At 41.0% G+C, this 528,022-nt stretch overlaps 1 protein-coding gene across 1 annotated transcript; it reads left to right on the forward strand.

Moving 5' to 3' along the window:
* The first annotated feature begins 26,912 nt into the window (after nucleotides 1-26,912).
* On the forward strand, nucleotides 26,913-379,931 carry LOC117369907 (contactin-associated protein-like 4). Its single transcript, XM_033965250.1, has 24 exons — nucleotides 26,913-26,997; nucleotides 27,226-27,336; nucleotides 143,719-143,912; nucleotides 167,456-167,603; nucleotides 171,173-171,376; nucleotides 212,867-213,042; nucleotides 215,685-215,831; nucleotides 227,099-227,357; nucleotides 228,840-228,989; nucleotides 238,866-239,037; nucleotides 261,972-262,078; nucleotides 282,438-282,557; nucleotides 284,931-285,131; nucleotides 300,238-300,400; nucleotides 310,912-311,039; nucleotides 319,228-319,398; nucleotides 330,651-330,869; nucleotides 341,435-341,674; nucleotides 348,515-348,712; nucleotides 353,133-353,266; nucleotides 359,572-359,659; nucleotides 376,722-376,937; nucleotides 378,699-378,770; nucleotides 379,732-379,931. Exons 1-24 carry the CDS (start codon nucleotides 26,913-26,915, stop codon nucleotides 379,929-379,931), a joined length of 3,903 nt encoding a protein of 1,300 aa, XP_033821141.1.
* Nucleotides 379,932-528,022: the final 148,091 nt, after the last annotated feature.

A 528,022-nucleotide genomic window follows, 5' to 3' on the forward strand; every position in this document is an offset into this window, starting at 1 on the left:
ATTTAAGACACATTTAAAAAAAAAAAAACTGTACCTGAAAATCGTCAGCACGGCATCAACACGGGATGAACGTACCTGCAGGTTTAGAAAATAAAACAGCACCAACACGGCATCAACGTAGCATCAATACGGTGACTCACAGTGGTGCAATGACTCTACCTTCCTTCTTTGATGCTGAGCTTACGTGCAGTGACTCTATTTCCTTCTTTAATGGTCAAACTTACGTGCAGTGGCTCTATTTCCTTCTTTAATGGTCAAACTTACGTGCAGTGGCTCTATTTCCTTCTTTAATGGTCAAACTTACATGCAGTGGCTCTATTTCCTTTTTTAATACCAAACTTACATGCAGTGGCTCTATTTCCTTCTTTAATGGTCAAACTTACGTGCAGTGGCTCTATTTCCTTCTTTAATGGTCAAACGTACGTGCAGTGGCTCTATTTCCTTCTTTAATGGTCAAACATACGTGCGGTGGCTCTATTTCCTTCTTTAATGGTCAAACTTACATGCAGTGACTCTATTTCCTTCTTTAATACCAAACTTACATGCAGTGGCTCTATTTCCTTCTTTAATGGTCAAACTTACGTGCAGTGGCTCTATTTCCTTCTTTAATACCAAACTTACATGCAGTGGCTCTATTTCCTTCTTTAATGGTCAAACGTACGTGCAGTGGCTCTATTTCCTTCTTTGACACCAGATCCATTGCCTTTATCTTAAAACCTGCATCATTTACATTTCTTCGTGTGTTTTCCATGATGCGCAAAATGACAGTTCAAAATCAAAACTCGTGTATTCTTCAGCGCATGATCCTTCCCCACGTCTGTCTCATTTTTGCGTTTACAGCTAGAGAGCGCCCCCCGGTGGCCATTATCCGTTTTATAAGCTGCAGGGTTCAAAGTGTAGGAAAAAAAATGCGGCTTATAGTCTGAAATTTACAGTACCTGGAGTTGTGTTTTGTTTCATTCATGTTTAACACACAAACCCTGCATATTTAGGCTGAGTCCTCTGTTCCACCTTGTGATGTCATCGTGTGGCCATACAGGAAGTGCTCCACTGTGTTTTTAAACTCCACACACCTTCACTAGAATCATTTGGATCATTTCAGCCCTGGAATTGCCAGTCAATACTGAACTAAATGTAGAAAAGGAGCTGTTAACGTGAAAACTACCACTTTATGACATCACAAGGTGGAACAGAGCGTTTTGAGCTTCTGAAAATGTAGACGGATGATTAATAAAGTTACTCAAACATGTGTGAATGAAACAAAACACAACTCCAGGTCTGTTTTTGAGGATAGAACGACTTTATAACATGACTTAAAGCTCACAAGAGTCCATTTTGTGTAATATAAGACCAAGTTAAGTAAGAAAAACACAATATTAATTTTGGATTCTCTAACAAAACGCTTTTTGAAATAACTTTGAGCTCAATAGTTTACTGAATTAGAAAAGTTTGGTCGTGCATTATAAATCTTATTCAACTCGAAATTTAAATGTTTTGTTGGACCAAATGTATTCAGCCTTCTATTTGAATAAAAGCGAAATGTCTGTCTTTAAGTGGCAGAAAGACGTAGATGCCTTGAGGAATATATTTCTTGAATTTGCTTCCGACACGACTAAAATGTTTTGTATTTCAACTTCCCCATTTTGCTTGATTAGTTAAAAGTCTTGGAAATTAAAATGGAGAAGGCTCTGCGGGTGTCTAAAAGCGCTCCGGGGAACGTGGAGAGGAGCGGAATAATTTGTCGAGGATAAATCTTTTTTTGTTTCGTAAAAGTGGGAGAGAGCTGGGAAATGCTGTGTCCGTTTTCCTATTCGGGATTTTTGAAATGCAAATCTGAGTGTTTGTAATGAGGGCTGAGTGTGCGTTTCCTACGGTCCATTAAAGGGCAGTGACGCAACAAGCAGCAAGACGAGACCCAACCCCGTTTCACTCAGAGACATCGGAACTTCCTCTAATCCTGAACATTCTTGAGGTTTTGTGCGTAGTGTGGGTCTGCAGTTTGTAGGATTGTCAAAATATCTAAACTAAATACTCATTTGAGCAAGTATCAATACGAAAAAGCCACTTTCTCATGCAGGACAGTAATGAACCTTTCCTCATGTGTCAAACTCAAGGCCCGTGGGCGAAATGCGGCCCGCCTTGTCGTTTTATGTGGCCTGCGACAAAGTAAATTAAAAGGTATGACTGTCTTAAAATGTCAGTTTATCATTAGATACACAGTTACACAGCCATTTTTTCATATCTATGCAAATTTATATACAACATTTGTAACTTGAATAAGTAATAAATATAGAAACTGTTAATTAACAAGTTTAAAAAGTAGTTGCATTTATTTTACATTAAATTTGCCACTTTGCCACTTTTGTTCTGTGACTCTTGTTTAGTTTTTGTGTCTTTGTAAATTGTGGTCCTTCGACTTAGCTCCGACACTGGTTTGTTTTGTATTATTGTAATTTCTGTACTTTACAATAGCCTCTTTTTGTTAGTTTTTACTTTAACATTCCTTTTAAATAAATTATAACTTTAGTTTTAACATTTTTCATCGTGTTTTGCTATTTTCCTTTTCTCTAGCTGAGCAGGATCGTAACACTAACCACTCAACCAATGACGTTTATGTCGAAAGTGGGACTCGAGCTGAGCTACTGTCGCCTGCCTGGACGTCTGAGGAATTACACAAATATAAGGCCACATGGGAATATAAAAGAAAGTACTATGATGTAATGTTGCAAATTGTCTAAAGAAGGAATGCCTTTTATTATCATCATAGTACTGGAATCGGTATTGCGACATTTTAGCGTCGTAACAACACTAGATCCTTATTGCAGTGTGGTTTCAATCATGACTTTGTCCCATTTTCACATAAGAGGACTCTGTGAGGTTTTTTTTTAATACACAGAAGTACCAAAATTGCTCAAATAAAAAAACTTACTCTTCACTTCAGTTTCATTTGTACAGCGTAAAACCAAATATTAAATCCAGCCCTAAGAAAGTGCAGGTGTATAAAGAACACTGAACACTGAACACTGCTAAATCAGCGATGTGAGCGGGAAGGGGCGTTACCTTCAACAGCCTCGCTCCTGATTGGCTCTTTGGTTGCTATGATACCATCCATCCATCCATTTTCTTCCGCTTATCCGGGGCCGGGTCGCGGGGGCAGCAGTCTAAGCAGGGACTCCCAGACTTCCCTCACCCCGGACACGTCCTCCAGCTCCTCCGGTGGGACCCCAAGGCGTTCCCAGGCCAGCCGAGAGACATAGTCCCTCCAGCGTGTCCTGGGTCTTCCTCGGGGCCTCCTCCCGGTGGGACATGCCCAGAACACCTCCCTAGGGAGGCGTCCAGGAGGCATCCTGAGCAGATGCCCGAGCCACCTCAGCTGGTTCCTCTCAACGTGTAGGAGCAGCGGCTCTACTCCGAGCTCCTCCCGTGTGACCGAGCTCCTCACCCTATCCCTAAGGGTGCGCCCGGCCACTCTGCGGAGGAAGCCCATTTCAGCCGCTTGTATCCGCGATCTTGTCCTTTCGGTCATTACCCAAAGCTCATGACCATAGGTGAGGGTAGGAACGTAGATTGACCGGTAAATCGAGAGCTTCGCCTTCCGGTTCAGCTCCTTCTTTACCACAACGGACCGATACAGCGACCGCATCACTGCAGACGCTGCACCGATCCGCCTGTCAATCTCACGCTCCATCCTTCCCTCACTCGTGAACAAGACCCCGAGATACTTGAACTCCTCCACTTGGGGCAGAGGCTCACCACCCACCCGGAGAGAGCAAACCACCTTTTTCCGGTCGAGAACCATGGCCTCGGATTTGGAGGAGCTGATTCTCATCCCAGCCGCTTCACACTCGGCTGCAAACCGCCCCAGTGCCTGCTGCAGGTCCTGGCTCGAAGAAGCCATCAGGACAACATCATCCGCAAACAGCAGAGATGAAATCCTGTGGTTCCCAAACCAGGCCCCCTCCGGCCCCTGGCTGCGCCTAGAAATTCTGTCCATAAATATAATGAACAGAACCGGTGACAAAGGGCAGCCCTGGCGGAGTCCAACATGCACTGGGAACAGGTCTGACTTACTGCCGGCAATGCGAACACAGCTCCTGCTCCGGTCATACAGGGACCGGACAGCCCTTAGCAAAGAGCCCCGGACCTCATACTCCCAGAGCACCCCCCAAAGGACACCACGAGGGACACGGTCGAATGCCTTCTCCAGATCCACAAAACACATGTGGACTGGTTGGGCATGCTCCCATGAGCCCTCGAGGACCCGATGGAGAGTATAGAGCTGGTCCAGTGTTCCACGACCAGGACGAAAACCACACTGCTCCTCCTGAATCCGAGGTTCGACTATCGGTCGGATTCTCCTCTCCAGCACCCTGGAATAGACCTTACCGGGAAGGCTGAGGAGTGTGATTCCCCTGTAATTGGAACACACCCTCCGGTCCCCCTTCTTATACAGAGGGACCACCACCCCGGTCTGCCATTCCACAGGCACTGTCCCCGACCGCCACGCGATGTTGCAGAGACGTGTCAGCCAAGACAGTCCCACAACATCCAGAGACTTGAGGTACTCAGGGCGGATCTCGTCCACCCCCGGAGCCTTGCCACCGAGGAGCTTGCCAACCACCTCAGTGACTTCAGCCAGGGTGATGGACGAGTCCGCCTCTGGGTCCCCAGTTTCTGCTTCCTCCTCGGAAGACGTGACAGTGGGATTGAGGAGATCCTCAAAGTATTCCTTCCACCGCCCGACAACATCCCCAGTCGAGGTCAGCAGCTCTCCACCCGCACTGTAAACAGTGTTGGTGAAGCACTGCTTTCCCCTCCTGAGGCGTCGGACAGTTTGCCAGAATCTCTTTGAGGCCGTCCGATAGTCCTCCTCCATGGCCTCCCCGAACTCCTCCCAACCCCGAGTTTTTGCCTCTGACTGCCCGAGCCGCGGCACGCTTGGCCCGCCGGTACTCATCAGCTGCCTCAGGAGTCCCACGAGCCAACAAGGCTCGATAGGACTCCTTCTTCAGCTTGACGGCATCCCTTACTTCCGGTGTCCACCACCGGGTTCGGGGATTGCCGCCGCGACAAGCACCACAGACCTTACGACCACAGCTACGAGCAGCCGCATCGACAATAGAGGTGGAGAACATGGCCCACTCGGAGTCCATGTCTCCAACCTCCCCCGGAATCAGGGAGAAGCTCTCCCGGAGGTGGGAGTTGAAGACCCCCCTGACAGAGGGCTCCGCCAGACGTTCCCAGCAGACCCTCACAATGCGCTTGGGTCTGCCAGGTCTGTCCGGCTTCCTCCTCCGCCAGCGGATCCAACTCACCACCAGGTGGTGATCAGTTGACAGCTCAGCCCCTCTCTTCACCCGAGTGTCCAAGACACGCGGTCGGAGGTCAGATGACACGACAACAAAGTCGATCATCGACCTCCGACCTAGAGTGTCGTGGTGCCATGTGCACCGATGGACACCCTTGTGCTCGAACATGGTGTTTGTTATGGACAAGCTGTGACTAGCACAGAAGTCCAATAACAAAACACCGCTCGGGTTCAGATCGGGGAGGCCGTTCGGGGCGGGTGCGGAGAGATCCGGGTAGCAGTCGAAGGCGGGGACCTCGACGACCGGATCTCCGGACATGGAGACTAGCTCTGGGGACATGGAATGTCACCTCGCTGGGGGGGAAGGAGCCTGAGCTTGTGCGGGAGGTTGAGCGTTACCGGCTAGATATAGTCGGCCTCACCTCCACGCACAGCCTGGGCTCTGGAACCCAACTTCTTCTTGCTATGATACTATGTTCAGAATTCCAAATGTAGAACTTGTGCCTAAATTCATCCCTATAAGCGCTCTAGCCTCGATGAGCTTCATTTGACTGGAGTCGGATGTTATGGCTGACGTCACACTCCACTTCCACAGTCCACTTCTTTATACAATCTATGGGCAAGACACTTCACCCACGTATCACCGGGGAGAATCCATTTGGAGTTTGCCGATTAATCAACCAGAACCGACCAGTATCTTATCACCAGCGAGCGTGGGGTGAATGAATAATGCACAAAAGTGTAAAGCGAAGCAAATGTCTGTGTGGAAAAGCTCTGCAAAGGCCAAATGGAACGGAATATCAGACGTCTAGTTGTAGTACGAGTAAAACCTTTAGGCAAGGCAAGTTTATTTGTATAGCACAATTGGTACACAAAGTAATTCAAAGTGCTTTACAGTAGGCCTAAGTAAATGTAGAAGAATAAGGGATGATATTGAAACAAATTTATGCCACTGACACAAAAACTCAAGAGCAGATTTAACGTACAAAAAATATTCAAAATCTACAATATTGTTAAAAAGCATGAATGAAAGGCTTAAGTACTTAGTTTGCGTCTGTAATGAGTCATAGAAGCTATTAACTCAACTTTTTACTGCTTAAAGGTTGTCAAATGGTCAAAAAATAACCACAAATTTCACAGTAGTGCAAATACAAAGTACACACAACAAATATGGTCCCCAAAAAATGCTACTCTAGCTTTCATATACTGAACGACAAGTCGATATAGTGATTATCCTGACAGGCCTTATAATACAACAAATCAAAACTTAAATAATCATCATAAAATAAACATTGAAAGAGAAGAGTGCAGAATATAAACCTTTTCAGTCATATCCACAGCTAAATCACCAGCGGGGTGAACAGGTGACTGCGCAGATGAGGCTGGGTCTGGCTGCGCAGGTGAGGCTGGGTCTGGCTGCGCAGATGAGGCTGGGTCTGGCTGCGCAGATGAGGCTGGGTCTGGCTGCGCAGATGAGGCTGGGTCTGTCTGCGCAAATGAGGCTGGGTCTGTCTGCGCAGGTGAGGCTGGGTCTGTCTGCGCAAATGAGGCTGGGTCTGTCTGCGCAGGTGAGGCTGGTTCTGTCTGCGCAGGTGAGGCTGGGTCTGTCTGTATGTCGTTCAAAAATCTTTTTCTCTTCTGCCACCAGCGCATACAGTCCTCGCGGTGTATTTATTCTCGAAGGTCTGTCCACTTGAAGCACGTCGTCATGGAAATAAGTTCTTTGACGAGCTGATGGACTCTCACGTGGCTCACGGCGTTTTGGGGTGAAAGATGCGACCAAGGCCGACGCAAAAGTAAAGCAAACTGAACTAAAACCAGAGCGCGCTGAGGTCGCTCCACAGAGCCACTAACATGTGTGAAAATGATCTAAGGTTGATTTTTATTTGTCGACAACAACAGAAAGAAAACGATTTATAGTCGGTTAGCTGAAAATTTGGGTCAATCATGAGTTTAATCTGCCTTTTTATAAACACACTGCTTTCTAAAATCCTTTGTAAATACAGATTTCTACTACTTTGCGTTATAAATAGTCATTTTTGCATGAACTCCCCCTGCAGGTGTCATCTTATGAGTGCACTTTGGGTCAAAAACACAGAGATACATAATTTTTTATCATTCGTTTTTGCCACGCCCCCTTTCTACTCGACTGATCGATCGACGGGACACATCTTCACTGGACCGAGCGCTCCTTTCGTCGACTCCAGCCCTACATTAATATTTCATTATGTTGTATTACTTCCATCCACCTTTGATTGCGTCATCTCAGCGGAGGTCATTATCTGTGCATGCTGCAGGCGGAACCGGACGGCCTCTCGTTCAGCGGTACAGTAGTTTTTCCTCTGCACCAGGACCTCATTATGGAGTGTGTGTACAGGACTGTCCCTCTCTCAGATGGATGCCTCCTCTCTGTATTCCCGGCCCCACTCAAACATGTCAGCGCTGGGCTAAATGTCCTGGCAGATGGATGGACTCGGGGTCTCTGTCCAAGGGTTTGCAGCAAGAAAATAAAACCAACGCGAATGCAACGGTCAGAGCGCCTGCACACAATTTTCCCCTTGTATCTAACCGAAATGTGTCCTGCCCCAGTACAGATATATTGTTTCAGGTCAAAATAAGTCCACTGTGCGTCTAATTACAACGTATTTTATTTAAACTAATGTAAAACAAAATGGATTTATTAAAACGTTAATGTTTTTCTGTGCGTTTTTTGAGCAAAATGTGTCTTGCCTCATACAGCAGCATCTAATTATAAAGCATTGTACTGTCAGATTATCAGGAAGTACGTGGTTAGCATGCTAGCGTGGTTATGCGTGTTAGCGTTACCGTGATGGCGAAACTCCGCTCTGGTTTCTAAGGGTTGTGAAAAACGCTTCTAAACGCGTCGCAGTGTTTTGTTTGTCTGATAACCAGGAAGTGGGAAGCTCGAGTTAGCGTGCTAGTTGTTGTTAGCTTAGCGCTGGTGTCGGAGAGCTCTGAAATGATCTTATAAACTCATCGCGGTGAGTAATTAGGATGCTCGGAGTGTATAAAGTTAAGCGAGGAATAACTTTGGACCACTGCAAACCGATTAAAATTAACTAGTGCAGTTTTTCCACGTTTTTTTAAGTCTGCTTCTCTCTTCGGAGCGCTAATAGCTCTTTCCCATTGCTTGACATCGTTTCGGAGGCAGTGGGTTAGTTGGTGGAATGTTAGTCGAGTGATCTGAGGGTTGGTTGGTGGTTCAAGTCATTAGTGAAGTTGGTAGAGTGAATTTTGTGGTGGAATTTGCTGTTAAACTGTCGGATTGCGGATGTGTTGACCTGGTTTATGCACTATGTCTCTGTAATTACTGAGCTGATCCACACGACTTTATTTGTGACGTATCCTCATTAAACAAAACTGGAACAAACTTCAACATCTCATCTGTCGGTGTAAATCATAGACTGTATAAAGAAGTGGACTAAGTGAGTGTGACGTCACCCGTTCAGCGTTCAGCTCCAGTCAAATGAAGCTAATCGAGGCTAGCAGTTATAGCGGCGAATTTGGAGTAGGAATTCCGACCACGAGTATCATAGCAACCAAAGAGCCAATCCGGAGCGAGGTTGTTGAAGGTTACGCCCCTTCTCACCTGCACGGCTGCTTTATCAGTTAGCAGGGACTCTTGCCAACGCTTTCAATCAAACCTGTTGCTAACGCTAACGGGACTGACGTAAGGGGAAAGAAAGCACCTGATTTGTCTGTTATTAATGTTTATATATTTAGTTACGGACACAATAGCGAAATAAAAACACCAGGATCATGTAGAGCGGGTTAATAAGAACATTTTAAGACCAAAATGATGAGTCTGCCAGCAGCAGTTACAGAGAGAGGAGCCACAGTTTTTCAATAGAAAGTGAAATGGAGCCACAGACTGGTCGCGAATACAGTGAATACTTCAAATCTCCGTGTTTATTAAGTTAGACTGAACCACTAGACCTTTACTCACGCTTACATCCTCAATAGGACACATTAAATATTTGATCACGGGCTTGTTAAAGTAGATTTTCAGAAATGTACAGTAAAAAGTACTGTTTAAAGTAATATGGGCCAATCACCTGAAAGCTTGAGGCCCGAGAAAAATTGGGTAGAGGGCCGCATTTAGCCCCCGGGCCACAGTTTGGGCATGCCTGGTCTATGGTATAAATAAACAAAAGTAAAACCATTTTTTCACTACAGTTTCATGAGATAAAGAGGTTGCTTCGCACATCGTATTTCTGGATCCAGGTGCATTTTCGAGGGCGCGTCTAATGCTCGTCAAAATCAAAAATAGAAAGACTCCCGCGCTCTGTCTATCCTGCAAAAAGTGAGCTGTATTTGGCTGATGAAGACCTAGTTACTGACACGGTGCTGCTCTGTAAATAAACCTCACTTTTTGCAAGATAAACAGAGTGCGGGAGTCTTTCTATATTTGATTTTGACTCGTTTCACAAAGTGCCAATTGTTGTCAGCGGAAAAGACTTGAAGCCGTAAGATAAATATGAGAAGTTTGCGAACCCTGACAAACGACAGCTCAACATTTGTGGATCATAAATGTGGAGATTTCTTTCAAAAACAGTGGATCTCCTCCCGAATTCTAGCCCTTGAACCTATTACAGATACGCAAAAGTGTGTAACAACAACTCCAAAACATTCACTTAGCCACCCCCTTGTGTCTTTTACAGCTTGTGTCTTAATTATGGTTGAACGATTTGGGAAAAATATCTGACGTACATTGTGATTACGATTAGATTTATGCTTTAACAATCAGCTCTGTGCTCAACCGCGCCCAGCAAACCCACTGTTAGCGTCACTACTTCCTGTCCAATTGTATTTCTGTGAGGTTTTTGCGGTCGACGCCATAAAATGAATAAATATTTAAAGATCAGACAGTGGATAGAAAGCTGCGGGTGAATGTCACTGAACACGTTAAAACACCTAAACAAATAAAATGAATACTTTAACGGATGACTTTTCTAATTCTAACTTATAATTTTGAGGCGTAGTAAATATTGAAACGGCGTCACAGCGTCATGTATTGTACTTCTAAAAATAACTGGGTCGTCTTTATTTTAATTAATGTGAGTTTTAATGTGTCGTTTTATGTTACGTTTTGCCGATTTTAATAAATGTCATTTTCACCACATCAGCAAAATGGCCGCCATCAAGGGCAAAGGGTAACTACTTTTAAACTTGTTAAATAACTGTTTCTGTATTTATTAGTTATTCAAGTTGCAAATATTACGTGTCTGTGTAACTGTGTATTTCCTGATAAACTGACATTATTAAAAGTGTGTATCTGGTCAGAACCTTCAGCTCTGCTTCAAAAACACACTTTTTTTTAGCCTTTTAATTATTGGACAATTTGTTGTTTTTCTTGCAGACTCACTTTTTCATACGTAGCTCCGTGTTTAGAGTCAAAAAGTCGACGTAGATTGGACCGACCTCGCCTCATTACACAAAAAACACACAGATTTTCTCCTTAAAGCACAAACTTGTATTCACCTTTAGCGTCTTTCTTGAAACTGCCTTCCACGCCGACAATTTTCCTCTTCCTGAACAATTTGGGATGATTATTTGCAAATAATCTCATTAGTTTATTGTCAATACACACATTAAAGCAGTATAGACTTATTTGAAAATGACAGTCAAGCCTTAATTTACCTTCTCACGGGCCACATAAAATGACATGGCGGGCCGCATTTGGTCACCGGGCCTTGAGTTTGACACATGTGCTGTAAAGTATCTACATTTAGCGATGCACTTTACTATTACTCTTTTATCTGGATGTGCTAATGCTAAAGTTGGATACAGGTAAACTGCAGACACACAGAATACAAAAGGATATATTGTTCAGACTCAGGGACTGTGAGCTCCTGTGGCTCTGCTGTGGCACATGAGCTCACAAAGATAACACCGTCCCTCACACACCTGCTCTGACACACACGATAAGACCTGTAAACACACACTCCTCAGGGCTCTCTGGAGAGCTCCAGGCCGTTCACTTTTGCCAAACTCAAATTCACAGCGGGACAAAATTAAAAACAGACAAATTCAAGGGCTGAACTCGGTATTTATTGAAAAATTGACTGCACCTGATGTGTAGTGTTTAACGTTTTCGCGTTTAGTTTTGCTGAAACGCAACAACTCAAGCTTGATATTACATTACATTACATTTGAGAAATTAAAGACACATCAGTAGTATTTATTTCATATTTAAATAAAAAAAAGTATTATGTCTCTGCCTTTCAAGATCCTTTAAGTAAATCTTTTTTTAACAAGCCCCAAAAATATAAAAATAAAAATAAATATATATATAAATAATAATAATAACAATAATAATAACAACAATAATAATAACAATAATAACAACAATAATAATAACAATAATAATAATCACAATAATCACAATACTAATAATAATAATAATAATAACCACAATAATAATAATAATAATAATAATAATAACCACAATAATAATCACAATAATAATAATAACCACAATAATAATAATAATAATAATAATAATAATAATAATAATAATAATAACCACAATAATAATAATAATAATAATAATAACCACAATAATAATAATAATAATAATAACCTCAATAATAATAATAATAAGGTAAGGCAAGGCAAGTTTATTTGTATAGCACAATTCGTACACAAGGTAATTCAAAGTGCTTTACAGAATAAGAAAGACATTAAAATCACACAAATCAAACATAAATAATCACAAATAATCATCATAAAATCAACATTAAAAGAGAAGAGTGCAGAATAAAAACCTGTCAGTCATATGCACAGCTAAACAGAACTGTTTTGAGTCTGGATTTAAACATTGCCAAAGTAGAGGCCTGTCTCACAATACCACATAACCACAATAATAATAATAATAACCACAATAATAATAATAATCATCACAATAATAATAATCACAATAATAATAATAATAATCACAATAATAATCACAATAATTTGATTAACTGAAAATTCAACTGGACTATCAACTATTACCAGTCCATGCCTTGCAGTAGAAAAAGTGCATAGAGAAAACATACATTCAAGCTCAATTTGCTACATTCAGATTTACTCATTCAGTCATTAGTCTCCACTGCACACCAGCGTACTAGCAAAGCATTCTGGGATTTGTAGTATTAGTGGTGCATGTGCTATATACCAGCGGGCCAGCACTAATGCACATTTGATATGATCTCACGGGCCAAATATAATTACACCGTGGGCCAGATTTGGTCCCCGTGCCTGAGTTTGACATATGTGCTGTAGAGACTCAATAAATCCTTGTGACTTTACATTTCAGATTCATGGTTTTCTTTGACAATGACACCAGAAATGAACATCCTTATGGTCCCCATTGTGAAAAAAAAAACAACTAATACAAGAATCACATGTATTTACAGATCTAAACTACAGGATTAGCAGTTTTTATGCAGAATAAGACAATAGATTTTATTATTTGTGGAGGAAATGATGGTAAAACTGCATCCTTCACGCTTTGCTAATTGTGTCCATTCAAAGTGATTTATCTCGGGTCGTGATTAATGTTGCAGCCCTGATCTTAATCCATTGTTTCTTGATGTGACTCTGCTTTGATTTCAGAATCAGACAGACTCATTATTTTTGATCAGAGTTCCTACTGTGATCACACAACATTACCGAAGCTCACAGCGCGCTCACGGCACTTTATATTACACCTGTGACTTTTGGTTTTATTCTTTGGCTGAATAACTCAAAAAGCAATGATTGGATTTGGAGGAGAAAAAAAAAAATCACAAAGCTGATTATGGCTCAAGGTAGAAAATACTTGTTTTGGTGTAGATTCTGAGGACTGCTTGAATTTGGCCAGTGCAAAAATAGGTAGACGGGAAATAACGAATGGAAAACAGAGCGGGGTTTATTAAAGGGTCGATGTTTTTCCATGTGTTTGAGCGAAATGTGTCCTGCCCCAGTACAGAACACGTATATTGAGCAGCTCTACAGGTCAAAATAAGTCCGCTGTGTCTCGTCTGCATCTAATTAAAAAGCGTTTTATTGTCAGAGAATCCAAAACCAAGTGCGTGGTTAGCTTTGTAGTTGTTGTCACGATAATGATTATATTGACTTATAGTTGAGTATGTGAAAGTTGGAACAATATATTTTCAGGCTGAGTGGTTTCGTGCGCACAATTTCTTTGCAGTAGCGTGGAGATTTGTGCCATTTTTATGTTTTGTGTTAAGATTTTAGCCGTTTCTGTTGATTCTGTCTATTTAAAAATACGTTTACTGGGATTATCTTGTGTTTTTGTTACTGTGTCAGTGGCATAAAGTGGTTTCAATATTATCGTTTATCGCAGCTATATATCGTGCTTCAAAATGTGTTATCGTGACAGGACTAGTTGTTGTTAGCGTTACCGTGACGACAAAACTCTGCTCTGTTTCCTCATCACAAACAGACCTGGAGTTGTGTTTTGTTTCATTCACACATGTTTAACGCACAGACTCTGCATATTTAGGCTGAGCTCTTCTCCTCTGTTCCACCTTGTGATGTCATGTGGTGATACAGGAAGTGCTCCACTGTGTTTTTAAAGTCCATACATGTCATAATGACTGACAGGGGGACTAAAGATTCAGAACTCGGGTAACAGTTTAACAATGTTTATTTACAGATTGTAATGTGCAAATGAAGGTAGATGGATCAGACAGTTCAGAGCGGGATTGTTTGCTCTAGTTTTTGAGCGGGTTGTGGGCAGCTGGGTCAGAGACAGAGGAGCGGGAGCTGACAAGGAGCAAAAACATGGTTTAGCCCTGATTTAGCCCTGGTTTAGCTCTGGTTTAGCCCTGATTTAGCCCTGGTTTAGCCCTGATTTAGCCCTGGTTTAGCTCTGGTTTAGCCCTGATTTAGCCCTGGTTTAGCCCTGATTTAGCCCTGGTTTAGAATCAGAATCAGAATCAGAATCAGAAGACTTTTATTGCCATAGTCTGTGAACACAGTTCACAAACTAGGAACTTGATACGGTGAAAAAGTGCAACATAAACACACTGAATAAATACAAATACAAATAAGAGCATGCACAAAGTTAAAAAGATATGCTTAAAAAAATTAAATGAAATACTTAAAGGGAAAAAATATGTACAATAGCAGCATCAGAACAACAGTGCAAAGTGGCTTATTAAAGTGACCGGTGTTATAAAGTGTCCAGTTTAGTGCAGATATTTTAGAGTGTTCATGAGACAAACAGCAGAGGGGAAGAAACTGTTCTTATGGCGAGAGGTTCTGGTCCCAATGGACCGTAGCCTCCTGCCAGAGGGAAGTGGCTCAAATAGTCCATGTCCAGGGTGAGAGGTGTCAGCTGCTATACGGCCTGCTCGCCCCCGAGTCCTGGAGACGTACAGGTCCTGTATAGATGGAAGGCTGCAGCCAATCACCTTCTCAGCAGAGCGCACAATGCGCTGCAGTCTCTGTCTGTCCCTGGCAGTGGCCCCAGCGAACCACACAGTGATGGAGGAGGTGAGGATGGACTCAATGATGGCCGTGTAAAACTGCACCATCATCTGGACTGGCAGCTTGCGTTTCCTCAGCTGCCGCAGGTGGAACATCCTCTGCTGGGCTTTCTTGATGAGGGAGCTGATGGTCGGCTCCCATTTGAGATCCTGGGTGATGCAGGTGCCCAGGAAGCGGAAAGAGTCCACAGTGGTGATGGGGGAGTCCGTCAGGGTGAGGGGAGGCAGGGGGGCTGTGACTTTCCTGAAGTCCACGATCATCTCCACTGTCTTCTGGGCGTTGAGCTCCAGGTTGTTGCTGCTGCACCAGGACACCAGCCGGTCCACCTCCCTCCTGTAGGCAGACTCATCGCTGTCCGAGATGAGTCCGATGAGGGTGGTGTCATCCGCAAACTTAACCAGTTTGACGGAGTCGTGGCTGGAGGTGCAGCAGTTGGTGTACAGGGAGAAGAGCAGGGGAGAAAGTACACAGCCCTGTGGAGATCCTGTGCTGATAGTCCGAGTGTCCGAGACATTCTTCCCCAGCCGCACGCGCTGTCTCCTGTCCGTCAGGAAGTCAGTGATCCACCTGCAGGTGGAGTCAGGCACGTTGAGCTGAGCGAGCTTGTCCTGGAGCAGAGCAGGGAGGATGGTGTTGAATGCAGAGCTGAAGTCCACAAACAGGATCCTGGCGTAGGTTCCCGGGGAGTCCAGATGCTGGAGGATGAAGTGAAGGGCCAGGTTAATGGCGTCGTCCACAGACCGATTGGCTCTGTAGGCAAACTGCAGAGGGTCCAGGAGGGGGGAGGTGAAGGACTTGAGGTGGTGCAGGACCAGGCGCTCAAATGACTTCATGACTACAGACGTCAGCGCCACAGGTCTGTAGTCATTAAGTCCAGTGATCCTGGGCTTCTTGGGGACGGGGACAATGGTGGACAGCTTGAAGCAGGCTGGGACGTGACATGACTCCAGGGAGGTGTTAAAAATGTCCGTGAAGACAGGAGCCAGTTCCTCAGCACAGTGTCTAAGGGTGGAAGGAGAGACACCGTCTGGGCCCGCGGCCTTACGGGGATTCTGCTTCCTGAAAAGCTTAGTCACGTCCTGCTCCACAACTGTGAGGGCAGTGGGGGAGGAGGGGGGGTCCGAGGTGGGTTTGGAGGTAATGTCCATGATGGTGGGGGAGGAGGGGGAGGGGTGTGAAACTTCAAACCTCGCATAAAAGCCGTTTAACTTTTCTGCTAGTTGTTTGTTGTCCACGGCGGGAGGGGCTTTGGGCCTGTAGTTGGTGATTTGCCTAAGCCCTCTCCAGACAGAAGCAGAGTCGTTGGTGGAGAATTGCTGCTCCAGACGTGTATTGTATTTCGCTTTAGCCTTTTCCACCTCTTTGCTAAACGCATACTTGCAACGCCTGTAGCCTTCACGATCTCCTGCCCTGAAAGCCATCTCCTTTTCCCTCCTCAAATGTCTCAGTCTGGGTGTGAACCAGGGTTTGTCGTTGTTAAAAGTCACCCTGGTGCATGATGGAACGATGCTGTCCTCACAGAACTGAATGTATGACGTCACAGTATCTGTGTACTCATCCAAACTGTCTGTGGCAGCCTTGAACACATCCCAGTCTGTAGTGTCCAAACACGTGCGAAGCTCCTCCACAGCCTCACTGGTCCACTTCTTAGAAGTCCTCACAGCAGGTTTGGAGAGTTTCAGCCGTTGTTTGTAAGCAGGGATGAGGTGAACCATGACGTGATCAGAGTATCCTAGAGCAGCGCGGGTCACGGCTCTGTAGGCTCCACTGACCGTTGTGTAACAGTGATCCAGCGTCTTCTGCTCTCTCGTCGGGCAATTAATAAACTGTTTATATTTGGGTAGTTCCTGGCTCAGATTTCCCTTATTAAAATCCCCCAGGATGATCAGTAAAGAGTCCGGGAAGGTTCGCTCCACATCCAGAATCTGCTCCGCGAGCACGCGCTGGGCCTCGTGCGTGTCCGCGCACGGAGGGATGTAAACAGCGGCCAGAATGAATGAAGTGAACTCACGTGGAGAATAGAAAGGCCTACAGTTAATGAAAAGATATTCCACGGCGGGAGAGCAGTGTTGGGAGATCACAGTCACATCCGTACACCAGGCGTTGTTGATGAAGAAACAGACACCTCCACCTTTCGTCTTTCCCCCGGAGAGTCCCCGTTGTCTGTCCGCGCGGAGGAGTTGGAATCCCTCCAGTTGAAGCGCACAGTCCGGGATACGCTCATTGAGCCATGTCTCCGTGAAGCATAAGACGCAAGAGGAAGAGCTTTTGTTTGTTTTAGCTTTTGTTTAGCTCTGGTTTAGCTCTGGTTTAGCCCTGGTTTAGCTCTGGTTTAGCCCTGGTTTAACCCTGGTTTAGCCCTGGTTTAGCTTTGGTTTAGCCCTGGTTTAGACCTGGTTTAGCCCTGGTTTAGCCCTGGTTTAGCTCTGGTTTAGCCCTGGTTTAGCTCTGGTTTAGCCCTGGTTTAGCTCTGGTTTAGCCCTGGTTTAGACCTGGTTTAGCTCTGGTTTAGCTCTGGTTTAGCCCTGGTTTAGCTCTGGTTTAGCTCTGGTTTAGCCCTGGTTTAGCCTTGGTTTAGCTTTAGTTTAGCCCTGGTTTAGCCCTGGTTTAGCTTTGGTTTAGCCCTGGTTTAGACCTGGTTTAGCCCTGGTTTAACCCTGGTTTAGCCCTGGTTTAGCTTTGGTTTAGCCCTGGTTTAGCTCTGGTTTAGCTCTGGTTTAGCCCTGGTTTAGCTCTGGTTTAGCCCTGGTTTAGCTTTGGTTTAGCCCTGGTTTAGCTCTGGTTTAGCTCTGGTTTAGCCCTGGTTTAGCTTTGGTTTAGTCCTGGTTTAGCTCTGGTTTAGTCCTGGTTTAGCTCTGGTTTAGCTTTGGTTTAGTCCTGGTTTAGCTCTGGTTTAGCTTTGGTTTAGTCCTGGTTTAGCCTTGGTTTAGCCTTGGTTTAGCCCTGGTTTAGCCCTGGTTTAGCTCTGGTTTAGCTCTGGTTTAGTCCTGGTTTAGCCCTGGTTTAGCCCTGGTTTAGCCCTGGTTTAGCCCTGGTTTAGCTCTGGTTTAGCTCTGGTTTAGCCCTGGTTTAGCTTTGGTTTAGTCCTGGTTTAGCCTTGGTTTAGCCCTGGTTTAGTCCTGGTTTAGCCTTGGTTTAGCCCTGGTTTAGCTCTGGTTTAGCTCTGGTTTAGCTCTGGTTTAGTCCTGGTTTAGCCTTGGTTTAGCCCTGGTTTAGTCCTGGTTTAGTCTTGGTTTAGCCCTGGTTTAGCTCTGGTTTAGCTCTGGTTTAGTCCTGGTTTAGCCTTGGTTTAGCCCTGGTTTAGCTCTGGTTTAGCTCTGGTTTAGCTCTGGTTTAGTCCTGGTTTAGCCTTGGTTTAGCCCTGGTTTAGTCCTGGTTTAGTCTTGGTTTAGCCCTGGTTTAGCTCTGGTTTAGCTCTGGTTTAGCCTTGGTTTAGCCCTGGTTTAGTCCTGGTTTAGCTTTGGTTTAGCCCTGGTTTAGCCCTGGTTTAGCTCTGGTTTAGCTCTGGTTTAGTCCTGGTTTAGCCCTGGTTTAGTCCTGGTTTAGCTCTGGTTTAGCCCTGGTTTAGCCCTGGTTTAGCTTTGGTTTAGCCCTGGTTTAGCCCCGGTTTAGCTTTGGTTTAGCCCCGGTTTAGCCCCGGTTTAGCTCCGGTTTAGCCCCAGTTTAGCTTTGGTTTAGCCCCGGTTTAGCCCCGGTTTAGCCCTGGTTTAGCTCTGGTTTAGCCCTGGTTTAGCTCTGGTTTAGCCCTGGTTTAGCTCTGGTTTAGCCCTGGTTTAGCTCTGGTTTAGCTCTGGTTTAACTTTGGTTTAGTCCTGGTTTAGCCCTGGTTTAGCTCTGGTTTAGCCCTGGTTTAGCTCTGGTTTAGCCCTGGTTTAGCCCTGGTTTAGCCCTGGTTTAGCTCTGGTTTAGCTCTGGTTTAGCCCTGGTTTAGCTTTGGTTTAGTCCTGGTTTAGCCTTGGTTTAGCCCTGGTTTAGCCCTGGTTTAGCCCTAGTTTAGCTCTGGTTTAGCTCTGGTTTAGCCCTGGTTTAGCTTTGGTTTAGTCCTGGTTTAGCCCTGGTTTAGCTCTGGTTTAGCCCTGGTTTAGCTCTGGTTTAGCTCTGGTTTAGCCCTGGTTTAGCTTTGGTTTAGTCCTGGTTTAGCCTTGGTTTAGCCCTGGTTTAGCTCTGGTTTAGCTCTGGTTTATCCCTGGTTTAGCTTTGGTTTAGTCCTGGTTTAGCCTTGGTTTAGCCCCGGTTTAGCCCCGGTTTAGCTGTGGTTTAGTCCTGGTTTAGCTCTGGTTTAGTCCTGGTTTAGCTCTGGTTTAGCCCTGGTTTAGCTTTGATTTAGTCCTGGTTTAGCCTTGGTTTAGCCCTGGTTTAGCCCTGGTTTAGCTCTGGTTTAGTCCTGGTTTAGCCCTGGTTTAGTCCTGGTTTAGCTCTGGTTTAGCTTTGGTTTAGCCCTGGTTTAGAGCTAAACCGCGGGGTTTAGCTCTGGTTTAGCCCTGGTTTAGCTCTGGTTTAGCCCCGGTTTAGCCCCGGTTTAGCCCCGGTTTAGCCCCGGTTTAGCCCCGGTTTAGCTCTGGTTTAGCTCTGGTTTAGCCCTGGTAAATTACAATACATAAAAAATGCATCAACACAAATTATACATAAAAAGACATAATTCACACAACACATTTCTATATTTGAAGAACATTTTATAATCTCTCATTTCTGTATTTGTGTTCTCTGAGTGGCCTCAAAATCCACTTGACCCTCTGCGTTTTGGGTCCGACTTTTCTGACGAGTCCACTCCCTACTTGTCTCCATGGAGATGTCATTTCTTTGCCTGGAAAGTTCCATGGTATGACATTAAACATATCCATCTGGCACTGACTCATTCCAGGTGTTTGTGTCGCTTAAAAATACAACGATTCCCTCTGCGAAACAGGGGCGACACTCCACAGACCTGAACTGTAGAGTAGAGCTGTACCAGTGTGGATCTGTGTGTGATCTGGTGCTGAGTGTCAGGTCCACGGTCCCTTTGTCCTCCCCAGGTGCAGCTTGATTAGTGATTAGTTGCAGGTGTGAGTGGGAGGAGCCTGAATCTCCGCCCAGCTCCAGACTCTGACACAAAAACACGAGGCAGACTGGGATCTCGACACTACACCTTCACTAGAATCATTTGGATCATTTCAGCCCTGGAATTGCCAATCTCTACTGAATTAAAGGTAAAATGTAGCTGTTGTAAAGTTGTGTGAAGCGCTTATAAACTCATCGAGGTGAGTAATTAGGATGCTCAGAATGCATAAAATAAGTGAGGAATAAATGCACCACTTTCAAACAGTTTAAAATGAACTAGTTTTGTTTTTTCGTGTTTTTAAGGCGGTACAAATCAGGACGAGCATCTTTAAGTCCTGTCATTATGGTGAGGTATGGCTTTTCAGGATTGATTCAGAGTTTATGATCACTGCTTTGCAAAAGGCATTATGCTGTTTATTTATCACCGCAATAAAGCAAGGGCAACCGTCTGAGCTGGAGCGCAGACATGATCCATGGAGCTAATGGAAAAGGCCCTTAAAAAAATATTGATCTTTTGTCTTTTGCTTAAAAACAATTGAATAAAAAATGTATTAATAAAAATTATATATAAAAAGACATAATTTACAAAATATTTATATATTTGATCCTGGTTTAGTCCTGGTTCAGTCTTGGATTAGGCCTGTTTTAGTCTTGGTTTAGTCCTGGTTCAGTCTTGGTTTAGTTTTAGTTTAGTCCTGATGTAGTCTTGGTTTAGTCCTGGTTTAGTTTTGGTTTAGTCTTGCTTTAGTCTTGGTTCAGTCTTGGTTCAGTCTTGGTTCAGTCCTGGTTTAGTCTTGCTTTAGTCTTGGTTTAGTCCTGGTTCAGTCTTGGTTCAGTCTTGGTTTAGTTTTAGTTTAGTCCCGGTTTAGTCTTGGATTAGTCCTGGTTTAGTCTTGGTTTAGTTTTGGTTTAGTCCTGGTTCAGTCTTGGTTCAGTCTTGGTTCAGTCTTGGTTCAGTCTTGGTTCAGTCTTGGTTCAGTCTTGCTTTAGTCTTGCTTTAGTCTTGCTTTAGTCTTGCTTTAGTCTTGCTTTAGTCTTGCTTTAGTCTTGCTTCAGTCCTGCTTCAGTCCTGCTTCAGTCCTGCTTCAGTCCTGCTTCAGTCCTGCTTCAGTCCTGCTTCAGTCCTGCTTCAGTCATATCATTCAGTGTCATGTTTTTGCACAAATAGCTGGTTTCCTGAACTAGTCTAATTAAAACTAACGTACAAGTCCTTTTTAAAGTGGGACTAAACGCCCAAACTCCGCCCACAACCACATTTCAAATAAAGCTGCTAAACCGGGCGGTGATTAATGTCGCAGTCCTGATCTTAATCCATTGTCTCTTGATGTGACTTTGCTTTGATTTCAGAATCAGACAGACTCATTATTTTTGATCACAACAATACTAAAGCTCAGCGCACGTTCACCTAATTTGACTTTAAATCAGACCCACTCCACAAAATCGACTTTTCAGAGATTTTAACCGTGTCATAGTTGTTTCCTCTTCTCGTTTCCTCTCTGTTGTATTTGGGGTGAGTCGTGCATGTTTGAGCGAAACGCCATCGCCATGTTGAACAAGCACTGTTTTCACCGCCCACTGTGACGTACTGACTTTGTTCTTTAATTTTATTTTCTGATTTAGTCCTGGCTTAGATGTGATTTAGTCCTGGTTTAGTCCTGGTTTAGATGTGATTTAGTCCTGATTTTGATCTGGTTTAGCCCTTGTTTTGTCCTACATTAGTTCTGGTTTAATCCTGGTTTAGTCCTGGTTTAGTCATGGTTTAGATCTGGTTTAGTCCTGGTTTAGATCTGGTTTAGTCCTGGATTAGTTCTGATTTAATCCTGATTTAGTCCCGGTTTATTTTTTACTTAGTCCTGGTTTACTCTTGGTTTAGTCTTGGTTTAATACTGGTTTAGTCCTAGTTTAGATCTGGTTTAGTTCTGGTTTAATCCTGGTTTAGTCCCGGTTTATTTTTGAGTTGGTCCTGGTTTAATCTTGGTTTAGTCCTGGTTTAGTCCCCGTTTATTCTTGTTTTTTTCCCAGTTTTTTTCCTGGTTTAGCCCTTGTTTAGTCCTTGTTTATTCTTGGTTTAGTCCTGGTTCAATCACTCAGTTATTTCAGTCGATCAAACTTTGTATTAGGCGACTTATCATTTTATTTCGATCATAAAGTTTTATTTGAGACAACAGCAGAAAACCCTCTTGAAGTCGCATCTGCAGTGATTCGTGCATGTTTGATTAAGACGCCATTTTGCTAATTAACCCCCGTTTTCACCGCCCACTGCTCTGTACTTACTTTGTTCTTTCATTTTATTTTCTTAATCGATGACACTTGCAGGATTCCGCAGTGTGGCATTATCGTTTTGGTACAAATGTAAAAAAAAAATACACTACTGACTAACTCTTCGTTGTGACGTTTAAGGCGACGTCAGCTCCTATCGGACGCCACAGTTTTAACGCAGAGTACAGCGGATTTGTTTCTTTTATTAAGTGATTTTAGATCGATATTGTGATTTAAAATGTGCAAGTTGTAACATAATGATCCACGGGTGTCGTACGTCGGTTTGGTCGGACACAAGCGCACCGTGTCTGCTTTAAACAGAAGGTTCAATATTCAGTTTTCTTCTTCCTCGAACAATCCCGACTTGTAGAACTCGGTGTGAAGTGAACCTTTTTGAAGACGTGTGGAGGATGTGATTTGTTGTAATTGGTCAGATCTTCTCTATAATAGTCTGTCATCACAAAGTCATTTCTGAGTGACACATAATTTACTTCAGAGACAAAATGAATTACTCCAGTCTCCGCGTGATTACCAGCGTAAATGTCAAAGACGCTCCTCGCTCTGTGTCCCGAGTCTGATGGAGATTACGTTTCATCTTTGTCTTTAAATGTCTGGGGTTTTTTTGTTTTTCAGATGCAGTGATTTGACTTTGGTGTTTGGAGGCGGCGACCTGTGACGTGGCCCGGTTTAGTCCTGATGTAGACTTGGCTTTGTCCTAGTTTAGTCCTGGTTTAATTTTGGTTTAGTCCTGGTTTAATCTTGGTTTAGTGTTGGTTTAGTCCTGTTATTTTCCTAATTTAGTCCTGGTTTAATCATAGTTTAGTCTTGGTTTAGTCCAGTTTTTTTTCCTGGTTTAGTCCTGGTTTTATCATAGTTTAGTCTTGGTTTAGTCCTGTTATTTTCCTAATTTAGTCCTGGTTTTATCATAGTTTAGTCTTGGTTTAGTCCATTTTTTTTTCCTGGTTTAGTCCTGGTTTAATTTTGGTTTAGTCCTGGTTTAATCTTGGTTTAGTGTTGGTTTAGTCCTGTTATTTTCCTAATTTAGTCCTGGTTTTATCATAGTTTAGTCTTGGTTTAGTCCAGTTTTTTTTCCTGGTTTAGTCCTGGTTTAATTTTGGTTTAGTCCTGTTTTTTTCCTGGTTTTTGGCCTGGTTTAGTCCTGGTTTTTGGCCTGGTTTAGTCCTGGTTTAATCTTTGTTTAGTCCTGTTTTTTTTTCCTGGTTTAGTCCTGGTTCAGTCTTGGTTTAGTCCTGTTTTTTTCCCTGGTTTAGTCCTGTTTTTTTCCCTGGTTTAGTCCTGTTTTTTTCCCTGGTTTAGTCCTGTTTTTTTCCCTGGTTTAGTCCTGGTTTAGTCCTGGTTTAGTCCTGGTTTAGTCTTGGTTTAGTCCTGTTTTTTTTTCCCTGGTTTAGTCCTGGTTTAGTCCTGGTTTAGTCCTGGTTTAGTCCTGGTTTAGTCCTGGTTTAGTCCTGGTTTAGTCCTGGTTTAGTCCTGGTTTAGTCTTGGTTTAGTCCTGGTTTAATCGATTAATCGGTTGTTTTCGTTGATCAGAATTGTATTAGGCGACTAATCATTTTATTTCGATTATCAGGATTTATTTGGGACAACAGCAGAAAAGACGAGTGACTGAGCTGAAGATTTGTTATTTAAATGTGTTTAAAAAGGCCGATTAAACTCATGATTCACAAACTGAATCTGTCTTTGTGGGGGTCGCACTATTTTCAGTGGTGTCTGAATGTGCAGTTGGTAAGAAAACAGTGCACTCAAACTTTCCCAGAATGCACCTTGAAAAGTAAAGTCCAGACCTGTCGATATGGCCCATAATCCATTGCGGGATCTGGAAAAACAACTGCGAACAGAGATAGATTTTTAACTGGACACAACACGACTGACTGAAAACAGATAGAAGCGCTGGTTTCTGATTAAATAAACTGTTTTTGTGAATGTAAAAAGCTGAATAATCCAGTCCGTTTACATAAGATCCAGTTTGACCGACACTTGTATGATTAATATTAGTCCAGTTATTGTGGGTCAGTCCAATCTGATCATTATTTATGACAGAAATCAGGTTTTATCTGAGTTTATCTGGCTTTTTTCACCCAGAGAGAGTCATGTGGCCGGAGTGTAGTGAGCTATGTGTCCAAAAGAGTGCAGGCCTATGCAGTGAGGGTGAGGGGCTGGGGGCGACATTCGGACACAGCCGTAGAGATGTGTAATAGTTTTAAGAGCCTTTGCCACGCCCCATTTTTAGTCAACTAATGGATCAGCAGGACGGGTCTCTAGTCGACTGAATATAGACCCGTCTAGTCCTGGTCTAGTCCTGGTCTAGTTCTGGTCTAGTCTTGTTTTAGTGCTGGTTTAGTCTTGTTTTAGTGCTGATGTAATCCTGGTTTAGTCCTAGTTTAGTCCTGTTTTTTTTCCTTGTTCAGTCCTGGTTTAGTTCTGGTTTAGTCTTTGTTTAGTCTTGGTCTAGTCTTGGTCTAGTCCTGGTCTAGTCTTGATTTAATCCTGGTTTAGTGCTGGTTTAGTCTTGTTTTGGGCTGATGTAATCCTGGTTTAGTCTTTGTTTAGTCTTTGTTTAGTCTTTGTTTAGTCTTTGTTTAGTCTTTGTTTAGTCTTTGTTTAGTCTTGGTCTAGTCTTGGTCTAGTCTTGGTCTAGTCTTGGTCTAGTCTTGGTCTAGTCTTGGTCTAGTCTTGGTCTAGTCTTGGTCTAGTCTTGTTTTAGTGCTGGTCTAGTCTTGATTTAGTGCTGATGTAATCCTGGTTTAGTCCTAGTTTAGTCCTGTTTTTTTTCCTTGTTCAGTCCTGGTTTAGTCCTGGTTTAGTCCTGGTTTAGTCTTGGTCTAGTCTTGGTCTAGTCTTGGTCTAGTCTTGGTCTAGTCTTGGTCTAGTCCTGGTCTAGTCTTGGTTTTGTCCCCTTTTTAATTCAACTAATGGATCAGCAGGACGTGTCTCTAGTTTCTTTCGCTGAATACAGCCCAAAGTCCAGGTTTAGTTCTGGGTTTATTCCCAGTTTAATACATTCAAATGCCAAGATTTTAAGACAGATGAAATGAGGCTATGAAATGTAAACCGAGTACTGCGCTGTCAGGTGCAACTGCAGTGTTTTTGAAGAACTATTGGGTTTTTGATTGTATTTGCATTTTATGTTTTCTAATCAGGATTCTGTTTACGCTGCACATTTTAATCATATCCACAAGTATTAACATTTCACCGAAGACTGAAATATGAACTAATACAAGAATCCCAGGTATTTCGGAACATGTTTGTAGATGGAGATCAACCGATATGTTTTGGGTTTTTTTTTTTTTTCATGACCGATACCAATTATGTATATTACAGGGCAACCGATGACCGATTAGCTGTGCCGATATTTTTGGGCCAATATGTGGAACTGATTTTGATTAGTTTAGCTCTAAATTTACTACAAACTTCTCCCAAACTCCCCCTTTTTTTTTTTTTTTTACCACAAATCTATAAAAAAAAAGAGTTAAAAGCGTTAATATAAAGACGAACCAAAGTAAAATATCGGCCTATGCTGGAGATTTAAGACCGATAACCGATACACTAAAAGGTCCAAACATTGGTAGAGTAAAAGCCCGTCCTACTGACCGATTTATCGACTAAAAAGGGGGCGTGGCAAAAGCTCTCAAACCTATTACGGCTCTTTTCGTAGAGGTGTATTCTGCAGGGTTAGGAGTAAGCTAGCTGCGTTTACGATTTGCTAATAGCGGCTTTGCAAATTGTTCTTTCTTGGGGTTAGATTTGCAGTTTTGTTCGAAGTTCACAAAAACAAAAAAACTGCACTGACAAACCATACAAGAATCACATTTCAGAACATGTTTTTATGCAGAAAAGACCTGAGATTTGTGGAGAACACGATGATACTTCAGAAACGTCAGCCTTTACGATGCTAATCTGCTAACTGCGTTCATTCAGATTGTGATTGTGGTTCGTTTTCGATTAATCTTGCCGCGCTAATGGAGCTCCACAGTCCCGCCCACCTCCAAATCCACCCTGGTCCCGGAAGTAATATTTTAATTTTGCGAAAAGTTTAAGACTTCAAAGGCAACGCGGAGCCGAATCAGCTACATGCTAACGAATGTTTTAAATCCAAAAAGCTAATTTAAAATGCAAGACTCAGCAAAATGTTTTAACTTTCAGAAACTTTTGCATAAAAATATAGCTCTTGTGGTCTTAGTTTCCACAGAGCTCATTATCCCTGAGCAGCTTTCAAACTTTTAATATCATATTTTTTTCGGAAAATCTATATCCGTGTCTCAATTCAACAGTTGCACATTTCGTCGGCTGCATTTGACGGGCACTGATGGAACTTCCGGCGCGACAAGGCCCGTCCCATTTCATGCAACCCACAAATGTGCCCTGCGTTTCCAAGGAGATCGGCCGTGAACACTATTATATCCCATTATTCTTCGCGACTTCTTTTACGGGAGAAACAAGGTATATTTTCTTGAAGTTATGTAACACTAGCTACAATTGGGGGGGGGGGGGAAATCACCTTGAACGTTATATTTTCCTATTGATATTCAAAGGGAAAGATTAATTCCTAACTTCATTCAATCTAAACAGAAAAACGGCTGCGACGATGGTTTCTTTGACTCTTCAGTGAAATGATAAAAAATTTAAACTAAAACTAATTATTTCAGTGTCCATTTTGCACGTTTAGCTCACGAGTCAGAGGCCGTCGCGGTTGCTAGACGACGTAACGTAAGCGCACAGACAGAGGTTGACGTACGCTGCGTTTCTTATCTCCATGGAGATGATATTGCTTCGTCTGTCCCATTTCTACATGGGCTTTGCGGTCGACGGAGGCTACACAGAGGAGTACCCTTCGTCGGCCGCATACTTTGAACGGTACTTTGAAGTATGCAACCGTCGAATTGAGACGCGACCTTTGAGAAAATGAACGTGAAATTTACTTCCTGAACCGAGAGTGGGCGGTTACTGTTGAGCTCCAAATTACTTTTACTCTACGACCATCGATAAACCACTTTTATATGAACTACTTTTAATTGTTCTGCACAGTCCCAGTTCACAATAATTTTCCCGTATTGTGTTTTCCGCACTGTGACTTATTAATTTATTTGTTTTTGTGTTCACAGAGGTGTGCGACAGCCCCCTAGTGGCCGCTCTGCCGTCCTCGTCCTTCAGAAGCTCGTCTCAGCTCAGCCCCAGCCATGGACCAGTGTACGCCAAGGTCAACCGCAGAGAAGGTCAGACCCTACTGTTAACCTTTTGACCTTTTGACCTCGCAACCTGTGACTGTCATTGTAGCTTAGTGGTTTCGTATCTTTTCACACCTTTGCTGCTGCTTTTAATTCTATAAATCTCAAAACTCCATTGCCTGAGTTCTCTCGTTTTGAAAGCGTCCCAAAAAAAAAAAAGTGTCAAATATTTATACCAGGAAACAGTGAGGCGTTGCCAAGGTGTTTGTGGTTGTGTTTAAATGTAAAAATAAATCGCACTTTTACGGGAAAGTACAGTTGCGCTATGTGAATGTTTTCTTGTCTCCATGGAGATGATCTCGCTTCGCCCATAACGTTCCACAGTATGGCATTAAACGTATCTATCTTGTACGTATTCGCTTACATACTTTCAAAGACAAACATCGTAAAGTGGGTTGAAACTCCGCTGATCTGACCTGTGAGTTGCGCTGATGACAAACCCGCGGAGTTAGACGGCCTTAGTGCGGAATTCCATAGGCAAAGCTCCGCCATCTCCCTGGAGACAAGTTGGTGATGGATCTTCTGCCAAAAAGTTGCATAGTGCCAGGGGCGGTGCCAGAGGAGGGCTTGAAACGGTAACCTCAAAGTGTTCAAAATAAGAGTACAAGTAATTAAAAAAAGAAGGAAAAAAAAGCATATTAGGTTTCGTCTGTGTAATCCCGCAGTCGTCCAGCAAAAGATGAAATTTAAATCTGTCAACTGGGCAAAAAGTTGTAGGAGTGAAGACATTTTGCTGATCACTCAAGACGCTTCTTCAGTTCTGGTCAGATTAAAGCTGGACACTGCCTTATATCTGTCTGAAGGGAGGAGCTAACGACACTGAAACTGTAAACAGCTATTGTCTCAAGTTTCAGCCATAACGAAACCTATTCACCCTGTAATGGCCGCCTATTGTTCTCTTTGTTCCTGTTTGTTTTGGGTCTGAGTATAAAGTTGTAGATCAGTGAGAGATTATGTCTAAGGCCTCCATTCTTCAGGAAGGATTCTCTTTCCTAACAAAAATAGCCAGAGAAAAGAAATGGTTTGAGAGGGGAGTTAAAGAAGCTAAGATCTGAACTTCACTGTCTTCAAAGGAGGTGGTTAGTGTCTTTGAGATGGAGATGAACAGCAGACTGTGGTCCTGAGCTGCTCTCACGCTGCTGTTGGTACATTCTCTTACGGAGCAGCTGTTTTGTTTCGCCAATATAACACTCACTGCACTCTTCACTTCACTGAATGGTCTTTTGCTACATACTAGGTTTTATCAGTCGCTACAGGGGCTAACTACATTGAAACGTGCTTAATTTAAACATGGTAGAGGGAGGAGGTGCGCTCACATCTGTATAAAACTCTAAATGAACATGTAAAGAGAGCACCCATATTGAGGAACTTTCTTTCTCTGTGTATCCCGATCCCAAATATTTTCCAGTTGTTTCCTTGTACATGATTATGAAATGATTTTATGAGTTTGTTCAGTTGATCGCGATGCTGTTTTTAAACCAGTCGAAGCGCATGTTACTATTTAAACAGCTTTAACGACTCACCCGACGACAGACAAGCAAGAAATTAAGAATGTTATTAAACTGCGTAAAATCTTAACTTCTTTAGTGCAGATCGGAGCTGAGGTTTCGTCTCCTCTGCGGGGCTTGTGCCTGGGACTTGGCGCAGCTGACGTGAGGCCCAAACACATTTGAATATGAATATGCACCATTCACAACACACGGAAAATAGCCCCCCGCTGTGTAATGTATTCAGCCCAGAGAATGCACAAACGACTACTACTGCGACTACGACTACTACTACTACTCTGAGCCTCTAAGATAAACAAAACCCGTGCATTTAAGCCGTATTACCTAATTTTCACACCGTAGAAGGAGGAAGGAGGTGTTTAAATCTAATCTAAATCGTCTGTAGCTCTCACAAACTCTTTGACAAACTGTGGAATGTCCTGTCCAAGCAAAATGTGTCTTGTCCCATAACTACAGGAACGTAATTTTGCATTGGGGTGCGGAGTTTTTTTTAAGGAATGCAGATTTTGGATGCGTTCCTACTTACTTAACAGCCTTTCATCCTTTGTCACCTACACAAAATTAGACAATAAATACAATGTGAAGGCGTAAAGTATAATCTGGCCAATGTGCTGAGCCTCGCTTGATCGCACACGACACACGAGCGGACGTCAGAGTCAGATAAATAGTGAAACTCGCCCTCGACACGTGGAAATAACGTCCCTACGCGTTTAATGCTGGTCCAGGTACCGCACACCTGCAACCTCCTGAAAGTCAACCAGCACATCTGTTCTATACATTGTAACGTCTGACAGGAGGGACCAAAAAGACAGAACTTGGAAGGTTTAGCAGTGTTTATTTACAATAGTGCAAGTGCAAAAAATGACGGTAGATCAAACGGTGAGTCGGGACAGAGGGACAGGGACAGAGCGTGAGTAGCAGAGACGGAAACGGGACGAGCTGAGCGGGTCCAGGGAGCAAAAGTATCCAATTTAAAAGTCAAAAAGCGCAAAAACGTGAACTGAGCCGAGCAGGGAGTACCACAGTGATACGCGGGCGATCTGGCGGAGAGTGTCAGGTCCTGGCTCCTCTTATCCTCTCCAGGTGCGGCTGATTGTGGATTAGCACCAGGTGTGCACGGGAGGAGCCAAGATCTCCACCCCAACTCCAGGTTCAGACATAGAAGGGAGGGGGAAAAAGACCAAAAAGAGGCAGGACAGACGGGGATCGTGATAGCTTGACGTCTTTACACACTTTGTCCAGCCCATAAACGCAAATGACAAATTGTAACTTCATTTTTTACTCATTTTTACTCCCCGTGATGCTGCTCTACTCAGATAAAGCCATGTCCACTGCTATGAGAGAGGAGACACATGCTTTTGGTCTTTTATCACCGTGTAAACAAAGTCAACACATCAATCTGTACAACGAATCCAAGTCCAAACTTTTAGGGATCCGCGTTGTTGTTTCTTCGTCTTAATCCAGCCCGGCGTCGTCCTTTTCTCTGTTCTTTTGCCAAAAGTCCTCCACAAAATAAAAAGAGCGATGTGCTGCTGTCTCTGCTCAGCGCTCGCAGGTTAGCGTGCAGGATACGAGTGGGTATATTGGCTTTAGAATTAGTTTATTTTGAGTAGATCTAGTTTTGTTCAACGCAGATCCAACAGTGAATGGGACTTCTTGAAGCTCCCTGACCCTAGTTCCCGCGGTTATGCTTGCCCCAGTACAGATATATTGTATAAGCAGCTCTTAAGGTCAAAATAATTCCACTTTGTCCTTTTCTGCATCAAATTTTAAAGCATTTTATAGTCTAATAACCAGGAGGTGAGTGTTAGCATGCTAGTTGTCTGTAGAAAAAAAAAAAAATCTGCGCTTATAAACTCATCGCAGTGAATAATTAGGATGCTCTGATCACATGAGGTAAGTGAAGAATAAATTTGGACCATTGCAAACCTTTTATAACGAAAGGGTTGGTGATTTTGCCAAGTGCGGCTTTTAGAATCGACTTCACGAGGAATAAAACGGCTCACAACACAAATTGAATGCAGTGTTTTCTCCATTTGAGTCTTGAGTCTTGTCTAGTCTAGTCTTCCATCTAATTATCAGACTGTTGTCGTACAGAAGGGCCCCCACACTGCCTCTGGGGCCCCCCACACTGCCTATGGGGCCCAAAGCTGATACTTTAAGGAGCCTTGTCATGGAAGATGTACTTTTTAAATCACGTCATAATATACACTGCGAGTCAAAAGTTTGGACACACTCTCATTCAGTGTTTTTGTCTTTATTTTTACTATTTTATACATTTTAGATACTGAAGACATGACATATATGAAGTAAGATGTATGGAATTATGTAGTAAAGGAAAAAACGGAACTAAAATATATATATTTTTATATTTTATATTCAAATTCTCAAAGTGTCCAGCCTTTTTTTTGTCTAAATATTTAGTAGTTTTTGTTTTTTTTTACTTTTGTTTTTTGCTATATAATTTCATATATTTGTATATAGAATGTAGAAAGTAGCAGAAATAAATAAAATAATAAAAAACAACAACATGTGAATAAGGGTGTCTAAACTTTTGTCTGGTGTTGTTTAAAAATACACTACCAGTCAAAAGTTCAATGTTTCGTTTTTTTGTTTTTTCCCTTTATTTTAATACTACATAAATTGTAATTACATTTTTTTTTTAATATTTTGTATTTAAATCCTCAAAGTGTCCACCCTTTGCTTTGTCGTATTCTGTAAATTTGTTATTTACCATGTGTTTTTACTACATAAATCCATATGTCTGATGTCTTCCATTTGTGTTTAAAGTGTAGAAAGTGGTAAAAACAAAGAAAAAAAACCCTTTTGACTGATGGTGTATGTTTAAACAACATCAGACAAAGGTTGATTTTTTTTTTTTTTTTTTTTTGTTCTTTTACTTTACTACTTTCTACATTTTAAATACATATGGAAGACAACAAATACATGAAGCAAGATATATGAGATTATGTAAAGAAAAAAGTTAAATAACTCTATACTCAAATCCCCAAGGTAGCTCCTCTTTGCTATAAAATAAAAAATTATATACATATTTAGTTGAGTTAATTTACTTTTTTCTTTGCTACATAATTCCAGATATTTTACTTTATATATTTGATTGTCTTCTGCATGTATTTAAAATGTATAAAGTAGTAAAAAAAACAAACAAAAGCATTGAATGAGAGGCTGTGTCCAACCCTTTGACTGCTACAGCTTCCTCATCAAAACCACTGCATTTTTCTTCATTCACGCTTGTTTAAATACAACTATTTTCGAGGTTGTTTCTCTGAGAGCTGAAAAATCACTTTGTTGCAATTTCCCCAGATCAGAAAACACAAAAAAGAGCCTCACGGACTGGGACGTGCGTTTATTTTAATGTGAACACCCAAAGTTAACTTGATTCACTCGTTCTTGCGTTGGAGAGGATCAAGCACAACGGAGGATTTAAGGCTCTGAGAATCAAACCAGTGGAGGAGTTTAAAGTATCTCTGGGTCTTGTTCACGAGTGAGGGGAGGCTGGAGCGTGAGATTGCGGTCGCTGTGTTGGTCCGTTGCGGTAACGGAGCTGAGTTGAAAGACAAAACTCTCGATTTACCGGTCAATCTACGTTCCTACCCTCACCTATGGTCATGAGCTCTGGGTAGTGACTGAAAGGACAAGATCGTGAAAACAAACGGCCGAAATGGGAGATGTAGTGAGGAGCTTAGTCACACGGGAGGAGCTATTTAACCTTTATTTAACCAGGAAAGTCCCATTGAGATTAAAAACCTCTTTTTTTTTAAGGGAGTTCTGGTCAAGCGGCAGCAGCAAATAAAAAATACAGTTACATAATTACAAAGAGAAGAGATAACAGGAAAAGACAAACATCTGTTCCGGATGCCTCCTGGACGCCTTCTTGGAGAGGTGTTCCGGGCATGTCCAACAGGAAGGAGGCCCCAGGGAAGACTGAGGACACGCTGGAGGGACTATGGCGGGACCCCAGGCCAGCCGAGAGACAGAGGAGCTGGAGGTGAGAAAAGTCTGGGAGTCAATGCTTAGACCGCGACCCATAAATGGAACAAGATGGATGGAGAATCAAACCAGCAACTTTTGGCTTGGGGACGACTTTCCTAATCAACCTGAATAATCTTTCGAACAATTTTCTCCGCCTTACTTCTTTCACGTTTTGGGGCTTTAGAAAAGGGATGGGCAGTTGATCGAGCTGTTATCAAGATTGCGATTCCTTCTAATGGTCAGTAATCAGTTCCGGTCTTTTTAAAAGGTGAAGTCCGCAGCCAATCCGGTAGTCCGTCAGTAAAAGCATGTGGTTTGGACTTTGGTTTTGTATATGTTCATGAAAACCATTTGAATTCTGCTTTGGAAAATAATCAAATTGAAACGAGGCCAAAAAAACGGTTCATTTTTTTGCAGTTTCGTCCAGTCCTATTGGAGGTGAGTCCGAACCAATGAGCAAAACTTTATAATAGCTTCTTGCGCCTCACTTCTATGGGGCTTTTTCAACACATTGACCAGCGGCTCCCACCTCAGAATTACCCATACCGTCGCTTTTGAACCAGCCAATTCACTGAACTCTATAACCACATTAACTCCATGTACATGCTTTGCTTCTCTGCACAACAAGAATGATGGAAGGATTTTCCGGAGCACAGCTGAACCGGCGCCTCACCATTTCCTCATTGTAATTTAGAGCCGTGACTGTCGCGTTTAATTGAATTGCTCTGAGAGACTTTGTTAGATTTCCGTCTTATTTGAAGGTTGGCTGCCTATATTGCCCCGGACTCATCAGGCGGAGTAACATTAGCGGTGAAAAGGCTCATTTTAAAGGCGCTGAGGAGACGAGATGTACAAAGTTATGACATCTGATTATTTCTGCTGGTTTGGGCTCAACGCGGCGTACTCGAGTCGACTCATTGCAGCTATTGGATTGGCCTATTAACGACCAGGGTCCATTAACAATATGCATTTATATTTTGGCTGATAATGTCCTGCTATTTGAACGTCTACTGCTACCACTACTACTCTCCTTTCTATTGTTACCGTATCATCGCTATTCAATCACTACTTGTACTACTTCCACTTATACTACTACGTTTACGACTCCTGTTACTGCTCCTGCTGCGGCTAAGCGTACTTTCACACCCGTCGGTCCGATCTGGAGGCTAAAGTTGAAACATTATTGCGTTTTTCATTTGGTGCAGATCATGTTCTCACGCAAACGAACCGAACCGAGAGAAAATGGAGTATACTGTTTGCCTGAGGTGGCGCTGCGTCGCAAAAACATCGCAGGAAACGACGCGAGAGTAGAAGCGGAAACGACGAGGAAAGTCCCTACCCAATGCGCTACTTGATTTTTAAGCAACGTTTCGATTTCGCTTCGGATTTTACAAACGTATCAGACGTATTTGCCGCACACCGGGTCATCGAAGGCGGCTGACGAGGCATCAGAGCATAAGAAAGTTTATGTGATGGCTGCATGAAACGAGCGCGCACAACGGAGTTATGACAACTTTATTACCACTGTTGGGATAATAAAGACGCGGATCAAGGTAATGCCCGAGTGTAGAGGTCGCGAGAGCCTTATACGAGAATAAAGACATGTACCGGGAAATGTTTGTTTACGAGTCTGTGGATCCGACCAGCCTCACAAATACTGTTTTTAATCAATCAGTGTTATTTGTAGAGCAACTTTCATGTACACAGACAACTCAAAGTGCTTTACACGGAATTAAAATCACGACAATGTGCGAAATATAAAAGTTCACATAGTTGGCATAATATGAACTTACATAATTTACCCATAACTAACACAAAAGATCAGTTAAAACATTCAAGTCGGTGTATAAATGTATTCATGGCGAGCTTTAATTCAAACTTTCAGGTTCAATCTTTGCCGTTCATTATTCAAAGGCAGTGTTCAAAAGACGTGTCTTTAGTTTAGATTTTAAAATATTAGACCTTGTTTCAAGGCGCAGATTTTGTGGTAAAGAAATCCATATTTGGGATGCACAGGAACTAAATGAGGCTCGACTGTGTTTGGTCTGAACTCGACCCGTCCCAGCTGATCTGAGGGCGCAGAGGGAGTTAGCGGGGCTGTCAGATACTTTGGACCTCCACCGTTTGAAGATTTGTGGACCAATACAAGAATTTTGAATTTGATTCTGTGTGAAACTATAAGCCAGTGTAATGTACTGGGGTAATATGATGTGTGTGTGGGGGTGTGTGTGTGTGTGTGTGTGTGTGTGACCATCCTGCAGCAGCATTTTGTATCAGTTGTCGCTGCCTGATCAAAGAGTTTTCATATAAAAAGTCTATATAAAACCTCTTACATAAAACAACAGCGATCATTAACTTCCTCCTCACTATACGTCTTGTCACGGTCTGTCTCTCCCGTCTTCGTCACTCTGGAGTTTATTTTGTTGATGCTCAGCGCGTTACGGAGACTTTGCTTAGATGAAAATGTGCGAGTTGGGCAGGATCCTGGTTGGTTAGTGTTCACTTCACAAAGGAACTGCACTAGAGTCCACTTGGAACAGAGACCACCTCCAGAAGGTGAGTTGGGTACAGTTTAGTCCAGCTGGTCGTTTTCACAGCAGCTCAAACGCACCAAACTCACAGGTGTTTCACACTCCAGTCTGTTTAAAGCCGACCAAATGCTGTAGGTGTGAAAACTCACTAATAGTAATATTATTAAAGCAGAACTAAATAACATTTTTACCTAATTAAAGTCTGTAAGTCCCTGTGATGGCTAAATATGTATTTTCAGGGTGTTTAAAGCACACATTGTCTGCTGCAATATGACTGATCTGATCCAAAGAGAGTTCTCCTGAGAAATGTTGGCTTTTAAAAAAAAATATTTGCCAGCATTCAGCGTTATATGATTAATTCTGCTTTATTTCAATCAAAAATAAGAAGAAAAACAAAAGGGCCTTTTGCGTCTGTTCTGACAGTTCATTCTCTGAGCTGAAGGGGGAGCTCTATCGCTGAAAGTGACTTAGTTCTTATTCTGCTGAGCTGAGCAGCGAATCAAATTTTTCATCACCAATAATCGCATGCTTCAATTGCAATTAATCGTGACCCATCGCAAAGGTAAAAAAAAAGAGAACGCAGTTAATTACATTTAAGCTTAAATATACTGCAGTATTCTCCAAGTGTTGTGCTGTTTTCACTTGATATGATTTTTCAATGTATCTGACCAAGTTATTTAGTATTATTATTATTATTATTATTCAATATTAGCCAGGTTTATTATATCCTAATATCTAGACTAATATGTAGGATTGGAATGTTGTTTAACCTTTTTGAAGCTGAAACTGCAAATCAAAACTGCAAAGTGTCTTATCCTGTGTCGTCTGCTGCTACTTTCTGTTCACTATGAGCCTTAAACACTCAGCGCGACGGAGACGAGTCCAAGCTACGTCTCTCTGTACAGCTGGGGTCTATTCCTCAAGTTTAGTGCAGAGACACAACGGCCCGGCCCTAGTGTGTGTGTGTGTGTATGTGTTTGTGTGTTGAGAGAGAGGAAAAGGCCTGTATGAGCCTGTGTTGACGTGACCTGCGTTAACGTGCAACAAAATAAGTAATCACTATCCATTATTTTGTGATTTCTCGTGATAATACGCCTTAATATACCCAGCCTCGTTCTGTTTTAAAGCTCGTCCACCATCAATATTTTGGTTTTCGGGAGCTACATCATCACCACAACCCACCATTTTTTTTTTTTACAGTTTTTTTTGTTCACTCATTATTTCTCACTCTGTATTTGTAGTACTACTCCTAAGATCCTTATTCACGCTACTACTGCTGCTGCTAATCACCCCTACTCCCTCTACTACTACTACTACAACTACTACTAGGCACTTTGAGTTACCTTGTGTATGAAATGCGCTGTATACTGTGTTTTCTGGAGTATAAGTCGCACCAGCCAAAAAATGCGTAATAATGAAGAAAAAACCTATATTTCACATACTCGGGTGCGATTTATATGTGAAATATAGTTGGGGTTTTCATCCATCCATCCATTTTCTTCCGCTTATCCAGTGCCGGGTTGCGGGGGCAGCAGTCTAAGCAGGGACTCCCAGACTTCCCTCACCCCGGACACATCCTCCAGCTCCTCCGGTGGGACCCCAAGGCGTTCCCAGGCCAGCCGAGAGACATAGTCCCTCCAGCGTGTCCTGGGTCTTCCCCGGGGCCTCCTCCCGGTGGGACATGCCCAGAACACCTCCCTAGGGAGGCGTCCAGGAGGCATCCTGAGCAGATGCCCGAGCCACCTCAACTGACTCCTCTCAACGTGTAGGAGCAGCGGCTCTACTCCGAGCTCCTCCCGTGTGACCGAGCTCCTCACCCTATCCCTAAGGGTGCACCCAGCCACCCTGTGGAGGAAGCCCATTTCAGCCGCTTGTATCCGCGATCTTGTCCTTTCGGTCATTACCCAGAGCTCATGACCATAGATGAGGGTAGGAACGTAGATTGACCGGTAAATCGAGAGCTTCGCCTTCCGGCTCAGCTCCTTCTTTACCACAACGGACCGATACAGTGACCGCATCACTGCAGACGCTGCACCGATCCGCCTGTCAATCTCCCGCTTCAAGCTGATTCTCATCCCAGCCGCTTCACACTCGGCTGCAAACCGCCCCAGTGCCTGCTGCAGGTCCTGGCTCGATGAAGCCATCAGGACAACATCATCTGCAAACAGCAGAGATGAAATCCTGTGGTTCCCAAACCAGGCCCCCTCCAGCCCCTGGCTGTGCCTAGAAATTCTGTCCATAAATATAATGAACAGAACCGGTGACAAAGGGCAGCCCTGGCGGAGTCCAACATGCACCGGGAACAGGTCTGACTTACTGCCGGCAATGAACACAGCTCCTGCTCCGGTCATACAGGGACCGGACAGCCCTTAGCAAAGAGCCCCGGACCCCATACTCCCAGAGCACCCCCCAAAGGACACCACGAGGGACACGGTCGAATGCCTTCTCCAGATCCACAAAACACATGTGGACTGGTTGAGCAAACTCCCATGAGCCCTCGAGGACCCGATGGAGAGTATAGAGCTGGTCCAGTGTTCCACGACCAGGACGAAAACCACACTGCTCCTCCTGAATCCGAGGTTCGACTATCGGTCGGATTCTCCTCTCCAGTACCCTGGAGTAGACCTTACCGGGAAGGCTGAGGAGTGTGATTCCCCTGTAATTGGAACACACCCTCCGGTCCCCCTTCTTATACAGAGGGACCACCACCCCGGTCTGCCATTCCACAGGTACTGTCCCCGACCGCCACGCGATGTTGCAGAGACGTGTCAGCCAAGACAGTCCCACAACATCCAGAGACTTGAGGTACTCAGGACGGATCTCATCCACCCCCGGAGCCTTGCCACTGAGGAGCTTGCCAACCACCTCAGTGACTTCAGCCAGGGTGACGGACGAGAGTTGGGGTTTTTTTCTTCATTATTATGCATTTTTCGTCTGGTGCGACTTATACTCAGATGCAACTTATAAGTCGCACTCCCGGCCAAACTATGAAAAAAACCCTGCAACTTATAGTCCGGAAAATACGGTAAAGTCTTGCCTCACTAATTCCACCACAACTACAGCTGCTTATACCACTCCCAATTACAGTACCTCTCCTAGTACTCGCCAATACTTCCACCACTTATCACTGCTGATATAATGGAAGCTTGATGTAAGTAGATCGACTTGTGACTATTTCCTGAAGACGTTTGTTGAGGTTTTGGCTGGGTCTGTGCCTGTAGGTCTAGTTTGGACGATTGAAGTGTAGTAAAGTAGTTTAATCTCAGAACAAAAGGCTGCAGTATTTTCTCCAGTGACATTCTGAGCAGGAGAATATAGAGGATCATTTATAACGAGCAGCGAGGAGATGCCAGCGACTGCGGTTCAGGCGGGGTCATTGGGCATCGTGCGATCTGGTACATGTAAGTCGGGTTATATCTTGAGTTTACAAGACGACGCGCTTCACCGTTAGACGATGACACACTCCGGTTATATCTTTTTTTGTTTTGTTTACCGTAAATCTGCCGGTGCAATATGTATTTTACGCTACAGCAAGTAAATACAGCACTCAACTCGTAAACGCTAACACTAGTAGAGTTAATGTTGGTGTAGATCTTTCGGTTTAAGCACAGTCTTGCAGTATTAGTGTTAAAATCAGGGACATAGCTAACCTGCTAGCCGCCGCGTCCCCAAATGGGAAGTGAGCATGGGCGCGCTTCTGGCTCCAATTCACTTTCTACTGAAAAACTGTCACCTGTCTCTCCCGTCATTTTGGTCTTAAAGTGTTCATATTAACCCCCTCTGCATGATCCTGGTGTTTTCATTTCACTATTGTGTCCGTAAATCAAGATATAAACATTAATAACAGACTAAATCAGGCGTCTTCTTTCCCCCAAAGTCGCTCCCACCAGCGTTAGCAACAGGTTTGACTGACAGCGTTGCTAAGATTTCAGAAAGGCCGTTATATGTTACGGCCTCTCCTGGCAGTTGATTGACAGCCCCGCTCTACGTGTGATTGGAGGAACAACCAAAAGCCCAGCCAATTGTCGCGCTCCACCTCTAGTTTAAAAGGACCCGCCCCCTGTCACTCCTGGCCGCCTGATTTTGTTACTCACTAACTGACATATTGAGCGTTTAGTGAAGTTTGGACTTAAACCTGCAACTGAGAAACTTGATCTTTGTGTTTTAGCATTAGATCCAGATTTTTTGTACTAGTAGAGCCTCCTTTTGTTTTGTTTTTTTTATTATACTCTCACTTGTCCGAACGTTTAAAAAAAGATACTTGTTACTACTATTTAGTGCAGGGGAGCTCAGACTTTTTCAGTATGTGAGCTACTTTTAAAAGGATCATGTCTGAAAGAATCTACCACCTAATACAAAAATGTTAAACATATATTTATTTGTAAATGTATTATGAATTCTTACATGTACAGTGCATTTTCATGTACTTTGCACAACGTCATAAGATAATACAGCACAACACAACTGAACTTCCTACACGTTCATAATTACTTGAATGATGATTACTGCTCTGACACTGAATAGAATCAGTGAGGGATGCAGAGTTCGGGCAGTAGCTTCTGACAACCAGCCAGGAGTAAAATTGCATTTTTCATTTGAAAGCGATAACAGAGCAAATCATGTTGATTACGGTTTTCTTTTTTTTTTATAGCCATAAAAACCATGTTAAAGGAAGTATCAGAATTTACTGCATTTTTTCACACAACTACTTCTATTTTACACATCCATCTGTATTTTTTCTTTGATGCATCGAATAAGTGACTGGGAAAATCCCCGCAGCCCCGCGCTCTCATTCGTCACCTTCAGGACAACAGAGGCAGATTAATGTAATGACGGGAAAATATTTAGACAGCCCCATGTCTCCGCTTTGAGACGCCGTTTGAATTTACATGAGAGCACGACTGGGCGCGGAGTTACGCTGCTGGAAAGTCCCGCGAGTCTAACGGCGACGATAGGATCCGACGCTATAGGGTTAAACTAACTCACGCTTGTTTATGCGCGTGCAGCGCCCATGATGTGACCAGGGTCAGGTGTAATCTGACTGTCCTGTATATTAGTCATGTGACTGGATGGATGGACGTGATCTACACAAAATGCCTTCACGATTGACCAGTAGATCGCGATCGACGTAATGAATCTAGTGTTACTTCCTTTCTCCCTAGGAAATGTTACCTTTCAGCCACCTCGCTCCGGATTGGTTCTTTGGTTGCTATGATACTCGTGGTTGGTTTTCCTAATGCGCAGCTCCAAATTCGTTCGTTTGACTGGATCTGAACGCTGTCACACTCCCTTAGTCCACGTCTTTACACAGTCTGTGGTTAAACTTGACCATGTCTTTCATTTATATCAAAGACTCGGCCGTGACGATGAAGATGAATCTGGTCAAATTTCTATTTTTAGGCTGATTTGATTTTAATGACTAGTTTGAGTTTTGATTCGTATCTGATTGTTGTTACTTCTGACGACCCTATGAGCTTGTATGTGTTTAGCATGAATATCGATTAAATGTGTCACTTTAGAACGTCAGGGCAGCTCCACTATCAAAGATATCAAATGATGAAAAGAAGTGTCTGATAGTACAAGGAGGAAAATGGAAACTTGTGACTCATGGGTAAACAAAAATTGATTTACTTTCAAGAACTGTATGTAACCTGCAGTCTTACAGTTTGAAAAGGGCTGTCAGTGCCTTAACCTGTATACAGAAGATACATACAAGTTAACTCTATATAAGAAGCATATGCTGCAGCAGACAGAGGCGTTGAGTCATGATCGGCTGCAGGTGTTGGGGTTCAGACGGTGAGGATTCAGATCAGAGAGAGGCCCTTTAGGTTTAAACCAACTGGATTTCAGCTCAACACAAGAGACTCGTGAGGCTCATTGTGTTTTCTGATTGGATAATTATCTTGAAAATGATCACATAAATAAATGGAACATGTCCAATGTTTATGTCATTTAATAAATCAGCATCAGTTCTGTTATCAGTAAGATGTATATTTAATTTGATCATGTTTACATCAGATCTGGGGGCACAGATGGGTCATGTTTATTAAATTTAAAAGCTAAATTTCACATGCAGTTCCTCGTCTATAAACGTGTGAGTGGGTGATGGTGGTGGTCAGATTAGCCGACGGCACAGACGGGACTTACCCACGAAAGGTGTGGGAGTGAACGAATAATGCATTAATTTGTGAAACACTATACAAGTCTTTTGTGTTGTTTTTAGTGGAGGATTCCTCCAGTAAAGCTCCACATACTGTGAGCTCTGGGCACAATGACTTTGTTCCCCAACTTGAAGGAGCCAGATTCAAATAATGGTAATACAAGTATTGAATTAATAATGGCCAGACCCACGCGCTCATGTTTTTAAAAGTAAATTCATATCTTTTGGCTCAAAAAAGATTTGCACAGTTTCATTATATTTGCATTATTTTATAATTGTATAAATCTAAATGCGTACACTGTGCTGTGCTACAGTATTTTTCAGCGATTTATTTTTGTTAATAGTGTCGTAACGACAGGAGCGTGAAGGTTAAAAAACATTCAGTGCAAATATAAAGACCTCAGAGCAAAGACCTGTTTTCTAGAGCTCCAGACGACTCGCCAGTTGTTTAGATGTGTTCAGGTGTGTTGTGTTCAGATGTGTTCAGTTTTTTTGTTTTTGTTTTTTTTAGATTAATCAGGATTTTGCAGTGCTCTTTGGCCAACCTTCTTCAAACCAAGTCCTTGCAGTTTGCAAAAATCTCACTGCAGATGTCAGTGAGCTTCAGTCTGTACAGCTGCACGGTGGTGTTGGTGGTGGTGGTGTTAGGTATAAAACAGATTTTAACATTTTAACATCAACCTGTTAATTGCTGTTAGCCTCAGAGTATCAAACTAGAATAAGAGAAGAGACAGTTTCACCTTTTGCCTCCAACATCTAAAACTCTTAAAACATCAACACTCTCTTCTAGTGACTGTTGTTTTAACACCATGACGTTAAAAATAACTCTGATCAATGTCAGTTTGCATATACACACGTTTAAAGTGTAAAGTATTTTACACTGATCTAAAGTGTTCAAATTGACACTGTTAGAGTTAATTTATCACTGGCAAATTTGCTGTGCAGTTTTAGTTTTCCACAACTATATTTTTAGGTAAAAAACTGTAAAACCAAATTCCAGACCAAAGTCACTCTCTTTAGCTACAAATCGTGTCCTAACCTGTCGTTTGTATCGGTACAATCTGTTTCTATGTTCAAATATTATGTTTGAAGATCATAGAATTCTCTTTATTAAAAAAAATCACAGCACAGGAATGAACCTTTCAATATATTTAGAATGATCTTGAGCTGAATCAGAACAAATATAAAACACATAGACTTACACAGATATAAGGCCACATGGGAATATAAAAGACAGTATTATTTAATGTTGAAAATCACATTCTATGGTAAAATAAAGTGTTTTTTATTATCAGTGTGGCATCGAAATCTGTATTAAGTAAGTAATAAGTCTATTTCTTAGTATCGAAATGAAGATTAAAATGTTAGTATTGTGCCAAAACTATTAAAGTCCTTTCAAACTCGCACTTGTGCCTTAGCATAGATATCTCAGGGTTATTCATATCGTCTGGATTGTGGTTGTCGCTTGTTACTGATTCTGATTGAGAGTCTGGATGTGGCTGAGGCGAGAGTGGGAGCGCGCCTCTTTTTGGAGACAGTTTCGGAGCAAAAGCGTTGGAGCGTTTTCATCTGTACGCCATGGAAAACTGAACTAGCTTTATGGAATCACAGCCAAAACATCAAACCAAAGCAAACACGAGCCTCCACCGAAATAGACGCGCAAGATGAGAATTGTCGAGTACTTTTTTATATTTGGGTTTTGTAAAGTCGAAAGAGACAGAGACTTTGAGAGTAGCTTGAATACAAACTACCAAGACTGTACTGCGCCTTCTGAAAACCTCATTAAGGAGTCGGCGAAGTTCCAACCTCGCGTGTCTTCCTCAGTGGGAGCTCCTAAACGCAGGCTGTACGTGCAACTTTTACGGTACGGGATCTTCTACCTGCTTGTTTCCATGAAGATTGTATTTCTTTGCAAGGAATATTCCTTACCCATCTTGGATTTATTTAATTGCAGATCTTTTTATCGCCAAGAAATACCTTGGAAAACATGCATTCTTACTTCGCCAATGCAGACAAGCAGGTTTTTCTATCCACAAACGTTGTAAATAGACTTTTTTTTGAGAGAGAGATTTGACCCATTAGCGTTAGGATCGTTGAACAACTAGAACAGGGGTGTCCAAACTATGGCCCGGGGTCCAAATGCGGCACTCAGATCAGTTTTTTTTTGGCCCGATTGATCATAAGCAGTAATTTTAACCGCAAATTAAACTATTTCTACCACTAAATGCTCAAACATCACATTGCAGTGTGATACAGACCTAAAATTAATGTGTTTCAAGCCTTATTAATCCACAGCGGCTCTGTCAAAGCGCCGCACTGCATTGATCACCCGTCTGTGGCCCGCTGCTTCGAATATGTTTTGAGACGTGGCCCTCGATTTTAAAAGTTTGGGCAGCTCTGAACTAGAAGGTAAGGACCCGCATAGAACTTGGGCCGGACAACGCCATCTTAATCTTTATCACTTAATAGCGATTGCACTTCCCGTTTATGTAATGTACAAGGAAATGGAAGGATGGAGCTGTCAGTCTTAAAGTAGTCGTAGTGTCACCTGCTTGTCTTCACGGCGATAGATAATTTACATATTATTTTCATTATTTTTATTGAACATTTACTGCTTTATACAAATAAAACAAACAAAAAAACCACAAAGATCATCATTACCAACCTATTTTGACATAGTTTTTCTACCCAGCAACAGGAGGAATTGTAGATTTGAAAGTTCACAAAGATGTCTTACAAGTATAAACCTCAGAAGACAAAACAGCGGACTGGGAGAGGGGTCCGCCACACCACAGAGCCGACCTCTCTAAACACTATGTCCCAGAACGAAAATGTATAATCTTACACTCCCATAAAAATTTGGGACACTTTGGACAAAATTCCTGGTTTGTTTGGAAACGTGTCAGATATTGTATTGCATTTCTTTATGACGATTACATATTTGATTGATATTTTAAATGACTAAATCAGAATTTCCTCCCATGTTTTATCGTCAGTTTTTGTTTTAATCAACATTTTCCATTTAACCCTTGTGCGTTCCTCCCGGTAGAGTTACGTTGAAGTTCCTCTGGGCTCAATTTGACCCCAATTTATTTTTTTTGTACCTCAGCCATAAAATAACATATTTTTTATATAATTTTGAGCTTATTTTCAGTCTGACTTTAGACTAATGTACTGATTCCAAATTTATTTATTTTATTTTGGTTAGTAGGCCGTATTTTAGTAAAGATTGTGCATTTTTGGACCTCAAAATCTCCTACAACTCTTAATTTCCATCACTGTACTGCATTTGTCAAGTACAGAGGTGGAAATGAAGTTGATCTGAGTTATAAGAGAAACAAATTGGGGTCAAATTGAACTTTAACGCAACTTGTTTATCAGACAGTTCAACATTTTTTGGCCCAATTTTCAACCTATTTGATAAAGAAATGTCCATGTTCTGCTGTGAGTGAGTTATTTTTTTGGGGTCATACGTTAACCCTTGTGTTGTCCCGGGGTAAGTCTGTCCTCCTTCAGTCTTTGATCCTCAGAACTGTAGATAAATTTAACTCTAGGTAAAAGCAATAACATGGAGATTAAAGCTGCAGGTCGCAACCAATTGTTCTATGTTCTTAACTGTAAATATAAATCTCAGCTCTGCGTTATTGTCCTTGGTATGTTCCTCCTCCTCATCCTGCAGACTCTTCCTCGTTCCCTGAGCAGCGACAGACCCAACTGCGCCGGATACAAGTCTACGACAAAGCTTTGGACTTATATTAGCGGCGTACATCATCCTCCGGTACATCTGAGCTATAGACCGGGCTACAGATTTACTAAGACAATAAAAGGCGTGTAGGGAGCGATGTCTGGTGAAGTGGGCTTTTCTGAGCAGTTCTGGGCCTGGCTGCGGCTGTACAATACAAAAAGAATCGTATATATATATATTTTTTTTCTCCAATGTTCCGTTGTTTTATTGCGGTGCCAGAGCTAAGACACGTCAGGGAGAGTGGGACTTCAGCCGTGTTTGTGCAAGAGGAATATATTCACATATTCATGGGTTTTGGCTTCTTTTTTTTTTTTTATACGGTGCCATTTTGAGGACCATTCAAAAGATATAATGTCTTGTATTGAATGGTTAATCGCTATGGCGACGGTCCTAACTTTTCATCATTCTGGAGCCATGAATGCCAAGATGGAAGCAGATTTAAAAAAAAAAAAGCCAGCAAAAATATGAGTTTTGCGCGGCCGTTTTAATGCAGAACGTTGCTAATAATAAAGTGAATAGCGAAGGGTCACGGAAAGGGATTTAGTACAACACAAATCTCACTGTACTGTTAGCATGCTAGTTGTTGCTAACTTACATCGCGGTGAATAAATAGGATGCTATAGGAATCCATTAGGAAAGTGGGAAATAACGCACCGCTGCAAACTTGGAATGGACTATATCTGAAACGACACAATCAGGAAGTGCGCATTAGCATTAGCACTAGTTGTTTTTAGCTTTACCGTCACGACAAAACTCTGTCCCGCTCTGCTCTGTTGTGAAAAACACTTATAAACTCGTCTTTTTTAATAATTAGGATGCTCAGAATGTGTTACGAAGGTGAGGAATATGTTTGGACCGTTAAATAGTTTAAAATGAACTAAATCCGTAACCACGCAGTCATAGAACTCGGGTTACTACTACACAAATCTCACTGTATATTTGGACGGTAAAAAAAAATTGACTTTATCTTACGTCTGTACAGATACATTTTAAAAGCAGGTTTTAGGATCAAAATGAGACTGCTGTGTGCTGTCTGCATCTAATTATAAAGCATTTTTTGTCTCCCATGAACCAGGAAGTAACACTGGTGCTCTGTTAGCATGCTAGTTGTTGCTAACGTAATGGCAAAATTCTGTTCTGGCCTCTGAAAGTCGTTAAACACATTGTGGTGAATAAATAGAATGCTATAGGAATGGATCAAGAAAATGACAAAAAAAATGCACCGCTGCAAACTTGAAATGGACTATATATCGGAAACGACACAATCAGGAAGTGCGCATTTGCTTACCAGTTGTTTTTAGCTTTATCGTCCCACTCTGCTCTGTCATGAACAACACCAATAAACTCGTGTTGAATAAATAGGATACTCAGAATGCGTTACGAAGGTGAGAAATACTTTTGGACCATTGTAAACTGTTTAAAATGAACTAAATCCATAACCACAAAATCATAGAACTTGGGTTACATTCAGTTACCATTTATTTGACTAAATTGAACTACTTTAGCTTCTTTCGAGTGCATTGTTTGGCCAATAACGTATAGTTTTAAAAAGTTCTAATCTTCTAAACTTACTTTTCCTTCATGTATTTGAGCAAGACTTGTCCCCAGTACAGATATATCATATAAGAAGCTCCATGAAGTATGTGTTAGCATGCTAGTCGTTGTTAGCTTTACCGTCACGACCAAACTGCTGCTCCATTCCTCTCTGCTGTGAAAAACACTTACAAACTCATCGTGTTGAATAAATAGGACGCTCAGGATGTGTTACGAGGGTGAGGAATACGCATGTAATCATAGAACTCGGGTTACATTCAGTTACCGTTTTTTGACGAGATTGAACTTCTATAGACGAGCGCATTGTTTGGCACGCACGCTATCTGCATGTAAAAGCATTTCACTGTCCGATTCTCAAGAAGTATGTGTTAGCATGCTAGTCGTCGTTAGCTTTACCATAACAACCACTCCGCTCTGTTGTGAAAAGCACTTATAAACTCATCGCTGTGAGTAATTAGGATGCTCGGAATGCATAAGATAAGTGAGGAATAACTTTTGAACCACCGCAAACCATTTAAAATGAGCTAGGTCTTTTTTTTTCACGTTTTTAAGACGGCAAAGATCGGTACAGTGCTTTTTCGTAGATTTGTCCAAATACCTCAAGAGCAGGGTTGAAGTTTCTGTTCTGACCTAAAAACATCAACTATTTCCTGTTTATTCTCAGCTGATCAATATTGCCACACAAAAAATAAATATGAGGATTGGTTTAGTAAAGTCACACGCACTTCCTGGAGCCGCTGCACCATTATTCAGGCTATGGATTTTCTCCGCTCTGTGGCTTAATATAGAAGACAAAGGCCCAGATCGAAGGTAATTTTGGGAGAGGAAACTGTAAACGGATGAACTTTATAGATAGTTAGTGTCTTTGGGAAACAGAAGTATTTTCTTTTGTCACATTTTGAAGGCTGAATACACAGAGGATGGTTTATACCGAGCTGCAGAGGGACTGTCAGCCAGTTCAAATGTGCGGAGGACAAAAAACATCTGGTTTGGTCAATTGGTTTTAAAAATGAAAGGTCTTATCTTACATAAAATTGACTCGTGTGAGCTTTAAGACGTGTTATAATGCTGTTACCTCCTCGAAAAACGTACCTGGAGTTGTGTTTTGTTTCATTCATGGGTCAGAAAATGTCATAATATGAGCCCTTTTTGAGCCCTCTTAAGGCTTAAAACATGTTTAAAGGTGCACTACGTGATTTATCTGGTGGTTGTGCTGGTCTCCATGGAGATGTTATACTTTACCCGAAATGACAGAAAAAAAAAAGTCTCTGGCATCACAAGGAGGCACCACTAGGTAAGTTACAACTCAGATCTGTGGAAAGGCAACCCCACTCACGGTCACAGTGGATGATTTTCAAGTTGTGTTTTTTTGTGTGTTTTTTTTCCAAATAAAACATGTATAACTGGAAAAAAAAAGAAGCAAGATAGCCACATTTGATGCCATAGTGTGTAACAATCCAAGGAAAGCAATAACATCTCCATGGCGACACAAAGGAGGTGGAGCTTGGACCAGAAAAGTTACACAATGTGCCTTTCATTTACCTGAAAGTTGACAGTTTAATCCCTGATCTGAACCCTTCCCTTTGTCTATATTGATACTTTGCAGTGACATCACATTGAAAGTGTGCTACATGTATCTCTATGGTGGAATGTTCAGCAGTTACCATGGAGACTCACTGCACATATTAGCAAAAGAAAAAAAACTAAAAAACAAAACACAAACCGGATTTAAACAATGCATTTTCAGGAGCCTGTGATCAATACAAATGTTCATGATACAGTTTAGAAGTTTGATTTTGAACAAAAACGTTGGCTAATACTAGCTAGCTTACAGTTGGCTAATGCTAGCTAGCTTTGTGACTGTAATTTTACGTGAGAGACTTTGCCGGAACTACAATAGGTGAGCTGGTTTGCCCCGTTAAACTCAAAAGTCTAACGTCTAACAGAGCTGCAGACAGAGCAGTGCCTCTGGTTAGCATCACACCCAAGGGAACATTAATGAAATTCACTGCAAAGTATCAATGGGAACAGACTCGAGCAGGGTTTTTTTTCTCCCTTTTTTAATGAAATAACGCAGTATAACCACACACAAAAACAAATAACCTTGCCAAATATTGAAAACTTTTAATAAGCAACATTTAATACGATCAAATGTTACTCAGTGTTGCTTTAAACGGGGGAAAAAAGCGCCGTATTTAGTTAGTTCTAGTGCCCATAATAGCACAGATTTGTTTAACAGGCAATTACACGCATCCTCTGAGCTACAGTTGGCCCAAACATTAACGACTATAGTTTTAGATCCAGTCCAATGATTTCGTAACTCTCAAAAGTATCGGTTCTTTCTCCTATTTTTCACACACTATTAACAAGCATCTACTACTAATAATAGACGTGAGTTTCGAAGGCGCTTCCCTCGTCTCATCTGAAATAATTACTTGCAAATGCTCTTGCAGTTTTTAATCCCAGGCTTCTTGTTATTGCCGCTATTTATGCTACGTGCGCGGCTGCTGTGACATTTACAAGTCCTTATTATGTTATCTTCATTTTGATTTCATCGCCACTGTTGATTCTAGCCAGAGAATAAACGGTCGGAAAATGAGATACTGTTGAAAGGGGTCGCGGGGTCGCCTCTCCACAGATCAGACCTGTAGCTTGGGCTGATGGTGTTAGCTATAATCGGTACTTAATAGTCCTATATTACCCAAAATGTGAGGTTTAAGTCATGTTTTGATGCCGTTACCTCATCAAAAACACACCCAGAGTTGTGTTTTGTTTTGTTTGAGTAGCATTTTATTAGTCTGTCTGTATCTCCAAAGCTCAAAATGCTCTGTTCCACCTTGTGATGTCATGATGTAGTAGTTTTCAACCAATCCTTTCACCCATTCATACATTTTCATACATTACGGGGGAAAGGTCGGTGTGTGAACTAACTCCCAACAGAGGTCAAAGTGTCTGCTGCATGTTGTCTGTGTCTAATCACGAAGCGTTTTATTGTCTGATAACCAGGAAGTGTGTTAGCATGCTAGTTGTAGTTAGCTTTACTGTCACGGAGGAAAACTTGGCTCTGGTCTCTGAAAGTTTCAATGCTTGGGAACTAGTTGTTTTTCACGTTGTTAAAGATCCTGTATTACACTATTTTCTGGTCTTTGTTATAATGTTTCCTCGTCACAAACAAACCCGGAGTTGCATTTTGTGATCTCGATTTACCGCTCAATCAACGTTTCTACCCTCACCGATGGTCATGAGCTTTGGGTAATGACCGAAAGGACAAAATCGTGGATACAAGTCGTCAAAATGGCTTTCCTCTGCAGGGTGGCTGGGCGCTCCCTTAGAGATAGTGTGAGGAGCTCGGAGTAGAGACGCTGCTCCTACACGTCGAGAGGAGCCAGCGGAAGTGGCTTGTGCATCCTCCCCGAACGCCTTCCTGGAGAGATGTTTCCGGGCACGTCCCACCGAGAAGGAGGCCCCGGGGAAGACCCAGGACACACTGGAGGGACTATGTGTCTCGGCTGGCCTGGGAACGCCTTGGAGATCCCTGGAGGACGTGTCTGGGGTGAGGGAAGTCTGGGAGTCCCTGCTTTGACTGCTGCCAATGTAACTCGACCACGGATAAGCGCAAGAAAATGGATGGATGGATGTTTAACACACAAACAAACCTGCATATTTAAGGCTGAGTTCTTCTTTCAAACTGGAAACACTCTGTTCCACCTTGTGATGTCATCATGTGGTAATACAGGAAGTGCTCCACTGTGCTTTTAAACTCCACACGCCTTCATTTCTAGAATCATTTGGATTATTTCAGCCCTTGAATTGCCAATTTCTACTGAACTAAAGATAAAAAGTAGCTGTTACCTTGAAAACGACCACTTCATGACATCACGAGGTGGACCAGAGCATTTTGAGGTTTGGAGATGTAGACAGACTAATAATAAAGTGTGACTCAGACATATGTGAATGACACAAAACACAGCTCCTGGTCTGTTTTTGATGAGGTAACAGTATTAAAACGCAAATTAAAGTCAATTTTGTGTAATATATCACCTTTTAATCATGTACAGGACCTTTAACACGCCTGAATTAACCAGAAAATGTAAACCGGGCCATGTTTACGGTGCAGTCACGTCTCTTATAAATGCAAAACGAGATCATCAAACGTGCTTTATCCTGCTACGGACAGTATTTTACGCTTTGAGTGGAATTACGGAACAAGGCTGTGCACGGCGGACTCTTTAACGCGGCATAAAACCAGCCCGGAGTCAAGAGGTGCCCCGTAAAAAACACGCTCACTCAATCAATAACTGATTTTATATTTGACCTTTTTCTCACAAGCCCCGCCCCCCTCCTCCGCTGACCCCTCCCCCCCCTCTCCCCGGTCTATCCCTGAGATGATTACAGTGCCGTGATAAAACGCACCACTGCTATAATTACATTCGTTTTAATGGGCGATTATCAGTACAGAGAAACACTGGTCGTTTCCGTGTTAAATGCGATCATTAACATTTAGATAGAAATGTTAAACGCCGTGATTCACATTTGCGGATTAGACCGAACTGCCAGGAAAACACCGAGACGCTCCAGTCTGAGTTGCCAAGCGTGCTCCTTTACAGCGACTTTGGGATGCTGTTTTTGGGAAGTTGCCGGTTCTGTGTGTGTGTGTGTTTTTTTTGTTTTTTTTTTTAAAGTCCCTAGTGGCACTTTCACGTCATAAAAGAAGAAGTTTTTGCCCTATTTTCAGCTGTTTTACTAAAATAAACTCGGCGATGACCATATAGAGTTTATGGTAATGAGTGAAACGCAAGCTGTGAAAGAGGGAGATTACTATAGCGTCACCTTTCGAGGCCTCGTTTTGTCATTTTCTGAAAAACTTGTTAACGCTTTTGCAGCTACACTGGCTTTATCTACGCAATTTACCTTGGCACACTTATTTAAAGATGAATAATGCACCTTGTAATATCACATAAAGATGACGTACTGGATGAATTTACTGTATATCAATCAGTTTAGCCGTTGTCATAGCAACCCTGGTCCCGTTCATGGATCTTTTTTGAGACAAACTCGACGCAACGAATGTCTCAAAACTTGGGATTTTCAGATTTGTACATGTAAAATTGCAAAGTTCTAAGTGAAAACCGATATTTGCAAGTGTACTAAAAAAAAAAAAATTGCCAGTGTACGAATCAACATTTACATTACTTAAATCAGGGGTGTCCAAACTATGGCCCGGGGGCTAAATGCGGCCCTCAGACCAGTTTTTTTTGGTCCTAAGGCCTCGTGCTGAACTGGCCTGATTGATCATAAGCAGCACTTTTAACAGCAAATTAAACTATTTCTGCCACTATAACCTCAAACATCCCATTGTCCATCAGTCTCCTCCGTGCCGTGTCTCCTGTCCAGTACAGAATGTGTTCAGACAAATTTACATAAACGTTGGATCGCAGTGTGACTCTGAAGTGCTGTACGTTTGCAATTTCTTTTCTCCCTGACAAAACCCACAATGTCGATGAAACGTTCTGCACCGACAAAGACGCCGACGAAGGTTTGAACGTTAAGAGTTTAAACGAGAGAGAAATGTGAGAAAATGTTAACACCTGTGTGAGAAAAGTGTATAAAGTGTGTGGTGAGGGGTTTTACAGCCAAAAACAGAGAATAGAGAAAAAATAATAATAATAAAGCTCATACTTTGCAGATTTTGCCTATTGCGGGTTATTTTTAATCCCAGTAATCCCAGTGATAAATGAAGGACCACTGTATAACACTGGATTTGAAAGATTGGCTTTAAATAATTTTGAAAAAGCAAAATAAAGCAACAGTATGTCATTTTGGGGTAAAAAAAAAATACACAAAAAAAGCTTTTTTTGTGTTTTGTTTTTGTTTTTTGGTTGGACTTATTGCACTGAAAAAAACATGCATCCTTGTTTAATCCATGTTTAATGAGTTGTGAGTCCCTCTTCACTTTGCTCCTTAGGCTAAGTCACTCCCCCTTCAGAGCACTACCTCAGCACCCAATCTGCGCGCACTCGAACATGCACGGGTGACATCTTAAACCTCTTCAGGCGCGTTTTTGATGAGGGAACAACATTACAACATGGTAAAAAGCTCCAAAAGTCTATTTTGCATAATGTTTTAAAGCCGTTATTGAAGTTAAATTGTTTCTCTCTAAAATTCTGGCATCCCCGTGCTGAGTAAAGGAGTCTGAGGAGCGTGACCAAACCATGACAACAGTATCAAAGTAAACGAGATGGAATGTTGTTACAGAGATACACCAATTTAAATGAGGCGTTTTTTTCATTTTTTTTATTTTATGAGGTTTTATTTTTAAACCGAGAAAACAAGTAAATGAAATTCTGCTGCTTGTTATGGTGATTGCCATTGTGCGGGGGCGGGGCTTAGCAGTTTTGAACAGGAAGTCAGTTGTTTAAGGTCACTACTGTTGACTAATCTTTTGCGCTTTTAACTGTGTATGTTTATAGCGGAGATCTTTAGTTAAAAGGTTTTCTGATCTGTTTTAATGTTGTTTCCTCATCAAAATCATACGTGGAGTTGTGTTTTACTTCATTCACACTTGTTTAATTAATCCATAAATCCAAACTCATCTTCTCTGAAACCTTTCGCATTTTGCCCTGATTGTTACGTCATAGGTAAAATTCCACATTTGTCCTGTGCAGTTTTTTTTTAAGCCCGTGCGTAAACCATCTCCAGACTCATTCTACTCATTCTTCTCGTCAAACTGTGTTCACTATAAACACATGGCTCTGTTAGCATTAGCACTTCGGTTGTTTATTTCCTGATTGTTCATTCCCGTTGTGAACAGCAGAGGGAGCCTAAATTCCTCATGTAGTTTTGTGTAGTTTATAAAGTGTGTTTTCCAAATGTAGCATCATTTTAAGTTTGAAGATGTGAAATACTTTATAGGTGACCAAAAACATGTTGTAGCCACCATAATTTAAAAAAGTGTGTTTATTAATTAAAAAAAGAGTCTCCTAAAAATAAATAAATCCAAATAAATGCCTGTAGTAAAAAAAAAAAAAAAATTATAACGATACTAATAAAAATACTACTACTACTATACACAAAATAACACAAATGAAAATAATAACATATAAGATGAAGTAATACTCGTGATCTCTCGTCAATTACTGCCACAAATTAAAACTGTTGTTGTGTCGTTGGGCAAGACACTTAATCCACCTGTGCACACTGGTGTATGAGCGAGTGGATCATTGATGTAAAGTGACTTAAAGGTGGAAAAACGCTGTGACTATTTAATATAACACACAGTCATATACACACACAGGCACATACACACACAGGCACATACACAGAAATATGCGCACACAGGCACACACATACACACAGGCACATACACAGAAATATACACACAGGCACATACATACACATAGGCACACACAGGCACATACACACACACACGCCTAAGCACACACAGGCACATACATACACATAAGCACACACAGGCACATGCACATAGGCACACATAGGCACATGCACACACAGGCACATACACACACAGGCACATGCACACACAGGCACATACACACACAGGCACAAGCACATGGGCACACACAGGCACATACATACACATAAGCACACACAGGCACATGCACACACACAGGCACATACACACAGTGAGTTTAGACCACATGTACATAATCAGTGTGTACTTGTACATGTGTCATTTCAGTGGGACAGTTCTTATGACTTGAGTTGTTGTGACTTCATTGAGCCTGAAGTGTCCAGTGTCTCTTTTTGCTCATTTTGATTCCATGTACTGTTCTGTAGCAGCTCGCCGAGTGTAAACAATGTCGACTCCAGCTCTACTGAAAACGCCAAGTTATTAGTGACATTCTCCAAAACGATTTCATCTGTGGAGCTGCTTTCATTACAACACAACAGAGCTATGACTCCTCAAACTGTGTAACTCACCAGCACTTAACACTTTCATAGTTTTTCTCCTGTGGCAATTTCATCTCACGAGATCTTGTGGCACGAGGTGTGATCCCGTCCCTACTAAATATGTGTTTTGTAAAGGTCCTATATTACACAAAATTAGAAGAACTCAACCAAAATCTGCAGGGTTTGTGTTAAACATGTGTGAATGAAACAAAACACAACTCCAGGTCTGTTTGTGACGAGGAAACAACATTATAACAGTTTAAATTTAACATAATATAGGCCCTTTAAGGCTAGTTTACTCCGAAGCAGAATCACACTCCTCCTCCTCTTCTTCCTCCACCTGCAGCTGCTGTTTAACCCTCAGGTTTCTCTCTGGAGCCCGGTCTCATTTAACGCCGCTCCAGACAACAGTTTGGATTATTCCCTGTGTTTTTAAAGTGGACCCGACCGCACAGACAGCCGCACGCACAGCCCATTACTAATGCTTCCTCCACTGAATCCCTCTGCCCATCTCCCCCCGGCGTACAGCAGCACGGGGACTGGAGACCTGGAGACACGGACCTGGGGGACTGGAGACCTGGAGACGCGCGGGGACACGGAGACACTTCACTTTAATGTGACCAGTATCTTTGCTTGGTTGATCCCACAGCACAAACATGGTGAACATATTAACTCTGTTTTCTGTTATAATGTTGTTTCCTCATCACAAACAGACCTGGAGTCGTGTTTTGTTTCATTCACACATGTTTAAACACAAACAAACCTGCATATTTACGCTGAGTTCTTCTCTCAGACTGAAAACGCTCTGTTCCACCTTGTGATGTCATCACGCGTCAATACAGGAAGTGCTCCACTGTGTTTTTAAACTCCACACACCTTCATTTCTAGATTCATTTGGATCATTTCAGCGCTGGAGTTGACAATCTACTACAACATCATGACATCACAAGGTGGAACAGAGCGTTTTGAGCTTTGGAGACAGACTGACTAATAATAATGGATTACTCACACACACAGGGACACACATGTAGGCACATACACAGATAGGAGCACACACACGTAGCCACACAGGCACATACATGTAGCCGTACACAGGCACACACACGTAGCCACACAGATACACATGCAGGTACGCACACACACGTAGCCACAGACACACATGCAGGTATACAGATACACACACACACACAGGCACAGGCACACACACACTGACGCAGGCACACACAAGTAGACGCACAGACACAGGCACACATGTAGGTATACAGACACACACACACGAAGGCACACACGCAGGTACACACACACACACACATTGGCACACACAGGTACACAGACACACAAAGACACTCACGCAGACACACACACACTTTTTACTACAGGAAGTGCTCCAGTGTTTTTTAAACTCCACACACTCTCCACTAAACTAAAGGTAAAAGTCACTGTTACCTGGAAAAGTACCACTTCATGACATCACAAAGTGGAACAGAGCATTTTGAGCTTTGGAGATGTTACAGACTGATAATAACGTGTGACTCAAACATGTGTGAATGAAACAAAACACAACTCCAGGTGAGGACGTGACATTATAACATGTTTTAAACCTCAGTGCTGCTGTTTATCTCCTGATGATTTAAAACGGACACAAAAACACATTTATTTCAGTAAAACCTTTCAGTCGTGACATGTTCAGATCAGTTTTACTCACACCCTGGTGCTGGTATAAACACAAAACAAAACATTATTTTCATTTTTAAACCAGAGAATCAATAGTTGTTGATGTGCAGATTGTATGTATGGATAAAATGTACTCGAGTAACAGCTGTGGTGGCGTTTAACGAAGTAAAAGTAGTAAAGTACTGTATTTAAGTATACATTTTAGGTATCTGTACATTTTTAAGTCGACGCTTTTTACTACATTTATACTTTCTACTACACTACATATTTTGAAAAGGACTGAAAAATAAAAGTATTTTGTAATATATTATTTCACAGCTGCTGAAAAGTTTGAGGAAGTTTGATTTTTTTTTTTAACACGTTCATAATTTGAGCAAAACAAAAATATACAAATAGAAACGGGTAAGAAAAAAATATCGATTCAGTTGTTTGTCTTGAAGAAAACTGAGCACAAAGCGAAATACTTTTACTTTTTACTCTTTAAGTACATCTTTACATGGGTACTTAAGTAGAATTTTTCATGTGATACTTCTACTTGAGTATTTTTTAGTTTTTTTTGCTCCAGTATCTGTACTTTAACTTAAGTAACAAAATTGAGTACTTCTTCCACCACTGAGTAACAGTAGCCTAACATTACTTCAAGTACAAAATAGTAGTCCAAGAAATTAATCACAAGAAGTAAGAGTAAAAAAAAAAAAAAGTATTTGGGAAAAGTAACTGGGCCTAACGTCTGATTTGTAATTTCGAGGACAAAACTGGAATAATGCACAAAATCTTGTCTTTTTAAAGGACGGACACACAAATTTGAACTAAATGAAATCTGAAGGAGTCTGTGTTTTTAAAGAACCTTAAAAAAAAAAGAAAAAAAGAAACAAGGACACTGCACAGAATGAGATAAAACAGAAACAAATGAAACAAACAAAAGTGAATGAGGTGTGATTGGTTATGTGGTGTAGGACTGAGTCATGAGGGACGGAAGAGACGAGACGGACGAGACTGACGAGGATGTGAGGGAGTGAGGACCAGAGCAGAGAGAGGAGTAAAAAGGAGGAGAGGAAACAAAGTGATGGAGAAAATGTGGAATTTTGAAGGAGCTGCAGGACCAAGTGAGCACAGGAACAGAACAAAGTATAAATACATACACACGTACATCTCAATATATGCATAGATACAATACAATACATATATAAACACATATAAATAATAAAAAACAAAGTAAAATACATAAAAAATGATAATAATGATAATAAGGATAATAATGATAAGGATAATAATGATAATAAGAATAATGATGATGATGATGATGATAATGACAATAATGATGATAATGACAATAATAATGATGATGATAATGATGATGATAATGATGATAATGATAATGACAATAATAATAATGATGATAATGATGATAATGATGATGATAATGACAATAATAATGATGATGATAATGATGATAATGATGATGATAATGATGATAATAATAATGATGATAATGATGATAATGATGATGATAATAATGATGATGATAATGACAATAATAGCATAGTATGATAAGCATAATAAGTGGTAATATTAATGGAAAGCAATAATACGGGCACAAAAGTTGACCAGAAAATAAAACGCTAACCACACAGAATTTGCAATAAAAAAAAAAAAATAAATAAATTTAAAAAAATAAAATAACAGTAGTAAAATAAAATTAAAAATAAATAATAAATTTCCATCTTTGCATTTGCTGCATTTTTGTCACTGCACCTCAAACCTACACAAGGCCCATCGAGGTTTAAACGGCTCTGCTCCACCTTGTGACATCATCAGGTGATAATCTCGCACGTTCTCCTCGACGTTATTAGCGCTCAGTCTATGCGTCGCTTTAGGGCTATTGTTGTCAGCCTCGTTTAAACTGTGTTGTTATTATTCAGCGCACTCCACCGACATTCTATCACAGCGGAAATGTGCGTTTTTCAAGTTGTAAAACGTGAATTATCAATGGTACAAGTGTAGTTCAAATAGTCTGAATAATGCATAATTTATGACCTTTCATTTCCGTCCATATTATTATTTCTCAGAGTAAAACACAGAAAACACGTCTGCTTTCGGAAAGGTCATTTCATTTATTAAACTGACTGTACCCAATTACTTTTTCTTTCTTTCGTGTAATTAAAAAAAAAAAAAAAAAAGCCGCAGTACAGAAAAGTTGGCGTTGTGGGTCTGACCAGAGGAGCTGGAGGAAGCGTCTGGGGTGTGGGAAGTATGAAAAACACGCAAAATCACACACAAAAAATCAGCGAAACGGCGAGATTGCGAAAAGTGAACTGCGTTATGGCGACGGACAACTCTACAACAAATCAAAACGTAAATAATCACAAATAATCATCATAAAATTTAAAGAAAAAAAATAAGAAAAGTGCATTTAAGTCGTTTTTATTCAGGAAGTGTTGCTGGTGCACTGTTAGCATGTTAGTTGCTGTTAGCGTTACCGTGACGAAACACAACTCTGGTCTCTAAAAGTTGTAAAAAGTGCTTGTAAACTCATCGCGGTGAGTAATTAGAATGCTCTGAATGCGTTAGGACAGTGAAGAATGACAGTAATGTTTTTTTGTTTTTCATGTTTTGAAGACGGTAAAAATCAAGTACAGCGGTTTTAATCGTTCCGTTGAAAACCGCAGAGTAGTTGGGTTTGAGTATGAGGAGAGGAAGATGAAGAGGAGGAAGAAATGAGGTGTGAGAGGAATAGAAAAGGCTACAGAAAATAGACTGACCACATGTGTTAAAATGGCGTCTGTTTTTGCAAAATTTCAGCGCCAAGTACAAGTGAAAAATAGTGAAAAATACTAGTCTCATGTTTGTTTCTCTGGAAATATAAAGTTAAAACCAAACTGTAGGTTATCCAGGTAATCCATGGAGACGGATAAGTCGATACTGTGGAATATTATAGCCAAAAGTGCAACATTTCCATGGAAACAAGCGGGAAGAAGTCGTCCTCCAGGCCAAATAAGAGTCAGGTTTGTGGAGAGACAAACCTGCTTAGAGTAAGGATTTTTTTTTTTTTTGCATTAAAAAAAAAAAAAAAACACACACACACACAAAAAAAAGCTTTTATTTTTATTTATTAGTATATTTTTTACCCCAGAATTACATACTATGGCTTTAAAATAAAATAAAAATAATACATAAGTCACCCTGGAGTATAAGTTGCACCAGCCAAAAAATGCATAATAATGAAGAAGAAAAAAAAAACATATTTCAAATTGCATCTGCGTATAAGTTGCATCCTTGACCAAACTATGAAAAAAGTGTAACATATTGTCTGGAAATTATGTTATATAAAAGACCAAAGTGCGTCACATAAAAGTCAACAAAACACATCACACAATACATAGGAAAAGAACAATAAAACACCTGTATATCCTGTCTAACTAGTGTTAAATGCCAGGGAGAAGAGGTGGGATTTCAGCATTAAACTGTACTAAAGACTGAGAGGATATGACCGACAGGGGGCGCTCTTCCATAGTCTGGACGCTGCCACAGAAAAGGCCTGGAGTCGAAATGCTGTGGTCCATTTTAAATCCATTAAGTTCTTGTCATATTTAAAGACACGTTTGGGCACATGTGATGTTTTGTCATATTCCTCATCGTCATGTGGGCACAGAAAAGTCACACAGCGCGGCTTTAGAGATGAGCTAATGTTGTCGGAGTTGAAACGGTGTTTGTAAGTTTCATATTACCTTCTTTCTTTGTCCAAACCGATCCTGTCACTTTAAAGCGGCTTCCACAGTCTGCTGCACGGCCCCACACGCCGCACGCCGCACAGACCCAGAACCACAGCGGCGCTCAAGCACTCAGCCACAAAATTAAAGATCTTTAACACTAAATCCACTCTATACGCCTCTGCTGTTACACTTTATATAACAGGGACCCCTACGCGCCGCCGTACACGCCGCTGCGAACGCGCCGGGTCCCAGACGTGAGCAGCAGAGTGGCAGTTCCTCTCCGTGTTTATCTGCTCTGTTCTATCTGAGGCCGGGGCTTTTATCGCTGTAACGTGACGACGCGTTGGGACTTGAAACCGTTCAGACGGACGCAGCCACGACAGCGAACCCCTTTCATGGCGCGACGTCGTTAAGCCGCTCCAACAGCTCCGCCCACGCGGTTCAAAGTGTCATCGTGCGATAATGCCTCGTCCTGGGGTGAGCGGAAATTCAAGCCCTCGGCCCAAATTCTGCCCAAGTTTCCTGTAAATTATCTGTCCAGGATCAGTAATAGTGTTTCGCAGTAACATAAACTACAGTACTTAAGGGTAAATTTTAGGTTTTTGCGCTTTACTAGCAGATTTTAAAGTGGATTCTTACTTTTTTTTTACTACATTTGAGAGAAAATATCTGTACGTTTTACTACTTTTGAACAGGACTGAAAACTTAAAGTATTTTTTTATGTATTTTATTGTGTGAGACCTGCTGAAAAAGCTGAGGGTTTATTTTTTAACACATTTGTAGCATTTGAGCAAAAGAAAAATATACGAATAAAAACGTCTAGAAAAACTTGTTGATTCAGTTGTTTCTGTTGAGCAAAAATCAGCGCAAATCTGTATCAAAATCACAACATTTAAAGCTTTTTAAGACTCAAAATCTGCGGAAAATACTTTAAAAATCTACTTTAAGAGTAAAAAGTTAAACAGGTACTTTTAATACTTAGGTTGATATTTTCATGTGATACTTTTGCCTTTACTTGAGTATTTTCTGGACTATATGTCGCTCTGGAGTATAAATCGCACCAGCCAAAAAATGCATAATAATGAAGAAAAAAAACATAAGTCACATTTTTTTGGGGGGGGGGAAATTTTACAAAATCCGAGACCAACAACAGACATTTTATCTTTAAAGGCAAATTATAATAAAAACTAAATATAGACCAACAGGCTGAATATCAGTACATCACGCTAACGTAACACATTTATATTTATTCAGCGACATGAAGCACAGACAGAACTGAACACGTGTCTGGTTTGTTAACGTAACATATTAACAGTTAATCAGATACGCTACGCTAACGTAACATATGCGGCTTGTCCACAAACACGAGAGACATGCGTTCTTTTCACTGATGTTCACTGTAGTCTTACTTCTACATCACAGTTCACACCGTAGAAAGAGCAAACACATCAAATATAACAAACTCTGGCTCATATCACATATACACACAAAACATTTCACTTGTTTCTTAAATAGTGCTCTGTCGGGTAATACTTAGCATTAGCGTAAAAGGCTGAACCAGAAAACAGGAAGTAGTTTTTACGACCTTAAACTAGACTTATGATAAACTAAACATTTACAATATTGTTCCAAATGAAAAATGATCAACTTTATGGTTTTATAAATCAACGGGAAATAAATAAGGGGAAATTAAATATGAAATGTGTAAAAGAAAACGAGCCAAGTAAATTTTCTTACAGGTATTACACACACACACACCAGCGCCATCCATGTAAGATATTAACAGTTAATCAGATAACTAAAGCATAAAAAAAAAGTTTACTCTGGATCTCACTCCAAATCACTAAATCCATTGAATTCTTCATCGTCGGTGTCGCTTCTGAACAACCTCGCCAACTCAGGAAGTAGATAAAGCGCCGTTTCCTCTTCCGTGTGGCTGTCATACTGGTAAACAAGTCTAGAGTTTCAATAACGAAGATGTGAAATTAAATAGCTTAATAATTTCACATATAAGTCGAATCTGAGTATAAGTCGCACCCCCGGACAAACTATGAAAAAACTGCGACTTACACTTCGGAAAATACAGTTCTTCTTCCACCACTGGTTAATCTGTCAGTAGAAAACACCTGTATCGTCTTGTACATTTGCACCGCCTTCCGTCGCTCAGCCCCGTCTCGTAATCTCACTCTTAAATAGATCCAGACGCTGATTCAAAGAGCTCGTCTGGAGGGTTAGCGCCGCAGTGTGTGAGGCTCTGTGCACATGAGCGTGAGTGTGTGGGCACGTGTTTCCACCATTCTCATTTGGTCATTTTCGCTGACATCTGACCCCTGTCCACGCTCCCACCCGAGGCCACGTTAGTCCCGTTATCCTGACTTTAAAGGGCCCATATTACACTATTTTCATCCAAAAACAGATCTGGAGTTGTGTTTTGTTTCATTCACTCATGTTTAACACACAAAACCTGCGTATTTAGCCTCTGAAAACACTCCGTTCCACCTCGTGATGTCATCATGTGGCAATCCAGGAAGTGCTTCGTTGTGTTTTTAAACTCAACACACCTTCATTTCTAGAATCGTTCGGATAATTTCAGCCCTTGAACTGCGAATTTCTACTGAACTAAAGGTAAAAACGTAGCTGTTAACTTGAAAACTACCACTTCATGACATCACGAATTGAAACGGAGCATTTTGAGGTTTGAAAATGTGGACAAACTAATGACGCAGGGTTGCTCAGACATGTGTGAATGAAACAAAACACAGCTCTAGGTCTGTTTTTGAGGCATTAACACCATTATAACACGTCTTAAAGCTCATAAGAGTCAAGTTCGGACTAAAATCCAATTGAAATAAACTCGTATCTTCACTTTAAGGCAAACTCTTGATAGACTTTCCGTTTTGGAGATATCAGCCTTGCGTTAACCTGAGCCGGTCCAGATCGTCGTCCAGTTGTAATGACGATAACGCAATATCTATTTTTCTCTCCTAATCTTCTCCAAACACGCCGCGCCAATATTATATGCTAATCCTCCGAGTTTGTGTTCTCCAAAGTCCTGTTTTATTACGAGCTTTAGTGCGATTTTCATTTCACTCTGAATGATACCAATGTTCTGCAGTGTCTTTGAAAATTGATTAGGACTAAGAAACGTGTGTGTGTGTGTGTGTGTACGTGCGTGTATGTGTGCGCGTGTGCGGCTTAAGGCAGAATTTACAAAAATATTAAAAGTCTCCAGACATTGATTTTTTTATTTTTTTCCCCCCTTTTTAATCTGTCCTAGTTCTGCATTTGCAAAAACACTTTCTGTTCCACTTAACTTCACTGTTAAGAAAAGTTGGTTGAAAGTTGTACTATTATTTCTCTGCATGTTTATCCCGGTGGTTGCTCTGAAACCCCCTGTTTTACGCTGGCGTTTTATTTTATGACTCTACGGCGACTCCGCGAAGGTTAATATCCAATCCTGACTTCCTCATTTTGATAAAGAAAAACAAAAAACAAAAAAAAACAGGACAAATAGTTTTACTCATTTTTGTCTTGTTAATGTTTCTGATCAATGAATGTATTAATATTTATTTATTTATTTAATTTTCATGTTTTCATTTGATATTTATTTATTTTTAATGTAATATTTTGATATTTATTTAATTTTAATTTATTCATTTGATATTTAATTAAATTCCATTATGTTTTATTGTATTATTTCAGTATCAAATGGTTCAATCAGTTGTTAAAAAATGTGTATAGTTCAAATAAGGATAAAAAAATAAAAAAATAATAATACTAATAATAATAATACTAATAATAATAATACAAATAATAATAATAAATAAAAAAATATGAATCGCAGGGAAATTTATGCATTTTACATTTTACTGTTAGATTAAAAAAAACAATGTTATTAAAGTATTTTTTGTTGTAAGTTGAGCTTGTTTTTGTTTTGTTAAATTGTACTATTATAGTTGCGGGGGCGGAGGGGTGTGTGTCTTAAACACACTTATTTTTAAGACGTCTACACTGGAACCGGCGACCTATATTACACGACACAGCTTTTCGTCTCCAGGTTGACGAAAGGCCCTTGTAATATGTCTTTTCAGTGACTGCAAACATCTTTTTAGTGACGAATTGTTGGACTCTGCATTTGATTCTGCTTTGAATTTTGCTGTCCACTGCCTTTAACCCGACTGTACGATAAAAATCTACAGAACAAACGCATGTGCCTGCTGTATTCTGTAGTATTCATCTGATCACATAAACTTCTTTCAACTCTCTACCTGTTCTGCAATCTCTTCCTTCACAATTCCATCACAGAATGAACTTCAAACTGAACTTTAGACGTCAAAGTCCCATATTACACATAATTGACTCTGTTGAGCTTTAAGCCATGTTAGAACAGACACAAAAACAGACAAAAACAGACCTCAAGCTGCATTTTGTTTCATTCACACAAACTTTTATTAGTCTGTTTACGTCTCCAAAGCTCAAAATGCTCTGTTCCACCTTGTGATGTCATGAAGTGGGAGTTTTCAACAGCTACTTTTTACGTTTAGTTCAGTAGAAATCGGCAATTCAAAGCCTGAACTCATCCAAATGATTCTAGTGAAGGTGTGTGGAGTTTAAAAACACAGCGGAGCACTTCCTTTTACTCCTTTTTTAAGTTAAATGCTCAAAAATACCTTAGAAAACCTGCATTCTTACTGTGAGCACACTTGCCTCTCCACTGATCTGACCTGTAACTTGACCTGATGTCATCATTGGTTTACTTAGCTGGAAGAGAAAGCTACATTTAACGCCATACGGTGAAACATTTCAGCGACTAACCGATAACATCTTCAAGCATCTTCTTCAAGCAAACAGGTTCAGATATGACATAGTTCAGCTTTAAATGGCTGAGTAATAAAATAAAACAAAGTTACACATATTTTAAGTGATATTTCTGCATTTTTGTGATCAATTTTACACTTAGTTCAGGTTTCAATTTCGCAAAAAGAGAATTAAGACAGTTACAGACCTCGTTTTGTGCTAATATTAGTGGAAAATTGCCATCTAAAGCAAAATTACAACGACTTTTAACTCACGGAATGCAACTTTTTTGCCAAAATAGACCATGTTATAATGTAAAAGTTGCACTAACATAAATCCTCGCCTCACATAAATCCTTTCGAGTCATTATCAGTAAAGGAAATGCCTCTCCCCGTCTTCACCTATAGGTCTGGAGTATATAGGTCACGTACAGATCCACCTGTGCACCGTCAGCCGCTCTGCTCTCCTCCGCCCTGAATCGCTGACCCCAAAACCTCGTCCCAAACGTCCTAATGCAGCACTTATATGTCCTTGGCCTGTTTCCTCAAACGCACACGCCGCACTGTTAAAAATAATCCAAGCACATCCATGAGTCATAGAGGAAAAACGTGCAGAAAAACAGCAAAAGTAGTGAATTTTATGCACGCTGGGGTCTTACTGTTTAACTCGACAGCTGAACTTGAGTTGCCAGAGCTTTGACCTGCAAATAGAGACACATTCGCAGCTTTTCTCAGTCTGTTTATGGACAGGCGTCTCGTGAAAGCTCAGAACCTCCAGAATTCACCCACTGAGCTGCAAAGGCTGCACTAGCACTGGATCATGCTTGTTCTGCAGGTGCTTGGGTTTAAATAGCGACGATTCAGATCAGAGAGAGAACTTTTAGGTTTAAATCAACTGGATTTCAACACTGACAACCCAAATTAGACACTCACATGACGCTCTTTCCGCTTTATGATTGGATAACCGTCTTGAAAAACCAAAGTCGCTCCAAATTATCACATTTACAACTTGTCCAGTTATTTGTAATTAAGAATAAATCAGCTTTTTGATTTGAACATCTCTGGCACATCCAACCGAAAGGAGGCCCCAGGGAAGACCGAGGACACGCTGGAGGGACTGTGTCTCTCGGCTGGCCTGGGAACGCCTTGGGGTCTCAACGGAGGAGCTGGAGGACGTGTCTGGGGTGAGGGAAGTCTGGGAGTCCCTGCTTAGACTGCTGCCAAAGTGACTCAGCCCTGGATAAGCGGAAGAAGATGAATGGATCGATCTTTGGTTTAGGTTAATTCGGTCTTCAGTTTTAAACTTTTACCTGCTTTACATGTTTCAGATACTTCCTTTATCCTTCCTCAGAACCGTCACGTGATGTTGGAGATATGTCTTGTCGGCTGCTTTACTTTACTTCCTTTTTCCAGACAGTAGGGAAAGCTCACGCCCTCTGCTGTCCGACCTGTTCGCCAAGACTGCATCCGTCGCGTGTGATAAGCTGTACACTCCCTCGTCACGGTTTACGCTTCTTGGACATCGTTTGTGGATCTCGATGGCCTCTCTGACTCAGCTGTAGTGTTGTTTCTTTCAGCGCAGACGACCCTGGCATCGTTCCCGTCCGTGATGTGGTTTTCCAAAATTCCATCGTGAACTGGAACAATGCCAGATCCACAAACGAGGTCCAAGAGGCATAAATCGTGGAAAAAAAAACCCTTATCGCACACACACATAGGATGCAGTCCCGGAGGAGGGCCGTAAGCTTCACCTACGGTATGGCGGCGAAAACCAAGTAAAGCAGCGTCCAAGCCACGGGACATTTACGAGGATGGTTTGATTTGAACATGTTTATTTCATATCCTGGGACAGAGATCATCAGGTATTTTTTATGATCTTACATACTGTTCCTCAAAGACCCAGATGTAACTACTTTTTAAACTGTTTCTCTATTTATTCCTTATTCAAGCTACAAATCTGACATGTACATTTGCGTAGATGTAAAAAATATGTCTGTCTAACTACATATCTCCTGATACAGTGACATTTTTAAAACTTTATCAAACGCACCCTCTGAAAAAGACGCATTAAAGCTAGTTTCACTGTCGTTTTTTGTGAACATATTCTACTGTTTTTGCTGTTTGCCTGTTAATTCTTGGACAATTTGGGTTTTTTTTTGACAGTTTGTTGCTTTTCTTTGACAACCCACGCCGCTTCATAACACAAAAACATACAGGTTTTTCTCCATGAAGCACAAACTTGTATTTACCTTCCCACCTTTCTTGAAACTGTCTTCCATCTGCATCAATTTTCCTCTTTCAATTTTCCATTTCGGGAGCATTATTTGTAAGGATTTCTCAGTTCCACTTGTTGGATTATGGTCAGTACATTCATTAAACAGCATAAACTTATTTTAAAACAACAATCATACCTTTTAATTTACCTTCTCGCGGCCGCATAAAATTACGTGGGGGGCCGCATTTGTTCCGTGGGCCTTGAGTTTGACACGTGTGCTTTAGAAAGTTGAGTTATTGTCATGGATGTATTGAGAACACAATAACTGAGCCGCGCAGTTGCGTTTATTTTTCATTCCATGACCCTGAACATGGGAAACGCAAGACGAGCTCATCGTTCATGTTTTATTTACAAGGATCACAACCTCAGAATCGAGTGTAAATATTTATTATGTTTGACGACATGATCATGGTTTACAAAGTGAGGCTTGAAGGTCGGTTTGTGGCTTCTGAGGTTTTGTACCAACGTCATACCTGGAAGATAGAAAGAGGGAAAGATCGTAAAGAAGTGAGGGATAGAAGTGTATAAATAAGGGTCTTGGGCTTAAAGCTGAACCATGTAACTTTTCTAATGCAGTGTCTGACATCTGCTTGTCTTCATAGAGATATTATAGCGTCGCCATTAAAAAACATATATTAAATAAATGTTTTTAATGCCGCACTGTAGAACCTTCCAGGCAAAGCAACAACATCTCCATGGAAACGAGCAGAGATACGTATTGCAACTTTTAAGACGCCCATAAGCTTATCTTCATTCAGAACAAAAATCTAACTCCTCTCACCTAAGATTAACACCGTTTAGGCTCCACTAAAGTCTGTAATGGGTTTCTCTGATTGGCTGATCTGCCTGTCAATCAAATAAGACTCTGGGAGATGAGACGTGGCATAGATTAAATGTCCTTCGGGATTAAGAAAGTATTTCTATCTATACATCGATCCATCCATCCATCTATCTGTCTGTCCGTCCATCTATCTATACATCCATCCGTCTGTCTATATATCTATACATCCATCTATTTATCTATGCATCCGTCTATCCATCTGTCCATCTGTCTATAAATCTATACATCATCTATACATTCGTCTATCTATATATCCGTCTGTCTGTCTATATATCTATACATCCATCTATTTATCTATGCATCCGTCTATCCATCTGTCCATCTGTCTATAAATCTATACATCATCTATACATTCGTCTATCTATATATCCGTCTGTCTGTCTATATATCTATACATCCATCTAACCATCAATACATCTATCTATACATCCGTTTATCCATCCATCTGTCTATCCATCTATCTATAAATTAATAAATCCATCTATACATCCGTCTATACATCCGTTTATCCATCCGTCTATCCATCTGTCTATCTATAAATCAATACATCCATCTATCCATCTATACATCCGTTTATCCATCCATCTATCTATAAATCAATACATCCATCTATACATCCGTCTATCCATCTATATATCTATCTATCCATCTGTCTGTCTATATATCTAACCATCTATATATCCATCTATCCATCCATCCGTCTATCCATCTATCTATGTATAAATCTATACATCTGTCCATCCTTCTATCCATCTATTATAAAATACGTTTGACCAGAAAACCAGAGCGGTTCTTTTGGGGAATTTTCTTTTAGTCCAACTTTATAGTTTGTAAATTCAATGCTGTTGTGTGACTGAGACGCTCCTGTCGTCCTGCACCTATCGCCTTTTTAATCATCACTTTACTGTAAAATATTCATGTCTGGCCCAAGGACACAAAGGCAGGATACAGTATGTCAGTGCGGTTCTTGAACTACAGATTTGTCATTACTCTGCCGTTTTAAAATGACTTACTTTCTGTCCAAGCTACGCATTTTATCTCTAATAAATCGTCGTTAGTTAATTCTGATTTTAAATGATATTAAAACTCAAATGGGGAACAGGATCCAAAATTCAAACAACCTGTGGTGCCCTCTGTAACATTTAAAGCTACATTGCGTAACTTTTCTACTTCATGGAGATGTTTTTGCTTTGCGTGGAATGTTCCAGAGTCACCAAGTCAAGTTACAAGTCAGATCTGTGGACAGACAACCCACATAAAACCCATTAAAAACACAAAAAATGAACTAAATGCTGGATAGATGCTTTACTGTGGAACATTACATACATCACAAAAAAGTATACCAAGATATCGGTGAAATCCCTCAGTCGTCCAGCTACGATTCAAAAGAAAATGCAATTCTGTCAACGGGACAAAAGACGTTTCTTTAGTTCTGGTCAGATTTCTGCTGGACACTGCCTTATATCTGTCTGAAGGGAGGAGCTAACTGAACGAAAATATGACTTATCACACTTCAGTCGACCTCTTTTCAGTGTAGACGCCTAATGGGTGCTCTCTGTTAGCATACCGGCTATCGCTATTGTTTTCCTTGTTTTGATTTCAGTTTGAGGAGTCGTAAATACAAGATAATGACGTCTAAGTCCCACATTTCTGTTCATAGATTGATTCTTTACTAAAAATGGCCTCTTTTACTCTCATTTCTTTTTTGTTTTGGCTTAGATCTGCACTTCACCGTCTTAGAGATGTGGTTTTTACAGCAGATTGGAGTCCTGAGCTGCTCTTATGACGATGTTGGTACATTCTCTTACGCAGTGGCTGTTTTGTTTCTTCAGTGTAACGCTCACTGCAGACTTCACTACACCACATTGCTTTTTGCTTGTGGCTCAGGGTTTTGTCCTTTGGGTATCTAACGAGAAAGATTTGCAGTATCTGTCTAAAAAGTAGGATTCTGTTCGGAGTGCACATTGTAAACAACTCCAGGAACATTTGAGAGAAGACTGAAATATACAAGCAAAACACAAGAATCACATTTATTTCAGAGCAAGTTTGTAGATTTGATATTCGCACCGACTCAAATAGTGTTTTAGATTCAATATCACCTTTGACAGTTGCTAAAAATAGATTGTGACATGACATCGCACCGCAAAGCATTATGGGATACGCCCTTAGACAAACAAACACCAAACAACCTCCTAATTTCTAGTTCTAACATTTTGTAACGTAAACTTATTTTTCTACACAATTTCTGGTTTTACGGTGTTTAAATGTAGGACGCCATGTGCCATCAATGGTAAAGTGACTTATTATTTGTTTTTGTTTTTTTTATTTGTTTTATTTTATTTTATTACATTTTTTTCCATTCTATTTTATTCTTATTCTATTTTATTTTATTCTATATTCTATTTTATTATTTCATTCCATTTTATTTTATTTTATTCTATTGTATTATTTTTTATTCCATATTCTATTTTATTTTATTCTATTTTATTCTTTATTCTATTTTATTTTATTCTATATTCTATTTTATTATTTCATTCTATTTTTTTTTTATTCTATTGTATCATTTTTTATTCCATATTCTATTTTATTCTATTCGATTTTATTCTTTATTCTATTTTATTTTATTCTATATTCTATTTTATTCTTTATTCCATTTTATTTTATTCTATTCTATTTTATTCTATATTATATTTTATTCTTTATTTTATTTTATTTTATTCTATATTCTATTTTATTTTTTATTTTATTTTATTCTATATTCTATTTTATTCTATTCTTATTTTATTCTATTCTTATTTTATTAGTATCATTATATTGCACCGTCCTATTGTTTAGTGCAGTTTCTTTCTTTGGTTGACAGAAACTGAGATGATCAATCGACATTTAACAAAAACAAAACAAAAATAGTCCAATTGATTCTTCCCATTTGGAGCAATACTCCAAATGTTTGTACTGACAGAGGACTGGCTCTACCATATTCTGTTATTGTCTGATCTTTGTTTTAATGTTTCCTCATCACAAACAGACATGGAGTTGCATGTTTAGGCTTAACACTCTGTTCCACCTTGTGATGTCATCATGTGGTGATACAGGAAGTGCTCCACTGTGTTTTTAAACTCCACACACCTTCACTGGAATCATTTGGATGATTGTAGCCCTGGAATTGCCGATTTCTACTAAAGGAGCTAAAGGTAAAATGTAGCTGTTACCTGGAAAACGACCACTTCATGACATCACAAGGTGGAACGGAGCATTTTGAGCTTTGGAGATGTTACAGACTAATAATAAAGTGTAACTCAAACATGTGTGAATGAAACAAAACACAACTCCAGGTCTGTTTTTAATGTGGTAACACTATGCTATACTGGCTTAAAGCTCACAAGAGTCAGTTTTACACAATATATGATCTTTAAAGACACATTCTGAACAATGATGATCATATGACCAGAATTGAACTTATTTACCTCAATTAGACCCATCTCCCGAACTTAAATTAACCCTTTAAGGACTGAACACATGATAGACCAGTATATCTCTCCTAGACTTTTATTCTTTTTAGCCATAAAAATCACGTTAAAGGAAGTATCAGCATGTACTTTTGTCTTTTTCACACAACTACCTCTATTTTACACCTTTATCCATGCTTATTTTTCCTTTGACGCATCGAATAAGTGACTGCGCTCTGATTGGTCGTCTTCGAGGGACGACGTTAAGCACATTAGCGTAATGACAGTAACGTATTTAAAGAGCCCCGTGCCTCTGCTTTGAGACGCCGTTTGAATTTACATGAAGCACAATCGGTTGCTACGGTAACGGAAAGTCCTCAACCGCGAGTGTATCGGCGACGAAACCATCCGACGCTATAGGGTTAAAAGCGTAGACTGTATATTTAAATGGACGTAGCTAACCTGCTAGCGCCGCATTCCATTGAAGAAGTGAGCACGGACGACTCTGGCTCCAATTCACTTTATACTGGAAAAATGTTGCCCACCTCTGTCTAAATATGATTGATTTTATTTTATTTTATTATTGTGTCCATACAAAAAATGCCAAGTTCTTTAATGGGTTTATAAGACGCCATTAACAAAATACAATACTCCAGACGTGTGTTACAAAAACCAATATACTCATTTAAACAAACTCATCTGCCGCTTCTTCCAGACTTTACATAGAAATGAAGCCGACTTATAAACATTAGAATGAAACAACCATGTCATCTTGTTCAGGGCAAACACTGGGTGAATGTTTCATCAAATAAAGGATTTCTACATTTGTCATTAAAAATGTCTAACTGCTGCTGTCAGACTCGTCATTTTGGTCTATGTTTGTCTTAAAACTCGACATCATCCTGGGGTTTTTATTTCACTATTATGTCTGAAAATCAAGGTATGAACATTAATAACCTTCACCTGCCTCGCTCCGTTTTGGCTGTTTAGGTTTAATCCCCGTTTCAGTCCAGGTTTAGTCCCCGTTTCAGTCCAGGTTTAATCCCCATTTCAGTCTAGGTTTAGTCCCCGTTTCAGTCCCAGTTTCAGTCCAGGTTTAGTCCCCGTTTCAGTCCCAGTTTAGTCCCCGTTTCAGTCCCGTTTCAGTCCCCGTTTCAGTCCCGTTTCAGTCCCCGTTTCAGTCCCGGTTTAGTCCTGTTTCAGTCCAGGTTTAGTCCTGTTTCAGTCCAGGTTTCAGTCCCGATTTAGGTCCCGGTTTAGTCCCCGTTTCAGTCCCGGTTTAGTCCCCGTTTCAGTCTCGGTTTAGTCCAGGTTTTAGTCCAGGTTTAGTCCTCGTTTCAGTCCAGGTTTAGTCCCGGTTTAGTCCAGGTTTTAGTCCAGGTTTAGTGCCCGTTTCACTCCAGGTTTAGTCCCCGTTTCAGTCCAGGTTTAGTCCCCGTTTCAGTCCATATATCCACTGAAATCTACAGTCAACTATAAAACAAGGGGAAGTGGAAGAAAGAAAAACTATTCTTATACACTTCTACACTACTACTACTACTACTACTACTATTTCTATTATTACCACCAATCCTAGTACTCTGTCCACTACTATGATATTCCCGCTCAGAATTCCAAATATGAAACTCGTCTCCAAACTCGCCGCTATAACCTCTAGCCTCGACGAGCTTCATTTGACTGAAGCTGAACGCCGTGGGTGACGTCACACTCACTCATTCCACGTCTTTACACAGTCTATGATGAAGTGTAAAACGCAGAACACCATGGTCCTCTTTGTTTAAACGTGACATCAGGTGCGACGTACAGTGCAGCCCTACTGTTTAACGCAGTCGTTTTCCTCGGGCTCGCACTCGAGAGCTTTGTGAAAGTTGTCATTTTCAAAGTGAAGTGCTGTTTTTCACTCGTTTCACAATATTTCCAAATGTCACCTGCATCAGAGCGCAGACTAGACTAGACAGCCCCATTAGAGTCATATTTGTTCTGCTCCTTCTGTCTCCGCGCCGTGTTTTTCTCTCCTGACCAATCTCCAAATTTGCAATTTAATGAATTCAATTGAAAGACCGGCAAGTGTTCGTTCTTTCTGCTGTTTTGGGAAGAAAGAAAATTATAATTGTGACAGGGAGAAAAACAAACGTAAAAACACATCTCGGATTTTTGGGCATGTTTTTGTATCAACAGCTCGTATTAGATCTGAAATTTTCTGAAATCGTTATAAATGCTGATTTTATTTTTTGTGTTATTTTTTGCTATTTCAATATTTTTCACGTTGAGAGGATTGTTATTTATCAGGAGTACAGTTATTGTCGTGTGAGATCAAGCTGTGATGTTAATGGAGGATGTCAATACTGAACAAATAAACAGAAAAGAGACAGTGATCCCCGCTGGTAACAATACTGTGTTTTTGCGTGTACACGACTACGACGGAATTACTCGGACCTGTTTTTTTCCAGGCGCACATGGAAGCCGTTCATCTTCGGAATGTCTCATCTTGTCTGAGCGTTGAAGCAAATCTGGTTGGGGGTTGGTTTGGAGTTTGGACGGGAGACGGTTGATGCTGTAACGGAGCAAAAGTGGTTGTATTCTGTTGTTTCGTCTTTAGGCAAGACACTTCACTAATCGTGTTTGTGCGCGAGTGTCGGTGGCGTTTGAAGAGGCTGATGGCGCCGATTTGCAGCTTCGCTTTTTGTCCGTTTACCCCAGGGCAGCTTTGGCTACGGAAACATTTTAATATTTTTTTCGTGTGTGATAAACTATAAAGTTGGTATTTAAATTTTACATATCTGGAAGTATTTTTTTTTATTTTATTTTTCTTAATTTTTATTTATTTATTTATTTTAATTTTTAATTAAAAAAAATATTAAAAAATAAATAAATAAAGTTGGTATTTAAATTTTACATATCTGGAAGTATTTTTTTTATTTTATTTTTATTTATTTAAATTTTTAATAAAAAAAAAATAAAAAAAAAATAAAGTATTGGAAGTATTTTTTTTATTTTTATATTTATTTTATTTTAATTTTTAATAAAAAAAATATATAAAAAATAAAGTTGGTATTTCAATTTTACATATCTGGAAGTATTTTTTAATTTTATTTTTATTTATTTATTTTAATTTTTAATAAAAAAAATAAAAAAAAATAAAGTTGGTATTTAAATTTTACATATCTGGAAGTATTTTTTTTATTTTATTTTTATTTATTTTAATTTTTAATAAAAAAAATATTAAAAAAAATTAAAAAATAAAGTTGGTATTTAAATTTTACATATCTGGAAGTATTTTTTTTATTTTATTTTTATTTATTTATTTATTTTAATTTTTAATTAAAAAAATATTAAAAAAATAAAAAAACAAGTTGGTATTTAAATTTTACATATCTGGAAGTACATCGTAATATTGCAAATTTGTCTATACGTCTGTACATTTTTCACTTTTTTAGTTTATTATACGAAAGAAAGTTGCAAAATTAGGCGTCTTGCTTGCCTCTCCACAAACCTGACTCTTATTTGGTAAAGAGGACGGTGTTCTCCTGCTTATTTTCATTGTTGAATTGTTGTTCCTTTCGCTTTAATATCCAATTAAACGCATCTGTCTCCACGCAGAACGTTTCAGAAGGTTTTATTTTTTATTTCCCTGGAGTCGTGCAGGTGACGTGCCACCTCCACAAAGTTACGTACTGTATCTTTAAAAGTGAAAATGGAAACTTAAGCTGCACTATGGATTTGACAATGATGTGAAATGACCACTGTTGCCGTAGTAATTAACAATTCAAAGCAAAATAGTATGTTTTGAATGTAAAAGTGATTCGGAATACAGTGGTCCCTCGTTTATCGCCGGGGTTACGTTCTAAAAATAACCCGCAAAAGTAGTCAGGTTTATTTTTTTTACATTTATTCTATATGTTTTTGTCTGTAAAACCCCTCACCACACACTTTATACACTTTTCTCACACAGGCGTTAACATTTTCTCACATTTCTCTCTCGTTTAAACTCTCTCAAAGACATCGTTTCATCGACATTGTGGGTTTTGTCGGGGAGAAAACGCACGCAAAATCACACAAAAAAAATCCACGAAACAGCGAGGACGCAAAAGATGAACGGCGATACAGTGAGGGACAACTGTAGTGAAATAAAAACACCGGGATCACGTAGAGCGGGTTAATACGAACATTTTAAGACCAAACTGACGAGTCTGACAGCAGCAGTTACAGAGAGAGAGAGTTTTTTTCAATGTAAAGTGACTTGGCTGTGCCTTGCTTTTTATTGTAGGGAGTATTATACCTCTCGTGATGTTGGACTCTCTCATTTGACAGTTACAGGAAAGTTGTATTTCACTTCCTGGTTGGACATGGGCAGTGGATGCGACGCAAGTACACGTAATTCCATACCGTAAATAATGGCCGAAGATTGTCTAATTTATTTTAAAAACAAAAAGAAAACACCTTAAGTTTGTTTAGTGGTTAAATTGTCACGCAAATCGTGTCTGCGTTTTGTTTGGAACTGTATGGAACATAGTTTTTAATTGTACATATTTTTGATACTTTTAATAATACAGCATCGAGGCTAGCGGTTATAGCGGCGAATTTGGAGCCAAGTTCTACATTTGGACTCGGACACTGATGGACAATGGTCTACAGTCCCTTAGCCAATCAGGACGCAGAACACACCGCACGTTCATACACGGTAAAAAACACGCAAAATTGCACTTAAAAAAAACCTGTGAAACAACGAAACCGCGAAAGATGAACCGCGATGTAGTGACGGACAAATGTACACCCTATTTCAATACTTGTGAGTTCAGATAGACGTAATTGACAGGTGGATTAGCCAATCAGGGATAAGCATGGTTCGTATCAAAACAAATATGGCTGCTTACGAGGAAAACAAATCCCAAGGGATCGAAAAACATTGGTTTCTGCAGAATCGATGAACAAAGGACTTAGGTGAGAGATTTGTCGTTTTATTCAAAAAGGAGGGCGACCAATGAGCTTCTTCGTTTCACATACATCACTGAAATAAACAAATCTGATTGGACGATCATGTTTTCTGGTTGGAGACGCGGTGGAGGGCGTCGTGACGAGATTAATACCCCTCTATATAACAAATACATAGATATCATTCTGGATTTACAAGACAAAGCTCATTAAGTCAAACAGACTCGTCATTTTACATCTTTTAATTTAGTAAAGTGCAGTAATGTTATGTAACGTAATGTAATACTGTTATGTTATTTTAATTTGTTTTATTTTAGTTGATTTGATTTTAATTTATTTGATTTAATTTTTTTTAAATTTTTATTTCATATTGTTCGCACCATTTTCAGAAAACAAATGATAAAAAAACAAATAGTTCATATGTTATGTTATTTTAATTTAATTTTAATTTAATGTATTTTATTTAATTAGTTTTTTCATTATTAATTACATATTTTTATTTCATATTGTTCGCACCATTTTCAAAAAAATAAAAATAAAAATAACTTTATTTTAATTTATTAAATTTTAATTTATTTAATTTTATTTAATTTTAAATTTATTTTATTGTAGTTTTTATTTATTTTATTATTATTATTATTGTTCATTTTTGTATCCATATTTTCATTTCATATTGTTCGCACCATTTTCAAAAAAATAAAAATTTAAAAATTTAAAAACATAAGTAGTTTATTTTAATTTATTTAATTTTAATTTAATTTATTTTATTTTAATTTATTTTATGGCAGTTTTTATTTATTTATTTATTTTATTATATATATATATATTTTTTCATTTTTGTTTCCATATTTTCATTTCATATTGCTTCTTTGTTTCACATACATCAGTAAAATGAACAAATCTGATTGGACGATCATGTTTTCTGGTTGGAGACGCGGTGGAGGGCGTCGTGACGAGATTAATACCCCTCTATATAACAAATACAGAGAGATATCATTCTGGATTTACAAGACAAAACTCATTAAGTCAAACAGACCGGCTAAAACTAAAATCTAATCTTGTTAATCTTGTATCTTCCTCTCCTTGGCCTTTTTCTTTTCTCGTCCTTTATCAGGCGCTGCAGTTCTGAGCTTTCGGGTCGAGTGTGTAGTTCAAGGACCACTCGGAGATTTATTCATTGGGTATTTTTCACTGTCTCCCGACTCCTGACCTTCCCCGTCGCAGCACGCTAACGTATTTGGCTACTTGTGTCCGCTGACCCCGGGAGCAGCTCTCTGATTGGTCCATTCATCACGCACATGCAGTCGATGCTAATGTCCAGCAGAGCGGCGCCGCACGGAGCCTAACCCGACTTTAACCTCCATTAGAGCACATCCAGATGCAGCCCGTGTCACTGAAGACCACCGAGACATACCAACGCCGACGCTCTGTAGGCCAACGCCGGGAGGAGACAGGAAATGACAAAAAAACAGATTAAAGTGAAATCGCAGACGAAAATTTGAAATAGCGTGACTTTAAATTGGAACTTAAAATATCTGCTATAAAGTTATTTAGTTTATTATTTGAAAAAAAGTTAAAAATGAGGCGTTTTGTTGCGTGTATTGCACTACTGTGAGCAGGCTTGCCTCTCCACAAACCTGACTCTTATTTTGTCTAGAGGACAGTCTCCTCCTGTGTATTTTCATGGAATTGTTGTTCCTTTGGCTTTAATATTCCATAAAACGTATCTATCTCCATGCAGAACGCTCTCAAGACTTTATTTTTTTATTTCCCTGGAGTCGTGCAGGTGATGTTCCACCTCCAGAAAGTTGCGTACTGTATCTTTAAAAGTGAAACTATAAACTTAAGCTGCAAACTGGTAAACTTAAGTGATATTTCGGTAGCCACTGTTGCCATAGGGCTAAGTGACGTGATTGTGGCTGCCAATCTGCACAAACGGCCTGCAAATACTTATCCACTCACTACTAGGGAACATAGGTAGTGTCTTGCCAAAGGACACAACTGCAGTGTTCAGTGGTCAGAGCTGTTGTCCTCATCACAACTACTCAAGTCGTAAAGTAAATTTAGTAAAGTTATGTTATGCTAGTTATGTTATTATTTTTTAATTTTTTTTTTTTTTTACCTATTTTATTATTTTATATTTTATTTTATTTTTATTTATTGATTTTTTTTTCATTTCCGTATTTTCATTTAATATTATTCGCACTATTTTATTTTTAATTATTTTATTTTAATGTATTTTATTTTGTATTTATTGTATTTATTTATTTATTATTTTTATTTCCATATTTTTATTTCATATTGTTTGCACCATTTTCGTAAAACAAAATATAAAAAAACAAACATCACTAGTTCACAAATCCCAACAAATCTATGCATTGTTATAATTGGCATAAACAAACGGACCAGGAGTCAGACAAACCCCCTCCTCCTCCTCCCCCTCTTCCTCCTCCTCCTTCCCCTCTTCCTCCTCTTCCTTCCCCTCCTCCTCCTCCTCCTCCTCTTCCCCCTTCTCCTTCCCCTCTTCCTCCTCTTCCTTCCCCTCTTCCTCCTTCCCCTCTTCCTCCTCTTCCTCCTTCCCCTCCTCCTCTTCCTCCTCTTCCCCTCTTCCTCCTCCTCTTCCCCCTCTTCCTCCTCCTCCTTCCCCTCTTCCTCCTTCCTCTCTTCCTCCTCCTCCTCCTCTTCCTCTTCCTCCCCCTCTTCCTCCTCCCCCTCTTCCCCCTCCTCCTCCTCTTCCTCCTCCTCCTCTTCCCCCTCCTCTTCTTCCCCCTCTTCTTCCCCCTCTTCCTCCTCTTCTTCCCCCTCTTCCTCCTCCTCTTCCCCCTCTTCCTCCTCCTCCTCCTCCTCTTCTTCCTCCTCCTCCCCCTCCTCCTCCTCCTCCTCCTCCATGTTGGATCTGTAGATTGCCTCTCTGTGCTACAGTTTGCGCTCGTATCCCTCCTCGCTCCTCCAAAGGTCAACGCGCCCGCTCCGTCCCGCCGTGTACTGTCTGCCGCCGCCGCTCCGGCCGTTAGCGCTGGCCTTTAGCTGCTACGCTAACGAGCACGCGCCACTTGAAGCTAACAGCGGTGAGAGAGGGTGACCTTAACAAAGAGCTGCGCTGGGCAAGACTCGCTCTGACAACTAAAAGAGCAGCGCACTGTTCAAACACATGAGATAGTTTTACTGTAGTCTACATCTGCTGTCACTGGATACGCCAATTCAACAAGAGGTTTTTTAAAGTTTTATTCAGGGCTTTTGGGTAATTGAGGATGGTCATTTTTAAGATGGGTCCTGACATAAGACTTCTTACCAAGCTTTGAGTTTAAACTCTTTGGATTAGCTTTCTGCTGCAAGAAACTGGAGTAAAACGAGTTGAAAAGGCGCAATTATGGTGATAGATCAGGGGAGTCAAACTCATTTTCACCGAGGGCCACATCAGCAAATCGGCTGCCGTCAAAGGGCCAGATGTAAAATAACTACTTTTTAAATTTGTTAATTAACTGTTTCTGTATTCCTTACTTATTCAAGTTACAAATATTACATATGCATTTGCAAAGATGTGAAAAATAACTGTGTAACTGCTTGTATCCAGATAAAATGACATTTTAAGACCATCGTACCTTTTAATTTATCCTGTCGAGGGCCACATAAAATGATGTGGAGGGCTGCATTTAGCCCTCGGGCCTTGAGTTTGACACATATGGCTTAGAGCTGTGGCGTCAAGCTCATTTTCACTGAGGGCCACCAGCAAAATGGCCGCCATCAAGGGCCAGATGTGACTGTGCGGCAGGATAAATGTCACTAAATGTAACCGAATGTCGACGTAGACTGTACTGACCCCGCCTCATAACGCAAAAAAACATACAGGTTTTTCTCCTCAAAGCACAAACTTGTATTCACCTTCACCTTTCTTCTTTCCAACTTCCTTCCGTGTCAACAATTTTTCTCTTTGTGAAAATTTTGTGATGATTATTTGCAAATATTTTTCAGTTCCACTTGTTGGGAAAATCTTATTTATTGTCAGTGCACGCATTAAAGCAGTATAGACTTAAAATGACAGTCATGCCTTTTAACTTATCTTCCCGCGGGCCACGTAAAATGACATGGCGGGCCGCATTTGGCCCCGGGGCCTTGAGTTTGACACATGTGTTATAGATTGTCATTGAAATATAGTTAACGTATTTATGTTTAAGAATAAAGAGAATAAACTTTAGTAGCTCGAGGGTTGAGGACATGGACTGTATGAAGTGTGACGTCGCCCACAGCGTTCGCTCCAGTCAAAAGAAGCTCATCGACGCTAACGGTTATAGCGGCGAATTTGGATCGAAGTTACACATTTTGAATTTCGACCGCGAGTATCATAGCAACCAAAGAGCCAATCTAGAGTAAAGCTAATGATGGTAACGCTCTTTACTGCCCGCACTGTTGGTTTAGCATAGAGCAGGCCCTTAGCAACGCTGTCAATCAAACCCGTTGCTAAGGCTAGCGGGAGTGACCTCACGTAAAGAAGACGCCTGATTTGTCTGTCGTTAATGTTCATATCTTGATTTACGGACACAATAGCGAAATAAAAACGCCGGGATCGTGTAGAACGGGTTAATACGAACGTTTTAAGACCAAAATTTAAAATGACGAGGTTCACAGCAGCAGTTACAAAGAGAGAGAGGGGACAGTTTTTCAATGTAAAGTGAATTGGAGCCAGAGGAATAACACACGGGAAGTTTATCGTAGCGTTCTGGTGTGAGGAAACATGTTAAAGTTCTTTTTGTTGTTTATTTTCTGAACACAAGAGCTACTTTAGGCTGTAACCCACGGCAAAACGAGAGCTGGTATCTGGGTCCGCTAAACTCCGATAAAACGTGATTTCTGTATAAATAACGATCAAACTGGACTGTCGCACGACTATTTATACACTAATAATAACCATACAAATTTTGTCAAGCAGGATCTCATGTAAACTGACTGGATTATTAGATTTTTGCCTGAAATGTGGAAATTATCGCAGTAACGCTAGCAACTTTACACCTTTTATTTAATTGTGTTTTATTGATAATCGGGATCGACGGTGCGATAAACCAGCGCTTCAATCTGTTTTATTCAGTCGTGTTGTGTCCTCTGTTGTTTTTCCCCAACTCTCGCAATGCATTGTGGGCTATATTAACCAGTTTAGTGACCAGCGCTGGACACTACTTTTCAAGGCGCACTGCGAGAAATTCTGAGTTCACGACTTTTTCACTCACTGGACATTCGGACATCACTAAAAATGGCGTTAAGTAGGGAATAGTTTGGACTGTCGGTAGAGCCAGTCTCCAAAACAGACCAGTAACGGACGGTAGAAGCTTCGCATTAACTCGTCGGCATAGCAACCAGGAGTCACTAAACATAAAATACCGCGTAATTACATGATTTACCGTCAGTACAGGAGACAAGACCCGGAGACGAGAACCTTCACGACGTTCTGCCTCTTTATGGTTCTTTTCTTATTTATCCCCAGTTTTCCAGCCTGTTCCAGTCTCCAGTTCTTTATTTGCTTCCTCCCCGTTTTCCCCCGCACCTCGAGTTCGTTGCTAATCAGGGGCGTGGCCTTTACGTTCTCCCTGTGTTCAGTTTGAGTCGCCGGATTGTCATTTGTTCATTTTGTCGGTTCATCTTGTTTGTATTTCCGATAAACCTGACGTATTCACCGAGACGAGGAGTTTGGCTGCGTTTTCTCGTGTTGCACCTGAGTCCAGTTTTTTCTAGGGCAGTCCCGTCTGGCTATGCTTCCATTGTAGGGAGTATTATACCTCTCGTGACGTAGGAATCTCTCATTTGATAGTTACGGGAAAGTTTGTAATTTTCATTTCCTGTTTGAACCTGGATGCGACGCAAGTTGAGTCAATTCCATACTATCAAAGTTTGTCTAATTTATTGGGCAAAAAAAAATGAAAACACCATAAGTTTTTCAGTGTTTAAATTGTCCGAAAATTGTGTTTCTTGGAGTCAATACTTTTAATTTTACTGCATTTTTTTGTTCTTTGGCGTCGCAACCACAGACTGTTTTAAAGAAATGGACTAAACACATGTGATTTTCTTCTTATTAACCTTGAGTTACAGACACAATAGCGAAATAAAAACACCAGGATCACGTAGAGCGGGTTAATACGGACATTTTAAGACCAAAATGACGAGTCTGACGGGAGCGTTTACGGAAAGAGCGGCTCCTTTTCGCTTTACGTTAAAACCGGAGTCGATGATCACTTCTTATTTGTAACGCGGCGGCTAGCAGGTTGGCTACGTCCATTTATATATACAGTCTACGAAATTTTACCGTTGTGGAACCAATGGATTTTCTTTAAACGTGGAAATATAAAATGGAAGATTACGCTGATCAATCCTGGCAGCGCTTTCGTGGCTAACCATGTGGAGAGAGTTACTGATTGAGATGGGTCCTGTTGTGAAGTGCGGTTTAAAGGAGAGATCTGCTCCGTCAGGTCTTTAGAGCGGAGCTGGGGCAATAGAACCATCTGTGGCTGAGTCAGCGCTTTACCCCCCCCAAACGTGCACGCTCCTCTCCCCACACACACACACACCTTCCTCTCCCATAGACCCCAAATTCCCTATCTATTCCCGTCGCTACAATTTGATAGTTTGGCGAGCGATCCAGAGTTACATCACTGGACGGAACGCTCTTTCACATGCTAGCAAACCCATGTTACGCCGTTTTCTGGTCTATTTTATAATGTTTGTTCGTCAAAAACATACCTAAAGTTGTTGTTTTGTTTCGTTCATGCACGTTAAACACAGAAATCCCGCGTAGTTCTTCCCTCAAAACTGAAAACGCGCTGTTCTACGTGGCGTCGTCGTGCGGTAATACGGGAAAACTGGAGGCTGCTAACTGGAAAACTGCTGCGTCGTGACATCACAAGGTGCAACGGAGCGTTTTGAGCTTTGGAGATGTAGTCCAGGTTTGTTTTTGATGAAGTAACGACGATCTAACGTGACTAAAAGCTCACCAGATTTAAGGCGGAGAGCTGATACGCTGCAAAGTACAAGTATCACCCCGATGTACTGGTTATCTCTGGTAATTATCATGACGGCCCGTGCGCTCTTCCCTCCTCGTGCACTCCGCCCTCCCCCACCCCTCGTGCACGCTCCGCTCCTCTCCACGTGCACGCTCCTCCCCACAATTCAAAGTGTCGTTATCTCAGAGCAGACTCCTCCATCAACCCCAGTGTTTCTGTAAAATGTGCTTCTCTGGCTCTTCGTCTTTTGTTTTTAGACTTTTAAAGACTTGGGTCGTAGCTTCTTTAGCGAAGTTGTGCTGAAAGCAGAATATCATTAAAGCACAACTAAGGAACTTTTAAAGTAAAGGGCTTTGTGTGCAGCTATAGTGTAGTAGCGATTCTCCACTGGCTCCTCCCGATAAATGAACAGGGAGCAGGGATTGATTTTTTTTTTTTTTTTTTTTTTTAAAGGCACACTATGAAACTTTTTTAGCAGAGTCACTTACAAGTCCTGTTATTTTGACTCGTTTCACTGTTCGCTCCTGCTTCCCCATGGAGACGAGCAGGTAGGACGGCAGTAGGCCAAATTACAGGTCAGATCTATGGAAAAGCAATCCCGGTCAGAGTAAAAATGTGTTGTTTTTTTAGTTTTTTTTAAAGGTCTTAATTGAAATATAGTCGTTTAATGCCGTACTACTTCACATTCCTGGCAAAGCAGTGACGTCTCATGAGTCAAGCAGGTGGCGAACCGTCCTCCAGAAAAGTTGCATAATGCGGCTTTATCAAAAAACTCTACTGTCATTGATAATATTTAAATGTCCTATATTACAAAAAATGACTCTTGTGAGCTTTGCCCCATTATGTTACGTCCATCCATCCATTTTCTTCCGCTTATCCGGGGTCGAGTTACGTCGGCGTCAGTTTAACCAGGGACTCCCAGACTTCCCTCACCCCAGACATGTCCTCCAGCTCCTCCAGTGGGACCCCAACGTGCCTTGGGTCTCCCCCGTCGCCGTATAAATAGTTAGCTGCAGTTCGCCCTTTTGTGTTTGACCGGCTGTCCTGTTTTCATCTTTTGTTTGAAAAGGTTAGTTTGGGGATGGTTTCGGTTTTAGGTTACTGATGTCGGCACCGTATCCTTTTGTTCTGTTCGCCTCAGATCCACTTTTCTGTTGGGGCATTTTAAAGTAAATTCAAATTATCTTAAAATAAACTATTTAACTTTTCGTAACTCTTTACTATGTTTGATCCACCTGAGGCGTTACAGCTTTAAGTTGTGTTATAATGCATCAAAAACAGACCTGGAGTTGTGTTTTGTTTCATTCTAACCTTTTATTATTAGTTTGTCTTCATTTCCAAAGCTCAAAATGCTCTGTTCCACCTTATGATGTCATGAAGTGGTAGTTTGTAGGGCAGAAATGATCCAAATGATTCTAGAAATGAAGGTGCGTGGAGTTTAAAAACACAGTTGGGCACTTCCTGTATCACCACATGATGACATCACAAGGTGGAACAGAGTGTTTTCTGTTTGAGAGAAGAGCACAGCCGAAATATGCAGGTTAGTTTGTGTGTTAAACATGTGTGAATGAAAGAAAACACGACTCTAGCATAGATCAGAAAATAGTGTAATACGGGGCGTTTAATACAGATGGAAGAGGAGACGGGAAATGTTTTGGATATTTCATGGCAAAGCAAAACATAATCAACAGGAAAAACTAACACTTTGGGAATATGACATAATCAGAATCTGAAAAACACCAGTGGGTTACAGCAGAGGTGTCCAAACCATGGCCCGCGGCCCAAATGTGGCACTCAGTCCACTTTTTACTGGTCTTAGAGTCACACATTCTGCTGAAATTGCCCAATTTTTTCGTAAGCATTGATTTTTTTTAACAGCAAATGTAAGGAATTCTACCACTACAACCTCAATAACATCACATTGTGTTATGATACAGACCTGAAATGAATGTTCAAAGCTTTAAAAGTGGAGATAGACCTGTCACGATAACACATTTTAACGACGATACAATAAACGAAAATATTTAACCTATTTTAAGCAACTGACAGAAACCAGAAAAACCCCAGTAAACCAATTAAAAATATCATTAAAAGGCCTGAACTGCAGCAAATACAAGGCAGAATCAACCATTAATTAGTGATTAGACATTATTTATTCTGTCCTCCATCCAGCTCAAATATTACCTCATTACCAAAAAAAAAAAAAAGCAAAAATCTCTCACTTTTGCAAAGAAACTGTAGACATGATACATAGTGAACGATAAACGATGTAGTAATTATCATGACGGGCTTAAAGTATGTGTGAAAACAGTCCAAACTATGTCAAAATCCATCTGAATAATCTTCTGCTTCACATGTTTCAAGATGTAGCCTCTTGGTGAAGCTGGCCACATCTGCCCTGCGTCTAACTGACACAAAAAAGCCTGCAGATCTGCGCCATTGGCCTCACTGACCACCCAATGTTCGTAAAATCTGATGTTTTTTATGTTTTTTTAGTAGGGCTTGGTGTGAAGGAACTGAAAAAAACAAAACAAATTGATAATTAAAGGCTGAATCGGGAATGTTTTGAATCTGCCTGGAAAAATATTTAGTCAGTCAGTATCCCCCAAAACGCACAGGTCTAACCAACAGTGAAACATGAGGTAAATATGCAAAGTTTATGAGTAATACTGTAATATTTATATGAGCCTGCGGTGCCTTTTCGGCCTAAAACAGTTCAGGTTGAAGCTCACGTGCCTCAGTCGCGTCGGCACGGTTCACTCAGAGTCCAAAACATCCATGATTCAAGATTTAGGAGACGCTGAATCTAAATAACCTGCAGAATAACGTCAAACTGAATATCTGAATATGTGTGGATGTATTTGTACGTGTATATATCGAGTGTGTCCAGTGTGGCGTCCAAACCAAAGCACAAACAACACATTTCAGAGTGAATTATTTATAAAAGCTCAAAATTTAAAATATATATCGACAATGGAGAGTTAAATAGTGGAGGTTCGGTTCCAATGGCGGATGAAGTACTCGATTTTTTTTATGTTTATGTAGAAGTACAGATGCAGAGGTAAAAAGTTACTCAAGTAAAAGTATCACATGAAAAAATCGACTTGATCTACTCTAAGTAAAATGTAACGCACAAGGCGATGGGTTTGACTGCGACCGCGGGAAGTAAAGTACGATTATTACCGTCAGCGTCAGAACAATATTGAAATTTTAAAGCAGAATTGTATTGAAATGTATAAAAAAAATACACTTGGAAACAACAAACAGGTAATAAACACAGAAATACTGTGTACTTTCATGACCCCAGAACATTATCAGATATTAAAGCTGTACTGGGGAACCTTTCTGGCGCAGTTCAAGCGACTAAAGTGGCACCACCGGGCTAAGTTACAGGTCCAATCTGTGGAAATGCAATCCCCAGATGACAGTTAGGTTGCGTGATTTTTGAGACGTTCTGTTGAGAAATAAAAACGCCTTCAAAGAAATAAATACTACAAACATTTAAAGGCGTACAATTTATTCAAAGTACAACATCTGCATGAAGAAATGTAGGTGTTGTACTCGCCATTAGAAAACTGCAGCTTTAATAACACATAAATAATAACGTCTAAAATGACACGGACTGTATAATTATAAAGGTAAAGAAAGTTTTATCTGCAGTTACGATGTGGTTTCACAGGTTTTTCATTACAAAGTTATACTATTATGCAGCTAGACATTTGATTGGAAAGGAAGAGGATAAAACTCAAGACTCTTTTAGTATTTTTTTAATTTTTTATTGTGTTTATTTATGTAAAATGACAATGCACTGTATAATTATAAAGGTAAAGAAAGTACTCCTCTCAAATGTAGGAGTAAAAGTAAAAAGCATCCACTGGAAAACTATGGTAAGTAAAGTAGAAATACCTAAAAAATCAACTTGAGTGCAATTTTACTACTTTTACTTCATTACTTTCCACCTCAACTTGGTAGTACTTGGTGGTACAGTGGCATATCAGTTTGCGTCTCATAACTAGAAGGTCCTGGGTTTGATTACCGGAGTATAATCTGTGTATCTGTGTGTCTTATTTGGATGGTTCAGTTCTTTCTTAGATCAGCCTAAAACATAAACGGTAAATCTCGTGCTAGCTCCTCATGACCATCTTAAAAAACGACCGATATCGTCTGTCGTCGTTAGTACTTCTCAGAGAATACAAGGTGCCTCATAGTTTCGAGCGGTTACAGTGTTCGTTTTCCTATCTGAAAATAAGCAATTAGACCCGTTTGTAATACTGTTGTGCGCTTAGGCAAGACGCTTTACCCACAATGCCTGCAGTGTCAATGTTTGCGAGTGTGTATGTAAGATCTGGTTATGTGTACTGAGTAGTAGTAGCTCATATATACTGAAATACTTTTGCCTTGGGATATCACATAATACATTTTACATTACACGTCAAAGTTCTTCTTGTTGTTTATTTTCTGAACACAAGGGCTACCGTCGGCCGTAACCAACGCCAAAACAAACCCGAAACAACTCTCCAAACTCCAGAATCGGACGAACGGAACCTTCACAACGAGCCCATACGAAAGCAGAACCTTGAACTAAACTCAAAATATCACATCATTACAAAATTAGCGTTCCACTTGAGCAGGACTGGGCGAGGTTGGCGTTATTTTTTTTGGAGCAACTGATCCCTGGTGTAAGCACAATTCTGCAAAAAGACTATTAGAATCTATTACTATCATAGACTGTATATATAAACAGGCATAGCTAACCTGCTAGCTGTTACGTTCCAAACAGGAAGTGATCATGGATGCGCTTCTGGCTCCAATTCACTTTACATTAGAAAACTGTCCCCTCTCTTAAATGTTCGTATTAACCCGCTCTACGTGATCCTGTATTTCGCTCTTGTGTCCGTAACTCAAGATGTGAACATTAGCGAGAAGAGGAAAATAAAAGCAGATGGTCCGTGTTGGTGCTGTTTTCTTTTCTAAACCTGCATGTATGTTCACCCCGTGCTGATGTGTTTGTCAGAAAGCATGTCTTAAAATAAAACTCTGCGTACCGTTCTTCTGTGTAAGTATCTCATGTTAAAACACATTTGTAACATGCGGCTTATATATGTACAAAATGTATTTTCTTTTAAAATTGACTTGGTGCGACTTATATCCAGGTGCACTCAATATTATGAAATTTATGGTACATTTGTCAGGGACACTATACTGGTGTAACAGAGTAAAAAATGTACTTGGCATTAATTTCTGTTTGTGTATTATGTTTCTTTTCAATTTATATGTGAATTTTATCATTTTGTTTTTTTTATTTTTATTTTGCTCACCGTACTGTCAATGCACGCACGTTTTCCCCACGTTTTGTAGCCGTGTGTGAGACGCAGACTGATGTGGACGAAGCAACAAAGCGCAGACTATTGTGTTTAAAGTTTTTGGAGGTATATATTCTTTTTTTTTTTTTTAGGGGAAGATGGTTTAACACTGCCACATTTCCGATACTACTGTTTTGATTTGATTGTTTCTCGGGACAGGCTGCATTTTGTTTTGTGGTATCGACATTTATCTGGAAAACATGGAGGGAATAAACAGAGTGACTCCGCCTACGCCATTTATATACGGACTAATGAAGGATTAGCATTTTGTGGTAATGAATGGCACAAAGTCCGCTTTTGGAGTTTTTAATTTGTTTTTTAATACATTAAATTGTAGACAGTGTTTTATCTTCACTAATCAGATGAAACATGAGTGACCCTTACCCGGAACAGACGTTTAACTATAACTATTCAATATCTGGACATCTGTTTTTCTTTTCACCTGCGTATATCATCAAAAAGACAGACTACGCAGCCCTGTACTCTTTCGCGGACTTTATAGTGCACTCACTCAGATTCAGGCACTCTGCTCACTACTTTCAGGTCACGTGACTCTAGGTCTGTGTGAAGACGCTCTGATTAACCCTCTGGTGCACAGCGGTCACTGCAGTGGACAGTCACTAAAACATAACTTTCTCTTTAATGCATTGGTTTATGTGGTGGAGCTGCACATCAGCCTCTAGAGTGCTCTCTGCTGCCACACTCCATTGAGGTCAATTCAGTGGTCAGTCGGTGTAACTGCAAGTACATTTCCTTAGTTTTTCATTGGTTTTCTTATTCAGGCCTAAACATTGCACCTATACAGAGTTGAAATTCCCCCAAAATTGTTGAAATGTTTTTCAAAACATAAAAATAATCATTGTGTTTGTTTATTTAAAATAGAACACAAGTTAATTCATTTTTACAGGCAGCTCACAATGTTGTTTCAAGTCCTGAGAATAAAAACACTTCTGAAAAAGATCTTGACCAAGGCTTTCATAATTCATGCATCAGAGGGTTAAACTTGATTTCTGTCATAAATAATGATCAGATTGGACTGTCACGCAACTATTTAAGCACCACACAAGTTTCTGTCAAGCTGGATCTCACGTAAACGGAAAAAACAATGATCTAAGATGTGGAAATTATCGCTTTTTTAAAAACTCAAGCGAAGGTGAGCAGCTAACACCAGCAACTTTACACAGCAACGGTTTATTTAATAGTGTTTTATTCATACTCGGCGATCAATAGTGAGATAAACCCGCGCTTCAATCTGCTTCATTCAGTCGCGTTGTGTCCAGTTAGAGACCTGCCCGCTGTTGTTTTCCCGACTCTCACGGTGCATTGTGGTCTCTATTGACCGCTCTAGTGACCACGATGCCCACTACTTTTCAAGGTGCATTGTGGGAAACTTTGAGTGCACTTCTTTTTCGCTCCTTGGCCATTCGAACACCACAAAAAAAGCCATCCATCCATCCATTTTTTTCCGTTTATCCAGGGCCGGGTTGTGGGGGCAGCAGTTTAAGCGGGGACTCCCAGACTTCCCTCACCCCAGACATGTCCTCCAGCTCCGTGACCCCTAAATAGTGCCGTAAGTCGGGAATAGTGTGGAAATTCGGACACAGCCTTTATTAAAAAGCCCTGTACCTTGATAAAACGGTGAAAACGTGACGTGCTCCAACTATTGTGCAGATATTGTAGCCTATTAGCAGCTAAAAAAGACAAAAACTTTTATTTAACAGGTCAGGTTCAAGTCTTTTCCTACTATATTTGAATTACTGTGTAGAAATTTAGGGTAAATCCTATAAATCAAACACAAAAATAGAAGAACAGTTAACCAAGCGGACCATCTCGCGCCAACAAATCCTATTTTTGTTGAGTTAAAACTAGTCAAACTGTCTGATCTTGTTGATTTGAGCACAGCCATAATGATGTTCAGTATAAGGCATCATCATAATCATAAGCTCCGCCCTCATTTACAGACGTTATTCAAACAGAGAGAGTCAATATCATCTTTAGACGAACAGGTTTATTTAAAAAAGTAAGACTAGAGCCAGTAAAAAACGTCATTGTGCTGTATTTCTGTTCGAGGGATTAGTGTGTGGAACAACCTTGATGATAAATTAAAAAGCTCCTACACAATAAAAACACATAAAAACATTACTTTTTTGAAAATTGCAGGACTTCGGAGTGATTTTTGTGAAATGCGGTGGTTTGTAGTTTTTCTTTTGTAACATATTGAGTCATTTGTTGTAGAAATAATGCTGCTTTTCTTGGAATTCTTGTGCGTTATTATTAAATAGGATTAGAAATTTTGTGTACGACCTTATAAAAGTTGAATAATGTTTGATTTTGAACGTAATAAACGAATAAAAATACTTACTTACTACTTATTTTGTGGTATAATTCGTTAATGTTGGGCTCGTTTCTTTTTCAAACTCCTAATTAATCCACTATAATGCTAACGACAATCCACACACTTACAGTTCTGACCACAGTTGAATCACATCGCACGAAAACACCACCTGAAACGTGATTCTTATTTTAGTTTGTCAGTTCATATTTCACCATTTTTGTCAATTCTCCTGCACACGTTTTAAAATGTTTGAACAGAATCCAGTAATTGCAAAATAAATGGCAAATCGAATCGCAATCACAACGTTTGTCAGAAAAAAAACCCTCAAAAAACGGAATTGGATATTTTTCCCAAATCGTTTTTAGTGACGAGCTTTTATGAAACCAAACTTCAAATGCATCCGAACCCGTTTGAGTCGCATTTTTTGAACTTTCATGAACTTTTTTTTCCCATCACGTATTTATTTTGGATCGTCCCTTGAGACGCGTCGCCTCTTTTTCACGACGGTCCTTAAAACTCTCATATTCCGCCATTTTCTGATCTGTTATAATGTTGTTTCCTCGTCACAAACAGACCTGGAGTTGTGTGTTTTTTGTTTTTTTTTGTTTCATTCTCACATGTTTAACACTCAAACCTGCATATTTCAAACTAAAAACACACTGTTCCACCTCGTGATGTCATGTTCTAATACAGGAAGTGCTCCACTGTGTTTTAAAACTTCATACTAAACCTTCACTAAAATATTGTGAATAATTTCGATCCGGTTGTAACGTCAAACTTGGGGTAAAGGTTGAACAAGGTTTATTTTCCAAACTTAAAACCTACTTATTTAGAATGGCTTAGAATGACACTTTCTTTATTTTAACGGTGTAATCTGCTTTGTTGACCTATTTGTACGATGTTTATTGTTTTTAATCTTGTTTAATTCATGTTGTACAGCACTTTGGTCGGCTTTGGTTGTTGGAAAGTGCTATAGAAATAAAGTTTGATTGATATTTACAAACACGGAACGCAGATAGTAGAGAGCGGTGTTGCATTTTGAAGTTTTCGAGCACGTCGTGGGTAGCGGGGTCGGAGGCTGAGGTGTTCGTACCGGTCAAGGAGAGCTGGGTCGGAGGCGGAGGTGCAGAATAGTTCCAAGGAGCGGGATCTGGCAAAAAAACGAAAATAACCAGCTGAATATAGAGATCATACGTACAAAAATTAGACTGAGACAAGCGGAACTGTACCACGACGGGGGATACGCGGATGATTTGGCGGTTTCATGACATCATAAAGTGGAACGGAGCTTTGGAGATGTAACATACTAATAATAAAGTGTTAGTCAAACATGTGTGAATGAAACAAAACACAACTCCAGGTCTGTTTTTGATGAAGTAATAGCATTATAACATGGCTTAAATCTTAAAAGAATCCGTTTTGTGTAATACAGGACCTTTTAATTATCATTTTTCGCAGCAGTTCTTCAGCCGAGATCATTTTTTTGCGCAGAAACACATTTACTTACTAAACAGACTGGCAGTGAATCTAATGGAGGGCGTTTTCTTTCATTTCCATGTCAGCCAACCATCAAAATAACTCACATGACACATTTTAATTATTGATGTGTATTTCTTGGCGGGTTTCAGAAAATGGGGTAAGCCTGCGCGTGGAAAGAAGCCGCCGTTTCTCTGTCCTCTCTCATTTTTGCATCATTTCTTTCTCCGTGATCCAACCGTCTTTGTAAAACTTCCCTGGGATTCAAGGATATTCAAGGACAAGGTCAGCGCTTCACAACAGCGGCACCGTAACCGCGGGAGCAAAGGGTCAGGGAGCCGCGAGGAGGAGGAGGAGGAGGCCCATTGGCGGTTGGATCTTCCTTGAACAAAACTAGATCTACTCAAGATAAACCAACTCTAAAAGCACACATTTTCTATTTAGATCCATCCGTTTCTGCAATAAACTGTTTGCAGCACATCACTGTTTGGATTTTGTGAAGGACTTTTGGCGAAAGAACAGAGAAAAGGACAACGCCGGACTGGATTAAGAGGAAGAAACAACAACGTGGATCCCTAAAAGTTTGGATTTGGATTTGTTGTACAGGTCGTGTTTGTGTAAAACTAAACCGTCAGGACGTGTTGTCTTTGTTTACACGGCGATAAAAGACCAAAAGCACGTGTCTCCTGTCTCACAGCGGTGGATATGGCTTTATCTGAGTAGAACAGCGTCGCAGGGGAGTAAAAATGAGTAAAAAATGATGTTAGAATTCGTCGGTTGTGTTTATGTAGAACAGAACTTATCACACAAGTATCATACAAGTTATCGGATGTTCCTGGATGCTTGTCTCATTTTTAAAGTTCTAAATGGGCTTGCTCCTCCACCTTTTAAAGAAAAATAATACTGGCATAAACACCAGAGCATTAACAAGAGGAGACTGCAATATACAAAGGCGCAGAACTAAATTTTGTCAAACTGTGGCGTCTGTCAGAGGCTCAAAATGATGGAACACACGACCAGAGCACGAAGGAACTGTGGACACTACTCAACCTTCAAACAAGCCCTAAAGAACTGGTTGAAAACGCAGCAGGTCCTGTTTTCATAGATGAATATCCATTTGTCTTGGGCTTTTTATACTCTAAGACCACATGTGTCAAACTCAAGGCCTGGGGGCCAAATGCGGCCCGCCATGTCATTTTATGTGGCCCGCGAGAAGGTAAATTAAGGCTTGACTGTCATTTTCAAATAAGTCTATACTGCTTTAATGTGTGTATTGACAATGAACTAATGAGATTTTTCCAACAAGTGGCACTGAGAAATATTTGCAAATAATCATCCCGAATTGTTCAGGAAGAGGAAAATTGTCGGTGTGGAAGGCAGTTTCAAGAAAGGTGCTAAAGGTGAATACAAGTTTGTGCTTTAAGGTGAAAATCTGTGTGTTTTTTGTGTAATGAGGCGAGGTCGGTACAATCTACGTCGACATTTTGACTCCAAACACGGAGCTAAGTGTTTTTTCTTGAAGGCTAACTTGTGCACAAATTGTCCAATAACTAAAAGTCTGTTTTTGAAGCAGTGCTGAGGGTGTGCGCTGACCAGATACACACTTTTAAAAATGTCAGTTTATCAGGAAATACACAGTTACACAGACACGTAATATTTGCAACTTGAATAACTAAATACAGAAACAGTTATTTAACAAGTTTAAAAGTAGTTACATTTATTTTACATGACATTTGTTTACATTTAGTGACATTTATCCTGCCGCACAGTCACATCTGGCCCTTGATGGCGGCCATTTTGCTGATGTGGCCCTCGGTGAAAATGAGTTTGACGCCCCTACTCTAGACTTTTATTGTAAATGGTGTAATATCATGTTATTGTTCTCATGTTGTGTGTTTAAATGTCTAAATGTCTGTGTTTTCATATTGAATGTTTCATGTTTGCACCTGCCTTAGGACAACGGATGAAATTTAGCTCCAGTGCTAACTACGGCATATTTATGTAGAGACTTTTTTGTAGACGCATTGATTAATATGTACTGTCCTAATTCAAATTAAAAAAACAAAACAAAAAAACCCAAAAGTTTTTCACAAACTGGTCACAGAACACGTTAAAATAAAAGAAATGAAAGAAAAAACATGAAACAAGGATGCCCCGATCTGATACTGGTATTGGATATCAGCACCGGTACTGAAAGATTGGCAGGATCGGATATATCGGCTTCCAAATATCGGTTTAGGCCTATAAATTGGTGAAATGAGACTATTCACTATTAGCCCAGAAAGTCTCATAATGTTTGTTTGTTTTTATTTATGCAGAGTTGTTCAGTAGTTACGTGAGGAATAATTAACATCTACACAGTACATTTGGATCAGTTTTGTCTAATTTTATTTTAGTTTTAAGGAAATAAATGCGCTGCACTCCGCACTGGTATCGGTTCATACTGGATATCGGCAGATGCTTAAAGCTTTAGTATCAGAACTGAAAAAGCAACATCAGCAGGATATACAAAACTACTACATTTAAAAAGAGGAAAAAAGACAAAAAACAATTTAAAAAGAGGAAAAAAGACAAACGTGTGCACCGCTAAACATGGCGTGACCCTCAAATAACTGTAGGTGCATCACTTTAGCAACATTACCTCGTGTAAATGTGAGTATATTGTAGTTTGCCACCATAGAATGTCGAGAAAATGAATAATGAAATGAAATGCATCACGTTGTTTCCTAAATAGATGTTTTTTGCATGAGCTCCAGTGCAGTTTTTGGGTCACAGATACGCAAAAACTGCTGCCACGCCCCCTTTTTCGTTGACGCATCGATCGTCAGGACTTTAGTCAACCAAGAACTTCCCGAGTCGTTTATAGCGCGAGTATTTTTGGAAGTTTTTACAAAGCCAATTAAAAGTTCACCTACTGAGAAAACTTCCAGCACAGTCTTCTCTTTCGACCTTCAAGTTTCATTATCAATTTAGCTAATGAATTTATGAACGAATGATTTAAACATTTGGAAATTAGATGAAAAGTCCAAACCCTGATGGATGGCGATCTACAGATGGAGACGGATGAGGACAAGGCGTTGACCTGAACTCGAGGTTGAACTTGTCATTGGTGGTCTGTTGTTATGGACAAACACGCCCTGAGCTCTCGGGACAATAACTTTTTATCATTTGGAGTGTGATGATGAGATGCCTCTATGGAAGTCTGCTCCATCTGGTCCAACATCTGTCCCCCGCAGCCCAGTGAACAGAGGGGGGCATGGAGACGGGCGCAGGGGGGTGGAGTGTAAACAAAAGTCAGCAAATCACGTCAAAGCTCAGGAGTTATTACGGATTTAGTACGAGGGAGATGCGGGGAGTATGCTAATTGCTGGGTTTCAGATGAAATCGCGACATTCTATAGGCTTAAAATGTTTAATACACACACACAAATGCTGATTTTTGTTGTAAAGCAGTGAGTTCTTGTTTAGTCACTAATCCAGGGTGGCCCAAAAGTCACTGACAGTTGAAAAAAAGTCATAACTCTTTTGTTTCTGAATATTTTTATTTTATTTTCCCAGAGTATTTAGATCGACCCTTCCCACATTAATCTGAGCAAATACAGCACCGAGGAACGAACAGTGGAACTTTGAGTCACATGGGTCAAATTCGACATTTTAACACCGGAGATGCCCCGAGCGTAAACGCCATTAAAGGAATAATAAGTGGTTTTCAAAGACAGGGGGCAGTATGTGATCTCCACAGACCTGACTCGTCCTGATTTCTTCCTGTGGGGCGATCTTAAAGAAAAGGTGTTTGTGAATAAACCTCAGACGACTTAATAAACGACTTAAAACGTAATATTGAGGATCAAATAAGAGACATAAGCCCCGAAATGCTGAAAATGTGACGCAAAGTGTGTTGGATCGGGCTGTTCAGGGACAAACTGAAAATGGTGGAAACATTTTTACTTCCCCTAGTTTAAGTCGTGATAAGTTCAAGTGTAAGTGAACAAAATAGCTGTCTATATTGCCAAAAATCTCGGAAGGTTCAGTTTTACCTACTGTTAAAATTTGGTGACTATAACTTAAGAATTATAGGAGCTACTGAAGATGTAAGATTTTGGATATTTTTTGGCAAAGTGCATTGTAATCTACCGCGAAATCTGACTCTTGCTGTCCATGTGGGAGCATGAAATAACCACGCTCTCGAATATGAAAACCAGGGAGGCTAATAGGTTGCGTTCACGGTCTACAATTTGACGATGACATAATCTCAGATGGTGGGCAAGACACGTCCAAAGCAGAAATCCACAAATGTTGAATTGTATCATGATTTGTTTGGGATCGGCTCCACAAACCTGAAATATTAAAATCCTTTCCACTGACAACGATCACGTCTTTGGACTTGAATATTGTGAAAAAATAATTTGACCTTTTGTTTATTTACAGTGAGAGAAGACTTGAGATTTGCACCAGCTTTTGTTTGATGTAGATCGGTCCAATAATTACAAAAATGGTACCCATAAACCAGATCAACACGCGTGCAAACCGTTAAACAGCAAATTCCACCATTGAATTCTGACCTCGAGTGCAGATATAAAGTTATAATGTCACATGAACCCAACCTAAACTGGACAATCAACGCCAAGAAACTCAAATATGGACAGGAACCGTTGATTTGAGTCTTGGTTTTCAATAGTTGCGCTTCCATCACCTCATTTTAATGCGCGGAAGTAACGGGAGGTGGAAACGCACACATTTACAACACATTTAGACCCTTTAATTTTGATAAAAGGGTTTAAATTGAACAGTTAAAGTTTGAATATGTGTGTGAAGTGTGAAGCGCAATGTGAATGTCTTTTTATCGGTATGTAGAGGCCAAGAACTCCCCAGATCTTTCCAGTCAGAAGCATCCACAAAACATCTGATGATCTGGAGCTTGGATCTTGACCCAGCACCAGCCCACGGACATCTCAGACGCATCGTAGCCGATTTTGTTCGGGCGCAAAGCTGCAACCGTGATGGCCAGAGGAACACAACAGCTAAGAAGATGAAAAAAACCAACACCAAACTGTCTGCTCCCCTTTTGTTCGACCTCATTTTGGAAGCTAGAAACGCATTTATCCGCATAAACTCACGACGCAAACCTAAAACCCACGTGACCGCCGGACTAAGCTACATACCTGCACTGGACCGGAGTGGACACAGGCGATGGACGAAGCCAAAATAATCTCATCATGCCTCCAGAGAAGCACAGTTTAGCTAACATGGCTGCACTAGCGTAATGCGTGGAGACGTTGGCCGACACATGACTCACCCAGAGACACATCCTCACTGTCTGATCTTCATTGGTGAGTAACTCGGTGGAAAGTTTATGGTCGTCCAACGCGGTGGACAAGTAGTGGGACTTCAGCGGTCATTATTTTTCATCTTCAATGCAGTAGTTTGAGGCAGCGGGCTTTAACTTTGTAGTAAAACATGTCTGTAGCGTTATTACAATATGCTGAGATTTGGGCACGACACAAACGTGAACAGCAAACGACTAAACAAGCGCGTCAAACAAAAACAAACTGTGTGTGGAGCGCCCTCTGCAGGATTCCCGTAACCAGATAACCCACACCCCGTTATGCGCTCAAACGCTTACACGGAAACTCGGATAAAATCACATTTGTTCGCCGCTTTTCTAATGCAAATCTTGGAAATACGTGCATTTTATATGGATGGAAACGCAGTTAATGACTACGCTTTATTATTTAGGACTCTGAAAAACATGACTTCAACATTGGCCCTACAAGCAATACAAATGGCGCTTTAGGTCAAACCCGTTCAGCAGGTAAATCTTCAAGCAATAATCTGTGATAATCTACGATCGTGGGGGGAGCGGGGTAAACAAAAGTTGGCAAATCACGTCAGCGCTGAGGAGTTATTACAGCTGTAAAACTGGCAAGATGAGGGGAGTATGCTAATGCTAGGTAAGCTACGCCAACTGAATCCTCAATCAGTTTTACCAATGTGCCAACGGCTGTGTTACAAAATAAGAAGTCTGTGTTTTTCTTTTGGATTCGAGTTCACGGTTTTGCTGTTGTGACCACGGGCAAGACGCTTTACCCATAAGGACGTACGAGCTAAATCTAAATCTGCCAAAACACAACCTGCAAAGTTGTAAAGCGATGACACCATAAAAGTCCAGAGGGAATCATGCCTCATAAACTATAATGAGGATTTATCATACAGGGCTTTATACAAACATTGAGGCGTATGTTATAATAAGTTGCTTCAGCGATAACTTACTGTAACGTTGTAATACGGTATCAGTTGTGCGTTTATTAAATGACAGATGAAGAATAGAGGGTCTGCAGAGGGGAACGTCTCGCTCTTTGTAGTAGGGTTGTCAAAAGATACTGTCTAAGATACTGAAAAAGAGCGCATAAAGTAGTATACGCCCATGGACCACTATGGAACCCACCTGGACGACTGAGGGATTATAGATAATAAAAAGTCAGCTAATAAAAGTCAGGAAATTTGAACATATCACTCTCATCCCGGATCGGATACAAAATCCTTCTGCGAGACCCGTAAATGCATCACTGTATCTGCGAGACCTGATCACTTCGCAGTCTTCAAATCGCACCCTCAGATCTTCAGGTGGTTTCTTCAGGTTCCCCCCACGAGGCTCCGTACAACGAGGGACGGAGCTTCTCTTCAGCTGCACCACGAATCTTGAAGTTCCTCCGAGTCCAGCTGAGAGTCTGGACTTTTTAAAAAAAAAGCTGATCTAAAGACCTTTTTATTTAGAAAAGCTTATTGTTGTTTTAGCTTTTAGCAATTGGTATTTTAAAGTTCTTTTTTGTTGTAGCACTCTGGGATTCTGTTGAATGAAGAGTGCATTATTATTATTATTATTATTATTATTATTATTATTATTATTATTATTATTAAAGAGTGTTTTGTTTTTTGTTTTCAGGGCAGTGACTCATCTGCCTCCCAGTCGTGTAAGAGTCCTACTGTATTTGTACAATTTTAAGGAAAACTGCAAAAAATTAAACCGTAAACAATAGTGTCTGTGTAAACCCCTTGTCCAGGTCTGATCCATAGTAAAAGATGAAGTTTAAATCTGTCAACTGGACAAATCGTTGTAGGAGTGAAGACGTTTCGCTGCTCGTCCAAACTGAAACTGTAAACATCTATTGTCTCCAGTTTGTTTACAGTTTCAGTGTAGTTAGCCCCTCCCTTCAGACCGATATAAGGCAACGTCCAACAGCAATCTGCTCATTCGTCGCTTCTTCAGTTCTGGTCAGAGAAACGTCTTCACTCCTACAACGATTTGTCCAGCTGACAGATTTAAACTTTGTCTTTTGCTATAGTAAACAATAGTGTATAGAAAACTAAGTAGTATAGAAAAATGTCACTGTAAACAATAAAAATGGCATCTTAGGTCAATAGGTTTTACAGGACATGTAAAAAATGATATTATGGGGGTGGGGGCCCCGGTGAGGCCAGTCCAGGTGATGTAAACATGAGGGGCTTCTGGACCGCTCTTAGTCCGACCCGTCAGGACCGTCAGGTTATTTAATTTAATTTGTATTTGTGAATGTTGTGGTGATTAATGTGAAAATAAATAAAATCTGTTGTCTGACATAAACATGTTTCTATTGTTCCTTAAGCAGTAGCTGAAAACCTAAATCATTTATGCTGTTTTACTTTAACTAAAAGCAGGTTTTATTGTGATGTAAAGAACATTTTTGACTTTGACACGTCATGTTGCCGAGTGAACAAGAAATCTGTGTCACAGGTGTAAAAATACCATGTCTGAAAAACACAAAACCAAATGTAAAGACTCCATTTTTACATTTTTTCAAAGTTTTATTATTTCATATGTACATTACTGAAGATCAGTGCATTAAAAATAGTTTAACATTTATTTTATTTACTCCCGGTACAGTCTATAACAGGGGTCTCAAACTCAAATTAGCCGGGGGCCACAGGAGGCAGAGTCTGGGTGAGGCTGGGCTTATCAGGTATTTAAAAATTTCTCAAGCGTCATCGCTGTTTTCAACAAACATGAGGAAATACGCCAATTCTTGTGGATTTTATGGCTATATATCGTTATTTGTCAAAGCTTTTGCGACGGGAGTACACAGCGCGAGTGACACATGGTAATTCCACACTAACATTAAAGTTTCATATTGTCCTGCGGGCCACAAAATATCCTCTTGCGGGCCGCAATTGGCAACCGGGCCGTGAGTTTGAGACCCCTGGTCTATAACCTGGAACGTGTGTTAGATTCAATGCATTTTGATACAGATACTAACCAGAACTGAGATAATGAGCCCAGGGCAGCAGTACACACTTTTAAAAGTGTGTACTGCTGCCCCCTACAGCTCATAAATACTCAATCCCACTTAGCCCCACCCACTCTGACCCCTCCCCTTTACTCCACACGACCTAGCAACCTCGAACAGACAAAGAGCTGAACCCGAGGCAGTAGCACACATTCTGAACAATGTATGCTCCTGCCCCCTACAGCTCTTAACTACTCAACCCCACCTAGCCCCACCCACTCTGACCCCTCCCCTTTACTCCACACGACTTGGGTCCCGCTCAGACTCGGCTTACTCCTGAACAGAACTCCCAAAGCAACAGAAGAATCGTAGCCAGCGCCTTTTCTTCTTCTTTGCTTTGGTTTTCTGACCAGAAGCTTGGCTGAAGTCTTCACTGACCTGAACTTCCACCTCTGAAGTTTCAGTTTCAGGGTCAGTTATGATGAGGGGCGCTCGTCTTTTTTCCCTGACTTTATTTTCTCTTTCGTTGAGCATTCTCAGCGCCATCGACAAAGCTCTTTCCTTTTCGGCCAAATATAATTCTTTCTGTTTCAGTTTTTCCTCCAATTGCTTCTTCTGCTCTTGATTTTCTTTCTCGCGTCTTTCCAGTTGTTCCCGCGCCTTCATTATCATCTTATCCCTTTCTTTCAACATTTTCTTCAGATAAGGGAGCTGAATCGAATTATTATAATTGACCTCACTTTGTTTGTAAAATTTTTCCTCATACTCCCTTTCTTTCTTTAGCCAAGGTAGACGATCATTATCCCTCACTTCTTGGTAAAACTTATGTAAATATGCCACGCGGTCGTAGCAGATCGTTCTAACGTTTTCCAATTCATGTTTCGTTTCCTTGTCCAGCTTTTGGTATTTTTCCCGCCAATTTTCATTATCCCGTTTTAATTTCATGATCTCAATACAGATCTCTTTATCACGCTGATCCCATTCGCGTTTTTCCTCTTGCATTTTTTTCAGTTTGTTTTCTAATTTTTCAATTTTCCGTGCCCCTCCAGTTCGCTCCACTTTTACTTCGTCATTGCCTCCATACGTTTCGAAGTATTGTTTTTGCAAAACGGCATTTTTCTGCATCAAAATTGCATTTTCTTCACACAACGTTCTGAAGCTGTCCTCACTGCCGATGCTGCTACTCTCATTTAAATCCAATCGACTCATTCGGCCGATTTCTTTTTGCAGCCTTAAAAGACTGTCCCTCCCCTGGAACCATGCCTCTTTTTGCAGTTTGTGAGTCTGACGGATGGCGAGGTGCTTCTGCCGCTGCTCGAAGCGCTGTTGCAGTTCGGGGAACGACCCCTGTCCTTCGAGGAAGGCGTCCTCATTCTTAAGGATTTCCATCACCTCCGCTTTGTACTGGGATTCTTTCGTCTCCCAGTCAGACTCACTCTTTCTCCAGGGCAGGAAGGTCTCGTCTAAAGTCCTCTCCCAGCCTAAAACCTCAGCCTCGTTTGAGATCCATCGCTCCAGTTTTTCACTCCACTCTTCCTCTTCAAGCTCATGGTCTCTCTCAACCCTGCGCCAATTCTCCATCAGATCACTAATCTTATTTCTAATATATTCCATGTTTAGGGTCTGTCGTCTTTTAAAAAACAAGTCTCTCTCGTCTTTCGATTTGTAAGGGTAGGACGGGTAGAGAGACGGGGGCACAATCTTTTCAGCGCTTTGACTCAAAGCTCTTTGTGATCTGCTTTGTGATGTCATCGCTCGTCTCCATAGCAACAAGCAGAAGGGATGATGTCATAAATCCTGGATCCAATTGGTGGTTTTCAGATTCCGGAATTTGATGTCACAAATTCCAGATTCCAGAATCTGAAAACCAAAAACGTTCGACTTGAACTGAAGTTTGTCCATGGAGCTTTTTTCAGTTTTTTTTTGTTTTTGCTCACATTAGTTATATACTGCAAAATTAAAGTGAAAGTAGTTCCTCTGTTGTTGCTGTGAGTTTATCTCGCTCTGAAACGTCTCAGGGCAGTGACTCATCTGCCTCCCAGTCGTGTAAGAGTCCTACTGTATTTGTACAATTTTAAGGAAAACTGCAAAAAATTAAACTGTAAACAATAGTGTCTGTGTAAACCCCTTGTCCAGGTCTGATCCATAGTAAAAGATGAAGTTTAAATCTGTCAACTGGACAAATCGTTGTAGGAGTGAAGACGTTTCGCTGCTCGTCCAAACTGAAACTGTAAACATCTATTGTCTCCAGTTTGTTTACAGTTTCAGTGTAGTTAGCCCCTCCCTTCAGACCGATATAAGGCAGTGTCCAACAGCAATCTGACCAGAACTGAAGAAGCGACGAATGAGCAGAGAAACGTCTTCACTCCTACAACGATTTGTCCAGCTGACAGATTTAAACTTTGTCTTTTGCTATAATAAACAATAGTGTATTGAAAACTAAGTAGTATAGAAAAATGTCACTGTAAACAATAAAAATGGCATCTTAGGTCAATAGGTTTTACAGGACATGTAAAAAATGATATTATGGGGGTGGGGGCCCCGGTGAGGCCAGTCCAGGTGATGTAAACATGAGGGGCTTCTGGACCGCTCTTAGTCCGACCCGTCAGGACCGTCAGGTTATTTAATTTAATTTGTATTTGTGTATTTTGTGAATGCTGTGGCAATTAATTGGAAAATAAATAAAATAAAATCTGTTGTCTGACATAAACATGTTTCTATTGTTCCTTAAGCAGTAGCTGAAAACCTAAATCATTTATGCTGTTTTACTTTAACTAAAAGCAGGTTTTATTGTGATGTAAAGAACATTTTTGACTTTGACATGTCATGTTGCCGAGTGAATAAGAAATCTGTGTCACAGGTGTAAAAATACCATGTCTCATTAACACAAAACCAAATGTAAAGACTCCATTTTTACATGTTTGCACCAATTCTCCATCAAAACACTAATCTTATTTCCAATGCAGTCCATGTTTAGCGTCAATGTAGTCTTTTAAAAATTAGGTCTACGTCTTTCGATTCGTGCTCTCGTCTCTCTACCCGTCCTACCCTTACAATCTTTTCAGCGCTTTGACTCAGCTCTGTGATCTGCTTTGTGATGTCATTGTAACCCGCACTTCCTAAAATCTTTTATTGTGGATGCCACTTCCTGTGCTGCGGTCCCCTCTGCCTTTAAGTTGCGAGGTCACAGAGGTCACAGAGGTCACTTCCCTGTCTCCTCCTCCGCTCCTCACTGTGGCTGTGGCTCAGGTTGGCGTCTTGGACAAAACGCGATTTCCAAACTTTCCACTTCTCAACGGTGAGTTATTGTGCACATCGGCGTTTTTACTTTGAGATTAGTGGTCGCATTTATGTTGTTTACATAACACTCATCGTTTTGTTTTGTTAGTCTCGCTACCGCTCGCATTCCAAACTCCCTAGAGCCTCGTGTATACTAGCGACGTTTACTAGCGCTTGGAGTTTCTTAAAACATTGCTCATTTTTAATTAATTATAGAACTAACTTAAGTTTTGGTAAAGCCGAATTGTAAATAATAATAAATTTACCAGGAGCATTGTTTTATATTGCACTTCTAACTAAATTTTGTCCACTTTTTATAATGTTTTGTGTGAACGCTAACTCAGCTATACATTTCCGTTTTGTTTTGACTGTAGCTACAATTATTTTGATTGGTTGCGCAACTTTAATGTAATCTAAGAATCTGCTTAATTATTGAATTCTGATTTGATTAATTCTTGAATATATGAGAAAAGTGCACTTATTTGTTTAAAGAACTACATATTTTGATTGTGTTTAATAGCCTTAAAGGGTATATATTGATGAAATGTATTATCTCTACTGTTAACGTAGACGGTTTTGTTTATCATGTAAATGTTAATTTATTATTTTGACCTTTTTATAGGTCAGGTTTTTTTCCGGGGACTATAACCAGAAATAACATCTTGATGGCGAGCTACCCAGATATGTGGTAGGACAAACCAATTAACTCATCCTACTGCTGATTTACCCCCTGGAATCTATCATTTTATGCTTGAACTCTGGACCAAAACTGGAACATTGAACTCTTGAACTTTGGGAACTCTTGAACTTTGACATAAAGTCATAAAACCACACATTGAACTATTGCACCTACCCACAATACACACTCACTGTATTACTCTTATTTTATACATTTCAGTACACTTTTGCTTTAAAAATTGAATATTGGTGTTTGTGTTTTATTTACACCCCAGGCTCCAAAAAGAACCAATCTTCTGATACTGCCAGTAGTAATTGTACTTTACTCACCGAGGTCGCTGTCAAACTCCTAGCCTACAAGCGTTAGATCATCATCTAAATTTTTAGTGAAAATGAAGGTGTAGAAAGCTGCAGTAGGAGCTGGGGACAAAAATAAACTATATCTCAACTGGAAAATCTTGTTAACCACTCACTTTTCAAATCTGAGGTCTATACCTATAAAAATGAGAGTTTTACAATCATTTTATCATGAGTAAGTCCAGGCCTCTCCAAATCTATCCAAATGGAGACATTTCAGATCAGATCAGAAGACTTTTATTGCCATAGTCTGTGAACACAGTTCACAAACTAGGAACTTGATACGGTGAAAAAGTGCAACATAAACACACTGAATAAATACAAATACAAATAAGAGCATGCACAAAGTTAAAAAGATATGCTTAAAAAATCAAATGAAATACTTAAAGGGAAAAAATATGTACAATAGCAGCATCAAATCATTATCAAATCATCAATCATTTGGAAAACGTTTGGAAAAAATGCAATAACTTTTGAATGTTTCAACCCACAGACATAAATGAGGCTCTACTGAAAACTCACACTTAGAGGAATCTGTATCTGTAACAAACACACACTGGAAACTAAAAGCACACTGTACATGATTATGTGACAGTGGTGCTGGTCGGATGGCACAGATTAGCATTAGCTAATGCTAATGATTACACATGATATATTTGATCCACAATTAAGTCAATAGTAGAAAAAAACACATTTACAGCATCCAGTCCATCAAAACATACGGTCCTGTACTCCTGAATCTCACCATGAGATCTTCACTCGGTTCCACGAACCGCTCCGGGTCCGAGATGTCTCTAGTTTAACTTGTACAAACATCCACAGTGTCCTCGGTCTCGTACTTCCTTTGTTTTGTCCGTTTCGTCATGTTCAAAATGCAAAACTGCTACAAAACAGTGCGTAAAATGACACAATTACACGTGCGTAATTTTACACGTGGATCTTTGCTGTGTGTAAAAGGAAGAGACTGGACGCAAACGCCGTCTGTTTACGGGAAACCACTGAACGTTAAGGGGTTTTCAACTGAACGTAGTTGCTCTGTTGTTGCTGTGAGTTTATCTCACTCTGAAACGTCTTTTATCTGCCCCTAACACTTTATCTCCCCAACACATGGACTCAAACATTTTTACACCGTCAACCAGGGACGAAACTCTCAGTTTTGTCTTGGGGGGGACAATAAATTGATGGAAATTCAAACTGTCTTTCGAGGTCATTGTAACGATACTTAATCATGAATTCAATAACTTTGTTATTATGAAGAGGCTGTTATTGACCTACTAGTGAATATTTGCCATTTGAACAATGAAAAAGTCTTCAGTAAACAGTTTAATTTATTTACAAAAAAGATCTGTGTGCAACTGTACAAAATACTGTTGAACAATGTGAAAATATGGAAACAAATTAAACACGCTCCAACAACTCCATGTCAGGCTTTGTTATTACTATTGTGGCGCCCTGGACATATCTAGTATAAAAAGAGACACCCCGACAATTTTTCATTTTATAATAATTTCTATATTTTTTCTTTTATTTTTGAAGTTGCATTTTACTAATCTTTTACCTGTGAAATTGCTTGTATTTGTAATACCATATTACGACAGTAGATGTCAGTAATGGCGCAGAGTAAGCAGACTGACTTCTTGGCCTTACGCAGAAGAAGCTCAGTTCAGTCATAAGCTGTGTACAGCAACACAAAGAAGCCATTACTCAACACAAACTGTGTTTTGTTGTGTTCACAGGTGAGTTGAGTGCACAAGCATTTGATAGATCATAAGTTAATACACATGTACAGATTTAAGATGTTACTTTGTTCAACTAGAAGGTGTTTTGAAATTGTTCTGTATAAGTAAATGTGGATGCTAGCCGCGCTAGCTTTGATGCTAACAACTTCTAGCTTCTCCCGCGCTAACAGCGTCGTGTAAAGGTTCGTAGGCAGGTTTTCTTTTCATAATTGTGTAACTGCCGGTTGTATTACATATTTTTCATAGCAAATACTGGTACAATTGGTAAAAATACAAGTTTAAGAAACAAGAAAGTGCATTTATTACAGGTTCAAGGTTATGTCCATGAAACATGTTTTTCTTTTGTAAAAGTCATGTAACACAAGTGATCGTAATTAACTGTAATTACTAAAATATTAGTCTGCATGGAAATTAGGCAGAAGAAGCTCAGTTCAGTCATAAGCTGTGTACAGCAACACAAAGAAGCCATTACTCAACACAAACTGTGTTTTGTTGTGTTCACAGAAATAAAGTCACACTGTTACACTTCAGCTACAGTCTTCTTTGTCACGTGTGTAACACTATTTTTAGATTTAGAAAAAAAATCTTATCAAAGTGTTAAATGTTTTAAACACTTTAACAGAACACAAAACCCAGTGTGTCCCATTAACAGCAGATTATGGATCCCCCATAATCCAGACTTGTCCCCACAGATATTAATCTAAAAACAAACTGAAGAATAGATGCTTGTTTAACATTCACAATAACATATAAAAGTAAATATTGTTAAAAAAGAACCATTTAAAGATTCAAAATAAAGTCTGTTTACTTATAACGAATAACTGAAGCACAAATGAACGAGACGCGCGCGGCTGAAGCTCACGTGGACGCGCTTACGTTTCACTTTTGTTTTCTCCTCTGGATTAATAACAAATGCAGCTGCGGAGCACGTGATTTTGGTTTTGTTAACTTACTAGATTTAGATTTTACTGTGGGGTTTCCTGAGTGAAGGAGGATGATTATGGAGGTTCATATTATATGTTTGGTTTCAAGTTTACGCGCGGAGGCTGCAGTTTCTTCTGTTACGGTACGAAAATCCACTGCGTTTGGCACAAATGTTAAAACCCAGTGTCTAAAACGTGAGTGGTGCGTTTGTTGGCGCAGGGACAGTTGTGTCTTGTGTTGTGACCTGAGCTCTGTTCATTCTGTTGCAGTATTTGTTTTATCTCAGAACAGTCACACTGACTGTCCAGAAGCATCAGTTCAGATATTGTACGTATCAAACGTAAACTCATCATTTCCCTCTGGTTTTGTGTCCTAAATTTCTAAACCAAAATGTATAAACTTAAAGTTTTGTAACCGTCTGCTCCTCCTTCCTTTTCAGGATTCCTATGACATTAAGTTGTATATATTTACTCTTCAGTTTTTAACATTATATTTGGCAAACTGTGAAGTTTAGTAACTTATTCTGTGTTTGTTGGACTATGACCTAATCTCCACTCACCTTTTCTCCATGATTGGACTTTACTGTGACACGTGACGTTTTACATAAAGTAACGAAGCAGAATAAGAAAACAGAATTTCTAAATGATACAGTGAGGCTTTTATTGGCATTAGCAAAACATTTTTGCTGATTTTCTGTCTTTGGCGCGAAAAATGACAATTACTGAACAGCCCTGGTGCGTCGCCGTAGCGACGGACTAAACCAATGTGTAACAACAGGGAGAGGGGATCGATTTTTCATTTTCACTTATTTAATGACACTAAACTGTGGATACTGCATATATTCTAATATATTAGGTTTTACCATAATTTACGATTTGTCATAAAACCTTAATGCAAGGGCAGGGGGGGACAGTAAATCAGTCAGATTACTGCTGGACACTGCCTTATATCTGTCTGAGTAACTGTAAACATCTATTGTCTCCAGTTTGTTTACAATTTCAGTGTCGTTAGCCCCTCCCTTAAGACAGATATAAGGCAGCGTCCAGCAGTAATCTGACCAGAACTGAAGAAGCGTCTTGGATGAGCAGAGAAACGTCTTCACTCCTGTTGTAAAATGTCTTGTATACAAAGAATATAGTGCGCTACGCGGAGTGATACATAACACTACCTATTCTCTGAACTACGGTGTGTGTGTAGTTGTACTTGAACAAGACATGGAGTAAAGTTATCTGGTTCTTCTACACTTCAGTCTCTATCTTTATTTATGCAATAATACTTCATGGTGGCAGCGGAAAGTTGAGGAATGAAGAGAAAAAGATCCCGGTCCGAGGATAATTACTGTTGCTAACTGCACGCTAAAGCTAAAGCTAACTGCCGATACGAGATGGCATCACATTTACCTACAATGAACTGGTTCTACCCGGATCTGGGTGAGGCGATCTCGTTATTCAAGCAGAAAATGTGTCTGTACCTAGAGGATGAGTAAATAACAGACGAAGCAAAGCAGGCGAGGAAAATATGCAGAGGTATCGGAGATGAGGGGCTAAAGAGGCTAAATGCTAGCGGGCTAACAGCAGATGAAACATAAGTGCCGTCAAAACTGTGGAAATTTTTCGAAGGTCAGTTAAAGCTGGATGTTAACTTCAGGATTCAGACTTCATCTCATGCAATATAGACAAAAATCAGATGAAAGTATTGATGATTTTGTTACCAGAGCGAGAACTCTTGCACTAAAATGCCAGTTTACAGATGAGGAACTCCATGAACGTCTCATTGAGCTTATTATAGCCAGCACACCACACGAAGCATTCAGAAATACTCCACACGACCTAGCAACCTCGAACAGACAAAGAGCTGAACCCGAGGCAGTAGCACACATTCTGAACAATGTATGCTCCTGCCCCCTACAGCTCTTAACTACTCAACCCCACCTAGCCCCACCCACTCTGACCCCTCCCCTTTACTCCACACGACTTGGGTCCCGCTCAGACTCGGCTTACTCCTGAACAGAACTCCCAAAGCAACAGAAGAATCGTAGCCAGCGCCTTTTCTTCTTCTTTGCTTTGGTTTTCTGACCCGAAGCTTGGCTGAAGTCTTCACTGACCTGAACTTCCACCTCTGAAGTTTCAGTTTCAGGGTCAGTTATGATGAGGGGCGCTCGTCTTTTTTCCCTGACTTTATTTTCCCTTTCGTTGAGCATTCTCAGCGCCATCGACAAAGCTCTTTCCTTTTCGGCCAAATATAATTCTTTCTGTTTCAGTTTTTCCTCCAATTGCTTCTTCTGCTCTTGATTTTCTTTCTCGCGTCTTTCCAGTTGTTCCCGCGCCTTCATTATCATCTTATCCCTTTCTTTCAACATTTTCTTCAGATAAGGGAGCTGAATCGAATTATTATAATTGACCTCACTTTGTTTGTAAAATTTTTCCTCATACTCCCTTTCTTTCTTTAGCCAAGGTAGACGATCATTATCCCTCACTTCTTGGTAAAACTTATGTAAATATGCCACGCGGTCGTAGCAGATCGTTCTAACGTTTTCCAATTCATGTTTCGTTTCCTTGTCCAGCTTTTGGTATTTTTCCCGCCAATTTTCATTATCCCGTTTTAATTTCATGATCTCAATACAGATCTCTTTATCACGCTGATCCCATTCGCGTTTTTCCTCTTGCATTTTTTTCAGTTTGTTTTCTAATTTTTCAATTTTCCGTGCCCCTCCAGTTCGCTCCACTTTTACTTCGTCATTGCCTCCATACGTTTCGAAGTATTGTTTTTGCAAAACGGCATTTTTCTGCATCAAAATTGCATTTTCTTCACACAACGTTCTGAAGCTGTCCTCACTGCCGATGCTGCTACCCTCATTTAAATCCAATCGACTCATTCGGCCGATTTCTTTTTGCAGCCTTAAAAGACTGTCCCTCCCCTGGAACCATGCCTCTTTTTGCAGTCTGTGAGTCTGACGGATGGCGAGGTGCTTCTGCCGCTGCTCGAAGCGCTGTTGCAGTTCGGGGAACGACCCCTGTCCTTCGAGGAAGGCGTCCTCATTCTTAAGGATTTCCATCACCTCCGCTTTGTACTGGGATTCTTTCGTCTCCCAGTCAGACTCACTCTTTCTCCAGGGCAGGAAGGTCTCGTCTAAAGTCCTCTCCCAGCCTAAAACCTCAGCCTCGTTTGAGATCCATCGCTCCAGTTTTTCACTCCACTCTTCCTCTTCAAGCTCATGGTCTCTCTCAACCCTGCGCCAATTCTCCATCAGATCACTAATCTTATTTCTAATATATTCCATGTTTAGCGTCTGTCGTCTTTTAAAAAACAAGTCTCTCTCGTCTTTCGATTTGTAAGGGTAGGACGGGTAGAGAGACGGGGGCACAATCTTTTCAGCGCTTTGACTCAAAGCTCTTTGTGATCTGCTTTGTGATGTCATCGCTCGTCTCCATAGCAACAAGCAGAAGGGATGATGTCATAAATCCTGGATCCAATTGGTGGTTTTCAGATTCCGGAATTTGATGTCACAAATTCCAGATTCCAGAATCTGAAAACCAAAAACGTTCGACTTGAACTGAAGTTTGTCCATGGAGCTTTTTTCAGTTTTTTTTTGTTTTTGCTCACATTAGTTATATACTGCAAAATTAAAGTGAAAGTAGTTCCTCTGTTGTTGCTGTGAGTTTATCTCGCTCTGAAACGTCTCAGGGCAGTGACTCATCTGCCTCCCAGTCGTGTAAGAGTCCTACTGTATTTGTACAATTTTAAGGAAAACTGCAAAAAATTAAACTGTAAACAATAGTGTCTGTGTAAACCCCTTGTCCAGGTCTGATCCATAGTAAAAGATGAAGTTTAAATCTGTCAACTGGACAAATCGTTGTAGGAGTGAAGACGTTTCGCTGCTCGTCCAAACTGAAACTGTAAACATCTATTGTCTCCAGTTTGTTTACAGTTTCAGTGTAGTTAGCCCCTCCCTTCAGACCGATATAAGGCAGCGTCCAACAGCAATCTGCTCATTCGTCGCTTCTTCAGTTCTGGTCAGAGAAACGTCTTCACTCCTACAACGATTTGTCCAGCTGACAGATTTAAACTTTGTCTTTTGCTATAGTAAACAATAGTGTATAGAAAACTAAGTAGTATAGAAAAATGTCACTGTAAACAATAAAAATGGCATCTTAGGTCAATAGGTTTTACAGGACATGTAAAAAATGATATTATGGGGGTGGGGGCCCCGGTGAGGCCAGTCCAGGTGATGTAAACATGAGGGGCTTCTGGACCGCTCTTAGTCCGATCCGTCAGGTTATTTAATTTAATTTGTATTTGTGAATGTTGTGGCAATTAATTGGAAAATAAATAAAATAAAATCTGTTGTCTGACATAAACATGTTTCTATTGTTCCTTAAGCAGTAGCTGAAAACCTAAATCATTTATGCTGTTTTACTTTAACTAAAAGCAGGTTTTATTGTGATGTAAAGAACATTTTTGACTTTGACACGTCATGTTGCCGAGTGAACAAGAAATCTGTGTCACAGGTGTAAAAATACCATGTCTCATTAACACAAAACCAAATGTAAAGACTCCATTTTTACATTTTTTCAAAGTTTTATTATTTCATATGTACATTACTGAAGATCAGTGCATTAAAAATAGTTTAACATTTATTTTATTTACTCCTGGTACAGTCTATAACAGGGGTCTCAAACTCAAATTAGCCGGGGTCCACAGGAGGCAGAGTCTGGGTGAGGCTGGGCTTATCAGGTATTTAAAAATTTCTCAAGCGTCATCGCTGTTTTTAACAAACATGAGGAAATACGCCAATTCTTGTGGATTTTATGGCTATATATCGTTATTTGTCAAATCTTTTGCAACGGGAGTACACAGCACGAGTGACACATGGTAATTCCACACTAACATTAAAGTTTCATATTGTCCTGCGGGCCACAAAATATCCTCTTGCGGGCCGCAATTGGCAACCGGGCCGTGAGTTTGAGACCCCTGGTCTATAACCTGGAACGTGTTAGATTCAATGCATTTTGATACAGATACTAACCAGAACTGAGATAATGAGCCCAGGGCAGCAGTATACACTTTTAAAAGTGTGTACTGCTGCCCCCTACAGCTCATAAATACTCAATCCCACTTAGCCCCACCCACTCTGACCCCTCCCCTTTACTCCACACGACCTAGCAACCTCGAACAGACAAAGAGCTGAACCCGAGGCAGTAGCACACATTCTGAACAATGTATGCTCCTGCCCCCTACAGCTCTTAACTACTCAACCCCACCTAGCCCCACCCACTCTGACCCCTCCCCTTTACTCCACACGACTTGGGTCCCGCTCAGACTCGGCTTACTCCTGAACAGAACTCCCAAAGCAACAGAAGAATCGTAGCCAGCGCCTTTTCTTCTTCTTTGCTTTGGTTTTCTGACCAGAAGCTTGGCTGAAGTCTTCACTGACCTGAACTTCCACCTCTGAAGTTTCAGTTTCAGGGTCAGTTATGATGAGGGGCGCTCGTCTTTTTTCCCTGACTTTATTTTCTCTTTCGTTGAGCATTCTCAGCGCCATCGACAAAGCTCTTTCCTTTTCGGCCAAATATAATTCTTTCTGTTTCAGTTTTTCCTCCAATTGCTTCTTCTGCTCTTGATTTTCTTTCTCGTGTCTTTCCAGTTGTTCCCGCGCCTTCATTATCATCTTATCCCTTTCTATCAACATTTTCTTCAGATAAGGGAGCTGAATCGAATTATTATAATTGACCTCACTTTGTTTGTAAAATTTTTCCTCATACTCCCTTTCTTTCTTTAGCCAAGGTAGACGATCATTATCCCTCACTTCTTGGTAAAACTTATGTAAATATGCCACGCGGTCGTAGCAGATCGTTCTAACGTTTTCCAATTCATGTTTCGTTTCCTTGTCCAGCTTTTGGTATTTTTCCCGCCAATTTTCATTATCCCGTTTTAATTTCATGATCTCAATACAGATCTCTTTATCACGCTGATCCCATTCGCGTTTTTCCTCTTGCATCTTTTTCAGTTTGTTTTCTAATTTTTCAATTTTCCGTGCCCCTCCAGTTCGCTCCACTTTTACTTCGTCATTGCCTCCATACGTTTCGAAGTATTGTTTTTGCAAAACGGCATTTTTCTGCATCAAAATTGCATTTTCTTCACACAACGTTCTGAAGCTGTCCTCACTGCAGATGCTGCTACCCTCATTTAAATCCAATCGACTCATTCGGCCGATTTCTTTTTGCAGCCTTAAAAGACTGTCCCTCCCCTGGAACCATGCCTCTTTTTGCAGTTTGTGAGTCTGACGGATGGCGAGGTGCTTCTGCCGCTCCTCGAAGCGCTGTTGCAGTTCGGGGAACGACCCCTGTCCTTCGAGGAAGGCGTCCTCATTCTTAAGGATTTCCATCACCTCCGCTTTGTACTGGGATTCTTTCGTCTCCCAGTCAGACTCACTCTTTCTCCAGGGCAGGAAGGTCTCGTCTAAAGTCCTCTCCCAGCCTAAAACCTCAGCCTCGTTTGAGATCCATCGCTCCAGTTTTTCACTCCACTCTTCCTCTTCAAGCTCATGGTCTCTCTCAACCCTGCGCCAATTCTCCATCAGATCACTAATCTTATTTCTAATATATTCCATGTTTAGCGTCTGTCGTCTTTTAAAAGCCAAGTCTCTCTCGTCTTTCGATTTGTAAGGGTAGGACGGGTAGAGAGACGGGGGCACAATCTTTTCAGCGCTTTGACTCAAAGCTCTTTGTGATCTGCTTTGTGATGTCATCGCTCGTCTCCATAGCAACAAGCAGAAGGGATGATGTCATAAATCCTGGATCCAATTGGTGGTTTTCAGATTCCGGAATTTGATGTCACAAATTCCAGATTCCAGAATCTGAAAACCAAAAACGTTCGACTTGAACTGAAGTTTGTCCATGGAGCTTTTTTCAGTTTTTTTTTTGTTTTTGCTCACATTAGTTATATACTGCAAAATTAAAGTGAAAGTAGTTCCTCTGTTGTTGCTGTGAGTTTATCTCGCTCTGAAACGTCTCAGGGCAGTGACTCATCTGCCTCCCAGTCGTGTAAGAGTCCTACTGTATTTGTACAATTTTAAGGAAAACTGCAAAAAATTAAACTGTAAACAATAGTGTCTGTGTAAACCCCTTGTCCAGGTCTGATCCATAGTAAAAGATGAAGTTTAAATCTGTCAACTGGACAAATCGTTGTAGGAGTGAAGACGTTTCGCTGCTCGTCCAAACTGAAACTGTAAACATCTATTGTCTCCAGTTTGTTTACAGTTTCAGTGTAGTTAGCCCCTCCCTTCAGACCGATATAAGGCAACGTCCAACAGCAATCTGCTCATTCGTCGCTTCTTCAGTTCTGGTCAGAGAAACTTCTTCACTCCTACAACGATTTGTCCAGCTGACAGATTTGAACTTTGTCTTTTGCTATAGTAAACAATAGTGTATAGAAAACTAAGTAGTATAGAAAAATGTCACTGTAAACAATAAAAATGGCATCTTAGGTCAATAGGTTTTACAGGACATGTAAAAAATGATATTATGGGGGTGGGGGCCCCGGTGAGGCCAGTCCAGGTGATGTAAACATGAGGGGCTTCTGGACCGCTCTTAGTCCGATCCGTCAGGACCGTCAGGTTATTTAATTTAATTTGTATTTGTGTATTTTGTGAATGTTGTGGCAATTAATTGGAAAATAAATAAAATAAAATTTGTTGTCTGACATAAACATGTTTCTATTGTTCCTTAAGCAGTAGCTGAAAACCTCAATCATTTATGCTGTTTTACTTTAACTAAAAGCAGGTTTTATTGTGATGTAAAGAACATTTTTGACTTTGACACGTCATGTTGCCGAGTGAACAAGAAATCTGTGTCACAGGTGTAAAAATACCATGTCTCATTAACACAAAACCAAATGTAAAGACTCCATTTTTACATGTTTGCACCAATTCTCCATCAAAACACTAATCTTATTTCCGATGCAGTCCATGTTTAGCGTCAATGTAGTCTTTTAAAAATTAGGTCTACGTCTTTCGATTCGTGCTCTCGTCTCTCTACCCGTCCTACCCTTACAATCTTTTCAGCGCTTTGACTCAGCTCTGTGATCTGCTTTGTGATGTCATCATCTAAATTTTTAGTGAAAATGAAGGTGTAGAAAGCTGCAGTAGGAGCTGGGGACAAAAATAAACTATATCTCAACTGGAAAATCTTGTTAACCACTCACTTTTCAAATCTGAGGTCTATACCTATAAAAATGAGAGTTTTACAATCATTTTATCATGAGTAAGTCCAGGCCCCTCCAAATCTATCCAAATGGAGACATTTGGAAAACGTTTGGAAAAAATGCAATAACTTTTGAATGTTTCAACCCACAGACATAAATGAGGCTCTACTGAAAACTCACACTTAGAGGAATCTGTATCTGTAACAAACACACACTGGAAACTAAAAGCACACTGTACATGATTATGTGACAGTGGTGCTGGTTGGATGGCACAGATTAGCATTAGCTAATGCTAATGATTACACATGATATATTTGATCCACAATTAAGTCAATAGTAGAAAAAAACACATTTACAGCATCCAGACCATCAAAACATACGGTCCTGTACTCCTGAATCTCACCATGAGATCTTCACTCGGTTCCACGAACCGCTCCGGGTCCGAGATGCCTCTAGTTTAACTTGTACAAACATCCACAGTGTCCTCGGTCTCGTACTTCCTTTGTTTTGTCCGTTTCGTCATGTTCAAAATGCAAAACTGCTACAAAACAGTGCGTAAAATGACACAATTACACGTGCGTAATTTTACACGTGGATCTTTGCTGCGTGTAAAAGGAAGAGACTGGACGCAAACGCCGTCTGTTTACGGGAAACCACTGAACGTTAAGGGGTTTTCAACTGAACGTAGTTGCTCTGTTGTTGCTGTGAGTTTATCTCACTCTGAAACGTCTTTTATCTGCCCCTAACACTTTATCTCCCCAACACATGGACTCAAACATTTTTACACCGTCAACCAGGGACGAAACTCTCAGTTTTGTCTTGGGGGGGACAATAAATTGATGGAAATTCAAACTGTCTTTCGAGGTCATTGCAACGATACTTAATCATGAATTCAATAACTTTGTTATTATGAAGAGGCTGTTATTGACCTACTAGTGAATATTTGCCATTTGAACAATGAAAAAGTCTTTAGTAAACAGTTTAATTTATTTACAAAAAAGATCTGTGTGCAACTGTACAAAATACTGTTGAACAATGTGAAAATATGGAAACAAATTAAACACGCTCCAACAACTCCATGTCAGGCTTTGTTATTATTTTTAGATTTAGAAAAAAAATCTTATCAAAGTGTTAAATGTTTTAAACACTTTAACAGAACACAAAACCCAGTGTGTCCCATTAACAGAGCAGATTATGGATCCCCCATAATCCAGACTTGTCCCCACAGATATTAATCTAAAAACAAACTGAAGAATAGATGCTTGTTTAACATTCACAATAACATATAAAAGTAAATATTGTTAAAAAAGAACCATTTAAAGATTCAAAATAAAGTCTGTTTACTTATAACTAATAACTGAAGCACAAATTCAATTAAATTCAATTCATTTATTTTTGTAATGCCCAAAATCACAACAACAGTTGTCTCGAAGGGCGTTCATGTTTTGGTTGATGGGGGAAACCGGAGTACCCGGAGGAAACCCATCCAGACACGGGGAGAAACATGAAAAACTCCACACAGAAAGGCCTGGTGACCCGGGGATCGAACCAACCTTCTTGCTGTGAGACATGAGTGATGGCACTCAGTCACCGTGCCGCCAAGACACAAAAAACAAAACAACAGGAAGAATCAGACACAACAGGAAAAATCAGACACAACAGGAAAATCAGACACAACAGGAAAAATCAGACAACATAAGAAATCGGCCAGGCGAGGGGGAGGAAGACCAGACGAGGAGGAGGAGAGCCGGGCGAGGAGGAGGAGAGCCAGGCAAGGAGGAGGTCCAGCTGTCATCGGGGCATCTGAAAGAGATACACTCCACAGGGGGAGTGGGACAGGGGACAACATGTGAATAGCATTGCTGATGAGAAAATAGGGCAAAGTAGAGGATAGTGCTCAGGTTGCCATACTTCCCCCAGCTAGTTACTCCTACTGCAGCTTATCTTATCCCGGGTTTTAATAACCCTAACTCCCTCACTAAGTAACCTGGTCATACGCTATACCGAAGAGGAAGGTTTTAAGCCTGGTCTTAAATACAGAGACTGTGGGGGCCTGTTTAACATCAGCAGGGAGTTGATTCCATAGCACAGGCGCTTGGTAACTGAACGCTCTCCCTCCCATTGTACTTTTGGACACTCTAGGAACCACTAATAGTCCTGCATTCTGAGAGCGGAGTGCTCTGTTTGGCTGGTACGGGACAATAGCATCTTGCAGATAGGATGGGGCCATACCGTTTAGGGCTTTGTATGTCAGGAGGAGGACTTTGAATTTGATTCTAAGCTCGACAGGAAGCCAGTGCAGATATTTTAGTACAGGACTGATGTGGTCTCTTCTTTTAGTTCCTGTTAGGACTCTGGCCGCTGCATTTTGGACCAACTGGAGGTACTTTATAGTACTTTATAGTACTTTTGGGGCAGGCGGCAAGCAGGGAATTACAGTAATCAAGTCTGGAAGTAACAAATGCATGGATGAGTTTTTCAGCATCGTTTTTAGGTAAAATATTTCTAATTTTAGTTATATTTCGCAGGTGAAAGTATGCGGTTTTACAAGCTAGGTTTATATGGGCTGTGAATGAGAGATTTTGATCAAATAGGACTCCAAGATTTTTTACAGTAGGGCTAGAAGCTATATTCACATTGTCGAGTGAGATTATCTGGTCTGACAGAGAATCTCTTTGACCTTTGGGACCAACGACAATGACCTCTGTTTTTTCAGGATTTAAGAGCAGGTAATTCAAGGTCATCCAGGTTTTGATGTCCTTCACACAGGCACTGAGTTTATCTATTTGATCAGTCTGATTTGGTTTCATTGATAAGTACAGCTGAGTGTCATCAGCATAGGAGTGAAAATTAATGCCATGTTTTCTGATAATGTTACCCAATGGCAACATATACAGAGTAAATAGGATTGGACCAAGCACAGATCCTTGTGGAACACCACAGGCTACTTTAGAACAGGGAGAGGTGCTCTGGTTTATACTAACAAACTGGTACCTATCTAATAGATAGGATTTAAACCATTTGAGGGCGGTCCCTCTGATTCCAATGTCACATTCTAACCTCCGCAGTAGAATGTTGTGATCAATGGTGTCAAACGCTGCACTGAGGTCCAGTAGGACCAGGACTGAAGCCAGCCCGTTATCAGCAGCTAGTAGTAAATCATTTGTTACTTTAAGCAGTGGAGTCTCTGTGCTGTGGTGAGCTCTGAATCCAGATTGAAATTTTTCAAATATATTATTGTCCTGCAGGTGGCGGCAGAGCTGTTTCACCACAACTCGTTCTAGAATTTTTGAGAGGAAGGGAAGATTAGAGATAGGTCTGTAGTTGACTAATTCATCAGGATTTAGGTTAGGTTTTTTCAAAAGGGGTTTAATCACAGCATACTTAAAGGACTGAGGAACGTAGCCATTTTCTAACGACATATTTATTATGTTATGGATGGAATCTATTATTAGGGGGAGGGCTTCTTTGAGGAGTCTGATTGGAATAGGGTCGAGCAAACAGGTTGATGGTTTTGACGACATGATGGCTGAGGTAATCTCCACCTCATCAACAGGAGTAAATTTATCTAATATTATTAGAGGGTCCATATGGGATATTGGCATTACAGACTGGATTTGCTCAGAGCTGATTTTTGGAGTAGCTTTGTTAATTTTGTCTCGAATGGTTGTGATTTTGTAATCAAAGAAGTGAAGAAAGTCATCACAACTAATGTTCGAAGGGATAAGAGACTCATTAGCAGTGTGGGAGTTTGTCAGCCTGGCTACAGTGCTGAACAAAAATCTGGGGTTATTTTTGTTTACTTCTATTAGATTTGAATAGTATCTAGTTCGGGCTTTCCGCAGAGCGGCCTTATAAGTGAGCAGGCAGAGCTTCCATGCCTTCAGAGACTGCTCAGAGCGCGAGCGGCGCCAAAGCTTCTCTGTGCGTCTTACATGTTGTTTGAGTGTCCTGAGCTGTAACGTGTACCATGGAGCCGGAGGTCTTGGTTTAATGCTTTTCTGTTTTAGCGGAGCTACAACATCGAGAGCAGATTTTAAGGTGAGCATTGTTCTGTCAACCAATTGATCAGTGACAATTGGATTAAAATTATTGCCATTGTCACATGACATATCTTTCAGTAATGGCTCAATAATTTCTTTAAACTCTGTAACCGATTTATCTGATAATGTTCTTTTCATTATAGTTTTTTTCTGTGGGGCTGGATAGTCTTTTAGTATAAATTGAAAGGTAATTAAGAAATGGTCAGAGAGTATAGGGTTTTGAGGAAGGACAATTAGATCATTAATCTCAATACCATAGGTTAGAACGAGGTCTAGAGTGTGATTGTGACAGTGAGTCGGCTTATTCACACTCTGGGTGAAACCGATCCCATCCAGGAGTGCGCCAAAAGCATTACTGAGGCAATCACTGCCGTTATCTACATGAATGTTGAAATCTCCAACTATAACAATCCTTTCCCAGTTCAAGACTAAACTTGAGATGAAATCAGAAAACTCTGTCAGGAAGTCGGCATATGGACCAGGAGGTCAATAAATTATTATAAATATAACAGCTTTTTGGTTTTTCCAATTGGGGCACGTAATGGAGAGTGCGAGGCTTTCAAAGGAGAGGTGTGTATAGTTGGGTTTGGGGCTGAGAATTAGACTAGAATGAGAGATGACGGCCACACCACCACCTCGACCTGTGCTCCGGGCACTCTGAAAGTTCATGTGACTTGATGGTGTAGATTCATTTAGTCTAACATAATCATTTTCCCGAAGCCATGTTTCAGTTAGGGCTAACAGATCAATATTAAGGTCACCAATTAGTTCATTTATTAAAAGAGATTTGGAGGAAAGAGACCTGATGTTTAGCAGTCCACATTTTACACACTTATAATTTTGTTTATTTGCGGCACATTTATTTATTTTTGTTAAGTTATGAGATCTGACAGCTTCCTTGTCAGAGTTTAGGGGTGTTTTATTTGTGCTTTTTGTACGTGGGGCACGTGGGTCACACACAGTCTCTGTCTGTTTGGAGCTGTTCCCTCTGACTGAGCTGTGCTTCACTGGTCTAAACTGCTCCCTAACGTCACTGTCACTGTGCTTCCCTGAGCTGTTCTGTGTGCTAGTCTTACCTGGTCAATCTAGACTAGCAATCATATTCTGAGCTAACAGGGCGGAGCCAGCCTGCGTGGGATGGATGCCGTCTCTACGTATAAGCCTAGGCTTCCCCTCAAATGCCCTCCAGTTATCTATGAAGACGACACCATTCTGCGGGCACCAATTGGTCAACCACTGGTTGACTGCTGAAAAGCGGCTGTACATTTCACAATTGGTGTAGGTTGGGAGGGGGCCAGAGAAGTACACGGACTCCGACATCGACTTAGCCAATTGACAGACTGCAGCTATCTGTAACTTAACCACCTCTGACTGACCGCGCCGAGTATCGTTACCCCCCGCGTGTATAACGATCCGGCGGTACCTATTCTTACTTTTCTTTAAAAGCCTAAGATTCCCCTCGATGTCACCCAGTCTGGCTCCAGGGTAACACCGCGTGGAAGCTGCAGGCAGTTCCACGTCCCTGACTATGGAGCTCCCTATGACTAAAGTGTCCCAGGTCCAGTTCAGGGGAGCAAACCTGTTCTGGACGGGGAGCTCTCTACTCTCAACCCTGTGTCCCTGGTCTGCTACAGTCCTATTCTCAGCCCTGTGTCCCTGGCCTGTCCTACGCTTTCTTCTAACTGTCACAAACCTGTCCTGGTCTGATCCCGGCTGCACGGGTTGCGCTGGGGGGCTAGTCTCACTAGTTACGCTAAAGCTACTGCGGTCCGCGGTCCCTACTGCTGCTACCTGACTGTAACTCTGGGTCAGAGCCTCCAATGAGCGGATCCGCGTTTCTAACTCTGAGACCCTGGCCTGCAGGACTGCCACTACACTACACTTAACGCAACTGTCCCTATCATCATCAAATAAGCCAGGGTCATCACTCCACATATGGCAACCAGGGCAGGGAAAAGCGAGAGAAGAGGGGGAAGGTTTAGCCATGATGCTAGTCGGCTAGGCTAGTTCAGGCTGAACCGAGAGATAGAGGGGATTAATCCACGAAGTGCGGAGCAATAGATGCTGAATGAAACTTCGGTGGTTTAGCGAAGTATTCAGGCACTAGTGTAGATGTTAGACACTGCTTTTTAAAATTGTAAAGATTCGTGGATTAACAATTTCAGGAGAGAGACGCTAGATACGCTAGATATACAACTCGCAAAACAGAATGCACTCACCCGGAAATGACGTCAGCCACGAGGAGCGTCAAACCACCCAACAATATACAATATACTATATATATATATATAAATATAAATAAATAAATGAACGAGATGCGCGCGGCTGAAGCTCACGTGGACGCGCTTACGTTTCACTTTTGTTTTCTCCTCTGGATTAATAACAAATGCAGCTGCGGAGCACGTGCTTTTGGTTTTGTTAACTTACTAGATTTAGATTTTACTGTGGGGTTTCCTGAGTGAAGGAGGATGATTATGGAGGTTCATATTATATGTTTGGTTTCAAGTTTACGCGCGGAGGCTGCAGTTTCTTCTGTTACGGTACGAAAATCCACTGCGTTTGGCACAAATGTTAAAACCCAGTGTCTAAAACGTGAGTGGTGCGTTTGTTGGCGCAGGGACAGTTGTGTCTTGTGTTGTGACCTGAGCTCTGTTCATTCTGTTGCAGTATTTGTTTTATCTCAGAACAGTCACACTGACTGTCCAGAAGCATCAGTTCAGATATTGTACGTATCAAACGTAAACTCATCGTTTCCCTCTGGTTTTGTGTCCTAAATTTCTAAACCAAAACGTATAAACTTAAAGTTTTGTAACCGTCTGCTCCTCCTTCCTTTTCAGGATTCCTATGACATTAAGTTGTATATATTTACTCTTCAGTTTTTAACATTATATTTGGCAAACTGTGAAGTTTAGTAACTTATTCTGCGTTTGTTGGACTATGACCTAATCTCCACTCACCTTTTCTCCATGATTGGACTTTACTGTGACACGTGACGTTTTACATAAAGTAACGAAGCAGAATAAGAAAACAGAATTTCTAAATGATACAGTGAGGCTTTTATTGGCATTAGCTAAACATTTTTGCTGATTTTCTGTCTCTTTGGCGCGAAAAATGACAATTACTGAACAGCCCTGGTGCGTCGCCGTAGCGACGGACTAAACCAATGAGTAACAACAGGGAGAGGTGATCGATTTTTCATTTTCACTTATTTAATGACACTAAACTGTGGATACTGCATATATTCTAATATATTAGGTTTTACCATAATTTACGATTTGTCATAAAACCTTAATGCAAGGGCAGGGGGGGACAGTAAATCAGTCAGATTACTGCTGGACACTGCCTTATATCTGTCTGAATAACTGTAAACATCTATTGTCTCCAGTTTGTTTACAATTTCAGTGTCGTTAGCCCCTCCCTTAAGACCGATATAAGGCAGCGTCCAGCAGTAATCTGACCAGAACTGAAGAAGCGTCTTGGATGAGCAGAGAAACGTCTTCACTCCTGTTGTAAAATGTCTTATATACAAAGAATATAGTGCGCTACGCGGAGTGATACATAACACTACCTATTCTCTGAACTACAATGTGTGTGTGTAGTTGTACTTGAACAAGACATGGAGTAAAGTTATCTGGTTCTTCTACACTTCAGTCTCTATCTTTATTTATGCAATAATACTTCATGGTGGCAGCGGAAAGTTGAGGAATGAAGAGAAAAAGATCCCTGGTCCGAGGATAATTACTGTTGCTAACTGCACTGCTAAAGCTAACTGCCGATACGAGATGGCATTCACATTTACCTACAATGAACTGGTTCTACCCGGATCTGGGTGAGGCGATCTCATTATTCAAGCAGAAAATGTGTCTGTACCTAGAGGATGAGTAAATAACAGACGAAGCAAAGCAGGCGAGGAAAATATGCAGAGGTATCGGAGATGAGGGGCTAAAGAGGCTAAATGCTAGCGGGCTAACAGCAGATGAAACATAAGTGCCGTCAAAACTGTGGAAATTTTTCGAAGGTCAGTTAAAGCTGGATGTTAACTTCAGGATTCAGACTTCATCTCATGCAATATAGACAAAAATCAGATGAAAGTATTGATGATTTTGTTACCAGAGCGAGAACTCTTGCACTAAAATGCCAGTTTACAGATGAGGAACTCCATGAACGTCTCATTGAGCTTATTATAGCCAGCACACCACACGAAGCATTCAGAAATACTCCACACGACCTAGCAACCTCGAACAGACAAAGAGCTGAACCCGAGGCAGTAGCACACATTCTGAACAATGTATGCTCCTGCCCCCTACAGCTCTTAACTACTCAACCCCACCTAGCCCCACCCACTCTGACCCCTCCCCTTTACTCCACACGACTTGGGTCCCGCTCAGTACTCGGCTTACTCCTGAACAGAACTCCCAAAGCAACAGAAGAATCGTAGCCAGCGCCTTTTCTTCTTCTTTGCTTTGGTTTTCTGACCAGAAGCTTGGCTGAAGTCTTCACTGACCTGAACTTCCACCTCTGAAGTTTCAGTTTCAGGGTCAGTTATGATGAGGGGCGCTCGTCTTTTTTCCCTGACTTTATTTTCCCTTTCGTTGAGCATTCTCAGCGCCATCGACAAAGCTCTTTCCTTTTCGGCCAAATATAATTCTTTCTGTTTCAGTTTTTCCTCCAATTGCTTCTTCTGCTCTTGATTTTCTTTCTCGCGTCTTTCCAGTTGTTCCCGCGCCTTCATTATCATCTTATCCCTTTCTTTCAACATTTTCTTCAGATAAGGGAGCTGAATCGAATTATTATAATTGACCTCACTTTGTTTGTAAAATTTTTCCTCATACTCCCTTTCTTTCTTTAGCCAAGGTAGACGATCATTATCCCTCACTTCTTGGTAAAACTTATGTAAATATGCCACGCGGTCGTAGCAGATCGTTCTAACGTTTTCCAATTCATGTTTCGTTTCCTTGTCCAGCTTTTGGTATTTTTCCCGCCAATTTTCATTATCCCGTTTTAATTTCATGATCTCAATACAGATCTCTTTATCACGCTGATCCCATTCGCGTTTTTCCTCTTGCATTTTTTTCAGTTTGTTTTCTAATTTTTCAATTTTCCGTGCCCCTCCAGTTCGCTCCACTTTTACTTCGTCATTGCCTCCATACGTTTCGAAGTATTGTTTTTGCAAAACGGCATTTTTCTGCATCAAAATTGCATTTTCTTGACACAACGTTCCGAAGCTGTCCTCACTGCCGATGCTGCTACTCTCATTTAAATCCAATCGACTCATTCGGCCGATTTCTTTTTGCAGCCTTAAAAGACTGTCCCTCCCCTGGAACCATGCCTCTTTTTGCAGTTTGTGAGTCTGACGGATGGCGAGGTGCTTCTGCCGCTGCTCGAAGCGCTGTTGCAGTTCGGGGAACGACCCCTGTCCTTCGAGGAAGGCGTCCTCATTCTTAAGGATTTCCATCACCTCCGCTTTGTACTGGGATTCTTTCGTCTCCCAGTCAGACTCACTCTTTCTCCAGGGCAGGAAGGTCTCGTCTAAAGTCCTCTCCCAGCCTAAAACCTCAGCCTCGTTTGAGATCCATCGCTCCAGTTTTTCACTCCACTCTTCCTCTTCAAGCTCATGGTCTCTCTCAACCCTGCGCCAATTCTCCATCAGATCACTAATCTTATTTCTAATATATTCCATGTTTAGCGTCTGTCGTCTTTTAAAAAGCCAAGTCTCTCTCGTCTTTCGATTTGTAAGGGTAGGACGGGTAGAGAGACGGGAGCACAATCTTTTCAGCGCTTTGACTCAAAGCTCTTTGTGATCTGCTTTGTGATGTCATCGCTCGTCTCCATAGCAACAAGCAGAAGGGATGATGTCATAAATCCTGGATCCAATTGGTGGTTTTCAGATTCCGGAATTTGATGTCACAAATTCCAGATTCCAGAATCTGAAAACCAAAAACGTTCGACTTAAACTGAAGTTTGTCCATGGAGCTTTTTTCAGTTTTTTTTAGTTTTTGCTCACATTAGTTATATACTGCAAAATTAAAGTGAAAGTAGTTCCTCTGTTGTTGCTGTGAGTTTATCTCGCTCTGAAACGTCTCAGGGCAGTGACTCATCTGCCTCCCAGTCGTGTAAGAGTCCTACTGTATTTGTACAATTTTAAGGAAAACTGCAAAAAATTAAACTGTAAACAATAGTGTCTGTGTAAACCCCTTGTCCAGGTCTGATCCATAGTAAAAGATGAAGTTTAAATCTGTCAACTGGACAAATCGTTGTAGGAGTGAAGACGTTTCGCTGCTCGTCCAAACTGAAACTGTAAACATCTATTGTCTCCAGTTTGTTTACAGTTTCAGTGTAGTTAGCCCCTCCCTTCAGACCGATATAAGGCAACGTCCAACAGCAATCTGCTCATTCGTCGCTTCTTCAGTTCTGGTCAGAGAAACGTCTTCACTCCTACAACGATTTGTCCAGCTGACAGATTTAAACTTTGTGTTTTGCTATAGTAAACAATAGTGTATAGAAAACTAAGTAGTATAGAAAAATGTCACTGTAAACAATAAAAATGGCATCTTAGGTCAATAGGTTTTACAGGACATGTAAAAAATGATATTATGGGGGTGGGGGCCCCGGTGAGGCCAGTCCAGGTGATGTAAACATGAGGGGCTTCTGGACCGCTCTTAGTCCGATCCGTCAGGTTATTTAATTTAATTTGTATTTGTGAATGTTGTGAATGTTGTGGCAATTAATTGGAAAATAAATAAAATAAAATCTGTTGTCTGACATAAACATGTTTCTATTGTTCCTTAAGCAGTAGCTGAAAACCTAAATCATTTATGCTGTTTTACTTTAACTAAAAGCAGGTTTTATTGTGATGTAAAGAACATTTTTCACTTTGACACGTCATGTTGCCGAGTGAACAAGAAATCTGTGTCACAGGTGTAAAAATACCATGTCTGAAAAACACAAAACCAAATGTAAAGACTCCATTTTTACATTTTTTCAAAGTTTTATTATTTCATATGTACATTACTGAAGATCAGTGCATTAAAAATAGTTTAACATTTATTTTATTTACTCCCGGTACAGTCTATAACAGGGGTCTCAAACTCAAATTAGCCGGGGGCCACAGGAGGCAGAGTCTGGGTGAGGCTGGGCTTATCAGGTATTTAAAAATTTCTCAAGCGTCATCGCTGTTTTCAACAAACATGAGGAAATACGCCAATTCTTGTGGATTTTATGGCTATATATCGTTATTTGTCAAATCTTTTGCGACGGGAGTACACAGCACGAGTGACACATGGTAATTCCACACTAACATTAAAGTTTCATATTGTCCTGCGGGCCACAAAATATCCTCTTGCGGGCCGCAATTGGCAACCGGGCCGTGAGTTTGAGACTCCTGGTCTATAACCTGGAACGTGTGTTAGATTCAATGCATTTTGATACAGATACTAACCAGAACTGAGATAATGAGCCCAGGGCAGCAGTACACACTTTTAAAAGTGTGTACTGCTGCCCCCTACAGCTCATAAATACTCAATCCCACTTAGCCCCACCCACTCTGACCCCTCCCCTTTACTCCACACGACCTAGCAACCTCGAACAGACAAAGAGCTGAACCCGAGGCAGTAGCACACATTCTGAACAATGTATGCTCCTGCCCCCTACAGCTCTTAACTACTCAACCCCACCTAGCCCCACCCACTCTGACCCCTCCCCTTTACTCCACACGACTTGGGTCCCGCTCAGACTCGGCTTACTCCTGAACAGAACTCCCAAAGCAACAGAAGAATCGTAGCCAGCGCCTTTTCTTCTTCTTTGCTTTGGTTTTCTGACCAGAAGCTTGGCTGAAGTCTTCACTGACCTGAACTTCCACCTCTGAAGTTTCAGTTTCAGGGTCAGTTATGATGAGGGGCGCTCGTCTTTTTTCCCTGACTTTATTTTCCCTTTCGTTGAGCATTCTCAGCGCCATCGACAAAGCTCTTTCCTTTTCGGCCAAATATAATTCTTTCTGTTTCAGTTTTTCCTCCAATTGCTTCTTCTGCTCTTGATTTTCTTTCTCGCGTCTTTCCAGTTGTTCCCGCGCCTTCATTATCATCTTATCCCTTTCTTTCAACATTTTCTTCAGATAAGGGAGCTGAATCGAATTATTATAATTGACCTCACTTTGTTTGTAAAATTTTTCCTCATACTCCCTTTCTTTCTTTAGCCAAGGTAGACGATCATTATCCCTCACTTCTTGGTAAAACTTATGTAAATATGCCACGCGGTCGTAGCAGATCGTTCTAACGTTTTCCAATTCATGTTTCGTTTCCTTGTCCAGCTTTTGGTATTTTTCCCGCCAATTTTCATTATCCCGTTTTAATTTCATGATCTCAATACAGATCTCTTTATCACGCTGATCCCATTCGCGTTTTTCCTCTTGCATCTTTTTCAGTTTGTTTTCTAATTTTTCAATTTTCCGTGCCCCTCCAGTTCGCTCCACTTTTACTTCGTCATTGCCTCCATACGTTTCGAAGTATTGTTTTTGCAAAACGGCATTTTTCTGCATCAAAATTGCATTTTCTTGACACAACGTTCTGAAGCTGTCCTCACTGCCGATGCTGCTACTCTCATTTAAATCCAATCGACTCATTCGGCCGATTTCTTTTTGCAGCCTTAAAAGACTGTCCCTCCCCTGGAACCATGCCTCTTTTTGCAGTTTGTGAGTCTGACGGATGGCGAGGTGCTTCTGCCGCTCCTCGAAGCGCTGTTGCAGTTCGGGGAACGACCCCTGTCCTTCGAGGATGGCGTCCTCATTCTTAAGGATTTCCATCACCTCCGCTTTGTACTGGGATTCTTTCGTCTCCCAGTCAGACTCACTCTTTCTCCAGGGCAGGAAGGTCTCGTCTAAAGTCCTCTCCCAGCCTAAAACCTCAGCCTCGTTTGAGATCCATCGCTCCAGTTTTTCACTCCACTCTTCCTCTTCAAGCTCATGGTCTCTCTCAACCCTGCGCCAATTCTCCATCAGATCACTAATCTTATTTCTAATATATTCCATGTTTAGCGTCTGTCGTCTTTTAAAAGCCAAGTCTCTCTCGTCTTTCGATTTGTAAGGGTAGGACGGGTAGAGAGACGGGGGCACAATCTTTTCAGCGCTTTGACTCAAAGCTCTTTGTGATCTGCTTTGTGATGTCATCGCTCGTCTCCATAGCAACAAGCAGAAGGGATGATGTCATAAATCCTGGATCCAATTGGTGGTTTTCAGATTCCGGAATTTGATGTCACAAATTCCAGAATCTGAAAACCAAAAACGTTCGACTTGAACTGAAGTTTGTCCATGGAGCTTTTTTCAGTTTTTTTTTGTTTTTGCTCACATTAGTTATATACTGCAAAATTAAAGTGAAAGTAGTTCCTCTGTTGTTGCTGTGAGTTTATCTCGCTCTGAAACGTCTCAGGGCAGTGACTCATCTGCCTCCCAGTCGTGTAAGAGTCCTACTGTATTTGTACAATTTTAAGGAAAACTGCAAAAAATTAAACTGTAAACAATAGTGTCTGTGTAAACCCCTTGTCCAGGTCTGATCCATAGTAAAAGATGAAGTTTAAATCTGTCAACTGGACAAATCGTTGTAGGAGTGAAGACGTTTCGCTGCTCGTCCAAACTGAAACTGTAAACATCTATTGTCTCCAGTTTGTTTACAGTTTCAGTGTAGTTAGCCCCTCCCTTCAGACCGATATAAGGCAGCGTCCAACAGCAATCTGCTCATTCGTCGCTTCTTCAGTTCTGGTCAGAGAAACGTCTTCACTCCTACAACGATTTGTCCAGCTGACAGATTTAAACTTTGTGTTTTGCTATAGTAAACAATAGTGTATAGAAAACTAAGTAGTATAGAAAAATGTCACTGTAAACAATAAAAATGGCATCTTAGGTCAATAGGTTTTACAGGACATGTAAAAAATGATATTATGGGGGTGGGGGCCCCGGTGAGGCCAGTCCAGGTGATGTAAACATGAGGGGCTTCTGGACCGCTCTTAGTCCGATCCGTCAGGACCGTCAGGTTATTTAATTTAATTTGTATTTGTGTATGTTGTGAATGTTGTGGCAATTAATTGGAAAATAAATAAAATAAAATCTGTTGTCTGACATAAACATGTTTCTATTGTTCCTTAAGCAGTAGCTGAAAACCTAAATCATTTATGCTGTTTTACTTTAAAAGCAGGTTTTATTGTGATGTAAAGAACATTTTTGACTTTGGCACGTCATGTTGCCGAGTGAACAAGAAATCTGTGTCACAGGTGTAAAAATACCATGTCTGAAAAACACAAAACCAAATGTAAAGACTCCATTTTTACATGTTTGCACCAATTCTCCATCAAAACACTAATCTTATTTCCGATGCAGTCCATGTTTAGCGTCAATGTAGTCTTTTAAAAATTAGGTCTACGTCTTTCGATTCGTGCTCTCGTCTCTCTACCCGTCCTACCCTTACAATCTTTTCAGCGCTTTGACTCAGCTCTGTGATCTGCTTTGTGATGTCATCATCTAAATTTTTTGTGAAAATGAAGGTGTAGAAAGCTGCAGTAGGAGCTGGGGACAAAAATAAACTATATCTCAACTGGAAAATCTTGTTAACCACTCACTTTTCAAATCTGAGGTCTATACCTATAAAAATGAGAGTTTTACAATCATTTTATCATGAGTAAGTCCAGGCCTCTCCAAATCTATCCAAATGGAGACATTTGGAAAACGTTTGGAAAAAATGCAATAACTTTTGAATGTTTCAACCCACAGACATAAATGAGGCTCTACTGAAAACTCACACTTAGAGGAATCTGTATCTGTAACAAACACACACTGGAAACTAAAAGCACACTGTACATGATTATGTGACAGTGGTGCTGGTCGGATGGCACAGATTAGCATTAGCTAATGCTAATGATTACACATGATATATTTGATCCACAATTAAGTCAATAGTAGAAAAAAACACATTTACAGCATCCAGACCATCAAAACATACGGTCCTGTACTCCTGAATCTCACCATGAGATCTTCACTCGGTTCCACGAACCGCTCCGGGTCCGAGATGCCTCTAGTTTAACTTGTACAAACATCCACAGTGTCCTCGGTCTCGTACTTCCTTTGTTTTGTCCGTTTCGTCATGATCAAAATGCAAAACTGCTACAAAACAGTGCGTAAAATGACACAATTACACGTGCGTAATTTTACACGTGGATCTTTGCTGCGTGTAAAAGGAAGAGACTGGACGCAAACGCCGTCTGTTTACGGGAAACCACTGAACGTTAAGGGGTTTTCAACTGAACGTAGTTGCTCTGTTGTTGCTGTGAGTTTATCTCACTCTGAAACGTCTTTTATCTGCCCCTAACACTTTATCTCCCCAACACATGGACTCAAACATTTTTACACCGTCAACCAGGGACGAAACTCTCAGTTTTGTCTTGGGGGGGACAATAAATTGATGGAAATTCAAACTGTCTTTCGAGGTCATTGCAACGATACTTAATCATGAATTCAATAACTTTGTTATTATGAAGAGGCTGTTATTGACCTACTAGTGAATATTTGCCATTTGAACAATGAAAAAGTCTTTAGTAAACAGTTTAATTTATTTACAAAAAAGATCTGTGTGCAACTGTACAAAATACTGTTGAACAATGTGAAAATATGGAAACAAATTAAACACGCTCCAACAACTCCATGTCAGGCTTTGTTATTATTTTTAGATTTAGAAAAAAAATCTTATCAAAGTGTTAAATGTTTTAAACACTTTAACAGAACACAAAACCCAGTGTGTCCCATTAACAGAGCAGATTATGGATCCCCCATAATCCAGACTTGTCCCCACAGATATTAATCTAAAAACAAACTGAAGAATAGATGCTTGTTTAACATTCACAATAACATATAAAAGTAAATATTGTTAAAAAAGAACCATTTAAAGATTCAAAATAAAGTCTGTTTACTTATAACTAATAACTGAAGCACAAATTCAATTAAATTCAATTCATTTATTTTTGTAATGCCCAAAATCACAACAACAGTTGTCTCGAAGGGCGTTCATGTTTTGGTTGATGGGGGAAACCGGAGTACCCGGAGGAAACCCATCCAGACACGGGGAGAAACATGAAAAACTCCACACAGAAAGGCCTGGTGACCCGGGGATCGAACCAACCTTCTTGCTGTGAGACATGAGTGATGGCACTCAGTCACCGTGCCGCCAAGACACAAAAAACAAAACAACAGGAAGAATCAGACACAACAGGAAAAATCAGACACAACAGGAAAATCAGACACAACAGGAAAAATCAGACAACATAAGAAATCGGCCAGGCGAGGGGGAGGAAGACCAGACGAGGAGGAGGAGAGCCGGGCGAGGAGGAGGAGAGCCAGGCAAGGAGGAGGTCCAGCTGTCATCGGGGCATCTGAAAGAGATACACTCCACAGGGGGAGTGGGACAGGGGACAACATGTGAATAGCATTGCTGATGAGAAAATAGGGCAAAGTAGAGGATAGTGCTCAGGTTGCCATACTTCCCCCAGCTAGTTACTCCTACTGCAGCTTATCTTATCCCGGGTTTTAATAACCCTAACTCCCTCACTAAGTAACCTGGTCATACGCTATACCGAAGAGGAAGGTTTTAAGCCTGGTCTTAAATACAGAGACTGTGGGGGCCTGTTTAACATCAGCAGGGAGTTGATTCCATAGCACAGGCGCTTGGTAACTGAACGCTCTCCCTCCCATTGTACTTTTGGACACTCTAGGAACCACTAATAGTCCTGCATTCTGAGAGCGGAGTGCTCTGTTTGGCTGGTACGGGACAATAGCATCTTGCAGATAGGATGGGGCCATACCGTTTAGGGCTTTGTATGTCAGGAGGAGGACTTTGAATTTGATTCTAAGCTCGACAGGAAGCCAGTGCAGATATTTTAGTACAGGACTGATGTGGTCTCTTCTTTTAGTTCCTGTTAGGACTCTGGCCGCTGCATTTTGGACCAACTGGAGGTACTTTATAGTACTTTATAGTACTTTTGGGGCAGGCGGCAAGCAGGGAATTACAGTAATCAAGTCTGGAAGTAACAAATGCATGGATGAGTTTTTCAGCATCGTTTTTAGGTAAAATATTTCTAATTTTAGTTATATTTCGCAGGTGAAAGTATGCGGTTTTACAAGCTAGGTTTATATGGGCTGTGAATGAGAGATTTTGATCAAATAGGACTCCAAGATTTTTTACAGTAGGGCTAGAAGCTATATTCACATTGTCGAGTGAGATTATCTGGTCTGACAGAGAATCTCTTTGACCTTTGGGACCAACGACAATGACCTCTGTTTTTTCAGGATTTAAGAGCAGGTAATTCAAGGTCATCCAGGTTTTGATGTCCTTCACACAGGCACTGAGTTTATCTATTTGATCAGTCTGATTTGGTTTCATTGATAAGTACAGCTGAGTGTCATCAGCATAGGAGTGAAAATTAATGCCATGTTTTCTGATAATGTTACCCAATGGCAACATATACAGAGTAAATAGGATTGGACCAAGCACAGATCCTTGTGGAACACCACAGGCTACTTTAGAACAGGGAGAGGTGCTCTGGTTTATACTAACAAACTGGTACCTATCTAATAGATAGGATTTAAACCATTTGAGGGCGGTCCCTCTGATTCCAATGTCACATTCTAACCTCCGCAGTAGAATGTTGTGATCAATGGTGTCAAACGCTGCACTGAGGTCCAGTAGGACCAGGACTGAAGCCAGCCCGTTATCAGCAGCTAGTAGTAAATCATTTGTTACTTTAAGCAGTGGAGTCTCTGTGCTGTGGTGAGCTCTGAATCCAGATTGAAATTTTTCAAATATATTATTGTCCTGCAGGTGGCGGCAGAGCTGTTTCACCACAACTCGTTCTAGAATTTTTGAGAGGAAGGGAAGATTAGAGATAGGTCTGTAGTTGACTAATTCATCAGGATTTAGGTTAGGTTTTTTCAAAAGGGGTTTAATCACAGCATACTTAAAGGACTGAGGAACGTAGCCATTTTCTAACGACATATTTATTATGTTATGGATGGAATCTATTATTAGGGGGAGGGCTTCTTTGAGGAGTCTGATTGGAATAGGGTCGAGCAAACAGGTTGATGGTTTTGACGACATGATGGCTGAGGTAATCTCCACCTCATCAACAGGAGTAAATTTATCTAATATTATTAGAGGGTCCATATGGGATATTGGCATTACAGACTGGATTTGCTCAGAGCTGATTTTTGGAGTAGCTTTGTTAATTTTGTCTCGAATGGTTGTGATTTTGTAATCAAAGAAGTGAAGAAAGTCATCACAACTAATGTTCGAAGGGATAAGAGACTCATTAGCAGTGTGGGAGTTTGTCAGCCTGGCTACAGTGCTGAACAAAAATCTGGGGTTATTTTTGTTTACTTCTATTAGATTTGAATAGTATCTAGTTCGGGCTTTCCGCAGAGCGGCCTTATAAGTGAGCAGGCAGAGCTTCCATGCCTTCAGAGACTGCTCAGAGCGCGAGCGGCGCCAAAGCTTCTCTGTGCGTCTTACATGTTGTTTGAGTGTCCTGAGCTGTAACGTGTACCATGGAGCCGGAGGTCTTGGTTTAATGCTTTTCTGTTTTAGCGGAGCTACAACATCGAGAGCAGATTTTAAGGTGAGCATTGTTCTGTCAACCAATTGATCAGTGACAATTGGATTAAAATTATTGCCATTGTCACATGACATATCTTTCAGTAATGGCTCAATAATTTCTTTAAACTCTGTAACCGATTTATCTGATAATGTTCTTTTCATTATAGTTTTTTTCTGTGGGGCTGGATAGTCTTTTAGTATAAATTGAAAGGTAATTAAGAAATGGTCAGAGAGTATAGGGTTTTGAGGAAGGACAATTAGATCATTAATCTCAATACCATAGGTTAGAACGAGGTCTAGAGTGTGATTGTGACAGTGAGTCGGCTTATTCACACTCTGGGTGAAACCGATCCCATCCAGGAGTGCGCCAAAAGCATTACTGAGGCAATCACTGCCGTTATCTACATGAATGTTGAAATCTCCAACTATAACAATCCTTTCCCAGTTCAAGACTAAACTTGAGATGAAATCAGAAAACTCTGTCAGGAAGTCGGCATATGGACCAGGAGGTCAATAAATTATTATAAATATAACAGCTTTTTGGTTTTTCCAATTGGGGCACGTAATGGAGAGTGCGAGGCTTTCAAAGGAGAGGTGTGTATAGTTGGGTTTGGGGCTGAGAATTAGACTAGAATGAGAGATGACGGCCACACCACCACCTCGACCTGTGCTCCGGGCACTCTGAAAGTTCATGTGACTTGATGGTGTAGATTCATTTAGTCTAACATAATCATTTTCCCGAAGCCATGTTTCAGTTAGGGCTAACAGATCAATATTAAGGTCACCAATTAGTTCATTTATTAAAAGAGATTTGGAGGAAAGAGACCTGATGTTTAGCAGTCCACATTTTACACACTTATAATTTTGTTTATTTGCGGCACATTTATTTATTTTTGTTAAGTTATGAGATCTGACAGCTTCCTTGTCAGAGTTTAGGGGTGTTTTATTTGTGCTTTTTGTACGTGGGGCACGTGGGTCACACACAGTCTCTGTCTGTTTGGAGCTGTTCCCTCTGACTGAGCTGTGCTTCACTGGTCTAAACTGCTCCCTAACGTCACTGTCACTGTGCTTCCCTGAGCTGTTCTGTGTGCTAGTCTTACCTGGTCAATCTAGACTAGCAATCATATTCTGAGCTAACAGGGCGGAGCCAGCCTGCGTGGGATGGATGCCGTCTCTACGTATAAGCCTAGGCTTCCCCTCAAATGCCCTCCAGTTATCTATGAAGACGACACCATTCTGCGGGCACCAATTGGTCAACCACTGGTTGACTGCTGAAAAGCGGCTGTACATTTCACAATTGGTGTAGGTTGGGAGGGGGCCAGAGAAGTACACGGACTCCGACATCGACTTAGCCAATTGACAGACTGCAGCTATCTGTAACTTAACCACCTCTGACTGACCGCGCCGAGTATCGTTACCCCCCGCGTGTATAACGATCCGGCGGTACCTATTCTTACTTTTCTTTAAAAGCCTAAGATTCCCCTCGATGTCACCCAGTCTGGCTCCAGGGTAACACCGCGTGGAAGCTGCAGGCAGTTCCACGTCCCTGACTATGGAGCTCCCTATGACTAAAGTGTCCCGGGTCCAGTTCAGGGGAGCAAACCTGTTCTGGACGGGGAGCTCTCTACTCTCAACCCTGTGTCCCTGGTCTGCTACAGTCCTATTCTCAGCCCTGTGTCCCTGGCCTGTCCTACGCTTTCTTCTAACTGTCACAAACCTGTCCTGGTCTGATCCCGGCTGCACGGGTTGCGCTGGGGGGCTAGTCTCACTAGTTACGCTAAAGCTACTGCGGTCCGCGGTCCCTACTGCTGCTACCTGACTGTAACTCGGGGTCAGAGCCTCCAATGAGCGGATCCGCGTTTCTAACTCTGAGACCCTGGCCTGCAGGACTGCCACTACACTACACTTAACGCAACTGTCCCTATCATCATCAAATAAGCCAGGGTCATCACTCCACATATGGCAACCAGGGCAGGGAAAAGCGAGAGAAGAGGGGGAAGGTTTAGCCATGATGCTAGTCGGCTAGGCTAGTTCAGGCTGAACCGAGAGATAGAGGGGATTAATCCACGAAGTGCGGAGCAATAGATGCTGAATGAAACTTCGGTGGTTTAGCGAAGTATTCAGGCACTAGTGTAGATGTTAGACACTGCTTTTTAAAATTGTAAAGATTCGTGGATTAACAATTTCAGGAGAGAGACGCTAGATACGCTAGATATACACCTCGCAAAACAGAATGCACTCACCCGGAAATGACGTCAGCCACGAGGAGCGTCAAACCACCCAACAATATACAATATACTATATATATATATATAAATATAAATAAATAAATGAACGAGATGCGCGCGGCTGAAGCTCACGTGGACGCGCTTACGTTTCACTTTTGTTTTCTCCTCTGGATTAATAACAAATGCAGCTGCGGAGCACGTGCTTTTGGTTTTGTTAACTTACTAGATTTAGATTTTACTGTGGGGTTTCCTGAGTGAAGGAGGATGATTATGGAGGTTCATATTATATGTTTGGTTTCAAGTTTACGCGCGGAGGCTGCAGTTTCTTCTGTTACGGTACGAAAATCCACTGCGTTTGGCACAAATGTTAAAACCCAGTGTCTAAAACGTGAGTGGTGCGTTTGTTGGCGCAGGGACAGTTGTGTCTTGTGTTGTGACCTGAGCTCTGTTCATTCTGTTGCAGTATTTGTTTTATCTCAGAACAGTCACACTGACTGTCCAGAAGCATCAGTTCAGATATTGTACGTATCAAACGTAAACTCATCGTTTCCCTCTGGTTTTGTGTCCTAAATTTCTAAACCAAAACGTATAAACTTAAAGTTTTGTAACCGTCTGCTCCTCCTTCCTTTTCAGGATTCCTATGACATTAAGTTGTATATATTTACTCTTCAGTTTTTAACATTATATTTGGCAAACTGTGAAGTTTAGTAACTTATTCTGCGTTTGTTGGACTATGACCTAATCTCCACTCACCTTTTCTCCATGATTGGACTTTACTGTGACACGTGACGTTTTACATAAAGTAACGAAGCAGAATAAGAAAACAGAATTTCTAAATGATACAGTGAGGCTTTTATTGGCATTAGCTAAACATTTTTGCTGATTTTCTGTCTCTTTGGCGCGAAAAATGACAATTACTGAACAGCCCTGGTGCGTCGCCGTAGCGACGGACTAAACCAATGAGTAACAACAGGGAGAGGTGATCGATTTTTCATTTTCACTTATTTAATGACACTAAACTGTGGATACTGCATATATTCTAATATATTAGGTTTTACCATAATTTACGATTTGTCATAAAACCTTAATGCAAGGGCAGGGGGGGACAGTAAATCAGTCAGATTACTGCTGGACACTGCCTTATATCTGTCTGAATAACTGTAAACATCTATTGTCTCCAGTTTGTTTACAATTTCAGTGTCGTTAGCCCCTCCCTTAAGACCGATATAAGGCAGCGTCCAGCAGTAATCTGACCAGAACTGAAGAAGCGTCTTGGATGAGCAGAGAAACGTCTTCACTCCTGTTGTAAAATGTCTTATATACAAAGAATATAGTGCGCTACGCGGAGTGATACATAACACTACCTATTCTCTGAACTACAATGTGTGTGTGTAGTTGTACTTGAACAAGACATGGAGTAAAGTTATCTGGTTCTTCTACACTTCAGTCTCTATCTTTATTTATGCAATAATACTTCATGGTGGCAGCGGAAAGTTGAGGAATGAAGAGAAAAAGATCCCGGTCCGAGGATAATTACTGTTGCTAACTGCACGCTAAAGCTAACTGCCGATACGAGATGGCATCACATTTACCTACAATGAACTGGTTCTACCCGGATCTGGGTGAGGCGATCTCATTATTCAAGCAGAAAATGTGTCTGTACCTAGAGGATGAGTAAATAACAGACGAAGCAAAGCAGGCGAGGAAAATATGCAGAGGTATCGGAGATGAGGGGCTAAAGAGGCTAAATGCTAGCGGGCTAACAGCAGATGAAACATAAGTGCCGTCAAAACTGTGGAAATTTTTCGAAGGTCAGTTAAAGCTGGATGTTAACTTCAGGATTCAGACTTCATCTCATGCAATATAGACAAAAATCAGATGAAAGTATTGATGATTTTGTTACCAGAGCGAGAACTCTTGCACTAAAATGCCAGTTTACAGATGAGGAACTCCATGAACGTCTCATTGAGCTTATTATAGCCAGCACACCACACGAAGCATTCAGAAATACTCCACACGACCTAGCAACCTCGAACAGACAAAGAGCTGAACCCGAGGCAGTAGCACACATTCTGAACAATGTATGCTCCTGCCCCCTACAGCTCTTAACTACTCAACCCCACCTAGCCCCACCCACTCTGACCCCTCCCCTTTACTCCACACGACTTGGGTCCCGCTCAGACTCGGCTTACTCCTGAACAGAACTCCCAAAGCAACAGAAGAATCGTAGCCAGCGCCTTTTCTTCTTCTTTGCTTTGGTTTTCTGACCAGAAGCTTGGCTGAAGTCTTCACTGACCTGAACTTCCACCTCTGAAGTTTCAGTTTCAGGGTCAGTTATGATGAGGGGCGCTCGTCTTTTTTCCCTGACTTTATTTTCCCTTTCGTTGAGCATTCTCAGCGCCATCGACAAAGCTCTTTCCTTTTCGGCCAAATATAATTCTTTCTGTTTCAGTTTTTCCTCCAATTGCTTCTTCTGCTCTTGATTTTCTTTCTCGCGTCTTTCCAGTTGTTCCCGCGCCTTCATTATCATCTTATCCCTTTCTTTCAACATTTTCTTCAGATAAGGGAGCTGAATCGAATTATTATAATTGACCTCACTTTGTTTGTAAAATTTTTCCTCATACTCCCTTTCTTTCTTTAGCCAAGGTAGACGATCATTATCCCTCACTTCTTGGTAAAACTTATGTAAATATGCCACGCGGTCGTAGCAGATCGTTCTAACGTTTTCCAATTCATGTTTCGTTTCCTTGTCCAGCTTTTGGTATTTTTCCCGCCAATTTTCATTATCCCGTTTTAATTTCATGATCTCAATACAGATCTCTTTATCACGCTGATCCCATTCGCGTTTTTCCTCTTGCATCTTTTTCAGTTTGTTTTCTAATTTTTCAATTTTCCGTGCCCCTCCAGTTCGCTCCACTTTTACTTCGTCATTGCCTCCATACGTTTCGAAGTATTGTTTTTGCAAAACGGCATTTTTCTGCATCAAAATTGCATTTTCTTGACACAACGTTCCGAAGCTGTCCTCACTGCCGATGCTGCTACCCTCATTTAAATCCAATCGACTCATTCGGCCGATTTCTTTTTGGAGCCTTAAAAGACTGTCCCTCCCCTGGAACCATGCCTCTTTTTGCAGTTTGTGAGTCTGACGGATGGCGAGGTGCTTCTGCCGCTGCTCGAAGCGCTGTTGCAGTTCGGGGAACGACCCCTGTCCTTCGAGGAAGGCGTCCTCATTCTTAAGGATTTCTATCACCTCCGCTTTGTACTGGGATTCTTTCGTCTCCCAGTCAGACTCACTCTTTCTCCAGGGCAGGAAGGTCTCGTCTAAAGTCCTCTCCCAGCCTAAAACCTCAGCCTCGTTTGAGATCCATCGCTCCAGTTTTTCACTCCACTCTTCCTCTTCAAGCTCATGGTCTCTCTCAACCCTGCGCCAATTCTCCATCAGATCACTAATCTTATTTCTAATATATTCCATGTTTAGCGTCTGTCGTCTTTTAAAAAACAAGTCTCTCTCGTCTTTCGATTTGTAAGGGTAGGACGGGTAGAGAGACGGGAGCACAATCTTTTCAGCGCTTTGACTCAAAGCTCTTTGTGATCTGCTTTGTGATGTCATCGCTCGTCTCCATAGCAACAAGCAGAAGGGATGATGTCATAAATCCTGGATCCAATTGGTGGTTTTCAGATTCTAGAATCTGAAAACCAAAAACGTTCGACTTGAACTGAAGTTTGTCCATGGAGGTTTTTTTTTTTTGTTTTTGCTCACATTAATTATATACTGCAAAATTAAACTGAAAGTAGTTCCTCTGTTGTTGCTGAGTTTATCTCGCTCTGAAACGTCTTTTATCTGCCCCCAACACTTTATATCCTCAACACATGGACTCATAAACATTTTTACACCGTCAACGCTGAACACTTTTTAACTTTACCTTGAAAAAGTCCATAAATTGTGGAGAAATTCACAAATGAGAAAGTACTTCAGATCAGTTGCGCAGAGGTTTTACTTTTTTCAGTGTACGTTTAGCTGTACGAGTCTGCACAATGCTCCGCCCACAAGTCTACGCCGCTCATGCTACCATACGACAACTCATAAATACACAAAAGCGTCATACAAAATCAGCACAAAATTAGAGGTCGACTCAACTTTAATTTACATAATGTTGCAGAGAATCTACGTTGCAGGATGGCTCAGTGGCGCCCTCTGGAAAATCAAAATATATTATGAGGTAGCGGGGGGGCGGAGCCTATTTTTTCACTGTGGGCACATAAAACTTGACGGGTGCATAGAGCATTTCGAGATAGACGAAAAAGTATATTACGCCCCTGTCCTAAACTTCACGGGACGTCGGCCAAGACTTGAGACGTCTCTGTGTATCTGACCCAAACTGCACTGACAAGACCACACCTGCAGGGGGACTTCACACAGAAAACAACTATTTATGCAGAAAAAGTACGAGAAAACAGTGCATTTATGATTGGACGATTAAATTGAACGACACAGATGAACTTTATTCTCAGATATTATTCGACAGTTCACCAGTTCTAGTGTGAATAAACCAGAGTCACACACTTAGAAGAGTTTACATCCCACTTGTGTGAGGACAATCAGGATCTATTGTCTGAATGAACGCAGAGTGTGTGAGACGGACGTCATGTACTTTAAAACAAAAGACACAATCAGGTCATTTTTACATCTAAAAGTTCAAATATTAAATCAACTTTTCCCATTGCCAAACGAAAAACTTTGAATTATTATTATTTTTTTACCATGGATCATACCTGGATAACTGAGATAACCCCTGACCACCCGGTGAAGGCTCGACCCTAGATTCTCCCTTCCCTCTCCTGGCTGGATGACCCAATACTTGGCTAGAATGTCCCGTACTGTACCGTGCAAATGGATATGGAGTGGATCTCTCCTTTGCCGTGGTTCTCCTCGAGGGTTCCTCTTTTTTTATTTTCCTGAGTTTTTCCTCGCCGAGAAGGACGGGGATGTTCTGGGACAGTTATATTTGCTTGTTTTCTGTTTAATCCGTTTCTGTTTCGTTGTTGATTTTCTAACTTTTCTGTTGGTTAAATCAGTTTTCACGTTCAGCCCTAAGAGGCGACCGCTGCTGTCGTGATTTTGGGCTTTACAAAAATAAATTGTATTGAATTAATAGACTGTACGCGCAGAAAGTAATGCAATGTTTAAGCGAGGCAGCAGCAAAAACGTACATGCTTTTTCTGCATTTTCTGCGTCTGTCTGTGCTGCAGTGGTTTTCATCTTATATCAAAGACCGAACCTTCAGCGTCACTGTAAATAATATAATGTCTGAAGTGTTGAGTTTGTCACGTGGGGTCCCGCAAGGGTCTGTCCTGGGGCCTGTTTTATTTTTGCTGTTTCTGGGCCAGATTGTCTTAATTTTACAGCTCATTTAGTGGCGTTTTGTGTATGTTACTGACTTCCATGAGAACGTAGCTAACTGCAAGCTACCTTCTGTTAAATGCAAATGAAACTGAAACTCTGATTTAGGATCGATGTTAAAATTTTAGCTGTTACTTTTAGAGCTCAGGCAGGCCCCCTGTAAATCCTGAATCTTTTAACTTCTTACTCCTCTGGATGCCCCCTTCGCTCCTCCAGTCAGAACCTGCTTTTGGTCCCACAAACCAGGTTTAAAACTCTGTGGGGATCTGTCCTTTCAGACTGTGGCCCTAAAATGATGGATCTCTTTCTGTGGATTCTTTTTAAAGCAGCTGAAAACTCTCCTGTTTAGAAAAACTCTTGGCTGACTGAGTTCTTTGACCCTATTAGACTTCTTATTGTTTATGTGGTGTACTTGCTCTATCTAAAGCACTTTATGATTTTTTTTTCTGTGTAAATAAAGTTTACTTACTTAATAATACATTTTATTTATAAGCGCCTTTCAAAACACCCAAGACACTGTACAGAACAAGTTTACTTAATTGTTAACCCGACTATAGACGCTTTAAAACACAAAAAAGATCAAAATATTTAAACTATTTCTTATTGTCATTGATAACACACTTAATTCGTAAATATTCTCTATTTTGAAGCCTTCAGTCGCCGCATTTCAACCTTTATTTGGCTCAAAAAACTCAAAATTAATAGAAATAATGATTTGACTAATTGGAAAAATCTGCGCTGACGAGTCGACAACTAAAATAATTGTTAGTTGCAGCTGTTTCAATAACTCTGATGCATTTAACGATTTATTCAAAGTCAACTTTATTGACACAAAATACAACAAGAGGAAATGACCACATGACCTGATTAAATGCTTTCAACAAATGCACAAGATCATCCATCCATCCATTTTCTTCCACTTTTCCGAAGCCGGGTCGCTGGGCATCAGTCTAAGCAGGGACTCAGAGACTTCCCTCACCCCAGACACGTCCTCTAGCTCCTCTGGTGGGACCCCGAAGCGTTCCCAGTGCAGCCGAGATACAGTGTCAGATACTAATTACACTAAAACTTAAGTAAAAATTAGATTCTCATTTGTATTTGTACATATCACTACTGAAGAAAAACAAAATGACGACAAAATTCAACCTTTCCCCAATAGTTTTCGAATTATTTTGTTCAGAAAGAGTAAGAACGAAAGACGACATGGTAAAAGAAAGTTAAAAGTGACATTCAGTGTTCGGTGTAACGGGAGATACGTAAAGGCTTTTCCAATACAGTTTAAATACAAATGTTACTCAAAAGCGAAAAGAGAAGACGAAATTTATCAACGTGACGCTAACATATCTCTCTCTTCTCTCCCTTTCTTACTCTTTTTTCCTCTCTTTCCCTCCGTCTTCAGGAGCTGGGGGCTGGTCCCCTCTGGTCTCGGACTCGTACCAGTGGCTGGACGTGGATTTGGGGAAGCGCACCTCCATCAGCGCCGTGGCAACGCAGGGCAGGTACGGCAGCTCTGATTGGCTCACGGCTTACCTGCTCATGTTCAGTGACACGGGGCACAACTGGAGGCAGCACCGGCAGGAGGACAGCCTCGGGGTACGTATCCCACAATGCAGCGGGAGGGATCAAGGGCTGTTTGGGTCAGATGTGCGTGGAATGTTTTATGCTATGGTCCGCTGGCTGCTGGGAAAACCTTTTTTTTTTTTCAATTTTCTCTTCGGTGGTTTCTTCTGTCATGTGATCGTGGCGTGTTTTTGGTCAAGGAGAAGAGATGATATTTACTGTTGACGGAGTAAAAAGTAAAACTGAAAAACTGCTACTACCTAAGACGTAGCCCATTATCATCGTAAACTGCAATTTTGTTGTACAACTACTGCGAATATGAACATTTATCGCCATCATTTTGTGCGTTAAAAAGCATTTATCTGAACTACAACGCCGCATTTCACAAATAATAATAATAACACAATTGTATTCAACTAAACTTCATAACTCTTTTGTTTCTAAATAGTTTTTATTTTATTTTTCCAGAGCATTTAGATCGACCCTTTCCACATTAATCTGAGCAAATACAGCACAGAGGAACGAACCCTCATTGTACAGTGGAACTTTGAGTCACATGGGTCAAATTCAACATTTTAACACCAGAGATGCCCCGACCGTAAACGCCATTAAAGGAATAATAAGTGGTTTTCAAAGACAGGGGGCAGTATGTGATCTCCACAGACCTGACTCGTCCTGATTTCTTCCTGTGGGGCGATCTTAAAGAAAAGGTGTTTGTGAATAAACCTCAGACGACTTAATAAACGACTTAAAACGTAATATCGAGGATCAAATAAGAGACATAAGCCCCGAAATGCTGAAAATGTGATGCAAAGTGTGTTGGATCGAGCTGTTCAGGGACAAACCCAAAATGTGGGACACTTAAAAAACATTATTTTTAAAAATCAGGTCATTTTTACTTCCTCTAGTTTAAGTGATAAGTTCAAGTGTAAGTAACAATTATAACTGTATAAATTGCCAAAAATCTCGGAAGGTTCAGTTTACCTCCTGCTAAAATTTGGTGAGTGTAACTTAAGAATTATAGGAGCTACTGAAGATTTAAAAATGAATTACACGCTCTGATCTTTTGAATATTTTAGTCTCAAAGCATGTCGTTTTACTGTAGACGGGGAAAAAGCTGACGCGACGTACGTTCACACGACTTTTAGCTTGTGGTGTGCGGTCTCTTCACTGCCATATCCTGCTGCAGTCTTTGCGCTTGAAGATTTAAACGTATCCGATTCTCTTTGAGGTTGTGGTCTGCGCTTTGTGTCGCACGTTTAAAAATAGTTTGACTGAAAAATCCTGTCGTGTTTGGCGGGTTTAAGATTGGCACATGAGTTATATAAAATGGACTGTTGGGATATTAGCTGAACCTAGACCTCACCAACTTCACTATTAACCAAACGGTGTATTTCATAAAAAAGCACATTTCTTACCAACTGATAAATCTTTCTAATTGTTGCCGTGTGTGTGGAAAAACCTCCCAGAAAAGCCTGTGCAGTTAATCAAGTCGTATTTGAATTGAGATGCAAATGTGTCAAATATTCAACGATCAACTTGGGTATTTTTAATGAATCGGCCCCAGAGCCAATTCGCTGTCATTAAAACGCATGTAGTTCACACTTTGGACAAAGATATAGCATTGATCTTATTTATATTCATGAAATTAAAGCCACACGACGTAACATTTTAGCCCAAAAAATACTCAGATAAAAGCATGTATCAGTTTTACATTTTTGGTTTTGTTTATTGCACTGAAAACATAAAAAAACAAAAAACAAAATGTGTGTTATTACTGTGAGCGGGCTTGCATCTCCACAAACCTGACTCAAAAATCCAGATCCAGCCTGTTCTTACAATCGCACATTGAGATTCCGGCCACGTGTGAGGAAAGGGAGGATGTTGAGGAGGTTTGAGGATCTCTCTCCTGTGGAATTCTGTGGAAGTTCGTGATCTTCCGGAGCAGCGTGTTTGGCCTCACTGTCACGGCTGTAATGTACACGCTCCGCCGGGACTGGTCTCGCCTGGAGCGAAAACCCACCAGCTCAACTCTCCTCCGTCTTCTGTCGCTTCCTCGCCTCCTCCCTCTACCTCCTCCTCCTCTTGCTCTCCATCTTTCACTTTCCTCCCAGTCCCTAACCCCCCTCCGTCTCTTTCTCTGTCCATCTCACTGTCTTTCTCTCCATCTCTCTCAGACCTTCCCCCCTCCTCTCTGTCTTCTTTCTCCCGCTTCCCTTCTTCCTTTCCCTCTCTCTCATACCCTCAGACCTTCTCTCTGTTTCTCTCTCCTTTCCCTCTCTCTCCACTTCTTCCCCTCTCTATCAGACCTCCTCTCTCCCTCTTTCTCCTCTCTCTCTCCGTCGTATTCTCCTTCAAACACTTCCTCTCTCACGCTCTCCTTGTTTTCTCTCCATCTCCCTCAGACCTTTCTCTCCCCCTTTCTCTCTCTCCTTTCCTACCCCTCTTAGACCCCCTCTCTCTTTCTCCTCTCCTACCTTCTGTCTTCTTTCTCCCGCTTCCCTTCCTCCATTCCCTCTCTCTCATACCCTCAGACCTTCTCTCTGTTTCTCTCTCCTTTCCCTCTCTCTCTCCACTTCTTCCCCTCTCTATCAGACCTCCTCTCTCCCTCTTTCGCCTCTCTCTCTCCGTTGTACTCTCCCTCAAACCCTTCCTCTCTCACGCTCTCCTTGTTTTCTCTTCATCTCCCTCAGACCATTCTCTCCCCATTTCTCTCTCTCCTTTCCTACCCCTCTCTTAGACCCCCTCTCCCTTTTCTCCCTCTTCCCTTCTTTCTTGCCCTCTCTCTCACACTCTTCTTTCCCTCTCTCACACTCTCAGACCTCGTCTCCTCCCTCCTCCCCTCTTGCTCTCCCTTGTTCACTTTCCATCCTACCCATCTTCTCTCCCTCTTTATCGTCCTCCCAGTCCCTAAGCCCCTCTCCGTTTCTTTCCCTCCATCTCTCTCTCCTTTCCTCCCCTTCTCTCTTAGACCTACTCTCCCCTTCTTTCTTGCCCTCTCTCACACACACTCAGACCTTCTCTCTGTTTCTCTCTCCCCTATCCCTCCCTCCATCCCGCAACCTCTCTCTCCACTTCTTCCTCCTCTCTCTGACCTCCTCTTCCCCTCTTTCTCCTCTCCCTCCTCCTCCTCTTGCTCTCCATCTTTCACTTTCCTCCCAGTCCCTAACCCCCTCCGTCTCTTTCCCTGTCCATCTCACTGTCTTTCTCTCCATCTCTCTGACCTTCCCCACTCCTCTCTCTCTCTCCTTTCCTACCGCCTGTCTTTCTCCCTCTTCCCTTCTTCCTTTCCATCTCTCACACCCTCAGACCTCCACTCTCTTTCTCTCTCCTTCCCTCTATCTCTCAACCTCTCTCTCCACTTCTTCCTCCTCTCTCTGACCCCTCCTCCCCTCTTGCTCTCCCTCTTTCACTTTCCATTCCTCCATTCTACCCATCTTCTCTCCCTCTATCTTCCTCCCATTCCCGAGGCCCCTCTCCATTTCTTTCTCTCCATCTCTCTCAAACCTCTCTTCCTCTCTCCTTTCTAGCCCCTCTCTTCCTTCTCCCTCTTCCCTTCTTTCTTTCTCTCTCACACACTCAGACCTCCTCTGTTTCTCTCTCCTCCATCCCTCCCTCTATCCCTCAACCTCTCTCTCCACTTCTTCCTCCTCTCTCTCTGACCTCCACTCCCCCTCTTTCTTCTCTCCCTCCTCCCCTCTTGCTCTCCCTCTTTCACTTTCCATTCCTCCATTCTACCCATCTTCTCTCCCTCTATCTTCCTCCCAATCCCGAGGCCCCTCTCCATTTCTTTCTTTTCATCTCTCTCAAACCTCTCCCTCTCTCCTTTCCAGCCCCTCTCTTCTTTCTCCCTCTTCCCTTCTTTCTTTCTCTCTCTCTCTCTCTCACACACTCAGACCTCCTCTCTGTTTCTCTCTCCTCCATCTCTCCCTCTATCCCTCAACCTCTCGCTCCACTTCTTCCTCCTCTCTCTCAGACCTCCTCTCTCCCTCTTTCTCCTTTTTCTCTCCCCCTCTGTATCTCTCTCCTTGTTTTCTCTCCCTACTAGCTCATCTTCTCCCTCCCTCTTTCTCATCCCTCTCTCTCTTTCATCCCTCTCTTTTCCTCCCTCTCGTTGCACATTAATATTACATGTGAGCGATGAGAGCGTTGTAGGCAGCCGTGTGTTGGCTGCACTCGGAGCCTGTCGAACAGTTTAGCCCCAGCTGACAAGAGGAGGAAGAGGAGAGGGAGGAAGAGGAGGAGGAGAAAGAGGGGGAGGTGGAAGAGGGAGGGATTTTCAGTTTAAAGAAGTCAAAACACACATATCGCGCGCAGGTGTGAGGTCAGTCCGTGTGTTGGTGTCCGTTTTACCTTTGACCGTCACAAACCTCCGCACAAGCTTCACCTTTCAATCCAACCAGGAGGGGGCGCCGGCAGCAGCGACATTGTTATCGTGGAGAATAAGGTCGCGTGACGGGGAAAAGATCACAGCGGGATTTGAGGTCCCTTCCCCAGAAAAGTTACACAGTGCATCTTTAGCGCCGCTTGTATATGCTCCAAAGTTATTCCTCATTTTTCGTTAAACATTCCCTGATTATTCACAGTGATGAGTTTATAAGCACTTTTCACAATTTTTAGAGGCCAGAGCAGAGTTTTTGCTGCCACGGTAATGCTAAAAAACAACTAGCATGTTAACAGAGCACATCCTGGTTGATGAAAATGCAAAAACGGATGAGAAAAACACCGTGTAATTAGCAGATTGCAAAGGTGAATGTTTAAAATTCGCTGAACTCGAGGCTATATTTTGGTGGTGGTGGTGTTTTATTAGGCCCTATGGAAAAAAGTAAAATCAATCTGTGTAGTCTGAAAAAGGTTTTGAAAGTGCAAGTTTAAAAGAAAGTTTTGGTTAAGTCTTAAAGTTCTTATATTACGCAAAATTGAGCGCTCGTGAGGTTTAAGCCGTGTTAGAATGTTAGTAAAATAAAACCTGGACAAACCTGATCAAAAACAGACCTGGAGTTGTGTTTTACTTCATTCACACATATTTGAGTCACACTTTATTATTAGTCTGTAACATCTCCAAAGCTCAAAACGCTCTGTCCCACCTTGTGATGTCATCAAGTGCTAGTTTTCAAGTTAACAGCTACGTTTTACCTTTTAGTAGTTCAGTACCGATCGGAAATCTCAGGCTGAAATGATCCAAATGATTCTAGTGAAGGTTTACGGAGTTTAAAAACACAGCGGAGCACTTCCTGTATTGCCACATGATGACATCACAACGTGGAGTGTTTTTTTTCTGCTGAGAGAAGAACTCCAGGTCTGTTTGTGATGAGGAAACATTATAACATAGATCAGAAAATAGCGTAATATGGACCCTTTAAATGTTACTGTGCATTGAATCTTGAGTTTAAAAATGAATCACAAATTTAACTGCAATACAACAATGAGGTAGTTCACCCCCTGAGCGATATTGTTAGTTTTATTTTGAAAAAGAGCAAAAAGACAAATATTAACTTTTGAGGGTGAGCAGGGCTAACGATAGAGTCACATTTCATTCACATTTTCATTCGAAACGCCGACTTTTGATGAGTGGACAAAAGCTCTAAACCAGGAGCCTCAAACACGCGGCCCATGGGCTAATTGCGGCCCGCGGGACGATATTTTGTGGCCCGTGGGACGATATGAAAGTTTAATTTTAGCGTTGCGTGTTGCGTGTAGAAGTTTCCGCCAAATCTGTAAACCCCAAACAACACGTGTCGCTCTCACCGTGTACTCCCGTCACATAAGATTCAACAAATAACGACGTATATCCATAAAAAACCACAATAATTGGCGTATTTCCTCATGATCTGATGTGTGTGTTCTTACACTTCTTCATAATCTGATGCATTATTCATCCACACTCCTCTGACTCATTTATTTTGGACGAGAAGCGAGAGCTGAGAAAACCTGAGTCGCGATTCGTTAGCGCAAATGTCAATCAAACATCCGTCTTATTTACGCACTGGCGGGAGGGATGTGTAATCTGACCCACTCTAATGCGCTGTTGTGTTTACTGCTGTTCAAGGCCAAACTGAGCGCGAAGAAACGCTGTACGTGTCAAAAAGTATTTAAACGAACCAAACCAGAGTCGGGCCTGGTCCAAAGATGAGCTCGTGGTGAATGGTCATGTTTTTATACAGCGTTTTCCCACTTTTAAGTTACTCGAAGTGTTTTACGCCAAGGAAACACTCTGGAATTACACCGGCAACCAACGATGTTTATGTCGAGAACGGAAATCGAACCGCCAACCTTCAGACGGGGGGTAAACGCTCTACCGACTGAGCTACTGACCCACCTCACGTATCTATTTTATCTGTTTCATTTTATCAAAGTCTTAAATTTGTTGGGCGATGAAGTACTCAATCCTGTTCCTTAAGTAAAAGTAGAGATACAGAGGGGAAATCTACTGAAGTAAAAGTATTTAAATACCCGTTTCAAAATGTGCTTTGACAGTAAAAAGTTAAAGTATTTGGCAAAAGTGTTACCTGGGTCGACAGTAGCTCAGTTGGTGTTGGTAGAGTTTGTCCACTGATCTGAAGGTTGGTGGTTCAAATCGTTCTCTCGACATAAACTTCGCCCCAACATTCATCTGGAATCTGTTGTCGTTGTGTCCTTGGGCAAGACACTTAAACCCCCTCGTCTGTGTACACTGGTGTATGTATACGTAATGTGTGTGTGAATGGGTGAGTGTTTTCCTTAAAGCGTTTTGAGTGACTTGAAGATGGAAAAGCGCAATATAAACAATACAAATCCATTTCTTATTTCGTTTTTTCCGATTAATTTTGTGTATTTTTTTCTGTTTTGCTCAAAACCGAAGCTTGAACTCGAACACTTTAGTCAGGATGTTTCCACTAACACGGTAAAAATAACTCCTAAATGTTATGAAAAGTACTTTTTACTTTTCAGTCCAGTTCAAAAATGTAGTGGAACTGAAAGTACTAAATGTGTAAAAGATGTTTAAGTAAAATATTTAGGTCTCTGTACTCTGTTTACTTAAGTGCAGTACTTTACTATTTGTCCAATATCACTTTCCACCACTGCATCTGACCGTAAACATTCAGAGTACGGTCGGTGCAATTAACTAAGTTGTATTTGAATCGAGATCCAAACATTTCAAATATTCAGTGATCATCTTGGGTCTTTTTAATGAAGAGATCCAGCCACAGTCCTGTCAGTAAAATATGTGGATCAGAGCAGAGTTCAGACTTTGGAGGAAAAAAATCAGACTGTTTTGTATTGAATTATCTGATTTATGTTTAATTTAGGTATAAATAAAGCCCCAGTATGTAACATTTTAGTCAAAAGTGAAGCCTGAAGTTAGATCAGAGCTGGACGACAGGGATTACACAGACGTTTTAGCCAAAAAACACTCAGATAAAATAACTCAAAAACATCTGTCGAGTTGAAAGGATTTGGTTTTTCTTTTGAGATGGATCATATCTGAACTTCTGCTCTATATCGAGGAAATAGAACCTCCAAAACGGCATCTTAAACAACCACCAGGAGGCAGCGGAGAGTCTCGTAATGGGACCCAGAGAAGAAGAGACGAGAGGAAGTTGAAAGGATGGATCATATCTGGACGACAGACTAAAACACAAGCTTTTTGGTTTTGTTTATTGCAGTGAAAAACGTATAAAAACATGCATCCTTACTGTTTGAGGGCTTGCATCTCCACAAACCTGACTCTTATTTGACCTGGAGAAGACTTAGGGTTAAGTTTAGGGTTTGTTTGACTTTGTTATCTTATTAAAAACAATCAATATCAGTTTGAGGAACAGTTCATTTTTGCCGTATCGCCCCAAAAAAACTCCAGAGGAACCCATGAACCTTAAGAACTTCTGCTCTATATCGAGGAAATAGAACCTCCAAAACGGCATCTTAAACGACCACCAGGAGGCAGCGGAGAGTCTCGTAATGGGACCCAGAGAAGAAGAGACGAGAGGAAGTTGAAAGGATGGATCATATCTGGACGACAGACTAAAACACAAGCTTTTTTTTTTCCATTTTGGTTTCATTTATTGCACTAAAAAACTTATAAAAACATGCATCCTTATTGTTTGAGGGCTTGCATCTCCACAAACCTGACTCTTATTTGGCCTAGAGGAAGTTTAGGGTTAAGTTTTATGGTTAGTTTGACTTTGTTATCTTATTAAAAACAATCAAAATCAAGATCAGTTCATTTTTGCCGTATCGCCCAAAAAACTCCAGAAGAACCCATGAACCTTAAGAACTTCTGCTCTACATCGAGGAAATAGAACCTCCAAAACGGCATCTTAAACAACCACCAGGAGGCAGCGGAGAGACTCGTAATGGGACCCAGAGAAGAAGAGACGAGAGGAAGTTGAAAGGATGGATCATATCTGGACGACAGACTAAAACACAAGCTTTTTTTTTCCATTTTGGTTTCATTTATTGCACTAAAAAACTTATAAAAACATGCATCCTTATTGTTTGAGGGCTTGCATCTCCACAAACCTGACTCTTATTTGACCTGGAGAAGACTTAGGGTTAAGTTTAGGGTTTGTTTGACTTTGTTATCTTATTAAAAACAATCAATATCAGTTTGAGGAACAGTTCATTTTTGCCGTATCGCCCCAAAAAACTCCAGAGGAACCCATGAACCTTAAGAACTTCTGCTCTATATCGAGGAAATAGAACCTCCAAAACGGCATCTTAAACAACCACCAGGAGGCAGCGGAGAGTCTCGTAATGGGGACCCAGAGAAGAAGAGACGAGAGGAAGTTGAAAGGATGGATCATATCTGGACGACAGACTAAAACACAAGCTTTTTTTTTCCATTTTGGTTTCATTTAATGCACTAAAAAACTTATAAAAACATGCATCCTTATTGTTTGAGGGCTTGCATCTCCACAAACCTGACTCTTATTTGACCTGGAGAAGACTTAGGGTTACGTTTTATGGTTAGTTTGACTTTGTTATCTTATTAAAAACAATCAAAATCAAGATCAATTTGAGGAACAGTTCATTTTTGCCATATCGCCCAAAAAAACTCCAGAGGAACCCATGAACCTTAAGAACTTCTGCTCTACATTGAGGAAAAAGAACCTCCAAAACGGTAGCAGAGAGTTTCCTAATGGGACCCAGTTTGCCGACCGTCGGATCACTCTGACACAAAACTCCTGAACGTCACAGAGAAGAAGAGCGGAGAAGCGAGAGGGGGGCGTCTCGGGCTTAAGTACGTGTTTGTGCGACGGCGCTAAATCCAATGAGCTCCTGGTGAGTTTTTTTAAAAAGCGGAGAGCGTGAGTCAGAGGAGCTTAGCACGCGCAGCTGTACCCGCCCAGCGTGACACAAATTATACTGCTATATGACATTTCAAATCCCCGGCTGCACGTACCAGCCGGGGCCAGGACGCCACAGAACCTGTATTTAAGAGTGACATTATACAAAAGTGAGTTGTTCTAATGTTGGTTTCTTGTCCAAAAAAAAAAAAAAGTCCTGGAGTCGTTTTGTTCCGGCGGCGTACTTCTTAAGAACTCGCCGTGCCAAATTGAAGCGGAAATGTGAAGTATTCGCTCCGTAAAAAGTCCTTCTGTAAGTGTAGTTTTGAGATAAGTGCGGCAGTACTTTTACTCAGCGGGGGAAGAAGTACTCAAAAGTAAAAGTATCAAGTGAAAAAAATCGATTTAAGTAAAACTATTAAACCGTTAAATGTACTTAAAAGAGTAAAAAGTCAAAGTATTTCACGTAGATTTTGAGATCTAATAAAGCTTCAATTTTGTTCAACAGAAACATTTGATTTGATTTGATTCTTGCTGTTTTTATTTGTATATTTTTGTTTCCTCGACTTTAAGTGTTGAAAATAAACCGTCAGCCTTTTCTGCAGGTCTCAAACGATAATGAAAAGTACTTTTACTTTTCAGTCCTGTTGAAAATATGTAGTGGAGTAGAAAGTACTAATGCTTACTCTCAAATGTAGTGAACTAAAAGGAAAATGTAGTTACGTAAAGTACAGATACTTACTCTCAAATGTAGTGAAGTGAAAGTAAAAAACACTAAAATGTACTACAGATACCTAAAATGTTTACTTAAGTACAGTACTTTATTACTTTTACTGCGTTACGTCCCACATTGAAGTTACTCTATCCACTGTGAGTAAAGTTTTATTGGGTTTAGTTTGACCTCAGGACGTGTAAAGTAGAAATAACTTCAAGAAGTCTGTTTTTCTGGACTTTATTCTGTAAATGTTGGACGGACAAACATCAAAACAAAACAAGAACCGTTCTCTTCATCGTGTGGCAGCGTCGCTTTTATTTTGAGTTTGTTTTTAGCAGAACGACACGTGATCACATTTTATTCTGAACAATGATGAAAGGAAACGAACGGGACTTAAGTAAAGTACAGATATCTAAAAAAATGTGCTTAAGCAGTGGGTACTTTACTTTTACTTCACTACATTTGACAGCAATATCTGCACTTTCTACTCCACTACATTTCTGAACAGGACTGAAAAGTAAAAAGTACTTTTCTTATGATTTTAGGGTTATTTTTTACCATGTTTGAGGTAACATCCTGATTAAGTTTTGGAGTTCAAGCTTCGACTTTGAGCAAACACAAATAAATACACAAAATTCATAAGAAAAGTTAAGAAATTGAACAAAATGTGTGTCATTTTTTAACCAATATCACTACATTCAACACTAACAAATGAACAACACTTGTGTGAAATACTTTTACTTTCCACTCTAGTTAAATGGGTACTTAAGTAGATGTTTTCACGTGATACTTTTACTTATACTTGAGTAACTTTTTGCCTTTGTATCTGTACTTTTACAAACAAAACCCCCCCCCCAAAAAAAGACGCTCCAAACTGCCGGTCCTCTGTTGCCACGACAACGGGTCTTGACCACCGTTACTTTGATGTTTTTTTTACTTTTTAATTGTAAAAAAACAATAGCTGGAGTACAGTACGCTCCATGATGAATGAATATTGTTAATTTTGTTTGCATCTGGAACTAAAACGGGTCATGGAGATGTTTTAAATCATCGTTAGCTTCAGTAAATGGAGTAAAACATGAGCACACAGGACTGGAGTGACACGAGGAGCTCTTGAGGAGGTCAAATCAGGGAGACGTTCGGGACCAGAAACACGGGAAACATTCGTAATTATTACAATTTACCAGAGGAACCTATGCAAAACTAATCCCACACGAACAGGGCTTAAGTCTACAAGAGACAAAAGTTTTACCTCGACATTATGACATGATTTGAACACGTTTCTAGTGTTTCTAGTTCAGGAATCCCCAACCTTTTTTGCACCACGGACCGGAATAATGTAGGCTTTATTTTCACGGACCGGCCTTCTACGCGTGCCAGATAAATATGGCAAAAATGAGTTAAATGCATAAAAAATACAACTCACCATACGGCTGAATGAGAGGGAGCCCTGTGCTTGTTTCTTCATCTTTCTTGTTCACGTTTGTTTCTTTCAAAAAACTCTAAAGGCTTATCTTTTAATCCCGGGTGCTTAGTCTCCATGTGCCGAAGCAGTTTTGAAGGTTTCACTGCCTCGTCCGCTTTCCCGCCGCATATTACGCAGAGCGAACTCGGCGCGTGAGAGTCACCTGTAGCGACAAACCCATACTTTAACCCTATAGCGTCGGATCCTATCGTCGCCGTTAGACTCGCGGTTGTGGACTTTCCAGCAGCGTAACTCCGCGCCCAGTCGTGCTCTCATGTAAATTCAAACGGCGTCTCAAAGCGGAGACATGGGGCTGTCTAAATATTTTACCATCATTACATTAATCTGCCTCTGTTGTCCTGAAGGTGACGAATGAGAGCGCGGGGCTGTGGGGATTTTCCCAGTCACTTATTCGATGCGTCAAAGAAAAAATACGGATGGATGTGTAAAATAGAAGTAGTTGTGTGAAAAAATGCAGTAAATTCTGATACTTCATTTACCTTGATTTTTATGGCTAAAAATAAAATAAAAGTCTGGGTCTAGGTGAGTTATACTGGCCCATACTGTGCTCAGTCCTTAAAGGGTTAAGTAGGACTCTTGGTTTTATCTGTTAAATTTATCTTTCTTTTTCTTGGAGGTCGTAGTCTCCTCTTTTGGCCTTTTCCCCTTTGCAAAAAAACCTCTCCAAAGACTTTTGTTTTTGGCTCATTTTTCACTTGTGGCTCTACTTTTGTGCGACGTGTCTGATGCGTCATCGCGGAGACGACAGCAGATCTAGCACCGATATAATAAACTCACCGTTATATCAAATGGATTTCTGTTTCCATCAGGATTTTCATTATATATCTACGGACAAGCTCATTAGCACGCCATGAGGGACGGGCAAAAGTTACGAGTCGGAGAAGATGCGTTTGCTGATAAATTATTTACTCTTTTTGTGCGGCCCGGCAGCAAATGTGTAACGGACCTGGTCTAGTTTGTTTCATTTTTGCAGCGCGTCTTTAAAAATAACAGATTTTGTGCATTATAATCATCTCGGCGTTCAAATGGCAGCTGCAGTACGTGTTGTCTGTTCGCACGATGTTGAAACGCTGCTTTTTGCTTTTCTTTCGCATGGTTCACTTCCGTCCATCGCCAGCAGAGGGAGCCAGACACACATCCCATAAGTGTTCAATTGGAAAGTGAAAATACAGCTTTATTACTTACATGGGGCGACCGTGGCTCAGTTGGTAGAGTGTTTTGTCCACTGGAGGTTCTGGAGGTTCGAATCCCACAGATGAACACTGCCGCTGTCCTTGGGCAAGACACTTAACCCTCCTCACCCCAGTGTCTGCGTACACCGGTGTATGAATACGCGTGTGAATGGGCGAGTGGTTTCTTGATGTAAAGCGCTTCCAGTGTCTTGAAGGTGGAAAAGCGCTGTAAAAATGTAAAAATAAAAATGAGCATTCAAACATTTACATATCAAACCGTATTATATAACTCAAAACAGCGACGCAAATGTGTCTGAAGGTGTGTTGGAAGTCTGTAAATAACTCCTCCCCCAGAAACATCCATGGATTACAGACATGCTGCATACATTTTGGGTTTTTTTTTTTTTTTATGATTAGAGAAATTGGAGCATGGCTGAAGCTCGGGGGCACATTCTGGTGAAACTGCAGCCGGGACAGGAGCAGTAGAGTCAGGTACTGCTGCTGCTGTTATTAGACGGTACATTCAGAGTGCATAGGTCTGTGTGAAATACTACGTGAGCCCTGAGCCCTGACCCACAGAGACCCCCATCCATCAACACACAGAAACTATACTCCTCCTGCTTCTCCTGCTCCTTTTGCTGCTTTTGTACAGAGCTGTGGCTTAAACTGACTACTCCGCGTAACACCAGAGCCTTCTGATATAAAACAGTGCAGTTTTATTGCCGGTTTGCAGACGATGCCGTACTCCCAGACGCCGGACAGTTTTTTTCCTATTAATTACTTTCTATTTTGCCATGAAATATCCACTATGTAAATCAGGAGTCTCAAAATTAAATATTATCCGGGGGCCGCAGGAGGCAGAGTCTGGGCTCATCAGGTATTCCACAAAAAAAGCTTTGTTAAAATCTATTTCTGTTTTCAATATACATGCCCACAATACAAACATGTCAATTCTTGTGGATTTTATGGATATACATCGTTATTTGTTGAATTTTGATTGAAACATAGGTAATGCCACACTAACGTTAAACTTTCATATTGTCCTGCGGGCCACAAACTTATCATCTCGCGGGCCGCAATTGGCCCCCGGGCCGCGAGTTTGAGACCCCTGATGTAAATTCACAAATGTTGAATCTGATCATTTCTATTCGTGACCAGACCCAAGAACTCGGTGTGTTATAACCAAAATGTGCACGTTGAATATATTAATTTCACCTGCCCCCATCTGGATTAACTATTAATGTTTCTATGGAATGTTTTGCGTTTGAGACTAGATCGCTTTTCAAACTCTCCGTCATAGTTTCCGAGTCCCTTAAAAAGTCTGCGTACGCCCCTCGTAGACCACATCAGCGCTGGACGATTGGGCGTATGACTCGATTCGGTATTTTTTTTAGCGCTTTATACAAATATTAATGAAGCTTTTAATCACAATTTCTTGAACGTGAACAAGACGATTAACTTCTTACTTTCTTTTAATCAGAAAACGTAATCAGTGAGATGTATTTACCTTCACTTGTTTGGGCTGCTGCTTGAAAAAAGACGCCACAAAAAAAAAAAAAAGGTCACACACTCTAATATTTGGTTGTTCCTGGTCAGCCTAACGGACCAATGATGTCACTCAGACTGGCCACGCCTTCCCTTGAAATCAGGAAGTGAGACACGGACACGTCCAGGATATCTCTCTATCTATTTTTTATACAGATTGATATCAGTCCAGTCCCCACGTCCTCTGTTGCGTCTCAAGCCCGGGCAAACGTGATCGTCCAATCAGATTTGTTTATTTCAGTGATGCGTGTGAAACGAAGGAGCTCATTGGTCGCCTGTGATTTACAAATAAAATCACATTTCTCTCACCTCAGATTAACAGTTCAGTGCTTCACTCATTGATTCTGCAGAAACCCGCCATGTTTTTCAGCCCGTGTCGTATGTTTTTCCTTTTTTTTCCCAATATGGATGGACCGTGCCTGTCCCTGATTGGCTAATCCACCTGTCAATCACACACATTTGAAAACGCAGAGATTCACCGGTGACTCACATCTTCATAAAGTATTAAAGACGTGTGTGTTCTAGATCCAAACAGACGCCATCCTCTGTCCTGAAGAAGCGTTGGCCGCACTTTAAAATAGAGTCCAGACTTATGAGGTACTTACGGTGGTACTTATTGGATACTTGAGTGGTACTTACAGTGGTACTTATTGAGTGGTACTTACAGTGGTAGTTACAGTGGTAGTTATTGAGTGGTACTTATAGTGGTACTTATTGAGTGGTACTTACAGTGGTAGTTATTGAGTGGTACTTATAGTGGTACTTATTGAGTGGTACTTACAGTGGTAGTTATTGAGTGGTACTTACAGTGGTAGTTATTGAGTGGTACTTACAGTGGTAGTTATTGAGTGGTACTTACAGTGGTAGTTATTGAGTGGTACTTACAGTGGTAGTTATTGAGTGGTACTTATAGTGGTACTTATTGAGTGGTACTTACAGTGGTACTTATTGAGTGGTACTTACAGTGGTAGTTATTGAGTGGTACTTATAGTGGTACTTATTGAGTGGTACTTACAGTGGTACTTATTGAGTGGTACTTACAGTGGTACTTACAGTGATAGTTACCATGGTACTTGTGGTGGTACTTTGGCTGGTACTTATACTGATACATAGTGTATGACTAAAAGTGGTACTTATAGCTGTACTTATCATGGTACAAAATGTGATACTTGCCTAATAATTATTGGTACTAGTACTGGTACTTTATCATACTATGTCATATTAAGTGGATGGTTAATTATAACATTAGCTACAGTGATATATATTGAGGGGTGTAGTCATGGTGTTACTGCAGATGGAAAAAAGATTTTGTATAATCCACAGTATAAAAGTATATGCAGTTATTGGACATATGAATGTTTGATTTTATTATATGTTAATAGAAAATACACAAGTGAAAACACAAACACTTTATGACAAATTTCACACTAACGCAACAATCAGATTGAAAAAAAATTCCAATAATAACAAAAACAAATACATTTTACTTTTTCAATGTACATGACAGTGATACATACTGGTAACTATCAATACTTTAACTGGTACTTCATTGAGCGTTCCATGGTACTTACTGGTAATTGTACTCGTAATTACTGTGGTACTTAATAGTGACACTGGACTGTATTTTGAAGTAAGAGACATTATGGTGCTGGCACTAGTAATTACTGGTACTTTCCATAGTATTTACAGTAGTTTGTATTGGTAATTACTGTAGTAGTTATGGTACTTACACTAGAAATTACTGGTATTTTCCATAGTACATTCTGTTGTTTGTACTGATAATTACTGTAGTAGTTAAGAGCGAAACCGGACTGTATTTTAAAGTGTGACATTATGGGAGTTGCACTAGTAATTACTGGTACTTTCTGTTGTACTTTCTGTAGTACTTACTGCGGTATGTACTGGTAATTACTGTAGTAGTTAACAGCGAGACCGGACTGTATTTTAAAGCGAGACTGGAGTGTTCCTCCTTTCACTCACCTGGGACGCCCTCCTCCAGAGACCACCGGGCGACAGGAGGCGTGGTCAGTCTGAGCGACCTGATTGGTCCGTGAGGCTGGCCACGCCCACAGGAAGTAAAGACAGCTGATGTATATAAGGCACATCGAGAATAAGAACGGGGACAGTTATGAGGGCGGCTCGCGAGGTCAATACATCTCAATTACGCGTTGTCTGATTAAGAGAAAATAAAAAGTTACAAAAGTAGTGAACAAGACGATTATTCAGTTTAATTTAGCACAAAAAAATCTGAATTCTGGTCTAAACCACATGATTTTACTGACAGAGGACTGGCTGTAGACCCCTATAATAAAAATTTGAGTTGTTTTGTTTCATTCACACATGTTTAACACACAAACCCTGCTTCTCCAACAGAAAACACCCTGTTCCACCTTGTGATGTCATCATGTGGTGACACAGGAAGTGCTCCGCTGTGTTTTTAAACTCCACACACCATTTCTAGAATCATTTGGATCATTTCAGACCTGGAATTACCAATGTCTACGAAACTAAAGGTAAAATGCAGCTGCTAACTGGAAAACTACCACTTCATGACATCACAAGGTGGAACAGAGCATTTTGCGAACAACGTGAACGAAAAATCACAACTCCAGGTCTGATTTTGAGGCGGTAACACTGTTATAACACGGCATAAATCTCACAAGAGTCCATTTTGTCTAATATAGGACCTTTAAAAGCCCCAAGTTGATCATTGATTCAAAAAGATTTGACCTTGAGTCCATTAAATTCAATCAATTTCACAGCCCTACTCTACATTCCCCCAACACGCTTTCTCTAACAGTGCATCCCCCCCTTACCTTATAATCCCCTCCTCTCTCTCTCTTTCCCCCCTCATATTTCACCGCTCTGTGGGCACACGACGCCTCTCATCTTCCACGGCAGGAAACAGAGCCGTTTGTTGGGGCTTAACGCTCCGCTGCTCCAGACTCTCAGCTCCTCGAAGCTCCACGCTCAGATCAACGTTATATAGAGTCTGTGGGGAGAGCTATAACGTGATGACAGGGACTTAAGCGGCTCTCGGATAGACGTGTGGACTTAAACAAAACTCTAACGTACCTATAAAGTGCAGAGGAGTTAGCGCTGGGGCGGTAGGGCATCAGGCTTTATGCTGCAGACATGTTCATATACATTGTTTACACTAGTTTTCTTTATTTACTCAAACGAAGCGTACCCAAAGACGTTTTTTGTGCTTTTCCTTGTTTTGATTCAGGCTTTATGCTAACAAGTTTGAACGATTATGCAAAATATGACCCAGGCACAGTTCAAACTTTAGTTCAATGGAGCGTCACAGTGACCGGAGTAAGTTTTCCTTTCATTTTTCCCACAGAATTTCCAAAAAATGTGATATTAAGAGTCCAAATGCATCAACTACGCACTAACGAATAAGGCAAAAAGGCAAGATTTGGCGAAATGCGTTGATAATTTAGCAGTGAATAAAGGTTTTAGATGAAATTATACGTCTTGTGGGTATTCGTTAACTCCTAGCTGGTTATCCTAGAGCAAGCGTTCAAACTTTTATATATATATTTTTTCAGAAAGTCAATGAGAAAACTGCAAAAGAAGTTAAAATCTGTCAACTGGACAAATCTTTGTAGGAGTTGAAGACGTTTCGCTGCTCGTCCAAGCCGCTTCTTCAGTTCAGGTCAGATTACTGTTGAACACTTCCTTATATCTGTCTGAAACTGAAACTGTAAACTGCTATTTTCTCCAGTTTCAGCCTTAACAACCTTATTCAACCTTTAATGGCCCTCCTATTGTTCTTTTTGTTTGCTTTGGGTCTGAGGATGGACTCATAGGTCGGTGAGAGGTTATGTTTCAGGCTCCCATTCCTGTTTAAGAAAGGATTGTCTTTCCTAACAAAAATAACTTCTTTAAAATGATAAAAACCGAGAAACGGTAAACAAACGGGTGTGTCCGTTTCTGTGTAGTTGGCTCCTCCCTTCAGACAGATATAAGACAGTGTCCAGCAGAAATCTGACCAGAACTGAACGAGAAACGTCTTCACTCTTACAACTTTTTGTCCAGTTGATTACACAGACAAGACAAGAGCCCCAAAGAAAACTCTGAAACTTAATCTAAACTGAAGTGTGCAAATAGAGATAAATGGAGATGTAATTGTAAAAAGTTCGTAGAAAACAAAAATACATTTAGGCTTATGCACACTGCTAATTTCCTTTAATGCAAATTCGCTGAAATATCAAATAATTCCTTAAATCTTTTTTCAATGGCATTTCCATCTGCTGCCTCTAGTCAGACGTGAAAATTCTCTCCACGATTTAAAGCCTACAAAGTATCGCATCAATGAATATCTGGATTAGTTTTTCTTTGGGGGATAACACAAAAAAAAGTCAGGTACCGCAGCTTTAAAGGTCCTATATTACACAAAATTGACTGTTGTGAGCTTTAAGTCTGTTATAATGTCGTTACTTCATTAAAAACAGACCTGGAGTTGTGTTTTTGTTTCATTCACGTGTTTGAATAACACTTTATATTAGTCTGTCTGTCCTCCTGACACCTGAGCTTTAATATGACACGGATTTATTCATTTCTCTGTTATTTGGGCTGATTTGGACCTGATGAGTGTAAAAATAATTATCTTTTTACATTATGAGTAAAATTATGTCCACATATGAGGATTCATCATCATTTTGATAGAATATTTGAATATTGATTTGCAAAAACTATTAAGAGCCTGAACACAGAAATATTTGTCCTGATGTAAAAACAATTGTGCCTCTTGGAAAAATGTGGCTCATTTGAAGTGAGAAGAGGTGCAGGAAGACAATAAATAAATAAATAAATAATAAGTAAATAAGTAAGTAAATAAATAAGTAAATAAATAATAAGTAAATAAATAAGTAAATAGACAAATAAATAAGTAAATAAGTAAAAAAAATAAGTAAATAGACATAAGTAAATAAAAACATAAGTAAATAAATAAGTAAATAGACAAATAAATAAGTAAATAAATAAGTAAATAGACAAATAAAAAAATAAGTAAATAAATAAGTAAATAGACAAATAAATAAGTACATAAAAATAAATAAGTAAATAAACAAGTAAAAAAATAAATAAGTAACCAGTAAATAAAAAAACTAAAATTAATAAGTAAAAAAAATAAATAAGTAAATAAATAAACAAGTAAATAAGTAATTAAATAAACAAATAAATAAATAAGTAAATAAATACATTAATTAATTAAATATTCTGAACATTCTAAACTCTTAAAAAAAATCTAAATTGAACATTTTTGCATTGCTGCTGTTCTTTAATGCTGTTATTTCTTCTAAAAATTTGCATTGTGGCCGAGACAAACCAAAATGTGTTGTCCACAGATGTGACGCCAGGTCAGGACGTTAAAACCACCAAACCTCAAAATGCTCTGGTCCACCTTGTGATGTCATGAAGTGGTAGTTTTCAAGTTAACAACTCATTTTTTTTCCTTTAATAGTTCAGAGATGGTCAAGATTCCAAGAGTGAAATGATCCAAATGGTTCTAGTGAAGGTGCGTGGAGTTTACAAACACAGTGGAGCACTTCCTGTATCACCTCATGACATCACAAGGTGGATCAGTACTTAGCCTAAGCATGGAGGATTTGCGTGTTGAACATTTGAATGAAACAAAACACAACTCCAGGTCTGTTTTTCATGGGGAAACGACATTAAACAGATCAGAAAACGGCATAATATCGGCTCTTTAACTAAATACCTCCTCTATACGTCCTCACCAATGACACACACCGAGGCCGTTCTTTCGCATTCGCCTCGTTAATGATTTTCTTGTATCTTTTGGATGTGGCGTTAGCTTCTACAGTGGCGCTTCAGCTAATGTTCTGTCTCTGTTTGATCTCCACTGGCGGCTGATTGTGAAAGCAGAAAAGTGTTAGTGCTCTGTGCCGGAGTCAGAATAGGTCTAAGATATTGATTAGAGACACGGGGAGATGCAGACACATTACCATCACTGACAATCAATCCCCCATGTGGTCCCTCGGTTTGAACATGCAAAACAATCGAGCCGTGGGGATGTTTACCGCGTTTTCGCTCGTTCAACACGGGTACAGATTAAAATAGTGGTAATAGACTCATTATTATGCAAACGTGGAGGATGGGGCTGTTTTGAGGACTGAAAAGAACGTCTTTAAGGACATCAGGAGCCTTGTCCGGGGGCTGGGTCGCGGGGCAGCAGTTTAAGCAGGGACTATCAGACTTACATCACCCCAGACGCTTCCTATGGGTCATCCAGTGGGACCCCGAGGTGTTCCCAGGTTGTTTCTTTCTTTTATGAACTTATAGAAACTTATAGTGCCCCAAAAATTAGGACTTTAGGAAATTAGGAAAAGTTATTAACGGAAATCACTAATCCAGGAATAAATCAGGACTAAACCAGGGCTAAACCAGGGCTAAACCAGGACTGAGCCAGGACTGAGCCAGGACTGAGCCAGGACTGAGCCAGGGCTAAACTAGGGCTAAACCAGGGCTGAACCAGGGCTAAACCAGGACTGAGCCAGGGCTGAACCAGGACTGAACCAGGGCTGAACCAGGGCTGAACCAGGACTGAACCAGGGCTAAACCAGGGCTAAACCAGGGCTAAACCAGGGCTGAACCAGGGCTGAACCAGGGCTAAACCAGGGCTAAACCAGGGCTAAACCAGGGCTGAACCAGGGCTAAACCAGGGCTAAACCAGGGCTAAACCAGGGCTAAACCAGGGCTAAACCAGGGCTAAACCAGGGCTAAACCAGGGCTAAACCAGGGCTAAACCAGGGCTGAACCAGGGCTGAACCAGGGCTGAACCAGGGCTAAACCAGGGCTAAACCAGGGCTAAACCAGGGCTGAACCAGGGCTGAACCAGGGCTAAACCAGGGCTAAACCAGGGCTAAACCAGGGCTAAACCAGGGCTAAACTAGGACTAAACCAGGGCTAAACCAGGGCTAAACCAGAGCTAAACCAGGGCTAAACTAGGACTAAACTAGGGCTAAACTAGGGCTAAACCAGGGCTAAACCAGAGCTAAACCAGGGCTAAACTAGGGCTAAACCAGGGCTAAACCAGGGCTAAACCAGGGCTAAACCAGGGCTAAACTAGGGCTAAACCAGGGCTAAACCAGGGCTAAACCAGAGCTAAACTAGGGCTAAACCAGGGCTAAACCAGGGCTAAACCAGGGCTAAACTAGGACTAAACCAGGGCTAAACTCTTCCTGAAGATGTGTGAGACAGGCCTCTTCTTTGACAATGTTTAAATCCAGGCTCAAAACTGTTCTGTTTTATCTGCTGTGACTGAGAGGGGTTTATTCTGCTCTTTTCTCCTTTAATGTTAATCTTATGATGATTATTCATATTTTTATTTGTTGTATTGTGATTTTAATGTCTTTCTTATTCTGCAAAGCACTTTGAATTACCTTGTGTACGAATTATGCTGTACAAATACTTTGACTTTTCTTGTTGGGGTGAGCTAAAATATCGTATTTTTGATATATCGTGACGCTTAATTTGATGATACAGTATCGATGCTGTGGGCTGCTGTATCGATAAATCCCCAAGAATATTACTTCTTCTGTTTATTTTGCGTAATTATTTTCACAGTGCTACAATTTATTTGCTTGTTTAGAGAAAGGAAGCCCGTTTAATCGATCCATCCATATCACTTTGTTCATCCCGAGGGGCAGTTTAAACACACTGAGCAGTGAAATGCAACAATAACAGAAAAGCTCAAACAAAAGTCTCAGTGCAGCTCCACAGGTCGAGTCTTCAGACCCAGCGTCAGGGCAGTTTGAGGTGTGTAACATCCCTCAGGACAAACGCGCCCCCTCCCTCGTCTGTGCCCTGAAGCATCGCGGCAGCCTCTAGGGGGAGCTGTTGTGATCTCTGGAGACGCAACAGGAAAGTCCTCTTCAGTTCGCTCTGTCAGTTTGGACGGTGAAGAGCTCGGTCATTCCCTCTGGAACGTGTTCGGCCATATTTGGGTGTAGAAAGTCTGTTGCACTGTTGTAAAAAGTCTGCTGGAAAAAAAGTCTGCTAGCTCCAGGCAGGATCACCGTGGATGCAAGAACGACAACTTGCTCAAAACAAACAATCCGATAGTCCTTAACTTCCGTCCTTTGAACTACGCGTGCTGCAGTTTAAGATCCAAAATGTAAAGGTAAAATTTTAATAAGAAATAAAAGAGATGAGTTTATGCAATACATGTGACATATTGATGTTCTGATGATTAAATATAGAGTATGTTATCAAATATTTGTGCAGGTAGTGGTTTAAAAAAGTAAAGTAAAATCACTGATCACATGTATCGCCATATTAAGATATTATCACATTGTCATCTGTGCATTTTAACAAATTGTATTGTATTTTTTTATGTTTTTAGATTTTTGAGTAGGACATAATACTACGGCTGCAAAGAAACGATTATTTTGCGAATTGATTAGTCTAGAGTTTCACATTCACGGGCCTGAGAACATGAGATTTTCCATAAATTGTTCCTGATGATGCTGAAGTGAAGCCGCTGGAGGACATCCTGGTGGAACGTATTTACATTTTTCTTTTCTTTGAAGGAAATTAGATTTGTTTGCCATTAATTTGTGGTGACAGCCTTTCTTTACAGTACGTTACGAGGCACTACAGAGCTCTCCCAGGACCCATCAGGCGTCACAGTTTGTAATCAATGGAAACATATTTTTTCGCCGGTTTTGAGAGTTGTTTTTTTTGGGTGTAGGTTTGTGCGTACACTTTATATTTCCACATACTGTGCTGGAATCTGGTCTTCTTGATGTTGGCGTTACACTGAGATGACACGAGTGCAAACTGCTGAAAAGATTAATCGCCATCGAATCGTAATCGTAATTGGCAAAACTCAAAAGCTGTGATTTTTGTAGCTTATAAACATTAATATCCCATCTTACTCTGCATAAAAACGGCTAACCTTCTAGTTTTTATCTGTTAACACGTTTCCCGATGTTAGTTCGCCAGTTCATATTTCTGTATTTTTGTCAATTCTTCTGAACGCATTTCAAATTTGAACTTTAAATCCTATAAATCTCAAATCTAACCATAATCACAATGCAGAAAAATGGCGATTCGTTATTTTTTTTCCAAATCGTTCAGCCCTACTACTCTTGCACAACCTTTATTTAAACAGTTTAATGCTAATGTGCGCTTAATTGTCCCCATTGGGTACAATTTGCCCGGTGCATTTGACCCATCCTTAAATGCCAACTATAGCCCAATCCTTCAGCCCTGACTATGTTCAAGATGGGTCCCCGGGCCACGCACCGCCGTCGCCCACTGCTCCCTCCAGGTTGAACATAACAGATTCAATGAGACAGATCTCCTTAGGGTGCCATAATTACCTAGTGAGTGATTTTTCGCTGTCTCTCTTGTCATAGGCTCTCCCCGGGAACACTAACGCAGACTCGGTGGTGCAGTATAAGCTGGAGCAGCCGGTGATTGCGCGCTTCCTCCGGCTCATCCCTCTGGACTGGAACCCCACGGGACGGATCGGACTGCGGCTGGAAGTTTACGGCTGCCCGTACAGTAAGGCTTTGTCATCTGCTAAAATGTATCAGATATTTTTTCGTATGTATTTGAGCAAAATGCGTCTTGTCCATAGACTGTATTTATAAATGGGCATAGCTAACCTGCTAGCCGCCGTTTTCTGAGTGGGAAGTGAGCATGGACCCGCTTCTGGCTCGAAAACAGTTGCCCTTTTGTGTAACTGCCGCTGTCGGACTCATCATTTTGGTCTTAAATGTTCGTATTAACCCGCTCTACATGATCCTGGGGTTTTTATTTTGCTATTTTGTCCATAAATCAAGATATGAACATTAATAACAGACAAATTGGGCGTCTTCTTTCCCAGAGGTCGCTCCTTCTAGCCTTAGCAACGGGTTTGACTGACAGCGTTGCTAAGAGCCCGCTCCCTGCTAAACCAGAGGTGAATTTGGTCAACGGGGCACTACCTTGAACAACCTCGCTCCAGATTGGCTCTTTGGTTGCTATGATACTCGTGGTCAGAATTCCTAATATGGAACTCGGAGGTTAGAGGTTGTAGGGACGAATTTGGAGCCAACACTCACTCAGTCCACGTCTTTACACAGTCTGTGGTTTGCTCCGCTACAAATATATCGCATAAGCAGCTCTGGAGGTCAAAATAAGTCCACTGTGTGCTTTTTTTATCTACTTAAAAAGCGCATGTTTAAAGTGCACGTTAGCATGTTAGCATCAGAGAGAAGAAATGGGTTGAGAGGGGAGTTAAAGAAGCTATTTTTGTTAGGAACGAGAATCAGGAATGGGGGCCTGAGACATAATCTACCTCCCATTTATAACTCCATCCTCAGACCAAAACAAACAGGAACAAAGAGAACAATAGGCGGCCATTAAAGGTTGAACAGGGTCGTTAATGCTAAAACTGGAGACAATAGCTGTTTACAGTTTCAGAGTAGTTAGCTCCTCCCTTCAGACAGATATAAGGCAGTGTCCAGCTTTAATCTGACCAGAACTGAAGAAGCGACTTGGACGAGCAGCGAAACGTCTTCTCTCCTACAACGATTTGTCCAGTTCGCAGATTTAAACTTCGTCTTTTGTTAGCACGCTAGTTGTTCTTAGCTTTACCGTCACAGCAGAACTCCACACCGGTCTCTGGAAGTTGTGAAATGTGCTTATAAACTCATCGTGGTGAATAATTATGATGCTCTGAATGCGTAAGGGAAGTGAGGAATGACTTTGGACGACTGCAAACTGTTTAAAATGAACCAGTTCTGTTTCTCACGTTTTTAAGAAAGTAAAAACCAGGTATTTTAAGATAATTCAGCTCATCAAAGTACTGTCCTTATGCAACTGCGTGTGTGGAACCTGTGATAGATTTTGTTTCATTTAGGGGAAACGTTACGAGGCTCCAGATCGTTTTACAAACCCGAGAAGAAAGCGTCTTATTTAAAAAAAAAGCATTGTCGTGATTAAATTTGGAATATATATTTTCAGATTGCACATTTTAAACACGTCCAGGAGGATTAAGATCTAAGAAGAAAGAAATATGAACAAATAAATTCAAGAAATAAAATAAACTCTAAACTGCAGCGTTAACAGGTTTTAGACAAAGACTTTCTTGGCGAGCTGAGACCACGCGGCTTCACGTTTCTTTACAAAAGGTTGGTCCAAAACAAAATCCTGTCTTTTTTTTTTTAATAGACTGTTTTTTAAGAGTAAAGTTTAGTTTATTCGGTCTTCCTCGGAGACGTCACGTGACCGTTCTGAGGAAGATCGCTGGTGAGAACTCGAAACTCGAAACTGTCAGCGATGAAAACAAACTAAACCTTGGTCTGAAACATGAATTTATCAACGTAAATTAACCAAACACCAGATGAACCTCACTGGACTAATATCCTTCTCTCTCCGATTTGCGATTGGTGCATTTGTGTCAAACCAAACACGGCGGTTTACAAGTGAAAAGAAAGAAAAACAGCGTCGATTTCTGCAGAATTAATGACCAAAGCACTACATTGTGAATAAGTCAAAGTTATAGATTTAATTTATAACTGAATATTCAAGAGGAGACGTCTTCCACATTTGAGAGTCATTCTTCAGATAAGTGGCTGTAACTGGATCAATGCAAAATTAGATGGTTTTCTGCAGCGTTTTTTGTTTTTTTTTTGCCTATTTAAAACTCGAACAGTTAATTATAGGTTCAATATTAGACAAAACTGACTCTTATGAGCATCAGGCCATGTTAGAAAACCTATCTTCATTTAAACAGACCTGGAGTTGAGTTTTGTTTCATTCACACATGTTTGAGTAACTTTCTTATTAGTCTGTAACAGCTCAAAATGCTCTGTTCCACCTTGTGATGTCATGAAGTGGTCGTTTTCAAGTTAGCAGCAGCTTTTACCTATCGTTCAGTAGAGATTGGCAATTCAAGGGCTCAAATGATTCAAATTATTCCAGTGATGGTGTATAGAGTTTAACCTTTAAGGAATGAGCACATTATAGACCAGTATATCTCGCCTAGACTTTTTTCTTTTCTTTTTTTAGCCATAAAAATCACGTTAAAAGAAGTATCAGCATGTACTTTTGCCTTTTTTCACACAACTACCTCCTCATCCTTATTTTTCCTTTGACGTATTGAATAACTGACTGCGCTCTGATTGATCGTCTTCGAAAAAACTATCTGTCCAGCTCAGAAACATGTTAAAATACAAATCTGAACAATACTCAACATTTATAGGAGAGATTATGCATTTTGTACTTAGGGTTAGGCTTTGACAGCAACTCTTATAAAAAAAAAGTCAGGCGTTTTTGCAGCTAAGACACTGATTTTGCCAGGTTCTTATGAGTTTGTAGTCTTAAAATATCCTTCCTGGAATATTTAGTAGTAATAACAGTAACATATTTAAAGAGCCTCATGCCTCTGCTTTGAGACGCCGTTTGGATTTACAATGAAGCACAATCGGTCGCGGAGTTACGGCGGTGACGGAATCTATAGGGTTAAGAACACAGCGGAGCACTTCCTGTATCACCACATGACATCACAAGGTGGAACAGAGTGTTTTCTGTTTTGAGAGAAGACGGGTTTGTGCGTTAAACGTGTGTGAATGAAACAAAACACAACTCCGGGTCTGTTTTTGTGACGAGGAAACGACATTAGAACAGCGTAATATGGATCCTTTACCAAAAAACAAAAAGTTAACTTTGCATGACGTAGGATTCCAGCGCTAAACCATAAAAAATAATACAGATTTATAATATTTGTAGTGTTTATTTTCTATGAAGTACACTAATGAAATACTGTTGGATACAAACACCACTATGAATACATTATAATAATTCTAGTTTATGTTTTATGGAGTCGACATCTCGCTGCCCCAATCCGCACAATACAAATAATGCATCTGTGTGTTTTGCTCCTTAACATGCAGAACCAGGAGCCCCTTTTGCACGACTCCGCTGTTTACACCACCCTCCTATAGGCCGTATACAAACATGCCCCCTGCTATAGCGCCGGTATCAGATCACGCATTCCCTTTGTGCATGCGAGAGCTCCGCCCGTCTGTTGCTGCGCCCCGTACCGCCGCCGAAACTAACCCTTTGAACGTTTTGTTGTCTTGCAGCGTCTGATGTGGCCCGCTTTGATGGAGGGAGCGCTCTGGTGTACAAACTCGCAGCCCGGCCGAGCTCCGCGGACACGGAGAGCGTCGCCTTCAAGTTCAAGTCCCTCCAGAACTCGGGGACGCTGCTCCACGCTGAAGGACGGGGGGAGCACGGCCTCACCCTGGTGCTGGAGAAAGGCCGACTGCTGCTCTACCACCGGCCAGGTACGGAGCGGCGGAAGGGGGCTCGATGTGCGGGGGCGGGGACGGGTGGAGGTGTCGCTTGGTTTCGTTTATAAAGGGCTCGAAATCGTAATTTGAATGGACGCAATTAGCAAATCGTCGTGCGTTTGAGATTTCTAACATGTTACAATGCGCCTGACGAGGTTTTAGCTGTCATCCCTGTACGTTTGAGTAATTTAGCGATCTTTCCCGGGCCCTATTCGAACCCTCCTTAAGGTTAGCGGTGAGATTCTGTCCGAGGCTCCGCCCACAAGCCTACGTCACCCACGCTCCCACACGACAATCGCAAGATACAAAGCTACACACAACAACTTGACCGGCCTGACGCGATGCGCAGTTGTTCCAGTAGCGAGATGCACAATGTGTTGAAGTGGCGCTCTGAAGGGGGAGTGACTTAGCACGGAGAGCAAAGGCATAGTAAGGGAAACTCAGAAGGTCAAAAACAAAACTGAAATGTATTAAACAAGTTATATATTGTCACGGCGAATATAGGGACAATAAAAGGTACATGGCGATTAGAGATGCAGTGATAAAGCTTTTTTTTTTTTATACCGATATCGATACTTTGGATTTGAGTATCTGCCGCTACCCGATATCAACCGATACCAGTGCAGCGAAAACTAAAAGACAATCAGACAAAACTCATCCAAAAGTGTTATGTAGCTGTTATTTGTCCCACAAGTAACTACAGAACAGCTGTGTACAAATAAAAGTTCAGACATTATGAGACTTTTTCTGGGCCAACGACAAACAGTAAATTATATTATTACCTCAGTTTTTAGGCCCAGCCAGAAGATCAACTGAACCACTATTTGGAAGCCAATATCTGATCAGATTAAAAATAAAAGCATATGTGTGACTAAAGCTAGAAAATTGCCAAGACCCACCACTTAGTTTCCTGGTTTCGTGCTTGATTTCCTGGTTACGAGCTTGATTTCCTGGTTACGAGCTTGGTTTCCTTGGATACAAGCTTGGTTCCTTTCATTATGAGCTTGGTTTCCTGGTTATGAGCTTGATTTCCTGGTTACGAGTTTGGTTTCGTGGTTTCGTGCTTGATTTCCTGGTTTCTTGCTTGATTTCCTGGTTTCGTGCTTGATTTCCTGGTTATGAGCTTGGTGTCCTTGGTTTCGAGCTTGGTTCCTTTCATTATGAGCTTGATTTCCTGGTTTCCAACTTGATTTCCTGGTTACGTGCTTGGTTTTGTGGTTATGAGCTTGATTTCCTTGGTTACGAGCTTGGTTCCTTTCATTACGAGCTTGGTTTCCTTGGTTACGAGCTTGGTTTCCTTGGTTACGAGCTTGGTTTCCTTGGTTACGAGCTTGGTTTCCTTGGTTACGAGCTTGGTTTCCTGGTTACGTTCCTTTCTTATCCAGTGTAAATGATGCAGCGGTGTGTTGCTGTGAGCGACAGGTTCAGTGTGAACAGAACCAGACCCTGTTATGTTGTGGGACTGGTCCATGTGTGAATAGGGGTCACTGCTGTATGTTTACTGTCCTCTACATTCCTTCAGTGCCGCTGGGGCTACCTGTCAGGAGCGAGGGGCATCGGGGACTCGTCTCCAGATCGCGTTTTGGTGGCGAATATTTCTTATTTTGCATGTTTGAAGGGAGTCAAACCTACGACCTTGTGCCATTGTGCGTATATATACAAGTTATTTGAATAAGTTTAAGGCAATACGATTCAGGTACATGATTTAAACAATAATTACTTGCCATTTTTGCAGTTTCCTTAGCCAATTTTTATACCCGATAAGAAATCAAACTGTCCAAAGTGAAAAGCCGTATTGTTGTCTCGTCCAGTCTGCGGAGAAGTCGGGGACAACTGTTGACGGCGACATTCAAACCAGTTCTAATTTGCTTTCTCTAATCAAAGTTGTTCAATCAAGTTTGTTTTGTTACGAGTCCTTGTCTGGAGCCATGAATGTGCAATCAAAGCCGGAGTGGACCAGAAGAGACAGGAAGAAAACTACGAGTGTGTTCAAATCAAAACTGATATAATCCTCATTGTGGGTAGAACAGGAGGAGGAGGAGGTGGAGGAGGAAGACGAGGAGGAGGCTGGACTGTAGCTGATTTTTTGGTTTCAAAGTTGTCTGGTTGAGATGCAGTTGTGACTCGCTGATGGAGGCGGGTGACACTGAAAAAAATATAAGAGCAATGACAATATTCAGGCAATATTATGATGTAAAAATAAGCATGATTTTTTTTTTTTTCCATTTTTTCATAATCACTTTTTACATATTTTTCAAGACGACCTATTGTGCTCGTGTCTGTTATATATCCGCTTTAATCTCTGACACCCATAGATCATTACGTCATAATTTGCACATTTTAAATCGCAATATTCATCTAAAACGACTTAATAAATCCCGCGAGGAGCAGATTTGTTCACATATTGTACCAAAGGACGATGTGACGCTGCAGAATTCTGGGCGTATCACCGATTTAAGAAAATAAATTGAAGAACAAGTGGGCGCGTGCGAGTGACGGTGAAAACGGGGATTGATCGGCAAAATGGCGTCTTGAAAATAAGAGATTAAAGATTGCAGCAGATTACATTTTTGACCCACCCACTCGTTCACTCTCAGTGGATAAAAGACGTGCTCTCGTTCATGAAACTGGAGAAAATAAGGCGGCGCTCTCTCAAAGGCTCCGATTGTAAATTTACTGAAGTCTGGTTTCCTTTTTTAGATCACGTCATAATCCCATGATCTGTTTTATTTCATATATTCATGATATCAAGTGGTTGATCTAATGATAAGTGCTTTAGTATTTTGTACATGTGGCTCTGACTATGTTTAAGCACAGAACAGTACATTTTAATCCTATGTTATGTTTTTACGCTATGATTTAAATGCAAATTAATTAAAAGTATTCAGTATACAGTACTCTGATTGGACCATGGAACAGAATACATAAAAATACACATTAATGGGTGTTCAGTATACTGTGATTAAATACATTTTCAAAGTATTTTTCACATTTCTAGCCACTAATTTGCTGCACGTGTGTCGCGAATGTGGAACACGCCTCTGTCTCTGTACTAAATTTATATTATTTTATCTTAATTTTTCAGAGTTTAGCACTTTGCTTGTTGTTTTGTAGAAATATGGATAAACTAGCATAGCATATATTCTGTCTGTTTTTTTCTTTTTTTTCTTTTTTTGGGTTTGTCTGTTGGCTGTGTGTGTATATGTTTAAAGATGTGTACACTGTAAACCACAGGTGTCAAACTCAAGGCCCGTGGGCCAAATGTTGCCCGCCACATCATTTTATGTGGCCCGCGACAAGGTAAATTAAAATGTATGACTGTCTTAAAATGTCAGTTTATCAGGAGATACACAGTTACAGTCATATTTTTTACATCTTTGCAAATTTGAGGGCAACAGTTTTGCTGATGTGGCCCTCGGTGAAACTGAGTTTGACACCCCTGTTGTGAACCGTTAATCTCTCATATTAGCCCTGGATACTACACCTTTCTATATATATATATATAAAATCTCTAGAGAAATCGTGCATAAAGAAAAGATGGCTGCAGACGCACGAATCACTCCAGAAACAACTTTGAGAGGGTAAATGAGAAGAGAGACGGACACTCAGGGAACAGTTTAACAATGTTTATTTTACAGTTTTTTAAATGTGTAAATGAAGGTAGATTGAGCAGATAGTTGAGAGCGGGGTAGTTTGCAGTAGTCCAGGAGTAGATCGTGGACAGAGACGAGGTGAGCTGAGTCAGAAGAGGTGAGGTTCGTACTGATCGTGGAGAGCTGGGTCGGAGACAGAGGAGCTGAGCTTGATCTGACGAGGAGCAAAAAACATCCAACTTAGAAATGAGTAACAAAAGCAAAAACATGACGCCGAGCAGAGTTGTACCACTGTGGATACTTGGACGATCTGGCGCTGAGTGTCAGGTCCGGGGCCCCTTTGTGCTCCCCAGGTGCAGCTTGATTAGTGATTAGTTGCAGGTGTGAGTGGGAGGAGCCAGAATCTCCTCCCAGCTCTGACACAGAAGGGAGGGGGAAAACAACACCAAAAAAAAGCCAGGACAGACTTGGATCTTGACAATTTTGCAGAATAGGTTTGCTTTTAAATGTCTACCATTACATTTTTGCATATTTTCACAATGATATTTTTGCTAATCTCCAAAATTGCACGACTGAGACACTTGACGTAGCCGGTTCTATGAAGAAATCCAACCCCGGGGCAGCTGTGACTTCATTAGTAGCCTGTTACCAGCATGGATTGGCGTGAATGAAAAATGCAATGCGAAAACGTGAATCACTTTGGTGTCACGAAAGGCTCTATTTAAATGCACAACAATGATCTCATCCCGACTTCACTATGGAGCCGTAAATCAATAAATACCGACGTACACTGTGATATTTGAGACAGCTGGCGTAGTAGACTCCACCGTCGACTCCACAATCGGAGTCTATCCCCGTGTTTTCCAGTGCGTCATATGTCACGCGGTCCAGCCACGTAAAGACCGTCTATTTCCGTCCACGTGTCGCTCGCTAATGTCACTCTGCATGTATTATTTATGCTGCTTTAAGCTCTGACGCGGCGGCTCTCCTTCTGTGGCGAGCTTAAATCAATGTCGCATGTGCCGTGTCGCGGGTCCCCATGGGTCATCCTATTACCGCCCTCTCGGCTTCATGAGGAACATAAAAACACACGGAGAAATACAGCGGCTATTGCACCGGCGTGGGACGTAAATAGGTATTGTATTTTATCTCGACGAGACCGAACCAAATATAAGCCGCTCTCTCATTTACAAAGAAATGGACCAAGGTGCAGCGCCAAATGAGTTATAAATGGAAACAGAATATATTTTCATTCTTCTTGAGTCGTGTGGGTCTGAGCTTGAAACCCGGCGTACAAGGTCTGCTCTACTGTCAGCCCTGAATAAGCAAATACACATACAGTTGAAACCAGAAGTTTACATACGCTATATAAAAAGACACATGCACTTTTTTTTTTTTTCTCACTTTCCGACATGAAATCAGACTTGACTTTCCCTGTTTTAGATCAATTCGGATTACCAAAATTATTTCTATTTGCTAAATGCCAGAATAATGAGAGCAATACACATTTTCACGACTTTCTTCAGAGTCAAAAGTTTACATACATTTCATTAATATTTGGTACCATTGCATTTAAACTGTAGCACTTGGGTCAAATGTTCTGGATATATCCTTCCACAAGCTTCTATCATTATTTATAATTTGTTGTATTAATGTATTTATTTCTATTTTATTCTCCTATTTTACTGTTTTAGTATGATTTTAACTTGTTTTAATTAGATTTTACTGGAAAGCACTTTGGTCACCTTGAGTGTTGTAAAGTGCTCTATAAATAAATGTTGATTGATTGATTGATTCTCAGGATAACTGGCAGGAATTTTGACCCATTCCTCCTGACAGAACTGCTGTAACTGAGCCAAATGTGTAGGTCGTCTCGCTCGCACATGCCTTTTCAGGTCTGCACGTACATTTACAATAGGACTGAGATCAGAGCTTTGTGATGGGCACTTCCAAAACGTCGACTTTGTTATCCTTAAGCCACTTTGTCACCAGTTTGGCAATATGCTACGGGTCCTTGAACATTTTGAAGCCCCATTTGCGCACAAGCTTTAATTTCCTGGTTGATGTTTTGAGATGTTGCTTCAGTATTTCCACTTAATGTTCTTTCCTCATGATGCATCTGTTTTGTGAAGTGCACCAGTCCGTCCTGCAGCAAAAACCACCCCACGACACGATGCTGCCACCCCTGTGTTTCATAGTTGGGATGGTGTTCTCAGGCTCGCAAGCTTCCTCCTTTTTCCTTCAAACGTAACGATGCTCATTATGTCCAAACAGTTCAATTTCGTCAGACCACAGGACACGTCTCCAAAAATGAAGTTCTTTGTTCTCGTTCTTTTGGAGTTTTGGCTTCTTCTTGCAGATTGTCCTTTCAGTCGATGTCGGGACAGTCCTCGTTTCACTGTGGATAATGACACACTCTCACCAGCTTCAGCAGCATCTTCTCAAGGTGTTTTGCTTTTGTTCTTGGGTTGATCTGGACATTTCAGACCAAAGCACGTTCATCTCTGGAACCCGTCTCCTTCCTGAACGGTCTGATGTTTGGACATTCCCATGGTGTTTTTACTTGTGTTTAATTGTTGAACAGAAGAAGCAGTTTGTTTCGGGTGTGTCTCTAATTAACGTAAATGTTGTCAATAAACCAATCAGAACCTTCCAAAGACGTGACATCATCATCTGGGTTTTACCAAATGGTTTAAATGCATAATAATCTTACTGTATGTAAACAAGAAAGTCATGAAAAATTGTCAAAAATAAAAAAATCCTTTCATTATTCTGGCATTTAGCAAATAGAAATAATTTTGGTAATGCTAATTGACCTAAAACAGGAAAAGTTTAGTCTGATTTCATGTCAGACAGAGACAAAAAAAAACCCATATATGTCTTTATATAGTGCATGTAAACTGGTTTCAACTGTATACTTTAAAATACCTCGTCTTAAAAACATGAAAAACAGAACTAGTTCATTTGGAATTTTTCGCCGTGGTCCAAAGTTATTCCTCACTTATTTTTTCGTAAGCATCATCACAACATCTCATAGTCCAATAATACTTAACACAGATGAGGGACAACTAAAATAAATATTGTTAAAATGCAGATTTATGTCGTAATACAAACTAAACCTTTGTCTGTAAAAAAACAAAACAAAACACTGGTAAATTCTTTGTTTCTTTCACTTACAACCTTGTGTTCACTGCTCTAAACTTCCCACAGATTCAAAATAAATTGCTTTTGTGAACTTTAAAACCCCACATCTCGGACAGGCTCCTGTTTGGCTTTCACCGCCGGTTGCTGGTTGAACGCCTCCTCCAGCTCCGCGCTCTCTTATTACCGCGAGTAAATGTCATGCTAAACGGCGCTGCATACGATGTAATTACTCACTCGCTCCGCTGCCTTGTCTCCTCGCGAGAAATTAAGCGGCTCAGATTTGTGACTCCCACACCGCGAAACAAGCGCTCCTCATCGACCTGTGTCCATCTGCCGTCCTCTCCTCGCTGACAGGGGCGCGCTTCATAAAATACCACTCATCCAATTTGCGCGCGCCCCATGGAATTACGCCGCTATCTGCTTCTGCTGATTAGCTCGCCGCGCTGTTTGTACACGCACGCAACTCAAACACGACACACTGCCAAAGCTCATCAACAACAAGACGCCGATAGCATTAGCATTAGCATTAGCGCCGCTCCGCCGCTAAACGCAGTACGGAGCGGGTCGGCCCTGATAACCTTGAGATGTAATTGTAATCGTGTATCGGTTGTGTCAGGCGTTTTTTGGCAGCGCGTGTCAAATAAAGGGTGATGCGTGCTGATGTTGTGTCCTTGGGCAAGTACGTGTGTCATAGTGTCTGTGTGTGTGTGTGTGTGTGTGTGTGTGTGTGTGTGCCATGTTCGGGTTGTTGTTTGGTTTGTGCGAGTGCAGCCATATTGTTTTTGTTTGTTTTTTTTGTTTTTTTTTATTATAGATTGGTGTTGTTTCCCTCACAGAATGAAACTTTTTGGTAAGTAATGAAAAAGGTTAAAATAAAAGTTTTTTTCTTTTTATTAATTAATTTATTTTTTCAATTTGACTGTTTTTATTGATTTTATTTTTATTGTAAAATTTTAAAAAACATGGATTGTAACTCTGCACGGGCTTGCATCCCCACAAACCTGGATGACCTCCTACTTGTTCCCATAAAAATATTGTTCCTTTGGCTATAATATTTCATAGTATGGTCTAAAACAGGGCTGTCCAAACTACGGCCCAGGGGCCAAATGTCGCCCTCAGACCAATTTTTGTTGGTCCTCATGCCTCCTCCTAAACTGTCCCAATTGATCAGGAAGTATTTTTTTACTCCAAATTGAATAAATTCTCCCTCTATAACCTGAATAACATCACATTGCATTGTGACAGACCTAAAAATAATATTAACGGTACAATGTCTCTGTCAAACTGTGTTAAATGCACCATTCGACTCGCTGTATGGACACTGGTTTGTGGCCCTCCGCTTCAAATACGTTTCAGTAAGTGGCCCACGGTGAAAAAAGTTCGGACACCCCTGGTCTAAAACATATATTTCCATGCAAAATGTTCTGAAGTATGGTTTTAACTTTATTTACATGGAATGATGCAGGTGTCATGCCACCTCCAGAAAGTTAAATGGTGCTGCTATAAGTTCATGCTCATACAAGTGTCTTTTCAGTCCAGAGATGGCAGCTTTATTCACTCCACAACGTATTTAAAGCGATGTGATAAGTGTCTGCCATGTGCTTGTTTCCATGGAGATATTATTGCTTTGCCTGGAATATTCCCCAGTACAGTGGTTCCTCTTTTATCGTGAGAGTTGCGTTCTAAAAATAACCCGCAAAAGGCGAAATCCGCGACGTATCAGCTCTATTTTTTACAGTTATTCTATATGTTTTTGTCTGTAAATCCCCTCACCACACACTTTATACACTTTTCTCACACAGGCGTTAACATTTTCTCACATTTCTGCTTTAGTCCTGGTTTAGTCCTGGTTTAGACCTGGTTTAGCCCTGGTTTAGACCTGATTTAGTCCTGATTTAGACCTGGTTTAGTCCTGGTTTAGTCCTGGTTTAGACCTGGTTTAGACCTGGTTTAGACCTGGTTTAGTCCTGGTTTAGTCCTGGTTTAGACCTGGTTTAGTCCTGGTTTAGTCCTGGTTTAGTCCTGGTTTAGTCCTGGTTTAGTCCTGGTTTAGTCCTGGTAAAACCCCTCACCACACACTTTATACACTTTTCTCACACAGGCGTTAACATTTTCTCACATTTCTCTCTTGTTTAAACTCTCTCAAAGTTCAAACCTTTGTGGGCGTCTTTGTCGGTGCAGAACGTTTCAAACGTACAGCACTTCAGAGTCACACTGCGATCCAACGTTTATGTAAATTTGTGAGGAACAAGTGTAAATTCTATTAAATCTTGTATTTCTTAATAAAGACTCATTCTCCACAGTCCTGAGTTTTGTAACTTGGCCTGTAGCGGCGTCACCTGCTTTTTTTTATTTTTAATAATCGATAAATTTAAGGCTATACTGCGGAACATTTTTGTGCAAAGCAGTAACATCTCCGTAGAGTCGAGCAGGTGTGGGACGTTCCAATCCGAAAAGTTGCGCCGGTGCGTCTTTATTATCACGTAAAATGTCGTCTACGTTTGTCCAGCCCTGCTCCGGTCACATTTCCGCGGTGAGGAAAGAGCGTGCTTACCGATGATCGTTAGCCTTTTGTTTTCATTTCATTTAGCGTCAAAGTCCGCACGCATGTTCCGACGTGAGATACGGATTTGGCGTGTATTTTTTTACAGATGTTCGTAGTCTCTGTGCGTGTCGGCCGTACAGTCTCTCAGCATATGGCACCTTCCTCATCAGCGATCCATCTGCCGGAGACACTTCTATGTTAAACTGCAGCCACTTCCCCCAGGACCCCAACTCTGCGTCTTTCATCACATTTTTCCTTTATGTTTCCTGGAAAAGAAGCGCTCCTCTCCGCCGAAAGCTTCTCGTATAAATAGCAACCTCATATATATAGTGTCAGGGTATATGCATAATTGGAGCGCGCTTGCCAACGAGCTCGCCGTGTCTCAAAGGTAAGGCTAAGTTTTATTAAAAAAGCGTAAAATATAAAATAAACAACTTTTTTTAAAAATGAAATTGATGAATGTAAAGACGGTTTAGCTGTTTTTGTGTGTAGTATTTCAGTTTGTGGTGTTATTTTAATATTTTTACGCCGGATAGTGTCGCCAAAACTATCGAAAATCAGATACTGAAACGGGTATCGAAACTAGATACTCATTTGAGCAGGTATCGATACTAGTAGATAAAAGTCGCATCCGCGGGACAACAACGAACCTTTTCTGAATAACTTTAGAATGTTTTTGAGCTGGTGTAAGAAAAAAAAAAAAGAATGAAGTGTGTTTTTGTTATTGTGGTATCGGAATTGGTATTGAGTATCGATATAGGTGTAATCCCTCATCGTCCAGGTCTGATCCACAGCAAAAAACGACATTTAAATCTGTCAGCTGGACAAATCCGAGCTGCTTCGTCAGTTCTGGTCTGTCTTTCGTCTCCAGTTTCAGCCTTAACGACCCTATTCAACCTGTAACTGCGGTCTGTTGTTCTCTTTGTTCCTGTTTGCTTTGGGTCTGAGGATGGAGTTTTACATAGAAATAAGGCAGCGTCCACCAATAGCAACAGTATCGAGCATATTCCTTTGTTTGAAATTAGTTTTTTACGACAACAATCGACTCTTTCCCCTATTGATTAACCTCTACTTTCAAATAAAACATCTAAAAGGCAAATTCACAGATGTTGAACCTGACCGTTTTTATTACTAACTAGACCCTTGAACTCACTATATTACAAAACAATCGCGCATTTTAACAACATCCAATTTAGCCGCCCGCCTGCCTCCCATCTCTATTAAATATTATTGGCCTATAAAACGTGATGTCATCTGAAACCAAGCGACGGAGCTGCGAGATTATTTCAAATCGAAATTGCAATTTGAACGGACGCAATTAGCAAATCGCAACGGCAAGCGGTTTTGGAAGTACCATAATTTCCTCCACGAACAACAAAATCTGCATAAAAACTGCTGACCCTGTAGTTTCGATGCGTGCGAACATGTTCTGAAATGTGATTTTTGTATTACTAGCTCAGATTTCACTCGGTTAAAATGTGAACTTTGCGATTTAAGTTGTAAAAATGCGAAAAAGTTCAAGTTTGATTCGTCCGTTATTGCCCGTCGTGATGCACAGTGTGAAGTCCTGTGCAGAGCCTGGGCTTCGTTTCTATATTTTTGCACCGTGACGCCATTTTATAAGAGATACTTTACAGTCCCCCAGGGGAAATTTCTTCTCTGTTTGGCGCATCCTTCAGTGCCGCTGGGTGACCTGTCAGGACCGGTGGGCGAACGCAGTGCATCTCTAGATCTTGAGGTTTACGGACAGAACCAATACTTCAAAAGAGGTAGTATGCAAATCATTTTTTCAGCTTTCTACCGCGTTACAACGTCGCCCCCTCATCAAAAAACACGTCTGAAGAGGTTTTTAGACGTCATCCGTGCATGTTTGACTGATTTAGCGATCTCTCCTGGGCCCCTTTTTGAACCTTTCTTACGTTTAGCTGCAAGATTTTGTGCAAAGCTCCGCCCACAAGCGACGTCACCCGTGCTCCGACGTGACGACTCTCTATAAATCAACAAAAATATGACGCAAAACTACACAGCAACTTCACAAACCTGATGTTTTATGAAGTAGTTTCATTAGCGGTCGATTGTGTTGCGCTCTGAAGGGGGAGCGACTTAACGTGGAGAGTGTCAAACTTGTAAAACACGTTAATACGTTGTTTTCGCCGAATATAACACTTTCAAAACAATAAAAGGGTAACATGATGATCTGAACAGCATTTAATACCCCGTAGAAGTAAAATAACCCCTGTTTAATTACCGACTCAAGTCTCAGTAAAATAAACATTTACTGTAACGGTTTTGTTGCTGCAGCGGCGTGTAAAAGTCATTACTTCTACGTCTTCGCAGCGTTTCTTGTACTGAAGTCTGGGTCTTTGAAATACCTCAAGAAAACGCGTCCGTGCAAAACGATACTCCGCTTTTTACGGTGAATAACTACACGGAAACGAACGCAATTACAGTAAGGAGTACGCGTTTCTCTGGGTGTGAACTGTGAGCTTTGGCCCTAATGTGTGATCTAACTCCTACTGGCACACTCTAGTTATCCCTGTTGTTGTCTTTGTGTTTGATTTGGGTCTGAAGATGGGAGTTGGTAAATGTGGGACGGCGATGGATTGCGTTTCCCGTCTCTCCTCTCAAACCACCTCTCTGTACCTCGCCGTCTTCAAAGGAGTGGATAGTGTCTTTGAGATGGAGATGCACAGCAGGTCGGAGTCTCGGGGACGGGAACGTTTTCTCTTCTTTCCGACATCGTTCTGAGAGATACTTTAAATAGACGTAACTAATAACAGGAGGTCCTCGCGATAAACGGTGAGGAGTGGTGGTTTTTCTCATTTTGGACGGATATAAGAAAAGACTTAGGAGAACCATGTCAGAACTGAAGAAACTCGTCAAAACTTTAAAAAACCTGTGTCCAATTGTGAGATAATGTTTAAAAAAGTCGCCACCTGGATTTAACTAAGCAAAAAGTGTGAAAGAGTGGATCAGGAGCATGAGACAGAGAGAGAGAAAGAGAGAGAGAGAGGCACAAGAAGGGAGGCTGAGAGAAAGAGAAACAGAGAGAGAGGGAGAGAGAGAAAGCAGGAGGGAAAGAGGAAGACACAGAGGCAGAGAGAGGGCTGCACAAAGAGAGAGAGAGACAGAAATAGAAGCATATAGGGAGAGAGAGAGGGAGGCAGAGAGAGAAAGAGAAGCAGGGAGAGGGAGAAGCAGAAAGAGAGAGAGGGGGAGAGACAAAGATGCACAGAGAGAGGGGGGAAGGGAGGGAGAGGGAGAAAGCAGGAAGAGGGAGAAGCAGAGGCAGAGAGTGAGATGCACAGAGAGAGAAAGAGGGAGAGAGAGAGAGAGAGAATGAGAAGCAGAGAGGGAGAAGCAGAAAGAGAGAGAGAGAGAAACGGAGAGAGGGAGAGAGGGAAAGCAGGGAGAGGGAGAAGCAGAGAGCGATGCACAGAGAGAAAGGGAGGGAGAGAGAAATGGAGAGAGAGAGAGAAAGGAGAAAGAAAAGCAGACAGAGAGAGACAGAGACATCATTTTCACACATGGATTGTCCACCACAGAGTCCAGACCTTAACCCCATTGAGAATCTTTGGGATGAGCTGGAGAAGCTTTGAGCAGCGTCAGACTCGACCATCATCAATGTGAGATCAGGGAGGAAAATTAATGCAACACTGGACGGAAATAAATGTTGTGACGTTGCAGAAGCAAAATATAAACAATAATCAAAGCTAAAGGAGGAACAATGAAATATTAGAGAGTGACCTTTTTTTTGGCCAGGCAGTGTTTAGTCTACAACACCTGTGGATCATTGTTACAGTTTGCACATTTTAAATCGCAATATTCATCTAAAACGACTTAATAAAAAACAATTCCGCTGACTTCTCCATTAGAAAGCTGCGGTGCCCGATGGGAGCCGACATCGCCGTAGACGTCATCACAACAAAGAGGTGAATTTGTACCAAAATGACTACGCGACGCTACAGAATCCTACGTGCATCACTGATTAAGAGATAAAAAATTGAAGAACGAAGTAAGTCCAGAGCAGTGGGCATGTGCCACGAGGTGAAAACGGGGGTTGACTCAAACCACGTCTTGAAAATAAATGATTAAAGTTTGCTCTAACATGCACGAATCTCTTCAAATAAAACTTCCAGAGGGTAAATGAGACGAGGAAACGGCTATGGCATGGTTAAAAGCTCTGAAAAGTCCATTTTGCAGGATAGCTCCGCTTTAATCAGCAGTGTGATTGATTTGTTTCGTTTGATTCGTGCTTTTAAAAGTCCATTATTAGGTCTTCGACTATGGGCTTGCGGCGGGCGGTGACTCCTGACCAAACCACTTTGTCTCGGTCTAAACTCTCTCTCTACATGTCAAGCTTTCCGCTCTCAATTGTCAACCCTTAAAAACAATTTCCTGGCAATAACAATATGACAGCATGTACCAACACGGCCAACACCACACTCCCGATTTCCCATCAATATTTACAAGTGAAATGAAAAAGGCCGAGGAGCCGCAGTAGGCAGCTGTGATCTGTTTGTTTGCTCGTTTCCGCGATCTATATCCCATTATGAGTCGGGTTTATTTTGGGAGCTCGGTGAGGAGTGGCAGCCCCGTGTCACCCAAGACTGACAGCTCTCCCAAATGACACCCGCGATTCACAACTCGGAGCAGACAGAAAACACCTCCCGCGGGAATTAGCACGGCGCTCCGGCTCTGCTTCCCCCAATCCTCACGAGACGGGTTTGGACAGCTCGTGTTAGAGAGGAGATGGGAGGAGAAGTAACAACAGCGTGCGGTGACAAGCAGGGTGAAATGGAGGGGATATGGAAACAACTGACTGGAATATCCGCGCGCGCTTCGGAGAACGTACCGAGATAAGTGGGATAAATGTGAGCAACTCGTACTGATTTTAAGTTTTTATACGTGTCACGGCTGAAATTCGATGACTTTCTGCTATTAATTTAGCTCGTGGCTTTAGGGTCTGCAGCTGTCACCTGCTTGTTTTCATGGAGATGTTATTGCGTTGCCTGAAAAGTCTCATATTGTGGCATTAAACTTCCTCAAAACTCAAGCAGAGGAGTTGAAGTGACTCAGGGTCTTGTTCACGATCGAGGAAAGGATGGAGCGTGAGGTTGACAGGCGGATCGGCGCGGCGTCTGGAGCGATGCGGTCGCCGTATCGGCCCGTCGTCGTAAAGAAGGAGCTCGGTTTATCGGTCAGTCTACGTTTCTACCCTCACCCACGTCATTAGATTTAAGTAATGACTGAAAGGACGAGATCGCGGATACAAGCGGCCCAAATGGGTTTCCTTCGCGGGTTGGCTGGGCGCTCCTTTAGAGATAGAGTGAGGAGCTGGGTCACATGGGAGGAGCTCGGAGTAGAGACGCCGCTCCTCCACGTCGAGAGGAGTCAGCTGAGGTGGCTCGGGCATCTGTTCTGGATGCCTCCCTGGAGAAGGTGTTCCAGGCATGTGCCAACGGAAGGAGACCCTGAGGAACAGCCAGGATATGATAGAGGAACTATGTCACTCAATTCAATTTTATTTTGCACAATGGTCACTGTTCTATAAGACGCACACACACACATTTACACACTCAATCGTTTTACGTACTACACACAGAACAGTATATTGTGCGCATATTTCTGTTTACATGTGTAGACAAGACACTGTGAAAAACACGGACGCGCCAAGAAGCTGTATGAGCTTAAGAAACGAGGTCTAACGTCTTGGGATCCCCCTGGAAGAGCTGGAGGAAGTGTCCAGGGTGAGGGAAGACTGGGAGCACCCGCTTAGACTGCTGCCGCTTTGGATAAACGGAAGATCTGTGGAGTGACTTTGTATAATTTAGTATAAAAAAACAGCTACATACTATGAATAAATGCAGTGTACACGTGTTATTTATTTCTATACTGTTAAATATTCCAGGCAAAGCGAGAACTTTTTCATGGAGACATCAGAAAAGTTACATCGTGCACCGTCAATACAATTCTGCCAACTGGACAAAGGAGAAGATAATCCATCTCTGAACAGGAATAGAGGTGTGAGCTACAACCTGTCACCCATCTACAGCTCCATCCTCAGACCCGAGGTGACAGTTCACACCTTAGGAAAGCACAGCGGGCTTGACTAATAACGGCTACTCCTGACTTTAAGTAACTAGGGCGAGTTAGTTTCAGCGTAGTTAACTCACCCCTTCAGACAGATACAAGCCGGCGACTCACGAGAACAACGTCAGAACTGAAGAAGCGAAGTGAAGAGCGGCAAAGCGTATTCACTCTTTAAAACAATTTGTCTCCACCGCTCCGTACGACACCTTTACACCCGCTCCTGTCGGTTCCACTGTCTCCACTGTCTCTCCTGTACATCCCACCTTCATTAGCCATGTTTTTTTTTTTACTTGTTTTGGCTCCCGGAGCGACATGCGTCAGTGCTAAACGGGAGCCCCGGACTGACAGGATCCTGCTGCCAAATGGGCCCGATAAGTGTAACAAGCCCCAGAGAGCTGCACATAATGCCTCCACACGGGCACAGCTTTATCAGAGCCTCTCCCCCCCGTCTCAGAGCTCCACACCGGGGTCTAACTCCAGGGCCCGGCTCCCAGCTATCCATCTAAATAATGCTGTCTGCACAAGGCTGGAATAGAGAGCACTAAAGGGAGACAAAGGCAATTGGTTAGGAATGGATGGAAGGCAGGCAAATATAGACTGGAGTAAGGTGCGAAAACATGTGAAAATACGTTTTTTTTAAATGATTTATGTTATAACGTACAGATCTGGAGTTGCGTTTAGTTTCATTCTCACATTTTTACCACACGAAACCTGCATATTTAGGTTTTAGAGTTATTTTCACTAACAAAAAACACTTGACACACCAACTTTTTTCATTTAATTTCATCTTTTGCGATGGATCGGAGCTGGACAACTGAGGGATTACGCAGACGCCGCGTTGTGATGTCATGAGGTGATACAGGAAGTGCTCCACTGTGTTTGTAAACTCCATACAGCTTCACTCGAATCATATGGATAGTTTCATTCCTGGATTTGCAGATCTCTACTGAACTGAAGCTAAAAGACGTTAACTAGAACTACCTCTTCATGACATCACAAGGTGGAACAGAGCATTTTGAGGTTTGGAGATGTAGATAGACTAATAATAACTCAATTCAAACATGTGTGAATGAAACAAAACACAACTCCAGTACGTTTTTGAGGAAGTAACAGCTTTATAACGTGACTTAAAGCTCACAAGAGTCCATTTTGCGTATATGTATGTTACTTAAACGCAAACGGTGTAACTTTTCTAGAGGAACGTCGGACACCTGCTCGTATCCATGGAGATGTTCTTGCTCAGATCAGTGTTTCACAAACTGCGGTACTTGGACAGCTCTTGAGTTTGTAAGTTGACCTAAATTATGCGTTTTTTAAGTTTATCGCGCAATAGGTGAAAATCGTGAAGTATCAGCTTTATTTTTTTACATTTATTCTATATGTTTTTGGCTGTAAAACCCCTCACCACACACTTTATACACTTTTCTCACACAGGCGTTAACATTTCCTCACATTTCTCTCTTGTTTAAACTCTCTCAAAGCTCAAACCCCAGACATAAGACTCTTTATCAATCTTTGAGTTTGAAACTTTTGGATTAGCGTTTTGCTGCAAGACACTGGAGTAAAACGCGATGAAAAGGCACGATTATGGTTATAGATTGTTGAAAGGATTTAAAGTACATATGCCAGGATTCATACCCAGTGTCACTGAAGTATACTTAACTATTTATATTTAAGAATAAAGAGAATAAACTGTAGTAGCTCGAGGGTAGAGGACACGGACTGTATGAAGAAGTGTGACGTCGCCCACAGCGTTCGCTCCAGTCAAAAGAAGCTCATCGACGCTAATGGTTATAGCGGCGAATTTGGAGCAAAGTTCCACATTTGGAATTTTGACCGTGAGTATCATAGCAACCAAAGAGCCAATCTAGAGCGAGGCTGATGATGGTAACGCCCCTTCCCGCCTGCACCGCTGGTTTATCAGGGAGCGAGCGCTTATAAACACAAATCTGTCAGTTGCGTCGCCTGCTCTGCTTTTGTGCCGATTCTTGCGTTGATCCAGGGTTAATCAGTGTAAAAACGTGTAGAAATTTGAAAGAAAGAGTCGATTCTTTTAAAAAATGAGCTCCAGATCCAACCGTTTACGTCAAGGATCCCTTCAAAAAAGAGCCGACTTGTTCATATCACTTCAAAATTAAACACACTGATTGGTGAGAACGCTTGAAGGAAACCAGACGCTGATAATTTACTTCAAATCTGAGGTTAGAACTGGCTCAGATTCATTTCCAGAACAGTGAAGACGCTGGTCAGAAATCATTCGATACTGCAGCAGCTCGGACACTCTCTCGCATTATTTATTTAAGAGACTTATATTTATCTATCAGGCTCTGGGACGGCGGCGGGGCGTTCAAGGACCTGCGGAAAATGACAAAAGCAGACGGATATTTACAGAGATTAAAGATGTGTGTGTTTTTTTTTTGTCTTGACTGGCGCGTCCGTCCGATCTGCGGCGTTCCAGAGGGAGGAGGACGCGTTTAGAATCACTCGGAGAATCGGACTGTTCAAATATGTACCTCTGCTCACACTGTCTTTTATTTGTTTAAAAAAGAGAGATTATGATTTAATACAGAGTGTGTTGAATCTTAAAGCAGACGTATATGTGCTTGTGTCGCTCTGGAGTTATAATCTGTGTGTGATGTTGTTTGTGTATGTGTGTGTGTGATGTTTGTGTGTGTGAGAGTGTGTGTCTATGTGTGTGTGAGATGCTGTACGTATGTGTGTGTGTGATGTTTGTGTGTGTGTGTCTGTAGGGGTGGGTGTGTGTCAGTGTGGGTGTGTGTGTGCGTCTGTAGGTGTGTGTGTGATGTGTGTGTGTGTCTGGATGTGTGTGTGGGGGTGTGCATGTGTGTGTCGGGGTGTGTGTGGGGGTGTGCATGTGTGTGTCTGTATGTGTGTGTGATGTGTGTGTGTGTGCAGGTATGTGTCTATGTGTGTGCGTGTGTGTGCATGCGTGTGTCTGTAGGGGTGTGCGTGTGTGTGTGCATGCGTGTGTCTGTATGTGTGTGTGATGTATGTGTGTGCGTGTGTGCAGGTGTGTGTCTATGTGTGTGTGCGGGGGTGTTTCTGTATGTGTGTGTCTGTATGTGTGTGTGATGTGTGTCTGTATGTGTGTGTGATGTATGTGTGTGTGATGTATGTGTGTGTCTCTGTAGGGGTGTGTGTGTGCATGTGTGTGTGTGTCCAGAGACTGAACACTGAGTTGTTCTTGTGACTAAATGTAGTTTCATTGTATAATTTATTTACGTGAATGAGGAGCTGCAGATTTCGCTCTAATCTGGTGTGAAACACGTCTGTTTTTAAGAGTTTAATGTCTCTGCACTTTGCCCCTTCAATAAAGACTAAACCAACTTAATGTTATAGTGCGGAACATTCCAGGCAAAGCTATAACATCTCCATGGAGACGAGGAGGCGACTGACCCTCCTCCATAAAAGTCACACAATGAACTTTTAACATTAGACTAAAAACAACTGAAAAAGCAACTGAGGATAATTGATCATTTTTAAGCTTCGGGGAAACTATTTTATTTTTATTTGTGTTTAAATATGACACTAAATTAAATCTGAATCTGAACTACACCTGTTTATGTTTAAAAAAAGAGTATTTTACATTTTATTTTAGTTTTATACCATGTTATAACGTTGTTCCCTCATCAAAAAACAAGCCTGAAGACGTTACATCTGTCATCCATGCATGTTTGAATAATGTAGCGATCTCTCCTGGACCCTATTCGACCCCTCCTTACGGTTAGCTGTACGACTCTGTGCGAAGCTCCGCCCACAAGCCTACGTCACCCACGCTCCCCCACACGACAACCATACATAAATACACAAAAACATGATACAAAACTACGCAGCAACTTCACAAACCCGATGCGACGTGCGGTAGTTTCATTAACGGGATGCACGGCGATTGTGTTGTGACCACGCTCTGAAGGGGAGTGACTTAGCACAGAGAGCAAAGGGAAGAGAGAAAGTGAAACGTATACAAAGTGTTAATATGTTGTTTTGGGGCGGATATTTCTGCGCATTTTCTAAACAATCAAAGGAAACGTGTTCGCATTAATACCTCATAGAAGAAAAGTGAATAATTTTCTGTAAAAAAACAACGAACCAAAACAGATTGAACCAAAACGATCCAGAATCTGACGAGGCCCGACGGCTCTTTTCCTCCTCCGTGTAAAGAAGTTAGTCTGGATTCTTGGCTCCCCCGAGTTCCAGTGGTCGGGGGTTGATAGGTGGATTAACCGATCAAAAACAACTGCAAATTTCATTCAGCGTCAGAAGCAGCTTACGCAACAATGAGGAAATACACGAAGACGCTGTTAATCAACGGAGAGACGAGTTATAAAAGACACAACAGCCCGATCGTGTCACATCCCAGACGCCGCGCAGGGCCGGGACGGGTCAGGGTTTGGATGGGAACGCTGGCGGTGCCCCCTGACCCTTTTCACTCTGATAAATTGTCAAAAAATGTAAGACTTTTGCTAAGATCTTTCCAGGTATTAGTCCATTAATTAGAGATATGAATAAAACTCTTGAGTGATTTTGTGATTTTTGTGTTTTTTGTGGTTTCTCCCCTGGACATTTTTTGAACAAACCCGTCATTTCCTGTAATCTGGGATAAATTAGATCAACCGAGACGTGTTTACAGTAGCTAATTTCTGTTTGTTAGTGTTGTAAAAACTGACAGAAGGAGCAAAGATACAGACTCGGGGGAAACGGTTCGGCGGAGTTTATTCGCAGATACATGAATGTGAATGAAGGTAGACGGAGCAGACAGTTGTTAGCGGTGTCGTGGGTCGCGGGGTCAGAGGGTGGGGCGTTCGTAGCGGTCGTGGAGAGCTGGGACGGAGGCGGAGGTGCAAAGCGGCTCCGTGCTGCGGGATCGCGGCGAATAAACTAGAACGTGACGTGAAGGACGGCCTGTGGAAAAATACCGGGAGATAAGACGATCTAGCCCTGAGTGTCGGGTCCTTAGTCCTTTTGTCGTCGCAGGTGAAGACTCCGGCCAAGTCCAGGCTCAAACGCAGAAGGGAGGAGGGAAAACAGCACAGGACACGAAAGAAAAACCCAAATCCTGACAATTCATAGAGTCAAAGAGCGGATTAGCCGGTATAGCAGAGTTGGGGCTAAGCTGTGTTCTGTATATTACACTTGGTTCCCCACCGGAGCCTCAGAACCTCTTCTCCGCCCTTGGCTCCACCCCTGCTTCAGCGCACTGGGCACACTGAGCGTCCGACGAGCTGCAGCCTCACACTGGACTCTGGACGAAGCTCTAGATCCACGTCGCTTCTAAAACTTCTGTCCAGACTCCTCACGTTTTATGTTCAGAACAGAAATACCTCAAGCTTCACGGGTGAGATATTGAATCTACGGACGTGTGAATTCAGTAGCTGTTTGTGATCGGAACTTTGTGGATAAGAGGCGGAGTGACTGAAAATGTATTTATTTTATTTGTCTTTATTTAAACGGGGGAACCTTGGACTCTGTTTTTCATGGGCGCCCTGTTTAAAATACAATACAAGCAGAAAAAAAGTATACAAGTCTATATAAAACATTAAAAACAGGAGCAGGTGTGTGTTTGAATGTCCGTTATCAGATTATTAAATTGCGATTGTGTCACCAACGTATCCAGTTTTGCTTTTCCTTGGAGTTTTTTTCCATTTTTGTGAAGCGAAGCAGCTAAAAACCCTCTTTCCCGTCTCAGTTCCAGTGCGGCTCGTCCTCAGCCTCGTACAGTCATGTGATCTGGTGTTACATGTTCCTGTATCAATGATTAACAAACGGGTGAGGTGAAGTATTCTGGCAGTTTTTGAAGTCGTTCCTCATAGATAAACTTCATACAGGGCTGTTCTCTTCTAACAGACAGTGATGGACGACAGTTTTTCATAGAGAAACAGTGATGGGCTTCAAACCCATCACCTGAGATTCAAAGTAGAGTCTGAAGTCTGCACGTCCCACATCCACATAATCCAGCACGGAGAGGAAAGTTGTTTGCACTATTTCTTTTCTGTAATTTATTAGGATACGATATTTGTTTCTGCAGTAAAATGTTCATTTAGATGTTAAATTGTTGCATAATTATATATATTATTACATTATCATATACACACAATAATTACATAGTTGCATGTATAAAAAGACTGACAAAGTGTAGTGGATGTAGAGCCACTATTTTAAATGTCAAGCTGTTTCTAAAGTCTTTGATTTGGCGATTTACACTGTTAATGATCAGGGACTTTCATTAATCACTGAGCCTGGAACACGAAGCAACAGGGGGCGCTCCTCCCATCACAGAGCGCCCCTCCCATCACTGTGCACCCCTCCCATCACAGTGCGCCCCTCCCATCACAGTGCGCCCCTCCCATCACTGTGCGCCCCTCCCGTCACAGTGCGCCCCTCCCATCACAGTGCGCCCCTCCCATCACAGTGCGCCCCTCCCATCACAGTGTGCCCCTCCCATCACCGTGCGCCCCTCCCATCCCCCTGTGCCCTCAGCATTTGCCTTTACCGCCTACGCCACAGGTCAGCTCTGACTACGTCACATTACCTGGTGTGAATGTGGCGTGTGCGTGAGGCTGGTGGCGGTTCGAGGGGCAGATGGTTCCGATCGACCGCCTCAGGGCAGCTGTGGCTATAATAGTCGCTTACCACCTCCGAGTGTGGAGTGAGTGAATATTGCTTTGTGAAACGCTTCGGGTGTCATGAAAGGTGCTACATAAACCCTAAGTCCATTGTACGGGGACACGGGGACATCTCAGAGGACACGTCTTCCACATTGGAGTCGTGTGCTGCAGATGGACGTTTATTTATCGATTGTCTCCAAACTCGAGGAAGCATTGATTCGCGGTGAGTCGGGTCTCAGACAGCTCCTAAGTTCAAAAACAGAAGGGTATTATCAGGACCATCTTCATCTTTTTCAACCTTAAATAACAAAAGATACTTCCAGCCTTAAAGCAACACTACGTAACTTTCTAGAGATGACACGTTATCTGTATAATTCCAAGTAAAAAGCCACACTTCAGAGTGTTCACCATGGAGATTGATATGTTTTATTCCATATTGTAGAATATTATAGCCAAAGAAACAACACGTCCATGAGCCCTCCTCCAGGCTGAGTAAGAGTCAGGTTTGTGGAGATGCAAGCCCGTTGTCAGTAAGGATGCATGTTTTTCAGAGCAAAATGAATATCCAAAAATGAAAAAGTGTGTGATTGATTGATGCATTTATTTATTTTAATTGTATTTATTTTTTTTAAGAAAGTTGCACAGTGGAATTTAAATGGTGTTTACTTTAGATGACAAGTGATAAGTCAGATCTGTGGAGAAGCGGTCCCACTCAGTTAGAATGTTTTTCAAGCATAGACTGTTTATTAAAATGGACATAGCTAACCTGTTAGCCTCCACGTTCTAAATAGCACATGAGAAATAGTCGCGCTTCCGGCTCTATCAACTCCAATTCACTTTCTATTGAAAAACTGTGTCCCTTTTCTCTGTAACTGCTGCTGTAAAACTCGTCATTTTGGTCTTAAAATGTTCCCGCTCTACATGATCCTAGTATTTTTATTTCGCTATTGTGTCCGTAACTCAAGATACGAACATTAATAACAGACAAATTCGACACCTTCTTTCCCCGAGGTCACTCCCGCTAGCGTTAGCAACAGGTTTGATTGACAGCATAGCTAAGCACCCGCCCTCCTGCTTAAACATCGGCGAGGGCGTGAAGGGGCGTTACCTTCAACAACCTCACTCCGGATTGGCTCTTTGGTTGCTATGATACTCACGATCGGAATTCCTCACACACAGAACTACTCCAAATTCGCCGCTTTAACCGCTAGCCTCGATTAGCTTCATTTGACCGGAGCCGAACGCTGTGGATGACGTCACGCTCACTTACACCACTTACACGGATTTTTGAGCAATAAAAACACCTATAAGTGAATAAGATAGGCAAGTGGCAAACCAGAAAAGCTACACAGTGAACCTTTACGCACGAGCCTGTATGCAGTATATTCAAAAGTTTCGCATTTTTCCAGCAACACTTGAGAAAAAGTTGCAGTCGTTCACCTGTATGCAGTAGAAATAATATAGTGTCTGGTGTGTTGTTATAGTGTCAGAGTGATTTCTGTCCTATAGGCGACTTGGAAATGGAAGGCTCTCAATGTTGTGGCGAATGTAAAATCCTCCACTCAGGCTGACAGTGCTAAGTGCGCTCCACTTTGCAGTAATAAGAATGTACCGCTGCTTTCGTGCCTTAAAGCAAAACATTTTCCAGTTTCTGGTACAACACAGGCGAGAAATGGCATCACTTTTTGTATTTTCTGCCCATTTACTTTCTTGTTAAATGGACCAAAACACTGTAAAAGAATGCTGGATGTTGTTTAGATAAAAGCATTTGTTCAATATTATCACTGCGTTTTGTATTTCCTCTGGGTGTTTATTCCATTAACTGATTTCATTCTCCATTTATAGACGTTATTCTGCTTCTGATATGTTTAAAGAATGGGTCAAATGCAGCGAACACATTTTTTTTTAAGCATAATCTTGGGTTGAGGTCCCATAATTTATTTTTTATTGTCTATATAATTTCCAGTGTAATTTAAAATGATTTATCAGTGTTTGTTTTTTTACGTAGGCTGCTTCGTTAGGCTCTGCGCACAGTAGCATGCTAGCTAGCGCACGGTGTCTCAAAACTACCTGCCACTTTTATTATTAAAATCAGAAAACACAAAATAAACAACCTATTAAAATTCAAATTAGTTAAAATAAAAACTACTTTATCATTTTCATATGTATCATACTTCAGTTTGTGGAGCGGTTTTAAGGTTTAGCCTCAAAATAAGCATTAGCGTTAGCATTGAGACTCAAAAATGTTTCTTGCTCCCTGTCCAACGTCTTCGAATCTTTAAATTTGTATTAATTTTAGCGTGACTCGGCAAAAAACTCATAGAGATACAATTGGACAGGAACCAGTGACGCTAACAGTGAGGTTGCTAGGCGCTAATATGCACGGAGCTAATAGGAGAATAGCTAAAACGTGTAATTTTGTAAAAGTAACAAACACAGAGTATATAAATGTAGATTATTATAGCACTAAATGAAACCTAAACATTAAGAGAGCTTTTCATATCATAGTTTTTGAAGTGTTTTTTGTTTTTATTTCTTAATTTGACCCCAGATTTCACCTTTGATTCCAAACATGGCCCTTTGTTTTTGCTCCAGTTACCTCCGACAGCCTCGCTCCGGATTGGCTCTTTGGTTGCTATGATACTAGTGATCGGAATTCCAAATATGGGACACGGATGCAAATTTGCGCCTATAACCGTTCGACTGCACACTCCCTTAGTCCACTTCTTTATACAGCCTATGAGTGGGACCCATCTGTAGCTCTAGAGCTACTGTAGACTACTTTAGCTGAAGGATTTGACCTCCTGTGCATGTTTTTGTTCGACGATAGAAGCCGGGAACGCTCGGAAGAAACCCACACCCCCACCCCAAGAATAAGAACATTCAAACTCCACACAGAAAAGCCTCATTACCTGGGAGTCGAACCTGGGACCCTCTTTCTGTGAGGTTAGCCACTGTGCCACCTGGGAGCAGTAGCATTTGTATGTCTTTCCTTTATGTCTGTGTGATCCCTCAGCCGTCCAGGTCTGATCCAGAGCAAAAGATGAAGTTTAAATCTGTCAACTGGACAAAACGTTTTAGAGTGAAGACGTTTCGCCGCTCGTCCAAGTTCTGGTCAGATTCTGCCGGACACTGCCTTATATCTGTCTGAAGGGAGGAGCTAACGACACTGAAACTGTAAACAGCTATTGTCTCCAGTATAACGACCCTATTCAACCTTTAATGACCCTCCTATTGTTCTTTTTGTTTGTCTCAGGCCCTTATTCCCGTTTAAGGATGGAGTGTTTTTCCTAACAAAAATACTTCTTTAACTCTCCTCTCAAACAATTTCTTTTCTCTGGCTCAGATCTGAACTTCACTGTCTTCAAAGGAGGTGGTTAGAGGCTTTGAGATGGAGATGAACAGCAGATTGAGGTCCTGAGCTGCTCTCACGCCTATTTCAGTGTAGTTGGCTCCTCCCTTCAGACAGATATAAGGCAGTGTCCAGCAGTAATCTGACCTGAACTGAAGAAGCGGCTTGGACGAGCAGCGAAACGTCTTCACTCCTTCAACAATTTGTCCAGTTGACAGATTTAAACTTCGTCTTTCGCTATTTCTTTCGTTAAAAGTTTTTTAAAAATCAATGCCAGAGTTTCTTCTCCTTCTTTTAGTTTACTCTCTCAGTTGACCCATCAGTCAGTCCCAGCTGGTGATTTGCCATTTCCATTTCCTCATAACATTAATTTGACAAACTCCAAAGCTTCCCTGGTTCATTGTTTTGGCTGTGGCCAGAGAAAATATCAGCCCTAAACACAGACAGATGTTTTGAATGTCACACACTCCGGTCTGTCAAAACTTCAGGCTGCACTTGTCCTGGTTTGGTCTTGGTTTGAACCCGGTTAACAGCGTTGCCAGATTTTCAGAGAGCGAAAAAGCGATCAAGCCTTTGGGGAGAAAAACAAAACGAGTTCGACAAAAATAAGTCCTAAAACGAAGCAACTAGTTAAAGGCTTTGTCACCCCTGAACAAACACTCACATTTAGCATTACATAAGTCACATAATTAACATATTTCAAATGCTAACTGGTTGTATTTCCATCCTTACTGAGTCTATTAGCAAGAAACAGCACTGAAAAATTGACTTTGTGCCCTCGTTTGAAAGACTGACATTCTTTAATTAGCTCTTTTTTCAGTCTATTTAAAGAACGTATTGTGGAAAATTGACTTTTCTGAGCTTTGGACCATGTTATAACATTGTTCCCTCGTCAAAAACACAAATTTTTAGCTTCCTTCATGTTGTTTTTTGTAATCTGTCATTTTCCTCAGAACATCAGTGAATATGCAGTTTGAATTTGCCCAGTATTGTTGCGTCATGGGTAGAAAAAAAATCTGTTTTTATATCCGGAAATCATCATTCAAAGCAAATCATGTTCATATCTGGGCATTATCATTATTAGCAAAGATTTGGTAATTCTTTTTGCTACCAGTAGATGGAGATGTCTGTGTAATCCTTCAGCTGCCGAGGTAGGAGCCATAGCAAAAGAAAAAATGTATTCTGTCAACTGGACAGACGTTTTAGATTGAAGATCCAAGTTCCGGTCAGATTATGACACTTGACACTTCCTTATATCTGTCTGAAGGGAGGAGCTAACGGCACGGAAACTATTAGCATACAGGCTAGCGCTATTGTTTTCTTTGTTTTGATTTAGGTCTGAGGATGACATTAACAGATAGGTGTCTGGATATAGAAAAGGATGCACTGTGTGTGGTTGGTCGAGAGCTGAGGGGGCGGGGCTCACCTCTGGCACAGGTGTTGAGAGTCAGGTCCTGGTAACCGTAATTTTCGTTGACCGCCAGTTTCTCCGCCAGTTTTACCTCCATTTACTCATCTTGCCATAGTCTGTGTCCATTCTCTCTACTGCGCTGCTGATAGCTCTGTGTACGTGTGTGTTCGCCAAATAAATCACCACAAAACACACCCTTTTTGAATCTCAGAGTACCCAGGACCAGGACCCACTCTGGCTCTCGCTACGGCTTAAACGGTTCGTCAAGGGAAGCCGCTATAAGGTGTGTTAATTTCAGTGTAGTTAGGTTCTCTTTTCAGACAGATATAAGGCAGTGTCCAGTAGAAATCCGACCAGAACTGAAGAAACGACTTTGACGAGCAGCGAAACGTCTTCATTCCTACAACTTTTTGTCCCGGTAACAGATTTGAATTTGTCTTTTGCCACAGTAGATGGAGACTTACACCAAGTTTCGGTACGGTAAAGCTGAAAAATGTCTGGTTTGCCAACGTAAATGTACTCAAGAGCATGTTTAAAAGCCAAGAATACGAACTGCAGGGTTTCAGATGACATCACAACATTGTATCGGTCAATATTCATTAATACAGATGGGGGGCTTCAGCTGAAATGAATATAGTTTACACGAAAACGTCTGTTGTAATATAGAGTTGTAAGGATTTGTCGCTAATAGAAATGGCCAGGTTCAACATTTGTGCATTTACTTACCCCCAGGAAACTGAAAACTACCCATAATGCATACTGTGCGTCGTAATACGTAGTAAAAGCTAACGTCAACTGGACAAAACGTCGTAGGAGTTGAAGACGTTTCGCTGCTCGTCCAAGCCGCTTCTTCAGTTCTGGTCAGATTACAGCTGGACACTGCCTTTATATCTGTCTGAAGGGAGGAGCTAACGACGCTGAAACTGTAAAACGCTTTTGTTTACAGTTTCAGTCTTAATCGGCCTACTCGCTAGCGACTGAGGGATTACGCAGACGTCATACTATGTGTCCTCCAACCATTTTATTAAAGATATCCAAATTTTTGCATATACTGTATCCAACAATTGTGATTACACTCATTTTTCCACACATCCCCCGCCTCGGCGCCTGCATCTGTCTCCGGCTCCCACCCCCCCGCTGCGCTTTGATGCTCTGATATTAAATCGAGCTCTACTTTTTCTTCCGGTTTGTTTATCTGTCTGTCTGTAACGTGCTGTAAACAGTGGACTGCAGACTGAGGCGTCCCGGTCCACTGCGCTCTGCTTTCAAGTGCCGCTGTGTAAACGAGCTGGCGTCACAGACATGCTAACGCGCTAACCCCCCGTCCTACTTCTGCGCTCTTAATTCTCTGTAATGAGGATGCGTCGCCGTGTTGTGTTTAAGAGCGTGAGGAGTGGAGGATATTCGAGCGTTAGAGATGGAATGGTGTAATGTGGTGTAAAACTAGTACTTATAAATGTTTCACTACCAAAGTTACTGCCAGACTACTACATTTATTTATACTACTGCAGACTTGTCTATAGGTACGAGAGTAGAAACTGAACAATGACTGTGACGGGAAGGGCATCCGGTGCAGCCGTGTGTTCCTTTCTATGGATTTTATATTTTGTCCTAGTTTTTGTCAGCATGATGTTTTTGGAAGATAAAAACTAGGAAACAAATTTAATGAGTTTTTTTTTTTGGAGTATAAGCCAAAAAATGCATAATAATGAAGAAAAAAACATATGGCCCAAAAGTCACTGACACTTTTAAATCTTCAGTAGCTCCTATAATTCTTAAGTTACACTCACCAAATTTTAGCAGTAGTTAAACTGAACCTTCATAGATTTTTGGCGATATATACAGTTATAATTGTTACTTACACTTGAACTTATCACTACTTAAACTTGGGGAAGTAAAAATGACCTAATTTTCACCCTGAACAGCTCGATCCATTTACATTTACATTACATTTACATTTTCAGCATTTCGGGGCTTATGTCTCTTATTTGATCCTCGATATTACGTTTTAAGTCGTTTATTAAGTCGTCTGAGGTTTATTCACAAACACCTTTTCTTTAAGATCGCCCCACAGGAAGAAATCAGGACGAGTCAGGTCTGTGGAGATCACATACTGCCCCCTGTCTTTGAAAACCACTTATTATTCCTTTAATGGCGTTTACGCTCGGGGCATCTCTGGTGTTAAAATGTCGACGGTGAATTTGACCCATGTGACTCAAAGTTCCACTGTACAATGAGGGTTCGTTCCTCGGTGCTGTATTTGCTCAGATTAATGTGGGAAGGGTCGATCTAAATGCTCTGGAAAAATAAAATAAAAATATTTAGAAACAAAAGAGTTATGACTTTTTTTCAACTATCAGTGACTTTTGGGCCACCCTGTATTTTCACATGTATCGATGGAGAGGTCACTATGTTCCCTGTAATGTTCCACAGCATGACATTAAACATATCAATCGTGCTGTTTATTCAAAGTTTTGTCTTTGTTCTTACTGTGAGCGTGGTCGCCTTTCCACAGATCTGACCTTTAACTGGCGTAACCTGCTCGTGTCTGAGGTAGATACGCTTAAAGCTTCGGCGTAACATTCAGAGTAAAGGAATAACATTTCTCTGAAGACAAGTTGGTGACGGATCCCTTGAATAGAAAGGTTACATAGTTCAGCTTTAGACTAGATTATTTATTCATTCTTTTTCATACTCAGACTGTATAAACAAGTGGGGTAAGTTGCGCATATCATAGCAACCACAGAGCCAATCCAGAGCCGGGCTGTTTAGGCTGTGCACCACCGGTTTAGCAGGGAGCGGGCGCTTAGCAACGCTGTCAATCAGACCTGTTTCTAACGCCAACAGGAGTAACCTCGGGGACAGAAAGCGCCTGATTCGTCTCTTATTAATGTTCATATCTATATACACGGACGCAATAGCGAAATAGAAATACTACGATCACATAGAGCGGGTTAAGACGAACATTAGCCTGACAGCAGCAGTTACAGAAAGAGGGGGAGGAGTTTCAGTTTCAATAGAAAGTGAACTGGAGCCAGAGTCGATGGAGCTGGAAGTGCTAGCAGGTTAGCTATGTCCATTTATATACAGTCTATGGCTTCATATCAAACCAAATATAAACGTCTTCGAAGACAAGTGGGAAAAGGTCCAAGAATGTTGTTTTTTGTTTAGTTTTTTTTCAGATTGGATGGATTTTGTCATGAAATATCCAAAGGTACATTGACTAGACCTTAATAATCACTATATTACACCAGAAACCCGCATCTCAACAGTGAGGTACAGCCAAAGAAATGGTTTGAGGGGAAGTTTTTTGTTAGTAAAGACAATCCATCTATGAACAGGAATGAGGGACTTAGACGTCATCTATCTCATATTTATAACTCCGTCCTCAGATCTGAATCAAAAACAAGGAAAACACTAGTGCTAGCCTGTATGCTAATGTGTAATCTGACCACAACTGAAGAAGCGGCTCAAAAAACGTTTCGTCCACTTGCCAGAATTGAATTTTTCTTTTACTATGGATCATATCTGGACGACTGAGGGATCACACAGACAAACAGCAGCGTTCATTTTAGCTGCCCTCCGTCTGTGTTAAATATTATTGACCTGTAAAATGTTGTGAGTTCATCTGAAACACAGCCATAAAAATGAAATATTACGATTGACTAAAATGGTTTATTGAATCCACTCTATTTCTGGGGCAGTTTCCAAAGTGATCCTCATCCTGTCACATATTTACTGTGGAACTGACTTAACTAGTTTGGTTAAGATAATAACTAGTTTTTTTTAAGTATTGTTCTTAACTGCAGCTGTACAGATTACAATACAATTACATTTTTCATCCTTTTCAGCACAAAATAAAATAGAAAAAATTGTTGTTAATAAAAATAATAATAATAATAAATACACAATAAAGACAAAATAAATACAAAATAAACATAGAAAAATACAATTCTATAATAATAATAATAATAATAATAATAATAATAATAATAATAATAATAATAATAATAATAATAATAAATACACAGTAAAGACAAAATAAATACAAAATAAACATATAGAAAAATACAATTCTATAATAATAATAATAATAATAATAATAATAATAATGATGATGATAATGATAGTAGTAGTAGTAAATAATATAAATAATATAGAATAAAATAATGAAAATAATCCCGTCCAGGTTTGAATTCCTTCCTTTTGCAAATTTCCTCCATCAAAAGACATCAGCAGAAATTGCATTATACAAATTCATCATGTACTATATATATAAAAAGAACTGAGCGTACATATATTGTGTATCTCTCATGAAATATACAGTTTGACAGGAGCATCCACATAAAATGCAAAAAAAACCAACAACATAAAAATAAATAAACAGATACATAATATATTCAGATCTCGATTTTGGCCTATAAGTTAGACCCGCACAGAATGTTTTTGGGCGTTTGCTCCATGCATTCGAGCAGCAGAAAACTCCAGCTTAACTATTTCTCGATACGATAATAACTTTTCAAATTAAAACAAATCTTGTGCAAAAATAAAAGTTAAAACACTGGTATTTTGAGCAGAATGAGACACTGTCAAACTGCAAACTGTGCCCTGGGTAAAAATCATCTATTGTCTCATGAAAAATGCACATTACAGACTTTGTGAGGGGCCCATCCCTGCACTGGGCCCCGGGTAAACAGAACCTTTTACCCCCCACAGTCCAACGCCCCCTAGCTGCAGAATTAAAGGTCCTGCACTCAAATGTATTCCCATGTATTTGAGTAAAGTATGTACAGATATAGTGTATAAGTAGGTCAATACTGTCTGCGTCTAATTTTGAAGCATTTTATTGCCCAAAATCAGTTGTTCTTTGCAGCAAAACTCCGCTCTGGTCTCTGAGAGTTGTCAGAAGTGCTTATAAATTCATCGTGGTGAATAATTAGGATGCTCTGAATGCATAAAGTAAGTGAGGAATAACTTTGAACCACTGCAAACTGTTTAAAATGAACTACTTCTGTTTTTCAGGACAGTAAAAATCAAGTACAGCCCTTTAATCTACAAATTGCTCCTTTTGTGTATTCACGTTTTAATACAGTACTTTTATTTTAATTTTTATTTCATAGTTACAGTCCATAGTTTTCGTAATATATTAAACACTTTTCCATGTTTTGTGTCAGTTTATTTATTCCCATTTCATTTATTTGGCACCTGCAAACCCACTCACACGCACAAAAAGGACACAAAAACACAACTCAACTCGCAAAATAAACCATCATAATTACACTAAATGTTTTCAAGCGGTTACCCGAAACCTTTGTCGTCATGGAAACCTTTTGTGCCGACGCGTGAATAGAAGCGTGATCAGATATTATAGTTTTGTGTTTGTGTTTTCAGCCGAAACGATCCGCGTGATTCATAACGTGACGATCTCGACGGGGGCTCAGCTGTAGTCACATGACCTCCTCATTCAAACCGGTCAGAACGGGTCACTTTTGGTTACAGTGGTCTTTTCAAACGCTGGTCCGTAATGGTTTTGAGTGTGTTTTTGGTGTTTTTTTTTTAGTACAGCCTCCGCATCGATCTCTGCGTTTATGTGTGGAGTAAATTGTCAGATTCATTGATTATGGCTTAAACTATTTTCAGAGCACTTTAGAAACTATAGTGTTGTATAAATGATGTTTACAACTCAGTATATTAGTAATTTTATATATTTTATGTGTATCCTTAAGGTGTGGCATTTGACTTCAGAGTAGGTAAAGGCACTGCTGAGTGTCTGTTAGCTAAATACATGTACGGAAAACACATATTAATCCAAAATACTTATTCAGAGTGCTAATTTTGAGTAGTTATATTCTGGTACAATTACTTCCTGATCTGAGTGCTGCTTTTAACTCTGTCGCTCATGGGATCCTCTTACAGAGACTAGAGGACTGGGTGGGCATCTCTGGTACTGCACTAAACTGGTTCAAGTTCTATCTAGAAAACAGGGAGTACTTTGTTGAAATTGGAAAACTGTCTCAGATCACATGGCCTTGACCTGTGGGGTGCCCCAGGGGTCAATCCTAGGACCGCTTTTGTTCAACTTCTACGCGCTGCTGTTAGTCCAGTTAATACACAAAAATAATGTGTCCTACCACAATGATTTAGCGGACACTCATCTCACTGGCAGCAGGTGAATATGGACCAGTGGATTCACTCTGCCGCTGCCCGTCAGGACTAAACGTGAGGATCAACGTTTTAGTTTTGTGCAGCTAAAACCTCGGACGGTCGTTTTGAAAATGTGAGACAGGCCTCTACTTTGAGAACTGTAACACACATATGTCACATGTCACTAAGAAAAGAGTGAATTGGGGTTTAGATTTTGATGTTGGGTTGGGCTGGACCAGAAGAATTACGTAGCAGCTCTGGGAGGTGGGAGAGCAGCGTGATAATACGAACACAGAGTTTTAAGTTTAAGTCGCTGGTGCCATATATTAAATAGAAAGTGAAAAGACAAACAAACAAATATCCAGTATTTATAAATCTGCTGAATAAATAGAATGTCAAACTTGAGGATTTTGGCTTAATATTTAACCTTTAAGTTTAGATGCACTTCACAATAAAACATAATACAACACACAATGCAACAACTGAATTAACAACTCCCCAAAACACGACGCACAAATGAAATAAATTCACAATAAATGATAAAAATGGGTCAGGCATTATAAGTTGTTGTTTTTTTACTTTAGTCTATAAACAGTTTCGGTGATGATAGAAATGTTATGTACAACCTTATACAAGTTAAATAATGTTTGATTTGAATGTAATGACCGAATAAATAAATAAAATATATAAAAAAATAAAATAAAATCGTTTGCCGCAGAGATGTGTTCTGTTTAGCTGTGCACATGACTCAAAGTTTTTATTCCACACTCCTCTTTTAATGTTTATTATATGATGAGTATTTTGTCTTTCTTATTCCCAAAATCAAAGGAAAACATTGTGGTATTTGATCACAAAATTTAGGCTTGAAATTGCACTGAATTATCGAGAAAAAATGGAAAACGCAGCTCTTGAAGTGATTGTGTGTGTGATTTTTGCGTCTCCAATTAGCGACAGGAAATACAGAACAAACGCTGAAACTGAGCGAGTCTTTATTTGTCCCACAATGAGGAAATTCCAGTGTTGCAACGCACAGCGAAAGAATCAAGAATCGAGATATGTAAATATTAGAAAATAGACTTTATTAAACACTGTGCAAGTTTAATAAAATAAAATAAAACACAGGACACAACAGTATTTTGTACATGTGGCTCTGACTATGTTTAAGCACAGAACAGTACATTTTAATCCTATGTTATGTTTTTACGGTATGATTTAAATGCAAATTAATTAAAAGTATCCAGTATACAGTACTCTGATTGGACCATGGAACAGAATACATAAAAATACACGTTAATAGGTGTTCAGTATACTGTGATTAAATACATTTTCAAAGTATTTTTCCCATTTCTCGCCGCTAATTTGCAGCACGTGTGTCGCAAATGTGGAACACACCTCTGTCTCTGTACTAAATTTATATTATTTTATCTTAGTTTTTCAGAGTTTAGCACTTTGCTTGTTGGTTTTGTAGAAATCTGTTTTTATTTTTTAGTCTTCCGTTGTATTTGCTTCTTTCCTCGTCACTAGATGCGTCCTATGTTACTGCTGTCTGGCTCGGACCCCCTCACTCCATCACGGACCGTGCATTTCGCTGACGGTTAATTCCTCTACGTCTCCATCCAGAAACAAAACCGACGATAAATTGATGGCGTGATTACAGTGACGGGCTCATTCTCACACTAATACGCCGAAGGACCCTCGCTGTAAACATCAGCTGTTTTAAAACCGTCGTGCTGATGTGCAGATCTGTGCCGGAGCGTCGCAGGATCTGTCAAACAGCAGAGTTTTAATATGTGGAGAGCGACGGAGGGATAGCGCCTCCTGTGTCCGTGTCAGAGAAAGACAAATAATTGTTTTGTGTTACTTTTTCTTCCGTCTCTTCAAGTTTCAAATGGAACAAAAAGTGCGACCAGTCAAAAGTTTGGACACGTTTTTGCTTTTTTTTGTCTTTATTTTTACTAATTTTAGCGTTTTATACACACACAAGACATCGAATATATGAAGCAAGACGTATGGAATTATGTAGAAAAAAAGTTAAATAGCTCTACTAAATATTTTTGGACAAAGCAAAGGGTGGACGCTCTGAGGATTTAAATACAAATGTACTTTTATCAGCACATTTTGGGTACGCTGTGTATGTGAACGCAGAGTCTCCAAGATGGCTCACAATTCATTACAATTGTGTGAAAAGCTCAAGTGAAACTGGAAAAACAAACAGAAGTAAATGTACAGTTGTCCGTCACTATATTGCAGTTCACTTTTCGCGGTCTGGCTGTTTTGCAGATTTTTTTAGCGCAATTTTTCATGCTTTTTTACAGCATATGAACGTGCATTGTGTTCTAATATCAATTACTTTCCCATGAAATCTTTGACAAGCCATTTTTAGAGAATATTAGAAAGGAAAACTGGTTTGATTTACCGACAAAATAGCCAAAAAACACCTGGATCATGTAGGACGGGTTAATACGGACAATTTAAGACCAAAACGATGAGTCTGACAGCAGCAGTTACAGAGAGACGGGCCACAGTTTTTCAACAGAAAGTGAATTGGAGCCAGAGTTGATGAAACAGGAAGTGCGCCCATGATCACTTCCTGTTTGGACTGAGGTGTCTGGCAGGTTAGCTATGTCCATTTCTTCCCAGATTGTGTCTTGCCCCAGTACAGATATGTTGTATAAGCAGGTTTAGAGGTCAAAATATGTGTTTTATTGCACGATAATTAGAAAATGCGTTGTTAGCATGCTAGTTGTTGGGTTTGCAATGGCGGCAAAGCCTGATTATGGCGAAAAATGCGTATAAAATCTGTGCAGTGAGTGATTATGATGCTCGGAATGCACAAAGGAATAACTTTGGACCACTTCAAACTGTTTAAAACAAGCAAATTTAGTTTTTCGTGTTTGTAAACCAGTAAAAATCCACTACATCGCCTCTAAATTTTCCCCCTCCACGTTTAACATAACAGTTTCGTCTCTGCGTGTGGTGGGACTGTACAGCGCTCACTATAATTCACCTTTTATTACAACAAAACACCGCTGCGCTATCAAAGCTTTTTCAACGCAAAACAAAACCTCTTCTTCCTGGATTTTCCAAGTTATTCCCCCATACCGGGAAGAAGAAGAGAAGGAGGAGGAGGAGAAGGAGGAGGCCAGCTGGCACCGGGACTGGCATCTCCGCGCTGAGTTGTGAGGTGATTACGGCGGCATTTGCGTTTTGGATTCGCGCGGTTGTCGGTCGTGATTTACGGCGGAGATCGGGCGGAGACTTACTGGCCCCCACTGATTCCCATGCACTGTTACCTCAGCCCCCTCCTCGCTCCAAACAAGCCTCCACAGGGCTGCAAATAAAGAGATGGGAGCTGGGGATAATAGCAGCGCCGCGGGGCTATAAAAACCGCCAAGCTCTTGTGCGTGCAGAGAAGAGACCTACACGAGAGAGAGCACTTTGAGATTTGTAGAGTGCGCGCTCGGACTGGTGAATGATTAGAACTGTCAGTGAGGCTGTTTTCTGCACCTCGTCAGTCGTAATGTGCAGATCGTGGCACAGCGGTTCTGTTTGTGCATCAGTTTTCGTGGGTTTTGAACGTTGCGTTGTGTTCTGCGTCCTGATTGGCTGTTGGACTGTAGACCATTGTCCATCAGTCTCCTCCGTGCCGTGTCTCCTGTCCAGTACAGAATGTGTTCAGACAAATTTACATAAACGTTGGATCGCAGTGTGACTCTGAAGTGCTGTACGTTTGCAATTTGTTTTCTCCCCGACAAAACCCGCAATGTCGATGAAACATTCTGCACCGACAAAGACGCCTACGAAGGTTTGAACTTTGTGTTTAAACGAGAGAGAAATGTGAGAAAATGTTATTGCCTGTGTGAGAAAAGTGTATAAAGTGTGTGGTGAGGGGTTTTACAGCAAAAGATATAGAGAATAATAAAAAATAAAGATGAAACTTCACGGATTTCAACTGTTGCGGGTTATTTTGAGAACGTGACCCCCCGCGATAAAGTAAGAAATGTACATTAGCTTTGCAATACACAATAAATGCATGAGAAAATGGCACGAAAACTCCACGAAATACTACTTTAAAGGCTCATTGTGTCGTTAATATGCGCTGGAGTTGTGTTTTATTTCATTCACACATGTTTGAGTAACACTTTATTATTAGTTTGTAACATCTCCAAAGCTCAAAACGCTCTGTTCCACCTTGTGATGTCATGAAGTGGTCGTTTTCAAGTCAACAGCTCCTTCGAGGGTTGAAATCTCCCAATTCTAATGCAGGTGTGTGGAGTTTAAAAACACAGTGGAGCACTTCCTGTATCCCATGACGTCACAAGATGGAGTGTTTTCAGTTTGAGAAGAACCAAAATAATCAGGGTTTATGTGTTAAACGGTCGCCCATTATCCACCGTGATGCGTTTATAATCACGTTTCACAACCTCCAGACGCCAAGAGCAGAGTTTTGTCTTCACGGTAACGCTAAGAACAACCAGCATGCTAGCAGCGCACTTCCTGATTCTCAGTCACTTTATAGTTGGATGTAAACAGCACACAGTGGTCTTATTTCTACCAGAAGAGCCGCTTTTATATTTACAGTATAACATATCTGTACTGGGGTAAGACGAATTGTGCTCAAATAATAATAAATAATAAACCTGTCTTTATTTATAGAGCTCTTTTAAAAACACTCACCATAGAACAATCAAACAAAGAATATAAAAATAGCATACAGGAAGGAAGCTTACACAAAGAGATAATGAAACAGACGGAGATCAGAGTAAAAGAAATGTATAAAATCTTAAAATTAAAAAGTTCTGAGATGTAGCATGGAGCAAGACCTAAACGAGCTTTAAAAGTGATAATAATAATAATAATGTTTTTTTATAAGCGCCTTTCAAAACACCCAAGGACACTGAACAAGATAAAATTACATAAAAACATACAAATACAATAAAACATGACAAAAAAACTGATTGATAAAAGACGTGTGATTGGTTACGAGAGGTGGGACAGTCTGAACAGGTGAGTTTTGAGTCTGGATTTGAAGAGTGGAAGAGCGTCTAAGGTGCGGAGATCAGGAGGGAGAGCGTTTCAGAGCTGGGGGGGGGAACAGAGCGACTGAAAGCCCCGTTCCCCGTGGTCACAAGTCGGGCAGAGGGTACAGTGAGCTGGAGAGAGGAGGAGGAGGAGCGGAGAGGCAGGAGCAGCGATGTGGAGGAGGTCAGATATGTGTGAAGGGGCGAGGTTGTGTGTCGCTTTGAAGGTGGTAATTAGTGTTTTGAAGTTATTTCTCTGTTTTATGGGGAGGCAGTGGAGTTGTTGTAGGACGGGGGCGATGTGGTGGATAGTGGGGGTCCGTGTTACGACCCGGGCTGCAGTTTCTGATCAGTAAAAAACGTTAAAATCAACTCCAAAACACACATGCGGCCAGTGAAGAGACGCTAAAACCCGGGGGGGACGTGCTGATGTCTGTTCAAACCAATGAGACGCCAAACAAATGCATGGAAAAAATCAAGTTCTGCTCTATTTTAACTCGTGTCTGAACTTTAGACCATGTTGTTGATCTGAAGGTCGGCGGTTCGAATCCCACTCTCGACGTAAAACATCACTGGTTGAGCGGTCAGATCCATTGACCCACAGGTTGGCAGTGCAATTGCAGGAACATTTACCACCTGTTGATTAAAGTTTTATCTCACGGGGACCTGATTTTGTCTTCGTTAAACGTCCAGGTCGTCATGATGTGAGTCTGTGTACAGGTTTTACTCCCCACAATGTGATAAATACTGCGCACAGTGACGCCTTGTCCTTGGACTTCACTCACCTTGTCTGTGTGGATGCCTCGTGGTGTTGGGGCTTACGTCAGTCCACCCCAGGGCAGCTGTGACTCCAGATGTGGCTCATCACCTCAGAGCATGGACTGAATTAATAATGAAAAACACAAGTTTAGAGCTCGATAACTGTGAGAATGAAGGTCCCTGTTTGTGTTCAGTCTGTGGGGCTCTCTCAACGTGTGTTTTAATTAAAATAAATAAAACAGAATGTGAAATAATATAAAATAAAATAAAATAAAATAATACACAAAATAAGCATAAAATAAAACACTAAGTAAAATACAAGATAAAACATAATAAAATAGAAAATAAAATGTAATAAAACAAAATAAAATACAAAATAAAATAAAACTAAACTAAATAAAATAATACAAAAAATAAAACTAAACATAAAATAAAATAAAACCCAAAGTAAAATTCAAAATAAAATCCAAAATAAAATATAATAAAACATAAAATAAAATCCAAAATAAAATAAAACTAAACTAAATAAAATAATACAAAAAATAAAACTAAACATAAAATAAAGCATAAAATAAAATAAAACACAAAGTAAAATTCAAACTAAAATCCCAAATAAAATATAATAAAACATAAAATAAAATACAAAATCAAATAAAACTAAATAAAATAATAAAATAAAATAAAACTAAACATAAAATAAAGCATAAAATAAAATAAAACACAAAGTCAAATTCAATATAAAATATAATAAAACATAAAATAAAATAAAACAATAAAATAAAATAAGGTATAAAATAAAACACGAAGTAAAATACAAAATAAAACTAAATAAAATATAATACAACATAAAATACAAAATAAAATAAAATACAAAATAAAGTAAGTGACTGTTTATGTTCAGTCTGTGGGACTCTCTCAAAGTGTGTTTAGAATGTGGTTTATTTACTTTAAGAATAGGCTAATTATTACAATCTGTCAGAGCAACACAAGCATTAATAATTATTGTTAAAGTCAAATTGTGAATGAAATACAAAATAGAGCTGCTAAACCAGGCTGGACCTTGAGGAAGTGAGTGATGGAGGAGGAGGGGTGGGGTCTAGATAAGGATATAAGGAACTGTGTGATTGGTCTAACAGGTATCCACACTTCAAACTCCGCCACTGCAGCCATGTGTTTGTAATAAAAAACACCTGACTTTAATCTGGGCAGTCTTGCGTGATGTCACATAGTACTTGAAAGTGCAGTGGCGACTGGAGGCAGCACATTCAACAGTTTTTGACTGTTTTTGAACACAAAGCTACAAATATACCTAGTTTGCACCAAAAAAAAACACCCCAAAATGAGTAGAAATACTTCATAATACGATTTAAAACTCCATATATAGAATTTAATACCAAAATAAGTTTAGGAGGGGCGGAGTTTAGACATATAAGGAACCGTGTGATTGGTCTAACAGGTATCCACACTTCAAACTCCGCCACTGCAGCCATGTGTTTGTGATCAAAAACACCTGGCTTTTAATCCGGGCAGTCTTGTGTGATGTCACATAATACTTGAAATAGCAGTTTTTGACAGTTTTTGAACACAAAGCTGCTAATATACCTAGTTTACATAGAAAGAAACACCCCAAAATGACTAGAAAGAGCTCACAATACTATTTAAAACTCCATATGTTCAATTTAATAGCAAAAGTTTAGCGTTTAGTTCCACTTTAACTAAAAAAAGAGACTCGGGATTGATCAGTACAAGGAAGTAACTATGATTATACTTTTTTCCCCTGATTGCCCAGCCCTTCTTGTCTCTTTTGTCTTCTCCCACCGCTGCTCCTCATGTTGTTTTTGGCTCTTAAGCTCAACACTGTAAGCGTGGTTTGACAAATGACAGCTGGGTGGGCTATGTCTCATATCTATTTTTTCCTTATTAATTCCCCCGGTGAAAGGAAAATGGGTTTCATAATTATAGCGTTATATTTTTTGCCTGTGTTGTCAGCTGCAGCTCTCAGCGCAGTCCTCTACATTACAAAGATGGATGCACTTCTTTAGACGGGGTGCGTTAGATTTGTCATTAATTACGTCTCGCTCTCATTGTTGGTGTGTTTGTCCACCGGCGGCAGACAGATTTGAGATGAGACAAATAACTGACCCATGCACTCCACCACACGAGCATAAAGATAAAATACACCGGAGTGGCCGTATTTTCCATTTGGGTTCAACATCAAACGTGAACCTGGCGCTTTATTTACCTGCAGACAGACGAGCCTTGATGGAAAAATGCGTTATACAGTTCTAAAGTGGAGAGTCTATTCAAAGTTCTTTATAGAAAAGTTTGAGAATATATTGAAGCATGAGCTCGTCACAAACTTTTGTCTAATTATATGTGAATGCCTTCGTCTTCTATAGAACTTTTGGAAACGTACAAAGTCGCGTTCGTGCATTATTCATTCACTCCATACTAATGTTAGGAATTCACTCAGTATTTGACACCGATCGATACTAAAGTGAAGATAAAAATGCTCCTTTTTTTGTAATAGAATGTCATTTTCAGATCCAGAATATTAATACCTTCTTTATCTTAGAATTAAGTCTTATTTGTTCCGATAAAGCTCAAAAATCGCACTAAAACTGTTCAAAAAAGCACAGATTTTGTCCTGTTAATGTGATTTTTTTTTGCAGTATTAATGCCGATCTAATTTAGTACTAAAATCAAATAATAAATACTAAAACTATTACTATCTCGGCGTATCTTCTCAACAAACAAACTTACTTTAATGACGTTGAATTTGTCTGTGTGTTGCAGCGGTGAGCTCCTTATCCGCCGGTCAGCTTCTGGCCTCCGGGGGCAGTCTCCTGGACGATGAGCACTGGCACTACGTGAGACTGGAGCGAGTGAAGAACCGTCTGAACGTGACGGTGGACAGCTCCACCCAGACTGTGCACCTGCCCGTGGAGCTCAGCCACTGGGACATTCACCAGGTAACAGCCACATGTAACAGCCACATGTAACAGCCACATGTAACAGCCAAAGGGATATACACCAGGGAACAGCCACATGTAACAGCCACTGGTAATAGCCACTGGGAAATTCACCAGGTAACAGCGACAGGGATGTACTCCAGGGAACAGCCACAGGTAACAGTCACTGGTAACAGTCATTGGTAGAAGCCTCTGGTAACAGCCACTGGGACATACATCAGGTAACAGCCACTGGTAACATCCACATGTAACAGTCATTTGTAACACCCACTGGTAACAGCCACAGGGACGTACACCAGGTAACAGACACATGTAACAGCCACATGTAACAGCCACTGGTAACAGCCACTGGGACATACATCAGGTAACAACCACTTGTAACAGCCACATGTAACATCTACATGTAACAGTCATTGTCAACAGCCTCTGGTAACATCCACATGTAACAGCCACTGGTAACAGTCATTGGTAGAAGCCTCTGGTAACAGCCACTGGGACATACATCAGGTAACAGCCACTGGTAACATCCACATGTAACAGTCATTTGTAACACCCACTGGTAACAGCCACAGGGACGTACACCAGGTAACAGACACATGTAACAGCCACATGTAACAGCCACATGTAACAGCCACTGGTAACAGCCACTGGGACATACATCAGGTAACAACCACTTGTAACAGCCACATGTAACATCTACATGTAACAGTCATTGTCAACAGCCTCTGGTAACATCCACATGTAACAGCCACTGGTAACAGTCATTGGTAGAAGCCTCTGGTAACAGCCACTGGGACATACATCAGGTAACAGCCACTGGTAACATCCACATGTAACAGTCATTTGTAACACCCACTGGTAACAGCCACAGGGACGTACACCAGGTAACAGCCACATGTAACAGCCACTGGTAACAGCCACTGGGACATACATCAGGTAACAACCACTTGTAACAGCCACATGTAACATCTACATGTAACAGTCATTGTCAACAGCCACTGGTAACATCCACAGGAAACAGCCACATGTAACATCCACTGGGGCGTATACCAGGTAACGGGGGTGGGGAGGAACTGAAAATAAAATACTTCTTTTGAGTTTGTTGGTACATTTTCTGGGTTACACGTGGGTTTTGTCAATCGCAGATAGTCAGTATATAATATCAGTTAAAGGTGTACTGCAGAACTTTTCCAGTGGTTGTTGTGGAGATGTTATGGCTCTGCTTTGTATGGCATTTTAGGATGTGTTCAAACTTATCCTGGTTAAAGTCAGTTTTAGTCCAGTTTATTTTTATTTTTTTTACATTTTTATTGATTTATTTATTTTAAATTTGAACCTTTTTTCATGGTTAGTACTTGGATGAGAGATCAAAGCGACTGTGTTCTTAGGCAGGACAGCGTAAAGTACTATGGGTGTGGTGAAGGATGCTTTATAAATCCAACAGATTATTATTCATTATTATATTACTAGCTTAGCCTTTATTTTCCCTGCACTGAAATCTGTCCTCTCTTTGTCCCATCCTTCAGAGCTGCCGGGGCGTCCTGTCAGGAGCAGTGGGACACATCTCTAGATCTTGAGCTAGTCTTGGACAGGATTACCTTAGCTGGAGGATTTGACCTGAGATAAACCTTTGTTTGTCGAAAGCAAGGAAATAAAAGTCAAAGGAAAACATGATGGATTTCCAGATCAGCGCGTTCTTGTTTAGCTCAGAGGCTGCTCCCGGGTTTGAACTGGGAATAGAGCGCTGCAGTTTGGCTTTAGGTCACTGGGGGCAACAAAGTCAGCGTAGTGTGTCTCAAAACATATTGTACAAATATTCTCATTTCTTGGCGAGTAAAGGACCATCAAAAAGTTTATACATACTTCACGCTACAGTACATTTGGCATACGGTCCCTTCTCGAGAGGCCAGGACTTAATCTATAACAGGGACTTAACCAGGGGTGAAGTACAACTAGTAAAGTACTTTAAGTAGATTTTACTTTTACTTTCTACTCCACTACATTTTTTAACTGATCTGCAAAGTAAAAAGTACTTTTCATATGATTTGAGTTGTTATTTTGACCAAGTTCGTGGAAACATCCTGACTAAAGATTTCGATTTCAAGCTTTGGCTTTGAGAAAAAAATAAATAAAATAAATAAAAACGCAGCAGTCATAAGAAAAAATAAGAAACTCATCTGTATTATTAGTGTTGACCAAAATATGTCTCATTTTTAATTGTAACTTGTGTGAAATACTTTTTAAATCGATTTTTTTTTATGTGATACTTTTACTTTTACTTGAGTAACTTTATACCTCTGTATCTGTACTTTTACTTAAGTAACACAATCGAGAACTTCATCCTCCACTGGACTAAATCAAGATGTTCACCAAAAACATCTGGAGACATGAATCACTTGGTCAACAATACATTTTTAAATAACTTTCAATCTTTAAAATGTTTGCTGTGCGTGTGTGAACAATCAGAAATAAATCAGATTATCACATCAGATCTGTTTACTTGGGATTTCAGTAATCTGATCACTCCAGAAATCGGATAAAGATCAGATTTTTGAGTGAACGTGAACATAGCCATTGGAGCTCTATGGTTTCATTATCAGCTTTATTACAGTATTTTAACGTGTATTATTTGTCATTCGTAGCTGAGCGTGGGTTCGGCGCAGACTCCCGGGCTCCAGAGACCCGTCCTGTCCAACAGAAACCTGAGCGGATGTTTGGAGAACCTCATCTACAACAACCTGAACCTCATCGAACTCGCCAAGAAGAACAACCAGCAGGTCCACATGCTCGTGAGTGCAGCGTTTGAACATTTTAACGTGAAGCGGCAACGTGTTTGAGCAAAATGTGTCTTGCTCCAATGCAGATCTATTATATAAACTAGGGTTGACCAAAGTAGGGCCCGTGGGACGAACGTGGCCCTCCAGGGAGTCGAATTTGGTCCATGAGGTGACTCAGAGATTCAATTTTGCATAGAAAGGATTGTGAGAAAACAGGACGAAGGCGAATCCTGTCTATTTCCCTATATTAAACATCTATTTAATCAACATTTTTATATGCAAACGCCAATGTCATAATGTTTGGTCCTCAAAGATCAACCTGCTAACGCGCGCTCATTTTGGCCTATTTATCAGAGAACCAGGAAGTAGCACTGTTAGCCTGCTAGTTGTTGTTTTCAATACATGACTGTAAAACTGCAATTTGGTCTGAAAGTGCCAAAAAAAAGTACTTATAAGCTCATTATTGTGGATACTTAGGATGCTCAGAATGCTTTTGGAATAACTTTGGACTGCTGCAAACTACTGCTAGATCTGTTTTTCACATTTTTCAGATGCTACAGCACCTTTAATCAAAGTCGACATGTTATTCAAATTTATATCATTACGTTTTTAAAGCTCTTGCAAACTCGTTAGACTTGTTCAGATAATTTCTTTTAACCACGTTACAATAGTTTCTCATTTACCCACTCAGAGTGATTCATGCATGTTTGAGTAATGTTCATTCTCCTGGAGTCAAGAGGCCATTGCTCCAAAAAAATCCGTGTTCCCTGCTCTTTACCTGCTTTGTTTCTTTTATTAAGTCACTTTAAATCAATATTGCAATTTAAAATACTGCAAAATATAAACTAATGATGCATGTGTCCCAGATTATACAGCAGACAGAAGCACAATATGTCGACTTTAACAATGGCTGACATCGATTCAGGGTTATCTGCGCTGTGTGGAGGTGTGTGGAGGTGTGTGGAGGTGTGTGTGGAAGTGTGTGGAGGTGTGTGGAAGTGTGTGGAGGTGTGTGGAGGTGTGTGGAGGTGTGTGGAGCTGTGTGGAGCTGTGTGGAGCTGTGTGGAGCTGTGTGGAGTTGTGTGGAGTTGTGTGGAGTTGTGTGGAGTTGTGTGGAGCTGTGTGGAAGTGTGTGGAAGTGTGTGGAAGTGTGTGGAAGTGTGTGGAAGTGTGTGGAGCTGTATGGAAGTGTGTGGAGCTGTGGCGAGCTTTGGAGGTGTGTGGAAGTGTATGGAAGTGTGTGGAGCTGTGTGGAAGTGTATGGAAGTGTGTGGAGGTGTGTGGAGGTGTGTGGAGGTGTGTGGAGCTGTGTGGAAGTGTGTGGAAGTGTGTGGAGGTGTGTGGAGCTGTGTGGAAGTGTATGAAAGTGTGTGGAGCTGTGTGGAGCTGTGTGGAGCTGTGTGGAAGTGTGTGGAAGTGTGTGGAAGTGTGTGGAGGTGTGTGGAGGTGTGTGGAGGTGTGTGGAGCTTTGGAGGTGTGTGGAGCTGTGTGGAGCTGTGCGGAACTGAGTGGAAGTGTGTGGCTGTGTGGAGCTGCGTGGAAATGTGTGGAGTTACGTGGAGGTGTGTGGAGCGGTGTGGAAGTCCGTGGAGATGCATGGAGTTACATGGAAGTGCGTGGAGCTGTTTGGAGCTACGTGGACTTGCGTGGAGGTGCAGAACGAGGCTGTTTAAGGCAACGCCCTTTCCCGCTCGCACCGCTGATTTACCAAGGAGCGGCCGCTTAGCAACGCTGTCAATCAAACCTGTTGCTAACGCTAGCGGGAGCGACCTCTGGGAAAGAATTGATTTACTGATATAATCGCGAAATAACAACACCGGGATCATGTAGAGCGGGTTAATACGAACAATTTAAGCCCAAAGTGACAAGTCTGACAGCAGCAGTTAAGAATTTTTCAATGGAAAGTGCTAGCTAGCAGGTTAGCGATGTCCATTTATATATAGAGTCTATGTATTTGTGCTATTCCGCAGCCCATATTGTAAGAAAATAAAGAAGATTGGCCTTCAAAATGGGACGACAGCGGGTTCTTTGCGTGTCCTCGCTCCTCACGCCGCTCAAAGACGGTTTTTAACATCGGAAAGTATATCGTAAAGTCTACAGGGGGATAATCGGAGTCAGAAGAGGCCGTGTGAATGCGAGCGTGTGATCATCTGTGGAGGAGGCAGATTCAAGGCAATTTCATGCTTTGGATCAATACAAAGGAGTAGCCACAACAAAGAGCTGCTAAAAATACTGCGCTACTACTACTACAACTCCCCCCTCCCTGGGCCCGACGCTCCCGTTTACAGTTACAGGATCAGAGCCGTGGAAATGTGTAGGCGCGGCGTAAGAGGAGCGTGATCGCGCGCTGACCTTGAGGAAAGTGATTTAAAAACGCTAATTGTACCTGATTTTTATTGTATTTTAGTTAATTTTAAACAATTTTATCATCCCACACTTATGTTTTGCACCCGGAGCGTCGTAATTACTCACCGCGATGAGTTCATAAGTGCGTTTCTGCTAAATTTCCAAGGCCAGAGCGGAGTTTTGCGGTCATGCTAATGCTAATAACAGCTAGCATGCTAACATTATATGCACAGTATGGCACAAAACGTAGAAGTTTGGTGGTTAACGTTGTATTTTCATATAATCCTGCGGGGTTACATACAGTACGTTTAACGGGGATAACGTTCGGTTGCCATAGCGATGAGTAAACGAATAGCTTAAATCGCTCAAAATTGACGCTTCAGAGCTAAACTCGTCATTAAAGAGGTTTCCCTTTCTCATTTTCCCAGTGGAAGTTGTGTTTAGAGTGATTCGTGCGTGTTTGAGTGAGGTTTGTTCCCCTGTGTTCAAGACGCCATTGCTCCAGTCAAACGTTTTTTTTGTCCGCCATTTTTTTTTTTTTTTTGATGAAACAACGCTATAACGTAAATCAGAAACTAGCGTAATATGGGCCCTTTTTTTTCTTAAAGGGCCCATACCACGCTTGATTCTAATCTGTTATAATGTTGTTTCCTGAGGCTGAGCTCTTTTCTCAAACTGAAAACACTCTGTTCCACCTTGTGATGTCATCGTGTGAGGGAGAAAGGGAGGAGGAGCTAGGAGGGAGAAAGGGAGGAGGAGGAGGAGCTAGGAGTGTGAGAGAGAAGGAAGAGGGAGAAAGGGAGAGGAGGAGGAGGAGGAGGAGGAGGAGGAGGAGGAAGGAGAAAAGGAGGAGCATAATATGGACCCCTTTTTTTTTCTTCTTAAAGTTCCCATATTACGCTAGTTTCTAATCTGTTATAATGTTGTTTCCTGAGGCTGAGCTCTTCTCTCAGATTGAAAACACTCTGTTCCACCTTGTGATGTCATCATGTGGTAATACAGGAAGTGCACCACTGTATTTTTAAACTCCACAGAGCTTCATTTCTAGAATCGTTTGGATAATTTCAGCCCTGCAATTTCCCATTTCTACTAAATTAAAGGTAAAATGAGCTTGAAACTAACTTGAAAACTACCACTTCATGACATCACAAGGTGGAACAGAGCAGACCATTTTACGTAATACTCAGCTCCCATCAGCCACCGCAGTTTTCTAACGTGAAACTTAGCGACGTTTTTCTTTTATTAAGTCGTTTTAGATGAATATTGTGATTTTAAATGTGCAATTTCTAACATAATGATCCACGGGTGTCACAGATTATAATGTAATTGCTCAAAAAGTGAGTCGTTTATAAAAGTGCACGTTTCCGTCGGCCGCTCTGTCTGCGCTAACGTCGGGTTTATGCTAACGACGGTAATAAGAGTCAGAGCCACCGTCACTGAGGCTCATCTGAATGTGTGAGATCATCAGTGTCACGACCAGCACCACAGCCCCGTGTCATCCCCCCATCACACTCATCTATTACACATATAATAGAGGGGGGGGGGGTGAGGAGAGAGGAGACGGGGGAGAGGAGGAGAGAGGCAGAGGAAAGAGGGGGAGGAGAAGGAGAGAGGATGAGAGAGGGGGAGGAAAGAGGGGGAGAGATGAGGGGCGGAGGAGGAGGGAGGGGGAGTGAGGAGAGATGGGGAGAGGGAGGAGGTGAGAGGAGGAAGAGAGAAAAGACAGGGGGAGAGGGGGGAGTAGGGGGAGAGAGGAGGAGGAGCGAACAGAGGAGGAGAGAAAGAGGGAGAGGAGGAGGGAGGGGGAGAGGGAGGAGTAGAGGGGGAGAGGAGGGAGGAGGAGAAAGAGGGGGAGGAGGAGGTGAGAGGAGGAGGAGAGAAAGGACAGGGGGAGAGGGGGGAGGAGGAGAGAGAGGGAGGAGCAGAGAAAGAGGGAGAGGAGAAGGAGGAGGGAGGGGGAGTGAGGAGAGATGGGGAGAGGGAGGAGGTGAGAGGAGGAGGAGAGAAAAGACGGGGAGAGGGGGGAGGAGGGGGAGAGAGGAGGAGGAGAGAATGGAGGAGGAGAGAGAGGGAGGAGCAGAGAAAGAGGGAGAGGAGGAGGGGAGGGAGGGGGAGAGGGATGAGGAGAAAGAGGGGGAGGAGGAGAGGGAAGAGGTGGAGGGAGGTGGAGGGAGCAGGAGGAGGATGGAGGAGAATGGGGCAGAAGAGAATAGAGAGGTTGTGGACAAGGAGAGGGAGGAGGAGCAAGTAGAAAGGGACAGGGAGGAGGAAAGACAAAGGGAGAGGGAGGAGAAGGAGGAAGAAATGTAGAGGGAGGAAGAGGAGGGGAAAAGGGAGGAGGAAGAGGAGAAGAATAGACAAAGGGCAGGAGGCAGAGAAGAATAGAGAGGCAGAGGACAAGGAGAGGAGGAGGAGACAGAGAGGAGAAAAGAGGAGATGGAGGCAAAGGAGAAGGGAAGGGGGAAGATGAGGAGAGAGAGGGGAGGGAAGAGAGCAGAATGGAGAGGAGGATAGAGAGAGAGATGGAAGATGAGAGGAAAGAAGGGGAGAGAGAAGGAGCAGAGGAGGGGGGAGAGAAGTGGGAGAGGAAGAGAGAGAGAAGGAGGGGGCAGAGAACAGGAGGGGAAGAGGAGAGCGAAGGGGTGGAAGGGGAGAGGGGAGAGGGGGGAGGAAGAGAGCAGAATAAAGAGGACAAGCAGAGGAAGAGAGAAGAACAGGGGGAGAGAGTAGGAGAGAGAGGGGGCAGAGGAAAGGAGAAGTGGGGCGAGGTGAAGGAAAGGAGGAGGAGAGAGAGAATAAGAGGAGAGAGGGAGGGGGGAGGACAGAGCAAAGAACAGGAGGAGGAGAGGAGAGAGGGGGAAGAGGAGGAGAGGGAGGAGATAAATGGTTTCTCACCTTCTCCCCAAGTACAGATATTTTTGTAAAAGAGAGAGAGAGAGAGGACAAGGGAACAGATGAAGGGGGAGGAGATGAAGAGATGTCAAGAGAGGGAGGAGGAACAGAAAGAAGACAAAGGGAGCAGATTACACAGAGGAGAGGAAGAGGAGGGGATAGCGAGGAGAGAGAGAGAGAGAGAGAGAGAGAGAAGAGACAAAGGGTACAAGAAAGAAGGGAACGGGGAGGAGACGAAGGGAGGAGAAAAGTGACAAGTTGATGAGATGAAAAGGGGGCGGAGGAGGAGGAGATGGAGGGAATAGAGGAGGAGTCAAAGGAGAGAAGAAGAAGAAGGGAAGACAGAAAGAGTGGGAGGGGCAGTGGAGGAGAGGAAGAGGAGCGATAGGGGACAGGGTGAGGACAATGTGCTAATACCATCCTTTTTTTTCTTTTCTTTTTGCTCTGGATGTTGTGATCACTCCAGGCTAAAGGGAGTTTGGGGTTATACTTTCGCCTCGAGGATAATTTCGTTTCCCTGAGTTCAGATGAAACAAAAATGGATGGAAAAAAAATGACATTACAAAGTGCAAACTGGGCTTTAAATGTGGGACAAAGTTTTAGTTAAAAAATCGCAAAAAAATGGCTTTAGATCTTTAAAAACGAACTGGCAAAATCAGCTTTTTTTCTGCTGTAAAACGCCAATATTAAACAAAATGGAGTCGTGTGAACTTTAAGTCGTATTATAATGTCGTTACCTCCTCAAAAAACAGACCTGGAGTTGTGTTTTGTTTCATTTACGCACTTTATTATTATTCTGTTACATCGTCAAAGCTCAAAACGCTCTGTTCCACCTTGTGATGTCATGACGTGGTAGTTTCCAATTTAACAGCTCATTTTACCTTGAGTTCAGCAGTGTGGACCACAGTGGGGCAACAGCAGGGCCGGTTCAGCCTATAAGCAGACTGAGCAGCTGTTTAGGGCCCCATTCCAACAGGGGGCCCCCCAAGAGCCCATACATTTATATTGAAAATAATATAATATATGAAGTTTTATTGGACACAGAGCTTTATGTGTTTACAGCAGCATAAATGTCCCTCTAAAACAATTACATTTGTTTTATATCTGTAGCAAAATATCTACTGTTGCTACGTTTGTTTTTGAGTCGGGCAGAGGTGAGGGCAGCTCTGTGTTTACACCGGAGCAAGGACCCGACATAGTGTAAATGTAAGAACACTGTCGTCAACGGTAACACATTAAAATCCACCAGAAATGAAGAAAAAATGTGTAGAATGTTAAAAATCTTGACCCCTCCTTGTTTATGTTTGTGTTCTGTTCTTGTGACTGTGGTCGTTTTTGTGACTTTCTGGATGTTTTCAGTCTGATGTTGTTCAGATAAACACAAATACAACGGGTCAAAGTGACGAGAGCAGAGTCAGAATGTGTCAAATGTGAATCACCAACAGCTGAACCAGGAGGGGGCCCCAGAGACACATTCAGCTTAGGGGCCCCTGAAAGCTGGAACCGGCCCTGGAACAGCAGCAGCTCTAGTCCAAACTGTTGTGCTGTCCTTAAGCAAGACACTTCACCTGCTTTTTCTAGTGTGAAAGTGGTGCGTGAGTGAGAGGCCATTGGCGCAGATCGGCAGCCTCGCTTCTGTCTCAGGGCAGCTGTGGCTAGACGTAGCTTAGCACATCTGGAGTAAAAGAATAAAGCTCAGACTTGTAGAGATATGTTTGGAAAAGTGCTACACAGCTGTCCTTTACTATATCGCGGTTCACCTTTCGTGGTCGTGAGGGTTTTTACAGCTTCAAAACATGCAGAATAATTGTAAAAAAATAAAGCGGATTTCGACTATTGCGGGTTATTTTTAGAACGTAACCCCCGCGATAAACGAGGGACCGCTGTATAAGACTAACCACATTATTATCATTAAAAACATGGCGACTCTTCCAGCTACAAGTTCCACTCACTGCATTACAACAAAAATCTACATGCTAACAATATTTATTTTAGCTGAAGTGAGCATGGGCGCGCTTTAGACGCCATCGTTTCTGGCTCCAATTCACTTTACATTGAAAAACTGTCGCCTCTCTCTCCGTAACTGCTGATGTCAGACTTATCATTTTAATCTTAAAATGTCCGTATTAACTCGCTCTACATGATCCGTAAATCAAGATATGAACATTAATAACAGACAAATCAGGTGCCTTCTTTCTTTCTCGCTTCGGATTGGCTCTTTGGTTGCTATGATACTCGCGGTCGGACTTCCAAATACAGAACTCTGCTCCAAATTCTCCGCTATAACCGCTAGCCTTGATGAGCTTCATTTGACTCGAGCTGAACGCTGTGGGCGACGTCACGCTGACTTAGTCCACTTCTTTATACAGTCTATGTAGTTTAAGCTGCCCTGGGACAGACTGATGGAAGCGAGGCTGCCACCACCACACTCACGCACACACCGCTCTCATACAAGGCCATGTGGTTGACGTCTCGCCGAAGGACACAACAACACTCTTTGTCGCACCTCTTTGTCGATTGCTTTGTTTAGCTTCTGAGAACAGACGACTACACGCGTCTAATAAAAAAAAAAACGGACATTAGAGACTTTGTGAGGGGCCCCCTAACTGCACTGGGCCCCGGGTGAACGGCCCCCTTTACCCCCCCTCAGTCCAACGCCCCTGGTCAGGATTTTACCACGAATACGGCAAAAATAACCCCTCAAATTATTAAAAAAAGTACGTTTTACTTTTCAGGCCAGTTCAGAAATGTAGTGGAGTAGAAAGTTCAGATACTGCTCTCGAGATCAGGCTTTAGCGAGAAGGTAGAACGCTAAAAATGGCGTGAACTTAGCTTAGGACAAATGCATTATTATTGATGATTATTATGGTTATTATCGCGCTCACATAACTGTTTTTTTTTTGGCTCTGCAGTGCGGTCGCTGTGCACATTCACCCAGCAGCAGCAGCGTTTGAGAAAGATGCAAATTACAGAGACCACGTTTTCCTTTGGGGCCTATAAAATCTACACATTTTAAATACGCTGTAAATGATACGGCCTGGAAATGCACTTTGAATCCATCACTTTTTTCCACCATCGCCGCTTAAAAACTTATTAAAAACCTGCACCGTTTCCTGTGACACTCGCTCCTAATGGATCCGTCATCATCTCCTCAACGTGATATAACTTTCCGCAAGTACCTCATCAGCCCCCCCCCAAAAACGCCCGGCCATCGCTTTAACTTTGAGCGTTTCCGTGGGATTAAACGCGCCCGCACCCTCCCTGACCCCGGGGCCCGCCGGCGCTCCCACGGGTGCCGCTGTGTCTCCGCGCCGCTTCCATCATCAGTATGGTAATGCGTTTTTACAGGTGTCCTTTTTGGTACCGGACCTCCCTGACACCTCTGAGTCAGCCCGTAGACTTCTCCATATTCATGTCCCATCATCCCCTTCACTCTGCCAAAATGATACGCACACGAAGAAAAAAAAAAAAAAACTCAGATTAAACGTTGAGGTTGGATTTTTTTTTATTTTAATTCAAAATGTCTGCCGTGCAAAAGTGCTGCTCTGTTTTTTTTTAAATGTCTCAGGACTATAATTTCACTTGGGTTGAACGATTTGGGAAAAGAAAAAAAAATGTCATTGTGATTTTTCTGACAAGCTTTGCAATTATATTAGTTTTGCGATTTATGTTTTAATTATAGGATCCTGTTCAAAGTTCACTTTTTAAACGCGTGCAGGAGAAATGACGAAAAAGTACTTCACAGTGTTTCAAGTGTTGTTCAAGTCTAAATGTAGTGATATTGATTCAAAAATGATACAGATTTTGGTCAACGGTAACAATACGAAGCGATTTTTACATTTTTTTCTTGCGAATTTTGTATATTTATTTTTATTTGCTCAAACCTGAAGCTTGAACTTGAAAATTTTAGTCAGGATCAGGGGTGTAGCAACAAATTCTGGGCCCTAGGTACAAATCATCTCGGTGGGCGTGGACTACATGTTGTCTTTTTTAACATAATAGCTTTATTTCTACTTTTTATATTATTATTCCGTGGTTTATGTTGCACTTTATCACTAAGGAACGTTCCTAGTTTGTGAGTTGGATTCACTGACAATGGCAATAAAAGTCTTCAGATTCTGATTCTAATGAAAAACGATCATTACAGATTTTACTTTTGAGGGCCCCCTCCCTGCACTGGGCCCCGGGTAAACGGCCCCCTTTAACCCCCCTTCGTCCGACGCCCCTGGTCAGGATGTTACCAAGAACATGGTCAAAATAAACCCGCAAATTATATGAAAAGTATGTTTTATTTTTCAGGCCAGTTCAAAAATGTAGTGAAGTAGAAAGTACAGATACTGCTCTCAAATGTAGTGAAGTAAAAGTCAAAAGTATCCACTGTAAAATGTTCCTTAGGGAAGTGCAGATATATAGAAATTCTACTTAAATGCAGTACTTTACTACTTTTACTTTACCTTCCACCGCTGCATTTCACAACATGTTTGTACAGATCTAAACTACAGGGTTTTTACAGTTTTTTATGCAGAATAAGACCAGATATTTTGTTGTGTATGGAGGAAATTTTGTTACAGTTGTCCCTCGCTATATCGTGGTTCACCTTTACTGGTCTCGCTGTTTCGTGGATTGTTTTAGTGCAATTTTTCATGCTTTTTTTTACATCCTCTGAACGTGCGTTGTGTTCTGCGTCCTGATTGGCTGTTGGACTGTAGACCATTGTCCATCAGTCTCCTCCGTGCCGTGTCTCCTGTACAGTACAGAATGTGTTCAGACAAATTTACATAAACATTGGATCGCAGTGTGACTCTTAAGTGCTGTACGTTTGTAATTTGTTTTCTCCCCGACAAAACCCACAATGTCGATGAAACGTTCTGCACCGACAAAGACGCCGACGAAGGTTTGAACGAGAGAGAGTTTAAACGCCTGTGTGAGAAAAGTGTATAAAGTGTGTGGTGAGGGGTTTTACAGCCAAAAACGTATAACCTCCTGCGATAAACGAGGGCCTTTATGATTTGCTAATTGCGTCAATTCAAATTGCGATTTTGCGTCGATTGTGATTAATCCCGCCTAAACGTCAGTCACACTTCACACTTTGTTTTGCTCGGAGCCAACAGTCACAGTTTTACCAACAATGACATTTAACATCCACAGAAAAAAAAGACTTATTTTACTAATAGACTTCCTCATTAGTTTTCCATTAAATATCACATCCATTTGTTTAGTCTTAGTTGTGTTTGGATAATCCTGCATTTGAGGCTTGAGTGATTAGAAAAAAATATATGTTTTCACCGACCCCTTTTCCCCACCCACAGTTCTGTACTTACTTAGAAAAACTTTGACTCCGGGTCATGCACATAGGGTTAAAAATGTGTTATTATTGTAAAAAATAAATAAATAAAGTAATACAAAATAATAAATAAATAATAAAAATATGTAAAAAAAAAAACAACAATAAAATAAAATAGTAATAATGCACATAGGGTTAAAAATGTGTTATTATTGGAAAAAAAAATTAAAATAAAATAATACAAAATAATAAATAAATAATTAAAAGATGTAAAAAAAATAAAAATAATAAAATAATAATAATGCACATAGGGTTAAAAATGTGTTATTATTGTAAAAAAATTAAAATAAAATAATACAAAATAATAAATAAATAATAAAAAGATGTAAAAAAAACCAACAACAAATAAAATAAAATAATAATAATAATAATGCACATAGGGTTAAAAATGTGTTATTATTGTAAAAAAAATATATAATAATAATACAAAATAATAAATAAATAATAAAAAGATGTAAAAAAATAAATAATAATAATAATAATAATAATGATAAAAAACAATGTAAAAAAAATAAAAAGATAAAAAGATGTAAAAAAATAAATAAAAAGTTCCATCGTTTTGAACAGGAAGCCGTGGAGTTGCTTTTTGAAGTTGTTTTTGATCTTTTAAAACTTTCAAAAGACTGAACTGTGCTTGTCGTCTGATTAAACAGAATTCTGAAATCGTTCTAACATTTTGTCGTTTCTTCTCCTTCAGGGAAACGTCACCTTCTCCTGCTCTGAGTCGACCTCTGTCGCCGTGACGTTTAGCGACCCGCTCAGCTTCCTGTCGCTGTCGTTGCCGGGGTCGGGGCAGGTTGCCGTGGAGATGCAGATGCGGACGTGGAACAGGGCGGGGCTCCTGGTGACCTTTGCCCTCTCGGAGCTCGGGGGCGCGGTGTGGCTGTACGTGAGCGAGGCCAGGCTGAAGCTGTTGGTGCGGACGCAGCAGAGGAGCCTGGTGGAGCTGAGCGCAGGTGGGGTTTATAAAGACGTTTATAAAGACCAGTTTGTGTACGGGTAAATGATTATGATTATTTAAAGGTGCACTGTGTAACTTTTCTGATAAAGGATCCGCAGTCTGCTTGTCACTATGGAGATGTTACTGTTTTGGACACACCTTTATGTCCTTTATGCCCTAGTGTTAATACTTTGGACTGGAGACAGATGAGAACACCAGGCAAACCTTAGCAACGCTGTCAATCAAACCTGTTGCTAACGTTAGAGGGAGTCACCTCGGGGAAAGAAGGCGCCTCATTGGTCTGTTTTTAATGTTCATATCTTGAGTCACGGACAAAATAGACAAATAAAAACACCAGGATCATTTCGAGCGGGTTAATACGAACATTTTAAGACCAAAATGACGAGTCCGACAGCAGCAGTTACAAAGAGAGGAGACACAGTTTTTCATTAGAAAGTGAATTGGAGCCAGAATCGATTGAACCGGAAGTGCGCTCATGCTCAACACAGCGGCTAGCAGGTTATCTACGTCCATTTATATATACAGTCTATGATATAGAACAGGGGTCGACAACCTTTAACCCCAAAGAGCCATTTGGACCCAGTTTCCACAGAAAAGAAAACACTGAGCTGCAAATACTTTGACGTCTAAAATGAAGATAACACTGTATATATTGTTTTTTGTGTTGCTTATGAAATCCATGAGGTGCTACAGAGAAAATTCAATTGTATTTATGTAATGAACACATTTTGAACTTTTTAAACTCTTAAAAAAATAAAAAAAATAAAAAAACACGTCGAGTTGAGGGTCTCTTTCCAATGAATTAAAAAGCTGATCTTAAATTATCCATGTAGCAAACAAAAACTGTCATTATCCGTCATCCTTATGTCGCCTTTGGGCTTTCAGAGCGTGTAGCGGAGCTTTGACCTGAATTTAAAAAAAAAAAAAATTGGAAAAAAAAGCACTGTCACTAAACGATGAAAAATAAATATTTGCAAAATATCTGCATAAATATTTATTTTACCTGGTTAATGTTGCTCCTGATTGTCTGTGCACAATGTCTGCAAATCAGGGCCTGCTTCTGTGAGTGTGACGCTTATTTTGAGCGACGAAAAATAATAAAATATAACTTTATTTTAATATTTCAACATCACAATAATCTTCCAATCTAGAACTAGAATTAAAAAAGAACTAACACAAATAAAATCACTTTAGTTAAATACTAATAACTTATTTTCCCAAGCCACGTGGAGGATGAAAGAGCCTCTAGTCAAAGGAATTACATCTCCATGGAGACAAGTACGTGGCGATCCCTCTATCAGAAATGTTACTCAGTGCCCCTTTAAAGATATGAATAACAGGTTTCTTCATTGTACTGACTCCTGCGTAGATCTTAACGCTTTCATCATTGCGTTTAGCGGTTTCGGCTCCACCATCACCGTGTCCCGCCCCATGAGTCTAAACCTTTCACCTCTCAACCCTTGTGTCCCGCGTTTAGGCTCCGGTCTGAGCGACGGACAGTGGCATTCTCTGGTTCTGACCCTGAATCTGGACAGCGTCAGTATCTATGTGGATCAGAACACGGGAGCTACAGCGGCGCTCACAGCTCCTCTGTCTCTACGCACGAATGAACAGCTCTACTTTGGAGGTAAGAGACAAAATACATTCCAGTGTGTTTGATACGGAGTTACAGCCTCGCTAATGTTCGTCTCTTCCCGTGTTACTTAATTGCTGTTTTGGATTGGAGAGGATTAGTTACTTTGGGTTGTAATTGGATTTAGTTCTGAAACCAACCTTTCTGCAAAAATAGGAAAATAAACACAGACTTTGACTATAACAAAAACGTTCCTTGAATCGTCATTTAGCTTAAAACAGGACCTTTAAAGCCGCAGTTTGTGACTTTTCGCCAGTAAAACTAAACTAAAATCCCGCTTTTTCATCACGAATGTGTTTACTGCAATGAAAAACATGCGTGCTTTCTCTAAACAGGCTTGCATCTCCACAAACCTGACTCTTATTTGACCTGGGAGAGCACCTCCACCTGCTTGTTCCCATTTAACTGTTCCTTTGCTTATAATATTCCACAGTACACCATAAAATTCATCAATCTCCATGGAGAATGTTCCAAATTATGGGTTTTTTAACTTTATATTCACACAGAATCATGCAGTTGAGTTTCCATCTCCAGAAGGTCACATGCTATTACTTTAAAGAAGATATATTGTGCGAAATCTTCAAAACTTTTAACTGTACTGTAGTAGTTTCCCATTTACTCACTCAAAAGTCATATTTAGAGATTTGTGCACGTTTTGACTTCTGTCTTCATCAAGCCCATCGCTCTGTATCTACGTTGTTCTCCAATTTGATTCGCTTAATTGGTGAAAAACGTAGGATTTGGTATCATGATGTAGCCAAAAAACATGCTTCTGGGCTACATCAATCAGAAATCTGGACAAAATGGTCTAATATGTCGCGTTTTGGGTTGAAATTGTCAGCGTAATCCCTCAGTCGTCCAGGTCTGATCCATGACAAAAGACGAAATTTAAACAAATCGTTGTAGGGGTGAAGACGTTTCGCTGCTCGTCCAAGCCGCTTCTTCAGTTCTGGTCAGATTACTGCTGGACACTGCCTTGTATTTGTCTGAAAAGAGGAGCTAACTACAAAACGACGAACTACAGGCAGCGAAACGTCTTCACTCCTGCGACGATTTGTCCAGTTGACAGATTTAAATTTCGTCTTTCGGGTTGAAAGCGTTTTGGCTGCGTGAGGGACGTCCATCCTACTTCAGTTTACCATCTGTTCTAAAAGCTGTGCAGGCAAAAAATAAATTAATAAAACGCACGTGGGCACTTCTGTAACATGGATCTCAGTTTTAAAGTGACGGTGTTTTACTTCTCTGGGGTATTAACCGCAAAGACATGACATATTTAGATCATGTCACTGTTTTGAAAATGCTATATCCATGAAAACAGCTTATTAGCATAGTTTGTTTTTGACGCTCTGAGGCTCCTCTTCCTTTGCTCTCTGCGCTAAGTCACCCTCCCTTCAGAGCGCAATCAACATACATCCCGCTAATAAAACTACTGCACATCACATCAGGTTTGTGAAGTTGTAGTGCATGGTTTTTGTATCATGTTTTTGTATATTTACGTAGAGTTGTCATGTGGGAGCGCGGGTGACGTAGGTTTGTGGGCGGAGCGTCGCACAGAGGTCCAGGAGTGATCGCTAAATGACTCAAACATGCACGGCTGACATCTGGAATCGCTTCAGGCATGATTTTGATGAAGGAACAACACAGCAAAGCTAAAAACGAAACACTTTTGCGTACGTTTTTCCCGCTGTTACCGTAGAAAAACAGCTTTACCGCAGTTCAGTTCAAGTTCAGTCGGGTCAATAATTAAATAATATTTCATAAAAACTCCTTCCAGAAACTGAGAAAGAGTAGAAAGCGTCGTCGATGTGAAGCGTAGACGGGCTCGGATCTGAAGAGGCTCCTGAGGCTCAGAGCTGCTCACCTGAAGCTGTCAGAGATGTCTCCATCCAAAGCTCTTTCTGTCAGGGTTTAAAGATGAAACTGGAATCACGCAGGGCTGATGGGACTTTCATTGGGAAATTATGGAATATTCTTACTAATAATAAGAATGATGGATGGATATAGCGCTTTTGTGGACTCTAAAAAGTGCTGTACGTTGTCGTTTTCTCGTTCGCTCCGCGCCTAGTAGTGGAACGCGACGGTAACAATGGCTGCTCTTGTGTTTGGAGATCAACGGTCCCACCCATTTCGAAGTACGCTCTAGTTTTAGAAGCAAATTTTCTCATAGACTTTTAGAAAAATCCAAATATTAAGGTTGTCAAAGGCATTCAAGAGGCTAGCGAGTCTAAAAAAACAACTTTAAAAGGCTCATATTACGCTGTTTTCTATGTTCTAATGTTGTTTTCTCTTCACAAACAGACCTGGAGTTGTGTTTTTTTTTTGTTTCATTCACATGTTTAACAGCCTCTGATTTAGAGATGCATCCCTCAAATAACTACAGAACAACTTTAGGTAAATAAAAGTTCAAACATGATGAGACTTTCTGGGCGAACTACAAACAGTAAATGGATTTATTACATCGTACAATCATTAGATCAGCTGAATCGATATCTGGAAATATCTGCAAATTCTTCAGTATAAGCATCAATATCCAATACCAGTGTTGCATCCCCACTGTGAGAAATGTGAAACGTGCTTATAAACTCATCCTGGTGAATAATTAAGATGCGTGGAACACTTAAAGGGCCCGTGTTACGCTATTTTTTCCATCTTTGTTATGTTTCTTAATCACAAACAGACCTGGAGTTGTGTTTTGTTTCATTCGCACATGTTTAAACACACGAACAAACCTGCACATTTAGGCTTTGAGTTCTTCTCTCAAACGGAAAAACGCTCTGCTCCACCTTGTGATGTCATCGTGTGGTAATACAGGAAGTGCTCCTCTGTGTTTTTAAACCCGACACACCTTCATTTCTAGAATCATTTGGATTATTTCAGCCCTAGAATTGCCGATTTCTACTAAATTTAAGGTAAAACGTAAAGCTGCTAACTTGAAAACTACCACTTCATGACATCACAAGGTGGAACAGAGCGTTTTGATAATAATAAAGGGTGTGAATGAAACAAAACACAACTCCAGGTCCTGTTTTTTAAGGAGGTAACAGCACTATAACACGACTTAAAGCTCACAAGAGTCAATTTTGTGTAATATACTTTAGGACATTTAAAGATTTTGCAAACAGTTTTAATAATTTAGCGATTTATAAAGTTTCATAAAACAGATTTTAAATACAATTATAGCTCTTGTGGTCATTAGCCTAATTAGCCCTGAGCAAGCTTTGAAATTTTAATAGATTTTTTGGAGGAAAATCTATGGGAAAAATGAATGAGAAATGTACTTCCTGGACCAGAGGGCGGTCACTGTCGAGCTCCTAGAAGTGAGTGCGGAGGAAGACGGTGGCTGAAGTGTCTTGCCTGACGACACAACAGCAGTACGTAGTCAGGGTTGGATGGCACAGTGGTGAAGCAGTACAGTCTATCGCCCTACAAAGGCAAAGTTTGAGGTTTGAGGTTTGATTTGAGTTCTCTAGCTTCCTTCTTTCTACAAAATGCATATGCTGCTCCTCAGGTCCCTCTGGCCTTAAACGTGGTTCCGTATCGACGTTAAAACACACACCGTCGTTCCCCGTAGAGTTTGAATGGAAGCTACCGACTGTACCCACCACGATCCTTCCTTGCTTAGCTAATTGTAAAACTGGACCGAATCAATAATAATAACTCTGCAAGGCTCTCAAAGCATGACAATTTAGCCAATTTTCATTCGCTCCTCAAATCCGGTGGTAGATAGTTACACCTCGACCTGGGATAGAATTTATTTTATTTACCGTATTTTCCAGACTATACGTCACACTTTTTTTCATAGTTTGGCCCGGGGTGCGACTTATACTTAGATGCGACTTATATAAAATGTGAAATATATGTTTTTTTTTCCTTCATTATTATGCGTTTTTGGCTGGTGCGACTTATACTCCAGAAAATACTGTATTTAATTTGTACAAAAGTCACTGACACTTTTAAATCTTCAGTAGCTCCTATAATTCTTAAGTTACACTCACCAAATTTTAGCAGTAGGTAAACTGAACCTTCTGAGATTTTTGGCAATATATATACGGTTATCATTGTTCATTTACACTTGAACTTATCATGACTTAAACTAGGGAAAGTAAAAATGTTTCCACCATTTTGGGTTTGTCCCTGAACAGCCCGATCCAACACACTTTGTGTCACATTTTCAGCATTTCGGGGCTTATGTCTCTTATTTGATCCTCGATATTACGTTTTAAGCCGTTTATTAAGTCGTCTGAGGTTTATTCACAAACACCTTTTCTTTAAGATCGCCCCACAGGAAGAAATCAGGACGAGTCAGGTCTGTGGAGGTCACATACTGCCCCCTGTCTTTGAAAACCACTTATTATTCCTTTAATGGCGTTTACGCTCGGGGCATCTCTGGTGTTAAAATGTCGACGGTGAATTTGACCCATGTGACTCAAAGTTCCACTGTACAATGAGGGTTCGTTCCTCGGTGCTGTATTTGCTCAGATTAATGTGGGAAGGGTCGATCTAAATGCTCTGGAAAAGTAAAAGAAACATATTTAGAAACAAAAGAGTTAGGAATTTTTTTTCCAACTATCAGTGACAAGGAGACCCAATGAGAGCGTTTAGACTCTGTTTTTTTCATTGGTGCTCTGATTAAAGCTCCTCCAACCAAAAATCACTCACCCCTCACTGGATTCGTACATGGGGAAGGTGAGTTTGTCCGCTGATCCGAAGGTTGGCGCTTCGAATCCCACTCTCGACGCAAACATCATCGGTTGCGCGGTCAGATCCACAGGTTGACGATGCGATTCCAGCTCCCACAGACGAATACGCTGTCGTCCGTTGGGCAAGACGGTTAACCCGCCTCGCCCGGGTTCCGTGATTCCTTGACGTAAAGCGCTTTGAGTGACTTGAAGATGGAAAAGCGCTGTATAAAAATGTGACCGTTTATTGCTCAAACGCACAATTACAGCGTGTCTTGGTTGGATGTGGAATCAAACTACAAACATTTGCGTTGTCGGGCGAACGTTTAGACCACGTAAATGAAAAAAACGCAAGCTCATGTGCATAACAATGAACTCTAAACACGCAAAACTACTGCGGAGTTCATCCTTCCCCGTTTTGCATCGTATTTGAAGAACTGTCTATTAATTACCGCGCTGCCAGTACAGAGTGAGCCCACGTCTCGGCAAAAAATCTCCCTTTGAGGCAGCGAAAGTGAAGCCGGATCCGAGCTGTGTCATCTCTGCGGCTCCGCGCTCAGCTGGGAGGCACCACTCCGACATCGCTGTAATTGGAGCAACCGGCCGCCCCGAGCTACACAACCGAGCTACTCCCCTCCCTCCTCTACCACACCGCCGCCGCCGCCCAGCCAAGACCGGCCCGAAGTGGAGCGGCTCCGACGGAGAGAGGGATGGATGAAAACACGAGAGAAATCCACAGTCAGCATCGCGGAGCAGGGGGGAACGGCCCTATGGTGCAACAAACTGTCTATTAGACTTACAATAGAGGGCAATTAAAAATGTCCCCCCCCCCCAGGCTCGAGCAGTGGACGGAGGCAGCGAGCCAAAACATTATGAACACCTGTGTCTAGTATACGCAGTACTTATAATGCTGCAAAATGGACTTTTCAGAGCTTTTGACCTTGTTGGAGTTGTTTCCCCATCTCATTTACCATCTTGAAGTTGTTTTTGGAGCAATTCGTGCATGTTCGAGCAAGGTTGAATCGCTTATTTTCACCGTCAAACGTACACGACCACTGTGACATACATCGGTCCCTCGTTTATCGCGCGGGTCACGTTCTAAAAATAACCCGCGATAGCCGAAATCTGTATCAGTATCAGCTTTATTCTATATGTTTTTTGCTGTAAAACCCCTCACCACACACTTTATACACTTTTCTCACACATTTTCTCACATTTCTCTCTCATTTAAACTCTCTCAAAGTTCAAACCTTCGTCGGCGTCTTTGTCGGTGCAGAACGTTTCATCAACATTGTGGGTTTTGTCGAGGAGAAAACAAATTGCAAACGTACAGCACTTCAGAGTCACACTGCGATCCAACGTTTATGTAAATTTGTCTGAACACATTCTGTACTGTACAGGAGACACGGCACGGAGGAGACTGATGGACAATGATCTACAGTCCAACAGCCAATCAGGATGCAGGACACAATGGTCTACAGTCCAACAGCCAATCAGGACGCACGACACAATGCACGTTCAGACGATGTAAAAAAGCAGCGTCACACAGTCATTTTAAGTTGTTTACGGCGACGTCAGCTCCTGTTGGGGACCACGGTTTTGTAACACGGAAGTTAGTGGACTTATTTCTTTGATTAAATACTTTGGTTTAGATTTATTATGTGCAAATGATAACATAATGATCTACGGATATGTAACTTTTAACTAACTGCAGAAGACTAAACCCAACACATGTCAGTTTGAATTGAGTTGTCCACATTAATCAGTCTGGGATGGAAAAATTAAAGTGATTGGGACATATCGGGACGTTCAAATGAATCCTCCAAGCTGGTCGAAGTATTAAAACATTGGAACAAACTGGGGGAAAAAAAAATCAAACTTTAGTCAAGGAAGACGTATTGTTCTTGTGTCTGCTCCATAGTTAAAATCTATGACACCCGTGGATCATCGCGTTATAATTTAGACATTTAAAAAATATTCATCTAAAACGACTTCATAAAAGAAACAAATCCATTGACTCCAGAAAACCGCGGTGCCCAACGGGAGCAGATGTCGCCATAAACATCATCACAACAAAGAGCCGTGACGCCGACGGCTCCTCTGATGGATCGCTGCACATCACAACGAGCGAGTAACACGTTTTTTGACACAATGCAGCCGAATCCTACGTGTATCATCGGTTAAGAAAGTAAAACGGAAGAACGAAGTAAGTGCGTCACATTGGGCGTGGGCCGGTGGAGGTGAAAACGGGGATTGATTAAGCGACTAATGATGCACGAATCGCTCCAAATCCAACTTTGAGAGCGTAAATGAGAAAGAAATAACTATAAAACGGTTAAAAGCTCTGAAAAGTCGATTTTGCAGAATAGTTTTGCTTTAAATTCAGTTGAGAGAAAAGCAAAAACACACATCACTTCACTCTGCACGTTTTTCAAAATTAAAATAGTCTGAAGTGCCTCTGTTTGTTCTGGTTTTCTTGGATGCTTCTTGAAATAGGTGAAAACGGGGATCGATCGGCGAAATGGCGTCTTGAAATAAGCGATTAAAGATGCACAAATCGCTCCAAATCCAACTTCGAGATGGTAAATGAGAAGGAAACAACTATAAAATGGTTAACCGCTCTAAAAACAGGATTTTGCAGGATAGGTTTGCTTTAAATCCAGTTGAGAGAAGCGAAGACAGTAACGTTTTCTTTCTCGAGTTTTCCTCCTCCTCTGCCTATTGCGGGTTATTTTTAGAAGTAAAACGAGGGACCAACGTACGTCACAGTGGTCTTGTACCATTAACGGTGAAATAAAGTGATAAAAACTTGCTAAAACGTGCACGAATCACTTCAAATCCAACTTTGAGAGCGTAAATGAGAAAGAAATATCTATAAAACGGTTAAAAGCTCTGAAAAGTCGATTTTGCAGAATAGTTTTGCTTTAAATCCAGTTGAGAGAAAAGCAAAAACACACATCACACATGTCTGCACATTTTCCAAAATCAAAATAGTCTCAAGTACGTCTGTTTGTTTTGGTTTTCTCGGATGCTTCAGATTCACAATGAAGAAAATGTACGTTATAGTTCGATCTAAAACACTCCCAAAATGTTTTAAGAAGCTTTCAAAACTCAGACGGTAACATTTTCTTTCAAGTTTCCTCGAGTTTCCCTCCTCCTCTGCCTGTACTCGCTGTGCTAACCAGGCCGCGGCAGATGCCAGCGTTGGACTTGTCAAACTCCAGGCGTGTTCCAGAGGCTCCTGTTGGCTCAGTCCTGCTCATTGTGCAGAAACACAGACATAAGGCAGCGGTGTCTGTGCTGAGGCTGTGGACAGGGGGCTTGATTCACACAGCGCCATTTTGGACTTTTATCACAAGGAAAAAAACTCCTCAGTGTGAGAAAAACACCGTGTTGTAGCTCAATAGTGGAGGAGTAAAGCTGTAATTGTAAGTTCGGTCACATCTTCCATCTTTACCTTGGCCGGTTTGATCCAGACGCTGAAGCTTTGACTTGGGTGGAGATTTTAGCAGATTTATTTTAAGGTTAAAGTCCAAATATTACGCTATTTTCTGATCTATGTTATAATGTTTCCTCATCACAAACAGACCTGGAGTTTGGTTTTGTTTCATTCACACATTTAACACACAAACATGGCATATTTAGGCTCTTCTCTCCAACAGAAAACACTCTGTTCCACCTTGTGATGTCATCTGGTAATACAGGAAGTGCTCTACTCTATTTTCAATTCAATTTATTTTTGTAAAACCCAAAATCACAACAGCAGGAGTCGCCTCTCAGGGATGAACATGAGAATTAATTTAACCAACAAAAACTCAGAAAATCATCAATGAAACGGAAACAGACGAGCAAATGAATCAACAGAAAACAAACAAATATAACTGTCCCAGAACATCCCCTGTCCTTAGACCAGCCATGCCCAAACTGTGGCTCGGGGACCAAATGTGGCCCTCAGACCAATTTTTCTTGGTCCTCAAGCTTCCAGGTGATTGGCCCATTTTACCTTAAACAGTACTTTTTACTGTAGATTTCTGAAAATCTACTTTAAAAAGCCCATATCAAATATTTAATGTGTCCCACTGAGGATGTAAGCGTGAATAAAGGTCTAGAGGTTCAGTCTAACTTGTAATAATAACGCGGATTTGAAGTATTCACTGTATTGGCGACCAGACTATGGCCCTCAATCGGCCCTCAGCTTTGTCTGTGTTTTTATATGTGGCCCTAAATGAGAAAAGTGAAGAAAAAGTTTGAACACCCCTGCCTTAGACCTTCCTTCTCGACAAGAAAAAACTAAAAAACAAAACAAAAAGAGGAACCTCGAGGAGAACCACAGCGAATGAGAGATCCACTCCCATGAACCGACAGACTGCAGATGTGTCCAGGACTAATGCACATCCATTTACAGACAGAGTTTAGTTTCAAGTCTATAGGGCCAAAGCCACTCACGGGACAGAGAGGGGCCCACCCACGACAGGACGGGAGCCACCCCAGCAGGACAGAGGGACATCCAGCCACAGGATCAGGGCACAGTGTTTTTGTTCTACTGTGTTTTTAAACTCCACACACCTTCACTAGAATCATTTGGATTATTTCAGCCTTACACAAAAGGTAGAAGGAGCTGTTAACTTGAAAACTACCACTTCATGACATCACAAGGTGGAACAGAGCATTTTAAGCGTTGGAGATGTAGACAAACTAATAATAGTGTTACTCAAACATGTGTGAATGAAACAAAACACAACTCCAGGTCTGTTTTTGAGGAGATAACAGCATTATAACATGACTTAAAGCTCACAAGAGTCAATTTTGCGTAATATAGGACCTTTAAAGTTGGTATTTACTATCCCCGTATATGGAAATTCACGCTCTGCATTTGACCCGTCCTTCAATATTGCTGAGGAAACTTGTCCAGAGCAGTGGGACCCATCTCCAGATCTAGAGCTAGTCTTGGTCACGACTAATTCAGCTGGAGGATTTTAGTTATTGTTGATGGAGGAAACTCACGTAGACACAGGAAGAACATGCAAACTCCACGCAGAACAACACAGGAATCGTACCCAGAACCTTCTCGCTGCTTGAAGAACCTGAAGACATGGCCCGACAATGTGGTCTTGTGTCGTGTTGTCGTTCAGATTAATGTGAGCTTCTGTCCAAATCCATCTCCCCCAACGTGCGTGTTCTTTCTCTGCAGGTTGCCCATCAGAAGACAGCGCCCCCGAGTGTTCAAACCCCTTCGGTGCGTTCCAGGGCTGCGCGCGTCTGCTCTCAGTCAACGACCAGCCCGTCGACCTCATCAAGGTGCAGCAAAGGCTTCTGGGAAACTACAGCCACCTCCAGATCGACATGTGTGGGATCATTGACCGGTGAGTCGGACGAAATAATATTACTCAAGTACAACAAGCAGTGGTCCGAGAAATTATGAGATGGTGTAATCCTGGTTCGGTGTAGAGACGGTTTCTACGGCGATCGTCTGGAATCGTCTGGTTTTTGCAATCAACTATTTAAGTCAAAGTAATTGTAAGAGTAACTGTCAGGACGTATTTGATTTATAATACGCTCTGTGCACAACAGCGCCCGGCAACATCACTGTTAGCGTCACCACTTCCTGTATAATTGTTTTTATTTATTTATTTGATTCAGACAATGCTGCCGTTGTATATATTTTCTACCTCTAAGTATTTTATTTTATTTTTTAAGCATATCTTTTTTTTACTTTATGCATGTCCGTATTTGTATTTGTATTTATTCAGTGTGTTTTTATGTTGCACTTTATCACCGCAGTAAGTTTCTAGTTTGTGAGCTGTGTTCACTGACAATGGTAAAAAAAAGTCTTCTGATTCTGAAATTCCTTTAATTGCACATTACGCTCATTGCACAGTTCACATTATTGCACGATACAAAATATTGCACATTCTATTCATTGCGCAGTCACATTATTTCAGTCAGTTTGGCCCATTCAAGACAATAACATTTTATACCCACTCCCTTCATTTTTTTGCTCAAACGTGCAAATATGTCTCTATAGAAACGTTTAAATCACAGGTTTAGTTTGACCGTAACCAGTTTTTAATTTGTGCTTTAAAATAACTGTACATGGGACATTTTCTCAGAGTTACCGGGAGACTATTCCACAGGTTTCCGCCTTGGACAGATAATACGTTCTGACTAAAAACGGTCCGTCTGTGGGGGATTCGAACACTCTCTGTAAAAAGTCACGCTAAAATGATTAAATATGTTAAACACTACACACATAAAATAAATACTTAGCTTGAGGACGCATCTGTGTTTAGAAAGAGCCATGTTTGTGCCTCGATGCTAACGCTAATGCTAACTTTGAAGCATAATAAATACTAAAACAACACCACACACTGAAGTATTCTACAGTGAAAAACAACTGGGTAGTCTTTATTTAAATTAATTAGAATTTTAATAGGTTGTTTATTTTATGCTTTTAATAACAGTTAGCATAGCAAGCTAGCTAGCATGTTGCTATACACAGCGTAAATTTTAAGCAGCCTAAATGTAAATAACAGACAAACAAAACATTATGACACTGAATCATGGGTCACTAAGTTAGAAATATTGGAGACTGTTGACCTAAAGGAGCATTATGTAACTTTTCTGATGCTCTAAATCAGGGGAGCTCAGACTTTTTCAGTATGTGAGCTACTTTTAAAATGATTGTGTCTGAAAGATCTACCACCTAATACAAAAATGTTAAACATATATTTATTTGTAAATGTATTATGAATTCTTACATGTACAGTGCATTTTCATGTACATGAGATAATACTGCACAACACAACTGAACTTCCTACATGTTCATAATTACTTGAATGATGATTACTTCTCTGACACTGAATAGAATCACTGAGGGATGCAGAGTTCGGGCAGAAGCTTCTGACAACCAGTCAGGAGTTTGAAAGTGATAACGGGGATAATCATGTTGATTACGGTTTTGTCTTTTTTTATAGCCATAAAAATCATGTTAAATGAAGTATCAGAATTTACTGCATTTTTTCACACAACTACTTCTATTTTACACATCCATCCGTATTTTTTCTTTGACGCATCGAATAAGTGACTGGGAAAATCCCCGCAGCCCCGCGCTCTCATTCGTCACCTTCAGGACAACAGAGGCAGATTAATGTAATGACGGTAAAATATTTAGACAGCCCCATGTCTCCACTTTGAGACGCCGTTTGAATTTACATGAGCACACGACTGGGGGCGGAGTTACGCTGCTGGAAAGTCCACAACCGCGAGTCTAACGGCGACGATAGGATCCGACGCTATAGGGTTAAACTAACTCACGCTTGTTTATGCGCGTGCAGCGCCCATGATGTGACCTCGGGTCAGGTGTAATCTGACTGTCCTGTATATTAGTCATGTGACTGGATGGACGTGATCTACACAAAATGCCTTCGCGATCGACGTAATGAACACCCCTGATCTAAAATACGTCATTAAACTGTTTTCCATAGAGGCTCGCACGTGTTGCCTCAGGACCAAGTATTTTATCAACAAAAATGACCTCTTAATGCATAAGATGTGAGTTTAATGCCATACTGCGGGACTTTAAAGCTAAAACATGCACAATATGTCGTCCTGACCAAGACTAGCTAAAGATTTCGAGATGGGTCCGTGGGTCAAATGGGTCAAATTTCGCTACGGGGGGAAAGTAAAACGTACCTTTACCTTAATTCCAGGCAAAGCATTAACATCACCATGACGACAGGCAGGTAACGGCCTCTCCACTCGAACCGTCACAGCTGAAGGATTACGCGCACCTCTCTTTACACACTTGACGCCCGTCGTCATGGAGATACGCTTCATATATTCTTAAGCAGGTTTTGCATCGCTTAAAGTCCATATTTCATGATCGCGTTTGACCCTTGACTGAGGCTCCCCTAATGCGGCGGTGGCGGCGTCGGCGGCGTCTGTCTCTTCTTCGTGATTTAATGTCGCGCAGGCAGGATTAGCTCCACATGGCTAACACCACAGAGGCCGACAGCGCGGGCCTGGACGCTGCAAATTACGCGCATATATTTGAAACGGTGGCACGGCGAAACGGGGGTGAGTTATCGCGCAAAATAAATCACCCCAAATGCTTTCCATCTTCTTTAATGGGGCCTTTGCTTTATTCGGAATTAATAAAACTATTGTCACATCCGGAGCCGCGCTGTCTCTTTTACACTGTTTAAATATTAATACAATTCAAATAAATGCATGAAGTATTTAACGGAGGATATAAATAGTCCGAGAGGCAAGCAGACGGCGAGAAATACTGAATTTAAAACTTAAAAGGTGCATTAAGGAACTTTTCTTGGTGTTATTGCTCCGACTCAAATGTTAAAATATGGCATTAAAAGTATTTATGTTACGTTCTTTCAATTCCAGTTGTTTTTATTGCTTAAAAAACACTTTCTACTTCTATTACGGGTTCGCCTTTCCACAGAACTGACCTGTAACTATAGACTGTGGTTGTTAGAAATGGACGTCGTCACCCATAGCGTTGAGCTCCAGTCAAATGAAGCTAATCGAGGCTAGCAGTTATAGCGGCGAATTTTGAGCCAAGTTTCATATTTGGAATTTGGACCGCTAGTATCATAGCAACGAAAGAGCCAATCCGGAGCGAGGCTGTTGAAGGTAACGCCCCCTTCCCGCCCAGAGAGAGGAGGAGTCACAGTTTTTTAATGTAAAGCGAATTGGAGTCAAATGAGCCGGAAGTACGCTTATGATCACTTCCTGTTTGGAACGAGGCGGCTAGCGGGTTAGCTACGTCCATTTATATATACAGTCTATGCCAGTAACTGAACTTTAGTGGTTGTTTCCGTGGAGATACATACGTTTAATGCCATTCTGTGTAAAATTTCAGGCAAAGCAATAACCTAACAAATGGCAGACCCTCTGCTAGAGCTGAAATTACACAATGCACCTTTAATTTCAATGCAGATTCTTGAATAATTAAGCTTAGAATTGTGTTAGCTTTGTTAGCGTTGTTTAAATATGATCATGTGCAGTAATTTAAAAAGCAGCTGATTGTGTTGTGATAGTGCTCTGAAGGGGGAGTGACTTAGCACGGAGAGCGAAAACACTCAAAACCAAAAGAAACTTACGAGATTTTTAAATATTCTTTCGGTAAATACAGCAATTTCAAAACAATCAAAGGAAACACGGTGATCTAAATATGTACCTCCTCTTTAATACCCCATAGAAGTAAATACCTCCTCTTTAATACCCCATAGAAGTAAATACCTCCTCTTTAATACCCCATAGAAGTAAATACCTCCTCTTTAATACCCCATAGAAGTAAAATACTCCTCTTTAATACCCCATAGAAGTAAATACCTCCTCTTTAATACCCCATAGAAGTAAATACCTCCTCTTTAATACCCCATAGAAGTAAAATACCTCCTCTTTAATACCCCATAGAAGTAAATACCTCCTCTTTAATACCCCATAGAAGTAAATACCTCCTCTTTAATACCCCATAGAAGTAAAATACTCCTCTTTAATACCCCATAGAAGTAAATACCTCCTCTTTAATACCCCATAGAAGTAAATACCTCCTCTTTAATACCCCATAGAAGTAAAATACTTCCTCTTTAATACCCCATAGAAGTAAATACCTCCTCTTTAATACCCCATAGAAGTAAATACCTACTCTTTAATACCCCATAGAAGTAAATACCTCCTCTTTAATACCCCATAGAAGTAAAAACTCCTCTTTAATACCCCATAGAAGTAAATACCTCCTCTTTAATACCCCATAGAAGTAAATACCTCCTCTTTAATACCCCATAGAATTAAATACCTCCTCTTTAATACCCCATAAAGTAAATACCTCCTCTTTAATACCCCATAAAGTAAATACCTCCTCTTTAATACCCCATAAAGTAAATACCTCCTCTTTAATACCCCATAGAAGTAAATACCTCCTCTTTAATACCCCATAAAGTAAATACCTCCTCTTTAATACCCCATAGAAGTAAAAACTCCTCTTTAATACCCCATAGAAGTAAATACCTCCTCTTTAATACCCCATAGAAGTAAATACCTCCTCTTTTATACCCCATAGAAGTAAATACCTCCTCTTTTATACCCCATAGAAGTAAATACCTCCTCTTTAATACCCCATAGAAGTAAATACCTCCTCTTTAATACCCCATAGAAGTAAATACCTCCTCTTTAATACCCCATAAAGTAAATACCTCCTCTTTAATACCCCATAAAGTAAATACCTCCTCTTTAATACCCCATAGAAGTAAATACCTCCTCTTTAATACCCCATAAAGTAAATACCTCCTCTTTAATACCCCATAGAAGTAAAAACTCCTCTTTAATACCCCATAGAAGTAAATACCTCCTCTTTAATACCCCATAGAAGTAAATACCTCCTCTTTAATACCCCATAGAAGTAAAAACTCCTCTTTAATACCCCATAGAAGTAAAAACTCCTCTTTAATACCCCATATAAGTAAATACCTCCTCTTTAATACCCCATATAAGTAAAATACCTCCTCTTTAATACCCCATAGAAGTAAAATACCTCCTCTTTAATACCCCATAGAAGTAAATACCTCCTCTTTAATACCCCATAGAAGTAAATACCTCCTCTTTAATACCCCATAGAAGTAAATACCTCCTCTTTTATACCCCATAGAAGTAAATACCTCCTCTTTAATACCCCATAGAAGTAAATACCTCCTCTTTAATACCCCATAGAAGTAAATACCTCCTCTTTAATACCCCATAAAGTAAATACCTCCTCTTTAATACCCCATAAAGTAAATACCTCCTCTTTAATACCCCATAGAAGTAAATACCTCCTCTTTAATACCCCATAGAAGTAAATACCTCCTCTTTAATACCCCATAGAAGTAAATACCTCCTCTTTAATACCCCATAGAAGTAAATACCTCCTCTTTAATACCCCATAGAAGTAAATACCTCCTCTTTAATACCCAATAGAAGTAAAAACTCCTCTTTAATACCCCATAGAAGTAAATACCTCCTCTTTAATACCCCATAGAAGTAAATACCTCCTCTTTAATACCCCATAGAAGTAAATACCTCCTCTTTAATACCCCATAGAAGTAAATACCTCCTCTTTAATACCCCATAGAAGTAAATACCTCCTCTTTAATACCCCATAGAAGTAAAATACCTCCTCTTTAATACCCCATAGAAGTAAATACCTCCTCTTTAATACCCCATAGAAGTAAAATACTCCTCTTTAATACCCCATAGAAGTAAAATACCTCCTCTTTAATACCCCATAGAAGTAAAATACCTCCTCTTTAATACCCCATAGAAGTAAATACCTCCTCTTTAATACCCCATAGAAGTAAAATACTCATCTTTAATACCCCATAGAAGTAAATACCTCCTCTTTAATACCCCATAGAAGTAAATACCTCCTCTTTAATACCCCATAGAAGTAAATACCTCCTCTTTAATAAAAAATACCTACCCACACTGAGAAAGCATTATCTCACATCTTCTTAATTGAAACTTTTGAGACAAATTGAGATACTTCAAAGATAATCCTACATCTTCTGTTACGTAAAACTAAACCTCGCTCCTGGTTCGGTTTAATCCTGTGTTTATTATGAAGCGAATGATGCAAATGCAGAAGAATCCTCGCTGAAGGCTGCAGACCGTCCTTTGAAAAACACCAGGCAGATATTTGAAACTCAACTTCACCTGAAAATTGGCCCTAAAAGGCACCGCGCAGGACGGGCCATAACCAAGAGGATTAATTAACACTGAGAGGCGTTTATTTCATCTCTCCCTCTTGAGGTGATTATCCCAGAATGGAAACCCCAGTCCTCCAAATAGACCCGATCTAGTACTGCCAAAAGACACAAGTATAAGGGCGAGGTTTCTGCGCTTAACTGACTGTTTTAAGTGTTATTTTTATTCTGAACAGTCTTTTTGAGCTGGAAAATGATGTTTTTGTGTAAGAAAAAGTTCAGTGAAACAGATTTTATGTTGATGTTGGTTTGATTTATCCGTCCAGTACTAAAAACTTCTTACTTAAGTTCAAATTGTTATGTAAAAATGTGCTTAATTACAAGTACAATTTTAAAAGTACTGATGCCGATTGTGTACTTAAAGCCGCAGTGTGTAACTCTTAAGCAAAAAATAAACCCAGCTTGTTTTGTTTTGTTTTTTCCTTTGGTTGTGTTGTGAAAGGTAACAGAGAAAATGTAGTAAAGTTACTGTATTTAAGTAGAATTTTTATGTATCTGTACTTTACTTAAGTACTTTTTACAGTGGATACTTTTTACTTTTACTTTGAGAGCAGTATCTGTACTTTATATTTCACTACATTTTTGAACTGGACTAAAAAGAAAAAGTTAAATTTTTGGTTTTTTTTTTGTTTTTTGTTTATTATTATTTTTATTTATTTATTTTTTCCAAGAACATGGCAAAAAAATAAATAAATTAAAATGCAAGTTCAGTTTATTTTTATTCGAGATTTATTCAAGAGTTCAGGCTTTGACTTTGAGTTAATAAGAAAAAAATAAATTGATTCATATTATTACTGTGACCAAAATATGTGTCATTTTTAAATAAATATCACTACATTTACACTTAAAAAAATGAACAACACTTGTGAAATACTTTTACTTTTTACTCTTAAATACTTTTACTTAAGTAGATTTTTTCATGTGGTAGTTTTACTTGAGTAACCTTTTACCTCCGTATCTGTACTTTTACTCAAGTTACATAATTGAGTACTACCTAGTTACAGTGAAATTCCACAATGATGAGTTCTCCAGGTTTAATGGACCAGTTTCTGTGATTAAAAAGGACTCATTATGCAAAATCGACTCTTTTTTTAAGCTTTCTATCAGTTATAACACTGTTCTCTCATTAAAAACACGCCTGTAGTGGTTGTATATATCGTCCATGCATGTTTGAGTAATCTACCTTTCTTAAAACTTTTTATTTCCATGGTTCATAGAAGTGACGTGCCACGTTCAGAAAGTTACATATCGTACCTTTAGGCAACAGTTTAGAGTTTTTGAATCGAAATACTACTCCAAAATACTAATTACAGTTACATTTGAGTATAATTTTAGTACAAGGATGCGTCACTACATCCCTGTACTTACTTAAAAAAAAATAAAATAAAATAATAATAATAAAATAAAAAAATAAAAAATAAAATAAAAAAATAGATAAAATAAATAAAGTAAATAAAATAAAAAAATTAAATAAAAAATAGATAAAATAAATAAAGTAAATAGAATAAATAATAAATAAGAAAATAAATAAAATGGATAAAATAAATAAAGTAAACAGAATAAATAAAATAAAATGAAATAAATAAATTAATTAATTAATTAATTAATTAAATAATAAAAATAAAAAAATCCTGCTGCTAGCATTGGTGAAATCCCATGATAATAAATAAATAAATAAATACAAATATTAAAAATGTAATAAAATTAAATACAAAATAAATAAATAAAAATCCTGCTGCTAGCTACGGTGAAATCCCACCATAATGAGGACGTTTTAAAATGAAGTAAATGGACCTGTTATTAAAGAAGACGCATTATGCAAAATCAACTCTTTTTTGAAGCTTTTTACCAAGTTATAACACTGTTCTCTCATTAAAAACACGCCCGTAGTGGTTGTACATACATACCGTCCGTGCATGTTTGAGTAATCTCCCTTTTATAACACATTTTATTACGTACCACCTTCAGAAAGTTACATATCGTACCTTTAAGTAACAGTTAAAGCGTCTCCAAAGTACAAGTTACAGTTACGTTTTGCATCATTTTAGATCAGCGTTCCGTACCAAACTCGACCCATATAAATACCAAACACACTGAATGAAGTTGTTTATCCCACAATGCAGTGCTCACACCAGCGTAGCCTCCACTTTCACATTCGCGAGAACCATATTAAAAGTGGAAATATCTTGATCCTCCTCCGCGCCGCTCTCGTCTCAGCTCCGGCTTTTTCAGTAACACATTTTTTTTAGCGGGTGCGATAGTCCAAGCTGTCAGGAGCCTGTAATTCTGACCTCTTTGCTTCTGTCAGCTCCTTGACAAGTTAATAATACATGTTGTCAAAGTCTGCGCACACGCCCGCTCCCCAATCCCACCAAGAAGAAACGCCGGGGTCGCCAAGGGGTCGGCCGCCGTGTCCAGATGTCAACGCAATTCGTCCTTTGCACAAATACAAGCCTGTGTTTCTTACCGCAGAAAAAAAAAGAGGGAAAAAACGTGAAAAAAGTGTGAAAATACCGGGCTCCTTGCTAGCTCTCTGCACTCCGGCTCTATTTGATGTCTTTGTTGGGGATTGGGGGCCAGCTGTACTGTAGACCTATTCATTTTTCACCCAATGTTAGCTCAAGGCGATTTCTGGAGTGAATACGATTAGCACTTCAAAAAGTTTTAGCCAAAAGTTGGAGATAGGAGGAATAATGCGGCTCTGTTCAAATGGATTCTTCTAGGGATTTGCTGAACGGACACGAAAGGGGCATGAATGTGAAAATGGGGTTTTGTTTTTACTATCATGTTTTCAAGGTGCGCTAGGGAACTTTTAGGGTGAGGCTCCGACGTCCGTTTGTGTCCACGGAGATGACGTTGTTTGCGTTTGCCTGATCTAACTTGTGCTGATTCATTTACAGATGTTTTATTGCTCAAAAATCCCTTGAATATCGTAAAAAAAAAAAAAAAGTTGATTTCGCGTAATACTTCCTCTTTAATAACAGCAACAGGTTCATTGATTTCATGTTAAAACTGCAAAACTGATCAGCTGCTCCTCATGACAGTGGAATTTAATTTATTTATGTGTTTTTAAGTAAGTACAGGGGTGTGGGCGGAGCTAGGGGGAAGGTGAAAACAACATTTTTGTGAGCTGCTTATCCAAAAATAATACAGGAACAACTTTGCGTGAGCTTAAAACGAAGGAAAATCGTTCATAAAAAACATGGTTACAAGCTTAAAAAGTCAAAAATTGTACATAATATGGAGGATTTTAAAGTTTTACTGTGTAACTTTTCCGGTAAGCAGAGTCCGCCACGTTTGTATCCATGGAGACGTTACTTCTTTGCTAAAAAACTTCCACAGTATGGAATTAAACGCATCTATCTTCATGGAAACACACAAGTGACGCATCCAGGCCGTGTTACAGATCTGATCTATGGAGAGGTGACCCAACTCACAAAATGCGTTTAGTTAAGCGCGTTTAGTTTGTGATAAAATGCTGTTTCCAAGATCAGGTTAATGCAATAGTTTGGGACATTCCAGGCAAAGAAATAACAACTCCGCATCAAAAATGTGACATAATGAACCACGACAAATTCATTGAAGAGTGGGGTCGCCTCTCCACAGATCTGGCATGGCTTGGTTGTCTCGATTGAGATTGTATACCTCACTCAAAGCAATAACATCTCCATGGAGACAAGCAGATGCTGGACCCTTGTGGACAATATATAAATGTAAAATACTGATGACTCTCTTACATAAGTCACACTAAGAGTCACTTTAGTTTGTTTTTCTGTGACTCTCGGTCTGGAGGGATATAAAACCTCACATTGTTCCACTTTGTTTTGACTCTTTATCTACAGAATGTTTAACCCCGACTTTTCTAGTGGTATAAAAACCTCACTCGACCTCACTCTGTCACACTCAGACATCGTTTAAGACTCTGCACCAGACCCTACCACACACTCCACTAGACTCTGCACTAGACTCTGCACTAGACTTTGCACTAGACTCTACACTAGACTCTACACTAGACTTTGCACTAGACTCTACACTAGACTCTACACTAGACTCTACACTAGACTCTACACTAGACTCTACACTAGACTCTGCACTAGACTCTACACTAGACTCTACACTAGACTCCGCTCTAGACTCTACACTAGACTCTACACTAGACTTTGCACTAGACTCTACACTAGACTCTACACTAGACTCTACACTAGACTCTACACTAGACTCTACACTAGACTCTACACTAGACTCTGCACTAGACTCTGCACTAGACTCTACACTAGACTCTACACTAGACTCTACACTAGACTCTACACTAGACTCTGCACTAGACTCTGCACTAGACTCTACACTAGACTCTACACTAGACTCTACACTAGACTCCGCTCTAGACTCCGCTCTAGACTCTACACTAGACTCTACACTAGACTCTACACTAGACTCTACACTAGACTCTACACTAGACTCCGCTCTAGACTCCGCTCTAGACTCTACACTAGACTCTACACTAGACTCTACACTAGACTCTGCACTACACTCTACACTAGACTCTACACTAGACTCTGCACTAGACTCTGCACTAGACTCCGCTCTAGACTCTACACTAGACTCTGCACTAGACTCTGCACTAGACTCTACACTAGACTCTGCACTAGACTCTGCACTAGACTCTACACTAGACTCCGCTCTAGACTCCGCTCTAGACTCTACACTAGACTCTGCACTAGACTCTGCACTAGACTCTACACTAGACTCTGCACTAGACTCTGCACTAGACTCTACACTAGACTCCGCTCTAGACTCCGCTCTAGACTCTACACTAGACTCTACACTAGACTCTACACTAGACTCTACACTAGACTCTACACTAGACTCTACACTAGACTCCGCTCTAGACTCCGCTCTAGACTCTACACTAGACTCTACACTAGACTCTACACTAGACTCTGCACTAGACTCTGCACTAGACTCCGCTCTAGACTCTACACTAGACTCTGCACTAGACTCTGCACTAGACTCTACACTAGACTCTGCACTAGACTCTGCACTAGACTCTGCACTAGACTCTACACTAGACTCTGCACTAGACTCTGCACTAGACTCTGCACTAGACTCTACACTAGACTCTGCACTAGACTCTGCACTAGACTCTACACTAGACTCTGCACTAGACTCTGCACTAGACTCTGCACTAGACTCTACACTAGACTCTACACTAGACTCTGCACTAGACTCTGCACTAGACTCTACACTAGACTTTGCACTAGACTCTGCACTAGACTCTGCACTAGACTCTGCACTAGACTCTACACTAGACTCTACACTAGACTCTGCACTAGACTCTGCACTAGACTCTACACTAGACTCTACACTAGACTCTACACTAGACTCTGCACTAGACTCTGCACTAGACTTTGCACTAGACTCTACACTAGACTCTACACTAGACTCTGCACTAGACTCTGCACTAGACTCTACACTAGACTCTGCACTAGACTCTACACTAGACTCTACACTAGACTCTGCACTAGACTCTACACTAGACTCTACACTAGACTCTACACTAGACTCTACACTAGACTCTGCACTAGACTCTACACTAGACTTTGCACTAGACTCTACACTAGACTCTACACTAGACTCTACACTAGACTCCGCTCTAGACTCTACACTAGACTCTACACTAGACTCTACACTAGACTCTACACTAGACTCTGCACTAGACTCTACACTAGACTCTGCACTAGACTCTACACTAGACTCTGCACTAGACTCTACACTAGACTCTGCACTAGACTCTACACTAGACTCTACACTAGACTCTGCACTAGACTCTACACTAGACTCTGCACTAGACTCTGCACTAGACTCTACACTAGACTCTGCACTAGACTCTACACTAGACTCTGCACTAGACTCTACACTAGACTCTACACTAGACTCTACACTAGACTCTGCACTAGACTCTGCACTAGACTCTACACTAGACTTTGCACTAGACTCTACACTAGACTCTACACTAGACTCTACACTAGACTCTACACTAGACTCTGCACTAGACTCTGCACTAGACTTTGCACTAGACTCTACACTAGACTCTACACTAGACTCTGCACTAGACTCTGCACTAGACTCTACACTAGACTCTGCACTAGACTCTACACTAGACTCTACACTAGACTCTGCACTAGACTCTACACTAGACTCTACACTAGACTCTACACTAGACTCTACACTAGACTCTGCACTAGACTCTACACTAGACTTTGCACTAGACTCTACACTAGACTCTACACTAGACTCCGCTCTAGACTCTACACTAGACTCTACACTAGACTCTACACTAGACTCTACACTAGACTCTGCACTAGACTCTACACTAGACTCTGCACTAGACTCTACACTAGACTCTGCACTAGACTCTACACTAGACTCTGCACTAGACTCTACACTAGACTCTACACTAGACTCTGCACTAGACTCTACACTAGACTCTGCACTAGACTCTGCACTAGACTCTACACTAGACTCTGCACTAGACTCTACACTAGACTCTGCACTAGACTCTACACTAGACTCTACACTAGACTCTGCACTAGACTCTGCACTAGACTCTGCACTAGACTCTGCACTAGACTCTACACTAGACTCTACACTAGACTCTGCACTAGACTCTGCACTAGACTCTACACTAGACTTTGCACTAGACTCTACACTAGACTCTACACTAGACTCTACACTAGACTCTACACTAGACTCTGCACTAGACTCTGCACTAGACTTTGCACTAGACTCTACACTAGACTCTACACTAGACTCTGCACTAGACTCTGCACTAGACTCTACACTAGACTCTGCACTAGACTCTACACTAGACTCTACACTAGACTCTGCACTAGACTCTACACTAGACTCTACACTAGACTCTACACTAGACTCTACACTAGACTCTACACTAGACTCTGCACTAGACTCTACACTAGACTTTGCACTAGACTCTACACTAGACTCTACACTAGACTCTACACTAGACTCCGCTCTAGACTCTACACTAGACTCTACACTAGACTCTACACTAGACTCTACACTAGACTCTGCACTAGACTCTACACTAGACTCTGCACTAGACTCTACACTAGACTCTGCACTAGACTCTACACTAGACTCTGCACTAGACTCTACACTAGACTCTACACTAGACTCTGCACTAGACTCTACACTAGACTCTGCACTAGACTCTGCACTAGACTCTACACTAGACTCTGCACTAGACTCTACACTAGACTCTGCACTAGACTCTACACTAGACTCTACACTAGACTCTGCACTAGACTCTGCACTAGACTCTGCACTAGACTCTACACTAGACTCTACACTAGACTCTGCACTAGACTCTACACTAGACTCTGCACTAGACTCTACACTAGACTCTACACTAGACTCTGCACTAGACTCTGCACTAGACTCTGCACTAGAGCGAGCGAGAGAGCGTGAGGAGCGGGGACTCAGACCGTGGTCTATGTACAGTACGTTATAGTCCAATACAAAATACTAAAAAAAAACACATACCATGTTTTCTTTAGGATACATTTCAGGATAATTTTGCGTAACTCCCATGTGTTTGTGGTCTTAGCTGCACTCAGCCCGGTGCCCACCCCCACCCCCACCCCCACCTCCACCTCCACCTCCACAGGCCCCAGCTTCGGTGCAGAGGTATAAACAGATCTAAGAGCGTGCCAGGCTCATTAGTGCATTGGCTCTGCTCCTCCGTCTGTGTTCTACTCTCACCTTTAAATTACTGCTCCGAGCGTAAGTGAGATATGGAGAGAAATATTCTAACTGTGTTCAGTCGTACTCTCTCATCAGGCTGAGGGAGCGTTCTGTGATCTGCTGATGAAGACTATGAGCTCTGAAGTCCGCTTTTACTCGGCTCTAACCTGGACATTTTGTGTAGGCGGCAGTTCCCAACCGTAAGAGCAGCAGTTCAAGTAGTAAAGTGCTGTAATTTTCAAATATCTGTACTTTATTTACGTACATTATGCAGTGGATACTTTTTGCTTTTACTTCACTACATTTTTGAACAGGACTGAAAAGTAAAACGCTCTTTTCACATGATTTGGGGGATATTCTGACCATCCTGACTAAAGTTTTTGCGTTCAAGCTTCGTCTTTAAACAAACAAAAATAAATACACAAAATTATAAGAAACATAACGAAACTGATTTGTATTTTTACTGTTGATCAAAATGTGTCAAATTTTTTAATCAATATCACTACATTTAACACAAACAAACAACATTTGTGTGAAATACTTTTACTTTTTACTCTTAAAGTACATTTTTAAACAGGTACTTAAATAGATCTTAGCCGGAGAAAAGACACGGTTTAAGAGAAGAGTTAAAGAAGCTTTTTTTTGTTAGGAAAGACGCCGATCTATGATTCCAAACTCAGACCCAAAGCAAACAAACGAAACAAAGAGAACAATAAGAGGGCCGTTAAAGGTTGAATAGGGCCATTAAAGGCTGAAACTGGAAACAATGCTATGTGATTTGTCCAGTTGACAGATTTAAACTTCGTCTTTTGCAAGGTACTTCAAGTCAGTTTTTTAATGTGATACTTTTACTTAAGTCTTTATCTGTACTTTAAGTAACAAAATGGAGTACTTCATCCACCACGGCTTAAGAGACAATAAAAAATACACACATAGAACAACATGTACCTATTTACAAAAGGACACAGGAAACAGGGGTAAGGGTTCAAGCAGGTTTTTACTTTTATGGCTTCGGTTTCTTGTCAAAACTGAAAAGGTGAAAATACCCAGTGCCCGACAAAAAAAGAAACAAAGGAAAATGACAATGGTGAGCCGGCCAACATAAAATAAGGACGAAGCGCTGGACAGGTTGACCAAAAAAAAAACCAACCAATAAACTTTACCCACACAAAGAACGAAAACAGGACGTCCGGACTCACCAGGCCAAACAAAAAACACTAAACTAACAAAAAGCTACGCAGACCCAGCGTGGATGCACCAGCAGGGGGCAGCGTCGGACCCAGAGCGCACATTGAGTTCTAAAATTTGGACAGAGGGGCGGGGCCAGGACGAATATTTGTAAATACAGTATTACATTAGAGATTTGGCCTGTAACGTGTGGCAAAGCGTGAATATACAAGGCTCGTTCTTTTAAAAACTCGCCTTCAGTGAAAGGTTTGCTAGCTTTTGACAATTTGAACACCAGCAAAAAAACTTACTTTGGTACTTTGATCGGACTTCGGTGATATAAAATATTCTGTTTTCCACTGCGTACTATCCACTTTTCTTTTCTTTGATAAGCTCATTTTTGCAGAAGGGCTGATAAGAGAATAAAAGAGGTCGATGTATCTGAAGTGCGCCATAATTTGGTCATGTTCGGCGGACCGGATTAATAAACCCAATGGACCGTATGTGGCCCCCGAGCCGTAGTTTGCCCACCCCTGATTTAAAGTCTCTGCCGCGCAAAACCAAAAAAAAAAAAAACGAAAACACTAAAAAATACTTATTAAAATAGTTTATCAAAATAACACGGGCAAAGATTCTCAACGAACACTTAACTACTTTAAATTAACAAAAATATACAAGAAAAAAGTCGGAATAACTTATGATTGAAACAAAACAAAGTGGAAAATTGAAGAACACGGGGAAAAAAAGATGGTCAAACCTCTAACAACGTTTCCAGTTCAAATCTTGCTCTCAACATATAAAAAGTTGTGAGAAACAGCTTCTAAACTCATCATGGTGAATAACTAGGATGTTCTGAATGCGTAAGTTAACCTCCTGAGACCCGAGCTCTCGGAAGACTTTATTTGCAAAAACTATTAAGTGGCTGAACACACACATTTTTTCTGAGTGTAAAAAAACGAAATGAGAAACAATTGTGCCTCTAGGAACAATGTGTCTCATTTGAAGTGCTATTGACAGGTGCAGGAAGACGTATGCCTTTAAATAAAAAATAAAAATTAAATTAAATTAAAAATAAAAATAAAAATTAAATAAAAAAAAATAATAAAAAATAAATAAAATAAAATAAAAATACATTAAAATAAAAATAAATATTCTAAACTCTTAAAAATAATCAAAATTGAACATGTTCTTGTTGCTGTTCTTCTTATAAAAATTTGCACTGTGGCCTAAACAATCCAAAATGTGTCTGATGAGGACGCCAGGTCTCAGGAGGTTAAGTGAGGAATAACGTCAAACCGCTGCACCCCGTTTAAAAAGAACCAGTTCACTTTTTTTCATATTTCTGCGACAGTAAAAATCAGGTGTGGCGTCTTTAAAAGTTTGCGTCTAACTTTTCTTGGGGGCAAACCTGGTTGTGGAGGCGAAGAACCCGGCGGATTTATGTCCCTGTCCGCGCTCACAATGAAGACAAAGTATAGCATAAACAAAAGTCTCCCTGAGCCGGGCTAAAGAAGCAGAGACGGGGGCCGGCGTCGCCATTGTCCATTTACACAAATATCGGGCCGCTCTGTCAGCCGTGAATTTAATAAAGATGTATATGGAGGAAAAGTTCAGGTGAATACGTTTGCATTCGAGGAAACAATGTGCCGCTTTAAGAGTAAGTTTGGCGTAAGAAAGGTTCAGGTTTAAAGGTTTTTTGGGTGGAGCGATGGGTTTGTGTTCATATTCTACGGAAAAATCACTGGGACAATCCGAACTTGAAAGCAAAAGTCAAGCGTTTAACTCAACATTTATATAATCTACACTTGAATTAGTCTCGTTAAAGTGGTGTTTGTTTTAATGTGATGCCCTTTTATTTGTTTTGGTGGAGTGTTTGTCCACTGATCTGAAGGTTGGTGGTTCGAATCCCGCTCTTCACGTAAATATCATTGGTTGCCGGTGCGATTCCAGCTCCCACAGATGAACGCTGTTATTGTGTCCTTAAGCAAGACACTTAACCCAGCTCATGTGTGAATGGGTGAAAAGCGCGATATAAAAATCAGACCATTTACTGTTTATTTTTTTTCCCTGTTTTTTTTTTTTTTTTTTTTCATTGACTCCACAAACCTAATCTTATGGCTTAAAGTTTTTTGGGTTTTTTTGTTTTATTTTTGTTTTATTATTATTATTTTTTTTAATTGTTGTTGTTTTTTGGTTTGTTCACATCTTTGAATAATGGCATCACTTTCTGAAGCCATCGTGAAAACATGTTTCACTTCATTATTGTTTGGTGCAATAATGGGAAATGTGCAATGAGTGTAATGTGCAATTATTTATTATTTATTTATTTTATTTTATTTTGACCTTTCTGTGACCTCAGCCCTTGGAACAATATTCATGTTAAATCATGTCTGTTCATAAACATGCACTGTCCAAATAAATAAATAAATAAAATGAATGAAACAAAAAATAAATAAATAAATAAAATGAATGAATGAATGAATACATAAATAAATTAATTAAAAATAAATAAATAAATGAATGAATATATAAATTAATTAATTAAAAATAAATAAATGAATGAATAAATACATAAAAAATAAATGAATATCTCAATAAATATAAATGAATGAATAAAACAATAAATAAATAAATGAACAAATAAAATAAATAAATATGAATGAATGAATAAATACATACGTAAAAAAATAAATGAATGAATAAATACATAAATAAATAAAAATAAATGAATGGATGAATGAATGAATGAATACATAAAAAATAAATGAATAGATAAATAAATATGAATGAATTAATAAAAAAATGAATGAATGAATAAAACAAAAAATAAATAAATGAATGAATGAATTAAATAAATAAATAAAAATGAATGAATGAATACATAACATATAAATAACTGAATGAATGAATGAATACATAAATAAATGAATAAAAAATAAATGAATGCATTTCATTGTTTTGAAAATGCTGCACTCGGAAAAACAACATATTAAAATGTTGAATTAGTTTCAGTTTCATTTTTCCCTTTGCTCCACTCCCTCTTCAGCTGCTCTCACATTACAGTCAGTAATGTCTGTATTATAATTAACCATCAGGCAATTAGCACGTTACAATTAGCACGTTACAATTAGCACGTTACAATTAGCACGTTACAATTAGCACGTTACAATTAGCACGTTACAATTAGCACGTTACAATTAGCACGTTACAATTAGCACGTTACAATTAGCATTCCATTAATGAAACTACCGCACATCGCATCAGATTTGTGAAGTTGTAGTGGATTGGTTTGTTTCCTGCTTTTGTTTATTTATGGAAAAGTTGCTAATCTGAAAAATAAATGGATGAATAAAAAGAATGAATGAATAGAAAATAAATGAATGAATAGAAAATAAATGAATGAATAGAAAATAAATGAATGAATAAATACAAAAATAAGTGAATGAATACATAAAAAATAAATGAGTGAATAAATAAATTTTTTTATGAATGAATGAATAAATGCATTAATGAAAAAAAATGAATGCATGAATAAATAAGTAAATGGATGGATAGATAGATAGATAGATAGATAGTGTGCTGGATCGGGCTATTCAGTGCGAAACTGAAAATGGTGGAAACATTTTTACTTTTCTTAGTTTAAGTCGTGATAAGTTCAAGTGTAAATGAACAATTATAACCGTATATATTGCCCAAAAATCTCGGAAGGTTCAGTTTATCTACTGCTAAAATTTGGTGAGAACTTAAGAATTATAGGAGCTACTGAAGATTTAAAAGTGTCAAATGAAAGTGTCTGTACAAATGAAATACAGTATTTTCTGGAGTATAAGTCGCACCAGCCAAAAAACACATAATAATGAAGAAAAAAAACATATTTTTTGTTTTGTTGTTGTTTTGTTTCATTTGTGGCTCTTCCCTGTACAGAAATAAGTAAATAAAAAAAGCGTACTAATCTTTTGTTTGGGAGCAGGTAACATAACACCAGTACAAACTTTTAATGAACCCACCATGGAAAGTTGTAAACTGAGTAGGCTGCGTATAGAGCGGAGTATTACTTTTAAATACTCCATATAGGTTGCGAGATCCCAGCGCTGGAAGTGATTAGACAAGTGTTGATTCCACTGTACGCGGTCCCTGTTTAATATAGGATCAATTGCTGTTGTGCTCTGAAATCTTACATGTCGTACGTGCCCTTGAGCAACGCAGCTCGTTCCGTCTGGGGTTGTACGGCGCAGCGGAGGATTGTGGGCGTGAGGGGAAGAGGGATTTGAAAAACAATCGGGCGAACGAGAGGGGCTAACGTTTAGTCGTTTAGGAGTTTAGCGACGGTAATGGACTGACACAGAGAAGGCATTAGACGGAGATGATGAGCGAATGGGATGTGAGGGAAGGTAAAGTACGGGTTTGGATTTGAATTTGATGGAGAAAGTGTAAACGTATCTGCTGGTGTCAGTGTTTTTGTCCGGAATATCCACAGAGTGTAGTCAACTTTATTTTTTTTAACAATTATTCTATATGTTTTGCAGCTGTAAAACTCCTCACCACACACTTTATACACTTTTCCTGGTTCAGTCCTGGTTTAGACCTGGTTTAGACCTGGTTTAGACCTAGTATAGCTCTGGTTTAGTCCTGGTTTAGACCTGGTTTAGCTCTGGTTTAGACCTGGTTTAGACCTGGTTTAGCTCTGGTTTAGACCTGGTTTAGACCTGGTTTAGACCTGGTTTAGCTCTGGTTTAGACCTGGTTTAGTCCTGGTTTAGACCTGGTTTAGTCCTGGTTTAGACCTGGTTTAGTCCTGGATTAGACCTGGTTTATTCTTGGTTTAGTCCTGGTTTAGTCCTGGTTTAGACCTAGTTTAGTCCTGGTTTAGACCTGGTTTAGACCTGGTTTATTCTTGGTTTAGTCCTGGTTTAGTCCTGGTTTAGACCTGGTTTAGACCTAGTTTAGTCCTGGTTTAGTCCTGGTTTAGACCTGGTTTAGACCTGCTTTATTCTTGGTTTAGTCCTGGTTTAGACCTGGTTTAGACCTGGTTTATTTTTGGTTTAGTCCTGGTTTAGTCCTGGTTTAGTCCTGGTTTAGTCCTGGTTTATTCTTGGTTTAGACCTGGTTTAGTCCTGGTTTAGTCCTGGTTTAGTCCTGGTAAAACCCCTCACCACACACTTTATACACAGAATACACATTCTGTACTGTACAGGAGACACAGAGGAGACTGATGGACAATGGTCTACAGTCCAACAGCCAATCAGGACAAAGAACACGATGCACGTTCATACGATGTAAAAAAAAGCAGGTACAACTGCACTAAAAAATCCACGAGACTGTGAAAGGTGAACCGTGATACAGTGAGAATCCACTCCGGCTCCAATTCACTTTACATTGAAAAACTGATGCCTCTCCCGTCAGACTCGTCATTTCGCTCTTAAAATGTTCAAATTAACTCGCTCTACATGATCCTGGTGTTTTTATTTCACTATTTTGTCCCTAAATCAAGACATGAACATTAATAACAGACAAATCAGGCGCCTGGCGTTAGCAACAGGTTTGATTGACAGCGTTGCTAAGCGCCTGCTCCCTGCTAAACTCCAGATTGGCTCTTTTGGGGCGGGTATGGACAAATTCGCCAATAACCTCGATGTACAGTGTCAGTGCGAGTGACATGAGACGTTTCTAAATTGAAATAAAAAGAAAAACACACCAACAATTTTAAGAACAAGAAAACAACAATGGAAAGAAAACAATAAGCATAAAGTAAAACCAACACTGACACAGAGAAAGTGCAGCGTGACTTTATATTTAAACTGTCTCTCTGGACCAGACCAGACCAGGTATTTACATAAAAACTTACATTTATCAATACTTTGGCATTGCTTTTATTTTAAATTCACTTCTTTCTACACAGTATAAGGGAATACCGGAAATTAAATGTATTTTGTGTCATATTTCTGTCCGTTTACGTCCAGTTTCTTTCGTTATTTACACTTTATTTGTCAGGGAGCATGTACAAATTCATGAATCGTACAAAAGAAAAGATGATTTGCACCAGATTTCGCTACTACTACTTTCCATCTGCAGAACGCACATTGAAATCCACACACTCTGGATACTTTGAATACTTTTTGGTTGAGTTGTGTTATATCAGCAGCTCTCAAACTTTCACACCAATTCTCACCAAAGGAAAAGTAATTGGTGTGAAAAAGCAGCGTTTCTGAGTACAACCAGATCTAAACCAGGTCTGTAACAGGACTATTCCAGGTCTAATCTAAGGCCAAACCAGGTCTAAAAGTGGACGACGTCACTTCGACTGTAGTTCTAAACAAAAAGTCACGCAAAAAGTCCATAAAACGAGCTCGAAATTAGGAAAAGAGCTCTGGAAATCCCACCTGAAGGAGCTCGTTTTGCAGCAAAGTTTAACAAACGTTGCATTAAATTATAGTAAAAATGTGACAGAATAAAAAAAGCTTGACATCTGTTTCACCATTTGTAACACGTTTATTCATCACTAATTAAAAAAGAAAAAAATCTCTCATACATAACACACAAGAGAGCGTTTCCTGTTTTTATCAGTCATACAAAAACGTGCAATTAAGTACTGCAAAGTATCACATTAAGTTTAGAAAAGAAGTAACTACACCTGGAAACAGTTACTCTAAATTAGTGTTCTGATGTGCATTTGGTCCATCCTGTAATGATCTGTTATTGTGTTTTTAGCTCAGAATTGGTTTTAATATTGTGACAAAACTGTTTTGATATAAAATGTCTTTGTTTCGGATCTTTTTCATGTTACTTAAAAGTCTGATATTACACAAAATTGACTCTCGTGAGCTTTAAATCATGTTATATCGCTGTTACGTCGTCAAAAACAGACCTGGAGTTGTGTTTTGCTTCATTCACATGTTTGACTAACTCTTTATCATTAGTCTTTCTACATCTCCAAAGCTCAAAATGCTCCGTTCCACCTTGTGATGTCATGAAGTGGGAGTTTCGACCTCAAATTTAGTAGAGATTGAACTGAATTCCTGGAGCTGAACATGTATAAATTACACAACAGATAAAAAAACAACACTTTTATTTAGCTAAATCAGTGTTTAATGTCTTCCTTGTGCGTTGACGACATAGGTAGAAGTATTATGTTTTAGAAAAAAACACTACTTCCTGTGTTTTCCAACGTTTGGTTTTCTACTTTTCTTCACAAATTGACACGTCACTGATGTCAAATTATGATGAATATTTACCCAATTAGAAAACAAGCTTAATCTGTCAGTCCAAATGATTCTAGAAATGAAGGTGTGTGGAGTTTAAAACACATAGTGGAGCACTTCCTGTATCACCACATGATGACATCACGAGGTGGAACAGAGTGTTTTCAGTTTGAGAGAAGAACTCAGGCTTAAATATGCAACTCCAGGTCTGTTTGTGACGAGGAAACAACATTAAAACGTAGAAAACGGTGTGATATGTGCTCTTTAAATGTGTCCCCTCTGTCCTGCAGGTCACTAAAATCTCCTGTTGTGTGTGTTGTGTGTGTGTTGTGTGTGTTGTGTGTGTTGTGTGTGTTGTGTGTGTTGTGTGTGTTGTGTGTGTTGTGTGCGTCGTGTCCGTTGTGTCCAGGTGCTCTCCCAGTCTGTGTGAACACGGCTCCGTCTGCACTCAGTCCTGGAACAGCTTCCACTGCAACTGCTCCGACAGCGGCTACACCGGCGCCACCTGCCACAGCTGTGAGGAACTGCACCACACACACACACACACCTGCCCCGTACATGCACGAGTAATGCCCCCGCCAAGGCAACACCGCAGAGTCTCGAGCTGTTTGATTTAAAATACAGTTAAAGGGCACATAATACGATATTTTTTCATCTGTTATAATGTTGTTTCCTCATCACAAACTTTTTTTATTTTTTTACACACAAATCCTGCAGTTCTTCTCTCAAACCTTTTTTTTTTCAGTCTCATAATCTCAGAGAGTCTCATAATCTCAGTCTCATAATCTGAGAGTCTCATAATTTCACAGAGTCTCATAATTTCACAGTCTCATAATTTCAGAGTCTCATAATCTGAGAGTCTCATAATCTCAGTCTCATAATTTCACAGAGTCTCATAATTTCACAGAGTCTCATAATTTCAGTCTCATAATCTCAGTCTCATAATTTCACAGAGTCTCATAATTTCACAGAGTCTCATAATTTCACAGTCTCATAATTTCAGTCTCATAATCTCAGTCTCATAATCTCAGTCTCATAATTTCAGAGTCTCATAATCTCAGTCTAATAATCTCAGTCTCATAATCTGAGAGTCTCATAATTTCACAGTCTCATAATTTCAGAGTCTCATAATCTGAGAGTCTCATAATCTGAGAGTCTCATAATCTCACAGTCTCATAATTTCACAGAGTCTCATAATTTCACAGAGTCTCATAATTTCAGTCTCATAATCTCAGTCTCATAATTTCACAGAGTCTCATAATTTCACAGAGTCTCATAATTTCTCAGAGTCTCATAATCTCACAGTCTCATAATCTCAGTCTCATAATCTCAGTGTCTCAATCTCAGAGTCTCATAATTTGACAGAGTCTCACAATCTCAAGAATCTGAAGAAATTGATCTTGCACCAATGTTTTATTTGACCCGAGCAGTGGGAGTTAATCTATAGATGAGAGATTTTCCCTCCTGAGACCTGGCGTCCTCATCTGTGGACAACACATTTTGGGTTGTCTAGGCCACAGTGCAACAATGCAAATATATTCAATTTAGAACATTTTTAAGGGTTTAGAATGTGTAGAATAATTGTTTTAATTTATTTTTTGTAAAGGTTCTTCCTGCTCCTGTCAGCAGCTCTACACACTTTCCTCAAAAACTACATGATGTAAAGATAATTATTTGTTTTTTTTACACTCATCAGGTCTCAATCAGCCCAAATAACACAGATAAATTAATAAATCATGTCACGCAAGAGCGACCCGAGTCTATTTTGCGTAATATCGGACGTTTAGCATGTAGCGGTCGCCTCATCCGACCCGCTAACGAGCCTAGAGTCTGACGTTTGGGCGACTTCTTGGATCTAATTACGTAAAACGATCAGGTTCAATCCTCGAGAATTCACTTCCTGGATATTTCTTAAGAGAATATCACGTAATCGACGAGGAAAACGAGCTCCAGACGATGACATCACCGCCCATTGTCGCAAATCAGTCTGGAAAACGACTTTAATTTCGGCTTCCCCCCTCAGTGTCTGCAAATCATAATATTAATAATGCGCCTTTAATGAATCACGCTCGTTTTAATACACTATTTCACTGTGTCTTATTAACAGTACGACCTGGTCCCTGCAGCTCCTTCCCATTGTTTCAAAACTTTAATTAGCTCCGCTCATTCGGGACTGCCTCCGACTGACTGCTGCTGCTTTATTACGCAGAGCAAATTACTTCCATTTCATTTAAAACTTATTAAAATCTTTTATTTTTGGCTCGGTGACACCTGTACATGACCTGACGTTTCTGGAAGACTTCATTTTTAGCCCCGATCCGTGAGCAGTAAAGTATTATCCGTGTGAAATATAGAGTGCAAATGGGTCGTTGCTCTAATGAAACTACTGTAAAAGTTGGCTAATTAAACAGATATACGAGCGAGCGTTTGCATGAGGAATAGCTGGTGTATTTTAGCGCATTGTAATGAGGCTGCGGCACTAAACTCGAGGTATTTATTGCGTTGAAAAGGATTGTGGGTCATGGTGGAATGATCCATTGATTTTTACAGACCTCTAACTCCGGGAAGTTGGATAAAGCCGTTTGGATGATTTGAAGGCTAAATTCTCTGTAAAAATGTATCCCACAATTTTAAAACTAAGGTTCAAATCATAGACTGTTTACGTAAACGGACAGAGCTAACCCGCTAGCCGCCGCGTTCGAAACAGGAAGTGATCACGGGCTCTACTGACGCTCTTTACGTTGAAAAACCGTTGAGCCTCTTTCCTTATCTGCTCGACATTTTGGTCGTTTTAACCCGTCCTACATGATCCTTGTCCTTAAATCCTCTTATCCTGAGGTTGCTCCCGCTAGCGTTAGCAACCGGTTTGATTGACAGCATTGCTAAGCTAATTGTCGCCCCCTTTCTCCGCAACTGCTGCTGTCAGACTCGTCGTTTTTGGTTGTCAAATGTTCGTTTTAACCCGCTCTACGTGACCCTGGTGTTTTTATTTCGCTATTGTGTCCGTAAATTCAAGATTCAAAGCTTTTATTTTCATATGTAGAGTAAGAAAAACGTTGAAATTCTTACTTTGCTAACCACACTGGGTGCCAAAGTAAAAAAAAATCAGCAAAATCGGATGCAAAACGGATAAACAACAAGATTAAAAGAGTATAAAAGATGTATAATCAATAAAGAGTAGTGCAAATATCATGTAAATATCTGTAGTTGATGTCCAGGAGGAGGCGCTATTGCTCACAGTTCAAGAGTCCGATGGCCGTTGGAAAGAAAGAGTTCGTTTGTCTGGTTGTCCTGCATTTCACGTCCGTGCTGGGGGTGGGTGGGTAGATGCTCCGCACAGAGGGTTGAGGACTCCCGGTGATCTAAAATCATCATAAATAAATCAATAAATCAAGATATGAACATTAATAACAGACAAATCAGGCGGCGTCCTTCTCCGAGGTTAGCAACAGGTTTGATTGACAGCGTTGCTAAGCACACGCTGTCTGCTAAACTAGCGGTGCGGACGGGAAGTGGCGTTACCTTCGACAGCCTCGCTCTGGATTGGCTCTTTGGTTGCTATGATACTCGTGGTCGAAACTCGGCTCCAAATTTGACGCTATAACTGCTAGCGTCGATTAGCTGCACGATGTGGGCGACGTCACTTTATACTGTCAAATATACAGGTAAATATCGTTATTTTTCAAGGAACTTCCATCATTTCTTTAGCCGCATGAAGCCTTTCCGTGTGGAGTTTGCATGTTCTCCCTGTGTCCGGGTGCGTCTCCTCTTCTCGCTCCTCTTTCCCCCATCAACCCGAAACATGCACCGTATTAAATCCTCCAGCTGAGGTAGTATTGACCAAACCTCGGTGCAGATCTGGAGACGGGTCCCCTGGCGTTGTACCTGATGTTTTTCCCATGTATTTGAGCTAAATGATCCTCTGCAGGAGCCAGTGAGCTGCAGGCTGAGCTCGCCATGACCAGCGCTGACCCGCCCCTGAGAGGAGACGCCGAGCCGCTCAGGCGAAAGGGTCAGCTCTCAGTGTGTCCTCTCTGTGTGTCTGACGTTCAGATTTGAAAGTACTTCAGCTCATATGAAGTGAAGGGGCTGCAGCCTCCGTTTGGCCCAGCGCTGGAGCCAAGTGTCAGAACGACCACTGTGGAGTTTGACGAGGATTTATGATTAAAACTACGAACAATAAGACGAGAGATTTGACACACGGTGTGAGGAGTGTGTGTGTGACGAGAGTGTGAATGTGTGTGTGAGGAGTGTGTGTGGGACGAGGGTGTGGGTGTGTGTGTGTGTGAGGAGTGTGTCTGGGACGAGTGTGTATGTGGGTGTGTGTGTGACGAGTGGGGGTGTGTGTGACGAGTGGGGGTGGGTGTGTGTGTGTGTGAGGGGTGTGTGTGTGTGCGTGAGGAGTGTGTGTGTGTGAGGAGTGTGTGGGGGTGTGTATATGTGTGTATATTTGTATAAGTGTATATGTGTGTGTGTGTATATGTGTATATATATGTGTGTGTATGTGCGTGTGTGTGTAGGGGTGTATATGTCTGTGTATGTGTGTATGTGTATATATGTGTGTACGTGTGTATATGTGTATATGTGTGTGTGTATGTGTGTGTGTATGTGTGTGTATATGTGTGTAGGGGTGTGTATGTGTGTGTATAAACAGTGATGTGTCTTTTGTTGTGTATCTTCCATCTCTGAGCTCTTAAAAACATAAGTTCAGATTTAATGTTTGTGTTTTCACCGTCTCACTCTGCTGTGATTAAACTTATAAGTAAAAAGTAAAAAGTAAATATTAATAAATTAGTAAATAAATATTGATACAAGAGTAAAAGTTTAGTCTTTGACCAGCGTCTTTTTTCACTTTAAATAATCCAAACAGTTCAAACATTACAGTCGAGTAGTAATAATGTGTAACTGTAAATGTTCTGTTTTCTCTTTATTTATAACCTGCTCTGATAAAACAAGGCGTGAATCTTTATTTTTTCTCTATATCTTTTTTAAATTTATTTTTTATTCACTTAGCAGCATAAACATAACCATATTTGCCTCTAGTATTAGTCGATTTATCTCTAAAATCCTCTAGAATTCAGGAAATACATGGATTTATTTCATTATTTCCCCTTTTTCATCGACACTGTTTTAATATCGACTTGTGTTTTTTTCATAAAATTCACACTTTCGAGGCACAAATGTATCTGCAGGACAAACAGAGGCAGGATTTTGAGCAGAGCGTCTGATTACGAGCCTCAGCGGGGCCTTAGACTGTCACCTTTTCCGCCCGTCCGCAGATCTGGTCGTTGCCGCGGTTTTATTACAAACTCATTGAAGCTCGTTCTGTTTTCTGATTGGATAATGGAAGAACCACAAAACAAAAAGTGTGTCGTCAGTCAGATCGATACTTCAGTCTGCTTTGAATTACTACCGGGTTTATATTCAAGAAAAAAAACATGTTCTCGTCGTCGTTAAAAGTTCACTGTGTAACTTTTCTGCTGGAGTTTAAGTCGGATGCTTGTTTCCATGGTGACGAACAATAATGGTGACGAACAGTTTCAATCCTGCGCGTTTAACTCAGGGAAAAACATCACAAAACACACAGAAATACACACATGCACGGTTTGATGGCGTTAAACTTATGTATCTCCATGGAGACGACCCGGTGACACCATGTTACGAGTCAGATCTGCGGAGATCCGACCTCACTCAGAGTAAAAATACACATCTTACTCTAAATAGAGCAATAAAAACGTGTAATTAATTAAATAAATGGTAAATATATCGATTGAAAATGGTCCAGACAGCACAATATTCTGTCGTTAAAAGTTCACTGTGTAACTTTTCTGCTGGAGTTTCAATTGACTTCTTGTTTCCATGGTGACAGATTTGCATAGAATTATTCGTTAGTTGCAATATTTATTTGAAACCTGCACATTTAACATCACAAAAAACACACAGAAATACACACATGCACGGTTTGATGGCGTCAAACTTGCGTATCTCCATGGAGACGACCCGGTGATACCATGTTACGAGTCAGATCTGCAGAGAGCCGACCACACTCAGAGTAAAAATACACGTCTTACACTAAATAGAGCAATAGAAACGTGTGATTAATTAAATAAATGGTAAATATATTGATTGAACACGGTCCAAACAGCACAATAATCTGTCGTAAAAAGTTCACTATGTAACTTTTCTGCTGGAGTTTTAGTCGAATGCTTGTTTCCATGGTGACAGATTTGCATAGAATTATTCGTTAGTTGCAATATTTATTTAAAACCTGCACATTTAACATCACAAAAAACACACAGAAATACACACATGCACTTTGATGGCGTTAAATTTATGTATCTCCATGGAGACGACCCGGTGACACCATGTTACGAGTCAGATCTGCGGAGAGCCGACCTCACTCAGAGTAAAAATACACGTCTTACACTAAATAAAGTGAGAAAACCATGTAATTAATTAAAAAAAAAAAGCTAAATAATACAACAAATTAATACAATCCAGACAGCACAATAACATCTCAGAACATCTCAGATTCAGAAAAGTTACGTAGTATTCCTTTAAACGAGAGAACAGAACCGAGCACAGATATATTTTTCAGTTGGCTCTTGGCCCACTGTGGTCTCCCAATTAAAAATCAATGCATATTCACGCTGTGGAAAATACACAAAACGCAGTATCAAAATGCAGATTTATGGAGACCTGCTGACAGAATCAAACCCCCAAAATGCAAATGGTCTAATTACACAAATGTCACGTGATGTGTGATGTGTGCGTCCATGTGTGTGTGTGTCAGAGGAAGAGCAGGTAGAGAGTGTGCGTTTGTCGTAAGGTGATAGTTTGATGTGGTAGATTTGACGTTTAACTGTCAGATTGCAGCGTTATCGACCTGGTTTCTAGTTATTTCTCTGTAATTACTGCGTTTACGTGTTTTCCGGCAGCATAAATAAAGAAAAGTGAATATTTTTTCTCATAATCGCTTCAGAATAAGGTCTCATACTAACGTTTCAAACTTTATTTCGAAACTAATTGGGTATATACCAGATACCACGATGGAAAGCAGGATTTTTGGTTTATTTGTGTTACTTTTAAACCTTATGTTGACACTGTGAGGCTTAAACATTGACGTGAACTTGACTAAACTCGGACAAAACCTGGACTGAACCAAGACTTTCTCTGTTTATCTTTATCTTTATTTATACAGGAAAACCCGGTGAGAACAAGCAAATAAATAGAAGTCCTTATAAAACATTAAAAACAGGAGCAGATTATCACTAAAGTATTCAGTTTTGCTTTTCCTTGGAGTTGTACAGTCGTCCCTCGCTATATCGCGGTTCACCTTTCGCGGTCTCGCTGTTTCACTGATTTTTTAGTGCGATTTTTTTTTTTACAGCATAATTGTGTTCTGCGTCCTGATTGGCTGTTGGACTGTAGACCATTGTCCATCAGTCTCCTCCGTGCCGTGTCTCCTGTCCAGTACAGAATGTGTTCAGACAAATTTACATAAACGTTGGATCGCAGTGTGACTCTGAAGTGCTGTACGTTTGCGATTTGTTTTCTCCCCGACAAAACCCACAATGTCGATGAAACGTTCTGCACCGACAAAGACGCCGACGAAGGTTTGAACTTTGAGAGAGTTTAAACGAGAGAGAAATGTGTGAAAATGTTAACGCCTGTGTGAGAAAAGTGTATAAAGTGTGTGGTTTTACCAGGACTAAACCAGGTCTAAACCAGGACTAAACCAGGACTAAACCAGGACTAAACTAGGTCTAAACTAGAACTAAACCAGGTCTAAACCAGGACTAAACAAGGACTAAACCAGGTCTAAACTAGGACTAAACCAGGACTAAACCAGGACTAAACTAGGTCTAAACTAGAACTAAACCAGGTCTAAACCAGGACTAAACCAGAGCTAAACCAGGTCTAAACCAGGACTAAACCAGAGCTAAACCAGGACTAAACCAGAGCTAAACCAGGACTAAACCAGAGCTAAACCAGGACTAAACGAGGTCTAAACAAGGTCTAAACCAGGACTAAACGAGGTCTAAACCAGGTCTAAACTAGGTCTAAACCAGGTCTAAACCAGGACTAAACCAGGACTAAACCAGGTCTAAACCAGGACTAAACCAGGACTAAACCAGGACTAAACCAGGGCTAAACCAGGACTAAACCAGGACTAAACCAGGGCTAAACCAGGGCTAAACCAGGACTAAACCAGGACTAAACCAGGGCTAAACCAGAGCTAAACCAGGTCTAAACCAGGACTAAACCAGGACTAAACCAGGACTAAACCAGGACTAAACAAGGACTAAACAAGGACTAAACCAGAAATGTGAGAAAATGTTAACGCCTGTGTGAGAAAAGTGTATAAAGTGTGTGGTGAGGGGTTTTACAGCTGCAAAACTAATAATAATTGTAAAAAAGTGAAAGGACTTGAAGCCGTAAAACGAAAATCCCAAGTTTTACGGAGCCAATCCCAAACATTTAAACATGAAATTCAACATTTATGGGTCGAAACTTTGGACGTAATCCCCCATAGAGTTACACACGTCCCTACAACTTTATCTGAAACTATATCGTCATCTTTTCTATAACGTGAACCCAACTTTTTCCCTTGAACATTGAGTCGGTCTGCAGTGGTCAGTCAGTATTCCAATCACCCCGAGCCGCTGTAATCAAAGACTGGAGCTATTCAGATTCTCATTTCACTAAAACTCTGTTGGCTGCAGTGAAATTCTAAACCAGCCTGGACCCTGCTTTGGCTCTCCACATTCTCCCAATCAGAATTTTGCATGAATAATAGAAAAAAGTTGAGAAGGTGCTTCTTTTTGCCCATTTTAAATATTTTTCTCCAAAATTTCGAGTCTTAAAAGTCGCTGTGGGCTGAATTTTACCGTCTTTAAAACGTGATAAACAGAAGTAGTTCGTTTGAAACAGTTTGCGGTGGTTCAAAGTTGTTCCTCACTTCCTAATGATATATTATTTAAGTTTAAAAGTGCTTTTCACGACTTACAGATGCTAGAGCTGCGCCATCTTTATAATGCTAACGACAAATAGCATGCTAACGGCGCAACAGCCTTATTTCTCAGTTTGTGGCCGATAGAAACACTTTATAATTAGGTGCAGACAGGACACAGCGGTCTCATTTTGACCTTAAGAGTTTCTGTATTGATATATACAGCTACTACTGGACTACTACTACTACTACTACTACTGCTAATGCTACTACTGGAGAATCTGAGAAAGGTTTTGCCACTTAAATGTAATATAAAGTAGATTGACTTGTGTAAAATGTCCAATATTTATGTAACCAGCAAGTCAACACTGCTCCGACTCTCTGGGAGGCTTTAAAACAGTTTTGTAGTAGTGTTTTGTAGCCTGTACTTAGACCGTTTGTATAAATGGATACAGCTAACCCGCTAGCCGCCATGTTCCAAACAGGAAGTGAGCATGGACGCGCTTCACAATTCACTTTACATTACTCTTTAAGGACTGAGCACATTATAGACGATTATATCTCGTCTAGACTTTTTTTTTTCTTCTTTTTTTTAGCCATAAAAGTCACGTTAAAGGAAGTATCAGCATGTACTTTTGCCTTTTTTCACACAACTTCCTCTATTTTACACCTTTATCCATCCTTATTTTTCCTTTGACGCATCGAATAAGTGACTGCGCTCTGATTGGTCGTCTTCGAGGGACGACGTAAGCGCATTAACGTAATGACAGTAACATATTTAAAGAGCCCCGTGCCTCTGCTTCGAGACGCCGTTTGAATTTACATAAAGCACAATCGGTTTCGGAGTTACGGTAACGGAAAGTCCTAAACCGCGAGTCTAACGGCGACGAAACAATCCGACGCTATAGGGTTAAAATGTTCGTATTAACCCGCTCTACATGATCCTGGTGTTTTTATTTCGCTGTTGTGTCCAAGAGTCAAGATATGAACGCTAATAACAGACAAATCAGGCACAGTCTTCCCCTAAGGTCGCTCCTGATTGGCTCTTTGGTTGCTATGATACTCGTGGATATGCAGCTTGCCTCCAAATTCGCCGCTATAACTGCTAGCCAAAATAATACAACCCAACGACGACGGCAACTTCTAAATTAGTTAAATAATAACCACTGAATGTATATGTGTGTTTATTTTTAATTACCGACCAATCAGAGCTCTGGAAACCTGCTGCAAACACTGCCCCCTGTCTGCCTCTCTGGTCAGGAAGTACCGTATTTTTCGGAGTATAAGTCGCACCAAAAAATGCATAATAATGAAAAAAACAACATATATTTCACATATAAGTCGCTTCTGAGTATAAGTCGCACCCCCGGGCCCGACTTATAGTTTGGAAAATACGGCGCTGATCTATAATTTAGCAACGATAAATAAAAACTACGTGCTAATCGTCTGACGGAAGTTAAAAGAAAATGGGACTGTCGCCATAGCGGATAATAATTCCAAACAAACGATTTCTTCCAAACAGTGAAAAGTCCTCAAAATGGCGCACGTAGCGTAAAGCAAACACCATGAATAAGGACTTAATGGTACAGAATGTTGCTTTGTCCAGATGCGATAAGTTCAGGGACGTTCATTAAAATCTAACTGACAACTTTGGCGTTAAAAAGTGTCTTTTTTTTTCGTTTTTTGTTTTTTTTAAATATCACCTCTGCTTTGGCTGACACAAAAGAAGGGACAGACTTAACCTTTAAAACGTGTCATCGACCAGCCCTGACTTTGACTCTCAATCTGACCTTATCCGCTACAGTTTCACTTTTGTAGTTTTCGTGACGTTTGATGGATTTAAATTATATGGTTATAGTTTTTTTTAATTTAGTTTTGGGTTGATTTCTGAAAGTAGCTCGGTCGGTAGAGCGTTTATCCACGGATCTGAAGGTTGGAGGTTCGAATCCCGCTGTCGACATAAACGTCAGATCTATTGACGCACAGGTTGGCGGTGCGATTCCAGCTCCCACACATGAACGCTGTTGTTGTGTCCTTGGGCAAGACACTTAACCACCTCGCCCCCCCCAGTGTCTGTGTACGCCGGTGTATGAATGTGTGTGTTTTTCCTTGATTTAAAGTGATTTTGAGTGACTTAAAGATGGAAAAACGATGCCAGTTTCAGAAGAATATAATAATAATAATAATAATAATAATAATATAATATAATAATTTTAAAGAAAAAACAATAATTAGCTCTGATTTTTGGTGTGTGTTAACAGTATTTGAAAGACAAACATCAACAACAAAATTTTAAATACAGTGGTCCCTCGTTTATCGCGCGGGTCACGTTCTAAAAATAACCCGCAATAGTCGAAATCTGCGAAGTATCAGCTTAATATTTTACAGTTATTCTCTATGTTTTTTGCTGTAAAACCCCTCACCACACACTTTATACACTTTTCTCACACAGGCGTTAACATTTTCTCACATTTCTCTCTTGTTTAAACTCTCTCAAAGTTCAAACCTTCGTCGGCGTCTTTGTCGGTGCAGAACGTTTCATCGACATTGTGGGTTTTGTCGGGGAGAAAACAAATTGCAAACGTACAGCACTTCAGAGTCACACTGCGATACAACGTTTATGTAAATTTGTCTGAACACATTCTGTACTGGACAGGAGACACGGCACGGAGGAGACTGATGGACAACGGTCTACAGTCCAACAGCCAATCAGGACACACGACATAAAAAAATCCACGAGACGGTGAAAGGTGAACCGCGATATATCGAAAGACAATCGCATTTACGAAATCTGCCCATTGCACCTCACCCCACTACGTCTGATCAAGTCTCTCCTGGTTGGATTTACATATATATTTTTTGACGTTGCTCTTTGTAACTTTTCTGCCAGCTCCTTGTCTCCATGGAGATGTTATTGCTTTGCCAGGAATATTCCACAGTCTGGCATTAAACACATCTTCCAAGTGTTTTGTTGCTCAAAAATCCATTGTAAAACCTGCATTTTCTCTGTAAACGGACTCGCCTCTCCACATATCTGACCCGTAAACTGGCTCAGTGGCGTCGCCCGCTTGTCTCCTTGGAGAAAAATACGTGTAATGCCGTGCTGTGGAACATTCCAGGCGAAGCAATAACACTCCACGGAGACCGAAAGCTCCATAAATCGCTTTTATCTCCTGATTCGTCCCAGTGAGCGCCCCCTCTCTGCACCGACGGGACGGTTTCTCTGAAGTGGAAAATCCTGTGGAAATTGTAGCTTTCATCTTTAGCCAAACACACCTCTTTGTTCCTTCACTTATTTTTACTCTAGTTTTATAAATTACTGCGTCGTTTTCTAAGTTTCCTTGAAAAATAAAATCACCTCAGAGCAGACAGTGAGGTCTTTTGTTACGTAAAGGAAAGTTCATGGGATTCATAGGTGACATTTTGAAGACTTTTCGTCGTTCTTAAGGAAAAAAAAATGTAGTTAATTGCTATTTTTCCATCGTTCTGAACCCGAGTTAAATCTGGTTTCAGGTCGTCAGCACAGAAACTGCTCTGAGCTTCTTTTAATAATGGGACAGTGCCAGCTCAGCTTTGCCTGCGCTTTTTGCATTCATTCAATCCTTTATTTAACCGGGATAAAAAATGAAAAAAAAACTCATTGAAATTAAAAATCCTGGCCAAGTGGCAGCAGCACAAATACAAAAGAGTCAATCCCATTTTCACAAACACAATATTAGGTCATGATTACCAGAAATAAATTAAAAAAACAACAACAAACAGTTGAGTCTTTCATGAAATAAGCTCCTTTAGCTGCCATTCATTTTGAAGCTTGTTCTGTGCAGCGGAAACGGCGAAAGAAACGACCTTTTTCCCAAGTGGGTGTGAAGCTTAGGCACAGTCAGTGAGGTACTCCTGTCGCGATGACACATTTTCAAGTGCGATATGTTGCTGAAGTGAATATAGGCGATAAACGATAACATTGAAACCAAATCATAAAGCAGAAAAATCGCCTAAAGAGTTTTCTAAATGTACAAGATTGTTAAGATATAAGATATGCCTTTATTAGTCTCACAGTGGGGAAATTAAAAAAAGAAAAGTATGTTAAAGTATGTTTCAGTTTCAGTGTCGTTAGCTCCTCCCTTTAGACAGATATAAGGCAGTGTCCAGCAGTGATTGGACCAGAACTGAAGAAAAGGCGAAGAAAACTGCGGAACGTCTCTCAAACTTTATGTCCGGTTTACAGAATAACATTTTTCCATTCATCAATTTTCTTTCACTCTGGGGCCGGGTCGCGGGGGAGGGCAGCAGTTTAAGCAGGGCCTCCCAGACTCCCCACACCCCAGACATGTCCTCCAGCTCCTCTGGTGGGACCCCAAGGCGTTCCTCCACCACAACAGACCGATACAAAGATCCGCCGGTCAACCTCACGCTCCATCCTTCCCTCGTCCCCTCGTGAACAAGACCCCGAATAGAGTTTTTGTTTTACTATAATATCTTTTTGCTGCAATAAATAAATAACAACATTTACATCCCTTAAAGTAGTTAGTAAAAAAAAAAAAAAAAAAAAAAAGTCCAGTTGACAGAATTGAAACTTTCTTTTACTATGAATTATACCACACTTAAAGCAGTTAGAAGTTTATAATTTAGCTCTCAAAGCCTCTAATTTCATTGTAGTAAAGAAAACAGTCAACATTTTTCTACTGGTACAAAGAAAAATGACTCACGACAAACCGATTCCCACAAAAATGACTGTTCCACCTCTGATACAGTAAACTGAAGGCGACGTAGCGTTAATCATGACAGACCTATCTCCGTTAACCTGTGGGGAGCTGCAAGGGTCAATCTTAGGGCCAATTCTTTTTTCTTAAAAACTTTTTTCTTTTCGTACAAACTGCCACTGGGTTCAGTCTTTTAAAAGTAAAGATTGAGATTTGATTTCACTGTTTTTCTGATGATGTGCAGATGTACCTTATGAACACAAAAACTCATCTCGTATTCTATTGAAATGTCTGCAGGAAATCAAAGAGTGGATATCGAGAAACTTTCCAATTTAAACAAGAGCAAAACGGAGATGGTGATATTTGGTGAGCCTGATCTTTAAATAGTGCACTTGGCCGACTTACGTCCAATTCCTGTTCTTCTGCTAAAACTCTTGGCGTTTGTATTGACAGTTCTTTAAAACTTTTAGACTTGAAAAGCAGATCAATCCAGTGTTTAAAGCCAGCTCCTTGGTAAAGTGAAATGTTACTTGGCCACAAACCACTTTCAAAAGATTGTGCGTGCACTCTTCACCGCTGTTTCAAATACTGTATTTTGGTGTAAACAGTCCTCAGTTCACCTCTTTACAAATGGTCCAAAATGCAGCTGCACACCTGTTTTCTGAAGCAAGTCGATAAGACCTCATCCCGCCTGTATTGGCTTTTTCGCCCTTGTTTTCAGAATTGATCTTAAAATATTAGTTTCTCTATGTATCCATGGACTGGCACCAGCTTAATTACCTGAAATACTGTCTGTGTTTCTGGTAAAATTCACATCCTGTCTCCAGTATCTTCAGATGGAGCACTGGGGCCTGTATGTAACTCTATGGGAGACTGACAGAAATATGATGAAATATGATTATTATGAGCCACAAATGTTTATTATTATACACTGCTTCGCCAAAAAGAAAAAAAAAACAAGTCGTCACCTGGATTTAACTAAGCAAATATGTTGGAGTTGCTGCAGTTGGTGCAGTCGAGGTTCAGCAGAATGAGGTCAGCTGACACCTGAATAAACTGAATGACCAGGTTATTCCATCAATGGATTTGTTCTTCCCTGATGACACGGCCAGATTCCAAGATGAAAATGCCACGATTCATCGGGATCAAAGTGTGAAAGAGTGAATCAGGAGAATAAGACACAGAGAGAGACAAAGAGAGAGGGAGGCTGAGAGGGAAAGAGAAAGAGAAGCAGAGAGAGAGGGAGAGAGAAAGAGAGGCAGGGAGAGAGAGACAGAGAAAGAAAGCAGAGAAAGAAGGAGAAACAGGCAGGAAGAGAGATGCACAGAGAGAGAAAGAGAGAGAGAAACCAGATAAAGATGGAGGAACAGGCAGGAAGAGAGATGCACAGAGAGAGAGAGAGAGAGAGAGAGAGAGAGAGACCAGATAAAGATGGAGGAACAGGCAGGAAGAGAGATGCACAGAGAGATGCACAGAAAGAGAGAGAGAAACCAGATAAAGATGGAGAAACAGGCAGGAAGAGAGATGCACAGAGAGAGAAAGAGAGAAATGGAAGCAGAGATGGAGAGAGGAGGTAGAGTGAGAAAGAGAGAGGGAGAAACAGAAAGAGAGCGAGAGAGATACAGAGAGAGAGAGAGAGAGAGAAATAGAAGCAGAGAGAAGGAGAAGAAGAAAGAGAGACAGAGACATCATTTTCACACATGGATCGTCCACCACAGAGTCCAGACCTTAACCCCATTGAGAATCTTTGGGATGAGCTGGAGAAGCTTTGAGCAGCGTCAGACTCGACCATCATCAATGTGAGATCAGGGAGGAAAATTAATGCAACACTGGATGGAAATAAATCTGTGACGTTGAAGAAGCGAAATCGAAACAATAATCAAAGCTAAAGGAGGTCCAATGAGATGTTAGTGTCTGACCTTTTTTTTTTTTTTTTGGTGGCGACTTTTGTTTTGACCAGGCAGTGTATGTTTGGGATCTGTTCCACAAACCTGTAAATCCTCGTGGAAAGGAGCCAGCTGAGGTGGCTCGTGCATCTGTTCTGGATGCCTCCTTGACGCCTCCCTAGGGAGATGTTCCAGGCAGGACACGCTGGGGGGACTATGTCTCTCGCGTGGCCTTGGGGTCCAGCAGTTCAGTGAGAGCGAAAAACATGCCGAAAGTTAGTAATAAATCATTTAAACTAAAACACAATGGTGCGTGTTGTTTTTTTTTAAAACATTCTCCCCTCCTGATGCATTAAACATGAGGCTAACCTGACATTAAACCTGCTGGCTGCTTGAAACTCTCTAATTAGCTCATTATGATTCTGTAATGAGACTGATGTATGAAAAAACAAGACCTTATCTGGGCTCCATTATCAAATATGTTTAATAATTGAAAAAGTTCAGCTCGTGACAGAAATACAGAGGAAACCATCTTCTCCTGATTACACCGCGCTATCGCGTCTCGCCTCGTGCGCATTTACACTTTTAATTCAATGAAGTTCAAGCCGATGGTGCATATTTTAATGACGTCAGGGCGAGGGTAGCGGAATGGGCTCGTGTCCAGTGTGGAGGAGAAGCAAAGTCACGCCCAAAACGCAGGATTTCTGAACTGGATTAGCCTTAAAGCACACGTATTGTGCTTGTGTCTGCTCTATAGTTCAAATCTACGACATCCGTGGATCGTTATGTTATGATTTGCTCATCTTAAATCGAAATATTGATCTAAAACGACTAAATAAAAGAAAGAAGTCCGTAAAAACGTCATCACAACAAAGAGCTGTATCGCTGTGGGTTGGTCCTGTGGATATCTGCACATTACGCTAGCAGATTGCAGATTTTTTTTCATTTGTACCAAAATAATTACGAAACGCTGCTGAATCTTAGTTGTGTCATCGATTAAGAACGTAAAATCGAAGAACGGAGTACGTCACGGTGGGCTGATCAAACGGGGATTGATCAGGAAGATGGCGTCTTGAAAATAAGCGATTTAAAGGTTACCGTATTTTCCAGAGTATAAGTCGCACCTGCCAAAAAATACATAATAATGAAGGAAAAAACATACTTCCTGATTCTCGGATGATACAATGGTTTATTATTAGATGCAGGCAGCACACAGCGGATTAATTTTGACCTCGAGAGCTGCTTATATAATAAATTTGTGCTGGAAGACATATTTTGGTCGAATATGTGGTAAATGGTCACTTTTTTTCTATAGTTCTACTCTCAAAGCGCTTTACATCAAAGAAACACTCACTCATTCACACACCGCTCTATCCCGACACTAGGGGGCGAGGTGGTTTAAGTGTTTTCCCCAAGAACACAACGGCAGAATTCATCTGTGGGAGCTGGAATCGCTCCGCCGACCTGTGGATCAGTCGATGTGATCACCCTGCCAAAGATGTCCATGTCAAGAGCGGGATTTCTTCTTCTTCGTCTTCTTCTTCTTCGTCTTCTTCGTCTTCTTCTTCTTCGTCTTCTTCATCTTCTTCTTCGTCTTCTTCTTCGTCATCTTCTTCGTCATCTTCTTCATCTTCGTCGTCTTCTTCTTCGTCTTCTTCGTCTTCTTCTTCTTCGTCTTCTTCATCTTCTTCTTCGTCTTCTTCTTCGTCATCTTCTTCGTCATCTTCTTCATCTTCGTCGTCTTCTTCTTCGTCTTCTTCTTCTTCGTCTTCTTCGTCTTCTTCTTCTTCGTCTTCTTCGTCGTCTTCATCTTCTTCTTCGTCGTCTTCTCCGTCTTCTTCGTCTTCTTCTTCGTCTTCATCTTCTTCTTCGTCGTCTTCTCCGTCTTCTTCGTCTTCTTCGTCTTCATCTTCTTCTTCGTCGTCTTCTCCGTCTTCTTCATCTTCTTCATCTTCTTCTTCATCGTCTTCTCCGTCGTCATCTTCTTCATCTTCGTCTTCTTCTTCTTCGTCTTCTTCGTCTTCTTCTTCGTCGTCTTCATCTTCTTCTTCGTCGTCTTCTTCGTCTTCTTCTTCGTTGGTCTTCATCTTCTTCTTCGTCGTCTTCTTCGTCTTCTTCTTCGTCGTCTTCATCTTCGTCGTCTTCTTTTTCGTCTTCTTCTTCGTCTTCTTCTTCGTCGTCGTCTTCTTCTTCTTCGTCTTCATCTTCGTCTTCATCTTCGTCTTCGTCTTCTTCTTCGTCTTCTCCGTCTTCTTCTTCTTCGTCTTCTTCTTCTTCCTCTTCTTCTTCGTCGTCGTCTTCTTCTTCTTCGTCTTCTTCTTCGTCTTCTTCTTCGTCTTCTTCTTCTTCGTCTTCTTCTTCGTCTTCTTCTTCGTCGTCTTTGTCTTCTCCTTCCTCTTCTTCTTCTTCGTCTTCTTCTTCCTCCTCCGTAGAATCCAATAGGACAAACTGCATATTTAGAATAAAGTACAGATTATTCTGAGAGGGCCGTGATGTTTCAGAAAATATCATTCAGTCTAAGTTTTCACAAATAGCTTCTTTGAAAACGCTGCACAGAGTAAAAAAAAAAAAAAACATAATAAATTTAAATATCAAAGCAAAGGCGTTTATTTATATACTGTTATTATTTTAGCTTTTCAAACGAATGTTCAGCCGTGAAAAAGACCAAAGGTTTTAAGGTCCACTGTGTAACTTTATGGGTGGCACCTAGCCGTCTCCATGGCGATGTTATTGAAGGTTCTACAGTATTGCTTAAACGGAGATAAGCAGGTGACATCAGATCTGTGGAGAGGCAATCCCGCTCATGGTAAAACATTCTGAGCAATAACTGAATAAATGCAAGATATACAAGTTTGGCACTGCACTGTGGAACATTTCAGGTAAAGCAGTAACATCTCCATGGCGACGAGCAGGTGACTGACCCTACAGAGCGCGCGTTTAAAGCCGAACTATTCTGCAAATACCGTAGTAGTAGCGTATTTTCTGGTCTATAAGTCGCAGTTTTTTTCATAGTTTGGCCCGGGGTGCGACTTATACTCAGATGCGATTTATATGAAATGTGAAATATGTTTTTTTTTCTTCATGATTATGCATTTTTTGGCTGGTGAAAACCTTTAATCCCTTATTTTCAAGATGCCATATCACTGATCAATCCCCGTTTTTACCACCACCGTTATTTGACCACTGTGACGTACTTGATTCTTCGATTTTATTTTCTTAATCAATGATACACATAAGATCCATCCTTTTTCTTCCGCTTATCCCGGGGGCAGCAGTCAAAGCAGGGACTCCCAGACTTCCCTCACCCCAGACACGTCCTCCAGTTCCTCCGGTGGGACCCCAAGGCGTTCCCAGGCCAGCCAAGGCAGAAGATTCAGCAGCGTTGTGAAATAATTTTAGTACAAATGAAAAAAACATCTCAAATCCGCTGGCGTGATCTGCAGATCCAGAGGAGGAGCCCACAGCTACACGGCTCTTTGTTCTGATAATGTTTTTACAGCAACATCAGCTCAACCGGGCACTGCAGTTTCCCAACAGCGGACTTGTTTCTTTTATTAAGTGGTTTTAGATCACATGTGTCAAACTCAAGGCCCGGGGGCCAAATGCGGCCCGCCATGTCATTTTATGTGGCCCGCGAAAAGGAAAATTTAAATGTATGACTGTCTTAAAATGTCAGATTATCAGGAGTTACAGACATTTTTTTTTTTTTTTTATATCTTTGCAAATTTGAGACAAACCATTTTGCTGATGTGGCCCTCGGTGAAATTGAGTTTGACACCCCTGTTTTAGATGAATATTTCAGAAGAAGAAGAAGATGACGACGAAGAAGAAGAAGAAGAAGAAGGTTTCCTCTTCTGCAGGCTGACGTGTCCAGTCTGCGTCCAAATAGTTCATCAACAGATTTTAGTCGTGAAAAGTTTTTCCTAATTTACCTTAAAACATAAATGTGACTCTTGTGAGGTTTAAGTCGTGTTATGTTTTCACCTCCTCAAAAACACATCTGGACTTGTGTTTTGTTTCATTCACACTTGTTTGAGTAACTTTTTATTATCAGTCTGTAACATCTCCAAAGCTCAAAATGCTCTGTTCCACCTTGTGATGTCATGAAGTGGTAGTTTTCAAGTTCACAGCTCCTTTTACATTTAGTTCAGTTGAGTTTGGCAATTCCAGGGATGAAATGATCCAAATGATCCTAGTGAAGCTGTGTGGAGTTTAAAAACACAGTGGAGCACTTCCTGTATTACCACATGACGAGTGTTTTCCGTTTGAGAGACAAACTCAGCTTCATCTTCTTCTCCTCCTTCTTGTCATTCTTCTTCTTGTCGTTCTTCTCCTTCTTCTTTTCTTGTTCTTGTTCTTTTCCTTGTCCTTCTTCTTCTCCTCCTCCTCCTCCTTCTTGTCCTTCTTCTTGTCGTTCTTCTTCTACTTCTTCCTTCTTCTTTTCTTGTTCTTTTCCTTGTCCTTCTTCTTCTTCTTCTCCTCCTCCTCCTTCTTGTCCTTCTTCTTCTTGTCGTTCTTCTTCTTCTACTTCTTCTTCCTTCTTCTTTTCTTGTTCTTTTCCTTGTCCTTCTTCTGCTTTTATTACAGTAGAGTGCAGTTTTCTTCTTCTTCTCCTCCTCCTGTTTTCATCCCAGTATCGTGCAGTTTTCTTCTTCTCCTCCTCCACTCCTCCTCCTCCTGTTCTTTTCATCCCAGTATCGTGCAGTTTTCTTCTTCTCCTCCTCCACTCCTCCTCCTCCTGTTCTTTTCACCCCAGTATCGTGCAATTTTCTTCTTCTTCTTCTCCTCCTCCTCCTCTTTTCATCCCGGTATCGTGCAGTTTTCTTCTTCTCCTCCTCCTGTTTTCATCCCAGTATCATGCAGTTTTCTTCTTCTTCTTCTTCTCCTCCACTCCTCCTCCTCCTCTTTTCATCCCAGTATCGTGCAGTTTTCTTCTTCTTCTGCTTCTCCTTGTTCTCCTCCTCCACCTCTTCTTTTCATCCCAGTATCGTGCAGTTTTCTTCTTCTCCTCCTCCACTCCTCCTCCTCCTCCTCCTGTTCTTTTCACCCCAGTATCGTGCAGTTGCAGTATATTCAAAAGTGATTACAAAAATAATAATAATGCTTTATATTTGTGCGTATGAGCAGAAAAGCGGCGGTGTATCCCTCACATTTATGACGCGTTTAATTAAATATCGATTGACTTCTTATGCAACGATAAACCTCCCCTCCAGAGAGCCTTTTAATTTCACCTCCATATTTATTTGAGATTATGGCTGTTCACTCAATAGAAAGTCATTATTATCTCTATTATATTTCCTGTTGAATATGTATTATGATTGTTTTGTCCTCCGCAGCGTCGTTTGAGCAGTCATGTGAGGCCTACAAACACCGAGGAAACACTACGGGACATTACTACATCGACCTGGACGGCAGCGGACCCGTCGGCCCCCTGCTGGTCTTCTGCAACATGACAGGTCGGATGCCATCGCCGTATTATCATTATTTTTATCTTTATTTATACGACGAGACCCGGTGAGACCAGTTAGACTCTTTTTCATGGGCGTTCTGTTCAAAATACATTAAAAAAAATGAGCGTAAAAAGTTCATTACCGGATTTTGTGGCACCAAAGTGTCCGATTTCGCTTGTCCTTGAAATATAATCCATTTTTCTGAAGCAAAACAAAACAAAAAAAAGCCAGTTTTCCCATCTCAGTTCTTGTCTGGCGAGTTTTTAGATCTTGATTTAATGTTTCCGAAATGAAGCATAAGTTTCGAACCTTACGTTTTTGTTTTAAACTTTGCATTGGGGCCACAATCTTGTCTAGAATAAAATATTAAAGAGGTTATTTTTGGAGCGTTTTACTTTGTTATGACGTTAATTCCTCATCAAAAACATGTGTGAAGTGGTTTTCTGAGTCATCCCCTGCGTGTTTGAGTGAACCGAATTCGAACGCGCTTTACGGTTGGGTGTACAAGACCACGTCGCCTGTCTAAAGCTCCGCCCACACGCCTATGTAAACAGGAAGTTCTCCGCAGCGCTCCCATGGATCTATAATAAGAACTGGATAAGACACGCCCCCTTTGTCCGCTTTGGTACTGCAGCTCCTGGTATTTTTTGGGACATCCACGGCGTTCCGGACGTTGCTGTCGGCGCCGCCATCGTCATTTGGGTTGTATTATTTTGCGTGGGGCAGCCAGTCTTGACAAGTTTCGTACGATCTACAAAGCCGTTTTAAAGCGTCCAGAGAATCGTTGCAGCGTTGACTTGTTGGTCTCATGAGCGTTGGACTTTTACACAAATCAACACGACTTTATATCGGATTTTAACAGCAAAACTTTTCTTAAATTCTCCATTGAAATGAACGGGAGTCCCACTTAACCGAAAGTACCATCGTAAAGACAGAACAGTTTAGTCACGTTTACGGTTTTCGCAACATGAGCTTTTTAGAACTTTTAAATCCTCAAAACACCTAAAATTTAACTTTCTTTGTAAGATTTAGCTTAGCCCCACTCTAGCAGGTGTCGCTCTGATTGGTCAGAGCTGGTCACGCGGTGCAGGTTTATGTCGTCACAAGTGGGCGGAGCTAGACCGGTATTCAGGAAGTAATGCAGAATGAAAAAAACAATGAGCTCAGACCTTTGAAAGCAACACAACGCCATGTTTGGTTCATCTTCTAGATCTTATTATACTTCCATGAGCGTGAAACAGCATCAAATGAAACTGGAACTAATTTAACAGTTTAATTTGTTGTTTTTTGGGTGAATGTAGCATTTTTAAAACAATAAAAGGCACCTTGGTGATCTAAATAAGTTGAAGAAGTGAAATACCTCTCTTTATGCAACATTTGTTTGTGGATATTTATTTTTTTAAAACAGTTCAGCTCTCAATAATCTAGTGTGCACTTCTCTGTACAGACACTGATCATTGTTACATACTGATATATTTTTTTTTATGTTTTTTCTATTTAATAACCTCCTGAGACCCGAGCTCTTGCATGTCAGGCTTTATTAATTTCTCTTTGTTATTTGGGATGACTGGGACCTGTGTAGTTTCTGAGAAAAAATTATGTAAATCTAATGTCCTCGTATGTGGACATTATGCTCATTTTGATAAAACATTTGAATAATGATTTTCAAAAACTATTTATTAAGACCTTGAACACAGCAACATTTGTCCTGATGTAAAAACAAAATGAGAAACAACAATTGTGCCTCTTGGAACAATGTGTCTCGTGTGAAGAGCTGCTGACAGGAACAGGAAGAAAAACAAAAACAAAACAAACAAAAAAAAATTCTAAACATTCTAAACTGTTAAAAATGAATATATTGCTGTTATTCTTCATCTAATAATTTGCACTGTGGCCTAAACAACCCAAAAACGTGTTGTCCACATATGAGGACGTCAGGTCTCAGGAGGTTAATTAGATTTCATTTTAATTTATTAATTTGTTGCTGCGTCTTTATTTCATTTAGACTCATTTTTATATAGATTAAGTCCTACAAAAACAAAACAAAACCCAAAAAACAATTATATGGTAAGGTCTGAAGTACAAGTAGCTCAGCAGGAGGTGGAGTGTTTGTCCTCCGATCCAAAGGTTGCTGGTTCAAATCCCGCTCTTGACAAACATCATAAAACGACATAAAAAAAATATTCGTTGAGTGGTCAGGTCCAGTGAAGCGCAGGTTGGTGGTGCAATTTCAGCTCCCACAGATGAATGCTGTTGTTGTGTCCTTGAGCAAGACACTTAACCCACCTCTAAAATGTCTGTATGAATGTGTGAATGGTTGCTTGATGAATGAAATGGCGGCGGCGGTTACATTTGTCTCCGTCTCTTTACTTTGAGCAGACGACCGAGCCTGGATGGTGGTTCAGCACAACAACACGGAGCTGACCCGCGTGAGCCCGTCTCCGTGGGAACCGCAGCACTCCGCCCACTTCGACTACGGCGCCGAGGAGGAGCAGCTCATGGGCGTCATCAACCAGTCAGAGCACTGCGAACAGGAACTGTCCTACTACTGCAGGAAGTCCCGCCTCCTCAACACCCCAGGTACTTCAGCCAAAACCGGGAACGTTTTTTATATTTGGGATAGACGTTATGGAGAGGAGGAGATGAAAGGCTGATGGTTCTGCTGCTGCGGTAGAGGTGGAGGAGGGTTGTGTCGTACCTAAGATGACTGGAGGAAAGAGGGAGGAGAGAGTGCATTTGTGTGAATGGCCCGTCCAGTCCCCGTATTGATACTTAGCAGTGACATCATGCTGGGGAAAACTGCATCTGTGTCTATGGAGGAATGTTCAGCAGTTACCACGGTGACACAATACACACAACAACAAACACAGCGAATGCGAACGGATGGATGGATGAATGGATTGGAACACATTTTAGGTTCACGGTCAACAATAATGGATGGATGAATGGATAAATAGATGGATGAATGGATGGATTAATGGATGGAAGGATGAATAGATGGATGAATGGATGGATTAATGGATGGATGGATGAATTAATTTAAACTACACATTTTTAGGTTCATGGTCAACAATAATGGATGGATTAATGGATGGAAAGATGGATGGACGGATGGATGAATGGATCGATAAATGGATATAAACAACACATTTTTAGGTTCATGTCAACAATGGAAAGATGAATGGATGGATGAATGGATCGATGAATGGATGGATGGATGAATGAATTTAAACAACACATTTTCATGGTCAACAATAATGGATGGATGAATGGATAGATGAATGAATGATGAATGGATGGATGAATGTATGGCTTGGATGATGATGAATGGATAGATGAATGAATTTAAACTACACACTTTTAGGTTCATGATCAACAATAATGAATGGATGGATGAGTAGATGGAGGGATGAATGAATGAATGGATGGATGAATGTATGGCTTGATGAATGGATGGATGAATGAATTTAAACTACACATTTTTTAGGTTCATGGTCAACAATAATGAATGGATGGATGGATGGCTGGATAAATGGATGGATGAATGGATTTAAATAACACATTTTTAGGTTCATGGTCAACAATAAAGGCGAGTGCGACTGTTGGCTAACGTTAGCTAGCTTGTGGCTGTAATGTTATTTGACGGTAACTCGTTTAACAGCACAGATCATCTCACCTGTTGTAGCTCCAACTAAATCAGCTCTTTCTTTCAGAATAAAGCCTAACTTGCGTAACAACATCTGACAGACCAGTGCCTCCAGTTAGCTTTTTTGGCGTACCACCCTCCCTGTCTACACTAATGTCTGACTGGGCGAGTATTTCCTTGACGTAAAGCGCTTTGGGAGCCCTGAAGGTGTAAAAACGCTGTGTAAAAACGTGACAAAACACAACTGCAGGTTTGTCGACGATAAGAAAGTAAAACGTGATTCAAAACTTAACTTGTCAATAAAGTTTCCAACTCCAGAAGTCGTATTGGGATCGTATAAACAAACCGGCGTATATCAGATGTAGGAATGGACCTTATGGACATGTACACTCTTCTTCTGCGCTCCCAACTCTCCCTGCTCTGTCTTTATCACTCCGCCGCAGATGAACTCTTCCGCCGCATTTACCGCGGACTCTCTGCAGCCACACGGCGTCCCACAGCTTAACACAACTCCACCCCATCGCCACCGAAAAAAAAACGCCCAAAGATATGACTTATTAAACGTGACAAATCGCGGAAATTTGAATATTTGCTCATCCCAGTTTTGTGATTACATTCGGAGCAGGAGAGCGCGAGCCGTTTAAGAGGAAATTGCACTCGGCTCCTGGCACCGGAGGGATCCATATTGCGCAGACCAAGAGGAAAGCGGTGAATTGCTGATTTAGTTAATTTAGTCACTAATTAAAACATCAATTACGTTTATATTATAGAGTTTGTTCCGTTTCGGCAATAGCTTAGAGCCGATGTGTGTAACTTAATTTGTGGAGTGAATTCTTAGCCAGTCCAACATCTGCTGCTGTTTGCGGGGCTTTCATTGTTCGCTTAATACAGAGCTTAACAATGCCTCACAGCCTCGAAGATTTACTCCAAAATGGCTCCCATTCTTCCCCAAAGAAAAACAACAGTCAACAATCTGTTCAATTATGTTTTACTAATTTAATCTGAAAGGTAAATTGCAATCTGGTGTCTCTGTGAGCAGCCACCGAATGCCTTTTGTCCAACTGCGGAACGAGATTAAACTCACCATTTCGAGAAAAAGCGACGGAATTGATATTAAAAAGGCTGTTAAACTTATATCTTTGCTAAGTTACGCGTCACATCCGTGGAGAGCCGGATCGCTCACAGCAATAAGATGCATGTAATTGAATAAATGGAAGGAAGCAAGACTAGAACTCGCAAGCTTCCAGTTTGAGGGCACATACTTGCTCTCCAACTCTAGATTATTAGTGGTAAAGGTACGCTATGTAACTTTTCTGGTGGTAGCGACCTGTTTATCACCATGGAGATGTTATTACTTGGTGGAAAGTTACTTATTGTTGGATTTAATCTGTTTTTATCAGCTTGAAAAACGTGTTTTCTTACAATGAGAGCGCTCGCTTTTCCACAGGTGCGATATGCTCGTCGCCGTGGAAGTTATAAGTTTATACACATCTCCATGGAGACGAGGTGGTGGATACTCAGAAAAAGTTGCATAAAGCATCTTTAAAGGTCCATGTATTTGAGAAAAAGTGAGTGTTTTGTGTACTGTCGTCTAATTATAAAGCATTTTCTGTCCGATAAACAGGAAGTGCACCTTGTTGTTCGCTTTATCGTCACAGCGAAACGCCGCACTGGTGTCTGAGAGTTGTGAAAAGAGCTTATAAACTCATCGTGGTGAATAAGTGGAATAAATGTGGGATTGATGGTTTTCAGATTGTGTTTTTAGTCTGCGATGACGTCAGAGAGGCTGTTTTTTTTATATTGATTATATTGCACTTTGCCATGAAATATCCAGATGGTAAATGCATGATTATTATTTTATTGTATTGTATTGTATTGTTTTTTTATTTTTATTGTATTTTATTTTTATTTTTATTTTATTTTTATTGTATTGTATTGTATTGTATTGTATTTAATTTAATTTAATTTAATTTAATTTAATTTAATTTAATTTTATTTTATTTATTTATTTATTTATTTATTTATTTATTTATTTATTTATTTATTTATTTATTTATTTATTTATTTATTTATTTATTTATTTATTTATTTATTTATTTATTTATTTATTTATTTATTTATTTATTTATTTATTTATTTATTTATTTATTTATTTATTTATTTATTTATTTATTTATTTATTTATTTATTTATTTATTTATTTATTTATTTATTTATTTATTTATTTATTTATTTATTTATTTATTTATTTATTTATTTGGACAGTGCATGTTAATAAACAGACATAATTCAACATAAACGTAAACACACCGGATTATAGTCAAAGGCTAATTTCCATCTGTTTTCCCAAGGGCTGGGGTCACAAAAGGGTCAAAATAGAAATTGCACACTAGACACATTGCACAATTGCCATTATTGCAGTGTTGAAACTTGATCATTTATTCTCCCGACTGGACTCAAGATCTCAGCATATAACAACAAAAATCTACATTCTGACAATATCCATTTCATCTAATCCCATTTGTGTAAAACAATACTAATCTATAGACTGTAAAACTTACCAATAACTGCTTAAACTAGTTCTGTTTTTCACATTTTAAAACAGTATCCATCAGGTACAGGGCCTTTAAATTGGGTTATTTTGCCCAGTTTACATTTTCTCAGCATGTATTTTTACTACAGTTACAAAAATGTTCAAAACTGTCCGATCTCCACCAGTGTCTTGCCCCGTTTGAGATACGCCGCAGAAATCTGCCTTCATCACATCACGTCTCATCGAAATGACAAATTAAAATGTATTATACAACCACAGTCGAAGAAAAACAAAAAATCGGGCAGGAAAAAAGCTAATATTTTTTAAAAAGTCCTGAGAAACAATGTATTTATATAAAGGTTAAATTTGTGAATCCTGGAGTTGCGTCTTTTTGTTTCATTCACACAAACAAACCTGCATAATTAAGCTGAGTTCTTCTCTCAAACTGAAATCGCTCCGTTCCACCTTGTGATGTCATCATGTGGTAATACACGAACAGGATGTGCTCCACTGCGTTGTTTTTTACTTGAAAAAATTGGTACTTCGTGACATCACAAGGTAGAACAGAGCGTTTTGAGCTTGGGAGATGCAGACAAAACACAACTCCAGGTCTGTTTTCGAGGCAGAAACAGTGTTATAACATGACATGAAGCTCACAGGAGTCAGGTTTGTGTGATATAGGAGCTTTGAGTGGAAATTCCAGTATATTCACTTTGTTCTTTGTGGGGAAGAGGATCCATATGTGCACGGGTTATGGAGAGGTGAGCGTAGTGTAAGCTTATAGAGCGGGTTGCAGCATCACAGGGGCAGCGTCCTCTCTCCTGACGCACCGAAGGCTGTGAAGATAATTCATTTATGTGCAGGCCGTGTGTTTACAGAGGTGCGTTTGGGTTAAAGTCCATTCAGTGTGGCAGCTGTCTACATTTCGGATCAATTCTCACCTTGTCCTTGTTTCTTTGTACCGGCTGTCGATGGCACTCGGGAGGATTATTTAAAGGCACACTGTGTAACCTTCTAGGACCGTGTCATCTGCCGACAGTAAGAGAGCGTTTGTCCACTGATCTGAAGGATGGCGGTTCAAATCCCACTCTCCACATAAAGATCTTTGGTAGAGCGTCCGGATCGACTGACGCACGGGTCGGCGGTGCGATTCCAGCTCCCACGGATGAATGCTGTTGTTGTTGTGTCCTTGGGCAAGACACTTAACCCATCTCGCCCCCAATGTCTGCGCACACTGGCGTTTGAATAGTTGAGTGTTTGTTTGTTTTTTGACGTAAAGTGCTTTTAGAGCCTCGAAAAGTGGAAAAGCGCCGTATAAAAAGTTGACCATTTACCATTTATTGCGTTGCCTGGCTTGAAATATTCAACACAATGGCATTAAAATGGGCTATCTCCATGGAGACAAGCAAGTGACGGTGCTATTAAAAGTTGCATGCTCCGACAGCCCGGTGATGATGGCGAAAGGAGAGTCGCCGGCGCCTTCAAATACCTGGAATGGATGATAAAGAGATGGAAAACCGTACAAAAAAGTGTAAAGAAGTGAGTGTGACGTCAACCATAACGTTCAGCTTCAGTCAAATGAAGCTCATCGAGGCTAGAGCAGTTATAGCGGCGAATTTGGAGTCGATTTCCTCATTTGGAATTCTGACCGGAAGTATTATAGCAACTAAAGAGCCAATCAGGAGTCAGCCTCCTTTTCCCGGAAAGAAGGAAGCTGATTTGTCTGTTATTAATGTTCACAATAGCGAAATAAAAACACCAGGATCATGTAGATTGGGTTAATATGAACATTTTAAAAAACCAAAATAACGAGTCTGACAGCAGTTACGAAAAGAGGAGCAACAGTTTTTCTACAGAAAGTGAACTGGAGCCGGAAGTGCGTCCGTGATCACTTTCTATTTGGAGCGCAGCGGCTAGCGGGTTAGCTATGTCCATTTATATATACAACTGCCAGAAAACCAGTGAATCGCTGAGTCTGTGGGGGTTGAGGATGGGGCGAACAACTCTTATCTCAGGAAAAAGTCTGTTACAGAAATGGCAACGAAGATAATTTCATCTGTGAACGAGAGCCCCCATAACGATCAAAAACACTATATACTGTAATGATCTGATATTCTGTGTTTAGTTCAGAGCTGACACCTTTTGTTGTTCTTGTAACTGTTTGTGTTGTTGTTGATGTTAAATGCTTTTGTATACACTTGGTCACGTTGTATATACTTGGTCGCTTGGTTGGCAGTTCGTCGGTTACTGGTCTGATGTTGGAGTGAATTGAGGCTGTTGTTGTTTTGCTCTTATTTTGGCGTTGGTTACAGCCTACAGTAGCCCTTAGGTTCAGAAAATAAACAACCAGAAGAAATTTGGCATGTTTCTTTACACCAGAACGCTACAATACATTTATTATACAGTCGTCTGTCGCTATATTGCAGTTCACCTTTCGCGGTTTCGCTGTTTCGTGGATTTTTTTAGTGTAATTTTGCCTGTTTTTGAGTGTGCATTGTGTTCTTTGTCCTGATTGGCTGTTGGACTGTAGACCATTGTGTTCTTTGTCCTGATTGGCTGTTGGACTGTAGACCATTGTCCATCAGTCTCCTCCGTGCCGTGTCTCCTGTCCAGTACAGAATGTGTTCAGACAAATTTACATAAATGTTGAATCGCAGTGTGACTCTGAAGTGCTGTACGTTTGCAATTTGTTTTCTCCCCGACAAAACCCACAATGTCGATGAAACGTTCTGCACCGACAAAGACGCCTACGAAGGTTTGAACTTTAAGAGAGTTTAAACGAGAGAGAAATGTGAGAAAATGTTAACGCCTGTGTGAGAAAAGTGTATAAAGTGTGTGGTGAGGGGTTTTACAGCCAAAAACATATAGAATAAATGTAAAAAATAAAGTTGACTCTTCACAGATCTTAGTCTTAGTTCTGGGATCTTCCTGAAGTAGAGTTTAGACCTGGTTTAGTGCTGGTACTTTAAGCCGACTACTTTAAGAGGTGCTACGGTCTTTAAAAAGTTTGAGAATGACTCTATCTATAAAATATATTTAAGAGGAAAAAATCTTTAAGCTTAAAGTCCCTGGGTGAAAGCGTCAGAGTGCAGCTGCTGTGTTTGCCTCAGGTGCACCCAACACACGTCCCAGGACCCAACACACACCTCCCAGCACCTAACACACACCTCCCAGCACCTAACACACACCTCCCAGCACCTAACACACACCTCCCAGCACCTACACACAACTCCCAGCACCTACACACAACTCCCAGCACCTAACACACAACTCCCAGCAGCTACACACACCTCCCAGCAGCTACACACACCTCCCAGCAGCTAACACACACCTCCCAGCACCTACACACACCTCCCAGGACCCAACACACATGTCCCAGGACCCAACACACACCTCCCAGCACCCAACACACACCTCCCAGCACCTACACACATCTCCCAGCACCTACACACACCTCCCAGCACCTAACACACACCTCCCAGCACCTACACACACCTCCCAGCACCTACACACACCTCCCAGCACCTAACACACAACTCCCAGCACCTAACACACACCTCCCAGCACCTAACACACACCTCCCAGCACCTACACACACCTCCCAGCACCTACACACACCTCCCAGCACCTACACACACCTCCCAGCACCTAACACACAACTCCCAGCACCTAACACACACCTCCCAGCACCTAACACACACCTCCCAGCACCTACACACACCTCCCAGCACCTAACACACACCTCCCAGCACCTAACACACACCTCCCAGCACCTAACACACATCTCCCAGCACCTACACACACCTCCCAGCACCTACACACACCTCCCAGCACCTAACACACACCTCCCAGCACCTAACACACACCTCCCAGCACCTAACACACACCTCCCAGCACCTAACACACACCTCCCAGCACCTAACACACACCTCCCAGCACCCAACACACACCTCCCAGCACCCAACAAACACCTCCCAGCACCTACACACACCTCCCAGCACCTACACACACCTCCCAGCTCCTAACACACACCTCCCAGCACCCAACACACACCTCCCAGCACCTAACACACACCTCCCAGCACCTAACACACACCTCCCAGCACCTAACACACACCTCCCAGCACCTAACACACACCTCCCAGCACCTACACACACCTCCCAGGACCCAACACACACGTCCCAGCACCTAACACACACCTCGCAGCAGCTAACACACACCTCCCAGCACCTACACACACCTCCCAGCAGCTAACACACACCTCCCAGCAGCTACACACACCTCCCAGCACCCAACACACACCTCCCAGGACCTAACACACACCTCCCAGGACCTAACACACACCTCCCAGGACTTAACACACACCTCCCAGCACCTAACACACAACTCCCAGCACCTAACACACACCTCCCAGCACCTAACACACACCTCCCAGCACCTAACACACACCTCCCAGCACCTACACACACCTCCCAGCACCTACACACACCTCCCAGGACCCAACACACACGTCCCAGGACCCAACACACACCTTCCAGCACCTAACACACACCTCCCAGCACCTACACACACCTCCCAGCACCTAACACACACCTCCCAGCACCTAACACACACCTCCCAGCAGCTAACACACACCTCCCAGCAGCTAACACACACCTCCCAGCACCTAACACACACCTCCCAGCACCTAACACACACCTCCCAGCACCTAACACACACCTCCCAGCACCCAACACACACCTCCCAGCAGCTAACACACACCTCCCAGCAGCTAACACACACCTCCCAGCACCTAACACACACCTCCCAGCACCTAACACACACCTCCCAGCACCTAACACACACCTCCCAGCACCTAACACACACCTCCCAGCAGCTAACACACACCTCCCAGCACCTAACACACACCTCCCAGCACCTAACACACACCTCCCAGCACCTACACACACCTCCCAGCACCTAACACACACCTCCCAGCACCTAACACACACCTCCCAGCACCTACACACACCTCCCAGCACCTAACACACACCTCCCAGCAGCTAACACACACCTCCCAGCACCTAACACACACCTCCCAGCAGTTAACACACACCTCCCAGCACCTAACACACACCTCCCAGCACCCAACACACACCTCCCAGCACCCAACACACACCTCCCAGCACCTAACACACACCTCCCAGCACCTAACACACACCTCCCAGCACCTAACACACACCTCCCAGCAGCTAACACACACCTCCCAGCACCTAACACACACCTTCCAGCACCTAACACACACCTCCCAGCAGCTACACACACCTCCCAGGACCTAACACACACCTCCCAGCAGCTAACACACACCTCCCAGCAGCTAACACACACCTCCCAGCACCTAACACACACCTCCCAGCAGCTAACACACACCTCCCAGCAGCTAACACACACCTCCCAGCAGCTAACACACACCTCCCAGCAGCTAACACACACCTCCCAGCACCTAACACACACCTCCCAGGACCTAACACACACCTCCCAGGACCTAACACACACCTCCCAGCACCTACACACACCTCCCAGCACCTAACACACACGTTCCAGCACCTAACACACACCTCCCAGCACCTAACACACACCTCCCAGCAGCTACACACACCTCCCAGCACCTACACACACCTCCCAGCACCTAACACACACCTCCCAGGACCTAACACACACCTCCCAGCACCTACACACACCTCCCAGCACCTAACACACACGTTCCAGCACCTACACACACCTCCCAGCACCTAACACACACCTCCCAGCACCTAACACACACCTCCCAGGACCTAACACACACCTCCCAGCACCTACACACACCTCCCAGCACCTAACACACACGTTCCAGCACCTAACACACACCTCCCAGCACCTAACACACACCTCCCAGCAGCTACACACACCTCCCAGCACCTACACACACCTCCCAGCACCTAACACACACCTCCCAGGACCTAACACACACCTCCCAGCACCTACACACACCTCCCAGCACCTAACACACACGTTCCAGCACCTACACACACCTCCCAGCACCTAACACACACCTCCCAGCACCTAACACACACCTCCCAGGACCTAACACACACCTCCCAGCACCTACACACACCTCCCAGCACCTAACACACACGTTCCAGCACCTAACACACACCTCCCAGCACCTAACACACACCTCCCAGCAGCTACACACACCTCCCAGCACCTACACACACCTCCCAGCACCTAACACACACCTCCCAGGACCTAACACACACCTCCCAGCACCTACACACACCTCCCAGCACCTAACACACACCTTCCAGCACCTAACACACACCTCCCAGCACCTACACACACCTCCCAGCACCTAACACACACCTCCCAGCACCTACACACACCTTCCAGCACCTAACACACACCTCCCAGCACCTACACACACCTCCCAGCACCTAACACACACCTCCCAGCACCCAACACACACCTCCCAGCACCTACACACACCTCCCAGCACCTACACACACTTTTCATGTAGAATACAATGTTGAATTCATTCTACGTGTCATTCTGTGAAGCTAAACGGTTATTTTAATTTCAGTTTACGTCTTTTTCCTGATAAAGTTTTCTATTAGTTTCACATTAATCCTGGTTTAGAACTGATCCATTTTGTTTTGCCTTTTTAGTTGTTGACATATTGTAAAGGGACGATACTGTAAAAAACAAAAAAAGCACTTTCTCTTCTCTCCTTCATCCTAATGTTTCACACAACCCTCCTCTTCCTCCTCCTCCTCCTCCTCCTCCTCCTCACATCCGCAGCAGCAGAACCATTAACAAACAAACTCAAACTCTTTATCTCCTCCACGTCTCCTCCAGAGTTTAGCCCTAAAGGAAGATCATTTTTCTGACTCTGGATAATAATTCCACAATAGTCTCATTCCTGTGCGTCGTTGACTTCTGTCTGTCCAGAAAAAACGCACCAAAGTTTATCCGTTTATTAGGTCGAGGTCACGTGACATCATAATATCATAGAATCCTCCATTGACTCTGACTCCAATTCACTTTCTATTGAAAAACCGCGTCCTCTCTCTCCGTAACTGCCGCCGTCAGACTCGTCATTTTGGTCTTAAAATGTTCGTATTAACCCGCTCTACGTGATCCCGGTGTTTTTATGTCGCCGTAGTGTCCGTAAATCAAGATATGAACATTAATAAGAGACGAATCAGCCGCCTTCTTGCTCCGAGGTCACTCCCGCTAGCGTTAGCAACAGGTTTGATCGACAACCGCCTGCTCCTTGCTAAACCAGTGGTGCAAATGGGAAAGGACTGGCTCTTTGGTTGCTATGATACTATGGTCGAAATTGCAAATTTGCAGATTTTTTTGGTATTTTTGTTTTGGTAATACAATTAGAATTAAGCTGCTGAAGTTTGAATAATTAATTCCTTTGGCTAATTATCACTTCAAGCCGCATTGGTTCTTTAATGTCTATGATACTCGTGGTCGGGATTCCTGATATGGAACTCGCCGCTTTAACCGCTAACCATCGATGAGCTTCATTTGACCGAACGCTGCGGGCGACGTCACACTCACTTAGTCCACGTTTTTATACAGACTATGACCAAACCACAGCGTCGTAATCAAAGATGGAGCTGTCATGAAAAGTTGAACAAATATTTTAGGGCTCATAATTTATCGCACGTATAATTTTTTTTTGTAGAAGTGAAGAGATTTTTGGAATTTTTGTTGTAATACGATAAGAATTAAGCTGTTTAGCGTTGAATAATTAACTATTATTTCACAAAGATGCAATCAAAGACTTTCTGTTATCCGTAAATTAAAAGGACTCCATGTTTCACCACATCTGCTGCTTATTCTGCATCGTCCAACCTGTCCTACCGTACTGTTCACCGTGTTTTCTTATCACGCTCACACTTAAAAACCGTAATTCTTTCACAAAAATAACCCACCTAGCAGCAAAAATCGTCGGTCTCCCTGCTCCCGGTCTGTCACGGCTAAACTCTAAAGCCGTTACTCGTACGGCGCAGACAATAACGCAGGACCACACTCATCCACCGCGCCGTTACTTTAGGTCGTATTCACACTAGCACTGGTTAGTACGCTTTAATCGAACTCTAGTTCTTTTGGCCACAAAGTCCGGTTGGTTTGGTCAGGTGTGAATGTGCAATCGAACTCTGATACGGTCCAAAAAAGCGAACTCTGGTCCGCCAAAAAACCTAGGTCTCGGTCCGGTTGAAGTGAACTCTGGTACTGTTCGAATGCATATGTGAACGCTAAGCGGACCACAGGCCGCTCCAAAGACAGGAAGCGGATTACATGCAGAGCATTCTGGGTAAATAAAACCAAAACAAACACGGGTGCAAAGCTAGCGGAGCGGAGAAATGGCTCGTGGTCAGATGTGGAGAGGAGGTAAAAGCCCTCATAGAAATATGGTCTGACGAAAATATATGTCAGTTACTCGTGACCACGCACAAAAACAACGAGGTTTATAAATTAATAAGTGAAAAAATGAAAGCAGTAGGATTCCCCCGCACTGTAGCGCAGTGTCGGACAAAAGTAATTTTGTTTACATTTCCCTGCGGAAAAGAAGTTGCGTTGTATTGACCAATAGACGAGCGGCGTTTCTTCTTCATGGTTTTTTGTCTCGTTTCCTTCCATGGTTTTTGGTACAGCGCCACCACATGTGAAGGATTAGACAAGCTCCTCAAAAGGTTTGGTTCGTTTGACAAAAAGCAGTGTGAAAGCAAACCGCTCCATTTGAAAGTGTTAACAATGTTTCAATTTTGGTCCCGAATCGAACCGAGTCTACTGGACTATTAGGTGTGAAAACGACCTTACTCTACTGCCCTTCAGGTCGACGATACGGGACTCTCAGATGTAATAAAACACATTTCAAAAATAGTTTCATACCCACAGCCGTTATTAACCTGAACAATCTATAAACCACGAAACTCTGATTATTATTCTGCACTTTTATAATGTCGTTTACTCGCCTTGGGTCTGTCCAATGTGAAGTGTTTGTGTGGTTTTGTATGGAAATGGCGTTTTTCCCTGTGCGAACGCGATAAAGTAACTAACTAACTAACTAATTATGGCTCGTTATTGCTTCAAGCCGCTCCTTCCCGCTCGCCAACAGCTTCACCCCGGATTGGCTCTTCCGTTGCTATGATACGGTAAGAATTCCTCGAACGTCAAAACAGCAAACCTCGATGAGCTTCGTTTGACGGGAGCTGAACGCTGTGGGCGACGTCACGGTTTATAAGTTCAACGTTTGTTAATTCACCTTAATTGGAAAAAAATAAATAAATAAAAAACTAAAACAGTTTTTTTTTTGCCCTCGTCTGGGAGTAAAACACCATCACAGTCTGAAATCTGAAAAAAACACCAGAACACGGTCATTTCAACTTCGTGTTTATGCAGCATTTTGACGACTTTTTTCCCCATTCAGATCTCACTTTTGTTAAACGTTTCGGCAACAGCTCTCATTTTGTCTCATCCTGAAACTCATGCATAAACTATTCTTCACTTCTGAGTCATTTCATTTGCCTGTCGGAGTTTCCTCGTTGATTTAAGACGAGTTGCGGAGCGGCGGTGGAGCAAACGGAGGGGGGCGGGACGTGTTTTTGTATTTGTGACGATTGGCGGGCGGCGTTAGCGTTAGCGTGCTGTCTCCGGTCTGTGTCTTTGTTGTGAGATGTGATCGTTCCCGGTGAGGAGGGGGATTGTGTTGTGACAGCGCTCGGTGTCTGCTCGGGTTTATCGTCTTATTTACCGAGCGTCTTTTGTGTAAGACGATAGAAGGGAGTGGGCAGAGGAGGGGCTAACGTAATAAGATGGAAGTGATACTGCGGCGGCGGCGGCGGTCACACTTTACAATACTCCAGAGTTCAGAGCAGCAGATGGAGGATGAGCTGGGCCAATATTTGGGGGTAAAAGGCTGATTTTGATCATTTTACACAAATGACATGATGTAAAATGCTGCGTCTGCAGGTTTGAGCTGGAGCCATGAGGAGATGAGTCCAAAGGCCGAGATCTCAGTTTAGCTCTCGATCTGTATTCATGCTCTTAACCATGGTCCACGGTTTAGTCCTGGTTTAGTCCTGGCTTAGTCCTGTTTTAGTCCTGGCTTAGTCCTGTTTTAGTCCTGTTTTAGTCCTGGCTTAGTCCTGTTTTAGTCCTGGCTTAGACCTGTTTTAGTCCTGACTTAGTCCTGTTTTAGTCCTGTTTTAGTCCTGTTTTAGTCCTGTTTTAGTCCTGGCTTAGTCCTGGCTTAGTCCTGGCTTAGTCCTGGTTTAGTCCTGGCTTAGTCCTAGCTTAGTCCTGGCTTAGTCCTAGCTTAGTCCTGGCTTAGTCCTGGCTTAGTCCTGGCGTAGTCCTGGTTTAGTCCTGGTTTAGACCTCATTTAGACCTGGTTTACACCTGGTTTAGTCCTGGTTTAGTCCTGGCTTAGTCCTGTTTTAGTCCTGGTTTAGTCCTGTTTTAGTCCTGTTTTAGTCCTGGTTTAGTCCTGTTTCAGTCCTGTTTTAGTCCTGTTTTAGTCCTGGTTTAGTCCTGTTTTAGTCCTGTTTTAGTCCTGGTTTAGTCCTGTTTTAGTCCTGTTTTAGTCCTGGTTTAGTCCTGTTTTAGTCCTGTTTTAGTCCTGGTTTAGTCCTGTTTTAATCCTGTTTTAGTCCTGTTTTAGTCCTGTTTTAGTCCTGTTTTAGTCCTGGTTTAGCCCTGGTTTAGTCCTGTTTTAATCCTGTTTTAGTCCTGGTTTAGTCCTGGTTTAGTCCTGGTTTAGTCCTGGTTTAGATCTCTGTTCTACCCTCCTCTATCATGAGCTGATCAAATGAACCTCTTGTATCTGACAAAATGGCAGATACAAGCGGCTGAAGGAGCTCAGTCACACAGGGGGAGCTCGGAGTAGAGCTGCTGCTCCTCCACGTCGAGAGGAGCAGCTGAAGTGGCTCTTGCATCTGTTCTGGATGTTTCCTCTGTGAGGAGGCTCCGGGGAAAGACCCAGAACAAACTGTAGGGATTATGTCTCTCCATTGGCTTGAGAACGCCAGGAGGAAATGTCTGGGGTGAGGGAAGTCTGAGCGTGTCTGGTTAAACTGCTGCCCTCACAACAGAGCAGAGCCTTAGAAAAGTCTATTGATGTAATGCAATGATTATGCAATGATTTCGAGGCATCTAAAGTCCTTTTTCCCAACAAAGTTTTCAGCCAAAGCTTTTGAGTATTGGCTTTTTAATAAATTAAAGTAACAGCTATTGGTCCGGTGTCTCCATTTTGTATCCGCGTTTACAACTGTTTAAATGGGTTTCCACAGACGTTGCGTGGTGATTTGGTTCTGGACGTTATGCCAGATGCCCTTCCTGTCAAAACCAGCCACATGCGTTTTTTTAAAGGGACATAATTTCACGCTAAAAAAGTCTCCGTCCGTCACACTTCACATGTTCAACGACTGATCCCTCTCTCTCTCTCTCTCTCTTTCTCTCCGTCCTCTCCTCAGATGGTTCTCCGTTCAGCTGGTGGGTGGGCGGTCCCGGAGCCGGCCAGGAGCAGTTGTTTTGGGGCGGAGCGGCGCCGGGGAGCAGACAGTGTTCATGCGGACTTCATCAGACCTGCCTGGACCCCTCCCACTACTGCAACTGCGACGCCGACCGGGACCACTGGTACCGCATCGTTATACAGTCTGCACGACGCACAACTTTTCTTTGTTTATACTTTCACCGACTTTTTTTTTTTTTTGATCCACAAGGGAAATTACTTGGGTGCAAATAAAGAATAGTTCCTAATAACAAAGCAATGCACCTCTTGTTTATGGAGGTTATGCTCTGGCGTCATTTACATTCCAAAAATGCCACTCAACATTCTGACTGAGTGGGCAGCGTCGCTCTCCAAATGTGTTTCTTTGCTTTTTTTCCGCCTCATTTTTATCTGCAGAGCTGTTGTGTTGCTCAAATCAGCTTTATATGGCAAAATGGAAAGTGAAAGTAGTTTCTCTGGTGGTGGAGTAGATACAAACTGTACTCAAGTTAGAGTAGCAGTACTTCAAAAATAATATTGCTTAACCTCCCGAGACCCGAGCTTTAATCAAATAAAATAATAAAAAAAATAAGTCAATTAAAAAAAAAACAAAAAAACAATAAAAATAATAATAAAAACAAATTTAAAAAAATAAAATAATAAAATAAAAATAATTAAATAAAAAAATAAAATAAAAATAAACAAAAAAAAAATATTCTAAACTCTTAGAAATATTCAAAATTGAACATGTTCTTGTTGCTGTTCTTCTAAAAAATTGCACTGTGGCCTAAACAACCCAAAATGTGTTGTCCACAGATGAGGACACCAGGTCTCAGGAGGTTAAGTAGAAGTAAGAAGTAGTTGTCCGAGAAGTTTCTAAAGAAGTGAAGTAATTGGGAAAACTGCTACTCGAGTAATAGTAACTTTAAGAGTAACTGTAATCGCAAGGACGGAATGTTAAATAATGCACAAAATCTGGTGTTTTCAAAGAATAAATACGAAAATGAGACAAACTATATCATATCTAAAGAAACACAAATGTTTGAATCGTTTTATATTGTCGACGTAAAGCTTTTGTCGCTTGTGTGTCACTTTTTGTCACAGTAATAAGTAATAGTACTGTTACTCTGTGGGATAAGGTGTAAATGTATGCAGTTAGAAGTACTCAGAAGTGTGCAATTTATTTAAAAAGTAAATTAAACTGAGTGCTACTATAGACTGTATATGTAAATGGGCATAGCTAACCCGCTAGCCGCCACGTTCCAAACAGGAAGTGATCATGGACGCACTTCCGGCTCCATAGACTCTGGCTCCAATTCACTTTCTATTGAAAAACTGTGTCCCTTCTCTCTGTAACTGCTCATTTCGGTCATAAAATGTTTGTATTCATCGATCGTGGCGTTTTTATTTCGCCGTTTTGTCCGTAAATCAAGATATGAACATTAAAAAAGGTCACTCCCGCTAGCGTTAGCAACAGGTTTGATTGACAGAGTTGCTAAGCGCCCGCTCCGTGACAAAAACCAGTGATGCGGGCGGGAAGGGGCGTTACCTTCAACAGCGTCACTCCTGATTGGCTGTTTGGTTGCTATGATACTCATAGTCGGAATTCCAAATATGAAACTCCAAATTTGCCGCTATAATCGCTTCATTTGACCGGAGCTGAACGCTGTGGGTGATGTGGAGTCATGTGCGGCTCCATGATGAAACAATCTGTACTGAACTGTTCTGTGCCAACATGGGTCACTGCCACCGTGGCTCAGCGGGTAGAGCGCTCTTCCACGCACTGTCGTCGTGTCCTTAGGCAACACACTCCAGTCTCCTTCCCTGTGTATGAATGTGGCGTGTGACTGAGTGGCAGCCTCTCTTCTGTTAGTCTGTCCCAGGGCAGCTAATGGAGAAAATGAAGAATAAAATTTAAAGCGCTTTGAGTATCCGGGAAGGTGATATGGACACTTTGCAGCTGATGCCGTCAACATTCCCTGAGGGTGTGATTGCTAACTGTAGGCACTTCTCTGTCTGAGGCGTTGTTAGGCTTTATTTAAGGTTTTAACTGACCCATAATCCTACAAAAAAAACCCCAATAAAAACAATAATAAACAATATATGTATAAAACAGACAGGCAGACACCATGAACAGTCGTTTTGATCTTGAAAATGTATTTTTGTATTGTATTTTTGGATGTGTGTTTGCTAATAGTGCACAGTACCACCATGGAAACTGCTGGACTTTCCCATTCGCCATAGACGTACAACACGAACACCCCCAGCGCGACGTCACTGCGGAGTATCAATATAAATACAAGGCATTAATAATATGTAATAAAACGGTATTTGTTCAAATTTCATTAAAATTTGACTGAAGTAATGTGTGATTAAAAGAACAACAACTATTCGCAGCGTTTGCAGATCAACATTTCTCAGTTATTCGCTGAATTTCTCATTATTATTTGACTCATCGCTCTCTCCGTCTCTGTAAATGTGATAAGTCAAACCAGGACCGCTCCCTCGACGTCCCGTTTGCATCGTGAAAACTGCCGCCGAGGCCGAAAATCCTCGAGGACTCGGTGAACTTGTTATAGAACACGGCCTACATCATAATAACCACCACCACAAAAGTAAAGCCCAGTGGAGGACTCAAACTTTCAATTTCGTTTTAATTACAAAAAGCTAATATGCCTCCATGTCGGTGCTGTGTACCGGCTCTGGGGACTTTTAGCACGTTTTGCACACTCGTCCTCTCCGCACACGGGTAATTACCACAGACTAAACAAGATTTCAATTAGCCAATTTGTTTTGAGCACATCTCTGAGAAGGCGTATTGTTTTTGTGCATAATTCCTCGGCTTTCATCATAAAAACAGCCTCTTCTTCTCTTCCAGCCTGCTCTTAAATGTGTTTACTCCGATCGGATTTGGGTCACGTTTCTTCATTTTGCGCGGTTTGGCTGTTTTTAGTTACCTGTTTGTATGTTTCATCAGATTCTCCGCTCTCGTCGTCTCACGTTTAGCTAAAAAAACAATTGAAATGTGCAGAAATTGAGCTTAAACAAGATTTGAGAGAAGAGAGCGGACATGTAACGCTGTTGATGATGTAAATAAATGTATTAAAAGTCCAAAAGTGTTACCGAAAACATACAATTAACTGACAGTGGCTCAGTCGGTAGAGCGTTCGTCCACTGATCCTTGCGGCAAGAGACTTAAACCCACCCACGTACACAATAGACTGTACACATAAGTGGACATAGCTAACGTGCTAGCCGCCACGTTTCAAATAGGAAATGAGCGTTGGCGCGGTCAGACTTGTAATTTTGGTCTTAAATGTTCGTATTAACCCGCTCTGGTCCGATCCCGGTGTTTTTATTTCGCCGTCGTGTCCGTAAATCGAGATATGAACATTAAAAAGAGACAAATCAGGCACCGTCTTTTCCTGAGGTTGCTCCCGCTAGCGTTAGCAACAGGTTTGATTGACAGCGTTGCTAAGTGCCCGCTCCCTCCTAAACCAGCGGTGCGGGCAGAAAGGGGCGTTACTTTCAACAGCCTCACTCCGGATTGGCTCTTTGGTTGCTATGATACTCGCAGTTAGAATTCCTAATATGAAACTTAGCGCCAAATTCGCCGCTATAACCGCTAGCCTCGATGAGTTTATTTGGAGATGAACGCTACGAGTGACGTCACACACTTAGCCTTAGTTTCTATTATTTAAGCCACAATATGTAACTTTTTAACTGAAAGAATAGACCAGAAAAAATACTTGTTTTTGTCATTTGTGTTGCTTTTATTGCAACAAAAAACGTAGAAAAACGCATCCTCTCTGTGAGCACAAACCTGACTCTTGGGGCAGAGCTTTTTCCTGTTCGTTTCCATGGAAATGTTGTTCCTCTGGCTATAATATTCCACAGTATAAAACATATCTATCTCCATGTTGTGAAGTATGAGCTAACCTTCTATTTCATTGGATGATGGATGTGATGTGCCACCTCCAAAAAGTCACACTATACCTACCTTTAAGCCATTTGAGACCCGTTTCGCGTGTGATCAAAATGTAAAATAATGATCTACACATGTTACAGCTTCAAACTAAACACCTGGAAACAAGACGAATATATTCTCTTAATGGACAAAAACGTCCTGATCGATGTTGTAATGTTGTTTTTCTCATCACAAACGGACCTGGAGTTGTGTTTTGTTTCATTCACGCATGTTTAACGCACAAACGCTGCATATTTAGGCCGAGTTCTTCTCTCAGAAAACACTCTGTTCCACTTTGTGATGTCATCTGGTAATACAGGAAGTGCTCCACTGTGTTTTTAAACTCCATACACCTTCACTAGAATCTTTGAGAGAGAATTTCGGTCTTGGAAACATGCGTGAATGAAACAAAACACAACTCCAGGTATATTTTTGGGGCGGTAACAGCATTCTAACACGACTTAAAGCTCACGAGAATCAATTATGTGTAATGTAGGGCCTTTATAGAGTTTTTGATCTGTTTTGGTCCTTACAGATTGCGTTCTCTGTGCATGTGCGTGTGCGCTGCGGCTCTGAAATGAGAGGAAAGCTCGCTAATGATTTGAGGGTAAACATGATCAGTCACAGAGCCACAGGCCGATCGATCGTCTCCACACCGCTGCACTACAGAACGCTGCAGAACTGGACCGCACGTCGAGACATGTTTCACTGCTCTGACAGACACTTTAAAGAACAACGGGTCTGATTCTAAATAAATGATTGCTGTGGTACTGTTTGTTGTTTATTTGAAAGGTTGGCTAAAATATTAATAGCAATAACCCACAGCGTGTGCAAAATCTCCTGAGAAAGATGAGGTATTTAACCAAGACCAAGGTGTAGTTTGTTTTCATGCCTGACAGTTTGGACTTCCTCAGCTGATTCAAACAAGTTTTGGCGCCATCTTCTTACCGGTGGAGGCAGGACGACAGCGCCATCTGCAGTTCGCCGTCTTCAGCGTCAGTATCCCAGGTGTGTGAGAGTGAAAAAGCCCCCTCGTCCCGGTTTAAAAGTCCAGCAACATCACGTAATCATTCTGAGGAAGAGCGCTAGTGAGCAGTCGAAACTGTCAGGTATGAAAACAAAACTAACTTAAAATAAATTAACTCAAAACTAGATGAACCTTACTTGACCGTAAAGATGAGGTATTACAACAGGGGAATCAAATTGAAAGAGAAACCGCATCTTTATAGGAAAGTTTGTCCTCTGCATTTGACCCAGTTTCAAACCCATCTCCATCTGGAACTGGACTTGGTCTGGACTAGAGCTGTGTATTTCCCAGTACGTCATGATACGATACAAACTTGATGCTTTAGACCAGGGGTGTCCAAACTTTTTCCACCGTGAGCCGCTTACTGAAATATATTTGAAGCTGAGGGCCACAAACCCGTGTCAATACAGCGAGTCGAATGGTGGATTTAACGCAGGTTTGACAGAGATATTGTGCCTTTAATACGACTTTTAAGATTATTTTTAGCTTTGTGTCACGATGCAGTGTGATGTTATTCAGGTTATAGAAGTAGAATCGCTTCAGTTTGTAGTAAAAAAAACACTTCCTGTTCAATTGGGTCAGTTTTGGAGGTGGCAGAGGGCCAACAAAAATTGGTCTGAGGGCCGCTTTCAGCCCCTGGGCCGTAGTTTGGACAGCCCTGACCCAATACGTCGTTCGCAATCTACCAGTCGATCGCAAGAGATTCCCCCAAAAAACGGACATTTATCTAGTTAGCTCCAATTTATTTCTTCTATCTAAACTTAAGAAAGGGTATAAAATGAGAAGCTGGTCCAAGTAAGAAACAAAAAAAACAAACATTTGATACGGAATGGGAGGAGGACTTTTTTTTCCCCTCGATATCATTTTTTCGAAGTGCGTTTGCAGGGAAAAATGTGGAGGGCATTTTCGGACCTTTCACAAAAGCTACGACGCAAACTTACAGAGGAAAAGTACCTCGACATGACGAAATGCGCTACCACCTTGACCGCGCGATTTGGCTTCACTTATTTATGAGTCAGTCTTTTTCTACGTGAAGATTATTAAGTCCAGATATCGCTCCACCTTGACTGACGATCCATATGGAAGTGTGCAGCTTTTCTCCGGACTTTGGATCCCCGGTTGATTCCATTCAGTGCCAGTCATCAGAGTTTCATTGTTCAGTTTAAATAAATATAAATAAATATATGATTAAATATGTTTAGCGATTTATAGGAGGTGGTAGATCTTTTTTGAGTAGATCCCATGCTGAAAAAGTTTGGGCACCTCTGATGTAGACCAACGCAGTGAACTGGAACTTTATTAGTCATTTTATTCATATTATTTGTGTTGTTTTAATCTGTTTCTTACGTTCCTAGTTTGTTGCTTCCTGTAGGTGTCCGACAGTGGCTCAGTTAGTGGAGTGTTTGTCCACCGACCCAAAGGTTTGCAGTTCAAATCTTGCTCCTGATATAAACATCGTTGGTAGAGCCACTGACCCACAGGTTGGCGGTGTCCTTGGGCAATTAACCCACCTTTTCTCCTTGGTGATGTAAAGCAGGGGTCTCAAACTCAAATTATCTGGGGGCCGCAGGAAGAACAGTCTGGGCGAGGCTGGGCTTATCAGGTATTCTACAAAAAAAAGCGTGGAAAAAGTGGATTTTATGGATATACATCGTTATTTGTTGAATCTTTCGCGAGTACACAGCGCTGGGGTTTACCTTCTACACACAACATGGTAACGCCGCACTAACATTAAACTTTCATATTGTCCTGCGGGCCACAAAATATCGTCTCGAGGGCCACAATTGGTCCCCGGGCCGCGAGTTTGAGACCCCTGATGACCATTTACCAAGCTGCTCACGTATTAAAAAGACAAAATGAACGTTTTTGAATTTAAATTGTATCTCCATAAAGCCCTTAACTTCAGAATACAGTTTCAATTTGAATAAGTCTCTTTTTCAGCCCAGCAGACGCAGTAGTAGTCAGAATAACTGCGCCGGTTACTATAATGTATGTCGTAAGTATTGCGATGTTACCTTACGCGAATACCCAAGATGTCCGTCTCCATATATTAACGTATTGATATTATTATTTTTATGTATTTTATTCTATAACGGTGCTACAAATGATCACATCGGAGCATGGAGTAGCAATGACGTTATACTTCAGTTGCGCAGCTCGTTCCGCGTTTATTATATCCTCATATTCCAGCGTGAAGTCGTGTTTCCGTTCTTTCCACTTTAGCGGGATGAGTCTTTTAATTACCAGACATCCTAGCGTCCACGTTTGATCATCCGCTCGTCCCACGCAGCAGTCGGGCCATCGGAGTTTCACATAATAGAGCCGCACCATCTGACCAGCGACGCTTAATGTCAGGACGAGCCCCTCGTTCCACCGCCGTGCCAGCAGGGGTCTTGTAAATTAGGATCCATTTTGGGTCGTTTATTGGGAGCAATATCTTAAATTGAATGATTTGATATCCTACACGTTTTCAAACTGTTATAGATGAGCGCCAAATAGTGCTCCATTTTGAAGCAGTGAGAGACACATTAAGGTCTCGCTCCCAGGCCCATTGTAAAGTGGTATATGGGCTGACGGCGGCTGCAGAAATAACGCCGTACGTACTCGAAACCAGACCGGGACGTACCGTAGCCTTTTTGAAAAACCGAGATCTATTTCAAAGCCTGATGCCGGGGTCACGCTCACTTTGCACTTATTCTGTATGATAGATGAGAGCTGTGTGTGTCTGTGTCGCAGCGTTCTGGCGTAAAGAAACACACCAAATGTCTTCTTGTTGTTTATTTTCTGAACATAAGGGCTACCGTAGGCCGTAACCCGCAAAAACGAAACGACAGCAGCCTCAACTCACTAGAGACAGTCTCCAAAAACAGCCCAGTAAACACAGACTGTGTAAAGAAGTGGACTGAGTGAGTGCGACGTCACCCACGGCGTTCAGCTTCAGTCAAATGAAGCTAATCGAGGCTAGCATTTACAGAAAGAGCCAATTCTGAATGCTCACACTCCTTTCCGCTCACACCGCCGGTTTAACAGGGTGAACAAGAGGACATTTGGTTTGTTTCTTTACACCAAAACTCAACGACACACCAGCGTGATTTACCAACGCGGTCAATCTAACCTGTTGCTAACGCTAACGGGAGCGACCTCAGGGGAAGAAGGCGCCTGATTTGTCTGTTATTGGTTTGGTTTGGTATTTTTATTTGAACAGGGACAGTGCACGACGTTACATTGACCTTAAAAAAAACAGGAAAGATGTATAGTGCCAGATTATAGCTAAAGTACCACAGTAAATTTTGGAAAATAGAGCGCCAAATTTGAAAATAAAATAAATTTTATACATATATAAGCCGCACCTGAATATAAGCCGCAGGTTTTTGTGTTGTAACATGTGATATTTACACAGAAAGATGATACACAGAAGGTTTTTTTAGTTTTAATTTAGGAAACGCTTTTTTTAAAACTGTCAGTTCATAATCTTTCCCCATGTCTCACTTTTGCATTTCCTGTTAGAGTGCCCCCCAGTGGCCGTTATGCAGTAAAAAATCTATAAATTAGCCGCACTGTTGTATAAGCCGCGGGGTTCAAAGCGTGGGAAAAAAGTAGCGGCTTATAGTCCGAAATTTAGATTAAAAGCATGCTTCTTGGTCGGCCATCTTTGTTAATCGCCAAAACTCTCAAAGTTTTTTTTTTAATCTGCAAAAGAAATTAAATCCATGTGATAAACAAGTAAAAAAAAAAAAAAAAAAAAAAGTAAGCTTCCAACTGTATTAAAAGTCCTTATACCGAAAAATTCACCTTATTTAGTAGTTAACTTCTTTTTTTTTTTTTTTTGTCATTAATATAGATATTTTCTAGATTTGATTTATTAACGTTCGTATCTTGATTTACGGACAAAAAAATCACGAAATAAAAACAGCATGATCACGCAGAACGGGTTAATACGAACGTTTACAGAGAGAGGGGTCACGGTTTTTCAACGTAAAGTGAATTGGAGCCAGAGTCGATGGAGCCGGAAAGCTTTAATCACTTCCTGTTTGGAACGCGGCGGCTAGCAGGTTAGCTATGTGCATTTATGTATACAGTCTATGATAGTACGAACGAATAGAACTTTTACAACAAGTGTCATGTATAAAGACATAAATACACTGCCAAAAAAAAAAAAAAAAGGTCACACACTAATATTTTGCTGTTCCGCCTTTAGCTTTGTAGCTCAAATTCTCTGTGTTTTTTTTTATTGATTACAGACGACAGAAGGACGATAGAAATAAACCCTCGTCTTTCCCAAATTGTGCCGTTAAGTGCGTTGCCACCAGCAGAGAGGCGTTGATTTTTCCAAACGGAGCAGGACGGAAGAGCCGGGTCACTTAAACTCACATGAAAGATTGATAATACGTAAAACAGAATGGTGTTTCTCTGGTGGTCGTTATGGGAAATACCACAGTGAAACTTTAGCTGCAAATTATACGAGAGGATAATCGGAATAAGACGATATTTGTGTAATTCCTCAGTCGTCCCGGTCGGTTCCATCGTAAAAGAAAAACAATGGAAATGTGTCAAATGGACAAAGGTTTTTAGGAGTGAAATGTTTGGATTTTTATCTAAGGAGAGTTTGGGATTTTGGTGAATTCACAGTGAAGAGAAGCTGAAATAGATCTGACAACTAGAGTGTGGATGGATGGATAGATGGATAGACTGATAGATAGACTGATAGATAGACTGATAATTGATAGATTGATTGATTGATGGATAGATGGTACGAATGGATGGATGGTTGGTGGATAGATAGCTGATAGATGGATGGATCGATAGATAGACAAATAGATGTATAGATAGCTAATAGATGGATGGATAAATGGATGATAGATGGATGGATAGATAGACAGATGGATAGATGGATGGATAGTCGGACGAAAGAATGTACAGATGGATCGATAGAGGGATCAATGTATGGATGGATGGATAGATAGATAGACAGACTGATCAATAGATTGATTGATAGATGGATAGATGGTATGAATGGATGGATGGGTGGATGGCAGATAGATAGCTGATAGATAGATGGATGGATGGATGGATGGATAGATAGACAGCTGATGGATGGATCAATAGATGGATCGATAGATAGGTGGATGGATAGATAGCTGATGAATGGATGGATAGATGGATAGGTAGATAGATTGGTAACTGATAGATTGATTGATAGATGGATGTACAAATGGATGGTTGGATGAATAGATAGCTGATAGATGGATAGACAGATGGATGGATGATAAATGGATAGATGGATAGACAGGTGGATGGATAGACAGATAAACAGATAGATGAATAGATGGATGATAGATGTATGGATGGATAAATGGATGTGTGGGTAGATGGATGATGGTTGGATGGATACATGTATAGATAGTTAATAGATGGATGGATTGATGGATGTACAGATGGATCGATAGATGCATAGATGACTGGATAGATGGCTCAATGGATGGATAAATAAATAGATGGACAGATCAGATTCAGACACATTTAAGACAGTGACTCACCAGAACCGTCAGAACTGAAAAAACCACGTGGCTGAAACTGTAAAACTCTATAAACTTCGTCCACTTGACAGAATTCAATTTTCCTTCCTAAAACAAGACAATATGAATCTTTCTTTTCATTTCCAGGACAAACGACTCCGGTGTGCTGACTCAGAAGGACACTCTCCCCGTGCGCTCGCTGCTCATCGGAGACGTGCAGAGGGCGGAGTCTGAGGCCGCGTACATGGTGGGACCCCTGCGCTGCCATGGCGACCGTAAGTACCGGTTTAGATTTTGTATAATTTAGACAGATTAAGGTTTATTTTGATTAAAGTTAGCTGCCAGTGGAGTAAAACCAAAAGACAGTTCAATTTATCCATTTCCAAATACAGGATCAAAATTGTCTTTAAATGTCAAAGGAATTTTGTCGGATTAAAGCTACTCCAGGGGATATCAAACTTTTTAAATCAAGTAAGTTTTGATATTAAGCATTCTGAGAACCACCAGATTGAAACCAGGTCCGAAAGTTTTAAAACAGGTCTAAAATAAAGAGGACAAAAATTTGAGTAGATTAAACTGACTCTATGGAGCAAATATTAGCTTTGACTGGAATGTTCCACTTTAGGGCATTAAAAATACCTCAATAGACACAAGAAGGCAGGCAAGACAACTTTATTTACACAATTCATACACAAAGTAATTCAAAGAGCTTTACAGAATTAGAAAGACGTTAAAATCACAATACAACAAATCAAAACATAAATGTTCATCTTAAAATTAACATTTAAACAGAAAAGTGCAGAATAAACCCCTTTCAGTCACATGCACAGATCAACAGAACTGTTTTGAGCCTGGATTTAAACTTTGTCAAAGTCGAGGTCTGAGTCACATCTTTAGGAAGAATGTTCCAAGTTTTAGCTGCAAAAAAAATGAAACACTGATTCACCTGGTTTAGTCTTGATTTAGTCCTGGTTTAGTCCTGGTTTAGCCCTGGTTTAGTCCTGGTTTAGTCCTGGTTTAGCCCTGGTTTAGTCCTGGTTTAGTCTTGGTTTAGTCCTGGTTTAATCCTGGTTTAGTCCTGGTTTAGTCTTGGTTTAGTCTTGGTTTAGTCCTGGTTTAATCCTGGTTTAGTCCTGGTTTACTTCTGGTTAAGTCTTCGTTTAGTTGTGGTTCAGTCCCAGTTTAGTCCCGTTTTAGTCCCAATTTAGTCCTGGTTTAGCCCAAGTTAAGTCTTGGTTTAGTTGTGGTTCAGTTCTCGTTTAGTCCCAATTAGTCCCAGTTTACTCCTGGTTTAGTCCCGGTTTAGTCCCCAGTTTACTTCTGGTTTACTCCTGGTTTAGTTCCGGTTTAGTCCTAGTTAAATCCCAGTTAAGTCTCAGTTTAGTCCCTATTTAGCCCTGGTTTAGCCCTGGTTTAGTACTGATTTAGTCCTGGTCAAGTCCCAGTTTAGTCCAAGTTTAGTCCAAGTTTAATCCTGGTTAATGTCTTGTTTTAGTCCTGGTTCAGTCCCAGTTTAGTCCCATTTTATTCCTGGTTTAGTTAGGGTTTACCCCTGGTTAAGTCCCGCTTTAGTCCCGCTTTAGTCCCGCTTTAGTCCCGCTTTAGTCCCGCTTTAGTCCCGCTTTAGTCCCGCTTTAGTCCCGGTTTAGTCCCGGTTTAGTCCTGCTTTAGTCCTGCTTTAGTCCTGCTTTAGTCCCGCTTTAGTCCCGATTTAGTCCCGCTTTAGTCCCGCTTTAGTCCTGGTTTAGTCCCGCTTTAGTCCCGCTTTAGTCCCGCTTTAGTCGTCTAACCCACTGGAGTCAAATACACAGATAACTCTCTCCAAGTCTGATTTTGACTTTAATTTTTGCCGTCTTTTTTCCGCTGATATTGATCTTTAGTATTGATTTCCATGCGGCTCTTTAGACGGTAACGCCACCAGTCAAAGTTCCAGGTCAGATCTGTGTAGAGGTGATCCCGGATATTTTTTATAAAGTATTTCCGAATCATAAAAACACTTATAACAAATACAAGAGAGATAAGTTTAATGTTTTACTGCGCACAATTGGAAAGCAACAGTATCTTCACGAAGACCCCCCCCCCCAACAGAAAAGTTACACAGCTCACCTTTAAAAACAGTTCTAACTCGCATTTCCCTTATTTGTGTCCAAACTGTGTCCCATGAGTTTGTCTTTTTAATAAACTGTGTTCAAAGACAATGGAGGCAGCGGGTCCGGAGCGGCTCAGTATCGTATTGATTCAGCGAGTGTGGTTTACTGTTCAGAGCCGCTCTTCATTATAAACGTCTGAAAAACCCACCGACAACAAAGCGCCGATCCTGAAAAACATCACTAAAGACCCGTTTTATTGTTCAAACCTGCTCTCTGTTAAAAAATATAAACAGCCAAAAGGTGGAATCTGGAGACACGGGATTAAAAAAAAACGACGTGTCTTAAAAATGTGAAAACTGAGCTCATTTTAAAGTTATTCCTCACTTATTTTATGCGTTCGGAGCATCCTAATTATTCACCATGATGAGTTTATAAGCGCTTTTCACATCTATCATGGTAGTGCTAATAACAACCAGCCTGCTAACAGTGCATTTCCTGTTTTTCGGACAGTAAAACGCTTTTTTATTAGATGAAAAATAGCGCATCGCGGACTTATTTTGACCTCAAGAGCTGTTTATACGATATATATGTACGAAAGCGTGAAATTTTCTCCAAATTTGATCAAATACATGGAAAAAAATCATGTTTAATTAGGTTCCAAATGAGACATGAACATGGGTTGCGCTTTCGGCTTTTTCGACTCTGGCTCCAATTCACTTTCTATTGAAAAACTGTGGCCTGTCGCTACATAACTGCTGCTGTCAGACTCGTCATTTTGGTCTTAAAATGTTCGTATTAACCCGCTCTACATGATCCTGGTGTTTTTATATCGCTATTGTGTCCGTAATTCACGATATGAACACTAACACGAGACAAATCAGGCGCCTTCTTTCCCAGGATTGGCTCGTTGGTTGCTATGATACTTGTGGTCAGAATTCCTAATGTAGAACTCTGCTCCAAATTCGCCGCTATAACTGCTAGCCGCGATGAGCTTCATTTGGAGCCGAAGAATATGAGTGACGTCACACGCTTAGCCTTAGTCCCTATTATAAAAGCCACAATGTGTAACTTTTTAACCGAAAGAATAGGCCAGAAAAAATACTTGTTTTCATCATTTGTGTTGCTTTTATTGCAACAAAAAACGTAGAAAAACGCGTCCTCTCTGTGAGCACAAACCTGACTCTTGGGGAAGAGCTTTTTCCTGTTTGTTTCCATGGAAATGTTGATCCTCTGGCTATAATGTTCCACAGTATAAAACATATCTATCTCCATGTTGGGCAGTATGAGACTATGGCCCCTCCTTCTGTAACTGCCGCTGTCAGACTCGTCATTTTGGTCTTAAAATGTTCGTATTAACCCGCTCTACATGATCCTGGTGTTTTTATATCGCTATTGTGTCCGTAATTCACGATATGAACACTAAAACGAGACAAATCAGGCGCCTTCTTTCCCAGGATTGGCTCATCGGTTGCTATGATACGTGTGGTTAGAATTCCTAATGTAGAACTCTGCTCCAAATTCGCCGCTATAACCGCTAACCTCGATGAGCTTCATTTGGAGCCGAACAATATGAGTGACGTCACACGCTTGGCCTTAGTCCCTATTATAAAAGCCACAATGTGTAACTTTTTAACCGAAAGAATAGGCCAGAAAAAATACTTGTTTTCATCATTTGTGTTGCTTTTATTGCAACAAAAAACGTAGAAAAACGCGTCCTCTCTGTGAGCACAAACCTGACTCTTGGGGAAGAGCTTTTTCCTGTTTGTTTCCATGGAAATGTTGATCCTCTGGCTATAATGTTCCACAGTATAAAACATATCTATCTCCATGTTGGGCAGTATGAGACTATGGCCCCTCCTTCTGTAACTGCCGCTGTCAGACTCGTCATTTTGGTCTTAAAATGTTCGTATTAACCCGCTCTACATGATCCTGGTGTTTTTATGTCGCTATTGTGCCCGTTAAACAAGATATGAACATTAATAACAGAGAAATCAGTTGCCGTCTTTCCCCGAGGCCACTCCACCCAGCGTTAGCAACAGGTTTGATTGACAGCGTTGCTAAGCGCCCGCTCTCTGATGAACCAGCGATGTGAGAGGGAAGCGCCGTTACTTTCAACAGCCTCGCTCCGGTTTGCCTCTTTGGTTGCCATGATACTCGCAGTCAGAATTACAAATACAGAGCGCAGATAATTAGCCGCTATAACTGCTAGCCTCGATTAGCTTCACTTGACCGGGGCTGAACGCTGTGGATGACGTCACACTCACTCAGTCCACTTTTTCATACAGTTTATGGATAATATGCAGAACTAATGTAAAAGAGTTAAACTGAAGCCTGGTCAGATGGTCATTTCTCTTCTAAATGACAGAAAACAACTTTATTAGTGATAGATAAAACAAATTTTAGTTTTTGTAAAGTATGTGTATGTTGTCTGTGTAGAGATGTGATTGTTTTGGCTGGAATGTTCCACAATGTACCAACAGATATATTATATTCATTATTATTTTATATTAAACAGATATATCTCCATGGATACGAGCATGTGGCACCATTAACCCAAATTAAGGATTAAATCTGTGTAAAGGAAACACATTAGGAATATGTTTTTCAAAGTATTTTTTGAGCCATAAATACTTCTGTACAGTTGTCCCGCACTATATCACGGTTCATCTTTCTCGGTCTCGCTGTTTCGCTGATTTTTTTTAGTGCAATTTTACATAGTTTTTTACACCGTATGAGTGTGCGTTGTGTTCTGCGTCCTGATTGGCTGTTAGACTCTCCTCTGTGCCGTGTCTCCTGTACAGTACAGAATGTGTTCAGACAAATTTACATTTTATTTTATTTAACCTTTAATTAACCAGGAAATCAATCAATCAATCAATCAACATTTATTTATAGAGCACTTTACAACACACAAGGTGACCAAAGTGCTTTCCAGTAAAATCAAATTAAAACAAGTTAAAATCATACTAAAACAGTAAAAATAGAAGAATAAAATAGAATAAAATACATTAATACAACAAATTATAAATAATGATAATGTGACACAACATTACTAATTGTTGAAAGCCAGTCTGAATAAATATGTTTTAAGCCTGGATTTAAAAAGACCGAAGTCAGTAATGGTGCGCACGTCAGGAGGCAATTTGTTCCAAAGTTTGGGCCCAGCAACAGAGAAGGCCCGATCACCCCAGTGTTTGTATCTAGTTTTTGGAACTTCCAAAAGGAGTTGATTAGATGACCTCAAGGCCCGGTTTGGATTTCGTACCATCAACAGTTCAGCCAGGTACGGCGGGGCGAGGCCATTAAGAACTTTAAAAACAAAAAGTAAAATTTTAAAATCAACTCTAAAAGAAACAGGAAGCCAATGGAGTGAATAAAGGACTGGGGTGATGTGTTGGCGTCTGGATGTGTTGGTTAAAAATCGTGCTGCAGCATTTTGCACAAGTTGGAGGCGACTCAGGGACGACTGAGAGACACCAACATAAAGTGAATTACAATAATCTATTCTAGAGCTGATAAAAGCATGAATCGTTTTCTCAAGGTCATTACGGTTTAAAAATGGCTTAACTTTTGTTAAAAGACGTAGCTGAAAAAAGCTTGCTCTGACCACGCTGTCAATTTGTTTGTCAAATTTAAAAGCGTTGTCAAGAATAACCCCGAGATTTTTAGCAGTTGGTCTGAGCCTTGAGGACAGTGAGCCAAGATTTAAGGGGGCAGAATCACCAAACAAAATATATTCTGTTTTTCCTTCATTTAAATGCAGACAATTTTGTCCTAATGGGAAAGTCCCATTGAGATTAAAAACCTCTTTTTCAAGGTAGAACTGGCCAAGCGGCAGCAGCAAATAAAAAATACAGTTACATACTGTAAATTTCAGACTATAAGCTGCGACTTTTTCCCCACACTTTCAACCCTGCGGCCTATACAACAGTGCGGCTTATTTATAGAATTTTACTGGCTAATAACCACCGGGGGGCGCTCTCTAGCTGTAAACGTAAAAGTGAGACAGACGTGGGGAAAGATTCTGCTCTGAAGAATTCACTAGTTTTGATTTTGAACGGTCATTTTGCGCATCATGGACACGCCCTCATCATGGAAAACACACGAAGAAATGGATGTGATGCAGTTTTTAAGACAAAGAAGGAAATAGAGCCACTGCACGTAAACTCGGCATCAATGAATCCAACTTGGTCAATTAAAAAAAACGACAAAAGGAAATAAAAGTAGATGGTCCGTGTTGGTGCAGCTTTATTTTCTAAACTGCAGGTGTGTTCATCCCGTGTTGATGTCGTGTTGGTGCCAATTTTCAGGCACGGTTTTTAAAAAAGCATGTCCGTGCACCATTTTTCTGTGTAAATATCTCATGTTACAATATGAAAACCTGTGGCTTATAGTCAGGAGCGGCTTATATATGTGCAAAATTGATTTTCTTTTCAAATTTAGCTGGTGCGGCTTATATTCAGGTGCGCTCTATAGTCTGAAATTTACGGTAATTAAAAAGAGACAAGATAACAGGAAAAGACAAACAGTTTATGAAAAACAAGCACATGTTGTGGAGTCGGGCTCGAGACGTCTCAATTTAGATTTAAAAACATTCAAGGAAATCAACTCTGTCAAGTTCCAGTCTTTCTGCAACATGTTCCACGCATAAGTGAGTGGACAAAAGCCTTTTCGCCCAGTTCAGTGCGAGCAAATGGAACAGAGAGCAACACATGATCAACGAAGAGAATAAGACTCAGCCCTTCTCTGTGACAGGAAGGAACAGATGTAGGTCGGCAGCAGTCCAAGCATCGCCTTATAAATGAAAATGTACCAATGACTCCTCCTTCGAACGGTCAGGACAGGCCATCCCACTCGAGAATACAACTCACAGTGATGTGTCGTTGCTTTACGGTTAATAATGAACCTCAGAGAAGCATGAGAAACAGTGTCAACCATTCTAAGACATTGATATTTACATAAACGTTGGATCGCAGTGTGACTCTGAAGTGCTGTACGTTTGCAATTCGTTTTCTCCCCGACAAAACCCACGATGTCGACGAAATGAGGTCGTTCTGCCCCGAACAAAAACGCCTACGACGGTTTGAACTTTGATTTAAACGAGAGAGAAACGTGAGAAAATGTTAACGCCTGTGTGAGAAAAGTGTATAAAGTGTGTGGTGAGGGGTTTTACAGCCAAAAACATATAAAATAATTGTAAAAAAATAACTGCAACTACTGTCCGATCAAAGAACTGGAGTGCTTAAAAACACATTCGCTGATTCCATAATGCTACTTTTGATAATTTGCTTTTAAACATAAACATTTAAAACCGCCCCATTGAGCTTTAATGCAAAACGCTCATCATTGTTAAGTCCAATTTGCGTTCAATGGCCTCCCCCTGATTAGCAGCAGCTTGGTTCGACGAGTAAAACGACGCCCTTTATGATCTTTAATAATAACTCCTAACCAAAATGAACAGAATAAACTCCATCACTGATATAGCCGCGCTCGTTTAATCGCTGCTAATTGCCACTTTCACTTTTTAAATTAATTATTGGCCAGTGGAGATAAATCACAACAACATTCTCGGTTATGTCTTTGTACTGAGGAAAATTAGCTGCGCCCTGGATTCATTTGTTTACCACATTATCCACATTATAATGAGTTTTATTCTAATAAGCGTGAGCAAAAATATATGTTTGATTAAAGGGGGGAGGGAGGAAATCAAGTCTAGATAGAAATCTGAATCGCACTGGCTGTGGTAATTTATAAAACGGTGTAATAAATGTACAGAATCTGGTCTCCGTGGGGTTTTACGAGCGAAACATGATAACCTGTACAGACCTTTTGTTATGTAAAATTGACTTAAAACCTTAGTATGTAACATTTTGGAGCAAATATAGACAAAAATAAAAGCGTTTTTTTTTTTCATTTTGGCTGCTTTTATTTCACTGAAAAACGTGTGTCTTTAGTCCGAGCAGGCTTGCATCTCCACAAACCTGACTCTGTCCTGTATTTTCCGGAGTATAAGTCGCACCAGCCAATAAATGCATAATAATAAAGAAAAACACAACATATTTGACATAAAAATCACATCTGAGTCGCACCTCTGGTCAAAACGATGAAAAAAAGTGCAATGTATAGTCCAGAAAATACGGTATTTTTCCTGGAAGAGGGTCACTTCCTGCTTGTTTCCATGGAAATTTTGCTCCTCTGGCTATAATCTTCAACAGTATGGCAGAAAACGTATCTATCTCCATGGAGAATGTTCCGAAGTATGGTTTTAACTTTCTGTTTACATTTATTCATACAGGTGACATTCCATCTCCCAGAAGTTACAGTGGTCCCTCGTTTATCGCTAATATCTAATACCCTTTTTTTTTTTTTCCAGAAAACTTTTGGAACGCTGCGTATTTCGACAAAGAGACGTCGTACCTTCACTTCCCCACGTTTCACGGAGAGCTGAACGCAGACATCTCCTTCTTCTTCAAAACCACCGCTGCCTCCGGAGTGTTCCTGGAAAACCTGGGAATCAAGGACTTCATCCGGATTGAGCTCAGATGTAAGTCTCATGTTCAGTGATCGTTCAGACTCATGAAGTGAACAGAGTTATACAGACTGGAAAACTCATGTTTGCACAAAATACTTAACGTTACATTTAAATGGAGACTTTTATTTTTACTGAAGTAGATTTTTTCATGTGATACTTTTATTTTTTATTATTTACTTATTATTATTTGTTATTAATGTATTATTTACTTATTATTATGTATGTATTATTTACTTATTATTATTATTATTATTATTATTGTTATTATTTACTTATTATTTATTATGATTTACTTATTTACTAAATGAGGACTTATATTTTTACTGAAGTAGATTTTTTCATGTGATACTTTTATTTTTTATTATTTAATTATTATTATTATTATTATTATTATTATTATTATTATTATAAATGTATTATTTACTAAATGAAAACTTATATTTTTACTTAAGTAGATTTTTTCATGTGATACTTTTATTTTTCATTATTTTTCATTATTTAAAATGTATTATAATTTACTATTATTATTATTTACATATTATTTACTTATTATTTATTATGATTTACTTATTATTTACTAAATGAGGACTTATATTTTTATTTAAGTAGATTTTTTCATGTGATACTTTTTTATTATTTACTGGTTATTTATTATTATTATTATTATTATTATTATTATTATTGTTATTATTATTATAATAATAATACTAGTACTTTATGGAGTGAATGAATACTGCAGTTTAAAGCTCTTTCGTTGTCTTGAGAGGCACTACATAAATATACATGTATAAAAAATATATATAAATTAATGTTGCAAAATGAAGAAGCCCATTCTTAGAAAATACCCTCAAAAAAGTGCTGTGTAAAACAAATATGTGCATTCTTGTCACTTTAATTCTCTTTTAAACATACTTTTTGTCACCTTCATTTCAAATTTTCCATGTTACAAAGTGAATGCTACGCTAACAGAACATAATCCGACTGTAGAGTGAGTCCTGGGGATGGTTTATGGCAGCGGACGTCACTAAATTTAACCGAATGTCATGTCCAATAAATGTAGCTACTTTTTAACTGCTGCTATGATCACAGTTTGCCTTTTAATTATAATTGTTTTGCGTTGAAAGGATAAACTTTTGCGTACTTAGCTCCGCGTTCGGTGTTAAAATGCCGATGTAGATTGTCCTTTTTTTTACAACCGACCCCCGTCATAACACAAAAAAACATACAGGTTTTTCTACTAGAAGCACAAACTTGTATTTACCTTCCCACCTTTTTTAAAACTGCCTTTTATGCCGTCAGTTTTCCCTTTTCCTGAACATTTTGCGATTGTTACTTGCAAATATTTCTCAGTTCCACTTGTTGGGAAAATCCTCTTTGTTTATGGTCGATACATGCATTAAAGCAGCATAGACTTATTTTAAAATGAGAGTCAAACCTTTTAATTTACCTTCTTGCGGCCACATAAAGTGATGTGGCGGGCCATATTTAGCTCGGGGGCCTTGCGTTTGACAGATGGTTTATGGGCTTAAAACAGTGTAGGAGCTTTATTTATGACGCAACTACGTAGTGAAACAAATGTGAATGAAACAAGAACAACTCCAGGTCTGTTTTTGAGGAGGGGACAACATACAGATTTTTTTTCCTAGAAGCACAAACTTATATTTACCTTCCCACTTTTCTTAAAACTGCCTTCCATGCCCACAATTTTCCTCTTCCTAGACAAAATGGGAAAATCCTATTAGTTTATGGTCAATACCTGCATCAAAGCAGCATAGACTTATTTTAAAATGACGGTTATACCTTCTCACGGCCACATAAAATGACGTGGTGGGCCACATTTAGCCCGGGGGCCTTGACTTGGACACATGGTTTATGGGCTTAAAACAGCGTAGGAGTTTTATTTATGACGCAACTAAACAGGGAAAAGGTGAGCAGAGTGTTTTTGTAAACTCAGATGTGATAAATTTGGATTCACGGATTAGCGAAACAAGCGCGAATGAAACAAAAACGACTCCAGGTACGTTTTTGAGGAGGGGACAACGTACAGATTTTTTTCCTAGAAGCACAAACTTGTATTCAACTTCCCACCTTTTCTTAAAACTGCCTTCCATGCCCACAATTTTCCTCTTCCTGGACAAAATGGGAAAATCCTATTAGTTTATGATCAATATGTGCATTAAAGCAGCATAGACTTAAAAATGAGTTATACCTTTGAATTTACCTTCTCGCGGCCACATAAAATGGCGTAGCGGGCCATATTTAGCCCAGGGGCCTTGCGTTTGACACGTGGTTTATGGGCTTAAAACAGCGTAGGAGTTTTATTTATGACGCAACTAAACAGGGAAAAGGTCAGCAGAGTGTTTTTGTACACTCAGATATGATAAATTTGAATTCACAGATTAGCGAAACAAGCGCGAATGAAACAAAAACAACTCCAGGTACGTTTTTGATAAAGAAACAACAACGTGACGTCAGTTTTTGCATAATATGTGTGTTTTTGTTTGCGCGCGCAGACAATGCCGCTTTGGTCTTAGCTTCAGGAGACGATAATCTGTCTTTGGACTCGATATTTCCGCCAAGGATGGATTTTCTCTCCATCACATTCTGAGAAAACCCTGTTTATTTTCAGACACCCAAAGCTCCGTCGTCTCTTTTCCAGATCCCCCTCCTCTTTTCTCCTAAAGCGCCTCACTGTACAAAATTTTTAAAAAAAGAAGTGCTGCGGTAGCTTCCATCGGCTGTGACGTTCCACCCCCCCAGCCCGGTTTAAGTATCACATCTCTAACACGTCCTCTTCAGTGGCGGTGCGCTCCAGCTCACTCGCACTTTAGCAGACGATGATAAATGCTCCAGCGGCTCCAATGGGGAAACACATCTCTGCAGGAGCCAAACGCGACTCTCGTCTCCGTCTCTGATGCGCTCACAGACAGCTGCTGCTCAAACGCCGTCCTCTGTTTATTATCGCTGTTAACGGGACCATATCTGCGCCGCGTAACGTCGGCTAAATTAAGTCGCGCCCGTGGGGTTTTACAGTTAAACTTCTGGGTTTAAAGTAGTTTTGTTTTTTTCACATTTTCACAGCGTTTAAATGGCCCATATTACGCTATTTTCCTGATCCATGTTGTAATGTCGTTTCCTCATTAACGCACAAACTGAAAACGCTCTGTTCCACCTTGTGATGTCATCATGTGGTGATACAGGAAGTGCTCCACTGTGTTTTTAAACTCCACGCACCTTCACTAGAATCATTTGGATCATTTTTCAGTCCTGGAATTGCCAAACTCTACTGAACTAAAGGTAAAAGGAGCTGTGAAAACTATTGAAAACGACCACTTCATGACATCACAAGGTGGAACAGAGCATTTTGAGCTTTGGAGATGTAGATAGACTAATAATAAAGTGTGACTCAAACATGTGTGAATGAAACAAAACACAACTCCAGGTCTGTTTTTGATTAGATAGTTCTGCACCGATGAAGGTTTAAACTTTGAGAGAGTTTAAACGAGAGAGAAATGTGAGAAAATGTGAACGCCTGTGTGAGAAAAGTGTATAAAGTGTGTGGTGAGGGGTTTTACCAGGACTAAACCAGAGCTAAACGAGGTCTAAATCAGGTCTAAACCAGGTCTAAACCAGGACTAAACCAGGTCTAAACCAGGACTGAACCAGGAAAAGTGTATAAAGTGTGTGGTGAGGGGTTTTACCAGGACTAAACTAGAGCTAAACCAGGACTAAACCAGGACTAAACCAGGACTAAACCAGAACTAAACCAGAGCTAAACCAGAGCTAAACCAGGACTAAACCAGGACTAAACCAGGACTAAACCAGAGCTAAACCAGGACTAAACCAGGACTAAACCAGAGCTAAACGAGGTCTAAACCAGGACTAAATCAGGTCTAAACCAGGTCTAATACAAGTCTAAACCAGGTCTAAGCCAGGTCTAAATGAGGTCTAAACCAGGTCTAAACCAGGTCTAAATCAGGTCTAAACCAGGTGTAAACCAGGTCTAAATGAGGTCTACACCAGGACTAAAACCAGGTCTAAACCAGGACTAAACCAGGTCTAAATGAAGTCTAAACCAGGTCTAAATGAGGTCCAAACCAGGTCTAAATGAGGTCTAAACCAGGTCTAAACCAGGACTAAATGAGGTCTAAACCAGGTCTAAACCAGGTCTAAACCAGGTCTAAACCAGGTCTAAACCAGGACTAAACCAAGTCTAAACCAGGTCTAAACCAGGTCTAAACCAGGACTAAACCAAGTCTAAACAAGGTCTAAACAAGGTCTAAACCAGGTCTAAACCAGGTCTAAACCAGGTCTAAACCAGGTCTAAACCAGGTCTAAACCAGGTCTAAGCCAGGTCTAAACCAGGTCTAAACCAGGTCTAAACCAGGTCTAAACCAGGTCTAAACCAGGACTGAACCAGGAAAAGCGTATAAAGTGTGTGGTGAGGGGTTTTACAGCCTTAAAACATTTATAACTGTAAAAATAAAGCTGATACTTCACAGATTTCAATTGTTGTGGGTTATTTTAAGAACATAACCCCCGCGATAAACGAGGGACCAGTGTTCAGGACCTTTAAAGTCGACTGTGTTCATGGGACGGTGGACGTGTGAGGCTGGAGAAAGGGGCGGTTTCCTTTGAGCTTGAGTGTTGGTGACAGATGGCAGGTTTTATTACGTCTCTAGGGTCGGTTGTTCAAGCTGAGTTACCTACTGTTGTTGTGTCTTCGGGCAAAACGTCACCTGTGTAAGTAACTGGTGCTGGGTTAGAGGTTTGACTCGGGATAAGGTCAGCCTCGGGAGAAGCTCGTCTTGCAGGTAAAGTGCAAACTAAATGCTGTGTGGGTCAAATGCTGCTGGGTCAAATGAAGTGAACGCATTAAACATAACGATAAATGTTAATGTCTTATGTGTGGTTCAAATTAACTGAGGTCCATTCGCTTTGGCGCTCTTTAAAAATACATTGTTTTTATTTATTTTTGCAGTCTAAACACGGACTCCCAGACTTCCCTCGCCCCAGACACTTCTTACAGTACTTTCTTTTGTTATGTAATATTTGTTATACACTGGTCCCTCGTTTATCACGGGGGTTATGTTCTAAAAATAACCCGCAACAATTGAAGCTGTAAAACCCCTGCCCACACACTTTATACACTTTTCCTGGTTCAGTCCTGGTTTAGTCCTGGTTTAGCTCTGGTTTAGTCCTGGTTTAGCTCTGGTTTAATCCTGGTTTTGTCCTGGTTTAGCTCTGGTTTAGTCCTGGTTTAGACCTGGTTTAGACTTGGTTTAGACCTGGTTTAGACCTCGTTTAGCCCTGGTTTAGTCCTGGTTTAGCCCTGGTTTAGTCCTGGTTTAGCCCTGGTTTAGTCTTGGTTTAGTCCTCGTTTAGTCTTGGTTTAGCTCTGGTTTAGTCCTGGTTTAGCTCTGGTTTAGCTCTGGTTTAGTCCTGGTTTAGCCCTGATTTAGACCTGGTTTAGACCTAGTTTAGTCCTGGTTTAGTCCTGGTTTAGACCTGGTTTAGACCTGGTTTAGTCCTTGTTTAGTCCTTGTTTAGACCTCGTTTAGTCCTGTTTTAGTCTTGGTTTAGTCCTGGTTTAGCTCTGGTTTAGTCCTGTTTTAGTCCTGATTTAGTCCTGATTTAGTCCTGGTTTAGTCCTGGTAAAACCCCTCACCACACACTTTATACACTTTTCTCACACAGGCGTTAACATTTTCTCACATTTCTCTCTCGTTTAAACTCTCTCAAAGTTCAAACCTTCGTCGGCGTCTTTGTCGGTGCAGAACGTTTCATCGACATTGTGGGTTTTGTCGGGGAGAAAACAAATCGCAAACGTACAGCACTTCAGAGTCACACTGCGTTTCGCCTTGACTTGGTCTGGCCCTGGTTTAGTCCCAGTGTTTTACAGCTGTGATCACACACTGAAGTATAAGGTCAGTACTGTGTGTATTTGTGTAATTATCAGTAAAAATCAAGTTCTGTTTCACTTTATAAACAAATGAATAACTGAGTCTGAATTAAACTGTACAACTCGTGTCCTGACCCACAGTTTGAGACGCGTCCCTCTGTCTCTGTCCTGCTGGGAGCGATGAGTAATGATGTTTGTTAACGCGCAGACGTCAGCGGGAGCTCACACACACACACACACACACACACACACTTGTTGGGTTTACATGCTTTTCGGGAACATTACATAAATTTCCTTCTGACTGATCTTAATCTTAACCATTGTCACTATTTGAACCTAAACCTGAACTCTGACCTTAACCTACATGAACTCATCTGAACTTTAAATCATGATGTCGACCTGATAATAAGGATTTACGTCATGAGGACCTGATTTTTGTCTCCATGAAGAGGTGTGTGTGTGTTTGTATGTGTATGTACATGTGTGTGTCTGTGTGTACATTTGTGTGTGTGCCTGTGTGTGTGTCTGTGTGTGTTGGGGTGTGTATGTATGTGTATGTATGTATGTATATGCATGTGTGTATGCATGCCTGTGTGTGGTTGTGCGCGTGCCTGTGTGTGTGTGCCTGTGCGTGTATGTGTATGTGTGTGTGTGTGCAGGGGTGTGTGTGTGTGTGTATGTGTGTGTGCTTCTGTGTGTGTGTTCCTCTATGTGTGTGTGTGTGTGTGTGTGTGTGTGTGTTCTTGCCTGTGTATATGTGTGTGTGTTTGTACATTCGTGTGTGTTTGCATATGTGTTTTGATAGTTTGTGTGATGATGTCATTCTCAGATGGGGGTCAGACGGTGCTTGGCTGCTCTTGTGGCTGACTGGCTAGCACGCTGAGCAGTTTTATTTTTTTTTCCTCAAATTTGACTTTTGACTTAACATTTGGGGATTTTTGACCAACTCAGAAGTACAGCGCTGCTCAAACGACAGAAGTTAAAGACTATTAGATTGTGTAATTTGTGTTTATTTGTCCTGTATCCATGGCAACACTGCAGAGAGCTCTAGCCATAGAAATCATTCAATCAGCGACGACGTTTTACACCAATACAACGGGCTTTTTACTCCAAAAATACGCCAAAAGATGTTAAAGAGGAAAACGCTACGAGAGAAATGAAGCAACAGAGCGACAGGAGAGTGAGGCTTAGGAGAGGTTTTCCTGTTGTGTCTCCAGACGTCACCTGGCGCCCCCTGGAGGACACAGAGGACATGGATAAGGAACACTTTTGTCCTGAGGGTCGCTACTCACCTCAAACTGCCCTGATTGTGGATCTGACTCTACCTGTCAAGCTGCACTGCGACTTTAGTTTGAGTTTTTCTATTATTCTTGTTTTTTTTTACTGCTCAGTGCGTTTGAATTGGGACAAATAAAGTGATTTTCCAATTGACGTTATATTTTTCGACGAGGCTTTTTGAACGTGACCGATTCTATTAGTGACTTTACAACAAAAATCTGCATTTAAACCATTTTTATTTCAGCTGCTCTCATCTGTATTAAATATTACTCACCTAAACAATGTCATGACGTCATTTCAAACTCAGCAATACACGTTTTGGTCCCCACAGCGTGATAAGTACCGGCTCACACAGCTCGTAGTGCCACTGTGGCCTTGAGCGCTGGTATTTTTAACATGTGACCTCAGACAGAAGATGAATGAGCTACAGGAAAAAACTCACGGAGGTCATCGCGCCGTTACGAGGCTAACGCTGGGACAAAACTCCTTGGACTCAACCCGGACCTGCGAGCGGATAAGGGCAGGTTCATATATCAAAATGAGGACCAAAGCAAGTCTACATCTGGACTAAACTAGGCTCAAACAAGAGCCAACAAGAACATGTGCTAATAAGTTTGTTTTTGTGTGATGTTTTTAAAATGTAACGTATTTTCTATTTCTATAATGAATTAATTACATATTTTATTAGTGTTTAAAGACGTTCTGGGGACTGGCGTTGCAAATTACACTGTGCGCTGTGATTATGTTTGTCCATTTCTGCCAATCTGCACCGTCCAAAGCAAATGCATAAACTCCTCAAGAATCACAACAGTCCTAATCTTTACTACAGCTGTGGAGCTCAGGTTTATACAACGACGGACAAATCAAATCACATCCTACAAAAGAACAGATGTTTATCGGTCAAGCTACGTTCCTATCCTGGATACAAGCGGCCGACATGGGTTTTCTCCGCGGGGTGGCTGGGTGCTCCCTCAGAGATAGGGTTAGGAGAGCTCACTCACGCAGGAGGAGCTCGGAGTAGAGACACTGCTCCTCCACGTCGAGATGGAGCCAGTTGAGGCGACTTGGGGCGTCCGTTCAGGATACATTCTCGACGTCTCCCGAGGAAGATGTTCCAGGCATGTCCCACCGGGAGGAGGCCACACGCTGGAGGGTCTGTGGTGACTTGGGGTCCCACCGGAGGAGCTGGAGGACGTGTCTGGGGTGAGGGAAGTCTGGGAGTCCATGCTTAGACTGCTGCCCCCGCGCGACCCGGCCCCGGATAAGCGGAAGAAAGTGGCTTACGTACATAAAATCCCAAACAAACACTTGCTTAACCATAACGTAAACCCAAACTTTAGCCTTTTTTTAACTCGTATCTGAACTTTAAACCATGTTGTTTACGTAATAATAAGGATTTACGTTATGGGGACCTGATTTTTGTCCCTGTGTGTGTGTGTGTGTGTGTGTGTATCGGTGGTTTTCAATAATGTGATGATGTCATATCCTCAGAGGGGGGGCAAAAGGTGATTGTCTGCTCTTGTGGCTGACCGGCTTGCACAGGCTCGCGCACTTTTAAAACTTTTTACACTTTCACTTTACATTTTCCGCTTAACGTTTCGAATTACATCCTACAAAAAAAACAAAAAAACCCAGCCGTATTTAAAATTTGACTGTTGGCTTCGAGTTATGCGTAAAACCCCAAACAGTGATCGGCGTTTGTGATTAGCATCCGACGGTAAAAAGGTTAAGGTCTGAGAATGTTGAGCATAGAGGGGAGATCTACGGTGCGCAGAGAGGGTCAAACATGAGGCCGGGCTCGTTCTCTCTAATCCACGACACAGTTTGCCCTTGTGCCCGCCACTTTTCCAAGAAGAACAGATTCAATTTTCTTTCATCCCACATGCCGTAAAGCTCCTGAACGGCTCAACATCCTGCTCTGACGATCTGATGAAATGATCGTTAATTACGTCTGTGTTTCCTGTGCAAATGTGCAAATGTGCAAAAAAACTAGTCTCTGCACGTGGTAATCCTGCTCCACTCAACATGAATCACATTTTAAGCGGTTTAAACGTCCACTTAAAGCCAAAAAAAAAGTCGTTTAATAGATCCAGGATGGACTTTCGGCTCTCTTACGGGATCCGAATCTTTTGCATTAGTTCACGTCAAAGAGCCGTTCAAAAGCCTGGCTCTTTTACTGTTTATTTATACGACAGAAACCGACGTGAGAACTTATTTTATCTACAGACTCGTCACAGAGAGAATCGACCAAGGCTCAGATCTGTGGTTGAAAATGTTCAAACTGAGAGTGGGAGTGTGTTTACCCTTTGAAACTATGCAGCATCTGAATAAAAAAAGTTTCACTAGAATAATAATAATGAAAAGACGACAGAGATGTTGGTGAAAACGAGTTACTCTTAGTTTCTTAGACCGTTTCTGTGTAGTTACTTCCACTTGAGTATTACTTGCGTATCTCGACGGATCATTACTCTTACTTTAATATAATTTTACGACTCCGCCCTGTATTTTTGTGCCGTTTCCTCCAGCTTCTTCAGACGTTGGGTGGAGTGGTTATTTGTAACACCATCACAGGACGTGCGTTGTGTGCGCGGTTAGCATTAGCGTTCCCACGTGTCGTTTTAAACCGCGTTCGTCGCCTCGTTATCACCTCAGACGTGGTGAGGATCAGCTGTGGGAGTCCTGAAGATGTTGATTATAACAGCGGTACATAGTCTGTAGTAAAGTACCAGTGACATACTAAACTGAGGTACGTGAGTGTTACTTCAGTACTTCAAAGTTGTGTTACTCTTACGTCATCATTTTTGGCCATTTTAGTAAAACACAATTTGAGTGGATGCAATTTTTTGTCGTAATTTCCTTCACAAACAACAAAATCTCTCGTCTTATTCTGCATAAAAACTGTAAACTCTTTATTTAAATCTGTACAAACATGTTTTGAAATGTGATTTGTGATGTACATTTTCATTCATTTTTCTATAAACCTTTAAAAAAATTCTAATTTAAGAGTGAGTTCAAAGGCCCCGCGGAGGAAAAACCAGCTACTCTGCAACTAATGTCCATAATATGGTTCTTTTAAATCCAAAAAGCACATTTAAGATGCAAGATTCTGCGAAGCACTTCAACGACTTAGCTATTTATAAAGTTTCTTAAACAGATTTTGCATAAAATTATAGTTCTGGTGGTCATTAGTTTCCCCAGAGCTGATTAGCCCCGAGCAAAGCTTTCAAACTTTTAAGATAATTTTTTACTCCCTGAAAGTATCTGGGAAAAGTGAAAGAGAAAGTTACGTCCTCGTTACTTCCGGGCGGTGGACGGTCACTGCTGAGTGACACTGGACACTTTTTAAAATGTGAACTTTGAACAGAATCATTTTGTTTAAACATTGACTGTAAATCTAATCACAGTCACACTGATTATCAGGAAAAGTGTCATTAAATATTTTCTGCAAATTGTTCAGCCCTGCACATCACCTGTCCTCTGTCCCTCACCTGTCCTCTGTCCCTCACCTGTCCCTCACCTGTCCCTCACCTGTCCCTCACTTGTCCCTCACCTGTCCCTCACTTGTTCCACTCCGTCTCTCATCTGTCCCTCGCCTTTCCCTCTCCTGTTCCTCCCCTATCCCTCACTTATCCTTCCCTGTCCCTCATCTTTCCTCTGTCCCTCACCTGTCCCTCACTTGTTCCACTCCACTCCACCCCTCACCTCTTCCTGTCCTCTGTCCTTCACCTGTCCCTCTCCTCCCTCACCTGTCCCTCACCTGTCCTCTGTCCCTCACCTGCCCTCTGTCCTGCTCCTGTCTGTCCCCTATTCCTCACCTGTTCCTCACCTGTTCCTCACCTGTCCTCTGTCCCTCTTTGTCCCTCACCTGTACCTCACTTGTTCCTCTCCTCCCTCACCTGTCCCTCACCTGTTCCTCACCTGTCCTCTGTCCCTCACCTGTTCCTCACCTGTCCTCTGTCCCTCTTCATCCCTCACCTGTCCCTCACTTGTTCCTCTCCTCCCTCACCTGTCCCTCACCTGTTCTCTGTCCCTCTCCGTCCCTCACCCGTCCCTCACCTGTCCCTCTCCTCCCCCTCTCGTCCAGCCCCCTCAGAGGTGGTGTTCTCGTTGGATGTGGGGAACGGTCCACTGGAGGTCCTCGTCTCCACGGCGACGCCCCTGAACGACGACCGCTGGCACCGCGTCCGAGCGGAGAGGAACGTGAAGGAGGCCTCACTCAGGGTGGACCTGCACCCACAGAGCACCCACAGAGCACCCGCAGACGGACACCTCCACCTGCAGCTCAACAGCCAGCTCTTCATAGGTCAGACCAACTATTTCATATCATAGTTTATAGTAATAGTCTTAGTATTTGTGTTATGTTTATAGTTTATGGACGTAAAGTGCAAATATTCATGTTTTTCTAATTCTGACTTCGGTGGGATAGTAGCTGTGCTCCTGCTCTGGTCAGACAGGAACCGGACAGTCCTCAGCAAAGAGCCCTGGACCCCATACTCCCTCGTGGTGTCCGGAGCACCTCCCAAAGGACACCACGAGGGACACGGTCAAAAGCCTTCTCCGCCAAAAAAACACAGAGTCTAGAGTCTGGTGTGAAGCTGATCCTCTTGAATTCGAGGTTTATCAGTCGGATTCTCCTCTCCACTCCCTAGAATAGACCTTACCGGGGAGGTTGAGGAGTGGAATTCAGAGGGACCACCACCCCGGTCTGCCAGTCCAGTGGAACTGTCCCCGACCGCCACGCGATGTTACAAAGACACGTCAGCCAAGACCGCTCCACGACATCCAGAGCCCACGTTTAAACTTCAACAAAACTGAAAATGCAGATTAATTTTTTTTAGTAAAATCTTAAATATATGTTTGATCCTGAATTGAGTAGATCAACCTGTGATCTGTCCTGTAAAGGTGCACCGTTCATAAAAATGTGCCAGTGTGCCACTAAACTCATGTATCAACAGATGAAGTTTAAATCTGTCAACTGGACAAATCGTTATAAGACTGAAGACGTTTCGCTGCTCATCCACGCCGCTTCCTCAGTTCTGGTCAGATTCCTGGTGGACACAGCCAGAACCTGAGCAGAACTCAAGCGCCAGCAGGAGGCCGGTCCCTGAAGTCCTCCTCATGTGAGATGGTTCATGTGGGAGATGTTCTTTGGTGCTGGTCCATGGAGAGACTTGTTCAGAGCCAGAGCTGCTTTAAAGTTTATTCTCTGAGCCACAGGACACATGTGTGAAGTACTTCCTGGTTCTAGTCCTGACCTGAGCAGTAGTGTTCTGGATGTTCTGGATGTTCTGGATGTTCTGTTCTGTGTTAAGGCTCGTTTGGAGAGTCCAGTGAGCAGGACGTTACAGTCGTCTAACCTACTGGACACAAGCGCAGGACAAGTCTCTCTGAGTCTGGTTTTGACAGTTTACCTTTGATTTTTAGTTGGTAAAAAGCTGCAGATGTTATTGATTTGATGTGGCTGTTAAAGTTCAAGTCTGAGTCCTTTATTACCTCTAGATTCTTTGCCTGATTTGAAGGTTTTAGAGAGAGAGAGACTGGAGGTGAAGCTGACACTTTCTCTATGTTTCTGTGTCCAAAGATGATGACTTCAGTCTTGTCTGAGTTTATCTGGACAAAGTTGTTTTTCCTCCACACACTGATCTGTTGATGCAGTGAGTGAATCCACTGGTCCAGATCCTCCTGCTGCAGTGAGACATAGATCTGAGTGTCATGTGCAGAGTTGTTGTCGACACATTATTGCTGCGTATTAACTGCGGCACGTAACAACACTGCTCTAAACTCTGCACCAGTTGAAACCACAATAACTACTGTATTTTCTTAAAACAAATGAATGCAATCTTCAACACTGAATAATAGTTGGCTAATTTCTGTTCTAATACCGTGTGGCCTTATGCAGCTTCTTCTAGGGTCTGGAAAACAAATCAATTATAACTCACCCTGGAGCCAGCGCTGACCAGAGACAAAGAACAGAGTGAAGCCAATCTAATAAACTCCATGAATACTAGAAATCAGATCTGTGACAATAACAAAACGTCCTCCTGCAGCCGTGTGTTTTTACGCTGTACGAGACGTGTTTCTGTTGTAGCTTTCTGCAAAGTTGCCTGATAAAAAAAACAGACAGTGTGACATCGGATAGGCTGATTATTTAGTAACACTCCTGACAGGAAGTGCGTGTTCTGTGCAGTTAGCGTGTAGCGTGTAGCGTGTTTTAAATGAAAGTGTTCCTCACCTCATTATCGTCTCAGACTGGGTGACGATGGCGGCCGCGTTTTTGGAGTGTCTAAGGAAGATGTTGGTTATAACTGTGAAGACATGACGCACGTGAGGACTGTAGTGAACGGTGAAAAACGCAAAATAAGTTCGATTTGAAAGACCATTAACTACATTTCTGTGGCTATATTTTACGGGCAACATCAGAGAAAACATTCTCAAGCAGTCCTGGTTCAGTCCTGGTTCAGTCCTGGTTTAGTCCTGCTTTAGTCCTGCTTTAGTCCTGGTTTAGTTCTGGTTTAGTCCTGGTTTAGTCCTGGTTTAGTCCTGCTTTAGTCCTGCTTCAGTCCTGGTTCAGTCCTGTTTTAGTCCTGGTTTACTCCTGCTTTAGTCCTGGTTTAGTCCTGCTTTAGTCCTGGTTTACTCCTGCTTTAGTCCTGGTTTACTCCTGCTTTAGTCCTGGTTTAGTTCTGGTTTAGTCCTGGTTTAGTCCTGGTTTAGTCCTGGTTTAGTCCTGGTTTAGTCCTGCTTTAGTCCTGGTTCAGTCCTGCTTTAGTCCTGCTTTAGTCCTGGTTCAGTCCTGCTTTAGTCCTGGTTTAGTCCTGCTTTAGTCCTGCTTTAGTCCTGCTTTAGTCCTGGTTTAGTCCTGCTTTAGTCCTGCTTTAGTCCTGGTTCAGTCCTGCTTTAATCCTGGTTTAGTCCTGCTTTAGTCCTGCTTTAGTCCTGCTTTAGTCCTGCTTTAGTCCTGCTTTAGTCCTGGTTCAGTCCTGCTTTAGTCCTGGTTTAGTCCTGCTTTAGTCCTGCTTTAGTCCTGGTTTAGTCCTGCTTTAGTCCTGGTTTAGTCCTGCTTTAGTCCTGGTTTAGTCCTGCTTTAGTCCTGCTTTAGTCCTGCTTTAGTCCTGCTTTAGTCCTGCTTTAGTCCTGGTTCAGTCCTGCTTTAATCCTGGTTTAGTCCTGCTTTAGTCCTGCTTTAGTCCTGGTTTAGTCCTGGTTTAGTCCTGGTTTAGTCCTGCTTTAGTCCTGGTTCAGTCCTGCTTTAATCCTGGTTTAGTCCTGCTTTAGTCCTGCTTTAGTCCTGCTTTAGTCCTGCTTTAGTCCTGGTTTAGTCCTGCTTTAGTCCTGGTTTAGTTCTGCTTTAGTCCTGGTCTAGTCCTGGTTTAGTCCTGGTTTAGTCCTGCTTTAGTCCTGGTTCAGTCCTGCTTTAATCCTGGTTTAGTCCTGCTTTAGTCCTGCTTTAGTCCTGCTTTAGTCCTGGTTTAGTCCTGCTTTAGTCCTGCTTTAGTCCTGCTTTAGTCCTGCTTTAGTCCTGCTTTAGTCCTGGTTTAATCCTGCTTTAGTCCTGGTTTAGTTCTGCTTACGGACATTTTATTGCAGTAGAATTACAATATATTTGAATTTGACAAACTAAAAGTACTTTGCCTGAGTGTGAACTTGCAGATCGTGGAATCGTACAAGTTTTTCTCAATCTCAGAGACATTTTAGACTTAAACCAACTGGATTTAATCGTAGGAACCATAGACTGTAGAAAGAAATGGACGTCACCCGTAGCGTTGGGCTCTAGTCAAATGAAACACATCGAGGCGAGAGCAGTTACAGCTTCGCTTTTGGAGCTGAGATTCGACCGCGAGTATCGTAGCAACCAAAGAGCCAATCAGGGGGCCAGACTGTTGAAGGTAACGCCCCCATTTTCGCCTGCGTCGCTGGTTTAGCAGGGACCTTAGCAACGCTGTCAATCAAACCTGTTGCTAACGCTACAGGGAGTGACCTCAGAATCACAATCAGAAGACGTTTTATCGCCATCGTCAGTGAACACAACTCACAAACTAGGAACTGTCTTTGTTGATAAAGTGCAACGTAAAAGCACAGAATACGTACAAATAAGTAAAAGCGCAAAGTTAAAAAAGATACGCTTAAAAATAAAATAAAATACTTATAGATATATATATATACAACAGCATCAGAACAACAGTGCAAACATTGCTTATTAAAGTGACCGGTGTTGTAAAGTGTTCAGTTTAGTGCAGATATTCTAAAGCACATATGTCAAACTCAAGGCCCGGGGGCCAGATGCGGCCCGCCACGTCATTTTATGTGGCCCGTGAGAAGGTAAATTAAGGCTTGACTGTCATTTTAAAATAAGTCTATACTGCTTTAATGTGTGTATTGACAATAAACTAAAGAGATTATTTGCAAATAATCATCCCAAATTGTTCAGGAAGAGGAAAATTGTCGGCGTGGAAGGAAGTTTCCAGAAAGACGCTAAAGGTGAATACAAGTTTGTGCTTTAAGGAGAAAATCTGTGTGTTTTTTGTGTAATGAGGCGAGGTCGGTACAATCTATGTCGACTTTTTGACTCTAAACACGGAGCTAAGTATGAAAAAGTGAGTCTGCAAGAAAAACAACAAATTGTCCAATAATTAAAAGTCTGTTTTTGAAGCAGAGCTGAAGGTTCTGACCAGATACACACTTTTAAAAATGTCAGTTTATCAGGAAATACACAGTTACAGAGTTGCACAGACACGTAATATTTGCAACTTGAATAACTAATAAATACAGAAACAGTTATTTAACAAGTTTAAAAGTAGTTACATTTATTTTACATGACATTTGTTTACATTTAGTGACATTTATCCTGCCGCACAGTCACATCTGGCCCTCGATGGCGGCCATTTTGTTAATGTGGCCCTCGGTGAAAATGAGTTTGACGCCCCTGTTCTAAAGTGTCAATGGTACAGATATTATCAAGTGTTCTCAAGGAAAGAAGGCGCTTAATTTGTCTGTTATTAATGTTCATATCTTGATTTATGGACAAAATGACAAAATAGAAACACCAAGATCAAAATGACGAGGCTAGCAGGTTAGCTATGTCCGTTTTTATATATATACAGTCTATGGAAAGGACCTGGCAACTCAAATGAACCAAAACGAACGACAACATCAACAACTTCGCCGTCCTGTTCAGTGTTTTATGTAACTAAGAATAAGTAGAATAATCAATATTGTTTTCAGGAAAAGCGCGTTTTGATTCGAACGTGTTTAACTCTGGGGACATAGATCATATATATTTAAAAAAATCGACTTTTAACATGAACATTTCGACTATAACCTCAGTGTATCAAACAGATGAACTGGGAAAATGAGGATTACTTAAGATCCGAAATTTAACCGACTGAAATGGACCAAATTATCCTGCCGCCGCCGCCGCCACCAGAGCTAAATCAAGACTATTCCAGGTCTAATCCAGGACTAAACCAGGTCTAAAAGTGGACTGAATCCTTCCACTGTAGCTCTAAAACAAGAACTTATCCAAATTACGACAAAAAAATTGGCTGAAAATGAACTCAACGACCAAACGAACAGCGGAGTTGCGGTTTGCGGAGCCGTGCTTTGTTGTGTTTTTGTGATGTTTTTGCAGAATCTAGACGGCGCATGTAAAGCAGAGCAGTGACAAGTACAGCTCCCCTCTGGGTTGTTGTTACTTTTGGGGGCAGATGAAGGCTGTTCTCACAAAACCGACTGAAGAAAACGCAGAGAAACTCATCCCACATAAGTCCTTCAAGAGACAGATCCAACTTAACCCGACCGGAAAACCAGGTTCTGCTGAAATGCGTCTGAATCTGCAGTGGACTCGTTTACATTTCCCCTAAAGGCCTTGTATTATGCTAAGTTCACATATTAGTGGTGTTTTGATGTTTCCCCAGACCAAACGAGATACGCAAAGTAACGCAAGTGTATTTGTACTGCACATTTTATACACGAAGAAAAGGATTAAAGTCACAGTAGAAGAAATCAAAACATAAATAATCATCAGAAAATTCATCATAAAACTACTGTAAAAGGTTTTGAGCCTCGAGTTAAACTTTGTCAAAGTCGAGGCCGAAGAAGAATGTTCCACGTTTTAGATGCAGGAAAATGAAACGCTGATTTCCCATGTTTAGTCCTGGTTTAGTCCTGGTTTAGTCCTGGTTTAGTCCCGGTTTAGTCCTGGTTTAGTCCTGGTTTAGTCCTGGTTTAGTCCCGGTTTAGTCCCGGTTTACTTCTGGTTTAGTCCCAGTTTAGTCCTGGTTTACTGCTGGTTTAGTCCCGGTTTAGTCCTGGTTTAGTCTTGGTTTACTTCTGGTTAAGTCCTGGTTTAGTCCCGGTTTAGTCCCGGTTTAGTCCCGGTTTAGTCCCGGTTTACTTCTGGTTTAGTACTGGTTTAGTCCCGCTTTAGTCCTGGTTCAGTCCTGATTTAGTCCTGGTCTAGTCCTGGTTTACTCCCGGTTTACTCCTGGCTTTAGTCCTGGTTTAGTCCCGGTTTAGTCATGGTTTAGTCCTGGTTCCATCTGCTTTAGTCGTAGTTTTGTCCTCGCAGAGACCTGAGCCACAGGACACATGTGTGAAGTACTTCCTGGTTCTAGTCCTGACCCGAGCAGCAGTGTTCTGGATGTTCTGGATGTTCTGGATGTTCTGGATGTTCTGGATGTTCTGGATGTTCTGGATGTTCTGTTCTGTGGCTCGTTTGGAGAGTCCAGTGATCAGGACGTTACACTCGTCTAACCTACTGGACACAAACGCAGGACAAGTCTCTCTGAGTCTGGTTTTGACAGTTTACCTTTGATTTTTACTACATTTTTTCGACTGTAAAAAGCTGCAGATGACAAAACAGATCTAGTAAAAGATTTGCAGCAGTCCAAAGTTATTCCACACTTTCCTAACACGTTCCAAGCTTCTAAAATATTCACTGCAATGAGTCTGTAAGTGCTTCCACGACTTTAAGAGGCCAGAGTTTTGCCGTCACTGCGACACAAACAAACATCAACAACAGTAACACTTCCTGCTTCTCTTAACTAGATGCAAACAGCGCACGGTGGTCTCATTTTGAACTGCTTTTTAAAATATATCCGCACGTATTCTGCTCAAAAACTTTAATTTAACCGTGGTCGTTTCAACCGTTTATGACATTTCTAAAATCGAAACCAAAGGAGACGTCATTGCACAGAATTAGGCGACTTTAGAGGAAAAAATCCAGCTGTTTTTTAGACCCAAAGAACAGCCGAGAACGTGAAATTACCTCTAAGTAAAAGTAGCTTGTTCTAAAAGCAGCGGGAAGTGTCAAAGTGTTAGCATCACTTCATTAGCGGCTTTGCGCCACGAAAACGAAGGCATTGCTGTAGTTATACCTGTTAAAAGCAATATTTAACACTTCTGTTCTTCTGTTTGGACCAGTTTCACGCAGGTGTTTCTACAAATTGTTCTCTCGGATTTTAGTTTCTTCCCCAGACGACGATAATACGAGTTTGTTGTGGAAATTGAGCGAGTGGGTGTTAAGCTAATGTATGTACAATTCCACCTGGAGATGTTCGGTTTAGTCTCAAAACACAATTGAAAAAAAATAAAAATAAATACAAAAACTTCTCACGTGTAATTAAAGAACATATTGTGCTTTTGTCGTTATAATTCGCACGTTTTAAATCGCAATATTCATCTAAAACGACTTAATAAAAGAAAACAAATCCGCTGCTTTCCAAGTCGGAAACCTTGCAGAGTCCGATGGGAACGCTAAAATGTCAACGCCACAAAGAGCGATCCGCGTCCGATGGAGAGCTGCAGATCAGGGCGTCTTGAAAATAAGCGATTAAATACTGTTCAGACACGCACGGACCGCTCCAAAAACAACTTTACGTGAGGGAATGTTGAAGGGAAACAACTATAATTTGGTTAAAAGCTCCGAAAAGTCGATTTTGCGGAAAAGTCTGCTCTAAGCCTGTGTTTGTCTCTATGTAGATGTGTTTAATGCCGTACTTCGGAGCATTCCAGGCAAAGACATAAGATTAGATGGTGGATTCTTTACTGTAGAAGTTAATTAGTGCAAAAAAAATTAATTCAGCCATAATTTTTGCAACATATTTGTACTGGGGTAAGACTTATTTTGCTTATGATTTAACCCTGGTTCAGTCCTGGTTTAGTCCTGGTTCAGTCCTGGTTCAGTCCTGGTTTAGTCCTGGTTTAGTCCTGGTTCAGTCCTGGTTCAGTCCTGGTTCAGTCCTGGTTTAGTCCTGGTTCAGTCCTGGTTCTACTACTACTACTACTGCTACTGCTACTACTACTACTACTACTACTACTACTACTACTACTACTACTACTACTACTACTGCTGCTACTGCTACTGCTACTGCTACTGCTACTGCTACTGCTACTACTACTACTACTACTACTACTGCTGCTACTGCTACTGCTACTGCTACTGCTACTGCTACTGCTACTGCTACTGCTACTACTACTACTACTACTAATAATAATAATAATTATATGTTGGATAATAAACTAAATAACACATTGGACTAAATAATAAATAGTCATTGAACCCCTGAAAAAATAATGTCAGTACTCGGTATCGGAACATACTCAAAATGAAGTACTCACACTTATACTTTTGTTTTGGTAAAAGCAGTATCGGTGCACCCTGATATACAACTTTTAAAAGATACTAGCAAAACGTCTCTACGCTGTTCTAACCTGCCATTGTAACGCGCTAACTACGATAAGCTAATGCTAGCTAATGGAAACACATCTACAAAATCCACTTCTTTCCCGTTGAGAAAGTACTTTTGTTGAGTCTTGTTTCCAAAGCTATTTTAGTCGATCCATAACGCGCTCCCACCTCGTCCGTCGAACACATGCAAATCCGGCTGTTTTGTGAATTTCCATCCTAGCGTAAATATTTGAGCCGTTCGTAATCGCGCATTTCCATGGACAAATAGACGGGGACTGTGGGAAGAACTGATTGTCTTTCAGCTAATAATCGCATGCGCTCAAATTGACCACCGGCAGTTCCCTCTGTGTTTACCCACAATGCAACGGGGGCCGCTCGGAAACGCAGTGGATTACAGAACAGACGGATTTGTGTTTATTCTCGGAGACAAGTTGATTTGAGAAATGAATAAGAACAAGCTTGGCGAACGTCTGACCGCTAATCCATAATGTTAGCGGGCAAAACAACTGTGAAATCGAAATTAATTAGAAGACACGGATGCACGAACACAAAATGGAGTGGTCTGCTTTTAATTATTAATACGACGCGAAAGGAAGCGGTGAGTGGCTTTGTGCCGCGCGATGCATCAAAACAAGATTCTTCATTGACCCCTTTAGGAAAATTAGATCCAAATTATACTAGTTAAATGTTGCTGGCGCCTTTTATCACGTCATGGCGGCGTTGAAAAGAGCGAAGGAGAGCGCGCCACAGATTCATCGACCGTGTCCAAATGTCTCCTCAAGCCCCTGACTCCTCACTCACTACGTACGTCTGCACTTTTTTTAGCAAGACTCTATAGTTCACGGAGCGATTGCGACATTCATTTCTCTACTTTCGTGTCATGTGACGTAGCTCATCTTGTAACGTCTGTGGGATCAAAGATTCAGACTCGGGGTGAAAGTTTGACAGAGTTTATGGCGAACGAGGAAGTGTGAATGTCGGTAGATAGTAGAGAGTTGGGTTGTCTTCGAACCGGTTGTGGAGAGCTTGGTCGGAGGCGGAGGTGTTCGTACCGTTCGTAGAGAGCTGGGTCGGAGGCGGAGGTGTTCGTACCGGTCGTGGAGAGCTGGGTCGGAGGCGGAGGTGTTCGTACCGGTCGTGGAGAGCTGGGTCGGAGGCGGAGGTGTTCGTACCGGTCGTGGAGAGCTGGGTCGGAGGCGGAGGTGTTCGTACCGGTCGTGGAGAGCTGGGTCGGAGGCGGAGGTGCAGGGTAGTTCCAAGGAGCGAGATCACGGTGGATACACGGACGATCTGGCGGCGTGTGTAGGATCCTCAGCCCCTTTGTGCTCCCGAGGTGGAGGCTTGATTGCTGATTGGCTGCAGGTGTGTAGTGGGTGGTGCCAGAGTCTCCGCCCACTTCCAGACAAGGACACAGAAACACGGGGACAGACTGGGATCTTTACAGATAAAACTTTGATTTCTGTCATAAGTAATGATCAGGTTGGACTCGTTGGTTGAGGCGCCTCCACCTGTTTGTCTAATGGAGATTTTATTTATTTGACTGAAATGTTCCACAATGTTTTATTATACTGTAAGTTATTTATCATGTATTTAACCACTGGTGTTTTTATGGCTCTTTTACTCTTAATAAACATGTGTACTTACTGTAAAAGGGGTCGCCTCTCCACAGATCTGACCAGCAACTTGGCCAGGTGGTGTCACTCGCTTCTCTCCATGGAGATAGACTTTAGTTTAATGCTATACTGTGGGATATTTTAGGCAAAGCAATAACATCTCAATGGAGCCAAACAAGTCTATCTAAAAACCTGATTCTACACAGATTTTGAGCAGTGTCTCCTCAACCGTTTTGGAGTTGCACCATCTAATGTTACACAGTATGGCATTTATTTTAGCTATCTCCATGGAGATAAGCAGGCCACATCACCAGGCCAAGTTACAGGTCAGATCTTTGGAAAAACGGGCCCACTTACAGTAAGAATTCATGTTTTTGTGGTACTTTTGAGAACATACACAATGCAATTGATACATTTAATGCCTTACTGTGGAACATTCTAAGCAAACTAACAGAGCAGATGGCATACCCTCCACCAGAAAAGTTACATAGCACACCTTTAATCTTCTCTGTGTTGTATTAGTTCAGATGTTTTGCGTCTGAGTCCATGTTTTGTGTGTCTCTTCAGGAGGCACAGCGTCGCGGCAGAAGGGTTTTCTGGGATGCCTTCGCGCTCTGCAGCTGAACGGAGAGACTCTGGACCTGGAGCAGAGGGCCAGGATGACGCCCGGGGTCAGAGCCGGGTGCCCGGGTCACTGCAGCACCTACGGGACCCTCTGCAAGAACCAGGGCCAATGTGTGGAGAGGGACAGAGGCTTCTATTGTCAGTGTTCAGCCTCTGCTTTTACTGGAGCCTTCTGCCACCAAGGTAATGGAGAGTGGAAAGAATTATAGTCAAAAAAAATCACACGTTTAACCCAGAAACCCTGCATGTTTAGACCGGGTTCTTCTCTCAAACAGAAAACACTCTGTTCCACCTTGTGATGTCATCATGAGGTAATACAGGAAGTGCTCCAATTCCGTGTTTTTAAACTCCACACACCTTCACTAGAATCATTTGGACACTTTCAGTCCTGGAGTTGCAAATCTCGACTGAACTAAAGGTAAAATGTAGCTGCTAACTGGAAAATTACCACTTCATGACATCACAAGGTGGAACAGAGCGTTTTTGAGCTTCAGAGATGTAGAAATTAAAACGATTATTTGCTCGGAGAGAAGATGGGGCATCAACGAACGAGTCGAAAAAGCATAATCCACAAGAAACTTTTCCACTTAAGAAACACGTACAAACACTTGGAACAAATTTGAGTCGATGTGGTTGTAGCCGAGGAAGGGCATCTGTTTTAGAACGCTGCCAAATCACCTGCTATTGGTTAGATGTGGCAAGTCCAGTCATTATTCGTGCTTGGTTTATCCTGGACAAACATGAAGCGTAGCGCTATGAAAGCTTGACATATTGGTACAAAGATACTGCGATAAACGATCATATTGAAACTACTTTATGACACTAATGCAATAACAATAATGCAAGATAATCCCAGTCCCAATCCCAGGAAACGTTTTTAAATATACAGTATCATTAAGTGACATGAGCTCTACTCTTACAAATTAATAGCAAAATAAAGCAATAATTAGCCATAGAAGTGAATTATTCAGCCCTTTACAGCTCAACTCTGATCATATTACAAAAAAAAATACCAAAAATCTCTTCACTTTTACTAAAAAAAATGTACACGTGATACATTTTGAGCCTGAAAATCTTGGTTCTGTTTTTTTTTTTACTGACTGATAAGCTCTGTCCATTTATATAAACAGTCCATGGGTTTGTTGGTGAATGTTTGAATTGTTCACATCAAAGGAAATTAAAGCTTCTTATTAGTTTTATTTATGATTTTCTACTAAATTAGTCAGTATTTCAAGGTCTGTACAGTATTAGGGCTGTGCTGATGCTCCAGAATTACCTAAAATGTGGTCAAACTAGATATTTCGTTAAAATCAAACACACTGAAAAAGCATTACTCTGTTTTGATAATTACTACATCGACTCATCATTCAGTACATGAAAGATGGACAAATTATTTTGGAGGTCAGTATTCCTCGTGGTACTTTTTCTGTCGACACTCGAGGACAGTTTGGTTATTTTTGTACAATATGATGAGAATTGAGCTTTAGAAGTTTGAATTATGAACTTCTATGACTCATTATAGACACAAACGAGTTACTTAAGTGTCACATTCAGCTTTTTATTTATTGCAACTAATGTTTTTTTTTAACAATCTTGTACTTTTAGAATACGTTTTGAGAATAATTTTTTATTGTTTGGTTTCAATAGTATCGTTTATCGTCTTTATTTACTTCAGCAATATATCACATTTCATTTTTTTATTTATATTTTTTTTATAGAGACAGGCCTAGTTTGGAACTTTAAAAGGTAATATTTTAATCTTCTCTCAAGGGAAGTGGATTCAAATAAAAATCTAATCACATTCATACAATCTGAAAATGTCAAATTAGAATACTGTTATTTTCCAAAGCAGCCTCATGGCTTTATTTAATTTTAATTTTAATTTTATTTAGTTTAGTTTAGTTTAGTTTAGTTTAGTTTAGCTTCGCTTCGCTTTATTTTATTTTATTATATTTTAATTTAATTTAATTTAATTTAATTTAATTTAATTTAATTTAATTTAATTTTATTTTATTTTATTTTATTTTATTTTATTTTATTTTATTTTATTTTATTTTATTTTATTTTATTATTGCATTATTATTGTTGCATTATTGAACGCAATTAACTGTATGTCGCCTGCGTTCTTATTTTTAAAAGGATATTACGATCAAAACTGAACCTGCGTTACCAAAGCCTTAACCTACAGATAGAGACACAAACAAAAAACATAAACTGTTTATATCACATGTGTCAAACTCAAGGCCCGTGGGCAAAATGTGGCCCACCATACTATTTTATGTGGCCCATGACAGGGTAGATTAAAAGGTATAAATGCCTTAAAATGTCAGTTTAACAGGAGATGTGCAGTTATACATTTATGGACATGCATATGCAATATTTGTAACCTGAATAAGTAATAAATACAGAAACAGTTAATGAACAAGTTAAAAAAGTAGTTTGTTTTACATCACATCTGACTTTTTGAGGGGAACCATTTTGCTGATGTGGCCCTCGGTGAAAATGGGTTTGACATCCCTGGTTTATATAAACGGACATAGCTAACCTGCTAGCCACCACGCTCCAAATAGGAAACGAGCATCCAGTTCACTTTCTATTGAAAAACTGTCACCTGTCTCTCCGTAACTGCTGCTGTCAGACTCATCATTTTGGTCTTAAAATGTTCATATTAACCCGCTCGAAATGATCCTGTATTTTTATTTCACTGTTTTGTCCATAAATCAAGATATGAACATTAATAACAGACAAATCCACTGCCTTCTTTCCCCAGGGTTGCTCCAGCTAGCGTTAGCAACAGGTTTGATTGACAGCGTTGCTAAGCGTCCGCTCCCTGCTAAACAAAACAGTGTGGGCGGGAAGGGGCGTTACTTTTACATCCTCGCTCCTGATTGGCTCCTTGGCTGCTATGATACTAGACGTCTCAATTTAAAATATCGAACTTAGCTCCAAATTCACCCCTGCAGCTGCAAACCTCGACGAACTTTATTTGCCGGAGCTGAACGCTACGGTTTGACGTCACACTCCCTTCGCGGTTTAAACCACTTAGATTTAAAGATCGGAACTGGCAACGCAAATCAGCGACTAAACATTTACTATACAATACAAATTTACATAACAAATTGAATACGGAGGAACCGTTTCCACCAAACCAAGGCCTGACTCAGTCCCTGTATATACACGACATTATGATATTCGCAGACATCTTTTCCGTTTGCGGCTCAAGGCTAGACTCATTTCGCTGTGTGCCTCCGATGTGGCAGTTTTGCTCTTTATTGTACACACTCATTACGGATTTCACAGGGGCTTTTCAGAGCGCGCTGAGCAGACGTCTTTGTTCAGGGACTAACCTTTCTGTCTGTGGTCAAAGCTTCCATTCAACGCGCCAGATCCTGCTATATACAGCGCCGTATAGCCGGTCTACACTCTCTCCAGGGTCAAGATGGTGGATTTGTCTGAGAGCACTTGTCTTATCCACAGTACAAAGAGACAGAGTTTGTTTAAAGTCAACATAATGTCAAATGGTCCAGACCGAGAAGTGGCCGTGTGTTGTGAATAGAAGTCAGCGCTCTCAGACTCCAACAATCCTCTTAAATTCACAGGGACGTCCACTTATACCGGCATCTAAGCGGACCTATTCAGCAAAATAGACTTTTCAGAGCTTTTAACCATGTTTTGAGTTGTATTTTGGACTGATTCGTGCAGTATTTAATTGCTTATTTTCAAGACACCATATTGCAGATCAACTCAGGTTTTCGCCGGCATCAGCATCTGCACTTACTGCGTTTTCCAATCAAACTTAATCAGTGATATGTGTCGGATTCAGCAGCGTCGTATAGTCATTTTGGTACAAATGTTTTAAAAATCTGCTACTCGCTGGTGTGATCTACAGGTGTCCATCTATAGGAGGCGCCCACGGCAACGCTTTTCCTTTTTTTAAGTCGTAAATTATAGAAACATTGAGATTTAAAATGTGCAAATTATAACATAAAGATCCACTGATGTCATAGCTTAATTATACAGCAGACACAAGCATAGGTCTGCTTTAAAGCTGCACTGTGTAACTTTTCAGGGTACGTGATCTGCTTGATTGCATGTAATGTTCCACTGGATGCAGCATTAACCTCCTGAGACCTGAGCTTTTTTGTGGCTTTATTCATTTCTCGTTATGTAGCTTATGAGAAAAATGATGTCCACATATGAGGACTTTGGTTCTACGTTATAATAATTTTGATAAAACATTTGAATCATGATTTGCAAAAAGTATTTATTAAGAGCCTGAACACAGCAACATTTGTCCTGAATAAAAAGAATTGTACTGCGCTGCTAGGAGGTGCAGGAAGACATATGCCTTCAAAAAATAAATAAATAAATAAATAAAATAAATAAAATAAATAAAATAAATAAAATAAATAAAATAAATAAAATAAATAAAATAAATAAAATAAATAATAATAATAAATTCAGAACATCCTAAACTCTTAAAAATATTCAAAATTTAACCTTTTTACAAAAATTGCACTGTGGCCTAGACAACCTAAAAAGTGTTGTCCACAGATGTGACGCCAGGTCTCAGGGGGTTAAACGGATTCATCTCCATGGCGATGTAGGTGACACCACTCAGCCAAGTTGCACGTCAGATATGTGCAGAAGAAACCCCCATCATAACAGTGAATATATTTCTTTTCTTTTCCCAAGAATACATTTATTTTGTAATCAGATAAATGCCAGATTAATACCTTACTGTGCAACATTCGTGACATAGCCATAACCCTCTACCAGAAAGGTACACAGTGCACCTTTAAATAGTCAGGTCGTCGACTATCCTTGACCACTCAAAGATACACAGAGCGACGGTTTCATTTAAATAAAATTGTTAGTTTTATTTCTCGGGCACATTTACATTTATTTTTTTTTGTAATGTTTATTAATGTGCATTGTCCCCTTTTTAAATAAATAAATAAAATAAAAAATTTTAAAATGTAGATCTTGTGTTAAAAATACACAAATAGGATAAAAACAATGCAAATACATCACAGATTGGTACATAAAATATTTGAGATTGCAGTAGCTCGTCGTCGTTTTCATCAACTTTGGCGCTGCGATGCCAGTTCCCACAAGTGAATATTGCCATTCTGTCCTTGGGCAAGACGCTTAACCCACTTCGCCCTCGTGTGAATGGGTGAGTGGTTCATTGATGTAAAGTGCTTTGAGTTCCTTGAAGGTAAAACAGCACTTTATAAATATGACCATTTATCAGTTGAATCAAATGAGTCTCCTTCACACTGGATAAAAACAAAAAACAAAACAAAAAAAAAAAACATACCAGTTTCCTAGGACCAGAACAAATTAAATATGTGCCGTTTCCTTTGGACCTGATCCAAAGGAAACTGAAGGGTCATTATTGAGTTTGTTTGGTAAATAGTTACATTTTTATATAGCGCTTTTCCACCTTCAAGTCACTCAAAACACTTTAACATCAAGGATACACTCACACATTCACACACAGACACTGGGGGTGAGGTGGGTTAAGTGTCTTGCCCAAGGACACAGCAACAGCATTCATCTGTGTGAGCTGGAATCGCACCGCCAACCTTCAGATCGATGGATAAACACTCTACGATTTCAGCTACTTCTACCCTAACTAAGCTGCTGTATTTCCCGTTTAAGACTCTTATATATTATCTACATTATTGTCCAGTTTTATCAAAATGATGTTTCCGAGCCGTTCTCTGGTGGAACCTTGGTTTTATTGTCGTGATTTGCACCATATGCCAATCACCGTTTCCCTTTGTTCGCCGTACAATAGGACTCTAAAACAAATAATGAGATTTGTGTTTTAGACAGACAACAAGGGACTATTGTAGACGTATTTTTTTCTGTCTTGTCAATAATGTTTGTGATAGGAACACTTACAAAAGACGTTCATTTGAAACAGAATGACATTATTATTCAGTACTTTGAGCAGTGCAATTAAAACTCCATTTGAAACGAACAAGAAAGAGTCTGTCTTTTCAGAAATGTGACCAGTTTTAAGCGTTTGCATTGAAATAATCTGAAACTAAAGAAGCAAAATACAATCTATGTAAGTTTGAGTGTTGTACCGGGTTTCGTTTTTGTAGTTAAATTCGTTTTTCTTCATCAAAATTTGATTGTTTTGTGTCTGCGTATCCATTTAAAGTGAAACTAAACTCTAAATCCACTTTTTCACTATTAAACTATGTAGATAATGTTTGAATTATCTCCTGTTCCTTGTCATTTTTTGGTAACTTTAGAACAAACTCGGTTATTTGCACTTCAGTGTTCAAAAACACCGAAATATAAGTGTGTGCTGCCCTTTTTCTGTAGTTGGTGACATCACAAAAGACTGCCCTGATGGTGGCAGGGGTGGAGTTTAAAGTGTGGACACCAGTTAGACCAATCACAATCCGTTTCCAGCGCCATATTTAGGCTTTGGAGCGCCCTCTGCTGCTGAATGTGGTGATGTTTTATGGACTTTTGGGTTTCTATGACGTAACAATCCAGGGAAAATTGAAACGGAGTGATTTCAGAGCCGTTAAAGAAGACAACCTCGTAAACGAAGCAAAATACATGCACTTTAAAGCCGCAGTATTGTGAAAAAGCCATTCCCTCATCAAAAAATACGCTTAAAGAGGTTTTAGACGTCATCTGTGCATGTTTGCGTAATGTAGCGATCTCTCCTCGGTGCTATTTGACCCCTCTTTATGCTTAGCAGTACAATCCTATCCAATGCTCCGCTCAAAAGCCTACGACACCCATACTCCCACAAGGATATTTTCAGAAGTATACAAAAAATATGACATAAAACAATACACTACAACTTCACAAATCTGTCACGATGCAGTTGTTTCATTGGCGAAAAGCGCGGAAAATATGATATGAGCAGAGAGCAAAGAGAGGGGAGGTGTAACATGGTGATCTAAATATGTTATGTGTTATCAGTTGATGCCCCGTAGAAGTAAAACACCTCCTCTTTAATATTATTTTTTGTGTTTTTTGTCGCAGAGGTGTCGGCCATCTTCCAGCCCTCCACGTCGCTGCTGTTTTCCCTCAGTGACCCGTTCGACTGGGGCAGTGAGTCCGAGGAGCAGAACTCACCTGGAGAGAACATGTCTCTGAGCTTTAGGACCAGCCACAGCCCGAACATGCTGCTCTACGTCGCCTCCTACAGACAGCACATCGCCCTGCTCATCAACAAACAGGGTAAACGCACACTTTCAACAGAAAACGTCAGAAAATATGCAAAAATGTCAAACTAAACAGTCTTCCATTGCCTCTAAAGAAAGTACACTTGATTTTATTGGTAAATGTAGGTTTATTTTAATTTTATTAACGTCTGGGTAAGGGATGAAAAGCAGCTAGCTACACTTTGAGGACCTGTATTTTCAGTTAAAGTTTCACTATGTAACTCCGACATGTCAAAGTCAGGCCCACGAGCCAAATTTGGCCCTCGATATAATTATATTTCTCCGCGAGATCATATCAAATACGTATTAGAGCTGGCCCGCGCCATATTTAGGCTTTGGAGTGCCCTCTGCGGTCGAGTGCACTGACGGTTTGTGGACTTTTGGGTTTCTATGACGTAACAATCCGGAGAAAATTGAAACAGAGTGGTTTCTGAGCACTCAAAGAAGACTCCCTTGTGTCAAAACCACGTCAAACTCAGGCCCACGAGCCAAATTTGGCACTTGATATAATTATATTTGGCCGCGAGATCTTATCAAATTTGTATTAGAGCTGTCCTGCCGGTATAACGCATGCACCGCTAACACTACAAATCCCAGAATGCTTTGCAAATACGTTAGTGCCAGCCCCCACCACTTCTGTTGACACTCGTTAGCATCCGCTACCGTCGCCTTGCTCAAATTTAACAAACCCCTTCTGAAAAACACGCAGATCTTGTTCAAATGTTTCAATAAATATTTAGTTTGGCCCCATTTTTCGTGAATTTGAGTTTGACCCCCCAAATGTAACTTTTCTCTTGGGGAGTCTATACCTTTTGTGTCTCCATGGCGATTTACCTGGAATGTTCCTCAGCACGGTATTAAACATATATCTCTTTAATTTACTTACTTACCTTTTGTCATTGCAAAGAAAATGACTTGAAAAATACTCTTATTGTGAGTTGGGTCGCCTCTCCACAGATATGACTTGTTACTTTGTAGAACTGTAGAATGTTCTAGGTAAAGCTCCACCAGAAAAGTTGCTTAATATAACTTTAAGGCATCAGGTGTTTAAAGTTGCGTTGTAATTAGTTAAACCTTTGTGTCGTGTTGAGTGTTGAAAAATGTGAACTGTTACCATAGCAACTGACGATTCAAAACAGAGTCCGGAGTCCTCAAAATGGCGCCTACAAGCAGGAAACTAAAACCCACGAATATCCACGGAATTATCAAAGCAAATTCCTTGTTGTGTGTTAAAACGGCAACACAGCCCAAGATATTCTCTCGTCTTTGTAGTTTTATGACAAAAAAAAAAACGATCACAGCTTGAATTTCAGTCTCAGGCCTCCTCTCTCTCCAGGAGCTCATTAAACCCATAGAGACATTAATGTTCCAGCCTCAAAAACGATGAAAAAAAACAAAACAAAAACGTCTCCTCCGCGTCATTCGGAAACATTTCCACATTTACAGCTCCGTACAGCGTGAGTCGTCTCCATCTGTGTCTACATTAATGACGCGAACTTATTAGCAACAAACACCCCGGCGTTAAACTGAACATTATTGTCCATGTTTCTGACCAAAATGTGTCTTGTCCCGGGGCAGACATGTTGTATAAGCTGTGTACTATTATTAGAGAATCAGGAGGTGTGTGTTAGCATGCTAGTTATTGTTAGCATCAACCTGGCCGTAAAAATGTGCTTTTGTCGCGGTAAAGATATTCCGTATAAGTAGATTGTGAGGTCAAAATAAGTCCGCTGTGTACTATCTGCATCTAATTATAAAGTGTGTTATTGTTACATAATCAGGAAGTGTGTGTTAGCATGCTAGTTTTTGTTAGCTTTACCCTGACAATTTAAATCCGCTTTTACCCAAGTACAGACATGTTGTATAAGCAGCTCTTGAGGTCAAAATACGTCCGCTGTGTACTATTGTTAGAGAATCAGGAGGGGTGTGTTAACATGCTAGTTGTTGTTAGCTTTACCCTGACAATTTAAATCCGCTTTTACCCAAGTACAGACATGTTGTATAAGCAGATTGTGAGGTCAAAATAAGTCCACTGTGTACTGTCTGCCTCTAATTATAAACTGTTATATTGTTAGAGAAGCAGGAGGTGTGTGTTAGCATGCTAGTTGTTAACATTACCGTGACAGTAAAAATCTGCTTTTGTCCCAGTATAGATATATTGTATAAGCAGCTCTTGAGGTCAAAATAAGTCCACTGTTTACTGTCTGCATCTGAGTATAAACTGTTATATTATTAGAGAATCAGGAGGTGTGTGTTAGCATGCTAGTTGTTGTTAGCATTACCGTGACAGTAAAAATCTGCTTTTGTCCCAGTATAGACATATTGTATAAGCAGCTCTTGAGGTCAAAATAAGTCCACTGTTTACTGTCTGCATCTGAGTATAAACCGTTATATTATTAGAGAATCAGGAGGTGTGTGTTAGCGTGCTAGTTGTTGTTAGCATTACCGCAACGACAAAACTCCGCTCTTGTCCTAGTACAGATATGTTGTTTAAGCAGCTCTTGAGGGGAAAATAAGTCAGCTGTGTACTGTCTGCATATAATTATTAAGCTTTTTATTGTCTGATAATCAGGAGGTGTGTGTTAGCATGCTAGTTATTGTTAGCATCAACCTGACCGTAAAAATGTGCTTTTGTCGCGGTAAAGATATTCCGTATAAGTAGATTGTGAGGTCAAAATAAGTCCGCTGTGTACTATCTGCATCTAATTATAAAGTGTGTTATTGTTACATAATCAGGAAGTGTGTGTTAGCATGCTAGTTTTTGTTAGCTTTACCCTGACAATTTAAATCCGCTTTTACCCAAGTACAGACATGTTGTATAAGCAGATTGTGAGGTCAAAATAAGTCCACTGTGTACTGTCTGCCTCTAATTATAAACTGTTATATTGTTAGAGAAGCAGGAGGTGTGTGTTAGCATGCTAGTTGTTAACATTACCGTGACAGTAAAAATCTGCTTTTGTCCCAGTATAGATATATTGTATAAGCAGCTCTTGAGGTCAAAATAAGTCCACTGTGTACTGTCTGCCTCTAATTATAAACTGTTATGTTGTTAGAGAAGCAGGAGGTGTGTGTCAGCATGCTAGTTGTTGTTAGCGTTACCCTGATGGCAAAACTCTGGCCTCTGAAAGTTGTGAAAGGCACTTATAAAGTTATTGCTCTGGATAATTACGACGCTCAGAATGCATAAGGTATGTGAGTAATAACTTTGGACCACTGCAAACCGTTTATAATCGACAAGTTCTGTTTTTCACGTTTTTAAGACGTTAAAAATCAGGAATAGCGCGTTTAAGTTTGCGGGAAACACGACGCAGAGCCGTGGAGAGCGCCTTAGTCCCTGAAGAGCTGTTCACATAAGCACCAATCCCCCACAGACGACATTTGGCAACGCTTAAAAATTAAATGTGCTTTATTATAATATATTTTCAACAAGTATTTAAGTGTTTTTCCTCCAACCACAATCACTCACATCACATTAAAACGCAGGCAAAATGGTGGAAGTGTTTTGCCCAATGACACAACGGCAGTATTTGGCAGTATAGACTAAAATAAAACCCTTTTTTTTTCATTATGGATGTTTGTTATTGCACTGAAAAACATAAAAAAACATGTATTTACAGTGATGTTTCCATGGTAACGTCGCTCCTTTGACTATAATCTTCCACATTACTGCATAAAACCGAAGTATAGCTTTAATATAACCTTCAGAAAGCTACACACTGTCGCTTTAACCTAGCCAGTAAGTTGTTAAAAATACAAAACCTATTTCTGTTTCAGTTCAAATCCGTTTCATTTTGTTGAGCTCGAAATCACATCAGCCCTCGCCTCGCAGGGATTCACAAAATTGTTGATTTAACCAACGGGAAGTACGATAAGCCCGCATTCACAAACGGAAGCAACGAACGGATAACTGTCCCAGAGCGCCCCCTGTCTTTAATATCATTCCCTCTGCACGCAAGAGAATGTACCAACCGTATACTGTCACAGCGGCTTCGTTCAGTGCTATTTTCTGTGATGTTTGTGATGTTTACAGTTTGATTTTTCCCCCAAAACTGTGCAGTCCTGTATAAAAATGCGTGTTAGTGTTGTCACGATACTAAAATTTCAAACTTGATGCTAAAAAATCAACCGAATCCTGATTTCGATACCGCGATGATAATAAAAAACACTCTTTCTTTAGACAATAGAATGTGATTTTCAGCACAAAATAGTAGTACTTTATTTTATATTCCCATGTGGCCTTATATCTGTGTAATCCGTCAGTCGTCCAGGTAGGTTCCGTAGTGTTCCTTTACTAGTCTATGTGTCTTATACTTGTTCTGATACAGCTCAAGATACTCCTCAAATGAGTATCTAGTTTCAACACGAGTTTAAGTATCAGTTAGTAGTACTTTTGACAATACTAATAGGATAAAAACGTGTATTTCCTGTGTGTTCAGAGGAGCTGGAGGTGCGGTACGCTCTGGACGGCGGCCGAGACACGCAGCTGTGGCGGAGCTCGGGAGCAGGGCTGTGCGATGGACGACTCCACCGCGTGTCTGTGAACAGGACCATGGACACACTGTTCATTCAGGTAACGGCGTTTGAACTTTATTTATCCGGGAAGGGCAGTTTACGTACATAGAGCAGGTAAAAAACAAGAGTAAATAGAATAGCTCTGTGTCGGAAAAGCTTCAGAGGATTTTCAGACAGTATGAGAGCTATTTTAAACCTACAAACACTTTAACCTCCTGAGACCCGAGCTCTTGCATGTCAGGCTTTATTAATTTCTCTTTGTTATTTGGGATGACTGGGACCCGTGTAGTTTCTGAGAAAAAATTATGTAAATCTAATGTCCTCGTATGTGGACATTATGCTCATTTTGATAAAAAATTTGAATAATGATTTTCAAAAACTATTTATTAAGACCCTGAACACAGCAACATTTGTCCTGATGTAAAAACAAAATGAGAAACAACAATTGTGCCTCTTGGAACAATGTGTCTCGTGTGAAGAGCTGCTGACAGGAACAGGAAGAAAAACAAAAACAAAACAAACAAAAAAAATTCTAAACATTCTAAACTGTTAAAAATGAATATATATAATACATTTACATTGTTGCTGTTCTTGTTGCTGTTATTCTTCATCTAATAATTTGCACTGTGGCCTAAACAACCCAAAAACGTGTTGTCCACATATGAGGACGTCAGGTCTCAGGAGGTTAAGACAGAAACTGGTTCACCCAAAGGACAAAATCCAGAGCAATAAACAACGTAATGTGGTCTAGTCCATTCAGTGAAGTGAAGAGTGCAATGAGCGTTACACTGGAGAAACTAAACAGCCACTTCATAAGAGAATGTACCAACACCGGCGTGAGAGCAGCTCAGGTCCTCAATCTGTTGTGCATCTCCATCTCAAATTCACTGACTACTCCTTTGAAGAGAGTGAGATTCAGATCTTAGCCTGAGAAAGTCGTCTGTGTGATCCCTCAGTCATCCAGATCTGATCCATAGTAAAAGCCGAAGTTAAATCTGTCAACTTTTTGCTGCTCGTCTTAAGTTCATGACCTTCAGAACTGATTTAACTTCGGTTTTTACTATTAGCCAGAGAAAAGAAATGGTTTGCGAGGGGAGTTAAAGAAGCTATTTTTGTTAGGAAAGACAATCCTTCTTTGAACAGAAATGGGAGTCTTAGACATCATTTTCCCCCCATCTATAACTCCATCTTCAGACCCGAAGCCAACAAAGGAAACAAAGAATACAATAGAGCGAGCCAGGATGCTAATATCTGTGAAAGCGTCCATTAAGAGCTGAATGAATATGCTAAATGAATCAGGCACAGTGCAGACTTAATGTAGCTCAGCGGACCTAGCCTACAATCAGAAAGTGTAAACAACAGCTGCTTTCAGTTTCAGACAGATATAAGGCGGTAATCTGACCAGAACGTGGATGAGCGGCGAAACGTCTTCACTCCTGCAACGTTTTTGTCCAGTTGACGGATCTAACTTTTGGCTTTTACTAAGAATAGCTCGACGGTTTGATGCAGATTTATAAGACAGACATAAAAAGACAAAAGTTTATCCAAGTTATAAGCAGGTCCTGGGTCAGAGCAGTTAGAGTATTTGCTTCTTAATAGCGCTGCAGCTAACGATTCACTGCAGCTAACGATTCGCCACGCCACAACAACACGTGCAATGAAGATATTTACTAATGGGTGATATGAGATGAAGAAGGAGGCCGATACAGGACCCCCCCCTCCTAAGGCTGAAAGACAAACCAGAGGGAGTGGGAGGGCGGGGTCCAGAAATCTGAAACAAACTGTGTTGAAGGGACAGCACAAATTGACTTCTGGGTAATTAAAGGTGTGGTTGAGGTGAGCTGGGGTTCACTGAAGAGGAGGACAAGGACGTTGAGGCTTGATCCTTCTCCTGAATCTCAGTCAATCATATTAACTATATTCATTTTTAGTTTGTCGATTAGTCAAATGATTGTTTCTATGGTTCACTGAGACTTTTTAAAGCTGACCCGTCCTGCAGAACTGACTTTTTTTGAGCTTTTAATCGTGTTATAGTTGTTTCCCGTCACCATTTACTCACCCGAAGTTCTATTTGGACTGATTCTTGCACGTTTGAGCGTTCTTTAATCGTTTATTTTCAGCCAATCAATCCCCGTTTTCGCCTCCATCGGTACGCGCTCACTGTGTCGTACTTACTTCGTTGTCCAATTTCGTTTTCTTACATGTAGGATTCGGCAGCACAAAGTCATTTTGGTACAAATAAAAACAAAAAATGTACTTCTTGCTAACGTGATGTGCATCGAAGGGGCCGACTCTTTGTTGTGATGACGTCAAATCCCATTGGGTACCTCAGTTTTCTAACAAGGAAGTCAGAGTACTTTTTTCTTTTTGTAGTTTTAGATGAATATTACAATTTAAAATCTGCAAAATATAACATAATGATCCAAACGTGTCAGAGATTAAAGCTTTATAACAGACACGAGCACAATCTGTCTTCTTTAAATCGATTTTTAACCAAAGAAAAGTTGAAATGTGGGCACTGAAGGCTTATTTCTTTCTCTTTTTTATAAATAAACTATATTATTCATGTTCTGACTTTCATTACATAACGCCACCGTGTTTGTTATATAAAGGTCTTTTGGGTTTTCGAGTCTGTATTGTGCAGAGAATAAATATGATTATCAAAATAGTTGTTGACGCAGTCTTACTACTCAAGGTTTCGTGTTCAATTTTTTTGCTCATAATTTGAACAGATGCTTTTGTCTTTTTGGCTGTCTGGGTACAGGGAAGTAAAAGTGCATTACATAACTTTTCTGCTATTTAACTTATATATCTCCATGTTGTTTGTATGTTTTTCACTTTATGGTTTATATTCGCCATTGTGAGTTGACGTTTGTGTAAAACCTCAGTCGTCCAGGTCTGATTCACGGCAAAAGACAAAGTTTAAATCTGGCAACTGGACAAATCGTTGTAGGAGTGAAGACGTTTTGTTGCTCATCCAAGACGCTTCTTCAGTTCTGGTCAGATCACTGCTGGACACTGCCAAAAAAAAAAAAAGTCGTCGCCACCAAAAAAAAGGTCACACACTTTCGATTTCGCTTCTGCAACGTCACAAGATTTATTTCCATCCAGGGAAGAACAAATCCATTGATGGAACAACCTGGTCATTCAGTTTATTCAGGTGTCAGCTGACCTCATTCTGCTGAACCTCGACCGGACCAACTGCAGGAGGAGAGGACCTGTCTGTTTAGTTAAATCCAGGTGGCGACTCTTTTTTTTGGCCAGGCAGTGTATTTCCCGTCTCTAGTTTCTACTTAACTTAAACTTGAGTAATTTTATTCTGAAAAGTGCACTATGTCCTTTTTGGTGGTGGGTCTACTGCTACTCGCTTTGCCTAAAATGCTTCACAGTATGGCATTAAACGTATCCATCTCCATAGAGACAATCAGGTGGTGTCAGCGGGCCAAGTTACAGGTCAGATCTGTGGTGAGGTGACCCCGCTAACAGTAAGAATGTATGTAGCAATAACGACACATGAAACTGAATACGTGCAAAATCGACAAGGCTAATGCCATACTGTGGGACATTCCAGGCAAAACAATAACATCTCCATGGAAACGAGCAGGAAGAGGCCCCACTCCAGGTCAAATAAGAGTCAGGTCTGCGGAGATGCAAGCCCGCTCATAGTAAGGATGCATCTTTTTTCATATAAACAACCAAAATGAAACAAAAGTTTGTTCGTTTCTGATGATCTTCAGCTAAAAAAGTGACATACTGCGGCTTTAAATGTCTTGAAAAACTAATGAAAGTAAAATGACAAACAAATCGAGAGTGAAACGCCCTCGTGTCCATGATGAGGCTCGGACCTGTTGCTTAGTTAAATCCAGGTGGTGACTTTCTTTTCGGTCAGACAGATGATCTATTTGAAGGGACGAACTAACGACACTGAAACTGTAAACAGCTATTGTCTCCAGTTTCACCCTTAACGACCCTATTCAACCCTTAATGTCCCTCTATTGCTCTCTTTGTCCCTGTTTGTTTTGGGTCTGAGGATGGAGAAGCTTGGATGAGCAGCGAAACATCTTCACTCCTACAACGATTTGTCCAGTTGACGCATTAACATTTTGACCATTATGAGCACTTTTCACCACTTTAAAGACCGTTTTGAATTGTTAATTGCTTATTTTTGCACCACTTTGAAACCTGTATATCCTTGAATTCATGAAATATAAATGAGTTTAAGTTAACTTTTCCTTTGGCTCTTCCCCTGGTCACATTTGTAGTGACTTTAGTGAAAGACTTTAACTGCTGTTTATCAAGAAAAAGCAGCTTCTTCTTCTTCCTTTAAGCTGAATTAGTGACTTTGGGTGATCTTCCTAAAAAGTGTGCACCATATTGTAGACTTGTTTACATCAGAGAAATTAAAAATCATATTACATTTCATTACCATCTTGAGTATCCTTTTTATTAGTCGAGCTATAAAAAGTCTTGGGGGAACAGAATTAATTGCCAATAGTTATACTGTGGAGTTGAGCTGGGAGCACGCAAAATTACCACAATTATTTGCTGAGTTTTTGTGTGATTAAAGGTGCACTTTGTAATATTTCTGGTGGGTTTCTGCCACCTACTCGGCTCCATGGAGGTGTAATTGTTTTTGCTTGATATATTCCACGGTACGGCGTTAAACTAACTTGCCTTAACTAATTTATCTCCGCGAAAAGGCAAGGCGAGTTTGTGTAAGTTGTACAGCGCAATTCGTACGCAAAAGTGATTCAAAGGCGTTAAAATCACACAGATAAAAACATAAATAATCACAAATAATCATCATAAAATTAACATTAAAACAGAAGAGTGCAGAATAAAACCGCTTCAGTCATACGCACGGCTAAACTGAACTGTATCTTCATGGGAATAAGCCACTTGGACTAAGAAACCACATAGAAAGTGTCTTGCCCAACGACACATTATCTTTAGGTTGGTGTACGAATCACAGACTGTATAAAAACGTGGACTGAGCGAGTGCGACGTCACCCACAGCGTTTGGCTCAAGTCAAATGAAGCTCACGGATTCTAGAGCAGTTATAGCGGCGAATTTGGGGCCAGTTTCCATTTTTGGAATTCCGACTGCGAGTATCATAGCAACCACAGAGCCAATCAGGAGCGAGGCTGTTGAAGGTAAAGTCTCTTCTCACCCACAACGCAGGGTTAGCAGGGAGCGCTGTTAATCAAGCCTGTTGTTAGCGTAGCTTCAGCAGGAGTGACCTCGGGGAAAGAATTCATGTCCACATCTTGATTTACGGACACAATAGCGACATAAAAACACCAGGATCATGTAGGAGGAGGGTTAATCTGAACATTTTAAGCCCAAAATGATGAGGCTGAAGTGAATTGGCGGTCGATAAATATATTCATTTTGACCCATACCACTTCTTTTGACTATATTTTAGGTTTAGGTTTGGATAAATTTGGATACATCAAAACTCCCTCCATAAAACGCCTGGATTTACTAATAATAAAATGAGCGTAAAAGTCTCATTTTTATAGATATTGTCCTCAAATTTGACAATACAACAATATTTTCAGTTGAGATATAGTGGATTTTTGTCCCCAGCTCCTACTGCAGCTTTCTACACCTTCATTTAAACGAAAAAATTTAGGCGAGGATGAGAAAACGTATTTTTGATGTGTGTTCCAAAGTGTATAAAAGTGATTCTGACACCTGTGGGTAAAACTATAGAGTGTTACCTTTACAAAGACCCCAAAACTTTTACCAAAATGACCCGGAATTGTCAGGGGTTAATACAAAAATCGTCTTCTCTGAACGCTCAAAAATGCTCTGTTTGCATTTTGCCAGTTTTGTCGTGTCATAGATAAAACTCTGGGCTTCTCCTGTGCTGTTTTTAAGCCTATAAACCATCACCGGACTCCGCCGCGCTCAAATTGTGTTTACAGCAAAAGCATTTCTCTATTAATTCATGAGAGATGTGTTTACCGTCGCTTTTTTAATGCTAACTCCTAAATGCCTCATGGGACACGGAGTTTAAGTTTTTGCGAAAGTGTATTTTTAAGCTAGAAAATGTGAAAAACTTATCCCAAAAGCAGGTCTAAAGTGAATTAAAGCCACAAAAATGCAAAATTAAAGCCACAAAAATGCATAAAACGTGTTATTTAATACGTAATATTTATCCACTTCAAACGCCTCCTGCAAATCTATGAGTAACGTCCATGCGAAATGCGTCTTTTCTGTCTCGAGTCATTATGAAGCATTTTCTACCGTGTAACCCTTGAGCCTGGCATTTACAGTGTACGTGGGCGCCGCTATAGTCACTTTGTGTTTTCCATTAACATTTAACCCACGCCTCTGCTGTGCTTCTCCTGATGCAGATCGACCAGGGCCACACGGAGATCTTCAACCTCACACCGGGAGCGGAGCTGAGCAGCGCCGAGACTATCGTCCTGGGCAGAGTTCACGGTAAGTTGTAAGATTATGTTTTATTTCTGGGGCTAAGAAGTGTTCAGAGGTACAAGTACAGAAGAGTAGAAATGTTTAGGTGCTACTGGTGCAAGAAAAGGAACGAAAAACTTGGATTTAACTAAGAAAATATGTCGGTGATGCTGCAGTTGGTCTATTCTAGGTGCAGCAGAGTGAGATCAGCTGACACCTGAATAAACTGAATGACCAGGTTATTACATCAGTGGATTTGTTCTTCCCTGATGACACGGGCAGATTCCAAGATGAAAATGCCACGATTCATCGGGATCAAATTGTGAAAGAGTGGATCAGGAGCATGAGACAGAGAGAGAGAGAGAGACAGAGAGAGAAGGGAGGCTGAGAGAAAGAGAAGCAAAGAGACAGGGAGAGAGGGAGAGGGGGAGAGTGAGAGAAAAAGCAGGAGGGAAAGAGGGAGAAACGGGCAGAGAGAGAGAGCTGTGAAAACAGAGAGACAGAGAGAGAAATAGAAGCAGATAGGGAGAGAGAGAGGGAGGGAGGCAGAGAGGGGGAGAGACAGAGAGAGATGCACAGAGAGGGAGAGGGAGAAAGCAGGAAGAGAGGGAGAAGCAGAGGCAGAGAGCGAGATGCACAGAGAGAGAAAGAGGGAGAGGGAGGAAGGAAGAGAGAAATAGAAGCAGAGAGGGAGAGGGAGAGAAAGAGAAGCAGAGAGAGGGAGAGGGGGAGAGAGAGAAAAAGCAGGAGGAAAAGAGGGAGAAACGGGCAGAGAGAGAGAGCTGCGCAAAAAGAGAGACAGAGAGAAATAGAAGCAGATAAGGAGAGAGAGAGAGAGAGAGAGAGGGAGGGAGGGAGGCAGAGAGGGGGAGAGACAGAGAGAGATGCACAGAGAGAGAGGAAGAGAGGGAGAGGGAGAAAGCAGGAGGAGAGGGAGAAGCAGAGGCAGAGAGCGAGATGCACAGAGAGAGAAAGAGGGAGAGGGAGGAAGGGAGAGAGAAATAGAAGCAGAGAGGGAGAGAGAGAAAGAGAAGCAGAAAGAGGGAGAAGTAGAAAGAGAGAGGGAGAGAGAGAAAGCAGGGAGAGGGAGAAGCAGAGAGCGAGATGCACAGAGAGAGAAAGAGGGAGGGAGGGAGAGAGAGAAATAGAAGTGGAGAGAGAGAGAGAGAGAGAAAAAGGGAGGCAGAGAGAGAAAGGAGAAAGAGAAGCAGAGAGAAAGACAGAGACAGAGACATCATTTTCACACATGGATCGTCCACCACAGAGTCCAGACCTTAACCCCATTGAGAATCTTTGGGATGAGCTGGAGAAGCTTTGAGCAGCGTCAGACTCGACCAACATCAATGTGAGATCAGGGAGGAAAATTAATGCAACACTGGATGGAAATAAATGTTGTGACGTTGCAGAAGCGAAATCGAAACAACGCCACAGCGAATGTGCGACGTGATCAAAGCTAAAGCCGGAACAACCAAATATTAGGCTTGAGGGCCAATAAAAGCTGGTCTGAGGGCCGCGTTTGGACACCCCTGGTCTATGTTAAAACAAGAATAGGGATACGTATTGGGTAGATACTATATCAGCCAAAAGTACCACAGTATCTACCATTGTAAGTACCACTGTAAGTACGCAGTAAGTCACGGGACGTATTTCAAAGTGCTACAGGAATCATGAGGAACTAGCATTGAAAATGAGGAAATGTTCAAGAAATAACAAAAAAAGTATCTAGCCCTGTGTGTTTCAATGCAAAAAGTTGGATGCAATTGTTAAAAAGTACTTGTATTGATTGGATTTATACTCCAATAAACGGCGTATTAAAACCGTGATTAAATCGGGACTAAACCAGGACTAGACCAGGACAGGAAGTGCACCAAACCAGGTCTACATCACTAAACCATGAGAAGAAAGGATAGAGAAATTTGGCAAAGAGGTGATGCAAACCCAGTGTATGAAAGTGATCAGAGCTGCATACGCCTTACATCACTCTGAAAACCGTCAAACACACAACTCTAAATTCAGCACGTTCGCTTTGGTCAGGTTTAATTAGATCTATTATGATCTTTTACGTCCATCGGGGGCGATTTTCTACAGAATATGAAACAGCAGACAAAGTTTTGTTTGGGGATTTATTTTGGTCTTTAGTAATAAAACGGATGGTACATTTTAAATTTGAAACGTATTCCCTGCTCATCTTTCTGTCAGAAAACTTTTGCATAATATATTAAAAATCTCTCCTCTTTTCAAATGTTTTAAACTTTATGTGTTTTTTTGCAAACTTTTTCGCCTGAACGATGTTTCTCAGAGTTGTATCATTAGTAAATATAGTTCGACTTTCAAGGTGCACTGTGTAACTTTTCCGGTGGGGGAGGGTCCGGTCCGTTAATTGCTTGTTTCTATGGCGATGACGCTGTTGTTGAAATTTTGTTTTTGCTTCTCGTAACGTAACGTCAGGGGGGGATTAAAAGTTACAGACTCGGGTAAAAGTTTGACAGGGGAGGGAGCGGGTAGTAGAGAGTTTCTACGACCGATTCGAAGGTTGACGTCGAAGCTGGGTCGGAGGCGGAGGTGTTCGTGCCGGTCGTGGAGAGCTGGGTCGGAGGCGGAGGTGCAGGGTGAGTCCAAGAAACGAGATCTGAGAAAAAAAACAGCTGAGTACTATGAACGTAATCGCAAAAAATAGACTGAGCCGAGCGGAACTGTACCACGGAGGATCTGGCGGAGTGTGTAGGATCCTCAGTCCCTTTGTACTCCCGAGGTGGAGGCTTGATTGCTGATTGGCTGCAGGTGTGTAGTGGGTGGTGCCAGAGTCTCCGCCCAGCTCCAGGCTCAGACACAAACGGGACGGGAGAAAGACAAGCGCAGAAACACTGGGACAGACAAAAAAAAACAAAAAAACTTGGAAAACATGGATTGTTATTGTGCGCTGGGTCGCTTGGCGTGTTTTCCATGGAGTTAGATCAGTTTAATGCCCTAGTGTGGAGCATTCAAGACAAGACGATAGACAAAAGTTGCGTTAATATGACATCAGAACATTTGTAAATCGTTATTGTTTAAAATTAAGATGGAGACAGGTCATAATTCTATGGTAAAGTTTGTTGTTTGTCAGATTACAGATGTGCTGACCTGGTTTATGGTTCAAATCTCTAAAAACTGGATTTATCGTCATGAAACAAAAACTGACACAAAGTTCAGCGCAAATCGAGCACAATGAAAACAGAATACAGTGGCCCCTTGTTTATCGTGAGGGTTATGTTCTAAAAATAAAACGCAATAGGTAAAATCTGCACACACATATACACACACACACACACCCCCCCACACACCCCACCTCACACACACACCCCCCCACACACCCCACCTCACACACACACACCCCCACACACACCAAACCTCACACACACACACCCCCACACACACACGCACACACATACGCGCACACACATAAACACACACATATACACAGGCACTCACACATACACACAAACATGCATGCAAACACACATTCACACACACACACACACACCCACACACCAAACCTCATGCACACATACACACATATACACACACAAATACACACACACATACACACACACATGCACATACTCATGCATACAGACAGACACACACATACGCACACACACACACATGCAAATTCAGACACACACACATATACACAGGCACACACACACATACATACACACATGCACCCAAACATGCACGCAAACACACATACACCCCCACCCCCACATACACACACATGCTCACACATGCACACACACATACATAAATGCACACATGCACACTCAACCTCATACGCACACACACACACACACACACACACACACACTTACACTCCCACATAAAAACAGACATCATTCTTATTGTCTCCTCCTGCTCTTCAGACCCTGCTGTTTTCACTCTTTAATCTCTCAGGTCCATGTGTCCCGTGTCTTTTACACTTTGTCTCGTCTGTAGTGTCTCAGTACATTTATTTATTTACGCATCAATAACATAACCCAGTCCACTGCTCTTTAAACTGTCTGTATAAACCTTATGTGATCATTTTTTAATTCAGTGTATAACTAATTCTCATCTGAATTCAAAAACGACTACATTTCAGTCAAGCTATTGCGTCAAACTGCCATAACAGCTCATAAGTCTGGTGCATTTTCCCACAGCGATGGCATTTATGTATTTCATTATAGCTCCATTTGCTGCTATAAAATTATTTAGGGCACCTTTCATGTCAAGGTACAAGATTACGTGTGGAAAATTATCAACTCTCGCCCACCCAAGTGACATTTTTATCACATTCGACGCGTTTATAGACAGTATATCAGCCGCTCATGTCTGTAAAGAGCGTTGGTATTTTACTAATAAAGACGTCTGCTGATTCCCTCGCTTCAACTATCACGGAAAAACTTCGAAAAGGTCTCGGAGTTCCTATGCAAATCAGATTACTTGTAAAAAAAAAAAAAAAAAGAAAACGTAATTACCTTTCAGATTGAAGTCAGCACCTTTAGATTCTTAAAACCAGGAAGAAATCAAACCGGAGTGGGCGGGGTCAATTTGGAACCAGGAAGTGTTTAACCTTTAAATACACGGAAGAATGGACGTGTGTTTTAAAGGCCCCGCGGTGGAACGTCGCTCTAATAGACTGATCCTGAGTCCCTTGTCATATTACTATCAAATTAAATATGTAACAGTTCAGGTTTGGAACAGAGGGAACGGCTGAACTGCTGCTGAACCGGAGATTGTTAATTAAAGATAAGACCTGGGATTTTACAGGTACGATAGCGTGGCTTGTTAGATTAAAATCTGAGTACGTGTGATATGTGGGCTGTGAAATGTGCTCGTAATAAAGTCGTTTTATCATTTTGGATTCTGTATCAGGGTTAATCAAAAGTCTCAAACAGCTGATAAACCACAGCAGCTGTGTTCTTTTCTGTGAACGGAGAGAATGTATTTTATTTTTTTATTCTGTCTTTCTTTTCTTTCTGTTTTTCTTTCATTTTTTTCTTTCTGTTTTCTTTCTTTCTTTCTGTATTTCTTTTTCTTTCTTTTTTCTTTCTGTATTTTCTTTCTTTTGTTCTGTCTTTCTTTTCTTTATTTGTTTTTCTTTCAGTTTTTTAATTTCTATACTTCTTTCTTTCTGTTTTCTTCCTCTTTCTTTCTTTTTTCTTTCTTTCTGTTTTCTTCCTCTGTATTTCTTTCTGTATTTCTTTCTTTTTTCTTTCTTTCTGTATTTCTTTGTTTTCTTCCTCTTTCTTTCTTTTTTCTTTCTTTTTTCTTTTTCTTTCTGTTTTCTTCCTCTTTCTTTCTTTCTTTCTGCATTTCTTTCTTTTTTTCTGTATTTCTTTCTTTTTTCTTTCTTTCTTTCTTTCTTTATTTATTTATTTCTTTGTTTTCTTCCTCCTTCTTTCTTTCTGTATTTCTTTTTTCTTTCTTTCTTTTTTCTTTCTTTCTTTGTTTTCTTCTTTCTTTCTGTATTTCTTTTTCTTTCTTTCTGTATTTTTCTGTATTTCTTTTTTCTTTCTTTTTTCTTTTTTTCTTTCTTTCTGTTTTCTTCCTCTTTCTTTCTTTCATTTCATTGCATAAACCGTCCCCTCTCTCTGTATCTGCTGCTGTCAGACTCATCATTTTGCTCTTTAAATGTTCGTATTAACTCGCTCTACATGATCCTGGTGTGTTTTTATTTCACAGTTTTGTCCGTAAATCACGATATGAACATTAAGAACAGACCAATCAGGCGTCTTCTTTCCCCGAGGTCACCCCCAGTACCGTTAGCAACAGGTTTGATTGACAGCGTTGCTAAGCGCCCGTCACACTCCTTTAGTCCACTTCTTTACACAGTTTATGGGCGAGACACTACACGTTTGACGGAACATGTCTGAATGAGTTTCTTCCGGACTCTCTGGTTTCAACATCAACCCTAAGCGTGCCTTAAAATGTTCAAATGTGGCCACACCTCCTCGCCAAAGCCTGATCTCGTCCGTTCTCAGAAGCTAAGCAGGGCCGGGCGTGGGTAGCACCTGGATGGGAGACCGATGGGAATCCGAGGTGCCACAGTGGGACAGAAGTGACAAAACTGTAGTTGTGTCCTTAAACTAGACACTTCACCCTCATCGCCCGGTGTGGATGTGTCGGAGGAGTCGGACTGGCAGCCTTGCTTCTGTCAGTCTGTCCCAGGGCGGCTGTGGCTTATCACCAAGTATGGAGCGAATAATGTAACAGAAACTTTAAGGATAAACACTATAGAAGACTTTCAATCAGTGTTATTCTCCGAGGACATTTCACTCTCACAGACAACTGAAAAGTGCTTTACATAGAATTAAAACCGCAGCAAAATATAAAAGTTCACATAGTTGGCATAATATGAACTTACATAATTTACCCATAACTAACACAAAAGATCAGTTAAAACGTTAAAACATTCAAGTCGGTGTATAAATGTATTCATGCCGAGCTTTAATTCAAACTTTCAGGTTCAATCTTTGCCGTTCATTATTCAAAGGCAGTGTTCAAAAGACGTGTCTTTAGTTTAGATTTTAAAATATTAGACCTTGTTTCAAGGCGCAGATTTTGTGGTAAAGAAATCCATATTTGGGATGCACAGGAACTAAATGAGGCTCGACTGTGTTTGGTCTGAACTCGACCCGTCCCAGCTGATCTGAGGGGCGCAGGGGGAGTTAGCGGGGCTGTCAGATACTTTGGACCTCCACCGTTTAGTCCAGGGGTGGGCAACATTTTTGACACATGGACCACAGTAGCCAGGATATCTATGTGTGTATAAAACATCAGACATTTGGCCTATAACATGTAGCAAAGCATAAATATGTAAGACTCATTGAACAAATTGTTTTCCAAATGCGTTAATCAAATTCATAATTAATTCATTAAATCTCAGTTAAATAAACACAGCAGAAAAAGTTGGAACAAGCTTTATCCATACCTTTTTTAATATAATTTGGACACGTTTGTTGGGCCAGATTAATAAACCCAAAGGTCCGTGTCTAGTCCTGACCCACCGCAGCTCAAAGTCTGGAGATGGGCCCCAGTGTCTTTGAAGGAACCATACTGTGCACCTCAGTCTTAAAGATGTTGTTGTTGAGGTGTTACATGTAATTTAAAATATAATGTTGTACTCTCTGATCTTCAAATGACATTTTAATAATAATAATAATAATATCACGGCACATTTTACTCTCTACAAATATGACAACTAGAAACTGTTCAGGGCACAGATACATTTTAGTTTCCCAACATCAGCAAATCCGATTATATTTTCAACTTCAAAAACGCTTTTACGAGTTTCTACATGAATGCAACATAATTGTGCCCGTTTTACTGGATTTCGTTGCTAACGGCTAACGTCGTGATCAGCATTCTCTGTTCTTTACACCCTCTTACTTAATAACAAATGTAGGGATTTGTGCTGACGTGGAGTTAATTTTATGGACATTTTACACCTGAATGCTTCACTGTTTCTTATAGTGATAAATATGAAACGTAATGTATGGATCTTGGGGAATCTGCAAGTTGTAAAGAAAGTGCTACTCTAAACTTTTTAAGGGTTAGCTTGTGGTGAAGAAGCAACTTTGGTGCTGTTCAAACTTTTATGTTTCCTCCCACGACGGTAATGAGACCTATCACTTAAGCTTCAGAAGTACAGGGGGGATTGTGTAGTTTGATGCTGCTAATCAGGGAGGGGTCTTTTTAATAATTAGAAACCAGAGTGTAATGTTGACGAGTATGTTTCCTTCACGTGTAACACAGCCTCCAGAGAGTGTGTTTGTTTAATCTTTATTCATCCAGGTAGGTCGATTAAGAACCAATTCTCCTTCACAGCGACGACCGGGTCAGGAGGCAGCAGCACAAACAACAGGACAGTGAATACAACGTTTAAAATACACACACATAAAACGTCACATCTTTCACACGTTACAAGACGATAAACGATAAAAGAGTATGAAAGAACCGCTTCAAAACAACTGCACTCATCAATCAATCAATCAAACTTTATTTCTATAGCACCTTCTAACAACCCAGGCTGCCCAAAGTGCTGTACAACGTTAAAAAACACGATTAAAAACAATAAACTTATCAGATAAATTATAAACTCATCAGAAACTACATCTCTGACTGAAGATTCCAAAGCAGATAAAAGGATCAATACTTACTCTGACAATCAATCGATCCATATCCCTCTGTCTGTCCCGAGGTGCAGGTTAAATGCCTTGAGCAGTGAAAATACGCGAATAGAAAAGCTCAAACAAAAGTCTCAGTGCAGCTCAACGGGCGGAGTGATCAGATCCAGCGTCAGGGAAGTTTGAGGAGGGGGAAGCGTCCCTCAGGACAAAAGTGTCTCTCTTCTGCGTCGTCTGTGTCCTGCAGTATTACAGCAGCGTCCAGGGGGAGCCAGGTCAACTCCGGAGATGCAAAGAGTCTCTCCTAAGTCTGTTGCGGTTACTTTACGCACTTGAGTCATTTCAGTCAATCCGTATCGTTTGATTTACGTCGGAGGCGCAGTTCAAGCACAATGAAAATCGACGAAAACAAAACAACGAAAGTCTCACCGTGCAGTTTAACAGAAGGACACATCAGGTAGGGTCCCGCAGGTCGTACGTCAGGGCAGTTCGAGGTGATTAACAGCCCTCAGGACAAAAGTGTCCCTCCTCTGTGTTCTTCAGCCTCCAGGTGAAGCAACAACAAAGGAAACAGCCCTGTCCTAAGCCTCACGCTCACTTTGCTCTGTTCTTTTTGGTTTCTTCTGCCACAATTCATGTAAAAAACTCTGCGTCACATCTGAGGAACTCCTACTACTTATTACTTTTACTTCAGTAGTAATATTTTTACACTTATGGCTACTCTAAAGAAAATGTTTAAACTGTTTAGCATCACAACACTGTGTATCGCATCAGGTTTGTGAAGTCGTAGTATTTGTATTGTACTTTTATATATTTAATGAAAAATGTCTGTGTGGGAATGGAGGCTTGTGGGCGGAGCCTTGTACACACTCGTACCGCTAACCATAAAGAGGCGTCCAACAGGCGGCAGAGAGAGATTGCTAAATGACTCAAACTTGCATGGATGACATATATAACCACTTCAGACATGTTTTTTTGATGAAGGAACAACATTATAACATGGTAGAAAGCTCCAAAAGTCCAATACTCTCGCTTTAATTGGAAAATGAATGGGAATTGTTCTTCGGGAAGTGAGTCCGGAGCGCCGAGCGTCACTGCGAGTTTATAACATAATCCCAAGTCTATTAAAAGCACATCGGCAGAGCAGCTTGTACAGTAGAATGACAGATGTTGGTATTTTCAGTCTGACCCAGTGTCTGCTCACACCGTACCCACCACACCTGCTCCCTCCCCCCCCCCGGGTACTCTGCCACCCCGTCCCACCACAGCCATCCATCAGTGGGGCTAATGGAGCAGGAGGCAGCGCAGTGGAGCAGAGCCCAGACCGAGATCCAGAGAGAGGAGCTGGGACAGTGCAGAGGAGAGGGGAGGGCTCTGTGGTACTATTATTGGTGTTTGGAAAGAGCCCCAAGTTGAATCCATTTTGCAAAGTGGTAGAGGATCGTGAAGGTGATACACAGACGCGGGAGAGAAGCCAGTGTACTCACGTAAGTACTCACGTAAGTACTCACGTAAGTACTCACCTAAGTACTCACCTAAGTACTCACCTAAGTACTCACCTAAGTACTCACCTAAGTACTCACCTAAGTACTCACGTAAGTACTCACGTAAGTACTCACCTAAGGACTCACCTAAGTACTCACCTAAGTACTCACGTAAGGACTCACGTAAGGCTGTGGTTATTTTTAAAGGTCCTATATTACGCAAAATGGACTCTTGGGAGCTTTAAGCCATAATATACGTGAGATATGATGTTGTTACTTCATCATAAACATTCCTGGAGTTGTGTTTTGGTTCATTCACACGTCTGAGAAACACTTTATTATCAGTCTGTTACATCTCCAAAGCTGAAAAAGCTCCGTTCCACCTTGTGATGTCATGAAGTTAAGTTAACAACTACATTTTACCTTTTGTTTAATAGATATTAGAAATTCCAGAGCTGAAATGATCCAAAAACGTTCAAGTTGAAGGTGTATAGAGTTTAAAAACACAGTGGAGCACTTCCTGTATTATCACATGATGACATCACAAGGTGGAACAGAGAGAAGAACTAATCTTAAGTTTGCAGGGTTTGTGTGTTAAAAATGTGTGAATGCGACAAAACACAACTCCAGGTCTGTTTGTGATGAGGAAACATTATTAAACAACATATATCAGAAAACAGCATAATATGGGCTCTTTAAAATAATAATAATAATAATAATAATAATAATAATAATAATAATAATAATAATTAATGATAAATAATAATAATAATAATAATAATAAATAATGATAAATAATAATAATAATAATAAATAATGATAAATAATGATAAATAATAATAATAATAATTTACTCGAGTACTAATAACTCAAGTAAAATTTAACTCAAGTAAAATTTAAAAAGTAGTGAAAGAAATTACCCAAATAATAATATAAAAAGCATTTGGGACATTTAAGTCAATGTTAGCATAAATATATGGACGTATAAATACTTAGGACGACAAAATATTAAATGGCACACAGACTTTCCAAAGAATAAACCACAAACATTTGAAAATCTTAGATGATTTCTGGCTGTAGGAACTGTTAAAATCATGTAATACTGAGTACTGTTACACTAAAGTATTTCTCAAGTGGGTGTTAGAAAAATACTCTGGGAACTACACTTTATTAAAACGGTTAATTGAGTAAACGAAACTGCACGCTACCCGATTTTGAAACACATTTACACATATATGAGCCACAGTAGGTCAGACTACGCTAAAATCTGGAAAGTGAAACCAAGATGGCGTCGCATTATTGTGCTCATCGGCTCATTTCCTCTTCCGCGGTACATCCTCAATACGGGCTAGAGCCTCCCACCGTGTGACCACCATCGGAAACGTGTATGGAGGCTAAAGCGGGGCTAGCGTGAACGATGCTAGGCTGAATTCGGCTAAGCTAACTGGCTGGCGCTTTGAGGATTGTAAACTCTTAAACGTTCATGTTGTGAAAATACTGAAGAATCCCAACAAAATCCGATCTTTGTGGAAGCGGGATTTGCCCTGTTAGCTGGATACGGGCAGTTTGAATTCCTAAAATATGCATCGTGGTCTATGGAAGAACGGACAAAGCTGCAGTACCTGGAGCGGCCACTAGTCGATCTTCCCCAGAACACGAGGAAAACGTCTTATCCAGCTCCTTCTCACATTCCGTCACTGTGTCTTGGCGCAAAACACCTCCCCCCCGACGTGAACGTATCGCCGTGATTGTGAGTTTGAGCATTTGAAGTTTATAAAAGTGGGTTTTTCATCATATTTTCCCGTTTGATTGTAAACATGCCATTGAGCTGACCACCTTTGGAATAATATAAAGGCCCGTTAATTGCGAACGCACTGGCAACTCGGCGAGCAAATATGGAGCGGCTCAAAATGAGTCTCTTGTTTACAGATGTGAGGACAAACTCGGCATGTTAATTAGAAAATAGAGACTCGAGAGAAAAGCTGAAATACTGAGAAAATAAAGCTTGGTTTGTATTGATAGATTTTCTCCAATTAAAGCGTTTGAAAGGCTCCTGCTGGTGGTGGTGGTGTATTTCTGCATTCCTGTGGCACAATTGCATCACAAGCGAAGAACTCTGTTGCAGATTTGAATAAAATGGTGAAACTAATTAGTGATCGCCCCAAATAAGACAGCTGGAGTTTGGAGAAATTAAGGATATTTGGGGAGTACAGTTTGTGGTTGTGTTTTATAATAACGGTCCAATGAGGTTCATCTGGTCTTCTGTTGATTTATTTTAATAGATTCTTTTATTAGACCAAGGTTTAGTTTGTTTTTTTAGTTTGGACTGCTCACTAGCGCTCAGAGGGGTCAAGTTATGTAGCTGGGAAGTGTTGTTTTTTGTTGTTGTAAGTTATAAAGCATGTTAAAACGACATAAACGTGGTTGGTTGAGTGTCTACTATATAAAAATATGACCATTTACCAAAGATGCACAATGTAGCTTTTTTTTTTGGTAGGGGTCTGTTTACTCCTCAGCTGATTTAAACAGGTTTTAGTGCTGTCTTCCTTCCGCTGGAGGCAGGACGACAGCGCCATCTGCTGTCTGACTTCTTCAAGACAGTATCCCAGGTGTGTGAGAGTAAAAAGTCCCCCTCGTCCCGGTTCATAGTCCCGCAGGCACGTTTACGTATTTTGATTGCCTCCTTAATCCAGTGACGATGTTTGTTTGTCATTCTGCCTCCACTGACAGGAAGACGGTGCCAAAACCTGTTTAAATCGGCTCAATCACATGACGTGACCAAAGACGAAGGAAGAGCGTTAGTGAACAGTCCAAACTGTCAGGCATGGAAACAAAGAATCTATTAAAATAAAACAATATATGTAATAATAATAATACATTTTACATTATAATAACTACCTTAATTAGCTGTCTGTGTGATCCCTCAGTCGTCCAGGTCTGATCCAGAGCAAAAGACGAAGTTTAAATCTGTCAACTGGACAAATCGTTGTAGGAGTGAAGACGTTTCGCTGCTCGTCCAAATCGCTTCTTCAGTTCTGGTCAGATTACTGCTGGACACTGCCTTATATTTGTCTGAAGGGAGGAGCTAACGACACTGAAACTGTAAACATCTATTTTCTCCAGTTTCAGTTTAAACGACCTTTCAACCTTTAACGACCCTGCTATTGTTCTCTTTATTTGTTTTGGGTTTGAGGATGGAATGACAGATCAGTGAGCGATTATGTCTCAGGCCCCCATTCCTATTTAAAGGAATGTCTTTCCTAACAAAAATAGCTTCTTAAACTCCCCTCTCAGATCATTTGTCGTCTCTGGCTCAGATCTGAACTTCACTGTCTTCAAAGGAGTGGTTAGTGTCTTTGAGATGGAGATGTACAGCAGACTGGGGTCCTGAGGAGCTCTCACGACGGTGTTGGTACAAAATGTCTTCACTCCTACAACGATTTGTCCAGTTGACAGATTTAAACTTAGTCTTTTGCTACGACGAAATACTTTTACGAATGAAATGATAGAAAATGCACCGTTTTGGAGCTTTCTACGATGCCATAATGTTGCTCCCTCATCAAAAACACGCCTGAAGAGGTTTTATGCATCAACCAAGCCTCTTTGAGTAATTTAGCGATCTCGCCTGGACCTTATTCAAACTCTCTCGTGGTTAGCAGTACGACCTTGTCCAAGATTCAGCCCGTACGCCTACATCACCCATACTCCCGCAAACCATTTTTACATAGATATCCAAAAATCCAATACAAAACAGTGTAGTACAACTTCACAAACCTGACGCAATGCACAGTAGTTTCATTAATACAAGTTGGTGGTTTCATCCCAGCTTTTACGCGTGTTGTGTTTGTGTGACTGACTGTGGAAAGGGGGGACAATCTACTGTTTCTGAATGTGTGAAAGAATGAGAAAAATTGCTTTTGTAACAATGGCTTTGTGTCTTAAGTGGTTCAACATGGCGTGCTGTTCGAATTGTAACAAGATTGTTTTAGAAAGAGAAAGAAAAGCATAATACATCCAATTTAAAGGTCCTGTACCCAATTTCTACCATTTTCAAACTGCGACAGAGGGAGGCTGTTACATTTTACTGCCACAGCAACAACTCAACTCACTTTTATCTTCCACAAACCCTCCTGCACATCCCGGTTCTTTATGTGCATGGATTTAAAGGCGCACTACGTAACCCACCACCTGCTTGTCTCCATGGAGATGTTATTACTTTGCTTAGAAAGTTCCACAGCGTGTCGTTGAAGTTACAGCTCAGGTCTGTAAAGAGACGACCGCGTTCAGGGTAAAAACGCTGGTATCTTTACGCAACACAGTCACGTTTCGGTTGACGTAACACGAGATACGTAAGTTTAATGCTGTACTGTGGGATATTCCAGGCAAAATAATAGCATTAGCGAGCGGATCCCAATCAGAAAAGTTATATTGTGCATGTAATCGTGAAGGAAGAGATTGCAGATCAAGGTAAAGAGTTGAAAGAAGTTTATCTGATCAGATGAATGAAGTTGCGTTACTTTTCAAGGGAGTTTTTCCAGTACTTATACCCCAGGAAAAGTACTATCTATAGAAGGCTGGTACTATTTACATACTGTCCATGCAAGTTTGTAAATGGATATACCGTTAGCTGTTTACATGAAGGTAGAATACGTGTTGTAGTCACAGAAAAGATGTATTTCAAGACCTCTCGTCAACCTGAAGACGAAAAGCTTTGTCATGTAACCGAAGTCACAGGTTCCAGTGTAGACGTCTTAAAATAAGTATATGTCGAGTTTTTATTGAGAAACAAGTTCACCTCGATGTTTAAGATACGCGGTATTCAACACAAGGTTTAAGAGTAAAACAAATAAAACAAAAATCACGCTTTCGGTGCATATTTGGTAATTGGTGACGTTTTTATACAGCGCTTTTCCACCTTCACGTCACTCAAAGCCCACAGTGTGTCTTGCCCAACGAAACAATGACAGCATTTATCTGTGGGAGCTGGAATCGCACCGCCAACCTGTGCTCAACCAATGATGTTTATGTCGAGAGCGGGATTCGAACGGCCATCTTTAAACATGTTTTAGAACGTAGAAACTGTGCTTCAGCAAATGTGTTCATGTTTACTATCCGTAAGAAAAGTTCGTAGTGGCGTCTTCCCAAATTCTTACAGGACATAGCACAGTTTTAAAATATGCAATCCTGTCTTAAAGATCGGTTTCGAAAGGACAAAGAAATGCATAATATCTCTCCTTTAAAGATTTATGTAAATTACTGTTTCAGGTTGTGGCATTTTTTCCAATACTTTTCAAACGTTGGCAGGATTAGATATGAGACTCCATCATGTCCGCCCCCTGCCTCTCCTCCCGTGCTGCGCGTTGTGTAGTAATGCGTCTCTGTAATCAAACCACTCCGCTCCAAACTCCTCACCATCACAGCACCTGCCACTGTCACCACGGCGACGACAGGTGATCTGGTCCTGTCGGGTAGACGCAGAGGGGAAGCGGCGCGACAAAATCAGCTCAGCAACCACTCAGCGCTGCGGCGTTAGAGGGGAGCATGTTTACTGTGTTGGAAAAAGTGGAGTCATAAAAGCTTAGACGATTGTATTTATACGTTTGACTGAGTGGTTAGAGTCAAACTGAAGGTTGGTGGATCGATTCCCGCTTGGACCGAGTGCTGTTGTTGTGTCCTGAGGCAAGACACTTCACCCTAGTACAGGGGTGTCATTCACCCCTACAGACTTGATCCGGCCCTCAGCTGATTTGTAATAAAAATACACTCAGCAAAAATAGATTTTTTTTTTATTTTTATAAATCGTAATTTTTAAGGTGCATAAAAAATATAGATAAATATACCATTTAGTTGCGCCCATTTTTATTTTTGCTAACTGTAGAATTAAAAAAATAAAATAAATACAAATTTGAATTTCTTTCTGCAGGCGCCACTCATAGGTCCGGTCCCTTGAGATCAAATTAAGTCGTATGTGGCCCCCAGACCAAAATTAGTTTGACCCCCCTGCCCTAGTATGAATGAGGTGTGTCTTTGGTGGTGGTTGATGCTGCAGATTGGCGGCGTTGCTTATTATTATTACCATTGACTTGAATTTTATCAGTAAATAAGCTGTTTGAGATGGAGCACCCGGGGTCTGTATAACTCTAAAGATGATTCACGATTTTTGCACGAAATATCCAATGATCCGCAAATGTTGAACCTTATAATTATTGATTTGGGTTTATTTGGTTTCAGTAACTCATCATTATATCCCATAAATTTCTGACTATAAGCCACTACTTTTTCCCCATTCTATGAACCCTGCGGCCTATATAAAGGTGCGGCCACCAGGGGGCGCTCTCTAGCTGTAAACGCAAAAGTTGAGACACACGTGGGGAAAGATTATGCACTGAAGAATACACGAGTATTGATTTTGAACTGTCATTTTGCGCATCATGGAAAACACATGAAGAAATGTAAATGATGCAGGTTTTAAGATGAAGGCAATGGATCTGGCGTCAAAGAGGGAAATAGAGCCACTGCACGTAAGTTTGACCATTAAAGAAGGAAATAGAGCCATTGCACGTGAGTTTGACCATTAAAGAAGGAAATAGAGCCATTGCACGTAAGTTTGGCATCAATGAATCGATGGTGCGACGTTGGAGGCGGCAGCAGGAAGAACTTAGTCAATGTAAAAAGACGACAAAAGCTTTCAGAGGAAATAAAAGCAGATGGCTCTTGTTGGTGCTGTTTTACTTTCTAAACCTGCAGCTATGTTCATCCCGTGTTACTTTTGTGTTGGTGCCATTCTGCCAATTCTCAGGGACAGTTGTTTTTTTTTTTAAAGCGTTAAATTAAAACAAAAGCAAAAAAAAACTTCCATGTACCGTCTTTTTGTGTAAATATCTCATGTTGCAACTTGAAAACCTGCGACTTATATTCAGGTGCGGCTTATGCATGTACAACATTTATTTTCTTTTCAAACTTAGCTGGTGCGGCTTATATTCAGCTGCGCTCTATAGTCCGAAATTTACAGTGCTTTTACGGCTTAAAAGAAACACATGTAAGATTTAGATTTTAAATTCCTTAAACATGATCTAACTGTGTCCCCAGATCAGAGATAAACATCAAATCAAGTTCAGGTTTTACTGTTAGCAACTATAGATCTGATTCATTCTTGCGGTACAATAACGTTGGACATGATGGTCAAGTTATTTCTGTTATAAAGTGATGAATACTGGAGGTTCTGAGCTTTCACACGAGGCTCGGACACGTCATATACGAAGAATGAGAGAAAGTTGTACGTGTCCTCTCTCTGCAGGTTAGCAAAGCAGCGACAGTTGTGTTTTTTAAGATCCTTTTAAATCTGTACGAGCACAGACTACGTACAGTTCCTTTAAAGTCCTTTCAACTGACTGAGGGATTACACCGACCCATATGTCAAAATGTCATAAATTCGTACTTATTTTCTTTCTATTTTTTCAGATGTGGAGGACTTGGACCCTGAGTTTGCGGCTGTTGCGTCTCGGGGCTTTAGTGGCTGTCTGTCTGCTGTTCGATTCAACTCCATCACTCCTCTGAAGGCTGCCCTGATGACCTCTGACCCCGCCGTCACCGTCAGCGGCCCATTGGTCCATTCAAACTGCGCCTCCGCCTCCTCAGCCAATCCCTACGCAGCAGAGACCACCCACTCCTTATCTGGTAATGCATCCTATCACTAATTATGGTTAGGGTATTAATGGTAAAGGTGAGCCGCGATATAGCGAGGGACAACTGTTAGCAAGGGGTGCTTAGCAATGCTGTCAATCAAACCTGTTGCTAACGCTAACGGTAGCAACCTCAGGGAAAAAAGGCGCCTGATTTGTCTGTTATTAATGTTCATATCTTGATTTACAGACAAAATAGCAAGATAAAAATACCAGGATCATGTAGAGCGGGTTAATACGGACATTTTAAGACCAAAATGACGAGTCTGACAGCAGCAGTAATGAAGAGAGGGGCGAGAGTTTTTCAATAGAAAGTGAATTGGAGTCAGAGTCACTTTTTATTCAAACCGCAGCAGCTAGCAGGTTAGCTTCGTCCATTTATATATATTTACGGTCTACGTTCTCGAGGTCAAAATAAGTTTGGACTACGTGGTTTACCATCAAATAGTCTGTAAGTAAGCAGTTAGCATGCTAGTTGTGAATAATCTGGACGTTCGTAATGCATAAAGTACACGGCAACCACTCCGCCGCCCTGTCTTTTCTTTTAGATGTACACGTGTTAACCTGCCGTCGGTCTGTTCATTACATGCGAGGCCTCATTAAACGGGGTCTGAGCTGCAGATGACATTAGCTCCTGACAGCACAGCGCCCCCCTGAGGATCACAGCTGTCAGTCTGAGTGATGGCACAGAACAGTTAATCTCTCACATACACTACGCCTTTAAACAACCCCGCACTATTACTCTTTATCTGGCTGTCTTTAAGCGCGCTGTTTATATTCACTGTCTGTGCGAGGGGCCTATCAATCTTTTCAGTTTTGAAGAGGGGCGATAAATTCAAAATATGTGATAAAAACGTTTGGCACAGGTGAAGATGTGGGTGTGTTCAGAGCGCCACACACACATCGCATTAACGCTGGGACGAAACCCGGGACTAGAACCAGCGTAACCCGAATAATTAGCTACTCACTGATAAAAGAAAATGCTTATAATGTGTCAAATATTTTAATTACGTAGCAGTGGAAGAGGTGTGGTCTGGTGCTTAACTAAACAGTTTAAAGCTCCGCCCACACAGCTACATTTCAAATAAAGCTGCTAAACTGGGCTGTACCTGGAGGGGCGGGGTCTGGAGGCATAAGGAGCAGTGTGATTGGTCAAACAGGTATCCACATTTCAAACTCCAGATACACTTAGCTGTATATCAGGGCGGTCCTGCGTGATGTCACATTGTACTTGAGATTGCAGTGGCGACGGGAGGGAGCACGCAGTTTACATAGTTTGTCAAAAAAAAAAAAAAAAAAAGCCAGAAAATGACACTATATGCACAGTTTGGTGGTGGAAAAGGTGGATTTAGGGTTTATTTCTGAGTTTTAAGTCATGTTTTAGAGTTGTTAGCTTGTCAAAAACGTATCTGGAGTTGTGTTTTGTTTCATTCACACACGTTTGAGTAACATTTTATCATTAGTCTGTACATCTCTAAATCTCAAAACGCTCCGTTCCACCTTGTGATGTCATGAAGTGGTAGTTTTCAAATTGACAGCTACATTTTTACCTTTAATTCGTTAGAAATGATCCAAATGATTCTAGTGAAGGTGTGCGTGGAGTTTAAAAACACAACGGAGCGCTTCCTGTATTACCACACGATGACATCACAAGGTGGAGCAGAGAGTTTTCAGCACCCTGACTTTGAACAGTTGTATGGCTACGTCTTATTTTGGAGGTGAAAACGTGTAGATTAATTCCTGCGTTTGTTTTCAGACCAGCCGAGCTCAGTGGATCCCGGTCAGCCTTTAGTCAACACCATCAGAAGTGACTCGGCTCTCATCGGAGGTAAGTGAGACGGTTTATTCACGGGTTTCGATTAAAGATTCCTTCCTGATTCGTCATGGCAACACTCCTCGGTTGTTATCATAGTGTATAAATGGACACAGCTAACGCGCTAGTCACCACTTTCTAAACAGGAAGTGAGTACAGACGCAAATTGGTCCCTTTGAGGTCATGATCCGGGTGTTCGTATTTCATCGTTTGTCTCTAACGCAACATACGAACATTAATAACAGACCAATCAGGCGCCGTCTTTCCCTGAGGTTGCTCCCGCTAGCGTTAGCAACAGGTTGATTGACATCCTCGCTCCTGATTGGCTGTTTGGTTGCGCATCTGGATTATCAAATATCGGACGTGGTTGCAGATTAGCTGTAACTGCTAGCCTCAATTTGCTTAATTTGGTTGGAAATCAAAATATTATATCTTTTAAATGAAGAAAGATCCACTAAATCCTTCAAATCTGGAGGAAATAATTAGCCTGAAACCTACGAATACAAGACAGTTTCCAATAAGTGTTAGAAATATGAAGTTAAAATTGTTCCAAAATGCTGTTTAAATAAAAATATGTTTGTTTTTACACCTAGAAATTAAATTTTGCAGGTACAAATCTGAAAATTATGCTTTCACGAGTTTTTTTTAAGCCATTTGTTGCGGCGAATTTGTCGTAAAAGGATTTGTAAGCGCGACGGCGGATTTGAATCTGAAGACGGCAAGGGGCGGGGCTAGGGCAGTGGCTAAATCGATTGATCAGACGTTGCAGTTAGAAATAATTTTGAGACAAACTCGGCACAACAAAAGGCTCAAAACTTGTGATAGCATAATTTTCAGATTCGTACTTATAAAACGAAATTTGTAACTGTAAAAAAAAATCCATATTTACCAGTGAACAAATTAACATTTACACATTAATAAAACGTTTCGGAAACAATTGTACTTTATATAGGAACACGTTTTCTTATATTTCCAGGTGTAATCGCCGTTGTGATCTTCATCGCCGTGGCAGCGCTGGTCGTCATGGCGCGTTTCGTCTGTAGCCGTAAGGAAACGTACCGGACCCAACAAGTGAAATCGTCCCAGTCTGAAGACGGACACGAATTCCCCTTCAGCAGCAGCCAGGCCGACTCCCAAACAGCCCCCAACGAAAACCCCAACGAGTACTTCATCTAGCACCACCCGCCCGGCACCTGTGGGCGGCGGCGGAGCGGACAGCGAGGACACACGGGAGCTAAAGCCCGGTGCGCCGATGTAAAGTGACTCGTGGATAACTTTGCACAATCTGTAAAATGATGGACAAACACTGGAGATGTACATAGCGACTACTGTAAATGTTGAAATGTGTGCTCTATAATATACTTCCATAATGAACTCAAACTATTATTATTATGAATATTTGGGGACGCTTTGTATCAAGGTACTTTTGAGTTATGTTCTGAGTATGTTGATATCTTAAAATGAGTTACTTTTCAATAGAGATCGACTGATTTTAACCATGGCCGATGCCTGTACCGATATTTTAAACTCTGACGCAGACGATTATCTCTGCTGATTTTTCTGGATTGATTCATAAAAACCACGACCGATTTTGATCTTTCCTCTAAATATATTCTTTGAGATGACTATGATTCGATTTACTGTGTACTGCTGTGTACTACAAGTATGATAAGGTATTATTTTTATCAACAACCCTGTTTTACCGCAAAGCTACAACGGAGCGTTCTGTGCGGTGACGTCTTTGTACTTAAAGGGCCCGTATTTATGTTGTTTTCTGATTTGTTATAATGTCGTTTCCTCGTCACAAACGGACCCGGAGTTGTGTTTTGTTTCGTTCACGCATGTTTAAACGCACAAACCTGCTCTTATCTCACAAGGAAAACGCTCTGTTCCACTTTGTGATGTCATCATGTGGTGATACAGGAAGTGCTCTACTGTGTTTTTAAACTCCACACACCTTCACTGGAATCATTTGGATAATTTCACCTCTGGAATTGGCAGTCTCTACTAAACTAAAGGTAAAAAGGAGCTGTGAACTTGAAAACTACCACTTCATGACATCACAAGGTGGAACAGAGCGTTTTGAGCTTTGGAGATGTGGACAGAGTAATAATAAAATGTTACTCAAACGTGTGCGAATGAAACAAAACACAACTCCAGGTCTGTTTTTGATGACGTAACAGTGTTATAACATGGCAAAAGACAAAATTTAAATCTGTCAACTGGACAAATCGTTGTAGGAGTGAAGACGTTTCTCTGCTCGTCCAAGTCGCTTCTTCAGTTCTGGTCAGATTTCTGCTGGACACTGCCTTATATCTGTCTGAAGGGAGGAGCTAACTACACTGAAACTGTTGTCTCCAGTTTCAGCTTTAACGACCTTATTCAATCTATAATGTCCACCTATTGTTCTCTTTGTTCTTGTTTGTTTTGGGTCTGTAGATCTCAGGACTGTCTCTCCTTAACTCTTTATCATCGGATGCTGTCGTCGCTCATAGACTCGCGGTTGTGGACTTTCCATCACCGTAACTCCGCAACCGATTGTGCTTCGTGTAAATTCAAACTGCGTCTCAAAGCAGAGACATGGGGCTCTTTAAATATGTCACTGTCATTACGGTAAAGTGCTTACGTCGTCCCTTGAAGACGACCAATCAGAGCGCAGGTGCCGCCGGGATTCTCCCAGTCAGTTATTTGATGCGTCAAAGAAAAAATAAGGATGGATATGTAAAATAGAGGAAGTTGTGTGGGGAAAAAAAACAAAAGTACAAGCTGATACTGCATTTAACATGATTTTATGGCTAAAAAAGAATAAGTTTAGGCGACCTGTAATGGTCTGTAGTGTGTCATCCTCAGACAGGAACAAAGAGAACAATAGGCAGCCATTATAGGTTGAATAGGGTCGTTAAGACTGAAACTGGAGACAAATAGCTGTTTACAGTTTCAGTGTAGTTAGCTCCTGTCTTCAGATGGATATAAAACAGTGTCCAGCGGTAATCTAACCAGAACTGAAGAAGCGACTTGGACGAGCAGCGAAACGTCGTCACTTCTACAACTTTTTGTCAAGTTTACAGATTTAAATTTCATCTTTTGGTATGGATCAGACCTGGACGACTGAGGGTTTACGCAGACAGCATCATAACAACGGTTAAAAGTGTCTATTTTTGTGTAATACTGGACCTTTAAGTGTCAGTCCAAACTAAACTGACGGCTAATTATACTAAAAAGTGTAATATCAGCCTCAATTCATTTAATTTAAAATCGTAAACGTCATTACGGCTTTCCGAACTGCTTTTGGATTTCTTAGTTGTGTTTTTTTTGTTTTTTTCACATTGCACTTCTACAACCTAAAAGTGCACTATATAAATGTTACGTTGGGCTGTCGGGGGGTCCTCAGCTGCTCGTGGAATGTCCCGCGATATGGCATTAAAACGATTTCCTTTGCATCTGTGAATCGCGTATCTGCACGTACGAACTCCCCCCGTTTTCACGTTTCATGTCGTACCTTAATACAAAGTGTTGCTCTGCGTTCATCCCGTGTAAATGAGTGACCCACGTTTGCGCCGGTTCAGATACAGTTTTTGTGACTTTATAAAAACGTGCACTTTTTTACGACGCAACCGCAGCGAGATGTTACGGCCCGAACTTTTAACACGCGCATCCGACAAAGACGCATAACGACCGAGCCCGTGGAGCAGTGACATGCACACTCTAGTTTCATTACGTACCGTTCCTCAAAGGTTGGCCACTGTGCATTTATGTCCATCTCTAGTTTTCGCTTTTCTCTTTTCTTGTGATCGATAAAAGTTTTACAATTAAATGCAGAAACCGTGAAGTGGTCTGATTTTGTTGCAAAGTGCTGGTTTTACAAAATACTATATGGGGTAAAACAAAATTGACTCATTTACAATAAAACAGACGGTACTGCAGTTTTAACTTGTTAAAACTACTCAAACTGTAGCGTAGAGCATGTACGGCAGCGCGGTGGAGCAGTGGTTAGCGCGCTTGCCTGACAACGAGAAGGTCCTGGGTTTGATTCTGAGGTTCCGTGGACGGGTTTTCTCCGGGTTCCTCCGATTTATCCTACCAGCAAAAGTATCCAGGTTAAATAAAGGTCAATATATACATAAAAGTACTGCATTACAATAGCAAAAGATGAAATTTAAATCTATCAACTGGACATTAACGTATTTTTCTAGACCACATGTGTCAAACTCAAGGCCCGGGGACCAAATGCGGCCCGCCATGTCATTTTATGTGGCCCGTGAGAAGGTAAATTAAGGCTTGACTGTCACTTTAAAATAAGTCTGTGCTGCTTTAATGTGTGTATTGACAATAAACTAAAGAGATTATTTGCAAATAATCATCCCAAATTGTTCAGGAAGAGGAAAATTGTCGGCGTGGAAGACAGTTTCAAGAAAGACGCTAAAGGTGAATACAAGTTTGTGCTTTAAGTGTAATGAGGCGAGGTCGGTCCAATCTACGTCGACATTTTGACACCAAACACGGAGCTAAGTATGAAAAAGTTAGTCTGCAAGAAAAACAACAAATTGTCCAATAACTAAAAGTCTGTTTTTGAAGCAGAGCTGAAGGTTCTGACCAGATACACACTTTTAAAAATGTCAGTTTATCAGGAAATACACAGTTAAACAGACACGTAATATTTGCAACTTGAATAACTAATAAATACAGAAACAGTTATTTAACAAGTTTAAAAGTAGTTACATTTATTTTACATGACATTTGTTTACATTTAGTGACATTTATCCTGCCGCACAGTCACATCTGGCCCTTGAAGGCGGCCATTTTGCTGATGTGGCCCTCGGTGAAAATGAGTGTGACACCTCTGTTCTAAAGTATAAATCTCATCAGCCAAAAAGTGCATAATAATGAAGAAAAAAAACATATTTTCACATATAAATCGCATCTGAGTACAAGTCGTATACCTGGCTAAACTATGAAAAAAGTGCAACTTATAGTCCATTAAATACAGTACGCTAACTCGTAACCAGGGGTGTGGCACCAAATTCCTGTCAAATTCCGAGGTAAAAATCATTTTGGAGGGCCCTCGTTACATATTATCTTATGAAAAATGCATATTACAAATTTTGTGAGGGCCCCCTTCCTGCACTGGGCCCTGGTAAACAGTTCCCTTCACCCCCCTCCAGTGTGACGCCCCTGCTCCAAACTCCAACCCCTGGATCAAGTCACTAAACCTGAATCATTCTTAATAATTTGTCTTTGCTCATGGTTTGTTGAGGCTAATTAAGGTGTAATTATTATAGGTGGTTGTCAGATTAATAAAATGTGATGATGTCGTACTCTCAGATTGGAGGAAAGAGACAGATTTTCTTGATTAATTACAATTTTCTTTGCCCTGAAATATCCAAAAGGTAAATTCACAACTGCAGAACCTGATCATTTCTATTAGTGACAATTAGCAACAATTAACTTCTTGTTTACCATGAGTCTGCCTTTTAACGCTGTTCATTTCACCTGCCCCCATCTGTATGAAATATTATTGGCCGACAGAATGTTGTGATGTCGTCTGAAATACAGCAATAAAGTGGAACCCATTAATTAAACGCACCGTTATTAGCCATAGTCACTATACGTTTTGTTTTTCCTCGGTTTTCAGTTCTTTTTTTTCCCCATACTATTATGTTTCTGACAATTATCATCGTGAATTGATACTTTGCAGTGACATCACGTCGGAGGAAAGAGGTTCTGCGTGTACATCTACGGCGGAATGTGCAGCGGTTACCATGGCGACGCAGTGAATGTACTAGCAAACGCAGACAAACAAGTCAAGGAAAAACATACTAAATGGATTTAAACGACACATTTCAGCAGCTTGTGAATAATACGAACGTTCATGGTCCTGTTTAGGTGTTTGATTTCAACAAAAAATTGAGAGACACCAACTGAAAAACTGTTGGCTAATGCTAGCTAGCTCGTGACTGAAATTTTACGTGAGAGAGACACAAATGAGCTCTCCTGTTGTAGTTCTAACTCAGTCATTTCTTTTTGATTTTCAGTTCTTTTTTTCCATACTATTATGTTTCTGACAATTTGATACTTCTCTTGTTCTGCATGTAGGTCTGCGGCAGAATGTTCAGCGGTTACCGTGGTGACGCAATGCACATATTGGCAAACGCAGTCAAAAAAGTCTGAAACTTTGAGAAAAAATACAAAATGGATTTAAACAACACATTTTCATGATCCTGTGATTAATATGAATGAAAAACAGTTGGCTAATGCTAACTAGCTTGTGAAATTTTACATGAGAGAGACACAAATCAGTTCTTCTGTTGTCGTTCCAAGTCAGTCATTTCTTTTTGGTTTTCAGTTATTTTTTCCAATCTATTATGTTTCATCATCATTAATTGATACTTCTCGTTCTGCAGGTAGGTCTATGGTAGAATGGTCAGCGGTTACCATGGTGACGCAACACACATATTAGCAAACGCAGTCAAGAAAAAATACAAAATGTATTTAAAGAACACTTTTTCAGGAGCCTGTGATTAATATAAATGTTCATGGTCCTGTTTAGGTCAAAATTGAGAGGGACTAACCAAAAAAACAACAACAATTGGCTAATGCTAGCTAGCTTGTGGACTTTTATACGCGCGAGACACAAATTAGCTCTCCTGTTGTAGTTCCAGCTCAGTCATTTCTTTTTGGTTTTCAATTCATTTTTATTTTTTTTTCAAACTATCAAGTTTCTGACAATTATCATGAATTGATACTTGTTCTGCATGTAGGTCTACGGCAGAATGTTCAGCGGTTACCATGGTGACGCAATGCACGTATTAACAAACGCAGTCAAAAAAAAAAAAATCTGAAAACTTGAGAAAAGATAAAAAACGTATTTAAACAACACATTTTCAGGAGCCTGTGATTAATATAAATGTTCATGCTCCTGTTTAGCTCAAAATTTAGAGAAACCAACCAAAAAACAGTTGGCTAATGCTAGCTAGCTTGTGAAATTTTACATGAGAGAGACACAAATCAGCTCTCCTGTTGTCGTTCCAACTCGAACCACGTCTTTCTGGTCAGATCGTGTTAAAACAAAACTCAAATTTAAGTCTAACTTGAGTAACAAAGCTTCAGACGGAGCAGTGCCTCCGGTTAGCGTCACCTCTACCTCAAACGCTTACGTCGACGCTTTTTTCTGCCGATCCTCTTGTTTCCATCACGTCCCTGTATACGGCCCCGTGCATTTTTTCATGATTACATTACTCTGGTGTCTCTGCGTTATCAGGAGTGACGTTCGGGCTCGGAGGTGATAACATTTTATACCTTCTTTATTTGCGTTTTGGTGCTCCCCGGGCATTTGGACCGTCTCGGGGCGGTAAATCTTGTCACGTTGAGGCCCGTAAAGCGCCGAATGTGTCAAACGCTTCATTTCTCTGGCGGTTAATACGGGTTTACGCAGACGAGCTAAACATCGGGGTTGGCAGGTCGTGAACAGATCATGCGATTGGAAATAGAGCCGAGAGGATAGAGACAGACGCAGGTGTAAATGAAAGGCTATGGGACTGTTGATGGGGGGTTTTGACAGATGGGCTCAGGAGATGGAGTAAAGTGTGGCAGAGGTAGAGTGGTTCATAATGGAAAGCAGAATGTGCAATTTAAATCAGTAACTTTTTGCGTTATGCTGCAAAAATGCTGTAGAAATGTCTAAAACAAGTACGGTATTTTCTGGAATATAAGTCGCACCGGCCAAAAATGCGTAATAATGAAGAAAAATATATATATATAAGTCACACTGGACTATAAGTCGCATTTTTTGAGGAAATTTATTTTGCATAATCTGAGACCTAGAACAGACATTTTATCATTAAAGGCAAGTTATGATAAAAAACAATAAAACAGAGAACAACAGGCTGAATATCAGTACATCACGCTAACGTAACACATTTATATTTATTCAGCGACATGAAGCACAGACAGAACTGAACACGTGTCTGGTTTGTTAATATAAGACACGTGTCAAACTCAAGGCTTGAGGGCTAAATCTGGCCCGCCACATCATTTTATGTGGCCCTCGACAGAGTAAATTAAAAGATATGATAGCCTTAAAATGTAATTTTATCAAGAGATACGCAGTTACACAGAAGTATTTGTAAATTGAATAAGTAATAAATACAGAACAGTTAATTTTAAAAAGTAGTTAGATAAATTTTAGATTTGGCCCTTTGAGGACAGCCATTTTGCTGATGTGGCCCTCGGTGAAAATGTGTTTGATGTAAGATATTAACAGTTAATCAAATAACTAAAGCATAAAAAACAAGCTCACACGTTTACTCTGGATCTCACTCCAAATCACTAAATCCATTGAATTCTTCAGCCTCGGTGTCGCTTCTGAACAACTCCACCCACTCCAGAGGTAGAAACGTCACTTCCTCATCCATGGCAGCCGTCAGACTCAGCGGAATATGATTTTTTTTTAGGGGCTTTTTTTGTTCAATCTTTCTCAAATGTCTTTTAAATTACCGTAATATTGAGATTTTCACATTTTCAGTGGTACAGGAGCAGTAGACACTAGTACACCAGCCTAAAGTGCCCAATAACAAAAATGTGAAATTATATATGTAAATAATTTCACGTTTAAGTCACATCTGAGTATAAGTCGCACCTCCGGACAAACTATGAAAAAAGTGCGACTTACAATCCGGAAAAGATTAAATTTTCTTGTTTCAAACTCCTGTTGAATCCAGTTATGCATGAGGGGATTCGGGGTGATGCAACATTTGCCCTGTTTCCATAGCGATTAACAAATAAAAACTAAATATTCTGTCTTTTGTACGATCACGTGTCCTCAAAACAGATTATAAACAGGACGCGTATATGAACCCGTAAACATGAGCCGTACTCTGAGCGATGTTTCAAACTCATGAGAATCCATTTTATACGACTACTGCAGATCCGTTTGAGTCAGTACTACAGTATATTTTCTGATTTAAAAAAACAGTAGAGGTTAAAAAAGGTAAAAAAATAAAAAAAAAGCTGTAGATTTGAGTCCAAAACAGAAGTAAAATTGAACAAAGCTTCACATTCATCCTTAGTAACCACTGAATGATTCCCTGTGCATTGAGTACTTTAAACACCGCCCCCTGGTGGTCAGTGGGCGTGAAATCGAACTACTGTATATTGTTATAATACTAAAGCTGTTCCGCTGAGAATTCTTCCTCCGGACGATATCGACAGCCGTTCCAGACTGAGATCACAAAGCTAACCTCATTAGCGCTGTGATATCAATACGGCTTTTACCAGGTCACATAAATGTAGGTCAAATAGTTAGCGCCGCCGTCTGTACAGAAATAAACTAGCTTATTTAACAACGTACCTGACTTTCAAATATTTTGGTCTTAAAATGTTCAAATTAACCCGCGTTACATGATCCTTTTGTTTTTATTTTGCTATTTTTGTCAAGATAAATCAAGATATGAACATAAATAACAAACAAATCAGGCGCCTTCTTTCCTCGAGGTCACTCCCGCTAGCGTTAGCAACAGGTTTGATTGACAGCGTTGCCAAGCCAGGCGTTACCCTCGACAGATTCGCTCCTGATTGGCTGTTTGGTTGCTATGATACTGGCGGTCGGAGTTCCAAATATGAAATAGCTCCAAATTCGCCGCTTTAACCGTTAGCCTCGATTAGCTTTATTTGGCTAACTCCCTTAATCCACTTCTTTGTTTTACGTTTCCTTCTTTGGTTTTCCATTAAATGATATAAAATGTTTTGCCGTTAAACAGACGCTGAGCAGAGGTTTGATTCTGATTCTGTTTTATTCTTGATAAAATAAGACACAAAAACGATCCTCATTTACTCTAAAAACACTGTTACTTCAGCTTTGTCTCGTCTAAACTGTATTATAAGGTACAAACTGTGTGTGTTTCATCGACACGTCTCAAAACGACAACAGACTTATCTCCATGACGACGAGAGTCAGGAGGACTAATATCAGCCATGAGACTTTATTTAGACTTACCTGTTTTTCTCTTTTTTTATGTTTTTTTTCATGTTTCTCCCTCCTGCTGTTTTTATCTCATTTTCTTCCTCTCTCCCTCTCTATTTATCACTCTTCTTCCTTTTCTTCTCTCTGTTCATCTCTCTCTTCCACTTCTGCCATCCTCTTTTCTCACTCTTTATCTTACTCCCTCATTTTCTCCTCCACTCTCCCCCTTCTTCCCTGTCTTTCCCCCTTTCTCTCTCTTCTCTCTTTGTATACCACTCTCTCCCTCTTTTAGTCTCCCTCCCTCCTTTTGTCTCTGTTTCCTCCTCCCTCTCTCTTTCTCTCCATCTTTTTATCTCCTTTTATGGCTCTCCTCTCTTTCTCTCTGTTGTTCTCTCTTCTCCTTCCTCTTCTCCTCACCCCCTCTCCCTAAGTTTTTCTTCTCTTCCCTCCTCTCCCTCCTCCTCTCTCCCTCTCTTTCTCTTCTCCCCCTTCCCCCCTTCCTCCTCCTCTCTTCCTCCCCTCTCTCTCCTTTCACTACCTTCCTCCCTCCCTCTTCTCTCCCTCTCTCCTCCCCCCGTGTGTTGACAGAGAGCGTGTCTTCATAAGCCATGAACACACGCTCTCTCTCCCCCCCTCTATCTCCTCTCCCTCTCTCCTCTCCTCTTTTTCTCTTCCTTTCCTCTTTGTGTGTTGACAGAGTGCATGTCTTCATAAGCCTCCCTCTCTCCTTCTCCCCCTCTCTCCTCCTCTCTTCTTCTCCTCTGTGTGTTGACAGAGTGGATGACTTCATAAGCCTCTCCCTCTCTCTCCTCTCCTCGTCTCCCCCTCTCCTCCTCTTTTCCGCTCCTCTCTTGTCTTGACAAAGTGCATGTCTTCATAAGCCTCTCTCTCTCCTCCCTCTCTCTCCTCCTCCCCCTCTCTCCTCCTCTCTTCTTCTCCTCCGTGTATTGACAGGACAGTCTTCATAAGCCTCTCTCTCCTCTCCTCCTCCCTCTCTCCTCCTCTCTTCCTCTCCTCCGTGTGTTGACAGAGTGCATGTCTTCATAAGCCTCTCCCTCTCTCTCCTCTCCTCCTCCTCCCCCTCTCCTCCCCCTCTTCCTCTCCTCCGTGTGTTGACAGAGTGCATGTCTTCATAAGCCTCTCTCTCCTCTCTCTCCTCCCCCTCTCTCCTCCTCTCTTCTTCTCCTCCGTGTGTTGACAGAGTGCATGTCTTCATACGCCTCTCTCTCCTCTCCTCCTCCCCCTCTCTCCTCCTCTCTTCTTCTCCTCCGTGTGTTGACAGAGTGCATGTCTTCATACGCCTCTCTCTCCTCTCCTCCTCCCCCTCTCTCCTCCTCCCTTCTTCTCCTCCGTGTGTTGACAGAGTGCATGTCTTCATAACCCTCTCCTCCTCCCTCTCCCCTCCTCTCTTCCTCTCCTCCGTGTGTTGACAGAGTGCATGTCTTCATACGCCTCTATCTCCTCTCCTCCTCCCTCTCTCCTCCTCTCTTCCTCTCCTCCGTGTGTTGACAGAGTGCATGTCTTCATAAGCCTCTCCCTCTCTCTCCTCTCCTCTCCTCCTCCCTCTCTCCTCCCTCTCCTCCGTGTGTTGACAGAGTGCATGTCTTCATAAGCCTCTCCCTCTCTCTCCTCTCCTCTCCTCCTCCCTCTCTCCTCCCTCTCTTCCTCTCCTCCGTTTGTTGACAGAGTGCATGTCTTCATAAACCTCTCTCTCCTCTCCTCTCCTCCTCCTCCCTCTCTCCTCCTCTCTACCTCTCCTCCGTGTGTTGACAGAGTGCATGTCTTCATAAGCCTCTCCCTCTCTCTCCTCTCCTCCTCCTCCCTCTCTCCTCCTCTCTTCTTCTCCTCCATGTGTTGACAGAGTGCATGTCTTCATAACCCTCTCCTCCTCCCTCTCTCCTCCTCTCTTCCTCTCCTCCGTGTGTTGACAGAGTGCATGTCTTCATAAGCCTCTCCTCCTCTCCCTCTCTCTCCTCCTCTCTTCCTCTCCTCCGTGTGTTGACAGAGTGCATGTCTTCATACACCTCTCTCTCCTCTCCTCCTCCCTCTCTCCTCCTCTCTTCTTCTCCTCTGTGTGTTGACAGAGTGCATGTCTTCATAACCCTCTCCTCCTCCCTCTCTCCTCCTCTCTTCCTCTCCTCCGTGTGTTGACAGAGTGCATGTCTTCATAAGCCTCTCCTCCTCTCCCTCTCTCTCCTCCTCTCTTCCTCTCCTCCGTGTGTTGACAGAGTGCATGTCTTCATAAACCTCTCTCTCCTCTTCTCCTCCCTCTCTCCTCCTCTCTTCCTCTCCTCCGTGTGTTGACAGAGTGCATGTCTTCATACACCTCTCTCTCTCCTCCTCCTCCCTCTCTCCTCCTCTCTTCTTCTCCTCCGTGTGTTGACAGAGTGCATGTCTTCATAACCCTCTCCTCTTCCCTCTCTCCTCCTCTCTTCTTCTCCTCCGTGTGTTGACAGAGTGCATGTCTTCATAACCCTCTCCTCTTCCCTCTCTCCTCCTCTCTTCCTCTCCTCCGTGTGTTGACAGAGTGCATGTCTTCATAAGCCGGTGGCGGTCCATGTAATAGATTCATAATGGTTTGTCAACAGCAGGAGTGAAGCTGGAGTTTACCCAGCAGCCCCTCTGAGCAAACGGGCCGCGCTGACACACTCTGCACACAGGTGGCGCTAGACGTCTCAATCACGTCTCTGTACAGTGTGTGTGTGTGTGTGTGTGTGTGTGCGTGTGGGTGTGTGGGGGTGTGTGTGTGTGTGCGTGCGGTTTATTCATTGTGAAATGTTGAGCCTGGTCGTATCATTTTAACACAACAGCTTTAGCGAATAGCGACGCAGAATCTGTACGTCTATATCAATTTCAACTCAATTAATCGTTTGTAATCGTTATATAAGTTTGTGCGAATCTGTGGCACTTGGGCAAACGCTCTACCAACTGAGCCACCGCCCCCACAACAGCTGTATCGCTAACATTTCTTCCGTTTAATGTAAGTTTATGCTACGTGTAGAGTTGAGATGGAGGGTGTAATATTGACCTGGGAATCGTATGGTACTTTACGAGTTGATTCGATACTCGATACTTCCGATTCACGGCTCGCGATACAATAACGGCTCATCGCAAACGTTCCTGGAGTTGTGTTTTTGTTTCATTCGTACATGTTTAACGCACAAAACAGTTGTTCTCTCTGACAGAAAACACTCTGTTCCACCTTGTGATGTCATGAGGTGATACAGGAAGTGCTCCACTGTGTTTTTAAAATCCACCGAGACGAGAATCATTTGGATCATTTCAGCTCTGGATTTGAGGATCTCGACTGAACTAAAGTGAAAGGTAGATTTTTATTTTTATTTTTAACTGTTTATTTTCATAGTTTCCACAATAAAGAATGGATACACACACACACACGTGCACATACACACACACATATACACACATATACGCACACATATACACACATACACGCACACATGCGCACATACGCACACATATACATACATACATACACACACACGCACATATACATACACATATATACATACATACATGCATACTACATACACACACACATTTATACACACATAGATACATACACACATTAACGCTTACACCCATACATACATACATATATACACACACATACATATACAGACACACACGTACATACATACACATATATACATACATACACACACACATTTATACACACATAGATACATACACACATAAATAGATACATACACACACACATATACACACATACAGGCACACATAAACGCATACATACGCACATACACCCATATATACATACACACACATATACACGCATACACCCATATATACATACACACTCACACATATATACACACGCACACACATACACATACATACACACACACATATACACACACATACATACACATATAAACACACACACACATACACATACATACACATATACACAAAGACACACATATACACACACATACATACACATATACACACACATACATACACATATACACACAAAGACACACATATACACACAAATACATACACACACATATAAACACACACACATACATACACATATACACACATACATACACATATACACACACATACATACACATATACACACACATACATATATGCACCTACACATTAAACATAAATACACACATACATATATACAAAACACACACACACAACATCGTCATAGTTACCCACAGGAGCCAAAGATTCGTGGCACATTATTAATCAATTACACGGGATGATCAGTAATGAAAAACTTCATTTAGTTGAGAGAGATGTGTGATTTATATTATATTTTTTACCATAAAATTACAGCACAGACAAATAAAGGACCGATAAAAAAATAAATAAATAAATAAATAAATAAATAATAATAATAATAATAATAATAATAATAATAATAATAATAATAATAATAATAATAATAATAATAATAATTCTGGCATTACAAGAGGAACCACATTATTACAGTTTATTTAACATAATCCATGATCTGATTCACTTCATAAAACCACAGGAGGCACATCAGCCGTTTACTTATTAGTTCACACCTTTATGTGTTCGTGTCTGACATTCTGCGCCAAAACAGTCACTTAAACAAAACAAAAGTGTCCAAGTTTCCTTCCAGCGCACTGTAGAGTCTTTCACATCACAGTTTTTCACGCTAGAGAGTGAAACGTAGCTGTTAACATGAAAACCACCACTTCATGACATCACAAGGTGGTCAGGATGTCACTACAAACATGGAAAAAACACGTCAAATCTGCTCTCAAATGCAGCAAAAGTAAAAGTATCCACTGTAAAATTAAAAGTAAAGTACAGATACCTTAAAATTCAACTTGAGTACACTGTGTTTTTACGTCTTGTACTTCGTTGCCTCCGTAGTTCTGTTCCACGCTCGTCCCAGTTCCGTTCAAATTCTAATATATTTGTACAAACTCGTATTTAGAAAAGTCATGGGACCAGCTCAGAGTAAAAAATCCATTTGTGATGAATATTTTGCGAGCGTTTTCACAGACGGCTCAGCGCTGTCACCAACAGCAGCTGCTACACTGGAGTTAATTGGACAGATTGCAGTTTCTGTTTACATTTCTTTAAATATCTGAACATTTAATTCTGCATTCACCAGAACAGACGATCACATAGTTGTTTCGTATTATCAGTCACTTTCAGGCCTTTTGCATATTCTATTTTTTATCTCATTGGACACTCAGTTTGTATGAAGCACAATCAAGAAACGAGCCAAGTAAAAGTACTCTACTCAAGTGTACATTTTAGGTATCTATATTTTACTTAAGTACAGTATTTTCTGGAGTATAATTGGCACTTTTTTCATAGTTTAGCCGAGGGTGCGACTTATAGTCAGATGTGACCGACATGTGAAATATATGTTTCTTCGTAATTATTATGCATTTTTTGGCTGATGCCACTTATACTCCAGTGCAACTTATACTCTGATACAACTTATACTCCAGTGCGACTTATACTCTGATACGACTTATACTCTGATACGACTTATACTCCAGTGCGACTTATACTCTGATACGACTTATACTCTGATACGACTTATACTCTGATACGACTTATACTCCAGTGTGACTTATACTCTGATACGACTTATACTCCAGTGTGACTTATACTCTGATACGACTTATACTCCAGTGTGACTTATACTCTGATACGACTTATACTCCAGTGTGCTGCAGGTGGGACATACTCAAGACTTTAGAGCGACGTTGGAAAGAGACATGTTTGTGTCTCAATGCTAACGCTAATGTTAATTAATAAATATTCAAATAGCACAACAAGCTGAAGTATTCTACATTTAAAAAAACAATTGGGTAATCTTTATTTTAATTAATTTGAATTTCAAGAGGTTGTTTATTTTACGCTTTCAGGTTTTAATAAAAGTGACTGTTACCTTTGAGCCACAGTGAGCTAGCTAGCATGCTAATGTGCACAATAGCCTATTCCCAGACTGAGTGGAGCCTTTCTGTGTGGAGTTTGCACGTTCTCTGAGTGAAAGGACTCCAGTTTCTCCCTGCAGATTTAGGCTGAGCTCTTCTCTCAAACAAAAAACAACAACACTCTGTTCCACCTTGTGATGTCATCGTGTGGTGATACAGGAAGTGCTCCACTGTGTTTTTAAACTCCACACACCTTCATTCATTTCTAGAATCATTAGGATGATTTTTCAGCTCTGGAATTGCCAATCTGTACCAAACTTAATGTAAAAAAGGTAGATTTTAACTTGAAAACTACCACTTTGTGACATCACAAGGTGGAACAGAGCATTTAGCGCTTTGGAGATGTAACAGACTAATAATAATACGGGATTAATCAATGTGTGAATGGAATAAAACACAACTCCAGGTCTGTTTTTGACGTGGAAATGTTAAAACATAGCTCATAAAACAGTGTGATATTGGCTCTTGAGTGATTAAATGAATGGAAAAAAACAACGCGTTAAAAGCTCTTATAAATCCATTTGGTTTAATATGTCTCTTTGCGGTGCGGCTGGTCGAGTGCCTGTTGTTCGTGTATTGGGGTGAAAGGGCTAAACGCTCACAAGAGTCCATTTTGTGTAATATAGGAGCTTTAATCACAATCTAATCATAATAACAATTTGAACGGACGCAATTAGCAAATCACAAAGGCTGCAGTTTTTGAAGGACCATTATTATTTCCTCCACAAACAACAAAATCTCCTTTTATTCTGTGTAAAAACTGTTTATCCTGTAGTTTAGATCTGTATAAACATGTTCTCCAATGTGATTCAGTGTCTGTACAAGTAAAAGTATTATTTATTATTGTTTGAGATCTGCTGAAAAGGCTGAGGGTTTATTTTTACAACGTTCGTTTTAGTTTGAGCGAACATCCATTAATCCATTTTCTTCCACTTATCCAGGGCCGGGTCACGGGGGCAGCAGTTTTGAGCAAATAAAAATATCCAAATAAAAAATCATTTTAGTTGTTTCTGAATTCAGCTCAAATCTGTGTCAAAATCACTACATTTGAAGCTTCATAAAACCTAAAACTGTGCACAAAATACTTCACTTTTTACTCTTTATGTACATCGTTAAACAGGTACTTTAATACTTTTGCTCAAGTAGATTTTGTCATGTGATAATTTTACTTTTATTTGCGTTTTTTTGCTCCGATATCTGTATTTTTAGTTAAATAACAAAACTGAGTACTTCTTCCACCACTGTTAGTTCGTCAGGTCATATTTTAGTCTTTTTGTCAGTTCTTCTGGTCGTGTTTTAAATGCGAATTTGACCAGAATCCTACACCACAAAACCGCAAATTTAATCTAATCGTAATACTTCTCAGAAAAAGCACAATTAGATATTTTGCCAGTTTATTCATCTCTACTTCAGAGTGATTCGTGCAGCTTTGCGTAGCCTCTTGACTTCTACTATTACTTTTACCTCCTCAAAAACAGACCTGGAGTTGTGTTTTGTTTCATTCACTAACACTTTATTATTAGTCTGTAACATCTCCAAACCTCAAAACGCTCTGTTCCACCTTGTGATGTCATGAAATGGTAGTTTTCAAGCTCCTTTTACCTTTTGTTCAGTAGAGATCGACAATTCCAGCGCTGAAACTTATCAAAATGATTCCAGTGAAGATGTATGGAGTTAAAAAAACAAAAACACAGTGGAGCACTTCCTGTATCACCACATGATGACATCACAAGGTGGAACAGAGTGTTGAGTGAAGAGCACAAATGCCATAATACGCAGGGTTTGTTTGTTAAACGTGTGCGAATGAAACAAAACACAACTCCAGGTCTGTTTGTGACGAGGAAACAACATTTTAACGTAACGTATTTTTCAGAGTTTAAGTCGCGCTGGAGAATAAGTCGCTCCAGCCAAAAAATGCATAATAATGAAGAAAAATAAACATACTTCTCATATAAGTCGCGTCTGAGTATAAGTCGCACTGGAGTATAAGTCGCTCCAGCCAAAAAATGCATAATAATGAAGAAAAATAAACATACTTCTCATATAAGTCGCGTCTGAGTATAAGTCGCACTGGAGTATAAGTCGCTCCAGCTAAAAAATGCATAACAATGAAGTAAAAAAAAGAATATTTCTCATAAAAGTCGCATCTGAGTATAAGTCGCAACCCTCGGCCAAAATACGGTACATCAGAAAATAGCGTAATATGCGTTCAATACTTGATGCCGTTCCTGATTGGTGATTAGGTGCACTACATACGTTAGCCAGTCTCAAAGCTGCTAGCATGGGGCTAACTCGTCCAGCAAAACATCTTCATTTCTTCAAGATAATTCTCAATTTTGAGTCATATTTTTCACTCCTCCTCGGGCTGCAGTTGAATACCTGGCATTATTTCAGAACCCGCGATAGAAGCGAGTCTTTCCGAGGCAGCTGCTCCTTTGTCTCGCTGCTAAATGGGGCTGAAACGCGACGCTCTCTTCTCCGCACACAGCTAATTGAATTAACATAAATTTACATCCCAGATTGTTGTGGTAAAGTTTGCAGCGAGAGTTGTGTTTTGGGCACCACGCAACGTTATTGATGGCTCTGCTAATGTGCGTCTGTCGGAGCGGTGGAGACGAACAGGAGGAAGTGCCTCTGTCATGATTTTTAACTCCGCACAACTGCTTTTGTTGTGACTCATGCAAACCCTGACAGGGCAGAAAGGAGAGAGGTTTTGAGGCTTTAGTGCAAATTAGCAACACAAACTTTGGTAATGAATGCGATCAAGTTGAACGGCGGTGTGCAAGGTTAGCATTTATACCGTGTTGTGAGCTAGCAGGTGGACAAACGGCGATCAAGACCAAGAATCAGCTTTATTTTTTACAGTTATTCTATATGTTTTTTTGGCTGTAAAACCCCTCACCACACACTTTATACACTTCTCTCACACAGGCGTTAACAAACTTTTAAAAAAGTGCAACGTATAGTCCAAAAAATATGGTATTTTTCCTGGAAGAGGGTCACTTCCTACTTGTTTCCATGGAAATGTTGTTCCTCTGGCTATAATCTTCAACAGTATGGCAGAAAAATGTATCTATCTCCATGGAGAATGTTCCGAAGTATGGTTTTAACTTTCTATTTACATTTTTTCATACAGGTGACGTTCCATCTCCCACACTGGTCCCTCGTTTATCGCGGGGGGTCACGTTCTAAAAATAACCCGCAATAGACGAAATCCGTGAAGTATCAGCTTTATTTTTTACATTTATTCTTTACGTTTTTTGCTGTAAAACCCCTCACCACACACTTTATACACTTTTCTCACACAGGCGTTAACATTTTCTCACATTTCTCTCTCGTTTAAACTCTCTCAAAGTTCAAAAAAACCTCTGTTGGCGTCTTTGTCGGTGCAGAACGTTTCATCGACATTGTGGGTTTTGTCGGGGAGAAAACAAATTGCAAACATACAGCACTTCAGAGTCACACCGCGATACAACGTTTATGTAAATTTGTCTGAACACATTCTGTACTGGACAGGAGACACGGCACGGAGGAGACTGAGGGACAATGGTCTACAGTCCAACAGCCAATCAGGACGCAGGACACAATGGTCTACAGTCCAACAGCCAATCAGGACACATGTAATAAAAAACATGTAAAACTGCACTAAAAATATCCGTGAAACAGCGAGACCGCGAAAGGTAAACCGCGTTATAGTGAGGGACAACTGTGCACTTAATGGGTTTTGTTTAATCCAAGTTTAAAGGAGTTCTTGGCAACTGTCGGCTTTTCTACAAAAATAACGTCTAAAACTATTTGAACACAACTCTAGGGACTACACATGGACATTTGCACTAGTTCTGCAACCTGGTTCAATGCTTGTTAAATCAGACATATTGTGCTTTTGTCGCTCTATAGTTATAATCTACGACACCCGTGGATCATTGTGTTATAATTTTGTACATTTATTACAAAAGCACAGCACTTTATACCCTTCACTTACACTTTAACAGCAAACAGCACTTTTAACATTGTTTGCGCTTTAAAAAAGACCATTTTAAACTGTTTATTTAACTTGTCTGTTCTTTTACTCAGTTTTAGATCTGGAGGCGCAGTGGAATTTTAATTGAAGCTGCGTGTCCCCGAGGGAAAAGAAGACAAATTTGAAGTTAAAGGCTGATAATGAAATTGGAAATGTGCAATATTTGTGCAATACTTGTTTAAGAATGTTTTTTTAAGTGAATAGTGTTTGAATAATGTTTAACTTACCTCCTGTGTCCTTGTGTCCAGGTGTCAAAGAGGTCCCCAGTGAAACGAGCTCCCGTAAAAAAAAAGGTTCCAGGGCAGGACCAAAGCGGGGAATGTGTAGATTGTGCAGCATTTTAAAGGGTTTATGGGTTTTAAGTGTGTTCAGTGTTTGTTTTTAAGGTTTATGTGTGCGTATATATGTATAAAGTTAATTTGGTTGAAGGGTTTATTTGCTTTTATGGAAGTTTAAGAGTTTTAAAGAGCAAATGTTATTTTTAAACGCCCCTTTTAAAGCTTTAACACTAGTTTTATCAGTTAGTGGGACGATATAAAAGGCGCCTGATACGATACGACGATGTTCTGCTGCTCCTCAAACCTCCGTTGCACAGGGCACTTTGTAAAGTACAGTATTTTCTATAAGTGCGGCACTATGTCAAACTGTAGTGATGGGCAGATGAAGCTTCATGGAGCACTGAAGCCTTTGATCCAGTTGGTTCTTGAAGCTCCATTCGCTCTAGTCGGACATCTACTGGACTTTGACATGAAGAGTGAAGAAGTCCGTGAGTAAAACTGACAGTATGGAAAATGGTGATTTGGAAATGATGAAAATGGAAGTGATTATTTACAGTAATGTGAGGGGGGTTGGGGTTTGGACAATGATTGTGCTTTTGTAACATTGAGGTATTGCAGTGATTATAGTTTAGGGGACGCAGCGTTGGTTTTAATTTAAAAAACAACTTTCCATTCTATCCTGACTCTCTCCTCACTCTCCGAAAATGTCCAAACTCTCTCCAAATGATCTCTAACTCTATCCAAAGTGTCTCCAAAGTGTCTCCAAACTCTCACTGACCACATCTTTCCCCCACATTTTGACTGGAGCCAGATGAGTTTCTATCACTGTCAAAACTCACGGCAAAATTCAAATCACTTCCTGAATCAGTCACATGGTACGGCAGGGCAGCGAGGCGTCGGACGACATCGTTTTCAGCTCCTCCCCTAAACGACGCAAGACTCGATACGCACATCGCAGAAAAACCCCGCCTCCCCTACTCGGCACAAGCTTCGAAGCCTCAATACGCGAACTGGTATCTCCACTTTCAACTCGTTCGATTTCGCCTAAAGTTTCTTAATGTGTAACGCCATGGAGACAAGAAGAGGACCCGACACACAGACACACACAGACACACACATATAGACACACACAGACACACACAGTCACTGGACTCACGTGCAACACAAAGAACACAGCCAAACTCCTCGTCTCGGTGAATACAACAGGTTTATTTGAAATGCAGAGTCGTGTACAGTGTCTTCTAGATAAACAAATGAAACAAACTGAACAGAGGAAGAACATTTAAGCTAAACCCCTGATTAGTAAATGAACGGCAGGGGCGTGGAAAACAGGGAGGCAGCAGACGAAGGACCGGAACAGGCTGGGATAAATAAGAAAACAGGCAGAACTGAGACACAAACCCTATAAAAGCTGTAAACTTGCACATCTCAGGACTCTCTTCTCACCTTTTCCTGAGAGTCTGTTGCTTCATTGTTCTCTTTACCTGTGTGGAACTCATTAAAACTCCTCTGACTTTGTTTCTTGTTCCTCTTTGAAGCTCACACCAGAAACGAACATTCTTACAACTTGCACTTTGGTAATTGACTGAAAAAGAAATAAAAATCGTGGACCATGCCCTTGCTGCTGTCTTCTGTGTCACATCCGAACACTAAAGGCCAGGCTATGTTACAAATCTGCACGTTTTAAATCACAATATTCATCCGAAATGACTTAATAAAAGAAACACGTCCGCTGACTTCCGTGTTAGAAAACTGCGGCGCCCAATGGGAGCTGAGGTCCGCGTAAACGTCACAACAAAGAGCCATGGAGCTGTCGGCGTCCCCTGTGGACAGCTGCAGATCACATTAGTGAGTAGCAGATTTTTTAAAACATTTGTACCAAAATGACTACACGACGCTGCCGAATCCTACACGTATCATCGATGAAGAAAATAAAATTGAAGAATGAAGTGCGTACACTGCTTAAAGATTGGTCAAACATGCATGAATCACTCCAAAAACGAGAAGGAAACAACTGTAAAAGGTCTGAAAAGTCGATTTTGGAGAATAGGTCTGACTTAAGGTTAACGTTTATTGTGCACCGTCCCTGTCTAATGAAACAAATAAACTGTAAAAAAAATGGGTCTTAAAGTGTCCGCACCCAACGCTGCCCACGTCATTGGGAAAATGCGTTTGCTCTAGAACAGATCTATGATAAAAATGGTAAGTGGTCACATTTCTATAGCGCTTTTCTACCTTCAAGGCAGTCAATACGCCAATTAATCATACGCCAGTGTACGCAGACTATAGGAGCGAGGTGGGTGAAGTGTCTTGCCCAAGGACACGACAAGCCAGCGTCTGGGAAATGATCGCTTTAACAATGATGTTCACGTAATTTAGAGCTTCAAATTTCAGATCAGAGCTTGGGATCTGTCCATTATTAAGTCAAATGTTTGCTAACCTCATTGAGAGAAAGAAAGAGGGGAAAGAAAGAGGGGAAAGAGAGCCAACATCCATCCCTTTTGTTCATCCCTGTCGGAAGTTTTACAGTTGGAAGTTTGATTATTTAAAAAAAAAACCTCATGTCCCTGGAGGCGATGCAGATTTTTCCATCTGCGAACCAATCAGTCGGAGTTTTGTATAATCAGGAAGTGTGAGAAGGAATGAATCATTACAATGAGGCACTGATTCAGAAGGACTGGAGTCGACCGGGGGAGTGCAGGGGAAGTGTCTGGGGAGTGGGAAGTTATATCTTAAATTCGATGATTGAGCTCACTGTATGATACAATTTTAACCCCACGTCTCAAATACGGGGTTCTCATTAGACTTTGCATTTGGTTAAAGTTCGTTTTACTGCTCCTGGACAAAAAGTATCGCTAACTTCTACGGATATACGCCAAGGTACGATTCCTTTAGCGTGCCATGTGTTAGCTAGCTCTCTGAATTGAACAATCTGACGCGGATCTCACTGAAAAGAAACAACTTCTCAATGAAGATCGGAATCGGATTGGTCAAAATGCCACAACAGCAGAACAAACCGGGAAATAAAACTTTTAAAAGAAAACCACAGACTCACCCTTGACTCCGCCCCAAACCATAATGCTGCTCTGTGATTGGTCTGAACCACTGGTGAAACCGGGTGATATACCGGATACTTTGCGAACTCCAAAATAATCTGCGAATTCATCTCGTCTCAATGGATTTTAAAACATAACTCATTGGTATCGGTGTTGGGTCGATGTTGCAATATTTTCATACCAAGGTGAAGCTAAAATTACTGGTTTCACCCATCACCCATCCATCCATCCATCCATTCATTTTCGTCCACCAGCTCCTCCGGTGGGACGCCAAGAGACACAGCTTCTCTAGCGTGTCCCGAGTCTTCTCCGGGGCCTCATTCCAGTGGGACATGCCTGAAAAATCTCCCCAGGAAGCGTCCAGAACACCCATCACAATAACGTACAGTATCTAGTAACGCGTGTATGTCTATGGAGGAATGTTCAGCCGTTACCATGGTGACACAATGAACATATCTGCCAACACTGATTAGTTTTTTTAGTAAAGAAAATGGATTTAAACCAAACATTTTCAGAAACCTGTGATCAATATAAGTGTCATGGTCCAAAATTTACACGTTTGAGTTTCAACAAAACGGTGAGAGCGACGAACTGAAAAACTGTAGGCTAATGCTAGCTCGTTCGTGTTAATGTTATCTGACTCGGGACTTGTTTACAGCACAAATCAGCTCATCTGTTGTTGTCCTGTCTGGTAAGATTAAAGCGGAGGTATTACACTTCTACGGGGTGTTAATTGCTAACACATTCGGAGCGCCATGGTAGCTTTTATTGTTTCGAAAATGCTAGGCTATAATCAGGAAAAACAACGTGTAAACATTGTGAGGAAGCTGGTCAACGTGGTCAGATTTCCAGTTACCAAAATGTATCGCATGTCACTGTGGTCTAACGTAGAAAAATAAGACGTATTTACACAAATTAACGGTGCTCGGCTAACGCAAAAGCAACAAAAGTGACAAAACTAAGGAAAAACCCACGTGTACCAAGCTACGCTAATTCTCCCCGAAAGACAGACTGGCTTAAATACCTTCCTCCAGGTTTGGAAAAGTATTTAAAAATAAACTATAAACACTTAAACATTGAAGCAAAATACATAAAGACATTGAAAGACGACCACACCCAAGCCTTTCAAAATGGCCGCCATAGGACACGCCCCCTCTTTGTCTGGACCATGTGGATTTTAAACAAAACAAACCGGGGGGTAGTTACGTTTAGAGTTTAATTACGCATTGAAAAAACAATAAAAAATGACCAAATGTGTGAATATAAACAAAATTAAGGTGATATTAGGTAAAATGTTTAATTAATGAGTTTCAGTTTCATTTTGGATGCTCTGAGTCACCCCTCCCCTTGCTCCCCATGCTAAGTCACTCCCCCTTCAGAGCGATACATCCGGCGTACATCCCGTCCATAAAACTACTGCACATTACATCGGGTTTGTGAAGTCGTAGTGTACAGTTTTGCATCATGCTATTGGATATTTATGGAACGTTTACGTGTGGGAGCATGAGTGAAGTAGCTTTGTGGACTTAGCGATGCACAGAATCGTACAGCTAACCGTAAAAAGGGTTCGAAAAGGAGCTTGAAGAGATCGCTAGATTATTCAAACACGCGTGGATGACAGCTAAAACCTCTTCCGGCATGTATTTGATGAGGGAACGTAACAATATGTCGTCAAAATGTTCCAAAAAAGTCTATTTTGCGTAATCCCTCTCTTTAATTAAAGTAATAGAGCTTCAGACAGAGCAGTGCCTCCAGTTAGCTTCACCCCTCCTCCAGGGAATGTTGATGAAATCAGCTGCAAAGTACCAATAATGTCCTCTTCCCACTGCTCACCGTTGCTATGTCGTTGATGAATTCCAGCCGAAGTATGTATTGTGTTTGTTTACATGTGTTAGCATTAGCCGCGTCCTGCCTCGCTAACGTGTTCGCCCACCTCGCCGCGCTCGTAATTGAATTTAACGCGCCGTCTTGCCTCGTGTCAAGTGCGCCGCTGTAAATTGCTCTCACCTCAACGCTGAAAGCCTGATTAATGTTTTTTTTTTTTTTTTTCCCGACGCAGATAAGGCGGAGGTGGCCAGCAGAACATTCGCTAATGAGCACCGCGCCCGTGTCAGATTAGTCATGTGACGCTAGCAGGGACAGCGCACGCCGGTCGATTACAAACTGCAGAGCGCTCGGCTGTTGTCAGTTTGAGTCTTGTCAAATGAGGGTGAAATATGGAGACGTAATAATCGTGTGAGTGCGCAAGCGAGCCCTCGTGATTTAGCATGATTTAGACGAGCGGCTGCGCTGATTGGTTCGTCTGACTTTGTATCCAGAATGTGATCGCAACTTTAAATGAGGAATAAGTGACACGTCCTTTCCAAGTCAAGGATGAAGTGTTCACAATTTGATGTCAACATTTATAAACTTGAAACGCTCCCTTGCTTTCTTGTTTGTAATTTGTTACGGAAAACGGGGCTAACGCTCTGCCTGGAATGTTCCTCAGAGTGGCATTGAGCTAAGTAGGCCTAGTTACAGGTCAAATCTGTGGAGAGGTCAACCTATTTACGGTAAAACAATCAGCCTCTGGAACTTCCTGCCATAGACTGTACAAAGTAGTGGACTTAAAGAGTGCGACGTCGTAGCGTTCGACTCCAGTTAAATGAAGGTCATCGAGGCGCCATATTTGGAATTCCGACCACGAGTATCATAGCAACCAAAGAGCCAATACAGAGCCAGGTTGTTAAAGGTAACGCCCCTTCCCGCCTGAATCGCTGGTTTAGCAGGGAGTGGACGCTTAGCAACGGTGTCAATCAAACCTGTTGCTAACGCTAGCGGGAGAAAAGGGAAAGAAGGCGCCTGATTTGTCTGTTATTAATGTTCATATCTTGATTTACGGACATAATAGCGAAATAAAAAAAACAGGATCACGTAGAGCGGGATCATACGAACATTTTAAGACCAAAACGACGAGTCTGACAGCAGCAGGTACAGACGGAGGGGTAACAGTTTTTCAACGTAAAGTGAACTGGAGCGAGAATCGATGGAGCCTATTTGGAATACGGCACCTAGCGTGTTAGCTATGTCCATTTATAGTTATATACAGTCTATGCTCCCTGCCCAAACACATCAGAGACTCATCCACACTCACCATGTTCAAAAAAAACCCCTGAAAACTCCCTGTTCAAAACTTAAATAAAAACTAAAATAAAACTAAAACTTAAAATAACCACATCTCTTTTTTTGCTTAATGTTTCTTCCATTTGTGTTTTGTGTTGAACTGTGTGAAGCGCCTTGAGTGTCATGAAAAGACCAATATAAGTGCTGCCATTATTATATATTTTTATTATTTATTTATGTATTATTATTATTATTATTATTATTATTATTATTATTTATTTATTTATTTATTTATTTATTTTTATTATTATTTATTTATTATTATTATTATTATTATTTATTTATTTATTTATTTTTATATTTTTTAAGAAGCATTAAGCATTTTTTCCAAAGTATTTTATTTGTTTGTAAGTTTATAAGTACAAGACAAATTAATGCCCTACTACAGGATATTCTTGGCAAAGCAAAAGTCTTCTCCATGGAAACAAGCAAATGACTGACCTCCAGAAGAACAGCCTTTCACAACGCACCTTCAAAACAACCAATGAAACTCCACACAAATCAATAAAACTGATAAAAACTTCCCAAAAAATCTCAAATGACTGAAGACTTGTCGTCAGCGGCGTGAACGTCCTCGGGCTCCGTCGCGCGCGTCGTTATCATATTCGTTTTCAATTTGCGACGACTTTGAAGAAAACACATTATTTTTGCGGTTGCGCACAGCTGTGTAAAGATAAAACCTCTTTATCGCCGTCATCTGCAGCACCTCTGTGTTAGATAAGACCTCCTCCGTCGCAGCAGCTCTTCTTTTTCTCTCCGTCCACAAACGTAAACCGTTCAAGTCTGCGCTCGTCATTTTGGTCTTAAAATGTCCGTATTAACCCGCTCTACGTGATCCTGCTATTTCTATTTCTCTTTTGTGTCCGTAAATCAAGATATGAACATAAAAAACAGAAGAATCAGGCGCCTCCTTTCCCCGAGGTCACTCCCATTAGCGTTAGCATTGATAGGTTTAATTCAGTGTAGCTAACCGCTCGCTCCATGCTAAACCATCCATGTGGGCGGGAAGGGGCGTTACCTTCATCAGCCTCACTCCGGATTGGTTCTTTGGTTGCTATGACACTCGCAGTCGGAATTCCAAATGCGGAAGTCGTCTGCAAATTGGACGCTATAACTGCTAGCCTCGATTAGCTTTATTTGACTGAAAACTCCATAGCCATACCTGTCTGTAACCCCTGATAAACTTCAAAAACAGCCTTTTAATTATTGGACAGTTTGTTGTTTTTCTTGAAGACTAACGTGTGCAGACTTAGCTCCGTGTTTGGTGTGAAAATGCTGACGTAGATAGTTCACTTTCACAACCGACCGCGCCTCATAACACAAAAAAAATACAGTTTTTTTCTCCTTGAGCTAACACACACTTGTATTCACCTTCCCGAACATTTTGGGATCATTTGCAAATATTTCTCAGTTCCACTTGTTGGAAAAATCTCATCAGTTTATGGTTGATGCAGCACATTAAAGCAGCACAGACTTATTTTAACTTACCTTCTCGCGGGCCACATAAAATGACGTGGCGGGCCGCGTTTAGCCCCCGGGCCTTGAGTTTGACACGTGTTCTACAGTCTATGGGTTCAGATGGGCAAATACGGCTGCTTACAAGGGAAAAAGAAAGGAAAATAAAACATCACAAGGGACTGAAAAACATTACAAATAGCTTCAGAATCAATGAGCAACGCACTAAACTGAGTTAGTCTGAGTTTGTTCAAAATACATGACCAATGAGCTCCTTAAATAAACAAATCTGATTGGACGGTCATGTTTGGTTCTGAGACGCGATAGGGGAGAGGTGACCGGACTGATCTCCCTCTGTGTTGACCTTATTCATCTCGCCCACTTTTCCCTCTTAACGCGACTAAAAAGCACTTTTGTCGTGATGCTAGCTAGCTCCGGTTTAGCAGAAATCTCGGAAAAATTGAAAAATATGATAATTGATAATGCTAACATCTTGGTTAATGCTAACATCTTGGTTAATGCTAACATCTTGGTAATGCTAACATCTTGATAATACTAACATCTTGGTTAATGCTAACATCTTGGTAATGCTAACATCTTGGTTAATGCTAACATCTTGGTAATGCTAACATCTTGGTTAATGCTAACATCTTGGTAATGCTAACATCTGGTTAATGCTAACATCTTGGTAATGCTAACATCTTGGTTAATGCTAACATCTTGGTAATGCTAACATCTTGGTAATGCTAACATCTTGGTAATGCTAACATCTTTCAATGCTAACATCTTGGTTAATGCTAACATCTTGGTAATGCTAACATCTTGGTTAATGCTAACATCTTGGTAATGCTAACATCTTGGTAATGCTAACATCTTGGTTAATGCTAACATCTTGGTTAATGCTAACATCTTGGTAATGCTAACATCTTGGTAATGCTAACATCTTGGTTAATGCTAACATCTCGATAATGCTAACATCTCGGTAATGCTAACATCTCGGTAATGCTAACATCTCGGTAATGCATCTTGATAATGCTAACATCATGGCAATGCTAACATCTTGATCATGCTAACATCTTGGTAATGCTAATGCTAATATCTTGATAATGCTAACAACTTGACAACGTTCTCATCTTGGTAATGCAAACATCATGGCAATGCTAACATCTTGGTAGTGCTAATGCTAACATCTTGGTAATGTCAATATCAAGCTACAGGGAGAGACATAATTAATTTTATTTATTTAATTGAGGAATGAATACTACCGATGAGTCTTATTTCAAATTGAATGTCTCATATGTTTGTAATATCAAGCTTGAAACTAAAATTTGTTTCCGTTTATCTTAGTTTTTAATTTTGGTCCACTGTGACTTTGAGTTTGACGTCGCTGATAAAGAACTTCGAGATCAGCCGCCCCGTGGTAAATAAAATGACGATGACGGCGCCCGCGGCAACGTCTGGGATGAGGTGGATACTGTATACTGCGTAACATCACAGTATTGCCTTAGTCTATAAACAGTCAAATATGTTCAAATATCTTACAAAATATAAAACATTTGGGAGACGAGTTAGAAAATAGACACTTGCAGGACCATTATTATTTGTTTTATATTTTCTGGGCTTGGCGAGGTCCACTTCCTCTTCTCGTCTCCTTGAATCTCCTCTCGTAGTTTTACAGGAGCTGTCTTGGCACAACTGCACGCACATAAAACTGGTACCAAGAAAAAAAACAACCACTTAGAATTTCCAGGGTACTTTACTTTTCTATTACAAATGATGGGAAAAAGACTATTTTCTAGCCACAAAATTATATTTGAGCTTCACAAAGAGCAGCGTTTTTGTCAGAAAGACCTGTATCCGAGTTTTTCCCTTGTACTTGAGGAAACTTTGTAGAGAAAAGGCTGTTCTTGAGGTCAAAATAAGGCCACTGTGTGACACTCTGCATCTTATTATGAAACGTGTTAACCTCAGAGAATCAGGATGTGCGCTGTTAGCATGGTAGTTGTTGTTAGCACTGTCGCAGTGTTAGTAATACCACAATATTAGCATTACCAAGATGTGAGCGTTATCAGGTTTTTAGCATTAAGATATTAGCATTATCAAGATGTTAGCAATATTAAGATGTTAGCATTATCAAGATGTTAGCATTATCAAGATGTTAGCATTATCAAGATGTTAGCATTATCAAGATGTTAGCATTATCAGGATGTTAGCATTATCAGGATGTTAGCATTATCAAGATGTTAGCATTATTAAGATGTTAGCATTACCAAGATGTGAGCATTAGCATTACCAAGATGTTAGCATTGTTAAGATGTTAACATTACCAAGATGTAAGCATTAGCATTATCAAGATGTTAGCATTATTAAGATGTTAACATTACCAAGATATTAGCATTACCAAAATATGAGCATTATCAAGATATTAGCATTACCAAGATGTGAGCATTATTAAGATGTTAACATTACCAAGATATTAGCATTACCAAGATGTTAGCATTGCCAAGATGAGAACGTTGTCAAGTTGTTAGCATTATCAAGATATTAGCATTATCAAGATGTTAGCATTAACCAAGTTGTTAGCATTATCAAGATCTTAGCATTACCGATCTGGCCTCTGAAAGTTGTGAAAATCGCTTCTAAACTCATCGTGGTGAATAATTAGGATGTTCTGAATGCATGAGGTAAGTGAGGAATAACTTTGGACTTTCGGATCTTTTATGGGAGCCGAATCTTTTGGATCAGTTCCTTTCAAAGAGCCGTTCAAAAGACTCTTTTACTGTTTATTTAGATGCCAGCAGCCAATGTGAGACTCATTTTATCTACAAACTAATCACAGTTTGTTTACACTTTGACATTATGCTCAATAGAAAACCCTGCACTATAATCAGGGCCGGTTCCAGCTTTCAGGGGCCCCTAAGCTGAACGTGTCTCTGGGGCCCCCTCCTGGTTCAGCTGTTGGTGATTCACATTTGACACATTCTGACTCTGCTCTCGTCACTTTGACCCGTTGTATTTGTGTTTATCTGAACAACATCAGACTGAAAACATCCAGAAAGTCACAAAAACGACCACAGTCACAAGAACAGAACACAAACATAAACAAGGAGGGGTCAAGATTTTTTAAATTTTAGACATTTTTTCTTCATTTCTGGTGGATTTTAATGTGTTACCGTTGACGACAGTGTTCTTACATTTACACTATGTCGGGTCCTTGCTCCGGTGTAAACACAGAGCTGCCCTCACCTCTGCCCGACTCAAAAACAAGGGGATCTTTAAACACACAAGCTCTGTGTCCAATAAAACGTGATATACTATTTTCAATATAAATGTATGGGCTCTTGGGGGCCCCCTGGTGGCCTCTTAGTCTGCGTATAATAATCATTTTTACGGTGTGTCCTGATCTGCTTCTGTGCTTCTGTATAAAGTCTATGTTCTCTACTGATTCTTGTGTTGGTTCAGTGTTAATTTGTCTAAAAATGCATAAAAATGATTTGGTTCTTTTAAAAACTGAGATCTGAACTGAGATATGAAATGTCTCCGTCCTCTGACGTCTCCACTTTAATATCTCCAAACTCACAGAAATATAACACACACAACACAGAAAAGACTTATCACGTACAACTGTAAAGACCTGTTATGTCTTACAAACCGTGGTATGTCTCAGATGTCTCAGTATGTCTCGTATTTCTCGGTATATCTCGTTCTGTCTCATTATGTCTCGTTATGTCTCGGTATGTCTCGTTCTGTCTCGGTATGTCTCGTTCTGTCTCGGTATGTCTCGGTATGTCTCGTTTTGTCTCGTTTTGTCTCGGTATGTCTCGGTATGTCTCGGTGTCTCGGTATGTCTCGGTATGTCTCTGTGTTTTGGTATGTCTCGGTATATTTCGTTATGTCTCGTTATGTCTCGTTCTGTCTCGTTCTGTCTCGTTATGTCTCGTTATGTCTCGTTCTGTCTCGTTCTGTCTCGTTCTGTCTCGTTCTGTCTCGTTCTGTCTCGTTCTGTCTCGTTCTGTCTCGTTATGTCTCGTTATGTCTCGTTCTGTCTCGGTATCTCTCGGTATATCTCGGTATATCTTGGTGTTTTGGTATGTCTCGGTATATTTCGTTATATTTCGTTATATCTCGTTCTGTCTCGTTCTGTCTTGTTCTGTCTCGTTCTGTCTCGTTCTGTCTCGTTCTGTCTCGTTCTGTCTCGTTCTGTCTCAGTATCTCTGTATATCCCGGTGTGTGTTGTTATGTCTCGGTTTGTCTCGGTGTCTCAGAATCTCTGTAAGTCTTGTATATCTTGGTGTCTCGGTATATTTCGTTATATCTCGTTCTGTCTCGTTCTGTCTCGTTCTGTCTCGTTCTGTCTCAGTATGTCTCGTTCTGTCTCAGTATGTCTCAGTATGTCTCGTTCTGTCTCAGTATCTCTCGGTATATCTTGGTGTTTTGGTATGTCTCGGTATGTCTCGTTATATTTCGTTATGTCTCGTTCTGTCTCGGTATCTCTCGGTATCTCTCGGTTTGTCTCGGTGTCTCGGTGTCTCTCTCTAAGTCTTGTATATCTTGGTACGTCTCGGTGTCTCTTGTAGGTCTTTGCACGTCTTACCACCATTTGTCATTTGTCTGTCTTCCATTAAATCAAAAATAAAAATAAATAAAAATAAAATAAAATAAATACATAATAAAATAAATAAATAAAAATAAAATAAATAAATTATAATAAATAAATAATAAATAAATAATAATAAAATAAATAAATAATAATAAAATAAATAATAAATAAATAATAATAAAAATAAATAAAATAAATACATAATAAAATAAATAAATTAAAATAAAATAAATAAATAATAATAAATAAATAATAATAAAATAAATAATAAATAAATAATAATAAAAAATAAATAAAATAAATACATAATAAAATAAATAAATTAAAATAAAATAAATAAATTATAATAAATAAATAATAAATAAATAATAATAAAATAAAAAATAAATAAATAATAATAAAAAATAAATAAAATAAATACATAATAAAATAAATAAATAATAAAATAAATAAATTAAAATAAAATAAATAAATTAAAATAAATAAATGATAATAAAATAAATAATAAATAAATAATAATAAAATAAATAAATAAATAAAATAAATACATAATAATAAAATAAATACATAATAAATAAATAATAATAAAATAAATAAATAAAAATAAATAAAAAAACAAAACTAAGATCTAGTTCCACCCGTTCATCTTAAAAAAACCTTTCAAAAGACCCGACTCCTTCACGATCACTATTCACAACCTAAAATCTCCCCTCTCAGTATTAATGAACTACAAGCCGGTTCCGCTGTCTCGGCTCGGCCCGGCTCAGCCCTCAGCCGATCAGATAAACACCGGCGCATACATCAATGCCTCTGCTTACTGATTACATCTTCACCCGGATTATGCGCAGGGCTACCCATAAATAACAACCTCCGTGCCTCTCGACGCTTCATGTTTATTGATGCCCCGACAACACCATTTTCCCAGTGCTGGAGTCATCCGGGTCCTCCCATACATTGTCCCCAGAGCGTCTCCGGACCGCCGTCACCTTCGGACATGTCGGGGAGGTCGAGGCGTTGGAGTTTGTTGTTCGTCGTGGAGGAAAATGAATTATTGAACAGGTACTTTTAGCTGTTTATCACCGCGACGTGGACAGGAGCGGAGGGAGGATAACCCTGAGATTGAGCCCGTTTGTGGGGCACGGAGCGAGTGAGGGATGGTCGACGTGAGCGGAGGTTTACGGATTTATGGGAGATCGGGAAGTGGCAGGAGAAGCTGTATTAAGCTATATCATTTTGGGGTTTTTTTTAAGTATTAAACTCAAAAGCGATATTGATCTAAAATGGCTTAGTAATAGAAAATTTACATAAACGTTGGATCGCAGTGTGACTCTGAAGTGCTGTACGTTTGCAATTTGTTTTCTCCCCGACAAAACCCACAATGTCGATGAAACGTTCTGCACCGACAAAGACACGAAGGTTTGAACTTTGAGAGAGTTTAAACGAGAGAGAAATGTGAGAAAATGTTAAGGCCTGTGTGAGAAAAGTGTATACAGTGTGTGGTGAGGGGTTTTACCAGGACTAAACCAGGACTAAACCAGGTCTAAACCAGGTCTAAACCAGGTCTAAACCAGGACTAAACCAGAAATGTGTGAAAATGTTAACGCCTGTGTGAGAAAAGTGTATAAAGTGTGTGGTGAGGGGTTTTACCAGGACTAAACCAGGATTAAACCAGGTCTAAACCAGGTCTAAACCAGGACTAAACCAGGTCTAAACCAGAAATGTGTGAAAATGTTAACGCCTGTGTGAGAAAAGTGTATAAAGTGTGTGGTGAGGGGTTTTACCAGGACTAAACCAGGATTAAACCAGGTCTAAACCAGGTCTAAACCAGGTCTAAACCAGGACTAAACCAGGTCTAAACCAGAAATGTGTGAAAATGTTAACGCCTGTGTGAGAAAAGTGTATAAAGTGTGTGGTGAGGGGTTTTACCAGGACTAAACCAGGATTAAACCAGGTCTAAACCAGGTCTAAACCAGGTCTAAACCAGGACTAAACCAGGTCTAAACCAGAAATGTGTGAAAATGTTAACGCCTGTGTGAGAAAAGTGTATAAAGTGTGTGGTGAGGGGTTTTACCAGGACTAAACCAGGATTAAACCAGGTCTAAACCAGGTCTAAACCAGGTCTAAACCAGGACTAAACCAGGTCTAAACCAGAAATGTGTGAAAATGTTAACGCCTGTGTGAGAAAAGTGTATAAAGTGTGTGGTGAGGGGTTTTACAGACAAAAACATAGAGAATAATTGTAAAAAAAATTAAAAATAAAGCTGATACTTCATGGGTTATTTTTAAAACTTAACTCCCGCGATAAATGAGGGATCACTGTACAACAAATCAAAACATAAATAATAATCTTAAAATTGACATTAAATGAGCAGAGTGTAAAATAAACCCCAGAACAGTTTGAGTCTGGATTTAAACTTTGTCAAAGTCGAGGTCTGAGTCACATCTTCAGGAAGAATGTCACAGGTTTTAGCTGCAAAAAAATGAAACACTGATTCACCATGTTTAGTCCTGGTTTAGTCCTGGTTTAGTCCTGGTTTAGTCCTGGTTTAGTCCTGGTTTAGTCCTGGTTTAGTCCTGGTTTAGTCCTGGTTTAGTCCTGGTCTAGTCCTGGTCTAATCCTGGTCTAGTCCTAGTTTAGTCCTGGTTTAATCTTGGTTCAGTCCTGGTGTAGTCCTGGTTTAGTCCTGGCGTAGTCCTGGTTCAGTCCTGGTTCAGTCCTGGTTCAGTCCTGGCGTAGTCCTGGCGTAGTTCCGCTTTAGTCCCGGTTCAGTCCCGGTTCAGTCCCGGTTCAGTCCCGGTTTAGTTCCGCTTTAGTCCCGCTTTAGTTCCGCTTTAGTCCCGCCTTAGTTCCGCTTTAGTCCTGGTTTAGTTCCGCTTTAGTCCCGCTTTAGTCCCGGTTTAGTCCCGGTTTAGTTCCGCTTTAGTCCCGCTTTAGTCCCGGTTTAGTTCCGCTTTAGTCCTGCTTTAGTCCCGGTTTAGTTCCGCTTTAGCCCTGGTTTAGTTCCGCTTTAGTCCTGCTTTAGTCCCGGTTTAGTTCCGCTTTAGCCCTGCTTTAGTCCCGCTTTAGTCCCGGTTTAGTCCCGGTTTAGTTCCGCTTTAGTCCTGGTTTAGTCCTGGTTTAGTCCCGCTTTAGTCCTGGTTTAGTCCCGGTTTAGTCCCGGTTTAGTTCCGCTTTAGTCCTGGTTTAGTTCCGCTTTAGTCCTGCTTTAGTTCCGCTTTAGTCCTGCTTTAGTCCCGCTTTAGTCCTGGTTTAGTCCCGCTTTAGTCCCGGTTTAGTCCTGGTTTAGTCCTGGTTTAGTCCTGGTTTAGTTCCGCTTTAGTCCTGGTTTAGTTCCGCTTTAGTCCTGGTTTAGTTCCGCTTTAGTCCTGGTTTAGTTCCGCTTTAGTCCTGGTTTAGTTCCGCTTTAGTCCTGGTTTAGTTCCGCTTTAGTCCTGGTTTAGTTCCGCTTTAGTCCCGCTTTAGTCCCGGTTTAGTCCTGGTTTAGTTCCGCTTTAGTCCTGGTGTAGTCCTGGTTCAGTCCTAGTTCAGTCCTGGTGTAGTCCTGGTGTAGACCTGGCGTAGTCCTGGTTTAGTTCCGCTTTAGTCCTGGTTTAGTTCCGCTTTAGTCCTGGTTTAGTTCCGCTTTAGACCTGGCGTAGTCCTGGTTTAGTTCCGCTTTAGTCCTGGTGTAGTCCTGGTTCAGTCCTAGTTCAGTCCTGGTGTAGTCCTGGTGTAGTCCTGGTTCAGTCCTGGTTTAGTCCTGGTGTAGTCCTGGTGTAGACCTGGCGTAGTCCTGGTTTAGTTCCGCTTTAGTCCCTGTTCAGTTGACCTCTGTACTTTAATCAGGGTCTAACCTGAGGCCCATTTTTTGCTGTAAAACTATTTCCAGACCAAACACTTTTCAACAACGTGTGAGTCTGGAAGTCCCTGATTTCTGATGGCAGTGATCGACAGGTGGATTAAACACTTTGTCTGTTCCTGTCAAAACAAAAAAGCAAATAAAAGGAAAAGAAAAATAACACGGAGGACTGAGAAACGGATCTCTGAAGAATTAAACGAGTGAAGCTCAAAACTTTTATTTCATCTCAGGTAAAAAGTTAAATATTTAGTTCAGAACAGTGTGAAAACATTCGAGAGGAAATGGATTTGAGAGACACGTGAGACAAATTAGCGGCTGTGGTTGAACCGTTCCAAGGTAGGACGATTGACAGCGTTGCTAAGCGTTCAACCTCGCTCCGGATTGGCTCTTTGGTTGCTATGATACTCACGATGGGAATTTCAAATATGGAAATCGGCTCCAAATTCGCCTCGATGAGATTCATTTGACCGGAGCTGACCGCTGTGGGTGAGGTCACACTCGCTTGGTTATACAATCTATGGCACATGTGTCAAACTCAAGGCCCACGGGCTAAATGTGGGCCGCCACGTCATTTTATGTGGCCCCGAGAAGGTAAATTCCATCCATCCATCTATTTTCTTCTGTTTATCCGGTGCCGGGTTTCAGGGGCATTAGTCTAAGCAGGGAATCCCAGACTTCCCTCACCCCAGACACGTCCTCCAGCTCCTCCGGTGGGACCCCAAGGTGCTCCCAGGCCTTGGGGTCCCACCGGAGGAGCTAAATTAAATCGACCATAAACTAATGAGACTTTCCCAACAAGTGTAATTGTGAAATATTGACAAATAACGATCCCAAAATGTCCAGGAACAGGAAAATTAATGCAGATGGAAAGCAGTTTTTAACAAAAGGTGTGAACGCGAATACAAGGGGGAAAATAATGTATGTTTTTTGAGTTATGAGGCAATGTCGGTTGTCAAAGAGCGCAATCTATGTCGGCATTTTGACACCAAACACGGAGCTAAGTACACGAATGTTTGCTTTAAACGAAAAACAACAGATTGTCAAAGAATTAAAAGGCAAACTGCGATCACAGCAGAATATGTTCACAAAAAACACAACCAAAAACCTTTAGCTTTACTGAGGCTGTGGTTTTGAAGTAGCGCTGAAGCCCCGACCAGAAAAAGACTTTAAAAATGTCACTTTATCAGGAGGTACAGTTGCACAGACATGTTTTATTTTTTTTACATATGTCAGATTAAAAACAGTTTAAAAAGTAGTTACATTTTACATTACATTTGGTTCTTTGAGGGGAACCATTTTACTGACGAGTTTATGGATCGGACTGAGGCCTTTTCACCAGTTTGAAAAATAAAAAATATGCTGTAGAATTAATCTCTGTTTATAAATGCACAGAAATAAATATCCAATAATACACGTTTATGTTTTAATGATGTTGAAAAGACTGTGACTGACTGAGATATTTTTCTTTATTTTGATGCTGAGCTCAGATGAGAGTGGGTAATTATGTATTTAAAAACTGAGGACAGTGGAGTGCGGCGAATCAGGCGTCATTAAACTTTGATTAATTGATCATCAGAATGTTCTAACAGCGAAGAGCAATTTGGAACGATTTAAATGGAAACGGATTTCAGAGGAATTTGATCTGCAACCGGATGTGCGTCAGGACTGGACACAGCGACAGGCTGTCAGGGTTCAGTCCTGGTTTAGTCCTGGTTTAGGCCTGGTTTAGTCCTGATTCAGTCCTGGTTTAGTCCTGGTTTAGTCCTGGTTCAGTCCTGGTTTAGTCCTGATTCAGTCCTGGTTCAGTCCTGGTTTAGTCCTGGTTTAGTCCTGGTTTAGTCCTGGTTTAGTCCTGATTCAGTCCTGGTTTAGTCCTGATTCAGTCCTGGTTCAGTCCTGGTTCAGTCCTGGTTCAGTCCTGGTTTAGTCCTGGTTTAGTCCTGGTTCAGTCCTGGTTTAGTCCTGGTTTAGTCCTGGTTTAGTCCTGGTTCAGTCCTGGTTTAGTCCTGGTTTAGTCCTGGTTCAGTCCTGGTTCAGTCCTGGTTTAGTCCTGATTCAGTCCTGGTTTAGTCCTGGTTTAGTCCTGGTTCAGTCCTGGCTTAGTCCTGGCTTAGTCCTGGCTTAGTCCTGGTTCAGTCCTGATTCAGTCCTGGTTTAGTCCTGATTCAGTCCTGGTTCAGTCCTGGTTCAGTCCTGGTTTAGTCCTGATTCAGTCCTGGTTTAGTCCTGGTTCAGTCCTGGTTCAGTCCAGGTTTAGTCCTGATTCAGTCCTGGTTTAGTCCTGGTTCAGTCCTGGTTTAGTCCTGGTTTAGTCCTGGTTTAGTCCTGGTTTAGTCCTGGTTTAGTCCTGGTTCAGTCCTGATTCAGTCCTGATTCAGTCATGGCTTAGTCCTGGTTCAGTCCTGGTTTAGTTCTGGTTCAGTCCTGATTCAGTCCTGATTCAGTCCTGGTTTAGTCCTGGTTCAGTCCTGGTTCAGTCCTGATTCAGTCCTGATCTAGTCCTGATCTAGTCCTGGTTTAGTCCTGATTCAGTCCTGGTTTAGTCCTGGTTCAGTCCTGGTTCAGTCCTGATCTAGTCCTGGTTTAGTCCTGGTTTATGGACTTAGATGTTGTTTCCGTGGCGATGGGACGGAGGAGAAAATCCTGACACGATCAGAACATTTTGGACAAATTTAATACATGTCACTGTGAAATATTTAATAAAATGAAGTTAATGTTGTTTTGTCGGACTCAGAAGATCAGACCAAAGTCTCGGACCACTCCATAAAAACCTCATCCTTTTGTTTTCCTGCTTCTGTTCAGATCTGTATGTTTTTACTTTTGTCAGCAGACGTGAACTCTCCTCTGTGCCTCTAATTCAACAACTTCATAGACTTTTTCTTAAGACACTGGGGATCCAAGGCTTAGTGTGTTCCTTTCATGTATGTCTTATTTAAAATTTTGTGCAAAACTTGCGTCATACAAGATGTTCCAATTTAAAGTGGGACAAAGACTAAATTAACTTTTTTTTTTGTTGCTACTTCACTGTGTACATTGTGTTTTAAGAGCTCTACTGTCTCTAGTATTTTATATGATTTATTTTTGACATTTTTGTGCTATCTAGATTAAAATGCAGATTTTTGGTCCTGGTTCAGTCCTGATTTAGTCTTGGTTCTATCCTGGTTCAGTTCTGTGTTAGTCCGTCTTGGTTTAATCCTAATTCTGTCCTGGTTTAGTCTTGGTTTAGTTCTACTTTAGTCCCGGTTTAGTCCTGGTTCAGTCTTGGTTTAATCCTAATTCTGTCCTGGCTCAGTCCTGGTTCAATCCTGGTTTAGTCCTGAGTTAGTCCTGGTTTAGTCTTGGTTTAGTCTTGGTTTAATCCTAATTCTGACCTGGTTCAGTCCTGGTTTAGTCCTGGTTTAGTCTTAGTTTAATCCTAATTCTGACCTGGTTCAGTCCTGGTTTAGTCCTGGTTAAGTCTTGGTTCAGTCCTGAGTTAGTCCTGAGTTAGTCCTGGTTTAGTCTTGGTTTAATCCTAATTTTGACCTGGTTCAGTCCTGGTTCAGTCCTGGTTTAGCCTTGGTTTAGCCTTGGTTTAATCCTAATTTTGACCTGGTTTAGTCCTTGTTCAGTCCTAGTTCAGTCCTGGTTAAGTCCTGGTTTAGTCCTGGTTCAGTCCTGGTTTAGTCCTGGTTTAGTCCTGGTTATTTATTTTTGCCATTTTCACGCTAACTAGATAAATTTGCAGATTTTTGTTCTAAAATGGCAGTGTGTTTGTCTCTCTTTAGAAACACTCGACACATGTCTGAAGTCCGTCCTTTGGTTCGTCTTCCACATCTTATATTTCCATGACAAAACTAAACACTTAAACGCAGCATCACACATTTCAAACCAACATGGAGGACAAAAACAGGAGGGTAAGACTGAGAAGGGGGCGGAGTCTGGAGGTATAAGTAACAGTGTGATTGGTCTAGCAGGTATCCACACTTCAAACTCTCTGCAGCCACTTTAATAATGGCAGTCTTGTGTGATGTCATATAGTACTGCCTCTGGATACAGCACACGCAGTTTTGTTTTTGACTGTTTTTGAACACAAAGCTATTAATTGACCTAGTTTTGCACAAAAATTTGCCAAAAAGGACTTGGACTATAATATAATTTACTGCACCACGGACGGGAATAATGTAGGTTTTATTTTCACGGACCGGTTTTCTACACAGATAAATATGGCAAGAATAAATAAATTAAGTGCATAAAAAATACAACGCACCATACGGCTGAATCAGTGGGAGCCCTTGCACTTGTTTTTTTTTTTTTTTTTTTTTTTTTTTTGCGAAGAGGTGGTCCCATCGAGGAGTGATTGTGTTTCTTATGTTCAGTCTGTTCTGTATTTTCTTTCAAAAAAAACTCTAAAGGTTTATCTTTTAATCCCGGGTGCTTAATCTCCATGTGCCGAAGCAGTTTTGAAGGTTTCACTGCCTCGTTCGCTTTTCCCGCATTTACGCAGAGCTGACTCGGCGCGTGAGAGTCACCTGTAGCGACAAACCCATATTCTATCCTCCTGAGACCTGAGCTCTTGCAGGACATTTGCAAAAACTATTAAGTGGTTGAACACATATATTGTAAAAAGCAAAATGACAATAACAATGAAAAAAATAAAACATAATAATAATAAAACAAATAAAAATACAAAAATATAAAATCAAATAAAAATAAATAAAATAAATAAGATAAATTAATTTAAATACAATAAAAAAATAAAATGAAAAATAATAAAACAAATAAAAACAAAAAAATATAAAATCAAATAAAAATAAATAAATAAAATAAATAAATTAAAATAAAATAAAAAAAATTAAAAAACAAAAAAAATCTAATCAAATAAATAATAATAATAAAAAAAAAAACAAATCAAATAAAAATAAATAAAAAATATAAATATTCTAAACTCCTAGAAATATTCAAAATTGTTCAAAATGTTCTTGTTGCTGTTCTTCTAAAAATTTGCACTGTGGCCTAAACAACCCAAAAGGTGTTGTCCACAGATGAGGACACCAGGTCTCAGGAGGTTAAGTAGGACTCCTGGTGTTGTCTGTTAAATTTCTCTTTCTTTTTCCTGGAGGTCGTAGTCTCCTCTTCTGGCTCCTCATTTGGACTTTTCCCCTTTGCTAAAAACTTCTCCAACGACCTTTGTTTTTGTCTCATTTTCACTCGCTGGTGGCTCTACTTTTGTGCGTCGTGTCACGTGATACGTCGTCGCGGAGACAAGAGCGGATCCAGCACAGATATAATAAACTCGCCGTTATACCACATGGATTTCTGTGGCGATTTCCTCTCAGGTTGTTGCGGTCGATGATAAATTTACCGATTTGGGTAACGTATATTCTGACGTCTTCCACAGTATGCCGTATACCAAGTTACGAGTCAATTCTGTGGAAAAGAAAGCCCATCCAGAGTAAGAATACATGTTTTCAAAGCTATATTCAAGCAACCGCACTGTGAAACATTCCAGACAAATCAATAATATTAATCTCCATGGAAACAAGCCGGCGGTGTGTATACGGTGTAAAGTTCCTTCGCGCATTTTAAGCTTCTTCCTGCTGGTTCTACTTATTGTCTAATAACTCAACATTAGCATATTTATCATTCGTTAGATTACATTTTTAAAACACGCCAGATTGGTTTCAAAGAACATAAAAACCTCATATCGTCCATTCGTTTCAACAACAACAAGACCTCGAAAACGTCGCGCTCTTCAAAAACCAGGCAGCGTAAATCCTAAAATCACTCCTTTCTTCCCTCGCTTCGGATTCGCACAATTATCGGGTTTTATCCATTGATTACCAACTTTGTAAATCTCCTAATCCATCCCATTTCCATTGTTGTTTATTCACAGCTTTCGCCCGCACCTCTTCCATTTCCCCGACAAAAAAAAAAACACAACCGCGCCGTATTCGCCGTCCGCATCGATTCGAATAGCGCCTCGTCTTTTGTGAAATAATTACTATCCGGGCTTTCTCGCTGGAAACCGTTGGGCTCGGCTTTGGCAGATCTGTGGTTTTGGAGAGACCGCGGGCGCCGTTCGCCTTAGGCCTGTGTTCACTTGAGCGCACAGACAGAATGGAGCAGCTTGTTACCTCCGCCTCCTTCAAGGTGCCTGGGAATTGTTTGTTGCGGCTTGTCTCTGGGGTTGTAACCTGAAAGAAAACGCGGATCGCTCCTGCAGAGTTTAATACCTCGGCACGCTTCCTCTCTTCTCGGGGTTTGCTCACGCTCTCGGAGACTTTAAAGTGGACACGGCGAAAACACTGACCCGCTACGTGAGCCGGGTCGCGCTGAGCTTTTGTTCCAAAGTGAAGTTGCGTTTATTTCTTTATTTATTTTTCTTTGCTCATGGCTGTATTTTGATGTTTTGGAAGAAAATAGAAAGTGGAATCAAACCGCGGGAGACGGGAGACGGGGGGCGAAAGCTCTTTTATCGCTAACAACGTCGGATATCGAGGTGGAGATGAGGGACTAGCATGTAGCGCTGGTTCTAAATAGCTGTGAGATTAAAACTGATGAAAGTCCATGTACAAAAAAAAAAGTCCCAAAAGTCACTGACACTTTTAAAACTTCAGTAGCTCCTATAGTTCTTAAGTTATACTCGCCAAATTTTAGTAGTAGATAAACTGAACCTAGGTTTTTGTACGAGACAGGAGACGATGGAGGACAGCAGGGGGAAATCGACCAATCAGACGCGAGAATGAGACCCACAGTTACATAAGGACTCAACATATTACACCCAGGTTTGAAATAAAAGTCTGTTTAACGTTTCCAGTGAATCAAAACTTGTTTACGTTAAAACAAATGTGATGATGCAGTTCTATTCTTCACCGATCAGGCTAATGGGACGATACTAAAATTTCAAACTCGGGTTAGATATTAAGGAATAAACTTGATACTTTCAGTCGTCCAATAGTTCCATAGTTTATGTGTCTTATACAGAGTGGCCCAAAAGTCACTGACACTTTTAAATCTTCAGTAGCTCCTGTAATCCTTAAGTTATACTCATCAAATTTTAGCAGTAGTTAAACTGAACCTTCCGAGATTTTTGGCGATATATACGGTTATAATTGTTCATTTACACTTGGACTTATCACGACTTAAACTAGGGGAAGTAACAATGTTTCCACCATTTTCAGTTTCGCCCTGAACAGCTCGATCCAACACACTTTGCGTCACATTTTCAGCATTTCGGGGCTTATGTCTCTTATTTGATCCTCGATATCACGTTCTAAGTCGTTTATTAAGTCGTCTGAGGCTTATTCACAAACACCTTTTCTTTAAGATCACCCCACAGGAAGAAATCAGGACTAGTCAGGTCTGTGGAGATCACATACTGCCCCCTGTCTTTGAAAACCACTTATTATTCCTTTAATGGCGTTTACGCTCGGGGCATCTCTGGTGTTAAAATGTCGAATTTGACCCATGTGACTCAAAGTTCCACTGTACAATGAGGGTTCGTTCCTCGGTGCTGTATTTGCTCAGATTAATGTGGGAAGGGTCGTTCTAAATGCTCTGGAAAAATGAAAGAAAACTATTTAGAAACAAAAGAGTTATGCATTTTTGTCTGTATGAGTTTTCATGTTTCTTACAAGGTTTGAATCATTAGCATTAGATACTTAATTGGTTGATTTAGCCCAAAAAAAATCCGTGAGTCCTGAGTCTCCTGCTGTGTCCTGCGTTTCCCTTCCCTCTCGTCCCCGTGTGTCCTTGTCCGTCCGTGCGGAGCTGGGCGGAGTCGGCGCTTCTCGTCTCTCCGCTGACCTGCTGCAGTTTAAAAGGCCAGTCTCTTCCTCCGCTCTTCACCAAATCATCAGTTTACTTTCCGTGGTACAAACCTTTGGCTCGTCTTATTGAAACGCTGTTCTATTTTATGAAAGACCTGCTTTTTGTGGAAATGATACCTGCTAACACTTACCTCTCCTCCGCGCAGACCTCCAGTTCCCCGAAAAGCTCCACTGCCTCCATTTTCTCTGCTCCAGACTCAGACTTTTTACTTACCTTTTTGGAATAATAAATAAACTCTGTCAGATTTTGCAAAACTTGTGTCTGCTTAAGGGTTTTGCCTCTGTATTACGGCAATAAAAACACTTTTAAAGCAATTTTGAATGCTTTTTTTCTTTTTGTTTGTCTGTTTTGTTTTGTTTTGCACTGAAAGATGGAAACGTGAGTGAGCTCGCATCTCCACAAACCTGACTCTTGTTTGGCCGGAAGCTCCTCCACCTGTTTCTCTCCATGGAAATGTTATTCCTTTGGCTTTAATCTTCCACGTTATGGTATAAAACGCATCAACGTTCATGGAGAATGTTTGGGAAGTTCCACCTTTCTAGTTACATGGAGTCAAGCAGATGACGTGCCCCCTCCAGAAAGTTACACAGTGTTTCTTTAAAGCGGACATAATATGCTAAATCGATTTTTTTTGTGTTCTTACCATGTCATAATGGTCCCACCTTCTTATTAACCCGCTAAAAGTTGTATTTTGAGTGAATATTTTGCTTGTTTGACTCATTTTTATTTGCAGTCGGGCACCATTCCTCTGAAAATTCCAGGTTTTTTCCCATATATTGTCCCGTTCTATCCCTGTTGTGTCGAGATGATGGGGGAAGGGGAAGAATTAGACGACGTATGTGGATTTCAAGAAGCCTCAGTTCTGAAGTCCAGGGTATTTAAGACGTCAGTGTGAGCTTTGGCTGTATTAATTAAAACTCGTGGCTTGTGATAAAACACATTTAAAAAGATGAAGGCGTCTGGTTCTTACCCGTGAGTATTTTATTATTATTTTAACACATTTGTTTCGTTGCTGTACTTCTTGGACTCAGTAGACACAGTGCAAGCTCCTTCAGAGTTTAATCCCTCGGCACGCTCCTCTCTTCTCGGGGTTTGCTCACGCTCTCGGAGACTTTAAAGTGGACACGCCGAACACTGACCTACATGAGCCGGGTCGCGCTGAGCTTTTGTTCCGAAGTGAAGTTTCTTGTATTTTTTTTTTTTTTTTACACATGGCTGTATTTTGATGTTTGGAAGAGAGAGTAAGTGGAGTAATAAAAGTGCACGGGACGGGAGACGGGGAAAAAGCTCTGTCTATGTAATATCTCACATGTGGCAAACTCAAGGCCCCCGGGTCAAATGTGGCCCTCAACATCATTTTATGTGGCCCTTGATAGAATAAATTAAAAGATATGATTGTCTTAACGTGTTATTTTATGAGAGATACATCATTACACAGCTATATTTTTACATCTATGCAAGTGATTATGCAATATTTGTAAGTTGAATAAATAATAACTACAGAAACAGTTAATTAAAAAGTTAAAAAAGTATTTACATTTATTCTACATCTGGCCCTTTGAGCGCAGCCATTTTGCTGATGTGGCCCTCGGAGAAAATGTAATATCTGATACTGAATTATAGATTAGAACTAATATTAAGTAGGTCGGTTTATAAGGTTTTATTATTATTATTTATTTATTATTATGTTTTTTCTAGGTTTTAATGAGGAGCAGTGTAAGTAATTGGTTGTTAGTTCGTCCCAAGAGGAGACAGAACACACAGCCCAGTTGACGTTGTAGCTGTTTGATCTTCACAACCTGCATTTGAGGCACCATTGCGTTGAAAATTCCAGTTTCCACCTACCCCCTATACACGCCCACATACTTTGTTTTTCGATTTTTATTCGATTTTTTCCCAGAACAACACTGCGTAGCCATTTTTGCACAAATACTTTAAAACATTTACATGATCTGCCGCTATCCTTCGGTAGGACGGGCTGCGTAGTTCGGCGGTGCGGTGCTTTCGTGACGTCGTGTGTTACGTCAGTGTTACGCCGTGTGTCCTCCAGCTCCCCCTACAGGCCTATATGTGTAGTCCCAGTCGCTGATCTCTCTCTATATACGCAAGTTTTGAAACCAGAGACCTCTCCTGCCATCGGTGTACTCCTCGCAAACTGGCACCCGATTGACTCCTGCGTGTGATTGGTGCGACGTCCCATAGCTCCGCCACTCCTCCTTTCCGCCCGCAGCTGCCACGCCTTAAAAGGACCCGCCCCCCTGCCGCTCGGGGCTGCTGATTCTGACTGTGAACCGCGTACCACCTGTGACCTACGCCTCTGAAACTGTTGAACTTTAAACTGAGCTGTAAAATCCAGAAACATAGTGCTTTGAATTCATTTTTACATTTTACTTTGCACCGTTTTGAACTCGTTGAGGCGTCTTTTGTCATTTTAGTTCGCTGTGTAATTCTACGTTTAGAATCGCAACACCCTCAATTACTTTAGAATTAAAAGAGAGGCTTATTATTACGTTTTTACAACCAGGGTCGTGTTACTTTCTTTCTACCCAAGGAACAGTTTGAGATTTTGAAACCGGACGTCAGTGAACCCATTTCTTTAAAATTAACTAAATGCGCCATAGTTTTTAACGACATAATCGAAGAAAGCAGAAATACGCATCCATTTTTAGTGATGACAATTACACTCGCAAGTTCAAATTAAGTGTCTTGCCCAAAAACACAATGACAGAACTGCGGCGTTGGGTTCTGGTTTGCAAGAATTGTAAGAGAAAAAACATGTCATTGTTGTCCATGTAATCTCTCCGTCGCCCAGGTCGGTTCCATCGCACAAGAAAATTGAATTCTGTCAAATGGACAAACGTTTTTAAGAGTGAATACATTTCGCCGCTCATCCGAGGCGTCTTCCGTTCTGACAGGACGCTGGTGAGTCATTGTCTTATATCTGTCTGGAAGAAGAAGCTAACGACAACAGTACAATCTACTCCTCACTGTAGAGATGGAGGAGAGTGGAGCGTTTTGGTGCAAAGAAACACGGCGAAGTTCTTTTTATTGTTTATTTTCTGGACACAAGGGTTACTGTGCGTTGTAACTATAGACTGTATATATAACTGGACATAGCTAACACGCTAGCCACTGCGTTACAAATAGGAAGTGATCATAGGCGCGTTTCTGGCTTCGTCGACTGTATCTGCCGCTGTCAGACTCGTCATTTTGGTCTTAAATGTTCGTATTAACCCTCTACATGATCCTGGGGTTTTTGTGTTATGTTGTTTATTTTTTCCTATTTTTTCCAAATTTTCCAATTATTATTTTTTTTTAACATTTTTATTTTTAGTTTTTTTTTAGTTTTTTATTATTATTTTGAGGGGGGGTTTTTTGGGGTTTTTTTTTTTGTTATTTTGAGTTTATTTTTTGCTTTTTGTGTCCCCTCTCTCTGTATCTGCTGCTGTCAGACTCGTCATTTTGGTCTTAAATGTTCGTATTAACTCGCTCTACATCATCCTGGTGTTTTTATTTCGCTATTTTGTCCGTAAATCAATATATGAACATTAATAACGGACAAATCAGCTGCCTTCTTTCCCCTAGGTCGCTCCCAATAGCGTTAGCAACAGGAACAGCAACTCTGTGCACACTAGCGCCCGGCTACCTCACTGTTAGCGTCACTACTTCCTGTCCAACTAAATCTCAAAAAGGTTTTTCACACTCAAATGATTAAATATTTAAAGATCAGGCAGTGGACAGGGAGCTGCAGGTGGAACATGTTCAACAGTTTAGAGAGACGTTAGAAAATGAGATGTTTGTGCCTCACTGCTAATGCTAATGCTAATTTTGTGGCATAATACACGTTCAAACAACACCACAAACTGAAGTATTCTACATATAAAAATAGTTTTGTAGTCTTTATTTTAATTAATGTGAATTTTAACAGGTTGCTGTAGCTGCGGTAGGTCGGATTTCCAATACTCGGCTCCAAATTCGCCGCTATAACTGCTAGCCGCGATGAGCTTCAATTGACGTCCCACTCACGCCCCAGTCTCTCAAAAAAAAAACAACGTAACTGGCCAATAAAACTTTTACATCAACTTGTCGGCATAGCAACCAAGTGTCACGTACAAAAGCAGTGACATTAACAACAACAAAAACACAAACAATAACAACAAAAGGCATCAATTCTGAACTAATTATTGACCTTATTCCGTCTCGCGTAAATGCTTTGTCGCAAATGCTAGCGTACTGAACCGCGCTTTCCTTCCGTTTAAGTTCAAATTCGTTCATTTTAATTGAGAATTTGGGAAAAGTTTCACCGCTAACGTATGATATAAAGCAGGTTTGTTCGATGTTTATGTGGAACAACACGTTAAAACCGCATCGTTTCTCCGGAGGCTTTAAAACGCTTTTGTAGTCCGTATAAAACGTCAACACGAATAGCGACGGCAGCGCCCACGACAACCTCCGTAATAAGGTGAATTGCACTCACGAGGGGTAAGTAAAAGGGAAGCTAAAAGCCCAAACTTCCCGCGGCTGTATTGTTAGTCGATCATCGCTCCGGCCCACTCTCCCGTCTCCGCTTCCCCGTCCCGCTGCGAGGCTCTGATCTGCCCCGTCAGAGCCTTCCACGCTGGGCTGATGCGATAATGACCCTGCTCCGTTGCCTGGCTCTTTTCAAAGGCCAAGTGTCAAAAAGCTGCGCGGAGGGACACCACCGGACAGCGGCTAATTACCCCCGGAGCAGACGTACGGAGGCGACAAGTCAAACGCAGCGCTCCGAAAAGTCAACACTCGTGATCAGGAGCACAAATGCGCCGCAAATGCCACGCTCTTTAAGAAGCAGGTACTTAGTCTGGACCGAGCGTTCATGAATATATAATGAACCAACGCTGGACCCGAGTCAAACGGTTAAGTGAGCTTTTGAGGGGGTGTATTTTTAGCCTCGGGTAATTGAAAGTAAACATTAAAGGTGCATTACGTCGCTTTTCTTTTGCTGCGTATGATCTACTGCTGAGGTAAATACAGATGATAAATGATAATATTGAAACCAAATCATAAAGCAAAATGATCGCCGGAAAACTGTTCTAATCGAGAGATGTTGCCGCTTCGCCTGGAATGTTCCGCAGTGAAGACAAACCTATAAACTTGTCTATCTCCATGGAGACAAGCAGGTGACGCCATCAGGTCAAGTTACAGTTTAGATCTGAGGAGAGGCAATCCGGTTCATAGACATCAGGCACGATAAATAAGTTTAACGCCATACGTGGAACATTAAAGGCTGCGTAGTAACATCTCCATGGAAACAAGTAGAAGACCCCCCCTCAGGCTAAGTTACAGGTCAGATCTGAGGAGAGGCAATCCGGTTCACAGTAAGAATGTAGGTTTTTAAGTTGCTTTTTTGTCTATTTTGAGCAATAAAAACATCAGGTAAAGTAAACAAGTTCAGTGCCATACTGTGGGACATTACAGGTAGCATAGTAACATCTCCATGGAGACAAGAGTTGACCCCCTCAGGCCAAGTTACAGGTCAGATCTGAGGAGAGGCAATCCAGTTCACAGTAAGAATGCAGGTTTTTAAGTTGCTTTTTTGTCTTATTTATTTTGCCGGATGTTTTTATTGCTCAAAAAAAAAAAGTTCAGTTCACATTACTGGTAGCCTAGTAACATCACCATGGAGACAAGGAGGTGATATGATCAGGCGAAGTTACAGGTCAGATCTGAGGAGAGGCAATCTGTCTTATAGTGAGAATGTAGGTTTCAAGTTGCTTTTTTGTCCTTTTTTGAGCAATAAAAACATCAGGCAAAATAAATAAGTTCAACGCCATATCGTGGAACATTACAGGCTGCGTAGTAACATCTCCATGGAAACAAATAGAAGACCCCCCCCTCAGGCCGAGTTACAGGTCAGATCTGAGGAGAGGCAATCCGGCTCATAGTAAGAATCCAGGTTTTTAAGTTGCTTTTTTTTTAGAGCAATAAAAAAATCAAGCAAAATAAATAAGTTCAATACCATATCATGGAACATTACAGGTAGCACAATAACATCTCCATGGAGACAAGTAGGTGACATGATCAGGCAAGGGTTACATGTCAGATCTGAGTGGAGGCAATATGGTTCATAGTAAGAATGCAGGTTTTTAAGGTTTCTTCCTCTTTTTTTTGCCTTAAAGAATAAAAACATAAGGTAAAATAAATAAGTTAAATGCCATACCGTGGAACATTACAGGTAGTGTAGTAACATCTCCATGGAGACAAGCAGGTGACCCCCTCTGGCCAAGTTACTGGTCAGATCTGCGGAGAGGCAGTGCAGCTCATAGTAAAAATGCGTTGTTTTTTTTTCAGGTTTTCTTTCTTTTCTTTAACCAATAAAATCTTAAGGCAAAATAAATAAATTCAGTACATTCCCGGTGCCATAGTAACATCTCCATGGAGACAAGCAGGTGGTGGACCGCATACCAGAAAGGTTACAAAGTGCACCTTTAAAAGACGATAACAACAGAGTAAAGCTAAAGCCATTAGAGAGGTTCAGGAGGAGTGTAACAGTGAGGTGATAAAAGCTGTAGCTGCAGAGTCGGCCTGCTGGGGTTAAACTTGTCAGAGGCAGTGGACGCAACACTGAGCAGCGCCGAGGGACCCATCCTTGGGCTTGATCACGACTACCTTAGCTGGAACACTTTGCTTGTTTTGCATTACTTACTTCCTCTTTGTGAGTCAAACTTTCTGAATGATAAAGTTAAAGAAAAAAGATTATGCATTTGAACATCCTCATGACCTTTGCTTTAGCATCTCATGTTTTACAACTTAAATTAATGACCGTGCATCAAACAACGCACTATTTTTTTATTTTTTTTTTCCACTTTCAACGCTAATCTCCATCTACTGTCATCAGAGGGATTACCATGGGAGAAAACAACCAAAACAAGTGTCATCTATTTAAGAAACATACACAGAAGTGCTTAGAACGGAACGAGTCTTGCAAAGGGAGTCTACCTGTGACACAACAATCCTGGCAAAATTCAAACTGAATGTGTTTTGACGGCCCGGGGGAGCGGATTTATTGCAGAAGATTGATCAAAAAAGCATCACTGAAGGTAAATACAGTGGTCCCTTGTTTATCGCGGGGGTTATGTTCTAAAAATAACCCGCAACAGGCGAAATCCGCGAAGTATCAGCTTTATTTTTTACAGTTATTCTCTATGTTTTTGTCTGTAAAACCCCTCACCACACACTTTATACACTTTTCTCACACAGGCGTTAACATTTTCTCACATTTCTCTCTCGTTTAAACTCTCTCAAAGTTCAAACCTTCGTAGGCGTCTTTGTCGGTGCAGAACATTTCATCGACATTGTGGGTTTTATCGGGGAGAAAACAAATTGCAAACGTACAGCACTTCAGAGTCACACTGCGATCCAACGTTTATGTAAATTTGTCTGAACACATTCTGTACTGGACAGGAGACACGGCACGGAGGAGACTGATGGACAATGGTCTACAAAAACATCTAAAACTGCACTAAAAAAATCCGTGAAACAGCGAGACCGCCAAAGGTGAACCGCGATATAGCGAGGGACGACTGTACAACTCCGGGTACGTTTTTGGTGAGGGACCAACCTATAACAACTTTGCATAATTCTTAGAGATAATTTCACCTAAAGAGCTAGACAGTGGCTCAGTTGGTAGTGTCAAATTGGTTGGCGGTTCGAATCGTGCTCTCGACATAAACATCACTAGTTGACACACAGTTTGGTGAAATGCTGTTGTTGTGTCCTTGGGCGGGACACTTAACCTTTCCGCCAGTGTTTGCGTGCACTAGTGTATGTATATGTACTGTGTGTGTGTGAATGTGTGAGCGGTTCCTTGACGTAAAGCGCTTTGAGGGCCTTGACGGTGGAAAAATGTGACCGTTTACCATAAAAACGAGTTCACAATTAGCTTCACAATTCGCAGAACGGCATGAATTAGCCGTTGTATTCTGGAGTCAACACAACACACAGCCCCCGACAACATCCCAACTACACAAATGTTAGTCTTTCGATTATTAATATGAACCGTGTCCGAGTATTATTATTCTACGGAGCTGCATTTTGAACAAAGGCGTGACTCTGCAGAACGAACACTCGGGCTTATCTCCCCGTGTCAGAGATGTACGGACGCCGCACGCTCAAATGCACCAGCAGATTTTTAATTCCGACACACAGCACGGATAATTTCACTCCATCTGTGAAATGGCCCGGGCGCAGAGGACAGTAGCGATGAGAGAAAAGACCACACTACACTCATAACTCCTCTCCTCTCTCAAAGCCGCCGCTCTGACACGAGAAGATAACAGTCATTTCGTCATTCGCAAACTTTCGCCCCAACTGCAGTTTACAAGCTGCTCTGTGTGAAGTGTTCAACGTGTACAGTGAAAATAGCGGTTATGTTCTTCAAAAATGCTTTTATTTACTCGGTGTGAGTGCTTTTTGTTTATGTTGGTGAAAATGGATGGGGAGAGAAGTGTTTCGTCGCGGCGCTGATATTTCAAACTCTATTTCGATACTGAGGAATAGATTTGATACTCAACAATCATGATTAAGGTAAATACAGTGGTCCCTCGTTTATCGCGGGGTTTTTTTTCCACTTTCAACGCTAATCTCCATCTACTGTCATCAGAGGGATTACCATGGGAGAAAACAACCAAAACAAGTGTCATCTATTTAAGAAACATACACAGAAATGCTTAGAACGGAACGAGTCTTGCAAAGGGAGTCTACCTGTGACACAACAATCCTGGCAAAATTCAAACTGAATGTGTTTTGACGGCCTGGGGGAGCGGATTTATTGCAGAAGATTGATCAAAAAAGCATCACTGAAGGTAAATACACTGGTCCCTCGTTTATCGCGGGGGTTATGTTCTAAAAATAACCCGCAACAGGCGAAATCCGCGAAGTATCAGCTTTATTTTTTACATTATTCTCTCTGTTTTTGTCTGTCAAACCCCTCGCCACACACTTTATACACTTTTCTCACACAGGCGTTAACATTTTCTCACATTTCTCTCTCGTTTAAACTCTCTCAAAGTTCAAACCTTCGTCGGCGTCTTTGTCGGTGCAGAACGTTTCATCGACATTGTGGGTTTTATCGGGGAGAAAACAAATCGCAAACGTACAGCAGACTAATAACAAACATCTGTGAATGGAACAAAACACAACTCTGTATGTTTTTGATGAGACAACGTTAAAACATGGCTTGAAACTCACAAGATTTGGTTTCGTGTAATACAGACCTTTGACTTTCACTGTTCTGATCGGACACAGCCGCTGACAGAGAGTCCGTGTTAGCGACTTTGCGGAGAGCACTTTGCCGGTTACAGGGTTTTCGGGACTATATTTCCTGAGCTACAAAAAGCCTGCAGTAGAGAAGTGGAGTGACACACATTTACAGCTGATGTTTGTAGTAACAGTCTCTGGGGTTTGACCTGAAAAACTGCAGGTTCTTCGAAAGTGTCTGAACAAAAAAAACTAAAAGAAATATTCCAGAGTCCGAGGAGAGTTATGACTTTGTCCACAAGAAGACAACGGCAAACTTACACACGCTGGGTTTAAGAAATACACCAAAACAGCTCTAGTTAAAGGGGATGTACACGTTTTTTCCTCGCGCAAAATTGCTTCAGTACAGATATATTGTACAAGCAGCTGCTGAGGTCAAAATAAGTCCGCTGTGCACTGTCTGTATCTAATTATTATGCGTTTTATTGTCCGATAATCAAGAGGAAGTGTGAGTTAGCATGCTAGTTGTTGCTGTTAGCATTACCGTGACACCAAAACTCCACTTTGGCCTCTCTCAAACTTGTGAAAACCGCTTATAAACTCATCACTGTGAATAATTAGGATGCTCTGAATGCATAAGTTAAGCGCGGAATAACTTCGGACCACTTCGTTTGAAAGATTTTGAGAAAGTTAAAGCCACAATTTGGAACATTCTCACGGAGATGGACACGTTTTAACATTTCCACGAAAAAAAAAGCCATAGGAACCGCTCGTCCAGGCCTGGTAAGAGTCAGGTTTGTGGAGATGCAAGCCCGCTCACGGTAAGGACGCATGTTTTTGAGTTAGAATTAGCATGATTTAAGCTACTTTTTGGCTAAAATGTTACACGGTGAGGCTTTAAGCGCACTGGCTAGGACGGTAATTTCATAGCAAATTTTCTGTATTGCACATTGGACTCGTTTCTGTGTAGACGCTGCTCACCTGACTGGGCGACAGGTGCGTCAGAGGAGAAACACTTTGTCGGAAAGGTTAAGGAAACTCCCGCAAACTGTCTCACTCTTCATTCACTTTTATTCTAACAACATCTCAGGTCTGACGACAAAAGGACCGCCCCTTTAACCCTATAGCGTCGGATGCTATCGCCACAGATAGACTCGCGGTTGCGGACTTTCCATTACCGTAACTCCGCAACCGATCATGTAAATTCAAACGGCGTCTCAAAGCAGCGGCATGGGGCTCTTTAAATATGTTACTTATTTTACCAAAGATTACAAACTCATAAGCTGCAGAACTTCAGATATTCTTTTTTTTTTTTTCAAAATTTGTTTATTTGGCTTATACAGAAATTGTACAATGTACATTCACATATCACAAATAGTGAGAAAGTAAAAAGATATTCTGCACAATCTCCTTTTATAACACAATGATACACACACAAAAACAAAAACACCACACTAACATTCTCCATCCAAATGACAAAAAAGAAAAAATGCAGTTACCCGTCCTGACCATGCATATACATACATACACCCATAGATACACGTACATATGCATATACATAAATATACATACTGAAGTGAGAACCCATGAACCTAGATGACATAGGAGATGAGCAATGATATAAATAGCTAGATAAATTTGGGGAAAGAAAGAAAGGGCCTCCAGGAAAAAGGGTTAATCAGGAATAGAAGGGAAGTTAATTTGTTGTACTATTTGGAACAGTGGATGCCATATTTGTGCAAACCTATCAGAGGAGCCGTGAAGTGTCAATCTTATCTTCTCGAGTTTAAGAAAATAGAGTATATCCCTGAGCCACTGTATAAATGATGGAGGCTGTGGGGACTTCCATTTCAATAAAATTACCCTCCTTGCAAGAAGGGTCATATAAGCAAGGGAGTTCCTCTGGGAGTTGGAAAGAGAAGGTGGCCCTACAAAAATCCCAAATAAGACACAAAAATCCCAAATAAGGAACTTCAGATATTCTTTACTTGACATTCCAAAAAATATGACCTGGCAAAATCAATGTCTTAGCTGCATAAACACCTGACTTTTTTTTTTTTTTTTTTTTATAGGAGGGGCTGTAAAAACCTAACCTAAAGTACAATCTGCATAATCTCTTGTATAAATGTTGATTATTGTTCATATATGTCATTTGAAGTGTTTCTGAGCTGCCACATAGTGTTTTTCATTGTTTGCTTGCATAAAAGTTACTCAAAAGCACCTTCGTTTTTACATTTTTCTTCTACTTAAACTGGAATCACTCGCTTATTTGATGCGTTGAAGGAAAATAAGGATGGATTTGTAAAATAGAGGTAGTTGTGTGAAAAAGGGCTAAAGTACATGCTGATACTTCCTTTAGCGTGATTTTTATGGCTAAAAAAATAAATAAAAAAAGTCTAGATGAGCTATAATGTGCTCAGTCCTTAAAGGGTTAATAAACAACAGTGAAAAAACATACATGTACAATTAGACCCCAATAAACCCGCAAAACTGTGCATAATTCACTTTACATACGTCTTTTGTGAGTTAAACGCATGGACAGTGACTACAAAAATATACAGATTATTATCACACTAAAAAGGCAGCAGTATATACCATAAATTTGACATTTACTGACAAAATAAGTGAGTTCCTGCCTGTCCAGCTGAGATCCACACAGAGCCTGGACGTTTTTAAAGCTGATCTAAAGACCTTTTTATTTAGAAAAGCTTATTGTTGATGTTTTTAGCATTTAGCAATTAGTATTTTAAAGTTGTTTTTTGTTGTAGCACTCTGGGATTCTGTTGAATGAAGAGTGCATTATAAATAAAATGTATTATTATTACTATTATTATTATTATTATTATTATTATTATTAAGTTCACGTAAACCTCCCATGTAGCTCTGTATTGCAAATCGTAAATCAATACAAATATTAAAGGTCCTGTGTTACTCAAAATGGACTCTTGTGAGCTAGAAACCATATTAAAACAGACCTGGAGTTGTGTTTTGTTTCATTTTCACATTTTTAATTAGCCCTGCGTTATTAGCCTGTCTATATCCCGAGCTACAAATGCTCCGTTCCACCTTGTGATGTCACGAAGTGGTAGTTTTCAAGCTAACATCTCCTTTTTACCTTTTGTTCAGTAAAGATTCGGCAATTCCAGCTTTGAAATGATCCAAATGATTCTAGAAATGAAGCTGTGTGGAGTTTAAAAACACAGCGGAGCACTTCCTGTATCGCCACACGATGACATCACAAGGTGGAACAGAGGGTTTTTGGTGAACGAAACGACATTATAACATCAATCGGGATACAGGACCTTTTTCAAATGCACTTCGTCACTTGTCACGCCGGTTCTATTACGCGTTCGTCAAAACTTAGATTCAAAAACGCTGTCGGACGTTTGTAGTCTATACGTATAAATACTGCGGGTCATTAAGCCGTGGAGATTTCATCAGGTGTAGGCCCATTGTACGCGACGCTCTGACCATTAGCGCCGCATTAGATTCCATAATAACCGAGCGTCGTTGAATGCACCCGGGTTGAGTCGTCGTCGCCGTCGTCCGTCAGCGCGGGGAGTACGCTTTTGAGTGGATTAGTCAAAGAGATGGATGAAAACGGCAGCGGCACTTGGAACGGACTTATTATAGATTGTGCTGTCAAACTCGGCTCCACGTATATGAAATGAAATACCTGGCCATGTGGCAAACCCGGCGTGATGGATGGCGTTCAGAGCCCACACAAAAGCAGCTACAGAGACGCTCGCTTCCAGAATATACGAAGGAGATACGACGCCCGGAGAAAAGCAGCGGTTTGATAGGAGATTTCAAAAGAGTAATGGACGAGCCGAGACAGATCTGAAATCGTAAAGTCTCTGGTTTCTTCAAAATACATATTAAAAGTGTATATTTTTGCCTGGCAGAATGCAGGAGATTTTTTTTTTGCGCGTAATTTAGACCTGTCACGATGAACGCAATATCGACTTATCGCTCAATATTTGATAGACGGGATTATTTTTAGGGGTCAGTGTTTCTCCAGAGTATCTTTTCTTTGTACTAGTAAGGAGCTTTTTTATGTTTTTTGGTATTTTTCTGAAGATTTAAGCTCATGTTTCGTTTTATTTGCTTATTGCAGCGCCTATATGACACAAAACTGACTCTTTTGAGCTTTTAGTCACGTTAGTACCACATCAAAAAACGTACCAGGAGTTGTGTTTTGTTTCATTCACACATGTTTGAGTAAATTATTAGTCTGACTACATCTCCAAAGCTCAAAATGCTCTGTTCCGCCCATAAACTGCACATGCATTTTCCTACAATGCAATAAAAGAATGGAACCAACACCCAGACGACATCAAAAATCAACCCAAATATGGCTCCTTTTTAAAAAAAAACTAAAAATAAATGGGTATGGACTGGTCAGACCTGTCAGCACTGAAGCACCCACTTTTTGTTCCCGGTGTGCTGTGTTTTTAAAATATGTAATACAGGGGCGTCAAACTCATTTTCACAGAGGGCCACATTAACAAAATGGCCGCCATCAAGGGCCAGATGTGACTGTGCGGCCGGATAAATGTCACTAAATGTAAACAAATGTCATGTAAAATAAATGTAACTACTTTTAAACTTGTTAAATAACTGTTTTTGTATTTATTAGTTATTCAAGTTGCAAATATTACGTGTCTGTGCAACTCTGTAACTGTGTATTTCCTGATAAACTGACATTATTAAAAGTGTGTATCTGGTCAGAACCTTCAGCTCTGCTTCAAAAACAGACTTTTTTAGCCTTTTAGTTATTGGACAATTTGTTGTTTTTCTTGCAGACTGACTTTTTCATACGTAGCTCCGTGTTTAGAGTCAAAATGTCGACGTAGATTGTACCGACCTCGCCTCATTACACAAAAAACACACAGATTTTCTCCTTAAAGCACAAACTTGTATTCACCTTTAGCGTCTTTCTTGAAACTGCCTTCCACGCCGACAATCTTCCTCTTCCTGAACAATTTGGGATGATTATTTGCAAATAATCTCTTTAGTTTATTGTCAATACACACATTAAAGCAGTATAGACTTATTTGAAAATGACAGTCAAGCCTTAATTTACCTTCTCACGGGCCATATAAAATGACATGGCGGGCCGTATTTGGCCCCCGGGCCTTGAGTTTGACATATGTGATGTAATATGTTTTAACTTTTGTAATGTGAATGTTGAGTGTGAGCTGATGAGTATGTGCTAATGTGTGTTTTTATATTGTTGAATGTGTGAATAATGTGTGTATAATTTATCTTTGTTGTTTAATCTGGTGCAGCACGTCTCTGTTTTATGAGCATAACGTCTAACAAAATAAAATTAAAAAAACAACTAACTAAATGGACATAGCTAACTTGCTAGCCGCCGCGCTCCAAATAGGAAGTGAACATGGGCGTCCTTTCGATTCACTTTACATCGAAACATTGTCGTCCCTCTCTCTGTATCTGCTGCTGTCAGACTCGTCATTTTGGTCTTAAAATGTTCGTATTAACCCCCTCGAAATGATCGCGTTTTTTTATTTCACAATTTTGTCTGTAAAATCAAGATATGAACATTAATGACAGACCAATCAGGCGCCTTCTTTCCCCGAGGTCACTCCCTCTAGCGTTAGCGACAGGTTTGATTGACAGCGTTGCTAAGATACTCGCGGTCGGAAGTCCAATTATGAAACTTAGCTCCAAATTCGCCGCTATAACCGCTAGCCCTGACCAAACGCTATGAGTGACGTCGCGCTCACTCAGTCCACTTCTTTATACAGTCTATGGTTCCACTTTGTGATGTCATGAAGTGGTAGTTTTCAAGTTAACAGCTACATTTTACCTTTTGTTCAGTAGAGATCCACAATTCCAGGTCTGAAATAATGATCCAAATTATCGCGTCAACCCCATGTCCATCACCTCATTTCTGAACAGATTTGTGCTCTGTTTTGGCAGATTTTAATGTCAGATGCCCTTCCATTTGCAGCTAGAAAATTGACCTTCTTTTCAGGAATTGATCTTGTGACCTTTGGGTTGGTGGACAAACGCTCTGACACATTAACGCTCTTCTGTTTGTTCACAGCTGTGCAGGTTTTGACAAGGAAAATTATGAAGAAAAAAGGGAAGCACAAACAAAAATGAAAGATGGAAATAGTTATTTTAAATTGTGCTGTACTTTGTCTTCTGAACTTCTGGGTTTCACATGACATCACAACATTTTATAGGCCCATAATATGACGGAGCAGATGGGAGCAGTTGTTAAAATGCAGATTTTCGTTGTAACGGAGCGAGGTCTTGAGTCGAGTCACTAAAAACATGATCAGGTTCAAACATAAACTGTAAATTTAAATGGACGTAGCGACGCTGTCAACCAAACCTGTCACTTTATTTCAGGAACGTGGCGGTTAGCAGGTCAACTAAACGCAAACACATGTGTCAAACTCAAGGCCCGCGTGCCAAATGTGCCCGCCACATCATTTTACGTGGCCCTGACAGGCAAAATTTAAAGGTATGATCGTCTTAAAATGTCGTTTTATCAGGAGATACTCAGCTCCACGGCCATATTTTTACATCTTTGCAAACGCACATGCAATATTTGTAACTTGAATAAATGATAAATGCAGAAACAGTTTGTAATGTAGCTAGTCCTTTACCATCATGGAGGCTAACAGACAGAAAGGACATACACAAACGTTTAAAATGTTTTATTGATAAATGTGTAGCACTGAATTGATTGTAATTGAATTGTGCGAATTTTAACTTACCCATGTCGTCTTCCTTAGGTGTTTCGGCCAAATGAGTCCCCGGGGAGCCGAAGCACCTTAAGAAGGTTCCGGGGCAGACCACTGGGGTGTTAACAAGGAGGGGTGTCGTGTATTTTAGCTTTGTGGGTAACGTGATTAGTTTTCACTGTTAAAACAATTAAAGTAAAATATAGAGCTCTATTTTAATTAACAACTTCACTGAATAAAGTATTACGCTGGTTGATTGGAGCTAAATTTTAATGAAAGAATTGGAGTTGGGAAAAACTTACCTGTTATTCAGAAATGGGCTCAGCCAATTAGGGAGGGGCTCTATAAACGGAGGAAATCTCAGTGGCTACGAAAGAGGGTGTGGTATGTATAACAGGTACTGCAAATGCTAATTCTTTTAAACTTTTTTTTTTTTTTTCTTGTTTTTTGTACATTTTGTGGTGAACAATAAACGCACTTGGGTCTGCACTGGACTAACTGTCTCAGCTCTGGTCTGTTCCTCTTTGAATCGCTAAAGTCGCTATCCGGACGATTACACCGTTATTTAACAAGTTTTAAAAGTAGCTACGTTTATTTCACTTCTGGCCCTTTAACGGCAGCCATTTTGGTTTTAGAGGGATCTTTAAGCTAAACACATACGCCCTGTGTCCAATAAAACGTGATGTATTCTATTATTTTCAGTGTAAATGTATGGGCTCTTGGGGGCCCCCTGCTGGCGTCGGGCCCCTAAACAGCTGCTTAGTCTGCTTAAAGGTTGGACCGTCCCTGTTTGGTTGCTATGATACTCGTGGTTGGAAATCGAAATATGGAAATCGGGTCCAAATTCGCCGCTATAACCTCCACGTCACACTCACTCAGTTCAGTTCTTTATAAAGACCTTTTAGATATTTCAACAGTAGCTCAGTCGGTTGAGTTGTTGTCCACTGACCTGAAGGTTGGCGGTTCGAATCCCTCTCTCGACATAAACGTCATTGGTTGAGCTGTCGTTGGGCAAGACACTTAACCCACCTCGCCTTGAGCTTTGAGTGACCCTGAAGTTGGAAAAGTCATCTTCCGTAATCTTCCCCGATCTGAGAGTATCGCATCGTCGCAACCTCGAATCTGAAAACCACAAATTATCGTTGCATTATTATCTGATTGTTCTGTTTATCTGATGTTCTGGGTTTGCGGATGTTCCAGTGTTTCCAGCGCGCAGACAAACTCCGCCGTGCCCTTGGAGGACGCCTGTGGATTCAGGAGGTGTCACAGTGAGTTAAAAAAGTCCACATCAGCGGGAGGATAATCCGAGTCTGTGGAATAAATACAAACACAGCAGTGAATGACCTACAGCACCAGCATAATGCAAATCTGAACACACAGTTTACAAAAAAAAAAAAGACTCCAGCGTGTGTCCAATCACAGAGCGGAGATCAAGGTCTGAAGATTCTTATTCTTAAACTCGCCCGTAGTGGAAGACGTATTCAGTTTTGTTGTGAAGTAAAACCCCAGATAAAAGTAAAAGTATCACATGAAAAAATCTGCTTAAGTAAAAGTATTAAAGTACCTGTTTAAAAGGTACTTAACCTCCTGAGACCCGAGCTCTTGCATGTCAGGCTTTATTAATTTCTCTTTGTTATTTGGGATGACTGGGACCTGTGTAGTTTCTGAGAAAAAATTATGTAAATCTAATGTCCTCGTATGTGGACATTATGCTCATTTTGATAAAAAATTTGAATAATGATTTTCAAAAACTATTTATTAAGACCCTGAACACAGCAACATTTGTCCTGATGTAAAAACAAAATGAGAAACAACAATTGTGCCTCTTGGAACAATGTGTCTCGTGTGAAGAGCTGCTGACAGGAACAGGAAGAAAAACAAAAACAAAACAAACAAAAAAAAATTCTAAACATTCTAAACTGTTAAAAATGAATATATTGCTGTTATTCTTCATCTAATAATTTGCACTGTGGCCTAAACAACCCAAAAACGTGTTGTCCACATATGAGGACGTCAGGTCTCAGGAGGTTAAAGAGTAAAAAGTTCAAGTATTTCACGTAGATTTTGAGGTCTAATAAAGCTTCAAATGTGGTGATTTTGAAACAGATTTGTGCGGATTTTTGAACAGAAACAATTGATTCTCTCTCGATTTACTTGTCAGTCGACGTTCCTACCCTCACCTACGTCTCTGGGTAATGATCGAAAAGACAAGATCGCGGATACCAGCTCCTCCGTCTGGGGTCCCACCGGAGGAGCTGGAGGACGTGTCTGGGGTGAGGGAAGTCTGGGAGTCCCTACTTAGACTGCGGCCCCGGATAAGAGGAAGAAAATAGATGGATGAACGGAGGAACAATTGAATCGATTGTTTTTCTAGCTGTTTTTATGGACGTGTGAACTATGAACGTGTTAAAAATAAACCTTTTTCAGATTTTTCAGGACGTCTCAAATAATAATACTTACTTTTACTTTTCAGTCCTGTTCAAAAATTGAGTAGTGTAGTAGAAAGTAAAGATACTGCTCTCAAATGTAGTGAAGTACAAGTAAAACACGTCCATTTTAAACTTTACTTCAGTACAAATTTTAGGTAGGTGTACTTTACTTATGTGTAGTACTTTACTACTTTTACTTTTGTTTCGTTTCGCCGCTGATACTTGTCCGTCACTTTGTCTCACACACCGTTTCACTCCAACGTAACTCGTCTTTTCTTCACGAAATCTAAATCGTTTCTTAATCATGCAGCAGATCTCAGCCAAAAAGGACGTTCAGTACAAAAAGACGTTTAGTAATTCTAAGTTTGTGGTGCGGCGAGACGAGGCTAAAACTATTTCCTATTTATTGTCGGCTTTTATTTAGTCATTTCCTCTACATCGCGCAACGTCTCTTGATCTAATGCCGTGGGTTTGGCTAATATTAAACGTCCGATATTACACAAAATGGACTCTTGTGAACTTTAAGCCATGTTATATCAATATCTCATCAAAAACAGACCTGGAGTTGTGTTTTGTTTCATTCACACTTGTTTGAGTAACACTTTATTATTAGTCTGTAACATCTCCAAAGCTCAAAACGCTCTGTCCCACCTTGTGATGTCATGAAGTGGTAGTTTTCAAGTTAACAGCTACGTTTTACCTTTAGTTCAGTAGAGATAAGTGGTAATTCCAGAGCTGAAATGATCCAAACGATTCTAGAAATGAAGGTGTGTGCAGTTTAAAAACACAGCGGAGCACTTCCTGTATCACCACGTGACGACATCACGAGGTGGAACGGAGTGTTTTCTGTTTGAGAGAAATATGCATGATGTGTGAATGAAACAAAACACAACTCCAGGTCTGTTTGTGAAGAGGAAACGACATTAGAACACGGATCAGAAAATCATTTAATGTGGGCCCAGGAAACAGCCGTTCACTGAAAATATGTTGGTTTATTCCCAGATCAAGTGTTTGTGTTTGTTGTTGTTGTGTTGTAATAGTAATTTCTCACCAAACTATTACTTTTGCTTATATCTGGTTGCTATTTGTCTTGGAGTGGTCAAAAGAGGCCATTATGGTTCAATTAAAGGGCCGGTGTTACGCTATTTTCCGATCAATGTTATAATCATCACAAACAGACCTGGAGTGGTGTTTTGTTTCATTGTTCCACAAATGTTTACCACACAAACCCTGCATATTTAGGCTGAGTCCTTCTCCCAAACGTCAAACACTCTGTTCCACCTTGTGATGTCATCATGTGGTAATACAGGAAGTGCTCCACTGTGTGTTTTAAACTCGCCTTCACTAGAAATCATTTGGATGGTAAACAATTCAGCCCTGGAATTGTCAATCTGCGCTGAACTAAAGGTAAAAAGCAGCTGTTAACTTGAAAACTACCACTTCATGACATCACAAGGTGGAACAGAGGGTTTTGAGCTTTGGAGATGTAACGGACTAATAATAATAAAGGGTTAGTCAAGTAATACAATGTCTACTTAAGTGTTTTTACTGCTCAAAAAAAACTTGAAAAACATCCATTCTTACACTTGAGCGGGATTGCCTCTCCGCAGATCTGTCCTGCAAAACAGCGCCGCCTCCTTGTCTCCACGGAGATGGATAAGTCTACGCTTTGACGCCGGGTCTGTTCATTCAAAACGCATTGTCGAGTTTCAATTTTTACGTCAGATTTTCAGAATAAAACGTGTCAAAAGCCGCGCCGCTGCCATGGAAACAATGGAGATCCGTCGCGGTGACAAAATGAAGAAAGACAAGGCTCATTAAGCACATTTTTGGTTCATTTTGCCGTCTATTAGTTTGATTGGCTGTCGCTATGGTTACGAAAAGTCACGCGTTATGAAGACTAAAAGTGCAGCCGACCCTGTCCCGAGCTCAGATGAACAGTGACATTTCCTCTGCAGCAGAAAAACTCACGGAAGGAATGGATTTTAGCGGAGCTGGTCTGAAAGTTCAGGAGTACGGCCTCGTTACAGAAGGATTTGGAGGGAAAAAAACGAACTGATGACATGAAATTTAAAAATAAGAGTGAAAAGTACTCAAAATGGTGGAAACTGGGACACATACACACAAATCGGGATGAAGTAAACACATAAAAAGTTGTAAATCGTCGAGACTAGCGCTATAGGGTTAAAATGTTCGTATTAACTCATTCTACGTGATCCTGGTGTTTTGTTGTTGTTATTTTATTGTGTCCGTAAATTAAGGTTAACGGGGCAAGGTTAAATGAATATTGTTAAATGATGAACTGTATAAAGGTGTGACAAAAAAAAAAACAACAAAAAAAAACAGGATATGGACTTTGTGGATGGAATTTGTGGGGTGTAATGTGATATTGTAAAGACTGTTTTATTTGAGTTAAATTGTCATATTTTTTGTTGAATTTTTTGTTCTTGAAATGCAAATTAATAACAACTTTAATGACAAAAAAAACATACATTTTTGGTTCTTAAAATGAAAATAACAAAAACTTTAATGACAAAAAATAGTTGAATATTTTGTTCTTAAAATGAAAATTAATAAAAACTTTGACAAAAAAAAAGAAAAAAGTTAAATTTTTGGTTTTTAAAATTAAAATTAATAACAATTAAATATATTTTTTCTTCTTAAAATGCATTAATGACAAATTTATTTAAAAAACCCAACCCCCCCCAAAAAAAACTTTAATGACAAAAAATTAAATAAAAAAGCAGATTTTTTTGTTCTTAAAATTAAAAATAATAAAAAAAATTAATGACAAAAATTTTTTAATTTTTTTTTCTTAAAATGAAAATTAATAAAAACTTTGACAAAAAAGAAAAAAGTTTAATTTTTGTTTTTTAAAATTAAAATTAATAACAACTTTAATGACAAAAAATAATTGAATATATTTTTTCTTCTTAAAATGCAAAAATTAATAAAAACTTTTTTGTTCTTAAAATGAAAATTTATATTTAAAAAAAACAAAAAAAAACAACAACAAACCTTTAATGACAAAAAAAAGAAAAAAAAGCAGATTTTTTTTGTTCTTAAAACTAAAATTAATAAAAACTTTAATGACAAAAAACAAAAAAAGTAGTTTTTTTTGTTCTTAAAATGAAAATGTATTTTTTTTAAAAACTAAAAAAAAACAAAAAACTTTATTGACAAAAAAAACAAACGAAAAAAGTAAAATTTTTGGTTCTTAAAATGAAAATTAATAAAAACTTTAATGACAAAAAAAAAAAAAGTTGAATATTTGGTTCCTAAAATGAAAATTAGTAACAACTTTAATGACAAAAAAAAAGTTTAAAGACGTGGACTGAGTGAGTGTGACGTCGCCCCCAGCATTCAGCTCTGGTCAAACGACGCTAATCAACGCTAGCGGTGAGTATCATAGCAACCAAAGAGCCAATCTGGAGCGAGGCTGACGGTCACACCCCTTTCCAACCGCATAGCAACGCTGTCAATCAAACCTGTTGCTAAGGCTAACGGGAGCAACCTCAGGGAAAGAACGCGGGTGACTTGTCCGTTATTAATGTTCATATCTTAATTTATGGATGAAATAGCGAAATAAAAACACTTGGATCATGTAGAGCAGGTTAATTTGAAGATTTTAAGACCAAAATGACGAGAAAGGGGTGACATTTTTTCAATAGAAAGTGAATTGGAGCCAGAGTCGTGGGATATTTGTAACACACAGAGCTCTATTAGGTTTAGTCCCTAATAGAAATGATCAGGTTTGACATTTGTGCGTTGACTTTTTCGATATTTCACGGCAAAGTGCGACGCAACCAATAGGAAAAAGCCATTATTATGACATTAAACAAGCAGGTACAGCAGCAGAAAAGCTCCACAGTGCCCCTTTAAGACGAGGCTAGCTTACAGCCTGTGATCTGACGGCGACGAGTTAAAAGGCGGGGGATGTATTTGCCCCGTGTGGCGTCGATACGGAGCTGACAGCGTGTAATGTTCAGGGCAGAAGGTCGGGTGGGAAATTACAGTTCTCTAAACGGAGAGGTGAGTATCTATCAAAGTCATGATCACAAGGTGTCCCTGGATATGTGGAAACAGACAGGACCGCCGCCGATCGTTAACGAGGTGTGAAGAGTCGACGTGTTTTTCACCCGTGTGTTTTTATTATACGCCGCAACTGGTTAAAACGCATCTGTCCCTAGCAACGGAATCGCCAAAACGTGTCTAAAACGCGCGGTAATTGACGTGATTAGCAAAAATAGCACCTTTATTTTGTTAAATGAAGGTTTAAACTGCCAAAAAAAACTGCCAAAAAAATCTGCCTGGAGTTTTCAGCGTTGATGACACAGGGAGAGGTTTTTCTGTTTAAAACTCAGCGCTAAACCCTGTATTTTTGTACTTTTCTTCTCAATTATTGTTCCACAAACTGCCACTTAAATCAAGCCTATTCCGCAAAATCGGCTTTTCAGAGGTTTTAATCATGTTCTAGTTGTTTCCCCTCGTCATTTTCAAACTCTCAAAGTTGTTTTTTTGGAGTGATTCGTGCATGTTTGAGTTTATTTTCAAGACGTGATTCCCGTTTTCACCTCCACAGGACCACGCCCTCAGCTCTGTACGATCGCACGCGTAGGATTCGACGTTTTACATGAATATTGTGATTTAAAATGTGTAAATTATAACGTAACGATCCACGAGTGTCATAGTAGTGTCATACTTCTATTGGGTATTAATTACTAACACACAACACACTTTGATCACCATGTTACTTGTATATGGTGTGTGTGTGTGTGTGTATATGTGTATATGCTTTTTTATTTTTTTATTTTTCAACTGTAAAGGAAGTGTAAAAACAAAGCATTGAATTTATGTCTTGATTGTGGGATTGAATACGTTTTTTTGAGCTTATATAAGGATTAATTTGTGAAATGTGCTTTAAGTGTACCCGAAAAAAATATATATATATATATAAATAAGTAAAAAAAAAAAAAAAAAAAAAAAAAAAAAAAAAAAAATTATAAGTAAATACAATAAATTAAAATAAAATAACTAAATTAAATTAAATTAAATTAAATTAAATTAAATTAAATTAAATTAAATTAAATTAAATTAAATTAAATTAAATTAAATTAAATTAAATTAAATTAAATTAAATTAAATTAAATTAAATTAAATTAAAAAGATCTGATCTGATCTTTGATTGTTTTGAAAATTGTGTATATTTGCCTGAAAACAAAATAGTAACCTCTTAAAATTCCGAGTCATTTTGGAGAAACTTGCCTTTATTCTGACCTCTCCAAATTAAAATAAAAAACATTATTAAACCCTCAGTATTAAATACACTATTACACACTCTGTAGTTTTACCCACAGGTGTCAGAATCACTGTAAGTTTGTCTGCTGAGCATTTATACACTTTGGAACACACATAAAAAATAGGTTTTCTCATCCTCGCCTAAATCTTTTTGTTAAAATGAAGGTGTAGAAAGCTGCAGTCAGACCTGGGGATGAAAATACACTATATCTCAACTGAAAATATTGTTGCCCACTCACATTTCAAATCTGAGGACAGATTAATGTGTTTAGTAAGATTCATTTTCAGTTTTGAATCTCCTGTCCCGCCCTATACTCCCTGCGCTAAGCCACTCCCCCTTCAGAGCGCTATCACAACACAACAGAATCTTACAGCTTAACGTAAGGAGGGTTCAAATATAGCACGCTAGATTACTCAAACATGCACGGATGACATTTAAAACCTCTTCAGAGACGTTTTTAATGAGGGAACAATATTATAACATAGAAAAAAGCTGAAAAATTAATCTATTTTGCACAATATCCCATTTAAAGCAACCGTTTGTAATCAGACAGTTGCATTCTCACGTATCACCACTAGATGTCATCCTCATTACTTTTGTCTTATAGTGTGTCCGCTTTAGTCTGACAGAACAAGACCAGAGAGCACAGGTGAGAGGAAGAGGGCGGGGCCAGGTGACGGGATGTGGGAAAAGGTTTCACTGCTGCCATCTACTGGTTAAAAAATAATAAATAACCTTACAGATACAGGTACAGGTAGCTTTAAAGCTGGGGTACTAAAATCAGAGCTCTGCGTAGTATTTCATCTAGTACAAGTACAAAGGTCCCTCGTTAATCGCGGGGGTCACGTTCTAAAAATAACCAGCTGTAGGCGAAATCCACGAAGTATCAGATTTATTTTGTACAGTTATTCTCTATGTTTTGCAGCTGTACAACCCCTCACCACACACTTTATACACTTTTCCTGATTCAGTCCTGGTTTAGTCCTGGATTAGACCTCGTTTAGCTCTGTCTTAGACCTGGTTTAGTCCTAGTTTAGACCTGGTTTAGTCCTGGTTTAGTCCTGGTTTAGACCTGGTTCAGACCTTGTTTAGCTATGGTTTAGACCTGGTTTAGTCGTGGTTTAGACCTGGTTTAGTCCTGGTTCAGACCTGGTTTAGTCCTGGTTTAGTCCTGGTTCAGACCTGGTTTAGTCCTGGTTTAGATCTGGTTCAGACCTGGTTTAGCTCTGGTTTAGACCTGGTTTAGTCCTGGTTTAGACCTGGTTCAGACCTTGTTTAGCTCTGGTTTAGACCTGGTTTAGTCCTGGTTTAGACCTGGTTTAGTCCTGGTTCAGACCTGGTTTAGTCCTGGTTTAGTCCTGGTTCAGACCTGGTTTAGTCCTGGTTTAGATCTGGTTCAGACCTGGTTTAGCTCTGGTTTAGACCTGGTTTAGTCCTGGTTCAGACCTGGTTTAGTCCTGGTTTAGACCTGGTTCAGAACTGGTTTAGTCCTGGTTTAGACCTGGTTCAGACCTTGTTTGGCTCTGGTTTAGACCTGGTTTAGTCCTGGTTTAGACCTGGTTTAGTCCTGGTTTAGTCCTGGTTCAGACCTGGTTTAGTCCTGGTTTAGTCCTGGTTCAGACCTGGTTTAGACCTGGTTTAGCCCTGGTTTAATCCTGTTTTAGTCCTGGTTTAGTTCTGGTTTAGTCCTGGTTTAGTCCTGGTTTAGTCCTGGTTCAGACCTGGTTTAGTCCTGGTTTAGACCTGGTTCAGACCTTGTTTAGCTCTGGTTTAGACCTGGTTTAGCCCTGGTTTAATCCTGTTTTAGTCCTGGTTTAGTCCTGGTAAAACCCCTCACCACACACTTTATACACTTTTCTCACACAGGCGTTCACATTTTCTCACATTTCTCTCTTGTTTAAACTCTCTCAAAGTTCAAACCTTCGTCGGCGTCTTTGTCGGTGCAGAACGTTTCATCGACATTGTGGGTTTTGTCGGGGAGAAAACAAATTGCAAACGTACAGCACTTCAGAGTCACACCGCGATCCAACGTTTATGTAAATTTGTCTGAACACATTCTGTACTGGACAGGAGACACGGCACGGAGGAAAATCATGGAAAATCGTGCTAAAAAAATCCACGAAACAGAAAGGCCGCGAAAGATGAACCGCGATATAGCGACGGACAACTGTACTAAGAACTCCTGTGAGCTTTAAACCTTGTTTTATTGTCTTTACCTCATCAAAAAACATCTGAAGTTGTGTTTTGTTTCATTCACACATGTTTGAGTAATCCTGCATTATTAGTCTGCAGGATTTGTGCGTTAAACACGTGTGAATGAAACAAAACACAACCTGGGATGTTTTGGATCAGGAAACGAAATTACAACATAGATCAGAAAACAGCATAATACAAACCCTTTAACTTCCACTTTTTACTGTTTTAAAGTGAGTGATTGGTTCATGCGATAAAAAAAAAAAAACAAGATAAGATTGTAACAAAATCCGAAAAATCATATATATAAGATTTGTGTAAAAATATAAAATGGTTATAAACGGCAGAAATAAAACCGTAATGATCTGAGAAGTAACTGAGTCACGACTGAACACCACATTTCATTAGTTCTCCTCACATTTTCTGACAAGCCCATCTGAACAAATCTATCTTTTTAAGTTGAAAGATAATAACTTAAGCGCCCCTCTGCTCCTGGACAAAATTAATTTCACTTGTCTCTTTTCATCGAGCGGTTGTATTCGTCCAAATCCCACCTCCGTTCTTTGGCGTTTGGACCTGCCTTTCTCCGGTGTTAGTTGGCGGACGCGCTGGGGGTGCGTTTGATTCGTTCACCTGTGGACCGCTGGCTGCTCCCCGCTCGGTTTCATCTTAAAGATTGAGGTTTTTTTTTTGGTCTTGTCATTTGCGGAGGTCTCTGAAGGAGGGTTTTGTGCGGCGTAAGCTTTATGCAGCGCTCCTATAGATGTGGGGTATTGAGCGTCCCTACACAATTACTTTAAGAGTAAGGAGTTTGCAGATTCAGGGACGGATGAGGTACAAATACTGAACAGGCACTTTACAATAAAATCAACTGTGACCAATTTCAGCTGCTGCTTTTTGTACGTTTGCTCAGTCGGTGGAGCGTTTGTCCGCCGATCCGAAGATTTGGCGGTTCAGATCTCGTTCTCGGCTTAAACGTCACTGGTCGAGAGGTCGGATCCGCTGACCCACAGGTTGGCGGTGCGATTCCAGCTTCCAGTTTTCCAGTTTTATTACAAAAATATACGTGAACATGAAAAATTAAAATTGCTGTGTGGCTCTTTGTTGCGATGACGTTTACAGTGACCAGTGGTAACAAAGTAGAAGTAGTAAAGTACCGGACTTAACCTCCTGAGACCCGAGCTCTTGTAGGACTTTATTTGCAAAAACTATTGTGTAAAAAACAAAATGAGAAACAATTGTGCCTTTAGGAACAATGTGTCTCATTTGTGCTGCTGACAGGTGCAGGAAGACATATGCCTTTAAATAAATAAATAAATAAAATAATAATAATAAAAAATAATTAATTCAAATACAATAAAAATAAAATAAAATTAAATTAAAAAAACAACTTAAATTAAAAAAGAAAATACAAATAAATGCAAATAAAAAAATAATAAATATTGTAAACTCTATTGTAAAATATTCAAAATTGAACATGTTCTTGTTGCTGTTCTTCTAAAAATTTGCACTGTGGCCTAAACAATCCAAAATGTGTTGTCCACAGATGAGGACACCAGGTCTCAAGAGGTTAAGTAAAGTACAGATAAGTAAACTGGATATTTTTTACTTTACTTCTCTACATTTAAGAGCAATATCTGTACTTTTTACTCCACTACATTTTGAACAGGACTCAAGAGTAAAAGTATTTTTGTTATTGTCCTGAGACCTGCTCAAAAGGCAAAAATGTATTTTTAACAAGTTTATAGTTTGAGTTTTTTGGTTTTACTTATGAAAATGTTCCATGTGGTGCGTTTACTTTGCATAGTATTTAAGTCATTTTAGATCAATACAGCAATATCGTTTGGAAATATTCAAATTATAACATTATAAAAGTACAATATGTTCTTTAAGATAGAAATGAGACCACTGTGATCTGTCTGCATCTAATTATCATCTGACAAGCAGGAAGCGCACTGTTAGCTTGCTAGTTATTGTTAAAATTACCATGACCGCAAAACTTCGCTCTGGCCACTGAAAGCTGTGAAAAGTGCTTATAAACTCATCACTGTGAATAATCAGGATGCTTGAAATTCATTTGTAAAGTGCGGAATAACTTGGACCACTGCAAACGGTTTAAACAAACTATTTCTGGTTAAAAAGTGGTGTCACCGTGAAACAAAACCCCTTTTTCTTTGTTGATATGTTCATTTTTATTTATCGTTTTGGCCTTTTTTAATAACAGAGTAGATGCAGCTCGGGGGAAGGACACACAGGAACATCGCCACCTGCTGGAGGCGAGCCCCGAGTGAACCCACCTGCTGCCTTCAACGACCGTGCCACAAAATGGGACGAAATCCCGCTGCCTGTCCCCACTCTTCACCCTGTTATTGTCAAACGCACAGTCAGGACTCTACCGCGCCAGATCAGCGGAAAGGAGGTCATTAGAGTTCTATTTTCTGCAGCTCAAACGTCCCGGACAATTGCAGCGCTCAAAATCACAATTGTTTATATGTGCAATTATGAGCAGGTTTTATGCAGAAGGGGGCAACCCACACGCCGGCAAGATAAAAACACAGAAGTTTTAGAAAAGAAAAAGTGAAAGTTGACTTCTGCTTAAGGAAAATGGAAAAAAGACAAAAGAAAGAGGGTAAAGTCCATCCATCCATTTTCTTTGATTTGTACCAACAGAAATATAAGTTATTTTAAAGGGACAAAATGCAGAATGTCTATATGGCCATGTCCCAGTTTGAAGGTTGCACACTTCAAAGTACCGTTCGAAGTACCCGGCCAACGAAGGGTGCTCCTCCGTGTAGCCTCGGTTGACCACAAAGGCCATGCCGAAATGGGACAGGCCTACACGATGGAGCGTACGTCAACCACTGTCTGTGCACTTATATGTCGCTTATGTTATGTCGCCTAGCAACCGTGACGGCTGCTGACTCATGACCTAAACGTGTAAAATGGACACTGAAATAATTACAGTTGTACTGTCTGTGGTCCTGTCTGTGGTCCCGCCTGTGTCTGTGGTCCTGTCTGCGGTCCGTCTGTGGTTCTGTGTTGTCCTGTGTGTGGTCCCATCTGTGGTCCTGTCCATGGTCCCGGTCCTGTCTGTGGTCCTGTCTCCAATCCTGTCTGTGGTCCCTTCTGTGGTCCTGTCCATGGTTCTGTCTGTGGTCCTGTCTGCGGTCCGTCTGTGGGCCCGTCTGCGGACCCTTCTGCGGTCCTGTTTGCGGTCCTGTCTGTGGTCCTGTCTGCGGTCCTGTCTGCGGTCCTGTCCGTGGTCCCGTCTGCGGTCCGTCTGTGGGCCCGTCTGCGGACCCTTCTGCGGTCCTGTTTGCGGTCCTGTCTGTGGTCCTGTCTGCTGTCCTGTCCGCGGTCCCTTCCGTGGTCCTGTCTGCGGTCCCGTCTGGGTCCCATCTGTGGTCCTGTCCGCGGTCCCGTCTGCGGTCCCGTCTGTGGTCCCGTCTGCGGTCCCGTCCGTGGTCCTCTCTGCGGTCCTGTGGTCTCTGTGACTGATGGATGGCGTCTCTTTAAATGATGATGAATGTTTTAATTGAGGGACCTGGGCTCAAACCACAGATGCATGAAATGAACTTTAATGACTCGACTGTTTTGTTTGTGACGGAGAAACAGTGAAGAAGAAACAAGAACGACGTGCAAAAACACGACGGCACTTCAAACACACAAGGTTTACACAGTTTGTGATATTTCAGGACATTCAAAACAAAATCATGATCTCAGCCATGTGGTCAAAAAGGGATTTAGGTGATAGTAATTCATTTTGTTAAAAAGTAAATGTACAGTAAAAAAAATTATATATATATATTTAAAAAAAAGTATCACATGAAAAAAAACTACTTAAGTAAAAGTGTTTAAGTTCCTGTTTAAATATGTACTTATTTAAGGTTCATTTAAATTTATTTCACACAAGTGCTGTCAAAGTCATTTGTTAAAGTGTTAAATGTAGAGATTTTGATTAAAAAAACAATAAAAAAGAAAGACAGAGAGAAAGAAAGAAAAAAAAGATACATATTTTGGTCAACAATAACAATACAAATCAATTTCTTATTTTTATTTATTTTATTTTATTTTATTTCTTTTTTTGTATGAATTTTGTGTATTCATTTTTGTTTTGCTCAAAGCCGAAGCTTGAACTTTATGCAGAATGTTTCAACAAACATGATCAAAATTACCCTGAAAAGTACTTTTTACTTTAGTTTTCAATCCAGTTAAAAAATGTAGTGGAATAAAAAGTACAGATACTGCGAAGATCCTACAGATACTAGTGAAATAAAAGTAAAAAGTGCCGACTGTACAGATGAGATTTGTAGTGAGTTGTTCTCTTTAAAGCAGCTCTTTGGTCAAACACGCCTCATCTCTGCTCTTATTGGTCAGTCTGCATCGGGCTCTGAGTGAGTGACAGGTGACTAAACCAATCACAGTGAAGAATAAACTTTAAACAGCTTTAGTTACTCTAAAAGTTTACAATGACCCTGAGAGAAATATAAATATGATGTGGCTCTTTCTGGTTCATCCATGAGTCTCAAAATTATCAAAAAATACGACTGTAGCCATAAAAATTGACACTAAAGCAAAATCCTTAGTCCTGATTTAGTTCTGGTCCAGTCCTGGTCCAGTCCTGGTTCAGTTCTGGTCCAATGCTGGTCCTGTCCTGGTTTAGTCTTCGTCCAGTCCTGGTTTAGTCCCGGTCCAGTCCTGGTTTAGTCCTGGTTCAGTCCTTGTCCAATCCTGGTTGAGTCGTTGTCCAGTCCTGGTTTAGTCCTGGTCCAGTCCTGGTCCAGTCCCGGTTTAGTCCTGGTCCAGTCCCGGTCCAGTCCTTGTTTAGTCTTGGTCCAGTCCTGGCTTAGTTCTGGTTCCGTCATGGTCCCATCCCGGTTTAGTCCTGGTCCAGTCCTGGTCCAGTCCCGGTTTAGTCCTGGTTCAGTCCTGGTTTAGTCCTGGTCCAGTCCTGGTCCAGTCCCGGTTTAGTCCTGGTCCAGTCCCGGTCCAGTCTCAGTTCAGTCCCAGTTCAGTCCTAGTCCAGTCCCAGTCCAGTCCCTATTTAGTCCTGGTCCAGTCCCGGTCCAGTCCCGGTTTAGTCCCGGTTTAGTCCATGGGAGTGCATCTCTCCTTCACTGTGATTCTCCTCAACATTCCTCCTTTTCCCACTGAATTCTTACAGTTTTTCCTTTACATAAACACGGTGTAAAGACAGGGGGCGCTGTGGGACAGTTCTCCATTTGCTCGTTCCCTATAAATGTTGATTAATCTGCTCGTCTCCTATTGACCAAGGCGTGTTTCACAGTTTGATTTTCTAACTTTCTGAGGGTTAAATCAACGATCTCCGGCCCTGAGACGCGACGGCTGGTGTGATTTTTGGGGCTTTACAAAAATATATTGAATTGAAAAGAATTGAATTACCCATCTTTAATAGAAAGTGTTTCCTTATCGATTAGTTGGCAAAACACACAGTATTTCAGAGTAAACTTCATAGATTGGGTGTATAGAAGTTTCAGAGAGGAGCTGAAGCGCTTCGAAACAGTGGAGAGAGTGAACCGGCTGAAAAACAGAGCTCGCGAAAAACAAACCGCTTCTGAAAGATGTGTTTTTACGTCGTAACGAACTAAATCTGGTGTTTTTCTTAATGATTCTCAAGTGGCGAGAACTTCAAAGCCTCGTACCCAATTTGACCACGTAGATTGCCCCAGAATTGTAAAAGCAAAAGGTCGATAGAGTAGCCAAAAATGGTACTCCAACCAGGTCCATCAGCAGAAATGTCAGGGCCCAGGGTGAAAAGCGTCTCATGAGCCCCCTCTAGTGTAAATTAAATGGATGACGGTCCAATTCTGGGGCTTTAACAGACCTTTTTGTCGGGAAGTACAAAGTAATGGGCCAAGAAATGACTCAAACATGGAAAGTATTTGGGAAACTTCTCAATCTGTGTATCTGTGTAAAGGGAGGAGCTAAGGAGCTAAGGAGTCTCCAGTTTCAGCCTTAATGACCCTATTCAACCTTTATTGTTCTCTTTGTTCCTGTTTGTTATGGGTCTGAGGGTGGAGTTGTAGATCGGTGAGAGGTTATGTCCATAGTAAAAGAAAATTTCGATTCTGTCAACTGAACAATTTTTCTTTTACTAACTACTTTAAGTGTTGCATTCTGTTGTTTATTTATTGCCGCTCTTTTTTTTTTTGAATATTATCGTAAAACAAAAATTCTATTCTGTCAACTGGACATAAATCTTGAGTGACATTTCAATGCTCGTCCAAGTCGCTTCTTCAGTTCTGGTCAGATTACTCCTGGACACTGCCTTATATCTGTCTAAAGGGAGGAGCTAAGGAGCTAAGGAGTCTCCAGTTTCAGCCTTAACAACCTTATTCAACCTTTAATGGCCCTCCTATTGTTCATTTTGTTTGCTTTGGGTCTGAGGATGGAATCATAGATCGGTGAGAGGTTATGTCTAAGGTCTCCATTCCCGTTTAAGGATTGGATTGTCTTTCCTAACAAAAATAGCTTCTTTAACTCCCCTCTGGAACTGTTTCTTTTCTCTGGCTCAGATCTGAACTTCACTGTCTTCAAAGGAGGTGGTTAGTGTCTTTGAGATGGAGATGAACAGCAGACTGTGGTCCTGAGCTGCTCTTACGCCGGTGTTGGTACATCCTCTTACTCACTGCGCTCTTCACTGAATGGACTAGACCACATTACTTTGTTTGTGTCTCGGGGGTTTTGTCCTTTGGGTGAACCAGTTCTTGTCTTAAAGTGTTTGTAGGTTCGAAAAAGACCGGAATCTCACACCGTCTGAAAATTCTCTGAGGTTTTTTCAGACTCACCCACTCAGATTCCTCGTTGTCCTGTTTTTTTTTATCTCTCTTAGATCTATTGAAAGCCCAGTTTGGATATCCACAAGTCGAGAGGTTGTTGTTCCTTCACTTTTCCCTCTGTGTTTTTAGGCACCACTTGAGTGAGTTTTGAGTAAGAGCAACTCAAACAAACCGCCAGGACGTAACATCTGCTTTATAAATCGAAGTTAATGCAATCTGAATATTAAACAATGCACAAAATCTGGTATTTTTAAAGGGCGGACACACAAAAATAACAAAGTAAATCACGTCTGAAGGAGCAACACGAGAAACACAAATGTTCAAATCTTTTCTTTTTGCCGGATAATGGGATCTGGCCGATGAATAAGTCACGTGACCACAATCGGAATGAACGCAATTCGACGCAGAAATAGTTAAAACCTACTGCAACTGCGCGTTTTCAGAGGCTAAGAAATGGTAAAGTAGCGAGTCCATTACACAGGCCTAAGTTTAAAGCAAACGAGTAAAAATGACAGAAGATTTAAGTTCGTTTGCTATTAGTTCGCTGTATTGAAATGTGTCTTTTGCAATTTAAAGTTAACCATAAAAGAAATGCGCGTAAGAAAGAAAGAAAGTGCATGATACTTACCTGTTTTTTGTCCGCCATCTTAGGTGTTCTGACCAAAAGAGTCCCCAGGAAGCAAGAACATTTTAAGAAGGTTCCAGGGTAAAGGAGTGTCCAATTTATTTATTTATTTTTGCTTTTTGTATCTAGTCTGTCGTCTACGTGATTCACTGCTAAATTAATAAAGAGCGCTATTTTTGTGACTGAATTTGATTGAATAAATGTCATCACTTTTGAAATACAGTCGTTCCTCGGTAAATCGCGGTTCACCTTTCGCGGTCTCGCTGTTTCGCGGATGTTTTTGTACGATTTACAGCGTTTACGGCGTATAAACGAGCATTGTGTTCCGTGTACAGCGGAGCGGCGCCAGGACGAAGAGGCGTGGTCAGACGAACTGTGAAATATTAATAATTTCTTATGCGTCCAATCTCGTTAAATTTGTTACAGTATTTCTAAAAGCTGTAATTTTTATGTACAGTACAGGAAAACGTTTTTGGTTTTTTGGGGGGTTTTTTGCGCCTGAAAATGGGTCTTGATTTTTGGTTTTGTTCTATAAAACTGTACTTATTTTGTAAAATCTACAAAGGTTTCACATGATTCACTGCTAAATTAATAAAGAGCGCTATTTTTGTGACTAATTTTGATTGAATAAATGTTATCACTTTTGAAATACAGTACAGTACAGATTTTTTTACAATTTTTTAAACATTTTTTTGTATCGTATGAACGTGCATTGTGTTCTGCGTCCTGATTGGCTGTTGGACTGTAGACCATTGTGTCCTGCGTCCTGATTGGCTGTTGGACTGTAGACCATTGTCCATCAGTCTCCTCCGTGCCGTGTCTCCTGTCCAGTACAGAATGTGTTCAGACAAATTTACATAAACATTGGATCGCAGTGTGACTCTGAAGTGCTGTACGTTTGCAATTTGTTTTCTCCCCGACAAAACCCACAATGTCGATGAAACGTTCTGCACCGACAAAGACGCCGACGAAGGTTTGAACTTTGAGAGAGTTTAAACAAGAGAGAAATGTGAGAAAATGTTAACGCCTGTGTGAGAAAAGTGTATAAAGTGTGTGGTGAGGGGTTTTACAGACAAAAACATAGAGAATAATTGTAAAAAATAAAGCTGATACTTCACGGATTTCGCCTATTGCGGGTTATTTTTAGAACGTGACCGCCGCGATAAACGAGGGACCAGTGTGGGAGATGGAACGTCACCTGTAGGAAAAAATGTAGATAGAAAGTTAAAACCATACTTTGGAACATTCTCCATGGAGATAGATACATTTTCTGCCATTCTGCTGAAGATTATAGCCAGAGGAACAACATTTCCATGGAAACAAGTAGGAAGTGACCCTCTTCCAGGAAAAATACCATATTTTTTGGACTATACGTTGCACTTTTTTTCATAGTTTGTTAACGCCTGTGTGAGAGAAGTGTATAAAGTGTGTGGTGAGGGGTTTTACAGCTGCAAAACATATATAATAATTGTAAAAAATAATGTAGATTTTGCCTGTCGTGGGTTATTTTTAGAGCGTAACCCCCTGTTGGCTGTTATTGCCTTGCAGTTTTTACTTTTTTGTTTTGTTTTTTGTAATATTTTGTTGGTAATAAATGACTTGGGTCACCTCAGCTCTGCTTTGTTCCTCGTCAAACCTCGAAAAAGTCAATTTTCTGTAGCACGTGTCCACTAAAGAAGCCGTTTTATGCTTTTTTCGGGTGTTTACTGCAAAACTATAAAATCTGTAGATTATTAGTTAGCATTTTTTTCATTATAAACTTCTAAAAATGCTTATTAAGTCCATTGATTTTCTGTTCCAAACTGTGAGAGACCCGTCCTCCCTCGTATCGGCTTTTCACTGTAACAAACCACAGACTGTCCGTTTCCATCCATTTATAACTATAACGACTATAATGACCCAAAGCCTGAATTTCTGGAATAATTGCAAGTAAATCAGACAGCAGACAGAGATAGGGGGTGGGTGAAAAGTGAGATTTTCTGAGTACTCGAGTTTCAAACGCAGGACAACGCAGGATAAGTCAAACACGCATGAATCTGTCAAAATAAAACAAACGATTCAGGGACGTAGCACCGAATTCAAACTTTCTTGATGGGCCCCTAACGCAAAATCTTTATTATTTATTCCAGCAAATTATATATTTTTTCTGTATGTCTGGCCAAAAAAAAAAGTCGCCACCTGGATTTAATTGAGCAAATCGAGCCTCCTGCAGTTGGTCCGGTCGAGGTTCAGCAGAATGAGGTCAGCTGACACCTGAATAAACTGAATGACCAGGTTATTACATCAATGGATTTGTTCTTCCCTGATGACACGGGCAGATTCCAAGATGAAAATGCCGGGATTCATCGGGATCAAATTGTGAAAGAGTGGATCAGGAGAATGAGACACAGAGAGAGAGAGAAGAAGGGAGCTGAGAGAGAAAGAGAAGCAGAGAGAGAGAGAGATGCACGGAGAGGAAGAGACAGAGGGAGGCAGAGAGAGAAAGGAGAAAGAAAAGCAGAGAGAGGGAGAAGTAGAGAGAGAGGGAGGCAGACAGAGAGAGAGAGAGGGAAAAACAGGCAGAGGGAGAGAGAAATAGAAGCAGAGCGGGAGAGAGAGGGAGGCAGAGAGAGAGATGCACAAAGAGAGAGAAAGAGGGAGAGGGAGGGAGGGAGAGAAAGAGAAGCAGAGGGAGGGAGGGAGAGAAAGAGAAGCAGAGAGAGGGAGAAGCAGAAAGGGAGAGAGAGCAAGAGACAGAGAGATGCACAGAGCGAGAGAGGGAGAGAGAGAGAGAGACGGAGGCAGGGAGAGAGAAATGGAAGCAGAGAGGGACAGAGAGAAAGAGAGACAGCAGGGAGAGAGGGAGAAGCAGAGAGAGAGAGACAGAGAAGGAAAGAGGGAGAGAGAGAGAAATAGAAGCAGAGAGAGACAGAGACATCATTTTCACACATGGATCGTCCACCACAGAGTCCAGACCTTAACCCCATTGAGAATCTTTGGGATGAGCTGGAGAAGCTTTGAGCAGCGTAAGACTCGACCATCATCAATGTGAGATCAGGGAGGAAAATTAATGCAACACTGGACGGAAATAAATCTGTGACGTTGCAGAAGCGAAATCGAAACAAAGGTAAAGGCAGAACAACCAAATATTAGAGTGTGTGACCTTTTTTTTGGCCAGGCAGTGCGATTAATAATGCTATTTCAACATTCTACAGGCCAATAATATTTAAAACAGATGGGAACAGCTAAAATAAACACTGTTAAAATGAAGGTTTTTGTTAAATAGTGAGTTTTTGGGTAGAGTCACTAATAGAAATGATCAAGTTCATCATTTTATGTCAAAAAACAATGTCATTCATAGGGAAAACTGACTCTTGCCTCCATCTGGAAGTAAAATATCGTCACGTTTGAGAACCTGAAACCCACCCACATGATTTCTGCACATAACAATACTTCACCGATGAATATAGACTATTTATATCCATCCTAACGTGTCAGAGTGTATATATTATAAACACAGCCAGAATCAGAATATCGCACGAAACGGAGCTGCACTATTTCTCGTTTTAGATTTATTTAAGTTCGCCTGATGAGCTTCTGATATAAATGTGGTAAATGAGCCTAATGCGGCCGACAAATCGCATCGAAAACCTTCTCTACATCAACTGACGCGGGGCGCTATTAGCCAGCGTAGCCTTGAAATCAAAGTTAAACAAAGTCCCTCTGTTCTATAAGGCTGCACATGCATAATGAACAAACAGGCGTCGCATCGTGAGCGGGTCATTTGCATAATAATACGCCGACAGTAGCGCTGGCAAAGTGTGTTTTTTTGTGGTTGTTTTAGACTCGCACTGGAAGAGAAACAGGGAATCGTCAAACTCTAAACTGACGTAGTAGTGTTTCTGAGCTTTTTTTTTATGCAGGAATCTGTTATTATCAAGACGCCATTTTGTCGATTAACCCCCGTTTTCACTGCCACCGGTCCCCGCCCACTGTGACGTACTAAATCCACAGTTATCCGTAAGAGGAACAGCTTCATGTTTATGGCGATGTCTGGTCCCACCGGGCGCCGCGACATGGAAGTCAGCGGAGTCGGGGTGTCCAAGCTATGGCCCGGGGGCTAAATGCGGCCCCCTGAGCTGGCCCAACTGGTCATAATCAGCGCCGCTTTAGATTTTAAGAACACGGCGTCAATACTGAAACCGTTCTTTGTCTTTGATGATTTGATAAATGAGATAATCGCTTCTATCTTTGCCTGTGTCACTTCAGTTAATGTAAATATAGGGGCCCGCATATTCAAAGACACAACTTTAAACTGTGATCAATCAGGATTTTATGTCCTATTTTGTACGGACGTGACAAAATAATTAAGAGCATTGGATCCTCATTTACATTTTCTTCTATTTGGTCTATTTCCTGTGGTCGATTTTCCTGTTTTTCTTAGTTTCTTTAGCATTTCCTTTTGAATTACGAATGACATTAATGAAATAAAGACGCTCTGGCCTTTCTCAACTCTTTTGTGACTTTGTTTCTTAAAGTAGTAAATCATTTCTTGCTATTCTGAGAGCATGATCCCTTTGTTTCAGAAGAGGGCAACGTTTTAACACGACCTGGTTTGCGTTTGACTTTTCTCATTATCCCATTTATAATTAGTTTGAGTTGTACCACGAAGGAACTGCACTGTATTTTCTGCACAATTTTCAGTCAAATGTTGAGTCCAATTAGCTAAATTTATTGATTTTTAGCAATTTTAACTTCCCGTTTTGCATTAAATGATACAGTTATTTTAGTTTTAAGTTTCCGCACAAAAAGAATCGTGTTATGATCTGATAATCCAGTCGTTAAATGATACTTCTTCTTGATCCGTTCTGGTCCGTTAGTACGAAGCGAATCAGTGAGTGTTTCAAAGGATTCGGTGATTCGTGTCGGTCCCTCGATGATTTGTTCAAGATCAAATTCACTAGACATGCTTTTTAATTCTGTCTTTTATTCTTTGTCGTTCCAATTAATCACAATCTTCTATTAAAATTATTTCATTACTGGCATCACACTGTCTGAGCAAAAACATTTAATTTGTCGTAAAAAAAAAATTAGTTTTGCATTTGAGGGTCTCCGAAATCCAGCAGAGTAAAAGACATTTGCTCTGCTGAAGTTCCTTTTACGCCGATACGTTCAAGGTCAGAGACATTTTAGCATTTACATAAAATAACACGCCCCCTCCACGTCCTCCAGGTCTGTCCTTTTAAACTTGTGTTATCGTTTACATTTAATAGATCTATCGGAAAGTTCTCATGTAACAATGTCCAGTTTTGATTGACATAAGAGCTGCTGCAGATGATCGTTCTTGGGTCCAGCACTTCTGACGTTCGAGTGTTCGCTTAACGAGCCGCTTTGTTTGGCTCTAGCGTCCCATAATACACGAGCGTGGATGACAGCGCTAAATAGTTTGAAGCAGTGTTTTTGGGGGGTTTTTTTTGACGATGGCTGGGTTATAGAAACATCTGACACACGGGACTGAACTCGCCCAATTGTCCAACGCTGGTACTGCTGATATCCAGGTTTGTCTGTGTCCAGATGGGGGACATGTCGAAGATAGTAGACTTCAATATACAAGTTTTTCTTATTCTCAGTTTATGGACAGGCCTCATGTGAAAGAACCTCCAGAATTCACTCCCTGAGCTGCAGAGGCTGCACTAGCACTGAGTCATGAGTGAGTGAATGGCGTTTCTGGCTCTGTTTTTGCATTAATTTCTATTAGAAATGTACTCTACAGTCACAAGATGGCCGACACATGTGGATTCAGTTCCAGTTTAGCCCTGGTTCAGTTCTAGTTTAGTCCTGGTTCAGTCTCGCTTCAGTTCCAGTCCTGGTTTAGTCCTTGTTTGGTCCCAGCTTAGTCGTGGTACAGTTTTGGTTCAGTCTGGGTTGTCCTGGTTCAGTTCTGGTTCAGTCCCAGCTTAGTCCTGGTTCAGTTCCGGTTCAGTCCTGGTTCAGTCCTAGCTTAGTCCTGGTTCAGTTCCGGTTCAGTCCTGGTTTGGTCCTGGCTCAGCACTAGTTTAGTCCTGGTTCTGTTCCGGTTCAGTCCTGGTTCAGTCCTGGCTTAGTCCTGGTTCAGTTCCGGTTCAGTCCTGGTTTGGTCCTAGCTTAGTCCTGGTTCAGTTCCGGTTCAGTCCTGGTTTGGTCCTGGCTCAGTCCTAGCTTAGTCCTGGTTCAATTCCGGTTCAGTCCTGGCCTGGTCCTGGCTCAGCTCTAGTTTAGTCCTGGTTCAGTTCCGGTTCAGTCCTAGCTTAGTCCTGGGTCTGTTCCGGTTCAGTCCTGGTTCAGTCCCAGCTTAGTCCTGGTTCAGTTCCGGTTCAGTCCTGGCCTGGTCCTGGCTCAGCTCTAGTTTAGTCCTGGTTCTGTTCCGGTTCAGTCCTGGTTCAGTCCTAGTTTAGTCCTGGTTCTGTTCCGGTTCAGTCCTGGTTCAGTCCTAGTTTAGTCCTGGTTCTGTTCCGGTTCAGTCCTAGCTTAGTCCTGGGTCTGTTCCGGTTCAGTCCTGGTTCAGTCCCAGCTTAGTCCTGGTTCTGTTCCGGTTCAGTCCCGGTTCAGTTCTAGCTTAGTCCTGGTTCTGTTCCGGTTCAGTCCTGGTTCAGTCCTAGTTTAGTCCTGGTTCTGTTCCGGTTCAGTCCTAGCTTAGTCCTGGGTCTGTTCCGGTTCAGTCCTGGTTCAGTCCCAGCTTAGTCCTGGTTCTGTTCCGGTTCAGTCCTGGTTCAGTTCTAGCTTAGTCCTGGTTCTGTTCCGGTTCAGTCCCGGTTCAGTTCTAGCTTAGTCCTAGTTCTGTTCCAGTTCAGTCCTAGTTTAGTCCTGGTTCAGTTCCGGTTCAGTCCTGGCTTGGTCCTGGCTCAGTCCTAGTTTAGTCCTGGTTCAGTTCCGGTTCAGTCCTGGCTTGGTCCTGGCTCAGCACTAGTTTAGTCCTGGTTCTGTTCCGGTTCAGTCCTGGTTCAGTTCCTCTGTCCGTCACACGTCCCAGAGCAGCTGTACTCGTGGTGACTCTATCTTCCTTTATCTCTCGCTGATGCTAACACTGTGATATGGTGACACTCTGAGTCCAGCGCCGTGTCGTTGTGATTAATGGTCTTATTTGTGTTTGTGATCAGATGGATGGGCCTCCGCAGACGGGCCCAGATGCTCCAGGAGAGGCCGACCCGAACAGCCAACCCCCCCAGTCGCTCCCAGCATCTGACACCGGACCAGCTCTGACCTCCTTCAACCTTTGGACGCTTCAGACACTCGGGACAATGTTTTTTGAAAGAAATGTCTAAAGTTATAACGCACAAGAACATTATTTGTGACAGATTTTGTTCACTAACTACAACCGTGACATTTATTTCATGACTTAAAAGGTCCTAACTGACTCCTGTGCGCTTTTAGTCAAAATGCTGTTGCCTCAAAAGCACATTAGAGATTAGAATTGAACTAGAACTGAACCAGGACTGAACCAGGATTTAACCCCTACCAAGCTAGAACTGAATCAGGACTAAACTAGGACTGAATCAGGACTAAATCAGGACTGAACTAGGACTAAATCAGGACTAAACTAGGACTGAATCAGGACTAAACTAGGCCTGAATCAGGACTGAACTAGGACTGAATCAGGACTAAATCAGGACTAAACTAGGACTGAATCAGGACTAAACTAGGACTGAATCAGGACTAAATCAGGACTAAACTAGGACTGAATCAGGACTGAACTAGGACTGAATCAGGACTTAATCAGGACTAAACTAGGACTGAATCAGGACTGAACTAGGACTGAATCAGGACTGAACTAGAACTGAACCAGGACTGAACCAGGATTAAACCCCTACCAAGCTAGAACTGAATCAGGACTGAACTAGGACTGAACCAGGACTGAACCAGGATTAAACCCCTACCAAGCTAGAACTGAATCAGGACTAAATCAGGACTAAACTAGGACTGAATCAGGAATAAATCAGGACTAAACTAGGACTGAATCAGGACTGAACTAGGACTAAACTAGGACTGAATCAGGACTGAACTAGGACTAAACTAGGACTGAATCAGGACTGAACTAGGACTAAACTAGGACTGAATCAGGACTAAATCAGGACTAAACTAGGACTGAATCAGGACTGAACTAGGATTGAATCAGGACTAAATCAGGACTAAACTAGGACTGAATCAGGACTGAACTAGAACTGAACCAGGACTGAACCAGGATTAAACCCCTACCAAGCTAGAACTGAATCAGGACTAAATCAGGACTAAACTAGGACTGAATCAGGAATAAATCAGGACTAAACTAGGACTGAATCAGGACTGAACTAGGACTAAACTAGGACTGAATCAGGACTAAATCAGGATTAAACTAGGACTGAATCAGGACTGAACTAGGATTGAATCAGGACTGAATCAGGACTAAACTAGGACTGAATCAGGACTGAACTAGGACTAAACTAGGACTGAATCAGGACTGAACTAGGACTGAATCAGGACTAAATCAGGACTAAACTAGGACTGAATCAGGACTGAACTAGGACTAAATCAGGACTAAACTAGGACTGAATCAGGACTGAACTAGGACTAAACTAGGACTGAATCAGGACTGAACTAGGACTGGATCAGGACTGAATCAGGACTGAACTAGGACAGACCCATGACTAAACTAGAGCTGAATCCCTTTGTGGCAGCCATCTTGGGACTGTAGGAAGACAAATGTTCTAACAGTAAATGTTTTTTTGAGGTGGCACTACTTTTAGTGTTTTCTCAGGGTCTTCACTCAAAAGCAAAGCTCAAAAAAATCAAATTTTTGAAACTTCACTGGCATGTTTGGTTCGCTTAGTTGACTTTTGTGGTTTTCAGAGTTTTGTAATAATTTTTGGATCATATACTGATGGTGGTGGTGGTGGTTTTTGGTGTGTCTGGTTTAGTCCTGGTTCAGTTCTATAGTTTCAGCAAAGGAAAATATACAAATAAAATTGTTGTTGTTCCTTTGTTTCTGTTGAAATAAATTCAGCACAAATCTGTATCAAAATCACCACATTTGAAGCTTTAATCGATCTCAAAATACTTTCACTTTTTACTCTTTAAGTGCATTTTTAAATGAGCACTTAAATACTTTTACTTAAGTAGATTTTTCATGTGATAATTTTAATTTAACTTGAGTCGTTTTTTGCCCTGGGATCTGTTCTTTTACTTAAATAACTCAAACAAACCAAACGCGTGCACTGGAACAAAACCAAGCATAACCAAACGTAGCATTTACATTTACATCATAAACGTTTGCTCTGTTGTTTTGTGTGGAGGACGATGTCAGAGTTCAACAGATTTAAACAGATATTCATGAACACCATCAGAACATACGCTCGCACAAGTCGATTTGGCACGATACCTCCCCTTTAAAGGTCAAAATCCAGCGGTGTGTGGGCAGTCGTAAAACATTTGTATTGTCCGCAGCCTGCTTGTTGTCATCACCTTTTTCTCTTGGTAGATTACTCTCCGCTTCACCTCCGCACGCCGAGGCTGTGGACAACATGCCCCGCTCAGTGGAGATGGAGGTGATCATGACCTTTGACCCCCCCCCCCCGTGCTGTGCGTTGTCGGTTGTGATCGCAGTCGCTAACTCTGGCTTTGTTGTGCGAGTCAGGATATGTCAAGAGCGCGCACGCAAAATGTCGAGTTTAAAAGGGGAAGTCTTATGCAATTTATCGATTTCTTTAGAGGTTTCTGCCATGTTACGTGTTTTTGCGCTGATCAAAAACGTGTCTGAAGCGGTTTTTATGTGTCATCCGTGCATGTTTGAGTAATTTAGTGATCTCTGCCTCCCTATTCGAACCCTCCATACGTCTCCCGTGCTCCCACAATGACACACGGGTGAATTGGACTCAAATGCAGCACAAAGCGAGCTACCTCAACCCAGCACCTGCAGCCAGTCGTGAATCAGTGCGTCTGCTGCTGTATCTGCTGTCTATATACTGAAAATGAGAAAAAACGTGTATGTTTTAGCATCATATTTTAAAAGTGTAATAGTGCAGGCTACATACAGCTCATCTGAAGGTCTTGTATTACGCAAAATTGACTCTTGTGAGCTTTAAGTCATGTTATAATGCGCTTACATCATCAAAAACAGACCTGGACTTGTGTTTTGTTTCATTCACACATGTTTGAGTAACTTTATTAATCGTCTGTCTACATTTTCAGAAGCTCAAAACGCTCCGTTCCACCTTGTGATGTCATGAAGTGGTTGTTTTCAAGTTAACAGCTACGTTTTACCTTTCAGTTCAGTAGAGATTGGCAATTCCAGGGCTGAAAAATGATCCGAATGATTCCGGTGAAGGTGTGTGGAGTTTAAAAACACAGCGGAGCACTTCCTGTATTACCACATGATGACATCACAAGGTGGAACAGGGTGTTTTCTGTCTGAGAAGAGCCTAAATCTGCGGGGTTTGTGCGTTAAACGTGTGTGAATGAAACAAAACCCAACTCCAGTTTGTCTGTTTGTGATGAGGAAACATTATGACATAGATCAGAACATTTTTTTAACATGACCTCTTTAATTGTAGCTTTATTTCAGTCCAAACGAGCACGAAAACAAACACGCAAACACTTTAAGTTCTTTTCCTCACTCCCAAAATCTGCATGCATCACATTCAAATCAACACTATATAAATCTCAAGGAAATGTCCAGGTTGCATTTTATACTTGAAATAAAAAATAGTGTTCCGTGGCTTGGCGAAACGAGCCCCCATAAAGCCGGCGACGGTCACTGTTTATCACACTCCTCGTTATCACTTCCCTGGAGCTTTTTTTTTTTTTTTTTACATAACCCAAAATGCACCGCGATCCAGCCACACCTCTTCAAAAACCAAACACGCCTGCTTTACTCTAGTGATACTTCGCACTGAAAACACGCTGGGGAGGGTTCTAGATGTATGTCTATGGTGAAATGTTCATCAGTTACCGTGGTGACGCAATGCGCATCAGCAAACACTGTCAAGAAAAGTTTTTAAAATCGTCTTAAAAGCAAGAAAAAATACAAAATTGATTAAAACAACATATTTTCAAGTGTGTGTGATCAATCCGAGCGTTTATGGTCGTGTTCAAGTGTTTGATTTTCAACAAAAATGTGAAAATGAGTAACGGAAAAACTGTTGGCTAACGCTAGCTAGCTTGTGAGGGACTTGTTTAGCAGCACAAATCAGCTCTCTTATTGTAGTTAAAGTTAAGTCTGTTCTTTCTGGTCAGATTGTGTTCAAACAAAGATGAGACTAAAGTCTTAGATTAAAGAAACAGAGCGTCAGACAGAGCAGTGCCTACAGTTAGCATCACACGTCCAGGGAATAGTGAAGACAACAGCTGCAAAGTATCAACAGTGACACCTTTCAGCTAACGTAGGCTAATAAACATTCAATGAGTGGTGAAGCTAACTAGAAGCACTGCTCTGGTCCAGGGCCGGTTCCAGCTTTCAGGGGCCCCTAAGCTGAATGTGTCTCTGGGGCCCCCTCCTGGTTCAACTATTGGTGATTCACATTTGACACATTCTGACTCTGCTCTCGTCACTTTGACCCGTTGTATTTGTGTTTATTTGAACAACATCAGACTGAAAACATCCAGAAAGTCACAAAAACGACCACAGTCACAAGAACAGAACACAAACATAAACAAGGAGGGGTCAAGATTTTTAACATTCTAGACATTTTTTCTTCGTTTCTGGTGGATTTTAATGTGTTACCGTTGACGACAGTGGCTTACATTTACATTATGTCGGGTCCTTGCTCCGGTGTAAACACAGAGCTGCCCTCACCTCTGCCCGACTCAAAAACAAACGTCGCAGCAGAAGATATTTTGCTATAGATATAAAACAAATGTAATTGTTTTAGAGGGACATTTATGCTGCTGTAAACACATAAAGCTCTGTGTCCAATAAAACTTCATATATTGCATTATTTTCAGTATAAATGTTTGGTCTTGGGGGGCCCCCACTGGCCTCGGGACCCTAAGCAGCTGCTCAGTCTGGTTATAGGCTGAACCAGCCCTGTCGCTGAATCTGTTACTCAAATTAAACTTAATCTTATCTTAGTTTGAACACAATTTGAACAGCAAGAGTTCACTTAGTTGGAACTACAACAGGTGAGATGATTTTGTACATTTACCCGCTCAAATAACTTTACAGTCACAAACTAGCTAGCATTAGCCAACAGTTTTTCAGTTCTCCTGCCCAGTTTCCGCACCTGACGTCACTTCCTGTGTGGAGATGGACCAAAACCTTCTGATTTGTTCGTTTATCCTACATATTTGAGCTTTTTTTTACTAAACTATATCACATTTACGGGTTTAATAAGAAGCACATTATCATAAGAGCAACAGATCTGCACAAAAAACACTAACGCGGCTTAATAAATTACCGATGTAGCAATAACTAGCTAAAGTAAACAAATAACTTTCAGCTTTTGAGAAGACCCACAGAAAAACTCTCACTACTTGACTCATAAACTGACTCTGACTGACGATTTTATTCTCGGTGACATGAAAATCCCAACTTTCCGATAAAAAAAAGCACATGAACACAAACAAGTCGGGATCTGGACATCTCATTTCAGATTCCCGTGTTCCCGAGGACCGCATGAACGCAGCCCCCATGCCCCTCATTACGTCCCTGCAAATATCAATAAACATATTTCAGATGGCGCCGCTGCTTTCTTCATGAGAGGTGAGGTGCATTGTGGGGCGTCATTGTTTACTATGCCGGAGAGAAGCTAGGTCCCGCGGAAAATGCTTCTGACTGTATCGCGGGTGTAATTTACAATGATGAAGAGCGCTTTGGTGGTTAATGTTTTGGAATAAATGCTTCAAGGCAACGGTGTGGACCATTTGTGCAGTTAATCCGTGGATTTATGGGCGAATTGCAGACTCAAAGGCCCAGTTTGGAGGGCTCTTTCGGGGAACGCTAGGTGAGGTTGGGGCCCCCAGCCTTGGAGCTCATTCAAATGTTCTTTTCATAACCCCTTTCTCCTGGTAGATTACTCCCGGCTTCACCTTGACACGCCGAGGCTGCGGAAAATGGCTCTGCTCAGTGGAGACGGGAGGTTTCACGCAGAGGAAGCTGAGTAGAACGAGAAGCGGGTCTTTGTTGATCGTGACCTTTGACCCCCCGTGTTGTATTGTCAGCCGTGATCGCGGTCGCTGGCTCCGACGTTGCTGTTTGAGTCGGGCCTCAAAGTTCGCAAAGGCTACGTCACAAACACACAAAAGATGAACGTTTTCTATAAATATGTCACTTTTTTCCATTCAAATAGTTAAACCAATGTATATTTGAAAAGATGATCTGGAAATGCAAATTAGATGCACATTTCACAAAGGTACAGTGTGCATTTTTAAAGGTATAGTGCGCAGTTTTTAGAGGTGACACATCATCAAACATTCTCCATGGCGATAGATATGTTTTTTGCCGTACTGAGGAACATTATAGCCAAAGGAACAGCGTTTCCATGGAGACAAGAGAGTCAGGTTTGTAGAGATGCAAGGACCATAGACTGTATATGTAAATCAGGCATGCCCAAACTGTGGCCCGGGTGCCAAATGTGGCCCTCAGACCAATTTTTCTTGGTCCTGAAGCTTCCAGGTGATTGGCCCATATTACCTTAAACAGTACTTTTTACTGTACATTTCTGAAAATCTACTTTAAAAAGCCCATATCAAGTATTTAATGTGTCCCACTGAGAATGTAAACATGAATAAAGGTCTAGTGGTTCAGTGTAACTTGTAGAAAACGCACAGATTTTAAGTATTCACTGTATCACGATCAGTCTATGGCCCTAAATCGTCCCTCAGCTTTATCTGTGTTTTTATATGTGGCCCTTAATGAGAAAAGTTTGGACACCCCTGATATAAATGGACATAGCTAACCTGCCGTGTTCCAGATGGGAAGTGATCATGTGCGTACTTCCGACTCCATCGACTCCAATTTACTTTACGCAAAAAAAATGTCGCCCCTTTCTCCATAACTGCTGCTGTCGCCATTCTGACCTTAAAATTCTGGTGTTTTTGTTCCGCTATTTCGCCCGTTAGTGTTAGCAACAGGTTTGATTGACAGCGTTGCTAAGCACTCGCTCCCTACTAAAACCAGTGATACGGGCGGGAAGGAGCGTTACCTTCCTCGCTCCAGATTGGCTCTTTGGTTGCTATGATACGCAAGGTCGGAATTCCAACTTAGGAACTTGTGTCTAAATTAGCCGCTATAACCGCTAGCCTTCATGAGCTTCATTTGACTGGAGACGAACGTTAGGGGTGACGTCACACTCACTTAGTCCACGTCTATCGTAAAGACGCGTGTTTTTTTAAGTTTTGAGTGCAATAAACACAACCAAAATGGAAAAAAAAAGTCTAATTTGGGCAAAAAAGTGGCTTTAAGTTGCAAAACAAGACAAAACAATATGAATAATTTGAGTCACACTTTTTTTCATAGATTGGCCGGGAGTGCGACTTATACTCAGATGCGATTTATATGTGAAATATGTTTTTTTTTTTCTTCATTATTATTCATTTTTTTGCCTGGTGCAACTTATACTCCAAAAAATACAGTAAATATAACACTAAATATTTTCACATTCACTGATCCACGAATCTTGTAAACAGTCAGAACAGCAGTGATGTCAAAAACACCTGAGACGCCCGCACTCCCCCCCCCTCTCCCCAGGCGCTTCGCTCAGCTCTTCGGGGTTGTCAGTAACTTAACCCAAACAGCTGGTGAGCGCAGTTTTCCTGAAGGCACTTGAACACAACACACTATAGAGTCTCTAAAGTGAACCTTCCCCAGATGATCAGGCTCCTCGCTGCTGGGCGCCTGTGCGAAGGGAATTTACTGAGCTAAACTTAAAAGAGAAAACACTCAACTTTTGGAAATTGTCCACGAAAAAGGTTTGGGATTAAAAATATCTTTGTAACTTTTAAATTAAATGGTGCAATTGCATTTATGGGACCTTGTAATTGTACTCAGAGAAGTACCGTAAATGGAACAATGTATATTTCAGCTTTTTCTGAATAGCTACGGTACTTTTTGCACTTTCTAAACTTTAATTTCAAAATCCCAAAGCACAGATTTCTGCTATTCATGAAGAAATTCTCAAAAAAAAAAAAAAAAAAACGTTTCACAAGTTGTTATTATTACAAATCACTGCCTTTTTTCCTCAAGTTTTTTTTTAATACCTCGAAAAAATTGTAACTTTAACTACAGTATGTGCTGTGTAATTTTTCAGGAGGAGGATCTGTTTGTGGAAATGGTGCTTGCCTAAAATGTTCCACAGTGTAGCATTAAGGTTAAGGTACATTTTATTGTACCTTTAGGGAAATTTATGCTCCAAATCTCCAGATGCTGAGTAATACTTGGTAAGAAATACTACTTAAAATTAAAAACTTAAATCCTTCATCGTGGTGACAAGGTTATAACATCAGACTGAAAGTTACAAGTCAGATCAGTGGAAAGACAAGCCCGATCATGGTAATAAATGGTCAAATCTACATGGAGACACACAAGTAGGTGGATTCCAGTAAATACTTTGACTTTAGCTCGGTTGGTTCAAGAGTGTTTGTCCAATGATCTGAAGGTTGACGGTTTGAATCCCGCTTTCAACGTAAACATTATCGGTAGAGAATCAGATCCATTGACCCACAGGTTGGCGGTGCGATTCCAGCATTGTCAACCGCAGATGAACGCTGTTGTTGTGTCCTTGGGCAAGACACTTAACCCATCTGGCCCCTAATGTCTGCGTACACCGGTGTATGAAAGTGTGTGTGAATGGATGAATGGTTTCTTGATGTGAAGTGTAATTTTTCATGCTTTTTTACATCGTCTGAACGTGCGTTGTGTCCTGCGTCCTGATTGGCTGTTGGACTGTAGACCATTGTGTCCTGCGTCCTGATTGGCGGTTGGACTGTAGACCATTGTGTTCTGTGTCCTGATTGGCTGTTGGACTGTAGACCATTGTCCATCAGTCTCCTCCGTGCCGTGTCTCCTGTACAGTACAGAATGTGTTCAGACAAATTTACATAAACGTTGGATCGCAGTGTGACTCTGAAGTGCTGTACGTTTGCAATTTGTTTTCTCCCCGACAAAACCCACAATGTCGATGAAACGTTCTGCACCGACAAAGACGCCGACGAAGGTTTGAACTTTGAGAGAGTTTAAACAAGAGAGAAATGTGAGGAAATGTTAACGCCTGTGTGAGAAAAGTGTATAAAGTGTGTGGTGAGGGGTTTTACAGACAAAAACATATAGAATAGCTGTAATACTTCGCGGATTTCGCCTGTTGCGGGTTATTTTTAGAACGTAACTCCAGCGATAAACGAGGGACCACTGTATAGTAAAGTAAATAAACGTGACCATTGAGTTTGAATACCATTTCTCTCTCTGCGGTCGGCCAGTCAACACCTGCTGGACGTCCCCAGAAACAAAAGGAAACAGTGGGGTGACCGTTCATTTTCTGTGGCTGGTCCCAGACTTTGGAACTCTTTGCCCCTAGAGTTACGCTCAGTCACTACTTTGTCTCTGTTTAAAGCCAAAGCTAAAAACTCATTTGTTCACAATTGACTTCAGCTAATGACGGTTTTTGTTGTTTGTTGTTTTGTATATAGAATTTTTGTTGTTGTCTGTTGTTGTTTTTACATTTTAATGCACTTGAAAAGCACTTTGGTTCAGTTTTTGCTGTTGTAAAGTGCCATACAAATAAAGTTCGATTGATTGATTGATTGAATATAAACATTTAATTTAGAAATAAGTGAAACGCAGAAAAGTCTTGGTCTAGTCCTTGTTCAGTCTTTGCTTTAGTACCAGGCTCGTCCTCATTTTGGTGTTGCCTTCTGAAGGGTTCATTTGAGCATTAGTCTTATTACTACTATTAAAACTACAGCTGCCAACACCAGACCAATATGGACTTATTTAGTAAAACACTATTTTCTGTATCGACAAACGTTCGCCAACCACCGCCCTCGTTTATATTTAGCATCAGCGGTTTCGTCCACATGTCTGCAGTTTAATATTTGATGACTTCCATAGCGCACAGATGAAGTTTTCACTTTAAACATTTTGCGAGTCGTCTGGGGAGCGTGCGGTCTGTGTGGGACGAGGGACAGTGAAGTGGCTCCCAGATGGAGACAGTCCTCTAATTACTCCCATAGAGAAATACTAGCAGCGCCGAATCCAACTGCGCTCTGGGGACTGTCAGCTTTTGAGTTTGTGAGAGTTTTCTGATGTCCCGCGGTCTGTGAAGGAGGCGTTCAATCTGCCGGCTTTGACTTTGGAGAACAACGCTCAAGGAGATTTAGAAGGATACACGATCAGAGTGTTTTCAGAGTTACATAAAGGGGTGGAGTGTCCTAAAATTGGGTTGGGTTGGATCATAGACTAGTATATATAAATGGACATAATGTGCGAGCCGCTGCATTTCAAATAGGAAGTGATCGTGGGCGCGGTTCCGGTTCCGTCGATTTCCTCTGTAACCGCTGCAGTGAGGCGCATCGTTTTGGTCTTAAAATGTTCGTATTAACCCGCTCTACATGATCCAGGTGTTTTTATTTCGTTATTGAGTCCGTAAATCAAGATATAAACGTTAATAACAGAAAAATCAGGCACCTTCTTTCCCCAAAGTTGCCCCACCTCTATAATACATTCTATGGGGCTGGATGGGGCCTCTTCCCGGTGGGGCATGTCCCATCGGAAAGACTTGGGGTCCCACCGGAGGAGCTGGAGGACGTGTCTGGGGTGAGGGAAGTCTGGGAGTCCGTGTTTAGACTGCTGCCCCCGCGACCCGGCCCCGGATAAGAGGAAAACGGATGGATAAATGGATGGGCTGGATGCGGAGTAAAAAATGAATCTCTACTGGGAAATATTTCTCAATTTACTCAGATACATTTACTGGAGTAACTTGAGAACACTGTCAGACAGCAGTAATGTAGATGCATCTAGTGGCGAAGTGTGAGAATACAACAAGGGCAGGTCAGCCGGTTTAATTATAGATGGTAGCTTTAAGTAAGAGTACACTTATGTTTTTGTTTTGCTAGTTTTTGACTTAGTTGTTGACTGCATTTATTAGTGACAAAGTCTTGAAATTATCGTTTTTGCATGATTTATTTTACATTTCTTGTACGTTACCTTTTTTTTTATACTTGAATAGGCCTCGATAGTCCCGGTGGATGAAGTACTCCATTTTGTTACTGAAGTAAAAGTACAGATACAAAGGAGAAAAAAAAACCCAAGTAAAAGCAAAAGTATGAACATGAAAACTTGAAATACATTTTAAACGGATACTTTAATACTTTTACTTAAGAAGATTATTTCATTTGTTTTTTCAAGAGTACAAAGTAATAGTATTTCACACAAGTGTTATGAATATGTTTAACTGTAAATGTAGTGATATTGATTAAAAAAGATACATATTTTGGTCAACAGTAACAATACGAGTCAATTTCTTAACTTTTTTAATGAATTTTGTGCATTTATTTTTCTTTTGCCCAAAGTTGAAGCTTGGACTTAAAAACTTTAGTCAGGATGTTTCCACGAACATGGTAAAAATAACCCCTCAAATCATGTGAAAAGTACTTTTTACTTTTCCATCCTGTTCAAAAATGTGGTGGAGTAGAAAGTACAGATACTGCTCTCAAATGTAGTGAAGTAAAAATAAAAAAGTATCCACTGTACAATGTAAGAAAAGTACAGACACTTAAAAATTCTACTTAGCTACAGTACTTCTACTCCATTACTCTATACGACCACGGTTAACTGTTATACCAGATGTAACACACTCAATAATATCACATCGTACATTTATTGACGAGACTACACTGATGTATTCACGTACTCCCCAAACCAGTCTGTGTTCAGTTCACACTTGTAACTTTGTCCCGCTGGTCTAAGGACGTCCCTGTCTTTAGAACATTTACACACATTCTGCCGGCGGGGGGCTGTTTTTAGAGTACGTGACATACTGTGGTGTCCTCGGCTCGTCCTTGTGTCCTGCAGAATAATCATATGGGATAAGAGTTGTGCCCGAGCGAGCAGATAAGCTGTAATCAGTGCTCTTTTAGAGGCCAGATAAGAAACTGTGTACACCACACTGGACCACAAGCATTATCAAGTACTCCCGACATGTGTGACCTGAGAACGAAAACGTGAAGAGCAGATTCAACGCAAGCTCTGCAATACAGTACCAGCTTATTAGAGTTTTGTCGGTAAATAGGACTGTGAGAGTGAGTTATTGCGAGTGGAGGGAGTAGAGGCCGTTGGGGGCACAGTCCTTGGGCAAGTAGAACTTAATAAAGCCTGAGCAAAGACTTCATTCATAAAAAACACATAGTTTATTCACTCTATTGCGTCGGCGATAGACTCGAGGTTGCAGAATTTCCATTACCGTAACTCCGCAACCAATTGTGCTTTCGTGTAAATCCAAACGGCGTCTCAAAGCAGAGGCATGGGGCTTTTTAAATATGTCATGACAGTAATGCGCTTACGTCGTCCCTCGAAGACGAACAATCAGAGCGCAGTTACTTGATGCATCAAAGGAAAAATAAAGATGGATAAAGGTGTAAAATAGAGGAAGTTGTGTGAAAAAAGGCAAAAGTACATGCTGATACTTCCTTTAACGTGATTTTTATAGCTTAAAAAAAGTCTAGGCGAGCTATAACGGTCCTTAAAGAGCCCCGTGTCTCTGCTTTGAGACGCCATTTGAATTTACCTGATCGCACAATTGTTTGCGAAGTTACGGTGATGGAAAGTCTATGTGCGGCAATAGCATCCAATGTTATAGGGTTAAGAACGATTCACTCTTTACATCGACTTCATTAAGGACTTAGCAGTTAAGGTACTAAGTATTTACCATAAACTGTATGTATAAATAGACACAGCTAATGCACTAGCCACCATGTTCAAAACAGGAAGTGATCATGAGCGCGCTTCCGACTCCATTGACTCTGGCTCCAATTCACTTTACATCGAAAAACTGTTGGTCCTTTTTCTGTAACTGCTGCTGTTAGCGTCGTCATTTGGTCTTGAAATGTCCGTATAAACTCGCTCTACATGATTCTAGTACTTTTATTTCCCTGTTTTATCCCTGATTGAAGATATGAACATTAATAACAGACAAACAGGTCGCTCTCTCTAACGTTAGCAACAGGTTTGATTGACAGCGTTGCTAAGTGTCCAATCCCTGCTAAACCAGTGATGCAGGCGGGACGGGGCTTTACCTTCAACAGCCTGACTCCGGATTGGCTCTTTGGTTGCTATGATACTCCATGGGTGACGTCACACTCCCTTAGTCCACTTTTTTTATACAGTCTATGGTAGTTACTAAGTCCGAAACATTTATTATGAAAGTCTGTTCATGCTTTAAAGTCCTTGTTCATGTTTTAAAGTCCTTGTTCATGTTTTAAAGTCTTTGTTCATGTTTTAAAGTCCTTGTTCATGCTTTAAAGTCCTTGTTCATGCTTTAAAGTCTTTGTTCATGCTTTAAAGTCCTTGTTCATGTTTTAAAGTCCTTGTTCATGCTTTAAAGTCTTTGTTCATGCTTTAAAGTGTTTGTTCATGCTTTAAAGTCTTTGTTCATGTTTTAAAGTCTTTGTTCATGTTTTATTCAGGCTAATTAAGTGTAAAAATGTGCACGTTAGTTACCGTGACAGCAAAACCCCACTGTGAAGCTCCGCATGAAGGTGTAGTCACCATGAAGTCACCAACTCTTCCGTACCTTGCGCTAACTTTACGCAGTCTCATAGTTTAGTCCGTCGCCCATTACTGCAGCCCACTGTAATAACCCTGCGCCGCGGAGGTGGATAGGGGTCGTCCCATGGGACCATCCATCTTCATTCTCTTCACTGGAACATATTTTATTTCATTGCGGGTGCTCGGGAGGGACGAGGGGGTGGCTAAACGCGATCAGTGATCCAGAGTCACACAGCAAACCTACTCTATCAAAGACAAGTCAAACGTGTTAGAGCTGCTGTGAGACCATTACAGGCAGAGGCGAATGTACGGGAGACAGATGGGCTTCAGTGATCCTCCAAAACACTGGCTCTCACACTTTTCACGCCAGCTGACTTGTAAAATATATTTGGCTTTTATAATACCGCTGAGACTAAACAAGGACTCGAACAAAGAGTAAGATCAAGACGAAACTAGATCCAAAACCGGAGTAGGCGAGACGAGGAACGTTTGTTTATACAGCACAATTTGTACTTAAAGTAATTCAAAGTGCTTTACAGAATAAGAAAGACATTAAAATCACACAAATCAAAACATAATTAATCACAAATAATCATCATACAATTAATATTAGAACAGAAGAGTGCAGAATAAAAAGCTTTCAGTCATAAAATCAAAACAGAACGGTTTTAAGCCTGGATTTAAACATTGTCAAAATAGAGGCCTGTCTCACATCTTCAAGAAGACTGTTCCAGGTTTTAGCTGCAGAAAAATGAAATGCTGATTCCCCATGTTTAGTCTTGGTTTGGTCCTGGTTTAGTCCTGGTTTAGTCCTGGTTTAGTCCTGATTTAGTCCTGGTTTAGTCCTGATTTAGTCCTGGTTTAGTCTTGATTTGGTCCTGCTTTAGTCCTGGTTTAGTCCTCCTCATGTGAGATGGTTCATGTGGGAGATGTTCTTTGGTGCTGGTCCATGGAGAGACTTGTTCACACTGAGCTGCTTTAAAGTCTCTGAGCCACAGGAGCCAGAGACCTGAGCCACAGGACACATGTGTGAAGTACTTCCTGGTTCTAGTCCTGACCTGAGCAGCAGTGTTCTGGATGTTCTGGATGTTCTGGATGTTCTGTTCTGTGTTAAGGCTCGTTTGGAGAGTCCAGTGAGCAGGACGTTACAGTCGTCTAACCTACTGGACACAAACGCAGGACAAGTCTTTTTAAGTCTGGTTTTGACAGTTTACCTTTGGTTTTTACAGTGTTTTTTAGATGGTAAAAAGCTGCAGATGTTATTGATTTGATGTGGCTGTTAAGTTCAAGTCTGAGTCCTTTATTACCTCTAGATTTCTCGCCTGATTTGAAGGTTTTAGAGAGAGAGAGACTGGAGGTGACGCTGACACTTTCTCTATGTTTCCGTGGTCAAAGATGATGACTTCAGTCTTGTCTGAGTTTAGCTGGAGAAAGTTCTTGGATGCAGTTGCAGAGTGAATGAGGAGTAAGACACCTAAAATGGACTGGAGAAATATTAAACTGGGCGCAAACGTTAAATAGTCCAATAAAATCTCCAACCTTTATGTTGGATCATTCAAAATAAATACAGCTTCATGTGTTTAACTTATCACTATGAAACTTTTCTAGTAGATGATCCGACACGTTACCCTGGCTCTGGTTGGCTCACAGGTTCAACTTCTTAATATGGAGATGTATGGTTGGAACATTTGGTATCGTTTAAGTCTTCGGACATAGGATTGGACACAAGTTACTTAACGTTCGACAGATTATAAATACAGGTTTCATTCTTTTGTTCGGGGAATCTGCATTGGTTTACAGGTGTCCCGGACCTTCTTTAAGTCTTAAGTAATTGGCATATACTCTGTTTTTGTAATAAATAGCATTAAACTATCAGAGCTTTTGTCGTTTGGGTCAATTCCTGATCAGAACGTTCAAACAAAGACTTCACGTTGATCGGAAAAAGCGATACAACAAGAACACGCTGCAAAAAAATCTAACTTTACTTAAATCCTCTTGAGAGAAAAGCACAAGCGTCTAACCCCAACACAAACGCACAACGCACTTCCCTTTGCACATTTTCAGATCCAAAATAGTCAGTATTTCTGCTAAAATAGGCCAAAATATGTCTGTCAGCCATTAAACTTAACCAAACGCCACGCTTTTTTCTTCTTTTTTGCAATAAAACTACATTTATTGAGTCATTGAACATCCTCCACATCAGAAAAAATTACCATATAGAACCACTTTGAATGGGCGTGAAGTATTGAACCACAAACCTTCAGGTCTGTGGGCAAATCCTCAGATCCGCCACCATTTTTAGTCAAAAAAATGTGTTTTCAGTTCACCAGTGAAACGGAGCAGTTCTCACATATCGAGTACAATTGAAAAAGGACAGTATAAAGCCAAGGCCTCACTGAAGTAGCACTTTCACAAATGCAGTTTCTCTTCTCGGAGTGAGACATAAAATACATAAACGACACTTGTCTGACTTTGAGAGACGGCCCGGTTGGCTGTTCAAATACTCAACACTGCCTCGACAAAATATCTTTATAATTCAGAGGTTGGTGACGTGTTTTGGTCAGTGACATAATGAGGATGAAAATGGGAACGAGCCTCTAACTTCAGTGTGTTTTTATTATGATTATTATTAGGGATAAGAGAGTAGAAGTAGTAGTACTAGCAGCAGTAATAGTAACAGTGGTAGTAGTGGTAGCCATACTTGCATTAATAGTAGTAGAGTTAGTTGTAGTAGCAGCAGTGTAGTAGAGGTAGTCGTACTTGCAGTAGTAGTACCAGCAGTGGTGGTAGAGGTAGTCGTACTTGCAGTAGTAGTAGCAGCAGCGGTGGTAGAGGTAGTCGTACTTGCAGTAGTAGTAGCAGCAGAGGTGGTAGAGGTAGTCGTACTTGTTGTGGTAGTAGAGGTAGTCGTACTGGCAGTAGTAGTACCAGAAGTGGTAGTAGAGGTAGTCGTACTTGCAGTAGTAGTAGCAGCAGTGGTGGTAGAGGTAGTCGTACTTGTTGTGGTGGTAGAGGTAGTCGTACTTGCAGTAGTAGTACCAGAAGTGGTAGTAGAGGTAGTCGTACTTGCAGTAGTAGTACCAGAAGTGGTAGTAGAGGTAGTCGTACTTGCAGTAGTAGTACCAGAAGTGGTGGTAGAGGTAGTCGTACTTGCAGTAGTAGTAGCAGCAGAGGTGGTAGAGGTAGTCGTACTTGTTGTGGTAGTAGAGGTAGTCGTACTTGCAGTAGTAGTACCAGCAGTGGTGGTAGAGGTAGTCGTACTTGCAGTAGTAGTAGCAGCAGAGGTGGTAGAGGTAGTCGTACTTGTTGTGGTAGTAGAGGTAGTCGTACTGGCAGTAGTAGTACCAGAAGTGGTAGTAGAGGTAGTCGTACTTGCAGTAGTAGTAGCAGCAGTGGTGGTAGAGGTAGTCGTACTTGTTGTGGTGGTAGAGGTAGTCGTACTTGCAGTAGTAGTACCAGAAGTGGTAGTAGAGGTAGTCGTACTTGCAGTAGTAGTACCAGAAGTGGTAGTAGAGGTAGTCGTACTTGCAGTAGTAGTACCAGAAGTGGTGGTAGAGGTAGTCGTACTTGCAGTAGTAGTACCAGCAGTGGCAGTAGAGGTAGTCATACTTGTTGTGGTAGTAGAGGTAGTCGTACTTGCAGTAGTAGTAGCAGCAGTGGTGGTAGAGGTAGTCGTACTTGTTGTGGTAGTAGAGGTAGTCGTACTTGCAGTAGTAGTACCAGCACTGGTAGCAGAGGTAGTCGTAATAGTAGCAGCAGTCAGCAGTAGTAGAAAGTAGTAGAAAGTGGTAGTAGAAATAGCTGTAGTGGCAACAGTAGTAGTAGTAGTAGTTATGCTAGCAGTAGCAGTAGCACCAGTGGTAATCGTAGTAGGAGTAGCCGTAGCAGCAGTAGTACTAGAGGTTGTATTGACAGTAGCAGCAGTGATACTAGTTGTAGTGATATTCGCAGTAGCAGTAGCATTAAACATAGTAGTAGAGGTAGTCATACTTGTTGTGGTAGTAGAGGTAGTTGTACTTATTGTGGTAGTAGAGGTAGTCGTACTTGCAGTAGTAGTACCAGCAGTGGTAGTAGAGGTAGTCGTACTTGCAGTAGTAGTACCAGCAGTGGTAGTAGAGGTAGTCGTACTTGCAGTAGTAGTAGCAGCAGTTGTAGTAGAGGTAGTCGTACTTGTTGTGGTAGTAGAGGTAGTCGTACTTGCAGTAGTAGTACCAGCAGTGGTAGCAGAGGTAGTCGTAATAGTAGCAGCAGTCAGCAGTAGTAGAAAGTAGTAGAAAGTGGTAGTAGAAATTGCTGTAGTGGCAACAGTAGAAGTAGTAGTTATGCTAGCAGTAGCAGTAGCACCAGTGGTAATCGTAGTAGGAGTAGCCGTAGCAGTAGTAGTACTAGAGGTTGTATTGACAGTAGCACCAGTGATACTAGTTGTAGTAATATTCGCAGTAGCAGTAGCATTAAACATAGTAGTAGAGGTAGTCGTACTTGCAGTAGTACTAGCAGCAGTGGTAGTAGTGGTAGTCATAGTAGCAGTCGTATTAGCAGTAGTACTGGCATGCCCAAACTGTGGCCTGGGGACCAATTGCGGCCCACGAGATGATATTTTGTGGCCCGCCGGACAATATGAAAGTTTAACGTTAGTGCGGCGTTACAAAGTTGAGTGTAGAAGGTTCCGCCAAATCGGTAAACCCCAAACAACACGTGTCGCTCTCACCGTGTACTCCCGTCACAAAAGTTTCAATAAATAACGATGTATATCCATAAAATCCACACGAATTGGCAGATTTTCTTCATGTATATATATGTCGGTTTTTGTAATGTATGTTTATGTGAGTGTGATGTTTGGTGTTTATCTGGTGTTTTTTTTTTTTTTTTGTGGAATACCTGACTCTGCCTCCTGCGGCCCTAAGTTAATTTGAGTTTGAGACCCCTGCCTTAAACAGTACTTTTTACTGTATATTTCTAAAAATCTACTTTAACAAGCCCATATCAAATATTTAATGTGTCCCACTGAGGATGTACGAGTGAATAAAGGTCTAGTGGTTCAGTCTAACTTATAAAAAACACGCAGATTTGAAGTATTCACTGTATCGCGACGAGTCTATGGCCCTCAATCGACCCTCAGCTTTGTCTGTGTTTTTATATGTGGCCCTTAATGAGAAACGTTTGGACACTCCTGTAGTAATAGTAGCAGCAGTAGTACTAGAGGTAGTTGTAGTGGCAGTAGCACGAATGGTAGTAGTTGTAGCCATACTAGCAGCAGCAGTAGTAGTAGTAGTAGTAGTAGTAGTAGTAATTCTAGGTGGCAGGATACTGGATGCACCGTTGTGGGTCTTGGTTAGTTCTAGTTTCCTCATTATTTAAAGATTCAGTCCTTTTTGTTTTGTATTTTACAGATATTTTCTTGGTTGGGCCATGCTCTGATGTGGAAGGAGACTCTTGACTTTGACAGCTCCTGCCTGAGAGAATAGGGAGGAGGTTGTTGTGTTTTTCATTTATTGACCGAATAAAAAGAAAAGGTTGCTACCCTGTACTTAGCAGTGGGGCTGGGATCAAACGGCACGGCGTGTAGCAGCGCACGGGACCAGAGGTAAAATCTGCAGGTTCACTCTGAGTAGCCCGGGGCAGTCCTGAAAAATTCAAGGTAAAATTTGTAAAAAGCAAAAAATAAATAAATAAATAAATAAATAAAACAGGAAAAATGCTGAGAGTTTGTCACGTCAACTCAAGTTTTTTGGGGTTTTTTTTTGTCTTTTCAAATAATTCTTGGTCACCTTTCACAGCGTTGCACATTTAAATCTTATCTGAGTAAAATCATATGTTTAAGGTTTATTTAAAATTGCAATTAGCTGTTTTGTTTTTGTTAACATTAGCATTGAGACGCAAAGACCTGCCTTTATAAACAGTTCTCCGGTTAAGTGTCCCTTGTATTTGTAAAGTGTTGAACATGTTGTCAGTGATTTCACCTGCAGCTCTGTCCACTGCCCGATCTGTCAGGATTTATTCATTTCTCTGCAAAAACCTCACTGAGATAGACCTGGGGTGAAAACGCAACAATAACTGTGTTTCCACTCATAAAAAAATACAAATTTTCCCAAAATTCGCATTAGAAAAGCACCAAACAAATGTGATTTTACCCCCGCCCCATCTAAGCCACATGTGTCAAACTCAGGGCCCCTGGGCTGAATGTGGCCCCTCGCGTTATTTTATGTGGCCCACGACAAGATAAATTAAAAGGTTTGACTGTCTTAAAATGTCAGTTTATCAGGAGATACAGTTATACAGCCAAATTTTTACATCTGTGGAAATGTATTTGTAATATTTGTAACTCGAATAAGAAATAAATACAGAGACAGTTAATGAACAAGTTAAAAAAAGTAGTTTATTTACGTTACGTGTGGTCCTTTGAGGGTGACCGTTTTGCTGACGTGGCTCTCAGTGAAAATGTGTTTGACGTCCCTGATCTAAGCGGTCGAGCACATACCGGGGTGTTGGTTACCTGGTTACGGGGAGTTGCTGTCTGCTGTGTCATGACGCTGCTAATCCTGTAGAGGGCGCTCTGTGCACAGCCTGTTTGCTTTGTCTTTGCAGGAGACGGACTTTCTCTGTTATTTACATTTACCCTGGCTCGTGGCAGATTGATATGTGTGTCATTCTGAATTGAGTTGTACACGTTATTTTTATTTATTTATTTTTTAATTTAACCTTTATTTTACCAGGCAAAACATTAAGAACAATTTCTTAATTACAATGTTGGCCTGGGCATGCCAGAGCAGCCAAGGGAAGAGGAAGGGGAGTTAACACAATTAGACACGCAACATCATTTCATTAAAACATAAAACAAACATCTGTCTCTAAAAATCTCCTTTCGTATCATTAGTAAAACATTTACACACGTCTTTAAAAATTACCTTCAGTTTACATTTAAAAGCAGAAAAACAATCGGAAAATTTGAATCTGATTGGTCAAAATGTCACAACAGCGGAATAAGAAGAAAAATCAAACTTTTGTGACATCCGGTTGAGAAAAAAGCACAAACATCTGTCCACAAATGCACAAAGCTCTGACCTCTGCTCGTTTTTTCACAAACACAACAGTCATATTGACACTAAAACAGGCTGAAGTTCATCGCTCTGTGTCGTTGGTTTTCGTTTATTTGGAGATTAATCTTTGGCTTCCACACGAACCTCAGTGCTGCTCTGTGACTGGTCGCCCAGCACCTGTTGAGCCTTTGTCACCAGCGAGGGCCAGGATGGGTTCTCGCAAACTTTCTGAGCTCATAAATGTCGTGAGAATCCATCTTGCTGTACGAGGTTTTCACATATTTACATCGCGTCCAAAGCTGAACATATCGTTTAAACTGCACTCATGATACAGACATGTTTTACTACAAAGTTTAAAACTGCTCAGTCTTTGTCAAACTACTGCACTGAAGATGAAACGATCACTGAAGTCCCTCTACTTGTCCACCACGTTGGACAACCATAAACTTTCCCCGAGTTACTCACTATGAAGATCAGACAGTGAGGATGTGTCTCTGGACGTTATCCGTTGGCCGACATCTTTAGTTTTAACGCTGAACCTCACGTTACACTAGTGCAGCCGAGGATTTTGGGCAAACAACCAAAAGCATGATGGGATTATTCTGGCCTGGACTGACTCTGGGCCAGTGCAGGTATGTAGTCCGACGCCCACATGGGTTTTTCGCTTCATGAGTTTATGCAGCTAAATGCATTTTCACGTTACAAAATGTGCTTTAACTGTTATGTGCTTCAATCCAAATCCACCTGAAGCAAGTGATTAAACTTTCATGTGAATTAAGGTTTCTAAATATGATATTTTGCATTTCCTCCTCCTGTTTCTTATGCTAATCTTCAAAATGCACATTAAAAATAAGATGATGGAAACACAACTAATGACACAATTTTCTAGTGACTGGAACCAGCAGCTGTGCACAGAGCCGAGTGATTATTCTCACATACACATATTTTAGACCATAACACGAAGACTCTGGAGCCCAAAAACATAAAAAAACATGTTTAATGCTTAATACACTTGTACTTAAAATCTTCCCATCCACGCTAAATTCTTTCTTAACTAAAGATAAAGCAATGGCACGGTTCAGTTAAACCAAATATAGCTTTTTTGTGTTGGCTTATCTCCACACACACACACACACACACGCTGCATCCTCCTGTTTGAATCGTTGATGGCTGTTTATTTGCAGTGCGTCTGAGGACTTCCTCTATAGTCGACCCAGCTCTTGGCGCCGGCGTCTGGCCCGAAGCACGAAGGACCTGAACATTTGTGAGCCCCGCGGCACCAATCATCTCGGGACATTACGGGATCATCATCTGTCGGCGTAAGGGACTCTTTAAGGGAATGGACAGGCCATCACTATTATCCTGCTGTGGAGAGGAGCTAATGGTGATTATAACAGGGGACGGAGGGGTGGAGCGGGCAGGAGCGATGTGAGGCAAAATGAACACAAGGCCCTTTAGGGTACAGTGTTTTTTAAAATTGATTATTTTCTCGATTAAAGCTCCTGTATACGATTAGTTTTCCAGGCATTTAAGGAAGATTTGTCTCGCCCCAGTACAAATATATCGTATAAGCAGCTCTTGAGGTCAAAATAAGTCCACTGTGTGCTGTCTGCATCGAATATGAAGTGTTTTATGGTACGAGAATCAGGAACTGCACCTTAGCATGTTAGCTGTTGTGCTTATAAACTCATCGCAGTGAACTATTAAGACACTCGAAATGTGAAGAATAACTTTGGACCACTGTAACCCATTTAAAATCACTAGTTTTGTTGAGATTAATGTGTTTGCGTATGGTCCCTGTTGAAATAAATGAATAAACTTTCATGTTTTAAGACGTTTAGTAACTTTTGGAGCTGGTACGTCACCAACCTGACTCCACGGAAAACTGAAAATTCAAGCGATACTTCATATTCTGTATATTTTACACCATGTAGTGGAACATTTTATCCAAAAAAAAATCACATTTCCAGGCCACACTTAAGCCTGTGGACCTAAACACAGGGTGCTCCTCAGGGTTGTGTTTTATCACCAATCTTATTCTCCGTTTACTCCAATAACATCACCTGTAATGTCCCGAGCTAACTCTGAGATGACATGGCTCTTGTGGCTACACACACACACACCCATATTGTCGCATACAAGCTGATGTACCTGATTTTTTTCTGTCTTAAAAGACGAACAACTGACATTTTTATCTCACTTACTGTTCTGCCCACGGTAAAAGTCAGTTTCAGTAAAGATTCATAATAATTCAGTAATAGATACAGTCCATCATGATTCAGTTGTTACTATTTCATGCTAAAAACATCATTTTGTTGTTTGGGTTACTTGTGTTTTATTTGAAGGCTTCAGGAAGTGGTCACAATGCATTATGGGTAACATCAGCAGAATTCAGTCAGATAAAAGTGTGTTAGAATAAACCTGCTTGTCAATGTCCAAAAGAGCTCAACTTGTGTTTAAAATCTTATCTACGAAAGCAGTGTCTGTAAGTTTAATGTGTATTTTAGACCTGGTTTAGACCTGGTTTAGACCTGGTTTAGACCTAGTTTAGTCCTGGTTTAGACCTGGTTTAGACCTAGTTTAGTCCTGGTTTAGACCTGGTTTAGACCTGGTTTAGACCTGGTTTAGACCTAGTTTACCCCTGGTTTAGACCTAGTTTAGTCCTGGTTTAGACCTGGTTTAGACCTAGTTTAGTCCTGGTTTAGACCTGGTTTAGACCTGGTTTAGACCTGGTTTAGACCTAGTTTAGTCCTGGTTTAGACCTGGTTTAGACCTAGTTTAGTCCTGGTTTAGACCTGGTTTAGACCTGGTTTAGACCTAGTTTAGTCCTGGTTTAGACCTGGTTTAGACCTAGTTTAGTCCTGGTTTAGACCTGGTTTAGACCTGGTTTAGACCTGGTTTAGACCTAGTTTACCCCTGGTTTAGACCTAGTTTAGTCCTGGTTTAGACCTGGTTTAGACCTAGTTTAGTCCTGGTTTAGACCTGGTTTAGACCTGGTTTAGACCTGGTTTAGACCTAGTTTAGACCTGGTTTATTCCTGGTTTAGCCCTGGTTTAGACCTGGTTTAGTCCTGGTTTAGTCCTGGTTTAGTCCTGGTTTAGACCTAGTTTAGACCTGGTTTAGTCCTGGTTTAGTCCTGGTTTAGACCTGGTTTAGACCTAGTTTAGACCTGGTTTATTCCTGGTTTAGACCTGGTTTAGACCTGGTTTAGTCCTGGTTTAGACCTGGTTTAGTCCTGGTTTAGACCTGGTTTAGTCCTGGTTTAGTCCTGGTAAAACCACACACTTTATACACTTTTCTCACACGGGCGTTAACATTTTCTCACATTTCTCTCTTGTTTAAACTCTCTCAAAGTTCAAACCTTCGTCGGCGTCTTTGTCGGTGCAGAACGTTTCATCGACATTGTGGGTTTTGTCGGGGAGAAAACAAATTGCAAACGTACAGCACTTCAGAGTCACACTGCGATCCAACGTTTATGTAAATTTGTCTGAACACATTCTGTACTGGACAGGAGACACGGCACGGAGGAGACTGATGGACAATGGTCTACAGTCCAACAGCCAATCAGGACGTGGATTATAAGTGTTTTATAAGCGTTTTTCACATATTTCAGAGTTTTGCCATCACTATAATGCTGACAACAACTACAAACCTAACAGTGCACTTCCTAATAATGAGAAAATCTTACACACTTTATAATTAGAAGCAGAAAAGAGCCTCTTATACAACATATTTGTACAGGAGCGAGTCACATTTTGCTCAAACACATGTAAAAAAAAAACTCACATACTCGGTGTTGAAATATCTCAGACAGAATAAAGTTGTTTTGTGCTTTTCTGAATATCCCGCACTGGACGGATTGTGCCAATAAAAAGTAGTTTTTCAATCCCTCTCCATCTCATAAACCCTGAGATGCCCCTGCAGTTACAGATTTTACAGGGAAAAGTTACAGAGAGGAGCTTTATGGACTCCTCATTACAGAAGTCTGAAAACTTTGCTTTGGAAGTTTAACAGCTGGACCGAATCCCCTCAAATAACGGAGAACATCTACACTATCCAGGATTATCCCCGGTTGTTTTTACGTTACAAAACACACGTCCACGTCAAAAGGGCTTCTGTGTATGTTTTTGTCTTTTTAAAGTGGAACTAAACACTAAAGACACATTTTTCCTCAACTAAACTGTGCACTGTTTTAATACCATTACCTACTGTTCATGTTTTGACAACTTTAGTGTAAAATATTTGCCTGAATACACACGTCATTACTGTACGAGGAAGTGAGTCTGGTCCCTGTGAATCTCCTCGTTTTCAGATGAGTGTGATTGACAGACGGATTAACCAATCAGGGACGCACATCCGTCTGTATCGGAAATAATAAAGGAAGTAATTAGACTGAGTGTAGGGCAGAAATGATGTGGGGAAGGAAAAGAAAGTAAAGGGGAAGAAAACAGGAAGGGGAAAAGGAAAGGGAGAAAGGACAAGAGGAAAAAAGAAGGAAGAAAGGACAGAAGGGAAAAAAGGGAAGAAAGGAAAAGGAAAAAATAAATAAAAGACAATGGAGACTCAACCCTGAAACTGAATGTCAAAACTAATTATAACTTCATAACTAAACTCACTCATTCATTCATTTTACCTGCTCAATGATAAAACATTAGCTCATTGTAAGCCCCCCAGCCCACCCCCTCAGCCCACCCCCTCAGCCCGCCCCCTCAGCCCGCCCCCTCAGCCCGCCCCCCTTTTATTATTGTGTCTTCCATACAAAAAATGCTGAGCCCTTTAATGGGTTTATAAGACGCCATTAACTAAATACAGTAAAATACAATAGGCCAGTTGCCAGACGTGTCTTACAAACGTCAATAGGATCATTTAAACAAACTAATTTGTCGCTTCTTCCAGGCTTTACAAAGAAATCCAAATCCAAGAAAGCCAACTTATAAACATTAGATCAGTGGTTCTTAACCTGGTTTCGATCGAACCCTAGGGGTTCGGTGGAGGTCAAGACACGCACCCAACTCATATGATTTGCGGACTGCGAGTGTCTCCAGAAGCCGGCCGTGTCCCACACCCTTCGATGTGCCTATTGAAGTACCCGCCCGATTTAAATGTGCCGTTCTTTGGTGAATTGAGGCACAGCATGAGACACGGCCAGAGTGATGCCCCAGCGTTGACTGGGAGGCTCCCGGCGACAGCTGCGCTCTGATTGGACGTCTTCGAGGGACCAAGGAAACACATTACCGTAATGACGGTAACATATTTAAAGAGCCCCATGCCTCTGCTTTGACATTTGAATTTACATGAAGCACAATCGGTTGTGGAGTTACGGTGTGTGTTAAAATGTAAAAAATAATAAATATCATAAATACAAGTTCATTATCATAATATATAAGGTTAAAAATTAAAATCATTTCAGTGTGGTAGTATTATAAAAGGCCATGTCTTTGTAAAAAGGTAAGTATGTAATTTGTTGTGAGTTCATGCATTGTATTGGTTTTATTCTTTGAAAACAGTGATGTTAATGCACAGTTCATTTTGTGCATCAGTAAAACACGTGTCTTGAATTTGAAAAAAAATCATATTTTATTTTTCAGTAAAGAAGGGTTTGGTGAATGTGCATATGAAACTGGTGGGGTTCAGCTCCTCCAACAAGGTTAAGAACCACTGCATTAGAATGAAACAACCATTTTATCTTGCTGTCGTCTTTACACCAGAACATATCAGGGCAAACATTGGGTGAACGTTTCATCAAATAAAGGATTCCAAATTCATCATAAAATGGACAATACAACAAAAAATGAGCTTCACTTTCCACTTCTCCAACTCACATAAGCCACAAAGTCTCTGTACAATTATATTTAAACAATTCTTGGACTGTGAGACAAGAGAACATTTACAACATTTACAACGAGAATCCTCTGAAGTGCTGACTTTCCCTGTGTCTTTAATCCATCTAAATCTTAGTTTGTGCTGCCTTCACTGCCCTCTGCAATTTCCAGTAGTTGGAGCCAAATACCTGTCAGAAAGAGCACATTTTGGACCAGTGTGGACACCTTTTAGACCAATCGCACAGTTCCTTTTACCTCCAGACCCCTTTGCAGTCGTCTAATTTTGCGAAAAAGCGACACCAAGTCTTCCTCGTGCGACGCCACCCTGACCAGGTTAGATCTGTGCAGAGGCAACCCAGAAACACCTTTCAATTCCACACTCACCATCGCCAGAAAAGTTACATTGTGCAACTTTAAGCAAACTTTTAAAAACAGGCTTAATAAGAGGCGTGATCCAGGCATGTCTGATCCCGGTGTTAAAGCCGTGTTGAAGTCACTCACCTCCATCGTTTCCAATGAATGTCAATGAGAGCGGCTCAGGGCTGTGCTCGGCCTGTGCACAGAATATCATTAAAACGCTACAATCCTGCTAATACTACTGCACATCTCGAGTCCTCTCCCACAGCTGACATCTTGTTTTTACAACTGTGTCTCTTAAGGGAAGACGCTGGAGATGAATGTAGATCGACTTTTCTTACAACTGACAAAATGCTGGGGGAATCTATTACATGTTTTAATGTTTTTTGTATGTTTTATTGTTCAAAAGTCTGTGTGGCTCAGTTGGCGGTGCGATTGAAGCTCCCACAGATGAATACTGTTGTTGTGTCCTTGGGCAAGACACTCCCCCCCCCCCAGTGTTTACATCATATGTGTTAAACTCAAGGCCCATGGGCCAAATGCGGCCCGCCACCTCATTTTATGTGGCCCGTGGCGAAGTAAATTAAAAGGTATGAATGTCAGTTTATCATTAGATACACAGTTAAACAGCCATTTTTTCATATCTATGCAAATCCCTGTGCAATATTTGTAACTTGAATAAGTAATAAATATAGAAACGGTTAACTAACAAGATTAAAAAGTAGTTGCATTTATTTTACATTGAGTTTGGTTACATTTAGTGACATTTATCTTACAGTTAGTTACATCTGGCCCTTTGAGAGCGACCATTTTGTTGATGTGGCCCTTTTTGAAAATGAGGGTGAGTGGTTCCTTGTTATAAAGAGCTTTGAGTGTCTTGAAGGTGAAAAAGCGCTATATAAAAATAAAAAAAAATGGGACAATTTAATTCATGTAAAGGCAATTTTCCAAAACCGGATGTTAGTTTAGCTAAAACTTAGGCGACATGAAAACGCTTCCACAGACAGGTCTTTTTCTGTTTTTTTGGGGGTTTTTTTGCTTTAAATGTGCAATATGTAACTTTCTGGGGGTAGCACATCACCAGCATGATTCTATGTTTTAAACCATACTTGGAGATACATGGAGATTTATTAGTTTTATGCCATACTGTGGAAAATTCAAGCCAAAGGAGACAAGCAGGAAGAGGCCCTCCTCAAGGCCAAGTAAGAGTCAAGTTTGTGGAGCTGCAAGCACACTCACAAAACAACCAAAATGGAGTGCAGTGAGTGTTAAATTGGAGAAACAGCACCGTCGTGAGAGCTCCTCAGGACCACAGTCTGCTGTTCATCTGCATCTCAAAGACACTAACCACTACTTTGAAGACAGTGAGGTTCAGATCTGAGCCAGAGAAAAGAAATGGATTGAGAGGAGAGTTAAAGAAGTTATTTTTGTTAAGAAAGACAATCCTTCCTTGAATAGGAATGGGGGCCTGAGACATAATCTCTCACAGATCTATAAGTCTATCCTCAGACCCAAAACAAACAGGAACAAAGAGAACAACAGTCGCCCATTACAGGTTGAATAGGGTCGTTAAGGCTGAAACTGGAGACAACAGCTGTTTACAGTTTCAGTGTCGTTAGCTCCTCCCTTCAGACAAATATAAGGCAGTGTCCAGCAGTAATCTGACCAGAACTGAAGAAGCGACTTGGATGAGCAGCGAAACGTCTTCACTCCTACAACGATTTGTCCAGCTGACAGATTTAAACTTCGTCTTTTGCTCTGGATCAGACCTGGACGACTGAGGGATCACACAGACAACAACGAAAATGAAAAAAACAACAACACATGCTTTGATTTTAGTTTATTTTGTGGTTAAAAACACAACTTTATATACGACATATGATCTGTGATAACTGGAATCACAAAAATCAGAAAAGTTCAGTTTAATCTTGAGGTAAAAGTCATCCAAACATTTTTAAAAGCCATAATGAACCACGCCCTTTTACCACCATAATGGCAAGTGTCAATTATCCTGTTATCCCTCTCCTTTGATTCTAATAAGCCGGAGACATTTGGGGCCGGAGACAGCGGACGGATTGACAGATTTCGAGTACATTGTTTTGTTCAGAGCCTTGTTAATTAATCCTTCAGAGACCAGGGCTGGGCTGCTGTTGACATGAGATGGCTGCGTACGAGCTGAATGCATTCACGATTGGATTATAATGTAGGACCGTGCTTCTCCTCAGTGGGAAGTGCATGTGTAGATACAGGGTTAGAAACACAGGAGGAGGAGCCGTGGGGAGAATACACAGTTTAAAAGGTCATGTATGACGCAAAATGGACTCTGGTGAGCTTTAAGGCGTGTTTTAATGATGTTACGTCCTCAAACACAGACCTGGAGGTGTGTTTTGTTTCATTCAAACGCAGCAAAAGAAAAATATAACATCTGTCAACTGGATAAAATGTGTTTTTAGTTTCAGTGTAGTTATATCTGTCTGAAGGGAGGAGCTAAGGCAGAGTGTCCAGCAGTAATCTGACCAGAACTGAAGAATGGATGATTTTGGATGAGCAATGAAACGTTTTGTCCAGTTGAGAGATTAGATATTTTCCTTTTGCTATGGATCAGACCTGGACAACTGAACGATTGCACAGTTTTTCATTCACACATGTTAAATAATCCTGCATTATTAGTCTGTATATCTGTGTGATCCCTCAGTCGTCCAGGTTTGATCCAGAGCAAAAGACGAAGTTTAAATCTGTCAACTGGACAAATCGTTGTAGGACTGAAGTCGCTTCTTCAGTTCTGGTCAGATTACCGCTGGACACTGCCTTATATCTGTCTGAAGGGAGGAGCTAACGACACTGAAACTAAACAGCTATTGTCTCCAGTTTCAGCTGGAACTAACATATTCAGCCCTTAACGACCCTGCTATTGTTCTCTTTGTTCTGAGTCTGAGGATGGAGTTGTAGATGGGGGAGAGATCATGTCTCAGGCCTCCATTCCTGTTTAAGGATGTGCCAAGACGGGCGTGAGAGCAGCTCAGGACCACAGTCTGCTGTTCATCTTCATCTCAAAGACACCAACCACTCCTTTGAAGACAGTGAAGTTCAGATCTTCACTCCTTCAACGATTTGTCCAGTTGACAGATTTTAACTTCGTCTTTTGCTATTAGTCTGTCTACATCGCCAAAGCTCAAAATTCACTGTTCCACCTTGTGACATCACAAAGCGGTAGTTAATGGCTACTTTTTATCTTTAGTTCAGTAGAAACGGGCAATTCCAGGTCTGAAAATATCCAAATGATTCTAGAGAAGGTGTATGTAGTTTAAAAACACAGTGGAGCACTTCCTGTATTACCACGTGACATCACAAGGTGGAACAGAGTGTTTTCAGTTTGAGAGAAACACGCACAGTGGTCATTATGTTTGTATTATCGCGTAAACTCAAGCTAAACCGCGCTGCTTTGGTTAAAAATGTACGTTGTAGTTGGTGTAACCGCCTGAAAGTATCGTATTTGTCGCTCTGGTGTATAAGTCAAAAAATGCATAATAATGAAGAAAAAACGCGGTTGTCAGATTATCAGCGTGACCGTAACGAAGATGTGAAATTATATACTCGGATGCAATTTATATTCCACATATAAGTCATATCTAAGTATAAGTCGCACCCCTGACCAAGCTATGAAACGAAAAAAAAGTGCGATTTATCGTCTGGAAAATACGGTAACCCGCTCAAAATACGCTCTTGTAGTCAGTAAAAATCCATCGTTAGCCTTGTTGTTATTATATGTGCCTGAAATGAGGATATAAACGCTTTAAAATGAAGGTGGAGTGGTTTTTTTTCCAACTTTGTAGACCCGACTCCACGCAACCTAGCTGAAGGCGACTAAACTTTTGTGAAGCTGCACATTTATTTAGCCAAAAAATATATTGTTTATTTTTATTGTAGCGTTTCAATTTGCTGATGTGAATGCGCTAAAACGCCAATGAAATTCTCAAATCAATGTTACACCGCTGAACTTAATCTAGCTTAAGTATCCAAAAAAACGAAAGCAAAGTCCGTTTGTTTTTGTCCGTTTATCGCCGTATAGAAGTTTTCGAAAATTCTGAAATAATCTGACGGTACACGACCCTGAAACAAACCAAAAAATTGCTGTTAAAAACTTAAACAGCAGAAAACTTCTCCAGCACAAACAGAACGGTCTGATCGATCCCAATTACACCGCCGCGCCGATGCATACTGATGTGTCCTTGAGAAAGATGCAGAAAGTCCGCGGTGGTCGGAGACTTCAGACTATCGTTAGCTTGAGTTTTGTCAGCGCAGACTTTGTTCCAGCTCGGTTTACAATACGCCGCTGTGCTAATTGTGTTTATGCCAAATCCTTCTGAAGCTGGAGATCTCAAAGACGAGAACGAACCTGAGAGGAGATGTGATGTTTTAATTAGCCGAACGTGGTCGAATCTGAGGCGCTGTCAGACGCAACTCCCTCAGTAACATGTTCTGACAATGCGAAAACCACATAGAACCTAATTATAACCGTGTAAGTGTCTACCGCAAACTCTGAATTCATTTGAAAGTTTAAACTCAATTGGTACAACAACAACAACGACGAAAATCTCTTCAGCTAAAGTCTCTAAAGAGAGTCATAGTAATGCAGTACAATTATTATGGAGCTTCTTCATGACAAACATTATAGTAATAATCTCTGACATCCGTGGATCATTATGTCATAATTTGCACATTTTAAATCATCATCATCGTAATTTTGATCTAAAACGACGTAATAAATGAAACAAATCCACTGACGTCCACGTTAGAAAACCGTGGTGTCCAATGGGAGCTGACGTCGCAGTAAATGTTATCGCAAAAAGAGCCGCTGTGGAGCTGTCGGCGCCTCCTATGGACAGTAGTGTTTGTTTTTTTGTTTTCATTTATACCAAAATGACAATACGATGCTATTACTTACAAGTGTATAAAATTGAAAAACCAGGCTGCAGGGGCGGAGTTTGAAGTGTGGATACCTGTTAGACTAATCACACTGTTCCTCATTTGTCCAGACCCCGCCCCTTCTCCCTGGTCACTGTCCCCTTTAGTTCAAGCGTGGTTGTGGGCGGAGTTTAGCGTTTAGTCAAACTTTAAAGCAGCGTACTTTGTTCCTTCGTTTATCGCGGAGGTTACGTTCTAAAAATAACCCGCAATAAGCAAAATCCGCAGGGGTCAGCTTTATTTTTTACAGTTATTCTATACATTTTTTGCTGTAAAACCCCTCACCACACACTTTATACACTTTTCTCACACAGGCGTTAACATTTTCTCACATTTCTCTCTCGTTTAAACACTGTCAAAGTTCAAACCTTCGTCGGCGTCTTTGTCGGTGCAGAACGTTTCATCGACATTGCGGGTTTTGTTGAGGAGGAAACAAATTGCAAACGTACAGCACTTCAGAGTCACACTGCGATACAACGTTTATGTAAATTTGTCTGAACACATTCTGTACTGGACAGGAGACACGGCACGGAGGAGACTGATGGACAATGGTCTACAGTCCAACAGCCAATCAGGACGCAGAACACAATGCACGTTCAGACGATGTAAAAAAGCATGAAAAATAGCATGTGAAAGGTGAACCACGATATAGCAAGGGACAACTGTAAATACATTAAAGTGGGCGTGTACCAGTGGAGGTGAAAACGAGAATTGATTGTCAAAATGGCGTCTTAACCCTTTAAGGACTGAGCACACTAGGGCCAGTACAGCTCACCTAGACCTAGACTTTTATTCTTTTTTTAGCCATAAAAACCATGTTAAATGAAGTATTAGAATTTACTGCATTTTTTCACACAACTACTTCTATTTTACACATCCATCCGTATTTTTTCTTTTACGCATCGAATAAATGACTGTGAAAATCCCCACAGCCCCGCGCTCTCATTCGTCACCTTCAGGACAACAGAGGCAGATTAATGTAATGATGGTAAAATATTTAGACAGCCCCATGTCTCCGCTTTGAGACGCCGTTTGAATTTACATGAGAGCACGACTGGGCGCGGAGTTACGCTGCTGGAAAGTCCGCAACCGCGAGTCTAACGGCGACGATAGGATCCGACGCTATAGGGTTAAAAATATGCAATTAAAGATTACTCAAACATGCACCAATCACTCCAAAAGACAACTTCGAGAGGGTAAATGAGAGAAAGAAACAATTATAACATGGTTAAAACCTCTGAACTGGTCTGATTTAAAGTGCGACTAAACATCTAAACTCCGCCCACAACGATATTTCAAAATGCAGCTGCTAAACTGGGCAGTGCCTGTGAGGGGGGCAGGAGGGGCGGGGTCTGGACAAATAAGGAGCAGTGTGGTTGGTCAAAAAGGTATTCACACTTCAAACTCCGCCCCTGCAGCCAGGTGTTTTAAGTCATGCCTGATGTCACATAGTACTTAAGATCGCGTTGGCCACTGGAGCCAGGACACGGGACTCTAGTTTGCGATTAAAATTACGAAAAACAAAGCGAACCGGGTTATTAAAACACCACGTGAACAGTTTAGTCGCAGAAAATAAAGCTGATTTGAAGTACATGTGTTTTTGTATTTGCCAAAAAGGATCTAAGACAAATTTATGGAAAAATAAACAAGAAATTAATTTGTAGGTTTAACCCCAAATTAAATTAAAGCTCCTATATGAAGCAAAACTGACTCTTGTGAGCTTTAAGTCGTGTTATAATGTTGTTAACTCCTCAAAAAACAGACCTGGACTTGTGTTTTGTTTCATTCGCACATGTTTGAGTTACACTTTATTATTAGTCTGTTACATCTTCAAAGCTCAAAACGCTCTGCTCCACCTCGTGATGTCATGAAGTGGTAGTTTTCAAGTTAACACTGACCTTTGACCTACTTTTAGCTACTTTTTACTTTTAGTCCAGTAGTAGATTGACAATTTCAGAGCTGACGTTATCCAAATGATTATTGCGAAGATGTGTAAAGTTTAGAAACACAGTGGAGCACTTCCTGTATTACCACGTAGTGACATCACAAGGTGGAGCAGAGCGTTTTCAGTTGGAGAGAAGAGCTCAAACGCCTAAATATGCAGGATTTCTGTGTTAAACGTGAACAAAACACAACACCAGGTCTGTTTTTGATGTGGAATATTTAAAAACTGATATAGAAAACACACTTAAGGTTATGTTTTTATATATTATTTTACACGTGTGCTCATAAAAAACAGAGCAAATAATACAGTTGCAAAGATATGTACACACTCTAATCACAGTCTAATCCCATGTACATTCATAGTGCAATTTAAGCACAGATATGATCTAATAGGCCCAGTGCTCAGTGCCATGTGCAGGGGCCTGATAAGGACCTGTGTGCTCCCAGCTGAGAGGGTTTTCGTCATCGTGCAAAACCAGTGGAAAAAGTGAACATCTGGCACAAATCCTCACAGCTGTAGATTAAAATATGGTAGTTTCTTACCAACTTTGCAGCATGTTCACATTTACCAACCATAACCTCGGATTCAGGAGAAGGAGTGTGGTTTTCGTCCCGATCGTGGAAAACTGGACCAGCTCCAGACTCTCCATCTGGTTTGCAAAGGCTCATGGGAGTTTGTCTGTGTTCCTCACGGTGCTGCGGGACAATAGGGTCCTTAACCTCTTGAGACCTGGTGTCCTCATCTATGGGCGACACATTTTGGGTTGTTTAGGCCACAGTGCAAATTTTTAGAAGAACAGCAACAAGAACATGTTCAATTTTGAATATTTCTAAGAGTTTAGAATATTTATTATTTTTTATTTGTATTTATTTGTATTTTCTTTTTTAATTTAAGTTGTATTTTTATTTTATTTTTATTAATTATTATTATTTTTTTTATGTATTTATTTATGTATTTATTTATGTATTTATTTATTTAAAGGCATATGTCTTCCTGCACCTGTCAGCAGCACAAATGAGACACATTGTTCCTAAAGGCACAATTGTTTCTCATTTTGTTTTTTACTCAATAGTTTTTGCAAATAAAGTCCTGCAAGAGCTCGGGTCTCAGGAGGTTAAAGACGAGGTGAGGAGGTCGGAGTAGAGGTTCTGCTTCTCCACATCGAGAGGAGGTGGTTTGTGCGTCTGTTCTAATCGGATGAAGAACCAACGGATTTGCTGAGGGTCCATGAAGTCTCTTTGCGATTAAAACGTGTAGTTACAAAGGGAATTGATAAGATATATTAATTAGATACTGTAACTGTGTAGGAGGTGATTCCAGACCAGGTAGAGAGTTGAACATGTGTGTGAGCTACATTACAAAAGAGCCATCCAGTACTTATACCCCAAGAAAGGTACTATCTGTCAAAGGCCGGTCCTATTTACGTACTGTCCATACAAGGTCAGAAATGGATATACCATTAGCTGTTTACATGAAGGTAGAATACTTCACTAAAAAGATGCTTGCGGTCACTGAAAAGACGTATTACAAGACCCTGTATGGTAACTGAAGTAACAGAAGTAGCAGGTTCTAGTGTAGACGTCTTAAAATAAGTATGTGTCATAATCTTACTGAGAAAAAAGTTCAGTCACAGTCAAGACTCACAGGATTCAACACAAGGTTTAAGAGTAAAACAAATAAAACAAAACAAAAAATCATGCTTTCCGATTTGTTCTTTTGTACTCAGTGGTTATAAAAGTTTTTGATCACGGTGTCGATTAAAGAGGCGTCTGTTTGAATGAACCGTTAAAAAATGTCAACACAAGAGAAGACACAATGTGGACATGTTTTACTGAGATGGGATATGCAAGACTCAACAGAACTATAGAACAAAGTATGGAAGAGATCCACCATCACAGTAAGAATAAGGAGACAAGGACAGAGTTAGAAGGAAGAACATCTGGGGAAAACACTGATCGTTTGCAAGAAATCTGTTCTCGTTCTCCTACAAAGTCCATCCGTACAGCTGCCAAACATCAGAGCGACCACGTTCAGCAGAAGGTCCTTCACCAGAACTTTCAAAATCGAGTAGTGTCTTGATGCTTCGTGCGACTAATGGTCCCATAAAGAGGTGCATTAAATGAGGTAAATAAAATAAAATTAAGACTGAGTACAATGGAACAAATCTGATTAATATATATGGTCAATTACCTTTGTAGTAGTTTTTTTTTTTAATTGTTAAGAGACTTTATGGACGATCTGTTTATCCCCATTGCCAGGGTTCAGTCCTCAACTAAACCAGGACTAAACCAGGATTAAACCAGAACTAAACCAGGATTAAACCAGAACAAAACCAGAATTAAACCAGAACTAAACCAGGACGAACCCAGAATTAAACCACGACTAAACCAGGATTAAACCAGGACTAAACCAGAACTAAACCAGAATTAAACCAGAACTAAACCAGGACGAACCCAGAATTAAACCACGACTAAACCAGGATTAAACCAGGACTAAACCAGGATTAAACCAGAACTAAACCAGGATTAAACCAGGACTAAACCAGAACAAAACCAGAATTAAACCAGAACTAAACCAGGACGAACCCAGAATTAAACCACGACTAAACCAGAACAAAACCAGAACTAAACCAATTCAATTCATTTATTTTTGTAACGCCCAAAATCACAACAACAGTTGTCTCGAAGGGCGTTCATGTTTTGGTTGATGGGGGAAACCGGAGTACCCGGAGGAAACCCATCCAGACACGGGGAGAAACATGAAAAACTCCACACAGAAAGGCCTGGTGACCCGGGGATCGAACCAACCTTCTTGCTGTGAGACATGAGTGTTGCCACTCAGCCACCAAACCAGAACAAAACCAGGACTAAACCAGAAGTAAACCAGGTGTAACCCGCTTCAGGGTATGTACACATATGGACCTCTAGGTTCGTAGGAGCTGAGATATAGCAACAACAACGGACTCAGTAAATGTAATTAAATATGAACTTTTAGTAAAAACATTAAAGGAGTGCACAATACAATTTCACATACATTTACACATTTGGCCCAAAAACTAAAGTAAAAGTGTCCCATGGGAATTGTTCGTTTCCGAAATGTTTCTTTGCAACTTAGATCAATGTTCAAGTCAATAAGTCAGGGGATAGTCAGTCATGGAATGTGTCCGGAGTAGGCTCGTTGGTATTGGTTAGTAGGACTGACACAAATCCTACCACAGGATCCGTTGTATGGGATGATAGGGCTCACGATTCGATTGGGAGGCTCGCCATCAAACGGATTTCATCGAGGTCGGTATACACCAAGGTTGGAACATTACTTTTCCAGTGAAGTACAAAAACCTGACCTGTATTAGTAAAACAGGTTTTACGATCCAATTCTCAATGTGTGCAATTGCAAATAGGTTCATATCAAATTCACATAAAATATCAACATAGATAGTGTTGTACAACATAAATTTATCCTATCAAATGGAAAAATAACTTAATATAGTTAACATGTAGGTAACTACAATTACTTTCCAATTAACTTTCTCATATTCAAATAAATGTCTCATATTGTTAAAATATCATTTTAACCAGAGTAATTTCAATGGAATTTCACAATATAATCACATTTTACCAATGCGTTCACTTATTTATGGAAAACACATTAACTTGTACAGTATAATGCATATTTATATTTTCTATGTATCAACTCTTTTTTAACACAAGGTTTTAGATCAATTAAATGAAATATAACAAAAAAATCACAGCTTTGCTGGTTATACGTATTTTAGATAACTTAATTAACTGAAAATGACAATTTTTTTATCTTCAATTCCTTTTAACAATATATTTTTTATAAAATGAACTTAAAATGTATAAAATACTCAAAATAATGAGCTAGCGTGTTCGCAAGGAGCTTCTTAATACAGACAATGTGAACATGTGCGTGCTAGCTTACCAAGACGACAAACTCGGATGATTCACCAATTTCAAAGTAACTCAGCAATGGTTCTGCCACCTCCAACAGGAGCTTTAATCACATTAAAACAAACACTTTAACATTTGTCACTTTCAAAACACAAAACCTCGGATTTCATACCTTTTTCTCCATTTTTCCAGCAACACGTGAGGGAGAGGCCGTGCTCTGCGCGTGAGGAGCACAGTCAAGCTACCTGCGTGCGCTCATACCACTTCCGGTTTCGTCAAAATAAAACTTCCGACTTTCAAAATAAAACCACTTATGTTGAAACGCAAAATAAATGTCCATCCATCCATCCATTTTCTTCCGCTTATCCAGTGCCGGGTCGCGGGGGCAGCAGTCTAAGCAGGGACTCCCAGACTTCCCTCACCCCGGACACATCCTCCAGCTCCTCCGGTGGGACCCCAAGGCGTTTCCAGGCCAGCCGAGAGACATAGTCCCTCCAGCGTGTCCTGGGTCTTCCCCGGGGCCTCCTCCCGGTGGGACATGCCCAGAACACCTCCCTAGGGAGGCGTCCAGGAGGCATCCTGAGCAGATGCCCGAGCCACCTCAGCTGGTTCCTCTCAACGTGTAGGAGCAGCGGCTCTACTCCGAGCTCCTCCCGTGTGACCGAGCTCCTCACCCTATCCCTAAGGGTGCGCCCGGCCACTCTGCGGAGGAAGCCCATTTCAGCCGCTTGTATCCGCGATCTTGTCCTTTCGGTCATTACCCAAAGCTCATGACCATAGGTGAGGGTAGGAACGTAGATTGACCGGTAAATCGAGAGCTTCGCCTTCCGGCTCAGCTCCTTCTTTACCACAACGGACCGATACAGCGACCGCATCACTGCAGACGCTGCACCGATCCGCCTGTCAATCTCACGCTCCATCCTTCCCTCACTCGTGAACAAGACCCCGAGATACTTGAACTCCTCCACTTGGGGCAGAGACTCACCACCCACCCGGAGAGAGCAAACCACCTTTTTCCGGTCGAGAACCATGGCCTCGGATTTGGAGGAGCTGATTCTCATCCCAGCCGCTTCACACTCGGCTGCAAACCGCCCCAGTGCCTGCTGCAGGTCCTGGCTCGAAGAAGCCATCAGGACAACATCATCTGCAAACAGCAGAGATGAAATCCTGTGGTTCCCAAACCAGGCCCCCTCCGGCCCCTGACTGCGCCTAGAAATTCTGTCCATAAATATAATGAACAGAACCGGTGACAAAGGGCAGCCCTGGCGGAGTCCAACATGCACTGGGAACAGGTCTGACTTACTGCCGGCAATGCGAACACAGCTCCTGCTCCGGTCATACAGGGACCGGACAGCCCTTAGCAAAGAGCCCCGGACCCCATACTCCCAGAGCACCCCCCAAAGGACACCACGAGGGACACGGTCGAATGCCTTCTCCAGATCCACAAAACACATGTGGACTGGTTGGGCATACTCCCATGAGCCCTCGAGGACCCGATGGAGAGTATAGAGCTGGTCCAGTGTTCCACGACCAGGACGAAAACCACACTGCTCCTCCTGAATCCGAGGTTCGACTATCGGTCGGATTCTCCTCTCCAGCACCCTGGAATAGACCTTACCGGGAAGGCTGAGGAGTGTGATTCCCCTGTAATTGGAACACACCCTCCGGTCCCCCTTTTTATACAGAGGGACCACCACCCCGGTCTGCCATTCCACAGGTACTGTCCCCGACCGCCACGCGATGTTGCAGAGACGTGTCAGCCAAGACAGTCCCACAACATCCAGAGACTTGAGGTACTCAGGACGGATCTCATCCACCCCCGGAGCCTTGCCACCGAGGAGCTTGCCAACCACCTCAGTGACTTCAGCCAGGGTGATGGACGAGTCCGCCTCTGGGTCCCCAGTTTCTGCTTCCTCCTCGGAAGACGTGACAGTGGGATTGAGGAGATCCTCAAAGTATTCCTTCCACCGCCCGACAACATCCCCAGTCGAGGTCAGCAGCTCTCCACCCGCACTGTAAACAGTGTTGGTGAAGCACTGCTTTCCCCTCCTGAGGCGTCGGACGGTTTGCCAGAATCTCTTTGAGGCCGTCCGATAGTCCTCCTCCATGGCCTCCCCGAACTCCTCCCAACCCCGAGTTTTTGCCTCTGTGACCGCCCGAGCCGCGGCACGCTTGGCCTGCCGGTACTCATCAGCTGCCTCAGGAGTCCCACGAGCCAACAAGGCTCGATAGGACTCCTTCTTCAGCTTGACGGCATCCCTTACTTCCGGTGTCCACCACCGGGTTCGGGGATTGCCGCCGCGACAAGCACCACAGACCTTACGACCACAGCTACGAGCAGCCGCATCAACAATAGAGGTGGAGAACATGGCCCACTCGGAGTCCATGTCTCCAACCTCCCCCGGGATCAGGGAGAAGCTCTCCCGGAGGCGGGAGTTGAAGACCCCCCTGACAGAGGGCTCCGCCAGACGTTCCCAGCAGACCCTCACAATACGCTTGGGCCTGCCAGGTCTGTCCGGCTTCCTCCTCCGCCAGCGGATCCAACTCACCACCAGGTGGTGATCAGTTGACAGCTTAGCCCCTCTCTTCACCCGAGTGTCCAAGACACGCGGTCGGAGGTCAGATGACACGACAACAAAGTCGATCATCGACCTCCGACCTAGAGTGTATTTACAATAAATGTAAAAATACTAATTTTAAAACTATTTAAATATTATTTGGCTCTAACCAGGCGGGTTACACAGGACTAAACCAGGACTGTACCAGAACTGAACCAGGATTAAACCAGAACTAAACCAGGATTAAACCAGGACTGTATCAGAACTGAACCAGGATTAAACCAGAACTAAACCAGGACGAACCCAGAATTAAGCCACAACTTAACCAGAACAAAACCAGGACTAAACCAGAACTAAACCAGAACAAAACCAGGACTAAACCAGGACTTAACCACGACTAAACACTGAGTTTATAGAAAAGGACACAGTTCAGCGAGTCGTGACCAGACTCACATCCCTCTGTATTTTGAACTTGCGACAAACACAGTTCAATTAAACCGACTCAAACTCTTCTTCAAACACGATTCTCTGATGATGCACTTTTACTATTTGTCTCCTTCAAATTTATGGCAGAAGTCATATTTGCGGAGTGTGTTTGGGCACGTGCGTACATAATTCAGGGGTTCAGAGCGGTTTCGGCGCAGTGGGAGTCTGAGGGTTTAATTGGGAGAAGCACCTGTCTGTAGTGTGTTGTTTTGCTTCCACAGACAGACACATTTATCATTATGTGCTGCTTTTGTACAAAAGACACAGAAAATAGTGTCGCGTCATCTCTTTCAAACAAACTGTGCGACGTGCGAGTCCCTCCTGATGAATGAGGCCATTTCATGTTTGCTGCATTCCACTTTTTACTACTGACTGCTCATTCTGCTCCTGTCTGCTCCTCTCTCCTCCTGTCTGCCCCCCTCTCCTCCTGTCTGCCTCTCTCTCCTCCCGTCTGCCCCTCTCTCCTCCTGTCTAACCCTCTCTACTCCTTTCTGCTCCTCTCTCCTCTCGTCTGCCCCTCTCTCCTCCTGTCTGCTCCCATCTGCTCCTGTCTGCTCCCCCTCCTCCTGTCTGCTCCCCCTCCTCCTGTCTGCCCCTCTCTCCTCCTGTCTGCCCCTCTCTCCTCCTGTCTGCTCCCCCTCCTCCTGTCTGCTCCCCCTCCTCCTGTCTGCCCCTCTCTCCTCCTGTCTGCCCCTCTCTCCTCCTGTCTGCTCCCTCTCCTCCTGTCTGCCCCTCTCTCCTCCTGTCTGCTCCCTCTGCTCCTGTCTGCTCCTGTCTGTGTCTGTCTGCTCCCCTCTGCTCCCATCTGCTCCTCTCTCCTCCCGTCTACCCCTCTCTCCTCCTGTCTTCTCCTCTCTCCTCCCGTCTTCTCCTCTCTCCTCCTGTCTTCTCCTCTCTCCTCCTGTCTTCTCCTCTCTCCTCCTGTCTGCTCCCTCTGCTCCTGTCTTCTCCTCTCTCCTCCTGTCTGCCCCTCTCTCCTCCTGTCTTCTCCTCTCTCCTCCCGTCTGCCCCTCTCTCCTCCTGTCAGCTCCTCTCTCCTCCTGTCTGCTCCCTCTCTCCTCCCGTCTACCCCTCTCTCCTCTCGTCTGCTCCTCTCTCCTCCCGTCTTCTCCTCTCTCCTCCCGTCTGCCCCTCTCTCCTCCTGTCAGCTCCTCTCTCCTCCTGTCTGCCCCTCTCTCCTCCCGTCTGCTCCCTCTCTCCTCCCGTCTGCTCCCTCTCTCCTCCCGTCTGCTCCTCTCTCCTCCCGTCTTCTCCTCTCTCCTCCCGTCTGCCCCTCTCTCCTCCTGTCAGCTCCTCTCTCCTCCTGTCTGCCCCTCTCTCCTCCCGTCTGCTCCCTCTCTCCTCCCGTCTGCTCCTCTCTCCTCCCGTCTTCTCCTCTCTCCTCCTGTCTGCCCCTCTCTCCTCCTGTCTGCTCCCTCTGCTCCTGTCTTGTTGTCTCTGTCTTCAGATGGGACGTCCCGGTTGTGTTGGGGTTTTGTGATGTTCAAACTGTCCCTGAGGAGGTTTGAGTGGCGGCCATCTTGAGACCTCGTGTTTGATCTTTGACAGAAACTGAGGCAGCGTTTTCAGGAATCTGTCATTTTGAGTAGAGACGGAGGAGAGTGCAGTGTTTTCAAACTCAATTTTACTCGTGTGGAACTAAAAGTATCACAATTTCTACTTAAAAACTGGTATTTTACAACAACCCCTCTCTTTGCTCTCTGATCTAAGTCACTCCCCCTTCAGAGCACTTGTGAAGCTGGTTTGTACAGTTTCGTATCACGTGCTTGTATATTTATGGAGCGTTGCCGTGTGGGAGCAGGGGTGACGTACTGTAGGCTTGTGGGCGGAGCCTCGTACAGAATCTTAAAGCTAAACGTAAGGAGGGTTCAAATAGGGCCCTGGAGAGATCGCTAAATTACTCAAACACGCATGGATGATATGTTAGACTTTTCAGGCTTGTTTTTGCAGTTTTAACATGGTGGAAAGTAAAAAAAAAAAGCAAAAAAAAGCATAATACATGAAAAGAAAAGTATTAAAAAGTCAAATGTAGTGATTTTGATCGATTGCATTAATTTTTATTTCTATTGTATTTTTCTGCGACTTGAACCTATAAAAATAACTCCTCAAACCAAGTACTTTTTACTAAATTTAAAAGTACAAATGATCTATTTTAAATGTTAGCAGAGGCTCAGTTGGTAGAGCCGTGGTGCCTCTACTGGAAAGTCTGAGGTTTGACTTTCTTTCAGATAAAGTGCCGCCATGTCCAGTGGTGGAAGATAATGAAGTACAAGTAGTAAAATATTGTACTTCAGTAGAAATAAGACCGTTTTACAGTGGATACTTGTTACTTTTACTTCACTACATCTGAGAGCAGTATCTGTACTTTCTACTCCACTACGTTTTTTAACACGACTGAAAAGTAAAAAGTACTTTTCATATGATTTGAGGGGTTATTTTTATCGTGTTCGTGGAAACTTCCTGACTACAGTTTTTGAATTCAAGCTTCGGCTTTGAGCAAAACAAAAATAAACACACAAAATTAAGAAAAAATAAGAAAGAAATTGATTTGTTTTGTTACTTTTGAACAAAATATCTTTCATTTTAATCAACATCACTACATTTAACACTTAAACAAATCAACAACACGTGAAATACTTTACGTTTTTACTCTTTAACTGCATTTTTAAACAGACACTTTCATTCTTTTACTCCAACAGATTTTTTAATGTGATACTTTACTTTTACCAGAGTTACTTTTCACCTCTGTATCTGTACTTTTACTCGAGGCTTCTCATATTTTCCGATTACCTTCACGTATAACCAACTTTAACACAACCAGCTCGTGTTTTTAGCCTCATTTCCTGCGCTTCACTCCGCAGTGCAGCAGCAGGTCACATCTTTGCACTTTTCTTTATCACGTACAGAACCTTTTGCATGAGAAAGCAGCAAAGTAATCCATAGATTCTGAATTCCTCTAGGTTTAACTTCAACTTTGTAACTTGAAGTGCACCCAAAGCACTTTACCTCAGCTCCATTACGGCAAACGGCACAAAAAAATGGGTTACGTTGTTCTTTTTATCCCCGTATTTCAGGTTTCCCAGATAAGACTGAACTAATACCTCGCCAAAACTCTATTTAAACGCTTTTTTCAGATTTGTTTTTTTTCATTTATCAGAACTTTGCGTGTTGGAATCCTGCCACTGACCCATTGTTACTGTAGTAAAACTGCTGGGCTTTAAAAAACTGTGGGGTAGGAGCCTCGCGGTGTGATCTATGGGTGCAAAAAGCCACTGTGTAGTCCATTTTTCACACTCTAATTACGCTAAAAAGCAGCAAGAAATCCTTTATGGAAAATGTAGAGGACAAATATGATGCGTGTATTGTTAAACATACTTTGCAGCGTCATACTTTTGTGTTTTAGAACTTAAAATAATGTTCATCTTCTGACAACAGACGCTCTCGAGAAGTGCGCTCAAATACTGCAACTTGGGTAAACACCGTAGACTATTTACAGTGAGGTAAAAAAGTACAGTACTATTTACCCAAAAGTCACTGACACTTGAAAACAAATCTTTTTTTCTTTGGTGGTACTTTAAAAAACGGTTCAGGACTTACCAGGACTTACTGTAGTAGTTAGTAGTTACTTGACTGGTAATTACTGTGGTACTTACAGTGGTAGTTACTGGGGTAGTTACTCTGGTACTTGTGGTGGTACTTTGGCTGGTACTCATACTGATACTTACTGACATATACTGTATAACTAGTAGTGGTACTTTGTGGTACTTACAGCAGTACTTACAGTGGTACAAGAAGTGATACTTGCACTAATAACTACTGGTACTAGTACTGTACTTACTGCAGTGTGTCGTATTAAGTGAATGTTTTAAAGAACATGTTGTTATGAGGCAGATGAATGTTTTATTTCATTATAAGTTCATAGAAAATACACAAGACAAAACTGTGAAAACACAAACACTTTATTATGACAAACTTCACACTGATACAACAAACAGACTGAAAAGACATTTCCAATAAAAACAAAAACAAATAAATTATATGTTTTAAATGAACATAACAGTGATACAAACTGGAACTATCAATACTTCAACTGGTATTTTAAAGAGAGACATTATGGTACTAGTAATTACTGGTATATCTATAGTACTTACTGTAGTATATACTGGTAATTACTGGTACTTTCTGTAGTACTCACTGCTGTTTGTACTGGTAATTACCGTAGTAGTTACCGGTGAGACCAGACTGTATTTTAAAGCGAGATATTATGGTAATTGCACTAGTAAGTACTGGTACTTTCTGTAGTAGTAGCAGTAAGTACTACAGAAAGTAGAAGATTTCTGAAGAATGGGCCAAACTACCAGGAACAGGGTGAAAACCTCATTGAGATTCACAGAAAACGTTTGAGTTCTGTCAAAAAGTATATAACAAAGTACTGACATGGACTTTTGTGATTGACCAAATACTTATTTTCCACCATAATTTGCAAATAAATCCTTTAAAAATCAGACAGTGCAGCTTTGTCCAGTGGCAGCATCGTCTCCTCTGAGGTTTATCTGAGGCCTGATTATTGCGATCTGAAAAGTTTACCCAATACTTGACGACTTGAAATATAGTTGGCAATGGCTTTTTTTTTTTCTTTTCTACGGAGAACACGGAAAGAAGAAAAAAAAAAAATAATAATCAGACAATGTGATGTGATTTTTCTGGATTCTTTTTTTTTTTTTTTTTCTCTCATTTTGTCTGTCCAGTGAAAATTACAGGCCTCACTCGTTTGTAAAAAAAAAAAAAAAAAAAAAAAAAAAAAAAAAATTGCTATTCTGTCCGAAAATCAAGATAGGAACATTAAAAACAGACAAATCGGGCAACTTTTTTTCTTTTTACCAAATGTTCAACAATGTTTCTACGCATAAAACTGTCACTGTTACTGTTTCCTGCTCTGCTTTTGTGTATTTTTGTGTTGGATCATCATAAATCAGTATAAAAATGCATAAAAATTTGACAGAAAAATATGTGATTCTTCTTAAAACATTAGATCTGGTTCTGTGGAATTGTTCCAAAGAGCCGTTTCGTTCCTGGTGTTTTGGCTCCACAGTGCTGCATATTTGTGTCTATGTACAGCGGAGGGATTTTAACTGTATTTTCATTGTTTTTTTTGTTTTTTTGTTCCAAAAAATCAATAAATCTCCTGGAATTATGGGGATAACTATTCAATGAACGAGCCTCAGGTGGGTTAGCGACTTTGTCCAAAATCAGAAACACGCAGTTATAATAAACGAAATGTGACAACAAATTTGTGGACTTAAATACAGTGTGTGAGACTTCCCCTCTTCTATCCTTCTCTCCCCCCCCCCTCTCTGCCTCTTTCCTCTCTCTCCTCTCTCCTCTTCCTTCCCTCTCTCCTCTCTCCCCCCTCTCCTCTTCTCCCCCTCTCCTCTTCTCCCCCTCCTCTTCTTCACCCCCCTCTCTCTCTTTCTTCTCCTCTCGCCCCCCCCTCGCCCCTCTCTCTCTCCTCCCTCTCCTCTTTCCCCCTCCCTCTCTCTCTCTTTCCTCTCCTCTCCCCCTCGCTCCCTCTCCTCTCTCCCTCTCTCTTTCCTCTCCTCTCTCCCAATGTCTCTCCTCTCTCCCTCTCTCCCCCTCCCTCTCTCTCTTTCCTCTCCTCTCTCTCAATCTCTCTCTTCTCCCTCTCCTCTTCTCCCCCCCCTCTTCTTCACCCCCTCTCTCCTCCCCCCCTTTCTCCCCCTCTCCTCTTCTTCAACCCTCTCTGTCTTTCCTCTCCTCTCTCTCCCTCTCTCTCTCCACTCCCCCCTCTCTCCTCCTCTTTCCCCCTCCCTCTCTCTCTTTCCTCTCCTCTCCCCTCCTTGCTCTCTCTCCTCTCCCCTCCCCGTCCCCCCCTCTCTCTCCTCCCCCCCTCACTCTTTCCTCTTCTCCCCCCATCGCTCTCTCTCCTCCTCTCCCTCCTCTTTCCCCCTCCCTCTCTCTCTCTTCCCTCTCCTCTCTCCCCTCTCTCCTCTCTCCCTCTCTCCTCTCTCCCTCTCTCTCCCTCTCTCCCTCCTCTTTCCCCTCCCTCTCTCTCTCTTTCCTCTCCTCTCTCCCTCTCTCTTTCCTCTCCTCTCTCCCTCTCTCTCCTCTCCTTTCTCTTCCAGACTTTTACCTATGACGTAACAAAACTGGGAAATTCAAATCCTGTGTTTTTATGGGGCTTAGAGGGAGAGATCAAAAAAGTCCATTTAGTATCGTGTTTTAAAGGGGGACTATTGTGCGTTTTAGCTCAGAAACAGAAAACTGTCCTGGTCTAGCGTCGCAGTAAAAGAATGGAGCATATTCTTTTGAAAATCCCTGTGATATTGTCAGATTTGAAACGCGATTGTTTTGGTGTGAGAATCCGGTGGCAGACAGAGCGGGGCTGCGATTGTGCCGCTGTCAAAACGAGGAACGTGACGACGCTTTTGTGAGAGGAACAGAGGAACGTTTGGATCGACGAGAAGAGAGTGATTGAGAAATAAAAATGTAAATGTTAAAAGAATGAGGATTAAAACTACAGCATCTGTGTCTGTGGAGCTCAAAACCACAGAGTCCATAGAAAACAGACGTGTGATGGAGAATAGTAGGTCACCACAGATGTTCCGCAGTGCATCTTTAAAGTGATTTTAATAATCCAAATCTGCATTGTTCCCTTTTGTTCAGTGAGGTTTGTGTTGTGTTCTGGTGTAGAGTGGAGCACTGCTGTGTCTGTGAGAGGCTGTTACATAATGTTCACCTGAGCTCCTCTCTCTCTACTCTTTCTCTCTCTTCTTTCCTCTCTCTCCTCATTCCCTCCACTCTAACTCTTTCTCGCCTCGCTCCCTTTTCTCCTTTCCTTCTCTCCCTTCCCTCTCCTCTGTCTCTCCTCTCCCCATGCTATCTCTCTCCTCTCTTTCTCCCTTTCTCTCCTCTCTCCCCCTTCTCTTCTTTCTCTCCTCCCCCCTCTCTTTCCTCTCCTTTCACTCCCTCTTCTCACTTTATCTCTCTCCCCCTCTTGCTCTCTCTCTCCTCTTCCTTCCCTCTCTCCTCTCTTTCATTCTCTCTCCTCTTTCCCCCCTCTCTCTTTCCTCTCCTCTCCCTGTCTCTCTTTCCTCTCCTCTCCCTCTCCTCTTTCCCCCTCTCCCTCTCTCCTCTCCTCTCTCCCTCTCTCTCTTTCCTCTCCCCCTCTCTCTCTCCTCTCCCTCTTTCCTCTCCTCTCTCTCTCCCCTCCCTCTCTCTCAGTCCACTCCTCTCTCCCTCTCCTCTCCCCCCTCCCTCCCCCTCTCTTTCCTCTCCTCCCCCTCTCTCTCTTTCCTCTCCCCCCTCCTTTTCCCCCTCCCTCGCTCTCTCTCTCCTCTCCTCTCCTCTCTCTCCCCCTTGCTCTCCCCTCTTCCTTCCTTCCTTTCCTCTCCTCTTTCCCCCGTCCCTCCCTCTCTCTTTCCTCTCCTCTCTCTCCCCCTCGCTCTCCCCTCTTCCTTCCTTTCCTTTCCTCCCTCCCCCTCTCTTTCCTCTCCTCTCGTCTCTCCCCCTCCCCCTCTCTTTCCTCTCCTCCTCCTCTTTCCTCTCCCCCCCTCTCTTTCCTCTCCTCCCTCCCCCTCTCTTTCCTCTCCTCTCCCTCTCTCTCTTTCCTCTCCTCTCCCTCTCTCTCTTTCCTCTCCTCTCTCTCCCTGTCGCTCTCCCCTCTTCCTTCCTTTCCTCTCCTCTCTCTCCTCTCCTCCTCCTCTTTCCCCCTCTCTCCCCCTCTCTTTCCTCTCCTCCCTCCCCCTCTCTTTCCTCTCCTCTCTCTCCCTGTCGCTCTCCCCTCTTCCTTCCTTTCCTCTCCTCTCTCTCCCCCTCCCTCCCCCTCTCTTTCCTCTCCTCCCTCCCCCTCTCTTTCCTCTCCTCTCTCTCCTCACAGCGGGGGACTTGTCTCTCTGCAGCAGATGGACATCGTCGTATAAAAGACTCAAACCTTCACCGAGGAAACTGCAGAAACAGAATCACTTCATCCTGTCCGTGTTTTTTTTACTCTTAAACAGAATCAGTTCATTTTAAACCGTTTGCAGTGATTCGACGTTACTCACTCTCTTCATAACTTCATTTCTCTCCCCAGGTCAAAGGTCAAAGGTGAAGACGTGTCCTGCTCGTTCTGGTCCGTCTGCTGCTGGACACTGCCTTTTGTCTGTGTGAAGGACAGAACGTCGAGCTGACAGAATCGATTTTATTTTTTTTTTCATTTCCTCTACTATGAGTTTACAAACGCTTTTCACAGCTTTAAGAGGCAAAAAAACAAGAACTAGCATGCTAATTGTGCACTTCCTGGTTCACGGACTATAAAAATGCTTTATAATTAGACCCAAAGAAAACCCAAAGAACTGTTTTACAATATATCGGTACTGGGGCAAAACAAATTTTTCTTCCACAGCATGGCATTAAAACTAACCCCAAGCCAGGTTACTGATCAGATCTTTGGAGAGGCGAGCCCAGTCAAAACATGCAAATGTGCTTTTCAATGTCATACTGTGTCACACTCAAACAATAACATCTTTAAGTTATGGCAGAACCAACCGGAAAAGTTATAAAGTGCATTTTTTTTATTTAATTCCTCAAATTAAATCGACAGTGGCTCAGTTGGTAGAGCGTTTGTCCATTGAGCTGAAGGTTGTCGGTTTGAATCCCGCTCTCGACATGAACGTCATTGGTGGAGCGGCTCGATCTACCAGAGAATGGAGCTGCCGTTGTGTCCTTGGGCAAGACATTTAACTCACCTCGCCCCCAGTGTCTGCGTGCTCTGGTGCATGAACGTGTGAGTGTTTCCTTGATGTAAAGCGCTTTGGGTTTCTTAAAATCGGAAAAGCGTTCTCCAAAATGAATAGAAATAATGGTACAGTCCTGTTACTCTATATGCGTAACAGACCAGTACCGTTCCTTTATGCATTTGCTACCAGGCCGCACAAAAACAGTAAATAATTTATCAGCCACCGCATCTTCTCCGACGTAACTTTCGCCCGTCCCTCATGACGCGCTAATAAGCTCGTCCGTAGATATATACTGAAAATATCGATGGGAAATTGCCACAGAAGTCCATTTGATATAACGGCGAGTTTATTATATCTGTGCTGGATCTGCTCTTGTCTCCGCGACGACGTATCACGTGTAAAACATCAGACACGACGCACAAAAGTAGAGCCACAAACTAGCGAAAATGAGTTTTTTGCAAAGGGGAAAAGGCCAAGAGAGGAGCCAGAAGAAAGATAAACCTTTAGAGCAGAGGTGTCTCAAACTCAAATTATCTGGGGGCCACAGGAGGCAGAGTCTGGGTGAGGCTGGATATTACACACAAAACAAAAAAAAGCTTTGTTAAAATCTCAAACATCATCGCTGTTTTCAACATACATGAAGAAATACGCCAATTCTTGTGTGATTTTATGGATATACATCGTTATCTGTTGAATCTTTTGCGACGGGAGTACACAGCGCGAGTGACACGTGTTGTTCGGAACCTTCTACACGCAAAATTAAACTTTCATATTGTCCTGCGGGACCCAAAATATCATCTCGCGGGCCGCAATTTGCCCCTGGGCCGCGAGTTTGAGACCCCTGCTTTAGAGTTTTTTGAAAGGAAAAAAACGCGAACAAGCAGGACGGAGAAACAAACGGTATTCTGCAGTATAGAGTTGTATTTTTTTATGTATTTAACTTATTTTTGACATTTATCTGCCACGCGTAGATGGACGGTCCGTGAAAATAAACAATACATTACAGTTTTCCGGTCCGTGGTGCAAAAAAGCTTGGTGATCCCTGCTCTAGATCATATTTTTTTTACCGCGTAGCTCACCTGGGAGGAGTTGGCTCTGGTTAAATTGCACGTTTGGTCTGTGTACTTCACTCACTGAGGAGGAGCGCATGCATAAATGAGATGAGTTCATGGGGATTCATATGGAAACGTGTCGTCCTCTGCATTTTAAGTGTGTGGATCTGTTAACGAGAGGAGCCTGTACAGTCCATACTAAGACAGGGACGATCATAAAGTACCGCATCACGTGAAACGGCGAACTGACGAGCGCAGGTTTCAACGTGCAACTCATTTCACGTGGGATTCTGGCGTAATTACTGCGACTCAAGATCTCATATCGTTGGTCTGTATGGGGTTTTTTTTATTTATTTTTTTTATGGCTAAACGTGACTTCATTTAAATTGGTCGCTAACAGATGTTCTCCAGTTTGTATATCTGAATTTAAATCTATTCACAGCAGGATTTGGATGGTTTTACGTGAGATGGTACAAAAACGAGTCAGTTAAATTTACTTGGACTCTTAAGAAAATTCCGTCAACTGGACAAAAAAGGTTTTGGACTGAAGAAGTTTCTCCGAGCAGCGTCTTCACTTCTGACCGAGTTCTGTAAGTAAATATTTCTGACAAGTTAAGTTTATTCCGCTTTAACTGATCTGACTTTTAATATATCGTGGTTTGTTTCCAGTTAAATTACATCCCGCGTTGGCAGATAAAGGCGGACACGGTATATCATTCTTTAAAGGTGCAGTACGTAACTTCAGGACTCTTCAGGACTCGCACCCGGCACCTCGCCCCTCGCCGGTCTCACCTGTACTTGTCTGAACTTTCACATTCTGTAAATAAACACTGTAAACTTGCCCCGAGTTCTGCACTTTTTGGTCCCAAAACATGACCTAAGGCACGTTTTCTCTCTGTTGTTTTCAGTTTCAGTGTCGTTCGCTCCTCGTTTCACACAGATATAAAGGCGGTGTCCAAAATATATTAACCCCATCACATATTTACACCTCTATTTACACCAAAAACGCATGAATAAAATACCGCAGCAGGATTGTACAGTGAGACTTTCCCCAGCGCAGAATAAAAGTCTGAAGACATGAAACACATTTTGCAGGAGGAACAAAAATAGAACCTTTAAGACGTGAACTCTTCGGGAGCTTTCGACCCCGAGACTCATCCGTCATTTTCTCCAAAGGCTTCAGTTTCTTCTGCGTCTGTAGTTAGAGAAAAGACTGACAGGCCCTGACAGGAAAGAGACCGAAAGACACTTATTCCAGAGCGCTGATAAGAGCACATAATAACCGCGCTGAGGGTGTCTGACCAGCTCGACCAGCACGTACTTCTAATAAGAATACTAAATGTACGAAAGTTTCAGGCGTGAGTGGAAATTTGGATCATGTTCCGCCATTTTCTGATCGATTTTTATAATGTTTCCTCATCACAAACAGAGGCTTCTCTATGACAGAAAACGCTCTGTTCCACCTGGTGACGTCATGTGGTAATACAGGAAGTGCTCCACACACCCTCACTAGAATCACTTGGATCATTTCAGACTTGGACAAACAAACAAACTCCCTGATTTACTCTTGTCTCTGTGAACCGAAATTGCACAGTTCCACAAAGATCCTCGGCGTTTTCTCAGTCGCCGTTTTATTTTCAGACCATCCGACAGCGGAATCAGCTCCAGACTGTCTGAAAATGTCTGTAGAGTTGAATAATTTTACTAGAAATTTGAAAAAGTACATGTTAGATGATGAAACGTGTCCACATCCATCTGGTTAATGTGTAAAAACCTGCATGTAATGATGTTTTATATTGGTCTGGACTGAAGGAAACATCTTGTATTTGACATTTGGGGACATTTTACTGTATTTTCCTGCTGATGTTAATGATGAACTGTTAGTTTTATAATGTAATTGTAATGAAATGTGTATTTTAATGTGTGTTCGCAGTAGCTAAATCTGGTACAAATCAACTTTTATTTTGTAACATTAATGCATTTTTACATGGTCCCTGGCAAATAAAGAAGAAAGAAAGAAAGAATTACCATTACCTCTTCTGAACTTAAGGTAAAAGGAGCCGTTAACGTCAAAACTTTATGACATCACAAGGTGGAACGGAGCATTCTGAGCTTTGGAGATGTAGACAGACTGATAATATAGGGCGCGAACGAAACAAAACACAACTCCAGGTCTGTTTTTGAGGAGGAAACAGTATTAAAACACGGCTTAAAGTTCACAAGAGTCAACTTTGCGTGATATAGGACCTTTAAACGCAACTCAGAGTAAAAGTATTCAGTTTACAGTACAGTACTCTGATTGGACCACGTTTTACTAAACACATTTTCAAAGTATTCGTCTCATTCCTGTACGATATGACGTGTTATGTCGTGATTCACTGTGTTTCTCCTCAGTTCTTTGCTCAAACACAGACGTACATCTCACAGGCAGCACCAGTGTATATAAACCCACAGTCTGGTCCCTAGTTATGCGTTTCCACGGAATACAAATACAAACTAGTCTTGCTCTGCATTCAGAAAAGTTGACGCTGCAGTGGGCGGGTGGACAGACTTCAGACCTGTTGGATTTGTCCCTCTGCACCAACACAGAGACATGCACAGAGAGAGAGGAGTCCAGGCCTGTGAGATCTGCAAGTTCTGATTGGTTTGATGGACGATAAACTGGTCTGTCCCATAGATTTTGTATGTAAACGAACGTAGCTAACCTGCTAACTGCCACGTTCCAAACAGGAAGTGATCACGGGCTCGTCCGGCTCCATCCACTCTGGCTTCAATTCACTTTACATTGAAAAACTGTGGGCAGTCTCTGTCATTTTGGTCTTAAAATGTCTGTATTAACCCACGCTACATGATTCTGGTGGTTTTATTTGGCTATTTTGTCCATTCATCAATATTTGGAACATTAATAACAGACGAATCAGGTGCCTTCTTTCCCCGAGGTCGCTCCCACTAGAGTTAGCGACAGGTTTGACTGACAGCGTCGCTAAACATCCGCACACCTGATTTAGGACCGAGCGGGTGCTTAGTAACGTTGTCAAGAGGAAGAAGGGGCGTTACCTTCAACAGCCTGGCTTTGGATTGGATCTTTGGTCGCTATGATACTCGCCGTCGGAATTTCAAATATGGAACTCGGCTCCAAATTCCACCGCTGTAACTGCTCTAGCGTCGATGAGCTGCGGGTGACGTCGCACTCACTCACGCCGCTTCTTCGTACAGTCTGTTACGACGCAGCTCGTTCATGATCAGGGAAGTAACAAAAAAAAAACAGGATGGAAAAACGATAAAGTAAGAAGTAATTTAATGAGCAGGGTTATGGAAGATAAACTAAACAAAATCTAAAATACTTAAACAGAAGGTATTAGGTTTTAAACAAAAGAGTAACAAAGGTAAAATTAACTACGACACAAATTTTACAACGCCGTACCTGTTTTTCTCTTTAGGGATGTTATTGCTTTGCCTAGAATGTTCTTGTGTTGTTCTCTTTGTTTCCTTTGTTTGCTTTGGGTCTGAGGACTACGTTGTACCCAAAAAGGCGTCCTGAATCTTCTTAAATGAGGGGAAGGGGGTGGCCGCAGGTGGGCTCCAGGACTGGCCGGGCCGGGGATGAACCGTCCTCCAATCATCAGTACGGCCTCACACAGCCAGGAGTTTATCGGGAAAGGGACAGATTCAGAGATACAAATGATAATAAACATAATAAACAAATACAAACAATGAAAAAAAACTTAAGGCTTAGGGACATAACACAGTCTATGGTCCGTCTGTGTAATAAACATGGAGAAAAGATCAAAAATCGTCACAGAGGATTGAAAAGCGTCGTTGTAGTTTGTGAACTTCACTTTTGATTTCCGCTGAAACCACAATGATCAGCAGGAGAGAGTAAAGATGAGTCTGGTGAGTTTGTGAAAAATACAGCTCCGAGTGAGATATCGATGTCAGAAACTGTGTTAACACGTATAACTCAAGTAAGAATAGTGTTACTTCAAAATAATATTACTCAAGTAGGTCTGAGGCGCCACTAAACACCGCTCTGAAGATGGAGAGATACAGAACTCAGCCAAAGAAAAGAAATGGTCTGAGAGGAGAGTTAAAAAGTTTAGGAAAGACTTTATCTTTGAACAGGAATGGGGGCTTAGACATCAATTATCTCTTTTGCTATTTGAAGTTGACATAATTTGAAGAACAAAACTGAAAATAGCTGGTTTTGTGCATTATTTCAAGACACAAAACAGACACAAAAATGAGAAAAACTAAATCACATCTGAAGGAGCGATGCAGAAACACAAATCATTTCATATTATCAACATAAACCTTTTGTCACTTATGGGCCAAAATTTTTAAAAATAGGAGTAAAAGTGTGCTATTCTTTAAAAAAAATATAACCGAGTACTACCCACCTGTGTTTAAAATCTCTAAAAATAACTCCCAGCTCTAAATATCACATTTTTCTACACGGTGGAATAATAAGTGTCACTCCAAACCGCTGAAGTATTTGTATTCTGTACAAAACGCCACTTAAGTAACACAGGCTTTCACAACAACCTCGGTCCCCGTCAAAGGCGTCATTTATTTTTGCTAATTATACCAGATATCAGAGCTAATTAGATGCTAATCTTGTGAAGCCTAAACTGCTCGTCTAGAGTCGCTAATGGAGAGACGTGCCGCGCGTGCGAATGCGCCGCTCCGACACTACTCTGGCTGTTTTCATTTTCGTTATAGCGACCGTGGAATATCTCTTCCGCAGATGAATGCAAAGCGTTCTCTAGGTTTGGGCACGGCGGCTCGTTTGAATGCAGCTCGCGTCGGCTTCAATCAGGCCAATTCTGCGAGATTCAGCCTAATTTTGAGTGACTGGCGGCGGAGGGGCGCGAGGAAAGCACAATGAGGACTGTACTCTGAAGACCGCGACGAGCCGCTGCAAACCGGCGCTTTTGTTCCACTTCTAAAATTGAATGAAAATGAGATGAAATGACCGGGGTTATCATCGGTTTGAATCTGGAATAGTTTCAAAGAACAGGCCATGACGCTGCTATTCCCCAAAGGAACGATATCAGGCTACGTTAGTTTATAACCGAAGAACATATCACGAACATGGACTGTGTGAAGAAGTGGATGATTCAGCTTCAGTCAAATGAAGCTCATCGACGCCAGAGCAGTTATAGCGGCGGATTTGAAGCTGAGATCCATATTAGGAATTCCAACCGCGAGTGAAATGGTGACGAAACAACCAATCTGGAGCAAGGATGTTGAAGGTAACGCCCCTTCCCGCCTGCACCGCTGATTTAGCAGGGAGCAGGCGCTTAGCAACGCTGTCAGTCTGTCATAATGCTGAGTAATGTGGACCAGGAAGTGCAGTATTCGGGGAAGTTTTACAGTGGTGGACGGAGCCGGGACGGGGAGCAGAGCGTGAGCCAGGGTCCGGGAGCGGGGCGTGCGGAGACGGGGACAGGGCGAGCTGAACCGAGACAGGGAGCAAGGTGCGGAGCGGGGTCCGAAGACGTGAGATGCAGGGAACAAGATGAGACAAGACAATACCAGGACAGGAGCGAAGCCGGGAATGCAGGAGCCGGGAGGAACCAGGGAACGGGATGTTGACACGCGGACGATCTGGCCCCGAGTGTCTGGTCCTGGCTCCTCTTATCCACGGCAGGTGGTGGTGATTGCGCTCATGGGCTGCAGGTGGAGGGAGGGGAAGAGCAGGACAGGAGGCAAAACATGGAGCAGGAATAACGCGGATCGTGACACAATCAAACCTGTTGCTAACGCTAGAGGGAGCGAAGGCGTCTGTTTGTCTGTTATTAATGTTCATATCTTCAGTTCTGGACATAAGCAAAGTTTTCTGCTAATGTTGAGTTGATTTTCTTTGTTTTAGGGTCAGGAACAAACTAAATATTGAGCAGAGTTGTAAATTTTTGTATTTATGTTCAGAGCGTAGCAGCTTTTTCACAGTTTAGAGGAGTTTTTACATGTTTTTATAGCAGAAAGTGTCATTATTTGCCATTGACACTCATGTAATATTGTATTAGTGGAACATAAAGTAAAAGTTGTACTAGTAAAAATTTTAATATCTCTACTTTATTTTAGTACATGGAAATGGATACTTCTTACTTTTACTTCATTACGTTTGTATCTGTACTTTCTACTCCACTACATTTTTGAACAGGACTGTAGTAAGTAAAGTAAAAGTATTTTTTACTGTCGTTTGAGACCTGCAGAAAAGGCTGAAGGTTTATTTTTAACACGTTCATTGTCTGAGTAAACAAAAATATACAAATAAAAACAGCTAGGGAAAAAAATGTGACTAAAATTGTTTCTGTTGAACAAAATTGAGCAAAATCACTACATTTAAAGACTAAACTCTGCGTTTTTTCATGTGATACTTTTACTCGAGTTTTGTTTTTTGCTCCAGCGTCTATACTTTTACTTAAGTATGTTCTGACGTTGCTGATGTTACGGCTGCATGATTTGTTTGTCTCCATGGAGTTGTATTGTATTTTCTTCCTGGAATGTTCCACAGCACGGCATTAAACACATCATAGTGGAGATAAGCACGTAACCCCACAAGACCAAGTTACAGGTCAGATCTGTGGAGGCACTCATGGTAAGAATGCAAGTTTTTACAAGATGTTTAGCATAAAAAAAATGTATTTAATTGAATAAATATAAAGCCACACTGCGGAACATTGGCAAAGCAACAAATACTCTATGAATACAAGCAGATAGAACAGTCAGTGTATCTTTAAATGGCTCATATTACGCCATTTTCAAATCTATGTCATAGGCTGAGTTCTTCTCTCAGACTGAAAACGCTCTGTTCCACCTTGTGATGTCATCATGTGGTGATACAGGAAGTGCTCCACTGTGTTTTTAAACTCCACACACCTTCATTTCTGGAATCATTTGGATGATTTCAGCTTCTGGAATTGCCAATCTGCTGGACTAAAGGTAAAAAAAAAGTAGCTGTTAATTTGAAAACGACCACTTCATGACATCACAAGGTGGAACAGAGCGTTTTTGAGGTTTGGAATGAAACAAAGCACAACTCCAGGTCTGTTTTCGATGAGGAAACAGCAATATAACCTGACTTAAACCTCACAAGAGTCATTTTTGTGTAATTCAGGGCCTTTAAATAAGTAAATCTACAAGTCAAAAGTTCTACAGTAAAACTCCATATTCACATTATTTTCCTGGTTCTATCCTGAAGTTGGTCGATCATCTTCTATTTGAGACTTCTTATTCATAGAAAGTAGCATTAACATCTAAACAGCTCCGTGCAACGATTTTCTTTGGATTTTCCGCGGTCTCAAGGACGGCTTTAGAAACGACATGAAAGCCGCTGAAAAGCCGGGCCTTAGGGAAGAGACAAGGACAACACAGGAAGGAACGGATTTCTGCCGAGTTTAAATCAAAATCAAACTGTGTTACGGCGAATTTGTGTTTAAGTGAGAGACAAGCGTAGACTTTATAAAGAAGAGAACTAAGGGAGGGTGACCCGTAGCGCTCGGCTCCAGTCGCATTAAGCTAATCGAGGCTAGCGGTTATAGCGGCGGATTTGGAGCCGAGTTGCGTGTTAGGAATTTCGACCGCGAGTATCATAGCAACCAAAGAGCCAATCCGGAGCGAGGTTGTTGGACATGCACTGTTGGTTTAGCAGGGATCGGGCGCTTAGCAACGCTGTCAATCAAACCTGTTGCTAACGCTAGCGGGAGTGACTTCAGGGAAAGAGGACGCCTGATTTGTCTGTTGTTAATCTTCATATCTGGATTTACGGACAAAATAGCTAAATAAAAACACCAGGATCACGTAGAGCGGGTTAATACGAACATTTTAAGAGCAAAATGACGAGTCTGACAGCAGCAGATTTTCAATAGAAAGTGAATTGAAGCCAGAGTCCATGATCGCTTCCGAGTTGGAACGTAGCAGCTAGCAGGTTATGGGACAAGTTTTATAAAGTGGCGTGCGTTAAAGTGACTGATTTGACTTGTATCGTGTAATTCTATGAAAGAAATGAATGTGAAACGCAGCTGTACAACCTCCGTCGCATCTCATAAACGCAAAAAAGCGCGCAACATCACAGTTAGTCGAACCAATATTAGCTTCCTTAGCATCACATGTAGCTATTTGAGTTTAGCGATTCCAGTTTGTGCCTTTAAATGAACACGTGGGTCAAAAAGAACTGAATCAAGAGGAAAAAATAATGTCCCCCTAACCTGAGGTGCTGCTGAATCTTAAATTTGCAAAGAAAAATGCAAGAAACAACAATGAACAAACAAAAAAACAAACATGTTTTTATTGGTCAGAGGAAAGTCCCTGCCTGATCTGTCACGGGACGCCCTAAAATCTTGGCATTTCGTTGGGGGCGGGACTTAACATTGTATTATAACCATGGGAACATACTTTTAAATTGTGTTTTTTTACTCAGCAGTCCTGCCAGGTCTGAAACTTTTGAGACGTTTTGATAAGACAAAGTGAATTTAAATCTAAAATTATAACAAAAACATATTCTGTTTTTAATTTTACTTTCCGTTGATGCATCTGAGTGGCACCATTTTTCCTTCAAAAACGGACCTGGAGTTGTGTTTTTTTGGTTTCATTCGCACATGTTTAACACACAAACCCTGCATATTTACGCTGAGCTCTTCTCTCAGACTGAAAACACTCTGTGCCACCTTGTGATGTCATCATGTGGTAATACAGGAAGTGCTCCACTGTGTTTTTAAACTTCATTTCCTTCATTTCTAGAATCATAATTCATAATTCCAGCCCCGGATTTGCCAACCTCGACTGAACAAAAGGTGAAAGGTCGCTGTTAACCCACAAAACTATCACTTCATGACATCACAAGGTGGAACAGAGCATTTTGAGCTTTGGAGATGTAAACAGCCCAATATCAGGATTACCCAGACATGCGTAAATGAAACAAAACACAACTCCAGGTCTGTTTTTGAAGAGGAAACAACATTATAACATGGTTTAAAAATCAGAAGAGTCAAGTTTGTGTAATATACGAGCTTTAAATGTACTTTTTTTGACATAGTTTTGCTTTTGTCCATGTAGAATTGCCGGTTTTGTATGAAAGAACCACAGTCTAATATAACTCTGTATTCTCCGTGTCCATGTAGATTTGTGCCTGTACTCTTCTGATAAAGCACAGCGACTCTTTTTGACTGGTTTCTATTAGGACACAGTGGAGCAGAAAGCTTCGGGAGATTAAAATGTTACCCCGAATCCCTCTCGAGACTTAGCCAAGAAACAATTTGTGCGTTCAAAGTGAGAAATGAATTAAAGGCAGTGTTATATATGAAAGAAGCGTGGAGGAGAGACAGAACAATGAGTCAGCTACAGGCTAAGCTACAGGCGCCTGCACCAACAGCTGGGGTTTAGCGCCATGACAACGAGCCACCAACAATTAATGTACGTTTAGTCGCTCAAGTTTACTATATTTTTTTTTACCCTCCGCAAAAACAGAGATTCTTCTTCGCTTTCCCAGAGGCCATAGTTATCTGTAACTTTTTTAAAGAAGACATATTGTGCGTTTGTCTGCTGTATAGTTATAATCTACGACACCCGTGGATCATTATGATGTATATATCGAACGGCGCCTGCTTCTGTTTGTATTGTGAACGCAGCCTTAGTCTATGTCACGTGTGTCAAACTCAAGGCCCGAGGGCTAAACGCGGCCCTCGACATTATTTTATGCGGCCCTCGACAGGGTAAATTAAAAGGTATGATGGTGTTAAAATGTCATTTTATCAAGAGACACGCAGTTACTCAGCCATATTTTTTACATCTTTGCAAATGTATGTGTAATATTTGAATACAGAAACAGTTAATTAACAAAACAAAAAAAAGTAGTTACATTTATTTTACATTTCTCCTTTTGACGGCAGCCATTTTGCTGATGTGGCCCTCGGTGAAAATGTGTTTAAAACCCCTGGTCTATGCTGTTGTTTCTCCTTCGTCCCTTCCAGGTTCTACACAGTGGGAGGGCCGACCTGGTTGTGGGCGGGGCTTCGGGCTTCTTCTCTCTTCTCATCTCCAGCCACGACATGTGTTTGCCCAGTCTTTGAACAACCTGTTTTAACCTTTTTAAACATGTGTCAACTCTGTTTTTTCCAGACCAAGGTGTAGTTTGTTTCATCCCTGACAGTTTGGACCATTCGCTAGTGCTCTTTCTCAGTTTGGTCACGTGATATTGACCGGTGGAGGCAGGACGACAGCGCCATCTGCAGTCCGACTTCTTCAGGACAGTATCCCGGGTGTGTAAGAGTGAAAAGGCCCCTTCGTCCTGGTTTGAAGTCCGAGCAACATCGCGTGACGACTCTAAGGAAGAGTGCTGGTGAGAAATCGCAAATGTCAGGTATGAAAACAAACTAAACCTTGGTCTGAAGAAAGAATCTATTCTAAATAAATTAACGGACGACCAGATGAACCATGTGTGGACTCCATTTTGTCCAAACCTTGAGCCACTTTGAGTTTGTGACACATGCATCACGGAAACAAACAAATCTGATAAACGATTGACACGACTGAGGACATGGAGACCAGACTGATATCCCTCTGTATAAAAAATCTAGATATCATTCTGGATTTACCAGGCAATATGCGACACGGCTGAATTGTTGCGTCATAGGTAAAAATCGGGGCTTCAGTTCTTAAGTCCATGAACCATCACTGGACTTCTGCGCTCGAACAAACACATTCAACAACAATTCAACGTTCAACAAACACATGGCAGCAGTAAAGAGGAGATAAGGACTGTTTGTTTTATTTCTCGTTGTTCATTTCCATTGCTGACAGCAGAGGGCGCTCCAGTGACTAAACACCTCATTGGAAATGCAGGTGTAATTTAAGTATATTTTCCAAATGCAGATAATATTTTAAGTTAGAAAATCTGAAATACTTACATTTCCCAAGACCAAAACATGTTTAAAAGAGAATTAAAACCACAATAATACATAATGTGTGTTGTTTAAAGCCCCAGTAAGTCACTTTTGTTGGTAAAATGTAAACAAAAATAAAAGCGGGGTTTATACAGCACTGAAAAACATAGAAAAAGAAACACGTGTCCTTGCTATGAGTGTGCTTGCATCTCCACAAACCTGGCTTTTATTTGACCTGGATGGCTTTCTTCTGTTTGTTTTTGGCTATAATATTCCACAGCACGGCTTAAAACGTATCTATCTCCATGGAGAACGTTCTGAAGTATGGGTTTAACTCTCTATTTCCACAGAAACATGCAGCTGACAACAAAAAAATGATAGAAACCCAAATAAATACCAAATAAATACCCCTATAAACATTTATTTGGTCACATTATTCATATTCATATCTTGATTAAATCTAACAATAACATCACATTTTTACTGTTTTTCACCCTTGCGCCAAAGCTTTGTTCTTCTGTCAAAGTGCAGCTTCGAGCATAACTGACACAAATCTGAAAAACACACAAACATTAGGAAAATATTAAACCTCCAAATCCCGGGAGCTGACGGCAGAAGGCGGCAGACAGACAAACAAAGAGACGCTATAGCAACTGTCTCGAAGTACTTAATCCTGTCAACATCAACTTGTGCTGTTTGCTTTCTCACGCAATTAAAGAGGATTAAAAACTAGCACACTCAAACTTCAATTAACAGAGCAGTGATGTGAAGTCATTTCTAACTGAAACTCCCGGTTATAAAAGACCCTGTACCCGATTTTACCCCATGTATTTGAGCTTTTTTGCATCTTGCCCCAAAACAGAGCGAGACCACGGCCCCAAACTCCTTCTTCTCCTGCCCCAGCGATCCACAGCTCACCCCAACCACACGTTTAATTACAAATCCCGATTTATACGAGCCTATTCTGCAACACTGTATGTCTCCGCGCTCTCGACCCCTCCCACCCACCCGCTTTTTCAGAATCAGAAGAGTTTTATCGCCATTGTCAGTGAACACAACTCACAAACGAGGAACTTTCTTCACTGTTTTATGTCGCACTTTATCACCAAATAAAAATAATATAAAAAAGCAGAAATATAGCTATCATAAATATAAATAAGGGCACGCGTAAAGTTAAAAAAGTGAAAAAAGATATGCTTAAAACTCTCTTGTTCCTCTTTCAGCCTGAAGCGGGGGTCGTCCACGTCATCGCTAAATATTTTTATTGTGTACAATCGTGGTGGCGTTGTCCTTGCTAGTGGATCTGATTGACCTTTAGCATGCTGGTTCTCTGAAAGCTCTGAAACGTGCTTATGAATAATTAGGATGCTCCGAATGCGTAATGTAAGTGAGGAATGACTTTGGTTCACCTTTCGCGGCCTCGCTGTTTCGCGGATTTTTTTTTATGAGCGTGCGTCGTGTTCTTTGTCCTGATTGGCTGTTGGACTGTAGACCATTGTCCATCAGTCTCCTCCCTGCCGTGTCTCCTGTCCAGTACAGAATGTGTTCAGACAAATTTACATAAACGTTGGATCGCAGTGTGACTCTGAAGTGCTGTACGTTTGCAATTTGTTTTCTCCCCGACAAAACCCACAATGTCGATGGAACGTTCTGCACCGACAAAGACGCCGACGAAGGTTTGAACTTTGAGAGAGTTTAAACGAGAGAGAAATGTGAGAAAATGTTAACGCCTGTGTGAGAAAAGTGTATAAAGTGTGTGGTGAGGGGTTTTACAGCAAAAAACATATAAAATAATTGTAAAAAATAAAGCTGATATGTCACGGATTTCGGATCCGCGATAAACGAGGGACCACTGCATAGCGCTTTTAAGGTACTTTACAATGTCACTGACCCATCTCCAGATCTTGATTAGGACTTAGCTAGAGGATCTTCAGGAAGTGCGCTGTTAGGATCTGCACCAGACTCATGACCAATTCTGTATTACCACAGACTTTTCTGATTTTTGACATTTTAAACTCTGTCAGTTTTGTAACGTCACACTTAAATACATTCCCTGGAGCTTCTAGTTCGCTCCAATACAAGAAAAAGACATTTGTACAAACTCAATAATTTGATTAACCTTTAAATTGCGACAGTGTTTGTTCTGCTCTTTGTTGTGTCGCTTTCAGACTGGAAAATCCTGAACTACATCTCAGGTCACGAAAGCAGCGGTTTAAGTAGAGATGTCCAGACTTCCCTCAACCCAGACACTTCCTCTAGATACTCCAGAGTTGGATCTTTCCCTTTCCATTGGACTTCTCTCTGTGGAGTTTTCAAGGAGGAACCACAGTGGACTTCCTCAACCTTCTCCAAATGAGCGTCGTCACCGAGATTTCAGTGCTAAGGACAAGGCTGGATACTCGTAGTTTGAGTGTTTTAAATTACCCAGTTGTAGTATTGTTGTAGTTCTGACAGATCAAGACCTTTCTAAAACCTTTCTGTTTGTTCTGTTTGTGTTTTTTTCCCGTGTCTTTCCTTGAATTATCACTAAAACGTGTCTCTCCCCAGTACAGATATATTGCATAAGCAGCTCTTGAGGTAAAATAAAGCCTCTGTGTCCCGTCTGCATCGGATTATAAAGCATTTTACTGTCCGATAATCAGGAAGTGTTCGCATGCTAGCTGTTGTTACCATTACTGCGATCGCAAAACCGCGCTCTGGTCTCTGAAAGTTGTGAAAAGCGATTATAATCTCATCGTGGTGAATACTTAGGATGCTCAAAATGCATAAGGTAATTACGGAATAAGTTTGGATCACTGCAAACCGTGAACTTGTTTGATTTTAACATTTTTAAAACAGATAAAAACTGCTACAAGGCCGTTCTTTGCAGTGTTTTTTGTCTCCTTTCCAGTTCTGTACAGTTTATTTTGTGCAGTCTCGCTCACTGACCCACACAGTAATTCACTTAGTAATTCTCTTTCTAAAACTATTCAGTAAAGGTCCACGTTTGTCCCGTTTGTGTTTTTTTTTCTGTTTCAATATTTGAGTGTCTATTGTAGTTTTGGTATCAGTTAATATCCTGGTGTAAGAATTATTTGTTTCTGGTGTAAGCATCAAAGACGACGCAAAGTCAGAAGAGTTTTAATGAGCTCCACGCAGGTAAAGTGAACAACGAAGCAACGGACTCTCCAGAAAGGCCAGGTGAAGACCCTTAGACGTGACTGTCGACAGCTTTTATAGGGTCCCCCCGATGTTTGCGTGTGTGAGGCGGGTCTTCTTCTTGTCATTCTGGTGTTACGCGTTAAGAAACTTCACGCAAAGTCGAACAAGTTGGTTGTTTCATGACCTTCACAGAGTCGGGGTCACACATTC

This window comes from Periophthalmus magnuspinnatus, chromosome 4, assembly GCF_009829125.3.
Source record: "Periophthalmus magnuspinnatus isolate fPerMag1 chromosome 4, fPerMag1.2.pri, whole genome shotgun sequence".
In the NCBI taxonomy this organism is placed as follows: Eukaryota; Metazoa; Chordata; class Actinopteri; order Gobiiformes; family Gobiidae; genus Periophthalmus; species Periophthalmus magnuspinnatus.

Coding starts and splice junctions, on each gene's coding strand:
- LOC117369907 (XM_033965250.1), top strand. CDS start 26,913: ATGGGCTTTGCGGTCGACGGAGGCTACACAGAGGAGTACCCTTCGTCG. Junction 215,832..227,098: donor ACCAGCAGGTCCACATGCTC/GTGAGTGCAGCG, acceptor CTTCTCCTTCAG/GGAAACGTCACCTTCTCCTG. Junction 282,558..284,930: donor GGTCTTCTGCAACATGACAG/GTCGGATGCCAT, acceptor TACTTTGAGCAG/ACGACCGAGCCTGGATGGTG.